This window comes from Serinus canaria, chromosome 10 (genome assembly GCF_022539315.1).
Source record: "Serinus canaria isolate serCan28SL12 chromosome 10, serCan2020, whole genome shotgun sequence".
NCBI classification, from domain to species: Eukaryota; Metazoa; Chordata; class Aves; order Passeriformes; family Fringillidae; genus Serinus; species Serinus canaria.
The window spans coordinates 3,784,014-4,318,756 of NC_066324.1; the positions used below are offsets into that span (position 1 = coordinate 3,784,014).

At 43.0% G+C, this 534,743-nt stretch overlaps 5 protein-coding genes and 1 long non-coding RNA gene across 12 annotated transcripts; 2 read left to right on the forward strand and 4 right to left on the reverse strand.

The window, feature by feature from the left end:
- Positions 1-22,709: 22,709 nt before the first annotated feature.
- LRRC28 (leucine rich repeat containing 28) lies at positions 22,710-72,453 on the reverse strand. Of its 5 annotated transcripts, none has more exons than XM_018913960.3 (10): positions 72,343-72,453; positions 69,897-70,114; positions 66,132-66,172; positions 63,494-63,531; positions 62,593-62,730; positions 40,488-40,694; positions 34,187-34,289; positions 30,598-30,773; positions 28,236-28,395; positions 22,710-25,344 (listed from the first exon to the last, which is right to left on the reverse strand). In XM_018913960.3, exons 2-10 carry the CDS (start codon positions 70,077-70,079, stop codon positions 25,272-25,274), a joined length of 1,119 nt encoding a protein of 372 aa, XP_018769505.1. In that variant the 5' UTR covers positions 70,080-70,114; positions 72,343-72,453; the 3' UTR covers positions 22,710-25,271. The 5 variants fall into 5 exon arrangements, with proteins under 5 accessions (XP_018769505.1, XP_009088277.1, XP_050834393.1 ...); XM_009090029.4 differs by having other exon boundaries at positions 72,220-72,411; XM_050978436.1 differs by lacking the exon at positions 72,343-72,453 and adding an exon at positions 65,747-65,891 and having other exon boundaries at positions 69,897-69,962.
- Positions 72,454-90,888: 18,435 nt separating this feature from the next.
- Positions 90,889-111,786, reverse strand: SYNM (synemin). The gene is made up of 4 exons (XM_030228481.2): positions 110,910-111,786; positions 105,447-105,571; positions 99,711-99,781; positions 90,889-98,154 (listed from the first exon to the last, which is right to left on the reverse strand). The coding sequence occupies exons 1-4, from the start codon at positions 111,693-111,695 to the stop codon at positions 94,523-94,525; spliced, it is 4,614 nt and encodes a 1,537-aa protein (XP_030084341.2). The 5' UTR covers positions 111,696-111,786; the 3' UTR covers positions 90,889-94,522.
- A 46,852-nt stretch (positions 111,787-158,638) lies between these two features.
- Positions 158,639-328,676, forward strand: IGF1R (insulin like growth factor 1 receptor). Of its 2 annotated transcripts, none has more exons than XM_050978276.1 (21): positions 158,639-160,043; positions 189,478-190,023; positions 285,896-286,208; positions 288,713-288,858; positions 290,321-290,465; positions 293,529-293,743; positions 295,742-295,868; positions 296,401-296,639; positions 297,101-297,268; positions 297,446-297,650; positions 301,766-302,052; positions 303,496-303,632; positions 303,933-304,092; positions 305,109-305,214; positions 306,535-306,605; positions 307,849-308,078; positions 308,339-308,449; positions 309,079-309,238; positions 311,357-311,486; positions 315,103-315,237; positions 321,147-328,676. In XM_050978276.1, exons 1-21 carry the CDS (start codon positions 159,950-159,952, stop codon positions 321,511-321,513), a joined length of 4,092 nt encoding a protein of 1,363 aa, XP_050834233.1. In that variant the 5' UTR covers positions 158,639-159,949; the 3' UTR covers positions 321,514-328,676. The 2 variants fall into 2 exon arrangements, with proteins under 2 accessions (XP_050834233.1, XP_050834234.1); XM_050978277.1 differs by having other exon boundaries at positions 305,112-305,214.
- A 1,497-nt stretch (positions 328,677-330,173) lies between these two features.
- Positions 330,174-340,071, reverse strand: PGPEP1L (pyroglutamyl-peptidase I like). Its single transcript, XM_050978549.1, is given in 7 exon segments — positions 330,174-330,375; positions 331,296-331,401; positions 331,404-331,524; positions 331,981-332,097; positions 338,256-338,308; positions 339,997-340,036; positions 340,039-340,071. Coding segments are annotated over 7 exon segments (672 nt in total).
- A 1,523-nt stretch (positions 340,072-341,594) lies between these two features.
- Positions 341,595-381,219, forward strand: FAM169BP (Protein FAM169B). Of its 2 annotated transcripts, none has more exons than XM_030228628.2 (9): positions 341,595-341,685; positions 356,736-356,869; positions 359,582-359,681; positions 365,726-365,811; positions 367,288-367,462; positions 374,053-374,235; positions 376,596-376,724; positions 379,367-379,437; positions 380,842-381,219. In XM_030228628.2, exons 1-9 carry the CDS (start codon positions 341,613-341,615, stop codon positions 381,061-381,063), a joined length of 1,173 nt encoding a protein of 390 aa, XP_030084488.2. In that variant the 5' UTR covers positions 341,595-341,612; the 3' UTR covers positions 381,064-381,219. The 2 variants fall into 2 exon arrangements, with proteins under 2 accessions (XP_030084488.2, XP_030084489.2); XM_030228629.2 differs by lacking the exon at positions 341,595-341,685 and adding an exon at positions 344,889-344,960.
- Positions 381,220-482,777: 101,558 nt separating this feature from the next.
- Positions 482,778-492,064, reverse strand: LOC127059983 (uncharacterized). The gene is made up of 3 exons (XR_007778427.1): positions 491,864-492,064; positions 490,923-491,071; positions 482,778-486,261 (listed from the first exon to the last, which is right to left on the reverse strand). It is a non-coding gene; the product is annotated as an uncharacterized LOC127059983 (long non-coding RNA).
- Positions 492,065-534,743: the final 42,679 nt, after the last annotated feature.

Here is a 534,743-nt window from a genome sequence, read left to right on the forward strand (position 1 = left end):
CAAGAGAGAGAGAGAAAAAGATACCACTGCTCTCTGAAAGCATCCAGAAATGTTCCTATTCAATTCATTCAGGCCTACACAAGATCAGGGAGAGCACAGGACTACTGTGAGGAAAATCTAGGTCACATATGATCACAGCAGCACAGCTGCCACCATCTCAATGGCCATGTGAAGTGAGTGAGGACTGCAGCAAGGACCTCTGCTGAAGAGGTTTTTTTTTTTTTTTTTTAGTCCTATTTTACAATTTCCCCTCATTAAGGTGTATTTTCCGGCAGGGCTGTGAGTACATTGGGTCTTCAATTGGGGTGAAGGATTTAGCTATAAATCCCAAAAATGATTCAGTCAGTGGAATTTCTGTAGGATCATTTAAATAGTTTATAGGCTGCCAGGCAGGATTTTAACCTTCTAACAGTGACAGGAACAGTGTTACTTTCCTGTTCTTTTGAATGCCAACACATTTCTTAGTTCTCTTTGTTTCATATCTGTTGTGGATACACATTGCTCCCATTTTCATTAAGGAAACAGCAATCTTATGCTCTTTTAATACACCTGTGAAAACTTCTTGAAATCCTCTCATTCAGCGCTCTCTTTTTGTTAAATACACAGGTCAAACCCTGTGGTCCCTTCTCCCCCTTCAAACAGAAAAGTTAAAATAAATGCATGCACACAGACAAAAAAAAAAAAAAAAAAAAAAAAAAAAGGAACTAGGACAGCACAGCCCCAAACCATTATCTTTTTTCTTTATAGTTAAACAGACCCTCCAGCACCTTCTCCTCTCCCCTTTTCTACACCTGAATAAAGCCAGGCAGGATCTAAAGCCCAAATACTGAACACTCCTGCAATTCAGGAGATTAGAGGGAAAGGACAAATGTTCCTGGGTGCCATGAAGCTAAGCCAAGCATCTTGGAGCAGCATTCATTAAGGAGCTGTGCCAAAAGTCCTGGCGCAGGCAGCTGGAGCAGGAGCAGCTGCGGAGCAGAGGAAGTGCTGCACGGCACAAGGCAGGAAAATAATGCACACAGGGAGCCTTTGGTGGAAGTGAGGATGTTACAGATACAGCATTAATAGGGATTTGTTCCCCAAAACAAGCAGCCCAGACAGCAGAGCAACAGGAAGTCAAATCACCTAAGTGCAAAGGGACTGACTCACACCTATTGTGAGACCTGGCCATTTGTCTTCCAAGGTTTTCCTAGCCTCGTGATGCTGCAGCCCTTTCCAAGCCCTGGGACCAACCCAACTGCTTCCAGCCTCGGGGAAAAGCAGTGACACTCGGGGCTTAGGGCAAGGACTCCTGTGAATCATGGCTGCTAATTATGTAACTCAGTATGTGTGGAAAAGACAGATATTTTAATGCATAGCAGTTCAAGAGCAAAGGCTCATCTCAGTATCTTAGGTAATATGTCCTTTACCAGGAACTAGAAGTAATATCTCTGCTATAATACTAAAAAAATCTGACATGAAATCAATCCTGGCTGGAGATCCTGGGTGGTAGCTGACCCCGGCAGCTCAGCCCTTCTGCCCTGGGTCAGTCTCTCCCTGTGGAAGTTCAGGAGGGATTCCAGCAGTTCTTCAGATCCATCGACCTCCCCGAGCTTTGGGGGGACTGGATGAAACCTTAACCTGTTCCTGGCTGCCAGGCTCAAGTTTTGCAGGTGGCTGAGGAGCCCATGTTAGCTGGTTTGAATTCAGAATTCTAATCAGATGAACCAAGTAACTTTCAATCAAATTAGGAGAACAGTGGGGTTTGTTCTTAATCCACAACCATTTAATCTTCCGACTCATTAGTTGTGCACAGGCTCGATGAATATGTATATCTGGAAGGAAAAAAAAGTGTCTTTGACCTTGATGGGAATGATAACACACATCTCAAGTAGGTGTGAGCTCTCCTTCCATCACACTCACTTTATTATGTAGATTCAACAATTCCTATTGCTCTGAATCAGGGTACTGAGACTTACAGGCAATCCCACAGCCAATTAGGGTTCTGATGAACCTGGAATGATTAGCACGGTATTTACAGCCAAGCTGCCTCCTACCAATTTGCATGCAAATAAAAATATATCTGTTTTAACAGGCCTTTCTAGGCAATATAACCAGGCTCCAACAACTGGGGTGAGGAAAAGAGGAAGTATATTCAAAAGCTTCAGAGCAGGATTTGGTTTAAGATCTTGACTATACTGTTTCAATACATCAGTGTCATTCCTGCAGTCCCTAATGAGAAACTATTAATACAATTTATTTTTTTAAAGAATTTAAATCCACATACAAAAATACTTAGCCACACTATTTCTAGAATGAAGATCTCAGCTATCAGGAACATTTCCTCAGTTTAAGAAATTATTCTATACTGCTAAGAAAAATAAACTCATGGGCAAGTTCTCTGAGTTTCATCTGATTTCCTGGCTTATACTTTATTTCTCCTTTTACTGAAATTAATGAGGTAGCTTCCTTTGACTGCAACAGAATTAGGATTGTAAAAACACTGTCTTCCTTAGGTCTGTTTTTCTCCTCTTGCATTCCATTACAAAAACTCCCAAAACTGACCTTGACTCTTGTCCACACTTGCTGCAATGAGAGTGGCAGAATTCGTACTGAAGTCAGTGGGAATTAGGCACAAGTACCCAATGCATTTTGGGCACTACACCTGGAAAATATTTCAATATGAAACATTTGTAAAGCACAGACACTGGCTTGGGTTAAAGACAGCCCTAGGGATCAGGGGCTAGGAAAAAATCTGACCCAAGTATCCAAGCAGGACTCTTGTGTAGCTCTTGCTGGAAGTCTCCCTCTGGGAGCTGTAACAAAGCTGGGGAGGGATCCAAGAAAAGTCATCTCGTGTTCCCTTTCTTGCTTGGGTTTTCATCTTAGAGAAGACCAAGCTGGCCCATCAGAGCAGTCCAGAGGCAGGAAATGGAACAAACTAAAGAATACAGCAAGGGAAGGGGCCCTAAACCCCAGTCAGACATGAAAGAACCCAAGCAGCACCATGGTAGGATACTGCAACCTCCCTTTGCCTGCAACAGCTCAAAGGATGAGAAGCAAAATGTGGATCTCTGCTGTGTGAATACCCCAGGCAAAATCCTGCTAAAACAGGGAGTGCAAGGCAAAGAAGCCACTGCAAACTGACTGGCAGAATTAAACAAAGGGCTATATTTACTTTTGTGTTCTTCTCCTGTTCAGCCACTCTATCTATTTGCTGCCTCCATTGTTGTTTATTTTAAAAGCCCCCAGGGACCAGAAATTCCACACTTCTGACAGAGCCCCTGCAGAAGTAACTTCTTCCCTCAGCAACAAAGCCAGCTGAGAAGGAGCTCCCGCTGCAGAGGCAGAGCTGCCCTTAAGTGAACCAACATCTACACGTGCAAAGCCTTCCCTCCAAGTGGGGAAGACCTTTTAACTTGACTCTGCCCGTATCAAGGGGATTAAGGGTACCATTTAACTCAGCCCAGCTTCTCAGCTAACAGTATCCTTGCACGCACCTCCACGGCTCTTTGGCAGCTCAGTGCAAGTTCACTTGAGCCAGCTCTTAAGGCTTTTATCTTTAAAGCCAATGTAGATAAAAAGTTCAATAGGCCACTGAGATGCAACCTAAAGCTGCCCCTCTGAAGTGAGCAAGATGAGCAAGGGAGCAGCAATAGCCGCGGCCTCGGCCTGGGTGCTTTCACCGAGGGATCCCAGCCAAAGCTGGCCCTGCCATGTCCGCGGCAGGATTTGCCCACCCAGCAGCATCCCAAAACCCCAGCTTCTGAGGAGAATCTGCTCACAAACATCATCTGTTTCCAAAGGATGTCTTGTGCTGGGGTGAAATGAAACAAGTCCAGTTGTTGCGTTTCTTTTTCCCTGTGGAGCAGGTTAAGGCCAAAGAAATTTAACCGCTACTCAGCTGTTTTCTGCTGACATCGCTTGCATTCCTCCCTCTTCTCAAATAACATTTGGAACTCCCTGCCAGATAGTGCAACTTGATATATGCCCTGATGATAGAGGGTGGAGGGGAGGAAAGTACATTGGCTAATATTTTTCCATTACAAATCTAAACGACCCAATCTACAGTTTAATCTGCAATAAAAACAGCAATTTCTGAAAGCTGGGTCACTGACTTGAGGCCAACACTCTTACCTGAAACTTTTATCCACAGATGACTTTTAAGAGGCTGTGATAAAATTACTATCAGAGCTATTTGCAAGCCACAGCTTTTGAAGGCACCCAGTGGATTCTGAGCCCCAGACTCCTGGATCTGGAGACAAGATGTGACTCTGCTCGGAGCGGTTCAGCTGGCAGCGGTCACGGTGCCAACAGCCTCATTCAACCCCGATGAGATTTTTCCTTCCCAGGTACCTCAGAGATCCTTCAATATTGAAAAGGATGGTTTGCCTTTCATGAACTCAAGTCCTGGTGGCTGCCACCAACGGAGGAAAAAGCCGGCATTTACCACACAAGGGTTTTCCTATACTAATGGCAGGAAATACCACAAATACCAGGATGAAATAAAAATCCACAGCCCCTCCAAATGCCACATGAATTAGCAAGGTAAGGGCTTAGAATTTCTGGTATTTAGATGTCAATGCTCCTCTATGTGTTTGGAAATTCGGGGGTTTATTACTGCCTTTTATCCACAAATATAAATTTGGCTATTTTTGCCTCCTGATCACAACAGCAGTGCTCTCAGTACTAATGTATTTCAAAAAATACGCAACGGGAATGATATGTCAGGAAAAAAAGAAAACACAGTTTTGGCTGTGCCTCTGCTCTGCAAGAGAGGAAAGACAAAGTCCTTTCCTTTCTGTGAGGACTGAGCTATGCTGGGATATTTGGTCCATTTGCTTTACCAACTCCCTGAGCATCTCTCCCAGGGCTGGGAGAGTAAAAATATGAGAAATTTTACTCCAACGTCAGCTGGCCTGAGGACAAGGAGGACAGAACCCTCAGAGGGAAGGCAGCTCCCCAGGGGCTCACAACTAAGAAGTATTTCAGCTGTAAAAGCTTTGCTCTCTCCGTCACCACAGCCATGGCTACTGGACATGCAGCTGGAGCTCAGCTCCTGTGAGCTGCACAGACAGGGATGGACAGACAGCCCCTTACATTCCTCACACGCCAGGATTAGTGACCATTTGTCTGGCTGTACGTCCTAGAGATGGAGTCTGAACACTGGTGCAGGCACCAAAAGCATAAATGTCCCCAGGCTAAACAAAACCCTTAGACCACAGCAAAGTTCCACTTTTTCTATGACTTCAACATTTATCACCTAATCTAAATGATACCACCAGCAATCTGATTTATTCTGTGATCACCTCTCACTTGGTCCAGGGGCCAAATACCACTGGAGCGTGACAGAATGTGCCAGCAGTGAGTCCTGGGTCCACCCTGTCCCCTTACAGGCCCCTGAGGGCCCCTGCTCACGCTGCCAGAGCCTGCTGGCCTAACCTGATACAGACATTGCTTCATTCCAAGCAGTCACTAAAACATCTCTTTGTAAGGGATTTCCAAAGTACATTTATCACAAGGTGTTCTCCAGTTCTTCACCCCTATGGGGACATTCTTGGAACAGCCAAAATTCAGTTCTCCCTATGCCTCAGAGTCAGGAGGCAAGTTAGTTGGCTTGGAGCTTGTACGAATAAATCAGCTTTTAGAAGGGATGAAAGAAAAACGTGACAGAATTTGGTCCTTCTCATTCAAAAGACCTTATCTAGCAGCAGAGGGAGCGAGGAGGGCAGATTCACCTTCAACATGATAATCTCCTGCTAGCTCTCCTTACAGCATTCCCAGCTCCTGCCCTTCACTGGATGCTGAGCACGAATGTAGGAATGAATCACTGCTGATCTTGGCAAAATACCAGTCTCCCTCCCTTTGCTCCAGCTTGGAATAATCCCAATTTTCCAAATGGCTTCAGTGAATCCAGGATTTAAGTTCAGCTATTAAAAAGTAGCGGGAACCCATAAATCACAGGCTTTATATCAGCGAGCTCTTTGATGCATTTAAAACAATTACTGGGGAATATATGATCTTCCTAAAAATAACTATTTATGTGAACATCAAGAGAGAAGCTACTGTCAAAACAGAATACATGGACAATCCCATCTCCACCCTCAATCCCCAAGGCAGGCACGAAGACTCTCTTCACTCTATTTTGCTGCTCACAGCTGTATTAGAATTGATAATATGTCGAAATGACACACGCTTATGATGATGTTAGAGCAGCATAAAAATTATGCAGTAAATTAATGTATGCAGCAGATTAATGTATGCAGTAAATTAATGTATGCCTGCTTTCAAGGCGAGGAGGGTGGAGATCACCAGTCCATAGGAAGTAATTTTTTTCACCCATCATATTGCTCACAAAATGGCTTTGTAATTACAGACTTTTACACACCAGGCTCGTATCAATGGTGACATTTCATCCCTGCCATGGATATGGACACAGAAGTGCTGGATCAGACAGAAAGAGCTAATCTAGAAACAGCTGAAAGAAAGCAGATTAATTCATTCTGCAGTCCACACCTTGCCAGAAATTTTTACCAGCAGAAATTTTCCAGCCTCCAACCCACAATATTGCTCTGCCATATGCAGTTTTCAGCTTCTGCTGCTGTTGTTTTCAGGTTTCCAGTAGTGCTACTGGTCTGTCACCAGAGCATGACAGGGTCTGTGTAGCACACGGATGTGGTTCCCACAGCAGCAAAAATGGGAGTTGCCATCTCTGCTGCACATGTGGTGACAAAATATGACTTGTATTAATTAGGTTTTGGAGCAGAGAAAGAACAGGCTTTTATCACAGCTGCCCCACTGAAGAGGTTGGAGCACACCTACCACCTGACCCCAGTCAGGACAGGGCAGGAAACCACACACCAGAAGTACATCAGCTCCAGGTCACAGGAAGCACCTGTGGCACCAGATGCTGCTCCTGAATATCTGCAGTGGCAAGAGGAACACAGAACCTCTCTGCTCTCACCAGCTCTTTTGCAACGAGACAGACCCAACACACAACTTCCACCACTGAGGTGTCCCCTGCCATTAAACCCACCCAACCTGCACCTTGGCTTTGAAGCCCACCCCACTGGGGGTGGTGGTGTGTGGTGCCACAGAGCTGCTCTTGGTGACCCTACAGAGCAAATCCATGCTCTCCTGTTGATCCTACAGATTGCAAACCCATGCTGAAAGAAAAGCCCTGTCTCATGGATGCTGGGACCATAGAGACACTCTGCAAGGAAGGCTTTTCCCACAATGGTTACAGCTGGCTGGGACAGGAAGAGGGAGCTCTTCCACTGTCCCCTGCAGACACTCAAACACAAGGACATTCCTGAGTTTTGTCCTCTCCTTCCCAATCTTTTGTCTTCGCTCTTATAGCCCCAGATCCCTTCATCTTCTTTTGCTGCTACTTCCAGCACCCTCTCCCCAAGAAAGGGCACATTGCTGCCCAGCTGGCAGCGCTGGAATCCAGCGATTTGCACTTCTGAGCCTCCCTGATCCACCTTCCCAAGGCTTGCTCTGTGGTCCTGCTGACATGAGGCTACCAGGGAAAACAGGCTCAGAAATAACCTGGTGGGGGGCATCCAGCTCCAATTGAACACAAAGCTGGGAGTAGGATTTACTGCACAGAGCACTGAAAATCTTTGGGTTTGGCTTCCTCATGCATCAAACTCTTGACTCTCTGCTCTGTGTGCATGAGATGAACATTATTGGTACAACCCACTTAGGAAACCTCTGAAAAAGATTCAGCCACTGCAGCATGATGAGGGAAGATGTCTTGATTTAAGAACACAGACATTACTAGAAAGGGAGAAAAAAAATAAAAGGGTCCCTTACTGTTCTGACATATCAAAAGGAGATTAATGAACCACCAGTTCATAGAACGACCCTGCTCTTCATTTCAGAGCCAGGCTGGCCTTTTGTGTTAAGGACACTGAATAACAAGAGCAAGAACAAACAGAAAGAACCCTTTCCCCCTGCCCAAAGTAAATCCTGAAATGAAATAATTTAAAAACTACACCCTTCTGCCCTACTTTAAGGTCCACATAAGAAGGGATGAAAAGTTTTGTTCCATTGGCAAAACTGAATCAAGGCTTTTGATCCTCAAAGATCTCTTAATCGCTTTGCACATGGGTTCTTTTCATTATTTCAAACATACTTGAAGACAGACACTTTCCTCTCTCCCTTTCTTTCCTCTTTTTTTCCTTTTTTTTAAAGACTTCTCTGTGTTTGGGCCATTTCCCAGCCAACTCTGGCAGGATGGCAGACAGCTGTTTGTTCTTTACTCACTGTGAGTTTCAACATATACACACGTTGAGCTGCATTAGCAAAGTCCAAAAAAGCAGAATCCTTGCCACCAAAAGTGTTCTAGCTCACAACATCCACCTCTTCGCCCTTCTGGTGCTTAAGAGAAGTTCCAAGGAAGATTATATGCTTCTGGTTAAAAAAAGAAAGTAGTTGTTGGTGGGATGATTGCTGGGTTTTTTAAAGGTCTACTCAGAATTGGAGTCTCCATCACATCAAACTGAACTTAAATCAAGGTTTCTAAACAATTTCATGTCTCTGCAATTCCAGGAACTCAAATCCAGCAACAAATCACCAATTCTTAAAAAACCAGGGATAGAATTTACATTAAGCCAGGGCATCTTAACACCCCTGTGAGGTAAATCCAGATAACTGAGCAGAGTTTTCCAACAAATATACATACAGTGTCCTTTGTTTTTTTATTAAAATCTAATCCTGGTCTTGCACTTTCTGCCAGGCTGAATGAGCAGAGACATTTCCTGAAGCAAAGACCATCCCCTGCTTGTGCAAGACTTTGCAACGAGCAGGCTCCCAAAAATTCGACAACAAATAATGGACAGGAGAGATGGGAGGTGGAGTGAGAGTTGGCCAGCTCACGAGCCATCAAGGAGGATGGATAACATCAAAAACAAACTCCACCTGGAAAGCTGCATGTAGGCAGCAGAGCAGAGCAAGTTTAATGTGTTCAGAGCCTGAGGCATTGTTTAGCAAGTGGGTGGATGCTTTTTGAGCCAACTTCATCTACCCAAATGGTGTCAGAGCCATTGTAAACTGCCTTGTTAAATTATGGTCACAAAGCAATCCAGAACTGAGGAGGGCCGGCAACAAAAGGCTGCACAACACAAAACAGGCACATGCTACAGGAGGCAGGTAATGGCAGCACCTGCTCTGCCGAAAACCTTCCTCACCCTGCAGGCAACACAACCAGCATGAGCCCCTCTGGGCTCGGGAGGACACTGTTTCCACCTGATCTGGGCCACCTCAGCCACACTCCTCCTTGTCACTAACAAGAGGAAAGAGTCTTTCTGTTGGGTGTCAAAAGATCTGACTTGGACTTCTGCATGCAGCTATCAAACAGGGCAGCCTCCCCCAGCCTTCTCTGCCTTGACTCCTCTCTTTTTTCTTGCATTTGTCCCCTAAAGGCAGGGGAAGTCTGTAAATAAATACAGTACCTCGCCCCACTGTACTGATAGCTGAGCTTTCAGATTCAGCCACAGTAAAGCAACATTTAGACCCTGCTCATTTATTCCACTGCACCAGATGAGTCAGATGAAACACAGCTGAGACCACACCAGCCATGACTGCCCCACAAACCACTTCACTGGCCTCAAAGAGAGATGCAAACCCTAGATCCCTGCCTGACAAGTGTCCTGCTGCAGCCCTGGGGGTGTCTGCAGGCCGAGAGCTGTGCCCAGCTCCAGCCCACACAGACCTCACAGGCTCTGGACACGTCCACACGGCCAGAGGACAACACAGCCCCAGGGAGATGAGCTTTCTCCTCAATTTTTAGGAGCAGAACACTGCCCAACATAACAAGCATGTTTTTCCAGTGTTCACCAGAGCACAAAGCTTGACAAGAGAGGACTAAAAGGAAACCAGGGATTTGAGCCACCTCCCGACCAGTTTTCCATAATGGGAATGCCAGACATGGGTTGGCAGCTGGTGTGTGACAAGAGAGAGCTGCTCCTTAGGGCCTCCCTGAAGACATGGCTCCCTCACCTTCAGAGCCATGGGGGTTCTCACTGTAAGTGCCTGACATTTTGCAACACCTTCCTGCACCTCAGTCCCACATCTGTTACAAGCCACAGCCAAGTTCTACCCTTTGGATTTCTAAATATGGTACCTACAGTGTCCTGCTGCTGGCATGGTAATTTTCAGTTCTACCCTTCCCAGTGCATGTTGAAACATTAAACTTTATTTTACTTAGCAGCCAGAGCTCACTTTTGAAGCAGCTGTGAGCAAAAGACCCCTCAAGTGATGCAAATAAACATAGTTTTATTTTTAATTTGTAAATTAAAACAAACAACTTGTGTTCCAGGCAGTGCAGTCCACAGCTATGTCCATAAAACCCCACACAGAGCAAAGGAGACCTTCTGGCCTCTCCAGTGCTCCAAGAAGTGTCTGATTTTACCCTTAATATTGCGCATTGATAAGGATAGAAAACTTCTGATGCATCTCTGAGTTTTTTGCATAACCCCCTGAAATCTGAGGCCTGCTGTTCAGACTACAGTTTCCACTGAAATAAAAGTCCAACTGAGCGGGAGAGAAGAATTAAACCTAGAGCACAGGTTTGACCTACAGAGAACTGAAACTGTGGAGTAGATCTGGCTAGATTTTGTCCATGGTCTTATTCCTCGTGTTTGTAAAGACCACATTTGGGAACTAACTCCCAGGAGCAGCAGCAATCTGGTGTTTCCCCAGGAACAGCAGGTCTGAATGCCCAGTAAATTTTTATCCTCCTTGCTGATGGCAGTGGTTTTATTCCTGACAAACTGAAACCACTGAAGCCCAGCACTAAAATGCAAGTTGGTCATAGCTCACCCAGCCTGGCTCCCTGGAAACACAGAAGTGACAGAGGGACCGAGGCAGTGTCTGCAGGCCCAGCGTCACCGCGCTGCCACTCCACACAGCTCCAGGAGCAGGAGCAGCAGATGGAGGAGGATTGTTCAAAAGGCAGAGCTGGGCCTTCCTTCGGAGACATACGGCTCTAGCAACAGAGGAAAACAACCAGTGAGGAGGTTTGAGGAGAGCAGTCCTGGAACACATGTGAGAAACAAATGCGAGGCTGAGCAGGGGCTCTGGAGCTTTTGTTGTTCCTGGCATGGCAGTATGTTGTATACACAGGGTCTTTTTCAAGAGGACCAAGTTTAAATGAAACACCTGATGAGTGACTACTTCAAACTACATCCTCAAGATACAGGAGATAGCCAAAAGCCTGGGTCCTGCAGTCTCTGGCACAGCAAAGGTTTCTGTGACGAAGTAAAACCCAGAAGGTGAAGATGCACCAAGCACGCACAAAGCTTCCAACCTAGATGTGCCCACACATGCTGCTGTACTACAGAGAGGTGCCAAGAGCAGAGCTTTTTGAGTTAGAAAGGCACACAGGCAGGCAATGAAAGAACTTCTGATTTGTGCTAAGTTCCCTCAGCATATAAACTATATCTACTATAAATATACACATGATTTATTTATATGTAGTAAAGGCACAAGGGCTCAGGAGCACTTGGCTCAGTTTGAGTTTATGTCCCTCCCACAAGCTTTCTGCACAGGTTTAGGAAACCTTCTGCTCCTATCTTCCTCTGGGATGGGTCGTTACATTTGTAAAATAAAAGTCAAACCTTCACCTATTTCTGGTTCAGATCCACTTGCATCAGCATTGGTATTGATGGAGCTATTCAGATCACTAATTTCTTTGTAAGCTAAATGTTGGTATTAGTGCATGGTGAGGGGATGCCATTCTGCTACTGCTCCTTGAGATTCATTTGGGTTACTGTGACTGGAGTAAAGAAAAAGAAAATCACAGTGCAAATTCACCAGCTCAGGATATCATGGTATTCCAAAGCTGGTCAGTGCAACTGGATGGGTCGAACAGCTTCACTGTGGAGTTTGGAGATACGAGGCCAGAGTTTTCATTAGTCCCTCCTGCAGATCCTGTAACTCAGAAGATTGTTTCCAGTACCTCTGCCCACCAGCTTTTCCCAATTCAGCCCGTTGCTTGTGGGAGATTTGTGCAAGAAGCCAATCTGCTATTCTAATGCAACTCAAAGCCAACTCCTTCAGCGGACAAAATACAGTCAGAGCAAATTTCATATCTGCTTTCCCAAGGTCCTTTCTCTCAAACAAATAAACAACAAAAAAAAAAAGTTTATTTTTATAGAGCTTGGCTTAAAAAGCCAGACTTGGAAATGTACTGAGTGGAGCAATTCTCCAGCACCACCCAAAACTAGCCAGCAAAGGAAAGCTCGCCAAGGCTGTTAATTTGACGGCTGGGGGGGAAACGAAACCTATTGCTGCCATCTGCACAAAGGAAACAGAGGCAAAGCAAAACCCTGCTGTGTGAGCAGAAAGAAAGGTTCAGCACAGCAGAGACAACACAAACCATATGAGACACTTGTTAAACCCCCTCCCTGCTTCTTTTTCCACCACTAAATGCTGCAGGACAATAATCAATCTATTCAAAAGAAGCTTCAAACAAGACCCCCAGGACCATCAGTGGTGCAGGTCTCTGTTTTCCTACAGATTCGAGCACATTGAGGCCCTGCTCTCTGGTAAATCTTTAAGACAACATGAATAGTTTGCATACTCTGAGCCCCACAGATGGTTTGGATCTAAAGACCTTGTGCAGACTGCAGTGGTCACGAAAACCATCCTCACAGCGAGAATTTGGGATGCACCACATTTTTACTGTTGCTTGTACTGCTCAGTTTGCGAAGCAGAACAAACAAATGAGCTTTTAAAAAATACAGCTAGTTTGAAAAGAGCTTGATCTACTGTGAGCTCTTGGTTCAGTTCATTCCACCCCAAAGGTAAGGGTGTGGGCTCTTGCCCAGATGAAGAAAACCTCTCCCTCAGTAATCCTGCTCTGGTGGGGGTTAATCTGCAATCACCTCTGTGGCCTGGGCCCCTACAGCTGCACCAACATCTTGGGCTGGAAAGCTGGCAGGAATACCTTGGTAGTGCACCAGGAGGCTCTGGGAATTTCATTACATTTTCCACTCGCCCAGCGTGTCTCCGGAAGGCCATCTACGGAAGAGAACAGAACCAGCGTGTTGCCGCCCAGCCCTCTGGAGTTTCTCCTTTCACACCCACTGCCAAAGCACAAACACCCTCACCCCAGGCCAGATTCTGATCTTCTTTATGCAGCAAAACCCAAAATCCACAAATATCGGCTACAGGCTCTTGCTGCAACATCTACTCACCACCAATACCAAGGGGGACAAGTCCTCCCCTCCTGCCTACAGCACTGCTGAGCACTGATTCTCCATGGCTTCCAAATGAAGTTACAAGAAAAAAACCACATCCCAGCACTGTCCTGGAGTAGAGGGACTGGCACTCCCCCTTCCAGGCTGGATGGAGGCCTCTAGTACATGTTCAGGCTTGTTGCAGCCTGTCCCTCAAGTGACACTTGCAGTGGTGCCGTGGCACTCTGTCACTTTCCACTTCAGCTTTGAAAGAAGCTGCAATTCGCAGAGCTGGCAGGGGCAAGGGGTGAAGAATTTATCAGCTCTGCAGTTCATTTTAGAGAGGGCACACACAAAATGCAGCTCAGCTGGATTCATTCATCTCCTCATCAGAGCAGATGTGAGGATATCCGGTGACCTTGTTGAAAACAGACTCACCTGGAGAGATTCAGAGATTTGTACTGAAACCAGAACTCTTCCAGAGAAAAGTTTGCACTTAGTGATTGCAAAATTCTCCTTGCAAACAAAAAATCCTCCTGCAAATAACAGACCACCAGCAGGGTCTCACACACAGAGACATCTCTGTGCTCACAGGATACAGAGCATTTCCACAGGAGCCAGAAAGAGGAAGAAAAGGTGTAAGACTCAGGAGTCCTGACTCCATGCCTGGTAAAGACCGTTCCCTCCTTACAGGAGGGTGTATGTCACTTTTTCATTATGCTCACAAGACCTGGGGGACAACCAAGCAGACATCCTGCCCCAGGCACCAAAATGTCATTTGGCAAACTAATGAGGGGTTTGGAGTGAGAGTGTCCCCTCCAGATGTGTCCAGGAGAGACGTGGCACCCCGGGGCTGCCTGCGCGAGCAGCCTCAGCGCTGTGCCCCGAGATGACGGACAGCTGTGGTGTGAGCAAACCTCTCTCAGCAGGACTGTCTAACTCCAACTTAAAAACTGAGCTTCTGTTTCAAGTCAGATTTTCCCCTGATGTGCCTCATCCTGCCCAGAGACAAAAATAGAGGAAGTGAGAAAACAGACCTTTATTACCAACTGCAATCCCCACTGCCCAGCAACCAGCTCTACGCTCCCTGTCAGCCTTGCATAAAGAGAAAATAATAAAACCAACAGCCCGCACTACCCACAAAATAAAATATAGACAGCATGAGCCTTTATGCAGCTCAGTCACCACGTGTCTGCAAGCTGAGCAGAGGAGAGCTGCATTCCTTGTCCTAGACACTGTCTAACCTCTGCTCTGGCTCTGAACGTGCTTCAGAAGGCGACCACAACCGTGTCATTAGGTAAACTGGGTCTCCTGTCTGTCCTGCTGGATAGGATGACCCCTTTCCAGGATTCCTCATTATTCACCTACACATAGTAGACCATTTGTAATTTATTTTTTTCCCTGCTGGAAAGGAAAACAAAAGCCAGTGGATTCAGTGGTGAGGATAATGCAATAGTTCCATCAGAGTTAGGCTGCCAGGCTGTGTGCAGTTGTGGTGGGGAACATGAGGAGGGCTGCAGGCTGCTCCTGGCATTGCCGACCATAATTACCCCAAACCAGATCATGGTTACACCCTGTTCCCTGCAGCACTTGGGATTTCCAGACTGAAACACATCACAGGCAGATACAGGGGCAGTTTCTATCCCTCCTAATGTCCACAGCCAGGCTTAAGGGGTCCCAAGTCCACACAGGACTGCTTATGCAAACCTGGTATTTAACAAAGGATTTGGATGAGCCATAGTAAATAGGGAATGGGGACACCATGGAAAACAAAGGAGCAGTTTTAGCTGAAGGACCTCATTATGCCTTCACAGTATTTTATGAGGAACACACTTAGCCCTGAGGAAAAAGTGTGAGGAGATAAATCTCAAGTCATTATATAAAAGATATAAGAACAGCTCCCCAGACCACCAGAGACACCCACCTTCTCCCTATCCATGGACTTTAAGGAGTAAGGGCAAAATGTCTTTAACTGTCTCCCACCCCTTCCCATCTCCTCTGTGTCCCTGCCCTGCCACAGCCCTTCAGTCTCCTGGATGGAGCCGGGAAGCCCTTGGACAAACAGAGCAGCACTGCTGGCTCTCAGCACATCCCTGGGGACAGAGCAGCACCTCCCTGCTGGGCACTTACTGTGACACTGGAGCCCCAGAGTCTGGGCTCCGGGGAGCACGTTCAACCTCTGGCATATAAGCCTGCAATCCGATCTCTCCCGTTCCCATGGGGGCCATCCCTTCCCGCCTTCAAGGCTCCCTACCCTGGGCACCAGCTTAACCCACCTGCTCTGAGCTGTTAGCTGGTCAAGTGTGCTCCTCTAACATGGAATTTATCTGCAGTTTCTGGGATGCTAGCACAACCTGCCTGCCTAGGATAGGCAGGGTCAGTGGGATGAGAGCCTTCTGGAGCTGCTGCAAAAAGAGGCCACAGTCCAGTGAAGCATTAACCCCCAGGACCGCTCCCAAAGCCGGCAGCAGCAGTCCAGCCAGGAATTGGAAAGGCAGTGAGATGTTCCCACAAACAGGCCAGCCCTTTGGCAGATGGGGGCAGGAGGGCCAGGGCGGCACACAAACACAAGCTCTCATAAGGCCATAAAGAGCTTCTGTTTCCCGACACACTGCAGCAGCGGCAAGGCGGAGGCAGGGAAAGCAGCAGTCCCGGGCCACGTGGCAGGTCAAACCACCGCCCAGTTTGTTGGCATCCTCCAAAGTTTAAATACGCTTTGAGCCAGCAGTGAATCATCCCTGGCAGGTAAGAATGATATTAATTTATGACATGCCAAGTGCAAGCAGATCTTTTGGTGTCAGTCCAATGGTTTTAGCCTTATTAACACACGGCAATGGCTCAGGTTGCAGCTGTGCACATTAAACTCTAGCAAGTGGCATTTTAAACAATGACAAACTTCAGAACAATCACTCCACACATGGAGCCAGGCCAGGCAAAACTGAAGGGTGGCAGAATAAAGGTCAAGGGGGGAACCTGTTTGTCTGGGAGAGGAACAGGTGGCCCGCTTGGCTTGCTGCAGGGTCTCTCAACTGTCTGAAGGACACAGTCAGGGATCATTTTAACCCATTAAGCTGCTTAAGCCTTCCTTTACACCGGTTTGAACTCTGAGAAAGCATTAAATCTTAAAGAGCTTAGTAATACATCTTTAGGAAAGCTCTCCTCTGTGCTTATGTAGCCAGAGTGCACATGCTGCACTGTGGACAGACACATCCTTCTCGTGACAGCAGGAGCCCTCTGGCAGCTGAGCCAGATCCAAGCAGCTAACACACAGAAAGCTTTAAAGTAAAGCCCTGCACCAGAGCAGAATGTCACACTGGGACACAGACAACAAGGGGAACATGTCCCCATCACCACTGTGCCACTCAGCAGGCCCGAGGACACTGTCAGAGAGAAAAACATCTCCTCACCAGTTCTTCCCTCACCAGCTTCACACAGGACACAGAGCAAACTGTGGCTGTCGAAACATTGGGATGTGCCCATGGAACTCAAACCACATCCAGTAAGGAGGGCTGTGACAGACAGTGACTTCTGAGGGCAGCTTCTTACCTTAACACCCAGGCAGAGGAAAGTCAGTCCAAACCATTCCTGCCAGCTGTGTTTGCACCAGAAAATAAGATGATGGAGACATAAAAGACATTTTCATGGCAGGAAACATAAATATTCCATGCCATGTTTCAAAGCTGTATTTCTCAATTTGAAAAACATCAAAATAGTTTTTTTTTAAGTGTCAAAAGCCAGATGTTTCAGAATAAAACAGCAGAATAAGACCTGACATGTAACAATGTTTTCCAATGCAGTGCTTCCAAACCAGTTGTTTTCACAATTTTTCATTGCCCCCTCTCCACCCAGTCTTATCCTTGCAAGCAGAATTTTTATTTTCCAACCAGGTACTTCCCAAAAGAAAGAATTTTCAGCAATAAATCAGATCTTGTTAAATAAATAGAAGGATTCAGCTACACACAAGATCTGATCCAAAACAGAACAGGGTGTAAATTTATAAAGAAATAGTTTTCTCGGATTTAAATACCAGGTGTGTGGATATATTTATTCCCAAATGAAATTAAAGGAATTAAATTCTTTCGTAACAAGGCACTTTTATTCTGGAATAGGAGCATCCACATATGAAATTAATCAAGAATAGCTAAAGCCACAGTAAGGTCTCAGGCTACTGACTGTAAGTGAAAACAGTAAATTCATTCTGGCTCTTGCAGTTTCTTGCTACATAACACACCAGATCCCCCTGGATAAATGTTCCTGTAAGTAAAAGACCAGTCCCAGCATGTCTGTGAACACCTCATGATAATACTTCAATGAGATGGACTGGAATCAATATTTTTCATCTTGGCAGCTCGGGGCCAGTGAGCAGGAGCTGGGTAGGGCCGGCAGCCAGCGCGACACCGGCGCAGCGGGGAGGACAGCTGGCACAACACTGACCTGGAAAGACATTTCTAGCTAGTAGGTATCAGTTCCTGCACCATCTGAGCCTCCTGGAGGGAGGAGGGGAAAAGGAGATAATTAAATAGAGGTTTTCAATTCAAACCTTCTCCAAAGTATCTTTATAGGGATTAGACAGAAGTTTGGCTACAGTCTAGACCGATCTACTGGAGAAATTTGAGCCCCCATGTTTCATAATGGAGGCTTAAGAGCCAGGATTAGATACTGCTAGATCTAAAAACATGATACAAAGTACTGGTTTAATATACACTAATTCATTAATTCAAGTTAGATATCCCTCAGTTCATCTGCAGCCAGAAGAGAACACGTATTTGTGATCCAGGTAATTGTGCAGAAATGGGATTAGGTGCTGTCTCTGGTGGAGCACAAACCTGTGTCACTCTGCAGGTAACAAACTGCTTTAATATTGGTCATAACAGGGTCTGTTTTCCAACCAGAAAGCAGAACAACATTTTCTGGTCAGGAGTGAGGACTGAGGGAGGAAACAAGGGCTATTATTTACAACTATACGGGCAGAGAAACAGAACAGGCATTACACTGTGAAGAGTAATGAGCGTGTCAGAAGTATAAAATCAATCTCAATTCTACAAAGATGTAAGAAAGAACTAAACTCCCTATTGGGCAGTTACTCAGCTTTTATAGAAACAAAAATATAGAACAGTAAGATGTGAATATAGAGAATAATTAATCTTGGTACTTTTAGACATGGGGTTCTCTACTGCCTACAACCCACTGTTTTTCATCCTGCTTTAAAAGGAGCATTTACCTGGAATTCATATAGGAGACCTTGCCAGCCCTATTCCAAGACAGGCTTTCTGAAGAAAGTTAAAGCTGTTTTTCTTGGTAATTCTTCTCTTCATGTATCATCTCCATTGATTCAGCTTTTTGCAAAATGAAACTGGAGAGCCAACAGAGACACAGCAAAATCAAAGGCAGCCAAATTCAAGTCCATGCTCAGACTGCTTTGGAACTTCAGTGCCAGCAAAGCAATCGCAGTTATCACAAACTGACCCAACGATATTCAACTTGATTCTTCTAATGGCTTTAACAGTAAAAAATCAATGGTTAGAATTCTGTAGTATAAAGGAAACCTAGTAAGACTGAAATAATAGCTACAAGTGCAGAATTTTAGGAGTTCAAAGCACAGCAAAAACAAAATGGGGCATATTTAATATAACAGGTTAGTATTTACCCCTAGAAGAAACACTGGTTATCTTCTTAAATTTATTTTTTCATGAGATCCGGGCAATGTTGTCAGCATCTTTAGACCATACCTGCATTTTGTGATGAATTATGAGCTCTCTCTCTCATTCCTAAACAAAATGTTAGTGTTCCCAGTGGACCCTGTCTGCACCAAAATGGGATTTAACAATGTTTGTTTTTTGCTTTCTTAATCAAAGAGCTTGATTTGCTGTTATAACAGTGCACTTAGAGAACATTCATAGTGCTGATCAATAAACAAACACAGTATTGTATTTTTCATTACAATAAATCTTTTTCAACTGATCTTGAGAAAAAAGATTAACCCTCCTAATAACTTTGTGAGGTTCACAGCAAATGAAAGCAGGAAACCTTGGGATGTCCTGTGGCAGGGCCAGGATTTGGATGATCCTGATAGGTCTCTCCCAGCTCAGCATACTCTGTGATTTCATGGCCAGTCCTCATCACGTGGCTGTAGTCATATTTAGCACCAGGACAGGGCTCCAGGAGTGGCAGCTTTCTCTGGCAGAAAGAGCCAGTCAATATTTACATTCCTCATGAACATACAAAAGAGCATCAGGGTACTTGAGAAATTAGCCCTTGATTGCCACTTGGAAGGCATCATCAGAAAAGCAAATCACTTCAGCACCTCCAACAACAGAACCACATTCGTTCTTGAGACTCCAGATCTCCCACAGATGTGTCAAGGTCTGGGAGCAGGAGGTGTCTGAAGGGCACAATGGGTGCTGAAAGAGTCTGACATGAGGGGTTCATTATTTAAAATGTGAAAAGATAAAAAAAGCATATGGTCAACTCCTGCTTTCTTTCTTGCTGAAGCAGCAGACGGAAATCTGATAGTCCTGAGCCAGCTAGAGGGAATATTGGTGGGGCTCTTCAGTGCAGGATAGAGAGGGTTCTACTGCAACGTTAAATTGTTGATGAATTTGGGGGACACAGATGCAGTGGGTTCAACCTGGCATTCAAGTTTTCAAAATGTCACCACATTTAGAACAGTCCTAAATCTTGGCTTAGAAGTCACAAAACATCCAGTGCCTTTCCAAGTGAGATCTCAGCTCCTCTCATTTCCTGCATACAATAGCATTATTCAGTCACTGAAGTTTCCACTTAGCTTGCATTTATGCCAAGTACTTTTAATTGCAAAGGAAAAGGATGTTAAGCTCTCCCATTTCTTTCTTTCTAATTCATAAGGGACACATCAGTGGCTGGTAAAAGTTATAGGTTAAGGGTTGTTCTCCCATTTATTAAGGGACTCACATCCTCCTCCTGCTGCCAGGCAAACAGAGGTTACCTCCAATTCAAGGGCAGGAAAAGTTACCTTGTCACTTGTAAAACACAAAAAAACCCCAAATAATTGTAAACAAACTACCTAACAGGCTTCAGGGAAGTCTGGACAGCACCTAAACCTGCAAGGTTTACAGCTGATCTGAATCACCTTGGCCACCACAGGTCTCACTGGAGAATGGATACTGAGTTATGCCCAACACACTCACAGAAATCCAGACAGCACCCAGCTCAAAGAACTCATCCCAATGTGGAGAGCAGCAGCTTTGACTGAAGCAAAATGCTGCATAGCAAGGAGTGAAACAACTGGAAAAACAGATGCTTAATTTCTACTTATTTTTGGCAGCCTTGTTCCCATGATATCTGTTAAATGAGGAAAAAAAGCTGCTGAATGCTGCTTAGTAAGGAATCCACGAACCACAGCCTCAGCTCTGGACTATCAGGGTGAGAGTACAGCCCTACAGAAACTTATTTTCCTTTTGATCAATCTGTGGAAGGGTCTGAAGTAACGTTTCCATATGGGTTTTGTTCCTATTATGCAAGATCTGATGAACTACATTGTCTGAGACAAAGGGATTAAATGAATTGAAGTGGTGTTTTGGGCTTGGGAGTGCTTTTAGTGCCTTCACCCCACCTCTTCAGCCTTGGGACAAGAGACTTATTAGCTAATTACCATGCAAATGAACTGAAATGTAAATTAAATGCTACATTCTAACATAGCTTAATAGTCCCAGGAGCAAGAATTTAGTTAATTTTAATGAATGGTAATTCTATCCAAAAATATAGTTTATTAACAAGCACATACAATAATTTGCACCACTAACTTTAAAGAAACCATCTAGCAAGCTCACCTTCACACTAAGTGACATTTGGTTAATACAGAGCAAGAAAGCAATGCACATGTGCTTTCCACAGACACAGAATGAACTCAGTTGCAGACAGAGTTCAAGTTATAATCCAAAAAAGGGCACATAAAAGCAAAAACAATGAAGACTTCACATGAACATTGCCATTTCTTTCCACCAGACCTTTGGTCTCCTACAAAACAGGTCTGTAATACAAAAAAGTAATAAAAACTCTGGATTCAATTTATTCAGCCTCTTCCATCACAAGTTAACTATAACATTTTGCAACAACATGAGTAGTATTAAGAGGGAGGTAAGAGGCAAAGATAGTTACATCTTGGAATTATGGAAGAGCAGCTGCAGACAGCAGCAGCCACGGATCTGGTGTCGTCCCAGTGTTGGCAAGAAATACAAAGATGGCAACACACATTCTTCCCTCTCATCAACTAGAACTTGACTCATTGTCCACTGACAACAGGGCAAAAGTTCTTCTGCTATCAGTGGTACTCTGGTGGGCCAAAGTGGCCTTCAAAAGCCAGTTGTCCACTCTAGTGACAGGTTTGTCACTCTGCAGTCTTCAGCTGGGCTGTGATGTCAGTAGAACCTGACACGCTGCTCCCACATGGGTGTTAGAACAGTCCTGTGCTCCCCTCAATGCCAGAAAAAGGGATTCAGCAGAATTCAATCTGCAGGAATTGAAGCCAACTTGGCAATAAACAGCACTGCTCTGCTCAGAGCAACATCTCAACCTCACCACAACCAAGTAAATAGAAGGTTTGTAATGAACCGTGGTAAGAGCCAAGGAGAAGCATCAAAACAGAAAAATACACATTTCTTTATATTAGACCTTGCTCTTTGCACAGGAAAGGGCATTACTGATCCTCTGAGAGATGATGAAGAAGGTTCTCAGGAACAGTGCTCTGAATGTAACAGTGTCCACGACAAAAGCATTCAAAAGGATTTTTAAACAAAGCCAGAGATTTCTCCATTTCCTTCATGGTAGAACAAAAAGCTACCTCTAAATAGGGTAGGAATTCTATTAACATGGTGCCTATTATGACAATTTAAACAAAAGTTATGCCTGTGACCCCTAATTAAAATTGGAGTTAATCTTATAAAAAACTTTATAGCAGTATCAATGAGTTAAAGATTTATTTTATCCTATCCCTCTCCTGCACCTTTCTCTTTGTGATGCCTTGAGAAAAAAACCTCAAAAACTTTTCCTGCTTCCACCCTAAGTGAAGAATTAAGATCTACTGTTAACAACAAAAAAACTTTTTAGATGGTCATTTTTTTCAACATCTGGCACCTGATGTTTTGCAGTACAGAGAAAAAATTACCTAGGTGGTAACTAACCTGACAAACCAGAGCAAGAAATCAAAAATTACCCAGAAACAAACCAACTCAAGAGAAGTCCAAGCATTGTGGCATCTTGAAAAACCAGTGACGCACAGTTCAATCAGCAACAAAATGCATCTCTGCAATTTGCATAGCTGGCTCTCATGCTTGCTGGTTATGAAATACTCTTACAGCAGAACAACTTTAGAAAAATTTGGACAAGTGAGAATGGAGTTATTTTAATCTAGAAGAATATCACCCAAAGATACAGATGAATACAAATACTGTTCATATTAAAAAACCCCCAAAACATCAAACATGAATTTAAGCCGCATTCTCAGTCTATATATTGGCTTTCCCCTTCTTTGTTTTATAAAAATAGGGTATGACATTTCAGCTTCAATTGCATGTTTAAGTCATTTATTTATTGAACATTCCATTCTTGAAATATCATCTATTAAAGTGTTAGTTAAGATTCATCCTGCTTATAGAACAGGCTAAATTTCTTCTGAACTGCACTTGGAGACAATAATAAAGAGACTGATGCAGACTCAATAAGAAATAATTAGATTATGGGAAGAAGAAGAAAAAAATAAATAGCTATAATAATAAAATCAAGCTTCACTCTTCTTGACTCCTAATAAAACAAATGCTGATGTCTTCTAGGTGATCACATCCAGATTTAACTCCAAAATAGTATTTACAGACTGAATTCAGATATAAACTGTGATTTCAAGTCCACAACTTCCTATAAAGAGGGCAAAAGCTTGCAAGAAAACATCTCCTTCAAAGACAGAGGAAGCCACAGTAAAAATTAATTCTGAAAATCCTGATCCGAATATTGTATAAAAATTAATATCTGAAACGCTACCATAGCTTTTATAACCTGTTTTTACAAAAGTGGATTCTGTCCTACACTTGCACATTTCTGATACAGATATAATTGTACATGGGCAATTTACCTCTCAGCTCTGAGGTACTGAAAGAAAAGGATAAAGCTGAAGGTGGGTTTTGCTGCCTCAGCAGTGAACCCTATGGGGTGGCTGGGCCTGCTGGGATTCCAACATGGAACAAACCTGGGAAACGACACAGACAGAAATCCAAAAGCACCAAGGCTGCTTGGACATGGCTCTTTCCCCTACTGCAAAGCAGATTTAATAAATGGGATTTATTTTGGAAAGTTTCACAATTCTTAAGCAGTAGATGATACTTGCATTCCTGAATGATTAAGTTCTACATTTCTTAATGCTAATTCAACTCTCTAAAACCAACCCAATAAAACCAGGAAAGATTTTTACAAGTTACATGCACAACCTAAAAATTCCACCCTCAAAACTGCCTTTTTGGTACTCTTTTAAGCTCTTAAGATACTCTATTTATTGAAGAGATGCCAGGAAGCCTGCAGAGGGAACAAATGCTTCTTTGGCAACAGGAAAACATTTTAATGCCTCCTGCCTTCAAAGTACGCACACCTCACCACAACATATGCTAATACACTACCAAATAAGTCTCTTTATCTTGCCATTTTTATAACAAACTGTTTCATTCATATCTATTTCAGCTTGTAACTACCTACTGCACAGACCAGCACACTGTGCTAAATCAACAAGTGGTTTATACCTAAGAAATAGAAAGTAAAAAAAAAAAAGAACAAATTATATTTTAAAAACCATTATATATTTAAAAACAAATCAAAAGGGGCTGATCATGTATAAACTGTTTTAGTATAAAATCAACATGTTTAGTCACATAGGCATTTTGGGCCTTTTTTCCATCCTTTGCTCTTTATTTAAAATAAACAAGATGTAACAAAAAGAGATTCCCACAAATACGATAGTGAGTGGCAATTTGCACCAAATCTGCCATTAATGTATAAAAACAAATGTCCCAGCCCTCCTGAGCAGGTATATGTGTGCAAATATACCTGTGCATGGAGATACACACCTGCTCCTGGACTTCCAGCCTTCTCCAAGGCACACAATCCACTGACACACTTGGACAAATCAGCCAAATGCTGAATCTAGAAAAAGATCAAGACCAGCTCTTTGCAGATCTATAGCCTGCAACTGTAAAAATATAATAAATATAAAGGTTTACTATCATATTACTAGTTGGATTTTTTCCAAGGGAAATTGATACTTAAAGTTGTCTTCTTCCTGAAGAATTCCATGGAACAAAAGGAGAACTATTTCTAAAAATAAAGCAATGAAAATAAAGACAACACACCCTCAAACATGCTGGAGCAAAAGCCCTTAGTGTAGGCATCAGTACCAGCCTTCAGTGAAACAGGATCTTCAGTCTCCAGACATATCCTAGTTACTCCCATTAAATAACTGTGGTATTTAATGATACTAGAAAGAAAGATCTGCTTTTAGCATGTGGATTTAAATACCACAGAGAACTGTCAAAGACTTGGTATACAACTGGGATAACTCTGCTGCAGTAGACATTAAGATGAGAGGGAGAAAGTAAGGCTGAATTCTATGGAAAAGTCACTGGGATCCATCAAAGGTTTCTGCAGGCTTACAGCAATACACCTGATTGCAGCTGTACAGGGGAAGAGGACAGGGATGAAAAAGTGAAAATTTGTTTGCCATAACTGAACTTTTCTTTTTCCAGTTAGAGGAATGCAACTGCCTCAAATGATGCAATGGGTCAACCTGAAATCAGGCACATTTGAAAAATACTGGAAATCCTGAAGTCAGAGCCTGTGAATGTGTTTGGTTTGTGTGCTGCCTTGGAGGAGAAAGAAATTAATACTTTTAAAAGCTCAGTATTTACACTTCTGAAAAGTTCCTGCAGTTCATCCAGATTTGATAGGGCAGGATTTAAGTGCCTCGGAGTGTTCCTGACTGGGCACTTCTGCTGCTTTGGCACAAGCACACACGGTATTCCAGTACCACGGGGACACGGCATCGAACGCAGCTTTACACTGGCACCACTCCTGAGGAGGTTGAAATGTTTATCAACTCAGTAGGTCAAAAGTCTGCAGACACTGGGTGGAGCAGCAGTATGCCACAAAACTAACAGTTGTCCGCCTAGAAGAAAAAAGAAAAAACAAAAGGGGAGGGGGGGGAACAGTTGTCAGTAAAGATTAAAGCTCCTGGCTCCATTCCATACAGACAACGTGCTGGTTTGTAAAACACAGGATTAGCCCATCTCCACAGCCCAGAAAAAGCACAGGTTCATTTGCTGTCTCTGAGTGCCTGACACCAATGCAGGGAAACACTGCAGGAGTTCTCAAAACCTTCCTGGTTCCTTATGCACTGGGCTTAGAGCAGCAGTGTGTGGTTTTTCTCTCTGAGCAGGGTGTGCCTGAGTGTCACAGCCAACAGGTTTAGCAGCTGACAGGAAAATAGCTGGGCAGCCTCAGCCCTGCTCGTGTGTTTCTTAAATTACTACTTGTAGGCATGACATGACTGAAGGCCAGTGTCCTCCCTGGTTAGCAGAATGAACAAGCAGATCTTCAGAAAAGATGAGTGACAGGCAGTGCTGTCACACTGTGCCACACAGTGCAGCAGGGATGGCACTGTGCAAGTGTGCTCCGAGCCTCACAGTGACCCTGCTCCTGCTCCAGCCTGGCAGGGACTGAGATATCTGCCTTCAAAATGTTCAGATCTGTTTTTCACTAACCCAGAAATCCCACTTTACCCAGTGCTCATGGCATCTGTGCTTCTTCAGATACAGAAATCCAGTCCAACACGTAACTCTCCTTCCCTCTAAGAGGATACAGAATGTGATACGGAAATCCAGGCAGGAGTTACTGGCATGGATGTGGCATGTGCTAATCAGTGCTGTTCAAATGCCCAGGATCCTACCCTGTGTGTTTTCATGGTCACTTTAAGCTCTTTAGAACAGAAACCCTGTCCTTTACATCTTTCTAAACCAGCTATCACACCTCCACAATTCCACATAATCTTACCACGTCAAGTGCTCAAGCTACAGAGATAAGGATGACAGGCTGCCCTGTTTAGATCTCATTTTCTGTGGATTTGCATCAAATGTCAGCTACTTAAGATTGGATTCATTAAAGGCATTTTGCAGAACACAGTACATTCTTGTCTAAGAGAAGGAATGATGACTATTTTTGAAACAAGTGAAAACCATGCAGAAATACGTATTTTTAATTATTACATTTTTGAATGTTAATATAGTGTTCTTCCAAAACAGCTCTAAAGTATGTTTTTGTGGAGTCTTAACTTTTATAATTCCTAAAGGTGTCTACTGATAATGTCTATCATCTTGTAACTGTATCTCCTACAATGAGCAATGCTTAGCAATTAATTACAAAGTAGTCCAAACTCTCTCATTGTTGAATTATTCAGGATAATAGATGGATTTAGTGACTAGCCAGTAGTTTTCCATCATTTTCTTAGATAATGATACTGTTGAATGTTTGAAAGAGATTCTTTATAGCATGATTATAACATGACTAACAGTATTATGACTGTAATATGGAAGTTAATTATTTCACTCAACATGAAATCCACTGAATTTCGACATATGACTGAAGTGTAACAGAGTGGCAAATTGAAGTGTGCAATCTCTGCAATCAGATCTTTCTAAGAAAGATGGCTTTTCCAAAATAGCATTTATGCAGCCCTCTGGCTGCTGCCCAGATTTGGCATACCTAAGTTGTTTCATTTCATAAAGCTGAATTGCTTACAAATCAGATGCTCCTCATGTTACAAATTCACAGCAAAACAGGCTGTGATACAGCTGTGTAGAACAGGTACCATCAACCTGAACCACCCATTAGTCTCTTCTCTTTTATTGATGATCTTCCTATTGAAAAGCAGTTTCTTCTTTTTATGGAAGATCAAATCCACTATCAAATCAATGGACTTCCACAGGCCAGGAACTAAGTGGTGTTCCTGCATTATACAGACAACAACAAGAAATCGCAAAAACTTTCCTTTTTAGAGCACCTTTCTGCCAACCACCTTTATGTATATGCTTTGTAATTAATGGTTTGGCTCGAATTCTCTAACAAGAATCTAACATCACCTTTGCTTGTTAAACTCCAAGTGACTTAGCTTTAAACCCCTTTTATTATCTTTCAAATAGTACAAGCTGAAATTCCTCGGATGATGCTTTTCCATTGCAGAAACTGGATTCATTGATATTATGGCTCATGGAAGGCTACAGTATCCACTCAGACTAATAAGGATTAGGGAAAGAATCACTGCAAAGCAATCAGGGCTCACCTTAAAGGTATTTTATATCTTTATCTACATGAAGGCAACATTCCCTGAACCATATCCCCATTTTGAGTTCTATGACTGTACTGTCCAGTAGGTTAGCAAGTCTGTGTGGGCTTGTGCACTTGACTTGTGAATCCTGCAGACACTTTCACAACTGCTACAACCATAAAACTGAAGTATTATTAAAAAAATGTATTTCTGCAAAATGTATGTTCCTATGCAGAATGATTCCACAGCATATCTCAAGTTAATTAGTGTGGAAATTAAAACAAGAGTATTTTACTGCAGAACATTTTAATTAAGCTCCAGCTTGAGAGCTTTTTTCCATCTTGATCCTGCAGCGCTTTTTGTCTGGTGGTGGCAATCTGAAGTCAGGGTTGAGACCATCAGGGCAATTACTGGTGTTAGGTACCACTTCCTTCCCAGGGCACCGAAGTGCCAGGCATGTGCTGCACAAACAGCTCAATCCCATCCTATTCAAACCCTTTCCTGTCTTACACCAGGCTGAGACAAGCATATCTGAAGACCCTTTTAACAGTCTAACAGAAATCTTTTAGTTGACTCATGAATAAAATATCTGTCAACGTATACATGCAATCATAGGCTAGGGGACTTTGGATCTGAAATGCTAAGTTTAAAAAAAAACCATCCTTAAGAATATGCTTTGTTCCATAAGGTGTTTTTCTTCCTAAACGAAACCCCAGTGTAATTTCCTGTATAATTACCCTTGATGCAATCCTGCCATTGGAGTTTCCCTCAAGGGAAAGAGCTTTGGGTAGACAATGGTAAACATAGGCTGGCTGCAGCGGTGGCAGTGTCCCAAGGGACAGTGCAGCAATTCCAAGAGGCTTTTGGGTAGTGAGATTGGAGTCAGAAAGTTTAAATCTAGAGAAGAAAAGAAACAAAAACATTTATAATAAAAGGACTGCATGATAAAGGCAAACACAAGCATGATCCATGAACATTCAGAAAACAGTTGCCTCATATTCTTAAGGTTTTGTTAAAACAACGAGGCAATACAAATTACCACAATTAAAGTGAGACACATAGTACTTTCCATATCTAAATTCAAAAAGTTGAAGTTAAATGTACAAGTTTAGCATCTGTGGGCAGAAGTACAACTGGGCTAAAATACCCAGGTGAAAATATTATAGCTTGAGCAAATATTAGAAAGGATTAAAAGATCATGAAGGATTTTTAGACACAGAGATGATCTAGACAGATGTTTAGTAACTAATAACAATACAACATTATGAAAAGGACATCAGTATTATTTTATTAAAATATTTCAGCAACCAATCCAGCAGGACAGCTAACCTCACGACAAAGTCCAAACTCCACCATCAGCAAAAAGAGATTTGCAGTATTTGGAATTACTTGAAATTCAATCCAGCCCAGTGTAATTCTCACAGGCCCCACCAAAGAGACCACTCTAAAAGGATCGATACATTCCTCATCTGTTAAGTGTTCCCCCACAGCCTACAGGATGCCATCATTTTCACCAAAAGGGACTCCAGGGTCATTTCCTGGGAAAGAGCCATCACTTTCCCAGGCCTGGCCCAAACCACACAGTGTTTTATAAATTAAACCCCACATGCTAATCTCCATCTAGAAACTTGAGAGACGGCCAAGACAGGTGAGTGAGTTTAGATGCTGAGTAATCAAGACAAGATGCAGTACCTGATATATCAGTTTTATGGTATCACACTGGTTTCAGCTTTCCCCCACTGCAAGGCTGAACCCCAGACACAATGTACCAGAAGAGCCCCAAGGAGGGGACAAGCGGGACATTTGCGTCAGAAAGAAAAGGTCACACTCTGCAGCCAAGCAAAGACTGAGGAAAAGTAGTCCAGTCACTTCTGTCACTTCCCCAGCAGCCGCCAAGTATTTAACAGCACTCTTGAAACTGCAAATTTAGGCAGTGACAGATGAAATCTGCTGCTTTAATCATATGTGCCACCTGCTTCCCCAGCCCAGCGTTATCGTACACCTGTCTGACACAGGCCCTGCTCCTGCTCACCGAAACTGGGCTGATGCAGAGCTAATGCCCACAGTCTTTAATAAGGTCACTCAGAACAGGACATAGCTAGGGGTGGGTGTATATGGATATATAAATCCATCTTTTTCAGGTTCTGCATCTTGGCTGAAAATAGGTGTAATCCTCACAGCCTTGTATAAAACCATTTACTAACCAGTCCTTTGACTGATTTTGCAGTATCACCTTCCCATTCCCCCACCAGAGTTCACTGGCATCTTCAGGAACCACATCCACACAGCTGGATTCCAGAAACGACTGTGCAAGTCACAAGTGGGTGAGAAAAGGCAGACCTCCTTGTACACTTCTCCTGGCAAAGCAGTGAGGATTTACTCCAGTGGCCAAGGTACAAAGAGACCCTTTCCATAACCCCTCTAATCTTCCCACTGGAACTCTCCACTCTTCCGCTTTCTCCTCTGACCTTTAAAGCTGAGAATTCCCAAGATAGCATCAACAGTGGGGAGTCACAACACATCCAGATCTGAGAGGATCTGCAGGTTATCATCAGATATTGCTAACTCATGTGATTGCATGATGCAGAACCAGATGAGCCAAGGGCCACTTTAGAGCAGAGAGCCTGAATTGGGGCAGAACTAAAGCAGCTCAGCTGTCACGCTGTGCTGAAATGGCCGAGGGCTGCTCGCATTTCTTCTGCCTTATGTATAACAAGTCTGCCAGTTTAGGAGTGTGCTGCCTGGCAAGAAGCTGCATTGTTGGCTGATGCATCTTATCTTGCCTCAGGAACTGTATTTCTCATCTCCTATTTCCATTAAAGAGTTTCTCCTGCAAAAAAAGGTGTCTTTCTCCATACAGGCTTCAAGTAAGAAACCATGTATAAGCACCGCTTGACCTCAGAAATAGTCTTTGGAACTCTGTTTTTTGATATTGGACATTTTTGTTCTAATACAGCAATTCAAACATAATTTGATTAAACAAACCTTAAAATATAAGTCCTTGTCCAAGCCTTTGAAGAACTGTTAAAAATGTTCCTATCACTGCCAGAAAACACTTTCACTCTTTCTGTAATCTGAAGAAAGCAGAAAATTTCATACCTTTCAGAAACCTGTAGTAGGTGTTATAGAGGGTCCTCATGGCCAGTTCTTGCAAAGGCAGGACATGATCTGTTTCTGTCCCTATAGATTTCACCTCTGCTGGCAGGAACACAGTTAACTGGCCTGATGAAAAAGAGAGCAGTTTCACCTCTGAAACTTGAATTGGAGAACCACAACTAGAAGGACACAAGACATTTAAAAAGTGGTTAGAAAAAAAATAATAAAAGTAACTTTACAGGGAAACCCAGATGACCAACCCAAAGTAAGTCTGATACTGCTCTCCAGTGCAGCACCCCTCAAGGATTCCGTGCAGAGAGCAGTGCATGGTGGGGTTGACCTTTAAAGGTCCCTTCTCAAACTATTCTATGATTCTATGTTTCTACAGATTCCCACCTTCTGTGATGTGCTAGACATGGGACATTTGGAGGAATTACTCATCAAGTAACATAAAGAAATCAGAACACACCCAAGGGGGTGAACCACGTATGCTACGTGCCCATCACTTTGCCACGTGACAATCCCTTTTAGCCTCTGTTTGTAAATCCTTTACTGAGGGAAGCAGTTTCCTACCCAACAGTTTGCTTCCTGTGTCTTGGATCAACCAGCTGAAAGCAATCATGGATTTCTCAACCATAACACATGAGACAAACTCCAGCCCCTCTAAAAAACGTATTTTATGTGCCACTGGGTGATTCTGCACTACACCTTTCCCCATCCACAGAGCTCCCTTGGATGGCATTGGGTAGGCAGATGAAGGAAAAAGAAAAACAACAGCCATGCTGTAGTGGGAAGATATCCTAATAAGTCTATTAGCCTTGCCCTTCCCAAATCATATATGGAAGGGGAAGGTTATTTGGATCCAGAGAGAGAAACTTAGCTTGTAGTAAAAATAATAACTCTTTACGTGATCCCTGTTGCAAGCGATCATACCAGAGAGACACGCATAGGAAAATTCTACTAAGAGGTTGGGGAAGTCAACAGGGGAATTGGAATTGTTTATGACAACTGAAATTTGAAGCCAAGAGCAACTTGTTAGGGCCAGTCCTAACAAATGGAACAGAAACACAAATTTGTCAGCCTTCCCAGATATTAGACCTAAAACGGAGGTAACCACTCTCAACCTTATCAGATGTGAAAGAAGTCTCATAGTACTTCTCAGACAACAAAGAACCTCATCTCTTCTGATTAAAGGAGAAACAGCCCAGAGAAACAACCAAAAAAGAACAGCATCAAACAGCAAACAAGTCAATAAGCCTCTTGCTAAATATTAAATACTTTCCCATTAGTGAGGTTAAAATATAAGTGGGAATTCAGAGATCCAGTATTCCAATGATCCATTCCCAATGAGTAAGTTATCACAATAAATAAATCTATAATGTATTTTCAAGCTGAATAACCCCTTACCAACCTCACTAAGGAACAAACCCTGAACTCGCTACAGCCTCTGCAGTTCAGAGCTGGGACATTTGGTCTACTTCATGTAAAGGGTGAGGCTATTAATGCCACACACAAAATCCATGGAGGTTAAAAATTGGAATAGAGGATGGTCTAAACAGCTGGGGAAAAACAGGAGCTACAGAAGAAGCCTGGTGGATAAATAAGTGAGGGGAAAAAAAAGCTGAGACCACCTATTGGCTGCCTTCAACAAGACTGACAAATCCCTAACTGGGGACTATGAAATCCAATCTGCAAAAAATAAGATCAAAATTTATTTTGAGTGCTGAGATCATCACCTCTCATATAAAAGACTTTTTTCAGTCAGTCTGACTGCAGGATGCCCAGACAGAGATTCAATACTTACACAAGGCAATTTATATTCTATTTTCAGAAATCAAGCTTTATGTCAGTAACAGCAGCTTGTCAGATTTTATTCTCCAGTGGAGGGCCAGACAGAGCACTAAAGCCTGGATCTTCAACTCTTGCCTGACCCATGAAAACCTTAGCCTGGTTACTAAAGCTTTCTTGGAAAGAACACAGAAATTCTTCACATGACCATTATTACACAATTTTGAAGTCTCTTAGCACATTATCAAATAAAACCTTTGCTTTCTTAACAATATATATGTGCTCTTCTCATACTGGAATTATTTTCTTAAAAATAATTTGCAGTGTTTCAAGATAGTTTCACAATAAAGCAAGGATCTGTTTGGTGCACAAATACAGACATTTTTCTTACTAGAAATTATCTCTTTTTACTATTCATTATTAAGGAAGAAAATCACTTTTCATTCCACAGAGGCATTACAAGAATCAATTTCATTGGAACACTTGCAACTCCTTTAGTCTCTTCTATACCAGATTTTTAAGACTAGATTTTATAATTCTGTACTAGATTTATAATATAATATCAGAAACAGTAGCAGGTGGTCTCACCAGCACTGTACACGTAAGAACAGCAAAAAGAACTGGTAGGATCTTCACAAAGGTCAGTGCAAAGATAAAGTCTTTTCACTGAGTATAAAATGAAAACTTAAAAAAAGGACATGGTTGTTGTATAAAACCACCTGAAACAGGCAGCACAGTTGGACCACCTCCTGCATTATCATTACTATTTTTGGTCACAATCAATACAATTCTGGTAAATTTAAGGTCAATTTAATGTCTGTCTAACAATTTACAATCAGATCTGAAAGAAAAAAGGCTAGAATTTTTCCTTCCTGAAAAACAAAATTAGTAAAAGCTTGCGAGTCACACAGTTCAGCAGAACTGTAATCCAACTGCAAGTATTTAAATATCACCAAGCAGCTGACATGGGAATATTAGAAAAACCTTAAAATGCCAAGACTCAGCATCTCCCATATTGCAGCAGAGTGCAGGCTGTAGAGAGGGAATTTATATTTAATGCGAGATCTGCTGAGAGTGAGCATACCAGAAATTTATAATTAGATGGTAATGGGGACAATCCTCTTCTGATCAGTTTTACACCAGTAAGGCTCCATTCATCAGGGGTGCTGATCCTAATTTATGCCAGTGTCAGGGCAGAAAGAATTAAGCCAGTGTCCTACACAGACCACTTTTTTCTTGCATTCTAACCACAAACATGAGACAGCCCAGGATATTTTTAAAATCCACATGTAAAAATAAACCTGTCAATCCATAACTCCTAAAAAAAGTCACTTTAGTTAGTAGGTACCAAGACCTACAAGAAGCTGATACTGGGATGTAAAATGAGTGAAGGAGCTGCACATAACTTTTCAAGATATGACCAACAACCTACAGAAATGTGAGCACTTAGAACAAAATGATTTTATTATATTGCAGCTTCTCTTTGTTTCTTTCTTTAGTTCTGGAAACTCTGTGAAGCCTACATTTTTGGCCAACTTTTCAAGTCAGCTCTAGACCTTACATTATTATTACAAATTCTTTCAGAGTAACTTCACTGTTATGCCTTAATACCAAAATAGTCAAAAGTCAGCAATTAACACAGAAGATTTATTACAAAAATAAAACAGAGCAGGGAGCTGCCGTGATCCCCTCCAAGTAACATTAGCTCTGAATCAATCACAGACATACAAAAAATAACTAGTTGTATCATAGAGAAGTTTTACAAGGACAGGTACACAAGACATCTGAATGAATTCATACCTACCCACTGCAACCAATGACTTTATTATACAGATAAGATGGGAGGCCTTTCAGGTGAATGTTATTATCCACATAAACATACTGAAGCTCTCGAGAACGACCTAAATCTGGGTTTAGAAAACAAAAAAAGTCAAGGGGAGAAAGGGTGACATAGTGACAATTACAATCAAAGCAATTCTTTTTAATTATAAATAAGCTAATCAGACTCAATGTAAGCAAACATAAATTAGTACTTCTCAGTTGTAAAATTTCAGCCAATGGTTTTATTATGGATGAGCTGAAAAGCTGTTTAGAAGCAAGCATTTCAAATTACTAAAACAAAACAAAGCCCCCTTTCAGAAGCCCTGAAAATCCCATTATAAATAATTAAATTTTAACATTGACAAACTCTGAAGTCAGTTTGAAGAAGCAAAGGGACAATTGATTTCAAATCCTCCGTGCATACTTCAAGTTCATAAGGTCAAACCTGCTTTCATTAAGTGGCCTCATGTCAGTGAAATCACAGCTTCTCTATCTTTGGGAAAGTGGGTAAGACAGACACAAGAATGTGCTCTGTCCCCCTCCTTCTCTTCTCCAAGGAGAGATCCTTGCTGGGATTCATTAGCCTTAACCAAATACAAGTGCAGTCATTCAGAAACGAGTCTGTGTGATGCAGTGAATTACAGAGCCCCAGAAAACACAAAGCATTAAACTGCAGAATGTTAGACATCAAAAGTTGTGGCTGCAATAAATGATCAATACTTCTGCAGGTGTGCTGATTGCATTACTGCTCTTAAAATATTCATGGCTGGTAGTCAAAAGAAGCAAGTACAGCATGATTAAGTAATGCCTTTGTAGACTAGAAATCTATTAAGATACCTCTGGATAGAAGCATATCAGTATGGATCCATTTTATTTTGCTTAGAAAATTAAAATGAAATGGGAAAATTTAGGTTTCTTGGAAGAATTCTCAGAAATGAGAATTTTGCTTATTAGCAAGGTCTAGTGAGTGGTAAAACTGTCTGCTATTAAAAGAAGTGAAAAGCAAATGAGAGACATTTCAAAAGACACCAAACTGAACTAAACAGAAAAGTCTGAAAGAGTTCTGGACTAGTAAGAAAGCTGATGTGTAGGATCAGCTGGGCAGCCCAACTCATCTGGCACTCCCTGCCCTTTGAGACACTGGGGTAGGAAAAGGTTTCTATATTTAGTGCAAAGCACAAAGCAGGAGAACAAAGTCTGAAAGCCTCTGGCCAGGATGGGAGAGCTGTGACCCAGACAAACTGCATCGTGAAAAACACAAATAATCTGTGTGCCTCCCAACTTGTTAAACTTTCATGAGGACCTTAGAGAGACTAAGATAAACAAGCATTTGGCTGCATCAGCCACAGCAAGACAATACTAATATTGACTAATTCTGACTTCCATCTTTATCAGTTACCTTGGCTGGCAGAAATAAGGGTAACTGGAGAAATGGGCACAGCTTCTGTCCCCTTTGTAATCGTGACCAAGAACAGAATAAAAATTAAAACAATTTCTATGATATTTCCATTCAGAAATTCTATTTGGAATACTGATCTCTTGTCATTCCCTGCTACAACAATAGGTAATAAAACCCCTTCTTTATTACTGAATAGTTTTATTGTACACAAGGGCCATAAATACCACTTATGGCAGATATTTTGAGTGATCCCTCCCCAGATGTGTGTCCATCTGAAAATATACTGAATCTCTTCAGCTACCACCCATTTGAACGGCAGCTGTGAGCACCAGAAACCTTAAAAGCTTGTGCTGAGGAGTGGCACAATATCAAATCTTTGATATAAAGAACAAGTGATGAGTTTTAGAAACTCCTTTTCTAAAATAAAAGTGTTAACAGAGAAAAAAAATGAGTTTGGGGTTTTTTTCCCCCTTTAACACAGACCCTTGCTTTGCAACAGTCTGTGGGGGTTTCAGGGACCATAATCTGGGCTTTGTTCAAAGCAGAGTCACTGGACATCAAGGGACACATTCAACCATCACATGCTGCTTTGACCCTGTCCCAGAGACATTCCAGCTCACAGAACTATCTGCTGCATCCATCAAGTGTCCTGCCTCAGGATGGGAGCACAAATCCCTCTGCTGACTGATGGGCACTGCTGGAGATGCTGCTGAGCATCACCTCAACCAGATGATTTATCTGGGCTCACTATTGCAGGGCTGAAAATAGTTTAGTGAAGTTCTGGGGTATTTTTAGATGAAACAAAACCCCATTGTTATCCTACAATGAATAGAAATACTGCAACACAGAAGCAATGTAACACAATAAAATACTGTAAGGCTGGTGAGGAATCAGCCAATACAATTTAAAGCAGGTAGCAGGTGGATGGGACATGTAATGTTCAGAGAATGTTCCCTCGTGTTGCAGAAGCCAGTTAGACTAAAACCAGCAAGAAACCATGGGTTGCTGGGGTAGCTTGAATGTTCTACTGTTTAACTTATTAATTTAGAGAATGGCAGAAAATTTTTAAAAGAGGCTCATCTTGCTGGTTTCTACACAGATGTATGCAAATGGGCTGAAAATCAGGCAAGTCAAAAAAAGCCCTAAAGCTGTTCTTTTCATATGCACTGAGAGGGGGGAGTGAGGCTGCATCTCATCTCTTCTCTCTGTCTTTATCTTATGCTATGTTTAGATTCTAAGTTCTGAGTTGACTGCATTTCCTAGGTAATTAAAGCAAATTTTTGGATGTTAGACAAAATATCTCAGTAGGAAAAATTCAATTCCCAAAGCCAAATAGCCTGTAACTATAAATGTTCCTTTGATAGAGTTTCTTTGCATTAAATAACCAAGCATCTTCTAGACTCCAAAAGATTTTTTTCCCAGTTTCAAACATTATCCATAAAGTTTAAATTTTAATAAATCATCACTTTGAAAGGCTCTTTGTATCCTATCCACATTAATTTTTATGTCTTATATCAGCCAACAAATATTGTTAAAAGTTCTCTAAAAACCATGCTTCTGAAGAACTCAGTGCAATAAGGAAGTTGCCCATCTCTGAAAAGGCTAAAGCTACAAAGAAGGTTTTCATGTGGCTTTTGCAAGCACTGTACTGTGTCTAAAACATTTCCACTTTCCTCCTTCCAGCCTCCCAGATCAAAGACCTCTCTCCCAGAAATGACCAAATGCCATGAGTCCTGAACAAACCCCAATTCTATTTTTTTTTCTTTTTCTCCCTCCTTTTTTTTTTCCTTTTTTTTTTTAACCTCAGGGCCCTGGCATATGCATTCCACATGGCTGAAGATGGAACAAAAGCCCTTGTGTGGCTGCACTGATGCTCTTTTAACCATACTGTGAGGGCATGGACACAAAAGCAGCATATACTGAGGTAGAATAAGAGCTTTGTTTACTGTGCACTGATAATTACTAGACCCATTTTCTGAAGAAAAAGTGCACATAAACCCTCAAATAAAGTGATATAATACTGAATATTTGCTGTCATAACATCCCCTGTACTGCCAGTACACTTGAGAATTTATGGCCTATTTTAATTATATTTGTACTTTATTACACAAATGATTTTTATTTTTGCAGTGTCATCAGATTCACATTTCTGCTTGCAGTGGAATTTGTTTTCAGGCACTGGAGCACTCGGTAATGCTAAAAATTTAAAGTTAATTTTCTGTCAAAAGATAATTTATGTTGTAAGTAGATTGATATACAATGATCAGCAGATTTCTAAGACCATTTAGTAAGGCAGCATGAAGTTACCATGACAATAATACAACTGCTCAGGATGCAGCTTCCAGTTCAACTTATACATAGAATTTCTGGAGTTGTTCTTAAAAATTAGTATAATAGGAAGACCCAAAGGCTGAGATCCATGATGTCTCATTTCTTTCAGTATAAACTGAAATACTGAAAAATGATTTTTACAAAACACTGGCATATCCAAGATTTAGGCGTATTCTGCAAAACAAATTACTAATTCACTATTGTTTACCCATCTGTTTGTTTATGGTCCTGTTCTGAAAGCCAGGGAGTGGGATCAGGTATTTTTGCTGTATTTTAAAACTGATTAACAGTGTTACACCGTTTTTCCCAAGACACATGTGCCTGCAAACTTAAAAGAATGTACAGGGCACAGAACCTCCTGATCCCTGTCCAGCAGGGCTGTGCTGCTGCTGGAACAAACCTTGCACCCATCAATCCAGGAAGAGGAAAATGCAGATTTCCACTACACTTCACAAGAGGCTCTGCTGGCAGCTACGAGGGACAAACCTGGACAAGGCAGAATGGATTCCTGGTCGACAGAGTAGATGTCACCCACCACATGAAATAAATGAAGGAAATAATGCTCTAAAAAGCATTAAGCAATTTGTTTCAAGAGTATTTCTTTTAACATGGACACATCTACTAAAAAAAAAACCACCTCAACCATTCTGTCAGGAGATGAATAAATTCTCTGCTTTTCAACACAGCTCCCTAACTGCAAAAAATTGTTTTGACAATATTTGCTTTACTATCACTTGAAAGTATTTATGCAGTATTTTTCACCATTATTTAGCATCCTTATCAGTCATTAACTGGTAAAGTGAAGTTGGATGTAAGAATACACACAAAAGCCCCACCAGCCAACATGTGCAGCAAGCAGAAGTAATGCTACAATTATGCCTTAACTTCAGCAATACTCCAAGACAAATATTTTCCCAAGCAACAGAAGATTAAATCTATCTTTTTGCTTTTCAATGCACTCTCTCTTCTACTTTATTTCATCACATCTTGACCACTCTGAAGCCTTCTGATTCTTCAGAGGAAGGATTAAACATTTACATTTATACTGTGCTGCTTTTCCTCTGAACTCTAGGATTTATGATTCAGTTTCATATCCACAGATAGCAAATTATCTCCAAATGTTCACCAGTGAGTCACTATTAAGAACTACTGAACAAGGTCAATTGACAGTCTTTGATGTTTCCCGTTATTTTAAAAGTTCCTTTTGAATGTTTTGAATTTGAGTCTAAAAATAAAGAAAAAAGAAGGTGTGTCATTATATTAGAGATTTATTTCCTCCTTTTGAACTTAAAACTTTGGCAGATCTATGGCTCATCCAGGTCATGGCTCGCTCATAGGTAAGCTACTAGCGCAGTGCAAAAGTAGCAAAAACTTTTATCCTTTAAAATTTCACATCTTATCTTACTGAAATTTTGCAAAATTAAAATTGTTTAACTTCCTCTCTCATGGGAGTTAAAAATATTTGCCAAAATAAGGGAAGGCAATTTGCTTGTTTTAGTACTGTGGAATCTGGATGATGCATCCTGGAACTCGTTTTCTCATTTATATAATGACATATGCTGGGACATAACTGCAACACTTTGTCTGGAGACATTACTTGCACTTACTTTCTAGCAATAAAAACTAAGGTGATAAAAAATTCAGAAAGATCAGTAAGTTCTTTAAAAACTGAACTGCTAGTACTGAAAAGATTAAGTTAAACCTATACAAGGTAATTAATTTAGAAATTATGATCTCATTTTTAGCCATCTCAATTTGCAGCTTTTTTCCAATGTGATTATCATCACTTAATCTGCACCTAATTAACACCAAACTCTGTATTCTAGAAAAAGAATTAATGGCTATTCAGATGGCAGGGCAGCTCTGCATGTGTGTCAGTATCCCGGCTGAGATCTGCCCATGGCAGGGCTGAAAAGTGACAAGTTCAGAGAGGAGGATTTGTTTTTCCCAAAGGGAACACACAGAGACTGCCCCCAACAAACCCCCACACACTGACTGCACCTCCCACTCCTGACCTGCTTCCACTCTTCCAAACTTTCAAAGGGTTGAGCAAAAGGCACATCAATTCCTCCCTGGGCTACTACTGTGGAAATTTTGATGGATGCCTGTACACAGCACAAACTAGACCTGCACCGGATTATGTGGTACTGACGCTCCTAATGCTGAAAAGTAATTTATAGGGAGTTACTGGGACTCCACAACAAGTTTTAAACCATAGCTGAGGAATCTTAGTTAAATCATCAGATCCAGCAAACAGAAACAGATCATTACCCAAAGTGGTGGAACTCAGATTACACAGTACTATATTTAAGCACATCATTTAAACTTTTTCCCCTTGGTTAGCTAAAAATAAAGCAAATTTGATAGCTTTAAAAAAAACCACGAAACCTTAACCTGCATTTTTTTTATTAACATATTTTCCAACAATATGATCCCTGTGACAGCTCCATAAACAGAGTCTGCGGGGACCACCAAAGAAACTCACTTGTTGCTTTGTTTTAATGTCTGGGGGCAGTTTGTTTTGCTGTTTCCCACCCCCCAGGTGGGGACTCACCGAGGGGCAGGAATGCCAGGCGGTTGCCAGCCATGGAGAGCTCGTTGAGGCTGGGCAGCTGGCACAGGTGGCGGGGCACAGACCACAGGTGGTTCCTGTCTGCAGTCAGGTACTGCAGGGAAAGGCACATGTGCAGCCTCTCGGGTAACGTCATCAGGCGGTTGGTGGAGATGTCCAGAGTCTGCAGCTCCCGCAGGTCTCCAACCTCTGCACAACAGGCAAGGCAATTATAACTATTTTCATAAAAAACACCACAAAAACCCTCACATAAATTAAAATCAAAGTTCATCAGCGGTGCTGCTTTTCTGTAGATACTGTTCTATCAATCCATGTTGAGAACTGATACCGATTGATGCCTTGGAAGGCTGCCCTAGAACAGAGGCTGGGTGGGGTTAAAGAATAAAGTAGGGATTTATTAAAAGGATCTCCTCAATGGATCCATCTTGGGCAGCACAAGAGCCCAGCCATGGCTGCACCCAAGATGAACCAAAACAGTCACAAAATGCATGACTGGGCACATGGTCTCACATTTTTTTAAGTTTTAGTCCATTAGAATATTGGAGTCTACAGCTTTAGGTTATTTATTTCCATCCTTCTTCTTTTTCTCTCTCCAGCCCACGGTGTTTGTGCTCTTGGGCCTGAGATTTGGATCATTTGTCCTTGGTCCCCAGCTAGAGAAGGAATTGTTTTGTCTCCCTGCTCTGTGAAGAGAGCTCACCATCCACTAATAAGAAGCTCAGAACTACACACTGAAGCAGCAGAGAATGTGAAAAATATAAAAGCTAAAACCTGAGGCATCATGATAATCTCCATCATCTCCATGTATCAAAAAGATCTGGAATATGAAGGTGATGGAGATTATCAGTATCAGTTAGGAACCTTTATCAGTATGTTCAAGTATGAGATCTTTCATAGAGCATTCCTGAATTGTGACAATTAGTACTGCCAAAATATCAAGCATTTTCCTAGTCCAAAATCAGAATGAGGCGAACAAAACCAAGCAAACCAAAACGCAAACAAAATAACATTACAAAACTTGCTGACATTGAGAGTGTTTTGCACAGCCCCAAACTCAGGAAAATTCAAGTGAATTTTTGTTTTTTTAACTATTGAGGATGCAATGAGGGATTACTTAAAATTCTCTTGCAAGAAGAGTTACAAACACATGCATAGCACTTCTTGCTTAGTGACAGTCTTTCACCCAGCATGCTTGGGAAAAAAAGCTCTGTCTTCATGATACAGTTCAGAAGGGCTAGTTTAAATTAGCAAAGAAATTTCTTAATAAACTGTAAGTGATATTGTAATGTTATATTGTAGGAAGATATTTCACAAAGTTCTAATCTACCCTTGCAATAATTACAGAGTCTAGAAGTTTGGTTTTTCTTCTATTTCAAGAATTTAAAAGTTGATTTTGTGTTTCAAATGGTATTGTTTAACTTTTTTAGGTAGGTAACAAACTAAATTCTTAAAAATGTGTAAGGCATGATCACACAAGCAGCCTCACTTGTGCAACAGTGTTATTCCTTGTGTCTGGCCTGTGAAACAGGATGCAGGACTGACTGACAAATACACTCAAAGTATGTTAAGCAGGTCTGCAAGTTACCTCATTGTTTATTTAGTTATTCTTTGACAGTTACTCTAAAAACTGGATAATTCTATATATTATAACTACAGAACAGTTTTGCTTTGTTTTAAAAATACTTCACAGCAATGGAACCAACTCATGAAGTGCTCTGTGCCCCTAAAACTTGCTGCAGTTCTCAGCATCTTGCAGACCCAAATGTACTTTGCTCTCAGCTGAATGAAACCAGCTCTTGCATCTGAGAGCTGCTAAAACAAGATTCACTAGAATCTTCTACACTGAAAACACCAGACAATCTACACAATCCACAATCTGTACAATTTACAGCTCTATCACCCAGATCTTTTACAAAGATATAAATAGGGTAACACTGTTTAAGTTAAAGTTAAACAGAACCTGTTGTGCCCTTAAGCTCTCTGCAGCAGGAGCTAGAAAATTCACTGTTCCTTGAGCTCTGAGGTTGCACCTTGTATTCTACACACAAAGAAGGAAACAAAACACTGGGTTAACCCAAGCTGTCTTCTACACAATGGGAAAAAGAAGTTCACCTTGGGAGAAACTGCTATAACTGTTACTTTCAAGACTGGAAACATGAAAAGCAAAGAAAGGGAAGTTGTAATTCAGTATTAGAGATTTTCACACAAGTAATCATTAAACAAAATGCATGTGCACATTTAGAGGGAGTTTCTGCCCACTGCAAACAATCCCAGCATCAACTACAATAAAGATTCAACAAACACAGTTTATGCATCCTTTTAGAAATATTACTGACAGAAGCAGCTGCTATGCACAGATGATCACATTCTTCAAACCTCTTAGCTTTGATGTCAACAGGAATAAGCTTTACTTGAAAAGGTGTTTTTTTTTACTATAGGATTGAAAATAAATGACAAAAGGAAAATAATCACTACTAAACAGCACAAGACTACTGTGCAAAAAGAACTGCAGCAGATCTCATTTCGAAAGAGTTTTATATTCATCACAAAGCCATATGCTTGAAAACAGTGACAGGAAAAGAGCCACCTACATTCAGCCAAACCACTGACCACATGCAGTCAATAATAGGCCCAGCTATTTTCATGCACTAACCTTTTTCTCTGCCACTAAAAACAGTTCTCTAGTTCAGTTTAGGTCCAAAATCCCATAAATGTTACGGTTGGCAAAGCTGGCAGAGTTTCAAAGGCATTGCTAGAATGATATGTTTCAAATCTAAGAGGAAATAAAAGTATTCTCACTTTATCCTTCATCCAAAAAACACATACCCAAAACTTCATCCTCTCTACCTTAATCTCCCAATGCATACCAGATGTAAACATCCACTTTCAACATCTAGTGCCACATGTTGCACAAACACCCACTGACCCACAGTGAAGTTTAAGACTAAGCCAAAGTGCCATCATATTAAGGATATAACCCTCATATTAAAGATATAACCCCCAGACTCCCCACCATAGTGCTCAAAGCTCAGTTTGAAGAACATGCTCAGACACTTACTAATGACACTAAATTGGTTTTCATCTCATTAAAGCAAAGGGAAACAATTAAGAGGAATAACACAAATATAAACAGTCCATTAATAAGTTTTTCAAGCTTTTAGTTACTAAATACTATTATCCTTGCTTTTAAAGTCTTGCAGCATAAATACTGCAGGAAGCCCTGGCTAACAAACGCAGTGAAAGACTTACAAATCTCTCTTTTGCTGTCAGCTCATCAAGCACTAGGATATACCAGAGGTGAACTTTGGAAATTTACAGCAGATCCAGAAAAGAAAATGGCTATTCCCAAACAAAAAGAGCTGACAAAGGGACTTTCAGAGATTTCTCCAGCACCCCCAAGGGTAAGAAAGAGACAAGAATTATACATCACCATTAGACCACATTGAGGAGTTCCAATTACATTTAAATGAAATTCATAAAAGTGTAATTTAAAATTTATATTAGCTCTAGGGTTAACACTATCAAAATCAACACAGCAGAGCACTGAGCCCCACTCTGATACCAGAAGCCTGAAATACCCCAACTCCTCAGTAGCTCTGCCATCCCCCAGCTCAGGACACAGACTTGTGCAGGCAGAGAGAGCCCAAACGTGACGCTCCGTGCTGGTTCGTGGACTCGGGCGTTCCATCCGTGTCCATCTGCAGGGAGTGCTGCCAGCACATGGAGCTGGGCAATCCCAGATGGTCCCAATGTGCACACAGGAGGGGCTGACAGACTGGGACTCCAACACCCCCCAGCCCACAGAAATTCAGCGCAGGCTCCGCACCAGCCTCCAGCCCTCCTCCAGCCTCGGAGGGGCCGTGCGCTGCCACAGACCCCCACAGATCCCTGCAGGCTGTGCTCCAAAACTGGGGAATTCATTTTATCCTTTTCTCCCTTGATAATATGCAGAGTCAGAAGGGATCACTCAGCTCCAAAAAGCAGCCTTGGCATCTGTTATAAGAGCTCTCCCAACTACTTGGAGAAATGGAAAAGTGAACTGTCCTCCTGTGTGTTAGGGTTTTCAACAAAAAGGTGCCAAATAGACCTGGCCACCAACATAATGAAAAATGAAACATCAGCATACCTTTAATATTTTTCTTTAAAAAAGTGAAACCAGGAAAGGATTTCAGGGAATGTCCAAAATTATTGACCTTCTAACAAAATGGACTGTGTTTATATAAACATAACTAGCAACAAGAAAAAAAATCTATTTCTGATTGAGATGGTTTAAATGCCAGTTTTAAAAATGAATTCCCATGGTTTTACGTGAAGGGAACAAAAAAAAAACAAAACAAACCACCCATCTGGAAATAAGCAGCCTATACAACATAGAGTAATTGCCAAAGGCAATTCAAACTTCCTTAATCTTTTCTGGGGGTACAGGCCTCACCAGCTGCATGACCCAAAAATAACCAACAGTTTTTCTTTACATTTCAAGAGTAATCCCACCTTTCCCTGATGGGCCATAAACCAAAATTTCATCCACAGATATATGAAACACATACACAGTTGGATTTGAGTGTCTGGGAGGGAAGGGTTTACTTTAAATCTGAGTCCTTAGATCCCAGTAAAGTTAAAAAAGGGGGAGAGGAAAGGGCTACAGACCTACCTGCATGAGAATGCACCTCAAAGCAGGATATTAAGGGAAAGTAGAGAACCTACAAGGAATGGAAAAAGGGACTGATCAGCAAAGAGAGCTGGCACTTCAGAGGTCAGGCTGCAGAGGTTAAATGCAAACTGCCAGGAAAATGGGAACTCACAGACAAACAAATGGTTTCTCAACAAGAGATTAAGAGCAAGAAATGAAGAACTGATGTCAACAAGGAGTAGAAATTAGGAGGACAAACCAAATATTAAATTAGGTTTTTGCATCATTTTTTCCTGTAAGAATAATGGTGTGTGTGAGGACAGAGACAGAATACCTCATGGGAACAAGGACAAAGCACTGCAAATTACCACATCCATTACTAAAATGAAATGAGGCTGCCTAAAAAAAATTCCATCCCAGAATACTGAAAAAAAAAAAAAAAGGGTTATATATCAAAATTGCAGATTTGGGCATGAGGGTTCTCAATGAATAGGACATTTTCTGGGATAGCAGCCTAGGGCTGGAGAAGAAATGTAGAACCTGTTAATGTGAGCTCAGTGTTCCTCAGCATCTCATAACTGTTCTAAGGGGAAAGAGCACCCAAGAGTAACCAGTGACTGGAACATAAATAGAAAGCAGAATAGAAATGCAGCCCAGATCGTCTCAAATGTAAATCAAGTCATACTGGTTTATCTTTCTTTGATGAAATTTCTTAGTTAATGGTAACACATGAGGATCATGCCTCATGGTAAACTACTGGGATGGAGAAAATATTACAAGTGGTATTGTTCTTCAAGGGTCTACCTTGTTTAGATTTCTCAATTTGCACCTGGGTAAAAAATATTAGGTTTCAGGTTGCTGTCAACCCAAGTATTTAAAGTAGCAGTAATGTGGTAGAGAACCAAACTGTCATACAGCAGGAAAAGCAAGAACTTCTAGACTTAAAGGATAAAAATGGAAAGAAAAAGAACAGAAAACCATAATAAAAAAGAACAGAAAATCATGATAAGAAGGTGCTGCAAGTCAGGTCTCTGCTTGAAAGAGTGAAGGAGGAGAGGGACTGGCTACACTTGCTCCCTCCCAAAGGGCAATAGTGCAATTTCACCCTACTTCACTCTTGAAATAATGTTTTAATCAATTTCCATGAACCTGAGCACAAGATGCATTTTGTTATTAGACCTGTAAAACCATGCACCAGTGAGGAAAAGTGTTTGAAGTCTTCCATATTTAAGAGAACTTACTACCTGTCCCACTAGAAAAAAAAAAATAAATCCAAGTCTATACATGCCATGAATTTGAAGTGGATACTATTAGCAATTGAAAACTGTAACAGACAGGAAGTGTAAGTCTAAATTGCTGAGAGCTTGATGGAGAAGATCTCCTTTAGATCTGCTCTGGGATGTCTCAGGAGGACTTAAATAGACTTTAAGATGGTTAAAATAAATTAAATAGCCTATTATATATTACATTACATTTACTGTTCTACCACACAGCTCACATTCCATAGCCTATAAAAATTAAATTTTCTAGCACAAATTGATACTTAAGGAAGACCTGTGCCATCTTCAAACAAGCAAGTTTAACCATAACTGAAATTGGTATCATTAGATTTAAGGACAATGAAAGGGGCAGGCAAATTGAATCCCATTTACATTTTGACACTACTGCATGCAGCTCTTTCTCTGCGCTGTGGTGAGAGAGCTTGAAAAGTGGTCTGTAAATCTAACAGACCTGAAGATGATTTTCCTCATACTTCTCCCATATAGGCTAATTTTTGCTTAGTTTTTTTAAAAGAAGAAAAAAAAAAAAAGGAGGTACTGGAAGACATCTTGTGATACTGCAGCAACTGTTTTATGAATAACTCACTTTTAAATAAGGTGCTCAAAGAGTTCAAACCCATAAAAATTCTATGGAAGAAGAAAGCCTCTATCCCAGCTGATCAAACTTCAATCTATTAATTTCAAAGCAATGCTTATGGCTGCATTTAACACAAATATTCTGGCTCCAAAGAACAGGGGAAAGGATTTTTCTGGGGCAGGCCAGTCTTTGTGAATGAACATAGTCACGTAACACCTCTCAAAGCCGTTCCCAATTCTTGGTTTCACCTACTTCAGCCATAAACTACATTGACTCTCCTCCAAAACACTTAAGAAGCAGACAAAGCCCAAAACCAAGTGAAAAATACATACTTCTGCTGAACATACCAAAATAGAATCTTTTTTTCCCCTCAACCTTGCTAAATGTCACATGCAAACTTAGTACCAATCTTTATTTATTTTGTGCCATCATTCACAAGCAAAGGTGAGAAAAGTGGCTCCATAAAGTCCAACCTAGCTAAACAGTAATTTTAGGTCAGCTAAAAATGGCTGAAAATAGACATCAGGTATGAGGGTCTCATTAAGTCAAATTCTTCTAAAGGTCAGTGGTTCCCCATCTTACACCACAATTAAACTTCAGTTAACAGAACTGGCAGTTGTCTGAATGCCATGGGCCCAGCACTCTGTGCTTCTCTCAGCACACACACAGAACACAGATCCACAGTGGTTATTAGCCTGTATTTCCTCTCACTGCAGGTCTGGAATTACATTTTTGTCCACAATTTGATGGTTTCAATGAGAACAGTTAGGATAAACCAGATGATAAAAATACCAGAAATTATCATATGCGAGAAAAGTGGAAAAGGTGGGAGGAAGGGCAAGAGGAACAGGGAGAGGAAAAAATTGTTTATGCACAAAGGTAACTCAAGGCCATGAAACTATCAGGTTTGCTGTTTTCTTGGTTTGGGGTTTTTTGTTTGTTTGGTTGGTTTGTTTTTTCAGAAGACAACCTATCCTTTCATTTTGCTCTAGTGTGCTCGGCCTATTTCACTGCCCCACAGCAAGGTACTGTTGTTACACAAACAAGAGATGTGAAATTAATGCATTAATATTATTCTATGGTTTTATTAAATGATACCTCAAATTTTGACTAGGGCAGCCAAAATTAAGTTTAAAGAGTCAAAATGGTACTTTATCAAATACATGGCATGAAAAATTCTGCTAGCACTCTACAGAAAAAGTCTTTTATTTATGGAGTTTTTCTGCTGTTATCTTTCTGTAGAGGAGCAGCTGTTTTCCTTTTTCTGGGTGGTAAGAACATAAACAAATATGACATGAATAAAGTATGAGACCTGTTATGTTTCTCTTGTTTTGTTTATGTCTGACTATCTTTACTGCTGCATTTTGTCCACAATTCAGTGTGCACTAATATCAATACATGGAAAGGGGAGGGGGGAAGCCTTCCAGAAAAACTTTGTGCATAAAATACAGAGCTGATGACTTGAACTCATGATGCCAGACAGCTGAAGATGGCTCCTTAAATACAACAAACCAGTACTGAAACCAAGGCAAACAAGAGAAGCATCCTAAGGAGATATTAAGGACAGCTCAGGAAGCCACAGAGACAAGGCTAGTCCTGGCTGTAAATTCTAGGACAGCTTTTTTCTTTCTTCATCCAAGGAACAACTTGCGATCAACACAACAGAGTGGTCTCTCTGACAAACACAGATTAGTGGCTTCTAACTCATTACAGCATGGTGTCTAAATAATCCACACAAAGACCAATCTGTTGTGACTGTTGCTATCAACTGTTTCCAGCCAACTCACAACAGACACATCTTTCTTCTTTTTGAGGTTAGTTAGGGTTTTTTTTCTTCCTCTCCACTAAATGCATAACAAAAGCAATAGTCCAGGTTCAATTTTCATCTTTTAGTGGAAAGTACTGTTGTAGCAAGGCAATTTACAGCTCACTCATTGTACTACTGGGAGACACCACAGAACACCCTTCCCTGAGGGTCAAATTCGGCCTTCGTAACAAAAAGATGCAACTATAAATTTGTGTGGGATAAGAAAAAGAATCAAAGGGAGATCTTTAGCTTGGAGCCACGTTTACAGCAGTGGAGTCACTATATTTGTTTTTTTAAAGAATGCAACTGGATGGGACTGTCTTAAGTCCTATGAAAAGAAGAGCTCTTCCAGGCCACTGGCAGTTACTACAAATTGCAACAGTAATTACTAGGAAGGGACTGGCTAAACCTTACAGGAAACATTCCCACTATAATAGGCATGAAAACTATAGATCCAGATATCCTTTTCTAGCAGCAGCACCAGGAGATTCTCTTGCTCCTCCCTCCTCACTGTCCCAGCTGTCTCTGCTGAACTCAGCAGTGTGGAGAATTCACCAGCCCAGAAGGGGAGGCAGGAGCTGCTATAGTGACATGGTTACTACATGAAAAATACTATGGACCAACTACTAACAGTTTTAAACTAGGATTATCAGTAAAAGAGGAGACATCTGACTTCAAGCAACACTAGCATTGTCCTGATTTCATAAATGCTGAGAGCAACTGCAAGCCTTGTCTTAATCAGTGACAGTTTCTGCTGTTTAGTGTTTCAAATCAGCAGAAAGCAGACAAGTAAGGCTTGCAACTACACTCCAAACCCCCCCACTCATGTAATTCTGAACTGCATTCCTTTACCTACACAAACAAATAGTCTTAGTTCGTAAAGCTCTCAAAAGTTAAATAATTATCAACTAGAGTACACTTGCATTTGCTTGGCATCAAAGCCTTCCATCTAGAATGACAATTTAATGCAGATTTGGACAATGCTAAGGTAAACACAGGTCTTTATTTTAAATACCAATGCAATAACATTAAGTTAACTGAAATACAGCTATCAAACTCTGTGTGTGTGACATGAACCATGGGAAGGTTAATCTCACATCATACCTCGAGTTCTACACATTCTCTTTTTACAGGCTTTTTCCATTTAGATTTAGTGTCAGTAAATGATGCATTTTATTTTGCCTCAATTCATTTAATAGAGCAGCTGAGTAAAAACAAGGACGTCAATAACAAGCAGTAATTTAACTCTCTCTCAGTGGTATGCAGAAAACTAAATTATACTTGGTCAATATGGTCAAAATGGAAATCAATATATTATAAAATTCTTCTGTTGCACAGCATTAACAGTTAGTGTTTGTTCCCTTTCAAAGACTGAATGACTTTGTTCTCCAAGCTTCCCTGAGCACTCAATCCCTACTAGTAAATTGCATTTGCTTAATGCACAAGTAAAATCAACTACCTGTTAATACTGCTAATCACTGTACATACGTTAGGGACAGCTTAGGGAAAGAAAGGAAAAAAAAGCAACAAGGAAACCAAAGAGACAAAAAAGTATATTCATAGATAACTTTATAAATAAAGACTTTAGAGTTTAAGGGGGAAGCAAGTTAATTTTTAAAACCAGCCCTAGAAACTATAAAAAATAAGCTTCAAGAGCTATTTTTTCCTGTCACAAATGTTAATTTAGTGAAACCAAAAAAAAAAAAAAAAAGAAATCTCACAAACTGCAAATTAGTAAGAGACTTTACATGAAAAAATACTAGCAAATTAGTTTAGTTAGAATTAACAGATAAATTTATTTTAAAACAATGTCAGTAAAAGCAGCAAGCATGGACATAATCCCCCTGAAAAGCTGGTTTTGCTTGGATGGATTACTTGAACTTGTCTTAGGACCCTCCCAAAATAAGTCACTGCAGCAAAACAAAGAGCTCCTTGGCAGTCCAGCACACTGAAATCACTAAGGCCTTTCTGAGGGAAACCTGGAAACTGCAAAGCAGTTACCACCATTTTTTTTCACACATTTACAAACTGATGAAAAATTTCAGAGAAAAAACACCTGCAGTTTAGTATCTGTTCAAAGCTGAGGTTCTCTGAAAGCCTGACTAAACACCATTGAACAGACTGTTGGTATTAAAGAAGTTCTCATACTACAGAAAGCTCAACACCATCTGTATGGGAAACATCTTTCTCAAAATACATTCCCCACCTCTGAGTTTGGTCTCAGCCTTATCAATACACATCTGTCTTCACCCGTGCGAACAGCTATTGGCAAACGTTTATGAGAGACGCCCTTCAAACTCCCTTGAAGTTCAGTTTTACTTTTGGGTAACAGCTCTAACCCAAAGACTTTTACAAGTATTTTAAAGAGCATCTGTTTTGAAGTTGCAGAAGCGAGAGGTTCATATATCTCACATGTGTTTGAGCCAGGCAATCAGTAAAGGCTTATCTTTACAATCAGATAATCAGCAGAAGAATTCAGTGATGACAGATGAGTTACAAACCAACTTTTTCTTCAATTCTTTTACTTAGGAAGCAGGTCTGAGCTTAGGCACTACACAATTACTTGAGCTGAGGTTAACTTCTCAGAGTATGTCCTCATTAACAAGTGGTTTCTGTAAGACCAGTCAGAGGGAGAGGACCTACTAGGAGTGCCATCCTCCTGCTGCTCCCCCGAAGGAGACAGGCTGATGCACGCACAGCACAACGCGGAGAATCCGCCTCGTGACAGCCCCGGGGGTGCTGCTCAGAACCTGACTGCTGCCAGCCCTAGCACGGAAAAACCCTGCTATCAAATTCCAAAGAGGAGGCTTTGCTCTGCTCTCAGTAAAGGATTCAGCATGTTGAGGGAAGAAGTTTCAAAAGCAGGGGAATGGCACCTTAAAAAAAGTTGCAGTAACTTACATGAATTTTCTTTTGATGTAGATTTTTTTTCTCATGTATGAATAAAGGTAAAAGATCCTAAAGATTCCTTTTTTTGGTTAGACTGGGCTTTTCCTAAAGCACAAAAGCAAACTAAACCCCCCCCAATATCTTTATCACACTTTATCATAATAAACACAACAGTGATCACAGTCCTGATGACAGTTTCCTGCACAGCAAAGCAGCCACGCAAGCAACAAGCCATCACACTTTCTTATTCACCAAGATTATCAGAGGTGCCACCAAGAATTTTGGAGATGGGAGGGGATTTGCCAGAGCTATGAACAGAGTAATGATCTATTAAGCTTTATAGCCTACTCTGATAATCCATAAAATTAAAACAACTAGGAATGTTAGGTTTTATAGTCTTTATGGATTTCTAGATACATTTATGTAACTAACACCTGCAAATACTCCAAGCAAGAATACACAGAATTACATCCCTGCAAAATAAAATTTCTTGCAGTCTGTTTTTCTACATCTTAGATTCAACTCCACAGAAATAAGACTGACCAAAAGCAACCAAAGACCCTCTACTTCTTCCTCTCATTTGCTGTGCAGACAATAAATTCACATAGAACAAACACCACAAATGGAATAATGACTGAATTCAAACATAACTGTAGCCACTTCCAGACTGATATTTTTCTGTGGTATGTAAGTGTCATAACAAGTCCTCCCCATATATTTCAAACCCAGGTTTTCAAACAATCAAAATGTAAAAAAGAAATAATTCTATCTGACCTTCATTATTTAGGTCTGTGTGCCAGGTCTAATCAGTTCTCACGAGCACATTCCACTTCTTAAAAACAGACTGTAGAAATACATTTTTCAAACTAAAAGGAACACAACACATTGTTTTGATGCTGCAGCCTGAAGCCCTTTCTTTATCTGAGTTTTATCAAAGTATATTCTATCACTGATCAAAGCAGCAATGACAACTTAATGTTCTCTAAAGTTACATATTGCTGTATAAACTTCCCACTTTTGTCTCGTGGCCCCTGGCTCTGCATGACATTGGGGGGACATTCAAAGGTCAGGAGACTTCCTTTCCAAACCCTCTGTTCCTAAGTGGCAGCTCTACCCATGGCAGGAGTGGGGAGAGGAATTCCATGAGGGCTCTGTTCCCATATACCCTAGAAATTTCAGGTTGTCATTTCTTCTGTCAGATGTCTGAATGACAACTTGGTACATTGCTGTATCAACTATCTGTCTGTGTGGCAGCATCTCCACATCACCCTATTACTCATTTTATTGTCATCTCAAGACCGTTTCTCACTCTAGTATTAAAATCAATATTTAATCTTAAATTCCTTTCAATTTATTGCTTTACATACACCACGTAGCAAAGCTTTTAAAAGCAAAGTCTGGAAGTTACTTGGACATGGAAGTCTTTCCCTTTTTAAAAAAAATAAATCTGTATTTTAACAATTCACTAAGAAATCTCAAATTGAGTTTACTAGAAAAATGTTATGCAATTTTATGTTTAATGAACTGTGTTGAAATGAGTTGTACTTAAGACTCCTTATTTAATAAAATGGCATAAGAACATGCAACATAACTACCACGCTTCTACAGTCATATTAAGACCTCCAACATCTTCACAGAGTTTTAAGCTTCAGATGAATGGTTGTCAGGATTACTTAAAGCACTCTCAACATCTTCAAAATTCCTGCCTACCCCCACAAACAAGAGGAAAACCCCTGGAGAAACGAGGCTTATAGTCACTTGAGAAATCAAGCACTGCCGAGCAGGAGAGGGAGCCAGGATTTGAGAGGCAGCACCAAATCTCTGAACAATAGAGAATCCAGTTAAATCTGCTCCCATCCTCTCAGGAATGTGAGAATCATCCAAGTACCCCCATTAGAAGCGGCTCCAACTCCTTTATCTCCTATCAGAGAGCCCTCGAGGGGAACAGCTACGGGGAAAGCCCATGGCCCAGAGCTCAGCAACAGACGTGCCCCTGCAAGGATTCTGATTTTCAGGAGCACTGCTAAGCCAGAAGCTCAACAGGCTTGGGAGCAGCACGGGCAATAATTAGTTTGGCTCTTCCTCCTCCATCCTGGTTTCACCTACACCTCATCAGGTTTCTTAGGAGCTCCTCTTCAAAAGAGGGAAGGAACAGGGAGGGCTGGAGGGGGTAATTCTGTGAGTTTGATGCATGGAAAACTTTCACTAGGATCTCACATGGAACAGAAGGGAACAAATGGCAGCATTGGCCCATTCTCAGAACCCAGTTTCAAAATGAAAAACATGAGGATCTGGGATTTGGAATTGAGAATAAAATCAGAAGTGAAAATAAAAAAATTGGGCGCCAGCAAGTCACAGGCAGCCCCACGTGCATACAGAGTGATACCCTCTACAATCAGATTTGTTCAACAATCTATTAATGAAGTAATTAGTGATCAGAACTCAGGTGGTGTTATTCTGAGATGTCTCTGTCCAGACAGGTGATGCCACCATAACTGTCACTACAATCTGGCAGCCAGGAAGAACTGCCACATAAAAAGGGAATATTTTGGTGAGTCTCTGCCCAGATCATACAAAGGAATTCCAACAAAACAAGGATGTCTGAGACGCTGATGTACAGCACCCAGCTCTCAGACATTCCTGGATCTATTAATGAACTCGGTAATTACATCAGCATACTGCTCATGCTTAAATACAGTCAGAACTCAATCAGGCACAGATTTTTTTTCAAGTTAAAGCATCACTAAAGCTAGAGGCCAAAAAAAAAGTGTGATTGAGCCAAAATCATTATAATCTTGATAAAATGTGCAAGAAAGAAAGAAAAAAACCAAAATCAATAAAGTTATGTTACAATTTCAAGTGACCTTTAAATATTATAAAACTAATATTAGAAAACTGAAAACACTTGGACATTACCTTGTGCTGCAATAGGATTTCAGGCTCCCAGTTACTGACATGAAGCCTCCACGCCAGGCTTCAGTTGCAGTTTGTGCCTCATCTTTTTTTCTGATATGAAATGATCGCAGAAGTTAAAATCTGTTTCATAAAATTGCAGGTACTTGAAAATATAATGCACTGAACCATACCACAATTTCTTTTTTTAACTAAGCCCGTGCTCATTAAAGGAGCCTAATTTCTAAATACATTTTCCAGTGATTGCTCAAAATTAGAATAGCAAATTCAAAGATGGAATTTTCTAGTCCAATAAGCCTGGTACACAAAGCAATATTTGAATCTCTAATTTAAATGTTACAAGGAGAGACGCTGATGGCTTCTTCCAACTGGTTCCCATTAGTTTTCACATTACTGAATTACAACACATACATACTCAGCACATGCATTTCTGAGGACCTGCTGTGCACCACCAGAATGAGGAATACCAGGAATACCGCAGGCCATTGTTGAAAGAGATTCTTCTGTTGGATTTTTTGTTTCTTAACGTCATTTCTGCTACAGTTACGGGAAATATTTCAGTTCCAGTGCACCCAATAGAAGCCCATCTGGAAGAAGTGTTGGAACAAAAGCCTACATTGGAACAACATTTTTAACCATAGAATATAGGTCTGGAATTTTTCTGGCTATGTTTATACTATTTTTGTTACCAGCATCCAGTGACATTACGAACCTTCCGTGGTACACTGAAAAATGTTGTATGATAGCAACAAAGAGGCTTTTAAAAGCCCCTCAACAGGGGGGAAGTGGAAAAGAAAATAACACCAAGAAGGGGCAAGCAGACAAAGAGAGAACAGTGAGCAGCTCTAAGCACAGATGACTCATTCTGACATTCTATACAGGTGAGGGTATACAGGAAAAACTTCAGTTAAGGAAAATTTCCAGGAATTTAGTGGAATTCTTTTATTCTCTGTCTTCACTTCCCTCCCCATAAATTTCAAGCACTCAGAAGTACTAGTAGTCCTCCTGAGATTTTAACCCAAACCAAATGTTTGAGCAAGGCAGACTGTTATAAAATCTCAAGCAACCAACATCCTTTAATTAAATAGGTACCACTGTGTTTGGACATGCATGCAAGTTAATCCATAAGGAATACCAGCTGTACAATACACTGCCCTGTGCTTTGGTCACCTCTGGCAGTCTCAGAGTCCAACCCCTATCATTTCCCATCCACGTTGCCATTTTGTTCCTGACTCCTCCCTGCTGAAATTTCTTTTTTTTCCTTAAAAAAAAAATTAGTTCTTAAAGGCTGCCTGGATAGAGCTGTATTGGAGTTTATACAAAGCCAAAACATTTAAAAGCTTTTCCTCCTAGAAATCTAAGGAATGACTTAGAGATACTATCAGGTATTTTTATTGTGCTTCTGGATTAATACAGCATAATTACCAAAGCTTTACTAAACCTGATGTGAAAAACACAACATAGTAATAGGCAAGTGTGGGTAAGTTTTGCATTGATTTAAGAAAAAGTTATAATTAGTTGTTGTTGAACCTAAGAGGTAATGTATGCTGGCCCTTGGTTTTCTACAGCAAACTGAAGGCAGAATTGAGTTATTAAACAGAGCATATATTTTACAGATTTGTGCAAAGAAAACCTTGTTTTTAATAATTAGGCATCAACTCCTTCACAGAAAACAACATATTATTATAATAATTAACATTTTTATTTAGGAGGCAATGCTCCTTTAAATAGTCACATACTTCCAGAGTGCAAAGCTCATGTAACCTAATCTGTGTTTTCCTCAAATCCCCACAAGTCCATTTACTTAAAAACACCACGCTCCTGGATGGGTGCCTGGCGTACCAAACCTGTCCTGTCGTGCATATTTTTATCCATGTTACTAAATTAGGAAAGCAGAGTGGACTAAGGTTATGCCAACTTGGAAAAAAAAAAAGAACGGGGTCTGCATCAGTTTGTGCCTTTGCTTTTAAACTCAGAACAACTATAAAAAAATTTGCATTTTATTAAGTATCAAAGCAATCTGCCCTAACCAGAGATAATAATAAAAGCAGAAGGGAAATCTGGGGAGAAAAGGTAAGAAGTCAAATTTATTCCCCTGATTTTGAAGCCTTTAAATCAAAATGTGGAGCAAAAGTTCAAAAAAAATGAGTTAGGAGCACATATTTTCATGCCAGGGTCTAGAATAAGAATTGAATTACTGGCATGCTGTACCCATCAGTGGAAATCTACTGTGAAAAGAAGGGAGGGAAGAAGCCGTGTTTATGTACCTTTACTTGAGATTTACTGAAATCCCTTATATTGAGTTCTATTCAGAATAAGTTGGGTATTCAAGAAGTCTTTACCAGTTAAATACTGGTATGAATAGTAAATACAGATATTGTACTTTACAGCAACATTAAAAAAGTGAGAGAAATGAATATGCAGTTTTCATATCTGGAAGTTTCTCCTGCCCCCAATTAGTAAAGCAAATTCCAAAGCAAAGCAGACTTTGCAATAATCACTCAACATTCCAAGGGTTACTGTATAAACAGACAAAGCAGCAATCAACAATTATCGTTTCATTTATAATTTTAGTAATGACTGAACCCTCCTTGTCATTACACTGAAGTTACCTATGCAAGAGAAAATTATGTAGTATTTATCATAAAAGTTATGTATTTCAAAATTCACCTTCCTAAACTCTTCCAGCCTTCTGGAAGCACGAGTTGGTTCAGTTACAAAAATTCACTGATCTTACCGCTATTAATTTCCTATTAACTTAGAGGGTTATTCATTATGGAGAGATAATTATTAATTTCCTAATAATGGGTGGGAAGACTCAATCCTCCCTAACATTAAATATGATCAGCCTCAAAAAGGTGTGGTCTTAACAAATGGAATGGGAACACCCAAGTTCTATTTCTGGCTAACACTGACTCCTGCTGTGCCCTGGAGCAAATCACTTCTGTTAAAAACACTTTTTTTCCACTCTGTAAAATGAGGATAACACTCCCTTATCAGCTTCACAGGATCTTTCTCAAATGCTTTGAAGATAAAGTTTTATAAGCCTACAAATGTATTTTAATGAGTCTTAAACTGATTATATTTCTAAAACAATTTGCCTTAAAAAGGAAAAGGATTTGAAGAGAACTGAAAGGAAGGGTCTCTGTGCTGTTAACCTCCCCTAACATTGCTGCAGTTTGCACTTTAAATACACCAAAGGCACACAAATTCATTTTCTTTCAGTCTGCCTAAAGGAAGCAAAATGGCAACAAGTGGATGCAAGCCACAGAGCTTCCAGAGACAACACAGAGGTGTGGATTTGCAGTGAAGCCACACTTTCCTTCTGCTGGGGAGGATCCTGCCCTGGACTCTGGCACAGACCTGCACCCCCTTCAGCTGCTCCATCACCTGCACTTCCCTCTACCATTCCAACAGCAATCCCACTTCTGCCAACAAATGTGGTCACTTTTTTTTTTCTTGGTCAATACACTCAGCTCTTGGTTTTTAAAGTTCCTGAACAACAAACACAAAGGGAACCATGGTCTAGCCCATGTAAAGACAACTGCTGATTTTTTCCCCTCTTCTTAAAGGGAATTTTGCCAAAAGATGGGCTGGGATCATAAACCATACCCTCTTCTTTAATTACTTAGCTTTTGCTCTTGACTTGGCAAAACATTAAGCTTTTCATTTCAGTAAATCTATAATTAACTCCAGCATGTGCTGAGTAAACATAACCTCACTTTTAATTAAATCTTAGAACAAGATGGTACAAAACTTGCTCTTTCTAAAGAGAAGTACCTCTCAAATAATGGGGAAAAAAAAATCTAATCCTTGTCAAATAAGAAACTTGAATCCAAATTTGAGCATAATCCACCCTCTTTTAAGTCATCTGTTCCCCAAAGATGCATTCCAGCTACAAGACCAAAATGTAAACCTGAAGAGCCACCACCACACATCAAAAGACTCCAAGGCTAAAGTCAAACCAAATCTAAATGGTAACAGCAAAACAGAGAACCTTGGCTTTGGGACTCTTCAACAAAATTTTTATACTGCATCTCACTGGATTTTTTTTTTTTTTCAAATGACACAATAACTATTACACAAAGAGAAATATTATTTCTCAAGAATGAAAGGAGCTAAAGTATCATATGCATTATAACCATCAGAAACAAAGGGGACCCTTCTAGTTAGTAATTTGTGAGTGAGAGAATTCAGAAAGATTCAGAAAATTTCCTTCTGACACTACATGCATATAGAACTAACTCTACAATTCTAAATTAAAATGAAATATCAATTCACTGAACAAAAGGAGAAATCTCTGAAAAATTAAAGTTCAGCAACTGTGAAAACAGTGTCATGTCTAAGTCAAGCTCTTTCATGAACTTATGTAATAAAATAAAATAACCATCTTTCGTTTGTGCTGACTTCTTCCAGTAACATCTTTGGTGTCACACATCTCCAAATGGCCCTCAAGAATTCAGATTATTTAAGTGCTACATTTAAATAGTAGAAAACTTGACAAAACTTAGTTCATGTTCAAGAACTGCACTTACCAGAGCCAAATAAATGAACCAAAAAACTGTTACAGACAGCAGCTACAAGATTTACAATTTGCAGAACAAAAAAATGTTGTGCATTTAAATGAAAACAAGTCCTCAAGAGAACTTCAGAACATTAAATCTCTTTTTACTTATCTGCAACTCTTTAATCAGCTCATCTCTGAAAGGCAGAGCCTCTCAGGGTTTCTGATTACCCCAGAATGTAGATACTGAAGACTCTGCATTAGGCAGAAGCTGGTCCACTTATTAATCTTATCTAAAGTATATTCAAAGTATGACTTCAAGAGAATTCCACAAAGCATTTTCTTCCAGCCATTTGCTATTATATTTCAGTTTCAACACACTTATTCTGGACAAATTTTTCCCTTTAACTCTCATCAAGTTCAGCTGAGTCACCTCTGAGCAGTTCTCAGAACAGCTGAAGGAAGCCCCCTCAGCAGTGGAAAATCAAACAGAGCCTTGAGGCCAAAGCTCAGGATCTGACCCAAGGGTGGCAGCGATTTGGGAGTGTTTGCTGAGCACAAAGGAAGGACTTTCAGTCACACTATCAGAGTGCCACCGCACAGAAGGTGCTTTCCCATCTCCAAGGGATGCCATTTCCATGCTTCACCTAATGCCCATTTTCCGTTATCAGTCCTCTATTGCCTGATTTCTTCAGGAAGCTAAAGCTGATGTCTCCACACTGGCTGCCTGTATTTTTTTCATTCTCCCCCATCTCCTGCCTTAAAACAATTTTTTTAAAACTCACTGAACAATCATAACCATACCTGAGAAAAGCAGAGTGAGTGTCATTATTAAATTCTCCTGTGTTTTATTAAAACAAGCACTTAAGAGACTAAAACCTTGCCCATTCCAGCGTAGATAAACCACAGCACAGACTCAACCTCTATCAGAGTCTGAAGAATCTCTACAATCAGACCAGAGGCTTAAATCTAAATCTTAAATGCACACCACTTCAATTCGTTTCAAATTTGATTTCTATAAGGCAAATCTTAAATACTAAAAATGAACACTAAGAGCACAATTGTGGAACAAAACCATTAAAAATGCATAATGAATCAACATATGCTATTAATTGCATTGTTTCTTCCAGCTCTTAATCACAATTAAGGAAGACACAGCAAAGAATCATTCTTAAGAATTAAAATGCAATAGAACAGTGGGGTTGTTCAGACACATAATAGCAAACATTTACCATCCAACTGTTCTGCAGCTGCAAGAAAGATATTTTTTAGCAATTGATTTAGGATATTTCTGAGACTATCTTCCTAGATATCCATGGAATTTTGAAAAAACTGACAGTACTTTTAACACCAGACACGGGGAATGAAGACCCAAGAGGAATGCCAGTGCAACCACTCTGAAGTAATTTCCATAAATGACTGTCATCTAAACCCAAAAGCACTTTTTAAAGGCAGATCTTTACATTCTGCACAAGTAGAAGCTAAATCATATCTTAAATGGTGCCTTATTATAAATTAAGAGCCATTTAGAGGTGTCTTTCCCTAGCAGTGCAGTGTCTGCTGCACAGAAAGCAGTGAACACACAGTAAAATGATGCACTGCAGTGGAATCACATCCCATTCTAGTTCAGCTGAACTTTGCCAGCTTTCCCAATAGAATGCTAGCTGACACTATAATGAAGATTCATGCTACCAGTATAATTAAGGATGAAACAATTCATCAAAATTGATTATTTTGCTCTCCTTTTTCAATTGTTGAACATAAGCGTTATTTTGAAACTCTTAAGATTTTTTTAATGAAGTCTTTGAAGTCTTCACAATTTTACAGAGAACATCTAAGAAAACACACTTGGAAGTCCTCTTTGGGAATTCCTAAACTTCTGTTTAGGAAACAGTGCAATAGATTAACTCTCCAGTGGGCAAATTATGCAGTGTGAGTGAAAGGCTAATCCTGCTTGGGCTGGTCACACTTGTGTGACATGCAGTCCCACTGACAGGATTAGTACCAGCAGTGGCACAAGGGACACCACCACAAACACAAAGACCACACACTGCTGCAGTCCCCAGTGCACAAGCAGGCAACACCAGCAGTATTCCTAAGCATGCAGCCTTGTCATGCACACAAAAAACACGTTCAGGGACAATGCTCAGGACCCGATTTTCTATAAACTTCAGGAGAAATTTAATGCAGCAAGTCTCAGCTGATACCAATTCCTAATCAAATGTGGTAGACTCCAAATCAACTCTTCAGTAATGTAAATTATCCTTTTGAAAGTCTTTTTTGGAACCTTTTTAAGTTAATGTGTGAAGTTTTGCAGAAAATGTGTCACTTTTTCTTTGAACAAGTCTTTCTTTCATGGTACAGCACCATAAGGTAAATTATCTTTGAGGAACATAAAGCACACTCAAGGCACTCCTTTCTTTTGAATGTAGGACATCTGAAAATTGATGGAAATTTTATTGGCCCTGGGTCATAATGTTTAACAGGTTTATCTAATTTCATTCCAGAGCATTTACATAGTCATATATATATTTTTTTCTTTCTAATCATAACCGTCCTTTGACTTTTTTAAAGCAGTCTAGAAAAGTGCAAGGAAAGGACAGCAAGATTTCTGCACCCAAAACTTCAAGGAGCATTTGCAGAACATTTCTTGAGAATAAACAATGTGAACTTAAAACACATGAAGGTCACATTGAGAAATTAGTTAAAATAGAGCCAAGAGCTCATCCTGTTAGATTAAGTTAGACCAGTTTTTTGAAATCATACCCTTAAATTTTTATCATCTCTGCAGATCAGAAAATGCAAATACACTAAATGAAATTTAAAAACTAAAATTAAAAAAGTATTTGAAAATTACCATCATCTTATCTAAACCCTTATAAGGATGATAGAAGAATAATAATGTTATATCTGCTTATCAAAGTATTTAGAAGACAAAAAAAAAAAGCATTCAAAATCTGCCTATAGCCAACTTTTTCTGACTTTGTGTCACATTTACTTTGAATAAGTTTTCCTTTTTTATTATAAACTAGCAAGACAAACATTTGTTATCTACTGTCACAATGAGATAGAACTGCCATAGGCAAAGCTACTAAACATGTGTCTTTTTAGAAAATAGGAGACTGGGGCTGTTGGGCGAAAAAAAAGGAAGGAAAGACCGGAATCCTTTCTATTGTGGAAAACTGGAAGAAACATCATTTTATCATAATGACAGTTGTCATTGGCATTTTGTGTCTTCTCAAAGAAGTTCAATATTTTCTTGATACGATGGCAAAGGCTGTTAAATAAATACATTTTTCCCACTTCAGCAGCATTTCTCAGGACTCTGCAAGCACTCAGAGCACAGCTTTTCCCTAACCAGAGCACATTGGGAGCAATACAAACTGCAATTCTGCACGTGTAGCACTCAGAGCACCAAGAGCAGATCACTGGCAAGTGAAGCTGCAGGGCTGTGTCAGGGCTGTGAGCCCTCAGACACAGCACTCACCTGCAGGTAAGTATTTCAGCTGGTTGTTTGCCAGGCGAAGGTGCCGCAGGGACCTCAGGCGGCCGATCTCCGGGCACACGATCTCCAGGGCATTGTCACTCAGGTCCAGAAATTGCAGCTTAACCAGGGAGCCAATGGCTTGTGAGAGAACAGATTAAAACATGAATGTGACCCAAGAGTGACATTAAAATCTCCATGGGACTGTGAGAGGAGGACAAGCCACAGCACCCAACAGCTGTGTCTGAGCACATCTCGAGGTGTTAAAGCCGGTCTCACAGCTCAGTGACATCAATTGTGGAAATGCTGCTCTGGCTAACAAACAGCTCTGCTGGCAGTGAGACAGGGGTAACAAACACACTGATGTACAGAGGACTCCCATCTCCAGACCCTCCTCAGACAATTCTGCTCTGAAACCACCTTCTCCATTCTCTTCCTTTCAGTCTACCCAGTTTATATTCAGAAAGAGCATAAATTGAACACAAATACCTCAAGTTGGGAGCATAACTGCAATTAAGACAAAGAAAAGAAACTAGTACAAGTTCTTGCTCCTTTGGGTTTCAAATCTGTCATGATCTAAACCAGCAGAGTATTCAGTGTGGTAACTGCCTGAAAGCAGCAGACACTCTGGATTTTTAGTTTCTGCAGAGAGTGCCATTTAGCCTTTTCACTTTCTGCAATTAAAACTAGAGCAAACAGCATTTAGGTGCATTTGAGAATTCATTAAAAGAATTTAACATAGCATAAATAAGGACATTATCAACTAAAAGGTACACTGGTATATTTTGTATGAAAATCTTTAATGTTTTATGGGAAAATAAAGGAAAAGTAGGTCTCTTCAAAAGAAGAAAAAATGAATATTTTATGATTCCTGCCACTTATCGTGGGCTGGTAGATTACTTACCTTCAGGTACAACAACTATGTTATTTGAATGAAGGTACCTGGGGGGAGGAGAAAAAGCAGAGGACACCACCTGTTACCCTCAAGGACTTCTGCTACATAATCAGTTTGCAAAATATCCAGTTTCAGACTGAAAGAGCACCCTCACAGCCATACCTCCCTATGACCACAAAAGCTGTGGAAACTGTATAAATTGGCAATGGACAGGTACTTAAGTTTCACTTGGATTATTAAATGATTACCATAAAAAGAAAAGAAAATTACATACAATTATGTAAAACAAACCATTCACAGTTACAATAATAACAGGCTTTTATTTTGCAAGTCATATGGAGGAAAACAAAAAGGGAAAAGAATAAGCAGAGAGAATAACCAGAATAAATCATATTTGATCACCAGGTTATTTGATTCTAAATGTTGGCCAAGGTAAGCAAAAAAGCCCACACCCACAGAAGTTATACAATTACAAACATTTTCCCCTACACATAAACTCTCACACTTCTGGTGAAGAAATTAGCACATGATCTATTCACTGAAAGTGGGTTTTTCAAGCTTAAAGAACATTTTATAAAAGAAAAACCCAATCCTGCACATGGTTATTTATGCAGCTACAGAGGGTGACCAGATCTCTCACTAAGAATATTCAGCACCCTCTGATGGAGCACTTCCAGTACTTCTGGTAACACAAACACTGATCTTAGATTCTGCACATTTCAGATTTCAATCATCATTGCTGCAAAAGAACAATTGTATCTTGCAGAAAAAAACAGAAACAAATTTTTTCAATACTGATATCCAACTGTAAAGGAATATTGAGTACTCAGAGTTCAACTGCTTTGACACACATGGATTTATTTTCATGGCATGTTTTTTCCTACTGTATTCCAAGAGCATTTCCTAAAGTAGGAACCTCTCTTTTCAGGGAGACAGAACAAGGGAAAAAGACCTGTAAACATTTCAGCTGCATGGGGCACCTGAACCTTCTCTTTCTCTTTAAAAACTGTAGTTTGCTAAAAACTTAACAAACATAAAAATAGCATACATGTTTGTAGAAACATAGGATGAGCATTCTCTTATCCATTTCAGCTGCAGCCCTGAAAATATTTGTGAACTATTTCACTTAAGCTAAAAAACCCCTGTATTATGAGGAGCTACACCTCATAGCCCAGCATCAGGGGCATGATACACACAGAAAAACACACAAGTGAGATAGCTAAGGATGTAATAACTTTTAAGAAAATAAAAATAATTTGTCTCTCAAAACTGAAAGCTACTGTACCAAATTATTCTTTAAATAAATCCTTGTTTTGTGGTCTCTTTCCTGACAACAAAACACCTTTTATTGTCTCATCAAAAACTGACTTGTCCTATTAGAGCTACACAAACCACAGGCCCATTGCAGCTCTCTCCAGACCACCAGAATGTGTGGGAAAATGGTGGGACAACTGAGCTTGCTGAACACCAAATAATTAGGCTTGCCTCCTAGGAATCAGTGTTTGTAAGAAATTATTTTAAGCTGTAATTTAAACATATTTGCCTAAAAGCAGTACCAAATAACAGGGAGGTTTCCTGATGCCCAGTGGCAAATCATGATTATCAAATATAAAAATATTAATTTTACTGCTCTCAAGACAGAGGCATGATCAGATAGGATTTGCTCTTGAGTGAGTCAGAGACTGCAGGGACCTACAAACCAGTTCAGTTACACTGTGGACCAGGCACCAGCAAGGTGGGGTTAAAGGGCCACATGAGGATGACAAGATCAGCCAGCTGAGGGCATGGACTCCTCAGATAAACACCTCCCATGTGGAGCTGGCCATTAAATAAACAATCAATGCTATCAATGCTCCACCAGTTACTCATGTGAAACTGAGACAAAGGGCTTAAAAGGGGAGAAGAGGATATTCCTTTTAACCCCCCACTGCCAATCCTACCACAGAAGGCAATCACAACTTTATAAGAAAAGGGGAAGGAAGGAAGGAAGGAAGAAAGCATTGTCTCAGGGGCTTAATTAAATTAATTGTCAAAATAATCCAGTTCATGGGACATCCATTTTTTGGACAAGACTGGATAAACTGCTCTGCCTACAGCAATCATCATTCCATTGTTACTATCCCTACATGCTCATCCCTGCTCCTATTTGACAATCTGTGACTTGGTTCCAAAAACTGATTACTGCAATCAGCAAGACTGAGATCATAAAACCCCTGGGAGCTGGGGTGGGAATGAGCAGCAAGGGATGGGCTGGAGGCTAACCTGTTACTCTGGCTCTGTCACAGGCCTCTGACCACTGCACTGGGAGGTTCCAGGGGTTTATCAGTGTGACAAGTCTACACGGAATTTATGGGCTAAGGTTTTTTTCCCTCAGCAGTACACACAGTGGTATAAAGTTCTTCTCATACTATAAACAAGAAATTTAAAAAAAATTAAAATTGGACTTAATACAACTCCATTGGAAAAAAAAGCCGAACAACAAACAAATTAAGAACACACAACAACAAAAAAATTACCCTTTCTTGCCCTCCAAGAAAACCCTCCACACTTAAGAGAGAAATTATATGCAAGTAATAGATTCTAGATTATTTTAAGATGAGACGGATAAGGGTAATAAAAATATATTAGAACTCCTACACAAACTCACAATTCCACGAGGTTTGGAAGCTTCTGAGCAAGGTTTTCTGGCTGAAAGAGAGTTAAAGATTTTTTAGGTTTCGAAACAAAAAACAGACACACAAACATTGTGTACCCAAGTCATTTTTATCACCATACTACAACATGTTAGCAGGAAAAATGGCAACAAAGAATGTCTATACAATACCCTGGTTCCATATCCCAAGTGTCCATCAGGGCAATCTCAGATATATCTCGGGTGAGCAATTCACTACTGAACAAAACTACAGCCTAGAAGTGCCATTATCATGTCCTCAGCAAAATGGGAGTCAGATTTCTGAGACTCAAAAGATAGATTACCTCATCTCCTTTTGAAAATATATTCAAATAAATGGGTTAGTTGAAGGGAAGAGATTGCTAAGAAGTTGCAGCCTTTACAGACTTCAAGCAGAACAAGAACTACACAAGATGTCTAACCAGAATGTATTTTATAATGCTGCTAAACTGGGAAATGACCTACAATCTTTGTGTAGCTTGATCAATTACCACCAAGCCAGAATTGCTGAATCCATCAAACTAGATTTTCATATTTACATATTAACATGCATATCATTTCTTAACTGCCAACTGATCCCTAGCTGTAATTCTCTTCCTTGGTGGCATTTATAACCATGAGCACATATCACAAAATTGGCTTCACAAGCTTCAGATGTCGTGTTGGAAACTATACTCAAAATTATTCAAAGTTAAGACAGTTTTATTACTTAGGAAACCTGCTTTAACATAGATTTGTTTTACTGAAAAAAAGGGTTACAATACTGATAGATGCAGAAATGACTGCATTTCAAAAGCAGCTTGATCACATAATTAAATTCTTGTTAAAACTAGAAATATTCATGTGAATAAACATGATGTATGACACCTAAATAGCTATATTCTCTAAAATATATAACTTTTTCTTCATAACTTGATGATGGAGAAATATGCTTATATGAAAAAGGTAATATTCTCATGTAGCAAACATGCCCCGTGCTAGAGCTGAGTCCAAAGCCGAGACTGCCCAGCTCGGGAGCAGCAATCGATGGCTCAGGCCGAGCAGCGCCGGGGAGGCGAAGCCCCCGCCGCGGTGACGTCACAGCCGGCAGGCGCTGTCGCTGACGCTGTCGCTGATCCGGCGCTGCCCCCTGGCGGCAGCTCCGCCACAGCGCAGCGACCGCCCCGGCCGGACCGGCCCCGGGCAAACCCCGCAGCTTCAACCGGGAGAAGGGGCTCAAGCACAAAACCATTCCAGCCTTAACTGCCATCCTACTGCCTTCATTACCATAAGGATGTAAACCTGAACCACGACCTATTGTCACCATTCCATCTGCTGCTCTGTCAGAACAGGACAGCATCACGCAGTCTGAGGTAGGAAATGAAGATCAATTACTCTTGATCTTCCTTAGCTTGACAAAGCTAACAAGGCAAACACCCATTTCCTTTTAATAGATGGGGAAATTGGGTACTGGAAGGTTCATGTGATCAAAGATGAACTGAGAAGTGGGAAGATTTGGGGCTGGGATATTCCTGGTATGGCTCCTTGATCCATTCATTATGTCACAGCACTCTATCACTTCCATCTTGCCAATGGAGACAAAAATGAAATTATTCTTAGGCAAGGTAAATTCTGTCAGTGTAACTATCCCAGACATTTCATAAGAGTCATCTGTCAAGGACAAGAGTCATTTGAGAAGAGTAAAGAACAAAAGCTGATTTAGCCATTTATTTTCAGAATTCTGAAGGAATGGACCAGTGGGACAAAAGTACCACCTAATTTTGGAGAAATATGGTTCAGGTTCTGTTTTGATGGTTTTCAATAATGCTCATGCAACTTGAAGTGTTGCTATTGCTCATCACCTTGCATTAGAGAAGTATAAGGAAGACATCTTCTTCAATAATTTGTTTTCAAGTATTCTCAGCTGAGATTTCCACTCCGTCCACTGCCTCAGTGTACCTGACTTCCTATGACTTTACTAAAATCGAGGGCACTACTTGTCCTACAAGTAGTCGACATCAAAAAACCTCATTATGAAATTCTGCTCTGTAAAAACATCTGATTTCTATTTCCCCCAGTTCCTCCTGTTTTTTCCTCTCCATCATCTTTAACCTTTTCTCTCAGGACGTGCTCTCTAAAGGTCCCCTGCTGCTGCTCTCTAGGTTCTCTCCAGTTCACCCAGGCTGTTCATGGGTATGAAACTCTCTGCTCCAGCTTGTGCTTTAACAGTATCAATAATTACTTCCTTCTGCTTTTAATGGAGATTGTGAAACTTTCCATGTTCCAAAAAGACATCTGCCTTTTTTTGTAACATGCTGCTGACTTGATCTATTTTGGTCCACTACAACTTCCAACATCTCTTCTGTGGAACAGATGCTCAGTGAATGACACCCAAATTTGTTTGCCTTGTTCCAACAATAGTGCTGAGCACTTGAATGAGAGCCCAACAAGGCACATTATGAGCAAGTTATCCTGATTGCTGTGAATCTAATCAAGCTCTGCTTCACACTGTTTGAAAGCAATTTTGCCTAAGTATGACCTACATTTTAACTTTTGTTTCAGTTTCTTTATCTAGGTCTTAACACTTACATACAAAACCCTCCTTTTTGTTTCATCTTTTGAGCAGTGCAAAGTTTGTGAACTTACTGCACCAAATCATCACTGAATTTCACAAAGTGTCAAGGCAGAGCTGTTTACAGCCTTTGGCTAATTTTACAGCAGTTTTGATTTGTAACCATGAATCCTATCCTCCTGTTAAATTATTGCACATTATTAAATTACTGCCCAAAACCAGAGTGCTAAAATAATTCTCTACAGTACATGTCAACTTAAGTGACTCATTCCAGATGAAGAAAAAGCATAAAATCTTCAGAATCCTTTCAGCTTTTGGCCCTTAAAGTGGAGTACGGGACTCGTTCTAGGAAGCCCTGAAAACTGTACAATTTTGGTGAATTTTAAGTAGTCATCCCCTACAGCTCCTCTACCATTGCTACTATTTTACTTCTCAAACCCTGGAAGAAGCCACCAAAAAAAACCCAAACAACAAATCCAAACCAATCAAGCAACCAAAAATGAAAACTTGGAAACTTGAGCCTATTGCCAGTGGCAAGTTCTGACTATATCCTATAGAGTCTTACCAGCTCAGAACATCTCTCACAGTTATTTAACTGCCCCACACTGAATTTTGAGGTCACAACATTGGCTCAGGGTGAGAATTACCTCGGTTCAGGGAAAAACAACAAAACAAGAAGAAATCTCTAAAGAAAATCCCACATTAATTGTGACATATAACTGTATTCTTCTATCAAGAGCAGTCCATAGATACAAGTTTTTACTGGCACCTTAACAGGTTTGGAATTAGACCCTGGCATTGACATTGCCTTGGAAATTAGGCACATACCAAGAGAAAAAGTCATTCAGCCTAATTAAGAAATGTAGAATAGATTGCACATCATCATCTAACAGGAGAAACTGACCACTTATGTGAGTAAAACCTACAGGTTAAAAAAAATCCTACAGAACAACAAGCCTGACAAGAAAAGCCCCAGCAGGTCTTGAGAGCTTGAGAAGGCTAACCATAAAATGTTATGAACACCCATTTATTATTCTCTACATTACCTATGCAAGTTCAAATACTCACATCTTACAGCTGATGACATCATTCAGGGTCAGATTATCTATAATGTAAACTCTTTTCTGTTTCAAAAATCAGAATTGCTAAGCACACAGACAGTAAGCATTGCAATAAAGAGACTGCCATACCAATGTGGTCAGGGAATTTCTTTTCATGTAAAGTCTCTCCAAGTACTGCAGCCCCTCATCTTTCAGTAACTCCAGAGGGAAGTGATGGAGATTTCGGTAATTCAAGAACAAGTTCTTGTGCCTTTCCAGCTTTGCCTCAGAGATTGTTTTACACAGTTCTGATGCCATGACTAAGCACCACATCTACTGCATCGCCTCCTCGGGGAGCAGAGCCATTTCTAGGAGACAAAAAGAGGAAAAAAGCCCAGTATTACCAAGGTGTAGCTGTGCTTCTTTTGCAGGAAGTTCCTGATTACAGATTCTCTGATAATTTATCTAAACACACTTGTTCCAGTTAACACACAAAGTCCCCAGAACATCCACACTGTAAGTTATTTTCTGGATTAAGCTTTAGTGCATTATAGGATCTGAAATGACAAAATCTTTGTTACATTTGTTTATATTTAATGCCTTTAGCTTCATACATGTTCAATGGACCTTTGGGATTATTTTGTCAAAACTGCCACCACAAGAAGAAGAAAGCAATTTCTATTAAACATTACTGATGTTCCACATCTATCTTGTCCCATGTGCTGAAAGAAGAAGCCACAGATAAGAAAAACAGACAATTAATACAGGATTTTAGTCTCAGATGATTTAAAAACACCATTATCTTTCAAGGCAGTAAGACAAAAGGCAATGAAAGTTTGAAGTGCTTTCTCATATAAAACTGGTGGAATAATTTACCAGTTGGAAGAGGTAATTGGGATAGATAGCCAGTAAAGCCATTTAAAAATAATGCACTAATATATGAGAAATCTGAAACTTGCAGCGAGAAAATTTATCAAGGGTTAGATAAGACAGCAGATTTTCAGCTTGCTCTACTAAAAATAAAACCAGAAAGAACAAAGTGTCAAGCTTTAACTGACAATTTCAAAACCAAAAAACAAAAGCAGGAAGGCAAATTAAAAATTAACTTGTATCTGAAAGCTGACTTTATTCAACTTGTTTTTCAGATATAACCAAAATTCAAGTCGTTATTATGCTGTGTAGATTTAGACAACAACAGCAATGCTGCATCTTTTCAACTATCTCACAAAAAACATAATAAACCCAGACTATTCATTAATTTAAAGCTACCATTTTGCTACAGACTTCTTTATATAAATTAATTCCCATTAATGAAAGGCAAGGACTCAGAACTTCTTCCCACCGATAACATTTTCTATTTTAGTTCAATTCTTCACTGAAGGAGAGGTTTCTAATCATAACAAATATTGGAAGTGAAGGCCCTGAATCATAAAGCCCATCTGGTTATAGGCATGGTACACAAACTCCAACTGAAGAGTGACAACCCAACCATACATGAAATCAAACTACTTCATTAGTTTGCGAAGTTCCCTTGGTTTGCAGATAACAGCTCTTAGCAGTGATCTGAGTCCTTCTGCAGCAATGCACATTTGTGAGGTTTTTAAGAGGTTTTTAACCATTGCCTTCATTAGTTGTTTTAGGGAGCAGAGCACATACACTGGCCCTTGGCACTCCTAACATTAAAGCTCTCTTAGTCCAGAAGAGCAGGGAAATGAAGCCATTACAATTCCCAGCTCTACTTCTGTGATCAGCATTAAAATAATTCCTGGAAAAGTGTTAAAATTTTTAATGGGCATAGTCTGAGTATTTATTATTAACCTCTACAATATAAGACAAGGTGAAGGAAAGCTCATCTTTCTCTGGTTTTTGTTTTTAATCAGAAGCTGACAAATGACAAAACACACACATAAATATCCTGTCTAGAGATGGCTTTCAGGTGTCCTGCACTTGTCGGCTTCTCTTCACAGAGCTGTGGCTCCATAAAACAACTGCACCTTTAGCCATGGCACACGCGGATACACATACATACAACGCCACAGATGCAAAGTCCAGTCACAATCTACTTTGGCTCTTACTCCTCCACTCCCTTCCACCACCAGCCAAACTTTTCATCTCTCAATTATCTTTTTCCAAGGATGAGGTGCAGCCTTACCGAAGAGGAACAGATACAACCATGCTCTTTAAGGAGAGTAAAAAAGAAGGTTGAGGGCTGATAGCACCCAGTGACCATGGCCCTCTGAGGGGCCAGGTCCTTCAGGGAAGGGCGAGGAAGAAGGGGAAGGGGGCAAGGAGGAGAGGGGCTGAATGAGGGGAAACAGGGATGGGAAAGGGGGAGAGAAGGGGGAGAGAGGGGCACCGAGCAAGGGGGACATGGGGAAGAGAAGGAAAAACGGGGAGACAAGGAGGGAACGGGACAGACAGGGGCGATGGGGCCCAGCCCTAGCGCGCACCCCCTCACGGAGCGGTGCCGTACCCGCGCGGTCCGGCGAGCAGACAGCAGGGGCAAAGCACCGGAGACGACCTCCCACCGTCAGGACCCGATCACCTTGGCCCTGTCCCCGTTCCCCCCTCGGCCCGGCGGGTCACTGCCACTCACCGGGGCAGTCGCAGCGGGAGCGGCGCCGCCGCCGGCCCAGGGACCCGGGGGCGGGACGGGCCGGACCGGGCCGCGCGAGACCGCGGCTGCCGCGCGGCTCTCGCGAGACACAGTCCCGCCCCGACGCGGGTAGCAACCAATCACAAGGCTCCGTCTCTCCCGCCTCCCTTCGCCAGCCAATGGGAGCGCGCCCCGCCTCAGCGCCACGCTCGCCCCTCAGTGTGTCCTGAGGGGTCGCGGGCGGTCCCGGTGTCCGGGTGTTCCCAGTGTCCCGGTTTGTGCCGGTGCACAGGTGTCCGCGTATTCCCGGTGTCCCGGTTTCTGCCGGTGCACAGGTGTCCGGGTGTTCCCGGTGTCCCCGTCTCTGCCGGTCCTCAGGTGTTCCAGGTGTTCCCGGTGTCCCGGTCCCTCCCGGTGCGGCTCCATGAGCTAATGTGGGGGCTCCACTTGCCTCCCCGCGTGTTCACACAGCCCCCGGTGCTAACAAGTCATCCCTGCTTAATCGCTGATAAAGGAGAACATCATTTGCTGATAGAAGTTGTGGTCAGGGACCACCCTCTACCTGTGGTGCAGCTGCCGGTGCCTTTTATTTCTGTGTTAACACAGAGTGGAGGCGCTCAGAGGGTCCTGCCTGCACCCACTACCTGCCCACTGCGAGTATTTTTGCCTATGATAGTTGCCGTGTGGAAATGTTTTGATTTATTTTATGTGTATTCACACACACTAGGATGACACATAAAGATTTGTTTGTGTCTTGTCCGTTCTCTGCTGACAGCTAATTTCCTCATCCTCAGGGTATTTAACATCACCGGGTATTAAAAAGTTGCTTTTTGCTGAAGATCACCTCTAGAGCTGGCTAAAAAAAAAAGAATCTCAGCTGCAGAAATCCTCTTTCCAGTTTCCACAGACTAATTAACATAAACTGGTCCTAACGAGATTCACACAGAAGGTCTGCAGGGTTACCTGCAGAAGATATTTCTTCCATATATTCACATAACTTTCATTTGAAATAAATCAAGAGGCAGAAAAGCTCGAGATCTTTTCCCTTGCAGACTCATTTCTCTCTTTTTCAGTTCTAAATAAAGAATAGCAGCTCTTAATGGCTCATTTGTCATTTTCCTGCACTTGAAAGACAATAATTGATTGTGACAACTACACTTGCTCCATCTTACTTTGCAATCACAGTCTTTTTGGAGTTGTTTTTTTCAGAAAAAAAATAGATTGGGTTTTGTTGAAATAATTTACCCTTCAAAAATTACCATCTTCCATATTTATCATATCCTTCTGTGTACATGATTTCTTACTGTGGTTGATGGCACTTGTCTGTTTTTTTCAGCTGATGTTACAAAGTGGCCTGCTTGTAGACCACCATGGCTTTAAAAACAGCAAACACATCACACTTCTTAATGTCACTTTGGTCTCAATCTATAAATATCTGAGAAATTAAAAGTTACGCTTATTTCAGACCAAAGTAGAATCTGAATATGAGGACTTTTAGCAACATGTTCCTCAGAGAGAATTCAATGTGTCAAACCAAATGTACTTCTCCAGAATATTGAGTCATTGATCAGGACAGAAACTGTGTTTCTGTCTTGTTCTACTGAAACAGGAAAGGAAAGATGAAGCTTTTTTTCAGGGAGACCTGCTCTTAGCAGAGCCAGGATACTTAATGTGTTTATTTACACATAAGTTGTAATAGTTTGGGGGTTTTGGTCAGAGATTTTTTGAGAGAGTAACAGGTAGGAGATAAGATTACTGCACTCTGGTATTGTTGAAAGCAAATTGTGTCCGTTCTTTTCTGCTCACACCAACACACATCACTTTTTCTTGTGTCTTTCCCCCTGCAAGGTTACTCAGGATTCTCTCTTTGTTGTTTTGTGCAGCCTGAATCATCACACTCGTTCATTCTGCATTTCCCCCCTCAGGCAATGCCATGGTGATCTGTGAAAAGTGCTGCTCTCAGACCTGAAAGCTGATCCCTGAAGCTCTGATCCTGCCCAGCACAGCTGTCCAGCCTTGCTCACGTAGTCACAAGGCTAAAAATGATGAGTGGATCAGGGATATTGGAATCTGATCTTCTGGTGAGGAGGCCATTTGCCTCATGGTTGCCAAGTCATTCTCATCTAACTTGTCAGACTGGTGCAATCTCTTCTGCTAAGTAAATTTTACTATTTTTTACCCTAATTTAATTCTTCTTTTTGTGCTTCTGAGAGCACGGGGGGCTTGACTTTTCCATCTTGCTGAGAAGGATGGCTGATCTTCTCTGTGCCTACAAAGAAACTAATAACATTTGTTTTGAAATGCCAGTTTGGAGTAGGTCTATTCAAGTAGTTTGCAGTTGTTAGTGGCTTGAAAGTCCACCACCATCTGGTGGTTTACTGGAACAAATCCAGTGGCTGGGGCAAACTGGCACAGCTTCTCTGGTGATCCCTTGTGTGTGCTGACACAAGTCAGATGAAGATAGTGTGAATAAAAAGAGACAGTGCTATACCAGATTTATTACACAAGGCAACTAATTGAGACTGACACCTTTGGGGAGATGCAATTGGAAATACCTTTGCATAGTAAAACTTTATGCCAACATTTTCTTTAGTTTTGCTGAGTGAAACATGAAGAAATTATTTTTATTGAGGTTTTTATGACAAGTTTCCTATCTCTCAATGTCACAGACCTACAAAATCCAAAGTATCCCTGTGAATTTCTGAATCTGAGTCCTGAACACTGTGAGGTTCTCCCTCCCTAATAATCCTGCATGAGTCTTTTCCACCCAGTGCTGTGGATACCACTTATATTGAATCATGTGCATTAAATTAGACTTTGTAAATTTGGAATATGATAAAAATACACACTTCACAATTAAAGGTCAGTTTTTAGCAGCAGGAAAATTCAGTGTGATTGATGCATGACAGCAAGAGAGTTTCTCCTTTAAGGTCAGGTAATTACCAAGTATTTTTATTCTCTGCTCTTCAGTTTGTAAAGTAGCAGTACAAAATAGGCTTTCTTGGACATGACTGTGTTCTGAGAATTATGGTGAGGCAAAAATCCATCAGTAAACACTAAGCTCATGCAGCTATGCTTGGTGCAGAGAGGTCCTGTGGGCTGGAGGAATCTTCTAGGCACAGATCAATCCAGTGATCAGCAGATGGAGTTTCAGCTTTCTTTAGGTTCTGGAGTGTACAAGTGTTAGCACAAGTGTGTGAAGCAGTAGTGACCCAGCCCGCTGCATCTGCCAGCTCTCACAGTCAGAGAACATCTTTCCCATGCTCAGACTGGAGAAGAATCTGCTTAACACATACTTGGGACATTTGGAGTGGTCAAGGAAAATGGCAGAGCTCTCCTTTACATGGCAGGGTTCCAGCATGGGGGCTGAATGCTTTGTGTTGTCCTACTGTCTTCTGCTTATCCCTAGAAAATAAACATTGCCTGGAATTTTGAAAGCTCTTATGTAATTGAATATGCAATTCCATTTTTCTGCTCTTACAGACACCAAGGGGAGGTTTTCTTCCTCATCTGAGGACAAATAACTTCCATTTCTTCAATTTCTTCCATCGTTCTTTGAACAAGAGCCAAGGGCCTCGTGTCATCATCAGGTTCTGCAAAGACTTGAAGAAGCAAATAGAACATTTCCAGTTTGTATCCTATTTTGTAGAATTTCAAATCTTCATTCTTCTTACCCTTGTTTTCACTTTACATTATCTTATTTATTTTCAGTCAATACAGATTTCATATGCATAATGATATAAGATTCACTTGGTATAAATGTCAAGAATTTTGGATCTATTCTTTCCACAGGAGGTTTATTTTGCATCATGCATCATTTGTTGATTCATCTCTTGTACCAGAAAGAAATAAACTCTGTAAAATGTTTGGTCTTTACTAATGGAGAAAGAATCCATTCTCCAGAAAGTCCTTGTTCTTAGGAAGTCTTTTGTAACTTTCAGTTAGTAATTTTGGTTTAGGGACAAAGCTCTCTTATTGGAGTGGAATAAAGTTACAGTGACTCATCTCAGTACTGCTGACTTTGATTCCATCCATGTTTTAACTCTGGCTTTCTGCAGCAGTACAAAAGTGGGAAGGCAGATGGAGCTCCTGCACACCGAGTGCCAGCCTGCCAGTATTCAGCATTTAGACTTCATCCACCTTTGGCTCAAGCCTTTTTATTTTCAGTTTATTCTTTATTGTATTTGTTAAACTCGAGCTGACTCCTTTTTCAATGGCACAGTAATGCTAGTGAAAAACCTAATTTCAAAGGAAGTTACTTGCACTGCCTGGTATGCTTCAAATCGACATCGCTCAAAATGGAAGCTTTAAAAACAGTTTATTGCCAATTTGGGCTGAACTAATTTTTGAGGGAAATTTCCTGGTAATCACATTGATTATATTGTGTAATAGACTCCCGAAGAAGCAATGGAAAGTACTGGTCATTTAGACAGGCTGCATTTGGAATGGAACAACCCTAATACAGAATAAGCAAGCAGTGGATTTTGTCCCTGATCATGCAGTTTCTGCTCATTCTGAATTCCCACTGATCTAATTAATCTCAATTGGAAAAAGAACAATGCCTCTCTGGCTGCCCCAGAAACCAAATTCCTCTGTTAATGTGTTAAGCAAATACAACAATAGGCAGAATCAACATTTCTGCCTCTGCTCCATTGGGAAATCTCAATATGGGATCACTGCAAAGGTACCAAACCAGCAGCTCCCCGCGGCTTTTCAGCTGATAGTCCTTTAAAGACTGTGAAAGGAGCGTGAGGCTCATGTGGAGGTATTTTGTGTTACCTCTTGTTGACAAGATAATCATGGCTTTCAAATTAATTTCAATTAACCAAATATTGTTTTTCAACTTGCTAACATTGCTGTATGTCACAAAAGCATTTATGAATAAAATTTTGTTTATTCACTTTATGAAACTCTTTAAATTTGACTGATTTGGTTAAAGTCACATAAAATATTGTCTCCAGTTTTGCTTCGTTCAAGCCAATAAAGTAGTAAAACTTGAATAGCAAATTTAGACAGCACATGGACACTTATTATTTTCAGGCAACAAATAGCATGAAATGTTCTTTGGTCTATTTTTATGTGTCCTCAATAATATTATTTTTTACTACCGCCCTCAGCTGCCATCGAAGCTCTGCGGTGGTGATTTCTCTCCATCCTTCTGCCTGCCCCAGGTTTCCTTTCTTTTCATCTTCACTGCATTTCCCTTCAGTCCAGCTGACAGATCTGCTGAGTTCACAATAATTGTCAAAAGATTCCCAAGTATTTCTAATGATTCATTGGATCTCATTTCACCAGAAGTTGCTATTAATTCAACTGAAATCAGTAGTTACAACATTAAGCATTAATTATTCTGAAGTTGCTCCTTCTTCCAGATACCAAACCTACTCCGATTCTTTTATCTATGTCTATTGCTGCCTAATATTATTTTATTTTATTTTTTTTCTCTTAGCCATTTATTATTCTGAGAAGTCCCATGATCTGGTGTTGAAACAAATTCCTATCTTGTAGAGAGACTCCATATCATCAGCAAAGCTCCATTGTTCCCATAAATTTACTTTAAGACTTTGATAAAATATTAAATCCCTATACTCTCACCCGCACAGTTCCATAATTTTAGCACATATAGGCATGAAATGAAAGTATTTAGTGACAATACACACACTTGAAGTAACATTTTTATCCATTTATGAGATGTTTGTATTTCCTACGGAAAGGTTTCAAGTGAGGTGCCAAATGTCTTGGTTGTATAAGGTGACCAGTTTTGTAATTTAATTCTGCCATTCATTTCAGAAGGGTGTTAACTCTGTGACCTGTTACATTATGATAGAAATGAGGCAGGTGGTGAGCTATTTTTCATTCCAAGGGAATATAAATAGTGAAGGGGGCAGCATGGTGTATATGCAGCTCTTTGATTTATGCAGCATATTGTGAAACTTGTTTGAGGCAAGTCAGATATAGAAATCCTCTGTTCCTGAGACCAGTGGGAGATTTGCTTTTAGAGACCTTGCAGGGTTTCTCCTTTTCATGTCAACCATCTATCTGGTTACAGCTGGGATCTGACCTTTCTTTTTATTGAACTCTCTAGGAATAGCTTAAATATACACCAGGATGCTCCACATGTTGGGGAAACACTCAATAGGCTGTTTCCTGTCAAACAAAGAATTTTTAGTTTTTGAGAGCAAACCAGAAAAGCCAAAGATCTTTCTTGTTAATGCTCTGTGTTTCCTCTCAGAAATCTTTCATGGGAATTCTGGAGCACTTTGTACCGAGAGCTCTGAGTCAGGAACCACAGTCCAGGCACACTGGGCTGGGGAGACCTTGGGCAGTGGTCAAGGTCTTGGACTGCTGACTGTGGGTACTTTTTTCCAAGTCCACACCTCCTTCCTGCCTTTGTCACATTTGCACCACAACACTGATAAAGATCTTTCCACATTATAAAGTCATGGCACAATATTTGTTACCAGCTCCCCCTTTCCTCGGTGTAAGGAGTGTTTGGGACAAAATATCTTTGTGTCTGGCAGAGCTCTGCTCCCAGGGAGCTGTTCCAGGCCATATGTCTGGAGCAGGGTAACATCTGCCTGACCAAAGGAGATAATTCAGCCTTCATTCAAAAGTAAAATGAAGACTCAGAGCCATTTCTGCTGAAAATATTTCACTGAACCTATTTTTCCTTTTCCACCAAAGGCATAGGAAAAGGAGCCCTGTGCCATATAGACTCTTCCAGGGATTAATGCCCCAAAATTCCGGGCCAGTGAATTAGGTCTGTTAAACCCTTTTTGTGCTTTTAGCACCATGGTCAATGAGTTCAAGTTTTCAAATACACATTATATACTTAGAACAGCTCTCCTCTACAGTGATGGCACCTTCATAGCCCTAAGCCAGGAATAGACATTGCTACAAATTAGAAATAGCCCCACCAATACAGCTACAGCTTCATTACAATCCTTAAATTAATGTGTGTTTCTTCCATAAAATAGAAGTCAGCCAATCAGCCACATACAGAACACAAAATTTGCCTACTGAGGAATAAATCCCTGTCAGCATCCCAGGGCTGCACTCTGGTCCTGTGTTGGGTAGGACTATGGGTAGACACACTGCTATCAGGAAACAATTTAATTTTATTTAGATGTTTGAAAAACATCCAAAACCAAAGGAGAAATTTATACCAGAGCTCTTTTGTGTGGTTTATGTTTTTGAAAAATGTGCATTCTCTGTGTATATCCAGTCCTTAGAGGTGGCTAATCTGTAATGTGACTCCTGACAAATGGATCAGTCTGGATTTGAAAACCACGTGGATAAGCGCACCATGATTTGGCTGCTGTTTTAAAAAATCAGTCTAAATAGTCTTAATATTCCCTACATAAGTGGAGAAAGAAAGAAAACTGATATTAGGAAATGGAGAAGCCCACTTCCCTGGAAGATTTATGTGGTACAGTATGCCAGCCTTTAGCAGCATATGTCAAGTGTGTAGAGCTTGATGACAGGGTATGTTCTATTCTGCTGATGAGAGGGCTCAGCTCTCAGTCACTTTGGCCATCCCTGATGCAGAGAAAACCATGGCAGTGCAGCAAATAACTTTTTCCTACTTCTATTTGCAGGTGTTTCCTCCCTGACCTCCTCACCACACATGCCTGACTTCCAGAGCAATTCAGGATGAATGGCAAATCCTTTGTGTTTGAAAAACTGTCCTTTTCCTTTGGTTTCTGAACTGAAACCGCATGAAACAACAACTAAAGATACTTTTCCTGGCTGGAAGACAAAGTCAAGGACCGATGCACAACAACAGCATGGAAAGATAACAGCAAAGTTAAGAAGATAAAAGCATCACAACATAAGGGTTTCAAAGACTCCCAGTGTTCTGACCTCTGCTGTCAAAAATTCTGAGTTTGTTCAATAGCTGATAGGAAAAGAGTCCAAAACCCACAGAAGATGATCCATGCAAAGGGCACTTTCCTTGTTCAGTAGGGAGAGAAGTTATGCCTTGATATTCAGGCACAGAGAGTATTTGTTGTAGGGTGCTCTGTTAATTTAGCTACACCATGTTGTTCTATTTGATTTATTTGGATTTTCCAATTTTATCTTTCCTCCTCAAATTCTACCTGTGGCACAGAACTCAGCAATATGCAAATACTGCAAGAACATTGCAATACATCTCAAAAGCTCATAGTATTTCTCTATGCTTTTATTTATATAAAGCTAGAATAGGGGAGGGTCTTTTTTGCAAAATCAGATATTACTTAGTAAAGCTGAAATTCCGCTCAATGTGAACTCTGCAATTTGTTCATAATATTGGGTTCCACATTATAGCTCCAAGTGCAACAATATGAAATATCCAAGGGGTTGTACAGATTCTCATCTTGGAAAGTTCAGTGAGAGCAAACTCCAGTGAATGTTAGAGCAAGGAAAAATCCAAGCTTGTGTTTAGAAACGGGTATCAAGGAAGAGCCAAGATAGAAGAGGGCTCTTGCAGAACTGAGTAAATGATTTAAAAATATTTCTAATATATTTGCTGCAGACAGAAGGTGACTCAAAAATGAAGGTAGGCCCCTATTCTTTAATCTCCCTACCTGCACCAGGTAGCCAGGGCAAGCAGATCAGTTAAATGCAATGTGTGGGGAGAAAATAACATTTCCACTCCATGATTTATGCTCAGTATTTCATTGGTGTATAAAAGCACTGCAAGCAAAGTAGTTTTATGCATATTTTAAAAGGCTGTTTCAATTGATCAGAGACAGGAAGGCCATAAAAAACTTGTAGATGGCAAGTTTATAAAACGAAAACAAATGAAAGGGAAATAAAATCCCTTTCCAGCAGTATTTGACTTTCCCAACCCATGTAATAGTCATAGACATAAACTTCTCATTTCATTCCTGACACTTAGCAATGTTCCCCACTGTTTTCAGATCCCTTGGACTTTTCCTCTTTCCCATCACTCAGTGAAGAGATAAGTTATCTTCAAAAGGCTTAGATATAAAGTCTAGTGAAATTACAGAAATAGAAATATGTACTAATCAGAAAAGCAAACCTACTCCCATATCTAAGTTTACATGAATACTATCAGTATTTAAGCCATAAACCATTTGATTTCCCTTGTGCTTCTCTGTGTTTGCCTCCTTATTTTGACTTAGTAGTTAGATGATTACCTTTGCTGTCTTTCTTCGAAAACTTCAGAAGAAACACAGCAACAATTTACAAACAAAAAATTTCTCAGTTTTAGCTGAGCATTGTGGCAGGGAGAAGAGCTTTGATTTTGCCAGGATACTACAGGCGTGATTCAGCCCCAAGCTCATGGTGAACTGAACATCTTTGTCCTCTTTTTTCACACCTACTCTTTCATCACAGACTAGAGCTTTCCTACAAGGTTGGGTTGTTTTTTTTTTTTTTTAATTGTGGGTGTCCCTTCATTAGGTAGCATGACAATCCTTCAACTTCTGTTGCATTTCAGCAAGTTTGCAGCTCTGGATTCAAGCTGGCTCTGTACAGCTGTACTGAATCTCCAGTGGGTCGACAGTGAGGAACACTGGACAATGGCAAACAAGCCACAGCCAAACTCACCAGAGCAGCTGATAAGGTGAACAGCACTGATGACTGCAACACCACAGAAATTCCAGCTACAGATTACTAAGCAGCTCTTTTCCCAGCAAACTGCAACTGCACAAGTAAATTGTCCACTTCAAAATCTCAAGTGCTTTAATTTCCTGGAGCTATTTACACGTCTTGGAGACCACAGGGAGAACTTCCTTAAAAGGGTAAGAAAAGCCACTGCTCTTCTGCAGCCAGAAGATTCTGCCAAACAGATCATCCTTCTGTTCTTGGGCTAATTGAAGGAAGAACATTAATAAAATAAGAATATTTTGAAATATCATTTCCAGAGGTGAGAAGTTTTGCAAAGACTTTTATCATCACTTTCAAAAGACAGTCAGTTGTAGATGATAATAAAGAAATGTCCTGAGTTTTGTAACATTGCTGATGAGGGGGGATCACACAGGTAAACCTGCCCTCAGAACATTCAAGGCTTTAGAAATTGAAAGTGAATTGCACTGAAGGCAAATTGATAGAGCACATTTAAGGCAGAATATGTTGGCAACTTCACCCACCCTCAATTTCAGTTCATTTCAAAGAAGGGCACAAATGTCCATTCTGAGGCCACAGATCAAGGTTCTCATGTTGTGACTATTTATATTAGACTTCCTGACACTCCAAAGCCACCCAGACCACAAACAATCATCTCCCCAAAGCCTTTAGAATAAGGACATTTCCTCCCAGTTCCAAGGTTTGCAGGCTGTACTGGGTAACTGCTCACACTGGTTTAGATGACTGCAGAAACAGCTAGGACAGACACATTTTGGTGGTTTTGGTTTGTTTTTTTGTCTTTTTTTTTCATTTCAACTCTGCACAATCAGTTTGGAGAGGGGAAGTCTATGGATTGCAGTTTTGTTGTTATTTTCTACTGTGCTGGGTGGCAGAATGATAACCTGAGGCAGACTGGCCTTCCCAGGGTGGCAGCTGGTGTCAGAGCTCTATAATAACATTTCTCCCCAGCACTGAAAAGCATTCAAGGCATTTCCCTTTTGTTTACAGCTCTTCCCATAAATGATATTAATCTGAAGTAGAGCTTGTGAGGCAAAGAGCACTTCAGTGTAAACCTTCTGAGGGTGATACCAGCAGCAGAGCTGCACACAGGCAGCCTTGTTAGGAATTGTTTGCCTCTTTGCTTTTCAGTGCTTGAGCCACTTCCAGACTGTGTTCTTTAAAGAGCATTTGCACACAGTCTGCACAAGGAGAGAGAGTTCTCTAACTCTGCTGTTCTTCCCCAGGTTCTCACTGTCCCAGGTCAAGGCTGAATTTCCACAGGAGATTTGTCCCATGGGCACACTCATTTTGGATTCAGTTCTATTTGCTGCAAACTTTCCCAATTTGTATCATCCCTTATGCTGTGCTAAACACATCAGCACTTTGCTTAAAAACTGTTGTATAAATTAGGGTATTACAGTTTTTGATATGACAATCTAAAAAGATGCTTTTTCATGAGAGAAACAGCTGCAATGAATTACTTGCTTGTCACTCAATAAAATACACATATTTAAATTGACAAGAGTATGATGTTTTCATAGGAAGTACTTCTATCATCTCCACATTAAAACAGCTGAAGGGTTTTAACTCTGTGGCAGCTTCACTTTCAGTGCATGTACATCTTGCATGTTCACTTAAAAAAATATTATTCCAAGGTTCAATTCCTGTACTTGCACTCATGATTCAATTATTTGTCCACTTTGCTGAAAAAAAAAAGAGATCAAGATGTACATTTCTATATAACTGAAGAGCTAATGATGTTGTTTTAGCACAGCCTCTCTGCCTGTCAGCAGGATTTCAGTTCAGAGATGTTCAATGTCCAAATCAGTCAAACTGGATTTAATTCAGACATCTAACTCCCTCAGGCCTGGTTGGAAAATGTCAGCCTAAAATAGCTTGTGCCTGAGTAGAACAAATGAGAAAGGCACTTCTGATGTATGTATTTGTATGTCCAAATGTCACAGAGTGCTGAGCAGGGACTGACCCCTCCCTGCAGCACTCAGAGAGCTCTCAGGAGCTGCAGGAGTTCCTCCCACCTGCCCAGCACCTCCCTGAGATGAGGGACAGAGCTCCTGCACTTCACCAGGTGCTGAGCAGGGATTACAGGGAAGGGTGAAAGAGCTGCCCCTGAGGTACCAGTTACAGGCTGGCCCAAATGCCAAGGCTTGCAAGGTGAGCTCATGCTCTAAACAGGACTCAGGATCTGGGGGCACTTACCAAGAACAGAATTTAATGCTCCTGTAACATAACACAGAAAGCAGTAACCATCCCATGGCTTGCTTTTGAACAGGATGAAGTGAAATGTTTCTCACCTTCATTTTCAGTCAGAAGAATAGGATATCAGAGGTAAATCCACAAATTATTTAATTTTGTTAAACTAAACAGAAATAAAATCAGTTGCTCTGTGTTTTGTCATCCTAAGGTCATTTTAAAGCAGCATGACAAAAACGTTCAAGTAGAAATAAAAAATTCAGCATTATCACCTTGATCTAATGAAATAATTAAATATTCAGAAGTTCTCAAATATTTTTTAACTTGCTCATCATGTTTATTTATAGATTTATTATTAAAAGCTAAGCCTCTGGACTTTTTCCCTTTGCAATAGGTAATTTATACAATTTATACTGAAGAACAGCAAATTGCCCATTTTTTCACTGTTATGAAGAGCTACATTCTATTTCACTCAGATTCCTAGCAAAGCTGCCTGTAAACAACACTTGAATTAGCAATTCAATTAAATTAAAATAAAATTCAAACAATCCAAAGTAAAATTAGAAAACAGATTATTGAAATTAATTTTTTTACAATAGGTTTGTTTAAAAATGTATCTGAGAAAAAAAGCATTTTTAGCATTAAAGATTACTACTTGATATTTAGTTAATTCTTAATAGATTTTTTTTATATCATTCAATAATTGAACTAGCTAGCTCTATCTATTTTTTTGCTACAGTTTTTCTATAAAACACTATGTTCTACTCAGCTTACCATGAGCAGCAAGAAAGAAAATAGAAAGAAAAGGAAAAACTTTGGTAATAATTTGTTCTTCTTCCTCACACAGAATCTGAGAAAGCCCTTCCACAGAAAATTTTCACAATGAGACATTTGCTTTGTCAGTCCCAGTTTGCTTCTCTTGTTCCTAACAAAAACTTTAGTTAAATTCTTCCACATTCTGTATTTTGCAAATATTAGCACAGAAAATTGAGAGACAAAAACTCTGGTGAATACATTTGGATTTAAGGATAATAATGACAGTCCCAAACTGCAACTCAGAAGACAATGGCAAGCTCCTCACTCTATTCACACAGTTTTCACACAGGATGAGGCAGTTTTCAAAAGCAAGTTGAGAAATGCAAGAAACTATTACCTGTCCAAGTTAAATCACAGAAAGCAAACTTTTAGGGGGTTTTGTTGATTTAATTTTTTTTTTGGTTGGTTATTTTCTTGGTTTTGTGGCTTTTCCATAATGCTTCCTGAGTTAAAATGAAGAAATTGAGGTACCAACACCTGATGTTGTCCTGCACATCTCATTGAGGTACTCATGACCTGACTTAACTCATTTAAGATGCAGGGAAGACCTGGATTCTGTAATAAGTAAGATTTATTTTCAGTTTCTTTCACAACAAAAATTGAAGCTAAAGAGCTGAAGTAAGGGTTGGCATTTTTCCCTCTGCTCTCTGACCACCCCTTAAGTGTTTTGGTCGCTGTTTCTCTCACAAAAAGCAACTGTGCTGCTGAAAGAAGGGAATGAGGCTGGCTCCATGCAGGGAGCCAGGACAGAGGGACACCAGGGAGCAAGGGAGTGGCTGCAAGGGCACACAAATAGAGCACACATGAAACCCAAGCAGGTACAACCATTAGCTGGAGAGCTGGCAGTGCTCTAAAGATGCTTTTCAGATAGGCATTTTATACCCTGGCACATCTTACTCTGGCTGCCTCTGTAATGAGCCAGGGTCCTTCATCTCAGTAACAGGAACTTGGCTCATCCCAGGCAGCCACAGAAGCAGGGAAGTGCAAAAGCAGGCACTGAGGATAAATCCCATATTTGTAGCTGCTGCTGACTCTGCTGGAGGATCCAATGCTGGCATCTGCAAGCCATAACTCATGGAAAAAGTTACACTTTTCAGCTCTGCCATCTGATCTTAACCTGCTTGCAGCTTATTTCCTATTCCATCAGCACTTGGGAAGGCTCTGCCTGGTGGGAGGCAGCTGCTCCTCTCCTGGGGGACACTGCTGTGAGTCAGGGCATGGTGGCCACCAGCAGAGCCTCAGTGCCCAGGGCTGGGGCAGCAGGGAAGGTGTCCATCCACTGGGATGCAGCCATGGCTTGAACAGAGTTTAGCCATTCCCTGTGTCACCCTGAGCTCACACTGCCCCTCGTGCTGTACCTGTAGGAGCTGAAGGAGCTGTGTTTGTCCCCTTCTGGTGTCCTTGATGCAGGAGAGCTGTTGGCAGAGCACTGAGGGCACTCTCCTCAGGTGACAGGGCCCCTCTGCCAGAGCCTCCTACACTCCTGGGAATTTCCCTTCCAACTCAGCCTCTTCCATGGCTCTGTGGTTCCATGAATTTGCCTGGTGGCTCACAGCACAGCTCAGATTTTGGGAAGTTCCTCCCCTGCCCTCTTGCCAGCAGCAAGGGCTTTATTTGTGATATGACAAAATATTTGCTCTGTTTCAAGACAAAAGGAGAGGGGATGTCTCTGCTTGCTTTCCAAAAACAATCTTTGCAATCTTGTTCAAGTCCTAGAAGGGAGGTGGTGCTGGGTTCCCTGATGATGTGTTTGATCATCTCCTGTATCAAGTTAATGTCCCACTTATTTATTTTAATGACATGAGACCAGGGCCCAAGTATGAGGCATTCTTTACTAGTCATACCCTATATTAAAACAACTGCTCAGGAACATGCTTTGCCTTTTTCCCCAAGCATAAAGGTTTTGTGTCAGGATAGGAGGCATCAGTAAGTCATCAATATATTGATTGGACTGCCAGCAACTGCTTTACATGTAAAATTGTCCTTAAATTTAACAACTCAGTGGATTGATTCTAATAACAAGCACATCCTTCCTAAATTTACAGAAAAAGAGAAAGCTGATATATTCACTACAGAACCTTATGGCTTTGTTCTGACAGAGAACTAGATGCAGTCAGGAATGCCAGCACAGTTTTACTGCCTTTTTTTCACCCTAGTATTAATGTACACTTAAAGTGAATTGCCAGGCTTCGGATCAGGTGAATCTATTTTCACCCACAAGGAAGCAAAGCCACATTTGGGGTCACAAAGAATAAACAGCAGATCTCCAATGCAGATTTTAGAATACAAGTAACTTATTGTCATGCTATTTCATCTTGGTTGAACCACAGCACAAGAGAGACAGTTATTAAAGGAAAACTGGGTGGTGTTACATTTCCCTTTAAAGAATTAACACCATGTTTTATATTTTGGTAATGTTCTCTCTTTAAAAGAAAGTAATTATCCTGCCAGCCTTCCCCTCTTTGGTAAATTCAGTGTACAAAGTAGCAATCACTTGTTGCAAATATTAAAATAGCTTGATGGATTTTATGGATGTGCAGTCTTTCTCTTCAAAATAAAAGCATCTATAGCACTCTACCAGACGTTATAGCTCGCCTAATTTTTTAAAATACAAAGCAGTGTAATAATTTAATTTTTTTCCCCATTGCATTCCTCAGCAGCTGGTCTTTTCCTTCTGCAGGAACATTCTACTATCCTACACAATAATGTGCTGTTACTAGTCTAACTGAAAGATTTATTAAACTGACCAGTTTTTAGAGAGATTTTTTTCAATGAGAATTCTGCAACATCTGATGCTGAGCAGCAGCATCTAACAAAGAGACACAACTTGCAAAGCCGAGTCCACGCCCCAAAAGTTGCCCAATTCAGGACTCAAACAGTGAGGCTGGTCTCTCAGCATGGGCTGCTTTTGTGGCTGCTCTAACAGCCCATTCTGCTTTGTACCAGCAGCTGCTGGGGTAGCTTCCAGCAGAGCTCTTTGGAAACCATTTCAATGGAAGCTTTTCCAGATGTAGGTGTGAGCACGCCAAGCTCTCTGGCTCTCCAGTGTAAAAAGCAAACTGGGAGCTCACCCTGGGGCCTGAGCAGAGCTTCAGGCAGTGCCCAGCTCCAAAATCCTGCTCTGAAACACTGCCAGGGGTGCCCAGGGCTCAGTTTGGAGAGTGGCTCCAAAATGTGGCAAGTTTACCTAGCCCTCTTTTGCAAGTTTTTCTTTTTTTCCCTCCCAGTATATAAATTGTCTAATAATCTGCATAGAGTGATTTTATTAAGGCTTAAGAAAAATTATTCAATACCCATAATACTGAAAAAATACCTGCTAATCCTGTACATTATATGTAATTACTGTCTCACACAAGGACAGAATAGACTGCCAGCTATCCAAGCCACCAAATTATTTACCACGCAGTGAGATGGGATCTTATGGAATAAATAAATTCTGCAAAGGTGCAGCTTACCTAGCATTAAAGCATCTTTATAATATTGGCAGTTCTTAGGTTATAGGAATTCTGAACTTTAACCCTTCCCCTCTTCAAAGAAAAGATGTTTAGCAAAGACAAAGATGTTTAGCAAAGACTGATGTCAAGGCATTGCTGTACAATTACAGGGCTGTGTTACTCAGAGTAACACTACTTTTCTTCTGTATATACTAGTGGGAAATACATATATTTGAATTTTCTCTCTCAGTTTACTTCAGTGAGAGTCTAAGAAATCTGTATCATAGAATTGTACATTGTATTTCCTTCACTGCCAAATCTCATTTGGCACCCACAACAAAAAAGGACTGACAGCAACATGAGAAACCACTGACATATTCAGAGCAAGGTTTTAATTAGATCCCTTCTTGGCTTAGCATCTTCTTGCATCCTGTTAGAATCTCTATTCCTTTGCACTTCTCAGAGATATTTAGGCACAGGGAGTCACACAAATGCCTGATGGAAAAGACAGATGAGTCAAACTGTTGGAAAGTTCCCCAGGCAGCAGCTCGGATTGCTCACTCACTCCTCAGGCTTTTTCCTCCACTAAATGTCAGATGTGTCACTGATTTAGCAGCCACTGCCTGAAGAGATTTGATTTGTGCCACCATTGCCATCACTGATCTTCTTGGTTAATTCCTCTGCTGAAGTGATAACAGCAAATTGTGGCAGAGGTGGTCATAGAGCATCTCTGTGTTTTCACAGGATGAAGCAATGGCATTAAGTGAAAGTAAAGCCAAAATTAGGAGAAAATTCAGCCAGTCTGAAGCAGCAGTTTCCAATTATGCACACAAGTTGTCTTTTTAAAAATTTGTATGAAGTAGTTGTGTCTCTTACAGGCACATTCTAGAAAACTAAAGTGGCAAAGAACCTTGAGCTGAAAGTAACCAACAGCCTGTACCTCCCACAAAAAGGCTGACAAGGCAGAGGTCAAATAACACAGACCAATACACTGAAACATCAACCCACCATGAGTCCCCCTCTAACTCCTGACCCAAATCACATCATGACAAATATAAGGAAGAGGAAAATAGAAATTTCAGCATGTCAGAATCATTTTGGTTACACTGTATTGCTTTTCCTATCAGGTTTATAAAATGTGAAGCAAATTCTACCTGGTATTAGGGTTCAGCATTTCTTAACTATTTCACCTAGAAAAACTTTACCAAGCAGGTTTGATTTCAGCAGTAAATTCCTGCCACACCAACCTCACGTTATGATTTGGAAATGGAAATCAAAACCAATACCAGTGGTTTGGGATAACCCAATAGCTGGAAATAACATCTTTCAAAACCTAGAGTTTTTCCTAGCTGAAGAAAAAATTGCTCATTAGGCAGGTTGCTTGTTATTTTGTTGGTTGCAGAGATAGATCAGGAAAAAGAGTTTTACCTTTTAAACTATTTAAATTTGGAGTATGAACAAACATCTTTTATTTCCATTTAATTTTAAACTCTCCTTTTTAGAATATTGAGACATCCCCATAATTTCAGTGCATCTTGAAAAAGTTATCACAACTGACAAGTTGTCAAAACTAGGAAACTGAAATTTTGATGTATTGAAAACCATCCCATTTTGAGTGCCATTCCTGACTGCTCAGAGAAACACATCAAGTTTCAGAGAAATCAGATCTTCACCACTGAGAGTTTTAACAGCAATACTGATTTACTTAATAGAGCCTTAAAAAATACTTTTTCTGACAGAGGCCATTTCCAGTGGAAACTATTTTGCTGATCACTTAACCATCTTCAGACTATGCTGTGATTTAGACAGTACTTTCAGATACTTTCTTCCCTGTTTTGCAATATATGGAGAATGTGTGCTTTTTACTCAGTGTATTAAAAATGGAGGATCTCTTCAGAAAGTCTCACTCTTTCACATAAACTCTCATTCTGACTCATTTCTTTCATTAAGAGAAAACTGAGTTGAAGGTATGAGTGATATTTTCATTACAAATCAATTGCATGGTTAAAGAGAAAAAGGAAGTTTGCAGTAAACTGAGGGATACCATTTAAATATATGTGTGTGTGTGTGTATGTATATATATATATATATATAAAATTATTTTCCATTAAAGATTTAAATGGGTGTAAACCAGTTTTCTTTACTAGAAAAGGGTAAAAGTTAAGACTTTCCTTGGTCAAGTGCCAGGCTCCAAGGACAATTATGATGCTGAAATCTCAGGGAATTCCACTGTGTTGCTTTATACTCTGCCTCCCCCACTACCTCTGGCACTCCACAAGCACTGCTGGTCCCCACGTGCTGTGTGCAGTTGGAATAAGGAATATGCCACGCTCTGTCATCATTTCTATTATCAGCCTGAAAGAGGTGAATCTTTGCTGTAATGAAGAATTAGGTTCATTCTTTTTCATCTTCCAAAATTAGCCCAGCCTGAGAGCAAGGTATTTACAGACATGAAGTCCTTTGTCTTGGACAGTGCAGCCTTAAAAACATCAGACAGGAAGAAACATCTGCATTGATTTTCATTGTTTAATACTCAAGAGTGAAAAAGTGTAAAATCACAAAGCTTATACCACCACAAAAAACGCAGTTTCATTGCAAATGACCAGAACACAAGCTGCCTGCAAAGTTTCACACAGCTGACATCAACAAACCCAGGTTCAACATTCTGACCGTCTTTTGAAACACCTGCTGTTCACAAACATCAGCAGCACAGAGCTCTTGCTATCTCACACATCCTTCTTTATCTTCTATGCTCTATTTGCTTCTTAGACCAGTGGTTTACACATTTGAAAAAACAGTGCCCCACTTCTGATCTATATCAGCATAGAAATAACATAGTTTTTACCCTCCCCAAAAAAATTATTATATTTGAAAAGCGTTTTGTTTAATCCAAACTCAGCGGAAAAGTTTTTATTTCTATTTAATAAAAAGCATAATATGAGTAAGCTTCAGAAGTGCATGCTGACTGAGGGTGTGTCACCAATCTGCTCAGCCACAGGATATAATTCTCATGCAGAAAGTGATCACCTTGGGTGAGTTAGTACACCAGGGAGTAGGTTATGTTTGCTCTCATTAGTAATTCATGGACCTACAGCCCCAGTTCTGCACGAGGCGTGCTGGATGTGACTGCCCACCTAAATACACTCTGTTGTCTGAAGGTAGAATCATCCAAAAGTTACCATTATGTCTAAATGTCTCAGGTTAATAAGAACTAAGTGGAAAATAGGTTGCTTATATTAAAACCTTTTTAAAACTTGAATTTTTATATGTGAGGCAACTTTGTTTGCACAGCCTTTTTTCATGCAAAGGAACAGTGCCTAAAATGTTAAAATCTTTTAAAAGTCATGCTAATGCACATTTCCAGCACTCTACAATAACCCAGCTTCCCAATAATTGATTAAAATCCTGCTCTTAAATAAAGTTCACTGAACAAATTTTTCCTCCAGACTATCAAAACAGAAATGTATCTTGGCATAACCTACTGCATCTGACAGTGATGTGCAAAGGAATTTCTGAAGAGCTGTTGTTGCCTCAGAGGAAGCAACACAGATTTTTAATTTTTTTAAATCCTTCAATGCTAAGGGCACCTACATTTTATGAGTCACTTGCTCCTCACTGGTTTATTCCCTCACCTTACCTTATAATCCTCCCAGCAGGTGAAGACAAACAGAACAGTTTTAGCATCACTGTTCCTAAGGAGCACCTGAATCTGTGAGAGATTCCATGATGTACCAGTAAATGGGCTTGGCATTGTAAGTAGCTTCTTGTTGGTTGCTAAATATATTTTCTGCAGATATTCTTGTATCTGCTTTACAGAGAATGGTAAGTCTTGAATAAAATTCCAAGAAAACTTACCTCATTATTTTTACCTCTGTTGCTTACTACAGACCTGACTTCTTCCTTCATGCAGTTGATACTTGAAGTACAGAATCTGATTACTGACAGTATGGCATCTAGCTGGAAAATTCTGGCTTATTCATGATTATTAAACACAGAGATGTTGCCACCTTTAAAATCATACAGTCAACTAAGGAAACAAAAGTATAGGATGAGATTAGAAGTATTACAATAATTAACATCCTATTTATAAATGGAAGCACAAGCTCTTTTCTGAGCATATAGGAATAATTTTCAAAAAAAAATATTATCTAGAACACAGTGAACAGTATAAATAAGCTTAGATTACATGCCTTTAGTGCTTCTAAACAACTCAGTTTCCTGTTCATTTTCCAGCTGTTGGTGGGACTTCCAATTTCAACAAATGATTCCAGACAAAATGAGGAAAACATTGAGAAAATTTTGCAGTGCAGACAAACCTCATGAGTTAATCTTTGGAACATGAATAGCTTTGTACAGTTTCAAACTTAGTAAAACTAAGGCACACATGGATTAAACTGTCCTATATCTGAGAGCAGGATATGTCAGTCAGCACGGAGCTTCTCAGCTTTGCATTTACATTCATAGTATAAAGCAGCAGTCAGCTTTGAGAAATCTACTTCTGTTAATAGTAAGGAATTTGAAAAGTGACTAGTCATGCCAGACTAAGATAGTCTAACTGGATTCTAAGATGGATCAGCACACACAAAACTAGGCTTACATAACCACAGGAAAAAAATCTGGGAGTCAGCACCGGCCGGGCTGGCGCTGCTCAGCCACCCGGAGCCAGGTGTGTGTCTGCTCTGCAGAGGTGGGCACAGTGAGCGAGTGTGTGCTTGTGTTTGTGAGTGTGTGTGTGCAGAAACAGCAGCTTCTCACTTCTATTTGTTACTTCCATACGTGTCCAGTATGGTATTTCTTACCCCAGTGACAAGATTTTGGCTGCTGTTTTTGTTATTGCCAGCACTGCCCAGGTCAGGCCAGCCAGTGGTGCTGTGCTGGCTTCCAAGCTGAACTTAGGAAGTCACTGAATTATAAAGTGAAATTATGTCCTTCATTCAACCAATGTGCAATCCAAGTGAAATTAGCTTATTTGCAAACAATTTAAGTAGAAGGCAACTTTGGCCTGAGGCACACATTACATTCAAAGGAAAAAAAAAAGGAAGAAAAATTCAAATCTCAGGTTGGGTTTGCAGGGGGAGTTTGAAAAGGACATCTTGTTTGTAAACAAAGGATTATCTGGGAATGAGCTGACACACAATGATCCTAAGCGTCATCAATGTCATTTGTAAAAGTTTCCTTCTAAGAGGACACATATCAGCTAATTTCACTGTGTTAGGAAATTAGGCACTATGTAATCATGTTTGACTTTTCACACTTGCCTTTAGCAATACCTACTATCAGGTAACCCATAACTGCAAAGTAAGTTGAGGTTACTAATGTACACAGCCACTAAATCTGTAAGGAGTTCTCCTTACCTCAGTGGGAACACTATCCAGTCTAGTTTTTAAATTTGTTTTCATTATAGAGCTATTAAATATACTACTGTCTAACCATAAAATTCACTATTTCTCACCTGGAATACCGTGAGAAATTCTTACCTCAGTGTTAACTCTTTCTTTTTTTGCACTGCATTCAAGCTATAAAAATAATGTCATTTTTGTCAATTCTTGCTATGCTTAGTTTGATCCTACAGGATCATATTTAATTTTATAGCTGTAATAACTGTCTCTTATAATGTATGCATTAGGTATTGCATATAAGCACACAGAAATGGAACTGAAAATCAGCTACTACCACTCATTAGTCTCATATTCTGTTAAATTTGTGGTTAGTAGCTTGAGATTCAATAGAATTGCATAGTAATGTTGTAGTAACCAAGTACAATACAGTATTAAGGAAAAAAAAATCATTTGAAAAGTCCTATCCAAGCACACATTTAATAGCTGATGTGCTATAAAACAAACAAAAAAATAGAATCCTTTGAATTCCCCAGTAGCAATTTCCTGATTCTAGGGGTGGAAAAATCTGAAAATATCAGGCACAGAACTCTGAGGAAAAATATTAATAGCACGATCTCTCCCAAAAATAAAATTTCTAATAAAATAAAATGTGCTGAATAGAGGCTTAAATTCAAGACTTCTCAGTCCAGCATTAATAATCTAAATAGTTTGAGGGTTTCCCCATCCCTTTTTTTCTCTTTAAAAAAAAAAGGATAATATAAAATACGTATAAACAAACTGCTATGTAGGCTTCATCAGAGAGTCTTTTCAGAACCACTGTCCATCATTATCATTCTCATCCTCTTCCTCCTCATGGTCCAGGTAGACAAAAGCGACTTTCTTCTCTTCAGAAGTATCTGACCTTTGGCCGACCGTTCTTTGCATCTGCACAGTTTGATCAAAAAATGACTGTTCCACCACCTTTTCACCCTGATCTTGGGAAAAACTGGAGAGAACGTAGCCACTTCTTGTGCTTTCATTTCCTGCAAGCTGGTTGCTTTCAACGATGACCTGTGGCTGACCAGCAGAAGGCTCTCGCTTGCCGGACACCAGCGTCGCCCCTTGCTGTTCTCCACTCTTCACTGCAGATGTTCCACCCAGATTGGAAACATCCATTTGGAAAGTGTAAGCTGTTTCCCTGGAGCCTACTTTAATATGCTTCACAGAGCTGCTGCTCTCAGATGACTCTGCTATTTGTGAAAGATCTTCCACCACTCCAGCAATGGGTCCTGAGAAGATTATTTCCTCAGCATGAGTTCCTGCAGGACTTATTTTAACATGCCTGAAGGCTCTTGAGCCTCCTGAAAGGGTCTGGTCTTCCAGTTCAGTGATTTCTGTGTGCTCGGAGGCAGGCCCCTGGTAGATGATCTCTTCAGCTGTCATAAATCCCTGGGGACCCATCTGGATTTGTCTGATTGAACTTTCTGCCTGTGAGAAGTCCCTCGTGCTGCTGACCTCCACTTTACCAGAGATGGGTCCTTCAAAGATAACGTGCTCAGTGTGAACCTCTTTTGGGCCCAGCCTGAAGTGCCTCATAGATCTGCTGACATCCACAGCTCCTTCAGCCTGGGAAAGGCCATCAGAGCTATTGAGTGCCAGAGAGTCTGAACCCGACCCCTCAAAAGAGACTTCTTCAGTCACTTGCCTTGATCCTACTGTGACACGTCTTGTGGTCCTGCTGAAGTCTGTTGAGACCTTCTGAGAAAGATTTCCAGAATCCATCTCTTCTACAACTGTAGTAATGGGGCCTGTAAAAATTACTTGTTCTGTGGTTTGGATTTCCTTGGGGCCCAGTTTAAAGTGCTTCACAGACTGGCTGAATTCCGACAGCCCCTCTCTCTGAACAACATCTTCTGTAGCACTGAGCTCCAGCGTTTCAGAACCAGGCCCTTCATACAGGACCTGCTCAAACCTCTGGACTTCTGCTGGGCCAACCCTGACACTCCTCTGGGACTTGGTCTCATCAGCTGAGTCTGATGAGTGAGAGGCCTCTCCATAATCTGCAGCTTCCAAAACCGAACCGTCATAAACAACCCTTTCAGTGGTGTGATAGCCAGTGCCACCAGTCCGCCTGGTCGTGGAGGAGCTGTAGATCTCTTGGTCAGCAAAAGGACTGTATTTGTCACTGTGGGAAGAAACTTCTACACTGCTCCTATCCGAGCTCTCTTCCTTCAGGGAGTGTATTGTTGTCTTCTCCTTCTCGCTTGTGATTACTTCACCAAGCTGATTTACATCAAATTCATCAGTATTAAGGGTCTGGGAGAGATTGACTTCAGCGACAATGGTGACTGAGCCCCCCTCCTCCTTCTGATCAACTTTTCTGATATCAAATGCCAAGTTACTAGCATCCACTTTGTTGTCTTTTGTTAATGCAGAGAGCTCCTCTTTCACACTTTCTGGAAGACTGCCCTCCAACTGCTCTAAAGCTTCCTTCAACTGATGTTTAGGGTCCTTCGTTTCCTTGGATAAAAGCCCTTTTATTGAAGTCTGAAATTCATGGGGAATTTTAATTTCTTTTTCAATAACAATGGATTCAACATGGGATCTTTCACCTTCAGGATGCTCTTTTAAAATATGGGCACTTGCTTCCTCCCCCACCACTTTGTAGGTTTCTTCTGGAGACCTCGCACCTTCCTCTCTCTTACTTTGTGTGCCTTGCAAAAATTCATCTTGCCAAGAATATTTAATAGTTGATTCTTCTTCAATATGAATTTGCCCATATACTGAGTCATCATCTTTTTCATTAATAACAGGGTGCTCATCAGGAACAGATACAAAATATTTCTGTTCAATAGGTGAGTCATCTTCCTCGGTTACTTCTTCCACGCGCGTGAAGCTCTCATGGCGCGGTTTCTTCTTTTTGACATCTTCATACGTGAAGGTGATGTTTTGTTCCTCTTCACCATAACGCCTCTCCCTCTCAGGGAATGAATCCTCCACTTCTTCTACTTGGAAAGGTGTTGAAAAATCAGTCCTTTCATCAGTGGTGTAATCCAGTGGCTCCTCTACAATCTCCACATTCACAGACACGTTCTTTCCGCTCTCGCTTCCTTTCAGGCCGTGATGGACAATATCTTCTATCTCCTCTTTGGAAGGAGTTCCCTCCATGCCCTCTCGAATCACTTTTCTAACATCTTGGTTTGATAGATGTCCTAAGTCACCTTCATCAGAAATAGCTATGTCTTCTTGAACTTGAGACTGCACTGTGAACTCAGTCTTTATTTTCCCTTCATCTTCTTGTTCTTTTTTATCAAAATGGGTCACTTTGGTGTCTGTTGACATCTGTGAACTAGAAGAGTGTGTGAAACTTTTAAGAATGTCAGCAACGATATTCTCTGCTATGCTTTCAGTTGGCAGAGCTCCCATTTTAGGGGTCCCATCCCTAATTTGCTCTTGACTTTCCAGACTGGACTCTGCTTCTGAAATCCTCACTTGGTGAGTTTCAGCAGACTGAGTTATGTGTTCATCTGTTTCTCTTCCTATGGAAGTTTTAACACCTTGTACCCTTATTTCTTTATTTCTCTGGGGCCCTTTGTCAGGAACAGGCCTTTCAATAGTGATTGGTATCTCAATGACATCTTTGCTTCTTGATTCCGAGGTCATAGTTGCATCTTTTTTGGTTGCATCACTTTTCAAAGTTCTTGAAGCAGAAATATCACTCCCTGTTATCTTCTGGCTAAATTCCTCATGGATATATTTTTTCTGCTCAGTCTTCCTCCCAAAATCGACAGTTTCTTCTACAAAAGATTTCTGATCAGTTTTCTCATCCTTAGTTTGTTTCTCCAGCTTATCTTTTTCTTTCAGCAGAGATGGCTTCTCATCAGTTGGTTTGCTGCCTCCTCTTTTGTCTTTTAGTGTGGTCCGAGTTTCAATTATAGTTTCTTCATATTTAGATGGTTTTGCATTGGTAATCAGCTCATAAGCTGGAAATCTAGTGAAGCCTGGTTTACTTCTTTCAGCATCAGGCTTGTGGTCCTTGTCTGATCTTTCAGCATGTGCTGATTCTTTTGAAAAAGATACTGTGGATGAAGTTGTAACTTCTGTTTTCTTCCTTTCTGGAATCCTCTTTTGCTGCATTTCAGTGCTTCTCCAGCTACTGTAGTCTGGAGTAAATGTTCTTAGTTCTTTGTGGTCTGTTACAATCCTTTCATCCTTTGTGACAGTTGTTGAAGGGCGATATGTTGAACCAAGCAGGTCCCTTCCAAAAGTTCTTCCCCCTGTTGCTGTGTGTGATCCAGCCTGAGTGGAGTGGGCTGAGTAATGTGCAGAGCTGCTCAGATTTGTCACTGGCATTCTGTGCCTCATGTCAGTGATCCTGGGAGCTGGTGAAGCTTTACTTCTATTACTTTCTTGATAAGTAGAGTAAATATCAGTGTAGTTGTAGGAAGTGTTTATAATATCTGCAAAGAGAGCACAGGTGACCAAGCATTAAAATAATGGTTTGTATCAAAAATATCATCAAATAAGAGGACATGACCTAAGAAAACATGCACTATTTTTTTTTGAAAGAAATCATGTCTTCATTTTCAGTGGAGCTTTGTAAAGGCATTCCTGTAGGTTTTCCCTGTTAATTAAGTCTGTGCATAAATTACATTAAAGCTGAAAGCAAAGCTTTTTCTCAAGTTGCAAGATCTTGCTAATTTTACCTGTTGTGCACTACTGTGCATTTATTGAGGAATTACACTTTTTATATTTATACTGAAGTTCATTTACAACTTCTTATTAAATAATGTATGTTAATATCACAGACTGGGTTTTCTGCTTCATTAGCCTAAGTGGCCTGAAGTTTCTTAGTTCCTGCTGACATTTAATGGCACATCTGCCACCACATACTAGAAACTGCAAACACAAATAGAGCCCTTCCTAGCCATACAGTAAAGCACAACAAGGGAGAGAAACAAAGAACCTTTTAGGCTCTATCTAGAGAAATTAATACTATGTGCCAGAAATATCTGACAGTTAAGACCAGCCAGTACTGCACCACTCACATCTCTCACTCCTAAAAAGCTATCACACCTCCTCTGACTTTTGGTAGTGTCTCCTGTATTATTTCTGTAATTCCTTCCCTATTCTGTGAATATGCCTGAGCACTGTCTGCAGAAGTACTGGCTAGTCCAGATCCAAACAGTGCTGTCCAGATGCAGGCACAGTCCTCACAATTTAACAGCACAAGCAGGTCTCTGTGAGCATTTCAGCCTGAGCCTCTTGGATTTCCTGCTACACACACAGCCTTCAAACGTCTTCTGGGACTACAGTAATGACCCCACATTGTTAAACTCATTAGTATTATCCAGATCAATTCTGTTATTAATTGCAATGACCACAGCAGTCATGGTGAAGGTCCATCTTATCTAAGATCCTGTTTGCAGGGACCAAGAGTAGATACACAGGGAAGAGTATAAGAACAGGGGAAGTAAACAGTGATACTTCCCTTGTATACTCTCACAGCCTCCAGAGATTTGCAGCTCCTAAGATAGAAATGGTATCTTTGTGTTTAGTAAGTCTTTGGTTTGTCTTTCATTACTCTGCTAAAATATCTCTTTAAACCCACGTGAACATTTTAACACTCACAATGCCTCAGGATGATGAACTCCATATTTTTAACTACATGTTCTGTTATACAGAACATTTTTAACTACATGTTCTATTTTTAACTACATGTTCTGTTATACACCTCTTGCTTTATACTTCACAACTCTCTTAAGACTTGTGGGCATCCAAAAGTTCTTTAGAGGTACAAAACTTCACTCCTTACATTCTCCACTCAAGCCATGATTTTATAAGGTAACTCACACAGAAGAGCAATACGTTGATTTAAAATATTAACACTCAAAACGAATTCAAAATTCACTTTGCAATACACCCATTAAAACATACATCAGGAACAGTATAACATAATAATTTCCAGTTGTATTTAATTTAATTTAAAATTAATTTTAAAATATTCATATTTTACCTTGAGGCAGTTTCCCTGCATACTCTTCTCTCCATATAATCCATGGCTTGCTCTCCCCTTCTAACAAAGCTCTGCAAAACACAAAGGGCATTTCATTAAAATGCTGGGAACAATAAGCATAATATTTTACATTTAGAAGTCTTAGAAATTGAAACAATTATCCAGTAGTTGCCACATTCCACTATTCCAGGTTGCTCTAAGTCCCATCCAACCTGGCCTGGAACACTTCCAGGGACGGGGCAGCCACAGTTGCTCTGGGCAAGATGTTTTACAAAGAAAATGCAAAAATGAAAAAAAAAAAAAAAAAAGACAGCAACCTTTCTGTTTGTAAAAGAGCAGTAAAGGTGGTGTTGAAGTGTGATATGAGGGGACTGTTACAGGAGGATTTGCAAGTTGTACCATTTTGAAATGAAAAATGAAGGAAAGCATAACTTCTGCTATGAAACACAAGGCTGTGGGAAACAATTTACAGTGTTAAATTAACTATTCTTAGTTCCTAATCCACTGGAAATCAGCACAACACATTTCACAAAAAAAAGGGAGTAGGGAAATTCTCTGTGTCAGAAACTGCTTGGTTTCCTTTAATGCCCTCCCTGTCTGTCCCTGTCTTTTTTGGCAGTGACACTCCAACAGCTCCCACACTTCCAGGAGGTGCTGGGGCAGCAGCCTGGAAATGCTACATCAGGGTCATTCCCTGTGCAAGGCAATGTTGCAGTCAGCACAGTAACTTGGGTGGGTTTATGCTGCTCCTACCAGCCAGTTACAGCATTTCTGGGTTTGGGAATGCCAGATGTTCTGCACTGATAAGACACAGCTGGAGGACTGTGATAGCCAAGGCTTCTGACTCCCCGGGGCAGGAGCTGAAAGCTCCTTAGGATTGGGGCACAAACTCCTCTGCTGGACATCTACGTCAAAAATAACAAAGCAGGTGTTTTAAGCATCACCTGTTTACTTCATACTTCTCATGACTGATCACTTTGGCACTAGCAAAATATCATTAGCAAAGTTTTCTTAGCCTTGATGGATTTGTCTAGATCCAGAAAAAAAACTAAAAAAAACCCCAGGTTAGAACTACCTAAAACAGGCTCAGATGGGCAGTTTCCCTTCTATTTTGAGTTGAAAAAACTCACAGTAAAAGCAATTTATCTTTCTCCATACTCAGAGAAGCTTCATGGGAATTAGATCCCTTCAACACATGTAATGCTCCCAAGACCAAACATCTGATCTGATGAAGCCAGTGAGTGCCAAACAAATTGCTCTGCCAGACCTGCCAGAGAAGCTGGTGGTGACACTGCAGAAACACATCCAGGAGCTGGCAGTGAGAGTGTTAACCATGACGAAGGAAAGCAGGAATGTGGGGAGTTTGACTAAGGATTTCTGGCTGCTGTTAAAACAACAGTTGTTCAGTTGCTGCAGCAACCTATGAAGTCACTAAAAATAAGTTCCAGGAGGTAACTGTATATGGCAAAGGGCAGCAGCCCACAGAAAAGCTGGATCTGAAGTGTTACTACTGAAAGTGAAAGGCAAAGCTTCCTGAAACCTCTGTAAAACTGGACAGAGAATCAGAATTTTACCGGGCAGTTCATATTATGTATGACCTCATGCTTATCAGAAACCCAAGAAAATGTTGAACTGAGCTTGGCTTACTAAACTGGCACGAGAAAGGGCAGTGCATTGCACTGAGCCAGCAAACTCAGCTTGTGCTGCTCAGCTTGACCATAACTTGAGTTTATACAAGTCATTTTGCTTCTCTATTTCTCTTAATAATAATAATAACCTCTTGGTGGTAAGGTCTGCTTTTAAACTTAAACTGCCCAAACAATTAATTTCAACTGTATGAACTTTTAAGCACTCATAGTAATAGTAAAAAAACATTGCCCCAAGCAGCACTCTTCTAAAAAAAATAACCATGTCAGCTACTTCCTGGAAATCAGGTCCCAAATGACATATACTCCCCTTTTTGCTAACACTTAAATTAAGTGTTACCAGAAAATAATCCAACTGCACCGTTAGCTCATTTCATTATTAATGTCATTTATCTAAAGTTAGCAGGGGCATGCTCGTCAGCCTGTGCTGGATGACAACAGAAAACAACAGTCCATGAGAGCAGGAGGAGGAGATAAAGTGGTTGGGGTGGGGAGAGAGAACAAAAGGATGTAGTGCAAATTTTATTATGGGCATTCAGGACAGTAATGACTTCATTTCAACTACAGAAACCCAGAATCTCAGATGAGGCAGTTGGCCAGCAAGCCATAAAAACTCATCCTCTCCATCCTGGGTATTTGCTAAGGAGTTACAAAAAAATCCCACCTCTCCAGGAAGGGGGGTCAAGGCCATTCCACATCCTTTTTCTATCCTCCCAGGATGGGAGGATGAGGAGTGTGAAGAACAGCAGGTAACTGCATATTGAATTCCCCAGGTGTTGAAAACTCAGTGTGTTCTCAACATAAAACCCATACAGGAGTGGAACCTATTGGGATGGTACAAGTTATAAAGGGGAAGTAATGAGACTGGCTTTAAAAGCTGTGGTGAGTAGCTCAGAGGAGCTTAATGCTGGTGATGATTCTGTGAGAGGAAGGCATGGAAAGGCACAGAAGTGTTGATGGAGAAGCACAAGTCAAAGTCCACCTGGCAAGGGTGCTCAGAAATCCTAAGGGTTCAGAGACCATGGAAATAAAAAAGAAAAAAAAGGTATGTAGCCTTTGGTGCTTCAGAATGCAGGGTGGAAACCTGAACAGAACACTTGTATGACACTGGAATTTCAAAGTGAAGTATTTTACCCTTCTCAACAACATATTTTAGAGAGGACAGAAAAGCTCCTGAACCTATTGGTACAGGCTCTGGGCAGCCTCTGCTATGTGAAGAGAAGTTTCTGCTAGCTAGGGAGAAAGGCCTGAGAGTAATTCAGATTCTAGGCAGGTTTTCTATCTCCTTTTAAAATCAAGAGTTTTACAGGGTGACTAATTCACCACTTCTCTCTGGAAATAAAACCTAAGCATAGTTAAGTAGCTGTGGTTTTGAAGGGTTCCAAGGACACAGAACAAAACTGTGAGACACTTAATAAATATTTACTTCAACAGTGAGAAAAGGGTTTAGGAATGAATATTCCCATGAGGTGTAAGTCCACAAAGCCACATCTTTCTCTTCCTGAGTGAATCTCAGCTCCCAGAGCAGGAAGGGTGAGCAGAGTCAGAGAGGAAATACATTTGGACCTTAAGGAAGGGTGTTCCTTGCAACAGTGATCCTTCTTCCCAGTCCAAGAGCAATGGTGACTAATGGAAAGAACTGACCTTGCAACAGAGCTGCAGGAGTTGTAAAACAAAGAGAAAACACAGGGTGGGAGGTAAAAGGAAGGCTCCAAGACCAGCTACCACACCCTTAACCTATAGGGCCAGGAGGAAAGGAAGTGCCAGGGCCTTGGTGGGAAGCTCTCCATGGAAAGTTCAGGACACTGGACTGAGTGTGAATAGGTGCCTTTTGTTTCCAGCATGCATAAGCCAGGGTATATGCCAGCATCCTCTGTGAAAACCAACTGAAGCTGTGTTCACATGCCCTTTTTTCCACAGGTAAAAAGACCTGGGAGAGGAACAGGAATTGAAAAAGCACATGAGTGAGCTGTCCAGAATTCTCCTACTTGACTTTATGGGCTGGGCCCCCTCCCACAGCAGGGCTGACAGAGACACAGAAGAAGGAAGGAACTATTTTCTTGAATAAAAGGAGAAAAAGAAGAGAAGGGAAATAGGTAAAACTGCATAAATGTAAAACCACAAAACAATAGCTTTTCAGCTTCTGATATTTTAAAAGAAGTTTTTTTGCTAGAATTTGCATGTTTTTTATCTGTGGCAAGGCCCATTCTCTTATTCTTATCTCATCTTCAGTGGGCAGAGGCTCATTTTTCCACTGACATCTGCCTTGCCAAGGCCATCAGTGACCCAGATGAAGAAACCCCACAGATTAAGGAGCTTCTTAACTGGACAACAAACACACTGCAGGTGATGCTGCATTGTTCTCCATTCATTAACCAGGGCAGGGAATCCTTAGACAAACCAAAAATGCTCAGATAATCAGTGATACAACTTTGGAGAAATTCCAGAATTTCATGGGCTTACAAGGTTTTCAAACAAATGAATACCTGGGCATTATCATTCCTAGTTCTGGATGAATACTAATCATCAAAACGACTCTGATAATTCTGTTATTGTGACAGTGCTAATCCTGTTTTGCAGATGAATAAACCAAGGGAGAAAGTTTAACGACAGCAGTGAAAGTCAACAACAGAGCTGGGATTAAGTTCAGAAGAATCATGTTTTTTAGCAAAGTTAACAGAATTAACACACACAGATAAGGATCACAACTGGCTACCACTTCCACAGTAATGCTCCAGACACTACTGGCTTTCCAAGGATCACAGGGGTCCCACTCCACCAACAAACACCAAAGAACACACTGCTGCTTATCAAGTGACTGCAGATTACTTGTCCCCCACTGTCTGTGATTTTATCTCCTCCAGAAACCAGCCTTGGTTCTGTGCCTCCTTGCAGACAAGGCATCTTGAACAGACTGTTGGTGCTCTTTCATGAAGACATTCTCTGCTCCCTACTCCTTATCAAGCTCCTCAGAAATTATTTCAAGTTTCCATATTTTCAGTTATGCAACTGAAATTAAATTTCAAATGCTCAGTGGATTGACAGTCCACACACCTCACCCATAACTCAGCTGGTGCTATCTTTATCCAGACTTACTGGTTCACACTCAGGACACAGCATTTATGCTTTAGGACACAGAAGCATGTATTATATTTAACTGGAAATACCCCATCTATTTACACAGGTTGAATATTAATAATGCACCCAGTGTAATGACAGAGGCAGTCTCCTTAAAAAAATACAGAAGTAGCCTGAAATTAAATTTTCACAAATTATCACTTTGCTCAATAATAATTGCACATCTCTCTGTATTTGAAGATTGGTATCTCAATGAAATTTGTTGAAAATATTGCGCTGTGTGTAGAAAAAAACACATCATCTTTACAAGAAGGATGGATCTTCCTCCAGTTCATCAGTTTGGGGTTATTTAGGATTTTTTTCATTCCAAATCAGTTTTGTGCCATGTACATCACGATTCCCCAGAAAAGATAATTACTCTGCCTTTTCAACCCCACAACTACTTAGTGGCTAGAGAGAGGTGCAGTCCTGAAGATTCATTAGCAGAGATGTTGTTTGCTCTTATCTCATATTTGATCTAAACATGTTTTCATAACTAATCAAGGATGGAGAAAGCCAGGACTTAATCAAACAGAGTTTTCTGTTATCTTCCCTCTATCGTACAACTACAACAAGGATGGGGAACTCACTGCTTACCTCAGTGCTGCAGGTGGTCACTAATCAGCATATTTAAATGAAATGTGCCATGGAAGTTGATGGCAACCACATAACCTCACGTTTTATTAATTGCAATTTAGGGATATTGTCTCCTCAGCTTGTAACCAAATATTGCCCCAAAAATCCCCATCAATCTGACATCCACTCGACCAGGACTAAGAAGGTTTCTTACATTTCACTGTATTTGTACCAAGTTGATAGGATTCCTATGAATTATATTGGCTTTGGAGCCTTGAGACTCCCAAAGTCACTGTTTATATTTTAAATGCTGGAAAGAGGATGAATGGGGCTCCCATATCTATAAAAAGGGATTTAAATTATTGTCTAGTCAATAGAGTGGGACCACAAATCTTACCTGTAGGTTTCAATTTCAAGGATGAGGCCTGCTTTCACCTGCAGGAGTTCTTGGTAGTCCCTCAGGTAATCTGTGATTGACATGGTCAGGAACTGCTTCTCTTCTTCCAGGGCATCAATTATTCTCTGGACAGAAACAAATTATTTTTAGTTTTGAAAGAACATAAAATTCTGTAAACTTCAATGCCTGGAAACAGAAAAATTTTAATTTTAAAAAAAAAACTTATACAAAAATACATCAATGCTCTATCACTTCAAAAACCAGAAGAAATCAGCTCCATGCCCTCCCCATATACAAGCTGAAATAAATTGTTCCTGAAGCAAGTTTTATGCTAAGTTCATTTTATTCCTTACTAAGCTGGTTAAATTATTTCAGTTAAACCCATTCAGATGCCCTGTGCAAAAGTTATTAAGCACACATAGCAAGGAAAATACACTTCTTTATAAGATTTATATGTGACTCACTTGGTCATTTTAAGACATGTTAAATCACACCTGAGATCAGAAAATTCAGCAATTGCTTTGCCATGAGAACCTTATCAGTATTTTCAGTTCCACACATGTGTGGGTTCAAACCAGTTTTGGAATTAGAGCATCTGAAGACACTCACAGTGCCCACAAGGTAAAAGATGAACCTCCAGTGGTTCCTTCAAGATTTTTTACAGTATTTGGATGCCTGCTTTTAGGCCCACCCAGCTCTGTCCTCACTGCTGCTCAGAAGATGGATAAAAGATTGCTCATTTTCATCTCAATAACAATATATGACCTTATGCAGCACAAATAAATATAAAAGGTTATATATATTTGCACTAAATGGCAGAAGGAAGAAAAGAGTAGAAATTGCTTTAATCACTGGTGTTACCTCTCACATGAATGGTGAACTGTCATTTATACATATATTAATACAAATTCTAACCTTACAAACAAATATGATATAGATTGCACTTTGTTCTGGGGGCTGGGAAGACAGAAATTAAATATCAACAAAGGCCAAATTCTGTTTTATTCATGTCACTATGCACTATGCAGGAACTCTGAAATGTCATTTACAGAGCAAAACCTCATACACATGTACAACACTAAACAAGAATTCACAACAGTGTATTTTAGATTTCATCCTGAAAACTGCTTTGCAATCAAACTGAAAGATCAAGGCACTGATGGTTTAGTTTTAAAAAATTCAAAATATATCACTTATAGGCAGCAAGTGCTCCAGTCTCACAGTATGAGCAATAGCATAAAAATGAAGATACAGCAGGGGACTCTGCTGTTAATGCCAGCATGATGTGCTAGGCAGAAGTAAGAACTAAGAATATAAAGTGCTGGCATGTCAAACATTAATAGTTTTGGGTTTTTTAAAGTAAAACTAAAAAGAAAGCTCTATGAAGGAAGCTGCCTATATTTGCCTATACACGTGGGTACAGTTCTCTATATAACACATTAATTTCTTTCTTCATTTGCTTTGCAGCTCTTGCTAAATGATCACATTGATGCTTCCCTTGACATGACAATCCTTGCCTACAGTCTTCAGTGTACTTAAAATTCCTCTTTTATGGCAGAAGACAAATCATATCTGCAATCTGAAAGAGCAGCACAAACCCCCAACAGCCTCCTGCAGACCCCAGTGGAGGCACCATCCCATGGCCAGGCAGACCTTCAGCAGCCCTGAGGGAGCAATCCTGCTCAAGGACAGCACAGACACGATGGGAAATCCCGAGGTGAGAAGGGAAGAAAAGTACAAGTACTGCTTTTTAAAAGGAAAAAGACTATTCAGCAAGAATGGCCAGGTTGCAACAGAACCAGGAGTCAGCAGAAGGTGCAGAAGAAAACCAATCCCTCAGAGCTCTGGTACAAAAGTTAAATGATTCAGATGTTTCTTGCCTGCACAATTAGACACAGAAAAACCAATATGTGTGCATGCATTCCTTAAAAAGAGCTTTAAAATGCAGTCCCAGAAAAATCCATGCAGGAAATTTCTACACTGGACTACAGAGTATGGGGAGCTCTGAAAGCCAGGGGCTGTTCAAACCTATCCAACAACACAGGAGCTTCAGTCCCCCATCCCAAGTTCTCTAGTCTGGGTTTGAAAAGCCACCTGGATTCTGCCCATGGGGCTGGAGAGCACTGGGGATCCAAGAGCTGGAGTAAATCATTACCCTAAGGGGCCACATAGCCCAGCCAGCTGTGCAGTAGTTCCAAAGGAATGAATTCCAGTGGGAGCAGACACTCTATAGACTGGGTGGCAGACAGCCAGACACTCAGCCCTCCATCACTGATGCTCAAACATAAAGCAGAAGACAACTGGTCTCAAGTCCTGTCTCCAAGCACTCCAAAAGCACAGAAACCAATCCATCAAAGTCCAGCAGATTGTGAGCCAACAAACCCATTTTGCAAAAGGTAACCTCTACTTGGCAGATCTGGTGTTTTCTTCACACAGGACTCTCTGGGAAAGATCTGCTTCCCAGCCACATCAGTCACAGCCCCCAAATCCCAGTGATGTCCTGGTAGGACTAAGTAAAGGAATAGAAACTGTTTTCTCACCCTTCATCTGTTCCTTTCCAGGCAACACTGGGAAATTTTAGAAGGGCAGCAGGGGGGAAAGAATTTACTTGGGTTGTCCAAGCTGTACCTACTGAGGGAATAGAGGATTCCAGGCCCTAGCCCTTTCCATCTGGAACTATTTACTGATCCCATAGCTCATTCATGGCTCAGCAGGGGAGGAACTCACCCTGCACTTGGCTGGCTCAAAACTGGTACACAGAGAAAGGCACATAATATATCGACATTAAATGTGCATTTGACAAGATGTTTTCTCCTTCTCTCAAGCTCACAGCACTGACACAGGAACTGATCCTAAACCCACTCTTATTACTGAAAAATATCTGCCTGTTTCAGAGCAGCAGGATGGGCCATGGATGGTTTTACATCCAAATAATTCAGGGTTTTCAAACCACCAGAAGTTTTTTCATCAGTATTCTCATAGCACACAGCTAAAATTAAGGAAGTAAGAGATGTACTGAGTTCATCCCTTTAGCACTCAGGACCAGTGAAAATTTTCCAGTGTATGATTTACTGCCTGCCTGGTTCAGCTACATTATAATTCCAAATACTTTTTTTCTATTTAACACTGCTGAAAGCTGCAGTGACGATAAGGGCAGTTCAGGAGGCAAGGATGAACATATAAGGCAACTGGATGATATATGGAAAATATGAATAAATCTAATTGCCATTGCAGCTGCAATGAACAATAATAACTTGACTTTAATCTGCACATATGTATCATTTCTATGTGACACTCTACAATAAATAAGCATGGAATTGATGCTTTTTAAAGAGTAGTTTAAAACCCATGCTGAACATACTTCAACTAGTAAGAGAAATGAGTGAGGGAAAAAAAAAAGCTTTGATCCCAAGGATGGAACCTGAAACAGCTGCTCCTACGCATTCCATAATTTTTCTTCCTGGATGTGAGCAAAAGATTTTATTTCTCATGTACAGGAGACTGGCAGCTGCAAAAAGGCATTTCTCATTAAACCCAAACATAATACCATGCAGAATTAATAAACCCTATGAAATATTTGAATATACATCCAGATAATATTTCGTTTCTGGTGAAAATGGTCAGATATTTTCAACACACTTTTTTCTTCTTCTTGTATTACTAAGATTTGAAACTATTTTTCCTGTAAAATCCAAAGACATCAAACATTCAGGAGAGTACCAGAGAAGTCTGATGTTGGTGTCAAAAGAACAATCCATTTTGGAGCATTGCATCAGGACCATTCAAGGGCATCCACTGATTTTGATTATTTGACTTCTGCAATAGATTGCTGTCATCTACAATGGATTTCTCCAGTTGCTCTTTCAAAGGAAATTCTTTAAAAATACAACCAGATACAGAGATGACTGGTTTAAAAACACCTCCCTGAGCTGAAAAAGTGAAATAAAAGCCATTCTCACTGGCTGTAGAAGATAAACTTGTGGCATGGACAGCAAGCTATACAAAATGCTCTGTTTACTCCATATTTAGAGGTTTTCAGTTTGAGCAATGACGACTCTCTTTATAAACCCCTAAAAATAAAGACAGCAAGAAGGTTGTGTTTTGGACATCTAAGAAACTTTAAATATAAAATGGAAAAAAATGAAGAGGTTTGTTTCTTCTTTAGATTTTCAGCAGGTTTTACCTGTTGGATAGATTTAATTAATGAGGGATTTATATATGTCATCTTCTACAGCTTTGGGAATGTTTACATGTGTGACTGTCAGAATGAATTGTCCTGTCAAAAATGGAAAAAAAGTATTTAAAAGTTAAGAGCCTTTCCAATTACTTCTTACATACCTAATCTGTCTCAGTTCACAGCATCTGCAAACTATGCAGCTTCCAAACAATCCAGCAGAGTACAAAAACCAGACACGCACACAGCCACAGGTCCCAGTCCCTTCCCAGCTGCCAACATCTCCATAATCTGCACAAAGCTGGGCAAACACGGGGTTCAGGCACACACCGAGCTCCAGCAGGGTGTTAATAAAGGGTCTAACAGTGAACAAAAGAAATGTTGCCCTCAGGAAATGGATGGATGGGCTGCATGATCTAATATGTGCTCTCCCCTCCGAGCGGGATGAGCGGATACTCCTCTGTTCCGGCAGGAGCTGATCCCCTCCCACGCACGGGGGATCGCACATTACACCGAACATCATCCTGACAGCAAACAAACCCTCAGCTGCACATGCTGTAACCCCTGCTTGACACCTCCAACATCCACCTCCAACATCTTCTCGCCTTTATACAAAGTTTTCTTAACCACGCTGGGGACCACAAGCTTTTCCCGAGGCTCAAGGCACACTGGAATGGGTGTAAAACAGGAAGAAATTCCAGTTTATTTCTGGAAGAAATTCCAGATTATTTCTGGGAGCAAATGAGCCGTGGGACACGGCCACTCTCAAGCCTCAGGGCCGTGTCCCACGGCTCATTTGCTCCCAGGGACTGCTCCGCGTCCCAAGCACTCCTGCCAACCCTGCCAGGAGCCTGGCAAGGCCGTGTGCCTGCTCCATGCTCTTGGCCACTTGCCGAGGGCAGGTTGGGAAGGGAGCACCTGTCACCAGGATGATGTCCTCAGGGTCACTGTCTCCCTTCTGAGTCACACCCAGCTCTGCCCAAACCCCCCGGGGGCTCCGAGAGACTCCCCGCCCCACACAGAGAAGGGCCCAGCAGCGAAAGGCTCCTGCTGGGCCACCTCCTCCTCCAGCCTGGGCAAATCCCACTGCCAGGAAGCAGAGCGGGGTGGGAAAGCCCTGGACCACACCGAGCCAGAGCGGCTTTAGCACCTCCCGGAGCAGAGCGAGGAGGAGGGACGGAAAAGTCGCTCACATCGCGCTATGGACCAGAACTGAAGGGAAAACGCGAGTGACAGGAGCGTCAGGGCAAGCGGGAGAGTCCCGGGGCCGGGGCCCATGTGCCACCCACCTGGTACTCCTCCAGCTCGGCGCCGTGGCGGTCCTGCATGGCCAGCATCTCCTGCTCCAGCCGCTCCCGCAGCGCGCACAGCTCCTGGCCCTGGCGGTGCAGATCCTCCAGGTGCTGCCGGCACTGCCGGCTCTCCTCCCGCAGCAGCTCCAGGTTCTCCCGGTTGCGCTGCGCCTCCTGCTCCTGCAGCACCTGGATCTGCTCCTGGTAGCGCAGCAGGGTCTCCCGACAGCTCTGGTTGAGCAGCATCTCGTAGGTCTCCTCCAGCTCCTCCAGGCTCAGCCCGGCCAAGGGGGGCGGCAAGGCGGCCAGGTTCAGCCGCAGCTCCCGCATCTCCACCGCCTCCCGCCGCTGCCGCTCCGCCATGTGCCCGTGCTCGGCCTGCAGCTCCAGCAGCAGCTCCTCCAGGGCCACGCACTCGCCCCGCAGCCGCTCCAGCAGCGCCCGCTGCCCGGCCAGCTCGGGCTCCAGGCGCCGCCGCATCCCCAGCACCTCCGCGCCCAGCGCCCGCAGCTCCTCCAGCTCCCGCCGCAGCCCGTCCCGCTCCAGCTCCGCTTCCAACTTCGCCCGGCTCAGCTCCTCCAGCTGCATCCGCAGCCAGGCCAGCTCCTGCTCGGGCACCTGGAGCCCGATCAGCTCCTGCTCCCGCAGCTCCGCCAGCTCCCGCGCCAGAAAGCGGTTCTCCTCCTCCAGCTCCCGCACGCGGGTCACGAAGACCCGCAGGCGGGAGTTCAGCTCCTGCAGCTCCCTCTTCTCGTCCCATCCCGGTTCCCAGCGCCGCCACATCTTGCCGGCCTTGGGGGTCGGGGCGCGGTGGCCCCGGGGCTGCGGGCGCTGCGCGGCTGCGGCGGGAGCTGCGGGGTGTGCGCGGCACCGGGACAGGCCCCGCCCCTCAGCCCCGGCCCTCAGCCCGGGCCCCACCCCGGACACTCGGCCCCGCCCCCGGCCCCGCCCCGCTGCGCCGCTGCGCCCCCTGCCGGGCTCCCGGCGACTCCCGCCAAATTCCTGGGCGGGAATGTGAGCCCGCCTCAGGGGGCAGAGCCCCGCTTAAGGAGCTGAGCCCGGCTTAAGGAGCCAAATCCCGCTCGGGGAGCAAAGCCTCGTTCAGAGAGCAAAGACCTTCTAAGCTGGGCTCAGGAAGCAAAGTCGAACTCAGGGAGCTGAGTCCCGTTCAGGGAGCAAGGCCAGGTTTGGGAAGTAAAGCCAAGCTCAGGGAGCCACACCCTGCTCAGAGAACAAGGCCCTGTTTAGTCAGAAGCCCAGCCCTGCTTAGGGAGCTCCCAGCATTGCTGTCCTGATCCCCTTTCTTGGCATTGTCCTTCCCTGCTGGCACTGCAGTGTTGGGCTCATCCTGCGCTCCCAGCACAGCCCCGGCTGCTCTGCTCCCCACGAAGGAATTTCTGGATTTACCCTCTTTGCCATCACCTGCTGCTGTTACTGCACCGTGGTGGCTGGGCTTATCTTTGTATAAAGTGTCGAGTGCCACTTCATGACACTACTTTTAAGTGGAACACCTCCAGTTTTGATTTCGTGTCACAACCATAAACCTTTGCCCGGCAGAAGAACATCTCACCTCGGGGCCGAGGCGCCTGCAGCCTGCACGTCCCTGTGCCTGCATGTCCCTGTGCCCGCTTCTCCCAGCCTCATTTTGCACCATATAAGGGCTGGATCCAGCTGGATCCTTTCATTGACTGCCTGGAACTCAGCGAGGAGGCAGTGAAGCATCACACCCTGTATTATCTACCAAATTAGACAAAAAAGACTTGGAGTGACTCATTTCAGCCTTTCTCATCTCCCCAGGCATTCTTCTCTCCCTCTCTGACACACACACATTTCTATTTCACCCAGTGCTGCAGCACTGGGAGTTTTGCAGAGATTTGCTGCTTCACACAAGGCAGCACAGCTCCCACCTCCGTGGCTGCCCCTTAGGACCACTCCCAACCAAAGCTCTCACGTGGAAAAGACTGGAATTTGGCACAAGTCCCACAGATCTGGGATCAGGGCACAGATGTGCCACACTGACCTGCTCTGGGCAGTGCAACTCCTTCGCTGCTCTGTGTCACCCTTCCCAAAGCCTTCCCGCAGAACTGCACCTCCCTGCCCTCAGAAAGGCCCAATTCTGGCTGCTGCTTTGCTCTCTGCTGAGCAAGTTTTCTTCTAATCTCAGTAAAGCCTCCAGGATTTGAGCCTAACCAACACAGATAAATCGTTGGCTTTGGCCTAAAAGTCAGCCAATTTAGCCTTGGCAGATTTGCTCCCTCAGAGGTCACTGAGAAGCCGAGATTTACTAAAGGCACTTGAGTTTTCTTGGCTTTGTGGTCGAAGTCAAGTCCCTCGGTGACACTCTAACACCTGCTGTTCTTTTATGAGGGAAACCACTGTGCTTCTGGGAAGAGCTACCTTCCTGTGGTTTACGAGGCTTTTTCTCCCTCTGATGTCACTGTTGTCCTAAAAACCCCGAGTGACACTGGCATCCACACGGAGCGGCGCCGCTGCCCCGGCCAGAGCCGGACTAAACCAGCTCCCAGGGGTCCACTGGGGGTGTCCAGCCAAATGTCCAACTCTCAGCACCTTGTCATCTCTCACTGACAATCTGACTGCTCTCTTGCTGCAACAGTATTCATAAATTTTTATTATTTTGCCATTGAAAACAGTAGATGCTGAATCTCTGCTTTTATGAAAAATCTCTGGTTTTTTGAAAAAACACCATAAGTAAATGTCTCTAGATGTGGGACAGCTTTCCAGGCTGGGGGATCTGCCTCTCCATTGGCTGTATATGTGTGGTAGATCTGTAATTGAGCAAGGAATTTGTGGGCTAGGGCAGGGAATGCTTAAAGGGGCAAAGTTTGGGCAAGTAATTTCTGAGACAGATCTTGAAGTTTTGTGGCTGGCTTCCAGCACTCAGTGGACCATCGAGAATCGCCTGATTGCTGCAAATATGTGGACACATTAATTCATTTGCACCTGCAGAAAAAGGGAAAGAAACCTGACATAGTCAACCAATGGTGGGCAAATTAAAAACTGCTAAAGGCTTTTGCTGCCACAGTTAGTTCTCCTTCTCTGTGGGAAGAAAGATGTTGGAGACCTTGACAGAAGGAAAAGTGAAGACCTACAGCACTTCCAAGGTGGAGGTGTGGAGCATCCCTCCTTCCAAGGTAAATCCTTGCTGCCAGAGGCCACATCCTGCCCCTAGGAACTCAGCTGTAATGCACAGGTAATAGAATCAAAGACCTGGGGAGGGGGAATTTACAATCTTCTTTGCCACTTCAGAGACAGCTGAGGCAAATTGGGTCTCTGTGTCGCTTCAGCTCCAGCAAAGGCCTTGTGCTTTTGCGAGGCTCCTTGTCAGCATCCTCCAAACTACAAAGTGTCACCCTGGTAACTCTGAATCCTGCCTCAGCACAGCTTGTTCCATGTGCTCTCTCATCTGCAGAGTTTAAAGGATGGAGCTGTCACTGGGGAAATGTTCTGATTCCGACGTTCCTGAGATGGATTTGACGCGAGGAAAACAGGGTTCATTAAAATGGTGCAAGATGTTGTGATTGCTATTTATATGGGAGGCTCAAAACAGGTTTTTGTTTACAGACAGTTCCTGCAATTAGATCAGTGGAGGAATATTCCCCCTGTGGTGGGTGGGAGGGAGTGTGAAGTGTGATATTTCCCATCCTCACCTTTTGGCTTTCATGGCCATTTCCTGTTAAAGGAATATTAGATATATCCCCAGTACCAGCAAAAGGTGGACTTCTCTGCATCCTCTTTCTGGGCCTCTACAAAGCCTGGAGATCCTCAAAAACTGGCTAAAATGTTGTTGGGGCAGGGAGTGATTCTCCAAGGGCCAGAACTGAGGCTTCTCTCTGCTTCCAGCCCAGGGGAATGCTTTGCCACTCCCACAATCCCTGCAGCACCTACACCATCCTGGCTTTACTGGGAGTTTTACAGTTTATGGATTCATTCTTTCTCTCAGGAAGATCAATTCCCTGTATGCCATCCTATTCTATTTGCACCCCTTTGGATAAATCTTTGCAGAGCTATAACTCGAAATACAGGAGCGTGTCGGCAGAGTCCTTAGTGCATCCCTGCCTGCCACAGTCCCCCCATCAAAGCACCTCCCTCTTGCTGTGACCTTCAGGTGTTCCAGGCACCAGCAGTGACCTGGCTCTCCTTTGGAAAGGCCTTTGGAACCAGGAGCTTTATTTGACCTGCTGCAGAAGGGCCTTTGTTTAGAAACTCCCGCGGAAATATTCATTTCAAAGAAGGCAGCAGTAGCGATTAAAGCACTCTGTTGCCTCTCTCAAGGTGATTTTCCGTCCCTGTGAGAGGTTTAGCCACTTCTGCCTGCGTTTTGCGGAGGAGCACTTGCAGAAGCGGTGGGCACCTCTAGATGGTGCGTTTTACTCAGGAGAACTTTGTGCCCGGCCCTTTACATAACTTTGCTCCTTGTCTGAGGCTGCAAACTCTCTCCAACCAAACCACACAGGTTTTAGTATTTCCTTGTTTTCTGAACTTGAGAACCTGGCTGCACTAGTGAAAAATAATAAAAATATAGGACTTAGATGCCTTAAAAAGGTGTATTATGTGGCTTATATGGTTGGACCTCAGAGGTATCTACTATGTGGAATATCTGCTATATAACTGTTGGCATTCCCTGTCTTCTGGGCTCATTCCTGTGCTAATTAAATAAAAATTAATCTAATTTTTTTTAAAACACAAAACTCTGCTCTTGTACTTGAATGCAAAGAAAGAGGGAAGGAACAGAGATGGGTAATACCACAGAGATAAAATGATGGTGATGTTGCAATAACTTACTCCATCTATGGTATTTATACTTCTTTTCTCTGGACAGCATTCCCCTGCTTGAGGAACAACACAAGATGATTTAACTGCCTCAGTTTTGGTCACTTTAGAAAAGTCATGAGGACAACATAGAGAATTAATATCACTAATTTGGGGCTGGGGATAAAGGCCATTTGGTTTTCCTACTTTTTGTTCTGGGTTATTTTATTTTATTTTTAAGAAACTGAAAGAACATGTAGTTGTCTTCAGCATTCTTAGGCATAGGAATTGTACAGTTAAATTATCCAGGAGCTGAAAAGACACCAACCTTCTAGAATTGTCCAGCTCTACAAACAGCAATCAAAATGGAATAAATGATAAAAAAATGAATTAGATCAAAAAAATCTTCAGGGCTTTCATAAGCTAAGATGTTCTTCATAACACAAGTAAGGAAATTGCTTGTGCTTCTTCAATGGGTCCAAGATTTTCTCCATGATTTCTAACCTGAAATTGCTGCTTTTAGAAGCTTGTGAAAAGGCCACGTATGGAATAAACTCTTCCAGTGCATTATGAGTAATATCTACTGCTCCTGTTTTACATCTCAGCCTAGCGACAGAGCTTCCTTGTAAATAAGGGTTATTTCCACTAAAAGGCTATTATGAAGTTAGCTTTGATGCCGAGGCTACAGTCTCAGCTCCCAAGCGTAAAAGAACACTTTAGGATATAAATAGCTTTGTTCTGCCTGCCTAAATACCGTGTTTTCTGCAGGAGCAGCCCGGGGAGGAGCGGGGACACAACCTGGGCTGCTGCGTGCGACATTCCGGCAGCTCCCGGGAAAGGCCAGCGGGCAGGACCCGGCCTTTCATGTGGTTATCGCAGGGTGTTGCTACAGGGTTGCACTGGGCTTTTACCAGGAGATTGTTCCTCCCGATAGCCGGGAGGCCATAAATGCCATCAGGAGCGCCTCTCCCGCCAGCCCCTCTCCGGTTTTGTTTGATGTCACCGGGGCTGGGCAGCCTCGTGGCTGTTACTGGGTCCTGATCTAATGTGATGCTCTCCTTCGCTGGTTTTGGATGCTGGAGGTGGGAGTTGAGATTCATTCTTACATCATTTGAGTTTTCTCCTTTTTTTTTTCCTGGTTTATATCCCCCAGTTTCAGTGTGGATGACAGCTATTCCTTGCTGCAGCACAGGAGCCACTGGGAAAAGATGGCACTTGGAGTCTTCTTGGAGGACACCTCTGTCCCCCTCCCACTTCTTCTTGGTCTTCTGGTTTTCTTCAACCTCCCATCCTCTGCCAGTGTCTCACTCCTCCCAGCCTCCCATCCCACTTTTGGGTCTCCCATTCCCTCTCCTTGGAACCCCAACCCCTCCTGGTCTCCAATTCTTCTGCAATCTCCCACTGCCTCCAGGCCTCCCACTGGATTTTGGCCTCCCACCCATCTTTGGCTCCCCTCCCTTTCTGGCCTCCCATCCCACTATTCAGCCTCCAACCCCTTTTCTGCATCACAGCCCTTCCTAAACTCCCACTCCTCTTTTTGGCCTGACACCTTCATTTTTGCCTGGACATCCCCTTTTACAGCTGGACACTCCTCTTACACCCCTTTTTGAACCTCCCATCATTTTGAACCGCCCTCCCCTTTCCTTCTGGGACTGCAGTCCTGTTTTCCTTTTGCTGTCTTTTTTTTTTTTTTTTTACTGTCTGCAACCCTGTTTTTAGCTGGCACCCTATTTCAGCTGTTTTTCATCCTTTCACCCCTTTTTAGCCTTCTACATTGTTTTGGCCTCCAGCCTCCTCCTGCTGTCCTACCCATGTTTTGGCTGCCCCAGTTTGGGGGTTGGTGAAGGGCAGCCCGCATCTGAGCTATTTTAGATTCTGAAAAACACACCTGAGAGGCTGTTGATCACATTTTTTAACAGCAGGTTGTTTGCAAGGAAACTGCTGAGAGCATTTGCACTCAGAATTTAATCAGTCCCAAAATATTCAGAGGAGCCTCAGCAACAGCGCTGCTCTTCTGCTGTCTGTCAGCCGGGCATCTGTGCAGGGAGAGGTGGCAGATCTGCTCACACAGATGCACCACCACCTCTGACTTCAGCTGCATCATCCTGTTTTACCACGTCCCCACAACCTTTTGGCCATGTCTGACCATCAGCTGTAATTGTTATTTAAGGTTAAAAGCCCCTGTACTCTTGGAGAGGCTGGTAGCTCTGAGGTGGTGGTCCTGCCTCAGCTGGGGCAGTGGCACAGGGACAGGAGAGCCTGGTAAGGGCAGCTCACAGGAGCCAGGCTGGTCTCTCATCTCCTTTTAGCCTTGGTAGTTTGGGTTAAACCTTCAAAATGGGAGTTTCCAGCCCATGTGTTGATACAACATCTTCCCCAAATTTTCCACACCCCAATCCACTCTCTGTGTCATTCTGATTGGGAATGCACTGGCTGTTTCCACATAGGAGATACATTTTAAGGTTCTTCACATGCACCAAAAAAAAAACCCAAAAAACAAACCATTTCTCAAGCTATGCAATGATTTTCAGTGTTCTATAAAGCAATGGTGGGACAGACCTTTTCAAATTTATCCCAGTTTTATCTCAGACTTGTCTAAACTTCAAGCAATTGGATTGGCAGGACAAATCTTAGCTCTCCTCCTCACATGCCCTTGCCCATTTTGACGGTCAGCTAAGGGGGGATGAGTTGAATTTGTTATTCCAGTCATACTGACCATTAACCCATCCTCATTTAGGACAATATTTAATCACAAGCTCAAAAAGCCTTGAAAGGAGTAATTTTTATAAATGATAGTCTGAGCCATTTGTCCTGCTGAAGGCCTTGAGGGTTAACAACAGGAACATCTGCAAGGCAGTTATTGTGGCAATCAATCCCCAAATACAAATAACTCAATAATTTATAACAGACCCCCACCATTAAATTGTACTGTGCTATTTTCATTTATCTCAGTGCTTATTATGGTGTTACACTGATTTTTAATAATCTCTCTGGCCTTTTCATTTGCCTGCTGGTGCTTGTCAGATTTAGCTCTGGTTTGGTATTGGAGAGCCTGTGAGCCAGGCTGGATCTACCATTTTAATTATTCCAATTCACTGGATGAAACAAATCTGAATAAGAAAGTAACATTTAGCCATGTCAGAGTGATGAATTCCTGTCATTCAGAGGAACAAATACATGCACTTATTTTGTCTTTTCAGGGTTCAGTGATCCAGTCCCAATGTTAACTTTTGCCCCCATTTTGCCCCTCATTAAGTCTGTCTCAGAGAGTAAAATCACCAGGTCTTTACCTCACCTTTGCCAGCACCTCTGAAGCAGCACTTTTTTGGTACATTCAGAACCAAAACAATGATCTGGTTTCTGCTCTGAGATCTTTTATAACACCAAAGCTCTCAGCATTCCTGTGCCCTGGACACATCCTCAGCTCTCAGGTGGAAGCTCCAGCTCTGGGGTCAGAGGATCCAGAAGTGGAAACCCAGAAATTCAGCCCTGTGAACAGAGGGTGTGAGGATAAGCAGACAGGAAAGAGGAACAAAGATACTGTGATTTTTGGGCATAGATGCAGTTCCTCTACAGCCTGAGGGCATCTGCATCCTTAGTCATGCAGCAGAGGTGGCTTGTGCAGGGAATGTGCTTCCTGTATTTCCCTGTGTTGGGCTCCTGTCAGGTTTTCCTCGCTAGACAACATCAAAACGAGACAGGCATAGGGTAAAAGCCCTGGGACGAGCGTGTGAGGTGGTGCCAGAGGTTTCACAGGTGTTATTTCTGAGTGAGAGCAGAGGCGGTATTGGGAAGGGCGGTGTGTTCTGCTGGCTGGGGTGAGTTGGGAAAACCAGGTCATTGGGGATGTTGTGCAGCACCCGGAAGGTTTTACAGCTCTGCAGCCTCGCCTGGGATTTCTGGTTGCTACAGCTTAAGCAGCTCCATGCAAACCCTCATTTCCCAGAGGAGTCGGATCAGGTGCTCGCTCAGGAGGACCCAGTGATTTGGTTTTTAGACATCTTTCACCACAGAGTTATACAAATCTATTTTTTAGAAGGGAGGTCTTTCCACAGCCAGACTTGCTCACGCTGTTCCTCAGATGGTTTCCACCTCCCAGCAGCCAAGGCTGTGCTCCTGCTCCCTTGGCATTTCGGAGGGGTGGGCTGATCCCCGCCGCTGTTCGCGCACAGGGCTGCGCTTCAGTCCCCATGGAAACAATTTGGAGAGTTTTCCAGCTTGTGTAGCATCGCTGAGCTGTGTTTTGCCTTCCTTTTCACTTCCATCGGGAGGGCGGCAAAGCTTTAACGCATTCATGTTTGAAAAGCACTTTGAGGTGCTTGAGGAAGGTGCTACAGGGGAGAGAAGTGTTATTACCCAGATTAACTGTTTCTGTTCTGCCCGGAGTCACAGCGATGAGTGTCGCTGTGCCCGCTGGAAGCAGGATGGGGCAGCGAGGTCGCCGTGTACTCGTGGCCTTCTGGGCAGCTCTTCTGCAGAGTCACCTCGACACCAAGGGAAGGCTGAGCAGGACTTCCACAGCTGCAGTCAGGCAGGGAATACATTCTGGAAAGCTCGGTGGCCTGATTTGCACAGGCAAAATGGGGGAATTCACCACAAGGAATGGCTCCACACGTTTCAGGTGCAACAGGAGCACAAGGCAGGCAAGAGCTCATGGCGGAGGGAGCTGGGGATGCTGCCTTGGATGTGAGGTGCCCCCAAAGCTCTGTGAGGAGACCCTATTTGTGCTGTAAAATACCCGTGTCAGGGGTGTTTATCCACTCCAGGCACTGCAGTTGGGCCAGTTCCTGCTCCTGACCGTGAGTGCAGAGCGCTCCCAGACCGCTCTGAGCAGGCTGCACCCCGATACTTTGCAGGGTAAAACCACATACTTGTCTGGAGCCCAGGAATGTAACACACTAGGGCCTAAGGGATTTTACATTTCTATTCCCTACCGAGTGCCTCAGCACCTTCCAAGTACCTGCTGTGCTCCAGACACACCTAAACTCTGCTAACCCATCTGTACTTGGGAATCACTGCACAGCTCTGGCCACTGCTGTGTGTAGGAATTGGGCTCCAGTTTCCCCAGCCCTCATCCCTCCCCTGCTTCCCACAGGGTGGGTCTCCTGCAAAATCCTCTCCAGTTACTAGGCACACTGGCCTTCCCATCTCTGGAAGAGGAGCCTGGAGCCGATGACAAGGGTTCCTGAGGATCCTGCCAAGGGGTATTTTGTCTGGGCTGCCTTTTTCCTCTCCTCCTTCAATTCTGGTTTGGTTTTGTCAGTTTTTGTGGGGGGATTGGTGGTTGTTTGCATTTTTCTAGATTATTTTTCTAAACTTATTATTTGTAACTTCCTGAAAAAGAACATTATTAACAAACACCAGCTGAATCTACCCTCCCTGCCTAGTTAAGGGTACAGTGAACTGGGACCATGTTACCCCCTCTCTGCTCTTAGTTCCAGCAGCAATTAAAAAATCCAGTTATAAACCTCTTGTTTTAACATTTGAAACAAATCTTTTCCCATACATGCTCTCTCTCCAGTTCCGTGTGATCAGTTGAAAACAAACTGAAGCAAAAAATGAAGGGATTGATTTCCATCTGTCAGGTCCTCACCTGCCCAAACCCTCGAAGGGAGAGGCCATGGGACACACTGAGTGAGTGAAGCCAGAAGGGGCCCTTTCTGTCACAGCAAGCTTTAGTCAGCTTCAGCCACCCATGAGTACACCCTCACTTCATTCTCACCCTTCCTGGAAAGGCCCTGGCCCCTTCCAGGCTCTCCCCTTGCTCCTGGCCCTCAGCGGTGCCAGCTGCTCGCTCTGCCTGACCTGCCTCAGTTCCCCTTCCCCCTTCCATAGGTCCTCTCTGTGCTGTTGCTGTGATTCATTAACGCTTCAGAGACACCAGTCTGAGTGGAAAAAACCCAAGCAAGCACCAGGTTGTGCCTCTCTGTACATTTTCTATAGTGACTCACAAGCCTGACCAGGTAACTCCCCTTCCCTCTCACTTAGTCACTCTCTCCCTCCCGGATAGGCTGGTCTGACTCCTCACTTCACTTATTGCTCTTGTTTTCTTTGCTCTTTCCTCCCCAGCTCTACGTGTGAGCTTGAGGATGGGAAGTTCTCCCTCGCTGACCCGTGGCACACAATGAAGAGCAAAGGAAAACACTGACTGCAGCAACTTTGCCTGTGGAGGGACCACAGAGCAGAGCTGCCCCCCTTTCCCCGCCTGGGCCACGCACAAATTACTTTGTCATTGTGGAGAAACAAATAAGGCTTCGTTCTCATTACCATCCTGATGGGAGTAAACAAGTTTATTTACACTTGAGCACTGCTGAAGAATTAAGTCATAGAGAAAAGTTCAGGGTAGGTGGCCTGTCTTTGTCATTAGGGCCAGCTTTTACAAAATCCCTGCCCGCTCGGCCAGACAGGCTGCTATTCAGGCAGGCCCGGGTTAATGAAAGTACGGTGTGTGCTTGTTAAAAGAAGGACTACAACACTTGTAATCATGGGTGGTCACATTTTTATTTAATGATACGTATCTTTCCTTTCTCCAGCCTTCCCTCGTAACCCTTTGCCTCCCACTCAGCCATCCTTCTGCAGTGACTAATTGTGAGTCCTCAGCTAAAATCTGATACCAGGGCCACAACCAGCTAAACCCACTGAACAAGGGATTTTTATTTTAAAATAATCTGTTCGTTTGCAGCCCTGGGATTCTGTCAGGGCAAAAAGCCCTCAAAGCATGAGGGGCCCCACATGTGTAATCGCTGGAGCTAAGATAATAATAAAAGGACAACTGCAAACAAACTTTGGAGAAGAAAGGGCTGCGAAACAGAACTGCTTCGTCTCTTTCAAGGCCTTCGTGTGGCCCTGGTGATAAATCTGTTGGGACAAGGATACTTCAAAGCCAGAGGTCGAACTCTGCTCTCATTTGTGCAAGTCTCACAACTCGTGTCAATGGAGTTTCACCCAGGCAGGAGGCTCAGACCTGCTGTTCTGCTCTCATGAATGCAGTGAAAGGCCAAGCCAGCCACGATGGGGAAAAATATCTATTTATCTATGACACGACCTTGCTGAAGTACTGAGTACAATCAAGCTACACTAGAAAACCTCCCAATGTCTCCCAACTTTCCAGCTATTTCTAAAGACTAACCAGTCTGAAGTGATGTGTCTGGGCTGAGGAGAAGTTCAAGCTCAAGTGTGTTTTTTTGGCATGTCCTGGGTGTATTAAGGATTCTCACAGAAGGATGTACTCACACAGAGGCATCACTCACCCAGAATTTTCACCTGCCTGTTGCAGGCTGTTGCTTCTGAATGTGGTCATGGATGGAAGGTTTGTCTGTGTATACCCCACAGTCATTCTTGAACTTTGCAGTCCTTTTTGACAGAGGAGCAGAGATGTGAGGACGCTAAATTTTTCCAGATTTTACAAAACCCACAGCTGTGTGAGAAGCTGATGCTTTGGTACATGTAAATTATCACCGTCACTGGGGTGTCTTATTCACAAGCATTTTCCACTGTCACTTAGGAATCTAAAACCCAATTACAGGCAGTTTTGGGAATGGAGAAGGACCCCTTCTCATTGAGACTTCCCATCTGCTGATCACCTGCATCCATTGAGGACAGGGAGAGCAAAACGCTTAAGACAAAGTGTTGTGCAATGATGTTACTTAGTTACAGTCTTTGTTTCTTTATGAGGTTGGAATAGACCTCACCTTGGTGTTCCTGCCCTACCTCCTGCTTCCCTCACCCAGCAGGGCCCAAAAATGTCAGTCCCCACATCCCATCCGAGGCCTGGGGCAGCACCTGAGCAGGAAGAGCTGCCTCTGATAGCGAGTGGAGAAGGGAAAAGGAGCAACACGAACGTGTCACTGCCTGCCCCAGTGCTCCCAGCACTCCCTGGCCCTATTTTCACCTCTGTTTCAAGGCATATTTATTATTCCAGAGGAAACAGCCTGTTGGCTCTATGAGTTATGATGAGAGGGAAGGAAGGACTTCCAAACTTGGGTCAGCCTGAGCCTCAGCCTGTTTCAAGTTCAGCAAGGAAATCTCAGGTGGCTGAAGGTACAATTCAGTAGTGCTCGCCACAGGGCAGTGGGAATTAGCTCCATCAAGGCTCCCAGTGCATTCTGAAGAGCTCAGGAGCACTGGTGGTGATGAGCACCACCAAGGGGTTGGGTGGGTGCTGAGGCTGTGCCTGTGTCCCAGGCAGGAGGGGAAGGAGAGCGTGGCTGAGGCTGCAGGTGGCAAACAGGGCAGCATGGCCTCCGAAGCAGTGCAGACTGATACATTTATTAAATAAACATGCTGAGGTAGGTGGCAATGCTAAACAATGTGCATAACTAATACTCAGGGCTTGAAAATCATCAACCTCCCCAAGTGCTTTGCACATATTAGTGAGCAACCCGTGGAGCACGGCTGCTCTCCCCAGTGGGAGGCAAACTGAGATCCAGAGGGTGAAGGATTCCAATCCCTGATGATGTTCCTCAGTTTGGGAGCACAATATGAGCCCGTCTAAACTCAAGGGAATTCTTTGATAAAGGGAGATGAGAACGAGGAGGTTATTGCAGAATGGCAGGAGCTGAATCTCCGTATTTGCAGCAGAGATTAATTTGGGTAAAGAAATTTCAAAGTGATAATATGAACCTCTCCCTTTATCTACTGCTTCATGCTCAGAGGCAGAAACAAACCCAAGCAGGGAATCAGGAATAGCCAAGCCAAGGCCAGGCTGGATGGGGCTTTGAGCACCCAGGTCTAGTGGAATGTGAACCTGCCCATGGCAGGGGTGTGTAATGAGGTGATCTTTATGGTCCCTCCCATCCCAAACCAGTCTAGAATTCCACGATTCTAGGATTCAAAGGCCTCCCCTGAGCTCTGCAGCCACCAAAGCCACCTCTGAGTGTTTTCCTTCACCTTTTCCTCTTTTTTTCCTGGCTTTTCCCCCAGCATTTACAGAAAGCATCATTGGTGATGTGAGGGTTAATGAACACCTTGCTACAGCAAGGCACAAACTCATGAGTCTTCATGTTGTCACGAAGGTGTTGCTGAGCTTACGCTGCATGAAATATCCCAGAACTCCTGCAAACTGTGGGATTTAAATTCACAGGCTATAATTACAGAGTCTCCAGCACCCTCCCACACTTTGCAATGCCTTCACAAGTGGGAGCAGCAGGAACACCTGTCCCGGGCTCCTGTGGGCTTGTAGGTCCTTGCCTGCAGCCAGGCAGGGCTTGCTCCCTGGCAGGAGGATCCCAGCAGAGCCTCCTGCCACGCTGGGATGATGGGCTGGGAGTCTGGACTCTCCTGGCTGTGCTTAGGAAACAGCCCAAGGCAGAGTCAGCACGGTCACGTTTGCAAACGGGTGCTCACAGCCAGGTTAATTGGATGCCATTTCACAGTCAGCTTGATGACAGCCTTAAACACAAGGTTTGGAGGATTTACAGAAGCAAGGGAATGAAAAGAACTTTCCTGGGATTGCTCCTTCCTGAGCGAGCCTGGGGAGCATCACAAGTGTGAACCCCAGCAATGCTCCTGAGACTCTTGGAGCTCCCCCAAATCAGCATCAGCCCAGCAGACCTGGTGCTAACCTGGTTCCCAGGGTGGGGACCAGTTCTGATCATGGATGCTGTGGTGTAAATCAGGTGCACATAGAAGGGGCGGGTTCAGCAGGGGATGAAGGGAATGGTTAAATTGGTATAAAATCCCCAGTTACCAAAAATGCCATCCTGGGGTGATCTTAGCCTTTGTTAGGCCAGTACTGCTCGAGGTGAGCATCACCATGCATCTCCTGTGTCCTGGCAGGGACCTGGGTGTCAGGCAGGGTCCCAGGGGCTCTGGGGACAGAGCAGAGAGTCCCTCAGAGGTTCCAGCCTGTCTGTTTTCAGCATGGATCCACCTCAGCCGGAGCAGGTTCCTCCATGGCACACAGCAGGGTCTCCTTGGAGCGTTTGGAGCTGCTTGGGAGCTGATGTCATGAGGGCTCTGCCCAGACTGGCACAGGCAGGCTCTGCACAGAGGTGGTTCTCTCTGCCTCCAGGGCACTTTTTGGAGAGTTCCACAGCATCCTCCCCTCCCTGCCCCTGCAGCAGAGCAGCAAGGAAAGGAGGAGGAGGAGGAGAAGGAGGAGGAGGAGAAGAACTTCCCAGGGCCACCTCAGGAACGTGGCTACAGCCTTACCCAACAAATCCTCCTGCCAAGTGGGTAAATGTAGAGGCTGGAGCTGCCAAGGATATCCACAGCCACCAGCCAAAATGCAGCAGCTCTGGTGATGGTGGAGCCTTGGGTTGTGTGGGGACAGGGACACCCCCATTGCGTGGGGTAAGTGCATTCATGCTGGAAAAGCTCCTCAGTTCCTTCTATCCTTATGTGCTTAATTTTTTTTTTATCCTGTGCTGGTGCTTATCTCATCCCATGGTGATAACAGGAGGGTATTTCTCTCCATAATGAGTTGGAGAATTAATATTGGGTCCTCCTTTGTGGCAGGAGGTGCATTTAGTGCTGCCTTGCTGCAATGCCTGTCCCTGTATTTGTGTTTGCCTTCCCCCTCCACCCCTTGGCCCCTGCTGCAGCAGGACCCCCATACCTGGGATGAGCCTGTAACTCCTCCAGCCCACCTCTGCCCACAGCCATCTGCTCTCCCACACCCTGGCTGCTCTAGCAAGGAGTCCTGGAGCTGCAGGAAGGACCCTCACAACCCCTCTGGCATCCCAGTGCACAAACATCCTCTGCATCCCAGAGGAGCAGAGGGGACGTGGAGCCCCCTCAGGGGAAGCAAGGGCACTCTGTGGGCTCTGCTCCAGCCTGTCCTGGTGGGACACCTGCTGGGTCACCAGAGGGGCCAACTGCACCCCTGAGCAGCTCCTGCTCAGCCTGTGCTCATGACCCTGCCTGACCTTTCCAGCACTTGTGCCTTTGACTCCTCTCTGCCTGGATTTGGGCTGAGGTGGAGCACCCCAAACTCTCATTTACTGGCAGCCATTATCACTGGAGCTTTATTAGCCCTTAGCAGTTGCTCCTCTGTGGTCTCACTCCGAGGTGACTGATGCAGAATCTGATAAAGGGCACCTGATATCACTGTGAATAGCTGATGTAAACTTAGCAGACAGTCCTGTGACACATCATGTGGGCAAATTAATAAACCCCTTCCCAATAAATTCAGCATATGTCCTATAATCCCAGTTCAAGGGCATCTCTTATGTCAACATCACTAAGTTAGCTACTCTGCTCCCCTGGGAATGCAGCACCAGGACTGTTCTGGTCAGAGGAATTCCCCCTCTTGCCACCACAGAGCAGCAGCTCTGGCTGCTGTGGGAGTCAGATTTGTGCTGGGAGATCCATCAGCTCAGGGACAGAGCAGCTCCAGCCCAGGGCTCTGGTTTCTGCAGGGTTTCAGGCTGACACCCCAGCGTGGGACACCAGGGTCCCCACCTGCCAGTGGGGCGTCCAGGGGAATGGCACTGTTGGGACCAGCATTTCCCACTGGATTCTCATCCCCACTGCTGGGGTTCCCTCCTGCAGAGCTCCCGTGCTGCTGCTGAGGTGGCTGAGCCCCAGTGACCTCAAGTGCTCTGGGGGTCTCCCAGCAGGATCCCTGCATGGCCTGGGCTCTGCTGCTGCAGGAGGGTGCCCCCAGCCCCACGGCACTGCTCAGGGTCTGCTCTGTGCTTTTCTGTGGGAATAATCCCAACCCTGTGTGTCCTGGAGCAACGGGCAGCATCCCTCCCATGCCAGACACCAGACACCCTTCTGCACACAGGTTCCCACTGGGATCAATGCATTGTGGCTCCTCAAACGAGCTGTTTCAGTGATTATTTTGCCCTTGCCCAAACAAAAAAGCAGCCAGAGGGATATGAAAAAGGCAGCAATAGCATTTTGTTTTTCAGAGTCCCCAGATGATCTGTTTGAGGAACCAAAACATTTACAGGAGGACTCAAACCCATTCGCTTGGCTCTGCGTGTCTCACAGGACCGAGTCGTTTGTCACAGTGCTCCTAATCCCCCTGCCATCAGCCAGCAGCTCTCCCGGGGAGCTGCACAACCCATCAGCATCGGGGCAACCCCATGGGGGCCCAGGGCCACCCACGGAGCTCCACCAGCCTCACGCTCACTCCAGAGGGCTAAGCCAGCCCTGGGTGTCCCATCCAGGCTCCTTCAGGAGCAGCTCTGAGGTCCGAGGCTCTCTGCAGAGCCACCACCGTGGTCCCTGCTCAGCCCTCACATCCTGCCATGTGCTCTGTGAGATCCCCTCAGTCCTGTTTGCTCTCCAGGAGCTGCTCCTGTCCCCCCACCCCCAGCAATCCTTCCCTGCACACTCGGCTCGCTCCTCAGCATTGTTCCCCAGCGGGTATTTATTTGAAGGGTTTCATTAAATTATCGCACAACATCACTTGGTACACAGCTACAAATTAATTTAGTCAGTTTGCATTTGGCTGACCTAATATTCATTATATTCCAGTCAAGTGGATGTGTTTGCTGTTTGACGGGCTGCTCCACGATAAGATACGTGGTCCAAAGTACCGTACTTAGAACTAGAGGTAATATTTACAGACACTCCATGCAAATACTGCAATTACCTGATTAATTATAGCCCTTCTGTTTGGTTCTGCAGATCACACTCTTATCCCTCCCTTCCCCATTTCCATATTTGTCTATAATACATGGGAATAGCCTTTAGATCTATACAAAGCAAAGCTGGATGTTTTTTAAACGCTCTGTGGTCACTCGGAGCCCTGCTCTCCCCAGTGCTGTGCCTGCCTGCAGTGGTTTGTTGTGCCTGGGATGCATGGAGCATTACCAGTGCTGCATTTTAATAACAATCTCAGTCCAGGAGATTGGAAATTGGAATCTAAACATAGCCCTGAAGAAGGACGAAAAAGGAAGTCAAGAGGGACTTGGTAATAGTGTTAAATGTGCAGGGGTGCTGTAACTGCAGTTCCCCTTAACTGCAGGAATAAGCACACTCAGACCATGCTCTGGAGATGGACAGACAGACAGGTGGACAAAGAAATCTTACTGTTATACAGCCCTTTTCATCCTGGGATCAAAAACACTGTGAAACTGAGCAAAATGCAGCTGCTGTCCCTGCAGTCACCTGTCCCTGCAGCACCAGCACATGCTATCAGCTGGTTCCTCTGCCTGTGGTTTACTTTAATTTTTTTTAAATTTATGGTTAATCAGAGAGAAAGATTCAGGCATCAACATTTGGCTTCATTCTTGTCTGACACTGTGTTTTGCCCTTCTAATGTCAATGAAGCAATTTGTGATGGAGTGGAGTCACTCCTCCAGTTTAGGAGGGCCTGGAGATGGGTGGATTTTGCAACCCAAGCAAAAGCAGAGGCGTTTCCTCTGGCTCAGGAGGGAGGATGGCTGTACCCCACACCCCACTGATGTTCTTCATGGGGCAGCCTGGGCAGAGGTAACCCCCTCCACCCAGTGGAGGGACCCAAAGCAGAGCAGTGGGATGGAGCTCTGCCCTGAGCAGCTGCAGTGGCACTTGGCACGTCAGCATTCCAGCTAAAGCCCCATCCATTCTCCTCAGAGCACAGTGAGAGTGACACTGGGGCTGGGCAGAGGGGAACTGTGCCCCTGGCTTGGCCACGTTTCCAAATCCCTTTCCTACCTGGGAGAGCCACAGCACCTCTGTGCACTTACCAGAAAAGATGATGGGAAGGGCTGGGGGACTTGAAAGTGCTCCCAGCCTGATGGCCTTGACACAGGAGTGGGATGAGAAAAGGAAACAAAGGAAAGGAGCACTTTCGCTCAAACTGGCCCCATTACCCAGCTCAACATTTGCTTACCTCTGTGGGATCACCTCATCCTCCCTCTGCCACTTCATCCTCCCCTTGCCCAGCTGGGACTGGGCACCTTCAGCCTCTGCTCTTTCTCACCTGCCTGCAGGTACAACTTTACCTCTTCCCATGATCCCTGCCCAGTGCCAGGCTTCCTGCCCCCTGCCAGGAGGTTTCCTAGGGGCTTCCTTTTGTGCTTAAGCACCTTGCAGTCAGGGACCCTACAGCAATGCAGTCTCATTATCTGCCTGCCAAACCCATCAATGAGAGGATCTCCAAGGTGAAATAAAACCATGCATTACAAATGAAATGCTCTGCTGCTCTCCTTTGCCTCCTGCCATCACCGGAGATCTTTGTGGTTAGTCTGCAAGACAGCTCTTCCCTGCTAATTAACATTTAAAAGTCTTCCTCTCTCACCCTGCCACCGTGTCACAGGGGCTGCTATCACCCAGGTTGTTCCTTGAAATAATTCATCACTTGGGAAACATCAGAGGCTCATTGTAATCCCACAGACCTGGCCTAAAACCAGATCTGTCCTCCTGCATTCCATGCAGTAGTCTCTGCAAGGACTGGCTCAGGATGTCAACCAGATTTGATTCTCAGAAAAAACACCTTTCCAAACTGTGTGTGTCTGATTTTACAAGCAGGATTTTGTTTTTCACGTCAGTAAATAGTCTGAGCAATGAGAACACTCTGTGTGACCTGTGAAAAATCACTGAATATATGTGTGTTTCCAGCTCTCTGTTGCAATTGCACCACTTTTAGCTGGGGAGAGAAATTGCCCTCTACCTTGCATATTTGCAGTGCTTAGTACAAGGGCCTAATTCCTCAAAGCTTTTCTCTTGTCCTAAAAACCACATCAAATATAATTTATCTAAAACACATAAAATATAATTTACCTACATCTTCAACTCCCATGGGGGAGCAGAGGAACTTGGGGGACAAAGGCACTTTGCTGAGTCCCCATTTCCACGGGGCTGTGCTGCTGCTGTCAGGTCATGGCGTGCATTGCAAAAGGGTCCCCAAGCACTTGGGCATCAGCATCAGAGGGATGGTGCTCACCCTGTCCCCATCCTGGCTACAAACCTGCAGAATCAGGGAAAACCCAATCTCTCACCTCTCATATCCTCAGGGCCTCAAACCACACTGGCAGATGCTCCTGTTCTCTCTGTTCATGGACTCTTGCAGCAGCAATGAACTTTGGAGGTCTTAACAGTTCTGGTCCTGCCTCCTTTTCCTTCCAGTGATATTCCCACTGCCAGATGGAGAGCAGATTGGTTTTCAGTGTAACCCAGCCATTACCCACCAAATGCTCCTGCCACAGAGCTGGTTGTGCTCAGGCTTTATGCAAACACCTCTGAGGCTTTTATCAGCAGACACCAGGGAGTTTGTAGTTGGACCTGTGCTTCATTTAATCAGGGGAGAAAACAACAGAGTGGATCTCCACAGCACTGGCTCAGCCTTGGAAGGTGGAGGAAGAAGTATTAAATCAATGACTGTCAATGTCTCTGGTCTAAAGCAGCAGTTCCCAAGCTCACTTTGCTCAGGGACTATTGACATGACAGCAGGAGTGCTCTGGGGTTTGCTCCAGTTCCTGCAGCTCTGTTGATTTGCCATGGGATGTGACGGGGGATCTGCAGGCAGGACCACACACGGCTCTGACAGAGGAGTGTCAGTGCCACAGCGTGTCCAAGGGTGGGCAACTGTCACCTCAGGAGCAGGCCTGGCAAGGAACCCTCCCTTGTTTTTATCTTCTTCAGCCTGGTTTGGGGTTTGTAGTGCTGCCTGCAGCGAGAGCCCTTGAAGGCTATTGGAAATAATCTCATAAATAGAGCAGCACCCTCTGGGAATGTCTGCCTGGCTCCCCTCAGGCACAGCAAGTCCCAAGGCTGCTTTTGTGGGATGTGCTGCTTGAACCAACAGCCCCCTCTAAGAAGAAGGATCTTGCATCTTTATGTGCTGTACAGCAGCCAAAATCTGGACTGTCCCACCAGGAGCTGCCTCTCGCTCTCCATAGAGCACAGGAGAGTCAAGTTTAATCCAAACCAGCTGCACCTGTGAAGATCCTGCTCATGATAGAAGATGTGAAGGGCCAAGTCTTGATGATTACTTGGAAATGTGAGCCTTGGAGAAAGAGTCACAGTTTTGGGAGCAATGATGACAGAACGGTAAATTACATAATGTCCCATAAACGGAGCCCGTTCGTAGCCCAATTACCCGTCCCAGCAGCCCCATGCAGTTGATTGCAGCATTATATAAAGGGCTTTTCATTAGTCAGAGAGTCACAAAGGGAGCTCTTTCCACGTCCTTCTTAGGATTACTTAACCATCACTCTGGACAAGACCAGCAGAGCATTATTGGGATGTGTCAGAACAATACCCACCAACCTTTGCTCAAGCACGTCCGCTCCACTCAAGCATCATCCAGCAGAGGGAACAGGGACACGGTGGTGGCTTCGAGACAGGGTTACCCACACACCGTGTCCTGGGATGCAGGGAGGCCTGCTGTGCCTCTGCCAGGGCAAGACATCTCCAGCTTGGAGCACCTGGGCCTGTGGTGTGGGCTGAGAGAGGGCAGCAAAACCCACCCAGCACCCAAAATGAGCCCCCTGAGCATTGGTGAGCTGGTGGAGCTCCTCTGCCGCCACAGCCAAACAAATGCAGTGGCAGCACTTTGCAGAAATCCCTCCCTTGCTCCTGCAACCCAGGGATTGACAGGCTTTTCCAATTTCCCCTGACCTGGTGTACATAATAAAGATGCAGAGCACTTGTGACAGCAGCCCTGGATTCGTGATGTTTCACCCCAGTGGAGGATGTGGCCAGGGAAGCAGGTCCTGATCACGTCCTTATCGCTGCCTGCTGATGTGACCTTCCAGAAGTTGCCTAATATAGCTCGTCCGCATTTCCCTCTCCCCGTGGCAGAGATAATAACAGTTCCTGGGTGTTGCAGAACTCATTCATTCCCATTTGTTTCTGCTATCTCAGATTATCAAAGAGCAGTCAGGAGGAAGACTGGCAAAGAACAAGCTCTTATTCACTTGTCAGTTAGAAACAGTAACCTATTTTAGACTAAAAACGGGGGAAAAAATAATCCTGATAGAGGTTGTTCCTTGGCTTTTCCTGCTGCTCAATTTAAAATCTCCCCCAGCCTCCACCCTGCCATGGCTGGGGTGAAATGTTGACCATTTCACAGAGCACCAAATTGGTGTCTTCCCTCCCCTGGCAGGAATGACAATGCAAACAAAAATAGATAATGCATTTAAAAAATCTCCAGTGGATCGTCATGGTGATAAATAATTGTAGCATGTTGCCATAGTAACTCTGGCTGTAATAAAGAGAGGCCTATCTGCAGCTTAGCTAAATTTAGTTGTTCCAAACTATTAAAAATATTTTCAAATACTCTGGTAACTCTTTTTAACATTTTCTGGGGTTGGAAGCAAGACTTAATCTTCATTCATGCCTTTGTGTTGTCTCCATATTCCAAATACGCTTCATCACTGAAATAATCAATGCCATACAATTAAAAAGTTGTTAAACTGAGGAAATTGCTGAGGATCTTTCTGTTTCCCACCTCTTTAAGCCTTTTCACCTGGAAGTGTAAAATCTGTATATTGAAGATTCCCATTCTGCCAGGCCTGGTGGGAGCCCAGGATCCAGCCCCAGCATGTACTGGTGGGCACTGGGAGATGAGAGGGGAAAGCTTGTGAATGGGTTTTTTTGGGGGGAATGGATTTGGGAGCCTGAGCCCTCAGCTAACACAGAGGAGTGTGGGGATGCTGTGCAGAGCAGATGGGATCTCTCCAGTCCCAGCTGGGTTGGGTGTAACTTTCCCACTTACCTGTCTTGTTTAAAACAAAGCCATATCTAATGACATTTAAACACTGCTCAAAAGTCCCAAATCCCTCCCTGCCTTCCCCAGCTCGCTGCCTGTTTGAACTGGCAGCTACATCCTGTCTGGAAACCTCTTCTCTACCAAATGGGCTTTATTTTCCCAGAAGGAAACCTTAATGCCTGTAATTCCTGATTTTTTTCAGGCTTTGACATTAGTTGGTCTCTTCCAGCTACGTCTCTCTGGGAGGAGGAATGGCAACACACTGTGGGGGGTATTCAATTAATTCATTTTTTTGGTGGTGCTACCTTTGGGCTGAAAAACCCTGAGTTTCACCTCAGCCCCGTTGTTCTGCTCCTTCTCAGCAGGAAGGAGCTTCACACTTGTCCCCAGGGACAGGGTTTCCAGGTTGCCAGCTCTCAAAGGCACTTTCTGCCTGTCTGATTCTTCCTCCTTGGCTTCACATTTCTGAGGTTATCTGGCTCCACGAGAGCCAAACTTCCGGAACCGGAGCCTTTAATGAAAGCGCTCGATAACGGGGGCTGTGGTTCCCCAAAACCCCCTGGGACCCAGAGCCACGGCTGGAGGATGGGGCCTCCTCCCCACCTCCCCCAGGACCCTCTGCTGCTGCTGTCTGCAGGGTCAGCTTGCTGGAGTTGTCTGAGATTTCTGCACTCCTCAATGGAAAGGTTTCCAGCTGCACTAATGTGGGTTTTTCCTGCAGAGGGTGAATGAGATGGCTGCAGAGCAGCAAGGGAGTGTGTGCCATGGCCTGGGCTCTGTCCTGCAAGTCCTGGCAGCAGCAGATCCCCCTTGTTTTGGTGGGACCTGCTGGGCTGCCCAGGACACTTCTCTGTCCATCCCAGGAAGATTTAAGTCAGCTCTAGCTGTCTTGCTTGATTTTTCTAAGCCACAGAGCAGGAGAATTCCAGAATGGTTTGTGTTAGAAGGGATCTCAAAGCTCATCTCTAATCCCCTGTCACGGGCAGGGACACCTTCCCCTGGACCAGGGTGTTTAGAGCCTCATCCAGCCTGGCCTTGAAACAACTTAATGACCTCTTGCACAAGCAAAGCCACGTTTATAAAAGGCACTTTGCAGTGCTCTAGTATCATCTGAAAAGAAACAAAAGCAAGTCATTCCATTGTTTTCTTACTGACTGCAGCCTATGGCTCAAAAACACAGCATAAAAACAGGATGAGCAGCTCTGTAGGCAGAAATACTTAAATTCCAAATAACCGCATGATTTGGGAAAAAAAGAGACTATGCATGCCTGCTTGCCCCATGCAAAACCAGGGGAAAGCATTTGGAGTGCTCTTAACACATCAGTGCCTGTAATTATGGAAGTTTTCTTCCCTGAGTGCCCTCAAAATCCACTGGAGTCAAGGAGAGGGCAGGAAATGCAGCCGCCAGCTCAAGGCAGGAGAAGAGCAGGTGATCACAGTCCCAGAGCTTTGCTCAGCCTTTATCTTGGACTTTTGGTAGGACCCTGGGGAAAATCCCCTGCCACTGCACTGCTGCTGCTGCTGAGCTGCACAAGGAGAGGAAGGCATTTCCCTCTCACCCTGCAGGGTCAGTGCACCAGGGATGGGCTGGGCTTTGCTCATAAACACAGCCCAGGCTCCAGCCAAGCCTCGGCTGCAGTGCAAGGGACAGTTTGTGACAGCTCTTGGTCCTGCTTTCCCTCCCTGGGCTATGCAGCAGCATCCTCCTCCCCAGCAGGACCTGCTGACCTCCAGCTCTGTGGCCATGACTGGGATGTGTCTGAGCCCTTGCTGGAACTGACAAATGGCCACATTTGCTGCTGCACCAGGCAGTCCTGGGGCTGGAGCCTGCACCCCTTGGCAGGGGTTGCTCATTCCCACCTGCCCACTGCCCTGGGGAAGCTCCCTGGCAGTGCAGGCTCATCCCTCCCAACCTTTGTGTTATCACTTCATCCCCTTGTCCTTCTCCTCCCCTTGTGTGCAGTGACAGCCAGCAAGGACACCCCAGCAGTGACACCCAGCAGTGACACCCAGCAGTGACAGCCTGGCAGTGACACCCCAGCAGTGACACCCCACCCTCCCTGGTGCTGCCAGGAGCTCCCAGTGAGGACCCCAAACCCCCTAGGAGGGAGCAGGAGGGGATGCTCTGCCTTTTCCATGGGACAAAGTCAATTTTTCGGGACAAACTGACACACAGGGATGTCCAGGCTGTGCCCTGGGCAGGGCAGGACAATCTGCTGCTGCAGGAGTGGCTGGGGGTGACACAAAGGAGCCACCTGCAATGGGGGCAGGACAAAGGCTGGCGGCTGCCCCTGCCCCGCCCTGCCCAGCGGGGCTCCCGGTGCCCTCATTTCCATGAAAAACCACGGAGAAGGCAGCAGAATCCTGCCTCATTCATGTTCTGTTGTGACTGATATTTTGGAAACCAGCTCTAAATTAGGTTTTAAAAATAGAGCAGAGGTCTTTTTTTTTTTGTCTTTTTTTTTTCTTTCTTGTTATAAACAGAAATTATTCTCTCATGGAAACATTTAACCTCAAATGGAACCTCATCAAATGTTTGCTGTGTTTATTATAGCCTGTGAAATAGGAATGAGCATCACTGATAGAACTCCAAATGATTATGGAGCTGTGATGGGGCAGCTGGAAAAGCCTTGGCTGTTTGGATGAAGAACTGAAAGTTCTGATATCATCCTGATCTTTATTTGAGTGATCCCAACCTCTGAGGCATAGAGTATTGGCTCAGAAAGCTCTGGGAATTGTGTCCTCTAGTTGAATTTTATTGCTTCTGACCCTGGTCGTGGCTGCAATCAGAAAAGACAAGAGTCAATGGGAAAAATGCAGAGCAGGTTGAAAAGTTACTAATTTGCTTGTTAAAAAAAAAGAAAAAAAGAAAACTAATTAAAAAGCATTAGGTTTACACTTTTATTTTTTCAGGTCAATAAAAGTTTCTGTAATGCAGTGTGTTGGAATTCATATTTCCCTTTTTGATGCAGCCCTAAGTAATATATTTATTATTATATAATGTAAATATTTATTTATCATATGATATACTGACTATATGAAATACATATAAAATATATCATGTTAAATTTAATATTCTGTGATTGTGTAAATATAGGCAATATATAAAATACATAAAATAAAACTGTGATGGGAAAATGCTGCTCGATCCTACAGAAATGTATGGTTTTGTTTTCCTTTCATTTGAGGCAGTAGTTTTGACATTATAAACTTAAAATCAAAACAGTACTTTAAGCAAATCTTACCAAACAGTTCCTGAAAACCACTGTGACTTAATCAGGTTGGGGAATTCAGGGATTATCTTTTTGGCTCTGGCTCTCCCCACTCCTGGGACACTGCAGCACATTTCAGAGCTGGCTTTTCCAGACATTATTCTAAGAATCATCAAACCAGAGACTCCTTTAGGCTGGAAAAGACCTCTCAGATCTTGAATCCTAATGATGATAATCCTAACCAAGGCTGATAGAGCTGTGTAAGGACAGCACTCAGCTTTCATAAGGGAGGAAGGGAATTTTTTAAGAATTTTTTTGATTTTTAAGACTCTTTAAGCTTCAAAGAAACTTTACAGACTCCTCACTTACAAATCAATTTATGCAATTGGGGAAAAGAAGGGTGTATTAATAGAACCATGCAAAGTTTGCCATTTTTAAATATTCCTTTAATTTTTTTTTTAAGTGGAACAGGCACAGATCACAGGATCAGCTCCTCTGGGGGCAGGACAGACCCTGCACCACAACTCATATTTTGATTATTCCTTGTTCCACATGTCCCAGATCAGAATTTTTGACCCTGGTTACCCATGGGAGGGACACAGACTCTGCCTCCTTTAAAAACAGCCCCAGCACCACCCAGGGGAATGTCCCAGGAGTGGGTGCTGGCTGGAAATTTGGAGGCTGCAAATAGCAGGGAGGTTTGAAAAATAAAGGGGTACAAACACCAGGGAATAAATCAGAGCAAATCAGGTTTCCAGTTGGATTGCTGTTAGGAAAAGCTGCATTTCAGTGCTCCTCACAGTGATTTTACACAAACACAGCTCCACTGGGTGCAGCACTTACACCTGATTTACTCTGGTAGTATGAGGTGGAAATTGGATCTATCTCAAGGCAAAGACTGGAGCCTGTTTTCAGATAAATCTCTGTTACACTCAGAGGAAAATTAACTTTGTGAAAAATCTGTGTACAGCACTGATTTTCACAAAGCCTCTGCAGAAGCCTGTTGGGAAATGTAATAAGTTTAATTTCACTTACTGGATATTCCCTAAAAAATCCTAAATTTGAAGTCTCTAGGGCTTCTCTAAAGGAAACAAAGAAATCAAAAATATCCTGTTAGTCTGAAAAAACGAAAACCAGAATGACCAGAAAAGTTCTCAGGCCAGTTGACTGGTACATCCTTTGTAAAGTGGTTTCACTCTAGAAATTGATTGTAGTGTTTGTAAATTTTACGTTAAATCTGCGCTTAAAGCAATTAACTTTCAAAAAGAAAATATTAAAATAAGTTACTATTATTAAAGATGTTAAAATAGTTACAATGAATGCCTCTTCATGAAATGAACAGATAAATATTTCCATTGAAAATGGCAAAAGTGTCCTGAATCATAAATGAAATATGACAAATAAAAGACCAATTGTATTGGTCTCTTTCTACTGGAATTTTCCTACCTTTATATATGGTACTTTTAAGGTAGAAATAATGTAACTTAATTTCAGCAATGTATTAAAAAAAATTAATTTTCCTTGTGGGCAAGGTGTTTTAATATGAAAATAACTAAATAAAATTATGTTGGGGTTTTTTTCAAGCAAGAAAATAAAACAGTTGAATAATCAAAGAGCTACAGATGATGAAAACAGAGATAATTCTGTGAGACATCCTTATTATTACTTATGTTATTTAAGAATTCTATTGCTTTTTGGGTGCCCAACATTTAATTTTTGAGTTGTATGCTCTCTGCTTAGCTAAACAGAGATTAATTTATATTCTGCAATAAAATGTTATCTACTATCTTGGGGTTTTTTTATTGTCTATTTAAAACCACCCAGAGATGAGAAATCGCTCAGTGTCTCAGGTTCATTTTACACAGCATAAAATTTAAAATATATGCAGGGGCTGAGCTCTCTTTGTAGGTTCCCAAATACCCAACACCCATGATTACTCTGAAGCAGTAATAATAATAATAATAAAAAATTGCCATTAAGCCATTTGGATGCCAGAATCATCCTGTGAGGGAAATAATTCTCCACACTCGTGGGGAGGGAGCAGCTTTTGGGGTGACAGCACCCCTGGTTCCCTGGGGCAGTCTCCAGTCTCTTTTCCCTCTTGGCATCTTGACTCTCCAACCCAATAATCCCATTTTTGACTCTCCATCCCAATAATCCCATTTTTCCTGGATCTCCCCTACGGTGCCTCACAGGCTCAGCAGGACCAAGAAGCCGCTGCTGCCTCTCCAGGGGCTGGGAAGGACAGCACAGCTTTCAGTTCAGACAGAAAAGGGTTAATGATGAGAAGTGTGTGCTTGATCTTCCTGTCCTCAGAGCTAAAAAAATATTGAAAAGTAAAAAAAAAAAAAGTTTATGAGCAATTACAGAACCACAGAATTGTTAAGGTTGGAAAAGACCTTGGAGATCATCAGGTCCAACCATGAAATGCTGCTCAGAGATATCAGGTCCCCGTTAAGAGAAGGGGATGAAAGCTCCAAGAACAACATTTCAAGCACCCACATGGTGTGTGACTGGTCTGTGCTCTGTTAAAAATATAAATTTAATTTTCTGAGCATCTCAGGCTGCAGAGTTGAGTGATGTACTGAGGGGCAGAGTCGGGAGAGCAGCTCAGAGAGCTCAGAGAAGTGTTCAGGAAAAGCTGCCTCCAGCCCAGCCTCCTCCCATTCACACAGAAAACGTCCAGGGTGGTTTTGAACGTGCCCTGCACCTTCGGGGCTCCTGGAAATTTGCCAGCATTTGTCTTGATGTCAGAAAGTGTGAGTGCTACATCATAAAACCAACAGAATCATTGAATCACTAGAGTTGGGAAAGACCTCCAAATCATCAATTCCAGCCTTCAGTCTGGTGCAGGAAGTGATCCAGCCGAAGGAAAATGCAAAAACAGAGAATGGGTTTTAGATTTCTTTTTTTTTTTTTTTTTTTCCCTCTCAGCCTGGTGCAGAAAACTTTAAGAAAGAACCAAACTTGGAGTCACCCCGCGAGAGAGGCTCCAGGTGAGAGGAGCTCTGGGCTGTACCCAAGGGTAAGCTCTGGCTGATGCTATCTGCAGGAAGGTGAGGAGGAGCACAGGGAGCGAGCTGCTCCCTGCAGCAAGTGATAATCAGCGATAAATGGTGTCCTGCTGATCCCCACGATTCATCTGGAGGAGCCTTCCCAGCCAGGGGAGGCTCAGCTGCCGAGGGAACAGCTCGCCAGGGCTGCCGGTCCTGTATTCATCAGGCAGTGCTGATGGTCCAGTACTTACACATTTCATTGATGGTCTTTTAATTAAGCAGGAGAGGGTGGCTGGAGCTGCCCCGGGCTCTGAGTCCCAGGCTCTCCCTGGATGTGCCAAGCACTTGAGCATTTGCTGACTTGGGGTTAGGGAAGGTGGAGGCACCGAAAGAGCCTCATTGACTCATGATATTTTCCAGCCCGGCTTGTTTGTTTTCATTGTGCACACAAGTCCTGTTTACCTGGATCAAAGATGGCAAAATCAACAACAACACTGTGCAGACAGGGACTTGCAAAATTCCTACTGAAGGCATGACTGTGCCCAGACCTGCAGCTCCTGCTCTTCCCCCCATCCTCTCTTTCTGCCATCACATCCTCCTGCCTCACCCAGCCCTGGCTGAGCCCTGTCTGCCAGCCCCCAGCCTCCAGTTGTTTTTCCCAAGAGTGGCACAATGAAATCCAATTTTCCCTGGCAGGACCGGCAGCAGAGATGGGAGGAAGGAGGTGCACAGGCATTGCAAGCTCCTGCTGCCCTGCTCGTGGTGTACCTGCTCCTCTCACCCCTCGGGGCTCGGCAGCCACCCCTGGGTTTTCAGCCTTGCAGTAGCACCTCCTTGTCATGATTTATGGAATGAGGCCACTGGAGAGTATTCCCCACCGAGGGGCTCTCCTGGCAGAGCACACAGCTGGCAGCCTGACTTCCCTGCACTGGGCTCTGCTCAGCTTTTGAGGATCAGGGAGAAGCAGAAAATTAATTAGGACAGTCCTGGAATTCTGAGCTTACAGTTGGTCCTGAGCAAGTTCCTGCACAGCCCCAGAGCACAAACCCTTCACCACCCAGATTAGGATCTTCTGTCTGCTCCAGCCTCTGGAAAGCTTCTGCTCATGCACTCCTTGGAGGAGACATCTCAGACACCCAGAGCGTGGGGTAACAACAGAATTAAAAGTGGAGAGTTATGCAAAATCCTCCTGCAGCTCACGGCTGTGATGCAACGGTGCAGCCTCGAGCAGCTCTTGCACAGGTTTGTGCAGTGCTTGCAATCCCAAGGACCCAACCTTGGGCAACTTGAGCAGCCCCAAGCAGCTCTGTCAGCCCTCAGAGGGGAGACAGAAGGAAAGAAATGTCATTTTCTTTTAAAAATTCTTTGCTCCCTAGGCCCATTTTAATTGTTTAAATTTAAAGGCTGCCAATTCTTTAGTTTAGGTTCCCTCTGTCCAGGTGAAATCTGTGGCAGCTTCTCCATCCAATCACAAGGGTGATTAATGGGAAAGGCACTGGGGAAAGTTGTGCTCATGCACACACTGGATGTTGTCAAGGGGATGCCCACTGTGGTCCTGTCTCAAGACTTCACAACTCCAAATAATTCACACCACACACCTTTCATTTTGTTTCCCCTAAGGATTCCAGCTTGGAAGATTTTATGAATAATCAAAGCCAAACAAAGGGACCAAGGCAGAGCCCGCTGGCATCAGCACCCAGGGCAGAGATCTCGGCTGCAGTAAATGGGTGTAAGATAAGCAGCACCTCTTTACAGAGGAGCACAGCTGGGCTCTTGGGGGTTTTCCTTCTCTTCGCTCGGGATGAATGAGTTTCCCTGTGAGGCTCCAGGTTCTCCCGGCAGACTCCGCTCCGCGTCTTGGCGCCAGCCCCCGCCCTATGTCATGGGCAAAGTATGCGGTGCCCCAAAACCCGGAGCGGATCTCGCCCGTGGGATGGGGACCGGCGGGGCACTCCTGGGGCAGGGACCGGGGGGAGCCGCCCAGGAGCATCCCAGCATCCCAGCATCCCAGCGCCCCGCTCCGCACCGAGCTGCGGCCGCCCCCCGCAGCCCCCGAGCACCGGCTCGGCCCGGGCTGGGGGTGCCCCAGAGCTCGGGGCTGACACGCTCAGACACACAGACACACAGATACACAGACACAGACACACAGACACACGCGAGCAAAGTGCTTTCCGTGCCTCCCCCATCGGATGTGGGTGGTCCCGGAGGCAGAAATGAGAGCGGCGGGACCCGCGGAACACCGCGCTGGGGTGGGACTGACCCCGGAGCATCCCGGCTCCAGCGCGCCTTCCACACGCTTCTGACCAAATTGATTTCTCCCAAAGCAAGCATCCCCAAAATCACAAAAGAGAGCAAAAGAGAGGTGTTTCGGGGTGATTTTTTTTATTTTTATTTTTTACCTCCACACCAACCAAAAAAGACGGAAAGAATAAAGCGAACCCCCCCGGTGCCTCCCCACGACACAGATTTACATCTCTGAGTCAGATCTCTGCAGCTCCCTGCATATGGTCCGCAGGAGATGCAGTTCCTGGCTAGTGACTCACTCAACACCGATAGAAAGGAACCGTTTCGAGCGAACATCCCCAATTTTGCCATCTGGGGCTTGGCGGGATGCGGGACACAGGGACACAGCCCCGGCCGGTCCAGCCCGAGCCGGCCCTCCTGGGATGAGCCAGGAGCGGCTCCGCCGGATCCTCTCCCGTTTCTCGAAGAGTTTCTTAAAATCGCCTTTCTGCCTGATTTTTTTGCTGTGGTCAAAACGGATGTCTAGGGTTACAAAAATTGAAAGAGATAAGAAGAATGGGTTTATCTCTTTCTTTGCAGGTTGTTTACTTGGTTCATTCGATATCACTTTGCGGAGAGGGTGTTTGGTTTCAGTGTTTCCACTGCGCGGTCACTCGGGGAGTTTCCTTTTGTTCTTCGTCTGGGTTTTTTTTTCGTAGTGATGTAAAGAGAGTGAGAGGGAAAAGCCTTTCAAACCTGGTGGTTAAAGCCACAAAAACTGGCAGGTGAACTCACACATGTCAAGTCACAGAAACCAAATCCAATCATCTACTCATTAATAAAAGAAGAATTTATTGTGGAATTGATTAAATTTCCAGTGGACATTATGCTAGATGAGCTCACGGTCAGATCTGTGGTGTCAGGTTTGCATGACATTTAGACTGCATTTTTTTCTTTTTTTGGGGGGGTAGTTTAGAAATTTTTAAGTCACTTTAAATACATGCAATTCAGCTGTCCTTATAAAAGAAAAATGACCATCACAGGGAAAATTGCTGAAATCATATCATTAGAATTGTTCACAAAGCTGGTTATCAGAAACCCTACAGAAACTCATCTCTTGATTTTGTGGGCTGTGCTGGGTCCCTGCACTTTTTCCCTTTGTACACTCAAGAATTCCAAATGCAAAACCTGGAAATAATCCTCTGTAACTGAGCAAACAGACTGCAAAAAGTCTCAGGAATCCCAGAATTAATTCACATAGCTATCTTTAACCTCTCTTCTTTTTATTTAAAAGAGTAATATGAGATCCAAAGCCATTTAATTAATTGGAAATTGTTACACTTAAGCATGTACAAAGGAGGGATCAAAAGGGATGCTACAGCCATTAAATAATCAAATAGCAATACCATTAAGTAAGTGATTAGTATGTGCAATAAATGGCCAGACTGTGCTAATGAGATCTCCCATATATCCTAAATCAGGTCTGATCCTTTGCACAGGAAAGATCACCTCGAGTGTTGATTCTCTGTTGAGGGATGAGAGCATTTCCTTCCCTTTTCCAGGATATCTCCTAGGTGCACAACATCTTCTATCCAGCCTCAACAGCATTTGTATTCTCAGCAGTCCTTTTTCCAGGAAAGACTTCCTGAATGTTCCTGGAAATTCTGACTGAGGAAAAAATCTGGATCCTTTTTTCCTGAGAGCACTGAGGGATGAAGCATTACCATCCTCCCTGATGGAATGAATGGTAGGCAGGTGATTCCTGTGCTCAAGTCCCAAGCCAGTGACTGAAAAAACAGAACATCCTCGCTCCCCTATGGCTCTTCCACAGCCAAATGGAGGAAAAACCACAGGAATAACAGGTGCTGACAATAAGCAGGTGTGATAGATTAGAATAAAGGAACATAAAAAGAAAAAAAGATGAAAAGCACAAGATGATTTTGACCATAAGGTCTGTGGAAGAGTTCATGGCAATGTTAAGAGCAGGATGCTTCAAACTGTGCCCAGATGAGACAGTCCTGAAACCTCCTCAGAGCTGAATCTCTGTGCTTGTGCCCCCCTGAGCTGCAGCAGCACCTCGGGGTGCCTGGCTCCTGTACAGGTAAGGCACCTGCAGAGCCCAGGACCAGGAAAATAAAGTTTAGAGAGTGTGGGCAAGGACAGGAGAAGTATCTTAGCTGAGGTTGCCAAACAGGTCAAAAAGGAGCTCAGCAGCAAACCCCAGGACTTGGAAATCCTCCTCTGGAAATGGTTCTTTCACCACACTGCTTTCACATGAGCAGCCCCACATACAGAGGATAAATGACAAATTTTCATAAAAAGAACCTGGACCTCATGATAATGCAGGTGCAGCTGTTGGGATTTGGGGCAAAACTACATCTTTTGTGCTAACCACTAAAAAAGCCCTCAGGAAAACAGTTTCAAAAGTAACCCAACTGCTTTTACAAGAGATTTCCTGATCTTGCCTGCTTACAGTCTGCCACCCTGGCTCTGGAAAAGTTAATCCAGGCTATCCACATTCCTGGGAGTGGATCCCACCAGACAATGTAACACTCTAATTAGTACCAAGGCAACTGTTTACAAGGCTGTTCCAAATGCCTCCCTTGCGTTTGCACCCTCCTACCACAGCAGCAATATTTAGTAGAGGTGTCCTAGGTAAAACTCTCCTGGGGCTTATTCACATGTCAGTCAGCTCAGCACAAGAACACTGGGAAAATGGATGAAAACAAAAGAGGATGAGTTTCTGCCTTCCTTGGGAAGCAGCAGGTTTGTCAGGAGAAGGTTTTGGATGCATCAGTGAACGTTCTCTAGCAGAGGCTGTCAGAAATAAAGCAGGGTCCCATGGTGGGAAGGGCTGCCCTGAAGCCTGGATTCACTGCCCAGGCTGTATTCCCAGTGAATATTCACTGGTGGCACAGAGGTTTTTGCATCCCTGTGCCACCAGTCTCTTCCTACCATGGCTGCTTAAGGAGGATGGGAAGGCACAGCCACCCTCACTAATGTTTCCTCTGTAGCCACGATGCATCAGCTTTTCTTGCTCTTGGAAGTGGGTTCTGCTGAGCTGGGGCTGAAACAAAGCAGGGGATGGGATGTCTGGGCTGCTTGAGGGACACTGGGAGTGCTCCTGTCACTGCACATCTCGGCAAGGAGGAGGTGGTGAGGGATGGGGAGACAGGGAAATGCTGCTCTGGGAGCTCAGGGTGTGATGGATGAGGCTCTGCTGTGGCTGCCTGCAATACTCTCCTTTTCATCCACCTCACACCATATGCTCTTGGCAAAATAGCTGTGATATAAAGGAATCACTTCACTTCCATTGAAATGCAGCTGCGTTAGACTACTCAGCTGTAATCAATGGAAGAAAAATACCCAGTGCCTTTTGAGCTGTAAGGGGAATTTACAGCAGCATAATGAAATTTTTCAATGTGAATTCAGCTGGGCTGTGAGTATGGGTAAAACCTTCCTCTTCCAAATCAAGAAGCAAAACTTTATCCAGAAGTTACTTTGCTTTTCTGCGATCACCAGAAGGAAAATGACACTAAAAGGTCACGGATATTTCTGAGCTGATATGACTAGGTCTGACTCAGACCAGTGGAAATTACAGGATATTGTCTTGGAGGGCTCTTGTGAGTTAATATAAAGTTTCCTGGAATGATTTACAAATCTGAATTGCACAAAGGGATACAATGAAGGGAAATGGGGAAACTCAGGTTACACAAAGCACTGCAGAACATTTGTGAAAGTCATTTTCTAACACTCATGAGTAAAGAGAGGACGTCTACGACTTTCTGGCACTTTGTACACTGCTAAGTACTTATTTACCTTAATATGTAACATTTCATGACTAAAATAAGTAGTTTCACCTCTCAAGTTTGTTTTGTTCTGTTCTGTTTTTTTAAAGGAGCTTTCTCAAGTGTGTTTCCTATTGAACCAGCCTCTGCTTCATAGTCAGGCTGGTGCATTCTTTTAGAAAAGAGGCTTGGATTAGAACTGCAGGCTCGCCTTGAAAATAAGTTGACCTTCAAACACTTGTTTGGGTAAGGCATGGAATAGCTGAGGAGGTAATGGAGGGCTGGAAGAAAAGCCTGGTTGGTAGAATCTTCAAGGGACAACTGAATAATGATCCTAACATCTGGCTTGCCACTCTAATGCAAACAGCATGACAATAAAACCTGCCATGAGGTTTTTACAATGGAATATCCAGGAAGATCATCAGACAGGTGACTTCAATGGATGTCTGATGGGTTATGCCAGCTGGAGAGCTCCTCTCCCTTGCAGCACAGGGAGGGGTTTGTGAAGAGAAAGTGCAGGTGTGGAGGGTGAGCAGCAATCCCAGCCAGAGGCACCAGCAGTGGGAAATGAGTTTATCTCTCTGTAGATGGAAAGGGAGGGAGCAGGGGGTGCTTCTCTCCAGGACCAAAAGGCGAGGAGTACAGAGGCCATCTAAAGAGACAGTTCTTGGTTCAGAGTGAGTGTGAATGGCAGCTGAGAGCCCAGAGGTTGGCAATGATGGGGCAGGATGCCATGGTGGGGCAGGGCTGGCAGCTAACATGAAGCTGCACTTTTCCCCCAGCACGTCTGCCATTATTTTGTTTTCCTTCCCACGTGAGGCCTCTGAGCTCAGCTCAGGGTCTGGCCCCTGAAAGCTGCTGTTAGGCTGCTACCAGTGAGGTTTCACTGGGAGGAACTGGGCTTGTGGAGTTTCCTGTGGCTGAAATGGCCTCAAAGTCTCCTGCTACCTCCTGTGGATTTGGGAAGGTTTATCCCAGCTGTTCACTCAATCTCTACAGAGGACTTGTGTGTGTTTTCTTCTCCTTTTCTAATCACTCAAATTCAAATAGCAGGCAGATAATAGCTGTAAAATATTAACCTGTTATACAACACATTGTGTGGCAGACAGTCCTGGTATGAAGGGAATTTCTTCAGTGTTGCACACTGGTGAGAAATGCCAGGCTTACAATTAGGAGGAAAAAAAAGACTGAAAGAATGGAGTAACACAGCTGGATATTCCCCTTCTTGTTTAGAAGCAGGCAGCTAACATTGGACTATTCAGGATTCTGGCATTACTGTAGAAAAGCCCTAATTAATATGCATGGAAGTTTTTTCACGGGTTTGTGGTGACAAATTTATATAAGTTTATCTAGAAGATTTCTAAAACTAATAGCATTTGTCGTATGAATATTATACAATTAATGTCTAGCTGAAATACCAGCAGTCTACTATTAATTTAACATAAGAATGGAAACGTTAACATTATCTGAATTCCAATTAGTGTGGGAAGGAGCAAAATACCACTAATGGGGAAAAAACCTGGGCTCTACTATTCCCTTCTGTCCTGTGCTCACTGCTCAGGTGCTGGGACATGTCTGCTGCTGGGGAGTTGTTTCAAGGCTCTGGGAACTCAAAATGAAAAAGATTTTCTGAGCAAGATGCTCTCAATTTGAAAATGTGATGACATTTGGTGTATCACAGACTTAATTTGTGTTAGCCCTGCATATGTGACAGTTTATTACCAGCACCCAAATTTTCCAAAGTGGCAATGCATTGTACAAACACTGTTCCTGTCATTTTCCACTGCTGTTCACACACCTCTTACTGATGGCAAATAAGGGATGCATTGCAGTCACAGTGCTGCTTCTTGCTCAGTCATCCTTCCAAAAAAAAAAAAAAAAAAAACTGGGAAAAAGAGTAATTTAACCCCTACTTTTCCTAAGTGCAGGAGCATCCCATAAAACCACACAGGCAATGCAAGCTGAGCTTGATCCTACCCACCAACAGTGACCTCAGAAACCTTCTCCCGCTGATTTTTTGAGGGATTTTTTGGTTTTGGGTGTTTCTAGATTGGTTTAGGGTTTTGGTTTCTCTTTTTTTTTTTTTTTTTGGTGAGTCCTTCCACAGGAATGGAATGTCAGGAAAATATTTCAGGCACACCAGCCTGTGATCAGCTGCTAAGGCTTGTGTAGTGCCAGGAGGCTGCTCTAGGCATGATGCTCCTGTGACTCCTGTAGAGAGGCAGAGGAAAGTAAAGCCCAAAGGCAAGGCAGTTTTTAACCTTAATTTCCAGCTATTTTCAGAGAGCAGATGGGAAGATGGAGACAAGTTCTGCTCTCTGGACCCTCACAAGAATCCGGAGGCTGCAGAAGTGCCAAATGCCAGAGCTGAGAAGAGCATCATCCATGTTGAGTGGGGAGAGGGTTGTAATGTAGCTCAAATCTTGATTATTCCCTTGCAGGAAGAAGGACAAGTTGATTTTGAGGAGTGGTCTCACTGGGGAAGATGGACAATAAGTTCTCAAAATGTTGATTTGATCAGGGGTGTTGGGTACACACTGTGGGATGTGCCACTTTGGAGGTGGCCTTGAGTCCTGGCTTGGGGTTAAAGTGTGGAGGAGGGCTTGTTCTTAGAGAAAAAAACTGGATGGTTGCCATGAGCAAAGAAAACTTATTCTCCCTTTGAAAATGTCTCTGCTACTGCAATGTAGGTCATCCCTAGCAGCAAATAAGCCAAATTCCCATCTTTGGCTACACCTGCACCACTGCAGAAAGCTCCCCCTCAGCCTCCCTGACAGCACTGCAATCCTGAGCAGCCCTGCCCAGCTCCCCCTGGAGAGGATGACACTGATCCTGGGGACTGGCAGTGCTGGAAATCACCCCCTGCTGTGCCAGAATTGAGGAGCAGCAGCACTGCTCGTTATCTGATATTCATAGTGTGATCTGAAGAGGCCACTGCCGCATTTGGGCTCTGAAGTTATACAGCACCACAAGCTGCTAAACACATAAAAACCCATAAAAACCTCATATCACCCTCTAAGACCTTGGTTGTCTTCAGTTTACTGTGCCTGCTCCACAGTGCTGGGCTTTACAAGGGACAATATTCCAGCACGTGGGGTAAAACTCCTGGATCATCACTACAGCCAGAGTGGCTCGTGCTGTGCTCCGTGGGGACATGTGGAGAAACCAGGAGGTTTCAGTGTTTAAATGCCAGGATTAATACCTGGGATCCAGAAGGAAAAAAAGTGAGGATATAAACATGTTCTTGCTCTTCAGGAGCAATGACACCCCCCAGCCCCAAAAGCTGATATCCTTCAAAGCCGTTTCCTGAGGTGTTTCAGGCTTGGTAAAATCAGAAGATGCTTTTCAAAGTAATTTATTAAATACTTTTCTCCCCATTTCAGGCTCTGCACAAATATTTCTAATGAGGAAAATCTTTGGTTTGAACTGATGCAGGATGGTGTTTAGGACCATGAGCAGAAAGTTTGAAAGGCTCCTTTCACAGAGCACATCTAGCATTGCCTGCTCGATCTTCTGGCTCAGAAATCTCCCAGTTTTTAACCTTGGGCATTTTGTTCATGGTTCCTCTGGGTTTGTTGAAGAAGTTGATATTTCTTTAATACATTTTATGAGTTAAATGGTGTTTTTGAGGTGCATGATGCAGCGAGTGGCACTGCTGAATGACAGTCCTGCCCTCTGGCTTCTTGGAGGAAGGTGCTTTGTAGAAATCCTTTCTCCTGCTCTCCAAACCTTTGCCTTGATTTCCCCTCAACACACTGGACAGAGGTGCAACTTCTACACATTTGCTCATGGCCCTTGAACTACAGAGCTAATGTGTTACACAAGAAATCTGCTCTGAGGGGTCTACCTATAAATGACAATAATCTGGATTAAAAGCAATTTAGATCTCACAATTATAGCATGGTTTTGTTTGATTTGTGAGCAGTAGCTGCTACTGTGAGTATTTGGAGTGAATGGAAAGCCACCACCTAGAAAGAAAAATAAAGGGAGAAAACACCTTGAATCTCCCTAGCACCCCTGCCACACATCTCTCTCTGATGGAACTGCCCTGCTGCCTCCTCAGGAAAATTCCTGCAGGTTTGCTTGTTGGAAAGTGAAAATAACATTTCATAAATGTCCACGAGCAGATTTCTGCCAGCTAGAAGCCTATGAGAGGATTTTTCAAAGGCTTGTTTGACAGTGAGTGTCGTGGCACTAAATGATGGGAGGAACATTTTGACAACTCCGCTCGAGCAGGTGAGGACGCGGCCTCGTCTCGGTTATTCCTATCTGGATTGAGAAGGTGGAGAAAGTAGCCAGGCATCCTCCTATCTCACTCAGCAGTTTATCTCGAATTTACATAAACTAATCTATGCCAAACTCCTGTGAGAACAGCCCTGCCTGATAAGAACCTGCCCCTACGATGATGGACATCCCCCTGAAAAATCTGCTCTCACCAGATTTCGCTGACGAATCGGAATCTCATGCCTTAACCCACACATCATTTTGCCTGGAGATTATAATGCTATTTTAATTTTTCTACACTTGCTGTTGCAAATACTACAAAATGCAAATCCTCTGGTATGAAGATACAGTTATGTAAGACCTCATTCAAAGGGTCTTATTTAAGAATGTACTTAAGCATATGTTCAGTTTCAGCAACACATCCCAAAATGTGAGGGTCTTAAAAATGCACCTGAGAGTTTTCCCTCCCCTCTCAGGGATTTAAATAAAATGCTTCTGGTGCTATTTTCCTCTGTAGGATGACTTAGCAGAAAGAACATTTCTTCAGACAAAATCATGCTCCTTTTCAGGAGAGATTCTTTCTGAAATTATTTGCATTAGAAGGTTTTTACAGTGATGTTTAAAATTCACTGCATAAGAAATACTGTGTCATGAAGAAAAAAAAAACCAAAATGAATTCTGCCTTTTAAGCCTCAGTTAAAAAAGACAAGGGATATCTTGGAGAGACCATCTTTAGACAAGGGGAAGTGTGAGCTCAAGAGAACGTGTCAGATGTTCACACTGGGGCACAATGGCAAAAGCAGCTCTGCAAGACTGGCAGGTATTTTTTTCTCTACAGTCTGTTGAAAAGACAGACTGATTCCTTTCCTAGGGACAGCAGAGAAGTGTATTAAGCTTTGGTTCATTCCCAGCATTCAGTGAAGAGGGTTTTTGGGAAAGGTGCCAGATACTATGGACCAAGTTCAGCTCCAGCCCAAGCAGACAGAATTCCCACTGAAATCAATGGGGGCTGCACCTGCTGACTTTGGAGTTGAATATGGCCCAATATGTGGATACTATAAAGGTTCTGTTTCCAAAGTTTCTTCTGGCTTGTTTTGTGGGAATGCAGACCTGGCGCCAGGAACGTCAGAGGACCAATAAATTCACTATGGGAACTTTCAGACAAATGACAACTCTCCCGCACAAAACAAATCCAGAAGCTCACCCGATGCTGAAGGACAAATTGTCAGTGTTCCCCCAGTTCATTTGCATGAACACCAGTTCCAGAAATGCTGTGAGAGAGGAAAATTGGGAGTGTGTGGCTGGGAAAGATACGAGGGGAAATGCTTTGATTGGTTCATCCAAATTGTTTGGATAAATATTTAAATGATCCCAAATGTTTGTTAACTTGCAGGAAAAGGAGTCCTAAGTCACTAAGGAGGGTATATTATATTTATACAAACTATTTGATGGCTGGTCTCAAGAGCTGCTATTCTACATCTTCCCAATTTGGATGGAATTTAAGCTGTGACTGTCTCCAGGGGCAGAATAAAAGTCCAGACAGGCTAGAGGAGTCCATCCAGAAAAAAAAGCAGTAGCTTGAATGTATCCACGTGGCACTGAACACAGAGGAGTTAACAAAGGCATTATGTAAAGGAGCCAGTTTGTCTCTGTTGGGGTTATAATTGGCTGGTAACTGGGATTTAAACAAGTGAGATTCAAAGTCCATTTTTTGAGTAATTGCTGTATAATGGCACCAGTCTCCTCAGAAAGCACACGTGTTCTTGGCAAGTGGTTTGGAGGTATTGGAAGCACAGGAAGAGAAAGTTAAGAGCACAACACAAGAAATAATCTTGGAGGCCCTGCATTACAAAACTAGTCAGTTTTAATTCTTTCAAATTCTAAATAAAATCAGCATTTGATTCAAGGCCTGTATTCTGATTTAATCTAAAGTTTGAAAGTATTTAAAGTTCATATTTCAAGAACCTTCTACATTTGACTAATTTATTTAAATGCAGTAGTTTTCTAAACAAGGTGTGGAGAAGGAGACACTTCATTTCATGGGCATTGTGCTCACTCTGAACACTCACTCGTGGAAAAAGGGCAGGGACAGAGGAAGGGGTAAAAGGCAGTGAGTGCCCAGGTGCTGATCGGATGGAAACCCATCTTTCAAAGGAATATTATAACTTCTTGGAGTTAGCATGTCTTGGAAAAAAAAACTGTTTTAAGATTTCTTTTCCAAGCTGCTTATGATTAACAACTTTCTTTCCATGTCCTCCATCTCTAGCCCAATATTCTTCCTTCTTCTACCACTAAACCCATATGAGTCATCCCTTTTAAAATCCGTGGTGGTCACACAGAGCACTCACACACACACACAGAGCAAATTAGGGGAAAATTGATGTCAAGACCTATCGAGTATGAAGGGCCTTTTAAAACCAGCCTTCAGAATGTGCTAATATTTACACATTCCCAAACCACCTGGAAATATGTTCCAACAGCTTTAAAGCATTTGCAATATGATTCAGATGTATATGAGGCCATTCAGGGTTGCACATTAATTTACCCTAAAATCCAGTTTGATCCAATCCATAATTTGATGTCTTTGAAAAAATAACTGCCCAGACCTGGATTTTATAGGAAGTCAAAAATCTTATTTCAGCCAAAAAGGAGTCAGGGTTTTTTCCTTGAACAATTTTCAGAAACTTTTTTTTTTTTTTTTTGCTTTTTATGCTAGAAATACAATTTCTTAGTCTTAAGGCTGTGCTTTTTCATAATGTTTTTGAACAAATGTTTTATTTCTTCTTGTAAATGTGAGATAGTTTGGCATTGCTTAGATGTATTTTTGTATATATTATGCTTCTATAATGTTTAGGTCCTTTTATTCTCTACAGAACTCTATCAAATATTGATATAAATTGATACTTACAGCCTATAATTCCATTCTTTAATCCTATTTAATTCCCTGTTTGCTTTATTTTGGGTTCCATTTATATGTTCTGCCTAACTAGAACAAATAATCTTAACTTTCATATATTCAGCTCCATCTTAAGTCAACTGCAAAAATAGAGACAAACTAGAATTTTATTTTGAAATCTGTCATAAATAAATTATTGTATATGAAAAGTTTAAAAAAAAAATTCCTCCCCCCCAAAAAAATAGAAGCGGTTTGGCTCTTTTAATTCTCCTCCAGACAGGAGTGAGCTTAAAGTCACTGGAGTAAATTCTGCACCTGTGTTTCTTTCTTCACAGCATCAATAATTATTCTCCTTACAAATGAACTGTGACATTTAATTGCCTATAAACACATTATAAGATCTAGTGATGATGTTATTAATCAGTTGGAAAATGCAGCAAGTTTCTTCAGGTATTGATATGAGCATGTCCCTCTCACTGCTGTGGGTAAACATCACATCATCCCTGGGCCTGGCTCACAGAATCCTGGAATGGTTTGGGTTGGAATCCCAACCCCTCTGCCATGGGTTGTGACACCTTCTGCTAGACCAGGTTGCTTCATGTTCCGTGTATGTCCATATTTAAGTTTAAGATGTGAAAACCCAAAGTGGTCAATGCAAAAATATCACTTAATACAGCAGGGACAGACCCTTGCTGCACAGTTCATGGGGTAAGAATCAGATCCCAATCCTTGTTAGCTTGGTGAAATCCTTGCTGGTGATGCTAAAGTTCAAATACATGTTGCTTTGAAAGAGTTAACAATACAAGATTAATAGCTGTTATAAGCACAGGGGTTTGTGCTATAAAATGTAATAAGCACACCAACAGATGGCCTGGTGGATGCTCATAAGCCACGGTTACAAGCACGCAATTGACCTGTTGGACTCTGCACCAATCTCCACAACTGACTGGCCACATCTTCCAACACCTCCCAGGCACTCATTAACTCTTTGTAAACTATTTACACACACCCCATTAATATGCAGCGTGATCACCTCAACGCTGCCTGCAACAGGAGCAGCATAGAGCCCTGATTACTTGCAACAGTTTATTAATTCAATCCATTAACAGGAGGCAGGTTCTGACAGCCCGAGTAGGAACCAGCAGGCGCTGGGAGCAGCTGGTCCCCTGCACCTCTGGCTCACTCTGCTCACCTTCGAGGTGCCTTTTGTCACGGATTTCTCACACCCAGAAGTACAAGAGGGGACACAGGCCCGGGGTCTGGTAGGGAAGGGGTTTGGCTGCTGCTGTGCCATGCCACAAAGGCTCGGTGTGGATGCAGAGTGCACTGACAGCCCTTTAAAACCCTGTCAAAAAGGCACAAACATCAGCATAATTTATCGGTGGCTATTTTAGGCAGGTGCACAGGAACTCTAAATATATGGCATTCACCGCTTGCTGCAGTTGCTATGGATATGATATGTCAGGCCTGTAACTAGGGTTATAAATGCTGTTGTGTGCTTATTATTGTTGTTGTTATTAAAACATGAATTTTATAGTTATTCCTACTCAGCTGCTGCCCTTAAATCATCCATGTAACTGCATATCCCTGGTTTGAAGGAGGGATGTGTATGGAAAGAGGTAATAAACAGTACCCTTTCTTCCTTCTGCTTTTTCTTTGCTCCAGAAGGGAACAATCTTCAGCTCCTGCTTGCAGTAGTTTTAGGGCCAGGGGAAATAGAAATCACTCAGAGCCAAAGAAATATCCTTTATTTGGGTCTATCTTATTAGCTCTCTGGTAGTTAAATATTTCACACATCAAACCAATTGTTTGTGTGTCCAATTGTTGGGGGGTTTTTTCCCCTTCTCTTTGTCCTAAGAGGTTGTTCTCCTGCAGCTGCAGGATTCTGCACAGTCCTCTCAATGTTACAGTGAGATGTTCACTTCTACCCTATTCCTGCAGATCTGGGAAAGAGAAGGTGGTCAGAGGCCAGAGAGGTTCTACAGACAGAGGAGTTAATAATGTCAACCTGCCCAGCCAGCATCCATCTGAGGTGTGCTGTGCTCCTGTCCCTGTGCAGGGAGGAGACTGAGCATCCTCCTGCAGTCAGGAGCCTGTGAAGGTCATTGGAACAGGGTGTGATTGAATACAGAGCAAAAACTGGCAAAAAGTGAAAGACGTGGTAGCAAGGGGCAACCCACATTTTGCTTGGCTTGTTATGAGTCAATAAAATGCTGTTTATAAGGGGAGATTTGGAGGGGGGAAAAGAGTGAATTCCAAGGATTTCTGTTTGTCTTTCAGGGGTACAAAACCCACTCAGCTGGGCTGTGTAAAAGATGTCTCCCTCACCCAGGTACAATTCCCACCTGGAACTTTTACTTACCCCCACCTCCCCACAATGAAGCAGAGGCTGAACCCTGAAGCAGAGGCTGAACAAGGTGAGCTAGCAGCACCAGCAGCTCCTGGAGCAGACGAGGTGGCTGCAGTGGGTGCTCTCAGCTGCTGGACCATGGCAAGGGCCATGCCAGGAGCTGCAGAGACCCTCCAAAAAGCAGCCCCTGGAGCAGACACAGGCAGTGCTCTGTGATGGCTGACCTTCATCCCGGGGAGCTGACACGGCTGGAGAAGGCAGGAGAATAAATTTCAGCAGCTCCCTTCTGCCGGTAATACAAAATGTTCAGATGCATAAAGGTTATGACAAGCGAGCGTCTGGTAAAGAGGTCAGGCTGCCCTGAATGTGCTGCAGAAGCCAAAATAAAGTCTAGTCAAGCCTATAAGGAGTCCGAGCACCGAGGCAGGGGAATGAGTGAGGCCTCTTCCTCCCCAGTGGTGGCCCCAGAAAGCAGTGGTGAGGCTGCTGTTAAAACAAAAAGTATGGCTGAGTATGAGGATATTTGCCTTGGGCAGATATATGTTTTGGGAGACCGGGGTCATTGGCTGTTTTAACCACGTTGTTTCATCCCCACTGCCACATTTCCTGAGTTTTCCACTTGAGTGGCATTTTACACAGGACACAGGTATGCTGGTGGCATTCAGCATCACGCTCTAGAGGGTAAAATGTGTGTGTGTAACCAGATATTTCTTTCTGTCCATCTATCTCAAGGACCACAAAGCAGCAGTGGACAAAGCGGGAGCACAAAACCTAGTGCAAACAGAGAGGAGGAATGATTGCAGAACCAACAGGACAGAGAAGAGAAGCCATCATTTTATGATTTCATAATGAAACACATTGTTATGAAAATTAACTTTAATTTGCCCAAATTATAACTTTAATTTTGCACATGGTACAGGGACAGAGTGCTTGAGGTTTTCATAGTCAAGGATATAACCATGTTGTGGTTGCACATGTTGAAAAATCCTGATTTAAATATCTCCACTGAAAAGAACTGGAGCCTTCCTGGAGAATGATGCCAACATACAGGAGCCAGATCTGATTAAAAGGGTTCACTAAAGCTGAGCATGTGCAAATGCATGGCTGCCACTGGAAGCTGCTGCACATGGGAAAGCGTGAGGAAAGCTGAACATTGCGCACAGCTCTCCTCTTGAGAGGTTAAGAGAACAGAGCTATGGGCACCTGGGCATTTGCAGAAAAAGGGATTCCTCCCTTGTACCTCCACAGAATAAAAGGTAAAGACATCCTGGCAGAATCCAGCCAGATAATTGCAAATTATGAATTTCACAAGAGCAGCTCAGGAGGACGGAGAGCACTGCAAACGCCTCCTGTTCAACAATGTGCTGTTATTATAATTCTTAAAAAAAACTTTTTAAAAGAATCCAACAGATTCCAGAAACAAACAACATCACAACACCTATAGGGCTGTGTTTATATGAGACTGGAAGCTCCTTGGAGGCACAGCACATCTTTCTGCTTTCTGCCTGTATGTCACCCAGTACAACAGGCTTGTCCATGACTTACCCTATTCGCCAAAGTAATGAAAGAAAGGCTATTTGACAAAAATAAAAGTTCTTTATGACAGCAGAATGATGAAGGATAGACATGCAGTTCCCACTTCAGCTCTGCCTTTACACAATACATTAATTGGTAAATAAGACATTACAATTTTTGCTGCATCAATGCCATGACATGCATAGAAAGGACACTTGTTCTGCTCAGAACCAGCACCCGTAGCAGCCACAGCTGTACCCAGCAACAGTAAAAATTTATGGCACATGAAGATCTCTCTGGTTCAATTTGAGGACACGAGAGCCCGTGTGTGGCTGATAAAATCTATGATAGACACACACATGGCATTCCAGGGTGGTTTCATGTGAAAATGCCTGATTTTCCTACAGGGAATCTCAGGAGGGTTGTGCTACCACCCAAATGCACATAGTTTTGAGTTATTCTTGAATTACACATAGGTGTGCTCGTGTGGCAATCCTGTCCCTGTTGATCTTCCCTTCAATTTCTGTGACAAAGAATTGAACCTTTCCATCTTTTCTATGGGGTACAAGAGTTGATGAGTAACTCAGACCACAGGACCATTCTCACATGGAAAAACAAGAAGAAGAAACACGTACAGTACAAGGTTGTTGGAAATGATGGGGTAGCATCACTGAAGGATATTGTAATACAAGATGCTCAAGAAGAATTCAGGTTTAAATGTAAAAATTTAATTTTGACATTTGCATTAATAATGTGACATTTGCAAATTTCTTAATGTACTTCTTAAAAAAAACCCCAACAACCAACAGCCTAGAATATAGCTAATGCTCGCAGATGTCTGCTTTCTTATACTCCAGCATCATTTTGCTATCTGCCCATGCCAAAGTATTGCAACAAATCTGTGATCACTCAGGACACCCATATGCCGTGCAGCATGGCTACTACGAGCTCCGGCGAAACAGCGGGAACACGGCCCACGCCTTCCAATTCCGAAAAGCCCAAACCTCTGCTGCTTCAACTCAGCCCGAGTCCCCACATTTGGGGCCAGGTGTCCAATGTCATTGAGGGATGCGAGTGAACAGCTGAGAAACAGAGTGACAACGTCGGAGCGTTGGATGGGGACGGTGAATGCGCAAGGGGAGGATGGTGAGTGTGGATGGGGACATGTCCCACCACGCTTTGTCCCCTGCACTGGGTCAAGCCTTGGCATCCCTTTCCTCCTTCCTGACCCGCATACCTGGGAGCAGCGCTCCGGGGCCGGCCTTGGCCTTGCTCTCAGGATGAAATGGAGGAGCGGCTTCCATTAAATACCGTAAATAAATAAACATGCCATGTAAAAATCGCAGCTATAGATTTCTCCTTCCTCCTAACCCCATCTCTTTTTATATGTTTTATTTATTTATTTAATCAGGAATGCAGCAGCATTTCCACTGGCAGGACTCGCTCGTGGGCTCTCCCGCCGCCCCGCAGGATGCTCGCTGCACATCCACCAGGTCTCCTTCTCCCGTTTCCCCGTTAGGGAATGCCGGGGCAGAGGCAGGAGCAGCAGGGGCGCCGCAGCATCCCGAGGTGCAGCATCTTCCTGGTCCTGCTCCACTCCGGGTTTTTCTCGGCGCTCGCTCGCGCCGCCGCCGCCTCCGCGCGCGCCGCCGGCGCCGCCGCCTGGGCGAGGGGAGCCCGCGGGAGGGGGGGGGAGAGCGGGAGCGCGCGCGGAAGGGAAGGGAAGGGAAGGGAAGGGAAGGGAAGGGAAGGGAAGGGAAGGGAAGGGAAGGGAAGGGAAGGGAAGGGAAGGGAAGGCGGGCGCGACCCCCGTCCCCGCGCGGTCGCAGAGCAGAGAAGCGCCGGCGGAGCGACGCCGAGCTCTTGTTTACCAGCGCTCACTCTCCGTCGTGCACACGGAGGCAGCGCGGAGGAGAAGGAGGAGGAGGAGGACTGGGGGGGGCAGACGCGGCAGCAGAGCGCTGCGAACCCTGCTGCAAGCGAGCGGCGAATTAATCGGGAGGAGCAGCAGAGCGGCAGACCCTTCCCCCCCGTCTCCCTCCCCGCCCCGTTCCCTCCCCGGAGGAATTACAGACCCTTCGCAACAAGCTCCTGGGGTTTGACCTTCAGCAAACCGGATCGCCTTCACCTCGCCCCCCGCAGCCCCACGCCCCGCTCACACACTCACACACACACACACACACACACACCCACACACCCACACCTCTCCCGGATCCCCCTCCCCCTGCCTTGGGCTGGGCAGCGCCGGGGGAAGGTTCGCAGCGCGCGCGCACCCAGAGGAGGAGGGAAAAGAGGAGGAAAGGGAGGAAAGGAAAAAAAAAAAAAAAAAAAAAAAAGGAAAAGGATTTACAAATTCGCTGGGTGGTTTTTGTTGTTGTTGTTGTTGTCGTCGTCCTCCTCCCCCCCGCCCCCGCCGCGATGGCAAGGCGGCTCGGAGGGATGCGAAGAGGAGAGCTGCGGGGGGAGGAGGCGGGGTGCTGAGCGCTCCGCTCGCCCCGCTGCTGCTGCTGCTGCTGCTGCCGCTGCTGCTGCTTTGTGTGTGTGTCCTGGATTCGGCTTTTTTTCCCCCTTTTTTTTAGTTCTTTTTTTTTTCTTTTTTTCTTTTTTTTTTTTTTTTTTTTTGGAGAAGGAGCTTGTGGCAGCCGCGCCGAGGAGAGGAAGAGGAGGCGTAGGGGGGAAGCCTTTTTAATTCATTTTCGACCCAAATTCTGCATTTCGAGCCTCTGCAGGCAGCCGGACTCGTGGTGGTGGCGGCGGTGTTGTTGTGGGTGGTGGTTGTGCGTGGGGTGTCCCCCCCACCCTCCCCGGCGGAGCGGGGAGCGGAGCCGCGGGGATCCCGCCGGGGCAGCCCCGTCCCCGGGCGGGGGGACGGCGGAGCTGTTGTTGTTTTGTAATAGGATTGTCTGGGTCGCGCCCCCCCCTTCCCCTCCCTCTGCGGCCCTCCCAGTTTTTGTGTCTCTGTGTGTGTGCGTGTGTGCGGTGTTTGAAAATGGAGGTTGAAGATGCCGACTGCCAGCCCCGATGTGCCTCGTGTTTGCGGCTCCTCTGCACGATGTACCACCGCAGCCAGCGCTGAGGGGAGACGGCGGCGCCCCCCGCCCGCCGCCCCGAGCCCGCCCCGCCGCCCCGGAGACAGCGTCGCCCCGGGGCTTCCATGCCTTGTTGTTGTTGCCGTTAATACATCGTGAATATCTGTGTATTTTTGGTGTGGTTGCTCCGGAAGATCAACACCCAGGGACCTCAACAACCCTCCGGTTTGCCGCTCCGAAGGGTCGTGGTTTTTTTTTTTTTTTTTTTTTTTTTCCTTCATTTCTTGAGGCAACGTGGATTTATTTACCCTGCCCCGCTGCTCCTCCGCCGCTCGTTATTTTTAGAGGACGGGGAGAGGAAAGAAAGCGAACAATTTTGGACTTCTTTTTGCTTTGTTTTGTTTTCGGAAAGGGGGATTTTGTCCAATTAAAGAAAGAGGAATGAAGTCTGGCGCTGGAGGAGGGTCCCTCGCCGTCGTCTGGGGGTTCCTGCTCGTCTTCGCCGCACTTTGTCTGTGGCCAACAAATGGGGAAAGTGAGTACAGTGCGTGCCCGGGGGGTGCGGCGAGGGACCCCGCGGTGAGGGAGCCCCCGAGTGAGGGGCTGCCGGGGAGGGGGCGAGGGCGGCGGCTGCTGTGTGTGTATTTGGGGGAGCGTGAGGGGGTCCCTATGTTTGTGGGGGGGGGGCTCCCTCTGTATGTGTGTGTATGGGGGGGTGTGTTATTCTGTGAATGTGCGTGTGTTTATGTGGGTGTTGTGCGTGTATGTGAGAGGGGGTCCCTGTATGAATGTGTGTGAGTGGGCTGGTGATGGGGGGCCTCCCTGCGTGTGTGGATGCGAGAGGGGCTCCCTGTGTTTGGGTGTGCGTGTGAGGGGCTCCCTGTGTGTGTGAGGGGGCTGCCGAAAGGGTTCCCTGTGTGTGTGAAGGGGTTCCCTGTGCGAGGGGCTCCCTCGCCGTGTGTGTGTGTGCGTGCGTGAGGGGCTTCCCTGCGTGTCTGGGCTGTGTGCGAGGGGCTCCCTGTCCTTGAGGGGGTTGTGGGGGGTCCCTGTTCGTACCGGGGTCCGTGTGAGGGGCTCCCTGCCCGTGGCTCTGAGGGGGTCTCCCGCGGCTCGCGCCGTTTCCCGCCGCGCCGCCGAGCGGGTCTCGCCCCTGCCCGCGGGGCTCTGCGTGTTTTCCTCCTGTTACGCGTCTGCTCCTCGAGCACGTTTAACAACCCGGGGCTGCGCGTCTCCCTCCCTGCCATGCCCGCCTTCCTTCCCGGGAGGCGGCTGCCTGCTTGTACACACGGGTCGGCAGCGCCGCAGCCCCGAGCCCGACGGAGGGGGCCGTGCCCCTCCTTTGTGTCCCCCCCGAGCGCGGGGCAGCGCTCAGACGCCGCAGCCAGGGCTGCGAGCTGCGTAGTAAACACTCGCAGGGCTGGAAAGGACTCCGCTCGCTTTCTCCGCATGGAAGGAGCTTGATCTCTGTCAATATTTAGAGGCTGTATGCAATAACCTGCCGTAGTGAGTGAGGAATTCCTGGAAATGAACGCCTTGCCTTTTATTGCCGCTTTACCGCCGAGGAGGGGTTTCACTCGCTGTGCGCGGGGTGCGGAATTACGGCGGCATCCCGCAATCTAAAGGTCACAGGCTGCCGTTATTAAAAAAAAAAAGAAAAAAAAAGAATTAATTCGCACATTGACGCTTTACGTTTGTGGTTAAATAGAAAGGTTTGATGGCCGAACGGGCTGCGATCTTAGGGGTGATGCATTTTTCTGAGCGGCCGTGTTGCACGCAGCGCCGAGGCTGAAGCAGCGTGCGAGGGAGCCGCTTCCCTGGGAACACCGGGAGAACGTGGATCGTGGTGCGGGGCCCGGCTCCCTCCAGCCGCGGATCCTCAGCCCATCCCCGCAGCCGCCCGCCTCGCTCGGGAGCTGCCAGAGCCCCGACTTTGTTTTTGTGCATTTCCAACCTGTGATTGTGTTGCAGTGCCCGCCCCTCTCGGGCGCAGGGGGAATCGAGGGGGCAGGGAGGGCTGCGCTGCCATTGATTACACTGCAATCATCGCCGGATTAATCCCGGGGCTGATCGGTTTTCTCCTGGTATGTCGGGCTCACGCTGGATTGAGGATCTCTTGCATGAAATTAGCCTTCCCTTGTTTCCTGGAGTATCTCTGTAGACGGAGAGATGGTAAATGTGCCTTGGAGCCCAACCATTTTAAGCAATGCTCCCTCTCCTTCAGCGTCTGCAGAAACAGGGATGTTCCTGTACTGCATCCTGATGCTTTAATTTCTTCTGCCGTGTGTTTTTCAATACACTCCTGGAGCTGTTGTTATATGCCTCTCCCTTTCAGAAAGATATGCGTTTTTGGAGGGAAGGAACGAGGAGATCAAATTTCTCCATTTTAAATGTAAAGGGAAAGAATTCAGGAGGCAGGAGGGCTTTTCTAAAAGTAGTGGTTTCAGATTCAAAAGAAAGGGAAGTTCTTTGGATGCACTGGCAGTGAGGCTAAGTACACAAAAAAAGATAAGTGAGCAAGAAGCACATAGACGGAGCCTGTAATGCATGTTGAGTAATAATTATGTTTTGTTAGGCAGTAAATGCCTGTTAACTCCTTTCAAATTAAGGCCCAGTTTAGGCTTTTGGGCCAGTCAGGGCTGGAGAACTGCAGTCTTACTTCCATGAGTTGAACTTTTTGGCTAGAGCTGTTTTCAAGAGGGAAGATTAATCTTTAAGTTTAAAACCAAAACCCCCGTGTCCTTCCTCAGGGAAGGGCTTACAAAGGATCCAGTAGCGTGGAGAAACAGAGCGGGAGGAGGAGGAGGAGATTTGGTGCATTCTTAAACTGCTAGGATACACACTTAGAATTGTTTTCCTTGTCTTACCTGGTACAAAGTACTTTGAAATAAAAATGCTTACCCAGCTCTGGCAATGAAGTAATGCAGGAAGAATACTTTAGGATTTTAGGTTCTAGTCCTCTGAAGTGTTTGTGGTTACCACTTACCTAAAATGAGCATCCCGAATGAAATATCTTCTGAAGAAGATCCAGGCATTTAAATATGGGAAGATATGCTGAAAAACTTGTCTTAGCTGAATACTGCCTCTAATCGATTGTCTTTGTAGTTTACAGTTTAATAGCCTTTGTTTTCACGAGTTATTGCTGAAAGAATTTTGCTGTTAGGGGGAAAAATGATCTCCAGAGCAGATGTTTTACATCTCTTCATATTCTTCTCTCTCCCCACAATAGTGGAAGGAAGATTAATCTTAATTTTTATTTGTTTTTCATATATACTGTGTCATAGCTAAAAGGCACTTCCATTTTCGGTCAAACAAGCAAGGCATTCCTAAATAGGAATACAAAGGAGTTACAACTGGAGGGGAGAGACCCATCCCTTTAATGCTAAATTATATAAAATGTGTGTGTAGTTATGTGACAGAAACCTCTTTAAAATGCAGGTAGCTTCAGTGGGGAGCTTCTGATTCAGGAAAAGTCATTTAAAAATGCTGAGAATTCCCTGTGATTGTTTTAGAACGGCACAAAAATGGAAACGAGAAGACCTTTCATTAAGCTGGAGTTTGTGGTGCTGTACCCGTGCATTTGATGTGTAAAGCTACAACTGTTGGAGGCTGTTTGATGCTGGGGGTGGGTTTAGGATGAGGCATAAACACGGTGTTTTCTTCCTTTTCTCCCTAGAGCATGATGGAGGTTTTGATTTTCAGCCTTCTGTGTATTTACAGAGGGAATGTCTAGGAGGGAATGGGTTAAACACTTAGAAGGAAAATAATAGTTTTAGGTGTGATAATACTTCATATTGATGGATATCTTGATGGGTCTGCTCATGTTAGCACCGAGCTTTTGTTTGTCTATCCAGGCTGGATGTTGTGTTTCTGATAATGAACAGTAGCTCATGCTGATGCTTAATCTCTCTCCCAGGTTGCTTAGTAAAGCCCTCATGACCTGCTGAGTGTCGGCGTTACACACACCTCGCTTTTGCATCAGCATTTTCCTGTACACCCAGTGGTTAGGGAGTGTTGGTAACTGGGAGTTGGATAATTCCTGCTGTAATTGAGGTTGTGAGTAGAAAATGCCAGAGCCAGTAAGGAATTGGCATCAGGGGGTTCTGCAGAAAGAGGAGAAGAGGGAAGAGTGGAGGGAGTGATGGTGCCTGGAGTCTGGGGCAGGGAGAGTGAGCCAGGCAGTACTTGGACCATTTTTTGATTGTCTTGGGTTGGACTTCTAGTTTGCAAACCAGAACTGGAGCAAAGGCTTGTGTGAGTCAGAAACTGAGAGGGTTAGGAAATGGAAGGGACTTAACTAATATCAGGCAAAATGTGTTGAACGTGAGGAAGCAGAGGGATGGGTGTGGAAAAAGGGTGTGTTGGAAGTTTCAGTGTTGAACCAACATTTGAGGGAGAAACACTGAGGGGTTTTGTGTGTGTAAAGTGATGAAAATTTAACTTAGTTTTTATGTTCTGAGAAGTGGGGGAAGGAAGGGGCTGCCGAGAGCAAGAAGACAGATCAATTAGATTGACTTCAGCACAACAGAAGACATGATTTATTTGGTTTAATAGGGAAATTGCTCAGATATGATCAACTACTGTGTTAATTTTCGTGTCAGCTTTTCCCTGACGTGTTTTTCCTCCAAACTAATTCTAGGGTATAGTTAAAGCACACGCCAGTGATGCTGAAATTGTTTTCGTCTTGAAAGATGCACACAAAATCTAATGTCAAAGAGCATCCACGTGATGATTTTTGAATCTGTCTTCATTGGTAAATAATTAATTTCTATCAGTATGTGTTACCATGGGAAAAGTTGTTTCAAATCCTGTTTAATTTTCTGCTAAACTGGCAATTTACTAAGGAAATCTTGGAGGAGAATTTTTTTTTAAGCATCTAACATTTAAAATTAAAATCCATTTCAGGGCTGAAACTATTAGCTTTAAAGGATAATTTCAGTTCATGTTTAACTAATGCCTTTTCTCTTCCTCAGTAATTTTTGTTTTCTTTTTACTCTGAGGTAGATTTTACCAGTGATCACTGGAACGATTAACTCAGTGAGAGCAGAAGAGGCAGTTTTGTTAAATGATTAATTATACTGTGTGTATATTCCATCTGTGTGAATTGTGAGCTACCGCAAACTTCATTGTAGAGAAGTTTGTTTATGGTCCTGAACTTTGAGAGAGAGAGAGAGAGAGAGAGAGAGGCAATAACACATGCAGGAAACCTGTTTTTCTCACACTGGATGTTAACTTTGTGATCCCACACAGCAAACAACTTATCTAGCTCATCATCTGTAATGGCTCTAAAGTTCATAACTTACAAAATGTGCTGAATTGAATTATTTTTAAGAAGTTAATGTATTTATCTGAATTATCTGTAGTTAAATTAATGAACTTCATGAGCATTATTGTACTTGAAAAGCTGATGGCAACTGAAAAAATTCCTGGAACTTTGGTTTATGAAATTAAATACATTCTTGCTTGGATCTCAGTGTAAAGCTTTCACATTTGGAAATGCTTTCGGATGTTATCAAGTAGCAGCTGGTTTTTATTTATGTGTGATTGCGTACATAGGAATGGGTAAACTGCAGTTTATTATTGAAAACTATTGTGGATGCTAAATTTTAAAAAAAGCTGCAGTTTAAGTAATTGTCTCGGGAGTCTCATAATTAAAGTTGTTGCAGATTTGTCGTTGCAGTTTAATTTGGATCTTGACAGAGCTGAGCTTTTAAGGTTTCTGGGCTTTGGTGCTAATGGAACATGCTGCTTTTAAGAGTTTGTGTGCAGAAAGACTTTGGGAATGCAGTGATGTGTTTGAAAGGTAGAAATACTGTTTTAGTATTTTGATCTATTTGATGTGTATAATTTTTCTATCACTGTAAATTGTATAGACAGCTTCTTTGTGTAGGTTAGGTGGATTAGTTTTTATGATTTATGAAAGCCACTTAAAAAAGAATAGTTTCACTTTTTTTTTTAATTGTACAAAAGCAGAACTCAACAAACAGCAGTTGATGAAGACACATTGGTGGTTGTTAGCCAGCCTGTCTTGTGTGTGGTTTTTTTGGACTGCTTTTTTTTCCCTGTTAGCCAAGTCATGACAGGTACAATCTGGACTGATTTCTGGAGTACTATATTTGTCTTTTTTTGTGTCCAGAACTGTCTGAGAGAAACTTTGAGGACAGGCAAACGATCAGCAGCACACGGTGTTCATTCATATGTTTCTGTGCTCTGCAAACAGCTGTACCGAGTCCTCAAGCTCAAAGATAGATTCTGGTTCCTTTAGACAGGACTTGTTGGGTTTGCTCATTAAGTTTGATAACACTTTGACTTATTAATTAATTAAGGAGATGCATTCTGGCAAACCCGGTTGTGTTGAGAAGGTTTAACTCGCCCTTATCACTGAAAGTTTTTCTTTCTAACCTTTGCAAATGCAAAACATGAGCCATTCCCTTAGGATATCTTGCAAGACACCAATTAACTTCTTCGGTGTTGATATTCTCAGGAAGTTGCTGTTGTGGCACGAGATTGTTTAAAATGTGCTGAAAAGCAAAATTGTTTCTTTATTTACAGGTTGATTTGCATATGACTCCTAAGCTTTAATGTAACAGAATTTTATTTATTTATTAATTTTGGAATATCCAAACCTGTACATTTCCAGTTAGTCTGTTTCTCTCTTGGTAAACTTGATGGTATGAGTGGAAACAAACATTTGTATATTTCAGTGACTTCCCAGAGAATTTTTTCAATGGCACTACTTTCTTTGACCTATCTGAGGAGAATGGATCTCACACCCCAATAAAGTACTAAGTTTATTCCTTTAGAGGACCAAGTCCACCAGTAAATAATTGGGTAGAATATCAGATGCACACTTTTGCAGTAGCACAAAGTAATTTTAGTACTAACTTAGAGCAGTAATTCCCACTGTCACTGAAGTGCTGCCCGGGTTGGGTTTTAAGACTTTTTTCATTGCTGACTTCAAAAAGGTGTACATGATACAAATAAATTTTTTAAAGCAGTAAGTAGTCATACTGCAGGTGCTTTGCCACCATAGTTTCTAAGTTTGGTGTGTGTGTCCTGCTTCGGTGAATCCTTGGTTTGTGGAGATGTGTTTGGGGCAAGTCCCCTGGCCGAATGAGCTTGTTTGCCTGTGTTGCCAGCGAGGACACGTTGCTGCAATAGCTCTGTGACCGGTCAGGGAATGTTATCTCCAACCTCTTATTGATGCCATTACATGCTGTAAAGATAGCTCTGTTTACTTGGAAGTGTGAGCATCAACTGATCAAAACACTTTCTCTTAACAGGTGGGCTTTTTTTTGGAGTTCTTTGTCGAACATCCCTTCTGCCTATGCTGGGAGCAGTGTCTGAAAGTGACAAGATCAGGCAGATGCAGGAAATATTAAGAGTTTTTAATGACAGAGGCAAACTTTACATGAGTGGTTATCCCCTGCTGTTGAATTGGTGATGGGTCATTTTTATTGACTGTTTCCAGCAGCTTTGTAGTTTTTTTCCTTTAATATGAACAATTTGCAAATTATTACATTACTCATGTAAGTGAGCTCCCTACACAATACTGTTCAAATAGCAGAGGGTTTGGTTGGAGGCAGGAAAGAAGAATTTTTTGAAGTTCAGGATGCATGAAATGAATACATGCTGAAGTAGTCAAAGATCCCTTGTACTTTATCAGAGAGCAGTCTGCTTGAATGAAAGGTACTATACCTGCTGTTAAGTTTATAAACTTGGTTTATACAGATTACTTTTTAAATTATTCATGATGCTATGTTACAAGTATATCTGACAGGTTTAAAATAAATGGCTTGATGGTAAGAGGGAGCATGCATAAATTAGAGCTAGGATAATGTGCTCTTTGAAGTATCTCTCCCATTTGTTAGTAGTGGAATACAGTAGGTAACTGCAGCTGAGTGTGTGATTCTCAAGTGAGAGTACATCATTATTTTCAAACTGTGGTGTAGTGGCAGTTCTTGTGTAAGACAGATGAGACGAAGCTGCAGGGAGGACCAAGGTGCTCTCTTTGTTTTTAGTTACAGACACATTTCTGCTGAAACAGGGAGAGCATTTATGGGCTGAAAAGTGTAAGCACACCGGTTGAAAGGGTTTGCTGATTGCTGTGTGTTGCTGAGGTTAGGGTGGCATCGCTTTGTTTTATTTACTCTTCTCTGTTAGCATTGCTGTGGGTTTGTAAGCGCTCTTCTAGCAAGGTGCTTGTACTTAGCGGGGCCGGTGTCTGATTTGCATATGGATGGTGGTGCTCAGCTTGAGAAGTCTTCCAGGAAAAGTTTGCAAGAGCTGAGCCATTGTGTTTGGAGAGCGTTATTGGTGAGGAAAGAGAATTCCTGGGCTCTTGGATGCAGAAGCAGCTTCCCCAAACATACATTGACTCAGTGCTGATTTTCCTGATTTTACAGACAGGCAGCTCATTATATTTGAGAAGCAAGCTCCCGAAGGAATTTATGGGATAGGGGAAAAAGCTGCCATAATGATGTGTGATAGAGCAGCCATAAAAATGATTGCAGGATTTTCTGAAAGTGGAAGGTCTTCTTGTAGACAGGGATAGTTCAAATCTTAAGCCTTAGTCAAAGGCATACAGCATTTTGGAGAAAGATCTGGTGACAGTTGCCCCTGGAAAGTGTCTATAACCAACTTTTTACAAGAGAATTGGCTTGTGCTTGCAGGGAAGGGCTTTATCCTGGATCTCACTGGGCTGCTTTCCTTATTATTTCCATTGGCTTCAGTTTGTAGTTGTCTCCACATTTTGACCTTCTACAAGTAGTACTTTTTAATTCCCTGCTGCTCTTCTCACATCTCCTTGGTATGTTTGTGTGAGAGTAGCCTTGAAAAGTTTGAAGAGTGCACTCTGTTCATGTTGGGCATGGAGTGAGGAACCAGCCCTGCACGGTAGGAAGGGACATGTGTTCGCTCAGCTCAGCTGACCTCGGAGTAACGCTTGGCCGAAGTGTGAAGAGTTGAAATGGCAATGGAAATTCCCTGTTTGCCCTGTCCCTGTGCTCTGCCAGGGCATAATTTAGTTTTATTATGTTCTTTTTTTCTCTTTTTGGGGATTTTTGATGTGTAGTTCCGTTGTTGTCTTCCTTAGTCGATTCAATGTGCCCCACTGGGGATTTGGTTTGTTCTCCAAAATACTGCTGGACTTACATAGCGTGGATTGGGTTTTTTTTTAAGCTTTCAGGTAGTTCTACCTTTCTTTCAGGTAAAAACCAACTTTAGAGAGACTCAACAGAGTGATGAGGCAAACTTTGATTTCAGAGTTCCACTGGATAGAAGGAGGAGCCCACTGGAATTGTGATAGAACCCAGCTTCCACTTCTGGATTAACTGTTGCTTCTCTCTGGTTGTTCTGAGCCCCAGCAAGATGAAGCGGCTGGTGATGCTGCAGTTAACATCATCTTTCAGTTCATTGTGGCTGAAGCTTTTGTCACGTTGTTAGTCTCTGAGATTGATGGCAATTTATTGGTCCCTTGCAAACACTGTGTCTCCTGTGATGTATGGAGTGAGTGAATGTCCACCTGTGCTCAGAGATACAGAGTAAGTTGCTGTTCCTCTGTGCACTTTGCTCCTCTTCCTCAGACCTGAGAGATGTGGAGCTGGGGCAAGTTGAAGGCCAATAGGATGTGTGACCGCTTGTATGTGCAGGAGGATCCAAAAAGTCAAAGGGTCTGTTGTTAGTCCTGTTGCTTGTGCACCTTGGGTATGGAGATTTTGTGTTATTAAGTGATGTTGGTATTCCCTGCAGCTGTGTCCTTGGTGGAGCTGGGGTCTCTGCAGTTGTCCCTGTAGAAAAGAGTGGCAATGGGGTGTAAGAAAAGCAAGTTTGTTATTTCATACTTGTGACTTGGCTTGGTTAGAGACTGACTTGAGCCTGCCAGGATGCTGCCTGGGAGTGACTGAAGGTTTGTTTGTTTCTTTTTTTGTGTGACTTCTAATAAAATGTTTATATTTTTGTCACATTGGAGTAGGCTGACTACGTGGACAAATATTTTCATTTATACTGTCTCAACAAGAGGCATGACATACATATCGAATGTTCACATTCTGGTATGAGAGTCTCTTTTAAGATTCAAGCTTAGATATTCTTAGGTGGGTTGTGGTTCTGAAGTGGCCAGTGAAGGAACAAAGGCCCTTCCAAGTTAGTGCAGTTGTTGTCCTGCAGGAATCAGGCAGAGAAGTGCAGTGGAGTGTTTGTGCTGGAGGTTCTGGGCTGCAGCGGAGCACACATGAAACACACATCTGTTTGTACACGGGCTGTGTACAGCTCTTTGGGTAGTTCATTGTTTAAATAAACATGTTGCATTAGCTGTGAGGCTTCAGTGCCAAATGCCCACTGATGAGATGTATGAGGGTTTTGTTGTTCCCAAGCCACACTGAGGAACACAACAGCTTTATAATGCAACATGTTTGAGGAAGATTACAAAAAGAATTTGGGGTGGATCGAAATCAGCACTTCAAAAGCAACAGCTTTGGAGTAACTCAGCTACAGTGCAGCACAGCCCATGGAAAATCACTGTCATCTTAACAGATGCAGTGTTATTTTGGAGATTCCACTGTATAAATACATGGACTGTGGTTAAATTGTGATGGCAACAGATGCAATCTCAGTTCTCGATTCTTTCATCTCCTTAATATTTAAAAATACCCCACAAAGTGAAAAAAAACCTCAGTCAACATCAAGGCTGAAAATATTCCTTCTGTAAATCACTGGGGCTGTACCTTTAGGGCTGGGTATGATTTTGGGTGCATCACTGAGGATGAGACTTGGAGAGAGTGAATGCTCATCTCTGTGAGGGAGCTGCAAATGCTGCTACTCACGATTTATTGTACCATTTGCATATGAATGGAATTATTCAGCTCTGCTTAAGAAATGTCAGCGAGATTGAAGTCAGAGTTGGTTAACCTGGCAAAAAGATATTTCCAGTATTTTTCATGAAAGAAAGTGATAGTATGTAGACAAGAATTACACATTCCACTGGCTAAGCCAACACTGTCTGAGGATTTTCTTGGTGTCTTAGTAGTTGATATCAGTGACTTTATTTTTAAATTTGTCTGTAATGCATTGCAGCGTTGAAGGGAAAGGGAGTTGGAATGTGGGAATCAGATGCTGTATCACAATGCTGCATAGTTGTGTTCACATTTGTTTTTCTTTCCAATTTGATTTTGTTTTTAGACTGATTTGAAAAGTATAAATTCAGAGCAAGGGTCTTCCTTTTAACAAAGAGCAAATAAAATGTAGCTAAGATGTTACTGGTGCATTCACCTTTATCCATCCACTAGTTGGAGAGAAAAGCCTCAAGTTAAATACTGTAATTTTAAGTACTGGATTTTAAAAGGAACCAGAGAATTTGTGTGAGCATTGGTAGTCATGCATGCTAAAATAGGGAGTGATCACATCTCGTGCTTCAGGAGCTGCCAGTATTGAAAGGTTGGGAAGAAATGGTGTTCCTCCTCCGGGTGTCTGTATTTCCCTCCCCATTTGTAAAATACAGAAAGTGCTGTCCTTGGGGGGTGGTTAAAGGCTTAGTTTCTGCAGCAGGGATGTGACTTGGGATGCTCCTGTGGCTCTGTCATCCAGGTGACAGCACTTTCACTGGGAAGCGGCTCCTTGCCAGGCGTTCTATGACTGTACTCTGAACAGAAGTGTGAGGATGGGGGTGTTGGCATCAGCTGACTGATAAGGAGATAGTATATTACACTAAAAATACACCCAGGTCTTCACAGGCAGCTGTGAACATTACCTGGTGTCATGTGCAGCAAGAATGAAAGAGAAGTTGAGGTGGGTTGAGCGTGGCTCGGCCTCGCTGTGAGGATGTGCTGGGATGCTCTCTGTTCCTTCCATGGGATTTCTCTTCCTTCAGGAGCAGCTGCTCACAGAAGTGTGCAGCTCTCCAGTGTTTCCTGCATGTTGCACATGTGGCTGCAGCCCTTGTTCACTGCAGGACCAGAACACTGCTCTGAGCTCAGCATGACTGTCCCTGCTCCCAGTGTCTCGTGCCTCGAATTCGTGTTCAATGCCCTTGCAGCTTCTCCCAGAGCTGCTGACATGGGAAGAGGTGAATCCTGTGTAATGGGGAGAAGGGGAGAGTGAAGGGGCTGAGGATGTAATTGCCATGTCATGTTTACTGATTTTTGCAGGGGGAGGGAGGGATGCTCCATTTGGGATGTCTGCACACCCTGGTTGTGTGCATTCCTCTCTGTTCTCGTGGAAGTGCACTGCGAGATGCCAGGGGGATTGGATCATGTGGCTTTGCAACCTTCTGGTGAAAATGTTTTGAATTTTGATCCAATTTGTCATTCCAAGTTTATTTCTTCTTTAGCATGAAGGCCTCAGAGCACTACTAGTATGTATTTTTTTCTTTTATTGAGATGAAGTAAATGGATTTCATAGTGACTTATAACAGCAAGCAGGAAGAGCTCGCTCTGAATACAGTTTTAATCTCATTTTGCATATTTTTAGTTGGATGTTTTTAGTGACTGACAGCTGTTAGAACTCTGATTCACAAACAACCATTTTTGAAAGTACAGACCTTTTTGCTAGTGAATAGCAATGTGTTTCTACAAATTCATGTAAATAATTAGATGCCTTGGATGCATTGGCTCAGATCCTTAATTTTCACATTTTTAAGTGACAAAATGGCAAATGATGTATTTTCTGGTAGATTACTTCTCATTTTTTTATTTGGATGGAAAATGGTATTTTAATTGAAATGCAGAAGATCTGGGTTTTAAGACTTAATTAAAACTCCAAGTGTGAAGGAGAGGCATGATTAAAATAAAATAAACAGAGAAAATAGTTTGTCATTGTTTCTCAAAAGTTTAGGGTTCATACTGACTGTTTCACAGGTTTCTATGCAGGGAGTCCTTTTTAATTTGGGATTAAGAGCTCAGTTGAACTGAACTATTGCAGTAAACTGAAATGAGGCACTGCAGAAGTAGCTGTTGAAAGTAAAAGCTCTCTGAGCATTTCATCAAAGGGTGGCTCCAAGAGAGCGCTGAACAGCAAATTCACCAGTCCCAACTTTTTTTTTGGTGTAAATTATATGCTTACTATTTTTATTTTATTTAAATTACAGTAGGCATTTGCCCTAATATATGCTGTTACAGTTTCATGTTAGATTTGTAATTAAGTTTATTTTTAGAAGAATGCATTTAAGTGGTTTATATAAAATGATTTTCTATTTTTGTAAATGAAATAATTGTTTTTTATTGACTTTCGATTTCATGCAAATGTGGGGGTTTTTTTGGCTTGAAGGTTGTGTAAGCAGAAAGAAATTAATGATTTGAGAGTGTTTTCATTAGACAAAGAGTAGAAGATTTGTTGTCAGTAGCTGGGGACCCTGATGGGCAGAGTTAACTCTTATTTAGACATGGATGGATGTTAGAGGGCGTGGTACAGTTAGTTTATATAATAAATTATGCCATTGATTATTTTCCTGGTTGAGTTGAGAAAGGCACATTGTGAGTGCGTTTGGGATCTGACGCAAAACCGTCAGAATGTCGCAATCCCAAAAATTTCGCAATCCGAGGCAAATCTGATGGACAAGTGAGTGTTAATTGTGAGTGAGCCAGATTTGCTATTTTTAATTTGGCCTCGCTATCACGTCTCTTCACAGATGAATTTGAAGGCTACAGGGAGTTGAATGATGAGTCACTATTGAGTTAGTAAAATCACAATTGATCTCCATTTCCTGTTGATTCCAAAATTACTGAAGTGTGAAAGCTGAGAGTGACTGATCACTTCTTGGAGGGAGTTTGAGGGTGGAATGTGGAAGTGACTCTCTCTGAAGTAACTCAACGCTGCCCTGGGTGTCAGGACAGGGATGTCTGCAGTGAGAACAGGTGTGTGTGTGATGGTCTGGCGGCTGAGTTACCTCCAAGGAATGATAATCCGCACACTGAAACACGCTCGCCCCGCAGCCAGGTGGGGGGAAGAGGTGTCTTCAGTGGTTAATGACAGAAGCTGAAGGTTAAAGTTTTCATGAGTCTCCTCGGTACTGGGGCTCTTTCTTACTGACCTGTGTTTCTGTTGCTTGGCTCGGACCATTCATTCTCCCCTGAAATCCCCGTGCTCCCAGTGCTGTTGCTGTGGCAGTGCCCTGCTCCTCTGCAGCGAGGCGCAGTGGCAGAGGGGGATGCAGGGGCAGCAGAGGAGTGGGACACAGAACATTTTGTGTGTCTGTTGTTGTTTGTAATTACCTTTTGATGAGAGGCAAATCATCTGTCATTCTGCAGCTTTGTTCTTTTCTTGTGATGGAAATGCTCTTTTGACAGATACTAATTAGAAACACTGTGGTAAGTGCAGGTAAGATTTAAAATTTCTTTTTTTCCTTCCTAGAACTTACTGTTAGCAAAACCTTTTTTTTCTTTGGTTAGGAACTATTAAGTCACATTACTAGACTCTGCCCACGTTGCATATGTAAGAGTAAATTCTGCTGAAGGGGGGTTTGTTGGAAGAAATGAAAGGGAGGGTGTACACTCTTCTGAGTTATACTGGAAGCAAGCTATAAAGAAGCCTTGAATTATCACTACAGGAAGAGAGAACTTAGTTTAGTTCCCTGGGAGGATGCTCCTCTGCTGCATCCCTCACAAAATTCTGATTTTAAAGAATTTTTCTGAAGGGGTATTCTCAAAGGGCAAGTAACAACCTGTGTTCTGCCTATATTTTCAGATGGTCTTTGAACCACTGAAACTTGTCCTGGCTACACTCTGATATACTCTGTTAAAACAGAAATAAAGAACGAAGAGAAGAAGAAATATACCTTTTCCTTGGAAAGCATGTACAAATTTTCTTCAGTGTTGCCATAATTAGGATTGTAGTAAACTGGGAATGGGGGGAAGAAGGGATATCTGACCCTGCTGAGAAGAACTCAGTTTTTGAATTTGTAAACAAAACAGGAAAAAAAATCCTGCCGGCTTCCTGACAGGCAGGGTGTGCGGTTTTCAGTCAGAGGAGCTGATTCAGTTGGTCTGGCTTTTGCAAGGGAACAACGAGAGGAATAAATTGCTCTGAGAGGGTGTAAAGAACTTTCCTTTCCTCTAGAAAAAGTTGAGCAAACATGGAGCGCTGAGTTGCATGGTTGAAATTTGGTGAGGCGTGGAAAGGACACTGGTTTTCAGCAAAGTATGATGTTTGTTCAGAGTGCTGTGAATTCAGGAGTAAGAGTTGTCACACTTTAAAGACACCTCTCAGTCGAACGGAGGTTTAAAGGAGCTGCAAGAAGCTTTATGAGGAGCGATCTTGGCAGTTCTCAATGCTGCCGCTTGCAGAGGATCTTCAATTACTCACAGCCACACCTTGATATCTTATATCTTGCCTTGTTGTAGCATCTCTGTTGATATGCCCACTACAAGAGCACTTTGTTAAGACCAATTAAATGTATAATATTTTTATAATACTTGTGTTTTGGAAAAATCAATATGACCAGTTTCCCTTTGAAATGACAAGATGCCTGTTGTGCTGACAGAGTAGAACGCATTAGGAAGTGATGCTTTGTATCCTCTCAAGAGTAATGTGCTCTTGTTTTCTCTTAATCAGCAGGATGTTCTCCTGTATGTCAGATGTCTTAGTTGTTTTTGTGATCTCTATCAGAGAAGAGTGAGGGGGGAAAATGTCAGAGGAACAGAACAGGTTTAAAAGCTTTATAGCAGAGAAAGCCTGCAGCCCTGCATTTCTGTTTAAGTAAAAGTGGTAATCACCACCTTAGGGTTGGACACTTCGTGTTTATGTTTGTGCTTTAAACAATAAATAAAAGAACAACTTGCCCTTCAGAAGAACATAATTCATAGCCTGTTGAAATACTCTGGGGCATGAGGAATATAATTAACCCTTTTCCCTTTAGCGTGGTTGTGTTTCAGAAGCAAGATGTCTAACACATTATTTGCTAGTTCACTGAAGTAAGGATTTTTCAACTTGATTGTCTGAAAATCAGATTTCTTCCTCCCTCCATTGCCTTCCCCTCCTTCCCTATTTTCTGACCTGCAGTTTCCAAATTTGTAATAGGTCTAGTAGTGGTTGCCTTTTTTTTTAAAAAAAAAGAAACACTTAAAAGTAGCCATTGAGAAGGAAAGCTTATTTCCCATCACTCTTGCTCAAGGCTATAGGGATAGATCTTGGAAGTTCAGGCACTTGTCCAGGCTTTTCAGAGGAATTTTTAAGAGACGCTTTTGATGTAGCGAAGGAAGAGCAAAGACTTGAAAGGACTGACAGCACAACCAGGATTTGGCTCAATGCATGGGCAAAACCTCTTCCCGTGATCCTTGAATATTTTGCTTTACTGATCAGGTCTTGGGTAGCACAAATCAATTCTTAACTATTCCCTCTGATAGTTTTGGTATGATTCAGTGAAATAAGACAGAACCTGAAATGCTTCCAAGTCTTTTTTTCCCATCTTGACTCTCCTTGAAGTATGTGAATTAGTGTGAGAAAGTGTCTGTAGCTCCCACCGGGTCAAATGGAGGTTGAGATAAAAATACTCGTCTCTGTGTGTATTGTAATATTGATCGTGGTGTGGTAAATAATTCCTTGGCAGCAGGATTGCCAAGTCTGATGTTTTACACTTCATTTGTAAGTTCTGGTGCAGTCTTGCTTCTGGCTCTGTGCTCAGACCTGCTTTTTGTTCTTTGGTGGATATCTGCTTCATTACTTCCTTTTGACCAGCCTTTCCTTTCTGATAAACCATCATCCTTTGGATTGGTTTAGCTGCCTGGAGCTCCCAGGGTCTGTTAGTCACAGTATTCTCTCTTTGTTGTGACATTTTAATAAATTACGGTCTCCATGAAGACCCATTCCTGTTTCTCGCCTCTCTGGCATGGGTGTGCACCAGTTCACACCAAAACAAAGATTGCTTCCCAGTCCCTTTCTTTGAATTTCTTTGTTTTTATCTGTTCCATTGTAAATGTCTTCACACAGTGTTACCCAGCACAGTCATTCCTGTCACTTAGGGACCTCCTTCTTTGGGCACTCGTGTTTTCCAAAGCGGACTAGGAAGTTTTCTGTTAAAGGCAGTGTGGCCCTTTCACAGATGGGGGTGGTTCCGAGTTCAGGACTTTGTCTGTGTCCTGAATTGCTGGTTAACTGTGGAGGCAATGAGGAGACCGAGTCCTGGTTTCTGACTCTGAAGCTGAATGAAGCTGGCATGTGGTAAAGCAAAGCACTGTCGGCTCAGATGTGTTTTCTTAACATGGAACCAACTAGCCTTGCACAAATACCGTGGTTTTCTTTCACAACAGCGGAGTGGGGCCAGCCGAGCTGTCAGACGGGTGAGGCGAGGCCGAGGGCTGTCCATCACCTCTGCTCCCACACCAGCTCACCTTCAAGCTGGCAGCTAGAAAGGAGGGTGTTCTTGTCCAAATCCTTTTTACCTGTGCTTTCCCACCCTCCTTTTACTTTGTTTTTCTTTGTCTGGCTTGGTTTAAAGCTTTGTGTTTGGACGTGGATGTGGCACTGTTAGCCGGTGCGGTTGTGCCACTGAACACCCGCCCCGGCAGCACAGCTTGTGTTGGCAGGAGCTGCTTGGCTGATGGGACTTCATGTTGTTTGGGCAGGCAAATCATAACTACAGGCAGAAGAATGCCTTTTTTGGGGTGGCTCTAGTGGCTCAGTGGAGATTAGATTCTTCTCCTACCTCCCAGATTGGCAGCTGGTTTTGCTGTTGATGATGGTGGGGAAGGATGTGGGGTGCTATAATTAGTTGTGGGATTTCAGAGCTTGGAGAAACCTTCCTTGTGTCTGAAGGAAACAGTCTCACCAGAGCTTTTTTGAATGTAGTCTGGGTCCAGAGAGAGGTTTGCTTTGATGCAGACATGTAGCCTAATTCTAAAGTCTTGTGAGCAGCTTCTGGCCATGTGTCAGTTTCCTTCTCATCAGATATCCAGAATTATTTTTTGGGGTGGTCCCTCTGTTTGAGGGATGGCAGCCATTGAGATCAGCTAATACTGCTTTGTCTGTCTTGCAGAATGTAAAGTGTCTCAATTGTTATCATGATAAAAAGGTTTCTGAATGCAATGAAACTAAAGATTATGTCACTTAGCTTTATATATTTAGGAGTGTATTACAGGGTTCATGTGGTTTCTCTTGCTTCCCTTTGTCTAGTTCCTCCTTTCATCTGTTGCAGTGGATAAAGTTCACTGTTTAATTTTTAATCAGAGTTCTCTAAGGAAGATTTCTTACCATAGGTTAATTATAAATATATTTTCTATAATAATTTAAATATTAAATAGTGCACATTTGTTAATACTTTACTGAAGAAACACACCTGCTCACAGGCTGAGGTTCCAGGTGTTCTAGTGCTAAACCACTTTTGACAGCAGTTGCTCACTCCACAGTTCCTCCAGGGAGGATATTTTTATTTTAATTCCATCAACCAGGTCATGGCAGTTAAGTTCTATTGCAGTTAAGAAAATATGAGTCTGAAAGCTTCTAGTGTGTTGTGTCCCCCTGCCTAACATGAAAATTGTTTTTTGAGAGGATGAGATATTTTGAAATAGTGATCTTTCCAAAAAATGGTGCATTTCAAGAATCAGTTCACGTTAAACCTAGAAAAGCCTCTTTAGATCTACTTTTTCCTGGTGAATGCAACAAGCTAATTTTAATGAGGACTTTAAAGTTGTGTGCCTGAGATAAATCTCATTTTGTGTACATCCCTCTGTAGATATTCACTATAAAAACAGAGCAAAACTTTCACTCAGTTGTTTTTCTCTCCTTGATGTTATCCATCTTTTCTGACTCAAATTTCTTCTAATTTTTTACATTATCTTCTTCATGACCAGAACAAATAGTGAAATAGTACCAGGGAGCTGGGTGCAGTCAGATTAAGTGTTTGTTCATCATCCGTGCCTTTAGGTAGGAGAGGGGTGTGTAAACAAGGTAAAGGGTAAAAACAGTGATGAAGACTGAGCTCTCCATCTTGGTCTTGCCTTGATTTTTCTTCTGGAATAAATCTGTGCTGCTGCACATCCCAGTGAGGGGAGGTTCCTGAAGTTGGGAGAGCCTAGAGCAGCGTCCAAGTTTGAAATTGCTGCTTGGTTTGTCCTAGTCCCATCTCCTGCAACTTCCTGCATCCTCTTCCCCCCAAAGTCTTGCAACACCCTTCTTGCAACACTCTTCCCCCCAGTTCTGGCTGAGAAGGGGGGTGGAGTAGGTAATCCCTGATGAGGAGCTGCTGAATGAAAGGTGCCATGGATTTATTTGTCTCACCCTGTTGGACTCACTGCTTTCTCACGGGGGAATTTGTTAGAAATGCATCAGGGTAACCTGTGGCACCCCAGGCTCTCCAGAAGCACCTACCAGAGGGTGAATAGTAATTCTCCTGCTTGCTCTGCCATTCCAGTGCTCTTCTGATGAAAGTGGATATGGTGACAGGAATTGCAGTTGCCAAGCAATAGAACTTAGCAGAGCCTGGCTGGTTAAATACCCAAACTGTTCTGCTCACCAGAATTGCAGCATCGTGCATCACCCACAGTGCATCTAGGCAGTGTCTAAAAACTGTGCATGGGGTTGGAAATCCAATGTCTTGGGCAGTATGTAAATGTAAAACAGACAGTATGGGCTGAAATGTCACCTTGAATGTAAGTGTGGGAAGCAGCTGGGAGTAAGCCACTGTTGGCTCGTCTCTTTTTAACAAGTTATGTATATTTATGTTACTTTATTTTTTATTTTTACTGTTTTGCAGTAAGATTCAATCAGTTGCTGATGAGAACATCTGCACAGATACATTGAAAATCCTATACTCAAGCTTTCCTTGTATTTTCAGAGAAATGAAACTCCTGGAGTTCTAGTGGTTGATTGTGCCTAAAGAGCTCTGGTTTCCCATGCTTAGCCTTGTTTATCTGGCAGCTTCTTACCTGTGTGCATTAAGGATGTTTTGTTTGAGGAGGGACTCACCTTGAGTGGTATCACAGAGGTGTTTGGTTCTCTTTTTCCATGGTTATTGTGCTGTGATGCCTTGGAGACAATAAATACTGTGTGAACGCTGCCCTCGTGGAACAAAGGCACTTGTTCCCTTGCTTGGGCTAGGTTTGTGATACTAAAAGTAAGTCAGAAGCATCCAATTCACCAGAAAAATGAGTTCACATAGGAACTCCTCCTGGTGTAGCAACTTTGGTTTGCATTTGCCTTAAATTGAGTTCTAGTGCAAGTGTTTTTGGTTGATAAGGCCTGAACTATGTTACCTTGTCTCTGGCCAGACCACGTGTTTTACCTTTTATTTGGAGAGGAAGGTTCTTTTTTCAGTCTAGTTAGCTCATGGCTGGAAAGCCCCACAGCACCTGCATATATGTAATTTAATACCTTTAAAGCCCTTTTTGGAGATTGCAAGTTGGTCATATTTTAACTGCCTTGAGAAAACAGGTTACAGCATGACCTATGTGATTTTTGAGCTGTGTAGCTGCCATGTGAAGGGAGGGGTGGAAGAGCTCCCTGTTCTGTTAAAGGACGTTTGATAGCATTAACTTTTTCTTCTGTTCAGTTAGATCTTTATTTTTTTTTTAACACCATGTTAAATTTTTATTTTGTTGGAAATAAGGGACTAATGGAAGTCTTAGTTCAGTTTGTTAAGACAGAAACATTGCTGTGGAAGGCCAGAGAACGTGGGATTTCTTAAGAGCTGCTTAGCACAGCATAGTAGGGCCCTGTGTTGCATATTGTTAAGAGTAGTTGCATCAGACTTGTAATTTTTCTGTGGATCTATGACTCACTATTAAATCCTTTGCTGACCATTATGGATGCAATTGTATGTTATGATATTGTTTTGTCAGTTGGCTTCTAATGAAGCTGAATGATCTGGCCTGATTATCCAGCCATTTTTGGAAAATAATAATACTAAGCAAATTCCCCAAAAGCTTTTAAAGAGTGACAGCTTTCCTAGATTACTGCAGGGTGGCAACCTGGCAGGCAACTAAGGGCATGGTAAAGTCTTCCTAAATGTGAGTTGCTGAGCCCAGCCACATGATGAATTTTCATTCTGGAAGAATTTGGCTGCTTATCCCAGCTGCCTAAGTGTATATCCCATAGGTTTCTGTCAGCCAGTTGCTGAGTCACTTGGATGTGCAGACAACTGTTTTAAAAACAAATAAATAAAATCGTGCACACAACTATTTTTTCTTTAAAGGTGGAAAGAACAGTCCCCAGGAGAGACAATTTTTGCTAAGCTCTATTGTCATCACAGATTGTGAAACATAAATTCAGTGTTATAAACAGCTTGTAATTTCAGTCTTCCATTTTTGCTTTAGCAGGCATTAGACTGAAGCTGCTGGCATTGGGTTGAAACATTATTAGCACCATTAAAAAAATGTTTTACTCTCATAGTTATTGATCATAATGTGCCACCTACTCACTTGTATGTTACATATTTTGTGTAGAATGGCACGTGCTTATTTTGTGGTGCTGTCAGGGAAGTTATAGTGTGGGATGAGAAAAGGTGCAGGGGTTTGAAGTCTGTCTCCTTTGAGGAAGGGGCTCATCTTTAGTGGTTTAGGCATTACCTGCTTTCTTCTGCAGTTTTTTCCTCTGCAGTGTTGCAGGGAATGATCCTGGAATTGCATTCAGCTGGTGCTTCTAACAGCTTTCCCTTGCCTATAAATGCACAGGAGCAGCTCTCTAGGGGTTAGAGGGCTCAGCTCCAGCCACGGTGAGGTTCAAACAATGGCTTTCAGTGCTTGACACCTATGGGTGTTAATGGGTGAGGAATTTGCTGGTGAGGTTCATCTTCGAGTTAGCAGAGACTCTTACAGGCATTGCCCATAACCTGGGCACGAGAGATCAGGGTTAAAAGTTTGCTGCTTCTTTTCCTGGCTTTGATAGCTGGGGGTTCTGGGCTGGATGTTATCCTCCCTCCATTCCTGCCCTGTGCACCCATGAGGATGAGCAGGAATCCGTGTCAGCTGAGCCACTGATGTGCTATTTCAGCAGCAGGAGGTAATGGATGTGGCTTCACAGGAACCCCTGAGGGATGTGGTGTATCAGAGCAGCCTTGGGCAGAGAGGATTAATTTGGGGATGACTTGTCATGAGGATGCTTTCACGTGAGCTGGGCTAATTCTAGACCTCCTTGCTCTGGTGAGCTCTGTAGAGAAGGCATCAATCAGTGTTATTAAAGGGATACAGTTCATTTTGTTGGCTCAATTTTTGCTAAGCTGCTGTTCCTGTTGATATTCAAAGTAAAATGTTGGCAGAGAGAACCCAAGCGAGATGAGGGACAAAAACGTGATTTATTCTGAAATTTTATTTGTGTAAACTTATGGGGAAGTTGGAGGAAGTTCATGGAAAGCAACAATGCCAGAGATATCTTTAGCCAATGCGAGCTGAAAATTGCAAGAGCAAAAAGGCAGAGACAGTTTGAGTTTGTGATGTGGGTTATCGCCCTTTTGTGTGTTATTTTTGTGAATGTTTTGTTCTGGTCAGTGTGGTAACACAGTGGCCCTTGGATTTGGAATCTATAGTTAGTAGAGTGGCAGAAGAGAAAATTAAAGTAGGATGTGTGTATTTTTCTAAGGGCTGTGGGAGACAAGGAAAATGTGTGTGGAGAAGGGGAATCTAGTTGCCTTTTAAAATATTTGCATCAAATTTGATTGGCCTATTGTGACACCACTTTTTCCTTCCAAATCTGGATGAAAATAATTCTGTAAAAGGTTGATAGGAGTAATGAGTAGTATGAGGTAAATTAATACTAGATTATGTTTCTCAGAAATTACAAGCTACATTGCAATATAATCTCCAGTCCCGTGAGTGTTTTGAAGATCATAGTGGTCTGGCTTTGTCCTCCAAAGCTTAACTTGTAATTAAATGAAAAAAAAACTAAGCCTTCCTTCTTGGCCTTAGATATATTCTGAAGAATGTTCTCAGGACTTATATTCAAATGGAAACAGTGGGGTTTTGTTTGTGTTTGAGTATTCCCTTTCATGTTTTGAAAGCCAAAGATGGCAGCGTTGTGCTAGTGCTGGAAATACAGAAGTTGAAATTCAGTTATGGTCTTGCTTAGCAAAATGTGAAATGATTGACATTTTCTGGGTCGTGGGGTGCCTTTTATCTATCCCCTCCCCACCTTGAGAGATGTAGCTTCATAAAATCTTGGTAAATGTAAAGAGGTTTATGTAGCATATTCAGTGAAGAGAAATAGTTCAGTGGGTAGGGAAGCAGCTTGAATCGTGATGTAGATTTAGTTCCCTCCTTGTAACTGGTTCTGACATCCCAAGAGGTAGCACAGAAGCTGGCTTCCCTGGGAAGAGATGTAGTGATTGATGTGACACATACAGGATAGGTGAGCTTAGAGAGTACAGAAATTTTGTGGGAGGTTGTGTAAGTACATTAAAGACACTAAAATATATATCTCATTCATAGTGTCACTACGGAGGCAAAACCAAGAGCTCAGTGGGTGGTGGAATCCTGTGTTAATGTAAAGTGTCATAAGCAATCTCTCCAACCACTGATTTCTGTGAACTCCACATTTAATTTCTTCTTTGCAGAGTATGCAATTAAAGAATCCTGAGACTTCAGTAGTAATTTTTTTTTTCCTTATGTCTGCAAATGGTGCAACTGTACTGAAACTTTTCATGGGCTCGAAGGGAAATTGTGGTTGCTAAGCTGTTCCTTCTCAGACTTTCTAGCTTTGCCTTCCATGTACAGGAACAGAGAAGCCTTAGGCCCAGGCCACAGGCTGCAGTGACTCTCTGGTCAGTGATGATTGAGTAACACTTAAAAGGGTTTTTTTTAAGGGCTATATGATAGTCCTGATGGCTTCCTTAAAAGATGCATAATTTGTAGGAATAAGAATGAAGAGAGATATTAAGGTCAAGTTATACTTTCCCCTATTTCTAGAGTGTATGGGCATCACATTTTCAGACTATTCCTTCTGTTTTCAGTCATGTGTCCTTCTGCTTCTCTTCTGAGCAATGACAGTCATATAGGATAGAGGCTCCTTATAAATCTGATGATTTGCTTTATCCTAAGTTTAGTTCCTTTTTCCTAACATCATTCAACCTTTTAGTGTCTTCAAGGAATTTTTTCAGAGCCCTAAATTTTTTTCCAGTGTGCCAGACAAGCCCTCCATTGAGTTGATCCAGTAGATAGTAAACATGTCAATGTGCAGTCCGTGGTACATTATGCAGATCTAAATCCACTCAGTGCAATAAACATGTTTTGTTGTTGTTAGAGAGGGATGAGAACTCTGGAGATGCTTGCCTGAAAAGAGATGTGCTGCATGCTGGGAATCTGGGATGAGGGCAGCTGGACCACAGCCACATTCAGTAGCTGTTTTGGACTCTTTCTTTATAAGGACCTGCCATAGATTAAAACTAAAAAACACATGATGAAAAGGAAGTGGCTCTGTTGGGAATAAATAACAACACTGTTCAGAAGATGTGCTGATCTCCCAGAAAGACCCACAGCTCTGAGCTGACATTACTGAGGGGTGATGTGGTCAGGCCTCTTTCATTAGGGCAGTTTGGGAGAGAGAAATGTTCTGCACTCAGTAACATCAGCTCTCTGCTAACCAGAGAGCAGCAGTAGCTGTCTGGGAAAGCCAACCTCTTCTTGGAGTGGAGTGTGCTCAGAAAAGCCATTATTGGCAAAGTGAGCTGTGGTGGTGTGAGCAAGCTACTCTCTAAAAGTAGAACCAGCCACAATTGTGTTCTTGTATTAAGCCTTGAAGTTCTTTCTTTGTGTGGGAATTCATCCAGCACTGATGGTAACACACTGTGCTTGTTACCAGCTGTGCAGAATTTCAGGGTAGATGAGAAGCTGAGCAGCCTCATGCCCTCCCTTAAAAAAGAACCCTTTGGAACCTTGTGGATCACAGACTTGGCCCTCAGAATGGGTGTTACAAATCCTGGACAGGAGAACAATATGGAATTAAAACAGTTTCTGCACCTTTAGTGCTTGTTTTCAGTAACTGGTGTCAAGGGATGCTCTTTGTAAAACGGAAGCACCGAAGGTATCCTCATTTAATATTAACTTTGCATCTCTACTGTGAAGTAAAAAAAAAAACAGTTCTCACAGAAGTGAAGTCAGAAGGGAGAAAACAAAGGGAAATCAGAAATTAGAAAAAAGGTGAGTGTGAGCTGATATTGAGGTTGCTGGAGAGATGCTCATGGCAGGCTGTCTATCCTCATTCTCGTTTCAGAGATGTAAAGGACTGCTCAGGCTGAACAAGTCTCTGTTGCTAGGGAAAGCCTGACCCAGCTGGGGTAGACTTGTGTTGAAAAGGCCTTAGGATTGTGAAAGGGATGTGCTGGATTGACTCAGAGCTGCCTTGGTGCTGCTTTGTCTGAGACCTTTTGGTGTTGAGAGAGCTGGGTAGTGGTGTTTGCTCCATCTTTAACTTCTGGCTAGTTGAGAGGATACTGGGACTGTGCAGTGGAGTACAGCCTTCTGATGTCATCCAAAAAAGTAAAGGGTCAAAGGCAAGGCTTAAAATGTCGAGGAGTGTGGCTTTTTCAAGAGAAACATATGTAGTTGTGTTTCTTTAGAACTTCTAAATGGAGCAACCTGGAGGAATACCAAACTTGTAACTACACCATGATGAAATTGCTTCTTGTAGGAGACGAATCCTTCTCTTATTAAAACCAGTGAATGTGTGAGCTGTCAGTGCTGCCCACGAACACCTTGGTATTGATAGTGAATTAGCTGTGATGAATTGATGTCCAGCTGGATATAGCAAGCAGAAGTTGCAATGTCAGGTAAATGTTGAACAGAAAGCCCTCTGCTGCTTTGTCTGTGAGATTTTGCAAAAAGAAGGGGAGGGTTCCTTCCAAACACTGAGGGGCCAAGTCCTTTCAGCAGTCACCGGTGACCTGAAGTAACTGGTGGATTAGGACAAGTGAGGAGCTGCTGTGTGGAGTAAATGACTGTTTGTAAATAGATGGTGATGAGATAGCAGGTGTTTCTCAAGGTGACAAGGCAGCTCTGCATGTCAAAATGGTTTTAATGATCCAAGTGAGCTTTGGCAAATCATAGTTAAGGTCGAGAGGAATCTGCTGGATCACTACAGTCTGTGACACAGCTTGTTTGGAGCCTGCCCAGCCTGTCCTCAGCAGTGGTGCTCTGTGTGTGTGTTCACAGCCCCAGCTCTGCTCCCAGCCAGGGCACCACTTACACAGAGACTTGCCAGGAGGCTCTGCCAGATCAAGGAGCATTAATTACTCTTGTCGTATGAACCTGTTACGTGCAATCACTTTTCCTGGTAGTTCATTGACCCCATCTCAGTTACATGAGCAGGCTTGGATCTGTCCTCTGACTAGGAATGGGCTGCAGATCGTCTGGGTGACTGGGGTGTGGAGTGGGTGTTTCTATTGCCTTTGGAAGTTTATATGCCCTGCAGTTTGCCCGTGGGATGCTCCCAGAAAAAAAGAGCACAACAGAGCTTCTTGCTGGATACCAGGCAGAGCTCAGGACTTCTGGACTAAAGAGCTGTTTCCAGGGAGGCATTTGTGTTTGTCTGGGTACAGACTTGCTCCACTTTGGTATTTTACCATACTGGGGAGTTATCTTTTAAGCAAATAAATACATTTGTCTTTAAAGAACAAATTCTGACCCTGAATTAGGTACTTGGTTTAGGCCGAGTCTGGTAAATGATAGGTAGTTTAAGGAAAGGCTTGGAAATCTGTAGGCAGCTGAATGAAAACAGCATGAATCTGACTATTGGTAATTATCCTGGGTGTTTATAATCTACCCAGAACTAGCGGGGCTGGGTCATAAACAGCTGTTGCATTTTTCTGTTCTGCTAGTGAGCAAAATAAATACATAATAGTTAATTTCCAGTTCTGAATTAAATATAAAACAAAGGCAAGTTATCCTAGTCATATTAAAAAAGTTCTCTAAACTGGAATATCCAAAACTGTTAAATGGAGTATAAATGCTCTAAAGAGCATTTTCTGTGCACTTCTTTGTGTCTGACAGACCAGTTTATATTGTGAAGTCCATATACGCTTTCTCTCAAATGGCATCCAAAGAAAACACAGCACCGCCAGATGGAAATTGGAGTTGACTTTGAGCTCTGATTAATTTGTTTTTCATATAATCCTTTTTAAGGCAGAGAGAAAAACGTGAGAAAAAGATGATGTATTGTGGTATAATTAACTCTGGTGAACAATGTGAACTTAAAAGAAATTTCTTTTAAAAAATATCTAGTTTAATGGGAACTGATTTTTCCAAGTGTCAGGATGGCCCAAGATGCTTGTCCTATTTCACATTTGTGTCTCTGCAGTTCTCATTATATGTGTTAAGTTCTGCAAAACATAACTCACTAGATGAACTAATAAGTTCTTAAATCAGCAATGTCAACAGCTACTCATCTGTGATCAATTTCTAATGTGGGACCCCACTGGACTTCATCCTTTTCCATACTTGAGGGGATGATGTTTCACAACTGAGGCAAGTGAGTGCATGCTTTTGCCATAAAGCTCTAGAAATTTCATTGATTTATAAAAGCATAAAATATCTAAAATTAAGTAACTTTTGAGCTGAAACAAACATAAAGCTAAGAGCAATATGACTTTGAAAGCCCAGCCTCAAACAGAGACATGAACAGATATATAATGCTTTAGTTAATGGTTGCTGCCATTTCTCTTACAAATTGTTCTTTAGGGTATTGTAACTCAGCTGTTTTTAAACCCATCACTCTGGAACCTTGCCTGCAAAATGTCAGCACAAGTGCAAATTTTATTTCTTTAACAAAATAAAGGGCTTGGAGCAGTTAGGCTTTCTAAACTTTTATGGCAGGAAAATAAATTCCGCTACTTTTGCTTTGCCATAGCAGGAGCCATACTGTTCACCTTGGCCTGCCAGCAGGCAGAGGTGGAAGACAGAAGGGTTTAATGGGGGACGCTGTGTGTGCTTCAACTTGCCTTTTCAAAACAAGAGAAGCCCACTGTCAGAGTGTAAATAGCCTTGGGGCAGAGGGCACAGTCCCCAGGGTGGATGGAGGGTTCGTGGCTTTAGAAGATGAGTTCTAAAGGTTGAAAGCAAGATGTGCTTACCAGCTCATTAAAGGAATTTAATAAGGCTCGAGGTTGTTTTTCCTAGAGGTTCGGGGGAGAACTCCTCACTTGTTCTGCACTAACCAGTGCATCTCTTATCAGTTCTATACCTTGGAGTTCTTTTATGTTCTCCCTCTTCTATCTGGCTTCTAAAGCTGGATGGTGCCAACCCATACATGCTTTTTCAGGTTTTCCTGAAGTTCAAGCCTTAACACATATTCCAGCAGTAGTGCCCAATTTTTCTGAAATCAATATGTACAAAAATGGAGATTTCCTGTCTCAGTGCTCATGGGGGCCAAGTGTTACTGGTGGTCCATTATTCTTGGTGTTAATAATTTTTTTTTAAGGTCTAGGGAATGAACTTTCTTGCACATAGCTACTTGAGTGCAGCAAGTCACATTTAATAGCCTTTGCTTTCAGCTTGAATCTTTACAGAAGGAAGATTAGGTAATAGCTTGTGTAGAAACATCTGTTTCCTAACAAAGATCTCGCCCTATTTTATTTTTTTATGCTGTCCCTCTAACCAGAAAGTCCTTTAGTCTTTAAAAGTCTTAGAAGTCTTTAAGTCCTTGTTGGGTATTAGAGTTGCTGTGGTTTTAGCATGCTCATGCTCTGGACCCTTTGTTAGCTTAAGTTATTAGCCTTAGATAAGTGTTGTGGGATGGAAGGACTGCTTTCTATTGTCAGCGCAATTTCTGAATCTCTGGACAATTTGTCTGGGTTAGAATTTAAGTTTTTTGGCTCCAGTGCTTGTTTAGACCTTTCCCTTGTCTGATGAAAAGATGTTTTTAAAATAATTAAGCCTAGCATGCATTAAAAGAGAACCTTTCCACAAAATTGAATTGCTTGGTGTTTATTTGAGTTTTGGGTTGCTTAAATAAATAGGCATTTTGCTTTGTTTGCTTACAAGCAACTTGGTATCTCTAATGGGGACTCTTGTTTCCATGCTTTCCAAAGAAGACCAGCTCTGAGGATTTTGAAGAACAACGGCTCTCTACACCCTGTAGTTCTTTGTTTTACATCCAAGTGGATTGTATGTGTCTAAATATTACATTGTTAACACACATATCTTCCAGCCCCTTTAATGTTGTTATTGCGATGTGTCTCTAATGTGGAAAAACTTAATACATGGGTTTATTAGGGAATAATCCTTTTGGTCATTGTTTTCTTGAGAGTTCATAGAGTTCAATCTGCTGTTTTCAAGGAAAGATTCTTCACTGGGATGCTCCATGTTCTTGTAAATAAATTTATCCTGTGTTTCTTAGAACTCAAGAGACTTTTTTGTATCTTGGTGCCAAAATTAGTGAAACTTGGTTTACTGGAACATGCAAACAGGAATTCAGTGCTATAAGTCCAAGCATTTTGTTTTCTTCCCAGTCACAGAGCAGGAAGTGCTGGCCAGCGTTCTGTGGATTTAGTGTTGTTGCTGACCTACTGCAAGACTAGTATTCCAAGAATTAGGGCTTGTTTGGTGTGTGACCCTGGAAAGAAAGAGTGATTTGAGGCCAAAGTTGTAATTTTCTGGGAAATGCCCTCTTTATGTGCATGTGTCTTAAACGGGGTGGGGAGTGAATTAGTAACGTGATGACCAGTGGATCACTTTCTGTTTTACCTGACTGGTTTGAAGTGAAATGGCTCAAACCCTGCTCTGGACACACATTCATGACCTAACTTGAAGCAGAATGTGCAAATGCATTTGGTTTATCTTTGTATTCCTCAGTGTAATGCAGCTCTTGTCATCAGCAGTAATGAGCCAACGTTTCTCTGTGTGCTGCAGAGTATAGGGAGAGCTGCCATCCCCGTGCTGCTCCTGGTAGTGCTTAGCGTGATAGGTTAAATGAAATGAAGGTTCCATGTAGGCGTAAATCAAGCACTCATTTTCAACCTAATTAAAAGTTAGAAATCTTACGGCCATCAGAATATCCTTCTTGCGTTCCAGTTTCAAAAGGCTTAGGAACTTTATTTACTAACTTTTCTTCCTCCTTTTGCGTTTCAGTTTGCGGGCCAAACGTCGACATTCGCAATGACATCCATGAGCTGAAGCGCCTGGAGAACTGCACGGTGATCGAGGGCTTCCTGCAGATCCTGCTCATCTCCAAAGCGGAGGATTACCGCAACTTCCGCTTCCCAAAGCTCACTGTCATCACTGACTACTTGCTGCTGTTCCGTGTGGCAGGCTTGGAAAGCCTCAGTGATCTCTTCCCCAACCTCACAGTCATTCGTGGCAGGAACCTCTTCTACAACTATGCCTTGGTCATCTTTGAAATGACGAATCTTAAAGAGATCGGGCTTCACAACTTGAGGAACATCACCCGCGGGGCCATCCGGATCGAGAAGAACTCTGACCTATGTTACCTCTCCACAGTGGACTGGTCTCTCATCCTAGATGCAGTGTCCAACAACTACATCGTTGGGAATAAACCTCCAAAGGAGTGTGGGGACTTGTGTCCGGGAACAATGGAAGAGAAGCCATTGTGTGAGAAGACATCTATTAACAATGAGTACAATTACCGCTGCTGGACCACCAACCACTGCCAGAAAAGTAAGATTTAAGGAGATATCCTGTTTTTGTTACCTCTTTTGAAGTAAATGTTTAGTTTTGTGGTTTTATTTTAAGCTCTTCAGTAACCGAAACTTTTATTCCAGTTGTGTATAGTTTGCATGTGTTACCCAGTTGCCACACAAACAGATTCTTCCACTATCAGTAAAGGTTTGTCTCACTTAAATTAAAAATTAAAAGAGAAAATAACAAATCAGCAACTGTAAAACAAACCCCAACAAACTTCCTAGGTCAATTCCTCATGGAGAAGGTGGAAAGTGTAAGTATGGAACCAATGCCATTGTAGCAGAGCTGGAGACAGCTTTACCTGCCTTGAGTACTTTGGCAGGAGGTGGCCATCGAGTGCCATCTCCTCCTCCTGAAGTGACATTCCGTGTGTGCCAGAGCTGCTGCAGTGCGTGCTGAGGCTGTTAACTGGACTTTGTTTTTTGCTTCTCTTGGCATGCGCCTCCAGACATTCCTGTAATGGTAAATCCTGTACCTAAGGACTTGTTTACTGACATTAGTTTTCACAGTACAGTCTGTAGAGTCAGAGTCCATGAATATCTTGACTCCCAGTGAAGTTACTCTTGCCTGTTTTGTTCTTATCTGGCAGGTTTATGTCTTCCTGATAGCAAGTATTAACAAAAACAAAACCTGATCTCTTCTCACTTTTTAAAAATAGAGTAAACAAACTCATAGTTTACTCAGGTAACATGATTACATGGCAGGCTTTTTGAGTTCATCCTGTAACTTTACGAAAGCTGAGCCCTGCAGTATCAGTAGGGCTTAATTACAAAGTTGTCACTGGGAGGAACAGTTCCTAAATTCCACATGCAGTCTTGACCAAAGCTGCCATAATGATAGGAAACACCACAGTGTGCGAGAGAAATCAGGACTATATTCAGGTTACCTTCATCTGGGGATGTTGTGTTTTTCTGAAGTGGCTTGTCAGTTGCTTGTGGAGTCCTCCTGTTCAATTAGAACTGCAATTAAAGTAGCTGGTGGGGCAGTTTCAGTCAACACGTGCCAAAAATACCTCTGCAAAAAGGCATTTGGAGTATGTGCTTTTATCAATACTTAAAGGAAATAAAGTTCGTTATTTTAAACAAAGCCTGTTACTGGGAGACTTTGTGCTTTGCTCAGGGTGAGGGGAGTGTTTCTATGAGTCCTGCAGGTCAAATTTATGTCTTCATTAACAGAGTGTAACTCTGTTGTCTACAGAGGGTGACCAAGGTGACTCCTGTGCAACCTCATTGCCCTCGGTGGTTTGAATGGATGTAACGAGAGTGTGTTTAATGAGATATAATGACTTACTTGCTTTCTGTTGAGTGCTTTGTCTGTTTGGAGTAGACAAAAGTAACGTGCAAAAAACCTTTTTTTGGCATCTGAGTGACTGTTAAAATAATTTGGATCCCAAATACACATGAGAAGAAACTTGTTTAAATAAAATGAGGTCATAGTTAGACTGTGATAGCAGGACTTTGAAGGCAAGGATGTAGGTAATGGAGTTTTTTTCCATATATGCTTTCATCTCCTTTCATGGGAGATTGTGAAGAAGAAAGCAAGTATTGGAAAAGAGCCTTGAAAGGCTCGTTAAGAGCATTACAGTGTGGAAAAACAATTTGGTTTAGAGAATCTTAGGATGTACGGCATATAAAGAAATTATCAAGTTCTAATCAATAAGCAGAGTGAGAAATTTGGACCTCTTCTAATCTGTTTGTTGTGATAAGCCACAGACTTGAAGGAAGATGACTTTAAATTTGTCAGCCGTTCATGTAAAAAGAAAACAACCCCTAAGTACTCCTGCTCTGAAGAAAAACAAGGGAGCTATAAAAGTGCAGTTGTTCCAAAGGAAGCTTTTTGTCTCCCCTGCTAGATTGCTTGGGCACTTTGGAAATGAACTCCTGATCAGGAGAGGACTCTTGCAGTACAGAATCACACAAGACATGAAAAAGAACAGAAGAAAGGATTTTCAGTTACTGAGTGGTTCAGTTGGAGTTTTCCTACCGGTCGAGATACGACACCTATGTTATTTTCCAGGGAATATTTTTCTAGTGCAGTATCTAATTTAACCCTGACATTCTCCTTGTGCGTCACAGTAATGTCAAGCTGAAAATGCTCTCTATCATTCAGGGTTCCTTTGTGCCTTTTTATTTTTCTTTGCTCTGGCTCTGTGGAGGAGTGTGTATTAAATCTCTCTTGTCCTTGTTTAGGTTTTAGGCTGAAAGATCTGAAGTTGGTGGGTAAATGTTGTGTGGGAACACTTGGTACTTTAAGTAGCCTGGCTTCTGTTTAGTTTTGCCATTGAGTGGAAGTTGTTTTTTTCCTTCTTTTTCTTGCCCACAAACAAAGGAAGAAGCTTGTGCTTCCTTCAATATAACTTGTGCAGGAACAATGCTGAGGGAGGAGGGAGGGAAGGATATGCTGTGTCTGACTTGGAATAATCCATGGACGCTACTATAAAAGAGCAGGCTACAAAGAAACTGTAACTTCTAAATTTTTCTGGGTATTTTTAAGGTTCAGTGTAAAGCGTCAGCAGCTCTCCTGCCAGTTTGGTTGCCCTGGTTTCTGTGTAGTGTACATTCCTTTACCTTCGAGTGCCCCAAGGCAGCAGCAGTACTAGTTTGCTCTCTTTGGAGCTGCAGCATGTTGTGTTGGGCTTGGCAGGCTCTCTTCTCTCCGACTTGCACCTCCTTTTATGTTGGTGTATTAAATGCCAGCTGTGCCTCTCTGGGGTTGCAAGGCCACATGGAAGAATCCCTGAAGATAAAAGGAGAGTACTGAAGTTGTTTGTTTGCATCAGTGCTTTGGGGCACAGGTAGAGATGGAAAAGATAAAAACTGAGTGTCCAGACATACAAATGAGACTATGGCCTTTTATGTTTTTCTTTTTTTTTTCTGGCAGTTGTGACTGCTGGAAAGGTTTATGGAAGCTGCGTGCATCTCACTCAGCAACTGATGTGAGAACCAGAAAAACTGTTCCTGCTGTACCCCTTGCGAGACTTGTGTCTGATGACACACTAGCTCTGCCAGTCCAGTGGTCTGCTGTAAAGAAAACTTTGGTTGTTTTCTGTATTCCTCTTGCTGATGATTAACTTTTGAGGTCTGCTGCCTTAGTCACTAGGCCTTTCCAAGCCTGCAGAAACCAAATGAAAATTACAGCCTTGAAAGCCTGCCTGGAAGTTCAGGATCCCTTGTCTACCATAACCTTTGTGTTCTTTTTCAAGCAAGTCCAGCTAATGCTTCCTAAGACACTTTTGCTATTGCTTGGGCTGTAAGAAATGAACTGGGCAAACTATTTGGGAAAGCAATAGCAAAACTAGCAGTGATGTGTATATAAGACCTGTGGTGTCCTGTTGGGTTTTTCCCCCATCTTCATTATTTGTCTTCTTTCCCCCAGTTAAGCTGGAGGTGCTCAGTGTCAAATACTTGCTGAAACTCTGCCTACTCAGAAAAGACAATGGGTCTGGTTATGGGGGAGACAGGCTGTTACCTCTGTGAGGAAAGGGGTGTTGGCTTCAGCTGCTGCTTCTGTGGGTCAGGATGAGAGCACTGTCTGGGTCCCCCACCTTGGGAGAGAGCAGATTGGAGCTCCCATATTTCCCAAAGGGGGTGGAATAGCCATGCTTCCCATAAAAACAGTGACAGGGAGTATCTGAAGTGTGTGGGAGAGCTTTAAGATTAGAGTTCAGGCATTAAAAAAAATATATGTAAGCTGGTGTTGTAGAGAGGTCATGGATGAGGGCTGTAAGCATTGACCACTTGGTTGAAGAGATGAATTTGACATGAAACAATAGCTCATGTAGACCTCACTGCACAATACAACAGGAGAAAACTTTGAGCTTCTGAATGTGTGAAACTGAGGACCATGGAAAAGGCATGTGAGGATTTGGAGGCCGATGAAGCAGATGGCAGCTAAGCACAAAATGTTTTTAATGAAAATGTATCCTTATTCATTTTTGAATTAGTTTGACAATGGCCCGAGAAGATACAGTGTATGAGGAGCAGGAGGGAGAGAATGACAGTGAGTGGGAAGAGTGGTCCATATGTGCCTTCTACTAAAATGTTTAAACATATGGAGACAGTAACATGATGTATTCTCACAAATATTCGGAATCTGCTCCTGTTTGTTTACACGGAGCTCAGAAGATAATGCAGTTGAGTGGTGTCGTTTGACATGGCTCCATTGACTTCTGCAGTGCTTACAGTGTGCACCAGCTGGGAATCTGCTCCCTGTTGATTCAGCAGAGTAGTGCTGAAAAACATGTGCTGCATTTTTTTTCTCCCCCTCCTTTCTCTCCTTGTCTTCCCCTCTCTGAGGAGTGTTCACTGTATTCCTCTGTCCTTTAGAAATAGTGAACATACATGAACTGTGTAGGCAGCAAGAGAGGGGAAGAAGTTGGGAGCCAGAGATGATTAATCAAATTATTCTTATTTTTCTTAAAATTATGTTTGCATGCTTTTTTTTTTTTTTTTCCTGTTTGCTGTGGCTTCCCCCCCTTAAACACTGAAATATAGTAGATATTGTATATGTCAGCAGAGGACAACATGCTTTTAAGTTTTACTCTTTCAGCAAGCAAATTAGATGTGGTATGATGTTAAGTGCTGGTCTATGTAACACTAATCCTACCTTTGTTGGTTTTAAAAAAATTAGGTGTCATATAAACCTGACCATATTTTGAAATGGACAGGTTGTTTGTTGGTTGTATTTGGTTGGTATGCAAACTCTCTGGCAAATAAACATCTTCTGAAAGCAATAAACAGACAAAAAAGATAATTGTGCAAGGCACAGTTGGTGTCACTGAGTTAGAAAAATCTGGAGTACGTTAAAAAAAATTTGTTAGTGTTTTCCTTCTGAATGAAGTTTTTTGCTGACTTTTGCTCCCCTCCTGAGAAGTTTGCTCTCCAGCCAGAGGTTTCCCAGAATTTTTATTATGGCTGTGAGAGCATATTTAATTAGTAAGCTGGAATGGCCGCAGAGCAGTTTAGGCCAATCTGCAGTTAATTACTGTAGCAGTGGTTTATATTCTGAGAAAAGGGCTAAAATTAAACAAATGTATACTTGCCATTTTTCTTTGTTCTGTTATAACATGGCATAACCTGGGAACAATCTTGCAGCTTGCACTAGCCACCTAAAACTGTGTGATAATGTTAAGTATTCATCACGGCTTCCTAGTTTCTTTTGGCACAAGGATTTGTAGAGGACTGTTTGTTTTGAGAGGTCTTTAAATTTGGGAGTTTCATTTTCCAGTATGAAAAGATGATGCAGTGAGCTCAGACCAGCACTTTGCTACGTGTTCCAAAAACAAACAAACAAACAAACAAAAAAAAACCAAAAAAAAAACCCACCAAAAAAAAAAGAGAGAGTAACTAATTTTTAAAAATACTTTGAAAAGATTTAGAACTTCCCCCTCATTTTGGAATCAAGAATGAAAAAAGTTTGAAGTTTTTGGAAATACCCTGTGTCTTTTCTACTCACATGTACACACACATTGGTCTTCTGAAGACATCACATTTTACACTTGCTTCAACTTGCTTTATCTTTGTCAGTCCAGAGGTGTGTTTATGGTCACCAGGTGATGTGCAGCTGCATTTAAGTGGCCGTCCATGCTATAGGAGAAATTTATTTTTCTTTGTGTTGTTTGAGATGGGAAAGGGTAATCCATGTGCTGTAGAATGAGACAGTAAATGAGGCCATATTTCAGTGGCACTACAATTTGTTTTGGTGGTGGGGTGATTAAATGTATGTGCCCAGTTACTCTGAGTAGTACAAACTCTTTTGCACAGAGACCATTCTAATGGATTTGCTTGAATTGTCTTGTGCCAAGAAACTGTTTCACTGTCAGAAAAAAACCCTGCAGAAGTGCAGTTGGGAGGTCACTGATAGGAAATAGTTATTCCTTGGTTTTCTGGGTTGTTTGTGTGTTCATTCCTCAGCTGAGTTTCTCGGATGCTGTGTGGTAAAGGCTGGGGAAGAAAAGAGTGCCAGTTCTTCCTTACAGGAAGATACAAAAGCATCACCAGGTTGCATGCTGTGTGCCTGACAACCTTCTAATGGGGAGTGCTTGAAAAGAAATCCTGGTCTAACCTCAGGTTCTGTGGAAGCTCGTGGGAGAAGGGAATGACTGCAGCCCAAGTGGCCTGAGGCTGTGGAGCAGAGGGGGAGAGAGAAATAATGGCTGCAGTCACATTCAGTGAGGATTTCTAGGATGATGTTTGTTTATTTTGAACTTAAAATAAGAAGAATAAAAGGAAGTGCTTTAAAACTTCAGTCGCATCCTAAATTTACTTTAGGAGGTACTGTGTGTGTTAGTGATGCTTCAGAAATTTGGTAATCTGGTGCTAGCTAGGGTTGGAAATGGAATGCTTTTGGTTTTACTTGCAGCACTTTGCTGTTCTCCAGGTTTGTTTTCGTCCTGGAGCAGACTGAGAGTGATGCCCTGTTTAGAGAATTTTTTGGTTTACTTTCCTGTCCAGCAGTGCCACGTTAAATTCATGCAATTAAATACAAATCTAAACTTGAACCAAATCTCTCATTAATGTGCTTAACGTGGATTTCCAGGCTCCATTGATATATATTAGACAAATGTTTGTTAATAGAATAGACAATTGTATTGGATAGCTAATTAGATGTAATGTAAGGCTTTAATTTTATGATGCATTTGCAAAACAACTGGGAGCTGGGAAACAGCTAGCAGTGTTATAGGGAAAATGTCAGGGAAATGTCAAGTGTAAAACTAAAAGAAAGCTGTATTTTTGCAATGTTCTTGCAGATGTCACAGGGACATGGCAAACTCAGTCTGGCTAAGCATTTTCTGCAGTTCTCTGTGGCTCTTATCCATGCAATGAGTCCAGCTTGGAGTGGGTTGCGAGTTTTCCTAGGGCTTTCAGTTTTGGCAGGTATTGCTTGTATAGATGTCAGACAAGGGGTGAACTTGAGCTGCAGTCTTCTTATCTTGGTGGGGGGCCCTAAAGTGATCTGTCTTCCACCTGTCCAGTTGTCCCATTTTCATGGAATGTATAGAAATACATCTTTTGTGATGACTAATCTGCAATTAAATTTGAAATGGACTGAAGCAAATGGAAACTTAACTCAATCCTGGATAGGAATGGTGTTCTCTAAAAATTTTGCATAGGAGGAGCCATTTTCCTATTTTTACTTCCCAAACACACATGAATGTAGGAATTAATTGTCCTTAAGTGTTTTCGTAAATTGTTTTTATGTGGCCAACAAGTTTTTCAGTGTTTAACAGTCCTGAAGAAGCCTTTGTTTAGCCTTTTTCCCCACTAATAGTGGGATTTCCTTCTCCAGTCTGTCTATGAGAATTAACTTCTAATAAAAAGATGCTCAGATAATGATATGTTAATACAGATTGTTGAATTGCCTTTTTCTTCTGAGGTGAACTCAGCCTGGTTCAGTTGTCGACTGTCTCTTCCTCCCCCTCCTTTCGAGCGTTGGGAATGGAATGTGCATGTGCTATCAGGCGAGCGCTAAAAATGATTTAGCAACCAGTTTGCCCACCGTAAAATGGGGAGAGTCTGAGGTGCCCCGGAGCCTGGCTTTTTAAAGCTGGAAACTGTGTGCCATTCTCTCCATATTTTTTTGTTTACTGTTTCTTGCTGGGCAAAGGGAACGTGTAGTTACCTGCCCAAAGCACAGTTCTGTATGCCCGGGCTAATTATTAAATGTATTTGTGTAGCCCTTGACAGTGTAGGCGAGAATGAGTTCAGCACATGACTCTTGGGAAAGGCTGGTGTTTTTTTTGGAATTTGGTTGCTCAGAGGGATTTGAGGGGCAACTCAAAAGTTCTCAGTTGTTGCTAGTTAAAGTTCAAGTTATGCTCTTTGGTGGATCAAACTTCTACTTTGTACACCAAATGTGACCCTCCTGATGTGCTTTTTCCTGGTTGCAACATCTTGGGTTCATAGGCACTTAAGTGTTCCCCCTTAATGAACACTGCTCCATGGCTGTCCAGGCTCATCTTCCCCCATTAATGGCTTCTCTAACTTTTCAGTCAAATATGGGGTCAATTTGTCTTAATTTGGTTTTTTTTTTGATTATTTTTTCCAGTTGATGTGCTAGGGATAGAGATGGATGATTAAAGGTTATGGTTTTGGGAAATGATGCCATTTAGAAAGCATGTTTGAAGTGTTGGGCGCGCAGAGAAAGTCTTTTATATCGACGCAGACCTTGGGAGGAGGAGATGTTTTTCTATGTATAGAAACTTCCCGTATAGGATAGCAAGGGAAGGTTGCAGGGGGGTTGCCTGTCTCTTTAAGTGGGTTTATAATTGGCTAGGAATTTTTGTCAGCTTAGTCACTGCAGCATTCAGCGGATGAGGGAAAAAAACCACAGGCCCCAACCGTTAGGGCCGTGGATAGGCTCTGTCATCCCAAAGGAATGCATGTGAACAAAACACTTTGTGCGGTGCAACCGTTGGCCTAAACAGTATTGCATTCTTAAATCAGGCTCTGAGTCACATGGAGCAGATGGATTGTTTCACTAAAATGGAAGTTATGTATCACTGAATGCTCCGATCGAGCTTTCAAGTGTGGTTCCAATAGGTCAGGGTGATGAAGGGGTGTAAAGGAAAAAAAAAAATAAAATTCAGCTCCTTCTTGTGTGGTTGAAATAGTTTCTGTGGTGTTGAAAAGGTAAGAAAAGTGTTTCACTTTGTTAATTACTGGGCTGGCGCACCGGCCTCAAAAGTTTCTCCTTAGATTTCAGACAAGCGTGGTCTTAATTCTGAGGCACTTTCTTTTCATGCTACCCAAACTAATCCAAAGAAACCCCTGTTTTGAGGGGGACAAAGAGAGGAGAAAAACCCTGTTCCAAGCCCCAAACCTGTTGGCTCTTCTCCCAATGCAACCAGCTGCTCTGCTCTTCCCTTCTCTGCCAGCCTTTTGCCCCAAACTCTTTCTTGAAGCTGTTCTCTCTAGAGCCTGGAGTATACTGAGCAGTGAGAGAGTAGCTCTGTCTCTGAGGATACCCTATACCTTTATTTGGTTTTATCTCTTCTCTTTGAGGGATTTGAAAGGATCTGATAGGAGCTCCAGTCTCCAGCCTTCAAAGCATGCAGGGGAGGAGCTGTGACTTCTGGCTAAACAAATTCAGAGCTGTCAAGTGGGGTGTTTTTTCTATTTTTTTCCCTTCCCATTTTGTGGGGAATCCTCTTTCAAGAGTGCTCTAGGATTTAGAGGAAAACCCAGCCTCCAGTTGGTCGATATTGACAACTGCTGTCATTTGGCAGGCTGGCAGTGGTAGGAGTGCAGCAAGTTTGGAGGTCTTAATCCAGTTATCACGAAGGCAGGTGTTTCGGAATTAGTGCCTCCCTGTGTTGTATTAATTGAATCTTAAATCATTACAGCACAAAGGGGAAACATTGACTGAATTCCCTTCCATCTCTGGAGCTTTCCTCATGAAGGCAGCACATGAATAGGAACTCTTTCTTAGAGAAGCTGGTTTAGTTTGAGTGCCTGTGAAGGCTGTTTGGCAGAATCAGAATTGACTGGTCCACGTGAAGCGCTACATGCAGAACCGAAATTGCAGTGACTCACTGTCTGCTCTGTCTTTTGTGATCTGAGAGTCTGGGATAAAGTACTGCAGTGGGTGTTACAGATAAAACCAGTATGCAAATCCCTAATTCAGAGATGAAGCCTTCTTCCTCTTCTGCTCACTGCAGTTGTTTGTCTGTGTGCATCCATTTCTCTTCTGTAGAAAAGAAATTAAAATAATCAGTAATACCTTGCACCAGGAGATGAAGAGAGTGGTGGCAAGGAAAACAAATACCGCTTCCAGCAAACCAGCTGTAGAGAGATCTTAAATTCAAGGGCTGCTTTAGGATCAAGTGGTTTACAGGAGAACATAAGTAATTGGAATTCATCTTACAGATGAAAAAAATCAGTCTTCGTAGGCAAAAATCTTATTATTTTCTACCCTTAGGATGCTGCTTTGAATGGTTAGAGTTATCTGCAACTGTCAGATGATCTTTTTAGGAGAAAAGGTATGAGCAAGTGAGAGGGCATTTTTGGAGTGGAGAATGTACTGGAAATCTTTCAGCATGACCCTGGTGACAGTGGGAGGCCCCTGAAGTCTGTGGTGCTCACAGATCCCAGCTCCAGCTTCTTGCCTGGCCTAAAAGGAGCATTGCTGTTTTAATCATGGCACTGTGTTAATGGTACTCAGATCAGTGTGCTGTACCTGTCCTGTGCTCTTCATGCTCTGGATTCTGGATGCAGTGTCCATATGCTTTCCAGTAGATAAATTCAACATCATGTGTGTAGTACCTGAAAACTTCAAGCTGTGAAACTCTCTTGGTATTCTTGTCTACTTATTAAATATTTATTGAAATGGTAGCTGGCCTGGGATGAAGGAGGAGGAGGAAATGTTGTTCAACAACACAGGGCTCACCTGTTACCATAAATGGTGCAAATCTCTGTTTACATTAAGTGTGCTGTAATGGGGTTACTTCAAGGAAATTGCATAGCAAGAAGCAAAAACATTTGCTTTTCTGTGCATGCTGAGTGGGCTGCATGATCTGACCTGTATGTGAGGGTGCTGTCTGGACAAAGAATGTCATGAGCAAGTGGACAGCTATTTTGCAATGTTATCCTACTCATTCTTCTAGTATCCAGGAGACACTGGAATTGGTGTGAATAACTGTGCCATGCCTGGTTAAACACGATGCCCTAAAGAAGGAGTTAAAAACACCCTGAAAGGATGACATCCCACCCCCAAATCTTACAGCAAAGGGAAAGGAGGTTCCCACAACAGCAGCACGTGTGGCAGTAACTTGCCTGGGTTCTTGCAAGCTGTCTTTCTTCTCAAACCTCTGCTTCTCTGTTCTCCTTCCCAACATGTGTTTGGGAAACTGGGAGCCGTCCCGTTGCCTGCCTGGCGCTTATCTCTGTTCTCTGCAGCAGCACAGAAATGATGTGCCTGTCCAGTTCATTCTGCTGCTGCTTGGTAAACTAATGAGCAGAGGCACTGCAGCTGCCAGGAGGAATTCCTTTCCAGCAGTTTTGCGAGAAAAGTCAGCAGGATTAGGGCCTGGTTCAAACTTGATTGTTCAGCATATCTGCTATGCAAACCATTTGGGTGAGGGAGAGAGCAACCAGAGTGGCAACCAACTTTGCTTGAGGCAGAAACGAACTGTGGGAACAAGGAGGAGACTGTCTTGTTCTTTATAAACCATAGTCTGCTTAGAGCATTTTGGTGTGCTTGAATACAGACATATATATATATATGTATTTTTTTCTTCTCTGCAGCAACACCCTGAGTTAGTGTCTGTCCTGGCTTAGAGGAAACAATTATTTCAAAAGCCTTTCTTAATAGCTTTCTTAATCGCCTTTTGAGCTTCTCTCATGTTTTGCTGCTTGGATGTGCCTGCTCGTGCCAGATCGTGCACTGGATCTCACAGTTCTGGAGCACCTACTTAGTTATCTATCTAGGCAGGGAGTAGTGGGGTGCCTCCCAAGTATTTAAAAATAGAAATAAACATCTCATGCTTACTCTTCCTTCCTTGATTAAATTTATAGGGTTTGTGCTGGCCTTGTTTTGCATTGTGTGGGTGAGTGGGTGTGTCTTGTGGATGAAAAATTAATTGCAAGAGAGCTGGAATATGTTTGGGAATATAATATGTTTGTCCCTTAGTTTGGAAGCTGTAAGGTCTTTGGTTATTTTGCTTTCTGGAGTCAGTTTATGAAGGTTCAGCTTTCTGTGCTTTAAAGTTTATTTTGGTGGGGTTTTTTTGGTTCTCAGTGACAATCTAGTGAAATGCTGCTGTTATGGGAGGCTGCACTCCCAGCAGTGAGAGGTGATCTCTTGGGTAGCTTGAGCCATTTCTGTGGAGCATTGAAGTATCTGGAGAGAGACCTTGAGCTGTATCACCTGGAATTGCAGGTACTCAAGGTCGATTTTGTCATTGTACTGTTGGAAAGACAGTCTGGAAACAGGAACTTTCTAGGATATGATAGCTGAAGTGTAGTAACTGCAATACCAACAGAGGAAGAGTCTAGAAATGTGATTATAGTGATGTGTTCCTCAGTAGAATTAGGTGAAGGAGGTATTCAACTCTCTTTTAATTTACTTGTTAAGTGCTTTGTTGCACTAGTAATTTCTTTTTCCATTCTTGTGAAGCAGGTGTGGTTTAACCTGCCCACATGCTGGAGTAATAAACACTTAGCGTTGTATGTAATACATGGAAAATAAGATTAGCAGAAATAATAAAAACACGGTGTTTGTGCTGCTGCAGATGTGAGAGCTGAAGGGACAGCCAGAGGCGAGTGATGAACCAGTTAAACAGGGACCAGGAACTCTGGTTTAGCAAGCCTTTCTCTTCTGAGCACAAACATGGATACAAGTTACACTCTGATTGCAAACTTGTTTGTTTGCCTTTGCCTCCCTGCTCTCTGAGCCAAGCTGCCTTAATTATACAAGGGAATTGCTTCTCAAAACGACTTCCAGATAAATCATTATCTCTACTTGAATGACTCTTACATCTGTAGCAGTCTTGTCTCCAGGTGAGGAAAGTATTCCTGAGGGTCTGTTCTAAGTGCATTTCCTTTGGAAGGCTTCTCTTGACGTGCTTTAGTCTGTTTCCTCGCTACCTATTGTGTAGGACTAGGCAAGAAAAATAGTAATTGTAGAGAAAAATATTCTGGGCCAGATGGTTTCCTTTGTAGCATGGAGTATAGAGGGCTGCTTGATTTCTTACATCTTTTATTTCTGCTACTCTGGACTGTGCCTTAAGTGGAGAATCTCTTTGCTAGCTTGAGACACAGTGGTGCAGGTATCAGCAGCTTCAGGTAAAGCCTAGACTGGGGTGTGTTTTAGAGGCCTGTCCTCATCAAGTGAACTTTAATTAAGGAAGCATCTCATATTCTACTCTCTGGACGTCCTTCCAAAATGGGTTTGCAAACCAGGGCTTCTGAATGAATGCTGGGTGTTTCTCTGTGAATGCATCACTCTCCATTCTAAGACAATATGGATAAAATAAAGCACCCTCCAATTTATAGGAAGGATTTTTGTATATATCAACTTTCTGTCCCTGGCAGAACTGCTGCAGTCCTGCCACTGATTTCTTATCTTGTTCCCTGCTCCTTATGTCATGAGTGTGTTTTTTTCCTATGAAGCAGTGGCGTCATACTCTAATCTAATATTTGGATTCTCATTTTAAGGATTGACATGGGTTATCAACGTTTTCTGTGAATGAAAAAGAAAAAAAGGTGAAATTTGGTTTGTCGGTGACATACCCTGATTAACAGATTTTATTTCTCTTAAGAAGTGTTCTGGTCCACAGCGCTCTGGTGGGTGGTCTGAAAAATCAAATGTAAGGTGCCTGAAACCAGTAGTCCTATTTGAAAATCTAGGCCAGAGGACTTTGCCAAGTGTAAACATTGTCTCATGGTGTGAAAAACAACCAAACAATTTTGGTTCATTAATATAATTTACTTGAAGACAGACAATGCACTTGACATGGCTGTTTATACCCAGGCTTTTATGCCATTCATATATCTGATGGGTTTTTAAATTGGTTGGTTTAGAGCAGGCCAACCAGAAGTGGCTTTTATAATCCATAGTAGTAATTTCTAGATTCTGCAATGACACTGGATTTATTTATTTAAGCAGACACCTTATAATTAATCTTCTAGTTGGCTTTGACAGCAGTTTCACTGGGTCTTTCCATTGCTTTTTTCCCTTTTTTCAAAGCCTGGAAGTCAGAGAGCTTTTGATTATTGCAGCTATTTCTGTAGGTAGCTAGGAAAAAAACCCCAGCTTAGCTGTGGAATTGGCTTCCATTCCACTCCTTTTGGAGCCAGTGGTGGGCACTCCTTGTGATTTCACTGTGCTTCATGGCAGAAGCTCCAAGCCCAGCATCTGCCTCTTGCTGGCTGCCCTGGAAGCACAGAGAGGTGGGGAAGGTGCTGCAGGTGTGTCCCAGCATGGGGCAGTGTCCTTTCCTGGACAACCAGCCTGGCTGGGGACAGAGCAGCACCTGGGCTGTGTCTGTCTCATGCTCCATGCACAAAGAGCAGGTGGAAGTGCCAGGCTGTTGCTGTGTCTCTTCCTGTGTATGAATCCCTTCGGATTTTGTGGTGATTTTTTTTTTTTTTTTTGTTTTTTTTTGGTTTTTTTTTGTTTTTTTTTTTTTCCCCAATTTTTTTCTTTTCCAGAGCAGTTCCAGCCCACGTGGGTCACGTGGCTCTAATTGAGCTGGTGGACTCTCCACACTCCTGTGTGTTCCCCAGGGTTTGTTGTTGTCAGACCTCATTTTACCCCCCACACCCTTCATCCTCTTTTGTTAATCCATCAGTTTTGGGAATGTCGGAATAGTGTTTATTACTTTTATTGTTTGGGTGGGAAAATGGCCATGGAGCTTTGATTGTTTTATGGTAAGAGAAAGGCCTTGTGGAACCCCAGGCACTTTGTTGTTTTTGGTTTGTTTTTTCTTTTTTTTTTGGTTTTTTTTTTTTTTTTTTTTTTTAATTTAACCCCAACAAGGAGTGCAGAAAAGTAACCAGTAATTTAATTGTAAGTGAAGAATTTCTTGCTGGTTGTAGCCTAGGGACATGTTTTATTTGAATCCAAAAATCAACCAGAAAATAAATTTAATTACTTTCTAATATGTCTTGTTAAAACATGGATCAGTCTGTGCTGCAAATGAGCTTTGGAGGTTCTGGTGAGAGAGAATGCAGACTCCAGTTTTGCTGGTAGATTAAATGCTGCATGTCAGCATTTCTCTGATAACAATGTTGTTGAGAACTGCTCTGGCACACCAGATTCCCCTGCATGCCTGTAGCTTGCTGTGGAAGTTAACTCAGGACTTCAGCTTTTGTCATGCTCCATTTGGAAAGTTTGGATTTCAGAAGGGGGAAAATAATGCTGCCTGCTTTTAGCATCTAAAACAAAATAGTAGAAAGCTGGAGCAACTGATTTTGAAGCTTGTGAAAGAAATCTTACATATCTTCAAAGAATAACTTAGTTTTATCTTGTATCTTTCAAAAGCTCAATCATCAGATCATTAGTATTATTAAAATATCAACAGACAAATGATGAATGTCTTGCCTTGCCTTGCTGTATTTTTATTGGGTTGTTTAATTTGGGTTTGTTCTTTTTTTAAGATACTTTTCTGCAAGACAAAGCCATTTCTCCCAGTACATTTGACGTGTATTAAATATATTAGTTTTAGGAAGATGCTGAGCACTGCTTCTTATGCCCTGTATTCGTTCTCCTTTTCCTGTGGGCAAAGAGAAAAAGCATTTAAATTATTTACTGTGTTCCAAACAGTTTAAAAATAAATGTTTGTAGACACTTTGTCTTTGTCAATTTACATGCTAAACACTGTTGATAATGATGGGAAACATGTCAGCTGAATGTTTCCTGTGTACAGAAATGTGTGTGGTTATGGGTTTAAAATTGTCCTGACTGACCCTAGTAAGAGAAGCAAGGTAATTTAGTTCTGTTGTTCTTTGTAAAATACATTGAAAAATCCTTAAATTGATTTTTTCTTCTCTTTTCCAGTATTTTTAAATCTTTATAATCTCTGACATGTCTGAATTTTGAAGGACTTTACCTGATGCTATGTGTCTGTGTCTCCCTGTGTTAGATCTCTGCGTGGGCAGCTCTTTAAAATGGATTTTGCATTTTAAGGTGTGAGATTAGACTTGGTTTATGGGACAGTCACTTAAGTTGCAATGTCTCATCTGTCCCATAAGGAGAATAATCTTATTTACCATGAGTATTGTGGTGTACAATGTTTGTCAGGGGCTGCAACATAAGAATTAATAAAAATCTTATTGTTAAAGGCATTTTTTGTTACTATGTAACCCTCTTTTCTTGTATTTCCCTGGATCAGTGATGTATAGGACTACCTATTACATATTTCAGCTTGCAGCTTTTGGAAAAGAAATCTGTTTGGGTGGGTATGCTGGAGTTGTTCTGGAAGCACATAAAGCAAAACAGATTTAAATTCATCACTTGAGTATAAATATCCAACAGGACAGTTTACAGATTTTTCTTCCAGCTTGCTGCCTGGGGAGTTGGGGTGTTGTAGAGGAAGGAAAAGTACCCACGAAGGAATACCCACTTCTCTGTTAATTTTTAACCCCCTCTTTATTCTCTACTCATATATATAAGGCAAGAACAAAAAGCATGAAGTTTTTTCTTAACTAAGGGAACAAACAGTCTGTCTAGATAATATTCTGATTATCTTGGTGGTTATCATATTAATTGTTCTGTCACTACTGATGGAGAAGTAGCTAATGACAATGGGCTCTGGAAGGCCTGATTTTTAAGCTTCTCAGTGAGAGAAGCCAATGTTACCTGTTAGCAGCTTGAATGAATCACTCAAACTTTAGCTCTTTTAAAAGACTGAAAAGAAATGAAATAATTTCTTTTATAATTCGTTCATGATTCAGTTCTATTAGGAACTTACCTGTTTTACTTAATTGTATCTGCATTAAGAACAAGACAAATTTCAAAGCCTTTTCTCATCTCCAAGGTGAGTTTAGTTAGGCATAAAAGGAATGTAAGCACTGTGAATCTAGAATTGTGTAGTCAAGGTGAATGGGAAGGTGAAATGCATTATCTGCTGAAATGCTGGTGCAGGTATGTCTTTGGGAACATGAACTGCTGTGCTGAGATTTGCTGAGAAGCCTGCAGTGTGTGTGCATCCTGACACTGCTTTTCCTCCTCATGAGGGAGAACAGTCATTTCAAAAATAACATCTGCCATGACAGCCTGAAAACCCATGTAAATGAACCCTCTTCTTTTTGAATTTCTAGTTGAAATGTCACATGGGTTTTTTTCTGACTTCTGTTTACAGTGGTGTAAAAACTGTTTTCTCCTTTTAGCATCTTTCTGCAGCCAAGTTCAGTTATGAAGGAATAATGTAAATTTGGCCTAGGAAAATAGGTCAGTTCTGTACTTAAGTGTGTGTGTAAGTGGTAGTTAGTGGGTAGCCTGCAGAAAGGAACAGTGACTTTGTTTTGTTGATTGATAAACATGCCAGCCATGGCACAGCCTTTCCTGGCTGGCTGATCTGGCCTCTCAAGGCCATTCCAGACAGCACAAAAAAAGCATCACTGCATGTGAAATGACAGCTCTGGTCAGATTAGTTAGTCCAGGTATCACTCAGCAATATATTACGTGTAAAGTTTTGGTGCATGTTTATTTTCATTTTAAAGGAGCAAACTAACACTGGTGTGTCTTATAGTCAGCTCAAGTCACCTGGAATGTTCTTTCGAGTCTTCTAGGAGTATGATTGTTCTTTGGGACATAAAAGAAATTGGAAAGGTTTTCCTGTAATAAAATAAACCTTTAGCAAGCAGAAATTTTACGAAGAGGAGATTTTGTTTGTTTTAAATGGAACAAGTTCCCTCAGGAATAACTAAATATGGAAATTTAAATGTTGTGGTAGGAGGATGTTGGAAAGACAGACGTTTATGTCAATTTCTGTGAATGAACCAAAGGCTCTTCCTGGAGGATCCTTTCTCAGAAGGTAAGGCATGGTTTGGAAAGGTAAAGGTCAAGTCAGCTTGAGGGAGAGAGGCTTAGATCTGCACACGAGGGAGAACATCCCGATCCTCAGCAGCTTTGCCTCTGGGATAATGCTATTGGAGGGACAGGGGGCAAGATGTGCTCATGTGTGGGGAAAATGAGATGCAGGACACTTAGATGGCTTGATCAGGCGCAGGTGCCTGAGGGTGGGAGTGGAAGGAGGGTCATGTGCTGCTTGTCTGGTAATCCATGGAGGAGCTTGTGCCTCGCCAGCTTAGTGGCAGTGGCAAGGACATGACGATCAGTGGGGGTTCCCCATATGAACTTGCTATGCCTGTGGGTTTTTAAACTTAGAAAACCCCCTTTGTGCATCTGTTTTATGTGTAACCACAGTCCACTAACATGAGTTTGTTTTTTTGACTCTTTTATCCACCTATAGGAGTTGGGGATTTACTGGAGTGTGGATGGATAGTGAGCATTTAGTTTGTTGTAGCTAGAAGTAAGATGCAGCAAACTTGAATTCTGAAGAAGCTCAAGCTTTAAAAAAAAAAAAAATCCTCCTGGGAGTCATCCCTGTGAACTGCATTGACTGAAAAGCATTGGCTTGGTCAGGTTACATTTGCAGAAACAAACATGTTTCCCCTAGCCCTCGTTACAATTCTGAATGGTTGTTTTTAGAGTCCCTGGGAGCTGGCTGGGGCACTGTCAGTGCTCTCTGTGCTCTGTTTGGATTCCCTGTAGCTGGGGTGTATGGCTGGAGAGCACATGGCTTTTGTGTGGCTGCTAATCCTCTGTCTGAGCATCGTCCTCCAGCTCAGCGCAGAGAGACGGAAGCTGTGCTGCACAGGAGTTCAGCCAGCAGCATTTTTATCAGTGTGCTTTTATCCAGTGAAGCAGAGGAGCAATGGGATTTATTGTAGCTCCTAGGTGGCAAACAGTTTGCTGTGGATGAGGAGTTGGGGTCGCTGTTCCTGGGTTGTAGCTTGGTGTTTTTCGCTTGGCTCACACACACTCTTTGTCCAGGCTGCTCTGCCAAAGTCTAGGGCTTGACAGTATTGAACTGTGACCTGCAGCAGTTTACTTAGTAATCTTCTATGTCCCTGTTTTACACTGAAGATTCTTCTGGAAATGCCCAAGGGAAAAATAAGGGGTTGGAGGTGGCTGGTTGTTGAAAGCAGTCAAGTTGTAGTAAAACTGGGCCAGTTTGAGAGTTACTGGCACAGTTCTGTGAATTTATTCATTATATTTGGCTTGTTTTGCTTTTTGGATAAGACTTACATGAAAGGAAGACTTCAGACAGTGAGGAAGAAATTACTATTTCAGTTGTTCCTCCTTGCTCTAAAGCAGGTAGGGTGGTGTTACCATTTTCATGCACCAGAAAGGTCAAAGTGGCAAAGTTCTTTAGGCAACACTTGCAGAATTGTATGTAAGACTATTAAATTCCCCTCATTTCCCTGCTAATAGTAAACCTTGAAAAATATGCAAAGCATTCCAAAACTCCTAAGTACCAGGGTGCTGAACTACCAAGTTTCTGCATTTTTAGAGCCCCATTATTAGATGCACTGTGGACTTGTTTGTGTTGTTGTCCTGCAGGCTACCCTGGGTTGCTGCCTTGTCAGGTGTACACACAGGAGGGTCAGGGCTGCTCAGTCCTGGAAGGGAGAACTTCAAAGAAAACTTAAGCCTTGGAAGACCTTGACTGATTGGCATTAGGATTCTATTTGTAATTACTGATGCTGCAGTTTAATACTGGAGTCATTGTTGTGCTCCAAACAGTGGCTTTACAAAGCTCAGTGCAGATCTTCACTGCTTGAATCAGCACTTAGCAAAGGTACTTCTTCTCCAGAATTACAGGAGCTGTGTCAGGAGCTCAGAGTACACAAGTATTTGGTGTTTTTCTTGCCTTTCAATTTGATATTGTCATCGTGGCTTTGTGGACTTAAGTGTGATGCACTATTAATCACTTTCAGAGCAGCTGCTCCCAAGAAGTGAGGGAAAGCAGGATACAGATTGCAAAGCATGGTGGGATGTTTTCAAATAAAAACTACTTAATCAACATTATTTAGATCAGACAGTCTTTTTATTAAGTATTTGAGCCCTGTGCTACAGGATGATGTTCTGAGACAAGACAGTTTTGCATTTAAAAAGGTATTATCCACATCACATAAATCAACGATGTAATGTTGCAGTGTGCTTTTATGTTAGGATCTTGTTAAAATTCTGCAAGAGATTACCTTTGCATTTTGCCTGAACTGAAACCCTGAAATGCTTGATGTTAAATCTGTGAAGTTGTTTTTTTATTTAAAAAGTCAGTGCAAATCAAGCAAGTAAAAGGAAGAAAACTAGCCATGCTTACATGCATTTCAGTAGATGTGTGAAGTATTTGGATTTCATATTTGCACAAAACCAATACATTTTTTCAGACAATTAAATATTTTGCAAATTAGTCACACTATAACTGGCAATTTTTTGAAGTAACCATAAAAGCGTTTACTGAGCTAAAAAAGTATTTTGTTGTTTCAGCTCTAATCCACATTAATTTTTCTAATTCATCTACCCATCACTGCCTTTAAAATTCCTTGTTCTTTGAAATGCACAAATAAATTTCATCCTTGTATTTGGGAACAATTTTATAGAAAAAAATTAAAAAACCCTTACCATTGTTTTTTCAATTTTGCCACACCCACCACAAGATAAATTCCTTAATTTTGTGCCTGGTTGCAGAGTAATCACAGGGAATGGTGCTCCAGCAGCTGCGTGTGTTCAGCTGCTGTTTGTGACCACACCTACGTAAGTCAGCATTGAATGTGGAGTTTTGGGATTGTGTTGGAAGTAAGAAAACTTCATCTGGGAATTATCTTTAGCTGTAACGTGCTGAATTGCTGAAAGCTGCAAGCCTCTCTTGCTGCACACACATCTACTCTGTAAGTACCAGTGCAGTGAGGCACAAGATTAGAAATATTAAAAAAGTAAGGCAAAGCACTTGGGGTTTGTAAGAGTGAAGATGTGAAGTGTTATGTCTCTATTTGGAGAACCATGATCTAATCTTATTTATAAGTATCAAATGAGGAAGGAAAATACACTTTCCTTGCGTGCTCAACATCAGCATCTGCAAAAAGATGGCCCTTATTTCCTTTAAAACAAAATAATCTCATGAAAAAGGCTGATTAGAGGCACTCAGTGGTGATTTACATTCTTGCTAACATAACATCTTTGCTAGGTCTAGGTTTGAAAGTGAAAATACTTCAGGCCTGTGGCTGATTCCTTTGGTATCAAGTAAAGGCCATACTTGCATCAGCACCTCCTTGCTGAAGCTGATTTTGCTCTCTGTAGCTGGGCAGGAGGACATGAGCTGGTTGTTCCCAGCGTGGGGCTGGGATGGGTTTCCCATCTGTTGTGCAGAGTGAGGCTGACACACAAAAAATCCTTCAGCTGTTGCCACTGTGAAGAAAACCTTCAGGTGGTGGGGAAACAAAAACCTGTGGAGTCAGAAATAAGTCTTGATGAGTGGGTGGGGTTTTTTTTTTTCTGTGTTTGAACTTTTTGGGGGGGGGGGGGGTTTGGTTGTGGTTTTGTCCTGCTTGGGTCTCAGTTTGAGTTCCAGGAATCTCACCTTAAATAGAGCCACAGGTATTACTGATGATGGGAGAGGAGGGGATGGTCAGAGGGGTGTAGGGTTGGGGCAGCCCTGGATGGCTCTTTAGAAGGATCAGGGAGGCTAAGGATTTTTTGTGGATTGCTGTAGTGGCAATGAAATTGGTATTACATAGATATTAAAGGAAAAATACCTTGAAGATGCCAGTCATCAATCCCAAGCACAGCTGTGCTTTTCTTTTTCTATTTTTTTTTATTCCCCTCCTCCCAGTAGCATGGCTGGCTTAAATGCTTCCTTGCCCTGTAGCAACCTCTGAGCTGGTACAATTGTTTATGGACTCAAGCAGTGACTGGGAGCAGAGAACTCCATCTGGGTTAAAAATAACTTGGTCCCAGAAAATAAACTGTATTTTTAACTTGGATCAAGTTTCCTGGTCCAGAACACTGTACAGCCCTGCAAATACTTGCAGTGACACAAGGAAGGTGCTGCCCTGGTCCTTGGGGCAACTGGGGCACTTTAAGCCAGGTTTTATGTTAAATCCCAGTTGTAATAAGCTTTGCAAAGAAACATGGGAACCATTTTCAGCTGTATCCCAAGCTTGCAGTGCAGGAATGTGTTTTGTGGGTATTTGGGGCCTTTTTGAGGTCTAAGTATTGTGTTAACAAAACAGCTTTTTTTCTTTTTTTCCTTTTTTTGTCAAGTAACCAATCAGGCCTAATTTTCAACAATAATAATGGTAAAAAAAAAATCCATCCATTTAATACTGAAGTATTTGAGTGGAATGGCTTGGGGAGCATCTGCCATGCGACAGGAGGGAGAAGTGGTGAATTCTGGAGGCTCACAAATTGTAGTTCTGCAGGTTCTGTCCTCCTGGGTGCTTGGTGGGGCTCAGCTGCAAAGGTAGGGTGGCATGGGAAGCTTGTCACGTGGGGACAGAATGTCATCCATTCCTTTTAGAGTCATCCAGGGGCTGCCAGGGATCCACGTGGCTCTCAGGGAGACCTTTGGTACAAGTGTGTGTCATCCACCTGATGGGATGTGCCAGTTCACCAGTGTCTGTCTATTGTCTCCTGTCACCCTCCCTCGGTGGCCTCTTTCTCACATCTTCCACTGCCTAGAAAAACACATACTGAGCCATCTTCTAGTCTAGCAGTGTCATAGAAACAACCCAGGTCTTTGGGACTTGTTTTTTAGCAGGTGAAAATTGGAATATTTCGGAAGCAAAACCATTTCTTTTTTCAATTCTAGCAAAAAGCAAAGCCCTGTGTATCTTCCACATGGATAGCAATGAACATGCAGTTGCTAAGGAATGAGCACATCCTGCTTTTCATGTGTGAAGTTTGCCAGAAGGCTCAGTCTTCTTCTGAATGTGGATCTTAATTTCAGGCTTCTCCTCAGGACAGCAAAAGATTGGGTGTGGGGAGGAGGGTGGAGTGCACCCCATGGGCTTGGGGATTTTGGTCTTGACTGTGCAGCTGGTTGAGACAACTGAGAGTGCCTGGGGTCAGTCTTCTACCTTCTTGGGACTTTGTTTCTGCCTGAGAATCGTGATGGAGAGCTGTGAGGATCACAGCTGAGCCATCAGTGTTTTGGGAGCAATGGATCCATGTATGATGTGGGGTTGGGGGGAAGTTGGTATGTGGGTTGCTGTTGTTGTTGTCATTATTTTTTTAGAATGTGATTTAGAAGTGTTAGGAAATGGAGCAAAACCGCCTTTCTCTTGTTAGTTTTCTTTCCCCCCTTCACATCAGAAAACTCCTCTAGCATGGTCAATCTACTTTAATGAGGGATCTAGCAGTGGGATGCCTTGGTTTCTAATATGGCAGATACTACATCTGCTTCCTGTATGTTATCAGACATGGTTTTGGGTCTGGGCTGTAATCTGCAAAGCTCTTGTGGAACTGGCCCTGGTTATTTTAGGGGCCTTTTCAGTCTGTGGTCTGGAATAACACAGGGGCTCCAAGTGGACAGGGTTTAAAGTGATACTATCTGGGGCCATGGGGAGCTTTCCTGGCAGCACTTAGCTTGGAACACTGTTGTGTGTGATACCAGCCTGAGCCTGGAATTCATGGGTTTTAGGGTGAGCTGTGAGAAGATGGGTTTTACAGCAGGTTTATCTGTGTTGGTAGCTAAGAGAATGCTCTAAGTGAGGGACCTTCTAAGAGACTTTGTCTGTGCCAGTGCCTGAAGATTATGCCTGATGTTCTTCAGGATTTTAATTTTTTTTTCATAATTACCATGTTATTCTATTTCTGAATTTTTTTTAATCTGGTAAAGAAATATTTTCTATTTTGATGTAGTAAAAAATTACCTTTTTTTGCCTATGTCATGAGCATAAATTTAAAGAATTGCTTGTGACAAATGCTGACTTAATCTAGTTTGGGAGGTGTATGTGATTTTCAGAGATACTCCTATTTCACACTCCCTTTGGATTTTTTCTGGTGAGAAAAAATAAATTCCAATTCCTGAAATTTCTCATGTATAAAAATCCAAACTATTTGTGGATGTCTGCTGCTGAATGAAAACGTGTTGGCTATCGGATGCTAAGATGTTTGACAAAAGACTTCAGAGTGGCAAGAGTGGAGGAGGTGGGGAGAATAATGTTTGTTTGAAGATCAGTGCACCCTGGAGAAGAAATTTGTTATGATAGTATCAGAATAAATAAAGTCCTCCTTTGGTGTAGCTTTGTTTGTGTCTTTTTAATTAGCATGATTCCTCGGGGACTGCTGGAGATTGACCTGTGTGGGTTTATGATAAGGATGAGTAAGAAATTTTTTTGTAGTTTTTTTCTAAGTAGGGTTTTTTTTTTCCCCTCTACAACTGGTGGTTGTAACTTTGGTTACCAGTAACAAGGGAGAAAATTTCTTCTTAATCATTCTGTTGCAGTGGGAGTTATCCCAGGTTTAGTGTTTCTGGTGCTATGTCTGCTGTGAAAAGAGAAAAGGCAGAATATGAAAGCTCAAGTTGAGTTCCATTTCCTTTGTCCTGCATTCTGAGGTCAGCATCAGCATGCCCCATCAGAGGAATGGGACAAGTCCCAGACCTTCTCTGTTGTGGCAGGTATTTTATGTTAGGAGAAGCATATTTTGTGTCAGGAATTGAGTGGAATTGGCATTGCAGATGGCAGGTAGAGCACTCAGATAAATGCTTATTTTAGCTTACGAGTAAAGCCAGAATCTGTGAACTCTGGGGATGTTCTGAGGGCATAGCCTGCTCAGAAATGTGTGACTTTGTTTTGTGCAGCAGCTTCTTCCCCTTCATTGGCTTCAGCTGCTGATCACTGCCTTTCCCTGCTGTGCATGAACCTTATACTCTCCCCTGGAGTCACCCAGGCCTCAGAAGCTCCTTTGAGTGTTGCCAAGGCACACAACCACAGCCCAAGGTGCTGAGCAGATCTTTGGCACCCAACTCCCTCCTGCAGGCACAGGGGATGTGGGCAGAGCTCCCTGTGTGTCAGGCAGGGAAGGTGGAGGACACTGGCAGGGCTTTGCCTGCTCTCCTCCAGTGCCACATGCCAGCCAGGGAAGGAGCCTTGCTGCCTGTCCTGTGCTCCAGGGCTGCATGTCCTGCCTGCTCCAGCACTGTCTTTCCTTCCCCAGCCTGGATTTATAGGGTTAGGCTGCACACCAATTAATCCACTGCTGTAATTTTATGAAGAATTGAAGCAAATTGCTTTCCCAGTCATGCATTTTTACAGAGAGAGGAGTAGTTTGTCTCATAATTCCATGAATTATTGATTACTCTGGGCTTCCTTTCCATGTCAGATCGTGCTGCTGCAAAGGTGGGGATGTCCCTGCTCTGCAGCATTGCTGAGATCTGGTGGCAGGGAGGGGATTTCATCAAGTTCAGTGTAAGAGTGAGCTAACAGTGAGATAGCAGAAGCCATGTGAGACACAGGGCTACTTTAGCCCTGGTAATCACCACTTACAAGAAATGTGTCTGTGGTTAGCAGCAGATCTGCAGTAACACAAGTCACTGTGATTATTCTTTTACCTTGAAGAAAGCAACGTGGTTGGAGAGCTGTGTAATGTGTGTGTGTGTTCTCATGTCCCCATCCCTGGGACTTAGACTGCAATAAGGAAAGTTTTTCTAAAGCTTCCAGTATTATTCTTCTTTATAATAAAGGGATGGAAAAATCCTCCCATATGGTATGGGCATCAAGGACTTTGCTTAGAAAATAGGGTGTTGCAGTTTCCCTAGACAGTAGGATTTAGAGCAGAGACACATGGGATTTTCTGTCTTGGAGTGGATGATGAGTTTGTTGCATGTGCTGCTCTTAGCTGAAACATCACCATTTTACCTGTGACCTGAGCCTGTGGTTTGGTTTTTTTCTCCTCATTTATAAGAACTGAGCACTGCTTTCTTGCAGGACTGCTGTGCCTGTAGTTGACATTGCAGTGGCCCTTTTCTCTCCCTTACAGAAGTGCACTCAGCATGCAGCGTGTGCTGCTGTGGGGCTGCAGGTCAGGCACTGTGCAAATGCCAGGGTGTTGATGGAAGGGCTGTAGAAATACCCATAATGTTGCTGCTGCTCTAATCCTGCCCTTGAAAGCAAGAATGTTGGTGGAATCTTGGTCATATTCTTTAGGTCTTGCATTCCTCAGTAAATAACAGGATTTGACTGTAAAATGCCATTTGGGGTTTGAGTAAGGAAATGCATGAGAGGCCCAAATGCAGTCAGGATGATCTTGGTCTGTGCCTTCTGAGCAGGGAGAACAGGCTGTGGAGTCAGTTTGTGAGGCTGTACTTCAGCTCTTTGCTAAAGTGCTGGAGATTTAGATTGTCTTTCCTCTGGAAAAGAAACACCCCCCTGTCCTTACTCTTTTCATGCAGAATTAGAGGAGGTAAATCTGGGATTTTTATCTGCTGAGGTGGAGGCTCAGTGTTCTGCAGTGTAATGCTCTCTGTAAGAAATGCACTGAGGTTGATCCTTTCTCCCATCTGACAGTAATGAGGGGGGTTGACTCGAGGCAGGAAGCATCTTCCCATCCTTCTCTGATAATCCAGGCAGCTTGGAAAAGCTTAATCAATTGGGCCAGTTTGCACTGTTTACTGTGTGTGGCAGAGAAAACTGCAGCACTTATCAACCCTCCTGTTTTTCCTGTCTCTGGGAGCTTAAAACTGTCACTCCTCAGGAACTCCTCATGCTGCAAATCCCCATTTCTCTGGTGTGCTTGTGCTTCCTAAATGACCCTTATCTGTAGTGACAAGGCTTTAGTGACCAGTCAGTCTGGATCGGGGTGGCCACTCTGTCTTATCTTGCCACATTGACTTTATTTTGAGAGCAAATTCTGCTGGTCATAAATGGAAATTACTGCAGTTCTTGCTGACTCCCTGACAGTTTGAATCCTGCTTTAGAAGCTGGATAAGAGTTTTTAGATAAGAACCCTTAAAAAAAGTAGAAAAGTTAAAAAGATTTGGGCTTTTGAGACTGTGCCTTTCTGATGGTTGAATATGGGACTGGTAAAGAGCTCTGCCATTAAAGCAATGTAAATTCCAGCATATCCAGTATCCCGTGGTGGCTGTGCTGACTTAAATTGTATTAGTCAGTGCACAGGGCACAGTCAACTGATGCTGGTGTCATTCAGGCAGCTGCCTCTGGTAGTTTTGTTCATCACTTCCTTTTAATCACACAAAATTCCAAAGGCAATGCATTTTTTTTTCTCAGTTGATTAATTTAACAGAACAGGTAGAACCAGTGTGGACAGTGTCCACCCTGTAAGATCAGGCATTGAGGCCGTGGTGTTCTGCAGCTGCGTTGAGTGGCTGTCCCCATCACTTAGAATGAAAGAGAGCCAGAGTTGAGTGGTTTTGAAAATCCAGCAGCAAAGAGCTTGGTCTGCTCTCCATCCCACACCAGAGTCTTCTGGGGAGGCAAAAGTAAAATGGAGAACACACCAGTGTGGTGTTGGTGGGGTTTTTTTTGTTGGAAAATGTCTCTGTTTGAGGGCTCTAGTTGCATAAACTCAAAAGGGAGAGTGAGGCTTTGTCTTTGTCCCTGTGGATCTTTGGAGGTTTGTACAATTAGTCCCCTATCAGTGTCAAACGTGTTTGAAATCTTTCCAAGGCTTACAGCTTATGTTGAAGTCACGTCAGTATTTTTCCATGTTAGAAGGATTCCTCTGATTCAAATGAGATGCATGTGTGAGGACAAAAGCTGCCTGTACCTGCCAGGCTGTTAGGTCAAGCAGATAGCAGGGAGCTCTGGCTTTCCATGCCAATTGGTTTAACTTTTAACCCACTGGGATCCAGACCCCTTGTCTTCCCTTCCCAGTACAGTGTGGACATCCAGCATCTATTTAGAGGATAGAGGCTTCCCTTGCTTTCTGGATGAGTTTAAAAGGCATCTCTCAAGGACTTCTGGTTTTGAAAGACATGTAGCTTTGTATGAGCAGTTACCCATGCAAGCTAAAACCCCTATATTATGGTCTTCAGGAGAGTCCAGCATGTGCTGTTACTCCATAAATGCCTTTGCAGGCCATACGTGGGAGCTCAGGACCTTCCTAAACACGTGTTGCTGTATTGTCCTACCAAAACAAAATCTCCTGGAGCATCCCAGTAAGCAGTTGCAGACAGGAAACCTCCATCTCACTGAGGAGAGTGTTACTGGCTCTTGCAGGGACCTCAGTGATACCATTTTTCTCTATCTTAATGAAGCATTACAGTTAGTTTACATAGTGATAAATATAATAATTATTGTAGAGATGGCTGTGTGCCCGAAATGCCTAGAAAGCTGAACATGAAATCTTCTTAATGGCATCATAATGGTCTTTGTAAGTGTTACAGATTTCCTAGTGGTACATATAATAAATAATGCACATTATTTTCTGGTGAACTTGTACAGCTCGACAGTGTGTACACACAGAAAAGACTTCATCTTGAGAAGTTTCATTACTTCTGTGGCATCTTTTTCTGGTTAGACAGTGTTCTGCAGTGGAAATGCACAAGTTAGGCAAACTTACTTCATTAGGCCAAAGCGTTTTTGTGAAACTAGGGGGAGATGAAATGGAAAAATATACCAGGCTTTGGAGAGTTAAGTTCTGTGTCTCCCTCCCTCTTCACTAATACATTTTTATGCATTAATTTCTGATTTGTAAATAATGCATTTCAGAGAACACCCAGCCCTTCCCCAGTATGCCTTCCTTCCCTTCTCCCTCTTAAATCTCTCAAAGGAAACAGTCTGTAGCCAGTGTGAGATGCTTGTTTGTGGATTCTGCTTCACTTGGCAAACTATGACTCTTTTCACTTTGGGTCCTATTCCTGGCAAGGGTCAATTGTTTAACTGCAGAAATCAGTAGGAAGCTGTTGGACCAAGATGCATCAGGCCAGAGAAAAGCTGTTTGTACTTTTTTTTTCTTTGGTTCTTCCGGCAGATTTGAATAAAAAGTATGTGGAAAAGGGTTAGGCCCTTGAATTTTTAATACTGGAGTGTATTCCTTCCTCATATTTAAAATTCTGTGCTAAGAGTGTCTGCACCACAATAATCTGTTGAAGATGAGCCATGAATTTTCAGAATTAGTGCTGAATCCTGTATAGCCCCACCTTCCCTTATGCCTAAGGACCAGGGTTTCCAGCAGCTCCACGTTTTTAGGATGCGTGAGTCGAGAGTTAACAGTCAAACTATTAATGCAGAATAGAACAAAATACTGCATCCATGGCAACTACAAATGAGACAGGACTAAAATCAGTGCTTTTTAAAAAATGCCATATTTGTAGTGTTCTGTGAAAAGCAAAATGGGAACAACTAATAAGACAAGAAAATATTTATCTCTAGTGCCTTTCAGAGCCATGGTTTATTACTTTGACCAATCTTGGTAATTTCAATTATTGCTTGTAGAGAGCACTGTCAGAAGCATCTGGCGTGGTGATGTTGGGCAGATACTTGGTGAATTCAGTATTAGGCACCTATTTTTCCTCTGATTTTGATACTTTGGCAGGAAATAGAATGAAAAAGGGATGAGACAGAAAGGGTGGGTAGTGAATAAAATATATAGCCTTTTCCTTTAGAATACAACGTATGTTGTCTGCTCTCAGTGAAGGTTTTTTGAAGTCCTCATTCCAGTGAGTTCAAGCAGAAATAAGAAGGGTCTTTTAAAATTTTGGTTTCATTATGAATCCTGTCCAGCAGGGCCTTTCCTGCATATCCAAGTGCTTCATTTGCCATGTGGTTGTCATATTCCAGCACTGCCTTTGAACAGGGCCTTCAGGGTATGTCCCCAGTTGCACCTGTAGCTGAGGAATGGGGCTCATCTGACATGTGTTCTGGGGCACAGCTTTTCCTGTTTGTAGGCCCAGTGCAGCCTTCTAAATGTGAAGAATTTTGACACATCCTGAAGAGCACTCCACAGACTTACACTCATATTCTTGGATGTCCCATGCTCTGTGTAGGGGGCATTTGTTTGGAGGGGGTAATGTATGCTTTTTGCATATTCAGAAAGAAATAGACATATAATATGCACACAAATATTTTTATACTGTGTGCAAGGTAATTAATCTAGTGAATTTTTTATATTTTAATTACCCTCTCTCACCCTACAGACTACCAATTTAGAGGGCTGAGCAGTCCCAGGCTAGTAGTCATCAGTCTTGTCTGATGTTATTCTGTTTGAATTGTTGCTTATGCTTCATTTCTATCCTAACCAGAGGCTTCTCAGGCAGCCCACAATGCCCAGATGCTGTTCATTTGCAGTGGCCAGTATGTTGAAACAGTGTGGTGGATGTGGAGGTCTCTTGTCTTTTCCAAGGTGACTGGAAGTGCTGGTTGTGGATTCAATCACTTTACACCGAGTGCTGCTCCAGACTGTGAGCTCTTTCCTCCTCCATGCCACTGGAAATAAATGGGTTTGCTTTGCCCTTTTGGACAACAAGCTGATGTGCTGGAAGATGTTGGCCAATACCTGTTTTTCCTAATGGTTTGAAAAGCTCATTAAATCTGCTTGCTTGGTGGAATTGCCAGTGAGCTCCTTCATACCATGTGAAGTGTTCCCTTGTTTCTCTCCTTGGGTCCTGGGCGGCTGCTGGTTGGAACAGGGAGCCTGGCAGTGAGGCTTTGGTGCCTCAGGCTGCTGCATGGCTAAAAGATGTGCTTTGAGAAGGAGACATGAAGTCTCCCTGGCTGTGGAAAGCCAATTACTGTGGGGCTGTGCAGTGTTAGAGCTAACCTTGGCTCTGTGGTGAGTGTTGAGGGCAAATGTGCAGCTGTGAGATGCTTCCTCGGAGCTCGTGTTGGCCCAAGGAACAGGAACAGAGGCAGCCACAGCCTCTAAATCTGCCCTGCTGAAATGCAGGAGCAAGTATGCACAGTGATTGGCAGTGCTGGGGGAGAAAACAGGGAGGGAGATGTGCTTTGGTGCAGCAGCATGCAGAAAGCCTGAGGGGTCTGTGGCTCAAGCTCAGGGCTGGAGGTTACCTCGTCCAGAGCTCACATTCGGGACAGACAATATACTTCCTCTGACCTCGAGTCAGTCACTTAATCTGAGTAATCTTACTTTGTGGTTTGTGTTCCTGTTTAAGGTAGGAGTGATAGTGTTAGTGGCTGCTGTCTGTCTCAGGTGTGCTGGGATTAGTGGGTTAAATTTAGTTAAGACATGTCAGGCAGAAGTAGGACATAAGTGCAGCAAAACTGCTGCTGTTACTGGAATGCCACCTAGGAGTAATCTTCTTGTAACACTTCCCAGGCACAAGTCTGCCTTGGACAGGGCATTTCAGAGTTGGAACTGTGGAAGGCAGAACAATACTCCAATATTGGGAGTTTCTAAATCATACTGAGGTGGGATCATTATTGTCACGTTGTCTCTTATAACCACTAAACCATTTTGCTCACATAAAAAATGAGTTACATACAGCAAATGAAGCTGTCACTTTAAGTCTTTCTGCAGCACGTTAGAATGATGATTGTGTTGTGGGGGTCAAGTAGGTGTGTTGGTGAAAAGGATGACAGGTTGCAGCTGAGCTGGAGGAAATTCAAGTTGTCTCAGCTTGTTCTCACTGAGATGGACTGCATGCCCAGCTTGGATTACCTCTGCAGCTCCTGCTGTCTGGCACAGATATTGTTTCCCTCCAAAGGCTGTGGAAGTGAGGGTTAACCATCACTGGAAATTTCGGCTGCCTAAATTGGCTACTTCTGACTTGGCTAAGCAAGATAATGAGTTACTGCTCCCTGATGTAATAATTTATTAGCTTATGGGGTTTTTAAAGGCTTTTAAATAAGTCCTTCTTAGGAAGTAGTGTGGAAGGAATTGCCAACTCTATTTATTTATTTTTTTTTTTTTCCCCCTCCCCCCCCCCTTGGAGAAACCTTAAACCTGCCTTGAGTGTGTAAGAGGGGTTTTTGGGGGGTTGGGTGGGAGGAGCTGCAGAAGTGGAGGGTATTGGATGTTTTGCTTCTCCCTTGGCTGGAATGCCTGAGATTGAGTAACCAGGGTATCGTCTGGCATATCTGAGGCCAGGGCTAAAGCTTACAAAAGAGCTTAAGTCATTTCAGTAAATGAATTTAGCTGTTGTCCATCTACATCCTGTGCTTGTTGAGACTTTGCTGATTCCCAGCTGTTTTCTATTGCTCCTGTGCCAGCAGTTGCTCCACCTCCTCTCAAGAGCTGGTGGAATAATTGGAGTGCTAACTTCCTCCAGGCAAAGTCTGTCAAGTTTGCCTAAACCTCCCAAGTGATGGGAAGAGTGGGGCTGGCTCATGCTTCTTCAGTGGATTGGGAGTGCTCCTGCAGCTCCTCCTTCATCTGTGCACTGGGGGTGCCAGTGGCTTCTGCCTTTGCCTTTAACTGCATTTGGAGAAGTGATTTTGATATCCTTGGGAGCATTTATCTTTTGTGTATGCTTCTGGTTCTAGTGCTGCAGCAGCTTGTTGGAGTAGAGGAGGAGGGAAGCTGTAGGAATGCTTTCTACAAATTGCTCAGATTTCCTGGAGGCAGTAAGGGACAAGAATGCCATGGTAATGTTGAAATCCATGGGAAGCAGGGCCTTTGCATGTGCTCGTAGGAAGACTGTCGATAGTAAAAGAGTAGGAGATTAAACATGTGTTTTTCCTAGAGGGTGTGAATTTCCAGAAAAGAGGAAAGATAGTTGGGGTTTCTGATCTCCTTTTTTATGCTGCCTGTACCATCCAGGTTAAAGTTATCTGTCCCATCAGATCTATAGAGGAGGATGATTGGAGCATTGTAGATATCAGTCCATAATCTCAGCCATGATTTCTGTATTCAGTTCAGTCCTGTAGGATTGGTATGATAGAGATGCATTCAGGCTTCTTTTTCGAAGAACAAAGAAAGAGGTGATCTGCTTTTCCCACAAATTATTTCTCATGGGCTGAAAAGTCAATTTTTCATTTTCAGTCACTTTGTCCCTCTGATTCAGTAAAAATCTTCTAGTGGAGTCTTTCTGAAGACAGAATGTTTTTATTAACTTGGAGGTAGTCAAAGTACACGACAAAATCCCTAGAAAGTTCTTTCAGTGCTCAGATTTTTAACAAACACAGCCTTGGGAAAAACTCTTAAGTATTTAGAGGATTGTTATGATTCACTTTGAAACACAGGGAAATGAGAGGCAGGGCTGAAACCTGGTCTGCAGCTCTGAATGTTTGGAGGTCTTAAGCTCTTTGTATGTAACTTTTTTGCCTGGAGTGAAGTCTCTAAGTCTGCATTCAGTTAGTGTTGGCTGGGTAATAAGGGAACATGGAATAGACTTGTCCTGATTGTAACCTGGGAGCCTGGAAATGGTTTTAAATTGAGAAAGTGATCCAAATTTGTGCTTTTGTTACTGAAAACAGCCATCCTTGGGGCATCTCTCTATCCATCCCTCTGTATCAGTCATGAAATATTACAGCTTCTGCTGAGATGAGTACTGGAGGAAAACTTGAGAAAAATTTATCTTTTTAATACTTTTCCCCTCTCCAAACAAATCTTGCTCCCAATCAGGTGGAATTTTAGTATCACAGGTTAAGACTCGTGGCACTGATTTCAATGTAGCTTCTGCCACTCTGTGGACAGAGGAGCTTGTGTGTCTCCATGTTTTCTTCTCTCCCCTCTGTCTTCCCCTCCTTGTTCTGGAATCCTGGGATTCTGCAGTTTCTTCAGTTGTAGTAGTTGCTCAGTGGGAGTGTGAGAACTTGTGATGTAAAGCTCAGTTCTCACTTTAAAATTTCTTAGTAATTGGTATAGGAAAATAGACCACTGCAGAACTGCACTCACTGGGCAGTCAATAAATGCAGTTACAGAACCCCTCAAAATAAGAAAAAAAATCTATACATGGTATCTCTCTCTTCATTCTGGCAGTCTCATTCTTGGGGCACCTCTCAGCTCTGTAACTGTTGTTACTAAATTAAAAAAAATTGAAAATACTCTTTATTAAGATTTGAATAAGTAGGGCAAAACTTTTAACAAAACTTAACCAGACTTACTGCAAAAAGCCCTTTTAAGATGAAGTGACTGAAATAATTTAAAAAGATTAATAAGCTTGATTAGTTTAATGTGAGGCGAACATCTAAAATTAGAGGTGTTTTGCATTGGTTCATGTTCTTGCATATATTTCACTCTCACTTATGGAGGTTATGTTTTCTGAGCAGGGATTAGGAGTGTGGAACAAGTTATGGATACTTAACTTGGCAAATAAATCTGTCCACACCTTATTTTCCTTCTGGGAGATTTGCTGGGAGAGAGGTGGTATGAAAGCAAGAAAGGAAGATGTGGAACTTGTGGGGAAGTCACAGAGGTTGCCAGATCACCCACCAAAACAGAGACTGAGCTGCTGCTGGCACTTGTTCCCTGCAGTGCTGTGTAAAACCTGGAATCCCAAAGGGGCTGCTGGGGTGTGCTGGGGGTTTCAGGTGAAGCTGGATTTCAGACTGGATTTCAGGATTTGTGTCACTGCCTGGGATACATTTATGCAAAGCTGGGGTTCTGGGGCTCAGTGATTCAGGTTTTCCAGCTGCAAACAAAAGGTGTTGCTTTTGGAGGTGAACCCTTCCTCATTGCTACTGTGAGAGCACAAGGAGAGCCCGAGCAAGCTGAGATGGTTCATGTTCTACTGCAGGGAATAATCCAGTGGTTTTTATCCCAAGATGCTGTTTCATCAACGTTTCTCAGCCAGAGATGCTGTATCTAAAAGCTGTTGGTGTCAGGAAGCGGGAAGAGGATTTGGGATTAAAATTACTTGCTGCCTGCTATGTGCTATAGATAGCTGTGAAATAGTGCAATTTGTTCAGGGACAGCTTTGCTACCTGGAAATAGAAAATAATCCTGGAGGGAAGCTGTGTCCTGCCATGCAGATTTGGTCAATAAAGAAAGGAGCCTTGTCTAGAATGACAGGTGAAGCCACCCAAGTCTGTGCTGTCAGAGGTGTGTGAGCACAGCCCTGCTGTAAAGACAAGTGTTCTCTGTGCTTTTGTGGTTAAAATGAAATTAAAGTTCTGGATTGACTGGGGGGATCAAATCAAATTGCATGTTGGATAAACGATCTTTAAACTTGTTTCTAATGATTTGACAGCTCCAATGTACATAGAATAAAGGGGTTGAGACAAACCCCTCTAAGAATTGAGTACCTGTCTGCCAGTGTGCTGCCAGCAGATCAGCAGTGACATTCTGTGGTTAACTGGGATGCTGAATAATATTTTTCCGTCATTGAAACCTACTGTTTCCTTTTGAATTTATGGATGTTCTTTTTCTGGAAAAAGAGTGTTTGCTTTACCTCGTGTTCCTGATAAAGATGTGGAGTTCAAACCAGAACAGTTTATTGAAGTTTATTTATGTAATGAAATATTAATTTATTTCCCCAACGGTCAGTTGGCCAGAATCTAAACTTTGAACTGGAACTGGACTGCACAGCACTTGAAGTACTGTTGTTATAACAGGGTCACTGTCAACTTCGTTTTAGCTCTAAATTTAAGTCCTGTTTACTTAATTTTAGGAAAAGAAACAAGGCAGTGGACTGGCCTGATATGAATAATGTTTTCTATTTTAATCAAAAATGGTTGGTTTATCTCCTCATCCCTAGAAGGATCAGCCCCAGCCCAGAGCACTGCTCTGGGATGCTTTTGCAACTGGAAGGGGAATCAAGAAATGTGATTTTTTGGGGTGGGGTAAGTTTCACTTCACTGAAATGCAGGAGGAAAAAGTAGTCATGAAGCAAAACCACAAAATACATTTTGAGTTGATGTCAGTTGTGATGATTGATTAAAAATAGGTAAATAATTACACACAAGAATTTTTAACAGTAGCATTTATGAATGCAATATTTTTATAGCAATGAAGCTTGTGAATTTTCATTGTCCTGGGATAAAGCATCCATTTGAGATAAGGAAAAAAGTAATCTAGATAATCATTAATCCAATACTTGAAAACATGCAACCCCTTGTTTCTGAAAGGATTAAAGCATCCCAGCTCTTCCTTGCACAGTCTGTACCTTAACAGCTGGTGAAGTGACTTGTTCAAGGTCACAGTCCCTGGCATTGCTTGAAATAGAAGTGGGATGCCAGACTTGCTGTCCTCTGACATAACCACCAGCCATGCTCCCCCCAAGTGCATCCTGGAGCTGTGGCTGCTCCCAACCTGAGAGCACAGGAGAGCTCTGGAGAAGCAGCAACTGAGGTTTCACCAGCCCTGGGTTTCCTTTCTGCACACACAGAGCTTGGTCTGAGTGCAAGGAGGCAGTGTGCAATCAGGTGAAGGCACAGGAATTACAGGGTATCTGCAGAGAACATAGCTGACACTAAAAGAGTCAGTTGGCTTCATGCAGTGTGCAGCAGGGTTTTCCTTAAAAAAAGGCTGGAAACACAGTGAATGTAAACAGTTAAATATTTCTGTTATCATTTTCCATGACTTTTTGATCTATCAAGCAGGTATTCCTCAAATTCCTTCAGTTCTTGATGAATTACTTGAACAAACATAGACTTTATCAAGGATTTATTCTGGTGTCTAGTTGTCTGGTAGTCTGTCTACTGGTTTTTCTCATTATGGTGTTGCAAACCTTTTTTTCCATCTTTGCTTGCCTAAAACCTAAATCTGCAACTTCAGAAATAATTTGCTCCATTTGAATAGAAGAAATGGAAAAGCATTTATTTGCAATGCATAGACATGTTTTCCACTGGCTGCCAAAGTCAGCCTAGTATTTAGGCATCAAAGATGCTGCTACCAGAATTTGAAAATGTTGCTAAGAATTAAGGTTAAAGAGTAAATTCTCGTTGCTATATGGACAGCTTGTAACAGAGCTCATGAAAGGCTAAAGCATGAGATGAATATAAACCTTTTTTCTTTATTTTTTCCCCCTCACTGAGTGTACAGAAGATTTGCAGTTCATTTTGGGAAAAGGATGCAGTGAGAAGAATGGAGTAGGAGGGATTCAGCTCTGATTTTAGAGGTTTCTGAAGTACTAGAAATGCTGGTACTTCAGGCAGCTGTGACCCCATGGAGTTCTCTGAGGTGCTGTGGTTCAGAGGCTGGGATGTGTGGATCCTGCAGCTTCCTGGGCAGCTTTTGCATCTAGAATTTTCCCCAAGAACTGGAGTTTTCTTTGTGGCTGGAGTAGAAGCAGATCCTTCGTCACATTTATTGAGCTATATAATGATCTCAGTGCTTGCCTTCCAGGCTTGAATTGTGGAGTTACACTAATTTTGGTAAACTGTCCTTTAAATTTTTTCAAATTCCAGCAAAGCAAGCACCAGCATAGTGTATTTTGATACTGATTCATTGCCAGGGTAGACCAAAAATGGGTGATTTCTTCAAAAACACACCCAGCTCTCAGCCTATTTTTGTAGCATCTTTGTGGCCTCTCTTGGCCTTGTTCTAGCAGCTCCACATTTTCCTGATGTTTGGGATCCCAGAGCTGAGGGCAGCACAGTAGGGTGGGATCTCACCAGAACAGAGGATGAAAATCCCCTTGCTCAACCTGCTGGGGATCAGCCCAGGACAGGGTTCTAATATGTACCTACACATTTTGGTCTTTCTAATTTTTTAAATGAATCAGTGATGCATATGTAAATATCAATAACAAATCATTCTGAGAATTGGCTTGAATGTTTTAAAATCAAAGTGTTGATGCAATTACTTAGTGTTTTTCATGTTTAAGGAGCTGTGCTCCAGGTCTGTTAGCTGCAGAAGGCTGCTGAGGCAGTTCACTTAACTTTGTGCTTTGTCACTGGTGTCTTGATTGCACCCAAAACTTGGGTGTGAAATCCAGTGCTCTGCTTTCAGAGCAGTGAGGTTGGTTTGTTTTATTCCCAGAGCCTGGTCAATGTCTCTGAACGTGTCAGATGCCATCTCAACCCTTTGCCAGAGCAGCAGTTGGAGCAACAGTTGGTGATGCTTGGAAGCATCACCTGATGGCTTTAGTCATTCCAAGGCTGTGTTTATGTCAGTGCTACTGGAGAGGTGACTGCAGGGCTTGGATGGCTCAAAAGCTGTGCAGTACCTGAGCAGTGGTTTGGAGTTTCCCTTAAGGCCACAGCAGACTTATAAAACCCACACAACAGAAAATATGAATGTTTTGTGCACTCTACTGAAAGCTTTTGCTTGCTCTTGGAATAAACTGTGTCTCATGTTACCAAAAGAGATGGAAATAGACTGTAAATGTGGTATTTTCTTTTTTCCCCCTCAAGTTTAATTCCTTTGTATGTTGGCTAAGATCGTTGTTCTAATCAGTGGCAGGTTTTTGCCCTTGGCCAAATCAGCCTGTTGAGAGGGGATGGAGTGCATCCCACATGGTGAAGCCTCTTTATTGCTCCCTAGAGGGAAGAAGGCTTCAGATCTACCACCTGGACCCCTGCCCCTCGCTGCTTAGACCTCACTTGGCTGCTGGATCTCTGCTGGCAGCCACGGCTGGCCAGGGAAGCCTTTCATTATTTCCTGGAGTACTTCCTGAAAAGTCTGTAGGGGCTCAGTGAGATAAACCTGCTCGTTTCCTCGAGGGTTTCCTGATGACTGGTCTGCAGTATGACTTTTCCTGTTTCTGAGATGGGGGGAAGTTTTTCTTCCCCACCCATCTGACTGGCCAGTCACAGTTATGGGATGTTGCTTTGTCCATCCTTTAGTTGTTAACTATGTTTTACCTTTCTGGTGTTAGTTTTATTGGTTTTTTTTCCTCATCCAGACAGCTTAGAAAACATTTCAACTTCTGCCATCCAGATAAGGAGCTTTTTTGTTTGAATTTTTTCTTCCCTCAGAGCAGATTTCTCTCTGGGATCCCTCTTAGTGCTAAAAGAGTCAATGTCATTTGCACTCCTCAGCTTTTAACCTCAGTACTTCTCTAATTGTTAAAACTTAAACATATTCTGTTGCATTTGGTAGGTTCTGTGATAATTTGTGATCATAGCTTTCCCCTCAGCTGAGTGAAAATAACCCCACCTTTGGTGGTCTCATTGCTGCACTTTGTGTGTTGCTGACTAGTTCAAAATACAAGTTTTTGCATTAATTTAATTTGCAGATTGAGTATATTGTGATCATGTGTGAGTCTGTATAGTATATTCTGTGTACATGTGCAATGCTGTATATAAATGAATAATGCATTTGTTCTCTGTAAGTAGTTTGTTTCTGTCTCCTTCAGAAAGGAGGTAAAAAAAAGAGAGAAGAGAAAAAAGTGGATAGATGCATGCTTTTATGTTTTTTCTGCTGGGTTTAGTTGCAGTCTGTCATCGCTTTCTTATTGTCTAGTTATCATACAGTCAGGCATTTTAACTGCATCTCCCAACTGATTTATGGTAGTTATTTTTAACAATAAAAATAATTTCTGCTACTTTAAAATAGGAAAATGTAGTCAGGGAACTAAGAATGCAAACACAAACTTTGTTTTGGGTGGGAGAAGAGCCAGAACTGACTAGAAGTTAACTTGCAGTGGTAGTTCAGGTTGTAATTAGATCTAAGAAGCTGGAAGTGCTATTAACTGCAATGCATTTCAGGCTTCTGAATTTCCAGAGCTTTGAAGTGAAGAATAATAGAGTGTAGCATGCGGAAAAAATTTTCAGGACAGTCAAATCTGTTATTTGTGAATAAATCTTAAAAAGAGTGTCACAGCTTACAGCAGTCTAGATGGCAGTTCAAGAATGAACTACCACACCTTGCACTTTAGGAAAAGCAGACCTTTAACTGCATCTTTAGCCTAATTGGCTGCAGGAAATAACCTTAAATTTTAGCTGTCTTGGACTTGATTTTCAGTTCTTTTTCCATGCCTTCCCTTGCATGAGCCTGTGCTAGGAATGCCATCCTTGCAGAGCTAGCAGTGGGCTAATAAATCCTTTTAATTTAGTTTAGGCATCATTGATGGTACAGAGGCAACCTGAGTTTCACTATGTGTGAAGCCACACACAGGCAGTGTGTGATGAGCCAGCAGTGCTGGTACTTCAGATACAGGATCAATGTGTTTCCTACCTGTTGGGCAAGTTACTGATTCCTATCTCTTGTCGTACACAGAAGTGCCTTTGAAAGGCTGAGACCTGAGCTCGGCATGGTTTTGGGTTTTGAAAAGCCTGAACACGTGGCTGTGCATCTTGGAGCCACTGGCTGCTGTGAATTTGTATTGCTCTGTATTAGTTCCCCTTCCCATGAACAAGTTCTTTCTGTAGCTGAAATGAACAGGTAGTCTGATAGTTTGTATTATCTGGTGATGACACATTTTCTCTGACTTTCTGTAGTTCAGACAAGTCCTTACTGGTACTAACTTGTGGCAGAAGAGGAGGGAAAGATGAATGCTGTAATGGCAGCTTGTCAGTTAAATTTGTTTTTTCCCCTGGTAGTATTGTATTAATTTGGGGGGAAACTGTAACTGTTTTTCATAATCTCAGCATGGTGAGGAGCAGCAAAGCCAACAGCTGGGAGCGTCTGCTCAGTGGGGACCTGCTGCCAGAAACTGAGCTGATAATGATGAGCAGCTCATAGTGTAATTAAGGTCATATTAACTCAAACATCTCCTCCTACCTTAAGCAGAAAAATCCAGAAAGCTTGTCATGCAGGAGAACAGTCAGGAGTGGGTCTTGTTGGGTAGAGGCAGCTCTAAATCCATGTGTTGAAAAACAAAGGGAAGTTCAGCGAAATCAAAGTTCATTGTAGAGGAATGTTTGATACAAACATCCTACAGTTTCAGGACAATTTCCACGTCATGTTGTGCAGATCCTTCCTCAGCATTCTATTCCTGGCATGCACCACTCCATGCTCTGCTGGAGGATTCCTGAGAGTAGATGGAAAGGTTTTGTTGCATTCAAAGCTGGAGGAAGGTGGTGTACTGGCTGTCATTTAGTCTGTGCTCTGGTGGGGACAGCCAGTGAGTTGGCAAGACTTGGAGATCAGGATGACCAAGAGATGGTCCCAGGGGATGGTTTGTCACAGCTTGGCAGTGTCCTGTTTTGTTGCAGGGACAAATGATAAGTTCCTCTGTGAAAATCCTCCTCTTGTAGCCCCTGAGCAGAGGGCTCTGCTGTTTACCCTTCTCTGTACAGGGAGCTAAGTGTAGCTGTTAAAATCCAAGCATCCTTTAGAAGAGTAGCCAAGTGAGGTTGAAATGGATTTGCACCCCATACAGGAATGCTGTGCTTCTCTTGTATTTGCTGTGTGGATTTTAAAGCACTGCAAAGTTAAAACACTAGAAAAAGGAAGTTTCTAGTGACTTCACAAAAGTATCCAAGTATTTAATGTGTGTGAGTAAGTTTGAATAACTCTGTTTTGAAAATGTGTCCTGTCCTGAGAGGCTCAGTTCTGAAGCTTGTGCCCGGCATGCAGCATTGCAGAGAATGACCAGCTGCTCTGAGGAATGAGGCTGGTGTGGCAGGGCATCAGAGCTCTGTAAGGTGCTTTTCCTCAGTCTAATCAATAATTAAACAAACACCTGGAAATCTGTCTTTCCACTTTCCCCTTTATGAAATGAAATTGGCCATCTCAGGAGTGTTTTGAAATCTTGCACACAGAGAACACATATAAGTTCTCAGAAAAAGCTGTGGACAATTTGCAGTCTTGATTCCTTAGAAAGGAAAGAGATGATGTTGATGACTGAAATTTTTAATACTTTGGACAACAGGTTTCTGTGGCTGTGGGGTGTATACGGTGTTTTCTTGCACTTTTGGAAAACATCAGCATTTCTTTTGCATAAAGATTGGGTGTTTATCAATCTTTAAGGCTTGTAATGCTTCTCCAGAGTTGCTGCTTTCATGAGTCCATGGGGCAGATTCTTGCTCCTTGTTACTGGCACTGTGGAAGTGCCTTTTCTGCTCCAGGTGCCTGACTGGGATGTTGGGCTGTCTGTGCAGCAGCTCTCCGGGCAGAGGTGGTGCTTTGCCATACCAGAGGATGTTTCGGTGCCAGGGATGTGTTTATCCAAGTAATGCATGCATGTAAATCAGCCCGTGTTTATGATTTCTTTATTCCAGGGTGCGGTTGTAGCAGGCTGGCGCTTTCTGTGCTCAGAGTCAGGAAAACAAGCAGCAACAACAGGAGGGGTGAACAGAGGAAGGGCTGAGCAGCCCGGAGTGCCGGATGAGGGAGGGCAGCTCGGTGCCTCCTCCTCCATCCTTTGGAGGCCCCGTCTCTGTTTTAAGCTGCTCCAGGCGTGAGGCGCCTGGAAAGGGGAGAGGAGAGGGTGGCCTGGTTCTGCCCTTTGAGTCCGTGTGTGTGGGAAGAGGAATGATACGGAGTTTGGCTTTCCACATGGCTTTTTAAACCCATAGCCTCCCCATGCTTCAACTGAAGATGCTCGTTTCCCTTGGGACCAGAGGTTTTATTGCTGCTTGTATCCCAGAAAGAGGTTTCTCTGGCTCTGTTTAGAGGCAGTGCTGTTTGAGCTGGCTGTGACTGGGAGGAAAGAGGGAGTGAGTGTTGTGCCCTCTTGTTTTTCTCTTGTACGGGAAGAAAAAAGCTGAGGAGCCTGTCCTCCTCCTCTGAGTCAGCTGTGGTTACCGTTTGCTGAGTAGGCGTGCGTGTTTGGAAGGGAAAAGTAGCTTCAAATGAAGTCAGCTAAATATTGTACCCAAATAAGTTTGGGGAGGTTCCCCCGCCTTGGACAGACTTGCTAGAGCTGACAGCTTAGAGTAAAACTGGTTTATGATAATAATTAAAATTATTGTGTGCATTGGGTAATGCTTGAAAACAGGTTCTGTGCCCTGGTGAGGTTTCCATTTTGGTGGCCGTTGTTACCACAGCACATTGAGGTACAAATTCATACTAGGAGTAAACATGGCACCAGATTAGGATCCTCCCTCCTGTAGGTGCATCCAGATCTGGGTAGAACATCAGGGATGAACTCTCTGCACATGTACTGTGTGCATCACACTGGGTGACTTGTGGGCAACGTGGAAAAAGAGGGTCTGGAAGACTACTTGCTAAAATTAGAAGGTAGCTGGGGAGCCACAAGTGAGCATCTTCATCTGATGGAAGAGCAGATGAAAGGATGTCCAAGGAGTTCCTGTAGGGATCTGACAGCACAAACAAAGTAGTATGGAAGATGATAGGTAAATGTAATCGTGCTATGAAGCAGCTCTCTGACAGTATTAGAAAACTGCACAGAGAGACAAACCCCTGCTGTTGTGTTTGGCCTCTGTGTCATACACAGCAAAACCATTTGTGGAGAACCTCAATTAAGAAACAAAATAACTGATGAATGTTTGTCTTCAGCAAATGCTTTAAGACTATACTGCCCTTCAAATTTGTGAATAGTCCTGTTGATACTGGTTGAGTACTCCAGGGAAGTGAGAACTAACTTAAGTCAGCACCAGTTCTTTCCATATGAGAATAAATGTGTGCTCTGTAAGGTGTCCTGCTTCTCTTTCCAGTATCAACTGTGGAAAGTACTGGGACACTCTTGAATTTCTAACTGAGCCACACAGAGATGCTTTGAGATCAAGTGGTGACACCTGCAGTCCCAATTACAGGGCTGAAATATGGGCTAGAGGTGATGAGGAATGGACTGACAGGTGAGTGAAAAAATGGGAAGTACAAGAATATCAGTGTCCCCACAGCAATAAAATGGGTGACCTGGTGCTGAGATAAAATGGAGGTAAGTGAAGTTCCTGTTCCAGTGGTGACTCAAGGACTGTTCTCTGGGGTTGGGACACAGGGAATAGTTGATACTGGCTTGACTCTTGCTCGTGATCTCTCCAGTGTTTTGCAGGACAGCCTGGCTCCAAGCCATACACCTCCTGATGGTAGTTGCTAGTGTAGAGGAAATGGTAATTCCTTACTTTTGTCTCCAATTGCTTTATCTTTGCTAACAGAAATAGTCTCTTCTTGTTTGGTGACAGAGATGGAAACTCATTTGCTCTGCTTGTTTTTGTGTATCTTATCTTTTTTTCCTGCTGGTATGAACATAATATGATTAGTGCTGGTTATTTTTTGGACAAACTGATCTGAAATGGAACGTAAATGATACTGTGTGTTTTGCCAGCACAACTGAAGTTCTAAGTATACATCCTGTTTGTCACTTTGTTTTGCTGTTTTGTGAGGACTTTGATCATGGTGAAGTTGCAGGAAAGTACATAATGATGTTTAAGTGGTAGAGGAATGTATAAAAGCTGTTTTACTAGTCATAAGCCAATGTTCAGCCTATCTAAGAGACTTTGAGCTGACACCCCCAGAAAAAAAATAGAAAAATATGTGGGCTTTCTGGCTGGCTGCAAGAGTAATGGTTTTGATGTATATTAAGTACTAAGCTGTCTCCTAGAGTTTCTCATTTAAGGTGAACAAGTTATTTACATCATCTGATGTTGTCTTGGGTCTTGGTAGATTGTTGAGATCTGAGACCAGGTTTCCTCCTGCAAGATAAGATCGCTGGCACTTGCAGCTTGTGGCTTCTGGTTTTGTCCCAGAAGCTCGACTTCAGCTTTAGAGTGTTGGGGTGTGTCTTGTGGCTCATGGTGTTGGGGTACAGGTGACATGGATATTTGTGGACATAAAGAATACTTCTGCTGCTTGAGCTCATGGAGGATTGAGGTTAAGGCAGGGAGCACCTCGTTCAGCTTGCCATATTTGCTATATGAGAAGATCTAATTCACAAACAGGAGGAAGAGCTGTGGTTTATGGGCTGCAAAAACAAGCCAGTGTGTTGTTTATCTGCAAAACTTGATCTGCTTTTGATGCAAAACAACAGGGTATTGCAGAGCTTTAAAGGATATCATAATCCAGAGTTTGAATTGCATTTTGGGTTTTTTTATTGTTTGTTTGGGGGTACCTGAAGGGGCTGTTGCCCTTCTGAAGCTGTCCAGGGACTATCTATCATCACATAATACCTCTGCAAAAGATGTACTTTAAGGCCATAGCCACAAAATTTAAGGGAAATTGAGGAACTTCCTTCCCCCTGGGTTGTTTCCTGGGATGCTGTGCTATGAAGCAGGCTAAAATAAATATATTATGTCTGTATATGTATTTTATATGTATATGTATGTGCATAAATATAAACATGAATGCTCATGTGGCCAGTGTGCAATGGCTCAGGGCATGTGGCCTTGTCCACTGGGAATGTGGAACTGTCCAGTGTCTTGGCCAGACAAAAAATTCCTTCATTCCTTCTAGATGATTTGGGCCAAACAAGCAGCTTGGTGGGTGATGCCCTTTGATTTACTGTCCTGCAGGAGGCCCAGATGATGAACACAAGACTTTGGTGTTACAGATAGTCTTCTGTCCTTGCTAGTGCTATTTTATTGAAAATGGTTCCACCAGTGTTAATGGAAATGGCACCCGTAGAAAATTGGTGCTGATGTACTCGTGTTCTCCTGCAGGGCTTGTGGGTTCAGCTCTTCTTTTGAGAGTAGAAAATCTCCAGTGATCACACCTGTGGGGAGCAACATATTCATCAAATGCCAGTGGGAATTTCTCTCCAGAAGTATGCTTTAGACTTAGACAACTTGCAGAATATTTTACAAATAGTTCTTCAGGGGAGAGAGGCCAGCTGTGGTTTGCTTTTGGCTCTGGTAACAGTACCAGTTCTTCAGAAGCCACACTATGGATTAAAAAACCGACTTACAGGTTTCACAGATGTGTGACAAGAGGAGATGGAACCTGAAGGGTGATGAGGGGTGGGAGCAGGGTGGACACTGCCTGCATTTTTTAAGTGCTTTCTGAGTCTTAGATGATTGATGCATGTGTGGAGTAAACTCCTTTTGGTAATAGCAGACATCCAGCTGAATCAGGTGTGCTAATGGTTACCTGGTTGTTGGGAGTTTGGAAATTCTCTTTTGAAATGCCTGTGAGATGATGGATCAGGGCTGAGGATCTTGCACCATCTTCACAGTATTCTGTGGGCACTTTTTGAAACGTTGACATGGAAATATCTACATCTTTAATCTGTTTGATTCAAGTTTGAGCTTGTGTTAATCCAAATCCTTTTTTCTGTTTTTCTTTGTCTAGAGAGAAAAGTGTTTTGGTGATAAAAGATGTAGCTGGGATCTTGAGTTAGTTCTGCAAGACCTTTATTTTTTCACTAGTGTAAATGTGATCCTTCCTTTCTTCCTACCCAGTGAAAAATGAAAAGCAGGAGGGCAGGCTGCCTTTTCCTGCTGGTGAGCAGGGCAATGCCTGCTCCCACTTGCCTGCTGTTTGGGCTGAGGCCCCTCTGGAGGGTTAGCAGAACGGAAGAGAGATATTATTTGTCATCTTTTACATTGTCAAATTATTCTAATTTTGGAATAAGAAACTGCTTTCTTAAGGGAATTACTTATCTTCTTGGAAAGTTGGCTGTAGAAGTAAGTCTGTTATTAAATGGCTTTGTAGGAAGTGGATAAACTCTTGATTTATTGTTTAGCAGGAGAATTGCTCATTTCTCAGCAGGAATTTGTTTGTTTACCAGGAGAATCAGAAATAAGTAACTCAGATGGTGACAATTTCAGTAAGTTAATTTATTTTCTGATAATGAAATAAGGTCCTTGGTCAGGCCTTGGCTTCCTTTACCATCTATCATTAATTATTTGGTTTTTGGGCAATGCCTAGAAACACTTTTCTTAATATTCCTGGATCTGTGCAAGTCCTGAGCATAACAGGTGGTTCTTCACCTTCCTTTATGCATCACTTCTGTGCACATTTTCTTTCATTTTTCTTCCTTTTTTCTTTTTGAAAAAAACATTTTGGAAATTCCCCTTTGTAGCTACAAACAGGAGGAAACTGTATAGCCCATGATTTATTAGTACTGATATTGTTATGGCACGTTTGAGTCTTGTTCTTCCTAATTAAAATGTTCTGAAGGAATTCTTAGCTTCAAATACAGGGAACACCAGAATTACCTACATTCACCTAAGCCTGCCATGCAAAGGAAAGCGTTTTCCTTGCTTTTAACAAGACTGGGTTGATGATTTCTTCTTGAAATGCTGCCTCGTTGGTTTGTTTCTCCATGGTGCCGCTGGGTCAGCCCGGCTCGCTCTGTGCGTCTGTAGCGATCCTTCTCTCAGCCGGGCTGGGCTGGGCTGGGCTGGCAGGAGGGGAGCGGAGCCTCTGGAGTCTCTTTTGCCGGGCAGAGCTCCCCAGAGCCTTCCTGCCGCCGCTGTTCCCGGCGAGGGCGGTGCTGGGGATGTGGAGAGCGGGCGGTGTGTGCGGAGGAGCAGCGCGGCGCTGGCAGGCCGGGCTGTGCCCTGCGCCGCCGAGCCCGGCTGTGCCGCCAGCCCCAGCAGCCATTTATGAATGAGGCACCAGAAGGGGAGGAGGGACTGCAGCTACAATAGCAGCCTGCGCTGCCTTTCATTCACCCGCTGCCTTTCAGCAATACTATGTCCTGGTTTTTTAAAAAACAAATTACATCCCTTCTTTTTTCTCGCGGAATCTGCCGTGTGGCTCTCTTCGCCTCCAGGCTGTTGCCTTCCTGCCCCCGTTCCCCTTTCCCCCTGAAGCCCACCCATCCACTAAACCTCGTGGCTCCTGGTTTTGCCTTTTCTCTAAACCAGCCCACTCTGTCCTTTTTGCCCCGAGGGCAGAGCTGTGTCCCCTCCGTGTCCTCGGCTCGGTGCAGCCGTGGGGCAGCTCCGTGTGCTGCCTGCCAGCCCCTTGGCACGCAGGGCCAGCGCAAGGGGCACCGTGGCTGTGCTGGGCTCCCTCTCCTTCCTCCTCCCGCACTCCTTAGGTAGCCCATTATTTTCGGCACTTCAGAGCCCTTTGTTGTGACTGCATTGAAGCCGGGTGACAACGGCACCCTTGCTTCCTATTCACCCAAAATGAAGAGACAGACCATTGTCCTGAGCATAATTGAGCTTCTTTCAAAACAAACCCGCAAGGAGAAGGGCAGCTCAGTTAAAGCTGCTCGTTTGAGCTCTAACAGTAGAGGCAGTTTAGGGCTAGGAACTTAATTACAAACAGTAACCTTTCTAAAGCCAGGGCAGCATTGCTTTGGAATTTAAGGTTTGCAAGTTAATGTCTCTTTTTAATGTACTAATTTACAAGTCGTGATATTGCTGATGACAGCTCGCAAAACACCTGCTTCCCAAATTTGTTTATTTTTTGTAACCCAGACCACGTCCACAAGATATCACAAGTTGCAGCATCAAAAATATGTCCTCAGCTAAGCCAGAAGTTTCAAAACAATTTTAAACAGCATGTGCTGGGTTGAGTTTGTATTCTCTTGTAGTTTTCGCTTTCTCCAGTGAAGTTCTGGCGTTAACACTTGTTCATTCTGTCTTTGGAAGTCTGAAAAATAATTGCCCAGAGAAGCTGTGGCTGCCCCATCCCTGGAAGTGTTCATGGCCAGGTTGGATGGAACAACCTGGGAATAGTGGGAGGTGTCCTGCTCATGGCAAGGGTGTTGGAACAAGATGAGCTTCAAGGTCCCTTCCAACCCAAACTATTCTGGGATTCCATGATAATTACTCATTTCCCACTTCATTCACATGAGCGCATCATTTTTCTGTAATCAGTCTCATCAGAACTGCCAGAAATACCCGATTTGTAAATTAATTTTCTTAGCCTAGATGGGAAGCATTGCAAGTCACTTCACTGCAGGTCATTACTTGGATGTAGGAGAATTGTCTCAGGGGTGGGGGAGGCAGGTTCATCCTGTTTATTTCCTGTTAATATTAGGATTCTGAAATAAATTTTTAACTGGGTGGGCACTTTACCTTTGCATTTACATTCCACTCCCCATGTGTGTGGGCAGGCAGAGCTGAGCAGAGCTTTGCTCTCCTCCCCAAAGCAAATTCTAGCCAGACTAGTTTGCATTCTGGTGATATCAAAGTAAGCAGTGATAAACTTCTAATGATATAAAATCTGGTTCCCTCTGATCCATCTCCTTTTTAGTGTTGGCAGGTTAAGGGCCACTTTGTGACTCGTACCCATTAGTGCAGACTCCTCTCTGAAGAAAAGCCTTGAGGGATGAGTAAGCTGAGATGACTTGAGAGGCTTGTGGGCTACAAAAGGTTGGCTCACAGCGACTGGATGAGGCTTCAGGTTGCTACAGAAGATGTCTGCAGATGATGTTGGTTTTTTGATGATGAGCAATACACAGATAATGGACTATAGTGCAGAAATAAGTTTTTATGTGTGAAGAGTTGGGTACTTCGGGCATAGTTTGGGCATAAGAGTTGCACCTTCAAGACCCAGCTGATGGAAAACTTTTGAACAGTAGAACGAGGCAGAATTGGCTGTTCTTCAACCCAGACTGCACAGTCTTATTTCCATTTGTTTTTCCTGAGAGTCAACCGAACCAACATGTTGTTTTTGTGTGAGTGCAGGCTGCAGACATGTTTAGTATGACCCCACCAAAGCCATGCAGAGGCATCTGCAAAATCCTGCTCCAAATGTGTTGGGAAGTGTGTTTGGGACAGTTTCTCTATAAACAAGAAAGGTACTGGAATACTTTGGGTATCTCTTCTGGAAGGACCTTCAGTCTCTCTCTGCAATTCCGTATCAATTATTTTGATAGGATGCTCAACAAAGTACACACTAAAATATTTTGTGAGATTGTTGGCTTATCATGTTTAGTTCAGGAGATATCCTTGACACTGGAACTTGTAATCTCTTGTGGACCTGGCTCATTAAAAAAAAAAAAAAAATCCCATTTTGGGAGTAGATGGTTTGTGGGTTGTCGTCAGCGATATCACCACTTGTAAATTCTTGCCGAGCTATTTTTTTTTATATATTTGGAAATGTGCAAAGCCTGTCAGTGTGCCAGTTTTTTTAGAAGTGTGGAAGAAAGTGTAGGAAAGAGCTCATCTTGCACCACATAAGTGAGCTCTTCCTGTGGAGGTTAAGTAAGCGGACTCTGAACTCGGCGGATCAAAGGCAGGCGCACTTCGCCAACGAGCAACTTTAGAGGTTTAGCTCCAGGCAACGTTCAGTGGTTGCCCTCCAATTCTGAGCCCTCTGCTAATAAAACTCCTTTCTCCTTCCCTGAGCTTTACCTAGTTGCACATTAGGGACTAGGACTTGGGAAGGGAAGTGGGGAGGGATGTGTTTGTGGCTTTGCAGTTTCAGACATGTTCTTTGGGGGTTTTATGTGCTATTTAGTGAAACTGTGCTGAAACAAAGAAGGAAAATACCTCTTAGTTTCCTCATATTAATATATTATTAAACAAACAAACCCCTAACAATTGTCAGTTATTTTTAGTATGTGGAAAATATATATTATTTTATTTTGTGGTTATCTTTTCTTGAAATTAAATTCATTTGTTGCCAATGGCAGGCTGAAAGGAGATGGGGAAATCCCAGATTTTTTAATCTTTATATCTAGCATGAGCTAAGCCTCTGTTCTGTGCTCGTTAGGTGATTTCCATTTGAGCAGCTCGAACATAAGAAAATGAAAGATTTAAAGTGGCCCGTGGGGTAAACTGATGGACTATTCCCATTCTTCCAAGAGAAGCCATGTGGGGAGAGCCAAGGCTGGCTGCATGCAGAATTCTGTGTAGGTACATGGAGCTGTGACCTTGCTGCAGGTTAAAATCCTGCACAAACTTCAGGCTTGGATACGCTTTTCAGTTTGCACATTGAGAAGAAACTCTGTCCTGCTGCATCTTGGCTGCATCTCATTTTAAAACATCCCTGTGATCTCCTTGGGAATTCTTTTTCCTGTAAGATACACCCTTAGTGCAGTGCTTCCAGAGCAGTTGGGTGTTTTGAACCCAAAGAACACGTTATCTCTATCTCTGCCTGTCTCACTGATTTCTTTCCTTGCAGAGCTTTTCTTGCATGACGTAAATTTGCCTTTGCTTATTTATGTCTGGGGCAGAAACTTTTTATCTGTGGTTCATGAGCAATGGGCTGATAAATAAGGTGATACTGTGTGATGTTATTACAGATTGTTCTGGGCTTTAGTTGATTCTAAGCTACTGCAGGAATTTTTTAATTGCCACTGACCTGAGCACTTTTTAAACAAATTAAAAAACAAACCCCAGCCCTACCACCAAAGCAAAACATTGCCCTTCTGTGTTATTGTGTGTTGGAATCTTTGCCTTGAAGGTAATTAAAAATATAGCTGTTCTCCTTTATGGGATTTCTACACAGCTGTATTTTTTACACAGCTGTATTTTTTACCAAGCAAGTCTGTGTGCAGCTGGCTGAACAGAAACACAACAAACATGAGAAATGGCTGGCGTTGTACTTAGGCTTTTTAATACATGTGTGTGTTATATATTTATTTAAGAGCAGATCCTGCAGAGCAGCTGGAGCTATGCAGAGTGGCCTGGAGAGCTTTTTGAAGTGACCTTGGAAAAGGCAGGGGCAGTTATGGGGGGCAGGTTTGGTTGGTACATCTCTGTCCTCTGGCCATGCAGATGCACAGACCGTGTTGTACTTGCCAAGGGAGGTGCAGTGGGGCAGGTTATTATTTGCTTGTGTGTATTGTTTCTTTTTATTTTATTTAGTTCTTTGTTTTGTTTCTGTTTTTTAAACTACTGTAGCAGGACTCTGTGCCCCTGTGTCTCCAACAAATAAAAAAGATGGGCTTGGATGTAGGTCAGAGCTGTAATTCCTTTCCATTGGGGGATGACTTGCTTTGAAACTGGCCCTATCTGTGATAACCTTGCTGTTTGTCCTTCTCAAATCATAACTGTGTACTGGGGACTTGACAACTCATGGCCAGAGATGAAAGTCTTTTATCATAATTTGAGCACCCTGACTTCATTGAAAGACGAAACTCCACAAAGCACACTCAGGGGAAGGGTGGTACAAAGTGCCTTGGCAGCCTTGGGTTGTACAGTTTATGTGGTTTTTCAGTACTGTTTTAGGTGTTTGCTCCTCTAAGGTGGTTTTGAAGGAGTCCTGTTTAGCAATAACTGGATTTTTTCCCAGCAGTTCATGGCAGTTTTGTGTCCCTTGTATGTCTCCTTCCTCCCCAGTCCAAGCACATGCAGCTCACAGCTGAGCAGCTTTGTCTCTGTGAGTGTTGCTATCCCTGCCGTGGGGGTGCAAAATACCTTCACATTTCAGTTCTCCAGGTACAGCTTCAGAGCTATTCAGTTTTTCTTATGTAGTAGTTCTGATCTCTGGATCAAGACATGCTTTTTTCTCTTGCCTTTGCTCACTGCCATTTTTCAGGTAGCTACTGAGGTACCTCCATCTCTGGAGCTGACAACCATAGGGGCCCAGGCATGGAAGCTGTGGGTGCCTTACCTCCTCCCTGGGTGGAATAGGACAAACAGGTTAGACAGTGTTTGTCAGCAGTGCTTTTACCAGGGCTGTGAGGCTGGGAATGTAAAGAAAAATGCAGGATCACCAGCCTTTACCTTGAAGGCAATGCATTGCCTCTGAAAGGCTTGGCTTGTAGCCTGGGAAATTTAAGGAAAACAAGAAAGCAACGATTGTGGTGATAACAGAGAAGGTTATTGACCAGCAATACTTGGGTTGCTTGGCAGGACTGGGAGACTGTCTTGTCCTTCTCAGAAAACACAGAGCTCTAAAGTGCTGCCTTGGAAAACAACAAAAAACCCAGCAAAATCCCCCAACCAAGCAGCCCCACCACAGAAACAGCCTTTGTTCAGCCTTGGGTGTTTGCAGGTGCTGTGTTGCTGCTGCAGGGCTGACCTGCTGCAGGCTTGCTCCCATGGATTCTCTGCAGGGTGAGGAGCCCAGGCTGGTGGCCAGGTCATGTTCAGAGTCTCTCTTTACTGGGCTGGCCTGCTGAAACAGAGACCAGTAAATACAAAACTAAGTATTATGTGTTGAGCCCTTGATGATGCTGCTGTTCATAAATAGGGAACCAAGTAACAGCACGTGGAAGTTGTCTCTGGGTTTCTTCTAACGTACTGGAGTACTGAATGTACCCTATCAAGTTATTACATGCTGCTTTCTTTCCATTGCCATCTGTTATCTCTCTTCTGGTCCTTATCTTTAACTCTGCAAATCCTCTTAGAATTTTCTTAAATACTGAGAGGGGAAGTTGGCTCTTAGGTAATGCTTTTATTCATAGGGTATTTGTTTTTGTTTGCACCACCCTCTTTATTTCATCCTGGTATCTTTTTGTGTATTTTGATGTGCAAGACCAGTGATCTAACTTGTTGATTCCAGTAACACCATGTCATGTAATTTAAGAAGGAAGCACTAGAAATCCTAAGTTATGTAAGCTTGTCCCTCAAAGTAAAAAAGAAATAGTATTAGATGCCTTTTCAATCTGATGAAAACCCAGTGTATCAGCAATTTATTTTCATACTCACAGAAGCTTTTTCTTCCCAGACTCAAATTTTAGAAACCCTGAGAGTGAGCTCCTGCTACATGTAATGCCTTATGTTTAGTGTTGTTTCAGGGATTTAGTTCACATTTGGAAGGTCAGTGTGAGTTCCCAAGGATTCTCTCTCTGTGTGATACTGATGTTCCTCTGTGTTTTAATATTCTCACACCAAAGTCTTCTGATCTAACGAATCAGGGGGAATAAAAGGAAAACAGGCAATAAGATGCTAATGATGTTTATGGCATTTGGGGTGTGAAAGCAAGGAGAGTGTATGTGAAGAGCTTTTGGTTATGTGCTTGGATTTTTTTTTAGGATAAGAAAACTACTATCTTGAAATGCTGCAAGTCCTTATGGCTGCAGAGCTGCTTTGGAGTATTGAGAAGTTTCAAAACAGGGTAACAGAAGGATTGTTCTGTTTGTGAGGGTGGGAAAGGCCTTTCCCCCCTTCTTTCTGTAACTCAGAATCCTTTGGTTTTCTCGCTCTCAAAATGAAGGCAGTCACAAGCGATAGCTGAATATGATACTGTTTGTTCCGTTTGTATAAATTCTGCTTTGAGTTGAGTTCTGGCAGCTTTGCTGAGTGGGAAGCTGATATGTTTGGCCTCTGTAATGGCTGTGTGGGCTGTCATTAGGAGGTGTTTTGCAGAAGTTGCTGTATCTTACCTTCTCACTTCGTTACGAAGCTTCAACATGCGATCTGCCCTCTCCCAGCTGGCACTGAATTTGTGGGTCTGAAGTGGTTTGGAAATCCTTGGGTTGGAAATCCTTGGGTTGCCAGGCTTGCACAGAGCAGAGCTCGTGTTGCAGATCGGGTGGGAGCTGCTGCGCTGCCTTTCTGCTTTTGTACCCAGAGTGTTTTTACTAGCAAGGTACCTGCCTTGCTGTGTAATTATGGAATAGTACCTTGCATTGCAAAGCAGGGTTTCCACATTCAGATGAGCCTAAGCACATGATCCCAACCTGGGATAATACTATATCTTGTTGTTGGAAGCAAAATGGGATGGACTGGGAAAAAACCAATGAGGACCATGAAGGAAAGATGATGTACCCCAGGTCACTGCACAAGGGGCTGTGCTTGATTGAGAATGGTGAGAAACTCCTTGCTCTGTTAAGTAAATGGCTCATCCTACAAGATCACAGAAATAAATTATGACAACAAATAAGGTTTTTGAAAGTTGAACTAAGAAATGAAGTTACAGAGAAATAATTTATTTTCCTGGCAATTTGTGCATGTGACTTATGGGCAAACTTCATGGAGACCCCAAGACTGGTCACGTGGGTATGTAGGAGATTCTTGACAGTGTTGGCAAAGACTGCACTATGTGTAAAGAAGGCAAATGTAGTTTCTACATTCTCCAGAAAAACACGGGAGATTTCCCTCTAAATTATCTCTATGTGTGGAGGAATTTTAACTTGCATAGCCATTAAATTCTCTTTAGAGTTTAGGCAAACATTCATTGTGGAGCCCTACAAAACATCAAGGCAGAAATGAGAAGAACAGCTAGCAGATAAGCATTGCAAATGCTGAGATACTTATCTGAATCTTTTAGGTTTAGAAATTGGGTTTGGGAATCTTGAGAGAGCCTGTTCTCACGATAAGGTAGGTGCCTTGTAAAGCCTGGGCTCCCACTAGTCAAGAATAGCACAGGTTTAGCCTTTCATTGGAAGGACTGAATCCCAGTCCTGAACTGAGGTGATGTAAGATGTGCCTCACATCTAAATATTACAGTTTGGCTCTCAGGATAATCCTAACGGTTTTGCGAAGTACAAAATTTGATATTAGAAACAAATGTTTTGTTAACTAAGTAACTGCTTTTCTTAAAGTTCTTAGGTTTTTCAAAGTGTAATGCATGTGTTTTACAAAGTGTATACAAAGTGTAAAAAAGCAGTAGGAATAGGTATAAATGTCCTTTTCTGGTGATTCACACAAGGTCTGGTTCTCCCAAGCCCTCAGTAAACCAAAATATGGCTCTACCAGTGATTGACCATTCTCCCAAAATCATCCATGGTCTGAACAGGGGGATTTACTGAGCCCAGGCTGGAGATTGTCATGAGAGAGGAGAGTCATGTCATTGTCATGAGGATGGAGAGTTTGGTTGAAGTAGGCTGTGGGATGAGCTTCTAAAGCAGTTTTGGACTAATTTGATTTAAACTCAGGATTTTCACTCTCTAGTGTACACAAGATGTTAGTGTGTCTCTCAAATACATTTAGTCAGAACCTTCTGTTACCTGAGAAGAGGGAAACACAGAACCACTGTAACCCCAGACCAAGCTCTTACAGATATGTATTGTGGAAATGTTAGTTGATGGGTGGTGGCTTAAATCACTCTGCAAATTATCAGCAATAAGTCTGGAGGTAAAAATAGGTACATGGGTGTAGAGAGGTGGGGCAAATACTTCTGCCAAAAAAAAAAAAAAGGTGCTTCATTAATTTTATTCTTTGGCTGAGTCTCTTTTAGTTTACTTGGGAAGTGCTGGTGCCCTGAGGTGGACAGGCAGAGGCTGAAGGGGCTCCAGAGTGCAGAGGAGCCAGTGCTGCCCTGCCAGGCCAGGGCTGGCAGAGGTGAAGTCACACAGCTCTGATTTGGGGCAGGGAGGGACACTTCAGATATTCAGGTGTGTTCTGTGGCTGTCATGTGACTTAAAGAAATTCTGCTTTTGTAGAAAAGGAGAACATTGTTCAAATGCACTCTCATGTCTCAAAGCACGTTTCTAAAAGCATGACCAGGTAAGGTCAGTGAGAAGGTGATTTTGCTCCATTAGCTTTTCCCCCATTTTCTGTGTGCCTCTTTATGCCTTAGCCTATGGAAGAATAGGCAGTGTCTCCATCTCTAGATGCACCTTGGAAAGTTTTTTGACTATACATTTTCCTTCTATATTCTGTGTGGTTCTTTTTTTCCTGCCAGTTATGCAGCAGGTGTTTTGCATAAATTTGTCATAAATTTGGTTTACTTTCTGTGGCCAGCACCTGTCCCTTGTTTTTTATGCACCTGACGTGGTGGGTGTTTTGAAGTGTGGTTCAGATCATTTTACCTGCACTGATGCATTTATTGACGTCTTTTTGCTGCACTTCAAAACCCAAACAAAACAACCTGATTTATTGCAGACTTGGCACAACTACCCCTGCTCTTGCAACTGGCCAAGTGTCCTCTGCTTGTTTCTGTTGTAAAGAAGAGTCTGTTTGGTCTCACAGCTGACTTCATGCTATTATAGCTGGTTTACACAGAATAATATACTAGGTTATATATAAACAATATTACAGTAAACATGTGGCTTTGGGGAGATGACAGTGCTGAGGTGGTGCAAGTACAGGCTGCTCTACTAAGGAGAATTAATGCATATTTTGGGCAGGCAGGGTTGGGCACTCCTGTTACTCTGGCTTTTCCCAGCCTGAGTACTTCCTCATGCAGGTGATAAAAATACATATATATAATTTTTTTGAGTGTGCTTATCTCCAAGGTGGGGCAGGCACCTTCAATCATCTGTTTGGAAGAAATGTTTTGCACAGAGCCTGGGACAGGCAAAGCTGTTGCTGGTTTGGGTTCTGGGCTGGCGCAGGAAAGGGGAGCAGTGCCTGCCTGGGAACTGGGGAGCACTGGGGCTCCTTTGCCAGGGCAGGTGGTTTTCCAGTTCTGAAGGTGAAGGAGGAAGGTGAATCAGTCCAGGAATTACAGTGCTCAGCTTTCCCAATTTGAATGGGCGACTCTTTTAGAACACCTTATGGGCAGGAAAGGTCTTTTGGTTGTTTTCTTCTAATATCCCCAGCTCAGCTCTGCCCTCAGACCTGAGACCCAGTGAGAGGCTGGGCTCCTTTGGGGGCACTTGATGGGCCAGGGGAGCAATGTGAGCAGTGGCTCCAGCCCATGGCTGTCACTGGTCACCATGGCTGTCACTGGCACCCCCAAATCACTCCCCAGTGTCCCCTCCTGCAGAAGAAAAGAAATGTTGCTCCATGTGAGGTCTCTGGCAGGGCCAGAGGGGCTTCATAACCTGTGTTTGTTTGCTTTTGCTGCCTGTTGTTGTGTGTGTGCAGCAGAGGCTCCGATGGCCGGTCCCAGCGAGGGAAGGGAAGGAGTAGGAAGGGAGCAGGAAGGGAGCAGGGCTGTTGGAGCAGGAGCGAGAGGCCCCAAGCCCTGAAAGCCAGCCTTTGTGTCCCCCTCCCCCCGGGCCCTGCCTGGGGCAAAACATTACACAATCCAGCTATTGTCTGCTTGGAAAAGTCTACGGCATCCTATTGCAATTATTTATGAAAGGAAATATTTGATGTTTTTGTGGAAGGTGGGTGGGGGAAGCTGAGTTTACCTCTCTTCTTGTTTGGAGCTTAGTATTTCTTGCTTTTGTTCTTCCTGTCCAGTTGTTCCAAATTTTTTCTGAGCAGCAGAGTGCCCATGCCTTCAGTCTGTGCTGCAGGGAAAGTCCTGCTCTGATACCAGACTCCCCCCCACCTCCAATTCTACAGCATTTCATTCAGTGTTATAAATAAAAGATACCCACAAGCGCCTTCTTGGGATTTGGTTCATGTCCTTCACGTTTTGTCTAGTATGTTTTTTATATGTGGCAGCATTTGGAGGTGTTAGATTTTCCTTAGTTTTCCCTGGAAGTGTAGGCGTAGTGAGAGAAGGAAGGAGCTAGGGAGGATCCAGAAGCTGATCTTGATGGAGAGACTCAAAATAAATGGCATCACTTGAACCCGTTTTTCTCAGCTTGAGCCCTCTCTGCAGGTGACATAGAAGGCAGTGCAAGTGTAGTTTCTTGCTAATAGATGCAAGCCTTTCCACATTTGCAAAAGGGAACTAAACTAGAAGATACTAAAAGCAATGAATAAATGTCCAGCAGGTGTAATACCTTGCACTTTGTGCCAGTACTGTGCAAAATAAATCTCACAACTATTCTCTTAAAGGCCAGGTTGTCCCATGTTTGTTTAAATTGAGAAACTCTGTTTTAGGTGACCAGTGGTTGCTATAACATGATTTCTGAAAAAAATCCACCTGAGATTGTTGTTCATCAGTCTTATTTCATCAACTGGGAGCTTGCTTTCTTTTTATGTTTGGGGAGGTATTTCACTGCATTTGGGAACTTTCATGCTCTGGCTTTGATTCATCTGTAGAAACTGTCCCCTGATGCCTTGTCTTGCCTGTTCTTGCCACTGCCGTGTGATGGAAGAATCCTCTTGCAGTGGTGACTCTTCCAGTCCTCCCCTTGGGACATTTTGGGCTGAAACTTCTGGTTGGTTGGTTGAAGGAATGTTAGAAGGCTCATTGAGGTCTGTGGTGGTTAGGGGCAGAAATCTGGAAACTTTCACAGTCTCATAGCCAAAATCAGGGTGAGCAGAACTCAACTTCATAATTCTTCGAGAAAGCTGGATCAGACCAGCCAGTAAACATTTTCCTTTTGCCAAAGGAGCTAGAGAAGTGCCATTTCCCTGGAAACTAGGATGGTTCCCCGAGGTAATCCCTGCTCCAGGGTATGCTCAGGTGCAGAGTTGTGTGCTCTTGTTGAGTTGTGTGGAGAAAAAATGGGTGTTCTTGTGAGTGATGAGAATGCCCTGCTTTGTGCAAAAGGGATTGCTTGGAGTTTTAGAGCATTCTAGAAAGAGTGTGATAAATGAAGAGGTTGTTACATGTCCTGCTTACTGCAGCCTGTTTTGCTGAAGTCAGGGAAAGCTTTCTGAGCCAGAGGGCTCAATGTGGTGCTCCAAGCATGACCTGCTCCCTTCTGATGGTAGGAGAGAGAGCAGATCTGTCTTCCAGCAGCTCTCTGTGCCTGCTGCAGAGCAGGCTGTGTAGCAACTCTACCTGCAGGGACTTCACCCTGTTAACCCAGCTCCACACGTGCTGAGGAGATCAAATTCTGCATTTTCAAGTCTTTTCTCACATGGCAGGAAGAAAACTTTGATCACTGACATCATGGTCGGTGGAAAATACCCTTGTGAAATCCCATATTCCAAACCACACGTGGTAAACAAAAGAAAATCTCACTCTGTATTTCCTTAATTTCACCAGTGGTTTTCCCTCATCTTGTTGCTGTCTGGGAGTTGAAGCCAGAACGGTTTTATAGCATTTTTATTTCATTTGCACATAAAAGCATTCCGTTTCCTTGGGTCTAAAGAGGGCTGAATTATTGTCCTGGTAAAACATGCCAAGGTGGGAATGTCATGAATGAGTGTTTTAAAGTAGCTGTGGGGGGAATTGGGGATGCACCACCACAAGGAAGCAGTATATATTAAATTTAAATTAAGATGCAGTCTTAAAAGTAGTTCAGGAGTTTGGGGGATGCTTTTTAAAATCACAGCAAACACATAGATTTAGTGTCCTGAAATAATGATGTTCTCTTAATATAGGAGAAATAGTGGCATCATAAAGTGTAAAATTGATGTAGAGTAGTGATGCTGTATGTGAATTAAGGTAGAACTTGAAGTTATGTTGGCTTGAATTTATACAGTGGTTTGTGGTAGTGCCTGTCATGCACAAGGAGCTTTTCTTGGTAGGCTGTGTTGGGACAGCAGTGCAGCCTGTCTGAGCTCCACTCCTCCATGGCAAGGTGCCTGTCCATATCCCTGGGAATGGGTCAGAGGCTCAGGGTTTGTAGGATGGCTGTCCCTCAGATTGTGTTCTTTCCATGGGGTGGTGTGGGTTGTGGGATACACACTTAGAATGCACGCTGCTGGGAGTGAGCAGAAAATGCATTTCGTAGATGAACTCGTTTCAAGAGCATGATTGTGTTTGTTTAATTGATTTTGTGTAAATTGCTCATAACATGTTTTTCAGATGCAGGCTCTGCAGGTGGTTTTGGATCCATGAGCAGGCGAGTGCAGCACACCGTGCCTGAGAGCAGTCACTCGAGCTTAACATTAGCTTAGGTGTTTTTGTACTTGCTGGAAACTGATCTTTTGCCTGATTGATCTGTGTTTGTGTGCACATGAATAATTCACAGATATATGCGTTTGGATATCCACACACACATCCTGGTGTGTGCTGAACAGAAAACATACTGGGTAGTAGGTACCCAGAGGCAGAGCAGCCCTTTCTTCAGTTTATTTTCCCAAAGCATTGTTGTAGACCAGATATATTTTCCTACTCTTGTATGTGCTATAAAATAATATTTTTCAAGATGGGGAAAATATCAAGTTACTTCCATTCTGTGCTTTTACAAAAATCACTTGAGAAATTAACATTCTTGTGTATCAGGTTACAGACATCCGAGTTCAGAAGGGGCGAGCGTGTAAAGGGAAGCAGGATGTGAGCCTGGAACAAAGGCAGCCTCGTGTTGTGGAGGGGCAGTCAGGGATTACACTGCTTTGTGGTGGATCCCTTATGGGTGCTAACAAAAGAATGGATACTGTGGATGAGCAGTCTTTGCTCTGTTTCCATACACGCTGTTATATCCATGTGCAATTCCGCCTGTGTGATGGGTGTTGTTAACTCTGCTGTTGCGTTGCATGTGGTTTCCATTTGCCAGTCTCCAGGTCTTTTTCTGCAACAAATTTCTTAAGGATTTTGCTTTAACTCTTGCTGTAAGCCCATGACCCCTGGTTGGCCTCCCAGCACGGTCGCCTTTCCCAGCTCCAGAACAACCAGAGGGGCCTGTTCTCCTCCGGCTGTTCCGGACTCCGAGGTGGGGACGGCGGCTCGGACACGCTCCCCTCGGCTCCCAGGAGCTGTGTGAGGTCCGGAGGTCCCTGAAAGGGGGAAGCTGAAATGCAAACATGAGGCTGAATAATAAAATGATGTCACTGGCAGCCAATCCGAAGGGCTGATGTCACACGCCTGGCAGCACCAGCAGCCCCCTCTGCCCCCTTGTCCCTTCCTCACCACTGGGAACTGCCGAGGAGCAAACCTGCTGAAGTTCATTATTTCAGAGTTAAGTGCACATAAAACACAATCCATCAGTCCTGCAGTTCATGAGATTCCTAAGTTTCCCAAGACTGTAGAGCTGGGTGGGAGCTCTTCACGGAGCACATGACAAGCAGGCAAAGTGATTTTCTTTGGGCCTTTTTTCTTTACAGCACTTGTTGTTCTTGGGTGTGCTGGGTAGGATACGTGTGTTTGCTGCTTTTGATGTATATTGTACACCATTCTTATTTCCATATTTATTATGTGTTACACATTTAAGCCTTATTATTTTATATTAGCAAATCCCACAGATAAGCTCTAAATTGCTCACGTTGTTTCTGTCTTTCCTATCCACTCGGCAGAGGCTGTGTTGAGCATCTTGGTGGTTCAAGCTGTTGGAGGCTGTAAGAGCTGTTTATTATTTCTGAGTGAAATTTAATAGTTTTTCAAACCAGAGAGCTGAGGCACCCTTTCTGATATTCAAAACAATGACTGTATCTACAGTTTGAGGTGGATTTAAAGAAATAAATGATTTTACTCTATGAGGTCATTGTTGATGCCAGGAAAGAAATATATGGGACAGATCCAGAACAAAAATGCAGATTCATAGGATAGACAAAGGTTTCTGTTATAATTTGCAGAACTTCTTTTATTTTATTTTTGTTTTTCTTCAGAAGCATAATGGTGAGGAGGAGGAGGATGGAAGGAGAAAGAAAGGCTCTAAGTTCTGTTACATAGACTTCATCTGCATTTGGGATAAGGAGAAGTAGTGTCAGAGGGCTCTGATGTATTTAGTATTCAGTGATAGATAATCTTCTCCAGTCCAGGTACTGGAACTTCTTTCCTGTTGTAGTTTACAGTGGATTTCCCATGACAAGAGAGATTTGATCAAGGACAGCCATGTGACCCAGTTTGGGATGCTTGAAACTGCTGCTGGAATGAGAGCCAAGCACAAGGCTTGGGCAAGGTGATGTTAAAGTGTGTTAGGGATCCTTTCTGTAGGTCATGAGCAGATAGGAGATGTGTTGTCTTTATAAACCAAGAAATGGTCACATTAAAGCAGGTGGTTCCTCCTGAGTTGGAGCTGCTGCAGGCAGGGAGTGAAGCAGAGGAGCAGCCTCAGTGTCCTGTACAAACCGTTCAGCTCATAACCCAAATTAGAGGTTTTTGTTTTCATAGTGCATTATAAAAGTGATTTAATGTTTTGTAATTGTTTTCTTGGAGGGAAAAAAAAGAAATTTATGTGAGCTTCAGTTAAAGATGTAGCTACTGTAATTCATCTCTGAAGGAGCTGGAATACTTTTTAAATGCATGCAGCAGTCTAAGAGAGCTGTATTATTGAGAAACCACACTGGAGCTATAAATCAAAAGGCATCTCTGAATTTATTTTCTTCATTGCCAGGTGTATGGAGAACTGTACCATTAGGCCAACAGGAGAAAAGATTTAACATTTCAGTCCTTCTCACAGTTTTATTCTTTTCTGGTAAAGAATCCTGCTGTAATGACAAGCACTGACATAAAAATAAGATGTTTTAGAAAAATAATTAAAATAACATGAGGCATTTAAGTTCATCTTGAGTGGTTTAGCAGCATTGCTGCTGAGCTTAGGAAGGTGCTTCCCATATTTTACAGCTATCAATGTGTTCCAAAGCAGCAGAAGAGACTAAAATATTCCAGCTGATGGATGCCTGCTGGTGTGGACTCTTGTATGTGCATAGAGATCCAGAGCCTGGATTCCATGAAAATGGAATGTGCCAAGGGCATGTGGAGAGTTTCATTTGAGATTAGCAGAGGAAGATTCTCCCAGAGGAAGCATCACCACTGTGCTGTTCACACATTTCCTGTGCTCGTGGCAAACTTGGATTGGTGCTTCAGGGCTTCTGTGACAAGGGAGGTGAAGCCCAAGCAGATCCTTGTCCCCTTTAAGCAGGGAAGTTACAGCATTCTGTACTGGACAGCCACTTGTTATAGGCCATTGTTGAAAGGCAGCAACTAATTCTTTTTTTCAATCTCAATTTATAGGACATCTATCATACGTGGTTTCTTGGAGAAGCATTTGTTAGCTGAAAGCAAACCCAGTAAAACTTAAGAGCTTCCATTAATAGCCTGTTTAATTCTGGAAAAGCCTTACATAGCTGAGTTGAAAACTGATGACTAGACATAAGGATCCTTTTCCTACCTGCAGCTGGCACTCACATTATTTCTTGATGCATTAAAATGGTAAGTTTTGTATTGTAACAAAACCTGAAGATGTTTGTGGGGCTGAGTTTGCCAGCAGAATGACCACAGAATAGATTATTTGGTAATAAAAATAAGATAAAGATGCAGCAGCCTGTGTGGCCCAAGCACAATCAGTAAGTGTAGGTGTATCCTTGTTCCTTCTGCACTTGTAAACAGGGCACAGTTGGAATTGTTTATGGGAATAGAAATAATAACCTGGCATAGGAGATTGCCTGTCTCTGAAGTAAATCTGGTGGAATGGCAACATGCTGAACTTGTACCAAGCTGCTGAGGTCCTTTAATCCATAATCCAGTTTTATGTTCCTAGGGGGGAATTGTGAGCCGTGTGAATTGGGCAGTGCATCAGCAGTGCTCTGAGTATTCATGAAGTTCTAGACTGGCCTTTTGGGTCCCATGTCAGGAATTTCTGAGCTATTGCTGATGTGTTTGACTTGTGCTGACTTACTTGATAGCCTGGTTCTCTCCTAGCAGTTCAGTGTGGTGGTTTGTGAAGATTTCCTGCTGTACACCAGGGCTGGGGGATGTGGTGCTAACTCAGCTGGTGGTGGAGATGACTCCAGTTTTGTCAGATGGCTTGGACACTCTTCCCTCTCCACCCTCTACACTTCCCCTTGAGCAGCCCCTTCTTTGCCAGCAGGATGCTTTGATAGAAGAACTGAGGTAGTGGTGAGATTTTTCTCCTCTTAGAACCCAGGCTGGCATTTAAGAGGCTGATTAAAGGAGCTAGGGGTCGAACTGTAGGCGGTTGGTTAGAAATGTTGGCTGGCACTGCTGGAGGAGTTGAAATCATACAGCTTCCCTTTCCATCAGAGCCTTCTATTGCATGAACTTTAATTTTATATGTCAGTTATTTGACCAAAGCTGCATTCTGAGGTTGGACTCACTTTGAGTAAGCTGATACTAAATTTAAATTGATAGACAGAGTTACCCAGAGGGCTTGGATCTGTTTGTGCTCTTTGTTCTCTCCTTCCTCTTTCCCACTTCTCTGTTGTTGGTGGCTGAAGTGACATCCCTGGAGACGTCTCCGTGGAGCTGCCCAACCCAGGCTTTGTGTCCTACCTGAGTGCTGCAGGATGGCTCAGCCTCCTTGGATTCCAGACAGTTGGAGAGAGCAGTGAGCAGGACTCTGGTGTTGCACTGTGGGATTACTGCCTGTAGAGGGATGGTGGCTGCTTTAATTCAGCTTGTTTCTCTAGGAAGTAGACTGAAGAATATTGGAGTGATTTTGTCCCAAGAGAGCATTGTCCTAGTGACTCCAGGCTGTTTTGGAACATTTTGTGGTTTTTAAACTTATAACATGTACCAATTATAACCCCAAAAGAGGGTGGCTGTATTGGCATTAGTCTATTGGAAATTTTTTCCTGGATATGATCAAGCTGGAGACCAAAACCATTTCAAATGGACAAGGAATGACATCATTCGGTCTTAGCAAGGCTCAATGAAGCTCAGTGTTGATGCTCTGTTTTCACCACCCTTTTTGGTGGAAAAATAGGTATTTCTTGTTTTAATATGAGCTTTTGGTAATTTTGCACTGTTGAAACTTTTAGCCATTTCATTTCTGACTGCCCCTTCAGGGAATAACAGTCACAGCTGGTACCCTTCTTCCACATCCAAATGGATCTTCGAGGTACTAAGACTGACAAAATACTGTAGAAAACCATTTAACTGGAATAAAAGTTTAGGGCAGCAGCTTTTTAATTAACTAAAAAACCAAGTGAGTAATCTGTACTCAGGATTTCCTAATGAACTTATACATGGGCCTTCATCAGCCTGATTTGCCCTGGAATGAGGAATTCTCACTCTGGGATGTGAATTCTGGGTATTTTTTGGCATTGGAGCCTGTTGAGTGTGGAGTAAAATATGCTTTTATAAACTCAAATGGGAGTGTAGAATCTTGTGTCTAGTTTTGGATTGGAGAGATTCTTGTCTTGCAGAGCTGTCCTGTTGTACAGTTTTTGGTAGCAGTACACAGGATGGGGCATCAGGAGAGTTTCTTGAATTAAAGGGATAAATTGTACAATCTAGCTTCCATGTAGAGCTACTCACTGTGTACAAGTCCACCTTATTTATGCAAATCTACCACACATTTGAACATTTGAAATTCATGAGTGGTCACATGGTGCAGGAGTGGTTTTTTTATTTGGAAATAATTACTTCAGATTTCTCTGAAATGTCACACGTTACGCCTTAGTTTAGACAGAATCTTTTAGATCAAGTTGTGAACTGTTGAGGAAAATGAGTTATTAATGGGAACACAAAAAGGTAACACCAGTGGAGTGAGCAGTGGAGGTGAAATGTCTCTCTGGAGAGAAATGCAGCATCTCAAGGTAGAAAAACATTTTTTTAAAGAAGGCACTATTTCAAAGGCTGAGGTTTTTGAAAACAATTTGGTGCCAAAAGCTTAACCTGTTTTTCATAAACACGTTTGCTGGTTGGAGCCAAAACAAACAATTAAGGTCCTTAAATGAACTGAAGTGAGGAATCATAGCTGCCCCAGCAGACTGCTAAAAATTAAGTGTGGCTACATGTGAGCCAGGGAAGGACGGTCAGGAGCAGGGACCCAGGGATGGGCTGGGTTTCCTGGTCACTTCTTCCTTGGTGCTGCTTTTCTTGGAGGTGTACAGGAAAGATGGGAGTGAGGAATGGAGCTAGTCATGCCCTAGCCTAGAAACCAAGGTGGCTGTAACTTGACAGAAGAGCAAAGCCAGTACAGATTGTGGGACATGTGAGCTAAAGGTGTTCCTGTGCTGAGTATTTTTATTCATTGTCTTTGCCCTTTCTCCTTTTTGCCTCCTGCATCCCCTCCCTGAAGGTTTCATTTACGTAGCACAGTACCTGTGTCACAGCCCAGCCTCTGCCTGCCTGGGCTGACACCTCTGGGCTCTGGTGGAAAATGTCCCCACTTGCATGGCCTTTGGGGCTGAGCAGCTCTCTGGATGCCCCCGAGGTGCTGAGGGAACTTGTGCACGTCCAGGGGCACCAGGGCAGGCAGGAGGAGCTGGATGTGTCTTCACTCTGAGCACGCAGTGGCTGCAAGATGCAATCACAACATGTCATTTTCAGCAGTTTTAAAAGCAACCCTCCCATACCACCTTCCAGAATATTATTATTATTATTATCATTACAGATTTTGTGGGATGGGTGTAGGGCACAGGGAAGGCTCTGGCATCTGTGGGGATCTTGGGTAAGGCTGTCTATGATTTTGTTTTCATTTTCTTTTTTTTAAACTGCCTTTAGAAGATCTACAGGAGAAATCCATGTGTTCTGCTTGGCTGTAGAATTGCAGATACTGGTTGAGATGCACTGCATGGACTTCAAATGGCATCAGCTATCCAAAGAAATGGTATTTCTGGAGAGATACCATTGTTACCTATCATAGCAATTTAATTTTATCTGTTTTTTGTACGTTTCTGCTTGGGAATTAGTTCCAAGCTATTCCAGAAAGCAGAGGGCTGAATTACAATCAAGATTACTTTTTTGTGGACAAATATTCTTATTTTGAGAGACACTGTGTAGTGGCAGAGTTTCAGTTCACCTGTGTGTTCCTTCCCTGGCAGGCTGGAGAAGCTGGCAGGGAGGGTTAAGCTCTAGAAAGCTGTAAGAATGCAGTTTTCTCATATGTTCCTGTATAATCACAACTGTGGAAAGGACAGGCAGAGGTGAGGATTATTCACAACCATAAAATGAAATGGAGTTTGAAGTTAATTTTAAATTTACCTACATAAACAAACCACGGGTGGTACATTTTTGTTCCTCCTTTTAGCTGTGTCTGTGATAGAAGTGTCAAACTCTGCATTATTTATGAGCTGTTGTAGATGTTGGACTTCTGCATGACATCTTCACCTCATAAATGCCTTCATGGAGAAAGAAGAATAGCTGGTGTGTCTCATTTTCCAGTCCAACTCCACAGCCATACCCTGGCTATCTGAGGGACTGTGGGGCAGCCTTTGGCAGTCCAGAGATTTTTGCCAAGTGAACTTGCAGGAAGTACTCAGAGAGATCAGCTGGATGTGTGCTCAGTTCACTAGAAACAAAATATTTGTCCTTAAGCATAAACCAAAAGGGAAATGGAGCAAAGAGATGTTAGTAATCCTCCTTAAAAACATCCTAAGTAACAATGTCAGTGTTAATTCTATGTATAAAAAAAAAAAATCATCTCTGCCTGTTAAAATGCTTCTCTGGTGAATGCAGAGTTTTTTCAAAGGCAATAGAATTCCTGTCTCCTACAGAGATACTTTTGCTGGTGGTTGGAATAGCATGGCTTCTGCATTTTTAACATTTCTTCAAATTTAGGAGCGAAATCACAGCTTCAGGACCTATGTCCTGAAGAAATTGCTTGAGGAGAGTGGATAAAGGACTCTGGGATGGTGGAATAGGGACACTCTTAAACAGGATTTGAGCAGTGCTGCCCAAGAGCTGCACACTGCCAGTGCCTGGCTCCTGCTGAGCAAGAGTGAGGAATTCTGGCCTGATCCACAGGTCATAGAGGTTCCCTTAGCTGAAGGTGGGCATGGCGAGCTGCAAGTTTGTGTTAAAACTCAAACGTTGAATTTAGTCATTGGAAAGAACCTGTGGCCTTGGACTGGGACTTCAGCTAACGTGGGAACCCTGCTGACACACCTCTAGTGTTGGGTTCTTCTGTGGGTATATTCTTACCAAGCATCAACAAGATTTTTCTTGTTGAAACCAGTAAGAACTCTGCTTTTTAAAATGTTCCCTGTTGCAATAGCCAAGTGATAGAACCTTTTTGACGAGTTTCAGTGAGGAGAAGTCAGATGTTGGAACTATGGATAGCAGTGATTTAGTAAAGTACTGAAAACTAAAGGAGAATAAACCTTGATTAGTGGAGATAAATCTCAAATATTTAAAGGCACTTGGATACAGTTTTTAACTAGCTGTTGCATGAGTAAATACTGTACAGGCAGAAGCTGAAATTGATATCAATGTGAATGCCACGTTGGGGAGCTTCTGCAGAGCAGAATCACAAAATACTGTTTCTTCTCATGTCACCCCAAACCAACAGATGTTGCCCTGGTTGCAGGGGCAGAGCCCTGTGAGAAACAGAAGGATATTTGGCAGAGCACAAACAAATTCTTTAAATACTTGAGAACTTTTTTAGAAAGCAGCTTTGAATCTTTGTTATCGCTTTGTTGCTGAAATAAATGTTAGGCTCCTTAGCAGGCAGAAACAAATCATGAGCCTAATGCTGGACTTTGTGCAGCCATGGCTGTAGTAGATGAGGATTCTTTTCCCTCTCCAAAGGAAGGGTTTCTCTCTTTGTTTTTGGCTTTTGGCACACGTTACCAAAATATTTGCCGTGCAGTAACGTGTATTTTTTCATCTGGAAAGTGGGAAATAAAACATATTTGTTCCTATGTGTAAATACTCTTTCCCCACAAAAAACAATGTTTGCTTTGTAAATCCAGCCTGCTTCTCCCCTCCGAGTGTGAATTCCTGTGAGCTCTGTTTGGGAGAGCAGGCACGTGCACTTCCAGGTTATCACTGAATTAAAGGGGGCTCACAGCTCTCCCCTTCACGTTTGTAGGAGTAGGTGAGACTTCTTAAAGGAAGGACCCTTTAAAGTGGTGGTTAAAGTGACCTTCTTAGGAAATGCCATTCATGCCAGAGCACATAACCTTCCTCCCCATCTCTTCCCCTGCATAGGAGGGTCTGTGGGATACAAAGCAGCCTGGGAAAGGGAATGCACATTCTTCTGTACAAAGGAAGCTCAGAACCTCATGGTATATACATAGGTCTCTCTGTCTTCCCCCTTAAAATGTTTTTCTTTACCCTGTAATCAGAGAAATTTTTCCTTATTAATTTTCCTTTGGGTGGAGAGAAAAGGGGAAGATCTATTGTTGGGCTGGAAGTTGCTGCCGGGGGCGACAATTGGGCCATTGTTGGGCTGTAATTCTAGTCCGGGGGCTCCAGGGGAGGTGGAAAGGAGGAACAGGAATATGAACAAACCCAAGTATTAACTCTGTAATGAACTCCTGTTGTTTACCTGAGCCAGGACAGCCAGAGGTTTGGTTTTGTTTTTCCTCAAGGCTGATGAAACACAGTGTTATTACCACTGGTGATGTTGCTCTCCTGTGAGCATCTGGGAGAGGGGGAAGAAGGGAACTTTTTTCCCTCCAGCTGAGGACATGCAGTTATTTTTCTAAAGCCCAAATCAAAACTGTTAGTTGAAGGCAGAAACAGGCCTCAGGAAATGCTGTTTCTTCTGGCAGCAAGAGACAAAGATCCTTGTTCTTTAGACCAGCCTTTGTATCGTTCAGAACAATAATAATTTTTTAAAAATGTCTGATAAAGAACAAGTACTTATTATCATAATGTGTTAACAGAGCTATAATTAAGATTGTTCTTGTCACTTTTTTTAATATTCCATCTTCCTTTGGGAGTTCTTAATTGTTGAAAAAAATTAGTCTGTATTTACATTTGTCAAAAAGAGGTTTGGGGACCAAATGGTTTAGAGCAGCACTGTTTGCTTTTCTGGGCTCTTACCATGAATGCAAGAGAGAAACACTGAGAAAGAAATGAAAAGATCCTGGGGATTAACTCAGGTGTTGCTCAGGCTCCATTCAGAGGAGGAAGCAGTCACTTCACCCCTGGCTTCTTAAAGACTTACTGGGATTGCTTTGGTATCGCTCCTCACTCCCCCCACTCCATTCCTCCCCAGGACATGCTGTCAAGGCATTTACACCACCAACTGGAATATGTGCTTCTGCTTTGAAAGAGACAGACTCTTTTTGAGGTTAGATAACCTCTTTTATTATTTTGATTACAGCTAGAAATGTTCATCCTTCTTGGTTTTTTTATTTTATTACACTGTATTGATCTCGAGTGCTGCCTGGTTCTCGCTGCTGGTGCTCCCGTGGACTTTGATCCCTTGATGGAGAAGTCTTGTGTGTTCCAATGAAGACTTGAATATTCAGTTTTCATTAGAACTGTGATTCCATCCTCAGTGAAACATGGGATTTTAATGCTGTTTTCACCTGTGGCCCTGCCTGACAGTGCTGGGCAGGGAGGGACCTGGAGGTACCTGAGCTTTGCTCACCATCTGCTTTGGCAGCTGCCTGCCTGCCAGAAGTAGGGAAGGTTGTCATTAATGCTCTTAATTTTTATGAGCCTTTGAGATTTAAAATGTTTACTCCATGTTGTTGGTTGTAGAGCTTTTGTATTTAAAATAAATAATCTTGTTTTAAATTAGTGTTTCCTGGAGGAAGCTATCTGGCTATTGTAAAGTGCTCTGTCAACAGAGCTGCATCCTCATAGCAGCAGAAGGGGAAGGCTCTCATGTCAATACACAGAGCTTGGGAGAGCTGACAGAGAAGAACAGGGCCTTCTGCTTCCTACTTTTTTTGCATAGATGGGTCTCTTTGTTTTCGATTAAACATTAATCAAAAATCAATTTATGACTCCATGTAAGTGGTATTAGATAAGTCTCCGTTTATCCACGGTAAATAAAAACATTGTTCAGACATGAACAAACAACAGTCCTGGTTTGGTTTGAGTTTGGGTAGATGGGGATAGAAAATTGTAATTAAAATTGCAGATTTCATAATTGAATGTGTTCTTTTTTAATGAGAACATTTAGTTTAACTGTAGCAGGATAAAAAAACCATAACTGAACTAAACATTTGACTGTTTTGCAAAAGAACATGAAAATAGGATTTGAGAGATCCTTCAGTAAAAAAAGGTGATCTTATGGGTGAAGAGGAGATTTCTGAGGAGGTGAGGTGTAACCTTGAGGATATTGGACACTTTGGTCAACCCACAAGATTTTGGAGTCTGAATACTCAGATTTGCTTCAAAAGCAGAATTAATTCCTGTGCATTAACAGTATCTCTGGGTAATAGAAAGAATGTGGAGGAGCAGTCCAGTTATTAGTAGGAATTAAATGTGGGTTTAAGCATTTTACTTGCAATTATTCTGACAGTAACTGGTTTTTAATTCTGTCTTTTTCTTCAGGCTGAAGTACTGAAGACAAGTCTTTGTTTTCATGCATGTGTGAATAGTTCTGGGTCTTTCTTATGCTGCTTTGTGCCTTTTCCAGTTTTTTCCCATCCTTTTTGAGCTGAAGGGCTCAGAGTTGCAGTCTGTATTTGAGATGTGAACAACCTGCACTTTTAAAGTGTTAGAATGATTTTTAAATTTTTTTTTTAAGTATTTCAACAAAGTTTCTGCAATTCCAAGTCCTCCCTGGGTTGGGTGATGGTGAGGTCACCCCTCTGGGTCCCAAAGGGAGAATGCAACTGTGGGAAGGATGAGGAGAGGTGTTCTGGGGGCCCTCAGCACTGCGGCTTCCTGTTGTGTGACAGAAAATGCTGGATGGAGCATTTGTTGAGCATGAATGATGTAGTACTTGGAAAAACTTTTTGGCCAGCTTTGACATGTTCTGTTTGTTAGTTTTGTTTGCACCCAGAGTGCAGGGAAGAGGATTGAATTAAGCTTCAGCATCCTCTCAGTTATTGGGCCAAATGCCACTACTTTCACTGCCAATACAGCCTACAGAAGATGTGTAGGCATGGAGAGTGTGGGAGTTTCAGAATACACAGCATCTTTTAATTGCCACGGGATTTGTAAAGTGCATCTTGTATAACTGGTGATACCTAATCTCCCCTGTCCCTTCCAAGAGGCACGTGGATGATCCATATGCTTGATGGAGGTGTTGCTTTGTCTACAGGAGATAAGAGCTGCAGAGTTGATCAGAGATGTCTTGCCTCTGATTTGCCTGCAGGCATGCAAATCTAAGCCATAAACTCTGAATATTCTCTTGCCTAAATGACGGTTTTATTTTTTAAGTTTTTCAAAGAAGTTTTCCTCTTGCAAAGGGAGACTTTCTCCCCCTTTAAAGGGAGAAAAAGGAGGTGTGGGGAAGAGGGAGGGAGCTGCACTTTTTGGTGTAGGGTGCATAATGAAAGGTTACACCTCGAAGCCAGGTGCTGAGTGTTGCTGGCAAGCAGGTGGATGCAGGAAACACTGCTTTGCAGATATTGTGTTACTTGCTACAGTGTCACTCCTCCCGAGTGACTCCGCATGTCTAACCTTGCCTGATCCCCAGGAATTGTCATCCTGCTTTTCCAAGGTTCCTTGTGGAGCAACAGCAGCTACAGTGGCTCTGGCCTTTGGAATAGAAGGTGATGGCTCACACAGAGCGTGCTGTGGGGTCTCAGGAGCCTGTCTCTGGGAAACAGGAGATACCCAAACCATGGAGTCATTTAGGTTGGCAAAGAGCTTTGGGGTCGTTGAATCCAGCCATAAACAGAACACTGCCAAGTGGAGCAAAAGTCAGGCTTAGGCAGCTGAAAGTGAGTTTTCAGAGAATGTATGTCCAGCAGAGCAGAGGAAACTGGGAGAGGGAAGAAAGGAGAATGATCCATAAATATTTTATTACTAGGTATAGAAACACGGTGTGCTGACATCTGTTTTTCTTTCCCAGTGCAGCTGTTGCTGTGTAGTGTCTGTGGAATAGTTTCAGCCTTCCTGGTGGCTCTGTCCTCCTTAAAAATCAAATCAAGCACACACAAAGCCCCCACAACACAGAGGAAGTGCAAACTCTACTAAGCCTACTGACAGTAAGCTAGCTGCTATTTTGTTATTAAGACTGCTTTTCACTGGAGCCTCTGCATTCCAGGCTCAGATTCCCTGCTCCGGGGGTTTGGGGCATCCACTGTGCTCAGTGCAGCAGCCTGGGGCCTTGGGCTTTGTTGGTCAAGATCCTGAAGTTACTTCCTAATTGTAAGCACGGGTAAAATCATGAGATTTAAAGTAGGTTCTTCATAGTCTTTGAGTCAGTCCAGAGTTTTTTTGTCATCACTCTATCAGGAATTTAATGGCAAGACATGAAAGTGGGTACTGGGTGGATTGTAGTTCCTGCTTACTTTGCAGATGCTTTTACAGCAGGTCTTTTGTCCCTCCTCCTAAGCCCTTCTGTTTTGAATCTCAGCACCCTGACAATCCCCATGTCTCTTTATTTTCTACTGTGTATTTGGACAAAAGATTCAGTAGTGAGGAACTGGGCACACATCTGAGAGCATTTTCCCCCTCCCTGCACCACCCCCTCTTTTTTTTTTTTTTCAATACACAGATTTTGAGTGTTGTCAAAGGGTTCAGTCTGGTTATTCTCTGTTATGAGATGATGGAAACAAAATGTCAATGATGTTTCATTTAAATTTGTGTTTAATTTAGTGTTTCTTGATGTGTGATATGTAGGCAGTGGTGTAGGGATGGCTGCATACAGCTGTGTAAAAATGAGGGAATGCTCTGTTGTAGAGGAGTAAATTGAGGCTGAATTTGTGCTCCCTTATGATGCTCTGTGTCTGTAGAACAGTGAGTTTTTTGATTACTGTAGTTGTGCAGTGATAGCAAGGAGGACAACTTCTCACTGTGATCTGATTTTTAGATTTACTTCAGTTCTTATTTACTGCTGCTGCACTTTTCCCTTTTTTTGCTTTCAACATTTCCTACAATGCAGGTTGCTTTTAGAACACGATGCTGAGACTGTCGTGTCTAAAATACTCCAAATGTTTTCAGAGCTGGCTGGTTCCAGCCCCAACACACAAAACTCTGTGCCTCCCAAAAATAGTCACCTGAAGGGAAAGACAGAGGCTGAAATGGAGCTGCTGAGCCTCGGCCTGCCTTGGGCTGTGCTCGCATTCCTCCGGCAGGGCCTGGGCCTCTTCTGAAAGCAACCTTTCAGCTCATGGAGCTGCATTGTGTAAACATCTTCAGCAATAATTTATTCTCTTGAAAGAGGCCAAACTAATCCCCCCATCCTGCTTAGAGCTGCCTTAGATGTGACTCTGAGCGGCACATTTTCTGTCTTGTAACAAGCGTGACATCACTCGAATATAGCAACAGAATGTGGTCAAATAGCATTTTTAACAAATTTTAAAATCCTCCCCTGTGGGGCAGATTTATTTGGAATGTTCTTCCTTCATCTGTATGTTATCAAGCTAAATACCAAGCCTTGGTTTTGCTAGCATGTTTCTATATGTGCAGGAAAACCCGTGATTGATTTGAGTGCATTGATATTTCCCTCCCCACCTTGTTTTCTGTCTTGGCAGAAAAAGCAGATGTTTGTAAAAGGAGGAGAAAGATCTTTATAAAATCTACCTGGATAGAAAATAAGTAAGATTATTTTCTGAATTTCAGAGCATTCGTGAACACAGTTTGTCGTAAACAAACTCATAAAATCCTCTGGAGAAACATATGACTTTGATTTAATTCTTTTTTTTTTTTCCTCTTATAGGAGCAGCATTCTTAACTTTTGCCTTACATTTTTTTTTTTTTTTTTAGCACAGCCTGAGAAGCTCCATGTTGTTTTTGTCCTGTAATAGCACTCGCTCCAGCAAGGACACGGCATCTTTGGGGTTTACCTCTGTCTCCAGCCCCTGGGAGGTTGTTTACTACTTTCAGCCTGGAATAACAGGCCGGTCCCAGGGATCCTCCCTAGGGAGCAGGATTATTGGCATCTGCCAAAATACCGCCTCTGTGCTGGGCCGGGCGGCGGCGGGATGCTGCCCGGGGCGATGTTGGGATGGGGCTCCGGTGACCGTGGTGCAGCGGGATGCGGCATTCCCGTGGGGATGCTGCGGTGGGATGCAGGATGCTGCTGAGCTGCGGGGCAGGCACAGCCCCCGGCGCTGTCAGCTCAGCCCATGGCTCCTCTCAGGGCGGGAGGGAAACAGTGAGACCCTTTTCAAGAGCGAGGTGTGCTGGAGCCTATATTTGGATGCTGCGCCTCTTCTAAATTTGGTTTTCTCCTCATTAATACAGGAGCTGTTTCAGTCGCCCTGTAGGGAAAAACATGGGGTTGCTGTAGGGTGGGTTATTCTGGGGGTTTTTTTTCCACCCTTTATGAAAGGCCGAGGTCTGTTTGGAGGGCTGGAGGCGAGGGAAGGTGAAGGAAGGGGTGGAGGGTCCGCTGCTCTGAGCTCCTTTGTGCGGGAGCTCCGCGCTCGCCTCCCGCCGGGTGGGGAGGCGGCACCGCAGTGGGGGCAGCTCCTCTGCCTGCTGATGAGGGCACTGGGGCGGACACGGTGCCCAGAGGGGCTGGGAGGCTCTGCCGTGCCAGGGGGACCCAGGTAATGGTGTTTCCATCTCCCTTCCCCAGGCAGAGGCAGCCTTCGGGCTTTCTGCAGGGAGGTGCTTGTCCTCGTCTCGGGAGAGCGTGGAGAAGGAAGCGTGGCAGCGTCGTGTTAAAATAAGCGGATTTGTACCTTTTGCCGTGACCCGAGCCAGGTTTCCCCCATTGCAGCAGCACGAAGAGCTCGCAGTGGGTGTGATGGGGGAGTAGTGGATGGGAATTATTCGTGTCGGGGCTGCTGGCAGCCGTGCAGCGGAGCCGTGCGTGGGATCGGGAGGCAAAGGCAGCCGGGCTGCCACGCTGCTGTCACTGTGAGCTGGGACACGCCTGGTGCTGGCCCTGTCACACGCCTGGAGACCTTCCCTGGGCTGCTGGAGGTGTTGGTGACCCAGCTCTGCCCGGCGGGGTTACAGGGATGTGGACAGCTGTGGGTCACATCTGGCTATGGATGTGTGGGTGCTTTGTTCTGTGCCCTGGGGGCTGCTCAGGTGCAGCAGCGGTGCAGTGACCGGCAGAGCCTCCACATCCGTGTGCTTGGTGATCCTCACTAATTCCAGGCGTGGCAGCATCCCCAAGTGTGGCTGCATCCTGCCCTTACTTGGGGACATCATTTACTGGTGGCCTTGGCATCGCTGCATTAATGGTTGGACTCTATCTTAGGGATCTTTTCCAGCATAAACAACTCTGTTCTTTAGGTATCTCTATGCAGGTCATGGTGGAAGTCAAGTTTCAGAGCAGGTGTTGGTAAATACGAATAATATGAAAGAGATTTAGGTCCCCACAAAATGTGTAAAGTACAAGTCCATCAGGTTATTGCAATAAAAGCATAAAGGACTTTGGGTACTAAGCTTAAAAGTCCAGACAACCCAAGGAAATACAACAAAATTGAATTAGTTGCAAGAATTAATTAATTTTTTCTAACTCCTGCTATTAATAATTTAAATGACCTGGGATGGAAATTACAATTATAATAGTTACTTTTTGCTGTATTTCAGGGTACTCTCCACTCCAACAATTTGACCTAGTTTATTGGTGGTTTAATTGCACTCTCTCATTTTGAGCACTTTATTCTTGTTACCAGCTTCATCAACTCTTCTAAATATTTTACTGTCTGCCCTGTTCCAGGGTCAAATGGGACAAGCATTAACTTCTGGCTAGAGAAAAACTGTGTTGAAAACCAGTGTTAGTGAAATCCGTTAATGGAACAGGTGCATCTGACCTGAAAAATTACATGTGTGCTCCAAAATTTACTTCCCCCCTCCTTCTCCAAGAGTATTAAAAGATTTTTCTGCTGTAGAAATCCCTTGCCCTTATCCTTAGACCATTCAACCATCCAAACCCCACAGCTAACCACCTTTCTTATACATATTTGCTCAAGTAAGGGCTTTTTTTTCCCCCTGCTTTAGTCTGTAGTGAAGATTAACTTCACAACTAAGATTTGCTTTTCAAAAAACAATGTTTGCCTTTTGTGAAACTTGTATGAGTTCCTGCTGGAATTATTTGTTCGCTCTGAATTTCATCATGTTGCAGAAACGATGCACGTGCTGCAGGGGAAGCAGCAGATTCCAGAGGCAACGTGTGGATGGAGAAATCTTGCTTTGTTGTGATAGCTCTCCTTTCTAGGACAGATGTACTTAACTAATTTTTTAAAATAAAATTCAAATCATGGGGAGTGTGAGATGGCAATTTACCAGTGGCTTTTGAAATGTGTTTTTCTGTGAGGAGTGAAACGTGGGGCTTAGAGCAGCAGGCAGGGTATGAAGGGTTCCTTCACGTGTTTATTGAGGAGCAAACCTGACAGGTCCTTAGATAAAAAGAATTATATTAGTGTTTATCCCTTTGACTTGTGGTCTAACATATTTTCTAGCAGATCTCTTCAAATATGTGGAGTATTATGGATTTGATCAAATCCTTCTAAGGAATTAGGCCCAACTTGTAACAAGTTAAGTGTAGCAATTAATATTTCTACTGAGAGAATTCTGCTAGCAGAATTATTTCACTGAGGTTAATCTCCTGACTTCCCAAGCTCTCTTCTGATTAAACAATACAGGCATGTAATTTCTTCCTTCACCAGAAAAATGGTTTTCTTGTGCTGTATGGTGCCTGTATATAAAGTATCACATTTCTGCAGTGCTTGTGAAAAGGCACAGTTTTATTCTATGGTCATATTTTTGGCTTTTAAAATCAACAGCAAAAGTTTTGCAGAAAATAATTTCTGTTCAATTATCTCTTATTCTTGAGCAAAAATAGAGCCTTTCCACCCCAGGTAACCATCCTAAAGTCAGGAATGGAGTGCTGCTTTAAAAAAAGTCAGAGAAAAGCTTAAATATGTTTTCTACTTTGTCTTACTGAGCTGTGTGGGCTGATGGGCTTCCTGTTCCTTCAGAGCTCAGCAGGCTTGGGGTTTTGTGAACTTAGCAATGAGTCCTTTTTCCTCTGCAGGCTCCAGGCTGTGACCTGCATCTTCAGGTTTGTTTATCTTCACTGTGTCAGAAAGGGGAAAAGTCACATCGCCCCCCAGCTGATGTTTGTTCCTGGCTGGTGAGACATCCCAAGTGAAGCAAATACAAACTTTAAATACTGGAGTAGCTTCTTCCTGGGTCTCTTTGGGTTTGGTGGCCCAGAGCAGGAGGCCACAGTACCTGATGCTCCTGCATCACTCACAGGGACTTGGGCTGCTCAGGTGATTTCAAAAACAAAGCCAAACATATCAAGTCCATCACCTCAAGATCAGCTCTGAAAGGCATTAGGATAAATCATTCCTTCAGTGCATTTAAAATAAGAGTGCATCTAGAGCCCATGGGATTTGCTACCTGGATCTTCAAATTGATGGGATGTCTGTGCAGTGAAAGAAACAACCACCAAGGGGTGATGGATGGGGGATGGCCTTTGCAGCAAATCACAACAGGGTGGGAAGTGAGGGGTAGATGTGAATGACTGATAAGTCAAGACTTATTGTAAGGAGCTTAAAAATAAAGGAGTAATCCCAGAGCAGCTACAACACGCAGGAATTTGGGATGTGTCATTTGTGGCTGTGCTGAAATCTCTATTGCAGCTCTTCTTTTTATATCCTTTGTCCTTTGAAATACCTCACTGCTAGGGTTGGGCTCTTATTTATTTATTTCTTCCGCTCGGCAGCTGCAGTGCTCAGACTGGGAGACTGAGATGCTCACAATGAGCTGCCTGCTGCCAAGAAAGGAGGTATTTGCATTCATTTTCACTTTCTTATTCTGAATACAGAAAACAAATAACCCCCCCGTGGTCCTACTGAGTCCTGCCTGCCCTAAACTGTAAATACATGTGCAGATACATGATTTGGAGGATTTAGAGGGGGTGTGGTACCATCCACCAGGCAGGTTATAGGAGTGTCTGGATTCAGTGAACAAAGAAGTCTTACAGTAATCCAGAACAACCATTAAAAAAAAAGTGTAGAAAATATCAGTAATATGTTTCATAGCAGTTATTTAAGAGATTTGAAGCCTGATACTTTATTCACATTACTTTCTCTGAATTATTTTCTTTTTTTTTCTCAGAATTGCAAGTTGTTCATACTGATCCTGTCAGGAGTAGTCTGTGCTCAAAAGAAGCAAATTATTCCCGTTTTTCACTCTTTAAGTAATTCTGACAACGATGCAAGGAGGAGAGATGAGACATTTGTTTGAAGTTGTGAGCAGTGCAGCTTTTGAGGTGCAGAGCTGGGTGTTGGAGTGACTCCCATATGGATTGGGGGCGTTCAGGATGCGTGTGGGAGGCCGTGCCGTGCCTCTCGCTCCCTCTCACTGGCAGTCTTACGAGTGGGAAACAAATGGGATCACAACCTTTCTGAATGTGGAGCTTGGGATGTGCTGACTGGATTATGAAGGCAGCAATTTAACTAAAGGGAAATAATTTAGGTGCTGAGGCTCAGAGAATCCCAGAGATTGAAACTCCAGATTTTTGTATCGTGACATATTGACTAAAACAGATATAAAAAATAATCCTACTGGCATGACATTTGTTTTTGTGTGTCTGCTCAGGTTTTAACAAGGCTCTTGTTATGATTCAGAGCACAGCATAGAAATGTACTGTGCCATCTTTTTTTAATGCATTAAATGATCTATAACGTGTTTCTTTTGTGGTGAAACCCCACAGCCTCAGCATGAAGAGTGCACATGTGTATTTGTTTAATTCAACATGTTTTCATCTCTCAGTGCTGGAAATAGGACATTTTAGTTCTCCAGTCATCACTGCAGCAAACCAGTGCATTGTGTGCAGTTTGTGTTTAGTTCTTCTTTTCCACCTGAAACATCAGTATGAAAAATCAGAGGGCTAAAGAGGAAAACCCAGTCTGCTGCTGGTACTTGTTTAGAAATATCAAATAACCTCCAGTATGAGGTTTTTATCCCGGAGTCTTTGTGATGAGAGTGGTAGAGAGAAGGCACGTGAAAGGCTGTGACAGTGTAGCCTGTAGCAGCTTTGCAGATTGATTCAGATGTTCCATTCAGAGCAGAGATTTGATACCCAGTAATGAAATCAAACGGCTTAAAATCATCTTCTATTGATTTTTATGAAGAGAAATCTATACCTGCACAATCCGACTGAGGTTACCATAAGCTCTGCCTTTAAATTTTTCTTTGTTTTGTGCATGTGAGCTTTTAAAAGAGCTTTTATTCTGCACTTTGAATGGCTGCTGCTTCTGCTTCCCTTTGCTTTGAAGCCCGGAGCGAGGAGCTGCGAGCCGGAGCGCTCCGTGCGCGGGTGCGTGTGCCGGCCTGGGAGGGGATATTTTTCCGGAGCTGTGGCGTGGGGGCGGTGGCTGTCCCCGGTCCCGTGGGGGCGGTGGCTGTCCCCGGTCCCGTGGGGCAGCTCCTCGTGATGCTGCTCCAGACTCACAAACAAACCATCACGTGGGCGGGCAGCGCTGCGAGCGCCGGGCGGGCACCGGGAGGGAGCCAGAGACAGCCCGGCCTCGTCCGCGCTGCGCTTCCCCGCCGAGCTGCGGCTCCTTTCAGTGCTTCGGCATCGGTGCTCAGTGAAACAACACTGGGCGCTTTTTCCCCCTCTTCTCTTCTTTTCCTGTTTTTTTTTTTTTTTTTTTTTTTTTTCTTCTCTTTTCTGTTGGGGGATTTAGGATACACAAAGAGTCATTGAACCTGTAAGAAGCCTCTCTAATGCAGGTGTTTGCAGTGCAGGCTGATCTTCTTTGTTGACAAAAATGTATTGGCACGAACAAGAACCACTCACTGACTGTCATGTGAAAAGGTGTAGAGGTGAAGATAAAATAATGATTATACTTGAGAATTAAAAAATCTTGTTCTATGCATCTTTTTTCCTCCTATTTAACCAGTAGAGTTTTTATTAAAAATGGATTTCTCTGGCGTGTAATTACTTAGACCCATGGTGTACCCGGTGGAAGCCACAGCGCTCTGGAATGTGACACGATTCTTTGGACTGGTCTGCTGAGCCCTGATTTGGAATGATTAGACTTCAAAAGCATTTAGCTCTAAATGTGATTGTAGCTCCATTATTGAGTCTTTTGATTGACAGCATGCACATTATAAATGAGTAGGATGTTGTCCATGAAACCATATACACTGCAGGACTTCACTAAGAAAATAACTTGGATCATGAGATTAGACTTAGAGCTGCTGAATACTTCTTAGTTGTGATCTTCATCCTTAGCTACGGGGGCTCAGCTGTGATTTGTTGGATGTATGTCAACATTGTTGTTTTATCATGGTAACCCTGATGTAAATCAACAAGAACTGCATTCACATGTGCATCAACTTTGTAGCTTCTGGTTCTTGATAGGGTGCCCAGTAGGCTGTATGGACGTGGAGTACCAGGTTCATGAGGATACTTTTTTAATGCTTTGTGGGTAATAGCTCATGAGGTTGCATTTTTAGTAGCCTGGATAGGAGCGAGGCTTGAGGAGTGATTTAAGAGCTCAAGGAAGAGGCTGCCGAGTGTGCAAGCTCCAGAAGGATAATTTAGGCTAACAGGGGAGCAGGGGGAAAGCTAATGTAGAGCAGGAGAAGGCAGAGGGAGCAGGATCCTGTGTTCATATGTCCAGGGATGAGAAAGATGTGAGCCAAGCTGTGTACTGCTTGCTGTGCAGGTGAGGTGAAATCTGAGGAATTGAGAAGCTGGCCAAAGGGGCTTGTGGCCTTGTACAGTTTCTTTTAAGTATAACTTGGCAGATTTCAAACTGCATTTAAAAAGATTTTGGTTTCCACAGACATTGCTATTAAGTTATTTGTTCTGAGCCTATTTGGGTTTTGTTACCCATTGCACCAAGAGCCACAAAAGGCTTTTTAAATTGTCTTTTCTCAAAGACAGCGCTCAGGAACACGTTGACCTGGTAATGTCATTTTCTAAATGAAAATTTTTCAGGCAGACACATTTGTTAATCTTAAAAAAGGCAGTTTGGAGCATTCTCCCAGGTTGAGATCCAGATGCTTTGGGCCATGTCCCAAGCAGTGCAGCTGTGGGCAGCTCATGGAGACTCCAGGTTCCATCTTTGTGCTGTGGGTGAAATCCTGTCACATCCCCACTGGTGTGTTGTTAAATCCAGCTGTGACTGCAGGGTCCTGGAGCTGTTGGTGGCTGAGAAAATTCAGTTGTGGCTGACATTGGTTATGTAGTAGAGTTTCCATCAAACACTGGACAGTCAGATGGGGACCAGAGATGAGAAGATGGGAGCTCTGTCCATGTGTGTCTGTCCCTCAGTGAAAGAAGTCACCATTTCTCTCCAGTGAGCAGGAAAATAATTAGATTAACTTCTCTCGAGTGACAAATTTGGCAGTGTTATGCCTTAAAAACAATTACTGGCATGAAGTTAATTCAAAGACACTTAATGATGTAAGCGTGTATATTTTCCCAGGTGGCACCATCTGCATATGTGATTAAAAAACCCAGAATGACAAAACAAACAAAAAATGTATTTTAAAAAGTGAAATTAATAAGCCAAATGGCGTTAGAAATTAATTAGAAAATGTTCAAAAAATCAAAAAGTCCTTGAGTTCAGATATCTAAGATAGAAACCTTTGGAGAAAACACTTGGTGCACATTTTCTAAGAATCCCAAGATTCTGCTTTACATTCTTTACCCTGCTGTAGTTTATAATGAGCCTTTCTGCAGAATTTTACCGTTAAGTGATGTGGTGCTGACTTGTCTGGATCAAATAAGTCCTGTGAGGAGCAGCTGAGAGAGCTGGGGGTGTTCAGCCTGGATAAGAGGAGGCTCAGGGGTGGCCTTATCGCTCTCTACACCTCTCTGGCACGAGGGAGTCAGGCTCTTGTCTCAGCAAGCAGCAACAGGACCAGAGGAATGGCATCAAGCTGTGCCAGGAGAGGTTCAGGTTGCACATCAGGCAGAATTTCTTCCCTGAGAGACTGGTCAGGCAGTGGAAGGGGCTGCCAGGGACGTAGTGGAAGTCCTTATCCCCAGAGTGACTGGACATGGCACTCAGTGCTCTGGTTTAGTGGCAAGGTGGTGATGGATCAAAGATTGGATTTTGATGTTCTTGGAGGTCCTTTCCAACCTTTATTTTTTGTGATACTGTGATCTGTCATGTATCACTGTAAAGCCTTTGGTTCAATACTCTTTGGTCAGACAAGCCTCACTGCTTTTCTTGATGAAGATGTTGCCATTTGTTGTCATCCCTTAAAGCCTTCAGAATCATCACCAGAGTGTCTTTGTCTAAAAGACCCAAGGTGGATATTTCAAAAGTATTTTACATTTTAGACTAGGCTGGGGTCCTCACTACTAGAGTGAAATATGTGGCTTTTTGTGGCTACTGACATATTCACTAGTAGAATTTTTTACAAGTACTCCCAAAGCAAGCTGTTTTCAAAAATAATTTTAGAAAGATCACTTGGTCTTTTCTCTTTTATGTGCTCACAGCCTGACAAGAAAATACTTGAGCCCCAGGTCCTCTGAATAACGTTCAGTAGTTGCGTGCTGAAGTCTGTAACTCAGGACTGGTTGCATTTTAAAAGAAAGTTATTATGGTCATGTAGTGTTGGAGGCTTTTGCATATCAAGGCAAATAGCTTCTTCTGTTCCTAAATCTTCTGCCTTTTGCTGTAACATGGACTAACTCAACTTTTTTTTTTTTTAAATTGCATTTATCCCCCCAAACTCTGCATCAAAACCAGCCACTTGATTAGATTTCATACTTTGTAAAGCATTTTGAGAACTGCTGATTAAAAAGCACTGTATGAATGTGAAGTATGTATTTTTCTGTTACTAAGCATTCATCAAGTTTAATTTGTGGGAACCAAGGCCAAGAAGCTGACGGTGGTAGGAACAAGCACTTTAAAACCTGGGAAAGGGAGGCAGAAGCTTTGTCAGATGAACTGTTGGTTGAAAAGCACTGCCCAGGAAAGGTATAAATGGATTAAAAGTTTGCCATGTGGGGAAGAGGGAGTAATGAGGAGTTTGGAGATGTTCTGTAGCAGTTAATCCTGCAGCAGCAGTGTGGCCAGCAGTGGATGCTGCATCCTTGGGGATGATCTCTGATCTCTGGGAAGCTGCTTTACTGTCTGCCATCACTTTAATGAGCCGTGGTGTGCATAAAGTGCATCAAATGAATCTGAGAACTATCTAAGCTGAAATATATATTAAGGGTAGTAGCTGGCCCAACCCCTTAATTTTTCCCCACGTCATTCCTAATTCATAAAAACAAACCATAGAACAGCCTTGAACTTTGTGCAAAAATCTGTTGCTCTGTAATTTGCAATTTAAATGATACTTCTGTATTTGACTGCAGGCAAGATCAGCTATTCTATTCCCATCCAATTTAATGCTTTTAGTTTTGGGTGTGTGCATGGGGCATCCTGGAATACTAATTATTTTTTCCCCTCCCTGTTTCTTGTTGCAGAGCCATCAACAAGCAGGATCTACTGTTTTTGGTAGCTCCCTTTCATTGTTTTTCAGTGAAGGTTCTGTCTGCAAATTTGGATTGGTCTGGGATTTGTTTGTTTTTTAACCAGAGTGATTTTTAAACAGTGTGTTTTGGCTAGTGTTCACATAATTTACAGAAAACTTAATTTAATGGGTATGGAAGTTGAGGTTCAAATAACTGCAGAGAAAGCTGGGCCTGCCCTTCTTGAAATAGAGACAGATCCATTTGTTGTTTTATGTTGCAGTTGTAAACATTGGAAGAGAAATACCATTTCTAATGATGGAGTAGGGAAGTGGTGCTCAAATTAAGTGGTGGCAATACAGCCCTCTCCCCCTCCAGCTGGCTAAAACCAGCCACTGCTCCCCTTTTATAGTGGGCACCAGCTGGACCAGAGGTGGTACCTAACTAACAACATTTCTCAGCATCAACATTAAATGTTTGTGGGGGTGATATGGTATTGATATCTGCAGCATGGCCAGAAATATTTTGTGCTTGGTGTGCTTTGTGTTCTGTAAATATACTGCTGGAGAATGTAGGGAATGGCATGGCTGGTGTGTTCAGAATAGATCAGTGCAAGGAGGAGGATGTACCTCTGAATAGTAAAAACATAGTGTAGCATCATGAGGAGGTGGAAAATGGGAAGTGTGGTGATGCTTTCCACCCCTTTGACCTCTATAACCAAAGATGTCTGCAGTTATTGGCTCAGGGAGACCTGTAACTGGAAGAAAAGGTAATTGCAGTCTTGTTACTATGGTATTATTGAGAAATAAAGCTTAGAATTCAATAAATTTTCCATTTGTAGGTGTTAGTGTGTGTCCTATAAATCCAATAATGTCTGGGGTAAACGAGGTTGTGGAAAGTTTCATGGTCTGTCTGAAGTCTGCACGTTCTGCATGAAGAACCTGTAAATACTAATATTACTGAATTGCAGAGCTTGTTTGTTTTGGAAACCTGGGTTTTCTCATGTGACTAACACTAGCCCTCTGCAGAATTAATGGAATCCTTAGTGGAATTTTAACATTAAAAGAGAATTTCTAAAACCTGTAGAAAAGGGTCTGTCAAATTATCACATGTTGTGGAAACACATAATTGCTGTAATTCATCATAAATGTTTTTTAAAGTATGTAAATAATATGAAACTTAAAAAAAATTAAATTGTAATACTAAGTTTTGTTCTATTTAGTTCTTCAAAAATCTTTTTATGCTTTTACTCAGTGGTTTAGATGGATGAAAACATAATCCATATTTAAATCCTTTCCTCAAAGTGTAGTGAACTTTAACTCCTTTGATAAATTTAGATAATTTTTCTTCTTGCTAAGCTGGAGGAGTGTTTAATAGCTCTTAAAAGTTTGTCTTGTGTGGCAAGTGATGGAAAACAATTCCACCAGTGGAATTGCTGTAGAGATGGGGAGAGGTACAGATCATGTTTTCTCTTTGAACATCTGACTCACCAGAGCTGCCTGTTAATCCTGACAGCTTTATTGCAAAGCACAGAGAGCGGCTGAATAAATTCAGGGGGAAAAAAAGCTGCAGCACCACTGCCTACCCACAGCAGAGACAGTGACCCTGGGATTACAGGGAAGGAGGGGCAGGTGTTCTTGGTTTGCCTTCTGGGAGGATTTAGGGGCTGTCACTCTCTCTCAGCTACAGTATTCTAAGGGAACATTTATTTTCCTAGGGGAAAACGTTCTCAGTTCAGTTACACAAAGTTGTCCATGTTCATCACTTGCTTTCCTGGTAATGTTTTATTTGAGCTTTAAACTTTCTGAGTGTAGTCCAGATCTTGCCTTGCTTTTGTATGTGAAGCATTTAGATCCCTGGATAAATTCTTCTGAACTTGGTTTTCAGCAAAACCTCTTAGGAAGACTTGTGGGTTTCTTGCTTTTTGTGGTTTTTTTATAGCTCTGGTACTCTAATGAATCAGTGAATCCTAGAATGTCAGGGGTTGGAAGGGACCTTAAGCTCATCTAATCCCAAACCCCCTGCCATGGGCAGGGACAATTTCCACTAGACCAGTTTACTCAAGGCTTTATCTGTCCTGGCCTTGTAGTGAATCCACCTCCATGAGTGTTAGACCCTAATCCCAACCACTAACAGCATATTTTGAGTTTTAAAAAATGTCTGTACCTATTTTCCCTCTGCTCTTTGTATAAATATTTATTTATATTGAGTATATATAGGAGCTGTGAATTAAAAAAAAAAACTTTGTTCCCCACAGGTGCCTGGCATGAGTTAAAAATGCATCGTGAGGCACCTCTGCAATGACAGAATCTCAGGTTCCATGCTGGGATTTTTGAACTAGCAAAGTGTTTCTGTTTAAAAGATGGGATATGATTGCATGAGTCTAGGGTGGATATAGGGTTCATGTGTCACCCAGCCCTCATTTGTATGTAATCCAGTTTTTTCCTCATTTTGCTGCATTTAGATACCTGATAAAGTCTCTTTCTCTGCCAGCCACTGGAGGTCTGTAGTGGGCCAGCATCAGTGAACACACCATGCTCTCAGGGGAGTTCTGGATAAAATTTGAGGGTTTTGCCTCCTTTGGATTTTGAGGGGCCAGTGATTCTGTCAGGCTTGGGTTTGCCTGGTGCCTGTGGTGTGTCTGTGCTGTGGGTGACCCAGGGGCTGCTCAGCGCAGCGCTGGAACCGCTGGGCTGTGCGTGTAGGAATCCCAAGGGGGCTGTGCTGCAGACAGAGCATCGATCCCCAGCCCGGTGCCAGCTCGGCGTGTCACTGCCCAGACATGGCCTCTAATACCAGCTTCAAGATGAGCTGCCAAAACCACAGTGCTCAAGGCCTCTCCCTCTGAGTTGGGCCAATGCTCGAACGAAACAGCCCCCAGCTTGTTCCTCCGGGACACAGGCCTGCCTTGTTAGGAAATCGGTGAAGTTTGGGAACCCACAATACCTCACATAGCTCTGTGTACAGTAATGGAGGGTGGAAATAGGGCCATAGGCATGAGCAACCAGACGAGTTATAAATATAGAATACTCTCTCAATTCCAGTTTCGTTAGTCATGGGAGGACAGTGAGAGTTTTATAAACTTATAAGGAATATACAAACAGTTCTGAATTTAAAATAACTCTGTATAATTTTTTTAGTGTGTGAAAAGAATATTCTTTTTTGAGAGCATCCTTGTAAGTATCTGCTATACACAGAGCGTAAGGATCTGCGTATTTATATGTTCATGTGAATGTGACTTGAGATGACAAAAAAAGGTACCGGAGAAGAAAAGCGTAGCTCAAACGTGCCAAACTCGAGCAAAAACAGAGTGGGAAGCAGCGTGCTTCCCACTTTGTGCCAATATCAAAGCCACGAATCCCCTCTTTTTCTTCAATAAGTGCTGTCTGATGCCGTCTCCAGCTTCAGAGCAGCCATGCAGTGTCTCTGAGCTGGCTTTGCTGCAGCCTGGAGCCCCCGTCAGATCCAGGGATACAGCTCACCTTGGCTGTCCTTCCTACAAATAAATAAATAAACCTCTGGTACTCCCTAATCTGATCACAAATCCTTACTGCAGGGAAGGATTTAGCAAGTCCGAAGCAATGTCATTATTATTTTTTCCCAGTCATGCTAGCAGGAATTCCTCAAAAGCGTGTGGAAGTGTCTCAGCAGAGAGCTCAAGCATGGCAGCGTGAGCTGTGTGAGAGCGCGGCGGGCAGCGCTGTGCGCGCCGTTTGTCCCGTGAGTACATTCTGTGTGCTTGCAGTTTCTGGGGGATGTCACAGTCAAACAGTTTATTTGTCAAGCTGTTGGAAGAACCGAAATAGTTCAGTCTCACAACGGAGGAGGTTTTTAAAGATAGTGAGCTGAGCGCAGGCAGGATGACACTGTCATCCCTCACTTGGGTTAGCAGGAAGCACTGAGCTCTCCCAGCTGCTGCTGTTCCATCCGTGCTCCTTGCTGACCCAAGGCACTTTCTCCCAGTGCCTTCTGACTCAGGTGTTTGAGTCCTTTGCTTGGCTTGAGCTACCTGGGGATTCAGAGCTGCTGAACTTGTAGTGTTTCTCTTGGGGCCTGCTTCGTCATGTCCAGTGCCACAATGGACTTGGGAGCATCCTTGCACTTCCCAAAGCAGACTCTGCAGCCCAGCTCCAGCTTTCCTGTGCACACACAGAGCTGGTCAGGAGCCCATAAAAAAACGGGCAACTGTTGCAGCAGTTCTGTTGTCTGCAGATCAGACCATGGAGGGGGGAGTTAAAAGTTTAGATCCAGATATTCAGGGTGATTTACAGATTATTAAAGCAATTTGCATCAAGTCTGAAACGATAACATTTTCCCATGTCCCTCTGAGACACTTCTATCTACGGTTGTGATGTATGAGAGGAAAGTAATTCTAATATGGCTTTAAAGTCAGCTGTATCCTTCCCACTGTCAGTGTTGCCTGTAAATTTGTTAAAATGCATTAAGAAATGGATTCATGCACAATCTTCCTGTCTGCTTTTAGGTCTTAGAAATTCTAGAACTTTCTGTATTCCCTCTGCGTTTATAATAGAGGAAGTTTTAGAATGAAAAATATATTTCATGGTTATTAAAACCAAGGAAAGAGCTCACCCTTTGATTATTGTGGATCTCTAGAGCACAATCTTCAGCTGCTGTCAGATTTGCTTACACTCTTGTATTTCTGGAAGTCCTGAAGGAAATACTTTATTTGATCTCTTTAGCATAATTGCCTTAATATTGTTTGGAGCATCGTTGGCTGTTGTTAGCAGGGTGCCTTTCACTTGCAGTGTTCAAATATTGTAAGTGATGTCATACTCCCAGATTTCGTAGTTTTTTACTTAAAACAAATGCACCAGGTGTCTCTGATAACTTTGCAAACCATTAACATTCTTGCAGCTTGTTCTGCCCTTCCAATATCATCCTGCTCTTTTCTTGGGCTCCTGAACATTGGGATCTTAATCCTGGTTTTAGTGGCCTATCTCACTGACAGGTGAACAACGTGAAAAATCTTGTTCTGCAGTAAAGCAGTTTGAATGGTTTTGGTTTTTCTGGTTTTTTTCCTTGAATTTTTGTCTTTCCACTCTTTAGAACTCGACAGGTATTGTTATTTGTAATTGTCATCTGAATTGGAGACGAAGAAAAACTTTCTAGGTTTACCCCACTGTGTGTGTTATGAACAGTTTTCCTGAAGAAGCTTTTTTTCCTTTAATTTTAGCGTAATTAGCCTTTGGCTGGAGGAGTGTTGATTCAGCCTCCAAGACGAACATTCTGTTTCGTTGCTGGTGCCAGAATGGTTAAGCTCTTGATGGGTGTAAGGCATGAAAGCAAAAGGGCATTCCTGAAATGGAGCAGGAGCTGAATCCCTCCGAACCAGTGACTCTTGTTTGCCCTGGATTAAACTGCTGTGATCCTTCGGCATTAAGAGAACTACATAATTTAGGCCAGTGTGATAATGTTATCAGCCTGTCTTCCTCCTTTAGAATAAATCTGGAATGTGAATAGTAGTCCTCCTCCAGCTGGGCTTTTGCCAGGAGATGGCTGACCAGCACTCCTTGCTTGCAGTATATTAATTAAATCCTGTAAAGCTTATTGCCTTACACTTGCAGCATTTGGAAGACAGGCAGATTAAATCTAGCTTTAAGCAAGAACAAGTAAAACCCCAATATATCGCTCGTAATCTGCAGCAAAAAGAAAAATAATTTGCCTCAGAGCTGTTCCTCAGCAGCACTTTGCTTTCCTTATCTGTTACTGCAGAGTTCAGGGACTTCAGTTGTCCCTTTAGGAATGTGGACAAATCTGTGACAGTGAGTGGTGGGGGATGGCAGTGGATGGGGGGAGCAGCTTTCACCACCACGGGGGGACCCTCATGTTCCTGCCTTCATCCCCACTCTGGTCAACGTTACTGTTCTGATTTGCATCTTCCAGTGGGAAATTTCCTCGTGCGTAGAGGAAATGTTTCTGGAACAGTGCAGTACTGATGGTAAAACATTCCCAGCCAGTTTGTTTACCCAGTGTTGAAGATAGAGTGCAACTGGCCCCAAATCCCCAGAGATGGTTGTGTATCTGCCTCCGTGGGGTTTGTTTATGTGCTGAATTCATACTGGCGTGGAAGGGACTAAATGGACTTGTTTTTATCCTCATTCTCCCGAGTGCCAGCTGCAATGATGCCAGTCTGGGCTGTGCTGGGCAACATAAACTGTTTTTGAAAGAGAATGCAATTTGTGCTGCCTGGGTTTGTCAATAACTCGTGTTTGTTTGCACCTTCCTTACGCACTTGGGAGCAGACGTGCACTACCAGTGCTGTCCACGGGTTCCTGTTGACTGTGGGATAAGGTGGTTGTTTTCTTCCCTCAGGTTTCCACTTGCTCTCATTTTGGTGTGATGGGAGTTCCTGTAATTCTGCTGGAGCATTTAGCAGGGTTGATTGCTTCATTTGCAGAAAGCTGAAGGGATATGGGAGTTTTGCAGTGCCAAAGAGTGTCCCCAAGTCCTCGGCTCTGAGTAGAATGGATCTGGCACACGTGTTGTTTTGTATCACAGCTGGGAAGCCTGGAAGCTGTTTTGGTATAACTTCTAGGGTCAGGAATGAATGAGAGGTGGCCAAAAGAGGGATGTGTAGGGTCATCAAACTCTAGTGTATCCAACTGGAATATGCTCATTGAATGGTGAACGTTTCCTCTCTTCTTTACAGACCTCATTGCGTCTGGTGGAATCTGAGAGTTTTCAGGTGCTGGACCATCCTCTCCTAACCTGTCTCCCACTCCTTTCTTCCACTTCCTTTGCTCCAGAATCATCTACAGTTGCTTCCATCCGAGCAGTTGGCTCCAACTGCTGCACAACTGGCTGTGTATGTTTTCATCTGTAAAATCCTGAGGAGGGGAATGCAGGAACAGATTCCTTGACCAGTCTTTCATATGATTAAAAATTGTGCAGTTAGTGGGCTGATATCAGGCTGGGTAAATCCACTGAGGTTATTTTGAGGTTCTGGATGCTTCATCACACCCACTCCTTCATGCAGGGATAAAGGCATATACAGCATCTGTGGCAAACAGAAATAGCAAGAAGCAAGAGACCAAAAAGCTTTGTGTGGAGGCTAACCAGGTGTAGTGGGAAGAAAATAATTCCATTAACAACTTCAGAATAATTTCAGGATCCTTGCAAAGGTCCCAGGGATACAAATGGGTTGGTAGTGACTAGGATTTAAACATAGAAACACATAACTGATCTCTAGTCAGACATAACTGGTGGGCCATAGGCTTAATGCCCTCTTGGTGTAAGTGTGTATATATCCAAGTATTTTGGTGGTGGACATGACTCTGCATACTGGAGGTTTAAAAGGAGGAGATGATCTCTTTCAGGTCCTAGATCAGTGCTGGGTTGAACTGAACTTTTGAGATCTGGCAGTTAATGTCAAAAGCTGCCAGACTTTGTGCCTTAACTACTAGAAAGTGGTTCAACATGGCAGCATTTTTCGCCTTCAGGATTTTTACTGAGTATGAGATAACGAGTTTTAGAGATGAGAGAACAGAAAAGAGAAATCTACACTATTGTTGATAAGCTGCTAATGGTTGTTTCTGTGGTAATACAAAGATTTACACAGCTGCTCTGAGTAGCCTCTTCAGTGCATTGGAGATGACTTTTACCCATATTTCTGCAATCAGAACATGCTACTGCATGTATTTAATATGTGTATTTCCTTTTATTCTGTACTTTTTGATTCCAGCCCTGACCATGAATCACTGGAACTGGATTTTCTGAGTAATGTCTCTCCAGTCTCTCTATTCTCACAGAATATTGGGCAAAAGAAATCAGGTCTTGTATAGGCTGTTTGAGCATTTAAAGTCAGCTGTTTGAAAGGCCGTACCAAAGTTTAGTCCATTAAAATGCAATATTTTTAAAATCCTGTCATGTAGAAGGATTAACATTCCAAAAGTGACTGTATTTTTCTGTCTTTGTGGATAAATTTAGACAGCTAATTTTTTTCAGTAGTTGGCTAGGAGAAAACACTCCCTTCCTCCTCTGGTTTCTGCTTGAAATGAGGCGCTTTTTTTCCCCCCCATTTTTTTTTCCTGAAACCTTATTTTATCTGAAGGATGCTCTAAAATAGCCAAAAAGAAAATACAAAAAAAAAAAAAAAAAAAAAAACAAAGAAATATCAAATATCTTTTTACAAGGAGAGAAAGAATCTTTAAAAAATATTTATCCCACACTTGGCAACCTTTTGCTTGCCCGCATGTGACTGGCGCGGTGCCATCCTTGGCCGAGGCCGGCGCCTCTGCTTGCCAGGAGTCTTCCTCCTCTGGCTGCATTTTCACTCCCTGTGACTGATTGTTTATTCACCTGATTTTTCTGCTCCAGCATCGCTGAAGTCATGGCGTCTTGGAGATGATAAGAACACTTTGTCTGCCCAAACTGTACGATAGCCATGATGTCAACGCGGGGCGTTTGCGGCGAGCCCTGGCGTGCTGCACACTCCGCATAGCAGGCAGGGATTAGATGTCAGACAAACTTAATGCCACCTCCTCAGCCTCAGCCTGTCCAAAAGAGAACTCTTGTAAATACAGGCAGATGATTTGTTGCTTGCTTTTTAAATTTTTTTTTTCCCCCAGAGCTGTGTTTGAGGATTTCCAAACCTTGCTTTGTGTTTGTGCAGTTCTGGTTTAGCATCTTGGGGGTTTTAATTGAGGATAATGAATCTCTGAGTCAGATTCTCTTGGGGCTCCTCATGTTTCTAAGATGTTTCTTGCATTTAGTTTTAAGGTGTCCCCTTGCTGTATGTCAGGTCTGAATCTGATCTGCTCAGTAAGCAGACGTCTTGGAATGAAAAATTTGCTGCCTTTTCTTTTTTATCAGTGATCATAGAATCTTAATAGTATTCGGAAAATATTTGTTGACAGGGAAAACTCATTAGAAGAAATCAGAAAGAAGGTGAAATATGGATGGACAGTGAAAGTTCTGTTGTTGGTTTTGCTCCAGGAAATTGGATTTGTGGCTGTTGATACTCTTGTACTGTCTTTCTCTGAAGATCTGACACCTCTTTCACTCCCTAAATGTAAATGGGTGCTGGTCTAGTCAGGCCTCCATAATCTCTTTATTAAAGTTCTTAAGGGTCTGCCCTTCTCCACGTCTTGCTTTGACTTCCTCCTCCCATGGCTGCCCTCCAAGGTCTCTGAAATTTTCCATTATTTTGGTATCTCCATGTGATGACAATTAAGCATTTTTTGCCCTTGGGCTTGTCAGCAAGGATTTGTTCAGGGGATTGTTTTTTTTTTTTTTCATATCGTCATCAGACCTTCATGTTCTGAGGCACTGTTGTACCTGGCTGATAAGTTCTGTCCCCAAATGTCAGCCCACTGTTTGCTCCTGTTTGTGTCTCTAATGTTCTTGCAGAATAAAGTCAACAAGTTACTGAGTGTATTGCAGGGCACTTTTTTGGCCACAGTATTTGGAACCTGTGTTTTGCATGTTTTGGTGCTAATCTAGGAGCCCAAGTAGCACAGTTTGGGAGGGTGGGGGGAGGATAGATGGGTCTGGACTGCGAGGTCAGCCAGTGTTGTTTAGTAAGGTTTTTAGAACAGGGATATCTGAGGGAGCTGGCGTGTAAGGCAGATAAGGCTTTTTTGTTGTTGATAATATGTCCTACACACACACACAGAAGTTCTTGTTCTGCCTCTTCAAAGAAACAGGATACCCGTATTGTCTCCAGGCTGAGATCTCTGCCAACGTTAGCAAGAACAAGCAGAAAACAGGACTGAGGAAAAAGCGAGGCTGCTGAGCTTTTAAAAAATTATCTTTATAAAGTTTTCAGGAGTTCACGTTAAAATGGTTGTGATTAAAATATTACTATAGTTTTGAAAACCTGTTTCCCTGATGGCCTTTTTCATGTGAACTTGTGTATCCTTCTGTGTTCCAGTTTATATTTCCATAGACCAGAGTCAGCAGATTTAGCAGGAGATGCAGAGAATCCTATTTTTATAGCAGACTGCTCATGAATGGCAGAGGCATTAAGGGAATACAGGAGTCTTTCCCAGGAATGAAATAAACTTAATCTATGTTTATCCCAATACTTAGTACAGCAGTGTTTGTTTTCCAGCAAATTGTTCAGATGAAAACAAAGAAATCATGTATTTAATCAATACATCCAGTAATGAACTTTGTGGAGGCATGGGGTGGGGTGTGTGTGGTTTTTTTAGTAGGGCTTTGAACTGGAAATGTAGCTACCATATGAAATCTGAGTTCTGGCACCCACTCAGCACAGCAGTCCATCTGCTAGCAAGACACACTGATTTATTTTTTTTATTTAATCCCTTAGTAGTGCCAGATGCAAGTCCTGTGTACCTTAAGGTGAAAAGCAATTTGTGATGCCTTACTAAGGTGGCATCTGGGCAGACTTCTTTTGCACTGGTGCAGATTACAGTCAGAAAGAGAATACACACCTGCACTCGTGTTTTATTTTGGTAAATGGGTTTGGTGTAGATGGTTTGTTTCCTTTTCAAGAGAAAAAAATCATCCAGTATCTTCAGACAGTGAATTATTTAGCAGTGATTGCCTCTACATTCCTGCTGTCTGTAGTCTTACAGGCTCTGCAAAAATTTTCTTAATTTGGTTCTCATGTGATGGTTGTGGTACCTGAGCAAGCACCAGCAGTGCTCATGGTCCCACCTCCTTGTTCTCACAGTCTCCCCCCTCCATCTATTTCAAAACAAGGTGATTTAAATTAATCAGAGTCGGTATAGAATCATTCTGACAAGAAATGCAAAATTCTCCAATGGCATTTTGACAAGTCCGTTTCATGGTGGGCACTACTTAAAGCTGTCAGAAAATGTCTCTTTTATTATCAAAAGTCAGTGGAAGGTGTCAACATCCTGGATGCAGAGCTCTGAGCAATAGGGGCTTTTAGGTTTTTTTTGTGGAGGAGTTGTTGTTATTACTGTCATTATTGTTGCTTAATAGCAGTCTTGAGCATTTTGTCTTGTGTCAGGATGGTGGAGTTCTGCTGAATGGGAATCTAAGAACTGGAAAGCCTGGACTTTATGGGAAGAGGAGGGCATTAAAATTTTAGGGTGTTTAGTCCTGCATTAAAACAACACCGTAGCTGCAAACTGAGAGATAAATCACAATGAAGAGTTTGTGTGGAGTTTCATCAGCTGCCTCCGTGGTCATTTTGGGATGTTAACTTCTCTCCTGATTCTCTGCTTTCTGCTGAAATCATTCAGTTTAAATGTCTGCGTTGCTTCACTCGGGTCTCTCTGTAGTGGCACCACTGAAATCCAGTTTTCTGCTGTTGTTACTGATACAGTGTTTTAGCCAAGTTAGAAAGTGGCAAACAGCTACTTAATGCAAACCAGATTTGCAATCTGTGTGTTTCCAGAGCCTCTGGCACGAGGCTCGTGTGGCTAAAAGGCCATAGAGTGCTGTAATCAAAATGCTGTTGTTACATAAATATAATGCTGCCACTTCTTTTGATCTAGCAGTGGTGAGCTCGGCTGCTGAGGATTCTGCTCTTTGTTCGTGTCTTCCAAGCTGAAATGCTTTCACATAAAACAAATGTCTCCATAAATTTGCACCCCTTTTTTCCCCTCCCTTTCATATTTTGTTCTGTGAACCCAGAATTTGAGGATAAGGCAGAGTTCTGTTATGCTCTTCAGGGGAAAATAGTAGCTCCATAATTCCTCGGTATTTGATGTGGATGATGATTTGATACTTTATTAAACCGCATTTTGCACACATAAGCAACATTGGGATGCTACACTGGGGTCAGCCCAACCATGTCTGTTGCACAGAGCAGTGCTTCCTTCTACAAGTGTAATTAAGTTGTTTTGAAGGAAGCTTGTTTTCTTGCCAATAAAAGACCAATTTGAAGTACAGATAGGAAAGGCAAGAAATGCTTAGAAAGACAATAAGTCAGCATGCCAAAAAAAAATTTGTCCATAATACCAGGGCTATGGAAAAGGTTCCAGTACTGCCTGTTTCCATTATCCTTATGTTGATCTTGCTTTCAGCAGTTTTCTTTATTACTTACTTGGTTCATGTCATAAATTTGATCTGAGAAAAAGATACTTTCGGCCAACTAAAGCTGAGAAAACCAGAATTTTTTTACAGTAGTGGGTTTGGTTTTTTTTTCCAAGATGCTCTATAGCCCAGGGAATGAATTACCATGGAGTTGCACAGAGCAGAGTTTCTTCTCTAGTGCCACCCCCCTCAACAGGTGATGCTCATGCTCCCTTGCTTTGTGTCCTGCAGTGTGCCCCAGCTCGTGCGGGAAGCGAGCCTGCACAGACCAAAACGAGTGTTGCCACCCCGAGTGCCTGGGGAGCTGCACGGCGCCCGACAACAACACGGCGTGCGTGGCCTGCCGCAACTACTACTACGAGGGTGTGTGCCTGCCCACCTGCCCCCCCAACACCTACAAGTTCGAGGGCTGGCGCTGTGTCACCAGGGAGTTCTGCTCCAAAGTCCCCGCCACGGACGCCAGCGAGTACGAGAAGTTTGTGATTCACAACGACGAGTGCATGGCCGAGTGTCCCTCGGGCTTCATCCGCAACGGGAGCCAAAGGTAACGCAGCTTCTGCCTGCTTGTCCTGTGTGGGTTTGCCACTCCCTGTTCAGGGCAGCTGGGGGTGTAAATTACTTGGGGTAGGGGGAGGATGAAGGAGCAGGAATTTAAGTGGGGGATTGCGTGGCTTCCTGGTAGAAGCTGATTTAGACCCTTCCATGAGGAATCCACCTGATGGGTGTGTGCGGTCCTGTGCAGCATCAGTGGGCTCTGGTTCTTCAGAAGGGCTGGAGGAGATCATGCAGTGCAGAACCGGGTCTTCAAGTGGAGAGTAACAAAGCAAAAGTGAAGCCTAAGAACAAAGCCAAGCCCAAGGTTGCAGTTGGCTGATGGTCATTGTCACACCGAACAAACCATAGGGGTTATCTTGCCTTGCATGTTATTTGCTTTATGTGTGACTGCATTTTAGACATGTGTGTTCTTCAGTGTATTTAATTTAATTTCCCTTTTTTCACTATTTCCAGGAGGTAACAATGGTGTTTTAAAAGGAAGTAATCATATAGGTGTCAAATAATGGTGACAAAAATAATGCAGCAGCCAACAGTATCACACAGAATAATTTTTTGTACGAGTGTCACTCTCCTCCTGTTATTTAATTCTAGCAGTTGGAGCAATGTTTGCTTGCGATTTTTGTAATTTCCAGTGGCTTAAGCAAGCAGCCTTCATTGCCCGCTGTCCCTTGGAAATCACGGACTTTCAGTAAAGGATAGTCAGTGTTCTAAAATCTGTAGTGCTTCAGTATTATGCTAAAAGATGTCTTTGTAGGCTGCTGTGTTTTCTGGAAAGGTGTTTGTGGTGATGCAGCAGTTGTGTGTCTCCGCGTGCGTGTCATCCATCTGTTCCAGGCAGTCTCCAGTTGGCAGTTGGATACAAGCAACTTAACCCAGCCTTTGCCCAAATCCAGATATTCACCTGAGAAATGCAGCTTTTGTTATCTCCTGGAGCTTGTAGTAGCAGCTGTTTGAGCCGCTTACGCTGGAGTGCGCGGCCATCCTGTCTTATCTCTGCTCTCTGCAGAGATTGAAAGGAGCTGTAACTCAAGGCTAGTGAATGTTCTGTTCCCCAGAGGTGCTGTTAACAAATAGTTGCAAATGGAAAGCATTTCCAGCATTCTTTGTACATTTAGTTGAATCCTCTTTCTTGTGTCTGAAGCTTTCAGTGGTTTGTGGCATGTTAAAGAGCAGGATTTTGAAATAGGAGCTTACTACTTAGAAAAGGAGCTTCTTTCTGTTATGGTTTATGCATGGAAAACTGTTATCAATTTACATGTTTCTTTAAGCCTCAGAGGAAAGTGGGTTCACTTTCTTTTTAAAAAAAATAAATAGCAAGCCTCTGTCCATCAGTGTTGTCAGCAGAAGCCTTTGTCTTTGGAGCTGAGTTTGGGTTTTTTTCATTTTTGTTTTTACTTTCTAAAGTGTTACTAGGTGGAGTAAGTAATCATGAAATACTAAGTAAAATGCTAGAATTAATTGGAAAATAAAACTTTACCTTCAGTGAGGAAAGACATTTACCAGGAAGAGTGATCAAAGGGCCTGTGTTGTACACACACGAAGTGTCGAACTTTGAGATGAGTATGTAGGAAAAAAACATGGAGCATTTAAAAAGCTCCTGCAGCCAAAGGCTGGTCTGCCCTGAGTTCTTGTTGCTTGAGTTTGGCTGCTAAAAATGCTTCTGAGTGCCTGTGAGTATAAGGAGAAATGAGTCTGTGTTTCAGTGTTGCCTCCCAGCTTCTGGCAATCTGGTTTCTCTGTGTTTGGGGATGTGTGTTTCTTGATGTTTCCATCTGTATTACCCATTTTGAACCTGCTTAGACTTCTGGCCTTCCTCCCCCAATTTCTGTTGCCAGTTAGTTGTCCTTGCATCAAGACACAATCTTCTGTTTCCTTAAACTTGCTGCTTTAATGCCTCTTAAGCTGTAAGAAGTAGTGACTAATTGACTGCTCACTTTCTCCACGTCCCACCTGACTGTGTGTCCCCACAGTTGTCTTTCTGAGTTAAATGGCCAGGAGCATGGAATTCCCTAGTTCAGAGCTTTAAATATTGGTTTATGGACATGGACACAGACAACTTTATAGGAATGTGAACAGTATTTTCCCATCGCCAGTTCCTGGCTGGCCTATTTTGTGTTGAAACCTCCCTGCACTCTGAGGCTGCCTTTGTAAATGAGAGGGGAGGGGTTCCTGGGAACAATTCAGTTGGAGTAAATGCACAGTTGTAACGGCACTGGCTTTTACCTGAAGTGCCTTTGACTTTGGAAGGACCACAGAGCCTTCCAGAAGCTGGCAGACTGTGGGTATGGGTCACTGTATGATGTACAATGCTCCAGCTTCTCTGGAGTGCTGCAGGCAAGAGTATCCTGAACAAGCATGGCAGCTTTCATTCTGGCCTGGAGGATTTGCCAAAGCTTTAGAGGGAAATATCTTCCAAAATTCAACTCGGAGCAGTCTGTAGACTCAGGGTTGCATACCACTGTTTATTTTCTATGTCCTCCTCTTTCCTCACAGCATGTTCTGCAGCCCTTGCGAGGGGCCTTGTCCCAAAATTTGTGAGGATGGGAAAACAAAGACCATTGACTCAGTCACATCAGCACAAATGTTGCAGGGATGCACAATTCTCAAGGGGAATCTGCTGATCAACATCCGCCGTGGCAGTAAGTGATCGCCCTCTCTTTCGGAGCCCTGATAAGGCTGCTTTTCACATTTTTCCTTCTGTCGTCAGTGTGATGATAAGAACATTAAAAACTCAGCAAGCTGTTTGCTTTCCAGGCCCAGAGCAGTGCTCCTGTTTGATTTGGCCCTCTGCAGCACTGTCCTGCCCCACGTGGGTGGAATGGGTATGCAGCTCCCAGGGAAAGCTGGGCTTTTTTTGTTAGGGTTTTTGGCAGGACGAGGAACCAGGATTAGGCAGTTAGATGAGCAGTGGTCCCAAAGGAGTAATAAAGGCCCAAGAAGGTGGAAAAGTTGAAAATCTTTGCATCTGGTAGGTAAAAAACTTGTCACATGGCATTGTAAGACTGCAGAGCTTCACTTTTTAAGGCAAGGTGTGGTGTTTTGCTAGAACAGGGAATTCAGAGTGCTGAGAGCTCTTATAAAGCCTGACACTGTGCTGCTGGATGGTCAGCATTAGTGAGCTGGCCACTTCTGTCACATGTCTTAAGCAAGCAATGGATTAAATTTGTCAGAGCAGTGATTCATCAGCCAGGGAGGTGTTGACAGTTGATGAGCTCTTAAAAGCAGAGTAAAAATTGCTGTTAGTTTTTATTGGACTTGTATGTCCCTATGGAAGGTCCCTTTTAGTTTCATGAATAGGATTGAAAGATTGGGATCTGTTTGATTCCCTGCCTCATGCTGAATGAAAGTTCCAGGGTTTAGATACAGCAGCATGTGGATTTTTTTAATTTGTGGTCCCACTGCTACAGGTACAATCTTCCCCTAGGCGAGATGTTCCAATTAGCTGGGGCAAGCATGTGGATTTTTTAAAATTTTATTTAAGCATTATTTTAGAGTGCCAAAGAGCATCTGATTATTTGATATGGGAAAGTTAGTTATCTGGAACATGCTCTGTAGCAGGAGGACTTCCTGATGGTTTTATCTTTGCTGTTTCATCAACTGGTTCAGTTTTGTAGCTTTTCAGGTCATGGAAAGCAATGCTCTGTGACCCAGAGCAGACCAGAAACATACCCTCTCCTCTTCATTTTCAGTCTCATTCTCTGTTTTCCAGTGGAGCTTTCTGCCTGACCTTTGCTCCATACCCAAAGAGCAATTCTATCTCATGGTGTGTGCATTTAGACAAGGGTCTTTTCATCCCTGCCAGAATGCTGGCTCACCATTTGGTGCTGGCTTCAGAGGGCAATGCCCATGGAAAAATCAGGTGTTCCAGTATGGAAGAGCAAGACTGGTTTCCCACTGCTGCTCTGTGGCTTTATTTTGCCCTTCAACCATCTGGCTGCTCAGGCAACTGTTCTGGGGGAGGAAAACCAATGTCTCTCATTTCCAAAAGCAGCAAGTACAAACATTATCTTTTACTGAGCTACTGCTGGACGAAGCAGAATATTCAGAATAGTCAAAGCTGTGAATTCTGTTACAATAATGGTTATCCTTTTCTCACTGTAGATAACATTGCCTCAGAACTGGAGAATTTCATGGGTCTGATTGAGACAGTGACAGGGTATGTGAAGATTCGGCATTCCCATGCCTTGGTCTCCCTGTCTTTCCTGAAGAACCTGCGGTACATTCTGGGAGAGGAACAGGTGGATGGGTAAGTGTTCAGATATTTGTGACTGCAGTTTCACTGTCATAGAAAGCTGTGGAGAATAAGTCTCCTTAAACCCATTTACTTTCCTTTATGGACTCTCCTGTTCCACTAATATGCAGGGTTTCTCTCCTCATGAACACCTCTGCACATTGCTCATTTGCATTACTGTCCAAATCAGCATGTTAAATTGGGTATATGGCAAATATTTTTTGTGCTTTTCACTTTAGGTTTTTCTAGGTAGATTCTTTACATCAATAAAGCAGTATTGTTTGTTCTTTTTTGCTCTCTTTGAGAAAAGAGTGTCTTCAGAAACAATTGGATTTCTTTGTAGTTCTTTACTGTTGGGTTTTAGAAGAGTTTTATGGAGGAGTCAACTGAAAGGAAAGGGAGTGCAACTGGAAGTGAAACACAGTGCAAGTTGCAATTGTTTGCAGCTCCCTGAAATGTTAGCTTTACATGGATTATCTACTGAGCATGCAAAAGATTGGTCAGGAAAAGTTGATCCCTTGAAATGTTTGCTGTGGATTATATTGCTTCTATAATTACCGTGTGATGCTTATTGCTGTACATAACTCCTGTTTTTCTGTGATGGTAAAAGTTTGTCAAGGCAAAAGTTTTTATTCCTGCAGAGTGTGTGATGCTGAGGTGTGGTGAGGGTCCTTCAGTGAATTGTCTTGCTCTTTCTCATCCCAAATCAAGTAGCCATCCCAACTTTAAACCAGTGTTCTGTGGAAGCAATTATTCCCCTCCATAATGACAGAACTATTAAATGAAGAATTGGAGGAAATTGTAAAACAAAAGGTAGTGTGAGGGTCACTGGAAAGGTTGCTCACGTCTGACATCTGCCCTGACTGTATAAAGTTAAAGCACCAGGGATTCTTCACAGCTTCCTAGGTTGGGTACTGGAAAATGAACAGTGTGTGGCCTTCAGGAGCAAGTGGGGAGATGATGACTGAGGAGGAGGTTCAGTTGTGGCACTGACCTGCTCTGATGTTGTGTTTCAACCTCTGCAGCAAATAAAACCAAACAACCTCCCCCCTGCTTTCTACACCATTTTGAGGCAGAGGCATCAGCTGTCAGGCCAGTTGGAAGGTGTGAACAGAATCTCTAGCTGTTGTGTGGTTCCTCACTGAGGAATTCACGGCTTGTTTTCCCGGGATCATTGTTGTCAGGGTGTGGTGAATTCAGACAGTCTTAGGAGAGCAGCAAGGCCTGATCTCAGCACAGGATTCCAGCAGAGCAGGCACCCTGTGCTGAGGGTGGGTGGGGAATGAATGACACCCTCCAGACCTGTGGTGACACCTGGCTGCAGTGCAGATTCCCATGGGGATGCTCCTCAGCTTGGTCCCGATTTTGGGGGGTTTTCTCAGCTGCCCTGTGGGTGAGTGACGTTTGAAAAAGTGAGTTGGGCAGTTTGTACACTGAAATGTGAGGCTGGGTTTGTATGGAGGTTTCAGAAGCTCATATATTTAGCTTTTCAACCAAGGCAAGAAAACACTGAACTTTAGTAAGGTGCAGTACTTTCAAATCAACACCAGGTTTGGTGATGTCTGTCAAATCCCACAGGCAGTTCAACATCCTTGTTCTCCACTGGCAGAAAGCATTTAAAGCACAAACATGTCTCTGCTCCCATGTTAACTGAGCTCATTCTTCTCAGCATCTGTGTGAAGAGGTACCAGGTATAGCAACTTCATTAGAAATCAAGTCCTGGATAATTAAGGGACAGATGGAAATAAGAAAAACAACTTGGCTTTCACATTATTCTGAAAATACACTCTGCATTACAAGAAATGGCAAATCTGTGCAGATTGGAGCCAGAATGCAGTTTTTGTTTCAGGTTGGGTGAGAGAGGAATTAATGCTTTATTTTAAATGGAATAATTGATGGAAAACTATAAATGAATAATTATGGCAGCTTTTTATGAGCCCTGTGGTTTGTTTGCCACATTTCCCTGCAGAAACTCTGTAGTTAGAAGGGTTTGTAGAAAGCCCAGTGTAGCTCTGTTGACAAGGGCTTTTAGCAGTGTAAGATGGGCTTCATTGTGTTAATAGGGGATTTTGTGTTGCTGTAGTTAATGATGGGGGAACTTCCCAGCAGAGTAAAATAAATGCTGCCATGGTGGGTTATCTTGATTTAGGTTCATTAGCTTCACAGACCTTTATCTTATTTCCCAGTGGTGCATTCCTGTCCCTGCTATCCCAAATATCAGTGTCCTTGCAGGTGTTGTCTTGCAGCTGATGTAGACCCTACAATCTTGCTTCTGTTGCATGTTTTTGGTTTTTTATACCAATTCAGCCCAATTGAGTAGTACCAGGAATTTCTTCATAATATTTAATAGGGCTTTCATAATATTTAATAGGCCTTTTGCACACAGCTTTGTATACAGTATCTGTGGAAATAAAGGATGTGCATGTTATTCCAGGGCTGTGCTTAGGGAGTGGGCTCAGCACAGCTGCCTCTGTTTAGTTCTGTGCTCTGAAGTGTGGATCCTGTGCAGTCAGTACCAGTGTTTGCTGTTGGGTTTTGATGTACAGGTGCAGCTGTGCTTGGCACAATGTGGGAAATCTTTATTGGGCCAAGAGGTAGAACAGAAAGGCAAGGAAACCTCACTATGCAAACTTAGAGTTGCTTTTGTAAACATAAGCAAGAGCTGTGTTAATGACTGTTTTATTGTCAGGACTCCAGAAGGCTTTTCCTTCCATAAAGTATCTAAGGTTACTGCTTCCCATTTGCCACCAAATGGAAAATCCAGTGTGGAGACCTGCTGTTCAGAGGACATGAATTTATAAATTCCTCATAGCAGCTCCTTTGCAACTCTTAAAACACGTTGGACTGGGGTGTAGATGGTGTGGTGTCACCTTTGGGGTCCTGTGTCACCCTCCTTTCCTTGCCCCCTAAACAGTCAAAGTTAACTTGCTCCATGGGAGAGAAGAAAGCCCTTTGCTGAAAAACGATTTAAAGTAAGAGAGTACAAATACAGTATTTCAAAGTTTTCTTATAGTAAGATAATCTTTGTTGGAATGAGCTTTGAATTAAACTATCTTTTCTTCAAAAACTTCCTTCTAGGAATTACTCCTTCTATGTGCTTGACAACCACAACCTTCAGCAGCTGTGGGACTGGAACCATCATAACTTGACAATCAGTGAGGGGAAAATGTACTTTGCATTTAATCCTAAACTGTGTGTTTCTGAGATTTACCGTATGGAGGAAGTTTCAGGAACCAAGGGACGACAGAGCAAAGGAGATATAAATCCAAGGAACAATGGGGAGAGAGCCTCTTGTAAGTAAACAAACAAAAAAAATGTCAATGCCAACTGCACAGGAGGGTGTCACAAGAGCAAACCCAACATGCTGCCACATTGCTGACCATTGCAATATTTAGAGTTTAGGATTTGCAGGAGGCTTTCAGCCCTTCTGCTTGTTCAGGCTTTAAACTGTAGCTGTGAAGGTACCTTTACATGAGTGGAAAATGATGTGGTTACACAGTCCCTATCTCATCTGTAAAGCCCACTTGTAGGAGATGACTTCTTCCCAAATGCTCTGTTTTGTGTCAGCAGCAGCAGATAACAATAGGAGCATACCTGGGAAGTGAGAAATGAAATCCAGTAGTTTGGTGTATCCAACAAGGAGCAATTCCTCAGTCTCCTTTGTAACTGTGCATCATTATAGGGGTTTTCCTCTCTCTGATACTTATTCTTTCTCAATACTAATGAAGCTGCTGAGTAACAACTCCATAGACACCAAAGCAAACTGTTTCTGTTACAGTCACCTTCATTTAAGCTCCTGCCAAATATTGTACTTGGTTGCTCGAAATGCTTGTTCCAAACTTAGCTTGCTCTTCTTCATTTTCAAATTGCTTGCTTTTGAATTCAGAACACTTTTTAATGTTCTGCAGTATTCTTAAGCCTGAGTATATCTGCATTTTGGATGCAATCTGAATTTTGGATTCTGCAATGGTCAGAGTTGTTGGAAAGTCCTCTCTTGGTTTTGGTGGTTTGCACATCAGGTCTCCAGGTGTAAATGGCACGTTTAAAAGCAATCTCTCTTTAGGAATTAAGAATGCCTACAAGTTTTGCCTCAAACCCTTAAAACTGGCAATGCATTTTCCCCTTGGTTGCTTTGTGGTGTTTTTGGAGCTGAGTAAACTAAAATGGATCTTGTGTATAAGTCAAGTCCCCTTGTTGAGGATGGTGCTTACAAAACTAGGACACGTAGTCTGCTGAATGTCTCTTTGGGCGCGATGCAGACGCGCAGATGGCCCAGATCCTTCTTGTAAGCACCCTCCATTCTTTGCACGTTCAATAGAGCAAAGCCTTGCAGGCCTGGAGGAGTTGCAGACACACAGCCAGGCCTTACTACCACTGAGGCCAGTGCCAGCCGCTGCCTGCTTTTTTAAGAAACCAGTACAGAAAGCTTTCTGACTCTGAGAAGGGCAAAAGAATCAACAAAAGCTCAACTGCCTTTGCAAAGATAGCACCAACAGTGCCAGTGTACACGAGGGTGAAAACCTCTTTATTTTCAGAGCTTCTATGGAACATTAGAAACCAGCTCACAGTTGACAGAACACAATTTCTTCATCCAAGAATTAAGTTTTTAAAATGCTATTTTGTTTTGGGTTGGAAAGCTCAGTGAGTTGGTAGTGGGAAGCCATTCATTTCAAAGCTGTGGGCTTCCATCCAGGTCTGTTCAGAAGAGTAGCTGGAAGCTGCTGCCATCAAATGGTTGTGCCGTATATGAACTGAGTTTTGGAGTTCTTGGTCCAGCCTCTGATGAATGGGAATGTAAACTCCTTTGTCTTTTCCATGTTGTTCAGTGTCCAGAAAAACAAATGGTAGTTGTCAAAAGTTGTCCTGGAGAGTGAGCACACAGAGGCCAGTGACTGCTCCGCGCGTGCTTTGGAGCCAGATGATGAATTCAGTGCTTCCAAAACCAGTCCTGTGGATAAACAGGGCTTCCATTCCTCCCTCAGGGAGACTCTGAAGTAGTTTTCAAGAGCTTTCTGATGATGCATTAAAAGAAAATCTGCTTCAAAAAAAAATTAATAGCAAGTGGCTTAAGCATTTTTTAAACTGATTGCCAAGGTCACTGCTTGCCCTTAAGCACTCAAATGTAGTAGGAGGAAAGAGGAAGCTCTGCAGAGACAAAGGCTTTTGGTATCCTCTGGTGCCATAGGTGCTACTGGAAAGGCTCATCAGCTAAAACTGATATCTAAGGAACGGAAAACACTGAAAGGTGGTGTGTTGCCTACTCTGGCATATCCTGTCCTTTTGCATTGCAGGTGAAAGCAAAATTCTGCATTTTGTTTCCAACACGACCCTCAAGAATCGGATTAAGCTGACATGGGAGCGGTATCGCCCTCCAGATTACAGAGACCTCATCAGCTTCACTGTTTACTACAAAGAGGCGTAAGTAGATGGCATCAGAGATGAACCAGGGCAGTGCAAGGGAGAGCAGAAGATTCTGTTCCTACTGTAGGGAATGCTCATGCAGTTTGTGCATTTCATCCTCAAGTCCTGCTTTTGTTCTGATTCTTTTCTTGGTGGAGCACAAGCCTCCTTTAAAAAGAGGATTGGTTTGATTGAGTCCTACAAATGGATTGCAAATCCATCAGGAGGTTACAAATCTGAAAGTCAAACGATGACATTATTTAAAGTCTAAATGTGTCTGATGCATTTCACTGCCTGTTTTGAGTAAAAAAACAAGATAAATTTAGAGATTTTTTGGAGAATATTGCTTTGTTGCTCATGACTAAAACTGAACTCTGAAATTTTTACTGCTTGGAAATACTTTTTTTTTTTCTGGTATATTCTACTGTGGAAAGCAAGTAAGCTTGATTTGTTTCAGTGGACAACTTTGAAGCGAGGCACTCTTACACATACATGACAGTCTTTGGGAGACAATAAATATTTGTGCTACTTTTTTCTTTGAATATTTCAGACCATTCAAAAATGTGACAGAGTATGACGGGCAAGATGCGTGTGGCTCCAATAGCTGGAACATGGTTGATGTTGACCTGCCACCAAACAAAGAGAACAATCCTGGAATTCTGCTGCAAGGCTTGAAACCTTGGACTCAGTATGCCATTTATGTCAAGGCTGTTACCCTCACAATGATGGAAAACCATCATATTCATGGAGCAAAAAGTGAAATTATATATATTCGAACCAATGCTGCAGGTGAGATGCTGGGCTCTGGGGTGAGAGGTTGATAATGCTGCAGGTGTGATTAGTGCATGATTGTACAAGTACTGTTGTTGGTACAGAAATAAAATTTCTGGGCAGATGATGTGCATAGTGCTAGCAGTTTCACTAATTATGAAAGTAGTATTAAAATTGGAATTAAAACTTTTTTTGAGGTAATACTTTCAATAGGAACTATGGGAGCTTCTTGAAGTTAGAATTGCAGGCTTTGTTCCATTGTAAAGATTAATTTAAGTACAGCTTTGGGTTGGGACTTGGTTGAAGTTGAACCCTTAACTGTTGGCATAAGTAAAAAATCCTTTCTTTGAAATATGTTGTTGTTTTTCCTTGCAGTATAGAAATGCATTGGGATTCACTCAAAAGCTTGCATGGAAATACATTGTAGAGTGCTCTAGATTTAAATACCTTTCTTCTTAATTTGTTTTTTCCTTCTCTAGTGCCATCCATTCCCCTGGATGTTATTTCAGCATCCAACTCCTCATCCCAGCTGATTGTGAAATGGAATCCTCCCTCTCTTCCCAATGGGAACCTCTCCTACTACATCGTGCGCTGGCAGCAGCAGCCTCAGGACAGTTACCTGTACAGACACAATTACTGCTCCAAAGGTAGGAGAACCAAATGCCCTTGTGGGGAAATGCCTGGGACTCTGCCTGCCAGGGCTCTTCACTGGCAGGAGCTAAATAACAGCCAGTAGAGGGAATGGGTAAATAGGGATTGTTGTTGTATCCATCATCTGGAGAGAAAGAAAGCAGCTCTGTTCTGTTCTTTTCTTTCCTTTCAAGATAAAGTCCCAATTCGAAGATATGCTGATGGGACCATTGATACAGAAGAAGCCACTGAGCCCACCAAGCCAGAGGGCTGTGGGGGAGAAAAAGGACCTTGTTGTGCTTGTCCCAAGACAGAGGCAGAAAAGCAAGCGGAGAAGGAGGAAGCAGAGTACCGGAAAGTCTTTGAGAACTTCCTTCATAACTCCATCTTTGTCCCCAGGTAATGGGTTTTGGACAATTCTTTGGAAGTAGGGCTGATAATTTCATCTTTTAACATTTCTCAGAGCTGAGGTTTCCTGGACATGACAGCACACAGAAACACCTGAAACACTGAACTTCACCTTTCCTTTCATGTGAGACAATCCACAGCCTTACTTTGCAGTTTCTCTTATTTGCCAATTTTCATTTCTTTCTTTCAATTCTAGCCCATAGTAAGGGTTCTTACCTGTATTGATCAAGGATTTCAGTAATGGTTTCTTTTCATACTCAAGAGACACTTAAGGAGCTTGTTGTCTCTAAGGGTTTCAGAGACAAGCAACATGAGGCAGACAGAGGGTTTCAGATGTAATTTTTCTCTAAATAACCATTTAAGTGCTTGTGCTCCTAATCTGAATGTATCTTGGAAATTAAGGGCACAGTTGCCTCACAGAATTGAAGCTGCACCAATTGCAAAGGGCTTGTGTGTTTCCTGGGTCAGCACTGCAGAGAATTATTAAATATTTCCACTCTTCCACCATAAACACCTGCTTACATGTTAAGTGGAATTGTAATGATTCCGTGCTGCAAGACAGAGTAGATTCTACTGAATTAGTTGGTGATTTTGATCCTTGAGTTTCCAATTTATCTTTCAGATAAGGTGTTGTTACTTTGGGGAATAGGCTGCTGGGGCAGGGCACACAGTGTACAGCTGTTGTGTTACAGTCTTTAATACACTGTTGGATCTCAGTGGTGCATCCTGTCTCATTCTCCCTCCTGGCAGGGGAAGTCCATGGTCAAATCCTCTGTTTGAGAAGTCTAGTGTGGCATTGATGCTGGTTCATATAATACTCCATTGTGATTTTTTTTGACTTTTATTCAAGGATGTGTTGGATTGATTTGTTGGGGTTGAGACTTTGATATTTGCAATGCTTCTTAGCTTTATCCAAAGAATGAGGAGCTAGATGCTGCCTCTCTTGGGATGTGTGAAGTATCTTATCTGAGCTGTGTTTGGGTTACACTGAGCATTTGTGCAGAGATGATGAGAAGCAGCAGCCAAGATCAGGTACAGGGAAGTTACAGCCTCCATGTCTGATCATGATGGAAGTGCTGAGCTGTGGGAAATCACAAGATCTGATTTTGGACTTCATGAAATAGCACAGCGAGGAGTTTTGGAAGCCATGTGTCAAGTCTAAACCACTTGAAAGTCTGTTGAAAAGGAAGTGTTTCCATTTCCCCAAACATTTGTAATTCAGAATGTGTTGTCTTCTCCCAAATTTTCTTGCAGTCCTGCCCTTCTCCAAGAAAACTCACAGAATCTTGAACTCAGTAACAAACAAACTGATCAGATCACAGAGAATTTCCTGAAAGTTGTCCTTTTCTCTTAAATTACTGCCATTAGGGTGTTTTGTAACAGCAGGAGCAGATAAGGGACAATGCTCAGCAATAGCTGCATAGCCAAGCAACTTTTAAGAGACTGTATGTCAGAGAAATTAAAGTTTATGAGCTGGTGAGACATCTCCATGGGACACATCTAAGCAGCTTGTTACTTGATGTCATTTTTTTTCTCTCTTTTCCAAGGGAGAAGTTAATTAATGTGTTAGTGCAAGCCTCAATAGTAGTATTTGTTTCCAGTGTTCTACCTGTGTCCAGGTTATTATGAAAGAGTTGCAGTATGTAATACAGCATGGAAGTATTTGACTGGTTGATTTTAAGATTGTTTAAGAAGTCTCTTGATCTAATCTCTTGTGTAACTTCTGGATGACCCCATGTGTTTTAGTGCTGTGGTGGATTTCAAACAGGACTCTGCTTAGTCTTGAAGAGACACTCACTACCAGACGAGAATGAGTTTCCTCTTCAAGGTTTTTGTTTCTCTGATGAGCAGGATGGGACAGGCTCTGTGTGTAGTCTGAGCAGTAACGTTAAAATTGCCATGAACTACAGAAAGAGTGACCTTTGCTGTTAAATAGCCCAAGTTTTTAAAATACTTCTGATTGAATTTTTATAGTGTTATTTTTAATTTTTGTATTGCAGTTTTTTCCTTCTTCTTAACAGAATAAATGATTTTTCAAGTTTTTATCTCTAGGCTTTTCCTTACTTCCATGAATTTTGCCTTTATCTCCGCATTTCATGAATGCAGGAAGCTGCTTGACCAAATAGCACTGAGGTCAAATCTCAAATGATGTTTTAATTACTTTTGCCTTGTGGTTATCCTGCTGCTCTTTTCTCTTTCTGACACCACTGTAGTTTTCACCAACAAGTTTTTTGTTCCTTCATCTTTTTCTGCAAAGACAAGGTAGGGCTGTAGTCCCCTCCACCCCCAGATACCACCAAAGATTTGAAGCTCCATGCATCCCATAAAAGCAGTGAAAAGTCAGGCCTTTTGGGTTCTTGCATTGGCACATGCTTTTGTGGTTGATTAAGAATGAACTTTTTATTTTCACTGCTTTGACCACAGAACCTGCACAAATGTTCATCAGTTCAGGCTTAGGCATCCAACTTCTTACTGATGAGAAGTTTGTTCTTTCCACTGAGCTAAAGCAGTAAATCAATACACATTGTAAACAGGGTGAATAGGTTTAGTAACTTCCATAGATACCAGTGTAGACAAGGCACAAATGCTTCTGTCCTATGAAATTGCCTTAACTGACAAGACACTCACTTGTGTGTTGCTTAAGCAATTTGTTGCTAGCTTAGGAAATTCTTTCTTGTCTGTGTTTATTTCTGTGACGTGGTTTACATGGTGGTTAGAGTGTCAAAATGACTACTCACTACGTAGTAAAAGGATTTTGGAAATTTTTGTAGTGAGCTCCCAAAGAAAAAAATTCATCCAGCCTCTGCCAGAAGGTTTCAAAACCGAGTGAGCCTGTTCTTGGCTCTCTCTGCAATGTGCTGCTCTGTGGCTGCCTGTACTCAGATGATATATTTGACAGTGAATTAAGTTCTCCTGTTGAGTCATCTTTCCTCCTGTTGTGTGTTCGAGGGAGGCCTCGTTTGCCTGGTTTGTAATTTTCTCTCTGGTAGAGCTGTTGGACCTCATGCCCTTGGTACCTGTTGCACTGGCCAGGTGTTCCATGGGCACTGGTGAAGTGATTTCAAGGATAGGATTCAAGCCCAAATTGGTTTTGTAGCGTGACTCTTCAACCTTTCTCCTTTACCTCCCCTGGGCTGTTGCTTTCTGGATTTGAGCATTCCTGCAGCCCTTGGAGACAAAGGGGCAGGAGCAGTAAAGCCAGACTGCCCCTTGTAGTTGGTGCTCCTGTACAGAACAGCCTCAGATCTGGGCCAGGACCAGGGGACAGGTCGAGTATATGGCCACAGGGTGATGGTTTCCTTATCCATGTGGTTCTCAGAGTATCTTGATCCTTTTCCTGTCACTTGGGGCTGTCCACTACCGCAGTTCCCTGGGCTTGAGAAAGCAATGATGTGGCTGTAAATCCTCAACTTCTTAACTCTGCTTAAATTTCACCCAGATGCCTGTAAGGCAAAGCTGCTCATTGAACTTTTGCCTCTACACAATATTAGTGCTGAGTTTTCTCACACAGGAGGATTTTTCCTTTGCAGAGCTTTTGTTTGGGTGAGAGAAGCAGAGAAACACAGATGACCACCCGAGTGGTGGTGAACCTTCATGGCCTTCAGCTGCCTTCCAAGGTTTCTCCTCTCAGTGCAGTACATTCTAATTTTATCAGAACTGCAAAGCTAACTCTCAGTAGGCTCAGCTTCCTTTGCTAATCCAGCAAACTTCAAAATAATTTTTTGCCCCCAACCTTTTCAACCTTTAGCATCTGATTTTTATTTCAAGCGTCAGCATCGCTGTCGTGAAACACAAATCCAGGATGCTTGAGTAACAGTGAAGCTGTTCTGTGCTGGTTGGTTTATTGTGTGAGGTCAGAAATTTGCACATTCATCTTGGGGTGCAATGTGAACTTCAGAGATTTGGTTGGTTCCTGACCAAAAGAGAGAGAAATGAGACGTGACAGGTTCAGATTTAGAGAAAGTTTTCCTCTTGTTTTGCAGTTTTCTTTATTTAGCTTTTTTATTAGCTGTTGCCTGTTTTGCTGGGGTGTTTGGCATGGTTTTCTGGAGAAGAAGTGGATTTTTTCTCAAGAGCCCTTTTCTGTACCTGTGTCTGCTCCTCAGGCCCGACCGAAAGCGGAGGGACGTGTTCCGAATCGCCAACGCCACCTTGGCCACGCGGAGCAGGAACGCCACCGGGACCGAGCACTTCACCAACGCCTCTGACACGGAGGAGAGCGAGGTGGAATATCCCTTCTTTGAGACCAAGGTGGATGGCAAGGAGAGGACTGTGATCTCCCATCTGCAGCCTTTCACTCTTTACCGCATCGATATCCACAGCTGCAACCACGAGGCCGACACGCTCGGCTGCAGCGCCTCCAACTTCGTGTTCGCCAGAACCATGCCCTCAGGTGTGCTCACAAAGGGGCAGCTCTGCTTTCTGGGCAGAGATCAAGCTCAGGGGGACAGGCTCTACCAAACCAATTAGAATTATGTTGGGGTATAGTAAAAAAAATTCCGTGCAGGAGGATAAATTGGAGCTGCAAAGATTTTTTAATTTTGTGTCCTTGATTGGCGTGTTGTGTGTATTGAGTGATGTGTTTGAGTCTGTGCTGCGGAGCTGGAGAAAGGGAGAAGTTGACTGCCAGGATAATTAGGAGAGACTCTGTTTCCCAGCAATAGAAGGGAGACCCCCAGACATGGTGGGCTGAAAGGTTTTGTTCCTCAGCTCCCTGTGTGCTGAATAGAGCCACAGCAACGTTTCTCTGCTAATGTTTGGTTTTGCTGTGTTCACTCGGAACTGTTTGCAGATGTTGGAGTTTTGCTGGTGGGAATGTTTGCCAAATGTTTCTTCTGTCACAGTACGACCATGCATTTGTCCAGCCTGGGAACAGGAGGAATACTGGGTTTCTTTGTGCCCAATCCCTGGCCTCTAGACTACTTCAAATAGGAAGCATTGAATGCTGTGCTCGTCGTTGGGACTTTTGCAGATTGTACTTCTGAGAAGAATAGAGATGATTTTAGTGTAAGCTCATATGCATCCAGCAACGAGCTTCTGACTCCAGCAGATGTCTGGGGATATTGGATGCAGAATGGTAGCAATTTTGTTTTGTTTCTGGAAGGAAAGGCTATCATAATCCAGATCCAGCTGTGTCAGTAAAAAAGGCAAAAAGTATTGCTTATTTCAAGGAAATAAGGAAATGTGTGAGATCCGGGAAAAGGAAAGAAGTGTTCTCAGATTTTTGACACATGCTCTGAAAATTAAAGGCCAAACAATCCTGTTTCTTTCTGTTATCTTTGAGATCTTTGAGAAGGTGGTATTTTTTCAGTCCAGACTGAAATGTGCTTCACAGTCCTGTTAAGTTTTTAATAAGTCATGTAAAATTATTAGGAACTAAATCGGGGTAAAGCAGTTCCTGAATTGCTGCTGAGACTGTTTTAAATGGGGATGGATTTCCTATGACTGTTTTAGGAAGAGGCTGTCAGTGGGGCAGATGTGTGTTTACAGCTTTTTGCAGCCATTTGGTGGGAATAGCTCCCTGCACTGTTTTGGTGTTGGGAAGAGTTGGGAAGGAAGAATCAGGTGCTAATAACCAGGGGATTTTGGCACACAGAGCCCATGCCTGATGGAGCTGTGTGCTCTGCACTGATTTTCTGAGAACCAGTAGTTCAGACTGAGCTAATCTCCAGCAAGCCCTTGGGCAATGAGGTTTGTTCCCTGGATTTGAATGGTTCTTGCTGCAGAGCTTCTGCACCTGGAGAATATTCTGAACTTTCCATTTTCTTCCACTCTTGCTGAAGTTCCTGTTTCAGTCACAGGTGGTGTTCTCACATCACCTGTAAATATTTTGCAGAGGGAGCAGATAACATTCCAGGAACGGTATCATGGGAAGCAAAAGAGGAAAATACCGTCTACCTGAAGTGGTTGGAGCCTGCAAATCCAAATGGGCTGATCCTGATGTATGAAATCAAATATGGGCAGCATGGCGAGGTGAGGATTTGACATTACTGCTCATAACTCCTAATTTATACACAAAAAAGGATCTTTAGGAGCATGCTTTTGTGTAGTGCTGCACAAACAGAAATTGTGATTTCAGACACTCAGCACCTGCCACCATGTCTTTCCTTCTTTTCCTTTGAGTTCTTAAATTCCACATATCTCCTTATGGTGTTTGAAGTAAAACTGATCAGGTGGGGCTTTTAGTTATAAAAATGAGCTTATCCTGCAGCTCTATTGCCTTTTCCAGAATTTGAAGATAATAACATGCGTAAATTGATTTTTTTCTTCTAGGAGAAGCGTGAATGTGTTTCCAGACAGGAATACAAGAAGCTTGGAGGAGCTAAACTAACTCACTTGAACCCTGGAAACTACTCTGCCAGAGTTCAGGCCACTTCCTTAGCTGGGAATGGCTCCTGGACTGAGCCCATCTCTTTCTATGTGCAGCCCAAATGTAAGACAAGTGTTTATAGTCTGTGTCAAATTGGGGGTTTATTGTTTTTTTAATAATTCCTGATGTTGCTGTGACTGGATATCTGAGCCTCTTGCCTCTGAAGACTTCTCTTACTTGCTGATGGTTCTTTGGGAACTCTTCTCTGGTCCATTTTTTTTGGCAAGTGTGGACAGCCAGGAGGGGTATGTGAGGTGTGGTCCTTTCCTTGCAGCTTTGGGTGTCTGTGAGGGGTGCAGCCAGGTGTGGGGGTGGAGAAAACCCTGCTGTGGCTTCCTGGGGAGTGCAGCTATGTTGGGAATGTGATGTTAGCTGTAACAACAGGGAGCTGCCATGTACAAAACCTGTGGCAACAAGGCAAACCTGCTTAAAATTGCAAAATAATTGGAGAAACAAATCATTTGTGTAGATTTTTGGCTGGCAGGTTGACCTGTTCTGAGTGACATTTGATAAAAAAGTGTCCTGATGAAAGGGTGATGCTGGTCCTGACAATGGCAGTAATTTATATTTTGGAAGAACATGACCATAGAGACCCTCTTTAAGATATTCTGTGTTTAGTTGTAGAGAAGATATATCCCCAGAAAACTGCTACTCCACCTTTTATCCCTTTTGGATTTTCTGGTTGCTGAACATTGAACAATTTGAAGTAAAGAGCAGTGCATGTATATTCTGAACATAAGCAGCTGCAAGGTGAATAAAAGGTGGAAAAAAGGTGAATGTGCCAGTGAACAATTGGATATTGTTCACTGAGGAATGCAAGTCCTTTAAGCACAACTTGTGAAAACAAAGCCCAGACAGACACTGTTCTGTACAAAATTAATGCCTTTCAGTGTCTGCTTTCTTGTTTCACTCATCTGCAGTCAGGGAGGGTTTCTGAGTGCATTTTTCCACATCAGACAAGAAAATGAGAACTTTGATTTCTTCCCTGCATGGAAATACACTGAGTGGGTATTGAATGTTTCTTTGTTAACAGAGGTTTTCTAGAAACCCTGATACAATTGTTTTCTTGTTGCTTGCAGCAGCAAACTATGGAAACTTCCTGCACTTGGTAATTGTGCTCCCTATTGCTCTGCTGCTCATCCTTGGGGGATTGCTGATAATGCTCTATGTCTTTAACAAAAAGAGGTGAGTTCCATGTGCTGGGGTTTAAACCTGCAGGAGGGGAATTGTTTATTTTCAAATCCGTGCCTGTGGAGCGAGTTAGAGATTAAAAAGAGAGATGCCATTCAGAGGAGTTGAGAGGCTGAGGTAGATTCTGCCTTCTTGGTATAGAAAAGGAGGTGGTTTAGAGTTAGCAGCATCTGGCTGCTGCTGCTGCTGGAGATGTGGAGAGGGTTTATTGCAGTGTCATGTTTGACTGGGAAGAGGAAGGCTGTGAGGAGCACATCAGTGGGGCATTGGTGGCACACACTGGACCTGTATAACCTGAAGATTTGACTGAAATATGGGTCAATATAAATAATGAAAGCTTAGTTCCATTTAGGTTAATCTGATTTTTTTTCAAAGTCTTACATCCACTTAAAAAATTATATTCTGGCCAAGAGCTGTCACTGGGACTGTTCTGGTAATTTGTTTTCCTCAGTTTTGTTTTTTGTAACTAATGATTTATTTTTTTTAAATCTCATTGAAATACGTAACGAGAACTTAATAGCAGTACAAATGTTCAGTCTTGCAACTTTCTAGCTGTGGATGTTTTTTATTACTCTCACATTAATTATGCTCATTGAGCATCCCATGATTTCCAGCTCTGATTCACTGGTAGCACTGCAGACTGTGGTACCAGTTCTGCTCAAGCCCTCCAGAAAGGGCTTTGTCTCTGGTGATTGCAATACCTGCTTTGCCTTCCTTAGGCTCTCCTAGGTGAAATTCCTGATAACTTTTCCTTGTTTAAACTGTTCTAACACAAGAATATTTTCTCTGTGAGCCTCTCTCCTGCAAAAGCTCTCAAAGTGCATTTATCACATGTCTTATTCTCAAAATCATACCTGTAAAATTGGGAGGTGTGGCATTGTGTGGTCTTAAAATAAAGTATTAGAAACACTTAGGAAACAGTTGAATGGAATCCCCTAATTTTGTCTTTTGCTAAAAAACTTCACTCCCACAGCAGAGCTGATGATAGTAAAGTGCATTCTCAGCCCCGGGTCTCCTGGTTGTATAAAAATATAGGTGCCTTTCTTAAAAGAAAGCTTGAAGTACCTTGTGTTTACATTTTCCTGCTGATTTGGTATGGAGAAGACTCCAGAACTCCTGACAAGCTATTCTGGACTGGGTTCCCATTGATTATGTGAGGTAGATAAGATCTCAGTTTGTCCCTTGGTCTGAAAAACTCCACATGCAGTAAAGAATATTCTGTGGTTGAGCAGGCAGTGGAAAAGCTGTACAAGAGATGGTCTGAAATATACTCAGATTTAAAGGTAAAAGAAATAAACCCCAATGTTTCTCCAGGAACAGTGACAGACTGGGCAATGGAGTACTTTATGCTTCTGTGAACCCTGAGTACTTCAGTGCCTCAGATGGTGAGTGTGACCTTAACTTGTGATGCTTCTACTGTCCTGTGTTCTGTTGGTGTCTGACTTAGAAAGGTATGAAACCCTAAAAGATGTGCTGTAAAGCCACTTTCCCTATTTCATTAGGACAGCTCTGGAATCCACAATTGCTAATATGTAAATGCCACTTGTCTGTTGAAGTTGGGGAGTTTTTAAATTGTTTTCCTGTACTTTTATCCACCTGAGGTAAATTTGGATTCACTAGTTTCACTTTCAGTCTTACATCTACTCATGCAATGATGTTTTCACTGGAATGAAGGAAGAATGAATAAATTTGTGGTCTTTCATTCATGTTTGCCCTATTGAAACAAACCCACTGCTTGAAGAAATGACAGCATCAGACAAGTGTCCTTGAGGCCTCGGTTCTCCTGTTTATGGTTTAGTTTGGTGCTGATTCTTGCTGGAATAGTATTTCCCAAAGCCCCCAGGAGAGTAATGGGTTTACCCAGAGTGGCAGCAGATTATTTTGCTGTTATTTTGTGTAGCAACACCTTTAAGGTTAAAGGTCTGTCACTGTCATGCCATAATCCTCTGGTTTCATCCTGTCATTTCACCCATGCAGAGCATGTGACACAACTGTCCCCTCCTTTGGTGACTGATAGGCAGCAGCATCAGTGAGTACTTGGATGTCTTCTTGCCTGAGGCAGTCCTGCCTCCTGGCAGTCACCTTCTGAGAGCTCTTTTCTGCCTCAGATCAAAGACCTGCAGCAGCAGCGCCAAGTTCTGCCTTTGCTGGTGCAACGGTGTGTGTGCAAGGGATCAGAATAGTGCCATGCAAAGAAACTGCTGGATCAGAGTCTGCTTCCCTCTAGCCATAAAATCAGTGTTAATGGAGAATACAGCAGACACTGAACTGATACAGATGATCAAGTCTGTTTGATGCTGTCTGGGAGAATTGGGAGAGCAAGGATTCCAAGAAAAGATTTAACCTAAAGCATTGATTTGAGCCTCTTCCCACCCTGGTTTTGGCTTTGAGGTTCATTATTTCTATCTCAATGTCAGTACCATAGAGAGGCCACTTCAAGTCCACCTTTCTTTCAGATTTATTTGTATGTCACCGTCCCCCTACCTCTGTATGGGACAGCCCCTGGCCTGTTTGCACACATGGTGCAGGGTCTCAGCATTCTGTGTGGGTTTGAACCCCAGAACTGTCGTGGAGCAGGGAGGGATCCCAGCACTGTGGAACATCAGGGCCTGTTCTCTCTCCCCGCAGTGTACGTCCCTGACGAGTGGGAGGTGCCCCGGGAGAAGATCACCATGTGTCGGGAGCTTGGGCAAGGCTCCTTTGGAATGGTGTACGAGGGAATTGCCAAGGGAGTGGTGAAGGATGAGCCAGAGACCAGGGTGGCCATCAAGACGGTCAACGAGTCCGCGAGCATGCGCGAGAGGATCGAGTTCCTGAACGAGGCCTCGGTGATGAAGGAGTTCAACTGTCACCATGTGGTGAGTCCTGAGGATGTGACCAGCCTGTGACTCACCAGCCCTGGTGCTCATGGACACGAGGCTGTTCCGGGACTGAAGTGGGAATTTGGGGTTTTAGCTTCAACTCTGCGCAGCTTTGTGATGTTATCATGAAACCCCAGTCAGAAAGTGGAACCACGTCTGCATTCAGACCTTTCCCACAGGGCTACATATCAACATGAATAAATGATAATTGGCTGTGCTTGTGTACTTGTACTGAACATTTGTTTCTCCTCTGCCAGGTTCGGCTGCTTGGTGTTGTTTCTCAGGGCCAGCCTACGCTGGTTATCATGGAGCTGATGACACGTGGGGACCTCAAAAGTTACCTGAGATCATTGAGGCCAGACACAGAGGTGAGTCATGAGTGGCTGGATGTTTATTTCTTCAGTCTGAATCATCTTGAACAAGACAGCCTCACGTTGGAAGCAGCAGGCAATTAGCCTTTCCTGCCCTTCTCCTTCAGTCTAAGGACAAGACACGAGCTGTTGTGTGATCTCCAGCAGCTCTTTCATGAGGCAGCCCAGGGTGCCACATGGAATAGGTCCCTTCTTGTGCCACCGAGCCCTCTTTTCCAAATTTGCATTAGATCTCTTGTCTGATCTACTTTCTCATCAAGATGTTACAGAAATTGGCTGGTTTAAGAACACGTGTTAGGATAATGGTTTCATGTTGTGTGTCCTGCCCATTGCCCCTGCTGGAAAGTAAATATCTGTTATCTTCGCTCCTGTGCAAGCTCTCATGCATGGGCCATCAGTCTAACAGCTAAAATTGTCTCATATGATGCAGAGTCTGAAGGATAAAGATGACACACAGGTCACTTGCCACTGAAATCACAGCAGCCTATGCAGAAAATGAGCTCAGCAGCTTTTGCCCTTGATCTGGAAATTCCAGTGTGGATAAATTAAAGGAACAGAACACGAGGACAGTATGTGCACAGGAGAGTGGCTGTGGTCTGTTAACTGTTTGACCTTGTGTTGCTCAGAACAACCCCGGGCAGGCGCCGCCGACGCTGAAGAAGATGATCCAGATGGCCGGGGAGATCGCCGACGGCATGGCCTACCTCAACGCCAACAAGTTCGTGCACAGGGACCTGGCTGCCAGGAACTGCATGGTGGCTGAGGATTTCACAGTCAAAATTGGAGGTGGGCTCTCCTGACCCTGGCACAGCTCGTAGAATCACCCTGGAAAATCAGTCTTTTTTGTTATTTTTTTTTTTAGCTGAGCTCTACATGAAATATCTGCAGAATGAAATATGTTCCTTGTGAAGATTACTGTGATTTAAGACCTGTGAGCAGTTAACACTGAGTTGAAACCTCTGGAATACCTCTGCTTGCTGTTGTTCCAGTGAGGCAGCAGTACAGCATGTGGGTTTAAAAAGAGGCAGTGATTTAGGTTCAGGCACTGCAGACATCTGGGTGGATGGTGTAGTTACCACTGGTGTGTCATTCATGTCTCTGACAATGCACAAAAATAATTCTACCTCCTGTTTATTGATTCAAGAATGAGAATTTTAGGATTATTTTAAATCATATCTGAGTTGGAAGTGGAATGACTTCAGCTGGGTGCTTTCCAGTCTAAACTGGAGTTCTGCTTCCCAGACAGCTGAATGGCTTTTCTTCTGCTCTGCTGTTAGATCACCAATTTTTTTTCCCTTTCACCATCCCTCCAAAATAGTGTCAGATGAGTTTTTTCAGTCTTCTCTCCAGAGAGAGTGATTTTAAGCTGTTGGCTGTTTTTGAGTTGTGCATATTAAAATAACATGTATAGCAACAGCCTTCTGCTGTAGGAAACTAATTCTTTTTCTCTGAGCTTAACTCAGCTATTTTGATAATTTGTGTAAGTAATCCTGTCATTTGGGAGAAAGAAAAAATGATTTCATTTTGAGTCAGTTAATTAGGAAATAAGATCTTTTGGGGATTTTTGTATTTTCTGCAGGTTCGTGGGAAGTCAGCCTAAATCCTTCCCATTGCAGTTTTCTGCTCCTGCCCCCATCAGCTTGTTTTACAATTCTGTAAACTGAAGATATGGTGCACTTCTTCCCTTTAATGTGTTCATGGTTACCCCAAAAGCACTTTGTGAATGTGCTGCACTGCTCTTGTTTATGTAGCAGCATTGAAAATCCCCTCATGCTGAAACAGTTTAGGAGCATCTTGGCTGGAACACACCAGCTCAGACTGTTCAGATCTCAGAGGAAGAGCTTTATGCCACACTACCCTGTGCTCACTGCATGTCTGTTTCTTATTTGCATTACATTTTGCAAAAATCTTCCATTCAGCTGGGATCAAGTCACCCTGGTGTGTGGGAGTGATGGAGGAGCTGCACAGATGGGCTTTTTAGTCATAATCACCCTGGGTACCGGTGTCCCTGGTACCCCTGCTTGGTCACTGACCACAGACTGGTGATAACTGGGAGAACTGGGGGAGTTCTGTGCATGTTTCCTGGGGGAAAAAAAGGGGCAATTACAGGTCTGTGCTGGTAAAATGGATTTTGCCCTATGTGTCATCAGACAGCATTTAATATCAGACTGATGACCACTAATTTATTAACTTCTTGAGAACACAGTAACTGAATTCAATGGGCAAGTGTGAGACCCAGCAATTCTGTCTCAGACTGATAGTAGAAAAAAACCACCTGAATAAATCTTAGTTACAGTCAGGGGGATGAACATGCTTAGATCCAAGTCTTGCAAATGTTTATGAATTTACAGCTAAGCATGGATATAAACTGGAAGTATGTCTTTAATATTTGGGTGTGTTAATCACAAATGAACAGCATAATCCTCTGTGGCACTTGAAATGGAATATTGTACAGGAACTGGGAATTACCTTTGGAAATGGGAAAAAGAAAACCAAGAGTTGCTTTTCCTTCAGCATGTGAGATTGTTCAATTAAACACAGTGGTTATAAGTACTAAAGGATCTCCTTAAAAAAAATGAAAAACACTGAATTTGGGGAACAATTAGTGAATTATGTGACCTTCAGAAGACTCATCTTGCTGCAAAGCTTGAGCATAAATGCTGTAACTTTTCCCATTCCTATATTTAAACCATTCAGACTGTTCACCCCGAAGTCAGTGGCACAGTCTGGTGGTGTTGGGAGGGAAGGTCACCAGCCCTGAGGCAGCAGCTGAAGTGTCTGCAAAGCCAAGTGTCGTGGGAACACAGCACAGATTCCTCACAGCCAAGTGTGATTCTCTGCCTTGTAGGAAGGGGAGATGTTCGTCCTTTTCTCACACAAACTCAGAGTATTTCTACCTTGTAGATTTTGGCATGACGAGAGATATCTACGAGACAGATTATTACCGGAAGGGAGGGAAGGGTTTGCTGCCTGTGCGCTGGATGTCCCCGGAGTCGCTCAAAGATGGAGTCTTCACAACGCACTCCGACGTCTGGTAACAAAACAGGGCTCTGCAAAACTGCTTTAACCTCCTTCTTTCTAGCCTCTCTTCCTGTATTAGTAGCCTTAACTAAGGGTACTGCTTCCCCTGTCTGTTCAGAGGTCACTCTCTTGTTCCATGAGTTCACGTTTCAGCAAGAACTGAAAGGTTGAATTTTGCTCTCAGGGAGAGCAGAATTAAATGGATTTCCAGAACTGGAGGTGGCAGCGTGTTTCCTGCTGTTAGTTGTAAAATCAGTTGCACAGTGAAAAACATTACCTTCGCCTGGAAGAGCAAGTTGTCATTTTTTAAATTGTCCTCCTTCAAGAAAAGCTTTAAAAGTTGCCAAGAATATAGAGAGGTTCCTAGTGCTGACCTGCTTTTTCATCAAAACCTTCTGTGTAAATAACATCACTTTCCCCCAGATGGGTTGTGTACAATTACAGGCTTTTTTGGGGAGTTCTCCCTTGTGCATATCCCTCTCCATTTGGAGCTTTGTTTGCTTGGTTTTTATACTGCAAGATGCAGAAATAGGGTTTTCTTTCAAAGCACACTGCATGCTTGCTCTATCTGTGCAGTTATTAATAGAGGCGTGTACTTGGGAGAAGTAATCCCCTGGAACAATTCCCCACACACCCCCCAGCTTTTGGAGATAGGTAGAGAGGACTTGGCAGAAGATGGTTGTATACTGGCAAAACCTCTCCTCTGTCTTTTATGGTTTCTCTGCCTTCCTAACAAGATGTTTTTACTGCTGATCTGTTACAAAATTGGCAGCTGATTGCCTCCAAATGTCTAGAAGTCAGTAGGAATGGTGTTTTAGGAGTAAACTGCATTTTCTGTGAGCAGCTTGAGGAGTTTGGAGTCAGTGGTCTGTAGTTCACAGCACCAGCTCTGAACAAAAAGTTCCTAAGAGGAATTAAAGTGAAAAAGCAAAGCACCAGAATGATGCTTAAATTTTATTTTACATATGGCTAGTAACTTACTTTTGAATCCACTAACCCTCAGACTTGGAAGCAGATGAAAACAACCACATTGAGTTGAAGGGAAGCCCTGTATCAGCCATTTATCTGATTGAACAGTGCAGGCATGCTTTTGGCAGTCCCTCCAGTAAAAGAATTTTGGGACTTGTAACAGTTTCACAGAGCAGACAGAAATTTGGACTATATCACTAGAAAATCCCCAGATGCTGAACTGACCAAGCCTGGAGTGAGGAGCTGGCAGAGCTGCCTGTTCCAACCACACAACAGGAATTTTCAGGTCCAGCCATTGCCTCCAAAGGGTTCAGCAGCAGCTCAGGGTGGGCACTGGGCATGTCCCAGATGTGTTCCACAGTGCTTTCTTTTAGCCTGGGACTCTTAAGTGATGTTATTTTTCATTAAATATAACTCAAATTCCAAACAAAAAAACCCCTAGGTGACACCAAATAAGGTGTCAGATATAAATTAGAGCTGTACTTGTTGCAGGAAGTACATGAGCGCTTCCCTAACAAGGAAGAGAGGAGGTTTAGATTGAATTTTGGAAAGAATTTCTTCCCTGTGAGGGTGGTGAGGCCCTGGCACGAGGTGTCCAGAGGAGCTGTGACTGCTCCATCTCTGGAGCAGTCCAAGGCTAGGTTGGATGGAGCTTGGAGCAGCCAAGCCTGGGGTAGTGGAAGTTGTCCCTGACTGTGGCAGGGGGTGAAACAGATGGGCTCTAAGTTCTCTTCTAGCCAAAGCCATCCTGGGATTCCATGATTTGGCATTTGTTGGTTGCTCAGACCAAAGCAGGATTGTGCAAACAGTATTGCACTTCATCAGTGGGACAGTCTGAGTGAATATCCTGGCCTGGAGAGTAGTTTACTGATTACAGGATTGGAAAGCTGAAGGGGAGGAGCAGTAAAATCTTGACAGATTTTTACTTGTAAGCATAGAGAGGGAAAAAAATGTATTATGGAGAGGAGGCTCACAGCACTCGTGGGTATTTCAGAGAGTTTCTCCTTGGGAGGGTTTGGCATCTTAATTGTTGGAAGGGATTTACTCTGAAATTTGGTTCACAGGGGTGTACTTGTCTGGAGGCACAAAAAAACCAGGCTCAGCATGGGAAATTGTCTGTTTGTTTAGAACATGTATCCACAGCTACAGAGAAATTTCAATCTAAATTCCAAATGTAGTGGAACTTGACTTAACACTGTCATGAAATGCTGTCTATTTACTTGATCTGCTTATGGCTAAAAGGATCATTCCTTCTCAGTGACTTTTACACCAGGCACTGTACATTGGAGATCTCTTCATGCCAGGAGAAATTCCCTGAATCCTTTTATTGGTTCAGATTTGAAGTTGCTCAGTGTAAGCTGTGGAGCTTGGCTGTTTTAGGGGCCATTTATTTGCATCAAACAGTAAACAAAAGGTTGAGATTGTTTTTCCTGCTTTTCTGGGCAGATGTTGTGACATGTAGTTCCATGTTCTTCAAGATCAGTTTTAAAAGCCAAGATGTCAAAAAGACAAAACCCTGTTGAGTGGTTGGAGTCCAGGATTTATAAGCTGTAAGGTGAAATGGCAACTGCAGGAAGGAAGAGTGTCTGGAGGTTTGAAGGGTGGAGCTTTATTTTAGCAACTCATTCTTTTAATGCTTTTCAGGCTGAAGAATGAGGTAATTAGACAGGGCTGGTTTTGTTGTAGTTAGGGAAGGAGGACATTTTAAAATTAATGCAATACTGTTCAGGGTGAGGGTGGGTTTCTATAAATAAATCCTCAGCATCTTGCATTCTTTCAAGGCTGGCAGTTGCCTGGAAGGAGCAATCTGAGTTTATTTGTTAGGATAATCTGACGAGTAGGTGTGCAAGACTTGTCCTCGTTATCCCTGTGGTGATCAAAGAAGCTTCAAAGGCACCCAAATGTTGAGTTGACCCCCTGTCCCTCCCTCCCCTAAAAGGAAAACAATTGCAAGGCAGTTTGTGGCTTCTGGCTCCAGATGCAAACCAGTTTGGATCCCAGGGATATCTGAAAGATAAAACCACAGGGCCATAACCAGCTAATGACACTGGACTCCTGTTTTCATAACTCCCCCCCAGTGGAGCTGTGTGTTTTTCCCTCAGCTTGACTCAGCATTTTACCACACAAGTCAGACAGCATCGAGATTTTCCTTCTTTGCCCAGCAGCTCTAAAAGTAGATGACTCTTCAGTGCAGGGCAGACAATTTGAGCTGTGTCTGCTCAATAATCTAATTTTAAATGGAGATATTTTTAGAAAGTGTCAATAGTTACGTCCAAACTACCCAATTACATAACTATGCTTATCTTCCTTTGCCAGTAATCAATTCCTATTATTAGACAAACTTTTTTTTTTCACTTCTGCTGTCCTTTGTAGTTATCTGGAAGGAGCTGGAAGCTGTGTTTCAAGAACACAGTTACATGCATGTCACAAAGGGGTAACTGAGATTTTCTCACCTGAGCCCTTTTCTCACTAGAGTGGCTGTATTTGAAGCCAGCAGTCTTGAGGGAGGGGTTGTGACTGTCACCACAGGCATGTGTTTTTTGAACAACTGGAATTCTTTGGTAAAATAACCCACCCATGGACACCCAGCACTCAGCATCTTGTCAGAAGTGCACCCTTGTGAAGATGGCTGGGAGCCTAAAGCTGTGCTGTTCCTGCAGGTCCTTCGGAGTGGTGCTGTGGGAGATCGCGACGCTGGCGGAGCAGCCGTACCAGGGCATGACCAACGAGCAGGTGCTGCGCTTCGTCATGGAAGGGGGGCTGCTGGAAAAGCCTGACAATTGTCCTGACATGCTGTAAGTGCCACCACTGCCCTGCAGGCTCTGCTCTTGCCAGCTACCACAGGGGGGGCTGCCCAGTCTCTGTCAATACAGTAGTGAGACGTTCCAGAAAACAGCTTTGCTCGTGGCCAGAATCTCACCTTGGGCTGTCTCTTCTAAAAAGCAAACAAAATCCAAGCTTTGGGTTACTAAATAAAATTAGGCTTAATAAAAATGTCACTTCATAAGTGACGTTTGCTACATCAGGAGGCTCTGTGCCTACATCATATCTCTTCTGCTTAAAGTAATTGTGTTGAGCATAAAGAGAGGGAAGAGCATGGGACAAGCTGAAATGTGTGTAAACACTGGAATTCAGCTTTTTAGTTCAGTATACAGATAAATCAGTGTATCTGGAGCTAGATTGGATCTGCTCTTTCAGTCACAGCACTTGTCCCATTGAGATAAACCAATCCCCCCTGCTAAGTTTCCTTCCCTGCAAGCACAGGGTGAGGTTTTCCACAGAAAATCCTCTCCCTGCCCCAGGATCGACCCAGAGCTTCACAGCAGCAGAGGGTGTGCAGTGCAGCAGCTCCAGTTTTTAGCTTTACATTGCTGAAATACTTCTGCTGGCCTTTGTGTACAGCAGTTTCAGTTGTTCAGACTTTATTGCTTTGATATACTTCCCAAACTGACTTTTGGGAAGGAAATACTGCCTCTTGCAGTTATTGAAATTTGTTGGAGGCCCCCAGAAGGGATACAATCACTTAAGGGCCTCAGCTGCTTGGGATTCTTAGGAAAATAGCTTTTTTGGCTGGAGCCTGGCTGTGGTTTCAGATGACAGGCAGTGTTGTTTTGTTGTTTGAGGGGGGTGGGTGGTATATGCAGGGGGAGGTGTAGCTGCCATGTGATTCCTTGGTTTCACATTCCTTCCCTTTCGAGATGCTGTGGAGAATTCCTGGCCGTCGGATTGACTGGACATTGTTTAACACAGTCAGAGCTGTGTAATGGGGTGGGCACAACTGGGAAGGACAGGGATGTGATGGGTTCAGCTCCCTGGGTTCACAGGAGAAAGCACCTCTGCAGTGAGACCAGCCTCTCTGGGGAGAGATCCAGCATTAGAAATTCCCTGTTAAGCTGGGGTGTGTGTGGTATGAGCAGGGTGGGAGGGGAGTCAGGCCAGAATTCTCTCTGCTGCAGCCCACCCAGTTCTCCTTCCTCCCCCTACTCAGGGAATCTCCTCTGCTCCAGGGCTGTTGCTGCTGGGTGAATCCACTTTCATGGTCCTGGTTTGTGAGCTGGGAGAGCTTGGTTAAAGTCTGGCAGAGCAAATCTTTGCACTGGTGTGTAAGAGCTGAGGCCTTTCTTGTGCTGCTCCTCGTGGAGAAGCTGCTCACAAGCTGGTTCTGCCCAGCAGGATTCAGCCTCACAGTGCAGAGGTGCTGGATAAAAAAAAAAATCTGCCTTTGAATTGTGCTGCTTTGCTCTGCCAGAAAAAGGAATGAGGCTGAACTCAGACCTAAGGCATGTCCACACTGGTGGTGACTTTTTTGGTTTGGTTTTTTTTAGTGATAAAGCTGTGTATAAAACATCTTGGCTTTATCCCAAATGTAAAAAAAGGGGGAGGGGACCATGACCTTATTGTGACTTGCTTTTGCTCCCTTTCAGCTTGTTTTAGTACTGACACCCAAATCTGCTGAAATTCAAGTAGGCATTTGTAGGAATAACAGTAGAGATCTCCAGGAGTAACCTTCACCCTTGTTCCCTGCACATGTACTTGGCAATCAAAAAACCTGTGGTGCTTTATTCTTTGTATGTTTTCACTTCTTTCCCTGCTCAGGAAGCTGTGACAATGCTGTGCCACCCTGTGTGACATCCCCACTGCCACACACTGCTGGCAGGACCAGACCTGCTCTGTAGGCAGAGGTCCTTTCCAGGGCCCATAAACTTCTCCTCAGCTGGGGACCTGCAGGAGGATGAGGACATGGGCAGGAGAGTGTTTCTAACAGTGTCTAAGAGCCCTGAAATTGCACATGGATCTTACTCTGCACCCAGGCCACTGCTTTCTCCAGTGCTTATGAAACCCTTTGTAAACCAAGGGATCCTCTTTATGGAGATTGCTACAGGATTGTGTTTAAAGGCAGGTTTTTGGGCATGTCTGTTCTAGTGGGAGGTGCTTTTTAGGTAGCACAAAATCTTGCTGGTGGAGGCTGGTCTGTGATACTTCAGTATTGACTCCTGATATTAACTCAGGATGTCCCAGAAGCAGAGCCTGGCTGCAGGAAGGTCACTTGGGTTTGGTGCTGCCTGGAAGCAGGTGAAAAGGGGAGCTCTGTCCTCCTGTGTCTCTCAGGGTACCTACAAAAGCACAGGAACTTTGTTCTTTAAATTAGTTTGGCTTGGAAGCAACTGAAATTCTGGTCAGAACATCAGTGGAGCTGTCTGTGGAGAGAGGGGAGTGTGCTGACAGAGAGAAACCTCCAGAACAGGTGGAAGAGGAACTGCTGTGGGGAAGTGTAGAACAGTGAGAAGAATCTTGCTGTCACCAAATCTGCTGTTTTTAGCCATGCAGGTGATGTGATGGTGACAGAGCCCTGCACCCTCCAGCCACGGAGCAGGAGCTCCCCTCAGGACCTCGTGTTCCCCCCATGAATTCCACAGGGTGCAGGCAGGCTGGGACCCTCTGTGTCTCCATCCCTGCCATGCTGGTCATGCTTGTCAGTGCCTGTGCTGCCCTGACCCTGGCACAGTGGGTCAGTGGCTTTTAGGTGGAGCTGGAAAGGTTCTGTTCCACAGCGTGGCTGAGCAGGGCAAAGGATGCTTGGGCAAAGGGGGATTTTACAGGAGGTTGTCCCGTGGCTGGGAGGTGATGAATCCCTGTGAAAAGGGCAAAGCACAAAGGGGAGGGCCTTTGCTGTTGTACAGGGTGAAACAAGCCTCAGTTGTGTTTATGCTACACCCTCTTGGCATAGCTCGCGTGGCTCTGCAGACAGAACCATGCAATAAGACAGATGGTTCAGTAAGACAGTGCCAGGAGAAGCTTTGCTGTTTTTCTCCTCTTCCTGTGCACTCAGTGATGTTTTTATGTCCTCCCATTGTTATGGCACTGCTCATCAGGTGACGGCTGCGTGGCACCGAGCTTTGGTACAGCTGAAGCTCTCAGACAGTGTGTTCCCATGGGGCTTTTAAAAGTTGTGGAGACTGGAATTCCACTCTGTTTTTGAAGCAGGATTGCTTCCCCCACATGCATTGTAGACTATTTACGCAGTGCTGATTTCCCTTTGTTCCTGCTTAGAGTCCGGGGTCTGCTCTGCAGAGGCACTGGCAGCACAGGCACCAGCAGGGGAGGAGAGGTCCTTCTGCTTTTCCCCACCAAATCAAGTATATTGCAAAGCACAAATGGAATGCAGCTTCTATAGGAACTTTCCATTTTCTGTTTTGTTGTTTTTTATTGTCTTGGTGCAAAACAGAACTCAGTTTCTGCTCAGTTCCTTGAGCAAAAGATGCACAGAGGGATGCTGGCTATTCCCCTAACCCACAGTGGTGCCTCCAGCTCCCTGGAGCTCACTTGCCACCAGTCAGGAACGTACTTTATAAATCTGCTCAGGTTGTATTAACAGCCTGTAAATTCCTCCATTGTCTATTGGAAAGGTTTTTATTTTGTTTAAGATAATGTAAACAAGGCCTGCGAACACACAGAGTTAAAAAGGAAAAAAAATCCTTTTATGGGAACTCTGTAGGGTTTTTAAATCTGGAATGGCTTAAAAGAAACATCACATGTCCTTGTTTGTGCTGATGTCACATGCATTACTCCGCTGCTTGTGGTATCTCCTTAGCATTGCCCTTAGGCCTCGGGGCGCAGCGCCAGCGAATATCCAGAGTTCCTGGCTCCAGCCAAGCTTCTATTCAGGGACACAGCAGTCAGCTGGAAGGGAAACAGCAATGAAGTAACAGAAATGGATTTTATATATTTATGTCTCAAGCTTTCCTCACCCTGGTGGGTGAGGGTACGGTGCAGTTTTATAGTCTGGCTCTGCTTTTGCTCTGAAAGGCTTTTCAGACTGAAAACCAAGCAGGAGCTGGGCAGTGTTTACGTGTCTACGTGCGGTTACAATGCAGCATTGAGTACCCGGGGAGTTCTCCCAGCACAGACTGGTTTTGCCAGCTCTGTTGGGTGTCACAAGGCCATTCTCAGGTGGCTGACGTTTGTTCACGGGGAGTGCTGCCAGTGGAGCTCTGGCAGGGATATTGGGCACTTTAGATGCACTTCAGTGAAGATTGCTTTGGTTTGCTTGAAGCACTCAGCAGTGTTTGCAGCCCAAATGCAGCCACTTGCCCTCTCTGCTGGTTCACCTCAGCTGAGAACACAGTGGAGGTGCAACAGTATTTCCCAATTTCCTGAGTTTCTGGGCCAGGGTTTTGTTTCAGGCTGGGGCTCCTGAACTCTCTCCAGACCCACCGAGGGCTGCAGAGCCCAGGCTTCTCCAGCTCAGTGTCAGTCCTGTTGGAAGGGTTGTTCTAGAGCTGGGACATTACTCTGGGATGAACTTAGGTTCGATACAAAAAGGGGGTGAATTTGTTTGGTTTTGTATATTGAATTTAAAAATAAAATTTTTCCACACTGATGCAGAGATCTGGTCAACTGAGGGCACAAGGCAGTGAGAACTAATGAAAAGATGAAATAGAATTGCTCGTTTGCACTCTGAAAATCTGTGGAAGTTGGAAATATGGTGGTGTTGTTCTCTAGAGTTGAAGCTAAAAGTTGAGGTGACCTGGCTTAAGGTGGAAGGCTGGCAGAGGTGGGAGATGAACCCCAGCAAGCCAAGGGGGTCTGACTGGGGCTGCAGGTCCCAGTGCTGGCAGGTGAGTCAGAGACATGCATTACCTTAACTGAGAGATCTTTCTTGGCTTTATTTTATTTTTAGATCCATTCTTACTCTAGCACAGAGTAGTAGTTTTGGCCAGCAGTGACTTCCTCCACACAGCGTGTTCCTCTGAGCACTGTGTACACAGAGGGTTGGCTCGAAGAATTAATGCTAATCTTCCTTTTCTTATTTAAATTTGTCCTATTACTGTGCTGTGTTAACAGAAGACATCCCTATTCCACCTTCACAGACGGTGAAATCCTTTCTTGTGTTATGTTTAAAGCTCAGGGCGATCTCCTGGGAATATCCAATTTTGCTGTGTCATGAAAATGCTGTTTTCATTATGTCTGTATTACAGTTTCATTTTGTGGTTTTGTTTTGCCAGCATGGGACATTGTACAGATCTAATCATGGATGTGTTTAAACAGATGATCTCACACTCTGTAAAATATTAATGCATCCCTGGCCGTAAATGAAAACAACCTAATTTTAAAATAAAAAGATTAGATGATGTCTTTGAGATTGGCAAATGTCCACTGGGGATTACAATTAATTTTAATGCAATTTTCTTCTTTCGGGGGAAAAAGGCGGTGCTTTACCTTGCGTGTATTTTCTATTTTAATTTTTTTCCAAGTCAGTATTGATGGGGTGGGATGAGTTGTTTGAAAAAGATACTCCAAGAGGTGCAATCATGTAGCTTATGGCTGAGTAAGCACAGAGTAATTTAGAGGAAAAAGAGAAGTACCAAGTCAGAATAAAAGTATGCAATGGTTCTGGATGTCAGGTACCCCCAAGACACAAGGTGTGGGCAGGTGTGTGGGAGGGAGTAGGAAAGGTGATGAGGGGGAAGGTGGAAATGTGACACAGATGGACATCACCTTGTGAGCTGCAGGGGACCCACCAGGATCATCAAGTCCAGCTCTTAAGCAAATGGCCAGGTGTGGGTATTGGACCCACAACCCTGGGGATCTCTGTCACTCTGGCTTCCCTGGGGTTGGAATGGTTCTCTAAAACGTGTTGTCCGACCCAGTCGTGGCTCTAAAGCCCCTCAGTAAAGGTTTCTCTCGTGTGTTCCCTGCCCAGGTTTGAACTGATGCGCATGTGCTGGCAGTACAACCCGAAAATGAGACCCTCCTTCCTGGAAATCATCGGTAGCATCAAGGACGAGCTGGACCCAGCCTTCAAAGAGGTCTCCTTCTTCTACAGTGAAGAGAACAAGCCTCCGGACACAGAGGAGCTTGACCTGGAGACTGAGAACATGGAGAGCATTCCTTTAGACCCCTCCTCCACCCTGCAACCCACTGACAAGCACTCAGGACACAAGGCCGAGAACGGCCCCGGCGTGGTGGTGCTGCGGGCCAGCTTCGAGGAGCGGCAGCCGTACGCGCACATGAACGGCGGCCGCAAGAACGAGAGGGCCCTGCCGCTGCCCCAGTCCTCGGCCTGCTGATCCTCGCAGAAACAAAACACACACAAACACAGGCATTGGGGGAAGAAAGAAAGAAAATCACAATATATTCAAAAGCCTACTGTACCTCAGTGGATCTTCAGAACTGCCATAGCTGCACTTGGGAGAACCCTTTTTTCAGTAAACAAGTTACCGTCTTTTTCTTTTTTTTTCAATATGCAAGCAGATGTTTGTTTCAGTCAAGGACTCCAGTCATGGGGCACACAGTTGGCCTTTTAAAACTCTTAAATGTTAACACTTAATAGCAACAGAAAACTTGAGATCTGATGTCTCTCTCTCCTCTCTCCTCTCTCTTCTTTCTCTTTCTTTCTGTCTCTCTTTTTGCTTCATAATGGGAAACATATCTGCGTGCAAGTTCAACCGTACAGCACTTTTATCAGATCAAAGATGTTGCAGGCCAGGTGGTTCCCGGTACCCCTGCAAGCACCTGCCTAACACTGTAGGTCTTTATAAAAAAAAAAAAAAAAACCACAAACAAAAAAACACAAACAAACAAAAAAAAAACCCACACACAAAAAAACCCTAAACTAAAAGAGACTGGATTTTTAATGTTGCTCTTTAATCTTTTTAGGAACATGTAAAAGAATAAAAAAGGGCCATCATCTGTGCAAGGCTGTTACCATTTTCAACGCTGCCAAATTTTGCCAAAAAAAATGAACTCTTTGTTTTTTTGTTTTCGTTTGGTTTTTTTTGCTTTCTTTTTTGTTTTTTTTGTAGTCATGGAAGGAGCACAGTAACCAACTGCTCTGTTCAAAACAGATCCTGACCAATATGTTCTATTCAGTCATGCACTGGTATTTAAAAAAAAATAATTAAAAAAAAGTCAAATTGTCTAGATCTTCTTTCAAAACTGGACAAAATGTGATTTTTATTTTTTTCTTTTCTTGTGATGGAGAAGATAAAAGGGATGGGGTAAAGAACCAGCCCTCCCTCCACCCCTGTCCCCATCCCAGTGAATTCTGGACAAAACTGGCAGTGGTGAGCTAAACAAACACGTGCATTTCGTACAAAAGAGCCAAGCGCCCGCCAAAAATGAGTTACGAAAAAGCTGAAAATAAGCGGCCGAGATCTCCATCGTTGCTGCCTGCCTTCCTTCCCAGGCTAGCAAGGAAAAAACACCTAGAAACACAAATTGGAGAAGACAAAAAAAAGCAGTAACCGGATTCAAGTATATGATGCTTTGTTGACCTTTTCTCTTTATTATTAAGACTTCTCGAAGGGTCTTGCAGTTCTATGTTAGACCATGGATCATTTGCATACACATTGTCTTTTGTGTCACTTTTATAACTTTCTTACGGTTCAGATACTCATCTATATGTCTGTACAGAAAAAAGCTGCTATTTTTTTTGTTCTTTATCTTTGTGGATTTAATCTATGAAAACCTTCAGGTCTGCCCTCCTTCCCTTCCCTTCCACTTCAACAAATTTTCTTATGCTTTGTACTATAGTGTGTAACTTTTACTTCCTCCTTCCCAGTAACTGATACCTTTCATATGATTTGCCATGAACTGTTTAAATGCCTTTTTATAAATACATTTCCTCCTTTTTTTTTTTTTTTTTTAAATTTTTTTTTAAATTTTATTTTCCTTCCCATTAGTTGTTTTACAACATCTTGGCTGTGTGGGCTACAGGGCTTTGGAGGGGGACAAGGAGAAAGAAGGGACACCCCGCACAGGAACACTCTGGCAGTGCTGTGGTGTGGTGGTTTTAAGCCCCAGTTTTCCTTCCTTCCCACTAACCTCTGCCCAGACAGCACGCGAGTCTCTTACAGTGCAAGGCGTGATACAAACTCAGGTCAGAAACAAAAGGTTAACTATTTAGTACATCCTTGTTCAGTGTTTATATTCATTGTTGTGCAAGGGTCCTACCCCTCCTGCCCTCCCTGCTTGTTCACATGTCCACCTGCCCATCCCCACACAGACACACACACACACACACATATTCTTTTTAAATTATTAGTTGGGTACAACAGCAGACACCAGGCTTTTGGGTCACTGATCCTTAAAAAGATTCTTTTAACCCTTCCACCCTGTGAACAAGAACTGTGCCAGGTGCAGCTGGCAATGCCAGGCATTCCTAAGGTGGCCATCAATCACCTGGCTGCAGCCAAACCCAGCTCTTCACCTTCCTGTTGTGGGGGGAAGCTCTCATGGAGGGCACCTGGGCTGCTCTTCCAGCCCCAGAGAAGAAAACCACCCCCAACCAAAGGGGGGCCCCTGCGCCCTTTCCGTGGGGCTGGTGGGAAGCTCGGAGCTGGGGCCGGCGGCTTGGCTGGCAAACAGTGAAGTGTTGGCAGCTATGGAAACCTGTACAAGTCCAAGCTTGTGGCTTAAATCACAGACCAAACCTCAGAACAAAAGAAGACGAGTGAGCTTGTTTGTTCAGTTGCAGAAGCCTTGGTGAGAGGGGAAGGAGGGGCTGTCAGGAAGTCGACACCCGAGGAGTCGCACCAGTTGCTCATCTTACCTTAGTTCCAGTCTAGGCCTTTGTTTAGCACTGATCCAACCAAACGATGGCAGGAAGAGGTGGTTCTGGGATGGAAATGTTCAAATCTTTTGAGTAAGAACAATGAGAAAAATTATACTGATTGCTAGTTTTGACTGGAGATTTTTAAAAGTTTGTAGTGCTTTTTGCTTGTGTAGTTTAGGTCCCATTATCTTCTCTTGCCTCTGTCCCATAGTTATTTTTCCCTTTTGAAAATGAAAAAGACAAAAAAGTTAATTAAGAAGGTATTCTATGTAGGATTTTTTATTTATTTTTGTGATATCAGTTTAAATCACTGTAGAGATGCCCCATAACGAATTTAAATACTGAGATAAGGGTTTTAGAGTATGACAGGGGGACAGTTTTTGATTTTTTTTTTTTCAAACATTTATCTACCTCACTCTTATTTTTTTATATGTGTGTATATAAAAAAAATACATCTCACATTTCTCAGCAGCCAATAAATGCCGTTGATACTGGTAACCTCTCACTCCATATACCACATGCTCTAGGTTCTGGAGGGGAACAGCCACTGCCTGTCACAGAGGGTCACCTCAGAATATTTGCCTCAATTCCAAGGGGTTTCTCCGATTTCTTAAAATTTGTTGTTGTGAGGAGAAATCCAAGAGTTGTGTGACTTAGGGTGACCATTCTTTAAGGAAACACAGAGGCTTTTTAATGTGCTGTCACAGCAGCCCTTGGGTCAGCAGCAAAATGCTGCGTGTTTGGATCAGTGGAAATGCAGCTGACCTGATATGGGAACTTCAAATTTGTGAGTATTTCCTGTAATCTGTTACAGAAATCAAATGTTTACAATGTTTGAAGGTCCAGAAGAAATACTAAAGGGAATGTTCTTTCTGTTTGTCCTGTAGAATGGACTAAGTCATTCCTGCCAGTTCTTGCTCAGATGTCACAAGCATCAAAAAGCTACTTGGCTGAATCAGAACCCCAAAATAAATTGGCTCATATGGGATGGCATTGCTTTCTTGACCAAAACCTGTCACTGGCTGCTACATCAAATTTACAGCTTTGGTCTTTGCTGCTTCTGTTTGATGAGAGCACTGATTTTTTTTTTTTTTTTTAAATTTTTTTTTCCAAAACTAACATTGAATTGATTTCTTGTAACGTGCCAGTAAAAAGTCAGTTCCCTTTTCTTCCCCTGTTTATATGCATTGTAACTGTGGATTCTGATGGGCCAGCCATCAAATTTTAACTGCCCTCTGACAGCGTGTAACTGGTTTACAAGCACACAGGACTAACATGAGCTTGCCATCAGCTTGCTGTATAATGTTTCCTTTTTTCCAGCTCTGGCAGCTGTTCGTGCAGGTGTTGGTTGTGGTATCTGAGTAATGTGGTGCTTGGCTACTTGGAGTTGTACCCAACTTCTTGGATACACAGTGCTGTGGTTAACTGCTACAGTTTGTCTTTGGAGGGAGCGTTTCTCCCTAGTCCTGAGAAACCAGCAAAATTTGAAGTTTTCAATATATTCGTTTGGTTTTTCATGTTTGATGTTCAAGTGACCTTTGGGTGCCGTGGCTGTTCCCCTCCCTTGCACATATTGATTACCACAACTGGAGATCCTCAGATCTTTCAGCTGGCTAGGAGGGTTTTGTTAAAACTGTCCGAGTTTCTGGTGTGTAGAATTGTACGTAGGTGGTTTTACAATGCATTAGGAAGAAACACTAATGACGTAGCATCACAAGAAGCATTTCAAAAAGCACTTCAGTAGAAGACAGCCACGAGGCCTCGTGTCCGTGTGTGATGGCAGTCAGCTCTCCTGGACCAAACCACCTTCATGATACCATTGCATTCTGTGTTTGCAGTTCAAGCTTAATTCCTTTTTTGTTCTGTTTGTTTCCATAGCTTTTTTTGTTGTGTTTTGTGCATTTTGAATAGCTTTATTCACATGGGTTTTTCATGCAGACTTCCCTTGGACAGTAAATCGAGTTGTTTGTGCATGTGAACAACTGAGAATTAATGTTGGCTTGATAGAGTCATAATATGGTTTGTAATGTTGTTCTTCCCTGAGACCACTGGCTTGTCTGGTATGGAAAATTTATTTAGAACTTCAGCTATGTTTGAATAAAGTTAAAGTAATCCAGTTTGTTTATAAATTAAACACAAAAGCCCACCCAGTCCTGAAAACCAGCATTTGAGGAATGGCACCAGGATGTCCCGATGCGGTGGGATAAGGATCTGGCATCGCCAAGCGGAGCAGGGACTGCAGGACTCGGCTCTGGGTCCCTCCTGAGTGGCACTGCAGAGTGGCACTGCCCAGTGCCCTGGCAGAGGAGGTGGTTTGCTCGCAGGGAACACGATTGCTGTGCAGACACAGCCGTGGCTCTAAACCAGGTGCTCCTTGGAGGGACGATAAACCAGAGGCAGCAGCCGAGCTCGGTGCAAGGTGTGGAGCCACCCTGTGTGATGCCCCTGCTCCTCCCAGCTGGTGCCAAGTGCCGTGTGGTTCCAGGTGCACTGATGTTCCTCTTGGTCTCTTGAAACAAAGGAAAGAAAGCCCAGTTTGTCCAGGATGACTGGTGACCAGAGGGGGCTGCTGTCAGGCCCTCTGGGAACTGCTGAGGGGTGTTGGGTTCAATCCAAGTCTAAGTGAACAGCACTCCTATTGTTGGTGTAACTCCATACATATATATCTATATATACATATATATATCTGCATATGTATATCTATAATATAGATATATATATTTTTAAACCCTTTTCATTCCATTAGTACAAGTAACACTTGTTTCCTGTTATTCTTATTTTGTTTGTCAACTGTGTATTCAATCACTGGGCTGAACAACAGTGGAGGAAGGTGCAAGGGATCCACTCCCTACTAACCAGTGATAAAGCCAGATATTGCAACTTAACCCGTGAGTAGATGTGCAGACAAGGATTGAAGAATGATGTGTAGAAACAACACAAGTGGCCGGGGTGCTGAAGATACAGAACTCAAGTAGGCAGGAGGGCTTCGAAGGACACCTCAGTTCAGAACTGGTTGCTCAGAGGTGCTGAACAGCCTCTGACATGGAGCAGCTGGGTCAGTCAGCATGGAGGAGTTTGTGGGGAGACACCTGACAACAAAGGATGCAGCAGTGGGGATTTACAGAGACACAGGGCTTGGCAGAAGTTTGGGGGTAGTATCCTGAGCTTAATTGGTGGGACAGCAGCAACGCTCAGGTGTCCCAATTGTGATTGTTGGTACTTGTAAATGAACCTCTGGACTTTGGAGCTGGAGCAGTCAATTCCTTACCAGGAGTGTGACAGTGGTTGGTCATCGGCCTGTACGGATCGGTCTCGCCTGCAGTCGGCCTGTTCTGCAAGTACCTTAGGACTTCACTAGCTTGTGTGTGTGCTTATGCGTGTGTGCTCATATATATTTCTTTGGGTATGCGTTCTGTTGATTAGTAACCATTAATTAGCATTTTCAATAGGGCTTTAAGTCCAGTAGATTACGGGTAGTCAGTTGACGAAGATCTGGTTTACAAGAACTAACTAAATGTTTCATTGCGTTTTGTAAGTACATAGAATAATTTTATAAAATGTTTGTAGTTTATAAATGCCTAAGATATAATTTAAGGGCACTTTTCTGTGTCCGTGTGTGGGTGTGTCTGTCTGTGATCCGTTTTTCCATGGTACCAGTTACTAGTTAGCTTTACAATATGCCAAAAAGGAATCGCTGACTTGTCCAATTCATGGCTTGTCCCTCTCCCCCGTCCCGCCCAAGCTTTGTGACCCAGTATACAGCGAGTGAGTAAAGGAGGTGGGAAAATGTTCTGTATCTTCAGTATCCTGGTCTTCCAGAGCCCTCTGGTTGGGGTGGGATCCTCTTACCTGGTCATTTCACTTTGCTGTCTAGGGCAGTTCCCTTCATGGATGACAGGAACCTCACTGGTCAGGGAAGCAGAGCGGGGTTTGCTGCTCCCCAGGCTCCCGGGGCCGCTGGGCACCTGCACCACGGGGGCCTCGTGCTCTGAAGGATGTCACTGCATAAGGGAAAGAGGGAAGGTGGCTTTGGTAATTACTGTTGAAGAGTTCTTTGCAAATTTCTTATCACTTTAAATGCTTGTGTGCAGCCTCTAAAGCTGTTGAGCACCATTGGAAGCTTTGTTGAAATGAGCAAGGGAGGGTCCCTATTTATTGTAATTTAAAAACCTTGAAGATCCAATCTCTCTGCTGTGGACAGGGACACCTTTCTCTTCTTCTGTTTTCTGAACCAGTGAGGTTTGAGATGAAAGGATTGGCCAGAGTTTGTCTACCTCTGGGACAAAAAACTAGAAAGTGCTAAGGAATGGATGCAGTTGCAAATACATTTTCCAATTTTTCTTGTTTAAATTTTTTAAAGAGAAAATGAAACAATAACATGGCCAATTTATTACATAAAAAGACTTGCTGTGTATAAATTATTCCTAAAGAAATTCCTGTGTTTATATTAAAATGAATCAGTAGATAAAAAAAATTTCAAAATGTTTTTGTATATTCTGTTGTAAGAATTTATTCCTGTTATTGCGATATACTCGGGATTCTTTACATTATGAAAAGAAGAAACTTTGTCTATTTTGAATGGCTGAAGCTAAGGCTCCTTTAGTTTCTCTTACTCTGCTTTTTTCTAGTAGTTTCAGTACTACATGATTTAAGTTAAATAAAAGAATTCTGTATGCATTTGTTTGTTTCTGGTTTTGTTGCTCCTTATGCAAACCAAGTACAGGTTAGAAAACTCAGAGCAAAGCTGCTCTGGTCTCCTTCTGCCCTTTTGGCTGCATCTAACTGAGCTACTCTTAATAGGAGTCAGTACTGCCATTGTTTGATTGAAATCAAAAGCATTTTCATCCAGAGACACTGAGCTTTTGGATCCTTCATGGCTGGGATTTGGGCAGTTTGCACGAGGTGGTTCCTGTGAATAAGGTGAGCATTGTTAGTTGTTTACCTGCAGAGCAATCCCCATGTGAGGCGTTCAGCCAGCCAGCACCTGGCTTTCAGCTTTCTGTAACACTGGAAAGGACAGTGGCCAGCAAACCAGCATTGTCTTGGCATTTCCAGTTCCTCAGAGTCTTGGCATCAAGGTGTTGACTAAAACAAGGCTCAGTGGTGGCCTGAAGCCCCAGCAGCTGCCTGTGCTGGTGTGTTTGTCTCTTGTCCTTTTTACTGCTGGTGCTTGAGGAACAAGCTTTTGTTTCCCTCAAAAAATCCCAGGTGTCCAGATGAAGCTGCTGCTGTGCTGTTCCTGACTGATTTCACCTTGTCCGTGTGTCCTGGCAGCAGGATTTCAGAGGAGAGCATGGACACTCCCTGCGTGCTGAAGGGCAGAGCTGTGGCCCTCTGTGGTACCCAGCACTTCTGTAAGGAGCTGTTGGAGATGTGGAGGAGTCTGCTCCCATATTTTACAGTTTGGGATCCCCTTTGGTGCCTGTTCTGGAGGTAAACCCACGTGCCCTAACCCTCCCCACAGCACAGTGCTTCAGGATTGCCTCTCTTGGGACAGGTTGGCTGTTGGATTTGCCTTTGGGATGTGCTCTGTGGAAGGACTATGGGGTTTTCCCTTGGGACAGGCACTGAGAATTTGGGCAAAGTGTGTGCTTTGGGTCGAAACTCAAGTTACCAACAGCATTATAGATCCTGCTCGTTTCCAGTTTTCTGTGTTCTCTGAAGTCACTCTGGGTCAGAGCCCGTGGCTGATGTGGAAAGCAGCATCCACAGCAGGTCAGTAAGAGAGAACTGTAACACTTCCCATACCAGAATCCCCAAGTGTGTTTTGGTTTCTCCCATACCCAAATTTTTTGGTGGCCTGAACTCTGGACTCAGACGGAGCTGAGAGGGATCTCTGTTACATCCAACCCGTGCTGAGTCCTCACAGCTGTGAGCATCCATCTGGGGTCAGCAAGTCTTTATTGATGCCTTTCTAACAAACAGAACCAGGATTAAGCATCTAAAATGTTTTCAATCTAGTTTCACACCTTCTGAAATCTGAACAACTTTATTGTTAGCAATATGAACCACCAATCATTTGGGTTTTTTCTCCTCAAGCCTTTTATAAGAGATGCAAACAGTTGGGTTTTGCAAGGAAATTTCACTGAAAATAACATGAGCTATAAAATCCTTTGTGTGTGGATTTTAAATAATCTTTAGCTCTGCTTCATTTCAGAGGTAAGGAATTGCATTCTAAGAAATCCTCATTTTTTTCCCTCTGTGATCCATCTCTCTTTGTTCCCCACACTGTTCTAACATTGCTAAGATAATGGTCTGTAATGCTTTTCCTAGAAATTCTGCTGTTACCGACTCAGACAATGGAGGGACGTGGATGAAAGCAGCTCTTCCATTGCCATAATACAGAGAAGTGTAATAGGTGTAATCACAGATGTACCTGCAATACGAAGAACAAAACAAAACCAGGAACCTGAATTAAGGTTCAGTAAACCTTGATTAGATTTAAATATTCTAAGTAGCCAAACCAGATCTGGTTTATGAAATTATTAAGAACATATTTGCTTAGTGAATAAAGGAAATGCTGAAATAAACCAAGTTTGAGAAACAAATGTTGCTTATCTGATGGTTTGGTTTCTCAGACACCCACCCACAAAGAATTTTAAATTAAAAAAAAATCACAAGACAGGCATTCTTGTGGGGTGGGAAAGGTAACACACCCAGCTGGAAATTACAACCATGTAACACAGTTTTTGTCTAAGTCATAAAATCTCTGTCTGAAGACATTTTTCTGATCATTCCACTTTTTAAAATTCAGGTGCAAGTCTTGAATTTGAGGGCCAATATTGGCTAATTTTTATTTAAAATAAAATTACTGCTTTGCTTTCCTTTCCAGTGAAGACTAGCATAGTGGAAAATTGCTTCAGTGCTACTGGAACACATAATGAGATCACAGGCCTGGTTCTAACAGTACCTGTAATTGCTGTTCTCCAGTGTATCTATTTACATTTTGTATCCCTCCCAGTTGAGAAAAATAGATTAAAATCTGCTACTAGTCTGTATTGCTTTCAGACTCTCTTAATAGCTGAGGTTTACTGGAGTTGCTCATCACAGGGTGTGCTATGTTGGAACTTGTTTCTTTTGGAATTTACAAATCTATGGAAAAATATCTACTGGCTGTAGCTTTTCATGAAGGCTGCTCTACATAAAATTTAAAATCATCCCGGTTTCATACTTGTGCCCTTCTGAAGACTTTGCTTCGGAGTGATTTTGGTTGGAGGAGAGCTCATGGCAAAGATTCCCCAGGGTTAGATGAGCAGATTGAGTTGTTTTTGTGAGCCCCTGATGGGTGACATTTACCTTCCTGCATCTCTGGAAAGGATGATATCAATCCCTTCCACTGAGATGTTTTTCCAGAGAGTCTTCATATTAATTGTAGACTCAATCTTCTCTGGGCCATCCACACGCAGCAGGCACCTTCTGGGTGAAAACCACAAGCATCCCTCTCCTGGTAGCCTTTGTTCTTCCCACACTGCTCCAGGATGATGAGTGCTGTGCTGGATGAAGCCAGCCCAACATGAACTGTAAGCTGGTTTTTCCCACCAGAAGATAGGAAATTAAAAATGAGACCTGCTTTTTAAAAACATGATGCAAAAGGCCCAAGCATTATGTGAGTTACTGGCTTCAAGGTGAGGAGTCTTGCTCATGTCTAAAGAAAACTTTGATAAGGTTTTATAAATGAGAACCAAATTAAGCTGTAGTTTTTGGTGTGTCTAGTCAGGACTGCAGAGCTGCAGTACCTTTTTTGCAGTTTATGGTAGATATTTTCCTTTCCTTTGTTCAGCATCAGTTATGCTGTTTTAGTGGCACAGGGGTTAAACCAGCATGCTAATTAGTGTGTGCTCTGAATTTCAGCTTGGAACCTTGATCACAGTTTCAATAGTCACTTTCCAGAGTTGTTTGATGTTTTGCAATACTCTCTTGGAGATTTTTTTCATTGTATTCAGGGGAGGGGAGGAGATTGCTTAACTTCATCATTACCCACCAGTGGCTGAAGAGTTGTCCATATCTTGCAGACTTGCTCCTTTGCTTTTTTGTAAGCCACTGGCAGCTGCATGATCTGGAGATCAATGTTTTCACCAAGGCCTCTCTTGGACAGCTCCTGTGTTTACAAAAAAGACACCAAGGACTTGAAGGAGCATTGGATTTCTGACTGGTAAAGAAACTGGGCTGATTCAACTGAGAAAACACCTGAAAGAGCCACACCTTGGCCATGGTTCCTGAGCATTGGCCTGCAATGAGATTTGTTCTGTTGCTGCTCCCTCTCTTTTAACTGGGAGAGACTAAAATGTGCTAAACAGTTTCCTAATGTCACGTGTATCCGTGTGGAGCCATTGTTGTGTTTTCCAAGGAGATGCTCAGTCTCCAGTGGGTGGGAGGGGTTATTTGGGACTGGTCCCTGGGGAACCATGAGACAGCAGTCTCTCAGAAAAGCTCCACCTTTGAAAGCATCTCAATAGGCTTTGCTGTAGGTAAGAGCTGTTTCTCTGAAAGATCTGGTAGAAAAAGTGCACTGCAAGAGAGAAAACCAAGGAGAATTCACCTTAAGCATGACTTTATCACTCCAGGGGCCCGAGATCTGCTGGCTTGACCAGGTTCAGCTAAGCTGTGCTGAAGGTCACTGTCAACACGAGGAAGTCACATTTAGAATGAGTTTAATTTATTTTTTGGTCTAGAACATTTCTCTAGTAAAACGAAATGTCACTGAGATGTTACTTCTCTGTCAATTATGTACAGCTGAATTTCCACACAGGACCAATTCTCCTGAAGAAAAAATTATGCCCAGAATTGAGGTGAATGGAACAAGAGCACCCTTCAAAGCAGCAGGTTGGCCAGGTGGTTGGAAGATGGTCTGGAGAATAAATGTCACATGGAAGTGACTTGAAATGATTTTGTCAGTGGAACAGGGCTAACAAACCAGGCCTAGGCCTCAGCAGAAGGTAAGCAGCTGCAGTGGCAGGCAGGGTGCAGAAGGAATTAATCTGAGGTGGAAAGCTTTGTCACAGAAAATAGAATGGGGGTTGAAAATCCCTGTTCCATTTGAGTAAACCACTACCAAAGGAAGGTACAGGTTGAGTTTTTAAGGGGACACAGGCAAAAGTGGAGGTGTCTGATTAGCCCAGGAGACCTGTAACTATTCAGTGTCATCATCTTCTCAGGTTTTTGTTTCTCACTCAGGATACCCATGCAGATGAAGCCCACAGTTCTGGGAAATCTGCCCTTCAACACTCGCTTCCTATATAAACTGTTCCAATTTTCTTGTCAGCGGAAGCATTGATTAGCTGTGCTCAATAAACTATTTGACACAAGCAAGGAAACAATGCCTGCAGGGAAGTAAACACATTTGGAGAACAGTGCCAGCCTTTTTTCCTGTGGGCGCTGACAGTCTTTGAGAGCCCATTGCATCATCTCGCTGAAGAATGCTGTACTGTGCCTGAGCCTCCACACAAGAAAACCCCAGCTGGTTCACAATTAGCATTTTCTTTTCCAAAGCATTTTTAATTTTTACACTTAATGAGAGTCTTTTTTTTAAACTATAAGGCTTAGAGGACTCGACTACCCCCAACGTTGGTGCAGAACATGAGACCCAAAGGCAGCTGTAATGCTGTTCTGCTCTCGTGCTCTCTGTCACCAGTTGTCATGGCAAAAACACAGAGAAATACTTTTGTGCAGGACCAAACTGAAGCTGGCCAATAGCAAATGGCTGAGAATTTGTGTCAAAGGAAGATGGCTCTCTATGTCCTAAGCAATTTCAGCGTGTTGTCAATAGCATGTATTACTGTGTTGTCTAACCCCAGCCATGGGCTTACGCCCCATTAGACCAGATGTGTAAACATGGAGCAAAAATAAAGGGTTGTTCCTCATCTCAGCCTTAACCAAAACCAATTTTGCATTTAAGGTGAGAGACTGAAGATGGTTAGAGGAGGGTAACTGCACCTGGAAACCAGAGCTCACACTGGTGAGTGAATTCAGTAAACAAGTGCCTGTCTTTTGTAGTTGAAACAGGAAAGGAAATTTCAAAGGAGGAGAAGAGTTTTGGAGAATTGTTTTGTGGGAAAAGTGGTTCGAAAGAAAACACGAAGATTTTTTTCTTGGGAAGTTCTTCTGGAAGGGAGAAGAAATCCAGCATTATCAGCTGCTGACCTTGAGCTGTTGTGGGTTGTGGTCGTGGTCCTGGTCCACTGGTGTTCTGGTCCAAAGAGAAGTGTTTTGCACAGCACTGTGTGCAGGTTGGTGCTGGAAACTCTGTGTGTTGGAAAGAGCTTGAACTTCTAGAAAACTCTGGAAAACATCACAGATTTTGCCTGAGTTCTCACTGATTTGGGTTGCTGGCAAGGTGGTTGTGTGTGTTAATTTTGTGAACTGCTCATGCTGGTGCAGAAAGGAAACCAGAAGGTTTCAGCTGGCCCAGCCAGACTGCAAGTACATTGCAAACAAAGGTGTTCTGTGTGGCTGGTTAGCAGGGTTTTGTTTGTGTGTTTGGTTTGGGGTTTTGGTTGTTTTAAGTTGGGGTTTATTTTCTAATCCTGTAGATAACCTTCTTAAAACTTCAGGGATAAGAAAGTTCCAACACAGAAATGAAGGCACTAAATAGCAATGTCTTAGTTTCACAGATGATGAAACTGAAGCAGAAGGGGAGAGAGACAGATTAAATGACAGATTTCCAAAGACCACATGGTCAGTGGCAGGATGAAAAATTTTGCTGGGAGATCTGATCCTCATCTCCTGATAGCCGACATAGTTCCCAGAAGCAGTTGGAAATGTGACCTGTTCTTTGCACTAACAGTTTAATTGCTATGAATGTTGTCACTCAACTTACATTTGTGCCCTATTAACTGGGGACTCTGACCTTGATGGTGGAGTGCCCCGATGGGTCATTTTGCTGCCAAGCTGCAGAAAGGACTTTCTGCAGGAGGAGACACAGCAACAGGGTTGGATCAAGGGTTATTAGGTGGGACCATTAATGTGTAGCATGGAATAAATAAATCAGGGGATCTGGGATTCTGAAGGTCCCATGTGGTGCTGCAGCACTAACACGTGGTAACTCTTTGATTTGTCAACAAATGCAGAGTAAATACTTGGTGGTGCTTTCCTTTAGTGAGACTGTCCTGCACTTCCAGAGTTAGAAGTGTTGCTGGCAGAGCTCTCATGCATATTTTAGGAGGGTATTTCAGGTGAATGAAGTTATGAGAACCATGAAAAACTTAGTGAGACAGGTTTCTAAAAGAAAAGATACCTTTCTAGTGCTAGACAACCATGCTGGGCCAGGTGATGGTGTCTGTAAGAGCTCTGAAGCTTTTCTCCATGACCTTGAATTGACAGGTTTGTCTGTGCTTTTGGGTCCACTTGATCCCCTTTTCCCTGAACACTCGAGGGGTACCTGCTGAGGAACAAAAAATCCATGGATGAAGAATGCAATGCTAATGGAGGCCATGTGTGAGAGTCTCTGTCATGAGAACTTAGGTCTATGCAAAAGCAATGGGATATTCCTCACCTCCTTGGAAAATTATATCTTCATTTTCTTAAAGAGGACATTCTGGACAAATAATCTTTTTAAACCACTAGATATAGAGATTTGTAGAGTTCTACTCACAAATTGTATTCCTGAGGACTTCAAGGGAAATTGGCTTATTCACCAAAAAGGCAGCAGTAGTACAAAATTAATTTGTAAGAGAAAAAATATTTTTCTGTGTGCCCAGTGAGGACATAGAAGGGATGTAGCTATTGGAATGGGCTGTGCTCATTGGATCAATCTCTGATCCTCCCTACAGCAAGAAGAGAGGCTCAGGGGCACAGCTGATCCCATCAGCAGCATCTTGTGGAGGAGCTTAAGGAAACAGTTTGTGAGTAAGATCAAGTATTGCTTACAGAAAGGCAGCCATGGGTCTTTGGCCAAGGATCCATTTCAAGAGCATGGAGAATGAGGCTATGCTTTGGAATTAGGACACTGGAACTGTTAACTGTATTTTTACAGGATTTCAGATGCTTTTGGTATGAGGACCCTTCTGGGATGTGAACTTCTAAGACTGTGTGTATCAGCATTACATCATCACTGAGGGCGCTATCCAGGATTTTGATAAGCACCTACTTCATTTTGGGATAATAATTAGGATAGTTCTGGGTAATGCTACAAAGGCATTAAGCCTGACCAGTCATATTTAGTAGGTCTGGCTGCTCAGCACGTTCCTGAGGATGAATCTGAGTGCACACTTGCGTGGTTCACAGCAAAGAGACTTGGCAGGAGGGTTTTATGTCACTCCAGTGATCTATGCAGGTACCCCAAGCCAAGACAGGATTACTTCCAGATGTGAATACTAAATTTTGCTATCTTTAATATATGTGCATAAGCTTTCTGAAGATCATAGGGCTACTCCCATGAATGAGGCCAATGGAACAATACTACGAGATTGCTATTTAGTGTGGAGGAGCCCATCAAAATTCAAAGTGCTTCCAGATTTGCAGCAAATTTCTCTGAATTGCCTGAATTAAGCACCTTTGCCAGGGAGTAGGAAACCAAAGCAGCATCCCCAGCCTGAATACAAATTAATTCTACATAGAGGGTGCCACATCAGAGGGAAATGGATTTGTTCTCCTCCATGCACAAGGACTGACATCTGTTTTGCTGGGAATGCTGTGGCCCTTGTTATGTAACTCCCTGGCATGGCCAGCTCATGGCATTGTTACAGAAATCTCATCCCACCGGTGCGTCCTCGATCCAGGCTGTTCTGCTTGCAGATAAAGAATATTCTCCATTTTACAGCCAGAAGAGGATGATCTTGCACCCAAAATTAGAACCAATAGGAATCAGGAAATAATGGGCAAGAACACTCAACTGACAAATATTTGTGGTTTAGGGCACATGTCAAGTTGGAGTTAAGATAATTTATGGGTCTCATGTCATCACTGGGGTGTGGAAAGGTATCACAGAAGTATTTTTGTTTCTTGTTAGCCAGGGGTAACAGCCCTCCTGACTTGGAAGGGGCAATAGATTTATTCTACCAAACATCAAGCTGCACTCAGCATTCTTGACCCAACAAAGCTAGAATAGAAAAGATGTATGTTTTGGTGGAATTACTATAGCTTTGGTCTTTGGGAAAACATACTGGCTCTTTGTTTTTCAATCATCTTGGCTTGAGTGCACTTCATTTTCAAAACAGGTATTCAGTAGCTGTCACCAAAATTTGTACTATGGTTTTAGTCCCATAGAGCCATCACCCTTCTGTCTCTACTAATGCTTTCCTATAGCTGACCTTCTCATTTCAGTGTCCAAAAGCATTAAAAAATGTATGGACTTGTTTCAGTCTTCATAATAGAACACAGCCCCTTGGTTTGTTTTACTTGTCCTACTTTACATTTTACCAATATTATCTGTCATTTCTTGTATATTTTGGACCAATGCTCCAATTCAATTTTACTACTTTGACTTTTCCCCCACTAGTTTCAGATTTCATTGTGCAACCTCCTTTCTACCTTGGGATTGCTAAAAACTGTTGTGGAAGATCCTCTCACAATAACTCTGTTCATAGGTGCCTTATGACAGTAACTGAACTCCAGGAAAGGCTGCTGTCTGTGACAGGGAGAATGAAGCAGTTGCTGCTGAAAGCCAGGTATCCAAACCATGCCTTTGTATCCCCCAGCTAAATTTGTTCTAATGCACAGATTTAGGAAACAAGCAGGAATTTTCAAGACTGCATCTGAGACTTGTTACTGCCAGTCAAGGTGTATGGAGGAAAAAACCCCTCTGGATGACCTTGTTTTCAATCTAACTGTAGAATTCACTGTCATTTGAAAGTGGAAGCCAAAGCTGAAATATGAACTCGCAATCAGAGCTGGCACAGTTTAGGTTCTGTGTTCCTGAAGCAGGCAGTGAGAACTCAATAGGCTACACTTGTGTGAGAAGAAAATCACCTCACACAGACAGGATAAAATGAACTGTGGTAGGAGAGATGATGGCTTACTGCAGACAGACATAACCTGTGGCACATGAAATAGCTGTAGAGAAGTCACCGTGTGACTTCTAAAATAAATTTTAAAAATAAAGAATAATATTTTAAAGTGCTTAAATGGCACCAAAATAATGTAAGCAAAATAATATTTCACTGCATTATCCTATTTGTTCCATGTTGGGTGTCTGCTCCATGAGGCACAATTCTGTTTAATGAATCATGAAAAGGGAATGGAAAGCCTAAAACCAGTTTGTGTTGGGATGTCTAAAAAATAAATGCCTCCCTCCTTTTTTTTTTCTTTTTTTTTGCCTACCTTCACTGCTTCCCAGCTAGAATTAAGCAAGTATTGTCTGAAGGGACCAAAACCTGAAAAGAAAGAAAGGTGGTTTTAACTTGTGCTTACTCTACAATTGCAGATTAGGTGCAGATGTGTGCACACACATATTTGATCTTTATCTTCCTATTTTTGGTTATAGAGGTTGAGTTTTTTAGAAAGGATTTAGCTTTAGTAACACTTAAGGGAATAGTATTTTCAATTTGTATATTCACTGATAAAAGAACTAATCCTGCAATCATCATTCATGTCAAGCCTTTCTTATGAGAGAGCCTTAACTGGAGCTGGATAAATGTACCTCCAATAGGACAGATCATGTAAATGCTGATTTTGGGGAAGGGTCATCATCCATAGAAATACCACTTCTAAAAGTTATGGTATTAAATACTCCCAGGTCACAGTTAATGTATCATTCTATTGTTAAAGCTCATGAAGATGAAGACATGCATATTTAATGAAAATGTTTGAAAGAGTAAAATTTATTTAATCTGTGATTTATTTTAATAGCAAGTAATGAAAGCTTACAGTTTTCTACCTAGAAAAATGTACTTTTTTGTGATGCTGGGAAAAATGTCTTCACTTTTTCCGCCAGGAAAAGAGAGGAGAAAAGGGGAAAAAACACTTTGACTCCAAAGACTTACATTCAATGTTATGCATCTTTTTTTGGGAAAGGATTTTTTTGATAAAAAGGGAAAAGACCTAATTTTGAGCAGATGGGTATTTTGTCATTAAATGTTTGAAGGAAAACTCCCACTATCTTTATTAATCTCAGTTAATGTTCTCAATCCAGAGTGTTGCTACGTCCTAGATACTGGGTGTCAGGAAAATGAGTTTGTGAAATGGTTTTAATGCTATAACTCCTAAATATTTAAAATCCTTAAATGGACAAGTAAATACTTGACAGCAGATGATTGCCATTTTGCACAGTGAAAGCAACTTGTATGTAGAGACAATTAAGCCTAAATGCAGGCTTGTGACAGCTTAATTAGTGCTAGACTTTAAGCATTTCTTAATTTGTTAATATTTATTTCATAACTGCTCCATCTTTTCTCTTTAATGTTATGAAAAGCTTATATTTTTGACAATATTTTCTCCAGGTTTGAGTTTCTCCTGTGGTGAGGGAACAAAGAAAATGGTGCTCATTTCACATTTCCAGGAAACATAAAACCCCATTATTCCCACTCTGCTTTGAGAGCAAAATTTGGGTGGCACCTGCTCCATTTTGGAGCTGTAGTTGTACAAGTTTCTGTACTTGTGTGTGCAGAACTGCAGAATTATAATAAACTTATTAAGTAGCTCACAATGAAACACTTGTGTCAGTGGTGGCCCTTAGAAACTACTCCTTAGGATAAAATTGCTATGAAAAATAACTAAATGTACAAGAGTTTTACTGCAATACCTGCAGCAATGTGGAGAAGTAGCTGAGTGAATGTTACTGGGCTCCATGTAATAAACTGGGCTCCCTGCCAGCAGGTTTATATTCTGAGCAGGTGAAAATGTGACAGAGACATGCTGTGATAATCTCTGTAGTAGATTAAAGATGCACGTGTGTCTTAACTAGTCTAAAGCTTTTTGACCAAGGAGATTTCGGGACATAAATGGTGATCTAAAGGGAGGAAAAAACTAACAGGGTGCTAAGAAGTGTTCCCAACAAGGGTATGTGCCATAAATATCATAGGAGAGAACCAGACTGTCAGCCCTTTAGGAGGTTAGCAAACACCTCTTGCCCTCTCCTGCACTCCCATCCAGCTCATCTGCAGTTATGGCTGGAGCAAGCCAGACTAGTTCTGCCCATCTTGCAGCTATTAGACAAAAAAAACAAGAAAAAAAAGAAGAGTGTTTAATTGAAAACAGCAAGATGCAAATCTCTTTGATGTAGCTTCACCCTCGTTCCTATATCCTCAGATGACCTGCAGTGGAAAATTATCCAGCAACTCACATGTCAAGATATGTGTAATGATTGCCCTCAGATGAGCCAGTGGCAACAAGAGGAACAGCGAGCAGCAGCATTCCTTAGGAGCTTTAACCTTTTAAAGCTCAGCACTCTCTGAGCTGCTGGTTCTGCCTCTGTGATGCTGCGCTACTTGGAGCCAACAAGAGAAACTCCAAATTTGGTCCCTTGTGCTGCATGTTCAGGCATGTTCCTTTGGTATATTTAAATGGGATGGTTTAGTTTAGCAGTGATGAGGCAGCATCTCCTGTTTAAAACTCCCTTACCTTGCCATGAAACTGAGCCCTGAAAGTTGCCATGTGCTGCTCTAATTCTGGACACTGACTGTATGACATTGTGATGCAACCTGGTTTTCTTGCTTCAGAGCTTCTTTTGGGTAAGCTTTATCTAATAGTAGCCTGCACTGCCTTGAGCTATGTGGTTTTGATCAGAGAGAATGTCAACAAAGATTAAAACATGGAGAGAATGAACAACAAACCAAACTGGATGGCAGTAGAGAGGGCAGACTGCAGTCTGTTTCCTCTGACATGCATCTGATTTATCTTAGGAAGGCACAGCAAGTTATTTTCCATTTGGAAATGTTAGTATGACCATTTGCTACTCTTTTTCCCTCCAGGAAACTGTTTATGACAAAGAGGAAGCATTTGTGCATACCATCTCTGGCTCAAAGAATGAAATAAAAATCTTACCAGTCACCACCACAGTGTTGGAATTTGAATCCATGATATCTGTGCTCCAGAAGGTGGAATTTTCTTGTCTTTCAGTTCCAAACAGTATTATAATTCAGGTATCTGTGGCAAACTTCATTCGGGACACCTTTTTTCTTCCAACTGTGGTGAGTCTGGCTTCACATGACAGGGATGATTTGTGACTCATGTAACTTTTAAAGCAAAAATGATTACGTCTCTATTAAAGATAGAAGTCTGACTGACTGGGACTGCCCCAAACTCTTTCCTCTCCCAGGCATGGAGTATTTAGGAAGAAGAGGAAAAGCTTAAGAAATTTCCTGCAAAATATCCAGCAATATTTTTCGTCACTTTTTTATGTGCAAGTAAACAGAAAATTAATTGAATCAGTTTGATTATATCTCAGTGGGTATTCTGTTTTTAGCAATTGTAACTCACTTTAATGGGGAGGAATGACAACTACAAAAGATTATCTGTCCATTCCACTGTTCTTGGACTTCTCCTTACTAACTTAAGCTCAGGGGTAACTTTGCTGTTCCTCTTCACAGCACTTATCTGATTTACTACTCTTGATCTTTATCTCTAGCTTGTTATGAAAGAGTCCAAGCACTGTACACTTTTCAAACCAAACACCAACAGGAAAATGTGTGTATTTGCTAACCCAAAACATTTACTCGGTAATACCCTTTAACAGGCAACATGTTAGAAAATCTCACTCCAACTTGCAAGGTCAGAGGAACTCTGGAAGCTGGGTTAAAGCTTGCTGAAACTGGTGAGTTTAATAGCTGGTCTGTCTTCATTAAAGTGGAGCCTGAGAGCCAATGGGGGGGGCCTGAAATCAAAACATATGCACATTGTCACTGCCCAAAACAAAAGCATATGCAAGTTCTCTTGAGAATTATAACTATGTGGGCAGAGGGTTTCACTGGGTCTTGTTTTGAGTAGGAAGTGTGTGTGTGTGTGTGCATGTGTGTGTGCGTGTGTGTGTGAGAGAGGGAGAGGGAGGGGAGAAATAAGCTAAGAATAGAAAGCCACTATATTATCTCAAGAGAGCTGGTAATTGTGAGACCTTAGGGAAAAAAAAGAAAAATCCCTGAAGAAATCCCTTGGCTTGGGTGGTGGCTGAATGAGGTTTGGAGCCATGACCTGTGTCTGTCATTTAAATTGTCCTGTGCTGAGGCACAAAAAGATGTGTGGATTCTCTTTATTTAAAAGACTCCGATTCCACCATCCATTTCTTCCCTGACTAACACAACTAGCAGAATTAACTTTTGCTGGCTGCTGGGGCTAAAGGAGCTTCCAAAACAGGAAACAGAGCTTTCTGCAGCTTTAAATAAGGCAGAATCTGCCACTGGCAGCACTGAATTACATTTAAAATCCTACAGTCCTTCATACTCCTATGTCAAAGATTTTTATCCATTAATTTTTATGCTTGACCAGTCATTTAAACACTTCCTATGATTCTGAATAGGGCAGTGACATACTAGCCTTCTCATAGTTGTTTTTGATTTGTGCTGGTTCTTTTTAGAAAAAAATCGAAGTACAGGGTGGTCTAATGAACAAAGAATTTGTAAGGAATAAGGCAAGATTTAAAGTCTTAATTAATTTCCACAGTGAGAATTTCTATTTTCTTTGGGACATAAGAACTGCTTTAAACATATACATATGAAGGGTATTGCTTCAATGCTGTAAAATATTAGGTATTTCATGAGATATTCTTCCAGAGAGGAGATGAAAGTCTATTAGCTCCATGCACTCTGTAACAACTGATATGATCTTTTTGGAATGTAGTACTAGTTTTTAAAGTTTTTACAGCTGGGAAAAGGGAGTAGAAAAGAAATACAGAGTAGCAAAGATTAATTCACTAAGCCTTTATGAAGAAGCTGATAGAAATTTGTAGGGGGGGAGAAGTATTGTCTTGAATAGTTAAGTTAGTCCCTTTTCTGAAGCAGATGTTTGTTGAATTGGAAGTAAAGATTCTGAGACCTGATTCTGATTCAGTGTTGGCAAATGCTTGTGCAAGTGTGGGAGGAATGCTAGTGCTTTAAGTAAACCAGAATTTGACAGAGACCACTGAAATTAATTTTTGCACTGATTTAATTGGTTGCTCATGTTCCCAAGCTTTGTGTGCATGGCAGTGTACTTGCAGGAATAATGCATTTATTGCAGCTGTGCCACACAGTTAAAAATTAATTAAGAGATTTGAATTAGGCCTTACTCAGAAATCATTCAGAGATTAAATAAAACCTTTTCTTTCCTCTAACATTTCTTCAGTAGAAGTGGAAGCCACCCTTGAAGTTTTTGTTAAAGTATGATTGGAGCTTTAATATTAGCACTCCCATGGGTATCTGTGCCCAAAACAATGGATTTGAGGGTCACTGGATGTTTGAGGTCTGTGCAAATTAATCTCCCCATCCATAATTAAGAACCCAAGCCCTTGCTATTTGAAGGCAAGTCACAGGCACAGCTGACTCAGCTAAACACTGGTTGTTTTTCTTCTTGCTACACACGGATGTGATTGGCATGGCACTCATCTTGAGGTAGAGAAGGAATGGAAGCAACTCAACTACGAAAATCCTGGTTATCACCTTTAATATTTTTCTGCACATTTGTCTGATACTTTCAAAAATTGTTTGAACTGCTGCTGAGTAAGAGAAAAATATATTTTCTGCAAATGCATTCTGACCACACCACAGAGCTGGCAGCACATTGCTTGAGTAGCTTTTTAGTAGATGGCAAGAAGAACAGAATATGGCCCTTCATTTAGAAACAGCTCTTTAATTTTTATCTCTTTTATTATTACTTATATATATTTCTTTTATTTCTTGTTATTGGCAGGCACTGACCAGTGTTTTAAACTGTGAAGTGGAAGTGTTTAATATATTTCAATTTTTATCTCAGCTGTTCAACACTTAATGAGAGGAGGGAGAAATCAAGCTGTTATGCTATTTAACACTAAACTATAATGGGACTTTAAATAGAAATTTCAGTATCTAAAACTCCATATTTCTTTTCTGTACTAATAAAAATAAATGGTCCTCAGGAAAGACTGAAGCTGGTCTTCATGTAGATAGAAAGCGGTGTTGCAAAAATAGAGGACAGAAACATTGTAAAGATCACTGTTCCCTGTGGAAAGAGGCCTCTTCTACAACAAAATCCATAGAAATGGTAAATTAAAAAATATAACGGTAGTTTCACTCAGGGTTTTTTTGGCAGAGACACCTTACACTATCCCAGGTGCTCCAAACCCCATCCAACCTGGCCCTGAACACTTCCAAGGATGGGGCCAGCCACAGATTCTCTGGGCAAGCTGTGCAGGTCTGATTTTGGATAGAAATTGTCACACATTTTATGTTGTTTGCTTATTTATTTTAGTTCTTCAGCAATTGAATCCATTGGTATATATCTATTTTTAAGGGGAAAATTGCAAATAGCCAAGCTGCTGAGTGGCTGTTATATCAGTTTTGGTCTTCTTGCAGCATTAGCAAAACTAATGGCTGGATTAAAACTATAAACTATAAAACTAAAACTATATGGACAGGATTTTAAATTCAATTTTTTGTTTATAGTAGGGAGAAGGGACTTAGCAGGGCACAAGCAACCCAGTTAATTTCCCCTCGTAATCCTTCTGCCTCATGCCACCCGCGTTAACACAACGTGGCTCTAGGTTTATGGCTTGCCATTCTGTGCCTTTAAAAGAAATAATTTGAGATTTTTGTCGGAGTTTAGTGAGTTCAGATGCAGCGTGGGCCGGCCCTCTCTCAAGGCCGTGCTTCGATGGCGGGGGCTGAGGGTATTCCCTGAGCCTGTGGGCATTGCCCGAGCCCACAGCCGGCCTCGCCAGCCTCCCCTCGCCTCTACGGGCACGGCCCCGCTGCTCCCCGCCTTCCTCTGCCCCCTCACCCCATCCCGGGCCCGGCACGACCCCGCCGCTCCCCGCCTTCCTCTGCCCCCTCAGCCCCATCCCGGCCCGGCCCGCCCTCAGGGCTGCCCGCGCCGCCCCGCAGGAAGTGATGGCGGCCGAGGGAGGAGGAAGAGCCGCCGCGGGTAAGAGGGAGGAGGCGGCTCGGGGAGGCCACGGGCGGCCGAGACGCCGCGAAACACTCGGGGCTGTGCAGGGAAGCTCTGCCCGGTGCCCCGGTGGGGCCGGGCCCCTCACGGCCGCGCTCCCGGCAGCGCCTGGGGGAGGCGGACAGCCCGAGCCCTGCGCGCAGGGTCGCCGACAGCAGGTGCTGCAGGGTTTATTTTCCCATTTCCCAGTGTCCACGTGACTTTTCCAGGTGTTCGGCTGGTCCAAGCCTGCCCAGAGAGAGCCGGCCTGGTGGGTCCTGCCCGCTGCGGTTCGGCAGGTGATGCTGGGGAGAGGATGATCCCCGAGCTCCTGGTTGCAGTGCGTGTTTGGGGTCTCAGCACTGGTGGATCAGATCCACCTGCAGAGCAGGAGATCTCAAGTACTCAGCCATTAAGGAGCATTGGGAGCACTGCATAAAAACACTCATTTTCAAAGTTGTTTACCCAAACTGAACAAAAACCAGGCTTTAACAAAAGCAGCAGGGCTTACAGGGACAGAAAGAGCAGTAAACACGTTGGTTCTTGACCACAAAAATAGTTGGACTGATTTGGTGTTGAGATGTAAAAGGCTTTGTATACTGCAGAGTAGTGTGCAAAGTATAGTCCACAAATATATTACTCTATACATATACTATATAGTACCCTTCCTTTTAAAAGTATTCATTAAAGCCTTTCTTTTTCTATTGTCGAGGTGACTAGAACAAGAAGCACGTGGACATAGAGGATGAACTTCTTTGTGAAAATGCCACTCTCCCCTCGTCTCCTTTCAGCAGGAGTTGATTTGCTCGTGTTTCTTGTAGTGGGTGAAGAGCTGCTCTGCCCAGCAGAACTCAGCCCTTAAGTACCTGGTGGATTTACAGTGCTTTGAAATGAACAGACATTGTGTCAGTTTCAAATGGCCAAGCTCCCAGTGCTTGGTAAGGGACGTGATTTTAGCATAGGTGGCTCGTCTGTACATGCTCCACCATGGATTTCCAGAGGAGTCTGGCATGTGCAGTGTTCTGGGTTTGTGTTTGGCTAGGAGGACTTCCAACAATCTCTGTTCATGCACTTGTTTGGATAAGGGCCCATTGCATCACCTCAGTTAGCTTTTGCACTGCTTTCCCTCCTGCTCTGTTTTTATACTCTTCTTTCTTAATTTGTCACGCTAGCAGGTAAATGGAGAGAAAGTGAATTTATCTTCTGAAACACATTTTAAGTTGCTGCCATTTATCTAAAGCACTTACTTCATCCCCTTCAGTAAAATAATGATGTTGTTCATTAGTTCCTCTAGCTGCTCATGGCTAAATGCACTGCAGTCAGATTGCTCTATTTTTCCCCTCCTATCAACCACTTGTGGAAGTCAGACATTTGTAATAATGCTATTTTTTGGGGGGTGTGAGGAAAGACTCTCAGTTCTACTGATTTTCTTAAATAAAATACCTCTAGATGAATAGAACTTGGGTTTTCATGTCCTAGGAAGCATTGTAGTGTTGGGCAGTTTGATTAATGTCTACATTTTTCCCTTTTTCATCACCCTCAGACTGAATGTTTAGAATAGTTGTTCTTCCATCCCCTTCCTCTTCTGGGACAGCTGAGTTTTGGTGTAGTTGTGTAATTGCATAGGTCTATGTTTAAAATAATTATGGAGCAGTTGTCAATAGGCAAGTTGAATATGCAGTACACTTTAAGAGCACATAGAGTCAGCCATTAGCTCTTGTGCAAATACTGCTTTTCAGTTCATGTTGTGCTGTAATTGAGATGCTACAACTCAGTCTTGATTGCTTTTCCTGTAACTGTTTTTCACAGGGAAAGAATGTTTACACTTCCAGGTTTCTAATCCCCTTTACAGGTCCCAGGCAAACCTCACTGTTGGGAAGCAGCTGTTGACCTAGAACTTGAGGTACTTGTTTTAAATTCAGCCTTCTTACAAATTCATTTTGATTACAGAACACCTTGAAAGGCAGATTTGTATGTGTTAACCACCTAACAGAAACAGTGAGCAACCATGTATATGCAGCTCTGGAGCCTGAGAAACAGTGGATGAGAAACCTGTATATCTAGTTTGGCAATTGCATTAATGAAGCCTTAAATTTCCATCTGTCTCTCTAGGAAGATGGAAATCTCTCTGCCCTCCATGAAATCCGTGTTAATCAGTTTATAGGAAGGAGGTCAACAACCTGGAAGGTGGAAACACAGAATTCAGGTAGTGTATAGGCACTGGAAGGAATGTGGCCTCTGCAGCTAAAAAAGCTTCTCAGAGCTCTAAGGTGAGACTGATGAACAACCAGACTCCTACAGTGGAACTAAAATCTCATGTATGGAACAGGTAGAATTTGACTCAGACTCTGTGTACATAAGAGGTAAGGGCTGCCACAACATTGCCACGGCCAAGGCAAGTTGTTGAAACCTTGCTGTCTTTAACATAAATATGTAGTTACGGTCTAGAAAGAAAAGAAATCAGGAAACAAAATCCTAAATACTTCCCTCAAAGGAAAATTACATCCCAAACCCAGCAAACAAACCAGAGTCCCTTTCCATAGCAGCATTTCAGTGAACACACTCCTTCCCTTGAGGGAAAGTTTGGGAAAACAAACAGCACAGGAGAAAGTCTGGCCGGTTTCAATTTGCAAGTGGGAGGTGTGCAGGCAATATGGCTTCGAGTGCGTTATGGGAACCTACGTGATGAGGCTGGTATGTATTTGCCACATTGTGTAAAGGTTGCATACTGAGAGACTTCCAAACGCCTCGCCTGGCAATTCCCAGCTCTGGCATGTTGTCTTTGCAGAATGATTGGCAGACCCTCAGGTTGCACATATCTGTGAAGGAAACTGTGCCCTGCTCAGTTACCCGGAGGTCTGTGGATGCTTAAAAACGTTGTGTTTGTAACCTTTGAAACTGCTGTCTGGTGGCTGGGCTTTATAGTATTACTGACAACAGATGGCAAATGGCTCTGCTGATGTAATTCTTGCTGGTGTTTCATTCCTGTGAAGTTGCACAGTTTCAAAATCTCAGAAAGTGCCTCCATATTTTTCCTGCATAATGATTTCAAGCCAAACTAAATAAAAACATTTTCTATTATTCAGATTCCAGTGGTGTCATGTGACACTGTGGCAAGGATTGCCTTGCAGCAGTTTCAGATAAATGCACGTTTGGTAGCAATTTTAAGGCCTGTGTCCTTTAAGTAATGCTTATTAGGATGTAACAGATGCTGTTTAGAAACATTATGCCTTTTAATAGGCTCTGCTTCTAGCCTACATGTTCCCATTCCAGGCAGACTGTGGATAAGGCAGGCTTGGAGGTATGCTGTCGTTTATGCAAAGCCTAAGTCAATTTTCTGCTCTGAAGTCGAGCCATGTGTTTTTCCTTGTTTCTTCCATTCTGGTCATAGCTGCCTTGCTGTGTTTTTCCCCCTAGTCATATCTTTGGCTGATTGTCAAGCAATTGCAATCAAAACCTTTTGCATTTTTAACCACCAGCAGTGGTTTCTTTTGTCCTTACAGAAGAGCCTGTGTAAACTGAATTTGAACACACTGAGCCTCACTATCAAGAGCACAGCAAGCACAGAGTTAGCCCTCTGTTGCCAGCCTGTCTTTCCTTCCCTGCTTTTTCCTCCTCCCAAAAGGAGAAAAAGGGAAAAGCAGAGCCATGCTGATTTTGGAGCACCTTCAAAGGCATGTAGAATAGCTGACACAATGGCACAGAGAAACAAGAGAGATGTTTACATATTTCCTCCACTACTGGCAGCTGTTTATTAAAGCAAGTTCTGAGACAGCCTTGTGATAGCTGGTGCAGGTGATGTATTAATTTGTAGCCATGTAATAAATACAGCAAAGTGGAAATTACTGGGGGAAGGGATTTTGGTTTTTCTTTCTTTCCTTTCCCCCCCCACCCCTCCGTTCAAATTAATTACTTTATTTTGAAATTATTCTGGCTGTGCAAATTGGTCCTTGCAAGTAATTTAGAGAAAGGCTGCTAGGCTTTCATAGGCAGACTTATGCTCTCTGCTGGTGGGAGCAGTAGGCCTGTCAGATGTAAAGCATTTGCAGCTCAAATTATGTGGTATTTGAAGCTGGTATCTCTGAAAATCCAGACAGTTGTCTCATATTTTCATCACTACTCTTTTGCTTGGGGAACGTTGTGCTTTCTGATAGCAAAGCAGGGCTTTCAGGTACTCCTGGTGTGCCACATTCTGCTGTGGTTTGTAGGAGGTGATGTTAAGGGCTGTGTGTGGCATGGCTTTAGGTTTCTCACACTTCCTTTGGATGATGGTAGTAAAGGGGAAATGTATTTGATGTGGTGCTTAAATCCTAGCCCTGGTGCCAGGTTGTAGCTGTGTGTGTTTCAGTAATAACTTTTAATTATTCAAACACAGCCATTTTCTGAAAGTGTCCTGTTGGGCTGCCTGGCTTCTCCCCGTGGGATGAATTCATCTCCATGCTAGACCATTTGTCAAACTCAGTTGTCATTTCCTGCCATTTCACCATTCTGTGTTCATCACAATGGGAGCCATTGTTTTCTTCCTTTCTCTCAAGTTACAGGATGACTTTGGAGCAATGCATCCTCCTTTCTACCTTCCATCTTTGTAGAGGATTGAATTGCCACTATCTGCATTTACACTTGTGCTTCATAAAAGATCTACTGCTGTTCACAGAATCTTTCCTGCCATTTTCCTTCAAATCAGCCTCTTTTCAGTTGTTCTGGAGAACTTGTGTATTTTACTTTATTTAGGGGATAGGCAAATAATTGAGTTGACAAATTCTTGACATTTGAGTATTTGCTTCCATATGCAAGAAAAGACAAGTCTGATGTCAGAGAAGCTGTGGCTGCCCCATCCCTGGAAGTCTCCAGGGCCAGTTTGGACCAGACTTGGAGCAACCTGGGATAGTGGAAGGTGTCCCTGCCCATGGCGGGGAATTGATGATCTTTAAGGTCCCTTCCCACCTGAATCACTTTAAGATTCCAAAATCCATACCTCTGCCTTCAGTAGTCAAAGTTATGCTTTTCCAGGAACACTTCTGCCCATTTCTTGACTGTATGAAAACCAGTATTTATTAAGAACTTGATGCTGATGTTCACAAATTCAGAGGTATTAGCAGCAATCACCCTGAATCATTAGAAATTTCTTTGGGAAACCTGATGTGAAAATGAACCTCAAAGCCTGAATTAATGACAATCCTGAATCTCCCTTTTCTCCAGCACTGCATTTTCCCCTGAATTATTCTGTAAGCTGCCTCTTTCTTTTTTACATCTAAGCTCTGTGAAAAACAAAGTTAAATGTGCAGAAGTATGAATTCTGATATGTCATAGCTATAGCTGGTAGCGCTTCCATAGATTAACAGTGTGCTGCAGTTTTTAGTTGTGAAGTCTGTTTCTGGGCTGTAATACCTCAGCTTTTTTCAATTACATTGGGTTAAAACTTTGTGCTAAACATGCCAGTCCAGATGTGCATTGTGTGTGTGATAGGACAGGGTTAGCCTGTTTACACAGATGTATTTTAGTTTATTTGTTCTATGAGTTGGATGTGGATTTATATTTGTGAGTGTAACACTGCTAAAGAGCCATCTGAGAAGAAACAGATATAGTTGGAACCTATTTGCTGGAACTTTCATTATGGGACTAGTGCAGGTTAGAGTGGAGGAAATATCCCTTCAGAATGCAGTCACCATTACGTGATTCCCCTCAATATGCACTTGCTTTTCTAGCCTTCAAAACATTTTAATTAATGTGGTTTCTGCTAAGTATTTTTATTCTAAAAGCTAAATAATTAAATCAATTATTTAATTTCCTCATCTATGGTTTTTTTCCATTTTAAAAATTCTGGATTACTTTAAGTTTTGGGAAATGAAAAACATGTGTTTTATAGACCTGGTAATAGAAGGTTTGGAAGGCCTTCAGAGCTTATGGAAGAGTGTGAAAATTGAAGGTGTTTTCCTTTTTCTCATCTATGTTCAGCTAAAAATATGAATATACCTACAGCTTTTTTCTTCTCTTTTCTGAAATCAGTAGTAAAAATGTGTTTGTGGGAACGGCATGGCTAGTGGGATAGCAACCTGTGTTTGCAATGCCTAGGATTTGGTTTGCCCTCCATTTGAGTGACAAAATTTGTAGTAATGACATATATAGCTAAACTCATCTATTTAATCAAACAGATTGAGAGTGGGATTGGGATTATTTTTTCCCCTCTGCCTTAAGTTACTGATTCCACAGTTGAAGATTGTTTACAGACAGACTTTTATTTAATTTGTGTCCTGAAGCCCTTCTGGCCATTCAGTTGTGATAGTATAGTAGATACTAGAATAGTAAGTGATACATGAATGGATTTTGGGACTGAAACATACAACCCTGAAACCTACATCCTGAATATTCCAAGAGTTCTTGTTCTATTGGAAATGGGGGAAAGTAGAGCAGTGGGAAGGACATTGTTTTCATGGATGATGTGCAGCACGTGGTGCAGAGCTGCCTTACTGTGCTGGACAGGTACCACAGCACTGCTTTCATTCGCTGGCTCAGCTGCCACCACATGCTGTTATGATACTGCAGTTTCACTTCCACCAGAATTTGGGTTTTTGACATATATTTGCTCAGTTTAATTCAGGATGTGGGAGTCAGGTTCTGCGTGTACTCCCGGGAGCGTGCCAGAGACCTCTTCCTTCCTCTGAAAGGTTAAACAAATATGGTTGTCTAATGATAACCACATGCCTGGAGCTGCTCAGGCTCATGGGGAGGGAAGGAGAAGAGTTGATGTGAAGTCCCTGCTGTTCATCACAGAGCTCCTTCTTCTGTGAGAAGGTGAGACAGCACTTCAGTCACGTGTGTATGGTTCAGAAGGGCAAAAAAAAGCAGTTATTCAGTCCTGGACACTGTCCTGGGTGTGCTTCTGTAGTATGGCAGTGGCAGTCCATGGAGAACTGAGAACAATTTATGTTATGTGACTTCTTGGTCTTTTTGAGTAGTGGCTTCAGAGGCACTGATAAGGAAAACATCACACCCTTTTGAAGTGGTAGATAAGACACACTTAACTGATAAGGAACCAGTCAGAAGATGCAGTGATTTGTTAGGGGCCACAAAAGCACACCTGTGTTAAGAATAAATCTTAGGACTTCTAGTCTCAGTTGCATGGTTTAATTACAACACTCTCTCCTAAATAGTGACCTGATATACTGTCATTTTGTTTTGGTGCATGTTTGTCTCATATTGCAAAGTGGTTTTTGAAATAAAAAGGAAAAAAAGGAAAACACTTCTTGAAAAAGTACATAATCAGAAACACTTAAAACCTGCTGAATTTGTTTTTTTGGTTTTTCTTTCTTTCCCCCCCCCCCTTTTGTTATTGTGAAATATATTGGCATGAAAATAAGGCTAATAAACAAAGCCAGTACTGCTATTGCAAGCATTAGAAATGGCAAAATTGAATTAAAAAATAATGAAACTTCAAATTTAGAAATTTCAAGTTCTTTTTATCTTTCTTGTTCCTACACCACTAGAAATCTGACTGGGGTATTTTTCATAATTTTACATGTAAAATTATTCACAAATTTGCCCAAATGTACAAAATCCAGAAACAAGTCCTGTGGTGACTGATGGCTCTTCTGTAAACATACAGCTCTTAATGGATGCATGTAGTATCCTTCTCTGTGTTTGTAGAACATGAAAAAGTAGTTGTAGGATAAATGATTAATTCACTTCAGACATAACACTTTTCATGCTTCATCTACGGTGAGGTTGATGTATTTTGCTTTACAATCTGGCTGCATCCTAAATGCCCTTACTCTGAAATGGGCATTTCAACAAGCCTGACTTTCCTGGAAGGACCAGCAATACCTCAGTGCATCTTAATCAAGCCAGTGCTGTGTCTAATCTGGAAAAAAACTGCATCACCAACTTTGTTGGCTTGAGGGAACAATATTAATTACCAACAAGTGAATGCAGGAATAGATGATTCTTGACAGTTAAAGCAAATACCCCCAATCCTGGAAGTGTTCGAGGCCAGGTTGGACAGGGCTTAGTGGAAGGTGTCCCTGCCCATGGCAGGAGGTTGGAGTGAGATGATCTTCACAGTCACTTTCCACCCAAACCATTCCGTGGTTCTAGGAAATATCTCTTGTTTAGTAAACTGTGTATTGGCTTCATGGTCAAGAATAAAATCAGATACTTCAGAGTATGTGATTAGATGGAAGGATGTCCTTTACCTTTGGACATTAGAACAGTCTGTAGTTTCACTTCTGGAATTTCACATATGACTGCATGCAGCATGTGTTTTCTGTTGTATTGAGAATAAATTCTTTTGCCCGTGGAAAAATATTTCCTGCTTACTTTAACTGGTAGAATGAAATCTTGCTGAATCTGTAGTGATGGGGGTCTGTCTCTAATCCATAAAAATTAATTCTATGTTAGGGTAGAATATGGTCTCCCATTTTGTGATTGCATTTATGTACCTGATGCAGAACATGTGTGTGCTGATGAGATATATCTGGATTCCCACATATTGATCTTTTTGTGTCCTAAGTGAAGTAAATTTGTCTGACTTTTACCTTTCAATGAGGATGTTTGTCCACTTGATGAAACCCCCATGAAATTATGTTCTCTCTTCTGGAGGAGACAAGGGGCAGAATAGCAGTGGGAGTAGAAAAAGCTGAGTTTAAGGGTTTAGACTGAAGCAGGAGCCTTGCTTTATTCCTTTTTGGCAGAGTTGGACAACGTTTTGGGCTGAGGTTTTAGAGGGTAGAATCTCCTAAAGATGACTGAGTTGTATGGGCAGTGCCTGCTGATATTTATAGCTGGTTTTAGCTGAATCTTTTCACTTCAAAAATCAGATTCTTGGTGCAAATTGATGACAGATCACCAGAGTGAGAGGAGATGTACTTGCACATCCTCGCTTGAGAATGTGGCCCAGACTGCTCCATGGAAACAAAAGAGAGAAGCAGATGCGCTGCTAGTTTTTGCTTTAAAATCTCTTCTGCACGCCTGAAATGGAAATGTGCTCGTTGGGTTTCTCATTTATTTGCCTCTAGATAATTTTTCCCTGTGGAATTGCAAAGCTTCCATGTCCTTTGCCCTGAAAGCCAATGCCCTGCAGAAGACAAAGGCTGGTACCTGTCTGTCACCCCCTCCCTGTCATTGCTGCTGCACCATCCACCTCGAGGATGCCTTGACCTTGTTAAGCAGCTTTGGCTGTTTAAGATGTCAGTCCCAATGTCAGGAATCTCTCTGGTGCAGGAGGTCTCCCGTTCTAAATTTACTCTCCTGCTTTATGGTCCCTCCTGTGGCTGCAGCAGGAGGCCCCTCGGGTAACCCTTTGTGCACAGAGCCCCTCACAGGAGCTGCTGGCAAGGTCCTGGCAGGCTGGCTGCCACCATGTGCTCTTTTGTTGATGCTAGGTAAGACCAAATTCAAATAAAATCCTGTAATACCACTTAGGTCTACAGGCTGTCCTTGGAATGCTGTAATTTTGATATCCCAAGATATGGATATGGGCCTTGGACTGAAATACTCCAAGGAGAACAGTACTATTTTATTCTAAAGCAAAGTCAGATTATTTTGCATTTGTTTTAGCAACCTTTATAACGCCCTGTTAGCCAGCAATAATTATGGCTTTAGTTGAATGCCTAATGACAATAGTTATGGATAGACTTTGAGGGTTTTTTCTTGTGCCTGTGTACAAAAGAAACGTAAAAGGGACACATACAGCAGGGTAAATGTTATTTTGTCACTTTACACTGGGAAAAACTGGGAAACACATTAGTTAACATAAAAAAATTCAGGTGACACTTCTGTTCCATATTGTTCCTAAAACAACTTCAGTCTCTCTCCCTCGTCTACAGTTTTCTTCTTCACAAGAAATTTTTGATTCTGTCTGCATAGAAACACGTGCTCCTAACTTCCTTGGGCCTTTTTAGTGTATTGCACGGGAAAGAAAAGTTCACTGGAAATCTAAAAGCATTTTTTGAAGGAAAAGATTACTTCTGTGCCAAGCTGTATTGATGGAAAATTGATCAGAAGTTTCCTCTAATGCCTCATTATTTAATCTGTTACCTTGTTTTGTCCTTCAAGTGGTCCTTAGAGTACAAGCATATTATGTAGCACAAAGTGAATTGCTTTGTTCAGTGAGGAGAAAACATGACTGTGCTGCTAAGTTGCATTGGCTGCGCCGTGGCAGGAGGGAGCCTTGTAAGCAGCACCTCATGAACAGTTTTTATGAGCATGGCAAATATTTTTCTTTGTGCTAAACTCAAGTCTTACATGCTGCTCTTTTGTAAAGGATTAATTTACTAGTAAATTTGCTTTTGTGAATTGCCGAAGTTTTGAATAATAATCTTTAATTTCTCTCCTGACATAAGTTCTTTTCTCGATGGTGTTTAAGTTCTGTCTGGGATTTTATAATGTGACTTGCCAGTGCTGCAGTGCTCTTTTCTCTCCCATTTTTCACATACAAACATGCTAGAAACCATTTAGAGAGTAGCTTCTCTTCAGCGTTCTGAGTACACAGCTCTGCTGCCAAGCCTCGGGATGGAAGCTGCTTTCCTGCAAAGAGCAGGAAAATAGTGTTTAAAGCATTTTAATTTTCTTGTCCTTTTGCTGAGGAATCAGATACTGATCACTGCTGGAGGGAGAGTGGAGGGACCATGGGTGAATAGTCTGACGTGGTACTACAAATCCCATGCTCCTACTTTCATGTGGAAGGGTATCATTTTCAATATGGTACCTATATGATTCATAATTTGTTAATCTTAGTATAGACAGGTCTTGCACTGGTCCTTTTAAGAATTCTTGTCTCAACCATTTACTGTCAGTGCAATTATTTCATATTTAACTTACCAAGGGAGGTGCCATGTGAGACCAAACCAACTACAGCTGTGGGTAGAAGACTTGGTCCTCACTTGGGCTTACAAGAGTTGCAGGTGTGGCTTGTTGATTGAAAGCCCCTTAAATTGAAGCTATTTTATTTCTGTGATAAAACAGTGGCTGGACACCATTTAGTTTACTAACACATTTCCTGTCATATTCTTTTTCTTGGGGTGGTGATGAGCCACCAGAAAGTCTCATTTGTTATGTCAGAAGGAGGTTGTTGCTTCTTGAGGAACACCAAATTGGACTTTGCATTTAGGTTACAGGCATCAGATATATATAATTTTTGTTTGCATGCAATTAACAAATACCCTCCAGCATTGAGTCACATGGATTCAAAGTTATGTTGCATAAAAGATGATGTTACTATTTTGGAAAGGCTTGTGTAGGTAAATTTTTTACATGATTTCATTGTTGTGAAACTGCCCAACTGATGTTAGTCAAAAAGGAGAAGGAAAAAGTTAATGACAAACAACAGATCCTGGACTGACCCAAAAAGGGGCAGTCTTCCAAGAAAGAATGGAAGCTTTGGAATTCTTTCCCTGTTATATTTTTGGACAGTGCTAAACTCAGGCTGTGTTTTGAAGAATTTTTTAAAGCTCTTCCAGCTTTAATGCAATTTTCTTACACCTAGAGAAATTTGAGACTGTGCTTGTTGAATTCAAAGGAGACAAATGTGAATTAATGCTGTCATGGTTCTGCTTTGTAAAGCTGCATGTCAAGAGGTAAATAACATACAGATGAATAACATACAGGCAGGTTTTTACCAGCCTTACTATTTTAGACTAGGCTTGTACAAAAGGCTCTAATGAGATCATTAAGGGCCCAGCCACACCAAGCAGCTGCTGGGGAAATGGAGGTTTTAAGACTTAAGTTTCTTATTTAATATAAAAAGTAAAAATACCTTGTGCTTTATTTTAATCACAGATCGACTTTACTTGGTTGATACAATAACAGGAGATCCAGAGGTTCTGCAAGCAGATGCTGAAACATACTATGAAAAACTCTCAAAGAAGTCACTGTCCACTCCTGATGTTTTTTCCATCCCTGGAAGAGGAGAGGTAATAGGCTGATGTTTCTCATGCTGCAAGTTAGATACTTGCAGATTTGTTTGCAGGTTGTGCTCATGTATGCTAATAGGGGTAAACTGGTATGGCTGGATTGCAGCAAAATTTAGTCAATCCTGCATTATTTCAAATCATTTGCATGCTGTAAATGAGAGATAAGCTTAAACTCCAAGTCTGAGTGTTGAAGAGGGTCTGAAGTACTATGGTGAACTTTGTATCTTGACCTGCCTCCTTACAGGACTGAATCAAAAGCGAATTTTATAGAGATTTATACCATGGTGCTGCTCTGTATTCTGCCTCTGCTGTGCAGTTTACACAGGCATTGTGATACAGTCTGTCTTTTGTTTCCATTCTTTCTAGTACTTATATTGGTAATTTTAAGTGTGGATTTTCCCAAAGGAATTCTGTTCCTAAGACACCTGGGTGGAATAGAGATGACTGAACAGGCCTATTAAACATTTTTACTGCAGTCAACCTATGAAACCTTTAATTCTGGCATTTTGTAGATCATAAAAGGTGTGCTGAGGTACCTGTTATTGTGCTATCAAAGAAGAAATTGGATTAGTTAAAATGAATGTTTGGAATACAGTAGCTTTTCTGCAAAATAGGAAAATAATGCAGTAGTTTCCAGAAAAATGCTGTTCCAGGTGGGATCAGCTTTGGCTTTGAGCTGGGAATGTAGCGAGGTTTAAATACTCTTTTAATGCCCTCTAGTGGAGCCTGTGGGGCTAAAAAGAGAGTGAACATGCAAAGATCCCCCAGTTTAGTGCTTCTGTGTCCTTACCTTCCATGCCTGCTTGTACTGTGGGAGGTTCCAGTAGAAGGGAGAGGAGGTTAAATTCCCAGGCAGTGCTCTGCGTGTTCCTGCAAAAGCCACACACACTGAGCTCACTTAAAGGTGGACTTCTGGCTTTTGACTCACAACTGTCTTGATTTTGTGGCTTGTCACCAGCCCTTAAATATATCACATGACTGATTTGAGTCTCATAGCAACACATTTCTCTTTGCATTCATTTAATTCAGATCTAATCTAATCTGCAGTCAGCCAGTCAAAGGCATAAGTAATGGTAGTGTTCTTGCTGTATTGTCTTTTTTCTTATAGTCTGTATAAATAGCCCAAAAAATGTTGATGTTTTGTAATCTAAAATAATTCAAATGTAATAAGGCAAAACTCCCATTCCCAGTGAACATCCCAGCTAACAGTCTATTATAGACCCACAACCTGAGGGATGAGGGGTTTGGTGTTTGAATAATGGCTGCATTACCAAACATTTTTTTCCCCTTCTGCATCTGAATTAAAGCAGGTTTGAAGTGGCAGGACTAGCAACAGTGAATAATTATTTAGCAGGAGTTAAGTGGCTGGCAGCCCACTTGCTGGGGTCACAGAACTTCTTTTTGGTATGGCTTGGTCAAGCATTCAGGACACAAATAGCAAGGATTACTGCAAGTCAGGATGAGAGCCCCACAGGTTGGCAGCAGCCACACACAAAGCTGTGCTTGGCTCGTGCTGCTCTTGTTAACACCTGTGAAAGTGCACATTACCTTATCAAACAAAATAACAATCATGGCAGTATTGGAAGTACTCCTGGCCTCTTCATTATGGAAATGCTCCCAGGTGCTGTAATGACATTGATGCTGTTATGTTTGAAGCATGCAAAGAACAACTGAACCCCCAGATTTAGGCAAGCTCATGAATACAGATTTCAAGCAGTTTTCAAGTTTTTTTTTTGTTTTTGTTTTTTTTTTTTTTTTTTTTTTCCTGGAGTCCAGTGTTTGCATAGATGCTTCCAGGATTCTGGCACTCATCAACTACTGAACACTGGTTTCAGCTTAGAGTTGTTATCCAGAATAATCCATATTCATATTTCTTCCATGTACCAAGAAATATTAAGTGTAACACGTGACTGATTTGAGTTTCATAGCAAACTGACAAATGGGTGCAATTAGAGAGAGAGGCACACCCACACATACACAATGGACCAGATTTTGGAAAGTACAGTACATACTGTGCTAAGTCATGCACGCTCTTTGCCTGTACCTAAACTTACATGACAGCATTTGCAATATTCATATGGAAATTGTCATTTCTATGCATATAGAGCTGTTTGAGCACAGTTATTTTGTGTTTGTGTCACATCGTTTAAAAGTTTAGTCTAAGAGCAGAAGCTTGAGAGCTGCATTTTGATTTTAGCTTTGCCTTCAACTTAACCACCTTGTGCCAATTATCTACCCTTGCTGTGCCTGGAAGATAAACTGCCCAGGCACTGCCCTAATGCTTTGATACTCCCTGTACCCTGAGGCTTAATTCATTGTTTGCAAAACACCACAAGTACTCAGCTGGAGGATGCTGTAAGAAGTGCAAGTTGTATTTGTTTTCATTTGATGTGTCTGGTCTTTCATAACACCATTTGTCTGCGTGTGACAGTGCTCAAAGCCAGGTTATGTACCAACCAGGGCAAGTCAGCATTAAGGTCTTCACTACAGTAGCTTGATTTCTTTTAAATTAGCTTTCCTTATGGATGATATTAGAATATTATGTGTATTTCAGTGCCTTGAAGTTGAGGATTGGGAGGGTGTTGTGCTAAGCTTGTAGCATGCATGTCAGCAAAGCATGTCGATAAAACATGTCATAAGCGCATCTGATATGTGAAGTACTTGTTGTGAGCTTTGCAGCACAAAGAGCTACAGGGCTTGTTTGTTTTTTAGGTGAAACTTGAAGATTCCTGTGTGTGTTTTGTCCCTCTCTACCGAAATAATCCTACTTGCAAACTGTTGCTGTTAACTGATCCAAAGGATAAAGAGACAGGTTAGAATTGGTCAAAATATTTTGAAATTTGAGTAGTTGTAATTTCTTTACCTTTAAGATGGTCTGTTTGTTTATGTATTTAAATATTCTCGGGTTTGTTTTGAATATGAAGTGGTTTCAGTTTATCTGTCAAGGATTTGTGTCAGTGGGCTGCTGATTAGATGGAAGAATTGACAATCAGGGCTTTTAAATTCTATGCATAAATTCTCTGCTGATAGCTGAAAAATCTCGTTGGGTAAATCTGTTATTCTTTCTGACTTTATTCAACAGGATAATATTTTTCTAATTCAGAATGATGTGAAATTTAAACACATTATGGTATGGATAGAATCCTGAAATCCTTAAACAATAAAATACAGGTATGAAATTGTATTGCTTCTTACTGATTCTTATGCATATTCTTTTACTTTATGATATTTTTTTTCAGTCTTAGGTTTAATTGACTTCTATTTCCAGTGCTGGTGTGTGAGGACTATCTACTGGTGTGTAGATTAGGTGAGGAATGCTGGTATTGTGAAGCAATGGGCTGTAGAGTTTTTGGAATATCTGCAACGAGGACATGAACTTTTACATTGACTCACTGTGTCACTTAGGAAATACAGAACACATGAAACCTCTTAAACTTCTAGTTTCCAAATGTGGCAGCCAACTAACGACATCTGTCATTAAAAGTGTACTTTTTTTAAAAGGATAAGCTATAAATTATACCTGAAAGGCTTTAATAGCCAATATTCTTAATAATACAGCAAAGGCAGAGCAAAATCCTCTGTTCAGTTCCAAATGTGGCAGGTAATGATCTTGCACTCCTAGAACAGGTTCTGTTAGTGTAAGTGTTCATTGTTCAGTCCTACCCTTGTAACCAGGAAATTTCTTCAGAAGAATAAAAAGCAGATTAAGATCACCTGTGGTTAGAGGTGAACTCTGCAGTTTTCCAGCTCCTTCTACACAGGATTTCAGTTGGACCTTTGCTAATGGGCTGTGGTTCACAGGAGAAGGTAGGAGGCCTTTCCAAGTTCCAGGTGTAGTCAAAAGACTTCCTGGTTCCTCTAAAACTGTTGATGTAGAATTACTCTTCTGACACTAATTTATATATTCCATTAGTGTTTTTCTGAAGAGAGATACACACTGGTGTGATAAATGGGAGAAGCATCTACACCAGAAGCCAGACTGGCTCTTGGTGCAGTTGTGTTCATCTCCTGACTTGTGTTCAAAGGAACGTGGCTGAAAACAGCACTGAGTTAGTTCAGGCTTCACAGGAGGAATTGGGATCTGTAACTACAGTGCAGAAACAAAGAATTATTAAATAGATGCAGGTGAAAGTGCATTTAGCACAGCTCTTCAGTTAAATGATCTCATTTAGTATTAGGAACAAGAAGAATTAATGAGATACAAGCACAGAAGGAAAAATGATTTCTCACAGGAACAAGTCAAACAAGTCCAATTGGAGCCTAAATTACATGATAGCTATCTTCATTAAAAGCTTAAACCTAGCAGAATAAACACCTTATTATATTATAAACAACAGCCTGACTGACTGCTGTGACCCCCCCCCATGCAAAATTTCAGCTTAAGTTACCAGTCCAGAGGCAGAGGAACAGAGAGATCTCTAAGCCTGCTACTTCACCTGGCCTTTGATATTTCCTTCCAAAAGTGTGATTTAAAGCATTTTCAGGAAGTTCTTTGTTACTGGATTTTATATACTATAAACATGTGGCCAGTCTTCCTGCACACATCAAATTTGACTGATGTGATTTTTTTTTTTCTTCAGATGAGTGTTAATAAATTTTCATTAGTTCTTTAAAGCCTGCTGGGATGTGTGTGCGTACCTATACAGATGGGTATATACATTTGAAGTAGTTTGTCCTAAATTTTTTTCCAACAGCTCAGCAGATTTGGAATTGACTCTTAGGGTGGCAGACTGTGCTAATGGGGAAACTCCACCTGGATTTGCTCACCTACATGACCTTTTGTTCTGACCAATGAACAGATCAAATTAATTCAGAACCAATTCCTTGAGAGAAAGGCAATATATTTTAACTTGGTCTTTGTTACTTTAAGGACATTTTGACTTTAAGGTCAGAAAATGCAAACATTTAACAAGTTACATAATTTTCTTTTCCTGACTTGAAAAGAAAATTATGTAACTTTACGCTTTTCTTGTGAAACAAGTTTCATCCAGATGGAAGAGAGAAACAATCTTGCTGTAGTTGATATCTTCTCTTCCTCTACCTGTCCTCTGCCTCTACATTTTAGTTTTCTTCCACAGCAGGAGCCCTCTTAGAAGCAAATTTCCTGGTTGTCCCCAGTAACTGTGTTTCAGTTTGATGATGTTTAATTCTTGAAAATTGGTTTGAAGCGGGGTGGATTCCACCACTGAGATTTATTTCTGATCATCTTGATAAGATGGGTTGTCCAGAAGTGATGAGTAGCTTGTGGTTTGAAATGATCTGCATATTTCAAAGAGAAAATGGGTACGGCAGCTTTTCTGTAGGACTTGGTCTTGGTTGGAAGCCTTTTAAATTTATTTTTGATGGGCTGAGTGTTGTGTTCTGTTAGTATATCTGTACAGATATTTTTATGAGAATGTAAATTGCATTGTAAGAGCTTACAGAGCATAACATGGGTGATTAACATCTTTATAACACTAAATAAACATACCTTATTGTGGCATTTTCTGTATGCTGCATGTAATAATTCACAATAACTGTGAGATGCCTTGGAACATTTATCACAAGACATTTGCAACAAATCACTGAGTGAAGCTTGAATAGTAAAAGAAAATGTAACTGGTTGCAGGAAAGATCTATCTGAGATATTTGAATGTCTGCCATTCCAGCAGGAATCTGTCTGCCTCCCAAACTTTAATTTATTTGTTTTGATAAAATTCCTAGAAAAGAGTGAGAAATGCTGTTATTCCATTTTAAAGACAGGGAACTGTGGGACCCAGCTAGTTCAAGGTATGTCAGTGCTGCAGAATGGATTCACAGTAGGATTTCTGACCTTGCTCCAGTATCAGAGTATTTCCACAGTGGAAGTCTTACAAAAGTGACCTCCTTAAGTGTGTCAGCAATCTGAAAGAGTGACAGGATTAAGGTAAAGATTACTTTATAGAAAGTGCCACTACTTTATCTTAGATATTTATTAACTCTAATTACATCTCTCATATGTAGCATCACCTTTATTTAGTTTGTAACTGAGGGATGTCTTTCAGCAATTCAGATAAGGCAGGGGAAAGAGAAGAGCCAAGCTGGCTGTTGCTTTATTTTTTCTTCTTTGCTCTGTGTGTAGAATCCTGATGTGCACATTTCATTTAAATAGTTGCACACCAGTGTGGGAACATTTGGCCAGCATAGCCTAGGAAGTAAAAATATAATCCAGGCCTGAGTTGGGAAGGGATCCATGTTTGCCCAGCAAAAGTAGACATTTCATAATCACAATTGCATTATGCTTGGTGCCTAATTCAGTTCAGTCCTGGATTCCAAACACCCTGTGCTGTGGAATCCTGTGCTCCAGTGCCTCTCCACAGCTTCTTGCAACACTCTGTTTGTCTGAGTGCAAGTGATGTAAGTACTGAGGTTTAGCAAGCTGGTGCTTACAGGGCAAGCCACCCACCTGAGCATGTGTAAACCCCATTAATTGTGACCTGAAATGCATTTCACCTCATCTTGCAACTGCACAATCAGGCACATCAGGTTTTGCAGTTGCAAGGTCACTGCAGTCACCCACATCCTGATTCAAAGGGTGCAGGTGATGTGTGTTGGCAGTAACTCCATCTCCTGTGATCAGGTGAACTTAACTGGATGTTTTGGAAAGAAGAACAAGACGGGAAAGGGGGAGAGAGGGAACATGTGGTCTCACAAATCACTTTTGCATTTGAAGTAGTGTTCCTCAGAGTTGATTATAAAATGAAAATGAGAGTATGGGGAAGCATGGATGGATTTAACTACGGACCAGATGTTGACTTGAAAAATGATAACAAAAAGCAAAGTACATATGTTTGTGTGAAATCTGGAGAAATGTTTTTCCTTCAAGGAAGGCATCCATATAGATAAGGTTGCTCAAGTAATGTGATGTGACAGTTGCTATGTCAACTAGTGTTCCCTTCCACACATTTAAATTATTGAAAAGCACAGTAAATGTTCTATAAAGGCAACTCTTTCCAACATGGTTATGCATCTTCCTGTTTTCCTCAAAGCTTTTAAAAACTTTTCTGACCTTTACTATGTGTCTTGTATGTCTGAAATGTGTGCCAAACCTCTTTGCAGCTCTTATTAAAGTCAGTGTTTGGCCCATTATGTCCCCTTTGTGTGACTCAGCTCCCTTTGTAGCTGCATGTTTCATGGATGTGTAATGGAGCAGTGGCTGCTGCATTTGAAAGCAGAGGGAAGGGTTTGAGGGAACAGATTGAATCCATCACAGAAAGAGTATGAAAATCCCATGCAAGTAAGTGCATAATATTTAATGAATTGAGTCTGCTGCTATAAACAGGCATCTGCCCTTGCGTGCAATACTTCTTCCTTGTTAACCCAGCACACAAAGTGTAATGGTTTTTGGCACATGCTTTAATAATTTATTGGAAATATAAGTTAGCTAAGCTGAATCTCCAGCCTTAAAACCAGCAGGAGTGATAGAGGCTGAAGCAAAAAGGGAAATTAACCTGTGTGCATCAGTGACAATCGTATAACCTGAGGTTAAAACAGGTAAATGGTGAATCCTGTCCTTAAAGTCATTTCATTTCCTTGTGTGTGAACTTGTTTCTAACTCACAGATGGTTTTGAACTTTCTTAGATTTGTTCCTAGCTGGATAGGTTACAGCCAGTTGTTGGAGCACTCTTTTAGGACTCCAGACATGTGAACTCTGTGCTGTTCTTTGCAGCATTCTTCCTATATTATATTCTATCTTTCTATATAAAAATGGACATGGTAGGTGCCCTATTTGGAGATGTTAAAGATACTGGTGTTCATGAGCAATCCTGAAATCATGGCCACGTACTTCAGGTGAATGCCTCCAGTGTACAGATACTAAAAGTTCTTTTGGCTGAAGTGTTTGCTGTTTGATGTGTTTGTGGTCATAAATTATCAGATTTCTGTGTTTATTCCAAAACCTCACCTAAACCCTTGAAATTTATTCTCTAGCCTTTGAAATGACCCCATGTCAAAACTTTTCTTTCTGAACAAGGCTTGGAAGTAATTTCAGTGTCATTCTTGCTGCTTCAAGTCTTTTCCTTGTAAATCTATTGGCAGGCAATGAATTCTGTAGATGAACATGTAGGAGTAGGGTTTAAATACTTGTTCCTGCAAATGTGAAAAATTGAGGAAGGATGGGAAGAAGTGGGGTGCAAGTTTTGCATCACACCTACATGAGGACTTGACTTACGTGGGTTGCTGATACACTTTTGCTTCAGGGCAAAGTGTATCTTATTATGTGTGTCTATGTCTGTCTTTTGTTGATAGGAACCTCTCTGTGTGCATTTGAACCTCAGAGAATATCTGTCCATGCAGAGATTTAGGAGTCTGTACTCTAAAGCTATCCGTAGATAGAAATTCAATCACAGAGAGAGCTGAAAAGCTGTTTGATAAAACAGATATGAGAATTTTCGTGTTTGACTTGCATGAGTGCAAATATGTGCACTCAGATATATGCAAATATGTGTGTGTGGGCAGGGGAAAGTTTGAAAGAAACTTGAAAACTGTAACCTTTATCCAGGTACCTCCACTGTCCCAAATGCCACTCAAACCTACTCTGCTACTGAACTTAGTATTAAGCAGGAAGTGCTTTATTCATATGGAACACAGGCTGTCACACCAAAGTCACATCAATTCCTGAGAAAAAATTACCTTCCCTTGATGCCTCATGCAGTACTGAAAATTGGATATCAAGGGACCTGGAGGTGAAATTGAAATACAATTGTTGTTCTTCTGTCTCACAGCAGAACAGACTGGAGTCAGCTGGAGGGAGAAGTAGATCTGAGGCAGCCTGTGGAAAAATGGAGAACCTACTTTGTATTTGTGGGTAATGTGCTCCCCTGTTTTTGTTTCTGTAGTTTTGGCAGTTTATTTGAGCCAGCGCTGGTGGCCTGTGGAAGATGTTGTGAAGACAGCTGATCCTGCTAGAGATGGGCTCATTTTGGTGAGGATGCTATTTTGAACAGTTGCCTTTACCCTGGAGCTTCCCAGCCAGAACAATTATATGGAATTGTCTTTGGTCTGCAACAGCTCCTGCTCTGAACCTGTGGGATCTGGGCTCTGTGGCTCACCAAGTGCTTCACATCTCCAGGACACAGTTACATGCACGTTAGCCCTCTCTAAACAATTCTGTGCATGCAACTTATGATTCATTTGTGGGATTTATTTTCTTTTGGTTTTTAGTTTACCCTCACTGCCTACTAAAGGAATAATCATAAACTGAATTACTACATTAGCAATAATTTCTCACTGTCTGGTGGGAGGTGTTACTACCCTTTGGAACAATGTCTTATCTATATAGTTATGATTTTTTTCCCTTGGATAATGTTTATATTGTATTCATTTTATGAAATGGTTGCTATTTGGTCATTTCTATATCCATAATTCTTTTTCCAAATAAATTATTTTGGTAAGATAGAACTACTTTTTCATAATTTGAAAGATTTGGGTGGCCTGGAGTCTGTTTGCAACAAAATGTCAGATGCCTGCTGCATGTGAGCTTTGTGTTGCCATGAGGTTATTAGTCAGTTTTGTTTTCTACCCAACTCTCAGTATCTTTGGTCCTTAACGATTCCATTCCTTTATCATCTTTTCCTGTCACACACAGTGTTTAATTATTTGTAGAATTAAGTAGGCTTTTTATGGAGGGATTTTGAGATACCGATCCTTGCAAGATAGAACTTGGAGCAGGGACACAGGCCTTCAGGCTTTCAAGCATCTCTGTATCAACAGAGACTGAAAATAGAAATCCTACTCCCTCTAGCTCATTGCTGAAAGGTAAATTGCCATTACACTTGGAAACTCTCATTTCTTTTTCAGCATTCGTATGAAGCTTGTTGGCAGCAGTTTTTACCTTGATGATCAATATAATCTTGTTCCTTTATATTCCTTCGTCTCCAGCACAGAATGATTGTTCACACCTTGATTATAGCTGGTTGGGACAGACCATTCTCTGCTTTATACCGTGCCTGTCTCAGTAAGGTCCTGGCTCACGAAATTCTTGGATGCTGTGGCAACACTGATAATAGGGGAGAGGTGACCAGGCCCACAGTGTGAATCCAATCTTCATTTCACTTTTGAGCAGGATTAGATTGCCTTGATCCTGGTTCCAAAACTGTGACTGCAATCAAGATACTTCTGCTGCTTTAGAATTCCTCTCTGTGACAACAAGAGATATGTCAAGCTTTATAAATAGTTACTAAATTATTCTATGCCCGCTGGATAGAGGGATGAAACACTAGGAAAAACTGTTTTTGTTATTCTGGTTGAACCGACTCAGGAGGTATTTTCCCCAAATTAAGTGTACGTGTTTCCTGACCTCCTCCTTCCCAGCCTCTTTTGATTTTGAAACCTTTTATGAAATGCAAAATACTATTCTCTGCCTCATTTTTCTTTGGTCTGTTTTTGTTTGTTCTCTTAGGTCCAGACATTTGGAGAAAGGATTGTCCTCTTTGTTCTGAACTGCATTATTTTTGGAATGCTGGAAGGGAGTTCAGCTAATGATGCATTCTTTCTACCTCACTCTGCCACCGAGCGTGCCAAGATACTCTGGAGAAACGGCGAGGCTGCTGCCTTTTACTCAGTCAAGATGAAAGGTAAGGTCATTTTAGAGACACATTTCCACTGGTTTCTAATAGCTAGAAATGTAATCCTTTTGTTTATCTTTCAGTATAAATAATCCTGGCTCTCATTTACATTTTTATATGAAATCTCCCTCAGAATTAATCTGGGGAACAAACCTTCCTAGAATTTGGAAGCCATCCATGTTGCTTTCATTTAAACATGATAGTTCCAAATCCTATTCTGATCTGAGGTACTAGCTTACTCCAATAAAATGTGCTTAATGCAGCCAAGTAGGAGGTTGTACATCTAGGAACAAAGAATGTAGGGCCTGTCCACAGGATGGAGAACTGCATCCTGGAAAGAATGATACCTGAAAAAGGAGTGCAGTTCCCAATGGATAAATATATTGGGAGTTGGTGGTGGCAAGAAGAGGAAGTATCTTTGGATGTGTGAGGAGCAGTGGCTAGGTTGTGTAGAGGAAGGTGTGTGCACTAGATGAGTCCTGGAATGCTTTTTGCAGTTGTGGTACTCCCAGTTTAAAGGATGATGATTAATTGATTTCATAATTAATTGATTAAGTGACATAGAAACGAAAGAAAATGTGTTTTAATTCTTTAGGGATACTTGATTAACTTTAGTAAAGGTCTTATTAAACACAGAGTCTGTATTAATGCAAATAATTGCTGTTAACCAGTTTGGAGTGGAAGAGGCTTAATTGGAATAACTCCAGTTAAGCAGTTGAGCCTGTGCCCCCACATGGGAGCTGGTTACCAGCCTGTGCTTAAGATTCATGGGAATCACCTTGATACCAGCAGCTTAAACACAGAGAAGGTGGGATCTTTGGAAGTAAGATACTGCCCAAGTCAGGACTCAATAGCCATCCATCCAAAATGGGAGAAAAAAAAAAAAAACAGCTTGAGAGATGGGTTATTTTGGATTCCAGAGGACACTCTGAAGGTGCCTTCTCTGCTGCAATCCCAAGAACAAGAGATGTTCTGCTCCTTTGGATGGAAAAATCCTGATGCACACAGAGGTGTAGCTTGTACAGCACCATGCTGGTGCTACTGCACCATCAGTGAGGAATCAGGACTCAGCCTCTGATCAAGGAGCCTTGTCTGTGTCTCTGATTATGCTGATGAACTGGTTGTAATGCCAAACACAAGTGCATTTTCCTTTAAGTCCATAAATATTCCTGAGCAAAGCTTTTGGAAAGAAACACTTGTAGGGGCTGTAATGATTCATGCTCCAGTGAAATGAATGTGCACAGTAGTCTGTTATGGGTGGAGTATTAGCCAAGTTGAAACTGTTTCTGAGTAAGTTGAGAGTCACAGTTTGGTTTTAAACCAGGTCCACATAAAATACAAATCCTTCAAGTCCAGCTTTGTCAGCATCTGCCTTTTCTTGCCAGTGTTTTTTTTCTCCGGGCAGCTATATTTGTTAGTTTTTGGCCTGTGTCACAAATTACTGCAGTCTTTTGCCAAAGCCTTTTCGGGAAGCTTGAAGCTGATTGTTTTTGCTGCTTTTTGTTATTTGATGTACGCATTTAGGAAATAATTCCTCTTTCTGAAGTTCTGTGATTTCAATTTCATACCAGCCGTGCTGTGGCTGATTCTATTCTTTCTGCTTTTTAGAAGAGCCCTGGATTTATTAGGCCCAAAACAGACTAAGATAAATATCTTCACTCAGAAGCTGTATTTCACAAGGTTGTTTTACATATTTTCATAGTTGATTTTTTTAAATCATAATGTAAGTTCTTTTTCCTTTTGCTGTCCTGGTCAGAACATTTGGTAGAGGCAGCTTTAACTACAGGACTTTATATTGTGCTGGACCTCTGTCCTAGGAAAAAATTATTTTCCTTTGTGCCCACCATGTGATTCTAATTCCCTTTATTTCCATGCTCTGCAATTACCTGACCATTCTTTCCAGTTTGATTTTCTTCACTGGATAATTGAGATTCTCCTATTGATGTTGTATTCAACTGTATTTCTCATCTGTGAATTTTTCATTATCTACAGCATGACAAAAAACATGCTTCAGTGGAGGCAAATAAGCCAGAAAAGGTCTGTGAAGCATGGCTCTTTCAAACATAAGTCTTCTGGGTGAATCACAGAAGTGGTGACCAAGGAACAGTGAGTCTGTTCTATCTTTGCTACAGATTTAATGTATCGTTATGCAAACTAAATTTTCAATGGACTTCAGTGATTCCAATTAACTATCTTGGCAATACTGTAATGTCATTTCCATTTGCCAGTTCCTAGGTGGCCTGAACAAAGTGAACTTGGTAATTTTGGTTCAGTTCCATGCTTCCATCCATCTTATGACCATCCTTAACTGGTTCTCTTTTAATAGTCCAGCTAAAGAGGCACAGATGGTCTTGAGCACCCGCCTTGCTCAGAGATGCAGTAACTACTGCACGTCAAGGTTTTGAGACACTTTGGCCACTTCTGGCACTGACCACCCTGCACCTGTTGTATAGATAAACACCAGTCTCATTCTTCAAGGCTATCACTTTTCGTGAGCATTAGACACCTTTATTAAAGCAAAATTTATTCATGACTGCACAGATCATCAACTTGGCCTCTCTGGAATGTGCCTATTCCTGTCCAATGACAGGCATGCAGCATTTACCACTGGGTATACTAAAGATTGATGAGATGTACTAAGCCACTAATGAGGCTGATAAGACACTTTGTCACGTGCCAAGATAAATGTCTCCAATTTTATCTATGTCAGCAGCTTCCATATCAGACAGCTGAGCAGTTAGACCTCACTAAATGGAGCTACTTAAAGGTACAATAGGAAATGACAGTTCCCTCTTCCTGTACCTTCCTCTGCAGGCAGCATCCTGAAAATGAAATATTTTGCAGAAAGCCTTCATATAGATACTTGGGGTTTGGGATCTGTTTTATGTTGTTCAAAGTATTTATTTCATGCTCTGTGTGAAAACCTCAGAAATAATGTGTTCTGTGTAGTGATGTAGGATTAATTACCAGGGCTACTGACACTTGTTTCTTGTGCAGTGAGACCTGTAATTCCCTGAAAGTTTTTCCTTTCTTATTTACTGAGGACTAGTAATTACTGAAAATGGACTTTACCACCTTCACATAAATGCCAGGAGAATGTAGAAGATTCATGATGCAAATAAATCAATAAAGAAGTTGGAGGATGCAGTGAGCCAGGAGTGTTTTAGTGCTTTTAAGAACAAACCAGAACAAAATTCCTTTTTTACAGACCTTTTTTTTCCCCCCTACTGTTATGTATTACTGTCTCTGCAACACACATGAGCTGCCCAGCTGCAGACCAAGTTGTCTGTGGTATGAAAAACAAAAGAGTCAGATTGTCAAAGCTTGTCCCTTCCCTCCTGACAAATCTTAGTAGTAAAAGTCTGGAGTGTGAAGCAAGCCAGCCTTAACCAAACGGAGTCCTCTGAGAAGGCTGTAAAACATACAGGTGTATCAGGAGTAAGTGTGTTCTTGGCTTCTCATTCATTCTTTAGAAGTGCTCCACAAGTCACAGTTTGGGAACACCTGACTGCAGAAACTGTTAAGCAGACATGGAGTAGGCAAAAAAGCATCCCTGGTCCTATCTCTGCTTTTTTCCTACACCAGAGCCTTAGAGATGATCCTTGGAAGTGGCTTCCTGAGCTCAAATTCATTTCACACCTTTCTTCATACAAGCCATTGGAAATACTTTTTGATATTGTTGGCTCAGGTGCTATTCTGTAAAAAGAGATCCTTAAAAAGATAACAGGATTTTATTTTTTCATCAATTACATAAAATTCTTTTAGGAAAAAAAATCGGTGTTGAAGTAAACCTGACAGACAATTAGCTGAAATCTTGTTGAATAATTGCTTTTGTCTCCCTCTGTTTGCTAGCAATAATATTTTTAATGTGCATTTCTGAGGCGGATTGAAGGTTCTGGCTGTAAAGAAAATGAAATGACTACATACCAGTCCAGACATGAATTCATTTAATTTTATTGAAGCCAGAACCTTTGTTCGCCTTCTCACATACAAACTCACACAATGGGTTGACCTTGGGTTCTGCTCTGCAGAAATATTCCCCACCCTTTACACAAGTGCTCAGGCCTGTCCAGACATGTGTGTGCCAAGCCAAATTGTTCAGCAGGGAAATAGTCAGTGTGCACAACCTTGTTTTGTTTGGGTCTGTTGGATGTGGGGACCGGATTGTTTTTTTTTCTGGTTTGTGGCTCTTTGGGAATGCTAATGGCTGTCTGCTTTCCTGCCCTTGTAATATCTGTTTGCCATTTTGCTGGCTCCTAAGTTGGTCATTTGGCACTCATGACCTAACCAAACAGATCAAAGGCTTTCAAAGGGCAGGCTGCATGAATGCTTCCCTCTCCATCACCAATGCCCCTATTTTCCCTGTCTCCTCCCTCACCTCAAAACTTTTCTGTGTGTTCCAAACAAACCTTTCAACCAAATGTGTGAGAGCCCAGTGGCCACCTCCAGGCCACCATTAGCTTATGGTAACCTTGTGCTATTTGATGGGAAACAGGGACAAAGTGGCCTTTGTTGCAAAGGTTGGTTTGTTTGTTTATTTTATTTCAAATGCCTGTGGGCTGTGACTCTCCTAATGTGTTTCCCAGGGACAAGGTGAAGAATGGCTTCATGGTTTCTTTATTTACAGTGCCTTTAGACATGACAAGTTTTTGTCATCTTCTCAACACAAAATTAGGAGCTCAGACATAAATCACTCAGCTCCTGGGATTACTGCACAGCACTCTCATCAGGATTTATAGGAGACAGACTATATGAGATAATAATAAACTTAAAAGAACACTTGCAACATGCAGGGATTCTTAAAGACTTAATGAGAAAAATTTTGTCCCTTAGAACGTATGGTGCAATTCTGCTGGAATTTGACATCTCTGTTGGGTTGGCAGCTAACAATGGGACCGGGGATATACTCAATTTTTTGGCTCATGACAAAAAGAGTAACTACCCATCATGTGTTACAAATATTGAAAGGTTATAAACACCACCACAACCCACCCTCTTCCAACAATGTGCTGGAACATGTGTTTGAAGTTAAGCATGCGCTTTGATTAAGCAGGAGTGAACCAAGCTTAATCAAGATGTGAATGGATGGTTATGTAGCTACATACTCTTGTTGTATGGCTCAGTCTGTGAGATGTGGATTCTTGCTAAATGGTGAGCTTGACAAATCAGGGTCTAGAGTTAAGAATAGTCATGTGTCCTGTGCTGGATTGGCATCCTAGAAAAGAGAGTAGTAAAAGTCAGGCCCGTCCGGTATCGGTGACAGTTGCTGGACACCAACCAGAGGAGCAGAAATAGACCCCATTTTAAGACAGTTGTGGGAATGTGACAAAGAAAAAATGGATCTGTTAAGTAGAAGTCTTTTACTGGAATTTAGGAACAGGCATTCAACAGGACATTGATAAAACTGTGAAATAAGTCTTAGTGAAGTGATGAAAGCTTCATGTCTCAAAACACTGAAAACTAGACTGAGTCAGGTCTACTAGGAAGTAGTAAGAAAGATAAACTGAGAAGGTCTTGATGAGACTTAGGCAACAAAGTATGAAAATGTAACCATTTTCTGGTATAAAGGCCTGGATATCCATTTGTATTTAACCTACCATGTGCTCAAAAGCAGCATGAAATCTTCATAAATATTTTCTAGAAATTAAACTAAATCCATGAGGTTTTTCTATGGGGACCTTCGCCTATATGTAGGTGGCTGAGGAACTGATGTTTGTTATTCATTTCAGAACTGAGTGCTTATGCTGTAAAGTAGTTTGAAGTTCTATTTTTAGGGCATTCTGCATGCAGCAATAGGACCCTAGGCTGGTGAGGATGAACATCAAAATTTTGGATGCTGAATGTCTGTTCTTAATCAATTCTCTCTTGACTCCAGTTTGAGTTTGCGATTTGTGATTGCAAAATAAATCCCTTGATTCTGTGTTTTGGGGTTATTTTGGACAATTTTCACTGAGAACTAGTTTTAATAGTTTGGAGGCTCATGCTTGTGTCTGTGTTTTGTCCACATGTAGAGCATTATGTCGTGACCCCGTGATTTCAGTTAACTGACTTAATGTGTTTGTTAGCAAGGAGTGTCCTTGAGTGAAACCCCTGGTTTAACACTGATAGTGGTAGTTCCAGTGATGGAGTAGAAGCACCTACATGTGTGATAAATTCTCACTCAGTAGAAATAGACTGACTTACAATGGAGCTCTTACAGTGCTTTCTTAAAATGCACCACTCAGTTGTTTTTTTAAAGAAGTATACTGACATTACCTTCAGAATATTTGTATCTCTTTGGTTTTAGACCATTTAAATCTTTGCAGTAAGCTTCCCTATATACATTGCCTGTGTACCAAGATAGTGTGATGAAGAATCAGAGTCTGGAAAAGACTCTGGTAAAACCTGTCAGCCACATTACACAGGTCCTCTCCATTTCATGGAAAAATCATCCTCCTGGAAAGTGTTTTACTGTCTGTGCAAATACACTTCAGCTAGGATCATCCTCACAGCCCATGGAAAGGTACCAGGGTGGCATGTGTGGCTGAAATCACACAACAGATAGGACAGCAATAGCAATTTTGTTTGTAAATGGATGTGTTTTTCCCTGCCTGTTTCAGGGAGCCTGTGTGGTGGTACAACCAGTCAGTGTTACCTGCTGCCAGTTTTGGATACTATATTTGTCCAGAGAAAGTACAGAAGAGGTGGCCTAGGGATGAAAATGTTGCATGATTTCTGTCAGTCTTTCCTGGCTGAGGATGCCTTGGGGATCAGCTGCCCTATTTCTGCTGCCATGTATCAAGGTAAATCCTTTGATGTGGACACGTTAGGTAAGGGTCATGTATAATGTATCATTTTCAATATGGTCTTGGGAAGATTGTTCTCACTCTGTAAGAGTTCAGTGCCCTTGTCTGAACCAAACTGTTGTTTGCCTGCACGGGTTCCTTTTCTGGAGCCATCTGGAATTTCCTGTGGAAAGGTAGGCCAATATTTATGTAAGACAACAAGAAGCACAAAACTCATGGTCCCTGTTTGACAGTTTGTGTTCCTAGAGCTGCTCTCTCTCAGAACTATGTCATTGCCCTAGACAGGGACTTACACATTTTATTTGACACCACAGGGAAAAGACTCATAAGATCTTGTCAAGCCCACACTGTGCACATAATGCTCTGGTAGATCTTGCATTTTTAGGAAATTACATTTAATAAGCCAAATACCCAGGCTCTACTCAGTCATATAGTTACGTCAGTACTTGTTTTGTATCAACTGTCTTTGAACATTTGTCACTTTTAAAAGATCACAAAGTAGTCCTATATCTTCTCTGTCTTCAGGTCAAAACTCTGGTTTTGCTAGTAAAATTCACAGAAAAAAAATCCATGCTCACGTTATTTATAAAAGTGTCTTCTTTAGAAAAGTACTTTTTTCTGAGGTTGCTCTCTGTGTGGTGCAGTCTTCACCATCATTTCTGGGGAGATGTTTTGATTGACTTACAGCTTTCCAGTTATTTTCTAATAAGTGTCAACAAAATTTATGCCCCATCTGTTTTTTCTCTTGGTTATTATGTGCCCTTAAATGTATTCAAAAGCACCCGAGCAGATACTGCTACTTCTGATTTCAGGAGGGAATAATATTGACAGTATTCCTTCTCTTCTCCCAATAATATCCATTTTTCCTTTGGCAGACCTCAGGGCTCTAGAAAGCCTGGAGGAAAAAGCTGCATTTCTTATGTGTTAACACTAGCAATATATTGGAAGACTGTGCTTTTGTCTCAATTAAGTTTAGAGCTAATAGTGAACAAATTTGACTTGCATCATGTTTTAATTAGGCTTACTTTTATAAAAATGCCAATACTGTTAGTTAAATTTTGAGCGTATTGAAGTCACTGTCTGTTTTTAATTTCATTGGAACCACATTTTCATGCTTTGACAAATGAATGCAACCTTTAAATCTCTGCACTGAAATCTCTGAAGCTGTGGACAGTTTATTTAACATGGATATGGTATTTAAGCTGCTGTAGAGGCCTAGAAGGTAGGAAAAAAGCTGTGTAGCAGATACCTAGATTCTAGTATATATGTTAGTTTTAGTAGCTTTTATTGGAATGATTAATTTAGTCTGGATATCCTTGGATAAAATTAATGTCTACGATCTGCTCATTAGTGTAAGGCAAATGTTTACATACCAGAATTAGGGTTTTTGTTTCGACACCCCATTGTTAAACTCAACTGAATGTTGAAGATAAATGACCCATTCTGTAGCATGATGAACTACAAGGGACTGAGAATGACAGTAATTTCATTGTTTACAGATCACTATCTTAGAGCAGTTGATGCAACTGATAAAATGGTGGTTAAGGGAAGGTGAAAAATGCCCTTTAAATGTTTTGAACTGTTTGTTCTTGACCTCCTCTTGACACTTCACACATCCTAAGGATGCCAGTAAATAGAACATACTTCAGTTTGATAACATAAGCACACCTAAATTTGATTGTTTATCTAAATTTTGGATGGTCAGTGTGTACTGACAGTGGTAGGAATCTGTGGCAATATGGTTTATAAAGGTGATTGTACATCTGTCACATGTATCCTGTAATTTTTCTGTTGGTTCTTCCCATTTCTTCTTTTCCACATCCAAAGAAATAAATGAACCTAACAATGGTGCATAGGGGTAGCAGTAGTGAAAAGGAGGGTGATTTTGGCCCAAAAGCAAACTGAAGCAGAGCTTTTTTTTATAAACAGAAATTGAAGTAGCATTCTGAATGGCCAAAGCTGGAAGATAGAGGAGCACCTTTCCTTTTAGTGTAGTTGGGGTAAAAAACCCCACACTGCCATGAAACCCACTGAGTGGCTGGACATTGTTCTGTGCAGCAGTGCCAGTAGAAGGTGCTCAGCAAATCATTTCAAGTCTTTTATTTCTGTGCTCACAAGGAAATAATCTAGACTGAAGCAGATGGCAAGGTGCACTCATGAGTGTTTAGGCCATTTCACATAGACTTTTCCTAAAAGTTCTAGCTAAAACAAAGAGGAGGAAGATGAGAAGGGAGAAGAAAGATTTCTAAAGGAACTAATGAAAGTAGGTCTGAGAGAATTTCTGGGATAGAACATTCTCCCTCTTCCAATGTACTTTTCACTCATTCATACTTTTACCCCTTGGTTTCTCCTTTCAGTATGCCAGAAATTCCTGCAGGCTCATCCTGAGGAGCAGAAGCGACTGTGGGAAGTGGAAGCACCAGGAGATTGGAGCCAGCGACTGAATATCTGGTTAAAAATTCAGATGGAGTCATCCCCTTCAGGAAGTGAGTTAAAACAGGCAGTGTGAACTTGTCTGTGTTATAGTTCTATAAAGATAAGAAATGTAACCAAGGGTTAGGTAGTGATAATGGAGAGGTGATGTCTCTGTTGTTTGCACATGGAGGAACTATTGAGTGTGCAGTCCAGTTTCCTCATCTTTTCACAGTAAACAGGACAATTCTTAGAAATTATGAGGTAATGAAATGGAACCGCAGAGCATCTGAGAGATCCTGAACAAAGCACAGCCTTGGCATAAAGTGGCTGGGACTACTGTTGCAGTGCACTTAGAGCAGGGTAGAAGTTAGCCCAAAAAAATCCCTGTTGCACAACACATTGTCTGGGTTATAGACAGGGGTTTGTTTCTCTGAAATTGTTATAAAGAAAAAATTTGTATGGCCAGTGGGCAGTGTGTTTAATTACCTTCAGTTGCTGCCAATACCATTCTTGGATGGAAACACAAAGGTTTTCATTATGGGTTTTGGAAGATTCCAAGTACTCTCCTACAGGGTAAATCCTTTTTGCTGGGAGCATTTTCTCCCTGCTTCGCAAACGATAGCAACAGAATGGGGAAACCTTTTGACAGTTCATATGGGGATCTCGTTGATGTAATCTGTTCAGGTGGCTGGAGGACCCAGGCAGGCCCCTCTGCTGCCTGCCCACAAGCTGTGATAAGCACTGGGTTCCAAAAACAGGGCACACATTGTCTCTTTCTGGAAGTGCAGCAAATTTCTCCCATGCCTTCCCACATCCATCCTGCTCTGTTTTGGCTCGGGAACCTTCTGTTGAGACACCACGTTTCATCTTGTCTGCAGCACCCACAGGAGAGTTAAGTCAGACTTTAGCCCTAGGCTGGGTTCCTCTGAAGCCATTATATCTGTGTTCCTCGTGCTTTAAACCAGCAAAACCTTTAATCTTGCTAAGTGAAGTTTATTAATGGCAACTGAACAGAACTACGATCAGATCAAAACTCAGCAGATCCTGAGGGAGAGGATGCTTTCTTTTTTCTTTCTTCTTTTTGCCATCTTCTAGAAAAAACAAATAGATGAATGACCCAAAGAATGGGGAAATATCATTCCACCAGAATTGCTGTCAGTAAAAAATACACATGAGGCTGGGGAGCTGCCTTGACTGCAGCTTTCCACTACCTAAAGGGGGACATTAAGAAAGATGGGGATAAAGATTTTAGCTGGACCTGTTGCAACAGGACATGGGGCGATGATTTTAAACTAAAAGAGGATAGATTTAGGCTAGATATAAGGAAATAAATTTTTACTATGAGGGTGTTTAGGCCCTGGTACTGGGTGCCCAGAGAAGCTGTGGCAGCCCCATCCCTGGAAGTGTGCAAGGTCAGGTTGGATGGGGCTCAGAGCAATGTAGTCTTGTAGAAGATGTCCCTGCTCATTGCTGGGGATTGGATTAGATGACCTTTAAAAGTCTCTTCCAATCCAAACTATTCTATGATGCCATGACTCTATCTTTAGGGGTGTCTCTTGGGAATAATGTCTTCATTCCTACTTTCTCTGTTATGCAGAAAGCAAAACACAATGTAATTCAATATTGTCAGCTCCAATCAGGATCTATGGCAACAACTGTGAAAATAGACAAGTCTTATTCTGCTCTGATTTCTTAGATTCGTGTTGACATTTGCAATGCTGTGCAATGCTGTGTTTTGGAACAAAATTACTGAGAAGAAAAATTGAATATTTTGCTCATATTATGGGCTTTTCTCCCCACACCAATACTCAGGATTGAATACCATTAATGTTCTTGTAGGAATTCTACAGTCATACATATTCCAAAACAGGTTTCTGTAATCTTGAGGTCAGAATATTCAATTTTGCAAGGTGGTGTGGCTGCATCTAGTGGCAGTTCATATAAACTGCAGCCCTCTGCTGCAGCTGATTCTTCAGTTTGGATCTGCACTGATACATAGGCATGTACACACACACACATTTCTGTCTGCACCTATATCTATAAAAATCAAGCTTTTTAGCATATTGTTGCACATAGCTGCAGTCATTCATTCTGAATTAATTCTTATTGTTTGAAAAATGTAGGAGATTTAGTTTCATCAAATTAGTCTCAGCAACAGGAACATGGTGACATTTCTCTTCTGGGGCTGATTGGAGGAACAGAAATCATTTCACATGGTTTGGTCGTGGTTGCTAAATCTCCCAGGCAGTGAATGAAGCTGTTTGGAAGTAGTTTAGTAATATCCATAAAGCATGTAAATGTGAAGCTAATGCAGAACCAAGCAGGCTGAGAAGAATTAAAATAAATTTCAAGTGATTGCATATAATTCTTTTTTAGAATTGGTCAGAGTACCTGTATTTTCTGGAGAAATGGATATGGGTTTTCTGGGTGTAAGAGGAGAACAGATTATCCATTTAGCAGAACTTTCAAGATCCACAGACAGTTTGTTTCTAGTATAGTTGTTCACCTTAGGTTTTTGTGGGCATGTCATGGGGCACTCTGGTTTGGTTAATTAACAAAAACAAAGAAAGAGGGAGAGTAAGTAAGAGTCAGGGGGCTTTTGCTTCTTCTTTTTTTTTTTTTTTTTTTAAGTGCAAATAGCCATGGGAGCATGATAATGTTTTTTTCCTTTTTAATCTCTTTCTGGGGCAAAATATTTCCCCAATTTCTCCAGAAGCTGAAGTGGGCTCTTGTATGGAGAAGACTCCAAGTACTGAACCCAGACATTTAGACCAGATGAATAAGGTACAGTAACTAATATGCCATCTTATGATCTTGTTTTTCATTGATGGCTTTCTCCCTTTCTAAACAGTCATGTACCTATGGCAGTAAAATGAAACAAAGGAAAACACCTTACAATCAATAACAGCAATAATGCAGAATCATCACTGACTCTTCTGTGTTACCTATGGAAGATAAAACAGCAGCGATTGTAACAAGCAATACAATCTTTGATAAAATCAAGGGTGAACACACTGCATCTTCTCTATCCACAAACAGGTGTTTGTCGTTGTTTCATCACAGCTGTTTTAGTTGGAGTTGTTTTTATCTCTTGAAAGAAAACAACTTACAATCTTGCAACACAGAAAAGTAGTATTTGACTGTCTTAGATTGCACTGCAAGATGTAACCAGGTGTATTCTATCAACATCTGTTAAAACCAGGTGGGGCAGTTTTCCTTTATCTCTTGCATGACCCATCGTCCCTCCAGGACATATCTTCTGTTAATGGCCCATTTAGCCTCTCTGCATGACTGATAAGATTTCATCATCCCATTGGGAGATGCTCTGCCCAGGGGGAGGAGCCGAGCATTCCCTTCTGGATATAATCTGACCCCTGGCTGGGGAGATGGTGGAGTCACCATCCCTGGATGTGTTCGAAAAAAGACTGGGTGTGGCACTCAGTGCCATGGTTTGGGTTGGGTTGGACTTGATGATCCTGAAGATCTCTTCCAGCCCAGTGAGTCTGTGAATTCTGTTTTTGCATATGGAATAACTTTCTGAACTCCACTTGTGATCTTTTCTGTGCAGGAGCTTGAGTGTGATTTCAGAGTGAGTATGCCTAACTCTTTATTGTCCTAATTATTTTATCTCACTGCTGAGCTGCAGATCTGGCTGTGTCTAGCTTTTTTTAGCACCTAGGCCTAAAACAGGCAGTGAGGTTTAAATGAAACCTAAGCCATGTATCTGAGAAAACAAATCACAGGAATGAAGCTTTTTCAAGTAATAGAGAAAAAGGCGAGATGAGTGGAATCAAAACAGGGAGCTGCAGGGGTTGTTTCCCCAGCACATTTTGGTTGCCACACAATTAATTCCGTTTGTTTCCTTCAGCCCTGAGTGTCCCAGGGGAGCTGAGATGGCTCCAGCCCCTTGTGGTGCACGCTCTTGTTGTGTGCTGTGGCCACGGCTTCAGAGCCCACCCAGCCAGATCAAGGCTTCCTGTGCTCCCAGTTTTCCTTATGCTGACACTTTGGGAAGGCAGGCAGAGCAGCAGGAATGAAGCTGTTCTAGACAAAAAATGCAGCTGAGTTTCTTGCCTTGCACATTTATGGCAGCCGTGGTCGACAGAAGTGTTTGACATTAGGATCAAGTCACTGTTTATTTTGTTTGTGTATAATTTGCTGTTCCTTCTGTCTTGGCTCTAATTTCAGGGTGTTGACTGCCTTCCTGGAGTTGGGCAAGTGGCAGGAGATGCCATGGAGAAGAAAGATGACACAACAGCAGCAGGGACTCTCAACTCACAAGGTCCTGAAGAGGAGAATTTGGAACAAAGTGCAGGGGATGCTCAGCAACGTAAAGGACTCAGGAAAAGAGAAGGTCCTGGGGACTTATATGGAGACAAGGCCACCAAACAATTTAAAACTATACCATAAGTGCAATTTCAGAATCAGCGAAATTCAGTATGATCTTAGAAGTTGTAATTGACTGTTCTTAATTTGTTACAGTGGAGAAATTTCTCCAGGTATGATGACTTTTTTTTCCAGTACACGTTCTTCATTTTATGTTTTGCTTTAAATAAAGCTTTTGTTTACTAAGTGTGCTTTTTTTTCTTCTCACCAAGTAATTAAGTAGTAGCTGAGCCTAGTTATTTCCCTGCTCTGAAAAGATTTTATTGGATTGCATGAGGTGTCCAAAGGGGAATAATTGGAGGGCTTGTAGGTACTGATGTAAGAAGATATTTCTATGGAAACCACATCCTGCATTATGGAAGAGAGATACCACAACACACGTTGGTATCAGAATGACAGTTGTAACCTTCCTTTCAGAGGGAACAATTGATCTTGAATTGCTTTCATTTGAGCTTTTCTAGCAGAAAAATCTGCCTTAAACCCTGTGGTGGACAGGATGGCACACAAAGGCCATTCATGCAGAAAAAGTTTGGTGCAGAGAAGAAGAGTGAACAAGCTACAGGCATTAAACTGCCTTTCAGTTCAGGCACTGTGATAATTCTGTGTGCAAGCTCAGGGTGTAGAACTTCATGTAGATTCCATATTGCATGTTTTATTTCCTGTAGGCTCTTTCCTTATGTTTGCATTCAATTAACTTGGAAATATAACATACTTCACTAGATCACCATGCTGTGGCTTGGTAAAGAAATTTTGCTCTTTTACCACAGGCTGGTTCTGTGTTAGATTTTTTTTTTTTTTTTTTTTTAGTGGGGAATTTCAAAAGCCTGAATGTTGTGTGTTGTGTTAATGAATTTCAGGTGAAACTCATAAGGATCAGATCTTTAGTCCAGTGGCAGAGAAGGCTTTGCAAAGAGGTGAACAGCAGGAGGGTCCTGATAATCCTGAACATATCCAGCAACCTGTAATTCTTAAGTGGCTGCCTTGGAACAAGGAGAGGTAGTTGTTTCTTTCCAGAAACTAATCCAGCATTTCCAGGGAGACAGATCTGTGGGCAGGCATTGTAGGTACACTGTAGAGATATATATTTTTTCCCTGTACAGCATAATTGCTTGCACATAGCCCAGTCACCCTGGTTTTGTTTAAGGTTGTGATTTAATGTAGCATTTATTCATGTATCCAAGTAACTCCTTCCCTGTTGAGCTGCTCTGTAAACCATATGCCTGAGACACAGTGAAATCAGACCTTCCTAAGCATCTCTTAAAAAAAAAAAAAAAAAAAAGGAAAAGAAATGCTATAATTGGAACTTACAAGTTTTTGCCAAGAGAATTAAAACACTGCCAGCCTTAATCATGTTGCTATGGTTCTCTTGTTGCAAAGAAAGTCATTTAGGACTAACTTTAAAGTCAGTTGATCTTAAGGTTGTTAAAAAGTCACCAAGAGTGTGCTGTGAAGACTTCTGGAAACTCCATGTGCTCCTGTGGAACAGCCTATATTCTTAATAAAGGTATGGTTAAATGCATGCTTTAAAAAAAAATTGTGAAGAGTTGCAATACCAGTTGCTTTGAAATATGATAGAAAATTATTATATCTCTGCTCATGAAAGCTGATCTGGACTTGCAGTGGCCTGGCAAACTGAACTCATGTCCAATTTGCTCTTTATATTATAATGGCAGAGTAAGGAAAACTGGGGTTGTTCCAGCAAGTGAGGAACATTAAGAATTTTAATCTGAATTAAGTCTTTCAATGAAATTTTATCTAAGAAGGCCCCAGGAAACTCTAAATGAATTTATATGAGTATAAAGGGGAAATATAGGGTACTGTCTGGAATGGGCAGATGAATAATTAGATTAAATCCTTTCCATATCTGGGGATACTTTTATTTAGAAGGTAAAACCATCAATTTTTCAAAATTCCCAAAATGAATTTCTGTTTCACCTGTCAGCCAGTGATCCACAGCTATGTTAGCAACCCCTTCTGGCTGTTCTCACAGAAAAGTTGCTTCTTTCCTCTATGTATGAACCTCCTTCCTTGATTTTGTTTAGGTTTTTGTTTTCCAAGTATCTCTTTGTGTTTTAAGTATCAGGAATCCTCATGATGACAGCTGAGGTAAGTAAAGGTGCATTTGCTGAGGTTGTGGTGGCAGGTGCTTGGTTCTCTCTAAACAAACAGAGATCATCCTTCTCATCAAAACTTGTGACAGTTAGAGCCAGGAATTCTGAGGTCCTACTTAACTGTACTAAATTCCATGGCTACAGGTTCCAGGAGGGCAGAGGCTTCTTCCATGTTATTTCAGAAATGCTGATTTACAGAATAATTAGTCTGAATATTGATTTTGTTTGCATTTTTTTTTTAAGTTATATTAGTGCCTTATGGTATCTGATTAATGCAGATGCTTGGACCTTCAACTCATTCGTAGCAGTCTGAAGCACTACATGATGAGATCAGAAGAATCCTAAGAGAGTCTGAAGCAGAAACAAATTAAATATTTTCACTGTCTTAATAGAACAGAGTAGAAAAACCACACCTAATAGCATAAACACATTTTTTTCTTTCAGTGGAAGATCTTTTATTTAAAACAAATCTGCATTTACGTAGGGATAGGACTGTTTCAGTGTGCTGAAAAAGTTGGCAAAGGCTTGGAAGAGCATTCCAGTTTTTGGAGGAGACTTTGGTCATGATGAGACATGGTGCTGGTTCTGCTCAGGAGACAAGGAGGTGAGTGAGAGAGGGGTAGCAGATCTGCAGAGAGGGAGTTAGTGTCTATGGTTCTTACAAGCAGAGACACTGAAGTCTGGTCTGCAAATAAGATGTTAAACATCAAAATTAATGTTAGCAGTCATCTGGTGGGTATGTGCCAACTGAAAAAAGGATTTGATTTGCTCTCAAGACAAGTAAACATATGGATTTTAAGGCTAGAAATTTCATTAGGTTAATCTGTCATGTTTCACATAATGTAAGCCAGACAATTTCATGCATGGTTGCTGTGTCAAAAAATCATTGGTTTTGGTTGAAACAATCCATTTTTTAGTGGGATTGTTTTGATTTGGCAGTTTTGATTTTGAGATGTGGCAGATTTTCCACTGCCCAACGTTTGTTGGCAAGTTGTTCTAAAGTTTTTGTCTTTACAAGTGCATCCAGGTTCTTTAGTCTGAATTAATTTTGTTTCAGCTTCCTGTGATGGATTTTGGTTTTCTGTTTAACACTGAGCTGTGGCTCTGGTACTGTCAAGATGCTTTCAGATGTGGGGATGGAGACCTTGTGGTCTGTCATGACATCAGTGAACAGCCCTGGTTTTTGGATCTGCCTCTGTGAGGCAGCTTTTCCTGACCTTGCTGTATGCTTCTTAACCTTTCAGATAGATTTTGAATTTTTCAAATTCATTTTAGAAGCAGAAACATCATCAGAGCCCCCGCCCTGGTCCCGGTCACGCTGAGTGACGCGGGACTGCCGTGACCTGTGGTTGTAAATCATCACTGAAGTCTTTTGTGCTTTTGGATGACCAAGCCCTTGGTAAGGTCATAACTGGTAAAACTTAACCAGTCTGTTTTGATGCCTGGTTTGTGATATCTGCACAGAAAATGCAGCCTTTCACTGTCCCCCATCTCAGTACCACGAGATGGCACCATTACACAGCGGAACTTTGGCGTCATCTCTCAGGGCTGGAGACCCTGCCCGGGGTTTGAATGCATCCAGGCTTGGCTTGGCTGCCTCGGGAAGGAGGATGGGGATGTGGTAAAGCTTGTCCTGTGTTTGTCATTCGGGCTCATTTGTCTCCAGTGGGCTCCAGGATGATTTTTTTCAAATATTTCTAAAGTCCAGGTGAGGTCAGAGTAGCACAAAATGCAAATTGCACCCAGTTTTTGCCCCTTTATACTCTTGTCTCATCAGGAACCCTGGGTGTGACTTTCTATGTTGTATCTCATTGTTTCCCAGCAGGTGATTCTGGCTCTGTTGTGCAAAATTTTTGGATGTTTGGGAATAGAAATGAACACTCAGTAACTGCTTTGACTTGTATGAGTAGATTCTGAGAAGTGAACCATCCAAAAGTCTGACAAACAAGTGGGTGCCAAATCATAGATGTTCATATTCACGTTTTAGTGTCCTTTCCTATGGATGAAGAAGGGAGGGGACAGCCTAAACTTCATCTACCTTGATACTTCTTAACACTTGCATATTAAGGATGTTGCAGAAAAAGGGGAAAGTAAGGTGTCCAAATTGTTTTATCAACTTTGTTGCTCAACTGCATAAACAAAGAATGCAGCTCTCTGTAGTTCATTGTTTGTTACTGTCTTTATGTCCTTTATGTATTTCTTGTTACAGATGAGAATGCAATAAAATTAAAGTACATGGGAAACCAAATTAGGAGTTTGTAATTAGCCTGCTTTGCTATTTGTTTCCTCTTGCAGTCCAACTTGATGGTAAAGTCACAGTTTAATCTCCTCTGTTTGCATTAGGCTTTATTGACTTTATCTTTTTTGAAGGTTGTTGGGGTTTTTTTTTAAGAAGTGTTTTTGGTTTTAATTTAAACTGAAGGCTCCATTTTTGGAAGATCAATAAACTCCATCTGGAAGAATTCTTTTCTTCCAGCCACCTGACACTTAGATGAAGTTGAACTTTTTTGTTTTTTTGCATTCTCAGGGAGGAGATCAGAGGTTGCATTCACCATGATGAGAGCATTTGGGGATGTCGGCATTCATTCACCAACACTGGATTTGTAAATTAATAGCTTGGCCTCTCTGGACTGTGGTATGTTAAAGGTCAGTGACCATGAGAGGAGAAACACTTCAGAGCTGTGTGTGCCCTCTGGTCAGCACAGTGGCCTTGGCTTAATGGCTTTAATTTCATGCTGCTTTTAAAAGATACAGATGTGCAGCATACCTTCAATCCTCCTACCTGGAACCAGTAATCTTGTCCCAGCTTTCTGCAAGGAGTGGGGAGGGAGAACACAGAAACCCTTCCTAAAAGGATTAGTTGAACTGACTAATTTTCTGAGTTTCTCCTTGCGTGGCATGTCCCCTCTGGTTCAAACCTCTGATAAGTATCTTAACCAAGATGCCTTTTGGTAAATGCTGTCTTCAAGCCTCATGATATAAAAGAGCCTTCTGATTCCCCCGCCCTCTCCAGATCTTGGGGCTGGTTCAATCTTTTTTAAAGCTATTTCTCTTGTGCTGCATGCAGAGCCCATCTGCTGTAATACAGACTGAAATGCTGCTTTTATCCTTGTTTGCGTAGAAGGTTGATGGGTAAATCAATTGGAGTGAAAGACGCATTGTCCCTCTTTGCTCTATGTCACAAGCACAAATATCTTCCTTTTAAAGTGTCTCTTGGCAGAAGCCAAAGCCTTTGGCACAAGCCACCTCTGCTAGTTTGACCCCTTTTGTGCATCTGGGATGGAGGAGCAGCTCTGAGAAGCACAGAACAAAACCAGCAAAATAGCAAGAGAAAAGGTCAAGAAGGGGGTCTTGCTCCCTGTAGACATCAGAAGTTTCTGCAAGATGATATTTAGCATGTCCTGCCTGAACAGTTAAGGCATCAAAGACATGAGCACTTGGATAGGTAATATCCTCATGAGTTGTCAAATAGATTGCAAAGCACGTTGCTCTGCCATGCTGGGCATGGGAGGGAGGGACCTTATGTCTTTCTAGTCATTGAGGTAACTGAGACTGAGAGCTTCAGAGAGCCTTTGCTTCCACAGATGGATATTCCATGCTGTGCTCTGTCCTTGCCTGGCTTTTGACTTACAGGCCCAAGCTCACAGAGTGGTGCTGTGGGCCTACAGAGGAAGGGGAAGGCAGATTTCTACCAAAGACAGAGCTGACATCAGTTCCCAGCAATAGAAGTGCTTGATTTTTGCCTCTGTATTTTTGCCTGGTTGCAGCCTTGCAGTGACTTACTCTCAGACCAGTCAGTCTCTTTGATGCAGTGTAATTACAGTGGCAGAAATGATTCCAGCAATGGATCTGAAGGGGAGGTAACACATATGTGGACAGTTCACCTCTCAACATAGAGGGGTCAGGACAACCAATATTACCCGTCCTAGTCAAAGGAAAAGGTCATTGGTATTAGAAATCCAGGAGGCAGACAGAATCCTATTGCTCAGGACCTGGAAATTCAGGGAAATACAAGCCTGGTAGCTTTGATACTGGATTATTCCCTGTATTTATGGCAGTGGATTGATGTAGCTGATCGGAAAGAATCCTCTCTACCAAATCCCATGGTTGAACCCCTGCCCAGGACAATGAGCTCACATGGTGGTGGCATGGACTGAGCTGTGTTCTTCACTGTTGTTACAAATTTTTCACAGCCCCCTGGTTTTGTCTGTACTTTTTGCTGCTCAGGCACAGTTCTGCTCTCCCCTCTTGTACCCTGCTCAGGAGTTACACAGATCCTTAGAGCAGGCTGCTCTCCCTCACAGAATTGTCTGCAATTGATTCAAAATGACTTACCCGGGATTCACTTGTCCTAAAACATCAGCGTGGACTGACAGCTTTTATATTTATAAAGCCTGAGAAAAAGAAAGAAAACAAGGAAGCACAGAAGAGAGCCCTGTTGGTACAGGGACACACGACATAGTGCCAGTTTGGCTGAAGTCTTTTCCTGAATGCTGGAACTCATCCAGGGTGAAACTCACAGTGTTGCTGTGACTGATGCTGACCTTGCTTTTTCAGCAGCCATACCAGGACACATCAGTCCTGGCTGCTTGATCACAGCCTCTGGGTGGTTTGAGCCTTACCGTGTCCTGGCTGTGGATATTCCTGGGAGCCAGCATCCCACACTGTGCACTGCTGCCAAGGGAGCAGTTTGAACCCAGGGATGCTCAGGCTACAGTGAGTGGCCATCTAATAGCTCTACTTGTTGAAAAATACCAGTTGAATCTGTGGCTTCTGGTGCTGCGGACTGAACTGACTGGGAGGGAAAATTAGCCAGGGTGTATTTTAATTGTATTTATTAATTTCCTTTCAAGCTTCCTAGTCATTTGCAGAGGCATGGATGAGAGCTTCAGTGAGATGGTAGGTTAAGGAAGAGAGTGAGAAGGTTGGCTTGGAGAAAAGGGGGTGAGGAATTACAGTGCCTTTGTGTAAGTAAGTCTCTTTCTGCATCAAACTGTAGTTTTTGACCTTCCTAATTAATGTTGTTGTTTTTCTTCTTACTGAAGTGCAAGCGGTCCCAGGCTGACCTGTTGGTTCACAAGATAAAAGGGGTTAACTCATCAGAATGGAGATCCCCTCTATTGGCTTATCCAAATCTTTACTAAAAGTGTGATATCCATGAACACAAATAGAAAAATGCATCCAAGAATTATGTATGTAGGAGTTAAAAGGAGGGAGTGAAGAAAGGAAGAAAGTCTGTGTTGCTTTGAGGTTATTTTAAAAACTGAAACTGAATAGGTCAATACCCCTTAAGCTTTTTGGTCTTTAATTCTCTTAATGGTATGGCAGAAATCATTAATTGTATTATTAAAAAAGCTTTGAAGACTGTATTAATGTAATGTGACCTCGGATCAGTCAAGATCACATTTTCATTATGATTAAAAGATTCCTTGTCCTGAAACATTGATCTCATCTCCAGCTGGCTGTGTCAGCCAGAGAGGGGCTGGCTGCATGGCAGGGCAGTAGATGGCAATATTGCATTTCATTCTGCAGCTGCTCTGCGAGAAATGCTCACCTCAGAAAGGGGCCATGAACTTTTCCCCTCAGCTTCCAAGAGCACGTTTGCACTTACAGACTGCATTAAGTATTCCAGAAAGGAAATTATTCAAAATCCCATTTTGAACCCAAATTTCTTTAGTGACTGGATTGAAGTGCCTGAGCTACAAACTGCAGGATCCAGCCAGTCCTGATCCTGATTGTCAGCTCTGAGAATGGGCATTTGCATGTTAGGGACCATCAGCATTGTCTGTCCTGTGGCAGGGATTCAATGAGGCAGTATCTGACCCCTGGAAGTAACATCTCCCACTTAGATACTGTCATTTGTCTGGGATTTTGGTAAATTTTCAACCTTATGATATTTTTTTGATTCATCCTCCTTGTTGGTGACTGTCCCACCTTCTCAGTGAGTTTTTCACCTTTGCATCAAGGGATTGAAAGCTGAATCAACTCATTTGGTTTATATCACAACTGGGGAAGGTCAGAGAGCTTCGTAGCTCACATGTTGTTTTCCTTTCTGCTGTAATGTTTGGCCAGACCTTGCAGCAGGTCCTGGAGAGGAAGAGAAGAGCCACTTAGCAAAGAGCCAGGATGGAGGAAGGTGTGTGTTCCAGGGTCTTACACTGGCTGTGCTGTGCCCTAATGTGCTGTGCTGCTCAGTAGGCAGACAAAGATTTCAGAACGTGGGTGACATCTGGGGTCAGGGATTTATGAAAATGAAATTTGCTGTGGCAGCTCCAAGGTATGGAGTGTGTAAAGTGCTACTCCTTCCCTGTCCTGTGGGCATATGCCATGTGTCTCCACAGTCCTGGCAGGTACCAAGGTAACTGCCTTGCAACTCCCCACCACGCAGGGTGTTGCAGGATGCTGGTGCTCACTCCGAGTGATGGGAAGCAGAGGGGTGTGCTGGCTGGTGTTAAAGCCTCAGTGCTGCTGTCTTTTCTATAAATAACTGCTGTCTGCTGTAATTGGTCATATCACAGCCCATGGTGATCCTTTATATTATTGCTGGCTGCTGGAAAACTCCTGGAGGCGTAAAATAGATACCAGGAACTTCCTGCACCCAGCACTGCTTTTCCCCATGCAGCACAACAGGCTAGAACAGAAATAGTGTTTATCAGGAGCTGATGAAGAATTTTCTGCAGCAGGAAGGATGAGGAAAAAAAAAAAAGAAGAGATTGCACCTCTAAAATGATAGCAGCAGGTCATCTCTCCTGCAGGATATTGCTAGGTCTGTTGGAAAGAGAAAATCTTCCTAGGGTTTCTAGTGTGGAGCTGAATGGGTATTATTATTTGTCTGCAACTTAGGGGTATTTTTCAGCTCTCCATAAAATAACAGTGTCTTGCAAGAGATTGAAAACTAGAGAAAAATGTCAGTAGTTGACTTGTGTAGTGTGTGTGTGTGTGTTTATGTTTAAAATGTGTAGTGTGTTCCATCGTGAAGGGTTCAGAAACCTTTACAGACCAGGAATGCTCTGTGCCACCCTTCCTTAAATTCAGCCAGCTGTATTTGATGTGAAGCACAACACTGAGGTGACGCTGCCCAGCATCAGGAATTGATGTTTTTATTAAAGGAGGGCAGGAAGTGGTTTGAGTGGAAAGGGTTGAATTGCCAAGCTCAGCAGTGACCAGTTGAAATAGCCAGTGGCTCTAAGGCCATCAGGTGAGTGTGGGTTGTGTGTTCCCACTCTCCTAATTTCCCCCTCTGTCTTAATCTGCATTTGCCCCTCAACAACAGTGTTGTACCCTGCATGCATTACAAAATTCATGCTTCACTGGCCTACTAAAAAACTCTGCTCATGTTGACAAAGAGTTTATTGGAACTGAAACCTTTCCAGCGTTGCACAGAAGCTGGCACAGAGACCAGGACTGTGGAGGAACTTGTCAACAGCCTCTCAATTGACTGTTGCTGACTGATACTTCAAGACTGGATGCTATTGTAGGACATTAATGTAAGAAAGGATTGTTGTGAGGTCTTAACTTCAGTGCTGGTTATTTGCTGTTGGTGGGAACTCCTTGGTTCCAGCAGTTTGGTTCTTTGTGATGTGGAATAAGCATTGAAAGTCCACATAGCTTTGGGTCAGAAATGTATTTTTCCTTGAAGATTTGCCAAGAAAGTGTCAATGTGACAGAAGCAGGGCAAAAAAGGCCACAGGGAAGAGAGCAGCAGGATGCCTTCTGTGGCCTCAGACAGCTCCACCAAGTGAGTCCTGGGGCCTGGCTTGAAAGCAAGCTGTACTGCTGCTGTAAAAAGGCATTGCTGATGGAAGTCTCAACCGTTCTGTTTGGATACTGCAGTCTCCAAAGCAGTGAGGAGTCACCCTTGTGCAGCAGAGCACTCCAGTAACATCAGGCTAGGCCAGGTCTTACACCTGCTGCTCTTCAGCCTCACTGTCAGCCCTGCTGTGTGACAGCATCAGTTCTTGTGGGTGAAAATGCATAGCCAGAGCCTGATTCAGACCACTTGATCATGCTTAACTTTCCTTGGTTCCCCTTCTTCCAGCCACAATTTCCTAATTTTCTATAGATTCATCTCAGTTGTTCATTATGTTCATGCCTGCATTTATCCCAGGTGTCTTCATAAGCAGCCTGCATGTGGCCTGTGTGTATGGATTGGTCTTAAAATAAGGGCTAAAAAGCCAAACAAAATAGAAAAATTATAGAGGCAGTTGGCAATTGATGGAGACTCTGCAGAAATTGGAGGGAAATCTTTAGTGATACCTGAAAATTCAGGTGGAAAATTCAGATGGTTGCCTTCATTTGAATAATACATGGATAGGAATTCAGCACTGAGACTCCTCAAACTAAAAGGGAACAATGCTTAGTGGAGACTACACACATTCAGAAACAGCAAAGCGAACTGTGAGAGGAGGGAAAGCTTTGGGAGTGTAAAATCCCAGCTAAAAACAAGGCTGCAGTCAAGGAAATGAGCACATCTGGCTCCTTGAGTCCCAGCAGTGATCCTGAGTGACCATTTTGTGCTGGGAGAAGACACAATGAAACAAAGAGTTAGGGTGGAGAAGATCTGGTCTGCAAACTGCAGTACAAAAGATTTTCTCACCACCTGCTTTTGAGGACTGCACACCAGGAAGGAGCCCCTCCAACCCAGTTTTCTGAAGGCAAACTGGTGCTTTCCACACTGCTCTGTGCACCCCTGGCACCTTGCAGAGAGATAAAGGTAAGCTGGTGAGACACCTTCTACCTCTTTCTCTTATTCTAGCTGTTATTTCTCCTTCAGATGACTAGTTCTCACTACAAGGAACTAAATTCATGAGGAAAGGGGAAGTTCAGCTCTTAAGATTGTTGGTGTAGAGTTAGATTTTTGTTTCACTGACAGGTTTTTTTTTTCCCCTCCAAGTCTTAGGGTTCCAGAGAAAAATATGAACAAACCCCGCTGACACTAGTTTTCACCATGACAGTAATTTGAGTGGAAACAGCTTTGCCAGCAAATAAATAAATAAATATTATATGAAAAGCTTTGGATGGAGCTGCCATGTTCATTCTTGTTTCTAGAGCCCCCACAGGCCGTGTCACATATGTGGGTCATGGGGTCTATTGATTATGTGTCAGACCCTTAGGTGTCAGTAATCAATAACACTAACCTGCAGAAAATGCAGCAGAGGTTTGCTAAACCAACTCTTCACATTGTTCTTTTTCTTGTTTTTAAGTTTTCTGTGCCTCACTAACAATAACAGAATTCATAGCAGCAAAGGCAGGGCAGACAAAAACCTCATTTGGCTGCCAACTCATTTGCTGTCCGTTTTCATCTGGTTCTGCATGGTTCTTGGTGAGAAGGCAGGATGAGGAGGGGCAAGACAGGAAAGGGTATTTCCAATTGAATGGCTTCTGAGAAGTAGAAATGAAAGTGATTGAGTCGGGAGGACCTAAACATTTTGACCCCGACAGCTTATTAATATTTAACAAGGTGCCAGATTTTTCTTTGACACTGGAAATTGTTGCGACTGTCTGTCTCCAGCAGCCTGAGCCTGCTTTCCCAGTCCACCATATCTAATGTACCTGCTTCCAGCCATGAATAGTCCTTATTCACAAATGCTTGCCTTTATTTGCTGTTTCTGAGAATAAAGAGGGTAGCTTGGCAGATTAAGTTGTGAATTTTTTTTTCATTCAAACTTCATATCTCTGTATGTTCTCAATGGGTCACTGAGCAGACTGCGGTTTTCTTGTGTTGATTGTGGTTTTTAGAATCATTCCTCAAATAACTTTTAACAAAACATTTATTTGCCTTTTTCGTTTGCAGATAGCTTGTGAGCTGTTCACTGTGACAGTTACGTCTTTTAAATGTAAGCAGCTCTGATGAGATAAATACAACAATTTGGAATTCAGATTCTTACTTTTATTTGTATTAATGCAATTTTCCAGGATGGTTTATGAAATGGGCATCCTGTTGGGGGTGGGAGAAAAGTCTCTGCCATAAAGATAATGCAGCATCGAACGAGCAATGCTCAATAGAGCAGATGAGGAGTGGAAGAAAAAAATATGTTTATGTATTATTTAGGTGGTCTGCATCCCCACTCTTTTGGTGCCTGCCTCTGTCTCTCTGCATTGTCTAGGTGGATTAGCTGCCTAATGTGGATGTGCAGACCTGAATGATTTTGCCAAGGTCACACAGAATGTCCATGACAGAGCTGGATATTGAATTGGTGGGGTTTTTTTCCTTAAAAAAAACCCCCACGTGCGCGCACACACACACACACACACACACACACACACACACACATACACACATACATAGTTTAAAACGCCCATAAGTATTTATTGTACTCTACTCCCAAATAAATTCTAAAAAATCCCCTTTGCTAAAGAGTTAGCTTAGTGTTAAATTGAGAGAGAAGATCCCCAGAAGAGAGAGAGTGTTGGTTTGGCTTTAGGAATTTCTAGTCAGGACTGTGAGTTCCCAATGCTATTTTAGTGAATTCCCCACAATGTGGGTGTAAATTTTGAGATCTCAGTAAATATTTGGGGTTTTCTCTTGGAGGTGCTTGTCCGTCTACTTTGGTCATGTTTTCATTGCACCCCAAGATTGATGTCAAGGATTTTCTGTATTTTTGGCTTGTTTGAAGAGTAGCCAAGAATATATTTTAAAATTTTATTTTATTTTTTATTGCTCCAGCTGCTCTGTTAAGTCTGATTCTGATAATTCATCTGTTCCCCTTAATAGAACTAGGCAAACATTTGGTGATGTGAGTTTACAATGTGTATTTATGCTTTGCCATTGGGGAATCAGCTTCCATTTTTGCAGTTAGAAAGTTTTACAATGAAACCTGAAAATATTTTCCCTCTCTTTATAATGTTTAAATTACAAAGCACCCTGTTGCTGCCTTGAGCTTTCTGCATTGGGCATAATCAGTAATTTCCATGATAATCCACTTACAACTGTGCTCAATTACCCACTTGGGCTGTGAGTTGCCAAGTATTTGCCTACTTGCAGAGGATAAAACCCATTTGGAAAAAAAATGGGTAAAAAGTGAATGTCAGGATGGGGTAAACCTGGAGGGAAAGGCCACCAGGGGAGGGGGAATGTTTGGGGTTGAGAGCAGAGGTACTGGAGGAGAGAGAAGAAACGTGGTAAATGCTGAAAAGGCAGAGGACTATGACTGGAAGAAAAAAAAAAATAAGAAGAGGGAGTATGAAAACAGTGTGGCTTGGTGGATGAGGTCTGGTCTAGCAGATGGAGGAGGAGATTTATGGCCAGCTTTGCACATGAACTTCTGGGTGACCGTGGACCATCTGTATCACCTCCTTGTCCTCAGCCTCACCCTCTGGAAAAGGGGTCCTTGGCACTTACCCTCCTCTGAGGTGTGTGGATGAGAGGGACTGGACAGAGCTACAGCAGCACTGGGTATCCTGATTTATTGCTTTTCCTTTGCTAAGGCAGCATTTAGCCAATGGCACTCTGCTCTTTCACAGGAGAGCCAGAAGCCTAAAGAAAGAAAACCACACTGCTCCTCAGCTCTGTTTCAGGAAAGGAGGGAGGCTTTTAATTATTTAAGCATCTCCTTTTCATGTTGCTTCTGGTTTTTGAATCGTTATCATTATAGTTGTTAAGGTTATAGGCTCTACATAAATCATTTAAATAATAAATAAGTCATATCATTAAGTAATACAGTGGTATTATTTATGGCTGTAGGGAGAGGGTAAGAACACACTGGATAAAATTGTGTTTAAAATGAAAAAGAGCCTTTGTGAGGCTCACTTCAAACACTGTCTTTTGGAATTATGACATTAGCTTTTGGAAATTGTCCTGGGAGGTGGATCTGGATGTTCCAGCCCTGGAAGTGTTCAAATGAGCAGCCTGGTATAGTGAATGGCATCCCTGCCCATGGCAGAGAATTGGAACGAGGTTATCTTTAAGGTTTCCTCCAACCCAAACCATTCTGTGATTCCATGATTTGCTTTGAAAGAATCAGCACCAAGTTGTCTGTCTCAGATCCTCTCTCCCCCAGTAAAACCAGAACCAGACATTTGAAACTGGAATATATATACATGTATTTATAATATGTAAACAAAGTTAGGAAGGTGTCACTTGAAAATTTTATTTACGAAGTGAAAAATCAATTTAATTCTTAATATATTGCAGTTAGAGACTGTTCTAGTTTAGTTTTGCTCTGAATTTTTGTTCATCTGTTTTTTTCTCCTTGGCTGAATTTTCCACACAATTTGAGTATTTGAAAGAAAAAAAATTGTCCCAGCTAATCTTCCTTGTGGTTCATCATTGCCATGTGGCTGGGAACACATCAGTTCTATAATTTGGTAAAAATAAGCAAGACAGTTGTGGAAGAATTATCAGTGGGTGATGAGAAGGATCATTTTATTAATAATTATGTTCTGTGCAGGGTGATAAGGCTTTCCTTCCCCTGAGGAATATAGTTTGTCACTGGTATGTCCTATCTGAAGGGTCTATAAACACAATTTCTTGGTCTCTGCTTTTGAATTACCTTGGTGGACCTGGATGCAATGGGGTGGAAAAATGAAAGTTTCCTTTGCCCTGGGGCAGGATCCACCCAACTCTTTGCCAGTGAGAAATGCCATCGAGTCTGCATGACTAGCATTGGGAACTTGCTGCTGTCCTTGGTGCACGTCCCCAGCTGGGACAATCCCAGCACTGGCAGGTTCAGGGCACAAAAGCAGTAAGTGCATTTAACCAGCACTTTCTGATCCCTCACCCAGCCCCACCAATCACTGATGCAGCTTCCTCCTGCTCGTTCTAAATTGGCTTTAATTTTCCTTTAAATAATTCTTAAGTGTGACTTTTTCAGTACAAGACTGGGAACTATGACTAATTATAAAATCATTACATGATTAAACTCAATTAACTTCAAATAACCCTTGAAATTTGCTTAATGTCAGCCCTTGGCCCTGCTTGAACCAATAAATATTGCTCACCTTTTGTAATGGGGATGAAAAGAGGTGGCTGCAGAGCAGGATTGTTTGGAGTCAGGGAACAGCCTACAGGACTGGGTTAAACTGGTCCCACAGAGTGGAACCCTGCCACACTGAGAAGGGGGACAGAGTTTTCTGCTCCTAACAGGGACATGTTTTCCCCCCAATATTTTCCTCTCAAGTAATAAAGCTTTGAAAATTCCATTCAGCCCTTCCATTCAATGGTCCCAATCTGCTTTGCAAATGTTAATAAGGGTTAAACCTCACAAAACCACCACAGCATGGGAAAGTGCTGTCATCCTCAGTTAGACAAGGGATACCAAGGCACAGACGAGTGAAGTGAATCAAGGATCAGGGACAGGAACAAAATCCTAAGAGCTCTGTTGTCCTATTTTATATTTTAGCTAAAGCTGTTTATTGCATGATGCTGCAAGTTTCATGCAGTTGTACGAGAGGAAGGGACTTTTTTCTCAATTAGCTGCCCCATCTGGTCAATGGGGATTTTTGCTGTGGGTCTATTTGTTTGTTTGTTTGTTTTTCACCTTACGAAGCCATCTCTGGGTCCAGTCTGTGTTACAGCTAGATCCTGGCAAGAGAGCTGGCAGGAGTGTGCAGAAGAATCCCAGCAGCTGTATTTCTGTGCTGAGTTCCTGCAAGGACAGGAGGGGATAATGTCATTATTGCTGCTGTTCCTGGCACTCTGCTCTGACTGGCAAGAGGGACTGGGCTGTTGTGTTGTTCTCACGGAAGGTAGGCGGGGGATGATGGATGGAATTTTTCTAAAAGGTAATTAGATGGGCATGGTAACTAGACAGTCATAAAGATGCCTGATCATCCACTCACAAATGTCCCTTGTATGGTGTGCTGGCCATGAAATGTTCTCCAAATTCTATAGATTTCAAGCCCTTCACCTTGAAAAATCTCTGCATTCTTGCTGAGTCCTGCCTGAAAAATGGATTTAGAGGGTCTTGGGGGAAAATATTTCATTCTCTCCCTCCCTTTTTTTTTTTTTTTCCCTCCTGGAGACAGCAGATACTTCTGCAGTTGCTGTTGACATGACAGTGTTTGTGTGCAGGCTTTGAAGGAAGCAGGAGAAGAGTTGATTAATGCACCTATGTACATTAATAAGCAGCATATTTGGTCTTCAGAATTTTGGACACTTGATTTTTTTGGCCTTTATGATGAATGCAAGTGGATCTCTGGTGTGGACTGTTAACAGAATATCCTTTTTCTTTTGATTGCTGGAACTCATGTAGCTCTTGATGGACTCTTGAACAATATCATATGAGGTCTGAACCCATTTATTAAACAATAGCAGTAGTGAGAGGGACAGAATGTAAACACTCATCCCTAAACATGAGCGTTTATGTCCCCACTTGCTGTTTGAGGCTGGTTTCATGGCTGGGAGTGCCCTCAGGTCATCACTGAGCAGCTTGCTCGACTGTGACTCCTGAATGATGAATGTCTCCTCTTAAATTACAGATCACTGCCCCGTAACAAAAATCAGCACAATTATTGGCCTTTGTAGGGGCACCAAAGGGTGACTGGGCAGTGGTGGAGGGCTTCACCTGCTACAGCACTGCTCTCTCTCTTGCAGTAAATGGGGATTTGTCAACAGTCTGGTTTGTGTGTTGGGGAAATTTGGCTCAGCTCTTGATGTTCTGTCTTCTTACTACAGACAGAGTTTTCCTGACTGTGGTACTGCCCAGCAAATTAGTTAGGGTCAAAAGCTGAATACTTGGATTTTTGACCTTTGAATGAACCTTACAAAAAATTGAGGCAAGGAAATCAGTTGTGCAGTGCTTTGTCCAGGCCTTGGGGATGGATTTGAACATCAAAGGATGGGTCGTTCAGAAAGACAGAGAGGTAGTTGTGTTCTTGAAATCAGAAGAATGTATAAATTCCCTTCATCAATCTGGGGGGAAAACCTCCCTCATCGGTCTAGCTCGTGTTTGCTGTTTGTATTGTGTTGCTCCTTTTGCCATGAAAAGTCCTGATAAAAACAATTTAACATAAACAAGTTGGGATCCAAGGTGGCTGGGAAGTGAAGGGACCACTGTGTTTTATTACTTCCATTAAAACAATTTCTAGACTGGAATTTGTTTGGGAATATCTGTCCCCCTGTTTGGATAAACAGAGACCTGGTTGTCATAGCTGATTGTTGTTTACCTACTGGGAGCTAAGTGAAGCTCTGTTTCCCCTCAAAGATGAGCTGAGGCATCACAAGCAGCGATGGTGGGTGTGCAGGGCAAGTTTGGGCTGTTCTGGAACCACTGCAGAGGTGAGGCAAAGGTTTGGCTGTAATTTCCTGCCAGCAGCCTGTGGACCCCCCTGTGCTGGTCTGACGAGAGCCTGTTGCAGTGGTAATACCTCCCTGCTGCCCCTGACAGATTGATTTTGACCCTTAACTTCCCCTTCCACCTGCTAATTACTTGGTCATGTTCCCTCCCAAAGCCCTTTCCACCTGGCAGTTGCCTGGTTTTGTCATTCTTCAGTTCTGCTGTTGCCCTCTCCACCTCTTGGCTATTTAATCTTAAAATGCTCCCCTCCTCACTACCTTTCTCCCATTACTGATCATCCAAGGGTCATCATTAATATCCAAAAATACTTGTTTATTTTGCTACCCCAATGTCCCTATTTATTATTTTTTAAAATTTTGCTGATGCCCAGCATTTTCACCTCTAATGCCTCCTGGTTGATAGTGGAGGGGGTTTTCCCTTTTGATTTGTGCTTTGTCACTGCTGGTTTGACCTTTAATCAGGTGTCTGGCTGTTGTTTGCTTGCTGATGGTTGTTACAGAATGGTCCCTTGTAAATATATACAGAAAGGGCAGGAGAGTAACTGGAGATTGTAACCACTCTTTTATTTCCTGGGAGCCTATTAAAGATGGTTTCAAGTTTATCCATCCGTCTCTTTGTCAAGCTTCCTCCTGTGTCCATCCACTTGTGCATTTATTTAGGAGTATATTAGGTACTGTATCATCCTCCAGGATGGTAACAGTGTGTTTGAGAATAAAGCCAGAGATACAAAGAGCACTGAACCCATTATAAAAAAATAAAAGGGCTTTCGTTGATGGCATTTAGCTCAATAAACACAGTTTGTCAGAGATGTCTTTATTTCCTTACATGTAAGCGATTAAATGTTGGTAAAAATAGCTTCAGAAATAAAACATGAAGAGAGCTTCTGGCAAAGCCCTGTCCAGTTTAATTCATACATTAAATATTTGCTAGTAGGGTCAAAAGCTGAATGCTTAGATATTTTGCCCTTTGAATGAACCTAGCTAAAATAAAGACAAGGAAATCAGTTCTGCAGAAGCTGTCTCCAGAATACCAGGATCAATTTAAACATCAAAGGATGGAGAGATCATACAGACAGTCAGCCATATTATTCTGCACAATTAATACTCAGAGAGGTGTTTCCTGAATTCGGAATGTTGTGCAGGGAAGATAATGTGAAAATTTCAAATTTTTAATCATGTGAAAGCCAGTCATTGATCCTTCGCTCTTGAACACCCGAGCAGTTTATTTTGTGTTAATGAATGTAGAAAACATCCTCCAGCCCGAATCTCTGCATCAACACAATCTTTTCCCAGTCAGATTAGCATTTCTGTTTCTAAAGGTAATTTTTAGACAACACAATAAATAAATGATTTGCTGGGAATCTCCCGGCGGATAAAGTGGTGCTCGCGCAGCATTTCCAATGCAAATTGGCCGAAGATTACATAATGGCCTGCTCTGCTCATCTGGGACAGCGATGTGCAGGGAGGGGAGAGGGGAGTTCTGGCTCAATCTTTGGGCCCCTCAACCCTTAAAACTCCTTGTGCCTTGGCAGGGATGCCTTGCTCCTGCCTTGCTCCTTGTGGGATTAACTACAGAGCACAGAGGCTGGCACGGAGGGCACGCCTCTCCTGGCTTTAGGTTTGGCAGCAGGATCTGTGTCTCAGACCTCTAGGTTCAAAATGCACCATCAATATGTACTGTAGGGCTGCATTCTGGAAGGGTTGCTCCAAATTGGAGCTTATTTATTTTGGGGTTGAGCTCTTTGAGGCGAGCTCAGTTGGTTGGAGTGTGGTGCTGATAATGCCAAGGTTGTGGGTTTGGTGCCCATAGAGGCTGTTCACTGGAAAAATGATCTCCTTGATCCTTGTGGGTCCTTTCCAACTAGAATATTCTGTAACTCTTTGATTCTGTGGTCCTGAGAAGAAGGGAGAGAGCAACAGCCAATTGCTCTGAGCAATTAGAGCTGAACTTTGCCTGAAGTTTGATCTATGTCTGCACAGCTCCACATAGCCTGCAAGTCACACTTGTGATTTATGTTTCAATAGGGGCTCTAATCTTGTTTATTAATTTCTGTAAATGTCCTGTTTTAACAAGATATTGACCATGTTTTCTGTATTGATTTTTATAGTTCAGAATCATCATTTTAGTGTTGGGATTTTTTGATGGTTCAGAATCATCATTTTAGTGTTGGGATTTTTTGATGGTAAGTAAACTAACTTTTTAAAATTTTCTTTATGCACCCAAATAAGTGCCTCATTTTGGTTACATGATTTCAAGAGCTGCTGTGCTATTAAAGATGACACCATGACTTACTAAGTTACCTCATTTAAGTATCAGTCTTGAAAATCTTAGCCACAATTACTCTGTGTGTCCAAAATCTTTCTTTTCTTTTTAAGTAGAGTACTGAATTGCATCATGTGGATTTTACTGTACCATTGAGTTTGGATTGTAAATGATATTAGGAATGGATTGAAATAAATAAAATAAGGCCCAAGGTGTTGGTCTTTATCCACTGAAGTAAAGGGAAATTTTATCATTTACTTCCACTGGGTCTATCAGAGAAATTCAGTGAGGTGATGAAGTATTTGCTTAGTTTGGCTCATGTGGCAGGCAATGGGGTGAGTTCAGCAGCAGAGCCGTGCTGTACATAATTAACATCACAGAGCTGGAGGTTCTGCATGTGAAAATCCAGGCTATTGTCAGTTGTGGTTTCCTTGCCAACCATATCTCAGCTCTCCCACTTCTGTAGTTGTCTCTATGATGCTTTGTGCAGTATTATTACCCCTTACCTAATGTTGGAGCTGGATGGAGCTGCAAAATCTAGCTATTATTCTTTCCATTTGAAATACATTAATATGAAAATAAAAATAAAATTTAAGATGTTTTCACTTCCCAAGTAATTCTATTCCGGAAATATTAAAATAAGAAGACTTGACATTGGGAATGTTTCAAAAATACATATTTTTTTTTGGCAACTGCTTGTTGCTAATGAATTTGCATTCATAAATGTAAGCATTTATAGCAGGATCATGATTAAAGCATGAAAATTGACTTGTCTGCCAGACTGTAGGTCATAGAGCTTGAATTTCGTGTTTTGAAAATTTCATACTTGGAGGGAGCTGCTTGCCAGCAAATTACAGGCCAAGACTTACTTCCAAGAATTACTTTCTGGTGCAGCTCAAATAATAAATATATGTTTGTGTCTGTGGAAGGCAAGGAAGCTGATTTCACTACCAGTGTCTTTCACTGCACATTATTTGGGCAAAAGGCCACAGAAAAAGTTTCTTGAATTTCTTTTCAGTTCTCTTTGACTTGTCCCCGGAAGATACTGATCTGGCTGGGTCTGCAGCTGTGGGCAGGGATCATTGGTTCTCAACAAATTTTAGCATGTTCTTGGCAGTGTTTTCTGACTTGGAATTACCTGTTCAAAGGTCCAATAAGAGCTGCAAGGAGCATGAGAGTGAAGGTGGTGCTCTTCTGTGCTTAAAGTGTCAGCAAGGACTCAGTCCTGCTCTGTCCTTGTGGGGACAATTTGTTGGATTGTTTCTGTTATTTTCATGTATTATATTGGCTGGGAGGTAAATATTTTTTCTTCTTTTTCAAGGTTGCTTTGCACATGGAAGACCTCTCTAATCCAATTTATACCATTCACAGAATTGCTGAGATTGGAAAAGACCTCCAAGACAATGGAGTCCAACCTGTGACTGATCCTCACCTTGTCCCCCAGAGCACTGAGTGCCACCTCCAGGCCTCCCTTGGACACCTCCAGAGATGGGGACTCCAGCACTGCCCTGGGCAATCTGTTCCAAAGCTTAACAACCCCTTCCATGAAGAAATTCTTCCTGAAGTTTTCCTGCATGATCCCCTAGGGATGAGTGGAGTATGGCAGTTTTTCTCCCTCATGGTGACCTGCTACCATGCCGCCTGTGTGGCGCCTTAAAGCTCGAGGAAAAGAGTGCAGGATCTGGCACCACTCCTGTGAAATCAGAGATCCTCTGTGCTCTTCTGATTTCTTCACTGTCCCTGGATGAGACAGGGGTTTTGGTAAGCTTTCAAAGCCAGGTTGGGTCCTGGATGGTGCAGTGTGTTGCCATGAGTTGCAGAGGACAGGGTGGTGTTGTCCTGTGTGGACAGGGGCAAGGAGGGAGAGCTTGGAGTACCTAAGGCTGGTCCTGCTGCCAAGAGCAATGTATTGTCAAACTGTGGCCTAATTTTACTTACCTAGGGTGTGTTTAAAGAGGGATTGGCACCAGGAACAGGCCATTAAGCAATTGAAACTCTAATAGAAAAACATAACCTTATCACAGATTTTTTTAAAAAAACCCTCGGAAAATAGCTCAAATATAAGGTTAATTGGAGCCAGAAATGTCAAACTAATGTAGCAATTTACCCTGGGAGACTGCCCTGGCCTTTGAGTATAGCAGTAGTACAGACTACTGAGTAGGATAGTGAAGAAATATAATAGGATTTTATGTAGTCCCCTGTCATATTAAACGTTCTTTGCAATTAATTTCTTGTTGCAATGTTATTTTCACTGACCTATTTTTTTTTTGACCTCCTACAATCTTGAAGCTACCAAAGTAGGGCATACGGGAATTCACATTTCCTTAAAAAAAAAAAAAATTAAAAAAAATCTTAACTCAAACCACTATCAGTGTACACACTGCAGTGTAGACTAATATTAACTCAGTGCCGTATAAAAATGCCATTGGCTCATTGTAGAAGAGCCTTTAGTACTGAGCTGCACTGATCCATTCAGGAAAATGCTGCTTTTGAACAGCTCGTTCAGAAACAGGTGGGAGTTTTCTTGGACTGAGTGTCTGAGGATGTCTGCCCAGTGAAGGGAACACGGTAGGTGGTCCCTCTTTTCCTCCTTCTGGTTCCTGGCTCTGTTCCTTCTACTGTAAACTGGATGTCAGACCAAGATAGCTGGGTATCATGATCCACTCTGATTAATCCAAAACTGCTGGATGCAAAATTAACAGTGGTGAAGTTCAAAAGCTGTGGAATAGCCAGGGAGCCTGGCAAATTCCAGCTGCTCTGACTCCAACTGAATCTCTTTCCACCTGGGCTGAATGCATAATCCATTTTTATTTTTTAATCAAACATCGCTGAAGTGATTTGCTCTCTATATTTTTGTATAAACTTCCCCAGTTTACAATACAGAAATGGCTGTATTTCTCTGGAGTTCTGATGTTTCCTGACAGCATCTCTTTGTCTGAAGGTATGAGTGGGTAGGATAATCAAATCTCAAAATAGATCATTCCAGGAGAGTGGGAAATCTCCATCACAAAGACAGATAGGTGTCTGCTAGAAACAATCAGGTGGTTTGGAAGCAAAGGGAGTGATAGGATCTCCAGAAGTACCTTTCACTCTTATTTTTCTCTTGTCCTAAAAGATGGAAAGTGCTACCCCAGGAGAGGGTACCTGGTGTCCAGGTTTGCAGTCGAGGTGACCAGCTCAAAGGAGAGAAAACAATACAGGCAAGAAAACATTCTGATCTTGAATAAGAACTCATAACATAAGCCCAAGTGTTTCCCAAGCAAATGTCCTTAATATTTTCCCCTCTGGTAGTAAGGATTTTTTATTTTTAAAGCGGAGTTGGAACCAAATATCATTGAATCAAAAAAGGCAGAATTAATCAAAGCACATCAAAGATGTTCCTCATCAGTTGCCTGAAGCAACAGAATCTACAGCATATCATCATCTTTCTTATGCTAAGCTGGAGAAATTCAGAGAAGAGAATTCTGTCTGTTTGCTCTCAGATGAAGACAGAAATAGTAATTTTCAAGGATTCTTTAATTTTTCAGTGATTTGATCCCTTCCGCCATGATAATTTCTGAATCCCAGACTTAGATTTCCCAGGAATGTTTTTCATATGAAAATCAATCAAACAAGCTTTTAAAACTAAATATGTTGTAAGTTGCCTCTCCCAACAAAATTACAGGAAATGTTTCCCTTTCTCACAGTGTCTCTTTCTATTCTTTCTCTCTCTCTAGGCCATGGCAATGGGCCCTCATTGCCTCACTACAGATGCATTTTCCTTGTGGTTTCATAGTACCTAGAAGGAGCAAGCAGCTCAGCTGGATAAACACACATAATTTCCTGTTCAAGTAAGAAATCTTACCCTTAGTTCAATCTTTTCTGGTGTTCCCTAATGCAGAACTTAATGTCTGCCTGTATATGCTATCTCTTTACAGAAGATCCAATTGTTACCTAAAACTCTTGGATATCGAGTACAAAGAATTGATTCTTAGGGATAGAAAGGCCTTAATTTTAGATCTTAATTACAATTACTCGAGCAGTTGATAAAACACACACCAGCAAAACCTCTTGGTGCATCCTGAGGACTGTGGGTGCAGCACTGGAAGACACCCAGGCCTTTCATGTGGATTGCAGTGCCAGAAATAAAATCCAGGAATGTGAGAGCGTGATCAACCTGGACAGCCACCGAGGTCAGAGCTGTGATTTTATGGTTTTCTAGGTCAGGCATTGTGCACCTCCTTACTAACAAGTCCCAGAGCATTTTGCAGAATGTGAGCCCATGGGCTGAGTCCTGTTCCCTGGCTGGGACATGTTGGCATTTCAGTGCCAGCGACACTTTGCTCTGGTTGTTACGGGAGGAAGTGAAGAACAGAAGTTCCCCATCTGAAACTGCAGGGGGAAATTTAGTGTGCTAGAATGTAATTATCCAAACTGGAGCATGGCCAGGATCCTGGAGTTAATAATACCCTCTGCTCTTGCAAAAAGTGTCATAGGAGCTTTAATGACTGTTAGTGGTCAGCAGGCTTCACATCACATCTCCAGGACTGATATTAAACAATCAGAAGTGTGGGTATTCCAGTCTGTTGTGTAACACAAATATTTCTGGATGGCCTGTGGCTGCAGCCTTCAGGTTGAGGAGGGAATTAAGTTAAACAGCCAGGGAGGAGACATTAGTCTTAATGAAAATGATCCCATTAAAGACAAATGACATACAATTGGTGAAGAACAGCTGAGATGTTCCCTGAAGTGCCTGTAAGGTAGTTTTGGGTACACCAAATCACTAACCATCTTCAGTGACCATGGAGTTTGGGGGAGCAGAATAAAAAGAGGTTTCCAGCATCCTTTGTATAACAGGGTCATCTCCTGTGGAAATGTGTAGCATGAATTTACCCTGATTTCTGTAATAGTGGGAGCTATGTGCAAATGAGTTGGGAAGTGGGTGTAAGTGGTAAGATTACATTGTGCTAATTAGCCTGGCACTGACGAACTGTACAAAGCCTGGGAACTTCCACAGCAGGAAAGGGAGCACATCACAGAGAATCCCTTTCGTCACAACTGACTTGTGCCATGGGACTTCAACTAAAAACCAGACCAGGCCACTTTTAATCGCTTTAATGAGAAATCAGTTTTAAAAAAAAAAAATTTTTTAAATTGTCTGTCTACTTCTAACAGTGCAGCCCATCGTGATGGGAGATGAGGTGCTAATTACCTGTCTTGGCTTTTGCTGAGCACAAGGTTTGTTATTCTGTACTGCACCTGGCACCACAGTCTCTGGTCCTTGGGATTAGTGGGCATTACTGCCAGCTGTAATAAAGAGTAGAAGGCCAATGATCCTGTATGTTGTTAAAATGAAGAAAGACTTGCACAGTTCTCCCCCTCAGTACATCCCAGTACATTGGTACTTACACCATAACAGAATTGTCTCAGGGAATATAAGTCTGCGACAGGATATTGCTACTTTAACCACCTGAACTGCCTTTTGGTTCCAGTTTCAAGTCAGTGTCAAAAATATTACCCCTGTTTAAGATTAATTTGTGACAAAATGTCATATTAATACAGCTATATTTCCCAGGGGATAAATATGGCCTTTTGAAGAGCAGCCATGGCTGAGTGCTATATAGGACTACAGAGAATTATCAACAGGCTTTTGCTTTAGCAAATGTCATGCTACCAGAAGAATGGTGCAGTTTGTGGGTAAGTATAGTCTATGAACCATTTTATTGTAAGAGGGAGGTTATGATACTTCCTTCCTATTAATCCATATCTCATCCCTAATTATATTAGCACCTCTCAGTGACACCTGATTAAGGATCTGAGGAGGAAACTGTCACTTACCTATTACTCCATCAGCATTGTATCATGTCTGCTTTTGGCATCTTAGCTGTTTTGATGTTTGCCTCGAGGTTTGTGTATCATTGGCAGAATTACTCCAGATTTACACCAATGGCTGTGCAATCACTGTTGATCTCTATATGATGCTGAGGAGTTTTCTTGTAAGGAGCTAAATCCAGCACCAGTTGTAAGCACTGTAATTTCAGTGAAACCAATAACATCTGCACCTGCATGTGCTAAGGCTGACTTTGGAACAGTTTATCAGGTATTTTCTTTGTGCTGAAGCAGAATAAACTTAGCATTTCATTGCACCTTCGGTACCTGTAGTATGCTTTGGATATGTCTGAACTATTGAAACCAAACTTCTTAACAGCCCTCAGATGTAAAGAAAAGGAAAATGAAAAAAAGTCCTAAAACTAATCTCTTGCCTCACAGCATTTCACCAAGATGACTCAGAAAATGACAAGGGAACCAGACTGCAAATTAGGCTCTAGTGCTTGTTGGAGACATTTGCCACCGGTTAAAATGAGTTATTGAAACAGTAAAAGCTGAGGACTTCAGAGCAACTTTGATTGACAACAATAATTACAGTTATTCTTGTTCCTCTAAGAAATACAGTGCAGGCTAGGCATAATAAATGTATGAAAATGATATTCAAAAATCTGAGCAGAAGTAGATGCAGGTCTAAACAGTTTAAATGTCTTCTGTACAAATTTCTGTGAATTTTTATGTGTTAAAAGTGGCAGTAGTTAGCAGGCAGTTGTGTAAGTTTGCTTTACATGAATAGTGAGCTAATTGAATGTTTCCTAGAGGAGCCTCTGTGAGTAAAGGCTGTCTTGCACCCAAATCAGGCTGAGGGTTCAGGAGAGCAAATGCAATTCATGGGGCACCCCAACCTGATCCTTGCAGCCTGTCTTTGGAGGAGATGCCTAATTACTGTTTGAACCACATCCAGATGCTGCCAGAGTGACCAAATGATGTCTTTGGTCCCCGAGAACAGCCCTCTGCCCAGCCTGAGCCACCACAATGCTCCTCACAGGCAGAGAGCAGGTGGAGTTGATGTGTGTGGGATTCTGTATCCACACACAGCTTGGTGCCTTGGGTGGGGACCCCTCCAGAGATCTAAAATTAGGAACTCCTCTTTCTGGCCAACCAGATCACTCTCATCTGACAGGTGAGTGTTACCAAGGTCAGGCTTTTCCAGACAGTGCCTTAGGACAGGCCTGGGCACTGAAGGGCTGGGAGAACTCAAGTTTTAAGTGCCCTTTCTTGTGTGTCTGTGCTGTCTAATGCCATGATGGGCTAACACATGACAATATAAAATAACAATTTTTTTGTAGCTAGTAACCCTTTGTTTTTTAATCTCCCTAATTTGATATCTGCCTTGCATCTCCTTCTCCTGCTGCTGCAGTTGTGATTGTTATCAAAAGAGCCTGTACCACCTCTGTCACACAGTGAAGCCAGGCTTGTTGCTGTGCTCTGCTAGCAGGTGCTTCCAATTTCTGCAGTAGATGTTTCTGCTGTGAGAAAATGACTTTCCCTCTCCCCTGTCCTGGTCAGGGAGCTGGATTCATTTTATAACACCAGGCACAGTGTGGGAGAAGGCAGTGCTGTAACTGACCCTTCTTACAAGGCCACAACAGTGCCAGGAAAGTGACTGGACACCAGGGGTTGGTTCATTGACCCTGCTAGATCACATTGCTGGGAGTTCACCAGCAGGGTTAACATTCACAGGGAAAGGGAAAATAAGAAGTTAGCCAATCCACCAGTGCCAATAAAGAGTTAAATTAATGGAGGAAAAGGGAAAAAAAATTCTTAATGCTGGAGAATGATTCTGCTGGCTTACTTATCAGGTTCATGCTGAGCCCAGTCATAATTGGAATGTACCCTTTGTAAAGTTTATTGGGTCCTGGGGCAGCTTGTTACTGAACCGGTCAATTAATCTATTTTTTTTTTTAATGAGTTAGGGGATTTCCTTTTGTGGAAAATCACCAGGAAACCTGACCAAATGCCCACAGCTTTGGGAAAGCGTGCCCTTAACATATAGAAAACCCTTCCTCCACAATTAGGAGAGGAAATAGACACCTCCCCTTATGGGCAGCATATTTGACCAATCCAGGAACAAAAGAGATGGGATTTCACCATTGACTCACAGGTTGTCGAGGGAGGATCACCATGAAACAAGATTACTTGAATGCAGCTTGGTGTTGAAGGAAATAAAACTGTTGAGTCTCCCTGCTGAGAGACAAATGATTTCCATTTAAAAACCTGTTTGTTCCATGCTGTAACTCCCAATGTAGCAATAATTAATGATATCAGAAGGTTACGAAAGACATTCTGTTGTGCTTGCTCTGTTCTAGGCATGAAATTGGATTAACACGAAGATAAACTTAGACTTTAAATCTGTTGAGGAAATCAGTAATTATGTCAAAATTCACAAATACTAATCTTTTTAAGTGTGGCAAGATACTGTTCATCTATCAGCAGAACATCCTCCTTTGTAAGAATTCTGTTGAAAGGTTAATTTCTTAAAATACTTGGATTTCCAAGTATTAAAATGTTGTGGAGATGCAGCTTGTTGAATAAACACAATCTTGCCTCTGGAATCATGGTTATTTCTGTTTCAGTGGCATCCAGCCAGTGCCCTCTCACGAGAAAGAATCAATTTGTGAAGTATTAAGTCCTTGGACTCTGCTGAGGAGAGGTGACCACCCATGAAACCCACTGACATGAAAAGAATGCAAGGTATGGCAGTGCATACTTATTAAAAGTGAATTTTTGCTGGAAATGAGCACGTGGAAGCACTGTTGGCTTCAGGGATAAGCAGTAGGTATAATTACAAAGGCTCTGAAATTAATTTAGGTAGAAATTCACTGTGTGGTTGGAAGGAGTAGGGTCTGCACATCTTCTCAGATATCTCATGAGTCCAGTGCTGGCCCTGATGCTGCCATAGCTGTTTTTAGACAGCTTCTGTAAAACCACAGAGGTGGCAGAGCTGTGTCAATGTGTGCAGTGATTCAGTCTGCAGAGGAGCCTGCTCAGGTGTAGCTTTGTGGCTGCTGCTACTCCTGGGGTGGAAGCTGGGCCTGATACACCCACTGGAGTTGCAGTCACACCTTCCCATTGCTATTTAGATCTACCCTGAGGGAGCATGTGAGCTTTGAGTGCCCATTTAATTAGGTAGCTTTGTAGTACAATTGTAGTAGAAATAGAAAAAAATAACCTTCAGTGCTAGAATCCCTTCTCAGTGGGAATGCAGGTAGTGAAGGCTTGTATAAATCTATTAGGAAGGGTCCTCAATACCATCTACCATGAAACATGCATGCAAAACCACTTGAGACTTAGAAATCCTACTGCAAGAAAATTACAGTAGTTTCATTCTTTCTTCATTCTTTTAAAAATGCAGGGGAAAAATAAAAGGTTTCAAATCAGGAAGATGTTTGGGAGGCTGGGGAGGCTGTAGGCCTGTGTTGCTGGGGCAGCACAGAAGTGGTGTAGTTCAAAAGGCTGGCAAGTCTCTCAGTAAAATGTTACTTTGCTTTATTGCACACTGCTGGAAAAAAAAAAGAGAAGCTGTAGCATCAAGTGTGTAGCATGTGAGAAAGGTGAGCTTGGCAGCTGCTGAATGTTAGGAAAATCTAAGCTGAAGGCTAGCCAGTAACTTCAGTATTTTGGTAAACAGGTTTTAGAATAGAGAACTGGATTTTTTACTCCTTAGATAGAAAAAAAAAGATAAGGAAATAATTTTACAAATAATAATATTTTAAATGTGTTTGCATAAAGCAAAACAATCCCCCCACCTTTTCTATATACCCAGCCACATCTAGCCTCTTCATAAAAGTTTGTTTTGAAAGAGAAAAAAAAAATCTCACATTCTGCTTACCTGCACATTAACCCAACTCCTTTTTTCTAGTGGGGATCATTTGGTTCTTCTAATCTATAAAACTCTTTCAATTTTTTGACGATATTTATCAAATCTCTCTCTTCTGTTTTCTAGGGGAATTGTCATCTTGGCAAAGATGAAGAAACAGGATGTGAATGCAGAGAGTGGCTGTGTTTGAACTGTGGTGCAGGGACAGGCAGCTCCTGTTCAGCAGGTCTGGTCTCTGCATCTGCCTGATCCATGCACAGAACTTTTCAGGCTTTTTCCATTTCCTGGCTGGAGGAGTCAAACCAACACACCTGGAACTGTGGCCTTACTGGTCAGTTGGGTCAAACATAAGGATACTGGTTCATTATTTTTCATGTTATTATATATTACTTCTCTTTACCAATTTCTTTTTCATTTTTTCCTATTCCTCTTTATCATAGGCTGCTTGCATGGGCTCAGCCATAAAATCATTTCTCTTTGAAAGAAACATCCTTCTATTTATTGTGTCTATTTTTTATGACGACTTTTACTTTGAATTTATTTTATTTAACAATACTCGACTTTCCTTTCAGTACATTATAACTTCTCCTTCCTGTGTCATTTGGAACTGGCCAAAGTTGGCAGATCTCAAATTTCTTTTTGCTCTTTGAAATGTGCAGTTTCTTTTTCCTTCAGTGATAATGGGCATTGTGTTTCCTTAGAAATATTTTTGGGGGCCTATTATTCCTCAGCCTCTTCAGTTGGCAAACTGAAGGCTTGGAAACAAATTAGCTTGGATGGCAGCCCAAGCTGTCAAAATGAGCCTTCCATTCATTACTGAATCATCCACCTCCTGCATTTAGATCTTCAGCCCCACTTTTCCAGTAAGCTTCTCAGTAGAGTTCTTGGAATTCTTTTTTCTGACACTTTTGAACTAAACTCCTCCAGTCTACTTCATTTACGACCACACAGCAAAGCTACTTCCCCATTATGTGAAAGCAGTGAACTAAGAACGCCAGTGTAGAGGGCAGAGCTGGTCATCATTTTTGGTAGAAGACATTAAAATTATATTTTTCTCACATATTATTCCTCTGTGAATTACCTGAGGCCGAGGCCTTGATCATTTTGTCAGGCAAGAAATTCCAGGTAGAAAAACTGATTCTTACACGGGTGTCATTAAAATTGTATTATTAGCCTTGCTCTCAAATGATCTGGAGATGAGGTAGGAAGGTCTTGTATTACTTATGGCCTTCAAATACTCTCCCCCACTTCTTTCTGGGCTTTGGGGTTTCTTTGTGTGGGTTTTTTTCTGCTTGGTTTTTCTTCTCCCCTGTCTTTGTCAATAAACATTTTCTTAGAGGAATAAATCACTCAGAAATATTTTATAGCACCTTTTCCCTCTTCTCACTTGGTGTTAATATGTTTCCTTTGTTAAGGAAATTTTCAAAACAAAATGTTTTGGTTTTGTGCATGAATTTTTCCCCCTACCATTGTAGTAAAATCTTTTTGTGTTTTTATTTCAAGCAATATTTTTTAAAATAGAAAACCTATTCTGATTGTTAGTGAAAGGTAGTTAAAACAAGTTAATAAGTTTGAAGATTCCAGTAAAACATGGAAACAGGCTGAACTGTGTGGGGAATTTGTGGAGGAGAGTAGAATCCAGGCAGAGGCATATCCTTGGCACTCCTTCTGTGGGGTAGACAAGGAAAGCTGGTGTAGAGACCAGGAGGCTTCAGATTTCTACTGGAAATTTCTTTAAAAATCCATGAAATTAACCTTGATTCTACAGTAAAATTCTATCTGACTGAAATCCAACAGAATGAAGGGAAAGGAGGCAAATTCTTGCTCAAAGTCCACATTCTCAGAATGTACAGTGTTAATATTAGTGATTCTGGAGAAATTTCCACTGGCAATGGAGCTGTTGGGATGAGGTGTCCAGGAAGGAATGTGTCAAACCTTGTAACATTTAAGAAGAAAAAGTTAGGAAAAATACATATATCTTTATAGCAGAAAGGGAACTTGAGCTCTTCATTACTGGGTTTGAGGCTGGGTCAGAAAAGGTATTTAGACTTTTCTTATGGGAAGGGTCACAACTTTATTTCTTATTTCTCTCTAAAATCATGTGTGTCCCTCCAGTCTGAACATAGACCAGCATGACTTGTGGCTTGGACAACAAAACCCTTGGACCACAAGGACTTCAGATAGCTGGAAAAACATGGAGAGAGGATGGGGACAGCTGTGTAAGTCTAGAAGGTACCTATTCCCTTGGTCACTACTGCCTTGTTTTGGTCTCAAGCAATGTTTTGCTGCTCTGGAGCTGCATTCTTTATTCAGTCACTTCCTAATTTTCCTAGGCCCAAGTTGGGCCAATAACACCAGCAATTCTATTTTTGCTGTGCTTGTCAGCTGGGAAGTGAAGAATAAGCTGGAAAACTGCTTTTTAGATTCAAGTTCAGTTGTAAATAACTGCTGCTGTACACAAAAGTTGCATAATAATGGCATGGGATGAACTGAAGGTTGCAAAAAGTGCAATAAGCTTTTTATTTTATATTTTCAAATAGCAGAATTCCTGATTTATAGACAAGACAGATCAGAAGAGACAGGACACCCACAAGCCTCTCTCTCACTGTCAGTAGCAGCAGAGTTAGCCATCGATGTGGCCTGAAACAGGTACAGCATCAAGGCAGCAAGAGGCTGAGGTTCTGTGCTTCTGCCATCAGGTGAGAACAAGCACATTGAGCAGCAAATTGCCAGGGAGAAGCCAAGCCCAGCAGGGCACACAGGGGTTTTCTGTGATGTACCCTACAAAGTGAGGTCATTTTCTAAGCCATTTTCTACTCCTCCACATGAGGATGGATACTCACACAACAGTGAGCCAGCAAAGCAGATTTGATTGCAGTTGCACTTCTTGTAATGCAACTTCATCTCTTTTCTTTCCTTAACCAATTTCTCTGGGATACTGACGCAATTATAATTCTGTTACAAAAATTCTAAAAATACCAAAAAATCTATATTACTGCTCTTCTAAGCAGGTAAGTCTATTTCCCTCTTTTGTCATGCAGGAATGTTGCCTCCCAAATTAAACATGCATTTAGCATAAGTACACTGTGGTGATTATTGCAATTCAGGGACTAACGATTTCCTTTTTCTCAAGCTTTCCTGCTATGCAGTTGGTTGTGTTTCCACACTTCTGGTGGTGAATTAACTCCCTGTGGATAACATAGCCTCACTTGCAGCAGATGTCAAGACTCTTAATCAGAATTTAAGTAGCTTCAATTACATTTACTTAATTCACTTTGGAAGTGGAGTAAGTTAAATTGAATTAGACCTGCTTTAATTCTGAATGAGTATGTCCACACAGATATTCAATGCCTTTCAGCTAATCTGTTCTAAAAATTAATTCAGGTTCTGTTTGCAAGCACTCTCCAAAGTACAGATACAGAGCCTGTGGGTGCTGGAGATAAGGAGTGGGGAGGGACAGACAATGCTGGGTATGAAAGGCATGGTTGGGGACATTTGGGTACAATAAGTGCAGTTCCATAGCAAACAAGAAATGTATTTAGTACACAAAAGCCTGGATCTTTTTGTGCCTGGTTAGAATGAAATGTGCTCAGAGAGCAGCTGCCCCCATTTGCTCTTTGGGATGCAACTGCAATCAAGGTGGTTGAAATTGTAATATATAGACAGATGTAATGGTAAATGGAACCAAAAATGTATCTGTTCCTTTATCTGTTGGCAACAGTGGCCAACTGCAGAGCTTCTGAGGAGGACAGAACTCTGCACTAATCCCTGGTGCATTCCCCCTGCAGAAGATAGCAGGTGTTCAGGATTTCCTGAGTCAGAAATGGAGTTTTAGAGCAATTATTAATTGCTCATAATGGATTTTTCCCATGAATTGCTGAGCACTTTAGCACTTTACTAAAACAGAAATGTTTACTATTGCCTGCATGGTCTCTGTCATTTGTATTACATACCCATCATTTGTAGAATGCAGTTCTGGGATTAATCCTGCAGGTATGTGGCCAACAAAATCAGGAATGGCTTGAAGAAGCTTGCAGAGTTATTATCCACCATGTCCTGAACAAGCACACAGTCCTGATCATCCTCTCTCAAAAAGGATGTGATAGAAAAAGAGAAGATACAGAGGGGGGCAAAAATGATGTGTAAAGTTCTAAAATGGATTTCCTGGAAGAGATAAAATAAAATAGGGCAGTTAGGTTTGGAAGAAAGACAGGTAATACAGGTGTGTGTAAAGTCATAAATGGCATGGGAAGATGAACTGGAAATTACTATCCCCTGTTATAATGTAAGACTAAAGGGGCAATGAAGGGAATTTTAAGGTAGCTGCTTTAGACCAGAACAAACAGAACTGCTTTTTCACACAAGGCATAATTCAGTTGTGGAACTTATTTCTGACAGATACAGATTCAAGAGGCAATTAGACAAATTCATGGAAAATAGGTCCAGCAGGGGCTATTAAACAGGCTGATGCAGATGCAACCTCTGGCTCAGGAAATCCCCATCTGGCAGATTGCCAGAAGCTGGAAGGTGGAAGAAGCATCACTCTAGGCCTGTTGGGTTTCTCTGGTCTTTCTCTGAGTAACCACTTTGAGTTGCTGCTTAGTGTGAGTTTCTAGCCTCCATGGAAGATTGTGCCTTCTTAGGCTTTTATTTACCCCTTCTTGGGCATTGCTGGTACCCATGTATCACACTGTTTAATTCCCTCTCTTTACAGGGCTGTGTTGTAAATTGGGTGTTTGATTTCTGGCAAGAGTTGAATTGTGCAGTCTGAAGCATAAAGTGTCAGCTTGCTGTCATGACAATACAATAATGCAGAAGCCACCATAATTAACCCTGTGACAAAACACACAGGTTCCACATCCCCATCCCTGCTCTAATGGGTGAATGGGAAAGATTAGCAGTTCAGTGCTTGCAGGAAGCAATTGATGGTCTGGCAGAAAAAGGAGGGAGTGAATTCCAGAGTGCCTACCTCCATCCTTTTAAACCACCTTAAGATTAACAGTCACTGATGGTGTTGTCCAGCCTGCCTAGCACCATTATAAAGAAAGGTGCTACATTTCTAGGCTGGACTTTCCTCCTTTAATTTCCAGTTGCAGAAATGTCTGGGTTGCATTAATTCATCTGTAGAGGCTGAGTTAAGGCAGAGAGGTTGGTTTCCTGGAATCATGCCCCTGAAATGGGGAACAGCAGGGAAGTGGCCCCTGCCAGAGCTGTGTGATAGGAGCAAGAAATACCAGGTACAGTCCTGGAAATACAGAGCCAGCTCCTGCTTCAGCACTAATTTCTGGCACAACATTGAGCAAATCCTCTGTTCTTCCAAAAAGCTGATTCCCAAGGGTGAATATACCTCTGTATATTCAGCTGCAGAAAGACCACAGCTTCATCTCTTTGTCTGCCTTTTCATTCCCCTTGGGTTTGGGCTTCACAGAGCTCCACAAACCCCCCAACTATAGATCAATGTACCTGATACTCTTATTAATGCTGTATTCAGGTTCCAATTCTATGCTGAATGATACCCCACTGCTTCTGGGGGAAAATCTTTGTCTTTTTCCTTCTGTGACTAAGAAATGGCTCATGGTGCATTGAGCTCATAGATTCTCTTTGATTGTGAGTGTAACCTTTCAGCGTGAGGCTGCTGGTGCAAGTGAAATCAAAAAGCCTTTGTGAAAGTGTCTTAACAAGCCAGTGGTGTGATGGTCTAAGCTCTCACCTGGCTCCCAGTCAGCCTGAGCTTGACCAGGTTCTTATGACTGCTAAAAGGTGATTTCAGGCATATTGGGCTTCCTGATCACTTGCCACAAAACAATTAAAGCATTGGTTTTACACTCCCAGAGTGTTTGTTCCAAACACTGCCTAAATTAATCACATGCTGTTTTTCTTAACCCAAATGGGATTGATTTGGAGTTACACTGTGATAACTCCTGAGTATAATAAATAGAAAATATGAAGGCAACTCCTTTTCTCATCACAACCTCCTAAAGGGGAAAAGCACAAGTGCTTCAGTGTCTTTGCAGAATGAAAACAGTTGATGCCCAGGGCCTGCTCTAAGTGAGGGAGAATAAGAAAATCTACATTCAGGATAAACAAAATTGAGCTACCTGCCATATAGATGAACCTGTTCCTCAGGGAGGAACTCACCACTTTGCACCTGTAATGCCTGTGTGCCTTTGCCCTGAATGCTTTCAGCATTTGCATTTTTGTCATCTAAAAGCTGTTGCTCTGAGATCTGTGACTATGTCTACATAGCACTAAAGGAGAATGAAAAGTTCTTCTATGACTGTAAAAGTGCCTAAATCAATCAATAAATATTGGTTTAAATGAGTGTTAGGTGCTACACAAGCAGTATTGATGTGAACTGGGGAGGAAAAGAGAAGCCTTGAGAGATGCAGGTCTGTTCCCCTAGGATGTGTCCAAGTGTACTTATTTTTTTGTACTTTTAGCTTCTATAGTAAAAATAAGCACCTAAATTCCTTTGAACAGCTGAACTTCTATTAATGTAATTGGAAGAGATGCTGCTACCTGTATGAGGCTGCTGCTAGAACTGCCTTAATAAGTTACCTTTTTTTTAACCTAATCTTCCTGTTTGTCAGGTTTGAAACAAAGGTAGTGAGGGTCAGTGACTTTCCAGAGATCTCATAGTGGAATTGTTGTAGGACTGTTGTAAGAACCCAGGCCCATCAGCTCTGAGGTCTGAGCACCAGGGGCTGTTTGTTTTAAGGCTGGCTGCTCATTTGAAATGCAGTATTTACCAATAACTAGCAAATAGTAATGGGGCATCTAGCAGGGCACAAAAAAGAAATCTGTGGTGTGTTCTGCCCAGTTCAAATGAATTCAGCTGCTGTGTTGGGGAGGATTTTCTATCCACAGGTGAACTCTGTGAGATTCCAAAGGCAGATACTGAGGAAAAGGAAGGAAGGCTGTCAGACACAGGCTGTTCTGCAGGGTAGGAGGGAAAAGGATCAGATACCTGCAGTGCATGTAAAGGAACAAAGGTGTGTGTTAGGTTAATTATTAGGGCTGAAAATACATTTTCTGTGCTGCCTTGGAAAAAGTAGCAGGGAAAGGAGATGTAGGAAAACAGCTTGGCACTCATGGGCACTGTGGCACAGTGGAGAGGAGACCTGGGTGCCAGGGGGAGATGGAAAAGGCCACCAGTAAAGAGCTTTCAGTTCTGAGGCTCTGTTCTCAACTGTTCAGCTGCTTTGCACATTGCAGAAATAACAATTATTGTTTATTAGGAGCCTATCCATCAGCTGATGCCTCAGCTGCCTCTCGAGATCAGAATCTTAACCAAATTGGGCTGCTGCTCTCAATAAAGAGATTTTTAATCTGTTTCAGAGCAACTGAGTGACACTGAAGTCATTCTAAGGTTAACTGGGAAGGAGTTCTGGGAAACTGAGGTTGTAGGAGAATTATTTGTACAAACAGTGTCTTTTTTCAGATAAAACCAGTTTGAGGGTTGTGCCTGTGCTTATTAAGGCAGAACAGTATGAAAAGAGTTGGAAGATTGGAAGCAGATCTTGGTGCCTGCCCATTAAACGCCTGAGACATGAGAACCAACTTTTAAACTCTACTTTTGTGATCATCAAGTCTGTGACAGGTCAGTGTTTAGTCTATTATCTTATCAGCTAGTGGCTACATATTCATTGGAGAGAGATGAGTTGTCCATTATATGTATTTTGTACTTTTATGATGAAAGATAATTTGTGTAAAAGCATCCAAAGCGTAGGCATTTTGGGATGCTTTTAACATATCAAAAGAATCTGATCTGTATCTGTCTTTTTTCTCTAGCCAAATTACTCACCAGGAATACTGATTCTTTTATTTCCTTTTCATTCATTTTCCATGCAGTCTGTGTTAAAAAAAAAAACAAAACTATTTTCTTAATTTTCTTTTTATTTTTTATATAAGGGTTGCAGAGCAGGAAGTGGAGGGTAAGACAGAAAACAAAACCACAGAAATAAGGGTATTTTTGTATTGTCTTTTAAAATATTTGTTCCAATTATTTATTGCATCAAATGTTGGTATAGAGGGAACATTTTTCTGCTCCCTCTATAAATTTTCCCCTAATGTTCCCTCATATTTCCCAGAGTGGGGAAATTTAAAGTAGCAAAACAATCTGGAAGGGACTGGCTTCTTTATAAACCTCTGCTTTGTTATCAGGCTGTTTTGAATGAATTGATCTTAGCATGTGTCTCCAGTTATCCAATAGAGAAGATGCTTCTCTGTCTGCCAGACTGGAAACTTGGAGCAGTGTTATGATGCCAAGTGAGTTAGGTCTTGGGGTTGAAAATCTCCTTTTTCTGGAGATTTTTTGGTGAAGCCAGAGTAGTTTGGAAGGATGCTCAGTTTTTTGAGTCATGTGGGGTTGTGGAGTGATGCCACAATAAATTCTTTGACCAGGAAAAGATATTGTTTGACTGGGAAGCTGTCTTCCACTGTTCCTTCTTTTCCATATGTGGAAGTACACGGTTGCCATGGAGTTGTAGCAGACTGGTCTACTCATTTTGCAAGTCTCTCAAAGTTTTAACCCTTCTCAATTTGCCAATCTGCCCCTTTTTTCTTCTTGGACAGGAACTCTTGGGTTTAAGCCTTTTGACAGTTCTCTTTGGTTTTGTTTTTGTTATTTGGGGTTTTTTAAAGGTACATTACATAGATGTATTTCCAAGGGAACCATGGATACCATGGGCTCTGAAGACCAAAGATTAAAATCACAATATAAAGGTCTAGAAAGGTTCAGAGCACATCAGCCTGGTAATGATGATGTCAGTGGTTATTGTGTTTGCTTTCAGATGTTTAAGAGAGCATACACAATATGTCTAATATGTTGTCTTGAGGAATATATCAGGAATATATCATAGGAATGGCTGATGGCTTCACAAAGCAAGGGAATTTGTAGCTGTGAGCTTGAAGTGTTTGTCTATGCTCAGGGTCTTTGTGTTTTAAGAAAATGCTTCATTGTCTTATAGCACCTTTTGCTCCCGAGGGCTTGCTCCTGATCAGTCAGGATGAGGAGTTACTGCTTGATTTAAGCCAGAGATTCATGGCAGTTTAAATCTGTGGTGAGATCAGTCTCTGGCTCAAGCAGGTGAGGTTTTCCAACAAGCTTTAGCTGCAATCCGCAGCCTCTGGCCAGGGAAAAGGAGTATCTCAGTGGAAAAAGGAGAATAACAAACCTCCTCCACTCTGGGTCCTTCCCCTCTGATTTGGGGTGACAATCAGAGTTCTTGCCTCAGTCTCATATCCCCACCATGTCACTTCTCTTGATTTCTGGCTTCCCCTGCTCCCATTTCTGCATTTTTTTGTGGTTTGCCTTTGCAGCTCAGTTTCCTGTTTCCTCTCCTCCTTTCTGAAGTTTGTCTCCTCCCAAAGCCATGGAGTTGTACTGCTCAGATCTGCTCCCTGACTGAGCTCATCCTTGCTCTTCCTCAATGTTCCTGCAGACAGGGCCCATTCCATAGCTCCTCCTAAGCTTCTCTTCACCTCCTGTAGCTCTTTTCTTGTTGAATCCAATCTCTTACTCATTGGCCTTTTGGGTTTGTGTGAGGTTTGGGACTGGCTTCTCCAATTATTACCTTCCTTCAGAGGGCCATCCATCAGAACAATTAACCAGCTCTCCTTCCCTTTGCTATCGGGAGGAAAGGTGTTCCTATCACTCCATAAGTGCTTGCTTTCCATGCAAAAGTGCATGTCTGCATTTTGCCTTCTGTAAATAGTGCTGCATTTTTAATGAGCTTGTCCCTAAGTAACAGATTGTGCCGCCAAATGCTTTAAATTTCTGTCTTTTCAGATTCTAAAATAAGTTTTTGCTGACTTTTTGTTGGTAATGGCTGAAGGGGATGGTTTTCAAAATATGCATGGCTGGCACCAGCTGAAGATTGCTTTTTATTTTCCTCATGCTGAGTGTGCTGGCTCTTTTCTCTCATTTATCCCAGGGAATCTTGTTTAAATGTCCCTTGCATACTGTAATTGAATCCACTGTAGGAACTCGAGCTTGTAGCATCTTTCTCTGGGCCTCTGGAACTTCCTGGGGGTGAAAAATCTGCGTTTAATGATGAACTCTGCAGTCTGAAGCCTTGTGTGAGAGACTACCCAAGGAGTAAGACAGGAAATGTGTCACTGTGCTCTGTTTTAATTCAGGAGGTAAATGAGGGCAGCGTGGGTCATGGCCATAGGTGTCAGCTCCAGGCTGAAAGGCTCAGCTGAGCTCCTTGGCTCAGCAGTTTGAGCAACAGCCCATGTGGAGCCTCTGCCTGGAGCTTGTTCTGCACTGAGAATTCAGAGTGAAGAGAAACATGTTTCTCTTGAGTTGTTTCTTGAAACTCTTGAGTTTCTGAAAGAGGTTTGGCAGTGTGAAATCCCAGGGCTGCAATGGTGCTTTTGGAATTGAACTCAGAATTAGTGAGTTAAATCTATTCAACTGTTTGGTTGTGGGGCCAACTTCCCAGTGCTCAACACACTTTTATAAAGCCAGTTATCCTTCATGGATGTCAACAAAGTCTTATCAGCTTCAGCTTTTTAAGAATCCAACCCCACCATGCTTACAGATATTTCATTTTAAGCACTGTAATATGGGAAAATTGTTTAAGATTTTCCTTTGAAACAGGGAGCTCAAATAGTTTTAAGTGAAATATAAGGAATAGAGTTTAGGGAGATGGTGCACAGTTGTGAATGCTTGTATAACCCTGTTAGGCCCAAAAAGGTGTAAGATGACAGCTGAAGCCAGTGTGAGCATAGGGCTGAGATGTAACTAAAGTAAACAGAAAAGTGTGGCATTAATTTTATTTTTCATGGTGGTAGTGGTTATTTTGATGTTGCAAAGTGAGAAAGAGCTAAACTTGCTCATAGACACAAGAGATACAGGTCTGACCTGGTAGAGAACTGTACCCTGATCAGGTTTCTGGCATATACAAGAAACTCTGGTATGGGATTGGAAGAAAGTGATGAACAAATTGTCTCCTGGGAGAGCTGAGGAGGGCCAGGATGAAAGGGAAAAGAGGTGGAAGTGGAAAGAGTCAAAAGAAAAGAAGTTGTGCAAGGTGCTGAATGTGAAAACAATAAGCTTTGATGTGATGAACATTGGCTGGGAAGCAGAAGGATCTGAGGATGGCAGAGAAGGTAGGTGACTCTGGATAAATGGACTGGAGGGGATGAGGGCAGAAGCCTGGAGGGGAGAAAGCTTCAGTGAGACAGGCGTGAGATGACTGAGCCTTGGCTGAAAGGCTTCAGCATTGTAAATTGGGCAGGAGGATTTAATGGCAGCTTTGACATCTGGGAGAAGAGGGAGGAAGAGCTGCAAATGCCCCCAAGAATTTGGATCTGTGAGAAGGACATCGCCACTGGCAATGTGGAAAGGAAGGAGAAAATGCATTAAGCCCCCAAGGCTGACAGTTCAGAGGCTGAAATTCTGAGCACACACAGGAGTTTGGGGGCAGCAGGCACTGACTGCCCCATGAAGCCCCTCTGGAGCTGGTCCAGTGTGTGGGTGGTGAGCAGCTTTTCCTGCTGTGGGACAGGGGGGGCACACTGGTGTCAGGTCACTGTGCCAGCCACAGAGCTCACTGGGGAGGTGGGAAGGAGATATTTTAAGGCTAAAGTGGATTGCCACTCCCAGAGCAAAAGGGGATGTCAGGGAAATAATGTGACTCCCTGTGATAGCAATTTACTCTGCACCTGGAGTGTTGTTCTCATGCTCTGTCCTCATCTCCTCTGGCCTGGCTGAGTCTCCCTGCTCTGTGTGGAAGCAGGGTCTGCCTTCCAGGCTGGACCTACCTGTGGGGAAGGTGTGCCAAGACACTGCCTTTCCTGTGTGTGACACTGCAGTCCCTTGAGTGCCTCCTTCCTTTTCTCCTCGCCCTGCACTTCTGGTCCTGGTTTTAAAGCTCCAGGCCTGATTTTGGAGGAATCTGAGGGAGATCCCCATCCCCATCCCCATCCCCATCCCCATCCCCATCCCCATCCCCATCCCCATCCCCATCCCCATCCCCATCCCCATCCCCATCCCCATCCCCATCCCCATCCCCATCCCCATCCCCATCCCCATCCCCATCATGTTGTAGGTGCTGGGAGTGTGCATGTAGAAGGACATTCACTGCCAGGCCTTGGGGACCATCCTCTTATGGCACCATCCAGAGTTTCTGTCTTCTGGGTACATCACAAACAGCAATTTTTCTTCTTTTTTTTTTCCTGTTTTGCTAAGCATTATATGGTTTTTCTTAGGCCACATGCAGTGCATGGAATAAAATGTCATCTGTGAGGAGACCAAGGTTGACCTTAGGACCCTGAACTTTTTGTGCCTTTTTCCTGTGGATTTCCCAGGCTGTGACTGCAACAAAGCTGCAGATCCCTTTTCCTGCTCTTTTTCCACATCTGGTATGTTTTCTCTGGTTCACATAGACCAGAGGCTGCCCCTCTCCTTCTTCCAATGCACACCTGGCCCTGCCCAACCTGCACCTCTGCAGGGCACTAATTTTCAGTGCAGCTGTTGTCAGTCTAGGTCTTTTAAGCTCCAAACTTTGAGGCCCACAATGTGTCAATGCCTTTGAAAAACTTGGCTCAATGGCTTTATAAATGCAAGGAAATGAAATGGTAAATGTCAATATGTCTGTGGTGAAAATGTGAGTGTTCAGGGGTACTGAAGGATGGCATTTCACAGGGAGCTTCTCCCACTCCTTTTTTCTTTTCTAAGAATGCCCAGTTTTTTCAAGCATGCAGACAGTGCAAGATCCTGAGTTAAATTTATCCTTTCCACAACTCCACCGACTTCAATAGAGTTGCACCAACACTTGTCCCATCTTTTGTAGCTGATTAATTTATGTTCATTTTACTTCTCCAGTGCCAGTGAAAGAATTTAATAGACTCTTATTGTTCCCTGCAGATTCCCCCCCTCTGTGCAGAGAGGCATCAAGCTCTTCTGTGGGTTGGCATTGTTGTTCTTTCTCTTTTTGATTTCCTTCATGGAACAGAAAGAGATTACACCAGGGGAGCTAACTGTGTACTTGGCTCTCCAGGGAATTCAATACACGCCTGCAATTAACCTGCATTGAACTGGCCATTGGATGTTGCTATTCCCCCACAATAAACACAGATGGGAGGCAGTTTTGACTGAGTATTTGTATACTGCAGGTTGGCACAGCTCAAGTCAAAATAAATACAATTTCCAGACGGTTCCGATCCCTGCCTTTCCTTTCTGCTTTTTTTTTTTTAATTTATTTTTATTTTTTTGACAGAGGAGAGGAAAAATCTGAATAGTATAAAAAAGCCCTTCTTGTTTGTCCCCCAAAATAAATATTTCACCTAAAAGCCGAATTTATTTCAAATCTCAGCCCCATCAGTCTGTCAGGGAGATAGTAAAAGGGGAGAAAAATTTTAATCAGGATCTAGCAGCGAAAATAATTCAGCGGGAGGGAAAGTACAGTTTGGATTGCACTTAATATCACAGGCTCTCATCTTGCTGGTGCTTGGAACATTGTACAGCTTTGCTTGTCTCATGGGCAGCTTGAGTTCTGAGGATTAAAATAAGATTCTGAAGGTTTGTGGGCGAAAATACATCTTTATGTGTTTCTCAGGCTAGAAAGTGAAGAGAATATGTTCCAACTGAAACAGTTTTTTCTTTACTCGTTTGGGCAGGGAAGGCTGTGGCTTGGAATGAGCACCTCATTAGCTATTAATTATTTTCCTCATTCACAAAAACAAGAGGTTTCCTCCATTGCCAAAAAATGGGTTGTCAGTAGGAAAACTTGAGTTCTGGGAAGATTAAAAAAAAAAAAAAAAAGTAAGCAAAACAAAGCACAATTGTTTAGTTTAAAGAAATTGAGCTAAGCATATAAAAAATCTGCCACCAGGGTCAGACTTGATGCCATGTGTATTTTTTTTTTTTTCATTAAAGGAGTGCAGATTTTGAGCCCATGCTATTATTTCAGGTGACTTGAGGCCCTCCGGGGGCAGCAGTGAAATGGAAAAGAGCACGGCAGCCTGCTCTTGGAACTGATGCTCACTGAATCTGAAAGGTCATGTCATGTTTTCTGGCAATTGACTCAATGGGTTTGGATTCTACAACATAAGGTCGGGCCGTTTTCACTCAGCACATGTTTACTGGGGAATGTGCCTTCCAGTTGTTTTCACATTGACCTTATTACCCTGCCACACTGATGAGCCTGGCACAAAACCTACTTCTTGTATTGCTGTGTGCACCACATTCCCTCTCCCTTTCCTGCCCTCCAACATTGTTACTTTGGGCTGCAGATGGAGGATTTGGTGTCTGCATTTCCCCTCGCTTCCCATGCCTCTGTTATAGCACAGATGTGCAGCAGCCTCTTGACTGCACATTTTGGAGGAACAAGAGGGTGCAGTGGGATTGCCTGGTGTGTGGCTGCCAGGTTTTGCAGTAGGAAAGCTGGGGAGGAGAGGAGACCCAGGCTCTGGGCTGCACCCTCGAGCAGGAGGGTTCACAATCCCTTCCCAGTGCTCCTGTAGGAGATGTTGGCCACGAGCTGGACAGGCACTGGCAGGGCAGGACTCACAGCCCAGGGCTGGGATGGGCTCCACACTGAGCAGTTTTTGAAGGGATGGAGGCAGCACTTCCCTCCCTCATGGTAAATCTGCTCCCTCATGCAAATAGACTGGCCAAGCTTTGCAGGGATAAATAAAATACTGCTGCTATTTCTGCGAGCGCATTGGCAGCTCTCTCTCCTCACAGCCACACAAGTTCTTGTGCTGAGAAGACAATATGTGTCTCTGCCACCTTTGCAGGCTTAAAAAAGTGTTTTGGGCTTCTGTCAATTTTAGGAGTTATAAATTAAAGAAGTTTATTATTACTTGGAACGCTCCCATGTTTTAAGCAGTTTGAGACAAAAAGGAGTTGAGACATTTGAAAAACGTTGGTAGAGGGAAGGAAAGAAGCCCACAAGTACTTTCTTCTGTGAATGCATTGCTTAACCTTGTCCTGCCACCTGGTTGTCAACCCTGTGGCTGCCCCAAGAAGGAAAAAATGTTGTGGTGTTTTGTTTGGACATTGCTCTTTCAGTAAGGTCAGAGCACACTTGCAGCAAGTCCAGAGAGCGAGGCACACTGTGATGTTACATGGGAGTGTCAGGACCTTGAGAGATGAGAGGTTTGGCTCTGGCTTGGACTTTGCTGTCTGAGCATGGCACTGACAGGATATTTTTGGAGACAATCTCACAGTCTGCAGCCCAGGAACACTGTGTAAGATGTAGGGATCAGTTACTACCCCGGGCATCTTTCTGCCAATAAAATGAGAGCCTGCCTTGAGAGAGGCTTCAGGAGTGGCTGCTGTAGTTACCAGGATGAGGGCAGTGACAGTGGTCTTGCTGCTGACCAGGTGGATTTTAAACCAGAAAATGTCCCAGTCATTCCTTTATTTTACAATCATATCCATTATACTATTTGCTTTGACTCCTAGAGTTCAAATCTGTTTTTCCCAACAATTTTGTAGTGGTGCATATTTACTCTGAGTGGAAGCCCTTTCAGTGGGTCAGCCTTCTGATTTCACAAGGGCCTGAAGGTAAAACTCCTTGGAAGACTGTTCAGGACTGAAGTAGTTTGTCTTGGTAGGAAAAATCCAGTTTAAATGGTGCAATAGCCTTTCTTAACTAAGATTGCAAATGCCCTGTGGCTGGCTGTTCTGTTCTCACTTTAGGTGATGCCTGTGGATTAAGAGCCTGAGGCTTTGGCTAACATCTATAGGCAAGGCAGTGCATCCCCAGGGTCTAATTCAAGGAAAGTTGTGCAGGTGTGATAATTAGCAGTTTCCTGTTAAAGCTCCACAAATAAGCTCTAATCCTCAAGGCACTAGTCTCCAAAACCCCTTGCAGGTTTGTTTTCAGACCAAGTAATATTCATCTGTAACCTTTTTTTTTTTAATTGCTCAGGCTGCACATTTAACTACCCTGGGCCCACTGGCTCAGATTTTGCCGAAAATCAGATGTGAACAGGGATTAATGGTTGCAGTTGCTCACACTGCCAAGCCACCATGCCGAGTGCAACCTGCCCTTAAATGAGGCTGAGGTGTACAATAGTTGAGTCAGAGCTGAATGGAGCACCTTGGTTTCCTCTGTTATCCCTCCTCGCCCTCCAAGGCCAATAAACATGTCATAAAGGGAGGAGAAAGTGTGAAAAGTTAGGAAGCAAAACACAGCCCTTAATGGTCTCTACATGTGCTGCAGCCACCTCCAAGTGAAAGTTGAGGTACCAGATTTTTTAGCACTTGGAAGAAAACCTGGCTCCCCCTCCCAAGCACAACAGAACAGAGACTCCCAACACAAGTGGTCCTGGACAGAATAACATTGGGAATGTGTGTGCACAAATGTGTGTGTGTGTGCACATCTGCAGCCAGGGAAAAGAGAGGGAGGAGTGTGTTAATTGCAGTGTGAGCACATGTCAGGCAGCAAAGGGAAAGGTTCTCAGATCCCATGATCAGCAGGGCATCTGAGGACTTTAATGTTTTTCACAGTACAATAAAACTACCAGTGCCAGCTGGAGTCTCCAGCCAAGCTGTGTGCCTTGGAGCTTAGATGTTTCACATCACTGAAGGCTACATAATACTTTCAGCTGGCATTGCATTCCGTTTGATATGTCTGGGGATGGAGATAGTTAGTTAAATAATCACATTGGCTGATGTGGTAGCTCAAACAATGGGTCCTTCCCCCTCTCTCCAAACACGTTTTGGGAATATTAATTTGGGAAGAGGGGCACCAAAGCTTTTTATCTCTGTTTTCTTGATCTGTTTCTTTCTTTGTTTAGCCTCTAAGTGTTGACAGGTTGTGATGATGTTACTTCTCTTGGTGTGAATTTTTATGAGACAAAAAGAAGGATCTGGTCGGGTTTTTCAAACAGATGAGAGATAAGTCAGAGAGAAATGAGAACGTCGAGGCTTGTTTGTGCTGAAGTGGAGAATTTAGCCTCGGTGCTGGCTACTGTGGGTTCAGGGAATTGACTAGGAAAACATTTAAAATAAATTCAGTATGTCGTATCTCTTCAAGTTGCAAGTAAAAAAGCCCTAGAAGTTGTAAACATGTGAAGCACGTGGCAAAATAATAACAATTTTACTATTTAAATGTAAATAAAATATACTTTGCCCAGCCAGGACCAAATCCTTGGTCTTCTAATGTCCCTTTAAACCACAAAAACAGCACTGGGGTGCTGAGGTATTTATGGAAATATCTGCCTGATGTTGTGACTCTGGCAGGTTTTGGTCATGTCATTGTTCAGGTGATCATAAGCCAAGCAGAGATGGAGAGAGAGAGATGCTGCAGGGACAAACAATTCTCTAATATTTTATTATCTAAAGCCTTTGTTGAAGTTCAATATATGTTTTCCAGTGTTTCAAATATGCAAGATTATAATTCTAGAGACAGATTTATGGGTCTGTGGCTTTTAGTGTAGGGAACTGGAGGTGATGGATAATTTTGCTTTCAGAAGTACTGAACTACTCTGTCATCTGCATCAGGATTATCTAGCTGTGCCTTTTTTTTTCTTCTAGAGTTTTTGTATGGGGATTTTGTAGAACCTTGACAACCTAGACAGATGACATAAAAGAAGCCATCCAGCCATTCCTGGACTTGCTTTCTATTTATTTCTTCATGTCTGCAGACTTCAGTGTTGCTACAACATAAGTTGTAAGTATGCACTTTTCCCTGACACAGAAAATTTTCTTGCAAACTTTTGACAAGGTGATAAAACCTGTTTTCTTGGCCTCACTTTGTCATGCAGTACTGTGTGAGTGCGTGTAACCAATGAAAACCCATTGCAATCTCTGAACTGTTGTTATGCAAACAGTTCTGCACCTTCCTGTTTCTTTTCTGTGCAGGAAATCACTCTTATACACAAATCCAGATCACTACTGTAAAACTGTGAAACACTGAACCTATTGGCATTGCCTGTAAGTGATTAGGTTAGAAAGCCAGTTCCTCTTTGGTTCCTATCTAATCAGTGGAGAAACCTGAACTTGCTTTTAATGTCAGGTTTTGGATCAGTCTTTGAGAAGCCTGTGTCTTTCCACTGTTAGGTAATGATCTCCCAGTCATGCCAAATTTAGGTGGTGTGCATTCAGTTGTACCTGTCCTGTCTGAAGAGACTGAAACATTCATCTGCTTACAAGGAGGATCCTGTGAAGAAACTGAGGGGTTTCAATGAAGTGTTGAAGTTGTTAACCTCTCTCTGCTCACTGCCTGAATGGCTGAGTGTGCCCTGTCACCCACTGAAATCACCTGTGCATGTGCAGTCACAAGCTCTCCTGAGCATGATATTTAAGAACAGCATTAAGAGCTATGCATGAAAGACAGGACACTCCTTATTTCCTGGCAGCCCTTCAAGTCCTGACCTTGTTCCAGGAGGAATGCAACCTGTGAAAACATCAGCTCCTGTCAGCAGTGGCAGCTCAGAGAGAGCAGCACATGCTCCATATGCTGGAGGAGTTGTGAAAATCCACAGAGCAGCATGTGCTTGTGCTTGGAAAGCAGCTGTCCCTACACCTCCACTGTGATGGCAGTGCCACTCTTCACTTGATGCTCTCCAGCTCCTCAGTGCAGGCGTGGTGAGACCTTGGAGTGTTGGAGCTCCCTCCCCACAGGTTTTCAGCAGAGGGTGTGCCATCAACAGCCTTCTGCATCAAAGTAAATATTCAATTGATCAACTCTCATTCCTCTTACCCTACTGATTCCAAAGGACTGCAGTGGGAAAGGAGCTGATGAGGTGGTGCTGGGTCACACAGGTCTGAACAAAGGACTGGGATTGTCTCAGTTCACCCTCGATACCTGATGGAATTGGGAACATTTTCTCCCTCAGACTTCAGCAGCGTGTCACATGAGGCTGCATAGCATCCAGTTAGGTCACTCTGGAACCCCATCAGATGCCCTTTATATTTTTGCACTGACTGATTTAAAGGGTCAGTCAATGAAATCAATGGCAATGAATATGGGGCAGCAAAAAAGAAATGTTTTATCACTCAGCACAGGAACTTGCTGTCATAGGAGGTTCCAGAAGCAAATGCTGTGGATGGATATCAAGATGTGAATTGTTTAGTGAGATTGCTGATCTTTGGAAAAAGTTACTCATACAAAAATATCTCTAACATGTCTGTTCTGCTATTGCCTTTTTTCTGTTTTTTTATGGTATTGTGTAGCATAATGTATGCTAAGATTAATTTCTTTTCTTCTGAAACTTCAGGCATAAGTTGCTCTGAAAGGCAGGTCAATGGCCTTCATGCCCTCCAGAGCATGAACTGGGGTGAATGTGATGTACTTGTCCAAAACCTACTGGCTCTTTAATGCAAGAACATTTTTCCCGCTCCATAATCTACACTAAGCATCCCCTCTCTGTCTCTGCATTACTGAGAAATTCTGTGAGCAAAAGGCACCTTTGCATCATGAGTGCAGAGTGTTTCTCTTGCAGCTACTAGATGTGAACAATAAGTCATTTTCGCTGAGTTCTATAATGAGAATGCCCTTTTGAATTCCTAAGTTTGAGTTATTCAGTACCACTCTGCATCTCCTTTAGGTTTTTCAGTTTGTGAAGCCATTTTGATGGACTGGAAGTTGTCCTGCCCTGACCTAGGTGCTGTTTTGCTGCAGGCTCAGTGTGTCCCTTGTTATTAATCTTATTATAGGAAGCCTTGAATAACCTGGCTGGAGTCTCTCAGTGATGAGCAGTAGTAGGTTATGCACCATTTTGGTCATGAACTCTTGTACATGGAACTACCTTGTGACTGCTGGCTTTGACTCTGTGTATGTGCAGAGTTACAAGATCCACAGTTTCTGCCTTCTGGATCTACAGGGAAAAATCTTAAGTTCAACAGAGAATTCTACCTTTTTTTTTTTTTTCCTGGTACTGAATCATCTTCCAGCTTGTAAACAAGGTCTTTTATCAGAAACAGGCAATACTTCCTGGGACTTCAGAATTTCTTCTCCCTAAAATCCGTGTGTTGCTACATAAACATTCTTCCTCTATGCACTTTTGTCCTGAGGCATTTCTTGTTACTAACTACCCTTCAAAGAGCTCCTAAATTCAGAGAAGAATTAATTCATCTCCCAGGCAATTTTTGTTTTCCTTAAGCCTCCTTCTCATGCTTGAACACTACTAATCTGCTCAAAGTTGCTGAAACCTCCTTTGAAGTCCTTAATTATATCAGTGTGTGACCTCTTCTTACATTACAAGCGTTGAGATTGCTATAAGAGACAAAACTGAGAAGAGGAGAAATCTTCATTTATCCCTATCCTTGATAAGCACAGGCTCTGGCATTCTGGGCTGTCACTACAGTGGTACCATTTAACTGAGAACAACAAAAGCTGTTTGCAATCAGGTGATATGCTCCATGCTGAGGAAAGTGCTCTGGCAGGCTGCAGATCTCGAGCCACTGATGGAGGTGGGTGAATTCAGAATCTCTGGGTTGGATCTCTCTTCCCAGTCATGGCCCAGCCTCCCTCTGAAGTTGTGTAAATTCTGTGGTGGAGTTCCACAAGTTTGTTTTCTGTTACTTGAAGAACAATCTCCTTTTGCCTGTCCAAATGTAACTTTCACAGGCTTTATCTCATGGCCTCTCATTTTTACATTGGAAGAGATACTGAACAATTCATTTCTCTTCAAGCCCTTTAGACTATTCATGATTTTATAGACTCCTAAAATAAATTGCTTGTCATCTCTTTTTGAAGCTGGAGTCCCAAAGAGCCTGTGTGATCCTTCCTGATAGAGATTTTCCCTACTGTCTCCCTGAATCTTTTCCAATTCTCTTTCTGATGTGAGTTGTCCTTATTGGAGAAAAGTGGGATTAGAATCTGGATTTTCTTGTTGTGGGTTTTGACTCTAAGGATCTGTGATAGTTCCTTGTAGTATCTTCATGTCTACATTTGTGTTCTGAGGGGTGCACTGTGTCAGTGGTGACAGACAGCCCTTGTTAGGTTATCCTTCATCAGTTTTTAGGACACAGAGCCAACCCAAAGGAAGATGAAGGTGAAAGCTCCGATGACACCCTGATCACAAATCCTTGAAAACGAGCTGGGACTGATGATGTTTTTTAAACTGGGCTACACTGATGACCTTAGCAGCTCTAATCTCAGAGCCAGTTTTCCAAGCAATCCTTTTGAATGGTTTCAGCAGGACCTGCTGACCAGGGACCATCTGCAGTGGGGATGTGCGACGCGCTGGGTAAACGCAGTTTGTTTTCTAAGTCTTGTGTCAGCCATCTGCAGCCATTTATCTTGGTTCCATCCCTCTGCATGCAAAACACTGTAAAAATGCAAAAGCCTACAACTGGCACAGTATTATTTTTATGCTGCCAGCACATCCCAGAATGTGGACACAGTGCCCTAAGGTGTTTTTTTTCCTATGGGAGACTTCATTCCACAGCAACCAAAACACAACTGGATCCCAAAAAGCATCCTAAATATTAAAAGACTTTGGCCATTCTTCTAATTCTATCTCCAGCTCCTATGCTACTTGTTAAAACCTTTGAGCTAATAAAGCACTTATCCAAACGCTGACCTTGGGCTGACAAATGCAAAAAATCATCCAAACCTGATCAAAATTGGTTTAAAGACTGAATTCTGGAGCAATTAAAAAGATAAATAGCTGAAACTTGGAAATAAAGACATAGCCTAAGGTAATGTTCACTATTTAAAACTTATTTGAAACCCTCAAAGTTTTCATGGCAAAGACAATTTTTAGCTTTATTACTAGCACTGGAAGTTAAATCTCACTGTAACTTGGCTGAATGAGATGGGTTGCATACAGGCACCTCTTGTGTAATTTGAACAAGCAGCCCTGGCATTAAGGACCAATAAAACCTGGGGTTGTTTCCATTAATAACCTTCACTGATTAAATGAGAGATAAGGAATGAAGGGCTTCAGAAATGGAAGTCATTGGATGGACCATTCAGACTATCTTTTCTCTGCTTCTGAATTGTCTTTGGCAGTAGGAAATGTTATTACAGTTTTCAGATTTACAGACAAAACATGAACAAACAATGACCAAACCTGCTGCCTGCAATTCTAATCAACCACTGGGTTTACAAAAGGAATCTTGGACTCTTTTCTCATAGCTAAATTTTCTTTTCAGTCTCAGTTGTGCTTGGGAACAATCCACAGATTGATGACTTAGGCTGCTCTGTGAGCCATCTAATCTTAACTCTTCTGCTGAATTCTTTTCAGTGCTAGCTGGGTAATACTTGCATTGAGTTATAGCAGCCTCTTGCAACCCCTTTTCCACTGGTGTGAAGGTGTTTCAGGTTCCTCAAACCTTCTCCAGCCTCAGGGTCAGACAGGGAAAGGCTTTGGCTGTTTCACCTGTTCCAAGCTCTCTAAACATTGAGCTAAGATGTTTGAGGCCTAAGTTCCAGCAGCACTGTGTTCTGCTGTCCTTTTCCTGCTCATGAATCTCCTTTTTCAGAGCCCACTCTCAGTATGTCACCAGTCTGGCTCTGAGTTGCTTGGCTGTTCTCTCCCTTTTGGTTCATGTTTGCCCCTTCTGAAGTGAATTTGCCTCCTCTGAAGTGTCCCCCCTCTTGCACCACAGCCTTGTGTTTCCACTGCATCCCTTCCCTGCCTTGCCTGGCCACCCTTGCTGGGACAGCTGCACCATATCTTCATTTCTGACCCCAAAAACCTGGGGAGGATGAGGCTGCTCCATGACAGTACTGGTACAAACCTATTTCTGTAAAAATGACAGCAGTGATAAAGTAAGGTGTTCTCTGCAGAGACTTTGCCAAATGTAATGTTGTGACTGGCTATTTATCAGAGCTAGAGGCTATTTATCTGTGATGTTATCCACACAATTTTTTTTTCCAGGAAAAAGACATTTCTATTAAAGCTTTCTTTTATTAAAACCCAAATACCCACAGAGCTCTTCCACTTCCAACATGGAGAATTTTTACCCAGTTCTACTTTTTCTTTATCTGTTCCTGTAGACTTTATTTACCTGGTAGCATTTTTTGCTATGTGGGATTTTTTTAGTCCTACTTAATTCAAATTATAATTAGGTTGCTTTGGAGGCTTGGAGTTGACTCCCATCCTTGTCATAAATTTCGTGCTCTTGGTTCTTGACCTTGAGATGAGGGACAGAAAGAATTCCTGTGTCCTTTTGTGAGATTAGAGATGATTTTGTGAGATTAGATGATTTTTCAAGGTTTTACAACTCCCATACCTTATGATAAGTGTGTGTAGTGCCAAATTTAATAGAATATTCTGTTGTTGGTACTTCTCTCTGCTGGGGTAATCTGAGAAATACCTCAATAAGGTGGGACTGGGTGTATTTTCATTAAAGGGCAGAAGTGAAGATAGCTCTTACCTTGCCTAGAGACCATTAATTATTGTTGATGAGCTTTCCAGAGTCAGGATTTTCACAATATTCTTTCAGAGCTGGGGACAGAATTTGAGGACAGAAGAGGGCAGTGGATTGCTCAGCCCCTGCTGGTGCAAGAAGTTTGGCATCCCAGTTTAGTCTGCAGCATTTATTTCACTGCAAAGTGGTTTCATGGCAAGCAGTTTCTTGCTGTCAAAGGTGCTTTCCATCCATGTCATAAATTACAATGAGCTTTGACAAGTCCTTCAAATTTGGTTTCCCCTCTCCTCGCCCCAATGTGTTGCAAAAATGACTTGATGGATATTTTGAAAGTTGACAGGCCAGAGGATGATTCTGAATTAAAATACATTCTGGGTTTAGTGGCATCACAAAAACCAAGAGGGAGAAAAGGGAATAATGTGACATGGTATTCAAGGATGTTTTTGTTCTACAGCCACAGACTGTGAGCTTTTGCATATTATCTTTGATGAGAGGAGAAATCTGGGTTTAAAAACACAATTCTGATAGCATCAGTAAAGTTCTGTTAAAAATACAGCCTGCTGTGGTTTTTAAAGTGTTTTAATGACACTTTCATTCTGTTCATATTTTGTGTATTTAAAACAGTGAGATTCTTATTAATTGATTTTTTAACACTTCTTTTTCTGTTGCATTACAGTATTTTCCAGTACTGTGTGCTTACCAGCTCTGAGTATTCAGAAACAGTGAGATTAGACTGTGATTTGAGTTTCTAATCACTGTTCTTCTTGTGTGTTTTTTTAAAAAATTTCATTTTTCAAATGTATAATTTATTTGGCTCATTGTTATACATCAGGAAGATGCCTTGATTATCTTCTTTTCATCAAACCAGAGCACATGTTCTTCATATGAATCTCTGCTTTGATGTCATTAAAATTGCATTTTCCCCTTAGAAAAGGTTTTCTTAAAGTTATAATTTCTTTTGACATGAATTTAATGCATTAACATCACTTCTATTAATGTAGCTGGATGCAACATATAATAAAATCCAGTGAGGTCAATGCCTAGCAAAGAATTTTACGAGAAAAGGCATTTGAAATGTGATGTTTGAAAGTATGTATTTATTTCCTTATCAGTGGTTCTAACAACAGTTAGGCCCAGCTGACAAGCTGGAGTAGACTCCTCAATTTAAACCTTAATTCTAATATCTTGTGGTCTTCTTTCAGCTTCAGCTGCCTTCCTGCTGAAGGCACCAGCCTCCAGAAATGAGGCTTTTAGTGAGAAATGTACCAGGGCAAGGGGGATCCTCAGCATTACCTGGGCATTTCACCCAAGAGAGTCTGAGCAGGAACATCAGGGTGTGCCCCATGAGCCAGGGAAATAATGGGGATAGTGCTTTAGGAGAAAGCAGAATGTGTTTGCTGGGAATTCACAGGCCAGGACATATCCCTGCAGTTCTGAGTGTGGAATTTTGGTCAAGACACCAGCTCTGTCCCCTGTGCTTTTTGAAGAGTGTCATGTCCTCTTTGATGTCCATCTGGATGAGCAGAAGAAATCCAGATTGGACAAGTGTTAGTTTGTCATTTGAAGGGTGTCATTTCCTCATCATGCTGCTGACACACACAGAGCCTTCTGGAGCTCAGCTTGGAGGGGGGAGGCAGTTACCAGTCAGCAGCATCAAAACTTTGTTTCCAGATTTTCTTTCTTAGGTTCCTAATTCCTGACTGAAAGGTTCCTAATTAGACATTCTGAATGTCTGGAAATGCAAATATGAAGCATTACTGAGGTGACAGGAGAAACTTCTCCTCAAGTTGATGTACTGGGCTATCAGCAGATGGAGAACAGAGCCCAGGCCCTGATATGTTCCTGCTGGGAATCCATCCTGTGCTCTGCTTTGCCACTCATTGCTCTGTAAATCTAAATGGGGGCTTTTCTTGGCTTTTAATTTCTTGGGTTTAATTTCTTGATTTTATTTGTTGCCTTGGCAGTGCAGCTTACATGGCTGGACAGCTTTCATAAAGTCCCTTGCGAAGTCTCAGCCTGGTGAGGTGCTAATTGAATGAAAGTTGTGATTAAAGTGGGACAGGCAGGGAGAGTTCAGGGCTACCTTGTTTATGCACTCATTTAGCTGATGGCTTCAGGGAAACTAAACAGGAAAGCTTCAAACACTTCTGAAATCACAAAACTTCTGCTAGCTCCTATTGAGTAATTCTCAAAGCTTTATTGATTCAGTTGGGGTGCATCCTCAAATGCCAGGGATGGATCTTAGGTAAGATCTCTTGGGTCTCCAGGAGTGTGTAAAAACAATAGCAGCTCCAAGGTCTTGGGTACAGAGCCAGTCCTTCCTGCCTTCAGCACAGTGACAAATCTCACCAAAAGTGTCCTCATCTTAACTCTTTTTTGTAGCTGCTTTGTTTCATGCTGCTGTTACCACTCTGCACAATTAAAAGGGCCTTGTGACTGCCTGCTATTGAGAGCCAGCTGAAATTCTAAGGTCCAAGGAAGCTATTCAACAGATTTATCTATTCATATCTCTAATCTCCTAACAGTTCCTGGAAGCATATTTCACATTGGCCTGTGCATCTTACTTTATATAATAATTTCAGGTCACTCAGAATGCATCACTAAATGTCATGCTCTTAAAATTGTAATTGCAAACAAAAAAGGGTTATTTGTTCTGAGTCTTGAAAGGAAGAGGCTCAGCCATTTGTATTCACCTGGTGCTTTGTAAACAAGCTTTACCCTTGGGGTGGTCAATGTAATGTCTTCAGATGAAAATGAAGATCACAACTTGTTAGGTGGTGAGAGAATCAAGTAAACACCCTGCACTCTGAAAGCTTTATGTAAAGGACTTATGTGTGTGGGTGTTTTTTTTTTTAATTACTATGTTTTTATAAAATTGGGTGTAGAGCTTAATACAAAAGCAGATGGAATAAGAAGAATAACTTTGTAAACTGCTGAAAAGGCATGAACTTATCTTTCACTGAGGTGAAAAAAAAAAAGAAAAATGGTAAACTGATTACTTTGGGTCTTAGTTTTGAATTTGCTTTGAATTCTGGAGGAACTTTGTTGGTTGTTGGATTCATTTTTGCCATGGTACATATTAAAAAAAAATCCAACAATTTAGTATTTGGCTCTATATCTCAGCAGTATTGGGAGCACTGATAAGTTTGGCTGAGCTAGCTTTGCTACATGAGGGCTGGAAAGGGTGAGACAGCCCTTTTCTGTACTTAGATCTGAGGCTGGAACAAGGAGACATGGGGAGGCAATCAGAAATTAGAGACAGGAACCAGAGCAGAAATGAAGGGTCAGGACAGGGGCCTGAACAGTCACAGATCTCTCAGCTTCTCCTGGGCTGGGAGAAGCTTCAGAAAATCTGTTTTCTCCAGTCTGACTTGCTCCTCTGCCTGGGTTATGCACCCCAGAGATGCTGGTGGCCATGGCCTCGATGATGAGACAAAAGGGGTTTCATCACTTACTGTGGCCTGGAGAGGGTGGTTTGACCATTTGTAAATAAATATTCAGTATTGCTGCTCTTCCCTTTATCTGTGCCAACCAAGAACTGAGGAGTTTTATTCTGGTGTGTTAGAAAGATCAGTGCAGGCAATAGGTCAAAATGGCACAGTCACAGCATGCCATGACAAAAGCCAAGAACAAAAGTGAGATGGAATTTGGGAGTTCACTTTGAATCTGCCACTGTTACCAGAGTTGGGGTCTTGCTTTTGTGTGTCCCCTGCTCCCTCCAGGACATGCACCTTTCCATCATCTTGTCTTCTTAGTGATGGGTATTGCACTTGCACAATGGAAAAAACCCAGTACATTAGAGTGAGAGGAGGCCCAGCATAGCATTTTTTTTTTTTCAGGACCTGAAATCTGGTAGATAGAGGGGCCCAGAGCTGTTACATGAGGACAGGATCGATTCAGTCAATCAGAGGGAAAACCTACTGTCAGGCTCCCAGACCTTTAACCTGCTCCTCAGAATTATTAGAACTCCCAAATCTCTTTGCAGGCCTTTTCTATTAGACAGATATTCCCATGTTTTGATTTTTTTGCTCCAGAAGTAATTTTTTTTATAATTACCTTCATTGAACTGCACTTACCATCTGTGAAGTGAGAGGCACTTAAATGATTTATTAGCCTGGGTTCCTAAAATGTGCTGAACAGCATGGGATTGATCTTGGCTAGTGACAACCACGGGATACATGACAATGGGTAGGTGGCCAGTGTTTGATGGAGCATCGTGCTGTGCTGTGGGTCTTGCTCTGTGGGAGTGTGTTGGCTCCCTTCCAGTTGTACAGGAGATCAATAAAAGGCAGGTGTACCTTGGCTCAGAAATACAAACAAATGTCTGGAAGTACAGCTCTCCTATAAAAAAAAACCAATCATGGGGTGCTGTACCTCTTGTTTCTGAGATAACTTCCCCATAAAAGGCTCTAAAAAGCTTTTGGCAGCGAAGTAAACCTTTCTGGAGTAAAAAAGTTGATTCAAATTCATTCTTTTCTGTGTGCTGATTGAAATTCTGAAGGCTGATTTTGGTCCTTACTCTGATTCTTCTCTTGCAAGTAGTGTCCATGGAACATGAGAGGCTTTCTCAGCTTTCCTTTAGCCTGTACAAGGTGGTTAATGCTCAGTGGGGTTTGGCAGAGCGTGGAGCACAAAGTGGATCTGGCTATGAACATCACTGGCAGGCAGTGAAAGGCTGCAGGTGTAAGTGCTGCTCAGGGGGGAATGTGGTTCCTAGAGAAGCAGGACATGGGGAAGAGGAGTATCTGCCTTTCATGCAAACAAAATCCTGTCTCTGGTAACAGGCAGGGGCTCCTGACTTACATCTGCAGCTGCAATCTCATCTGAGCAGAGGCTGTGAGACCCTGCTACTCACTGAGCTTCCTCTTGTAGCAGAGGACTCACAACTTCTGCTGACCTCAGAACTCAGCAGGAGCTGAGATGAAGCAGCTCCAGCCCTTCACAGGGATGAGATGCCACCAAGCAGCTGATCTCACAGATGCAAGTGACTGCAGGTGAGCCAGAGCCTGCTCCGTGCAGATTGCCTGGAGGATCTTCACAGGAACATTGGCAAGGAAGAGGAGGTTGCAAAGCTGACTTTAGTGGTGGGACCCTGCTGGGGGTTAAGCATCTGCCTTCCTCTTCACTCAGCACAAGCTAACAGAGCAAAAAATCCAATTCAGGCACAGTGTTAAATTCTCTTCCCCACTCAGTTTAACATATGCAGAGAAACACAGGACTGAACCCAGCAAGAGTAACAGAAGGGTTGTGTTGGTTGAGTCCAAGCCATGGAATAGCTTGGAGCAGCTCTGTGGTTTCACAAGAGGGCTCCAGCTCTGGCTGGGTGCTGCAGTAGTAAACAGAAGCTGTCCTGTGGCTGGCAGCTGGCACTGAGGTGACGTGTGGGGCTCTCTGAGGACAGGCTGCAGGAGCAGACAGCTCGGTGGCTGAGATGATGCAAACTGACAGGGATCAGCTACAAAGCCAGCCCAGGGTGTGTCTGTGCCCCCAGCACTCCCCTGCAGCCATGGGCAGTACAGCCCATGTGTGGTGTCCTGCCTGGCACTGGCACAGGGAGGGCACGGAGCTGAATCAGGCAGCAAATGAGCCAGGAGAGGAAAAGGAGGTGTGGGAAGGCTGGATGGAGAGGGTGGGGTTGGTAGGGAGCTCTCCCTGTGCATTGGGCTCAGCTTTACATTTGCAAGGTGGTTAAAGGCCTGGAGGTGAGGGGGAGGAAAGCCTCACCATGGGAAGTTGTGCAGTGTGAAGGGTCTGATCTGAGCTTCTGAAACTTCTGGGATTTAGGTGCCATGCAGAGCTGCACAAACTGGCACAGCTGTTACTATGTTTGTACTCTGTACTTAGAGGATATTAATCCAGGTTTTGGAATCTGAGCATGCATGTCTACCTAGATACAGGGCATTCCTCTTTCTTGGAGTGATTGCTCCTAGAAGCTCAGTTGCACCACTTCTACTTTAATCAATGTACAGCTTTCACCTGCCAGACAGTAGATGTTGATGAATTTGTTCCTCCACATTTTCCACTCTTTCCTAAAGCAAAGGTTCTCTTGTCTTGCACTACCTGCACTGTAGTTGTTTTTCCTCTATCCTGAAATGCCCTAAACTTGGAGTTAGCTCAACCTCAGCTCCATGTTTCTGAGGGTCAGGAGAGGTCAGACTTGGTTACCTTAAGGAAGCAGAAAAGGAGTAGAGGGAAAAGGAAACCTCAGGTAATGCTCTCCTCTCTGCTGGCTGATTCATCCATATGCCCTAAAGAGCAGCATGTGGCCAGCCAGAGTTGGTGAGAAGCAGAGACAGATGGCAACATGTGATCTGGAAGGAGCTCAGGGTTTTACACCCAGTCAGAGATGCTAAACCAGAGCCCTGAATACTCACGATTCTTTTGGTGTAGTTGACATCATCGGATTCATTATCCAAATATCGAGATTTAGGCTGGCCTCTACTCCAAGGATTGATTTGGTTTCCTCTTTATTGCAAATCTGGCCTGGTGCCATAAATGCTGTTCCTTCTGACCTCCAAATGAAGGAGCAGGTCCAGTCACAGTGGACAAGAGCCCAGAGGAGCCAAGTGGTGGAAAGGAGGGATTTTTGCAGGTGGCAGTTGAAAACTATAGAGGATTTTTTGGCCAAAACTCAGATCTTGTTCCTTCCATTTCACAGATCCTCCCCTGGCCCCTCCTGGCCCTACAGCCTGGGCTGCAGGAGCTGATATACCAGTGGAGTTGTGTTTGCTGGAGGAATTGTTCCTGAGTGACACAATCCATCCCACTCCTGGGAGAGTGATGGACACTCTGTTTGCTGCAGCTGGGCCCTTCCTTCCCCTGAGCTGGGTCAGCACCAAGCTCAGGTGAGAGGTGCAGGAGGCTTAGCAGACCCTTCCTGACCTGGGCAGGCCAGGGGTGAGGGGGAGGCAGCACAGCTGCCAGCTTTGTTCAGGCTTCCTTCGTGCTGCTCGCTGTCCTCAGATGCAGAGGGCTTGAGAGTTCAAGGGAGGAGAAGAAAAACAAACAAAGAAGTGAGAAATGGCTGAAGACAGAGAGCAAAATATTTTTAAAGCTCTGCAACATCAACTCACGAGCTCTGCATCTGCAGGGCACAGCCCAGTGTGAGCTGTCTTTGGGAGGATGGCTCACTTATCCTTAATAATTCAGGGAGGGATCCTTTCCTGCTTGCTGCACAAAAGATGAGGGAGGTTTTATCTGTGCCCTGCTAACAGTGCCAGTGACATGTTCAGAATGCTGTAGCACATTTCTCTGCACATGCAGCAGAGGAGAGGGCCCGTGGCAATGGGCCAGAACCACTTAGATCATTTTACCAGGGGCACACCAGAGACCAGGGAACCCCATTAGGAGTTTGTATTTCCAGTCTGTGGCACCCCACATTGTGACATTCTGTTTTACCCCCACCTACCCCATTACTTCTGATGACAACAAAAATCATTGTTGTCTTCAGATATGAAAATCAGTTTAACTCAAGTCTGGGTCAAACTGCTGTCACTGTACTCAGATATATGTTTCAATTTTGTTTTGTCACCCTGTGAGTTGGAAAACTGCAGGTCTAGGTGAGGTGAAGCCAGAATTATAAACTTTATTTGTGACTGTGAGACCAAATTGGATTTCCACAGATACAGGTAGTGTCGGGCTGTATCCCCCTCCTCTCTAAAGTGCAATCCTGCTTCCCTATATTGCTTTTAAATAATTCCATTTTGCATTGCAGGAGGGCTTGAGAAATTTCAGAAATAATGCAGGCAAAAGCAGGCTTTCATGCTGTTGCTGCCCATGGGATTCTGCAGCATCCTGGTGTGATGTGTGGGTGTGTGTGTCCATGTGCTTTTTTTGTACTTGCCTCCAAATACACAGACACACACACACCCTCTCTCTGTATGAATTGGTAATGTTACCCAAATACCTCCTAGGGAACTCTCTCTCTCTTTCTGTGGCTCTGGTACAATTTGTTCTTGAAATTACTCTAGGAATTGTACAATCCCATGTTAAACACCCCCAGCCTGACACAGATACAGATTGAAAGCTGATACACATTAAGAAGTGATGTTTAAGCAATTTTTTTTTCTTCTCTCAGAATATTTTGTCTTGATAATTCATTTCTCAGGTGTGATTTAGGCCCTTTCTTGGGCCAGGAGGAAGAATTGGATGACCCAATATGGGGTTCCTTAGAACCTGTGCATCAGTAATTTCAAACAGAGTAAAAAACTGAGGAGTTCCAGCAGAGCTGCTCCAGGTCCTCACTCCTCAGTTCCACCTCTCATGGGCCAGTCTCAGCTCATGGTGCTGCTGCTGTGGCTGCTGTCACAGATCCATCACAGGTTACCACAGGTTCTGCAGGGTCCCAGAGGGGACACAGGGTCAGCATGGCCCAAACTGATGGGGCTGCTGAGCAAAGGCCATGCAGAAACCAAAGAGATGAAGTGGAGAAGCTGCTCAGGAGAACAGTTCTTCTTGCCAGCATGGGGGAGGTGTAAAGACAAGGCTGTGCAGAGGTGAGAACTTGTAAACTCTCAGCTCCCCCTGTCAGTCACCATTTCAGGTGTTTTTTCCTCATCTCCTGGGGCAGGACACCTGCTGATGTTAACCTTTCAGTAATATACTGCCCACCACGGCATGTTAACTTCTTACCTAGTGTATTATTTCTGTTTTATGGAATTAATGCATTTCCCAAACTGCCAGTCTCTTCTCCAGCCCCAAACACTTGCATTTAGCCTTTGCTCTGCTGTTCTGATGGCATGGGAAGTGTGTTGCATTCAGCATGACAACCCCTGCATGCTGAACATGACCCAAATGCTACTTAGAGGTGGCAGCAGCTCCCAGGGGAGGTCCTGAGTGCACCCAGGCACAAACCCTCCTTTTGTGCCTTAATGCTGCTGCCAGAACACTGCTGATGCATCTAGCATGGAACAAATATTAGCCATTGGGCATTTCTCCCAGAATGTCTTCTCTTGTGCATGGAGAAAATCACCCCATAGTTATCCTATTTGTGCATAAATGGAGTGGGTGGTATGTGAGGAGAATATTTCAGGTTACCTTCTGTCCTCCAAATTTGTGAAATACACATTTAGCTGATGTCCCCATCTAATGAAGATGTTGCAGATTTCTCACTTATTAGATTCCTGGCATTTTGTTCCATTGTTTTGGTTTCCACAGTACTTTGCACAAATGGCACCTACTCTGTTTTCTGTCCTTCTGTCTGACTTGATCTGTTCCCTGCTGTGTCCTCTCCATGAGAATACAGGATTTCTGTGGCTTTGTCCTCAAAGAAGCACTGGCCAAAGCTGTTTGTGCCTCTGCAGTTGTTTGCTTCCCTCGGCTCCCCAGTGTAAAAGCCTCCCCACAACCTCCCTGGTTTGAGCAGCCATAAGATTATTGGGCAACACAGCAGAGACTCACCTGTCCTTTCAGCACGAGCCTCCTTCCTTGCAGTGTCCCCATTTCCTGACAAATCTGCTCTTTCAGTCTTCTTCTCAGCCAGGTATTAAACCTTGCTTTTTTTGCCTCTCTTTCCAGTCCTGCACAGAGTTACTGGGAGTGTTTTCAGAGCACACTCATTGTCTCCACTTTCTTTTTCCCAGAGCCTTAATTTTGCTTCCAGACTCTCTCCCCTGCCTTTCTGTGTATCATTTGTGCCAACACAAACCAGGCTTTTCTGCAGCAGCTCCTGTAAGCCAGCTCAGACTCCCCAGAGTTCTGCTGCCTTAGCCTTGGCAGTCAAGTCCCCGTGTCCCTCCCTGGGGTCACAGTCCCAGCTGCCTCTGCTGATGGTGGCACTCAGCAGGCCTGGCCTGTGGTTTTACAGAGGAGCCTTCTGTCTGACTGCAGGGGAGGCTGTTCCAGGTGTTTGCTCTTGCTTGGCTCTCCTGTTGTGCTGCCTCTCGTGTCTCAGACCTGGGCCCTGCTCAGGGTTGTGCACTTAAGGCTCAAGCCTGCAGAGCCCAATGCCTGAGTCACTTTCTTGAGTGCTGGCATGACTGATTTGAAACCAGAATCAGCTTTTGGAGTGATTGCCTTTGGCAGAAGGCTTTGGCTTAGCAGCTCACCCCTCTGTACATTCTGACAGCTGGAGCGGCTCTTACCAGGCTGCTCTCCAAGCACAAACCTGCAGCTGATGGGCACCTGGATCTCATGGACAGGCTCCACCCTGCCTGCTCCTGGGAGGTGACACAACCTCACCTCATCAGCCCTGTGTGGCTGATGTCTGACATCTCCTGCTGCAGGAGGTGCAGCTGGGCTGTGACCTGAGCTGGGATGTGCCCAGTGCAGTCTGGCACTCTGGTAGTCACTGGTTTTCTGCAGGATTTGGTTTTCCAGGTGTGTATTGTTTTGGGATTTCTGACAATGTCCCTTGGGATGTATGGACTATTGATTTTTATAATGAGCTGTATTCAGACATACCTAAAGCAGAAGATCACTTAATCTAAACTCAAAGTTAGAATTTGTGGTCTTCTCCGGTTTGCAGTCACTTCAAGGTGTTCAGGATCCTCTGTTTTCTGTGACAAATCTATGTCAGTGTGCAACTGCTGCTTTTTACATTTTTCTTCCCTTTTTATCTGTATTTTCTTCCCTTCCTCCAAGCTGCAGACTATGCACAGAGTCCCTTGCAGAGTCCTACCAGCCTTGAAGGCTCATTTGAATTCAGCACACCCCATTGTCCTGCTGAGTGTTCTATCAATGTGCCAACTCTGCTGTATTAACCCAGGAGCAGGGGAAACTGCAAGTGAGTCAATCCTTGGGCTACAACAGGTTTATTTTATTTAATGAATTTTGAGTCATTTTATGGTAGAACAGGGCTGCAATTCCAGCTGAGCCCTTTGTAGCCTGCACATTCCTCTCTGCTGCACACCTCTGGGGTGTGCAGCCAAAAATGTAAATTAATGAAGACAAAGAGGAGAGATGTTCCTGACATGGCTATTCTTCTCCCTTGTTAGAGCACTGATGCTCAGGCAGTACTGAGAGAAGCTGCAATATTATCACTTTAGTCATCAGAATAACCTTAGTCTTTTTCTTGGAGAGATCAGTGGCAAGTAGCTACTGACCAGCTTAACATTTTTTTAGAATTTCTGTCTCTTAGCAAAATCACCATTTCCTTCAGTACTTTGGTATGCAATGTTGTCAATTATCTTGTAAGATTTTTCTTTCCTTCTAGACATATCTAAAACATCAAAGGTATCTTGCTGAAAAAATAAGAAACAATGAGCCAAAATCAGAGAGGTGCACAACTGGCATATGTCTGTGATGGTGGTCCAAGTTAATTCCTTTTTTAACTTTGCCATGTTTCTCTGTCTCGTGTAATCATAAATAAGTTAAGTACTTTGCAATCTGTGGAATGTGTTTTTTCACATGACCACCATCTGGGCTGCTATTTCTCTGCCCTGTTGTACCTCTCTGTTTGGGTTACTGATAGTTGTCTGTCTGGTACTGTTTGATTTTAGCTTTCTCCCTTGGTTCCTCAACAAGTTACAAGTAGACACTTTCCCTAATTTTATCCTCGAGGTTTACACTTCTCTTAGCCCTAACAAATGTATCTGAATTCTACAGTTTATTCCTGTCAATACACTGTGTTTCACTGTTAACAAGTGTTTGTCTGCAAGAGGAGATACCAGTCAGGAATAACTCTGGATTATCACTCCATTTGCCCTTTGGAAATGGATGCAGAGTATTTGTACTGTTGTTCCAGAATCTGTGTCTTGTCAGGGAGCCTTCAGACACACTTAATTTTCCTCCCTCCTATTTGAACTCAGTGCCCTGTGTTGAACAAGCCTTAATTTCAGCCTTCATCAAACCTGCTTTCTCTTTCAGCTGAGATTTTTTCCAGGTGCAGTGGTACCTGAGGTATGGTGGAGATCCATCTGTCAGACTGGTTGTGTGTTAAGGGCTTCCTGAGGCTGATGGAAACCACTCCAAGGACAATTGAGCCAATCCCTCAGAACACTGAACCAAGCAATTACCAGATGTATTCCAGGCTGACACTTCCTTAACCCTTCTTTTATTCTATTCCTCATCCCTGTATAATATCAGAATATCTTTTTTTCCCTTTCTCTGAGCAGCGTGTTCCTTTTGTGCCTTTTATGATTCTGAGAGGAGAACAGGTAATTTTGAACACTGAGTCACTCTCTCATGCCTAAGTAAAGGTTCTTCCCCCCAGCTGAGGACAGGGAGTTCTGAAGCTTCCTGAGGCCTTGGTTCTTGGTTTGGTGTGAGTGTGATGTGCTGCTCCACTTGGCTTGCTCTGCTCATGGGTAATTTGATAAGTGATAATCATGGCCTGCAAGGAGTGCCAGCCCTGTCGTTCATGCCACTCCAGCTCATGTCTTCATTTTGTCTGGAAAAGCCACTGTGCCAGCCACTGGTGGGCTTTTCTCCTTCTCTGCTTAAAACAGGCACTTGTCCCTTCAACTCTTTTGTGTAGGTGAAAGGACTTGGACAAGGTTTCAAAATTAAATATTTTTGTTTATTTGGTTTTCATTATGTTTTTTCATTCCATGATCTGGGGAAGGAGATGTGTGTCACAGGTCTGTGGAGGGTGGAAGCCTGCCCATGGATTTAAGCAGACTGTCAGAACCCAAAGGTCTGAGGTGTCCTTACAGATGAGGGACAGGACAGAAAAGGTAGCAGCTAAAAGCACAGAGGAATCAGAAACACCAAAGGAGCATCTGTAAGCCCTGACTTCATTCCAGCAGTGTGAATCTGCTTATCTCAGTTACCCATCCAAGTGAAAATACTTGCATTAATTTTTGTTACAAGAAAAGCTGAAGCTGTAAGATTCCATGGCCACAGGAACAGCCAGTTTGTTAACATCCCGATCACTGCTCTTCAGCTCTTTCCCCTTCTCCTGTGAGCTTTTGGTACCTCTGTACTCCCACCCTTACACTAATTCCTACCATTCCCATTTACCCTTTGCCTTTCAGCTACTGGCACCTCACTTATTCAAATTTTGCTCATCTAGGATGATCTTTTAGGGAGGGGTTGTGAACCTTGTGAGACTGGAGAGGTTAGGTTTTACTGCACATCACTGAAAGGCAGACGGGGAGATTTTGTGCTGGACTTGCCTCCCCAGAGCACACCAGGGCCCCTGAATCTTCAGGCACCTGAACTGACTGTAGTGTGAAGTTTTGAGAACACTTTGTGGTCATCTCAGTAAGAACTGCTTGAACTTGGCTTCTATTATTTAGTGCTGTATTCTACTTATGTCCCTACTGAGAAGATCTGGAGGGTTTGTCTGCAGTGGAGTTTTCCCCTGCTCCATGGAAGTCCAGTGTCCATGGTTACTGGGGATTGTAACTGATAAGGAAGATTCAAAGCTATTTCTTTCTTTCTGTGACCAGAAATGCAGCTCCCAGCCCAAAGGGAGCTGTGCAGAAAAGGGAAATTGCTGCAGGAATGATTGTCAGGAGGTGTGTGACAGTGTTCACTCCCAGCATTTGTCCCTATGCAGTGATTCAGTGACCTCCCCTTGCCTGGGTTTGGGTGTGCTCAGTGCTCACCCAGACTAAAACAGAAAGCCAGGCTTAGGAGGTGCCACGTGTCTGTCCCCTCCTGGCAGTGTGCTGGAGCTCCCGGGTTTCCAGATTGGATTGCAAAGATGCAGGAATGAGCAGCCTTTGGAGGATGCTGCTGCTTTAAACAGCAGGTCTGTTTAGTTGCTTACAGACACCTGGGCTCTGCAGGAAATAGATTCAAACCTGTTCCCTCAGCTCTGTTTTACCTTTCTGCACTAACTTTCTTCAGGTTTTAAAAATTCATTAAAACTTTTGTGTGCCAGTTAGTAAGAGGAGTAGATTGCTCTCACAAGTGGGGAAGCAGAAGACATAAGAAGGGGTTGGATGGGGCTTTGAGCACCCTGCTCTGGTGGAAGGTGTCCCTGCCCACGGCAGAGGTGGAACGAGGTAAGCTGGAAGGTTTCCTCTAACCCAAACCACTCTGGGATTCTATGATTAGGCACAACAGCTTCAGGTTTTTGGGTACTTCTCTATCATCCTGCCGTGGTGCCGAGAGCAGCACAGCTGGAACAGGAGGAGTTTCCTGCCCTGCCTGAAATAAAGAGAGCTCCGGGAGCGCCAGTGGGAGGATGCCAGCTTAGCCCGGCTGGGGAGCGGCTCACAGCCCTGGGCTCAGCCCGATCTGCGCGGCTGTAGGGAACACTAGAGGTCACTCTGTGACCAGGGATGGAGCCTGCAGGCGTTCGGGGGCCTTGGGAAGGTCAGCGGCTGCTAATCCATATAAATTGCTGAACTACAAGCGAAATTTGTAGCTCATTATGAAGCGCTTTGATGCGGCATCGCTTCTATCCTTCAGATGCCAATTTCCTACGGGGGACACCCCCCTCCCTTCAGTACCGTGTCCCTGTGAGCACCCAGGGCAGGGCTGGGATTTTTTTGGGGACATTTCTGCCGAGCTGGGCTGGCAGGGTCACCCCCGGCACCTTTCCAGGCTGTACCTGCCCTGCTCCTCTCCCGGCTGTCAGTGTCTGATCGGCAGCGTCAGGAATTCATTTGGCTGATGCTGCCTGGCAAGCCTGGGGGTAAAGATGGATTTAACACAGTCACTAGACAGCTGTGTGCTAAACTCACTGGCTGTGGAACCTATAACGAAAGGATTTAATTTTATTCCCTAATAATCCCTTTTCTCTCAAACAGGTCAGACTAGAGAGGCTGCTGCTACTGCTGCAGCTTTCAGCCTCCCTGGTGTTGTTATTGCTGGTCAGTCAGGCAAGGCATTTCATTTTGGGGAAAAGTTTTCCTTTTAGTATTATTTTATTGAACTCGTTTACTTGGGACACTCATATAAAATTTTCAGTTCTCTGAAATACCTCTGCAGGAGTTATTCTGAGTGAAAGATTTCAGTGATTTCCTCTCCTAACCCTGAAGAACACTGATAATTCTGGGTCAGCTGAACCTATTTGTAAGTTGGTTGCATAGTTAGCAATTAATTCTGGTTGAAAAGTAAGGAATTAAAGCATAATTAAAAAATATTATTAACATTTATGCCTCATTTTGGCCAATAAAGCAAGTTCTCACTTTTCCCCAGTCTCCAAAGGGTTCAAAGGTGAAACACCTGATATTGGGTTGGACTTGATGATCTTAAAGGCCTCTCCCAACTTGGTGATTCTGTGTGTGATATGTGACTGAATAAAATATTTCACTTGACCTAAAGCAGTTTTGGGAAGTTCATTTTTTCACTTTGGTCATTAAAGGCAAAGCTGGTTATTTGCAGAGCTGGATTTGTAAGCCTTCTCTTAGCTCCTGTGGAGGCCAGGTGTCTGCTGGCAGGGCAGGGAATATGCCCCACGTCCCTTTTTCTCCATGGAACATGCCATGGATGACCCAGATTTGCTGGAGGTTTCTAATGCTCTTCCCAAGGTTTCATGGCATGGGGAGGCTTTGCACTTGCCCCGTTAGGGCAGGTACCTGGTTGTGGCTGGATTCCATGGCAGTGCAAACATCTCACAAATCTAGTCAGAAATAATTGGGATAACAGGGACTCCTTAGTCCTCGTTCACTCGAGGGTCACAGGACATCAGATTTGACTTTGCTATTGAAGTCAGCTAATGTACTGGAAATGCCTTCATTTTCCCCCTCTGGAGGCATGGGTTCAAATCTGCCATAAATTACAAGTGACACAGGTTCAGTGGTCTTAATTAAATCCCACGAGGTTATTTTTGTGTGTCAACACTCCCCTTCTCCTCCCTTCTGCAGCCTTTGGAGCAGCTGAAGGACAGGGAGGACTGCAGCACTGCAGGTGGAAGTTCTGGGTGTGGTGTTCTAGTGCTGGAGTTGGCTCTGGGCTGGGGTACAGACACGCCCTGACTGTGCCTGGTATCAATCTCCATTGAACTTGGGATGTCGTGGATATTCCTCGTAGATTTAAAGGATTCCAGTCGGTGCAGGGTCGGTATTCCTTGTAGGGAGATAACTGGCTACAGAGGATTTCTGTTATCCACAGCATCTCTCCAGCCTGCAATTCATTGATTTCCAATCTACTTTGTAAAGGTGCAGAATAGGGGTGATCAATGCTGCAGTGCTGATGTGAATAAAGTGTGTCCCCTAATCTGCATTGCCAACAGCCCACTTCTGATATCCTGAGCTGACCTGGTCATGACTGTCTCTTACACACATAAAAATGCTGGCTGTTGCTAACTTGCCTTGAAAGCCTTTGGAACTGGAAGGAATCAGATCCAGTGCAGCTTTTCCAGGGAGTGGCTAGGCTGATTCAAACCTCTTTTAAGCTAATGCTTTTGTAAAGGCACTATATGTTGCTAACATTTCTCTTAGCTTGGATTTAAATTAAAAGCTTTAATTGGCCTCCTGATTCTCCTAGAAGCGTGTTTAAAAAAGATAAAAGAAAAAAAGAGGAAGAAAGCCAGGAAAAAACCCCAAGCCCCAAAACTTGCCATTTAGAGAAGAACTGTTTAGAGAGCAGGTTTTTATTTAATAAACAGTGATCAATTGAATTGATTAACCATGAACACATTACAGCAGAGTTTGTTGTTGCTGCTGCTGATAATTGCAGTTCACGTGCATGAGAATATTAAATGGCTGTTTGCAGGATCATTTTCACGCTCTTCTCATTTAACAGAATGGAGAAAACAACAACTGTTGACAGTGATTTTGGTTAGGACTGGAGTGATGCAGACTGTGCCCTCAGGATGCCTGTGCAATAACTCCATCAATTGTGGCCATTTACTCTGCACTTCCAGACATTTCTGCAAACCTTGCAGCTGTTTTTTTACTAATTCGCTTGGTAATTAGATCTTATCATGCTGGCTCCATGGCTTTACATAAACTGTAAGCATTTGGAGCTGCCATCTGAGACATTTTAGAGTTGTCTGTGTTGTTTTGTGCTGCTCTGCAAAGACCAAGGTGCTCTCAAATGCAGTAGAGACAGGGAAGCAGTTTTAACAAACGAGTTCCTGCTGATTTGAGAAGGTTTCCATAGAAGATAGGAGTTCCTTCACTCAAATTAACAACTGGAAGCCAAGTGGCAGTGATGGATTCATCCTGCTGGATTCTGAGCACAAACTGGGATCTCAGCTTTCTCCTCTCCAATAGAAATCTTTGATTTTAGGAGGAGCTGGGGGCTCCAGTAAAAGTGTTTTACTGTTTTAGATATCCCGTTGATGTTAAGGAGAGGAAAACCATGGTCCTGTGAGCTCAGGGTCAGCAGCTGGTATCAGTCGTGCCCAATAATGGGAATGGAAAGCCATGAGCTCTTTGTGGCAGCAGGACACCTTGGGATGGCTTCATGCAGTGCTGCAGTTTGGGAGCTGTGGATGCAGGTGCCACTGCTGGTGGGATGGCCTGACTGACACAGACCTGCTGATCTCAGAGGAGAAGGTGCTCTGCCAGTGGCTGCTCAGCTGCTCAGACAGCAGAGCATCTGAAGAGCTTCCCATGCCAAAGGGAGAAGATGAGCCACTCCTGTGAAAATAAATGACTTGCAGTGAAAGTTTTGTTTCATGGCTAAAGAAATTGGGGCGTCTTTTGCAGTTTGATCTCTGCACTGTGGTGAGATTGTAGAGCACATTTCTTTATGATATGTACACTGGTGGGTCCAGGCACACCAAACCTTGGAGCAATGGAGATGAGGAGGAAATATTTTGGGAAGGAGGTTTAAGGCATCTGAGAGCCCCTGATTCAGAGCTCACTGTGTGAAGAGAGGCTGCTTGCCAGCCCTGGGCTAACGTGGCTAAACAGTGACAAATCTCTGCTGGTGACTGGGGTCCTGTGGGCTCACTGACATGGTCAACCTCTGTCACTGCTGCCACTCTATCCAGCTCCTGGTCCTGTGTAGGACAGGTGCAGGTCCAAAGAGTGTCACGTGTGCCCCTGGTGACAGACTCTGAACTCAAAAGCTTTCTATTTTCAGATCACGTCTTTGTTCTGATGGTTCTGTGCTGTGCCAGTGATGGGTTTCAGAAGATGGTTTAGGTTCAGGGGTACTGTTTGCTGTCTCTGGGTCACTTCAGTCACAATCTGGTTTTCTGGTTTGCACTCTCTGTGCTTTGCACTTCCACTTGGGGGACAAGCCAGGCTGGGTGTGCTGCAGAGAACTGTCCTTGCTCTTAGGAGTTGAGAGAGGTGCCTGTAATTTCAGTGCAGGTCCCATAAATGGCAACTTTGCAAGGTTTGCATCTCCAGAATTCCACCTAGTTAGGGATGAAACTTGGTTAACAGGACCCCAAAGAGAGTTTGAATGTAACAGATGTCAGTGTAACATGCAACTCTTCAGCTTTTTTTTGTGTTTAAACAAATCATTAAAAAATTTTGCAAGAAAATCTCATGAAGTATGCAAAAATATTATGGGGAGAGGCAGCTTTTCCAGATGGGCTTTGGTGCTTGTGTCTGTCAGGTGATACTGGCAGATGTCATCATAAAGGTACTTTTGGCACTTGTAAAAGCTGTGGTAGTAATGCAATAGCTGTGAAGGTCTAAAGAAGGATGTGAGGCAATGTCTGTAGGGAGAAGGGACACATTTTACTGGGTAACTGATATAGCTGGGGAAAAACCATGAAATTTTGGGGACAGTACCCTCCACCCCCCGAAACTTTCTGGAAGTTTTCTGGAGTTCTGAAAAGAGACAGCTCAAGGGCTATACAGGTTTAGGCATTTTAAATTTTTTTTTTAAAGCAGAACTCCTGTACCATGCCCTTAAACTGGTGCTTAAAATTTAGTGCCCAAGTGGAGCTGATCTCTTAAGACTGACTAAGATTTCATCAGCAGATGAAGAATGCCTTTGGAACCCCTGGGTCTCGTCCCCTCAGAGGAACTATTCCCTCATTCCCTTCATGCCTTGAAGGATACCAGTGAAAATGGCAGAGGTGTTCCATTAGAACCATTAGAAAAGTCTGCAGAGGTGATCTTTTCTCCTTCAGAACTTCATAAAAGTTGCTGTAAGGTGTTTTATGCAGTATCGTCATCTCTGTGAAATCACGGCTATAACTTAGTTTGTGCTTGTGCCAAAAATGATATTATGGGCCCTTGGGTGAATTCACTGAATTTACACTGTAAAGTGTAATAATTTCAGAAACAGACAAGTTTGGACCAAGTGAATGTGCTCTGCTTACAGCTGTGCTCCAGACCTTGGCATCTGCCAGCAGCCCATGCAGCAATGGGCCGTGCGTGTGCATTTTTATCCCCTTCAGCCCCAGTGCAGTAGAAATCCAAAGTTTAGTTTGAAATCTTTAAATTAGCACTACATATCTCACAAATAAATCCTCCAAGTCACTTATGGCTGATGTGCCCATAAATTTCAGGGCTGGTGGTGAAGCAGGCACTGCAGGTAGATGGATCTCAGGACACCTGAATGGTGACAGCAGCATATGCTACTGGGATTTTAATAACAGCAGCAATAATCACAACAATGATATCTTTTTAAGCATAGATATATAATTTAAATAAGTGGATTCAAACATGTGGGGTACATATCTGTTCTGCAGAACACAGAGATATTTATTATGGCTCTGGATAAATGATGATGTGGTCAGACCTGCATGACAAATTAATTACCCCAGGAAGTAAATGCTTTAATTTGGAGGTAACTCTGTGCTGTGTAGATATCTTGGGTCATTTGAAGGGACCTGGGAAGTGAGTCTGTGGCAGGACACGTCCCTGTGGATGTGAGTCTGGGGTCCAAGCCTGGCTCTTTAATCAGGCTCACATCTCCCCTCGGCAGCAGTGCCGGCGGCCGTGGGGAGGGTGCTCGTTTCTCCATTATGTGGGAACATGTGGAGAGAGAATTTACTCCTCAGGTTCTGAAAGCTCTGTGTGAACTTCAATATAACAGTGCCAATTTTAATCAAAGAAATGTACTGTGGATGTCACCTGCATTTTTATCCAGTTCTCTTTGACAGAAATAGAATTCCGAGTCCTGCTAGCGATAGAAAGGGCAGAAAAGCCCACTCCTAGGCTCATTTTGCTTGCTGTTATTCTGCTACCATAATTACCTCTAAACATAATTATGGGCAAGACAAATGACATTTTTAGCTTTGGTCTTTAAAGACAAGAGTTAATTTCAGGCTTTGACCAGAACTATGTTAATTAGCCTCTACTCACTCTCTTTGTATGGAATTACATCACCCAGGACTTAGCATAGGTTGCCTTTCCTGTATATTTGAGTAATGAAAGGACACGGCATGGCAACCAAATCAAGGGCTGCTGCATTAACAAGGCCACTTTTCTGCCCATTTATCATCTATTAAAGGTGCACTAGTTTGTAAAGTAACACCACCTTCAGCAGGGCCGCCAAGAACAGCTCCTCATTTATTTTCTGCATGGTTTAAGTTGGAGTTAGACCCACCTTGTAGCTCAGAGGTGACAGCCAGTAAGAAAAAGTACACTAATTGAGACATCTCAAGGGAGAAATAGAAGAAAACTGAAAAGGTAATTAGAATGAGAGGGTTTCAAGCTGGGTAAGTAAAATCGAATGGAGGTGCATATTAGGGGCTGTTGCAGATGGGAAAGAAAGTACTTGGAGAATAAAAAAAGAAAAATGAATATTAGAGAACAGAGCACCCTTTTCACACATGAAGAATAGAGGATAGAGATAAAAAATAATGTAACAGTGGAGATACAGGCTAGGGAAAAAAACCCCTGCAGAAGTATGAAGGACATATTTAAATGTAAGAGAGAAAGAATGGGGAAAAATAATAGAGCAGATCAATTACTAGAGCTGTAGCCAAGGAAAGAGAAACTGTCAAATGAATATTTCTGGAGCTGTGGAAAAGTCTCCTTCCTTTGTGGGAGATGTAGCATGTGTTTAGTCTGTGTGGGAGGGGTTTCTTTTGGGGGCTAACTCAGTATTTAAATTTGCTGCAGTGTCAGTAGCTCAGCTGGGGTGTTGGGGTGAATGCCTGCCTGGACAGAATTGGGTTAATAAGATGTTGTTTGGCAGAGTTTGTAGCTGATACTAGACCTTCTTCTAGTGGTTGAAGTTTTTGCCCCTCAGTGATTTTTCCTGTGTGTTTTTCTTGTGCACAGTTAGGGACATGTTAAGATCCAATCTCAATTTTCCCCATTTTAAACCTTCCTTTATCTGCCTGAAAAGAATCACCCAGGTTACCCCAAGGGCATTTCCACCCCCACACAGGGCAGCTGAAGTTGTTCTGCATCCCCTCAGGCAGATGCACACCACACCAAAGCAGTGGATTTTGGTTGAGTGGAAGATGGCCATTGCTTCCCATGGGGGTCACAGATGGTTAAGCAGGATTTCTCCTTTTCTCTCTGCTGGAGGCAGGAGGCTGGAAGGGAAGAACTTCTTCATTGAGAGGTAGAGAAGTTGGAGCATGGCTTCCTCTGGCTGCAAGGCAGGAATCACAGAATGGTTTGGGTTGTCAGAGACCTTAAAGCCCATCTTGTCCCACCCCCTGCCATGGGCAGGGACACCTTCCACTGTCCCAGGGTGCTCCAAGCTCTGTCCAACCTGGCCTTGGGCACTTCCAAGGATCCAGAGACAGCCAACAGCTGCTCTGGGGACCCTGTGCCAGGGCCTCACCCCCCCACAGGGCAAACTTTATTTTGAATAGCTAATTTATATCCACTGTCTTTCAGCCTGAAGGAGCCGAAATCTTCCCCCTTTTGGGGTGGTGGGACCCCAGAGCCAGGACCAGGTGACTTATTAACCCTAAAATACCCATGGGCTCAGTGTCCAGTGAGCTGGAAGGACCCAAGTGCTGTTCTGCATCCCCAGGAAGTGCTGCACAGAGGGACCTGAGGTGACTCTAACCAAGAAAATTGTGCTTGCACCCAAGTTAGGGAGTCAGGGAAGTCAGCAGGAGCTGTGTGTCGGGTTCTCTTGGTGGGACTGCACCAGCAGTGCTTGTCCTCATTAGATATTGTTTGTACAATGTCATGTACAGCAAACTTGGGGTGTCCTGTGCATGGCCACGAGTTGGACTCGATGATTCTCATGTGGCCCTTCCAAGTCAGGCTATTCTCTGATTCATTTAACCCTGTTTACAGTTACTAATTTATATCCTTGAAATAATATCCACTCACTGTGGAATTTTCTGAGCCAAGTACAGTATTTGTGGTTTTAATTGATAGTCTCAGTGTTTTTCTTATGCATTGTCTGCTAGATCTTTTCTTTATAAGCTTCACTGATAAAATTGTCAGAAAAGGGTTTCTTGTCTTATCAAAGTTCTACTGGATTCTGCTTTAAATTTGGAAAACTTTGAAACTGGTTTATAACACTCTGTCTTTTTTTTAGCCACCAAAAACTTTGAACACTTGAGCAAAACCTATTTTCATATTCCCATTTTCTTTTGATTTGTATTTTTGAAAATTAGCCTAGAAACTTTAAAAATTCTAATTACATTTCAGAGCCTGATTCTGTTCTTCATGAGAAATAACTAAGAGCTTTTGAAAAGTTGCTAAACTGGAAGAAGAAAAAAACACCCCAAAATTAAAAAAGGTAAAACCTTCAGACATTTCAGAGAACAAAGGTATGAGAAATTTAAAACAAACCAGAAAACCAGTATGTGAGGTTAGACATACCCTGGCTATTTCCCAGGATTATAAAAGCCATTTGTGTGGCAGGAATGTTCATGGACAGTCAGGATTGCAGTGTTTGGTACTGGTTGCTGCCTGAAGAAAGGAAGAAAAGGAGATCTTTGCCCCAGACTGATTACCTGAGTTATGGAAATGCTCTGGCCATGTACTTCCAGGATAATCTTCTTTTCTTTTGCAAGACATAGCCAACCTCCTGCAGAAGGGAACGGTGGCAAGTTCAGTGGGAAATGACTGAGCTCTCAGTCCCAGAGCTTCAAAGATCACAAACTCCCTCTGAGGACTTGAAAAACAAAGAAAACCCTGTGACAGAGAATATTCTTCTTCATTCATCATTTGAAACCCTGCCTCTAAAAGTGTTAAGAACAAGTTATTTTCAATATGAGTTAGCCCCAGGGGATTTGATAAAAAGCACTTTTCTTTTCCAGCTGGTTAATCAAAAGTGGTCTGCAGAAGACTTTAGTGACTTGGAAGGCAGTTCTGAGACTCCCCCAGACTCAGCAAACTTTCCTGATCCAAGGAACCAAAAAACTAAGATGTGTCACAGGCCTGACTGAATATGGGAGCTGGGAAGACAGAGGTCATTCATCAGAAAGCCTGGAAATCTCCTGGGGAAAGGTGGAAAACAAATTAATATCTCATCTGCAAGCTGCTATAGGTTCTCCAGTACTGAACTGTTCCAAGTAAGAAAAACAGGTTCCATGTTTGAGAGATATTTGTGTCTCTTCCTCTCCAGATAGTGTTACACAGAGTTTTCTCACAAAGAGAGCTGGAGGACTCACAGTTTGTCTTTCTTAGGCAGAGCCTGCTCTGCCAGAGCTAAATGAGCATTTACCAGAGCCTTCTTCTGAGGCTGGTGCTGAAGATTTGGGATTTGCAAAGTTGGCTTTCCTTTCTTGGAAGGAAAGGCAGACAGACCTCTTTTGTCACATCACTTAAAAACCTCCTGTTCCTTGTGGACATCTCCCCCTGACACCAGCTGGGGATCCACTCACAAGCAAGAAGATGGATAACTCTGAGGAAAAGGCAGCAGGAACAGTGATTGGCTTCCAAATCAAGGAGTCCTAAACGTAGGAATTTTTCTCTCATGTCAACAATTTTGTAATTTGCTTCCTCATGCTGCACTAGGGTGGTCCCTCAGCTTTGTGTCCAGTCAGTGCATGGGATTAATTTGAACATATTTTGATTTCCTGCAGTATTGGTTCATGCAACCAAACCACTAATACTACTGTAGATGGCTGTGGGCATATATATATATATATATACACACACACACTCAAATTAGATGTTTTATTGATAAAGATCAATTACTGTGATTCCATCTTGAATAATGTTGCTTGGTTACACTCACAAAAAATCTGAATTGGAGCAACACGTGTCAAAATAGGCCCAAAATATTTCAAGATTCACTTATGATCCAATTTAGATTTAATAATCAGGGAGTTGCTAAATGAACTTTCCTGTTCTCAGAGCAGACAAGTGCCTGGCAGGGACTGTGGCCCTGTCACCAGCCTGTCCCTGGTAACGTTCACTTTTTGTGGAATTTGTGAGCCACATTCCTCAAAGTACCTTTTTCCATCTGTCTCTTGTTATCCATGTTTCTACCAGGAATTTCATCCATTATTTCCTAATACTTAATGTCTGTTTTTTGTTTGTGTTTTATTTCTTATGCACAATCATATATGGTGTATATATATTAAATATGTCTCTGTGTTTGTCTGTTTATTTTCTCCATGCTCTGATGTTATTGTCTCTGTCCATGTCCAGACCTAGGCAGACAAATGAGATGAACAAATGGAAATCAGTGTCATCAAAAGTCTGCAAAAGCTTCACCCAAATGTTGTTAACAGGTGGAGAGAACAGATAACGTGTGCCCTCTCTGGCTTCATGGCTGGAGGGGGACACACACAATAGGGTTTGATGCCCTTCAGCAGATAATCTTCTGATTTCTCATCTCATCAAAAAACCTGTCTGGCTTTGAATTTCCACCTGCCCTTTTGGAAAGTTTAGCTTAAACATCATCATTAATTGGGCTTTACAGTCCAATAATAATTACTAATATTTGGCACCACTGCCTGTCAGCCTGTTTATTCCTAGAAACCTGACTGCCTTAGAGGTTCTGTCTCTCCTTTCTTCTTTTTTTCCCTTTTCGTTAAACAGTGGGAAAAGCCCCTGAATAATTCATCAAGAACCTTTTACATTATGAAAAATATAATCAGCTGGCAGCACTGAGATATCTTATTTCTACAGGATGCTAACTCAAGTATTACAAGTGACTGCAGGACTGATGCCAGAACGCAGTAGGTGTGGATTCACAGAGCCCTCTTTGTTCCAGGCAGTCCCAGCCCGTGTGCAGGGCTCAGAGAAGGCTGGGTATTCCTCACCATGCCTACCTAGTGCCAATTAATAATTTAAATCCATTAATCGGTTAAGATGAACACTTAGTGTTGCTTGACTCACCACCAGCAAGTGGAGGGGGTTTTTCCAGGTTAAAGAAAAGATCTAAATTCTGTCTTCTTGCAAAGGAGCTGGGAGTGCCACAGCTTCCTTCGTGAGAGGCTTCAGTTTTTATTTGGGAGGTGGGGGTGGGTGTTAGTATGCCAAAAGTGCTTAAGTAAACAGTAATATCCGTACATCATAAGTAGATGTCTGAGAATATTAGCTGTTTATTTCCCTGACATACTCTGAGGAGTCTATGGGGGGCTCTTGCAGGAGTCAGGACCTCGATGTAATATACAAGCTTTGATTCTGATATTTCCCTTGATAACTGTGCTCTACCATATTGGGGTCGGAAGTCAGCAAAGGTTCATTGGCTGTTGTAATGCTCACTGTCACCAGTAATAAGTACAAAGGACTTGCTTTAAAAGCTGGCTTATAAAACTTTAAGGAAACTTGGATTGCTTAAGTGAACTTCCAAGGCTCTTCAGGGGCCAAGTGCACTTTGGTTGTCTACTTATATTAATTTCACAGAGTTTAAAGGGTCAAGCAATGCAGTTGGTGATGCTTATTAATTTATGAAACACAGAACCTTGCACTATCTCGCTTTGACCACTTTCCCTCTCCTTTTAGAAAATTTAATATACATTAAACCTTGCTAGACAGGGGCGCCCTAAAGGATTAAGCCCAAAGTTCACAGCTGGACTAAAAGGTTCAAAGACGTTGTATCTGCAACGCTGATTTGATTCCAAGTGACGTTCAAACAACAGAACCAAATTGGAGATGTTTGAATGTGTAAGGAAACAGCAATTAGAGGAATACCACAGAACAGCAAAGGATTAGGATTTATTTTCCTTAAAATGGTCAAACTGATTACAGCCTTGTTCTTTCTTTCATGGGGGGATGTGTTTGATCATATCAGCTTTTGGGGTCAGTGGCTGTCAAGAGCATATTTTGGTGTGACAATACAGCTTGCCAAGTTCTGGAGGTTCATGCAGACTTAGCAACTTTACAGAATATTTTTGATTGCTGTGGCAATGTGGACTGAGTTCTGGGTAGGAAAATATTAGCCAGAAGGGAAGGAGGAATGGATAACTACTGGAGAACCAGAGTTAGGATTTAGGAACATGGTGTAATTTAATTCAAAGGTATTTTTGCATTCTGTTTACTTGCCTTTGAATTGCTTTGGTGTCTTGTCCAGGGGAGATAATTCCTGAAGCTGTTCAGGCTGCAAATTTGATATACTGCATTCAGGTGACAAAGGGAACGTGATTGAAAAGCTACTGGGAAAATTGGAAACCAGATTGGCCCTGATGGTTGGTCTTTGTGGTGTCCTTTTGGAATCAACAAGAGGGAGGAGAGAATGAAAGACAGGGAAATGAAGAGTGTCCCACTGTAAAGAAGATGAGTTTATTTAGACAGTTTGTAAAGGGAGAAACAAATTTCATGTTATGCCAGGTCTGATTCCTGAGGCCTTAAGGAGCCTTAAGGCAGCAGTTGTACTTCACTGGGAATGTGCAGTTGCAAAGAGAGACTCTAAACCTTGTAAGGGAGTCCCAGTGGTGAAGAGTGTTTACATTGCAGCTGGGTCCAAAGAGCCTCAGATAAGATTGTGGGGCCCTGTGGTGCATCACATGCTGGGAGGCTCTGTGGCTGGAGATGATTCATAGCTTTTATAGGAGAAAAAGGACAAAAATGTGGGGGAACAAAACAGCCAGAAAGAATTTTGTGTGATCTGTGGCACTTCATTTCCAGCCAGAGAATAGAACTCACATGTCCAGGACTTCAGCAGCCTTACCCTTGTATTTTAAACCCTTTAAACCAAGAGAACAATGCAGAAAATCCCAGAGGACACATGAGGAAGGGGGTTGTACCTAATCCCTTTATCATTTCTTTGCATTTACTCGCTAACAAAATATATTTTTCTTTAGAATGGCCTCTGAGATTTTATACTATGGGGTATTTGGTTTAAAATATACTGTAACCTTCCTCTTTTTAAATTGATCAGATCAGCCTTGAACACTCAAAGAAAAAATCTGCCTGCTCTGAATATTGCCTGAGGATTTAGAAAGGTCTTTCTTGGAAACAGAAGAACAAGATGAAACAATTATCTGTAAAGCATGGTAAGAGAGAAAAAGAATAAAGGAACGAGTTATGTTTGACTTGTCTTCTTCCAAGAGACAGGGTTTTTTTGGGTTTTTAGAGTAGACTTCAGATGGGGGAGATTTGCAGTGTCTTGCTAGAATGAGTTTCAAAACACAAGCAGTTTTCCTCCTGCTCTGGTAACTTGTAGACCAAAGAAAGTCTTTGTTTTGGCAACATGGTTTGCAGTCAGGCTGTATTATTTGCTGCTTCAGTTGTAGGAGAAATTTTCCTAATGACAGGTGTCAATCAAATAAATGTTATCTTCCACCTGAGCAGAAGCAACACTAAAATTTCGATGGTGTTATTAATAAACAAGGAGCCAATGGATGTGATCACTTCCTCTGAAGGGATGATTGTCAGTCACACCTCCATGGCATCTGCTTGCAGGTATAATGAAGAAAGATTATCATTGCTGTGAGTGACTGCAGTGACTTTGGGCAGCAAATAATAAAGGCATTGTCGCAGTGACCAGCCCTGCCTCCCAGGTGCTGACACTGTTAAGTGATATCTCTGTGGGATTTGGGTCCTCATTTGTGTAACTGTGGTTGAAAACCAGAAAAAAAGACCCTTCTTAATAATTAATTCCATGCCATTCTCTGCACTTCTAAATGGAAAACTCAGTCATGACCAAAGTCAGCTTATTTGTGCACTGATGAGTTAGAGAAGCAGCAGTTAAAGACCTTTAAAGCAATGCCCTTGGTTTAGTATTGACAATACAAAATGTTGGCAATATATGAGTTTCTCCAGAGCTGATTTTGGATCCTGATGGGGTGAAGGTGAAAAAAGCCATTTCCTGTGTCCTCTGGAAATGTAGAAATAAAATATTCTTTTACTATTCCAGCTCTTCCTGGGGTGCTAGCTGCTGTTGGGAATTGTACAGAATCCAGAATCCTTCTGTGTCTGTCCTTACCTTAATTTGTAGCTGCAATTAAAGGTGTGTGAAAGGAGCTTGGATGCGTGGCCCCATCTGCACAGAAAGGGACAAATGTGAATAATGAAATGGACCAGCCCACTTTAGATAGAGCTTAGCCAAAGTGAGAAGTGAGGAGACTTCAAGACCTGCTTCTCTTTCCTCGAGAACCAAGCATCCCAAAGGCTGCCTTGTTTAGATGGCACTGACCTCTGCCCTCCCTGAAGGGCACTTCAGGGTCTGTGTATGTTCCCAAGACTGGAAAATATAAAAAGTGCAAAGGAAGTTTTTGACTTTAAAATCCTTTTACCATGCCCAGCTTTCTCTTGTGGTCATAGATGATGCAATACAGAGCTGATAAATTCATCTGCTTTAACATCAGGCAAGTGTAAAAATTCTAAGTTTTGCTTTGGATTTCTTGCCTTCCCATATTCCATCTCAGTCCAGAACAAAGGGCTAAATCCTGCTGAAACAATTAATCCCCAGGGGCTGGATGCTATTGTCTCTAATGCACAGATAAAAGTCAGTCATATCAGCTGCAGATGAAATCACAGATGAAATCTTACTAATTAACTGCATGAACTTTGTTTCTGCCTGGTTTGAAATTCTCTCAGCCTTGCAAAAAGATCTGGGCACCCATACTGTACACCTCAACGGGGCTGTTGATTTTCCAAGGAAGACTAACAATTTTTTTGTGCCTAAAATAGCCCTGCAATTACTTCTGCTCGCACGGTTTTGCAGTTACAAAATGGTTTCTGAAAACTGGTTTTGTTCACACGTGATTGAAAAGATGCCCTACGTTGTTCTGCCAAGTTAGGCACTGATTCAGGTTTATGACCATATCATTAATATTTTAGTACTGCATCAGTAACTGGTTGCTATTAATATGTAGTGAAACAGTGATATAAAAAGGGAGATGTTCCCAATCATTTGGCAGAATTTGCATTACAGCTGGATGAAATTTATAACACATCTCCTGCAACCTACCAGTCTGAACTCCTGTTATTAATTTCTGCTGTGTTTATTTCTCCTTTATGTTCACTTTGGGCGATATTCTATCAAGTTTCCTGGCAAGCACCACAGTGGATATAGCTAATTTCAGCTGACTGCAGGGGAAGGACTTTGCAGAAAGTGAATTTTGAATTAGCACTAGTATTTGCAGCAAAAATCTCCCCCTGAGAAGCCTATTCCCCTCGGCCTGGCGTCAGCAGCACTTAAGTGCATGTGAATGGCCCTATTGACTTCAGGTAGGCAGCTGTTTAATTACCTTCCTGAACCAAGGCCAGCCAGGAAACAACTCCCAGCACAGACCTGGGCGCCTCCTCTCCCAGTGCTGGACTTCTGAGGGTGACCCACGCACCGTTTGACTTGGTAATTTGGCAAATCCTTTCCAGTGGAGAATAAATTTGAGGAAATCATCGTTGGACGCACCGAGAGGCGAAATTTGTGCCGTGTATTTTTCATGACGAGGCAGCTATTGCCCGGATTTATTCAGCCTGCTTGGCTCTTCCTGTTCCAACAGCCCCAGCAATCCCATTTTTTTCCCCCCACGTTTTATTTAGGAGCTGTGAGATGACAGGTCTCTTGCCTGTGTACCGGGAAGGCGGTGTGCTGCACGCAGCGTGCTGCACACAGGAGCAGGGGGATAAAGAATGACATGCTCCTCTCTAAGCCACAACTATTTTTTTTTTCCCGGCTCGCATCTGCTCTTGTCCCTCTTCTGTTCTCAGATCACTCTTCAGCTTCCCTTAGGAATCCAGCTGTGTCATCACATTGTGTGGCATCCTAATATTTCATACTAAGCTGTAAGCCAATTAGGAATGACTACTTACCATGCTGAATCATAGGAAGAGAAAAGGATAATGTGTCCTTCATATAACGAACCTCCTCTTTTTTGGCAAGACAGATCACCTACGCCTTATATTTATAAGCCCTGTGGCTTTTCACTCTACCCAATTAGGGAGCAGCTTCCTCTCACACTGCTGCAATATTTTAAGGGACTTATTTACAGATGGATGCTTATTGAAAATGCTGACCTGCTACCATTGTCCCTCATGGCACCTTTCATCTTCAGAGACTGAAACACTGGGCAAAACTTGATGTTGTAATCACCTTTAACAGGGTGAGAACACGAGTGCAGCAAAATATAAATACCTTGTCCTGAGTTCCTAAATGAACTGGTGACCCTGCATGAGGGTATAACATTATCACATGCTGCACAGGGTTCAGGGAGATGTTGATTAAAGCCAAACTGAAATAAAGCCTGTTAACATCCAAAAGGCAGAAGAAGGAACCATCGAGGTGCATTTGGGAACACGTGAATTGTTTAGCAATGAGCATCAAAGATATTAAAATATATTTCCCATGCTGAAGTAATTAATGGGCTATTATGCCAGGTGTCTAAGCTGCTCAGGGGTCTGGGATAAATTGCATTCCATAGAAAATGTGAATTATGACTTAAATGGAATGGTGTTAGTTGTAGTGGAGACTTTAGGATGCCCCCTTTCCTCCAAGGTGTTTCCTTTTTCCAAGCTGCTTAAGGAGCTATTGGTGGTGTTTATTGTCCAGGAAGAGATGTACTCTTTTAAATTTGTCTTTGGACCCTGGTAGTGTTGCAAACTGAAGACTCCACCATCCTTCAAACCTTGTTTGGCCTTGTTAGTACTCACTGCAAAGCCAGCAGGGCAGCTCAGAAGGCAGCCAAGCCCTCAGGTGACAGATTTTGGGTGCAGTCATAGCAGAGACTGCAGCCATCTGAGCCTGGCTGTGGATACCTCCAGGGAGAAAGGACAGCCTTGGACTTGGCTCCCCAAAATTTCCCAGACCAAGTCCAGCCATTTTTGTTTTTATTGCTTCTGCTACTAAGAGAGGTTGTTGCTAAACAAAATGTGGGAGCCACTGGCTTAGACTTCTTCAGTGAGGTCCAGCCATACCTTGCCAGGGTTCAATTTCTGCCTCACTGTTCACATCCCCTTGGTTTTATCCTCAGATACCTCCGGGACAAACCAGTTCTCCCACACTTGGTTTTACCCTCAGATACCTCTGGGACAAACCAGTTCTCCCACAACCTGCCAGGACAGAGCAGTGGTGAGTCAAAGCACCAACTTGTGGGGCTGAAAGCACAGAGCCAGGCAGCTTTAGGGGATCAGGGGGATCCCTCTGCTTTCCAGGGTAACTAATCCCACCTGTGCTGAGCCCATTAGAGGGCTAATGGCCCAGCCATTATGTGCTGGGCTCTGAGAGTAAGGTAGAGCTGAGGATGTTGCAGTACAAGAGCTTTTGCAAGTAGAGGATGAAGATTTATGATATTTTTCTTGCTAAGAGAAAATTTGAGTAAGTTGAAGTTAGTTCTGCTGTAAAGGTTTTGTGCTCTATCTGGAATAATGCTTGTTTTATAAACATGGGGGCTTAGAAACCTTTTGGCCTTCAAGAGAAAATTGCCTGTTTAGGAGCTGTACCTTTTGTATTGTTATTCAAAAATGTCTCAGTTAATCATTACTAAAGGCCTTGCCAGCCTGTGTTGCAAAATTTTTTTTTGAAATGCAGCATGTATATAATTTATATGGTTCCTCTCCACATAGATAAGGATTCATCTCAAATGTCAGGGTGGGGGAGGAAAAGATACATGACCCAGAGGGCAAAAATATTGAGTGCACTGGTGCTGGACTTGACATTCCCCTAGTATTTCCTGTGATAACATCAATCTCAAGGAACCCTCCTGGTACAGATACAGAGCTGATGTGCTTAATATGTATTTCCAAAGGAATTTCACAGTAATTGAGCATTAAATGATGTCCACTTATTGTAAAGTGTTACTGTTTTTATTAAAAATTATAAATGGGCTTTAGCAGGACAGAATACACCAGATTCACACCACCATCTCTATTAGTCTCTATGTTACAATTGTCATTGACCAGCTTTACTGCATTATTTTTAGATGGTTCATAATTTCCCCAGCTGATCAAATGAAGATTTGTGAGCAAGGAAAGGCACTGGCTGAATTATGTAGTGCCATTGACTTTTATTCTCCTTCTTTCACAGAACACACTTTCAAATTTCCCTGTGTCTGTGATGGGCCTCATGAGCACCTGGAGGAGCTGCTGTGGCTGGAACACATGGGCTGCACTGGGAATCCCAGCTTGTGGAGACAGAGATGCCAGAGCCTGTGTTGAACCTGCTGTTGAACCTGCTGGATGTCCAGGTACGAGCTGGACACTCGGGATTTGGGATCTGTGCCCAGTGCAGGGGTTGCAGTGAACCACTGCAAACCTGTTGGCAAAGGATCCACTGACCTGGGTCTGCTGAAGGGAATGGGGCTCAGTTTAGCAGCCAAAGAAGTGCCTGTGTAGGCAGCTGTGTCTCATTCCACAGCATTCCACTGAGGGAAATGGTGGCAGAAATTCCCTCTGTGCAGCTGTTCAAGGCCAGGTTGGGCAGGGCTTGGAGCATCCTGGTCCAAGCCCTGGTCCCTGGTTGAAGGTGTCCCTGCCTGTGGAAGGGCTGGATCTAGAAGATGAGCTTTAAGGTCCTTTCCAACCCTAACAGTCCATGACTCTGTGAAATATTGGCATTTCCCTTCTCTACAGACAATGGCTCTTGCACAGGGTACCAAATCACCCACTCACACAGCCTCTCCTCACTGTGACTTTCAAACCTTTTCTAGTTTGAGGAACAAAACCAAAGTATATGTGATCAAAGTTTGTTTCAGTTTGTGGGGAATGTTGGTTATTTCACCTGGCTACTTTGTGGTGTTTGGGGATGCTTGCACTTTACAAATTGCTGAAAAAAGGTAACTGAAAAATAGTTTGTAAGATTGAAGAGAGTATGGTTTGAAAATTGAAAACTGATGTTGATTTGCTAAATGTGACCCAAATATGTTAATTATTTTAGCCCTCTCCATATTATAAAAGAGGTCATTAGGTGTTCATAGCAGAAATGATCTTACAGAACATTGCTACTCTATTTTATTGTCAATAAACTACAAATAATGAGCCTGCAAATAATAGAAGGGGAACTGGGAATGTAAGTTATTGCAAGATTCATTATTTTTGTGTTCGTTCTTGAGGCTTGAAAGAAAGTTCATGTGTGGCTAGAAATACAGCTCTTTCTATCCTTCAGTCAAGTCTGGTGTGGTAGCATTTACCTCTTACATATGTTTTATTGGATTTTGCTGCATTATGTAGTTCAGATTAGTATTTTGGCTTTTTAATTAGCAGGACTTCAGTATGGCCTGTTTGCTGCTGGTCTCTGCTTTATCTGTAGAGCACAGCCCATGGGAAGATGACCAGGAATGCCTAAAACCTTGTACAAAGCATTAAATGCTCTTTCTGTATCGTGAAAAAAGAAAACAAACACTCTCATACCAATACATGAGGTTCTATGAACTTTCTGAAGTTCTCTTACAACTCAAAAGGGGAAATGCCTGTGCAGGCATTGGAAATGAAAGAAGGTATTTCCTGACCATGGGAGAGTTACAAATGCATCCCTATCTTTGCCCTTATTGTTTAGTAATGCAGCCCCTGCTGAAAGCCACAATGTCCTGTGTGCTCTGGTTTGTATATGAAGTGACAGCAGTTACACAGTCTCACTCCACAGACCAAACTTTTCACACAGCTCGGGTAGAAATGAGCCCCTGGGGACTCAGGAGGCTGCCAGAGCTCTGTGAGACTCTGTGATGGCACAGCCAGCTACCAGTTGTTAATCCCAACACATCATAGGAGACACTTTCTATCTCTTTCCTGTAATGTTAATGCAGCTGGAATTCCATAAATCAAATCTCAGCAGTAAAAAGGTTAATAAGTTTACACTATATAATTGAAAGCCATATTGGTGATTAAAAGGATTTTATATATCAGTTTTCTGGGTCACCAACTAATTATTTTTGGTGGCCTGTAATAAAACATAGCACCATAGGCAGATAGAGGCTGTAATCACATAATATATGAAAAAAGCATTCACATTTATTTGAGATGAGGTTGTGTACTCAGCTTGTTGAATTGCCTTTGAGGTACCTCTCTCCTAGTTTGGAGACAATGGGAGAAGTTGCATGTTCTGTGTAGTTGGTGAGGTTCATCCCAAGTTATTGGGTTGGGTTTTGAGGTCTGGCAGTGTCTCTCCAGAGCTGAGCTCAAGGGAACCAGCTGTCACCTGTGATGGAAAGGTTCTGCAGAGGTACTGAGGATCAGATTGCTATTATAATTCATTTTAATGCATTCTGCACATACTAATCATTTATTGGAACAGGATCTTCTGTAATAGGGACATGACTAGCAAGAGACAGAGACAATTGATCATCCTTGCCCAGAAAGGATAGTTTAAAAAACAAACAAAACCCCCTCCCTTCTGTACGAGGGGCAGGTGTGTGTGCATGTATGAGGGATTGGGTATTCAGTGTGGAGATGGAGAAAAATTGGACCCAAAGCTTACATTGAAATCTCTACAGTGAAAAGGAAACCTTCTGTACAAGGGGCAAATGTGTGCATGGGCATTGTGCATTCTGTGTGGAGAGGGAGAAATACTGAACTCAAAACTAGGATTCAACTTTCTACTGCTCCATCAGGCTGAAATGCCCTTTCTGGAGCCAGAAATTCAGGCACAGACATTCAAGCTCATGCCTCTGTTCTGCAGGTTGTATGTTTTTAGTGCATTTCTCTGATTGCATCAAGAAGCAGCTGAGGGCAGGGGCAGACGTGGGGTGTACAGGTGGATTTGTGGCGGGGGGGTGTTTGCATAAATAATTCACAGGTCACTTCTGTAGTCTCTGGGACCTCCTGTGGTCCTGTGTGAGGTGACACAACCACAGCCCTTCTAATGGGTAAACAATCCACTGCTGGTCTCTGTTTTGCTTGGTGAGCAAAGGGCACAATACAGTGAGTGTCGGGCACATGGTTCCCATGGTCAGGGCAGGATCCGAGATGTGACCAAAAACAAATGACCTGATGTTCAAATCCTCCTGGACAAGGCTTGCAGAACCACTTTAGGGAGCAGGACCTTCTGTGACAACTGCTTCTGTAATATTTGTTGGATCTTTTGGCTACAGCTGCTTAATTGACAAATCATTAACTCTTAAATGCCCATTGCATAAAATAAGTGCCATGACATATTATACTGTAACGAGTAAAGGTTCAAGTCCTCTGCCACTAAAATAATTTGCTTGTCATCTCCTATATCTAAATAGGAACTTTTTCTGCACTGAAAAGAACATATTTTTATTCAAATGAAGCTCTTAATGTGTTTCCTAGCAGCATAGCTACAGGGTGTGATACTCAGCTTTAAACACAGGCTGGGGAGGTTAAAAGTGGAATGGCAGTTGGGTGAGTAATGGCCTGTGAGTCAGCTGCTAAACTTGACTTGACAACCTCCATGTCGCCACCAAGTCAGAAGTCATTCGTGTGACATTTTTGAGGGTAAAGAAGTAAAAAATAAGCTGGTAGTTTGCACTGGTAGAAGGCCATATCCTGGCCCTCTGAACAAAGACTGAGAAGGGGGAAAGGTAAGCATTCTGCAAATGAGGAAAGTGAGAATATAAATTGCACCCACAATTATAGGTGGATATCTACACAGCTGTAGAAAATTCAAATAAATCAAATGTGCCCCTCTGAAGTTCAGAGGAAAAGCAATGTGGTTAAAGGGTCTGAGTGCTGGGGGCCTGTCCTGTCTGATGCTGAGCAGGCTTCCTCCCAGGGCTCTTTGCAGCTAGAACTTGGCTAGGTTTGATTTGGCCAATCTGGGGCTAAGAAAGCCAAATAACACTTCTGCAATCTGCTGCTGTTCCGGGCAGGAACAGCAGAACTGCTCGCCTTGCTGTCACTGTTCAGCCTTTCTCTTTGGGAGATTTTTGTCACTGGATTGGTAATATCAGGAAGTTGTTATTTTTTCACACATAATCAGCAGCAGAAAGTGCACGGTCCTGTTTCAGCCTCCAGGTGCTTACAGACATCTTTGTTAAAATTGACAAAGAGAGTGAGAACGGAATGGAAAGAGATGACGAGGTGACCTTGACAAAGCCTTGTGCTAAGGGAGTGCATGGGAAAAGAGGGATCTCATGGCTATCCTGGGAAAGAGCTTCTGCCTCTGATGCAGACAGTCCAGTTCTTCTGAAGAATGAAATCACACCACTATCTAGAGGGGAATAACATATCCTGTTTGATAGCACTGATAGAGATAACAAAAAGGATTTTGAGCATCCGCTGGGTTTAGTTCACTCCTTGTGGCATGCAAGGAATGGTGTCCTCTGGATGGAGCTCCTGGGTGATATATTTTAGGTAGCATAGGCAAGGAAGGCAGGACCCAATGACTATTCTGTATCTGACCTAGAACAAGAGGTCAGGACCATAATATGGCCTCTAGTACTCCTTGTCACTGAAATCCTTTCACTTCACGCCTTATTGCATAAGTTCAATATACTTTTGGGCTAAAGCTCTCCCCAGCACTTAGCTCTCTAAACTCCCTACTCAGCAGGTGGCTTATTTAAATGTGGCTGTCAGCTTGGCCAGTGGCCAAAAGCAAATGGCTCGATGCGTGAACCGCAGTGTTTGGGTTTAATCCTGCTCTGCTCCTGCCAGCACAATCCTCCTGGCTCCGGTGGGGTTGTGTGGGGTACAAGTGAGTGCAATATAGGGCTGTCTGCTCAACTGTTTGTCAAATAAATCTATGGCCAGTGGCTTGCATTATGTCAGCTAAACATTTGCCTGGCACTTTCGCGTCTGCGAGCCAAGGAGGAATTCTGGGTTGTTTGAAATGAAAACCATCATTGTCAAGTCTCACTTAACCAACAAGAAATTTCTTCCATCATGTGTAAGTAACTTATTTTGCAGCCCACAGCCTCGAAGAGGAAATGTAAAGTTTTTCTAAACATCCAGTGCAAATGGGGATATTAGCTGCTTAATTGATTCTTCGAAATTTGGGTCTTATGACTGAGCAGGTGAGATGGAGGGAGAGGGAAAGCACATGGTTTAAATTAAATATATATGGAAAAAAACTGCCAAATGATAAAAATATATTTTAAAAGTAAGCAAACCTGTTTTCCCTCTGCCTCTCCATTAAATGTGTCAGGAAAGGGCCTTTACAACTAGGTGGTAATTAGAGAGGAAAAAGCAATGCTGTCAGAGCAGTCAATCTATCACATCCTCTACTGCCTAAATGTTACCAGCAATTAAACAAGTTAGTAGGAGAAAACTTGACAAGCAAGTTTTATCATCGAATCATCTTGGTGGCAAAGTATGTGGGTGCTCTTATTAGATTCCCCTGTGTAACCCCAAAGATTTAAAATCCAGCCCCAGGAATGCACGTTCAGACCAAAGAGACTATTTTCTTTCCCAGAGTACCCAGGCACAGGGAAGATTAGAATGCTAAAAATAAAACAACCTTTCCCACCTCCCCCTTCCCCTCCCCTCCAAAGTCAAATCTGTCCAGGTTGACTGCTCCATTAAATTCAAGAACAAAAAGTTATAAATTGAACATAGGGAGAGCAGTGCCTTTTCTTAAAGTGATGTTTCCTCGCCTTAATGGATTTCGCTATGGCAGGGAGTCAGAGAGAAGCTGTCTTAACTAAATCTTTGACTGATTATGCATTTTTTTTTCTATTCATACAAGATAGATTCATCATTCCAATTTGTCAAGCTGGCGAAGTTCCAATTAATTACACCAGGAAAAGCTCAAGCTGCATTAGGCCTCTGTCAGGCCTAATCTAGTGCTTCATTTACTGGAGCCCCAAATGAAGAGATATCAGAGGTGTTGTTCCTCTTGGTACTTAACTTGATGAATGCCCTAGCAGCACGATCGGTGGCAGAGGTGTGTATGTGTGTGTCTCTTCATCAGCCACCACTGCTGAAGTCGTCATGCTTTCTCTACTAATTTGAGGGCTCATCTGTATACTGGATGTTTTTTTGGAAGGTCTATTCTTCATCGATGTGCCAAAAGGTTTCTTCTGTGTGTGCATGTGTCTGGGTGCCTTTCCAGATCTGCTGGACCCGATTCTGAGCTCGGTGGCGTGATGAGCTGGGATTCAAAGCCTTGTGTGTGTGAATGGGAAGCAGCATCAGTTAGACTGGATGCTGCAAAGGACTGTAAATTTTGACATCCCTGTTGCATGTTTGCAGGGGAAGGGCAGCCTTACACATTGCTTATAAGGGAGTCAAGGTTATCATCCATGTCCACTGTAAAGAAGTGTTCAAAATGCTTGAGTAATTAATTTATTTGCTAAATGGATTTGAATCTTTGATATAAATATATATGTGCCCTATCAACACAGGGGAAGGAGTATATAAAGGTACAGATAGACTCTGACACCACACTGGTGGGCTGCTATTGACTATATACACCCTATGCTAATTCTTAAATATTTTACAGTAAAGACACTATGGACCAAGAACATATGTTTCTTTTCTGCAGCACTTTACGTATGAATTATTCAGCATAAGGTGCCAGAATGCCAATATGTTTAGCTTACTTTTGGCTTTTAACCACTGCTGTGATTAAAGATGTAACTGCAGCAGTGCTGTCACTTTGCACGTAGGTTTAGGTGTCTCAGAAAGGAGGAGGCATTAGCCAAGAGTAAAGTAGCTGTGTACTTTGGCTGAGTAAAATGCTAAAAGTCTTCATTTGCCAGCAGTTCCCATGCTGGGTTCCTGAGTTTATTTTCCACTGCCTGTGTTTGAGGGACTGGTGTGTGCAATGATGATTTTTAATGGCAGCTATCAGACATGCATATGGTGCTCAGCAGGAGCCTGTACTCAGAGCAAGCAAGGAGAGAATTGATGCACTGATGGCTGTACTGTGACAACTCTGGAGACGGTCTGGACCTCAACTGATGCTCGTTTTTGGAAGGAGGGTCTTTGTACCTGGTAAATACATCAAATTTACATCTGCCATTAGTGTGTCAAAATGAGATAAGCTGAGTTTTAGGGCAGCAGGGATGGCACCCTAAGTCTTGTCTAAGGTGAGATTTTTGTGAGCGTTTCTCTTTTGCTTTGGGACAAAATCCAATAAAGATGTTTTAATCTCTGTGGGAAATGTTGAGGGAAGAGACAGACTGGTTGTAATGATCTCTTTTCATTGGGCACAAGAAGTCTTTTGCTGGACTTATACAGTTGAGATTGGTTCTTAAGTGTTCTGCTTAAAAAGTCACTGAGGACCAAAACCATATGTTTCTTTTCTGCAGTACCTTATGTATGAATTATTCAGCATAAGGTGCCAGAATGCCAATATGTTTAGCTTACTTCTGGTTTTTAGCCTTATGTTTTGTGTTAAGCAGGTTGTTTAAACTCACCTGTTGAACTTGAAAATAACTAAAAGCCTTTGTGTAGTCTGGGCCAGACAACAGTGAGCTCTTGTAGTTTCCAAAGCTCTGGGCTGGGCCCTTGGTTTTTGTAATTATGCCCATATGCCATAGGCTGCCTTGGCTTTGCACCTGGCAGTTCCTTTACATTTGCTGGTATTTGTCTCTGGTTACAAGGCTGCTGGAGTGTTTTGTGAGTGGTTTCAGTGGATATTAATGCCAGTAGGTACCTGAGGCTGTCCAGAGCTGTCAAGAGCAATGTACCCACTCTAGGCAGAGATTGTCTTGACGGGTTCTTTTTCATACGCACCACTAAGGTGGAGTTGGAGAGAGAGAGGGTGTTGTTCTCTCTGTCCTTTAGAGAAATGGGAAATGCTTTTTTGTCCTTCTGCTGAGGAAGCACAAGGTTGGAGGCTCAGTGGATGTGGCCATGGGCTGCCTTTTCCTATCGTTTTGTCTTGATTTACCTCAGGGCTTAGCAGAAATGTGTCCCTGGAGCTGCATTGGACTTGTGCTGTTGCAAATTAAAAGTAACAAAAGGGATTGCACATGACATTCTACCAAAGATCATATTCACCCATGCTCTTCTTGCTCTGGCACCAAAATGAGGTTCATTCACTGCTAAAATCCCACTTAACCTTTGAAAATGTAGCCTAAACAATGCAATCATCTCACTCAGTGGCTTAAAGACTCTGACTCCTGAGTTATTTAGACAAGACAGAAGTGATGTCTTATGGACACAAGAAGTCCTGAAAAGGCCATAATCCAACAGAAATTTCTCTCTGCAAGGACGTGACCCAGAAGGCTAAAACTGCTCTTCCTTGGGTTCTCAGTGCATGTTCATCTGCATCCAACACTGGATGCAAACTCTGCAGTAGTTTGGGTCATCATATGAGCATCTGTCTCTGAGGAATGATTACAGATGATGAGTTATTACCTTTAAATAAGGGGTAATTAATGCTTTCCACTCTGGCTTTAATGAAAGGATTTCCTGATGGAGGCAAGGGGGAAACACAAGGAATATATTGTGTCAGTAATGCCCCTTTGGGAGTTGTTGGCACAGTCTATGGTTAACAATTTGGAGTAACAAATAAATGTGGGCAACTTGTGATATATGTATGGAAGAATAAGTGTCAAATTATTCATTATGAATTATTCTGCCAGTTCTAATAATAACCCAGCTGTTGAGGAGGAAATGAAAGCTAGATCTGTCAGTGCAGACAGACCCTTTTGCAGTAATTCTATCTCTTTCAAATGGAAAAATATAAACTTCCTCTGAGAACAGAAAATTAGATAAGAGAAAAAGAATGGGATCCCTGCTCCAAATTAATTTTTTTTTAGCTTAATGCACACTAATGGATAATAAAAATGGTTGATTAACGAACAACCCGGCACACCAGCCAGCTGAAAAAACACATTTTGGCAGTCAGCACTTGCAAAATCCATAGGTTAAAGACAAATTCGACCTCTGTCACTGCTCTCACTATGGTCAGGTGCCCTAACCAGGGGAGGAGTGTTTTCATGAAGAAAGGCAGACCCTGTGTGGGTGGAGATACACACACATTGCCAGCTGTACCTTTGGGCAGGTTTTGGGACACAGTGTTTACATGGAATACCTGAAGGAACCTGATTGAGTAGAAAACCACTGTCTGGCAACAAGGGAGCAAATCTGGGACTTGAGAGAGATCAGTCCCAAGGCACATCCACAGGTTGCCATTTGACTTCAGTCAGGTTCTTGTTCCCTTCTTGAACCTTTTCTCTTCCCCTTTTCAAAGAAGGGGCTGAAACATCTCCCATTAGTAGTTATAAGCTGCTTTCCTCCTTTCAGATAATGACAGGTATAGACTGTACTTTTTTTGAGAGGATGGTGCAATTACTTCCTTTTGTATCAACCTTGATGCCATTTGTGAGGAGTGATGTGTTGAGCCACCCAAGGCAAAAGTGAGCAGAGTCCCTGGATTTGGTGATTTGGTCCCAATGTCAAGGCACCAAAGGAGATTTTGCTCAGCTTTTCTAACTCTGAAGACACTTAGCACAGCCTGAGCCAAAGCCATCAATCTGAAACTGAGTCAAAAGAAAGTAATTAGAAGATTTTTTTTGTGGGGCTTTGTCATTTTTGAATATATATGTGTGGGGGAAAAAATATCTCTGCTATGTGATGCTTGCTGAGGTTTTACTTGCATGCCAAAGGGTCAGAAAACATTAATACTCCTTTACTGATGAATCCTTTTCTAAAATATTAATAAACTCACCTGGCAGCCTGTATGTCATCCCTGCTTTGCCTCTTGCACACTGTGCTCACGTCTGATTAAAACGTGAGCTGTCCAGGGCAGGACCCGTGTGTTCAGTGCTGGCTTGCTTACTGGTGCTATTATAAATAATTAAGATAATTATCCAATGTGTTTATGGCAACTGACTGCTTTGGGTCAGCTTCTCTGAGGACTCCTGTCATCAATGAAAATTTTGCAAATGGAAGGGTTTGCAGACTCCAGTGCCAAAGATGGATTACCTGGAAGCTTTCAGAGCAATAAACAATGCACTTTCCATTTGCCTCTCCATCCTGTATGGAAATGATCAGAAACTGTAATTTTATAGTGCAAGTAAATGAGAGGCATCAACAGCCTGAGTGAGACAGAGGCATTGTCTTTTCTGATGCCAAATCCCAGAATATTAAGAGTTTGCCAAAGGCGTTTCAGAGATAGGTTTCCTATCCTCATCAATAATTTAAAACATTCCCAAGTCTCCTCTGCGTAGCTCGGAATAAGAGCTGAAGGCACGGATGTCAGAAGGCAGAGTGACTCCCAATTAGTCAGGTAGAGTGCTTTCCTGTTGACTCAGCCAGGGCAAGGGTAGCTATCAAACCCAGCCTCACGTCCTTATGGATTCCTTAATAGTTTTTCTCCTTTAAATCTGTGGTAATTTGCAGGAGATGAGTGGGCAGTGCAGCCCCTAATCCACCGGGGTGCTCATTAGTGCCATGGAAAAGCACTGGGGCAGGCAGGGAAGTTGGGGGATGAAGCTGCTGACAGAAGATGGGTTGGGGAATCAGCACCATGTTGGACATGAGCCAGACCCAGAAAGAGGGGACAGCTTTTAAAACCTGCTGGGAACCTGGCCTGACTGGTGGGCATTGCCAGCCAAGGAGAATTTGCAGTGATGCCTTCTAAACTTGTAGGGATTGTTCCATCTCTGTGGAGGTTTGAGGGACTGATGGGGTTTTGTCCTTGCAAACAAGGGTGGGTCCTATTAGAACTTTTTAGATGTCATGCAGAAAATTGCTTGTGGGGCCCTAAAACTGGGCCATGTGAAGGAGTTGCCCTGAATCAGCCAATTTGCAGCAGCTCTGTGCCTGTGTCTATCTGGATGTGTCATAAAACTCCTGAATGTCCTATCTGACCAGGCTAAACGTGTTTATTTACCACACAGCTTATTGTGCACTAAACTCATCCACATGGCAGGCAATTTTCTAGTGCTTAGACCACGATTTGACCCAGCTGCCATGGAGAAGGCTATATTAAGTCCAGCTGATCAGGGCTGTCTCCACAGTGGAACAGGAAATTAGCCTCTATAGCTATGTGACTCTGTCAGCTTTTTTACGCATTTCACACAACTCATTTCCTCTAATGTGCAGCTTTTTCCTACCGTTTTTTTCCCTGCTGTGAGTAATATTATTTTGATATTGCATTCCCCAATGTGGTATTCAAATCTTGAGCTGACACTAATTATGTGTTATTGTTTTTTATTCTTTAAAATTTTCTCCTGGCATTGCTGACTGCACCTGTTTATGCCTTAGTGTCTTTAACTGCATGTGATTCCATCCAGAACATGCTGGTTCTTTGCACTTGGTTTGGAATTGTGTTTTGCAGCACACTTCTACATTTAATTGCAGCTTTGCAGTGCTTGTCTGGCCCAGTGGCAGTGCTTGACTGAATCTTTCCTCCTTTGAAAAATGGATTTCTCAAAGCTGTACCTTTTACTGTTGAGATTGTATTTTTAAAGAGTTGGCTACTAAGAAAAAAGTTACAAGTGCCTTGAAAATAGACATTTTAGACATTAGAGGAGCTCTGGAAAATTGCAGGTGAAGAGAGAATGAAGAAGATGGGGTTGCAGGAAAGTGAGGATTTGTTTCCCCCCATAGGCTCACGTTCCAGTATTGACTTCAGCCATCATGCAGGTATTGTTGCCCAGGCCTTGAGTTCTTATTGTAACTTTATTATATCTGGATAAAATTGGGGATCTCATTCCAAGAGGAACAGATCTTCAGCTCCACAACTTGGGTTTTCAAGGAGAGGGGTGTTCTCAGTGGTGCAGGGATACAAGAGGTGAGGCAGTGTCCAACATGTGGATTGAGCTGTGTAGGCAAAACCACTCAGGGGTTCACATCAGCTGATGGCAAAGGCAAGGTAATTCACTCACCTAAGACTAAAACTCAGATATTTGATGCTCCAGGTCTTGTTCACTGTTTCTGTTAAAATAACAGAATTTAGCCAGCTGCAAAATCTGGTTTGATGTTCAGTCTCTTTGTCCTGCATCCTTAAACTCCTGTGAAGCTGTGTGATCCTTGGCAGGGCCAAATTCTCACCTAAATTGCTCTGCTTTGGGTTTAAGACAACTCCTCTACGCTGCAAGGATTTTATCCCTGCTGTAGAATGCCAATGTGCCTGTTTTTTATGCCTTGGATTTTACTGATCAGGTGGCTGGAGAGCTGGTAATATGCCACTGGGCCAGTGGCTTAATGCAGGAATTACTGGAAGCAGCAATCTTGGAGTGCTTTTTATGAGGATAACAAGGCTTTTGCAGACATAAAAAGCAGGAGAAATGCTTATTAGTTATGGGGAAGGTGAAAGGCTTAGAAAACTGATTAGTGTAGCAGTGTGGTCAGATTGAAATGAAAGCTCAGTGGCATAATCGTTAATTGGGTGCTTACTTACCTACTAATTTGAGCTTGGATGTCAGCAGTACTGCACTTCATCTCAAACCAGAGGTCAGGCTTTAATGCTACATCATAAATTACGTAAAGGCACAACACTAACAATTAGATAATTATGGAGACCCATGCTGTTGCAATTTAACTGGGCAAGTTCAGGGCAATCATGACAGGAATAGTGCTTAACCCTGAATCTGCTGCCTTTCTTTCAACCTGACAGCCAAATATATGTGGCTGAGGAGGTACCCAGCTGTCTGGCAGCCCACAGGTTAAAAGCATCTTCCCCTATTAGTCAGATTCATCAGATGGCCCGGGCGAACTCTGAGGCAATATTGCAAAAACATTAATTATGGTTCAGAAAGAAAAGCCTGCATTTCAGTCTGCAGGAGCTTCTGGGCAGGGTGCAGCAGTCAGAACAGTTTTTGGGTTCAAGGCACTGTTGTGGTTTTTCATTTGTTTCCAAGCCAAGCCTATATATATCTTAGGTTTGTTTGCTTAGCCTAAATAAACCACCAAGCCAAAAATAAGTTTATCTGCAGGGATCTCTTTCCATGCTGCACAGGATTGACCCAGCAGATCTCCCATTTCCAGCTCTGGAGCCATTCCACTGCCCACAGCTTGTGTCTCTGCCCAGCTGCAGTGCTGCTTTCTGGGTCACTGCAGAAAGTGGCTTTTTCCCAGCTGTTGTCCTGCTCCAGCCCTGCTGGAAGACTCTTTACCCACCTGCAGCCTCTGGTGGCTCCTGCCTGCCATTCCCCAGGGCATTCAGCATGGATCCTCTTGCTGCCCACCATGGCTTTAATGGGGAGAGGGTCTGATCAATGCTGGATGTTTGAACATTCAATCCACAGGGAAGATTTGGGAGGTGAGGGTGGAAAACCCCAGTCAGGTGATTAGAAAAGTGATTGGCAGTGGGATGAAATTAATAACATACAAATCCTGAGTTGTTTGGCCATTTGGCCACGTGGTTTTAGACATGAGCAATGTACTCTCATTGAGAAATGTGTAATGAACAGTGGTTTCTGTGGGGTCTTAGAAGCCTACAGGCTTTATTTGATTTAGGCCTGGGACTTTTTCTAATGCTGTCCTTTTAGTTTTGTTTCTGATCCTTTTGGTAATCAGGTAAATTGTTCACACTGTGATATTTTATTACCTCTGTAAACATTGGGGTTTTTTCTGTGCTTGGCCAGGGCTGGGTAAACTCTGTGCATAAAAAAAAAATAAAACTGCCCACTGCTGTCACTTTGGCACCATTTTCCTTATTCAGGACATTTTTTATGAAAACATGTCCTTGAGGAAATATCTCCAATTAATAGGAGTGGTGTCTTATGGTGTACTGTGCAGTGCTGTATGCTGACATTTTCATTTTTGGGTTGAGGGACTGTGTGCTTTAGATTTAGCCATGTTTTGCTTCAGCCTTGGTAGGTAAAATTCCTTCAGGTGCTAAGTGTGTTATAAAAGTGCTAGGAAACCCTTAGCAGTGGCACATTGCTTTGAAAAATAATCTTATAACCTTTATATATGTGCTGCAACATAGCATGGTCAAGTAATGACACATCTGGTTACCTATTATTAAGGGCTGAGTTATGGTATGCTTTTTGTTTTAATTAGTTTGTGATAAACAAAAACTCAGGGGCTGTTCTGCTCTGGTAGTTCTCATTTTTCCTGCAGCCTTCCCTGCCCTTATGGGTTTATTAGTGTAGAAAAAGTGCCATGTTGTACTTGCAATGTCTAGACTGCTGTGGTAGACCAAGCAGGAGGCTTGGTCAGAACCAATTGTCCATCATGCAGTTCTGGGGAGCTCTGGGTAGGTCAATGTTACATTTAATTTGGTAGCTGGAGGCTGTGTCCATGCCCAAATTCCTCACCAGCCCTCCAGGATGGGCTGTGTGGGTCAGGCTATGTCATTTTGGGGTGCTTTAGAACTAATTTGTTCTTGCTGCCCAATAACTAGATTTTTAAAGATCATTTTTTTCCTATTGATACCTTTAAAAGGGGAAGACAAAGCTAAATTCTACCATGGCTGGGCTACACCTGGCTGTGAGTTAATGTTACTGGGCTCAGTCCTGCAGTGACCAGCAGGGATTTTCTGACCTTTGGAATAAGAAGTTTCAGTGTAGAAGCATCAGCCCTCCCTCCAAGCAGTAAAATCAATCCCAGTTTTGGCTGCCATCCTCCCAGCTCTGCTCAGGGCAGAGCCAGGCTGATGGGTGTTGGGAATGGGGTTGCATGGGGTCATGCTGGGTCTGAATCCAGGCCTTAAAAAGCCTTTAATGGGTTGGAAATGATCTTCAGTGCAGGGGACATGCAGGAGCAGCCTGGCAGGCATGTTGACAGTTTTTGCCTCCTAACAAACGTGACACTGCTCTCCTGCAGTGCTGGAGGGTTTTTATTGCTGTACAGCATGGCATGAATCCTTTTCCAAAGGGGCTGATGCCTTGGGTCTGTGACAATCTGATCAGCCCTTTGGACCATGACATAAAAAGACCAGCAGTTCCTCCTGGCAGGCTTTACTACCAAAAATCCATTTTATAAATAAACCCTCTTAAGGGAGTTGAAAAAGAAAACTCCATCCTTGAGGCAGTGCAGACCCAGAGGAGCTGCTGTGTCTGCACGTGTGGCTCCCAGGGCAGCTGCTCACAGCTGGCTCCAGGACACAGCCTCCAGGTCACAGCTTGCCCAGGCAGCCAGGGACAAACCTCTGCCAACCCTGGAAACTTCACTGCAGGATTTGGTCTTTCTCTGGAAGCTGCAGCTGCTGGCTGGAGGAGAAGGAACTGGAGTTGCAGCTCTCCCTTCAAAAGGCACAAGTTTCTGGAGCAGAGCAGGAAAGCTGAGCAGCATAAAGCAAGTGTGCCCTCAAGGTTCAGGAAGCTGAAGGTGAATGAAAGGCACCTGCAGTGATTTCTTTTAGAAGGATCACTTGATGTTTCACCTTTTCATGTGGCTCCCTGACACTGGTGTCAGGACTTTTGCATCCTTGGAACTGGTGCCAGTGTTCACAGAGCAAAGAGCAGAGGCTGGTGCTGTGGTTCACTCATCTGGGCAAGATCCCAGGCAAATGTGACAGTGAAGTGCTGTGCCTGAAGCAAATCCAATGTTTGCTGTGGATTAAAGGCACAGTGTTGATGAAGCACTTAACTCTCACATAGCTGGGTGCACCACAGCCCTGGTGCCCAATCATGGGCTTGATTCTCTACCAGCCATTAAATATCCTGGCCATGCTTTAGTTATATCCCTCCCCTCTCCCAGAAAATATCCATAAAGTTAACTTTCATCACTCTGTCTTCTGAACCAGGGATCACTCCCACTGCAGTGTCTTGGTGCTGATTTCCATGGGATTTACTGCTGGTGCATTGGGAATGGGGTTGAACTGAAGAGCACCTCAAGCTGGCCAGGCACATTGTGTAATCTCTGCACGTTTGGAATAAAAAGACAGGTCCAGTTTGCTCAATTTCTGCACAGACGTGGAAGCTGTGGCTTGTTCCCTGCTCATCCCCAGTGTCTTTGGGCTACACTTCAGCACTGGTAGTGCAGGAGATCACCAGTTCTCTGGGATTTCAGCAGCCCCAGCACACAAAACAAGGACAAGAATATTGGCAGTTTTATTGGGAACTTTTTTGATTGCATCTGTGGTTTGCTATTCCTGTGTACAGCAGGGCTCTCACATAAAGTAAAGACCATTTGGGATCCTCTCTCTGGAGAGAAGTTATATCTGCACAGGTCTCTGGAGTTTGGTGTTTCAAGGTAAAGTCACCTGGGTGAGCAGTGGCATTGCCAGATGGTTGGACCCTGACAGGAGGATTTAGGAGAGAGGGGAGTATCCTGGTGAGACCTGCAGATGGTCTTGGCAGAGCCAGGGGCATGAGATCAATATCTCCTCTCCTCTTGCACAGACAAGGTGATTCCAGCCAGCCAGTGTAAGATTTATCACTCACCTGCTAAGCCAGGGAGCCATGCCCTTCCTTGAATCTTGGAGGGACAGGCAGGCCAAAACCTAAATCTTGTTCTCTGCTGCTTGGAAGGGCAGAGATCTGATTTCCCCCCAGCCTGGCTGTGCCCCACAGGTTATGCCAAGACTCACTTTTTGTTCCCAGGGGCAGTGCAGCACTTCATCCCCTGTGCTGTGACCCCTCTGTCCAGTCCAGATTCCACCTCTGCACACAGCTGGAGCTGGGGACTGGGCTCCAGAGAGCTCCTATATACAAAGGAGCCTCAATAAGAGTGTAGTAACCCTGGCTAAACCCCTCCTGTGGTACAGGCTCAGTTCCTGTGACTCTGCAAAGCCTCACCCAGGGTCTCAGATGAAAGTTCAAGGTCAGTGGAGTGGTTTAACTTACACAAAATCTTGGTACAAAGCTCTGTTTTATGTGGACATTCTCTCTCTTCATTGGATATTTGCTTACAATCAAATCTGAAACTTGAGCCAGTTGGCCTTCAAAAAGCTGAAAATGTTTTCTTGCAGAACCAAATTCTGTATCATGCATAAAGCAGAGATGTACCACTGTACACCAGTGTGTGACTCAAATGTGCATTGATTTTCCAAGTGAGCCTCCAGTAAGGAAATCCCATCACATTTATCACTTACAGGTGCAATGCTGCATGCACTGAAATTGAAGTTACCTTTAAGAAACTTGGCTCTGTGAAGCTTTTCCATGGTTGCAGTCAGTAAAGCAGAGCTGTTTCTAGCAGTGCTCCATCTGTGACAGAGGGAGTGGGGAATTTTAACTGGACTTTGGTGCCCAAATGCATGGCCTGAGAGAACAAATTCTGTGTTTTGGTGGTACAGCTGCCTCTGAATCAAAATCTCCTGACTAGCCTGGCCAGGCTGGGACTGGAGGTCAAGCAACATCATCATCTGGGGCTTGATTTCACTTCTTGGTGACAAAAGAATTAAGAATTCCTATTGCATTAACATTTATTTTTGCTACAAATGGCAAAACAGTCCAGCAAAACAGAATCTTTACAGCTGAGAGATTGAGTAACAAGGGGAAGAAAATGTCAATGCAAGTTAAAGCAAATTTAATAAAGCAAATAAAAACAACATACTGACACTGAAATATAATCTTAACTCTCTGACTGCATCTAACTGAAGGCAGGAAATTCTCAGCTAAGTGTTCCCTCAGCCCTCTTAAATCAGCTCAGTTTGCTTAGGCATTGTTGCACATAAGCGCCTTTATGAGCCGGCCCCAAAACACTGGATGATAATAGGAGCACTAAGAAGATATTTATTTTGTCAGCTGTGTGTTTGGATGTGTCTCTGATGGATGTACCAGCCCTGGTTCTGCTAGCCATGTTCAAACCAGCCCCACTGTCAGTTTGTGCTCTCACGCTTTGCAGAATTGAGGTTGCGAGGAAAAGCGCGATCCACGGGGTGGGACTGGAGGCACCACCTCAGTGCTACTGAGGTGCCTCTGTAGATCCTCTAACACTGCTTTCCACAGATATTGACAAAATCTATACCTTGAGGAGCCTGCCTTTGCCAGATGAGAGGCTGAACTCTGAGAGGTTGTGATTGACCAGCAGAAAAAGTGTGTGCGGCAGTGCCAGGACGTGATCAGGCACTCTGTGCCTCCCCTGGGTGTTTTCTCTCTGAGCTGTCCTCCTCATGGACTGGAAAAAATGAAGAACTTCAAAACTTGAGGGAACTGCACTTCCCTGCAGGTGCAGTGTCATTTTGTGGATTTTAGACAGAGCTGAGAGGGAGCTCACCATTTGGTTTTGGGAACTGAGGGCCTCCAGAGCCAGAACTGCCTGGAGTCCCACTTGAATTGAAAATTTAGGATGAGGGCTGGGTCAGGATGGAGCTGCTGCACACACCTGCCTTAGAGGTAGGAGAGGACACTGAGAGGGGTGGTGAACTTTTAAAGAGGCATGGCTTGCTCCCTAGCAATCCTTTTTTCCCTAAAAAAATTCTCAAAGAAAATGCTAGCCTGGAAAAGGGTGATAAAGATTGCCACCTGTGTCTTTTCTTCATCTTTTACCAGAAATCTGGCCCTTAAAATATATTTGGAGTTCTGAATCTTTATTTTTTGTGCAAAAAGAAGGTCTTTCTCACACAAGCAATCCTGTGAAAGCCTTTAGAGTCTGCTTGAGTTGTTAGGTCTGCAGGTCTTCTGGGTGAGATAATATAAGCAATGGTTTGTGCCAAGTGTTTTTGTTCCCCCACCTCTAAGGAGTCAGATCAGCCAAATTTGAACTTCCTGATACTGTTTGCAGTTGATTAACAAAACACAGATATCAGCCAAATTGATGCCTTGATTGTTCTTCTTGCTTATGCTCAGAAAATGCACCTAATATTTCTCTTTTAGAAGCAGGAACAAACAGATTTCCTGCCCAGATTTGCCTTGTTGCTGGGTTCCATGTCCAAGGAGCTTTGACCTGCTTCTGCCTCCCAAGTCCTCATTGCTAGTCCTGACCATCTCTATATTGAAGAGCCTTCACAGTCCATATCCATCCTGCTTATCACTCTTGCTCAGTATTGACAAATCTATGCCCACTTCTGACAGGCCACAACTAATTGATTTTCTACAGCCAAGTTTTCTAGCAAATGCTTTTGCAGTATCTGGCCTTATGAGCTCCCCCTGGGCTCAGGGAAAGGTGGGAAGTATCTTCAAAAGGAGCTGTTTTTGTAATATCTAAACCCTAAAAGCCTGTGAAGGACAGTGACAGTGACATGGGACCGATCAAAATCTCTGAATTGCTTTTTTCTGTTTTCCCAGCTTTTTTTCTATTTCTCATGCTCAGGCTGTGAGATCTGTGGGACTGGGGCTGATGTGTTGTGCAGGCCCCAGAACACTGAGATCTTAATCTGTGCTTAGGGCTCCCACAATGTGCAGTGCATGTATTAAACACTCTCCTCTGCTTGCGTGCAGGAAAATCCAGTAAACCCATTTGGATGCGGCTCAGCCCTGCTTTTTAATTCCTTGCTGGTGGCCCACAGGGTCTGTGCTGGGCTGCTGGGGGAAGGCTCAGAGTGCTCCTCCTGCTTCTCAGTGATGTGGGGAGGGTTTGGCTGCCCTGCTGAAAGGGTCAGATGCAAAAATAAACATCAGCACCTTTCTCGCTCCTCTAGTCTCAGGGTAGGAAGCTCTTTTCTTTCCTAAAACCCCATTTATTCACTGTTGTAATTCAAGGCCTGACTATTCTTAGCTTTTACCTTTCTGTGTCTACAGGACCACGGGGCTGGGCCAAATCACAGCATAGCCCCAGCTGTCAGTCATTTTAATAATTATTATTAACCCCCTGCTGATGCTTTTCCACATGAAAGCAAAAGGTTCTTTGGCACTTTTCTTACTTTTCTTTAAAAGATGGAAGGTGGAATAACAAAGTTCTTAATTAGCTGAGCTGGTGTTGAAAAGCTCAGTGTCAGATTTCCAGGTCAGTGTTTGATGGAGGAATGATAGTGGGAAGTGATGCATCGACATTGATTAAAGAGCAGTGATGAAGCAGGATAAAATTGACATTTCATTCTTCCCAGCTAAAGAAATGTGACTGACAATGCTTAAAGGTGAACAGGCTTATTCCTTGAATCAACAATGCAACCTGTAAAAACATCCATCACAGCAGTCTTTTCTTAATTACTAACATCTAATTAGCCCCAAATCTCTGTGGTGCACTGATTACACTAAAAGGTGCCTGCCACTCTTCCTATTTTGGGTATAGCTGAGAAGGGTAAAGGATGGGAAATTAACTGGCACTTCCAATTGTTTCATCTGGAGACCCTGCAAAGAGTCCTCAGCTCTTCTCTCTGTTCTCCATTCCTAAGTCAAACAGAACAGTAATCCCAGGTGAGTGCTGGATGCTGACTGGGGACAGCTCCCTGGAAGCACCAGGAGTTCCCAAGAGAGGTGTGAGGATGCTGCAAAAAGCCAATCTGCTGCCTTTCCTGCTTTAATAATGGGGGGAATGAATATTTTATAGGACTAAACTTGTTATTGTTGACTTTTCTTTTTCTCTCTCTTTTTTTTTTTTAATGTAGTCCACTTTCAAGCTTCTTTAAAGTAGCAATTTAATGTTTCCTCACTTTAGCATAAGACCAACCCAGCCTTCTTTCTTCAAGTTGCCAAATGGCTTTTGATGATTGTTTCCCATCCCTTAGCTTTCTTCCCTTGAAAGAAACAAAGGGAGTAACAAATACAAATCCCCCAAAACCTTCTTTCCTCCAAGGGGTCTGAAGTGCAGCTGATGCCCCCGTGAGCCTGTTCATGTTGCAGAAAAGAGTGTTCAGGTGCTGAGGCTTGGAGCAGCAGTTAAATGCTCATTTTTGAGCTCTGATGGAGTTGAGCTACTGCTTGTTGCACCAAGGTGATGAGGACAGGAGGTAAAATCCCAGAGAAATAGCATCCTTTTATCAGTAGATGGTAGTATAACAACGTGGAAGGAGTGCAGCTGCCCTGAGGTTGTCCCAAGTTCCAAGCTGTTGTACTCTAATCTTAAGTGGAAAACAAGACAAAGAGAGGCAGAGGATAAGTTCAGGCTCCTGTTATATTCTACTTTTCACCAAATAGTAGTTTGCAGCAGACTGAATGTGTGTATGTTTTCATTAATGATTTCTGCATGGTTTATGTAGAGCAGTGCAAATAATTGATTATTCTTGTTCTCTGGGAGTGCAAAAAAAAAAAAAAATTATTTTTAAAAACAAAATTAAAAAAAGTTAGGAAATCAAATAGTAAAAGGGAAGGAGCAGACTCTGGTGTCAAAAAAAGTATTTTATTTTTCTTCAAAACAACTGTTCTATAAAATGCTTTGCTTTGAACAATGGTTTGAATCATTTAACATAAAGGAAATTGCCAAGTGAAACAGTTGTAGTTTAGTTCTGGCTTGTACATGTCAAAATAACTGTTTTGAAACATTATTTCCTTTTCTATCTGTAAAGAATTTGGTGAAACTGGGACAAGCTTCCCAGAAGATGGTGCTGCCAAAAGTGAAATTATCATGAAGATGTTTCAACCAAGGCAGTCACCATCCAGGCTCTTGGTTTGGCCATGAATTGTTTGCTGTGAAAATACAAATAAACCAGAATAAATCTGCAGAGGGGCCTTCTCTCTCTGTAAGCTCACATTTGCAGAGTCTTTTAGTTTTGGTTTTTTTAAATTAAAAGCAGACTTTTCCTGCATGTGAGCTCAGGGATCCCAGGGGCCAGATTCACAATGTAAATGCACTTAGGCTAAAGAGATCCATATTGATTTGTACCAGCAGAGGATCTGGCCCAGCAGGAGCAAACTCTGCTTTTCGAGGTGGTGTTGAATTTGTATGTGTTGAATTCTGTGCTTTGGAATTTAAATCAAGGATTTGATAGCAAAAAAAAAAAAAAAAAAAGGAGAAAAAGAGAACAAGAGGGATTTGTGGAGATGTGGCATCCCCTGTTTTCACTCTCCATGTTGTCTTATTAGCAAAGGCACTGTGGTAGGGGTGATGTTGATGAAGATGAAGGGCTTTTTAGTTACAACTGGGTTCTAATCCAAACCCTAATCTGTGTATGTGCTAATGCTTGACAAATGACAGTTCTGAGGGGGGGAGTAGAATCTATGAGAATTTTAGATTTCAAGCACATTGACTGGGTCTGTAGCTCATTGAAGAGCGATGATGTTTTTCTTCACCAACTACTTTTTTCCCTCTCTTTCTCTCTTAAATTTTTCACTGCTAAAATACATTAGAAATATTATTTATTCTTAAATCCACTCTAATAAACAGAGCTGTGAATTAAAAGCAATACTGCAGTGCAAATGTGTGAATACACTGGGAGGTGGAGTGTGACCTTCTGTGCAGGGTTGAGAATTTGTCATTTGACTAAAACTGCACTTTTTAAAAGTTTATGCAGTGGGGCCTGCAATTTCAGAGCAGGAGCCTCTTTCCAAAGGGTCCAGGGCTGGGATTCTGTGACCAAAAGGAGAATGGGGAGGCCTTGATGGTTCTTCAGTGAGGGGGTGGCTCTTTGTGGTGAACGTGGACCACAGGGGTGTCCCTTCACTATCACAGCAGGATTTTACTTGTCTTGTATTGCAGAACAGTTTGGGGTGGAAGGAACCTTAGAGATTTGGTGAACACACCTAAGACATGGCTTATTCTGCTGTGATGGGTTGGGATGCAACAAGAAACAGTTTTTTTTATCCTTGGTTACTTTGTAGGTTGAGGTCATTGTGTGTGCATGAGCTGTGTGTAAATATGTGCATGTATTTATATATACAATCTCCCATATTTATGTATTTAGTGCCACTGAAACACCCTGTGAGGAAAGCTCTGTACAAGCTCCCATTGCATTTCTTTTCCCACATTTTCCCTGTGCTCTCCCCTCTCTCACTCTGCCTTCCCCAGGCCTGTGCCAAGGGTTTGCTGCCAGACCTGTGATGTGATTGCAGGAGCTCTGGAGGGGCAGGCAGGGCAGGTCAGCCACCAGCAGCATCTTCCTCTGTGCCCAAGAGGAGCTGTTTAAGGTTCCACATAGTGCTGGGGCTTGGGAACAAATCCTGCAGAGCTGTGGTGGAGCAGTGGCTTGGTGTTTGGAAACTGTGCCTGAGAGAGTTTGGCACTTTGGGCTGCATGTGACAGAATCCATCAAAGCAGAGATCCATCCAGAACATGTGGGTGGGGAGAAGGACACAGGAAGGCATTTCAGAACACCTGAGTGCATAGGAAGTGTCATTGTGTGGTGCATTCAGTACTTTTTGGGGACACTCAGGCTGTGTGAGAGGTTGTGTAACAGCACAACCCAGCTGCAAATGCATCCTGGCTGTGGCACACAAAAAGCTGTGACAGGAAACTTTCTTTTCATGTAATTCCATCTAAAGGCACAACACACAGGTCAAGGGTTTGCTGCAATAAATAAACAAGTGCTCTGGCAAGTATTATGTTAATAATTTGCTAAATCAATTGTCTTTATGTCTCAAAAAATTAGTTAAGAACTATCCAGACAAAACAAAAGCACACCAAATTTGCTGCTCATGGCCAAACTGTCCCAGCTTGCAGTAGACTGGATGGTCATTGGTGTTATTGGTGCCCCAACCCCAGGCTCATCTGGGCAGAGATGTGTGATGCACTCAAAGTGAGAACCCAGGAGATGGGTGAGGTTTATGTCTCTCTGGATGGAGCCATGGACCCTGAGCAGAAAGAATGGTGCAGCTGAATTACTGAGAGAGACTCTCAGTAATTTCAAGTGGCTTTAATTAGGGTGAGACTGATGCTGCCACTCCTGAGTGCCTGTTTGTATCTGGTGCTAGGAAGCAAACTGCAGCAACATGGAGTGTCTTGTTCCCAGGATTTAATCCAGCTTGGCAGGAGCCTCCCTGTTCCTTTCCAAAGAGTGAATGTGTGGGTGTGCACATCTGGGACTGACAAGCACAGCCTGGCAAACCTGTGCTGGGAACCCACAGCCTGATGGCCCCTGCAGGGGCTCAGGTGAAGGAGGTGCAATAAATCCTTCTTCCTGTTCAGGTAGGGAACCTTCAGATGACAGGATGCCTAAAACAATTCAGTTCTGATGTCTCAATCCTAAAACCAGCTGTCCAGTCTTTTGAAAGATGAACTTTTCCCAGAGAAACTGGATGAAAGGTGCACGTGCTTCTGGATATTCCTGACAGGAGAGCAACCCAGCTTTGTGTCTGAGGCTGGAGAAAAGTGTTTTGTAATTGCATGTGAGAGCTTGGTCACCTCCAGGGAAGCTGGGTTTCGTGCACAAGGTGCCAGGGCATGAGCAGGGCAGCAACACTGTGCTGGGAATAGATAAAAATGCAGTTCCCAGCAGGGAGGGATGCTTGTGGTGTGAATGGGCCAGGTCGAGAGCAGTGGGATCTCCTCAGCAGGGGGCTCTGTGCTGAGATATTTCAGCCTTAGCCTGGCTTTGCTGGGTAATTGAACAGAAGTTGCTGTTGGAGTGCTTTGTGGGCAGGTGAGCAGAAGTGCAGGCTTTTACAGCACAGAGGTCAGCAAAGATAAAACTGATGAAACAGGACACTGCAGAGGAGGGAGAGGAGATGAGAGACACATGGACCCTCCACAGCCTGTGTGAAGGAGAGGACACTGCCCTGCTCACAGCAGTCTCCCCTCAGCTCAGGTGTTATTCCACACATCTGGGCAAAATCACAGAAGGAAACACCACCAGGAGGAAATAAGTCTGAAGTGACCAGTAGTATTTGCTGAGCTGGATTTTTTTGTCTTTGTTGGAGGAAAGAGGAGATGTCCATGTCTGGAGGCCCTGGGAAGAGGCAGTTCCCAGGTGGGATGAGGTGGATCTCTGGCAGGATGTTTGCCAAGGCAAAGAGAGAAAGAGAGAGGGCTCCTGGTTTTTATTTGTGCAGGTGCAGAGCTTTTCCAGAGCTAAAGAGAAGGGGTGCTGAAAGTCAATAGGAATTTCCATTTCCTTCACTCCTGAGCTCGTCCCACTCACACTGCAGGAGTTTTTGCAGCTCCTCTGCTGCACTCACTGGCTACACTAATGAAAAGAGATTGCCCAGGTGTATCCAAATCCAAACTTTGATATGGCATCTTTGATACTGGGATCATTATTCACTTACACAGAGTGTAGGCAAAGCTGAGGAGCAGTTCAAATCCAGGGCAAAATTCCTGTCATGCAGGTGGGTGTTGAAAAACAGGACTGGCTTGTGTGTCAGCTGCCTTCAGTAACAGAAAGTCTGGGATGAAAGTGTTTCACAGGCTTCCCTGTCTCACTGCAGGCTTGACTGAGAACATAAAACTCTATGTGTAGACAGAAGTTGTTTAACATCACATTTAAATACAGTCCAATTAGTAATTTTCTCTGTAATTTTTCTAGCTGTTTATGTGTAAGTCATGTCTGGAGAGCACTTTCTGTGCTCTCAAAATCAGGAGTTAAGTTATATTGCTGAACTAGCTTTACATAAGGAAGTATTTTCATTTACATCATAAGAGCTAAATATTTTCTGCCTGATAACCACTAGAACATGAAAGTGTGGCATGTTTATGCAAAGTCTGATGTTGGCTTTGATTTGCTATCATTCTTGAATATTTGATGGTGTGGGTGGTGTTTTAGCTTAGAAACCTGAGCAACTACTGTGTGAGTGCTGTTCATCAATAACAGCTGATTGCATCAATAGCAAGATCAAGCATCACAAGACTTACCTAAATTCTCCTCCTCCCTGCAGTCGTCTCTCCCCTCACAGTGGCAGTCCCTTACTCCAGGGGCAGGATCCTCTCCATCTGGGGTGGGATTCCTCCTCTGGTGGACTTCCACAGCTTGAGCAAGCCCTGAGGAATCCTGCTCTAGTCTTCTGAGAGAAAAAGGCACTTCTAAGGTGTTATTAATCTCCTCCAAAAATAGCCATTTAAAGGATAGAGATGAATTGCAGTCTAGGAGTGCTTATTTTGGTCCTGCTGACTCCCTCAGAGGTAGCATTCACAACATCTAAATATAGATGTGATGAGTTTGATCCTTGGTGTCTCCCTGTTAGATCTGATGTAAGGACTGGAGCAGCTGATGGAAACACTCCCATGGAGGTGTAGTTAGGCACTGCATTGATCTCACTCCCCATCCCTCACTGTGCATTTTAATTTGAGCTAATGCTGCCTCCCCTTTCAAGAGGTGGAGAGAAAACACAGTCAATTACACCATGGAAGCCACAGAGCTCCTTCAGTAATCCAGACTGACTGGGAAGTTCCATTTGAAACCATTCACCCATTCCATTAAAAAAATACCAGGGAGTGTGCATCCCTATGAAATAATGATGGGCAGAATAAACTGTCTGAAGGTATCTTGCCTACTCCACACCATTTAATCAGGAGGCAGTGAGTGGAACTGGCCTAACATTTACAAAGGGAGAACTGACACAATGCATATTTGAACACCATGAGAAATAGCATCACCGGGGACAGAGAGTAAGTTTAGTTAATAATGAATGGCACAGCCTATAAAATACCATTACACAGTGTTCAAGGCCCAAGAATGATGACATAATTATTAGGAGACTGGGAGATTAAGATATAATTTAAAAAAACATGACAGGGGAGGGTGTAATTGGGGAGACAAAATACACAGGAAGTTTGTAATTTACATGTCAAAATACCTTTTTCATGTTTTGATTGGATTGGACGCCGCCTTTCCACTTCATTTATCTTGGCTTCAATTAGAGGCAGGAGAAATGACATCTCATGTTCATATCCTTGACACACACTGCTCATAGACACTTTCTAATTCTAACAGACAGTGAGGGGAAAAGGGAAACTCGATTCTGCCTCTGTCATGGACTTCTTAGTTAACCCCTAATTTGTTTCCAAATGAGGCTGTCACCGTGGTTCAAATGAATATGCACTTAGGCATTGGGGTGTGTGTTTGGGTGTTTGCTCATAGGCTGGGCTTTGCACGTGGCATGGCTGGGTGGACCCAAAAGCTGCTTTTCTGGGGGAAAAGAAAAAACCAGAAGCTAAGAATGTTTATCCTCCAAAGAAGAGCTTTCCTGTGTGAATGGTGCAGACTGTTTTTATCAGAACAGCCATATTCACAGCGTGCTTGTAATCATACAGAGCCATCTCCAAAGCAGAGGATGTGAGTTGTGGTTTTCCCCTTTGGCAGAATTTTTGCTCTTTTTATTTTCTGTCTGTCTCTTTTATCTGGTGTTGCCATGTGTTTCCCAATTGGCTCTGAAGTCTGCTTCCATTTTTTACAGGAGCTGGGCTCTGTTTTACACCCATTCCCACCCAGACACATACACTAGAAATGTCAAAGGTGTGTTTGAGATAAAGCCATATGTTTCATCAGTGCTGAAGTATCTGCTCACCTGAAGGCATGCACTGAACTCTTTCCTCTCTTGGCAGCTGTCATTACCCTTTTAATTCTTGTGCTTCATCTCAAAATCAGAGTTTTAGGTTTTTCCAAAGGCTGTTGATCTTGGTTTCTTTTTTTTGCACAGTCTGAGGTGTGGAAAGAGGACAGAAGTTTTCCCCTCTATGGAGGGCCTTTAAGGCATCTTGAAATGTCCAGCTGCAGCCAGAGGTACTCAAAACCATCAGTTGCTTTTGAAATCATGGGAAGCAAGTTTCAGGCTTATCAGTAACTGTATTCACTGGATTTCCTTGTAAAGCAAAATTGCTCCTGGAAATGCCCATGAGGCAATATCAGAGAAAGAGTCCTTGAGAGATCTCCTCTGCAAGGGACTTTGACTCCCCAGATGGAGACAGATCTCGGAGCAGCTGTATGAGGTCTCTGCATGTTCCATGTGTGTCCTGACTCCATCAGCAACCCCAGGAGTGACATGAAGCTGGATGAAGTGGCCAGTGCTGCTGTTAAGGATATTATGTTTTTGGTATTTAAGCCACCTGCAGCCATGCTGGGATCATTCCCCATCAGGCTCCCTCCAGTTCTGGCAGGAGCTCACTGCTCCTGTCAAATAATGCACTCAGGTCTGGCTTCAACTGCAAGGTAAAAAAAAGGCTTTGAGATAAAGAACTGGCTCAGGAAACACAGGTTGAGTCAGAGAAATCACTAATCCAGCCTGGGTTGGAAATCACTAATCCAGCCTTGGTTCTTAAACTGCCCCCCAAAGTTGTTGTCCAGAAGGAGTGTGTGACTCCAGCCACCTTCTGCAGCCTTTTCCCTTCATATGCCTCCAGCACCTGTAATCATTGGATTAAGGATGTTAGAGGGTACATTCCTGCCTCTGCCTCTGCTGGACCTGTTGTCCATGGGTGTCTCTAATCCCTCTAAACACTGCAGATACCTCTGCCTCCACAGCCTCCTGTGGCAGCAATTCCACTGCCAGTGTTGCTTCACTCAGTTTTACAAACTTTCTGAGCAGAGTGGCCCAAGGTGCATTGCACTCTCTACTGTCCACGCTTTGAGAGGCTGCACTGGAGGTCTTTGCAGTAAAATACTGCCTGGCTTTTGAATTTATGGTGGTTTGAGTCAGAGAAATGTCCCATCCTCTGCAATCTCCAGGGTAACACCACCTGGTTCCCCCAGTGTGTGTTCTTTGTAATATAAACCATGCAGGTAGGCTGTAGGAACTATGTGTAAAGTTACTAAGGTACATATTTGATACTTGAGGAATTGTCTGTCTTTTTCTGGAAGAATTGACTAGCATTGACTCTGCTGTGCCAGTTCCCTAACAAGGAAGATAAATAAATAAGAAATGCTGATACTAAACCCACCCTGAAACAGCTTTGGCTGTCAGGCAGAACGTTGCTGTGGTGCAGGGAGGTGTTCTGCAGTCCAACAGACCCTTTGGTGGGTGGTGGGTTTTACATGGACAGGTTTCAGATCATTCATGAGCACATGAGTGGGTGAACACCAGGTACAGCTGCAGAAATAACTCATGGAGTAGCCAAGGCACCAAATCCATTTTCAACTCACATTAGCCAAGCTGACTGAACTCTGAACAGCTTCACTCTGTCCTCTGAATAAAACCAAGGTTCTGGGTTTATGGAATAGAATATTTTTAGCTGTGCCATGGGTTCAATCTCTATCCAGTTTACAGTGTGCCCATCTGAAGGTCCCTGGGCACTTTCAGTATCTCTGCAGGTGCCCAAGTTACATATTGGCAACTCCTGTGCTAATATGCAATACCTGGAATCACCAAAGCTGAAAATTGCTGCTTCATGAGTTATTCACATGCACCCACCCTGTTTCTGCCTAAACTGACATGCACAACAACCCCTTTCAATGTGAGTACTTCTGTGATTGATTTTGATTTTTCCTGAGTCTCTGATGGTGTTTGAGAGATCACTATGGCCTTGTGTTGACTGTTCTAATAAGAATTACACAGAAGAGGAGTGAGCTGGCAATAGAGTGTCCTTGGGGGATGCAGAGTTTACTATGAAGAGGCTTCTGGCAGCAAAAATGATATTTGCCACAGTGTTGTGTGACCCACTTTGAGCAGGGATAGATTGATCATCTGGAAAAAGCCCTGGAATAAATGGAAGAGGGAATGTGCAATAGGAATGTGTATGTCTTTATTTCAGTATTCATCATGACAAGGGCAAAATGGAAAATGCAGGCCAAGGGCCTGAACTGAAGGCTGTGGTACCCCAAAGACTCAGGCTAGAACACGCTGCATACATCATTAAGCCACTGGCAACAACACACTGAAGCCCTGCCCAAGTTTCAATTCTTACACTTCAAATAGTCTCAGCTCTCACCAGACAAATTAATATTTAATGCACAAGTGCATGCTGCAATATTCCCAACTGTGCAATCTAATATTAACAGCTATTTCATAAACCAACAAGGCCCATTCAATTGGTGACCATTTAAACTACAACACACCATTAAACTGTAAAAGCAGCCATGGAAACATGATTGAGATACATGTTTGTCAGTCCAGGGCTAAAAATGGGATTGCAACAATGTCAGTGCAAAAAGTCAGTGAGTAATTCCATGCAGAGTAAAGGGAGTCATGAAGCAAACTCCTCCTTGGAGCTGCAGTTGGTTACTAGGACAAAGTCCATCCTGTCCACAAGAATATATAGATTTTGGTAGCCTGAAATGGATCCATGAGGATGTGGCCCTTTCTAGCTTCCCTTTCCTCCCCTGTGGATGTGTCTGCAGAGTCCCCCTGTGCCTGTGCTAATCCTGAAGGGCTACAGGATATTTAATCCACAGGGCAGTGAAGTGGGAAAGCAACTTCAACCCTGTCTTTAGGAAGCCAGTGGTGCTCTGCTTCATCTTGATTCTTCTCATGCTCCCATTCTGAAAAATATACTGGTAAATTGGAGAGGAGGCAGAAAGAGGTGCTGGGGAAAATGCTTTGCCACGAGATACTCTCAATCTTTTTAACTCATCAGAAAATAAGATTGAGAGATGACTTGTCTTCAGTGTTAAGTGCCTCCACAGCAGGAAAACACTACTTGTAAGAGGTTCTTTAATCTATCTGTGAAGTTATAACAAGAGCCAGTGTTTGGATGCTGAAGTGAAATGACTCAGGCATGTGTTTATCTCAACAAGGGTAAATAAGCAGTGACAAGTTAATGGTAATAGTGATGTTTTCCCCCTTGTCTCCATATCAAGACAAAAAGCTTTTCTGAAAAACACACTTATTCTTTGGTGTTTTCCTCTTAGGGATGGGAGAGAGGGGCCCTGTGCATTATACAAGCCTAAGCAGTCATTCTCCTTTCTCTTCTTTTGTAGTCCAGCCTTTCAAGTGAGTTAAACTGAGTTCATGAAAGAATGTGGAATTTGATGTTGAAGGTATTGAAACAAATTTGAAGACTTTAGCCTAAGCAATTAAAGTCCTTTAAAAATATTATTAAGCAAACAGTGTCATATGAAGTGCCTTGGGGTGGCTGTTTTGATTCCAGGAATGAAGGGAAAATGGTCTGTAATTAGGCAGAATAGCAGGGTGAGACCATGAAGACAAGTGTGATGTTGAAGGTGATGTGTGATGTCAGAGATGCAGAAGAGGAGAGATCTGGTGGGCACAGCCATGAAAACAAGGCAGGTCTGTTCCAGCATCATCACACTTTGGGGCCTTGTTAGCATGGCAATGACTGAGTGCTGGGAAACCAGGAACTGCAGGCATCCTACTTCTGTATTGTCAATGTTTTCTGTCTTTATCAGCTTCTAAACATTCTTTAACTGCATCAACCCACCCTTGTGGGGCTCTCAAATCCGTGGAGGCTCATTGTGCCCACTGCAGGTGTTTCACTACAGGGGCAGTCATTACATCTTTGCAAGCCCCACCTTTGGTGCTCTGGTGTTCTTGGTTTCCCCATTCTGCTCAGACTGAATCAGCTGAAAGCAAGACCTTGGGGGGTGTGTGTGTGCAAGCACTTGTGATGGAGAGCCATGTACCCTCCATCTCATAGGCAAGGGGAAAAAAGGTTGTCTGAGCTGCACTTCAGCATTTCTTCACCATGTGTTGTTTTGCCTGACACTGAATTTTAGCATTTTAATATAGTTGCCTTTTGTTTGTATTCTTTGTTTTTTCCCAAATCCACCCCTCTTCACAAATAAAACAAACAAGTTTCTTGTGAGGTAGTAGACTAATTAAAAAGCCCCTAAACCATTTCCTTAAATATCCTCCTTCATTTAAATATATATTTTAAAGACTACAGGGGTTAAGACTATGGTTTACTACTTGAATGATTGAACCTGGTATTTTTGGAGGGAGGAACAACCTGTTGATAGATGACTTGCAAGTGACAGGCTGTAGTCAAATGTGACCCAGGCCAGAAGTGACCAAAACCTGGTGAGGTTTGATGTCTAATCTGAAATGACCTGTTTGCCTCATTGGAAGAGGGAGAAGTTATTCAGATCAGAATATCCAGCACTGCAGGTGGTACCAGCTGTCAGTCTGTGTTGGCAATCACATTAGAGAGGGCAAGAACCTGAGCAAAGCTTCTCAGGAGAGGATTGAAGCTATTTGCCTGCTCGTCTGGTGGAGCAGGTAAAAAAGGTAAATCTGTTTTGCAGGGAAAAAAAAAGTTCAAGGATACTCAAAAGTTTTTCACTGCATACTTAAAAAAAAAAAGAAAAGAAATGTTGACTATAAAAGATCATTTTTCCTGGTTTGATTTTCAGTTCCTTTTTTTTCTTCCCATACACTGGGTTCCCATTTTATTTTCACTTTTATTTTTTCTGCTGTTTTGACTCTGAACTAAGGAAGGAGAGAGTAAAAGGAGGAAAATTATATCTGTGGAACAAGGCTCTGTGCATTGTAACTACTTAGTGCAGCTACAAAAGGACAGGGCAGTGGTGGGGAATTTTGTAAACTTTCCTCATGCTCTGAATTAATCTGTTCCCTTCTGAAAAATCCTTCTTAGAGGGGTCCCATTGCCAGCTTTGTCACCTTTTGTGGAGAGCACTGAACTGCCTGGGTGTACCTTGACCCAAGCCACAGGGACAGCTGAGGGTCAGCTCATAAAAATCCACTCCTTTGGCCTGAGATCTGAAAGAGCTGAGGAGCCTCTGTGGGGATTGGAGTGTTGAAAATACAGTGATCAGATCAGTCAAAGCAAATTGGAGTGATTCAGCAGAGGGGAAAAACGTATGGACCAGTCCTTGCTAAGATGAAGGAAGATTATTTCACTACATGAGGGAGCTGAAATGATGGTGACATCACCAGCTGGAAACAGCCCAGGTTTTCATATCACTGTGACAAGTAGGAAGAGAGATGCCTCAGGTAAAGCAAACAGTGAGTCAGATGTCTCTTCAAGTCAGAGAAGGCAGCTCAGGGGATCTTTTGTTAGAGGATCATGGAGGAGCAGCTGAGAGGCATCATCAGTGTGCAGAGATGGGAGCAGCTCTGGGCTGCCAGACCTATCTGAGCTTCCAGGCTGGATACAGAGGCCAGGAGGAGCCACACATCACTCCTTGGCTCTTCTGTCCCTGCCTGCACTTTGCTTTCCACTGAACAGAAGAAATGTGGGTACATGAGTATTAGAAGCTGTAACACACCCTGGCCAGGAGCCCTCAGTGGCTGAGCCCTGTGAGCTGCAGAGTGCTCACTGCTCACCTGGGAGATCACCAGAACACTTTGATCTCTCCCTGTTTTGCAGGTGGATGATCACAGGCAGTTCACTGCATCTCCCCTTGCTATGATTTCCACACCTGTAAAAAGCAGGCAAGGATTTTCCCTCCTTTTAGAAAATACTTGATAATCTCCTTCCAAAAGGTGTGAAGTAATAAGCAGAATATTAGTAATATCCTGGTTATCCTACAAAGAGTTACACAAAAGTGTTTTCTGATTCTTGTTGGCATTGCCTGGGTTAATTGTGAGCTGTCAGTCTGTTCCTTGGGAGATGGTCTTTTGCAGACTTCATAATATTGCTGCAGGGAAAGTATTGTGTTTTTGTATGGGATTATTATTGGCTTGGAAAAAACCAACACGAAATGATTTCTCTGGGTTTTCTAGCAGGAATCCCAGTTATTCTCTTCTGCTGCATTACACAATTATGCAACATGTGATGCTACCCAGTGATGGGAGGCAGTAGCCTTATAAATAAATGCAAATGATAAAGACATGAGATGTTCTGCAGCACTAAAGCTGTGCCTGCAGAGGCATTGGTATTAGTGGGAATTTCTGGCTTTATTTTCACTTGTATATGAGTGACACTGAATTTTTTAAAGTATCTAAGTGAAAAGGGGAATGATTTTCAGGGAGTTTGTTACTTTTAATAGTCAAATGTGGAAATTTGGCTTTGAGTTTCAAACCTGTGGTTTTGGGGGGCTGTATTTCTCATGGGCTAAGGAGAATATTCCCTTTCCTTGGCAGCTGAAGCCTTTCCCTGTTCCTTGGTTACGTCACTGAGCCGAGCCAGACCTCGGTGTGCAGTCAATTATACACTCATGCTGCTTTCAGATTCACTTACCCAGCAATGATGACTGTGAGCAAAATCCATCAGAGAGTTATTATCTCCAAAGCAAAAGCCTCAAATGTTCAGGCATCTAATCTGCCCCTGAAAATCAGTACCTGTTCTCGAAAACACAAGACCTCAAATGACTTATTATTTTGGATGCCTGAAGGCTGGAAACACTTTTGAAATCTTGTCTGTAGCTTAACAACTCAGGGTTGTCTCGGGTCTGCTGGCCAGAATTAGGCAGTGCAAGAGGCACAATGTATTACCTGTGGCACAGGAGGTCACCTGGATCATGTTATAATTACATGAACCTCTCCACTGTGTGCTGTGAAACCCACAGTAATGCTAAATAATGGTCTAGGCAGCCTGCTAATTGGCTGGATGAAATGAGTGTTTTAAGCAGTGAGTGAGTCTCCAGCTATCCCAGTATTTATGACATGCACACAATTAGCAAATGTGCTTCTTCATCCTTCTGGTGATTCTAGCCACGGTTTTAAATCTGGTCTTGTATTTCTTCTTGTGCTTTCACAACTTGGGGCACCCAGGCTTAGGTTGCTCTCTGTGGCTATTTTCCCTTCTTGCCTCCAGCATTTACTTGTTCCTATCACAGTTTAAAAGCAGTGAGACCTAGTCATGGTGGTCCATAGGGCAGCACTAGATGGACAGTGTGGCTGCTCCTGTAGCACCATGGGGAAACATTTGGTGTTCAAAGGTAACTTCTGTCCCAGGTTACTCTGAGAAAGTGCAAAAAATATAATGGTCCTGATGAACTGATCAGTTTTTCTTTGGTCCTTGTGCAATATTTTTAGTTACAGGTGATAAGCCAGTGGAGAGGGACAGGGCTGTCTGGAGACAAGTTTGGTTTTTTGGGATGAATCACCATGGACAGGCTGTTAGCTGAGCTAAAGGGAGAGGGATGCCATCTATTGTGGAGAAAAGTCAGGAGAGTATCTTCATTTGCCTCCCCATTCTGCAGGCCAGAATACATCTCCCATCACTTTTAACAAAATACTGGGCAACAAGGAGTGTCTCTTCAGTATGGCAGGAAAGATTTCTGGAGGGGCCAAGCTTTCTGTGTCCTGTATTCCTGCAAAGTCAAGGAGTTTTGAAAAGTACATTTTCAGGCAGAGCAAGGAGTGGATTGTGCCCATATTTTATAAGAATCCAAACCCTCTCAGCAGTGCTTGCCAGATTACCCTGAGACAAGAACCTTTCTTGACCACCTCCCAAATAATCCAGTTTCTTTTGAGGCAATTCCCAAGGAGAAGACTCAGGGCCTTGACTGAATTTCTTCAGATGGCCACCTTTCAGAACATCTGCTGCTTTGGTACAGTTTATGAAATGGTTGGGAAAAAGTTGGTCCAGAAATATGGCTTCCCTTCTGTGATCATCTTATGGTGTAACCTTTTAAGGCCACAACATCTTAACCTGAAATATTAGAGAAGATCCCATAAATTATGAAGATCTACTGCACAGATAAGTTAGGGTTTTTTTTTTTTTTTTTCCCAAGTGACAGAGCAATTAATATCCTAATGAAATGAAAGCTCAGTTATTTATTATCCTTCTTAAAAGGGGGTTGGCCTTTTGGGACACCTTCCTGCAGCCACTGTGGTGAAGGAGAATTCCACACCTCCTGCACCATCTCTGCACCAGTGCAAGTGACTGTGCAGGTCCAGCATTACAGCCAAGCCAAAACAAGCTGAGCTGAGTCTGTGCCACTTCAGCTCAGGGTTTCTTGCTGCTGGGCTGCCTGTGCTGATGTGCCTGTCCCCCTCCAGGCACCAGTGCCCTCTGGGGCACTCCTTGGAGCGTGGCAGTGGGAGCAGTGAGCAGGGCTCTGACCGTCCTGCCATGCAGGACTCCACAGCACCCACAGGGACTCGATGGCAATCCTTTTAGAAATCAGGAGAGATGGCACAAAACAGGGACATCTGGCAGGTTCAGCAGAATGGATCAACTGCAGATTCCCCTGTTGGTGAACTTGGCCAGCAAGCCATTTCAGCAGATGTTTGTCCTTAGGCATTGAATGCTTTCTGGATGCTTCTTCCCTCTGCCTCTCAGGAGCAAATGCCAGCACAATGGAAATTCACATAAGCTCACTGACCAGCATTAGGAACTGTTGACCTGCTGATGAGCTGCAGTATGTAAACTGGGTTCCTTGAAGGAACAGAAGCTAATGCCTCCTCTGGGGAGTTATAATGAAGAAGTGCAGAGTCTAAGGAGCATTTGGGTAGTGTTTGTCATCAGTGGTTAGGCACAGTTCATCTTCCCCGACGCCTGTGATTTGAATGCTGGATTGACTCTGCTCCATATACTTTCAAGCAGGTATATTAAAAATGCAAGAGGAACTGCATTTTAAAGGGGGGGGGAGAAAAGAAAGAAAATAATTATTGTTACACATTGGAGCATATTAATGAATACATTAATAATTGATCCACTGTTATGTTTTCCCCTAATAGTCATCAAAATCTGTATAAACCTGCACTACAATACATAACATCTCATTACAACGTTTGCTCAAAAAATCAATGCATATCTAAGTTATTTGTGTCAAAACTCATTTATTTCCACAATAACATGGACTGTCAAACCTTGACATCCTGTTAATAACATCCAGTGCATTTGCATATTATTCAAATATTTCCTTTTATGAAATGGGGGACTTTTACTTACACCGTCCCACTTGCAGTGCTTCGTATATTTGCACATTAGCTCAATTCACACAGTTATAGAAGGGTTACCTGTGGCAACTAATTATACTGCACTTTATGCATATTAATGAGCCTGGTGAGAAGCTGTCCTCTGTTCTGTGCTGAGATGAGGGGGGAAAAAAATAACAGTGTAAGTGGGAGACCTATTACAGGCAAAATGCAGGCGAGTGGAAGACAGATATTTTATAATGTTTTCTCTTTGATGCCCACAGCCTTTTAGAGCAGACAAACCTGAGTGGGAAAAATACCTCACAGCAGTCCCAGCAGCTTTGAGGTCAGATGTGAAAAATATGACTTTTTTATTTTATTATTATTATTTCTTTCCTGTTTTTTTTCTTTAATTTTTCTTGTCTCCCTCTCTTTCCCCCTCTGCTGCTGCTTTCAGTTTCTGGGTTGTGTCTCTGCAAGGTGCTGAGTGCTGCTCTCACCCAGGACTGAGAGCAGCACCTCACTCCATCAGCCTTTTGAGGGGGAGCCTAAAGCCCCACCTGCCCTCTGATGGAGCCACCCTGAAAAATGCCTTTTCACCTGCACAGATGAGAGGGACACCTTTTGTTCTGAAGGAGTGGGGACCCAGCTGGAGGCTGCTCCAGCCATTCCTGTGACCAGGTGTCACAAGGACAATGGGAAGGGTTGGCAGCCCCACTGCAGTACAGGGAAGGGCCACATCCTGTGCATGCAAATGCACTGAGAGAGAGATAAAGCTGTGCCCCTGCTGTGAAAATGGGCAATCTGTCAGCCCAGGGCTCTGCAGAGGGCAAAAACCACCACGGGGTGGGTCCCAGTGCTCCTCAGCCAAAAGCTGGGCTGTGCTGGTGTGTTCCTTGAGATCATCTCCACCTCCTTGGAAAAAAAAGAGAAAAGCTCTGGCATTGTCACAATGGAAGACAGAAAGGGAAGATTTGATTTTATGCAGCAGCAGATGTCTCCTAAGCAGTAATCACAGTGTCAGATAGAAGAACTAATCATATTTCAGTAGCTTGTTCAGATCTCTGATTAAAATTCAGTGATACCATTCCTGGATCCTAAAATGCAACAGTCATCAGAAACAAAAGAGAATGTATCATAATTAATGCAATTAAAAGAGCTCTTTCCTTTCTCTCTCTCTTTTTTTTTCCCCTCAGTAAGCTGTGCTGACCTTACCAGAGATTAAAACCCCTCTCCTAGGACTGAAACCCTAACCCCTTAGAGCCATCTCCAGGCTGGGAGTCCATGGGATCTTGTGCATTTGGGAAAAGAAAGACTCTTGTTTGCCTGTGCCTTTCAGAGAGGGGAGAAGGCAGATGGAGCTGTGATCCAGCCTCCCTGCTTCTCTGCTGCAGACACTGCTCTCAGGGAGGTGGTTATTTACAGACTGGCACTTAGCACCCCAATCTGCCCTTCCAAGGACAAGCCAAATCTCCAGATAATGAATTTTTTCACAGTCAAGCCCTGGGCCTCCTGCCATGCAAATCAGCCAGAATTTGCTGAGTAATCCTGTCGTGAGCCAGAGCAGGGCTCCCAGGTTGGGTGTTAATGGAGTGCTGGGGGCTCCATGGACTCCATGGGCATCCCTGGGGCAGCTCCCTGGCCATCAGCTGGCCTGGGCAGGGTTGAACCAAGACACAAAGGGTGAGGAGTAAAATCAGACAGTGCTATTTTATGTTGATTGTCATTTCAGGTCTGATAATTAGAGAATTTTGACAGGGAAAATATTTCCAGTGAGGATTTGTTTGGCTTTGGATATGAACTATTTTTGAGGAAAACAGAATGGAAATTATTTAAATGATATGCATAAAGAATAAATATAAAATAAATAAACCTTTTATCCCAGCTGAATGTAGGAAAATATTTTTTTGTAGAAAAACAGTTTTATCAATTTTGTGACCTAGGACTTGGGGAGAGGGTCCAGCAACAAAGAGGATTTTTGATCTTCCTTTCCCTGTTTACACCAGCTGGATGACAATGCCCACTTCATTTAAAGCAGGACTATAAAAATTCCTTTTTACTTCACAATGGCACTTGAGGACTTCTGTGGACTCTATATGGTTTAATTTAGCATCTTGGGTAGGTGGAAAGCTCCATTTGCTTGTTGTTATGAGAGCTTTGCTCTAGTGGTCTCCAGAGTAATTATTTTGTGCTGTATCCCACACCAGCCCTGAGAAAAGGAGTATGAGTGAAAGGCTATTTAAGAGGTACAAGCATTTATTTTATTCCAGAGCTTCTGAACTCCGAATTGCTACTATTAGGTGATAAAAGAAAATACTCTGGTACTTCACTGGAAAAGCTGACAACCTGCTGTCTTATTAACATAACTCTAACATGTCTGAGAGATCCAGTGCAGCAGATTGATTATGTTCATGTCTCAGCCCCAGTACTGATGATGATATGCTGGTAAATATATCAATGCATCACCAGCTTCCAGCACAGAGTCTTGCTGTGACATTTTCTGAATGAGGCATGAGAATGAGAAGGGTTTGTGCCTCTCCTCAAGCAGCAAAGTCGAGCAGGCTGCACTCTTTGGCAGAAGAGCACCTGGCATGATGATTAACTGTGGGGTCTCAGAAGTGTCTGTGTTGTAGAGGTGTCACTCAGAAAAGCAACACAATAGGTTCATCTGCAGATCCCCAGAATTAGAAAATGTCAATTTATGAGGACTGTGTTCTTCCTGAAGGAGCAGTAAGTGAGTCGTGCCTAAGCCTGGCTTCACTGGCTCTGCTCTGTTCCTGGTGGAGTGGAGCCTGACAGGCCAGGAGAGGAAAGTGGGTAATTATTGCCATGGTGAGGAGCATGGCTACAGTCTAAAATACCTGTTTGATTCTTTTATAGACTTGCTACGTGACTAGACAAGTCATGGAGGTTTCTTATTTGAACCAAGGTGTAAAATGAGAATAACAGTGTTTGCTTTCCACTGTTCTTTATCTACCCATATTGTGTCTAGCACGAGGGCACAACTGACCTCTGCAAGTGCTGAAACAGTGGACTGGGCAGGTACAAAAATGGCAGCACTTTGGGGCATCCTGCACAGGTTATTGCCAAAAATATGGCTCAGGAATGAACATTTCAGTTGGCCAAGACTTTACAGAATCACGGAATGGTTTGGGTAAGAAGGGACTGTAGGGATCACCAAGTTCACCTCCCCACCATGGGCAGTGATGCCACCCTATAGATCAGGGTGCTCAGAGCCTCATCCAGCCTGGCCTTGAACACTTCCAGGGGTTGGGCATCAACTCCATGGAAATGACAGAGGACTCTGAACTGGCAGGTTTGAAGTCCCAAGGGACTTTGTAAGCAGCAGGCACAGGGCAGGAAGAGGCAGGCAGTGGCTGGAGAGCCCTAGAGCAGGGATCCTATTTAATTTTTTGTTTGTTACAGTTGAAATATTCCATTAAGGCCATCAGTGCTCAGGAAGTGATTCATGGCTGTTCATACAGGTTAATCTAAGGCACCTAAATAAATGCCAAATTTGTAAGGCCAGTTTCTTTAGCATGGTGATATAACTGAAGTAGAAAACCCCCCCACTGCACCAGGTTTTTCTTGTTTGTCTTCAGGAACAGCATTTCCCTCCACTGGCTGTCAGAGCACTGTGGGAGACCAGGTTTTTACCTTTGCATCAGTGCTAGCAGATGTGAACTCCTCAGAGATTTTGGGATGATGGGTAGCTGTGGTTGACCCCTTAGCAAATTCTTGGGGCAGGTTCACCCCCAGAGGCAGGCAGTGAAGTAACCAGGCATCCTCAGCGCTGTAGGGAGGCAGAACTCATATGAGATTTAAACATGATTTTGGCTTTGAGTTTCTTTTTAAACAGCAGCTAATATCTCTCTATGTCAATGACAGTGGGAGAGGAAGTGAACTCCCTGAGAAATGTGGTAATCCAGACAGGAAATTGAAGACAGGCAGGAGAGTGGGATCATTCAGGAGTCCACGTGTGGTCTGCTCTGGCAACAGCTCTTGTGTCCTTGCAGGAGCTCCCTCTGTGCTTAGGCCTGAGCTGCCAAGGACATGTTGGGGCTGCAGATTTGATGACATCCTTGGCTTCAAGGAGCCAAGGGCTCCTGCAAACAGCACCACTGCACCCCTGGCACTTCTGGGGTTTTACTGCCCTCGGTAGCAATTCTTCCCTGATGTCAAACTGAGCTGCTGTATCTTACAGGAAAGGACCTAAACAATGATGTATTCAGGCTGATGGGACTGGATTAACCCATTAATAAATAGGAGGTGAAGAGAGCAATCTTGTTGAACGTAATGTATGCTAATGATGTGACCTGGCTAATGGAGCCCTTTTCTATATTCTGTCATTGCGCACATCAATTATGCAGCCTCAATTATCATCCTGTTTTTGTATCATGTGGCTGAGAAATGAGACTTAATAGAGATGTTTCACCCAGTAAAATGCCTGATTAGGTTATGAAAGCAGAAACTCAAGGAAGAGAAGGGAAAAAAAAAACCCTTTGTTACATTATATCCTGATTTAATTAGCCAAAAGATATTATTCTTTGTAAGGGCTTTGAAGTTGTAGAAATATTGCTGCAGGCTCAGCAGCAGGGATGACTAACTACCTAATACCTACAGCAAATACCCTGACATAGCACTTGCAGACAGACAGATCTCTGCTAAATGCTGCAAATCAGGCCAAGATCTCCATGTGCCTGAGATTCCCAATGAATGGGAAAAGAAAGAGGGAATTCTGAGAGTTAGAGCTCCACTTACATCTGGGAGGGGAATGACAGCAAGCCCATGGTGACATCTTGGCTCATGTGGTGCATTTCAGGGTGTGTGTGGCTTTTGGTAGCAGTTCCCAGAAAAATGTTCCTTTCTCTTTGCTTGGTGGTCCTGTCCCTTGCTCTTTTTCTTTGTTTTTTATTTGTGGGTTACACCAAGTTTCTCTGGGTTTTACTGTTTGGGGGCTTTTGTGTTCCTACTGCAAGGCTGGTAATGGGGATTCTTCAGGCTCATGGGAGTCTGTTGGGTTCCTCCTTGCTGCCTCAGGATGGTTTCAGGCATTTCTTATGTTTCTGACATGGTTCAAAGGATAGTCAGCCCTGCAGGACAGGAGAGGGCCTTGGAGACAACCCAGAGTATGCTGAGAACTTACCAGAGAGGGAAAAAAGGAAACCTTTTTGCCCTTTTTTTGCAGTAGTTGAATCCATGCAGGAAGTTGTGACCCTTGGCTTGTGATGGGTCCTGTAGCTTTTGACAAGGTAGGAAAAAATGTAGTGGAGAAGGACCTAAACAGAGGGATGAAGGTGACTGAGTTAAGTGATCTCTGGAGTCCTTAAGGCAGACCCAGACTCCATTGCCCTCAGCAGTGTGGTGACTTTGCATCAGGGAGAGATCTGTCCCTTTCAGACCCATCTGAGTTTTCATCCATGATGGCAGGAGCACCATTATAAACTCCATGCTTCATTTTCTTTGAGGCATAACCAGCCAGCTAGATCCCTGATAAAAACCTCAGGTCTGATTCACACAGGTTTTGACTGCAGTGCAGTGGCACAGAAAGCTGGTGCAAAGCAGGGGTGAATCAGGTCCTTGGCATGTGTGAGCTGGTAGCTCTTTCCTCCCCTCAGGGTCTCTCCTGCCATGGCAAGGAATGATGTCACACTCATTCAGAACATGATTGGAGTGACAAAACACCCAGGGTGCAACATTCACTCATCTGTTCTTGGCCAGTCCATCTTCTAGTGTCAGTAAATAATTTGGGAGACCTGGGGGAAATGAGCACCTGGGCCCCACTTCCAGCTGTAGCTGTGCCTCCACTTCTGGGTGTGTGGCTGGAGCAGTGTGCTCGTGGCCTGGCTCCAAAGCTGAGTTTGCAGCTGAAGCTGCTCTTCTTCCTTGTGATGCTGCTTCTAAAAATGGTTGGTATTGACCTCAGCTTTGATGGGCTGCCTCTGCAGCAGCCAAATAAAATAGTGACAGTGCTGTGACTGGCTGACTTGGAGCAGCATCTTCTCACAAGCTGTGCTGTGTCACAGGTGCTGGCAGCTGTGGAACTCAGCATTAAATTTCCTTTTATCACAGGCTTTGTGGGTGGTTTGGCCATCCTTCTGATGCCCTGCTCATCTCCAGTGCTGTGCATCTAATGAGGTCTAATGTGCACAAGAGGCAGCCCCAGTGAGCAGGAGTTGAGTACATTGGTTGAAATTGGTCAGGTCGCTTGCTGTCTGTCTGGAGAATGGTGTTTAAAGATTAGGGATTATGGAAAAATGAATTTCATTGGTTTTTTTTTTTTTTTTACATGTACCTTTGAACATGTCCAGCACTGGTGAGCTAACTTTGTGCAGAAAAGAGATGGCTGAACTTAAAGTAGCTGTAATAATTTCAAATTTAAAAACAAAATAAAAAAAACCAACGTTTTTGCATTAAGGAAGTTCTTGTTAGGATGAGTAAGGTGGATTAATTATTTTCTCCTACAGATTTTTGAGTGATGACATTTAAATAGTAGAAGTTGGTTGGTTTTAATTTCCATATTCCCTTTCTTGCCCCCATACACTCCTCACAAGCTGTATGCAAACTTCAGTTTGAATCTGAGCACCTCTGTGGCCAGGAATGACATTGTGCTTTTGAAGTGTGTGCTTCATTATTGCTTTGTGTGCTTTCCTGTTAACTTCTGTGCAGTATCCAGCTTATCCTTGCTTGATCCTTGGTGCATCTCAAGTGCAACACAAACTGCTTGGCTGCATGTGTTTCCTGACCTCCTTTTCATTTCTGTACAATGTCCATGTGATCTATCATAGCTTTGAAAATTCAACTGCAGGGTAGAGATTTCTTTGCCAGAATTGATCCTTCTTTTTTCCTCAGAAACCATCAGATAAAGGGATACTTGTGACAAATAACCATGAGGAAGATCACCACATTAGAAATCTCTTGCTTTGTGCTGTGTGAGCTCTGTGTAATTTGGATGGGTCCTCAGTTACTTGTCTTTCACCTTTGGGGTAATTATTTGCTTGTGAGTGATGAAGATTCTTGATCCCATTTTGACCTGCAGAACTTGTGATAAGGAAAGATTTGCCTTCAGGCTTTGGTCCACAAAAGCCTGACATTCCTTTTTTCCCCCATCACATTATATTCCTTGCAGAAGCTGTGTGAGATGAGAAGCTCGTTACAGCTTTAGGGTCATCACTGAATGACTTTATCCAGTGGCTTTTCAGCACTTCCACAAGGGGATTTATATCATCCCCATTGTAATAATCTTGTATACATTGTTTTAATTTCTATATCCTTTTTATCTAGCTGCTGAGGGAAGAGTGTTTTACAACTCTTAATGTACTTAGCCTTGAAGCTTGGTAGTTAGAGAACTTCATTATGCCTAGGGCAGGGGTGGGAGAGCTGAGGAGCAGAGAAAGGAAAGTGTTTGCTAATTCTCACTCTGTGAGTGACTCAGTGATGAATAAAATCAGGGGTAATATGGCTTCAAGCAGTTCTTTGTGCAGTGTTCTGCTGTGTGATGATACTGGTTTTGTTTCACTAAGAATTGTTCTGTGCCTCTTGGCTGGAAGAGGTTGGGTTTTGTTAAACTTGGACAATTTGGATTTTTCTGATAAAAATGAGAACATACCAAATATTTAGAAGGAAACCAAAATGTTGGGATTCTTAAAGACGAATCAGAAGAGCTGCAATCCTGGCACAGTGTTCTCCCATTCCCTATAGCACAGTGCAGGGAGAAGTGCCTCCTAATTCTGAGGTGATCATTAAAGCTGAGTGTTCACCCAACAGCATCACTGACAGGCAGAGCCCAAACAGAACTGCCCCCAGTGCCACCATCAGTGCCTTGCCACAGAACTGGCTCTGTCAGGAGGGGACTGAATTTAAAATTCAGCCCATGCACTTGCCATTCCAGAGAGTTTTGTGGGCTGCACAAGAAGGGTTATTGATAGTTTATCCAAATGTTTTTTGACAGACCCTTTCACACATCCCTCCTAGGTGGCACAGCACGCAGGGCTGCCTTTTATCACTGTTGGCTGGATGCTACCCAAGGCGGCTGTTCTGCCCTTGTTCATCACAAAATGATCCATAAAGCAAATTGGGATATCTAAATGCACCAGCCTGTTCACAGATCCCACAGCAATTATTCTGGAGTGTTGCATGGAGAAATGTTTGCCAGAGGTGGAAAGTGAATTTGTGCAAAATCTGCTCCCTGCAAGTAGTGGCTGTCTCAGTCTGCTCTCACTTGCTCAAGGAGAAGGATGCTCTTGGCAAGCCATCCAGCACTAGGCAGAAGAGAGATTTGGAGCTGAAATACTAAGTGCAGCCCGTCATGGATGCTCCAAATTGGACTAAAGGACAAAATAATCTCTTTCAGCCTTGCTGTTTGCACATTCAGCAGCCTTTGGCAGCCAACACAAGGGCTGCTGGGCTGGAGCCTCTTTGGCCACTGGTTATCATTCAGTGGTGGGGATATGCTCAGCCCCCTGTCTCTGACTGATGATTTGGGGCTTGGATATTGAGCTGACATCTTCTTTTCCCTTCTTACACTGGAATTATCCCAATGAGCAGCCAGCTTTCTGCAGACCACAGCCAAGAAATACTTGTCCCATGTGAGATCTACAGGTTGCAGTCTGGGAGCTGGGGATGAGGACTGGGAATGCCAATCCAGATGGAAATGTGTGCATGCAGTGTGTGTACAGTGCATGGCTCTGTGGGGATGTGTGGTTTTGTGCACACACTGCATGTTGAGATGGTTCTTTGGTGTGTGGCTCCTGAGTAATGTGGGTGATGATGATCTCTGTGTCTGTACACGTGGGCACAGTGAATGCTCTCTTTGTGCCTGTCTGTGGGAAATTTGGAGCTCTGCTTTCCAATGCAACATTACCAGATCATTCCTTTGCTGAACTGGTTGATCTGATTAGAGGGGGCTTAAAAAAGGAAAGTGAAGTGAACAGGTGGCAGACATAAATACACAGCTGTGCATTATTGCTGATTTTATTGCTACTTTATAACACTGTCCACCATTATTTTACAACAATTTTCTCTGTTGGTGACATTGCTGTAAATCTCACTGTAAAATGGTCCTAAATGTGCAGTGAATTCTATTAAGCAAGATGGAGAAACTTAGAGAATCACTCTTTTGTGATGAAAAGAGAGACAGGGAGAGAGATGCTGCTGAGGAAACAGCAGAAAGCCATGGGGAAAGAATTAGGGGAGCAAAAGGCTTGTTACATAAGAAGGTTAAATCTCTGTGTGGTGCTGTAAGAGCATTGTGGATAAAGCAGTGGCTCATCAGACCCACTAGATGGAGATGGAAAGAAGCATTTTCTCCACTATGATATTCCTGCAGCTGCCTGCTCGTGCTTTGCTGGCATATTCAATGGCTTTCACTTACAGTATCTTAAGCCTGTCCTTAAAGCAATTACAGGATTTCTCCAGAGTCATATTTGGCATGTGCAGGCTATATCCAGGCTTTTAGCACTGGCTAATTTGCCTGGGCTAATTTTGTATATGTTCCCATTTATATTCATGGTCAGTGTCTATTGTAGTTACAGGCTTTTCATATAAAAGGCACCTCATTCTTTTCTTAATTGTATTGAGAATTAATACAGTATGTCAGCAGGATCAGGCTAGAGAATTGGAAATATTTTTCCTTCTGAAAATCAATATCTCATTGGCTCTATCAGTCTTTAACTCTGCTTATATTTTTTCTTTAATACCTACAAAGACTTTTGGGGTTGAGTCCTCTGCCTTTGACTGTGTGAAATAGAGAATTCCTTCTCCTTTGAGAAGTCCAGCACCAATCCTTGCCCCAAAGTCCAATGGAAACCTTACAACTGTCCTGCCATGAAAAATGTCAGAGTCTGAAACGTTTTTCTTAGTGATACATTCACCTTCCTCTTCTGAAAGGTGATTTTTATCAGAAAGTGAAGCCAAAAGTTGAGAAATGTCTCAAACCCAAAAATGTTGGGATTGAGGGAAAAACAACCAGAACTTCTGGAACAAAATATCTCTGAGATGAAAGGCCATGGGATGCCAGGGATGGTCTGTGCCACATGGTCACACCTGGAGGCTCTCAGCTGCTGTCTGCTCCTGGTTTTTCAGCCTTCCCACAGAGGTCCTGGAAGCCCAGCTTTGCTAGCAAAGCCTGAGAGAACAGGATTCCCATACAGAAGTGCTGTTGGAATCCATGCCCATGGACCCACTGTGATGTGTTGGAAGCTTTTACAGGAAATTTCAGCCAAGGAGGATCTTCCACTGATGTGGTGTGTGGCCTGAAAATTTCTGACCAATTGCTTTGGGTGACAATTTAATGAATAGCAGAAAGTCATGAAGCATCTTCTGTGCTGGGAGCTGACTGTCCTCATCATTCTCTGGAGTTGGAACAGCCTTTGCTGTGTTCTGTGGGAGTCTCTTTACTGAGGTTTAGCTAACAGAGCTCCCTGTGTGACCAGGGCAGGCTGGGAGCCCACAGCTCAGCAGCTGAGGCCATCCACTGATGGATGGAGAAGCACAGAAAGATGGAGAGCTGCTGCAGTTCATTCATCCTTGACTCCACAGCACTCTCTTGAGCCCTGGGCTGGCTCACAGTCCCCTTCAGCTGGGCCATAACCTGAATTCCTGCACTGTGCCTGCTCTGCTGCTTGTAAACTCTCAATAGCTGAGCAGAAATCACATTTGAGCATGGCCATGACTATTGCACAGCTCATGCAGCAGCATCCCAGGGCTGTGTGGAGCCAATGAGGGTGTGAATCTCCCACCTGAACATTTGCTTCAACCTCTTGCAACCCCCAAAGGACTGGCAGCTCCATGAGTCATTTCTGAGCCTGTCAGATGCCAGCAGTGGGAATGGCAGTTGTGATATTTGGGGAGGAGCTTTCCCATGTACAGGCTTTGGCTCCCATATGAGATTTGCCAGATTTTTTAGGAGGTGATGATGCACAGGATGCCAGAGTAAATGCTCTGGGTTTCAATGCTTGAGCTCCACAAGGGAGAGAAGCAGTGCAAGTGTCACTCTTCCAGCAGGGACTTTTGTCACTCTTGGGTGGGGGTTTTGTCCTGCCCATGATCAGGACACATCCATTAGAGGAAAATGGGTTTTAATTAGGTGGAGTTGCCCATAGGCTTGAATGGATGGTGAGCTGTGGGGAAGGCAGGCACCACTGCTGAGTGACCAGCACTTTGTCACACTCTCACTGGCTACAGCTCCAGGCAATTGCCCTGGTCACTTGTCCCTAAAACTGCCTGGGAGGCTCTCTGCAGTTAGAAATCTGTTTTAATCCCCAGAGAGATTATTTACTCTCATACTCCAGCTCTTGCAGCTGAGCCTGTGCCTGGCCTTCATTCCAGAGCTGCCCAAGGGCTCTGTGTAACAGCTGCCTCGTTGGAGGTGAATTTTCAGCTGTGCCAGAAGAGACTTGCAAAGAAGTTTGTGTTGTACTTAGTCATGCTGCTTGGTTCCAGCAGTGTTATTTGTCCCACAAGACCACAAATGCAAGAATCACTTACAAATGTACAAAAGCCCCCAAACCACTAAGCACCAGGTAGAAACACTCTCTTACAAGCCACTGATTGCTCCAAGGGTCTCTCTGGTATTGAAACCCCACCATTTGTTGGCCTGTTGTAACCAAATTCACAAATGACATCTCTCAGGTGGCAAGGGGAGTTTGTTTCCAAATCTAAGTGTTGTCACCAAGTCTGTGTTAGAGTAGTGGAAAATAGGTATTGGTTTAAAGGGGGATTGCACTTTCCACTCAGAAATATGTAGTGTTTTTCAAACTGATTGCAGCACTGTTTCTTATTCAGGAGAGGACAAGTGTGTTTTCTGGATATATGCTGAAGTGGAAGGAAATTGCAGTAACAGATTTTTGATGGCATTTGAATGATATCTTTAGAAAGTCCCCAGAGTGGTGGCAAGTATGTCCTTGCAAGGGATGGTCAGGGCTCACCAGCTCTGCAAAATGCTGCTTTCCCACTGGGAACCTCAGCTCACTCTCTGGCATGGGGACAGGCCAGGGGGCTCCACACATCAGTTTTTCTGTGATAGGTGTGGGTACTTCTAATTACAGAAATTAAGTTTGCATAGCAGGTGCAGGGTAGCAAAAGGTGGAGGGCTCAGTTTATTTTAACTGTGTGAAGTCATGTACTGAGTACAAATCAAATCCTTCTGAACTCCAGATTCTTGTGAACTAATATTTTATGCATTTTATTTCTCTACTAGAAATGTTTTCTCACTGTGTGAGTGTTCTTGCTTCCAGTTCCCAGCACAGCAAAGCAGCAAAGGGGAACAGGGAAAGGGATGATCAGACAGGATTAGGAAGAGGAGTTGCCATGTGATGAGAGCAGACCAGAGAATTTCTCCAGTGTTTAAATAAGTGGAAGTACTCCAATGGAAAGAGTTTGGGATGGCTGGCATTATGCACAGGAGGAAGTTGGAGGGTGGAAAATCTCTCATTGAGGGCATGGAGAGAAGGGGAATAATCTGTCCTCTGTGAGAAAGCGATGGGGAGTCGTGTTTGGTGGCCAAAGGAAAGGCTTTGAAATGGAAATCTGCAGATCAGCATGACCTCCCAAAGTGGCACAAACTAGCAGAATTTTGGTCCCTTTCCTATGGGGTGGCAGCTTTCTGAGCTGGGGGAACACAGCCCTGGCCATCTCCAGTACCTCACGTGTGACAGACATGGGTAACGTGTTTATTGAAGGATCTGTCTTTTGCATGTTGTACACCCATGTATCTATTTCAGGGTAGAGCAGCTTCATTTAAACTGCCTGGGAAGATTAAATTATGTTATTCTCTTGCCATGACAAGAGGGTGACAGAGTCCTGTTTCTCTGCAGAGTGGGACACAGCCAAGCGGAACTGGGAACATGTTCCTGCTCCTGGCTGGGGAGGAGCCAATCGATCTGAGAGCCCTGGAGTGCATTAGCAGGATGAGAAAGCAGGGATTAATTTCAGCAGCCTGATGTAAAACATGAGCATCCCCTCCTCGAGCTACATCACAAGGAAGGGTTCTGGGCCTGTCAGGTGTCACAGCGCAGGCAGAGCAGGGGACTCCGTGGTGCTGAGGGGGGTGGAAGAGCAGCACAGGAACAGCTCTGGGTTTTTTAATCTTTGTTTCGTTGTCAGCTTCTGACCTCACAACAAACAAATGCAACTCTGCATAAATAATCCATCTTATTTTCCAGATGGGAGCAATAACAGTCCCTTGTTTGAGGACTAGCTGAAGGAGCTAACAGAATTTTGCTTCTCCCTGTCTTTTGGCAGACTTGCATTGCTAAATTTTGATTTTGATGAAAGTCTTGCAAAGATCATCTCTGTGCCTCCTTTTCCTCTTAGCAAACCATCCTTCCCCTATCTTACAGGAATGTTTGACAGTTCATGCATTGAAGACTGTGATCTGCTCAGGTTTGGGGCTAATTCAAACAGGTGACTTGGACACATCTTCCAAATCCCCCAGCATTCCAACACTGCCCTGGGCAGCCTGTTCCAGTGCTGGACAATCCTTTTGGTGAACAATTTTTCCTAATATCCAATCTAAACGTTTCTTGGCACAACTTGAGGCCACTTCTTCCATCCCTCTTCAGCTGGGAGAAGAGGCCAATCCCCATCTGGCTGCAATCATCTTTCAGGGAGTGGTAGAGGGGGGTAAGGTCTCCCCTGAACTTCTTTTTCTCAAGTCTAAACAAACCCTTGCCCATCTCTGTTGCTTTTTCCTGGACACCCTCCAGCATCCTCCAGCCTTTCTTGCAATGAGGGCCCCAAAATTGAGTGCAGGATTCCTGGGCTGTTTCCTCTCTGCTGGGCTGTATTGTCAGGTATCTGCTAAGTTAGTAACAAGTCTCCAGCACCTCCTGTTTTCTGCCCAGATTGATCTCATCATCTTCAGCTAGGCTGTTGATCTCATCACCTTTTTGGGGGGTGAAATGTTTAATTCCTCTGTGACCATTCTCAGGCAGGTCTGTGGTTTCTAACACATCAATAACCCTTGTGTCTTTGCTGCCACTGTTACCAAAGCTCTGGGAGAAATTCATATTTGGCTTGAAAATCTGTCTGTTCTCCTCAGTTTTGGCAGGACCTTTAAGCCTTTCAAGCTTTGCTCTAACAACATAACAAAGTCTTTCCAGTGCAAGTTTTCACATGTGCTGAGGAAATGTTTATTCTGCTGTGAAGAAACTGTGGAGCTGTGCTGATGGCTTAAGCTCCTCAAGGCATCCATACAGTGGGAAAATCAGGCCCCAAGTTATCTCTGACAGTAAATCCTGCAGATTCTCACAGCTTATATCAGAGGTTCTGTAGACTTTCTTATATCCCCTGTTGCTTTCTGCTTACAGTTCTTTAAGGAACAGGAAGACCAAAGGCTGGCTCATACACAGTCACTTTGATGTTGGAATAAGCTCTTGCTCAACACTGAAGGGACCCAGTTGCTCTGGGATGCTCTCTCAATTAGATGTTTGATTTGTTCTCAGGAGGAGGAGGAGGAAGAGGGGGATTTTTCCTTGCTGCTTCTTTCACACCCAGCTTTAACAGCTTCACACCAGCCCTCTGCGTGCTTCCTCACAGGTGAACACAGCAGGGTCTGGCTCTTTGGGACAAAGCAAGCCTGCAGAGCTTGGAGTAGGAAGCATTTAGGAATAATGAAACCTCTCTTTGTGTTTTCTTACTCAAGGTCACTTCATGACATCAGGAGAATTCTCCTTTAAAACCTGACATCCCAACTTTGCTCAGCCACTGCTGGCTTGACTTAGTATCTACCACAGGTCCATGTGAAAGCCAGTTTGTTTTGGGGGCTTGAATTCCTAAATACTCAAATCATCCACCCAAGTGCTTACACAGAGCATTAGTTGTGCTTAGTTCACTAACAAGATTTACAAGTGCAGTGTGCTAAAGGCAGGGAGGGCAAACTCTGCCCCCAGAGCTGCTCTCTGACATCGGCCACGCGCGCTCAGGTACCGGGGACTCCTCACAAGGGCTTGACAATTTAACAATACTTCAGGTAGATTTACTCTCACTCTGAGCTTCATTTTCCTCATTCTCTCGTGCTCTAGAAATGCTCCTCTGGCAAGGCCTGGAGGCTGGGAAGCTGCCTCAGAGGTGTAATGGGCCTCACTCGTGGCCAGCATCGAATCGAAAATTGTTCCTTTCAATATTGTCTGCAGCCTTAAGATGCAGGCTGCAGGACTCTAATGCCACCAAGGTGTTTTTCTTGGTAGAGAAAAATCTCCCTCTTGATATTCAGCAGTTTCTTTATGGGGTTGTTTGGTCTCTAGACATGAGAGAATCCTGTCAATTTTGATCACTTGAAGAGAATGAGTAATGCCTGGTGCTCAGTACAGTGTGTCACTCTTCACATCCCTGATTATGCTTTATTTCCTATTATGTTGAATGGAGTGATTCTATCATGGACGATCATTTTCTCTTTTTACTGTGGTTTATTCCTGCTGGAGCCCTATCTACAGAACATTTCTAGATTACAATTGAATATCTAAGACTGTTTCAGGAATGCTTAATGGGCCAACTCGAATTAGCCATTCTGAAGAAGTGAATTTCAGCCTTGAGAGCTCTCTGAACATGTGCCATTCTGCTAGCAAAGGGAAAAGGCTGTCTGCTGTCAAAGTTTCAGTAGGTGTCAGTGTGGATTTTAAGCTGGATGCTCAGCCTGACTGTTTAAGTCCCTTTCTTTGTGAATTTACCATGGTCCTGCTCTGTTATCAGCCCTTGGTTCAGTTTAACCTCCTGTTTCCACACCCTGATTAAAGATTGCTGCTGATAGGTGATCACTGACTGAGATAACAGCCAGGACTCAGAGGGTGAGTGGTCATAAGTCTCCACAAGCCCATGACCCAAATATCCTGCTGGAGTAGCTGGGGGCTGTAAGAGACACACATCTGGGTGAGGCACAGGCTTCACATCCATCCTGGTGCAACCTTCAAAGTCCTTATCTGGCAGGAATTGCCAGGCCTGCATGGGAAGATCAAAAGAGCTCATCTCCTTCAGCTCATCAACATTTGGGTCTGACTCTGGCTGCTGTCAGGAGCACATCAAAGATAAACATGAGAACAAATAAGCAAATAATGGCCAAGAAGAAGGATGGGCTGCCAGCAAGAAGCCACCTAATCCTCCAGGAATGATATTCCCAAAGAGCCTTCAGAGAGGACCTTGGGATGGGTTAGAGCAAACCCTGAGCAAAGTAGAAGGCAGCAAGTGGTCAGTTTCTGGCAGATAATTCCTGATTTTAGGCAGTGTTTCAGCACATGTTTCCTTTTATCATTAAAATACTGAGGAATAATTTTGTTTTCCTTCTGTATGATTTCATTTTCTCATCTGCTTTGAGACATAATTGTTTGTGTATTTATAAATCACAGTTGAAGATGCACTGAGCACTCAGGGTCTGGGAGAGAAATGTTCCAAAGCCTTTCTGAGCTATTTTTTAGGTGGCCTCATTTGAGTGGCATTTATCAAGTACAGAGAGCAGCAGAAGATTGATATCCATTCAGGAGCAATGCAGAGGTCCCAGGAAAATAGGACAGCAAGTTCAGAAAGTGAGGTACATCCTTGCCAGGGCTCTCTATGTTAAGTTCCTGAGCCCTGCAGAGGAGTGAGTTGGGCTGGGGGCCCAACAAGGTCCAGCTGAGAGCTGCTCATCATGAGAGTGAATCCAACCCACAGCCTGGGGATGTGCTTCCCTCTCCTCTCTGCTGCCCAGAGCTGTTGTGCCTTTAACTGGTGCCTTTTGCTCCAGAGATGGTGGAATTCAGGACTGGCTTTGGCACTGGATCCCCTTTTTGGGGAAGAGCATAACTAGCTGTTTCAGTAATGGTGAGAAGCAAAGCTTCTTTGTTTGTTTGCTTGTTTAAATGAAGAAGGAGTTGAGTGCATGCTTAAGTGATTTCCTGGTGGAGGATCCAAGTTACAACTTTGTGATGGTAATTAAGAAGCCATTAGCAACAGAAAATTAAAAAGAGAAAGGTTAGCCATTATTTTACAGCAGCCCAGAGAAGAGTGTGAGTGCTCCTCTTACTATTAAAATATTCCAGTGCTTTCCCTGGTCGTGCTTTCTTTGGGAACAGCACTTCACAGAGAGGCCTCAACGTGTGTACCTGCAAAATCTCTTGGTGTGTTTGATGTTGGCACTTCTGTGAAGATGTGTTCTTCCAACACAAGCCTGAGTCAGTAACAGACAGCTCAGAGGAAAGGCTGGGCTCCAGGAACAAACAGAGCTTTTCTCTCCTCTCTTTGTGGGCTTTGGATGGCAAAAAGAAGTGTAACCTGGCTGTTCAGTGTGTTTCTGTGCCACGTTCAAAAGTCTGACGTGGAGGAGAGCAGGAGCTGTAATTGGTATTGAGTTAATTCCTGCCTTCATCCTCGCTGCCTTGCAAACTTCAAAGCAGCAAAGCTGCTCTCTGTACACCTCCAGCACCATTCCCAGAGCTGAGCAGGGTAATTTTCACATGCAAATTCAAGAGGGGAGCTGGCCTTATCTGAGAAGGTGGACATGCAGCTTAATGGGACAACAGCACCTCCTTGTCTTCCCAGAAGGGGAGCAAGGCAGCAGAAATAAGATTTCCTTTTGCTGTTGTTTTAGGGGGAAATGCCACCTTGTGCTTTGTTTTTATGCCTTGGATTGTGTTGAGTGCTGGAAAAATAGAATGCAGTTTGCCTTCTAGAGCTCTGTAGTACATCTTTCATAAGCTGTTGGAAGCATAATGCAGGAATCAAAGACTTGGCAAAGATACAGGTCAGCTTTACTACTCCTCTCATCCTCAGGCATTTGAAATACTCAGAGTTGTGGACATTAATCTTAATATTATTGATGTAGTGGGAAAGCAGGGAGCAAACTTATGGTATGTGCAGTCCTCACTGTTGGTTTTTGTCATATTCTCTTTGGGACAGTAATTTCTGTCACTTGTTATTTCAAAAGCTGCCTCCTTGGTCTTGAATTTTGGTGGTTTTTTTTTTCATGGACTGGAGCAGCAGAAGTATTGGGAAGCTATTCAAACCAGACAGAAGTGAGTGTCAGGGGACCAGGCAGGACAAGAACTGATGTGATGATTTAGGCAGGTCACTTTGCCACTGCTGCTAAAACATCTAAGAAATTGACCTCTGGGTTTGAGTTGCTCAGCTTCTGAAAACACCTGTAGCTTGTGGGTTTTTTGGGTTTTTTTTTAGAGTTCCACAAAGCCTGCTGGGATTTTTCAGTGCTGAAGTGTGACACTCACGCTTCCTTTTCTTGATTCTGTCTCCAGCTGTGGCACATTGAGCAGGTTAAGTGTGGCCTCAGGTGTCCATCGACTCTGCAGCCCAAACCTGGGTGCAGGATGCTGTGTACAAACACACAAACACAGCTAAAGCTCACAAACACTTGGGAAGTTTCATTTTCACTGCAGAGATTCAGTTTCCTGTGTGGGTTGTCAGGAGTGTGTGCTCAGGAAACCACCCCAGTACAGGATGTTTTTGGGTGAGGGCGACACTTTTCACTGAATTGACCATTTCTGAGGCTTGCTGTGCTCCAAGAGGGTGCAGGGAGTGTGTGGTGCTCCCTGATCCAGGCACACAGGCCAGCCTGGGTTGGCTGCCACCTCCCTGCACCCCCCACCTCTCACCCAGCTGTCTGTGAGAGACACCACTCATGACCTCTGCAGAAACTGAGGACTTAATTGGTAATTGCTGTGAACTCTAAGTCTGATTAAAATCAGCCATTATTAAATTAAATAAGCTCCATCTGTCAATAGAGTGAGTGCCCTTCCACCAGAGACAGAGAAAGCAATTCAGAGGAGCATCTTCCAGATGATATTCCTGTTTTAGGTAAGGTACAGAACAGAGATCTGGCTCAGTCCTAAAATCTAAGCCATGTCTTGTGTCTCTAATGAATCAAACCCAGCTCCAGGTGCTGTGTGAAATGGGAATAAAAATCCATTCAATGAAGTGAAACTCAGTGGTGTGGACCTCACTCTTCAGTGTTGATAAAAAATGAGAGCCAGGAACTCTCCTGGAGTCACACCATGGGTGAAGTAGACTTCCAGTTTCACTCTCATTCTTCTTTTTAAGATTTAGATTGGGATGACATTTTTCCTGGAGTTTTCAGGTACCCCTGTGGGAATCTGAGTGTGAAGACAGATGTGATCTGGCTGGATGCTTTACTCCCATGGTTTTGTTCTGCTTTTTCATGCCACTCAGATCCCAAAGTCAATGAAGTACAGAGGACTTGACATTTGTTTTTGCACGTATGCACCTCCCTTCCCCATGAAGCTTTTGACTCATCCTTTGATATGCAACCAAAATGATGCAGAACTGAGGGCTAAGTATGGAGAAACCTTGGTAAAATAAACCCTAAGAAAGGAAGCTTAGCAGAATTACAACAGAGCTGATAAGATAATGATGCCTGTGCTCCAAATCTCCTTTCCCTTCCTCAAACAGCCTCTCAGGGTATTTGGACTCTGGGTCTGAAAGGGTTGTTTGCCATCATTTATAAATCAGCCCAGATGACTTGGTGATAAAGGTGACCCCTGGCCAGCTTTCTGATGGACCTGATGTGCTAAAAACCTTGGGATGGTAAAAAGAGAGCTCTGGAGAGCAGGAAGTGTCTCTGGGTAGTGATTCTGTCACCTCTCTTTCTGTGGCACTGGGAAAGCCAGGTGGAGACTTTGTGATGTAATATCCCCAAAAGGGCTGTGTGGTACCTGGGGCAGGTCTTGAGGGACACTGTGGCCTTTGGTGGATCTCTGTGGAGAGAGAAGACAAAAATCCCAACCAATGCACAAATACCTCTTTCAATTGTAGTTTTTGTTGCCAGGCCTGTGTTCCAGAGCTTCAATGATGTGTGAAAAATATCATGCCTGAGATGTCCATCTCTATTTTAAAGGTTCCTCGGCCTCCTTGAAGTTTTGGTGAAGTCTAGAGATAATTCAGCAGTTTCCCAGGGCTCTGAGGGAAGGCTTGGATGTTGGCAGAGAGATTGCCTGGAGAAGCTGTGGCTGCCCCATCCCTGGAAGTGTCCAAGGCCAGGTTGGACAGGGCTTGGAGCAACCTGGGACAGTGGAAGGTGTCCCTGCCCATGGCAGGGGGGTGGAACAAGATGGTCTGTAATGTCCCTCCCAACCCAAACCAGTCTGTGATTCTATAAGAAACCAAAAGCAGTGAGATTTGGGGAGAAAATGGGGAACCAATCCTAGTTCTCTTTGAGCCAGGCTTGACCAGCAGTCGGATGGATGGGAAAACAATATTTCTGAAGAGTTTGGGAAAGGTAATTTATCCCAAGGAGGCTTTTGGATGTTTGCTTGCAATTGCAGTTGTTTTAGCAAAGTGACTAGGATTTGCTCTTTGGATTTTCATTTCCATGCCCAGAGTTTGGAGTTGCAGGTACCACCTGTTAACACTGTGCAAACAAAATATAATTGACTCCCGCAGGAATCCCTCTGAAAGGCAGCACCTTGGGATTAAAGTTGCAGAGCCATCTATCTAAAATGATGTGGCAGATTTAATTAATGTGTCTAAAAATACACAGGCTGCAATCAAGCCTTTGCTTCTGCCTGTGTCTGTTCCCTGAAGAGGAATGCACATAATTTTCAAAATCTTGGGTTCTGTCAGCCACCTGTGAGTTGAATTTATTGATGCATGAGATTATCATAAAATTAATTTGGACACTGCTGAATTATGAGGTTGAAAACAGGTTGAGGAGTAGCTGCTCACCCAGTTTAAGCAATATGCTGTCAATAATGCTCTTTCAAGCCCATATGCAGAGCATTACCAGACAGCTCCAGTTACACACTGGAAATGTCTGGAGATGGGATGCACACAGCCCCTGGTGGCAGGGAAACAGCTCCAGAGTGTGGTACTGGGAATCGTTTGGAATTACTTGAATCTGAGTGGCAGATAACCACAAACATCAAATGGATTTCACTTCTTGCCACTCAGGAGACAGATCTTTGCTACAGAGTCAGAAAGTGGCACAGCAATGAACCTGAGGACCCTTCAGCCAGAATGTCTGTCTGTCTGTCCATCACTTAGGGTTTCAGGCTTTGTAGCCACTTTTTAATTAAAAGAACTTGTTTTTGTTAGAGCTGTAGTGGGCAGTGAAGAAATGCAGTCTCTTAAGAGAGCAGTGAAGATGTTGAGGTAGAAAACAAACATTTGTTACAGAGGTAAGGTGGTTTGCTTAGGAGTTGCTGCCTTCTCGTGCTGGCAGGTTTTGGCATGGCTTTTTGTCAGTCCCTTAAGCCTTTAGGGTGCAATAGAGGGCCTGGAGTCAGATGCCCATGGTCTGGCTGAATTATTGGCTTTGTTCAGAAGCCCAGATGGGTGATTTCAGGTGAGATTTTTTTTCTTCTGGCAGAGCTTCAGCAAGTTCAGTGACACTATCTAACCTAACCAGCAGTAATAATCCTTGGAACTGAAATAATAGTCTTCATCCAGAAACTTTTGAAACACATGCATGGAAATGGAGCGGGGAGAGAGAGTGCAAACAGTGGGCACAGACTGGTCAAATGTTAAAGATCCCCATGGTGCTGCACACAGTCCCATGGGACAGGATGCAGCACTGCTGAGAAGGGGCTTAAAGAATTCAGGATGTGAAGCTTCTAACTCAGAGCCAAGGAGACACTTCCTGATATATTTCCTTCATATTTCAAGGTTATGTTACAGTCTAGAGATTGGAAAAGCCTGAGTAGCTAAAAAGATAAAGTAGCTGAAAACTGGGGATCTGCTGGATCCAGTGGCTCTTGGAAGCAGAACTGTGGTGCACAGACCTCACATTTCAGCTGCCTCACTGCCTGTGATTATCTGCCCTCCTTAGCACAGCAGTGTCACAGGCTGGCAGTGCCCTGGCAGCTCCAGTGGCCTCCCCAGCCATTTCTATAGCTACACTTGAGGAAACAGAAGTGGGTGCCAAGGTGACTGCTCAGCTTTAAAGCCCAGCAAGATAAGATGCTTGAGAAAGCTTTAAATAAAAGCTAACCTGTGGCAATCCCTTGACAAATCATCCGTTTGTGAACTTTTACTTCCTTAATCTCCTCCGTCAGACAGGCTGAAGGAAGTCCAAGGGTAAAAGAGAACTATTCTAATTTAGACCATCAACCTCATCCCCATTAACTCCTGGGGCTGTCTGCAAAGGCTGCTGTACATGGGATAGCATGTGCTGGAACTCCTTCAAAGTGCAGTTAAAATTAAAATGAAAACCTGTAAAATATTTCTTTCTGATGAAGGGGGGAGCAGAGAACTATTGTGTGATGAAAATGTAAATTCATGTTGCTGCTGCTGGATTCTTTGCCATCAGCAGAGGCCTGTGCTAAACTTTAAAAGTGCATTTATATCTCTGTCACTGCCAGCAATTGTTTTGTGCTGTGTTTGGGACCAGTGGGATTTCACAGGTATTTTAGGGTGCCTGCAGTTATGTGAACTAATGTAATGAGGTCTGGTGAGGAGCTGCCATCCCCATTACCAGAGCAGGGCTGTGCAGTCAGTGTTGTGAGGCTTAATGACTTTGCACAATGTTAAATTGTGCATCCTCTTGGAGAGAGGGTTCTGGCTCTTTGTCAAGATCTATAAATACCCTGGAAGTTGGCCTGGTTTCTCGTGGAGGACTGTGGGCACAGTGCAGGGTGTGTGCACACGTGTGCTCTGCAGGGAGCTCCTCCCCACTACTGAGCCAGGCAGAGCAAACCACCACAGAGAGAAACATCCCCAGGCACGAGGGCTTTATTTACTTTTTCACCTTTCAAATTGCCTTACAAAAATGTCAGGAGCTCATCTGTTCCCCAGTGGGTGTCCCTCCCTGAGGTGGAGAGGAAAATGTTCAGACCTGGGTGGGATGTAAGCAAGCTGAGTCTTTCAGAGAAGGGCTGGGGATGTAAAGATGAGGAAAGCAGGGATTGTGACTAACAGGGAGAGCTGTGAGCTGGAACTCTGTGTCACTGAATCTGCCTGGGGGCAGGCACAAAGGACACATGGAAGGGGACTGTGACTCTGCAGGGTGATGTGGTAAGACAGAAACAGCCCTTGTATGGGGGATTTACTTACTGCAGCTTCCAGGAAATGCACTTTATTAATTCATTTTGCTGCTTTTCCCTCCATGAGCAGGGGACTGAGAGCAAGCACACAGCTGATGGCTGGGTACCATGGGCTGGGCAGCCATCCATGGCTGTGGGTCTGTCTGCAGCAGCAGGAGGCACAGGGAAGCACACCAGGGTGACCAGCAGCTCCCATGAATAAGTTCTCAAAATTATTTTTATAGCAGACTCTAAATAAGTCTTTTGGACTCCAAAGTAATGCTGCTTCTGGAACTTCTCAGTGGATTTTTATTAGAGCTGGATGAGGCTGGAGGAAGCAGTCCCTCTGACGTCAGGGGTTTTATATCAGGCTGCTTCCATTTTTATACTGTGCTCCTCTGGGCATTTAAGGCATTTCCTCTGCAAGGCAGATCTGCCTGGAACTGCTTCATTCCCTTTTGCTCCGATTTACAGCAGATAAAAGTTCCTGCCCTGCTGCAAATTACTAGGACCAGTTTCAGCCTAATTCCAGCTATCACAGGGGGTTTGTGTCAGTGGATATTTAGCTCTCTGGAGCATGAACCTTGGGCAGAACAGGTCTGCCATAAATAAGGGAGAAGAGATGCTGAGCCTGTTGCTGGGGATGCCAGGCCACACTCTGTCCCCGTGTGCTGCATCTGCTGGCTCCCACCCAGGGGGCTGAGGCTGTTTGGCTGAGGCCAGACTTGTTGCATGTGTTCTCCATTCATCACAAGCCATGCTGGACTTGGCATGGGCAGCCTTGGCCACGGGCAGCAGCTCTGCCAGGTGAGCCATTCTCGGCTGGAGCTCCCTGCCCACGGTCTGGAGAGCAGCAGTGGGGACAGCCTGACAGCCAGGCACAAGTGTCACCTCATTTAGCCAGCCACTCTTGGCTGAGAAAGAGCCTGGGCTTGTGCTTGGACCTGCAGGAGACCAGATGGCTAATGTGGTCATCAGCCACTGTGCTGTAATCCCACAGCCAAACTTGGCTTTCCCCGGGAGCAGGAGTGAAATGTGGAGTGTTAAATACAAAGCAAAGCAGAACCACTCCAGTCCAACCTGCAGTGATGGGAATTCAGGGCTGCTTTTAAGCAGCAGGGTTCTTAACTCCAGGCCTTTTCTATCTGGTTTTATTTCCCAAACCCTGCATTATCTTGTGTTGTGGTTTAATCCAGGACATCTTGTTAGGAGAAACATTATTTCCCTTTGGCAGTTTCTCTTCTCTTCCTCAACTCTCCCACATTTTTTAAGCTAACAGTGGGGAGATTAATATTTATACTTGTTGGAGCTCTGTCTGCTTTTATTTCCCCCTTTCCTAATTCTTTAACTCATCATGTTCAAATAGCACTAATTAATTCTGTTCTCACTTAAAATGCAGTCCTGCCTTCAGCAGGCAAAATTACACCTGGACTTTTCTGAACTGGTCTGACCTTGGCAGGATCTCAGCAGAAATCAGTGGCTGGGATGGAGTTGGTGTCCATAGCTCAGAGTCAGGGATGGATTCTTTGAGTTGCAGTCAGTGCTCATGTCTGTCAGGGTTTGTTGGCTCACACAGGAGGTTATGTGAGCATGACTACAGCTTTGGTCTGGTTCAGCTCAGGCTCAGCAGCAGCTCAGTCAGCCAGGACAGGGAATTGCTGGGAGCATTCTGGTCCTCTGCATTGCTCTGCTGGTTTGGAAAAGCTGTGTTAGCCCAGAGCAGTGTCCAGCCCCCATGAGAGAGTCCATGGAAGTGCCTGGGGGAGGGCACAGCTGGCAGAGTCCCTGTACTGCTTCTTGGTGTCAGGCTTGTCCCCACCTTTCAGTAGCCACATGATGAGAAATTTCAGGTAGGTTCCTGTGCCTGGTGTGTACAGGACAGTGGGGTCACTTCTTGGGGCAGTCTCTGGTGTGGATTCTGCCAGGGAGGAGGTGCTTTCCCAGCCACCTGCACTCAGCATGTGCTTCCAGCTGCCTGGGACACTTTTTCTCATGATCTGTCTTGGGCTCCTAAGTTTCTGTGCACAGCTGTCTTTCAGAAGTGGCTGGATTTAATGGCATGGGATTTTTATTTGGTTTTTTTACCCTCCTTCAAGAGGTTTTGGTACCAACCATTGCATTCCTTCCCAAAGAAGAGCCAGAGACTCTGAAAACTCCCCATGAGACTTTGTGGTTGCAATTGCCCCAAGATGGAGCAGCAATTTCATATGCTGAGATAGATATGCAGGTAGTAAATAGATTTGAGAATTCTTTGGAATAAAAGATACATATCCTATATAAATGTAATAGAACTAATTATTTTTATTGCTAGGACTGTGCTATCCTATTTCTCTTGGGACAGGAGACTTGCTTAGACCCAAGAAAAACTGCTGCTGCCTCTGTGCCTGCCTCAGATTCCTGCTGCACAGATAAATACCATGGGAAAGCACTTGTAATACAAACACTTGTTTATAGGCAGACATTTAATTATCATATTACAGAATTCTGGAGACCAGCTGCCACATGAGATTTTTGGCTGGGACACTGAACATAAAATTAAAACACTGTCACATGCACATGGAGCTGAAACCCTCAGCATAGTATTTGCACATTCCCTGTTCTCTGTAAAGAGCTTCCTGGATGATATTTCAGTGCAGATTATTCACGAGGAGTTGGAGTGCTGTGAGCCTGATGACGTCTTTGTGACTGGATCAGAGAACAAATATTGTGATCTTTTCAGCACCCGCTCCCTGGGAGTGATTAAATTTCTCCTCCAAGGAATCTAGGTCATTCACCAGGATTGGGGCACTGGGTATCTACAGAAAGGACAGACAAAGTGGATTGGGTTTGTGATTTTGAATCCTAAGTTTTATTGACAGTCCTGAATCTTTTGGGGAAATGCATGATAGTGCAATGTGGAGAATGATGCTACATGTAAATGTCTCTGTGTAAAGGAAAGCGTGGAAGCTCCTTCCAATCCTCATATGCTTTGCAAGATTGACTCATTTTCTCAGGCAAGTAAGGATTGCATTTGTGAGTAAGAGTGTTCAGGGCTGTGTTTTCTCTCCTCATCCCTCTCTGCTTTTTCCTGCACCCACCATGACTGCCTGCTGAGCTGCATTCCTGTCTCCAGTGCTCCCTGTGCCCAAAGCACTTGTTCCCTTCCCTTCTTTTCCTGACAGTTCAGTTTAGTCCCAGTGTCCAGGTCGAGATGTGCTTCCAGCCAGGGCTCACTAATGGTGGGGAAACTCACCAGGAGAAACACAGGAACTTCCAAATGTGCAGGAATTCTGAAGCAGTCAGTCATTCTCTGTCCTCTTTTGGTGCTCACCTGTGGCAGTGGCTACAGGAGTGAGATGCTTGGGTTTCTAAAACTATAGTGGCACTGAAAAACACAGTGATGGCAGCAAAGAAATTCCTTTCCTACAGGCAGAACCAGGAGGAGAAATCTGTTGGTTTCCTGGTCTGTTTCAGTGTGAGTTGTCAGGAAATCAGCCTACATCTTCCTACTCTGAGAACAGGAGATGAACAGGCAGAAATATTTCGCTAACATATTTTTGGAACACAAAATCCTGTTTATCCTGCAGTGAATGTGTGTCCTAAATGCCATCTGTACATTTTCAAAGGGAGACTGCCTTGCCACTGTGCTGTGCTATAGGATGGGTAAGAGTCAGTAGCTCCAGGTCAGCACATCTGCATCCCTCAGGGTCTGCCATCCTTTTTCTGTCCTGTCTTTGCCTATGAAGCCATAAAGAAGCTGGAATGCTGTTCTATTCCACGCTGCAAACCCATGGCTGTAGGATTCCCAGGAGCAGAGATGGAGGATGATAACTCTGCAGGTTTTTGGGGCTGTGGCTCGTGAGCCAGCACTCCTGAGTTAAACCTGGAGCTGGGTGGGCTTCTGCACTGCTGCTCAAAAGTCAAGCAAGGCATAAAACATGCTGCAACCTTCCAGAACTGGCTCAGGGCTTCTCAGCTGTGCTGGAAAAATGTGGTCACAGCCATGCAGCCTGGATGAGAGCCCCAGAGAGCTGCTCTGCTGAGAAGCTTCTGCTAAGCAGTGTTCCCTCCCAGAAAACAAGTCCTCTTTGAATACACCTCTGTCTTTTCTGGGGCCAGGAAGCAGGAAGATTGCTTCTGGCTTTGTGGATACCCTGTGGTAGCAGAGCCAGTCTCTTTTTTTAATTCAGCATGTGGAAAGCAGCTCATTACCAGGGTCAGTGGCCATCCTGGGCAGTGGCCCTCCTGTCCACTCAGAGCTGGATCAGTGTTTGGACTGCAAATGAGGCTTTTCCAAGCTGCTTGCCTGGAACTGCAATGCCTGAGCTCACCAGAGACCTGAGAACATCCTAGTGCAAAACTGAAAGTGGAAAAAAGAGCAGGGGAAGGAGGATCCCACAGCTTAGGGGAGGGGTTGTGTCATTTGTTGTACTTTTTGTAAGATCCTCCCCCTTTATCCTGAGGTCATGAAATGTTTTTATTCCAGCAGTGTCATAGCATGAAGAAACAAAACCACAGAGTCCTGTTGCAATATAATCTGTTGGTGGAAATCATGTGTGTGTTTTGAAAGACTGTAAGTTTCTTCACAGATCCCACTGATTAGTGTGTCTGAACTGTGAGCAGAGCTCTAGGCATCTGCCCTGCATTGCCACAGTGGATAGGATGAAAAATGACCCATCATCCACCAGAACATAATTCATTCTGTGACACGCTGGACAAGTGTCTTGGGATTTTGAGGAAAACACTTTAGAGATGGGGAGAGGGAAGGAAGACAAGGTAGAAAATACCCCCTGTACCAGTGACAGGGCTTTGGAAAAATAGTCCAGGGACAGTTTTGACAGCTGCTCCTTGGTGAGCTTAGAGTTGGAGAACCCCTGGCACACACCTTGGCACAGCAGAAAGTTCTGCATTGGAAGCAGAAACCTCATTTCCACTGTGCTCCCTGGGGAAGCCTGAGGGCTCTGAGAGTTTCTTACCCAGATGGGGTGAAGAGAGGGGACAAGGGATGTGGCTTCACAGGCTGTGTCAGGAGGAGGATGTGCAGACTGTGCAGGGATGTTGCTGCTGCCATCCCTGCTGGAAGCAGAAGCCCCAGGAAGAGCTGGGTGCAGCTGGTAGGATTGGACCCTCAGGTGTCCCAGGGACAGTCTGTCCTCTGCTCTGCCAGGTCCTTCTGTTTTCAGCTGACTGCATATAAAAATGATCATATTCAGAGTTCATGACTGGGGAAGTGTTCCTTGTTTTCCAAAGGTGTTTTTGGCACTTGGGGAAATGAATCGAGCTGGGGTCACTCTCTAAACTCTGTGAGACCAAACGGGACCTCCTGGACTTCTTTGCTTTGTGTAGAGCCGTGGAATTTCCACTGTGAAATATTTGTGTCTTCTCAGCTAGGCTGTGTGACTCTGAAAGCATTAAAAGGGCAGTTAAAGGATATTTAAACCACCTGGGGGTTCAGGTGGTGCAGGAGTGAAAGCCCCATGGGCTCCCCCACGCTGGCAGCACAGAGCCCTGGAGCAGCTCATGGCGACGGAAACGCAAACAAGGCTGTCAGGACATTTCTGCTCAAAGGTCACTGGAGAATGACAGACACTTAAATGCTGTTTTGTCTCTGTTCCACAAGCTGGAAAATAATAGGATTGGAATTTGATCAGGAGCTCTTGTTTTATTCCCTCCAGTCATCAGCTTTGGGGTGTCCTGGTCACTAAGATGAAGCGTAGCTGATGGTAAAGGGAGGAGAGTGCTGAGTGTTGATCTGTTTTTTGGATTTTTTTGGAGTTCAGCTGTTTATAGACAGTGAGCAGTGCTGTCTTTGAGACATGGTCTGTTTTTTCTGATGCTTTCCAGCCTGAGGCTGGCTGTTTGCTGAGCTGGCCCTTGTGACACCCCAGCTCCATGGGTGCAGAACAGCAGACAGACAGTGAATATCTGGGTTCTCTGATCATTTGATACAGGAGCAAAGCACAGCTCTTCTGCAGGGAGGCAGTTTCTGTTCCAACAGAGAGCCATGGGTGATCCTCACCCCTCTGAGACAGGGAGAGGAGTCTCCTGGCCTGGACTTGGAGCAGAGTCATGGTAGCTGTGGGTTGAACATGTGGAATGTGATCTTGATGTGCAGAATTGCAAGGTCCTTGCTATTACGTTCCCAGCTATATAAAATTAATATTTCCTGAACCCTTATGCAGGCCGGTGTCCACCCTTGAAGAGAATAATGGAGTGCCATATTTGGGGGTAAGCATAGGCTGCTGCTGTCAGTCCTCACCCAGCAATGTACCCTTTGCTCAATGTGCCTCAGTGGATGGAGACTTCACCCTGTGTTGGAGCATTGTTTGGTCATTTAATTTCATTTCTAATAGTCTTTCCACTTCCATTATATCCCCTGAATAATTCCTGTGTGGAGGACATTGCAGTAAGTGACTTCTCCCTAATCTGATTTCTGATTCTTAGTGGCCTGGATAGACCAGCATTAGTTTGCTATTTCAATCTGATCCATCAGAGTCCTCTGCTGTACAGGGTTGCTCTTTTATATCACGTAGGTGGCAAAACCACAGCTTGATGCAGCTGGTGTCCAACAGAGCCAAGCAGGTCATGTGTGTGTGGAGCAGAGAGGATTATCAGCCTCCCCCTGTGCCAAAACCAGGGCAGGGGCTGAGCACAGAGGTCTGGTGTTGGCCAGAGCTGCTGGAGGAGAAAAGGGGACTCTGCAGCCTGAGAACAAGGTGTGTGAAGCAATGCAATGATAACTTTACATATCAAATGAATACTTCATTGTCTGACTGCTGGAAAGGTTCATTTGACCCCTTTGTCAACCAATTCTGCAAATAATGGACTGTTTTGGAGTGTAACTGGAAATAGAAATGCCCCTCAAAGCTTTGGTTTAATGTGTGTGGTGGAAGGTGCAGCTCAGCCAGCCATCAGGCATGGCTGCACGGGGTGGGCAGAGTGCCAGGGTGGGGATTGGCATGGGCTTTGGGATGGGAAGCCATTCCACTCTCCTTTATGAAGTGCCCACTGCTCCTTGCTGTCCAAACCCTTACTGATGGATTCTGGACTGGAAAGAGAGAAAACAGAAAGGAGGGAGGTACAGTGGTCTTCTCCTGAATTAAGAGACCTGAGTGTGGTGGAAAGAAACTGCATCTGCCATTCCAGTGGAAAATCCTTTCTGGGAATTGGGTGGGGTTGGGAATGCTCTGGGGATATGCCAGGCTTGTGGGCTCCCTGGAAAGACCTTGCAGTCAGATGTAGTTATGGCCTCCCTTTGCTCCAGAGCACCTGGCTCAGGAAAAGCACAACGGGCAAATCACTGACAGGGTGATGAGGAGAGGGTCGGGGTGGGAAGAGCTTTGGGACCATGGTTGCTGGATTCTGGAAAAGGACTCCATGAGTCTTAAGGAGTTTGAATATGCTCCTCACCCTTTTGGGGTTTCCCTTTCTCCTGGCACCCTGTCAGACGTGTTCATTGCTCAAACCCACTGAGATTTCTTGACTTGGCATTGGGAGGTTGCGTGTCCAAACCCAATCTGAAGTTCCACCATCCTCCCTAGTTCTCTCCACCAGCCCCAACCTGCAGGAGAACACATGATCTTCCTCATATCTCTCAGCTTGTGGTTGGCAGGGCAGGAAGATGAAGAAAAGAGCCCCTTTTTCCACAGTCCAGCATGTGACCGAGGTGACGTTTTGTTTTTTTGCCAGCAAGTAACAGCGACGTGGTCGAGCTGATTTTTCAAGGGCTGCAATTCTCAAAGGCCTCTTGCTGCTTTGCAAACTCTTTTGCAAAATCCCAAAGCTTTGGAAGCTGCTGGATACGATTGCACAAATCTCAGAGCAGCATGTGTAAAAGTCAGTTGTTCTGCTGCGTGTGCCACCAGTTTAGATAAACTGAGCAGCAACTGTGCCTGCCCCCAGGCAGAGGTGGCAGTGGGAAAAGGTGCACTCTGGGACAGGGTGGATTTTCCCAGGAACTGTTGAATGTCTCTCTCTGCTGTGCACAACCATCACAGGTTTCTGCTGTCACCTTTTGCCATGGTTTAGCCCCAGCTGGCAGCAAAGTACAGCACAGCCCCTGGCTCATTGAGCCATTGAGCCTGACTCATTGAGCCTGGAGAAGCATCAGAAAGAAAAGTGAAACTTGTGGGTTGAGATAAGAATTGATTAATTGAAATAAAATGTAATATGTTCCTGCTAATTGTAAGGACAAGGAGAAAGAGAGAGAGGAGTAAAACCTAAAACAATTGATCACCAGGTGCTGACTGATGCTCAGCCTGTGCCCAAGCAGCTCCCAGCCCACTCCCCCCGGTTTATATGGTGAACTTGAGATTCTGTGGTACAGAATATTCCTTTGGTCAGTTCTCTTGGCTGTGCTTCCCCCAGTTTGTTGTGCACCTGCTCACTATCAGAGCATGGGAAACTGAAAGTCCTTGATTTGCGGTAAGCATTTGGAAGTAACAAACCATCAGGGTGTTATCTACATTATTCCCATGCTAAATCCAAAACACAGCGCTGTACCAGCTAATAACAAGAAAATTAACTCTATCCCAGCTGGAAACAGGACACCTTTGAGGAGGACTGAGTTTAGCATGAGGATGAAACTAAAAGTGAGAGAAATATCCCTGTGAGCTGCTCTGGTGGGAGCCTGCCTTAGGTCTGAGTGTGCTGAGGGGGCCATTCCAGCAGGGTCAGGAGTAAGCTGGTTTAAGTCACAAACTTTGAGTGCCTCCTCCACTGAGGTTTTCTCCAGCTTGGCAGCTTCCAGTGTTCCTGAAATGTGCCTGATCAGTAGGCACAGGGTGAAATGGATTGCACAGAAACTACTGCAGCTCCTGGCTTGTCCCCTGTCACCTCTCTGATTAGAGAGCAAGGCAGGGATTTAGGAGTCCACTGACTCCCGAATCCCCCAGGAAAACTGCTCTGATGTGTACAGATTGTAGGCTGACTGTAGGATGGATATGCATTATGGGGATTACTGTAGTGCTTATGGAGTGTTTGGAGATTTCGGTATAAAGGCTTAAATATTTTATTCTTATGAAGGGATTGAGTGTTTGGAGCTAAAAGCAGAAGTTTCTGCTGTCTGAAATAAACAGCTGTGAGGTAGGTAAAAGTGGGAGCAGGTTTGTGTGCTCGGTCAATTCAGCACAAAAAGCAGGATGTAGTAAAGACTGATGGGTCAGTAGCATTTGGAGAGTTTTCCAGGGCAAGTTCATTGTAAGGTACAGAGTGATTGGCAACTACAGCTTTGACTCTGCCTGGTGGGAAATGTTTTCACGTGCTGGTTGTGGGAACAGAGGTGAGTGACCCTCTGTCCTTTCTACATTGTGTTGAATCCAGACAAGGCTGAATTCCAGACGATGTTAAAATCTTTGTCCTCTTTTTATGCCTGTCCCTGACACCAAGAATTTTGGGGTAGGGTGAAAATGTGTATGAATCTTGTGGTGCTCACGAGGTCTGGAGCCAAGGTCTAAGCAGGGAGCATTTCTCCATCATATCCTGCTTTTCTTCCCCAAAATTCCTGTGTCTTTTGCCTCCAGTCAGAGGTAATGAGAAGAGTATCCAGTATCCTCCAAAGCAGCATGGTCTGTTCTCCATTTCCAAACCTTTGTGGCTGTTGTTCTACTTATGGGCGGATCACAAAAATAATTACCCAAATGAACCAGGCGCCGAAACACCATAAGTGATCGTGTGCTCCACAGAACAACAATGATTAGGTCACCCTCCTTGCTTATCTCAGGTTCCCACCCTTAAAATAAGGGCAGCAATATTTTTGCTTTTAAAAGAGCAGGATTAACTTGTTCATGTGTGAAGTATTAATCGTTGTTATTATTATTACTCATATGGATGGCAGGGAAGCACCTAATGAATTCTGGTAATGTTACAATAGGCTGTGGCTGCTATTGGCATGACTAACCCTGGATAAATTTACTGGGCTGCCTGTTTATCCCAAAGCAAACTGCACCATGTCCTTGTGGTCCCTCACCAAGAGATCACCGTGGCCATGAGGGCTGTGTGTGGTGCTGATGGTTTTGTGTTGCCCCTCCATGCTTTCCAGCCTGGCTCATTCAGCCAGGTCTCAGATGTGACTCTCCAAA

Bases quoted from the DNA above. Each gene is read 5' to 3' on its own strand.
- LRRC28 (XM_018913960.3), bottom strand. From the start codon at position 70,079: ATGTGGTGCTTAGTCATGGCATCAGAACTGTGTAAAACAATCTCTGAG. The intron at 62,731-63,493 runs GTAAGTAATCTA...TTCTCTCACAAG, and splicing joins CATAGTTGTTGTACCTGAAG to CCATTGGCTCCCTGGTTAAG. The intron at 28,396-30,597 runs GTATGAAATTTT...TTTCTTCTCTAG, and splicing joins CTACTACAGGTTTCTGAAAG to ATTTAAACTTTCTGACTCCA.
- SYNM (XM_030228481.2), bottom strand. From the start codon at position 111,695: ATGTGGCGGCGCTGGGAACCGGGATGGGACGAGAAGAGGGAGCTGCAG. The intron at 105,572-110,909 runs GTGGGTGGCACA...GTTTCTGTCCAG, and splicing joins CCGAGCTGGAGGAGTACCAG to AGAATAATTGATGCCCTGGA. The intron at 98,155-99,710 runs GTAAAATATGAA...CTCTCTTTGCAG, and splicing joins TGCAGGGAAACTGCCTCAAG to ATATTATAAACACTTCCTAC.
- IGF1R (XM_050978276.1), top strand. From the start codon at position 159,950: ATGAAGTCTGGCGCTGGAGGAGGGTCCCTCGCCGTCGTCTGGGGGTTC. The intron at 288,859-290,320 runs GTAAGTGATCGC...TTCTCACTGTAG, and splicing joins GATCAACATCCGCCGTGGCA to ATAACATTGCCTCAGAACTG. The intron at 306,606-307,848 runs GTGAGTGTGACC...CTCTCCCCGCAG, and splicing joins GTACTTCAGTGCCTCAGATG to TGTACGTCCCTGACGAGTGG.
- FAM169BP (XM_030228628.2), top strand. From the start codon at position 341,613: ATGTTAGAAAATCTCACTCCAACTTGCAAGGTCAGAGGAACTCTGGAA. The intron at 365,812-367,287 runs GTGAGGATGCTA...TTGTTCTCTTAG, and splicing joins CTAGAGATGGGCTCATTTTG to GTCCAGACATTTGGAGAAAG. The intron at 376,725-379,366 runs GTGAGTTAAAAC...CAATTTCTCCAG, and splicing joins GGAGTCATCCCCTTCAGGAA to AAGCTGAAGTGGGCTCTTGT.